General features: G+C 43.9%; 4 protein-coding genes across 4 annotated transcripts; 2 read left to right on the top strand and 2 right to left on the bottom strand.

Moving 5' to 3' along the window:
• Window positions 1-6427: 6427 nt before the first annotated feature.
• CIDEB (cell death inducing DFFA like effector b) lies at window positions 6428-24887 on the bottom strand. Its single transcript, XM_082245516.1, has 5 exons — window positions 24740-24887; window positions 24443-24587; window positions 17824-17973; window positions 10764-10951; window positions 6428-6822 (listed from the first exon to the last, which is right to left on the bottom strand). Exons 1-5 carry the CDS (start codon window positions 24778-24780, stop codon window positions 6687-6689), a joined length of 660 nt encoding a protein of 219 aa, XP_082101642.1. The 5' UTR covers window positions 24781-24887; the 3' UTR covers window positions 6428-6686.
• Window positions 24888-129421: 104534 nt separating this feature from the next.
• On the top strand, window positions 129422-353564 carry SLC13A5 (solute carrier family 13 member 5). The gene is made up of 13 exons (XM_082244955.1): window positions 129422-129519; window positions 134396-134771; window positions 248469-248597; window positions 253691-253827; window positions 268164-268375; window positions 298131-298302; window positions 302084-302206; window positions 321808-322023; window positions 324811-324935; window positions 339346-339461; window positions 343525-343686; window positions 345309-345446; window positions 353401-353564. Exons 2-13 carry the CDS (start codon window positions 134667-134669, stop codon window positions 353527-353529), a joined length of 1764 nt encoding a protein of 587 aa, XP_082101081.1. The 5' UTR covers window positions 129422-129519; window positions 134396-134666; the 3' UTR covers window positions 353530-353564.
• Window positions 182564-183163, bottom strand: LOC309546891 (phosphatidylethanolamine-binding protein 4-like; the record flags this gene model as incomplete). Its single annotated transcript, XM_082246585.1, has 1 exon — window positions 182564-183163. One exon carries the CDS (start codon window positions 183161-183163, stop codon window positions 182564-182566), a length of 600 nt encoding a protein of 199 aa, XP_082102711.1.
• A 3922-nt stretch (window positions 353565-357486) lies between the features above and the next one.
• On the top strand, window positions 357487-359900 carry LOC309546629 (uncharacterized protein; the record flags this gene model as incomplete). Its single annotated transcript, XM_082246365.1, has 2 exons — window positions 357487-357530; window positions 357713-359900. The coding sequence occupies 2 exons, from the start codon at window positions 357487-357489 to the stop codon at window positions 358998-359000; spliced, it is 1332 nt and encodes a 443-aa protein (XP_082102491.1). The 3' UTR covers window positions 359001-359900.
• Between the last annotated feature and the right edge of the window lie 53959 nt (window positions 359901-413859).

Here is a 413859-nt window from a genome sequence, read left to right as displayed (position 1 = left end):
TATTCGATAAACAGGCCATTATCAGTTCAGGTGGAAGGCAGAAACGTGGTGGATAAATAATACAGACTGCAGCCAGAGGCATAGTCGATAAAATGGCCAGGGTCAGTAAAGGTGGAAGGCAGTGGCATGGTTGTTTGAGGCAGCAGGCCATTGGTCAGCACAGATACCGAAAATGGGGAAATGGCAGGCTGTTAGAAACATGGGCTAAAATTTTAGTGATATGTGAAAACGTCAGAAGCAGTCTCCGATGCATAGGCCTGGTTGGGAGGGACACTGAGGACCATGATAACTGGTGTCTCTTCTAACCACCCCTCCCCCTCTGCTGCATATACAACATCTTTTTTGGCATCCTTGGCCTGCTCCTGTTGATGGAATGCTTTCAGGGAAATGGCGCTCATAAAGTCTGCGAACAGCATAAGAGCAAAGGTTTTGTGGGGGGGGATCTTTGCTGGTAGATGAGGGACGTGACAATTTTTATGAATTTGAGAAAGGCGGTGGGTCTTTCCATGGATTTGGTGTAGGTGACATGATCATTAGAAATTGCCAAATTAATAAGATGAATTGCAACTTTTTTATACCAAAGACTGGACCTCATTGTCGCTAAATAGGGCAGTAAGATCTGATCGTTGAAATCCAACCCCCCCCCCCCCCCCCCCATTCAGAGAATATTATCTTACATGCATGCAGGCTTTTGAATGGGATTGTCTCTTCTGGGAATCTCCACTGAGGTGTCATTGTGGATGGTGGACAGGACGTACACCTCTCTCTTATCCTTTCACTTTACGGGCAACACTTCATTGTTTCTAAGACCTTCTGATTCCCTCCTTTGTAGCCTTGTGTTCACTAAAGTTTATGGGAAGCCCTTCCTGTTTTTTCTGGCAGTAACGCAGGCTAATGTCTTTTCATGGTACAGGTGGTGGAAAGGGGGCAGATTGGTATAGAAATTGTCCAGGTAGATGAGATAACCTTTTTGGAAAAGTGGAAATCCCAGGTCCCAGACAAATTTTACACTTGTGCAAATGTAGTTTTTGCACTTAGGGGGCTGGAGCTGGGAATCTTTTTCTTCATACACATGAAACGCATACAAATATCCTGTGGCTCTTTTACAAAGCTTGAAGAGCTTTACTCTATAGCTGGACCTTTTGCTTGGAAAATATTGTTTGATTCCCAGCCGGCCAGTGAAGTGGACAAGGGACTCACATACAGTATCTCACGAAAGTGAGTACAGCCGTCATATTTTTGAAAATATTTTATTATATCTTATAATTTCTTATAATATTATTATATTATATTTTTTCATGTGACAATAATGAAGAAATTACTTTGCTACCATGTAAAGTAGTGAGTGTACATCTTTTATAACAGTGTAAATTTGCTGTCCCCTCAAAATAACTCAACACAGCCATTAATGTCTAAACCACTGGCAACAAAAGTGAGTACACCCCTAAGTGAAAATGTCCAAATTGGGCCCAATTAGCCATTTTCCCTCCCCAGTGTCATGTGACCCATTAGTGTTACAAGGTCTCAGGTGTGAATAAAAGTGTGTTAAATTTGATGTTTTTGCTCCCACTCTCTCATACTGGTCCCCGGACATTCAGCATGGCACCTCATTGCAAAGAACTCTCTGAGGATCTGAAAAAAAGATTTGTTGCTTTATATAAAGATGGCCTAAGCTATAAGAATATTTCCAAGACCCCGAAACTGAGCTGCAGCATGGTGGCCAAGACCATGTCGCCAAGACCATACAGCGGTTTAACCAGACAGTTTCCACTGAGAACAAGCCTAGCCATGATCGACCAAAGAATTTGAGTGCACGCGCTCAGCGTCATACCCAGAGGTTGTCTTTGGGAAAAAGACGTATGAGTGCTGCCAGCATTGCTGCAGAGGTTGAAGGGGTGGGGGATCAGTCTGTCTGTGCTCAGACCATACACCGCTCACTGCATCAAATTGGTCTGCATAACTGTTGTCCCAGAAGGAAGACTCTTCTAAAGATGGTGCACAAGAAAGTCTGCAAACAGTTTGCTGAAGACAAGCAGACTAAGTACATGGATTACTGTAACCATGTCCTGTGGTCTGGGGAGACCTAGATAAACCTATTTGGATCAGATGGTGTCAAGCGTGTGTGGCGGCAACCAGGTGAGGAATACGAAGACAAGTGTGTCTTGCCTACAGTCAAGCATTGTGGTGGGAGTGTCATGGTCTGGGGCTGCATGAGTGGTGCTGGAACTGGGGAGCTACAGTTCATTGAGGGAACCATGAATGCCAACATGTACTGTGACATGCTGAAGCAGAGCATGATCCCTTCCCTTCGGAGACTGGGCCTCAGTGCAGAATTTCAACATGATAACGACCCCAAACACACCTGCACAACAACCACTGCCTTGCTAAAGAAGCTGAGGGTAGACGTCATGGACTGGCCAAGTATGTCTCCAGACCTAAACCCTATTGAGCATCTGTGAGGCATCCTCAAAATGGAAGGTGGTGGAGTGCAAGGGCTCTAACATCCACCAGATCTGTGATGTCATCATGGAGGAGTGGAAGAGGACTCCCGTGGCAACCTATGAAGCTCTAGTGAACTCCATGCCCAAGAAGGTTAAGGCAGTGCTGAAAAATAATGGTGGTCACACAAAATATTGACACTTTGGGCCCAATTTGGACATTTTAACTTAGGAGTGTACTCACTTTTGTTGCCAGCGGTTTAGACATCGATAGCTGTGTGTTCAGTTATTTTGAGGGGACAGCAAATTTACACTGTTATACAAGCTGTACACTCACTACTTTACATTATAGAAAAGTGTAATTTCTACAGTGTTGTCACATGAAAAGATATAATAAAATATTTACAAAAATGTGAGGGGTGTACTCACTTTTGTGAGATATTGTATGTTTTGGTCAGGGACATAAAGTTCAGCAAATCTTTGGGAAAGAAAATTAAAAAGTGGGCGAATTTTGTATAATTTTTCATAGTTGGAATGATCTCCAGGAGGGCACTGGGTATTTGTCACGGAACCATGAACCAGACGTACAACAACAGATAAGTGAAAATAAGACAGCTTTATTGAAAAACAAGCTATAAAGCAAAAGTCCAAACGGATGGCGAAACCGATGCAGAGTCTTTGCGAAGCCAGGGGTCAGGAACCAGCAGGGTAGTCAGACTAAGCCAGGATCAGGAACCAACAGGGTAGTCAGACGAAGCCAGGATCAGGAACCAACAGGGTAGTCAGACGAAGCCAGGAACAGGAACCAGAAGTAGCAGCAGTCTTAGTAGCATGTGAACACAGGAGGACCAAGCAGGGAACTGAAGCCACAGACCTCCTATATATATGAGCTAGGCATCCAGCTCCTCCCAGTGGGAAGGAGGAGCCGCAGGGTGGGAGGCTACAAGAAACCCAGAAACCAAGATGGCCGCCAGCACATGTCAAACGAAGGAGAACAGCAAGAAGGTAAGACCATGACAGTATTGTCACTGAAATGAAGGAAGCAGGTAATCATCTCATAGCGTGACCTGGGCATTACAGAAGAATAAATGGGCATGTGATGGATGGGGTAGGTGGACCAGTAGACATGTCCTTCATTTTTTTTGTAAGCCCCATGTTAAGGGTGAGGCCCATAAATAACTTGAAGTCCTGTAAGTTTTCACTCAAAGGGGTGAGCATAGGATGAACTGGGACTGTTAGCAATATACCATTGGGCAAAAAGATTTGTCTGGTCCACAATAATTTGAAGTAAACTGTCAGGTAAAAAAAATAAAAATCCATTCCTAACAATTGTCAGTATTGGCCTGCACACCTGGTTGTGCGCTGAAAAGGGGAATACTTGCTGATCCCGAATAGGAAGGCAGCCATAATGGGTTGGCAAGAGCATCTGGGAGGTATGTATGAGCCCTGATTCTTGAAGGGTGTGATACTCCAGTGCTGGAACTGGGCCTTTCATCCTGGAATCTAATGCCGTTGCCGTTTGATCATTGGTGTATATGTGGTATATGGTACTGCTGGAGGCTGCCTGGTTCTCAAAGCACTGTATCCTTTCAGGAGGGACCCTTTCCTCCTAAAGGTAACAAAAGGTAACATGGCTGTTTTTTGGTGGGGGGGTGAATGTAGCACCCTCTAGTGTGTGCTAGAGTTAGTATAGGTTTTTGGTTATTGTAGGTAAATTTAGTTAGCTCAGGTCTAAGCCTGAGCTGTGAATTTGGGTCAGGGTTCAGTGACTCAGGGCTGGATGACTCACCTGGCAGCTCTCTCTGGCACTTCCCCCTGGTCTGGAAGTTTGTAGAAACTTCCACAACTAGAGGGTGGGAGTAAGGAGGGGCTACAATGCATATTTATTAGGCCTCGGCCAATCCCCAGTAGTGGGCTGGCAGGGGCAGAGATGACCTTATAAATAAATAGACATGAGCCATGTCAGCAGGGGTGGTCAGGCGGAAGATGGAGATGCAGTGCTAAGGAGACTGTCAGTTGCCCTCGGGTGTACCCCTCTAGTCTGAGGGGGGGTGACCTTAGGCCAAGGTTTGGGTGCCGGAGGATTCCTGCCAAAACACAGAGGAAGAAGTCTTCCTGGTGGCACGGGAACATGAGGGGACAGAGTGAGTAGCACTGTGAGGAGTGCAAAGGGGGGAGACTGCCACATATAATCAGTCTCCCTTGAAGACAGCGGTGTGCCTAAGTCTTAAGCCTTTTCCTAGAGATCTCCTGAGAGTCAGCTGGGATAGCTGGTGAGGAGTCAGTCGGGTAGACTGGTGTAAAGGGGCAGATGCAGCCAGGTGGGTTGGCATTGCCTAAATATGTGGTGCTGGGCTCAGTGACCACAAAGGAAATGAAGAAGGAAGTTTAAGCTGTGTCACTCCAATGTGCTACTGTTAGGGGACTGCGAGTTCCTGCCTGTAATAGGCTGTTTCTTAGCTGGCAGTTAGGCCCTGTCAGCACCCCTCAAGGAGTGAGCCAGCAGAAACTGAATGGAGGAGAAGGAACCAAGTGTGTGCAAGTGGCTGGAAAAGTGGAAGCTATATATATATAGAGACTGTATATAGGAAGTTGTCCCTGAAGTTGTTGAAGTCAAGTGAACATCCCATAACCTCCCATCCCTATCCAAGTTGAAACTCCCTAATAAAACATAAAAGCAAACCTATGGACTGTTCTCTGTCTCTGAGATACTTGTGAAGATTTGGTGTGCCTAACTGTGCAGAAGTGGGGGATCCCTTTAATCTGCAGCTCCTATGTGGGGTGTGCTACATTAACATATATCAACATGAGACAATTAAAATGTTAACATGTAAAGAAAAAAGAAACATTTGTATAAACCGATTATAACATATACTTTTAAAATTCTTACCGATATTATTTATTAAAATACAAGCATATGAGTCCTGCATGTGTCGCCATCTGCAGCCAGATGACAACTTCAATAAAAGACAAAATATTCAAAATAAAAATTCAAGTAGTTAAAGCGGACCTTGCAGTAAAAAATGAGGTCTGCCTATAGGGGAAGATTTACTAAAGGCATTTTGACTGTTGACTGTACAAAGAAATTTGCTCCAGAGCTTAGTGAATGAGGTAAAGCTCTACTGACTTCAATCATCTAATCATGTTCAAGCAAAAATTATGTTTTTTTTTTATTTTCCTTGCATATGATTGATGTCTTTGCAAAATAAAATGTCCCAATTTTTACTAAGCTCTGGGGAAACTCTTGCAAAGTGAACAGTCTATTTGCCTATAGTAGAAAAAAAACCTCTATAAGTGGACCATTCAACTGCAAGGTCCACTTTGAATACTTGGTTTCATATTTTGAAAATCTAATCCTATGACTAAAGATATCTTTTGGTTTCAGGTACCTGCTGTTTGCAGGTGGAAAATGTACCTGTAAAGAAAAAAAGTTAGAGTTATAGCTACCTCACCCCCATCTTTTTGCCCACAGCGGCTAAGCAGGCATGAGGTGGCACTCCTTTGAGCGAGATCCTAGGGAATACAAAGCAGAGGAAATTATGCGAGAAGATGCTCCTGCATTGGACAGGACTATTCTTATCATAAGATTTGTCCTGCTCTGCATTCCACAGGAATGTTCCCGAAAGGATGGTGACATTATGCCCAGCGATGTGGAAGATGGGGGTAAGGTAAGCAAACATCTAGCGTTTTTTTACAGGTACCTTTTGGACCTACTAACAGCGGGTAATGTTTACAGGAAGAGGAGGAGGTGGCCTAGGCACTATGAGCATACCTTGCATTGTACAGCAATGTCTGCTTTAAGCAATATAAAATATATAAAGGGGATTGAGGCAGATAAAGTAAGATTTCCTGAATCAATATTGATGGTGTCTATTTTTGCCAGTGTCTAAACATGCTTGTACACATATGTAAACATGTATATTTATCCACATCAATTTTGATGGATGGTATAACACTCATTCTATATTGATGGCTATTCTAAGACAGGGTTGAGAAAATTCCCTTTATTAAAGCTGCTGCTGATCCATTTGTTTCTATTAATGTTCATCTGTTCTTTTTAAATACAATTGTTTATTGTAAGTATGTATGCATTTGATTGCGTGTGTCTTTGTATAAAGTATATATTCTTGGCAAGTATCTTCATTAAATACATCATTCAGTCTTCTTTTTGCCTTGTATTTCCACAACCATTACACTATAAGTAATGAGAGTTCATGCATAATGGACAAGAAAGTGCATGTTGGGTTTTCAATCTTCATACTCGCAGATTCGGTTGGTCTGCCAATGGTCTGATCCATCCAGCAGGCGTCTTAACAATCCAGCGGCAGCAAGCAGCAAGCGCCCCACTCCTTGAAGAGCTGTTGATAGGACTTTTATAAACTCTCTGGGAAAGTAAACACATAAATCAGATTTGTTATAAATTTATTGTTACACTTATAATTTACCACCATCATTAAATATTCTCCAAGAAAGAAACAGCTTTGGGATTTGGACTTTACTATGTAGCAACGTGAGCGGTCGCCACCTAGCATAGCCCTCTAGTAAGGAGCAGTAGGAACCACATTTCTTGATGCTTGCATTACCTGGTGATCAGAAGTCCACATACTAAGTTTACAGTGGTTTTAGGTCAAAAAACATTTAACAAACGATACATCCATGGTGTCACAGAGCATTTTCAATTTTCTAGAAAATATTAGAACACCAAAACCTGTTTTTCTTTAGACTATCTCTGTCTTACTGAAATTCCATACACCCCCTCTTTATGAATAGAGTAAGTAGCAAGAAGGAGAGAGGGTCATGTGTTTCATTGAGCTGTTTAAACAGTCTGTTTTTCAAAAGAGTAGCTAAGAATAGATAAGTAAATATGTCTGAATAACTTAAAATGCCATCTGCGGACAGGAAATAAGAATACAAAATATCCACGGAAGAAAAAAATGAATTCTAAGAGCCGATTCACACTGAGGCGATCCGACTTCGAGAGGCGACCTGCAGGGGCTTCACATAATGGAAGTCTATGCAAGTCGCTCCCAGGTCGCCCCAAAGTAGTACAGGACCCTTTTTCTAAGTCGGAGCGTAGAACGGGTTCTGTAATACTCAATGGCGAGCGACCAACCGCGACTTGTCAGGCTGACAAGTCACCTGACAAGTCGCGCTAGTCTGAATGGGGTCTAAAAGCTAAAAAAAGCTAAATATATACAACAAATAACCAGCAACAGACTGAATGTATACTGGAGTCTCAAGGTCCTTGTAAGCAACCAAATGTATACCTGTGACCTGTAGGCCTCCAGCTGCACCCCACTGACTCAGAGACAGAGTCAGACACCCAATACCTATAAATACCAAACTTAGGGGTAACCATACCCAAGATGGGTCCCAACCTATTTATCTTAACTAATGCTCACCTTCTAGGGCCTTGAACCCCACCAGCCACTATGACAAACACCCAACCCCCAAGATTTTACCACCCGCAACAGGAATTAAACCAATAAATACGGGGGAGGGAGGACGGAAAAATTCCCTGATGTATGTCCTCTACCAATGGAATTCCTCTGAGACCATCCTGCCTACAACCTCCTGCAGACCCCACCTGTCCTGTCCAGCCTCACAAATCAGGTCAGTACCCCCACCTTTCTGCATTCTTTAAACTTTTGAAACTCCACCTGTGTCCACCATTACCCTTTTAACCCAGTCATGCCATCCCTCCATCCATTTCTTTCTTTTTCTAAGGGCTTGACGTTTTATACAAAACCATTATACATTACATTGGAAGATCATATATCTCACAGTGTAGACTAGAGTCAATAATATTCAAAATACAATACAATCCCTCTGTCTGTATACTACAAAGAATGTATAGAAAAGGAGAAATTGTTGTAAAATGTAAACATATTTTGGCATTTTACTTCTAGCTGATGGTAAAACTGCCTTACTGGCTAGTATGTTAGGTGAGAAAAGGCTAATATAATGAATATTACTAAAATGAAAGGGCAGGGATGAATGTAAAAAAAAAAAAACTATATATTACAGGTGATCCCAGGTTTAATACTTGCCTTAAGCCTTATAGCCTGCTTTTTGTTGAAATGTTAAAGGAGAAGTTTGAGGTTCTGAAAAAAACAAACATACATACAATATGCGTGTCCCCCGCAGTCTCTAAGCCTGAGAACTAAGTGCTCACATAACCCCTAATCGATCACTTCTCAGTCCAGTCTGAGCAGAGGATAGTGACTGTCAGTCACCGGCTCTCTGCTCTGCCTCTCCAGTGATCATTGGAATGCCAGGCAGGAAAGGTTGCAGGAGCAGCTGGCTAAGGCTCTCAGTGATGCGCTGAGAGTCTAACCCAGGTGCGCGTCAGGCAGCTGGGTGGATCCCGACATTGTTGTTGGGATGCTTCAAGAGCTTGAACCAGCCCTGTGATGTCAGTTGACAGTAGGATAGAGTCTGCTGTCGCCTCATTCTGGGTCAAAGGAGAGCACAATCTATGCAGCTCATACAATCAAGCATTCATTGTAACTTTCAATGGAAGTCTTCACAGGGTCAACTGTATGAGTAGTGTACCATTAGGGAATAGAAATAATATTGTAAAGCACAGTTTGATTCCAGTCATAGTCATGTTTTGAGATGTATGGCACTATCTAGCCACATGCTGCTAAAGTTGCTTACCCAATTTGGTCAAATTAGCATGAAATTAGACAATGCAGCATGAGGAAGCAAACCCACTCACTGAACATGTGAGGAGCTGTGTGCAATCTGTCTTAGATTACATAGAGGTTGGATGGAGGTAAACTACATGTATTTACATACTGTTAGTATTAGCTAACTATTTTCTATGTATGTATAGTTTGTATGTGAGTAAGATAGAGACCTTAGAATATATGCTCCTTTAAGAACAGGGACTGACTTGAATGTACAGTATATCAAGTGCTGCATTAATTGTAGGAGCTATATAAATACTGTATCTATATGTAGCACCCTCCTAGGTAGGTGCTAGTGATAGAGTACAGTTTTTGGCTCTGTCTGCCTATCAGAGGAGCAGCAGGCAAATCTATATTGCTCTCTGCCTACCAGAGAGCAGGATCTGTTAGTGAGGTCTGCACATTATGCTCAGTATGTGATTCAATATGTCTAGAGAGTGTTTCACACTGGTCCAATGGGGAGGCATGTTTGGACAGTGGAAGGAAACCTGACAAATGGATGCATAGGCTTTGGTACAGTCCTGGTGATTGGCAGGGGCAGGTCACCTCGGTGCATTCTGGGATACTGTATAAAAGCCAGGAACACTTATGCTGCGGGGTCTTTGGCTAGAGAGCAGAGTCTTGGGGGGAGGGTGGCAGCTGTCTTCTCCTCTGTAGCAGTGGCACGTGGCCTCAGGAGGTCGTCCTGCGGGCCAGAGGAACGGAGCTGAACCCAGAGGTCCAGGAGAGCTGACTGAGGGGGAGACACTGGAGACCCTAGAAAAACAGTATCGTGAGTACAGGGGCTTGTGTCCAGGGGCCTGACCTGAGGGGGGCCCAAGAGTAGGATAGTCAGTGGTGTCAGCAGTCAAAAAAGAGGACACTGAGGAGAGTGTCCTGAAGCTAACATGAGTTCATCAAGTCATCTTAGGAAAGAGACTTAATTCAAATACACCCCAGTGGCAAGGGGGATCAACAGCCTGGCTGTATCAAGAGATAGAAGTCCTCCAGCATTGTGCATAGTTAATTCGGAGTATCCCACTATTCCCTTCTCCCATCCTTAATTTATAATAAACACAAAAACAATTACATACCCTTGGACTGATTATTGGAATGAGCCAAAGAGAAAAGTGAGAGACTGTGTATGTCAAGGTTGCTAATGATAACTCAGAGGGACCCGTAAAATGTGGCAGTCCTCAAGGGGGCAGTGCTACATTAAAAAAAAATATATAAAAAAAAATAAATAAATAAATAATTTGGGGAATGTGGAATTCATCTAATTCTCCCTCATTTTGAGATTGTGGTACATTCAGTGTAAACAATTCATTTGTTTTTCTTAATGGATTAGAGGAGAGGGGAAGGGCAAGTCCCCTTCAGACAGACATCTTCAATTCAGTTCAGCCCAAAGACCGAGAGCTAATAACCCCTGCCATGCTGGAAGTTCAGCACCAGAAAGAGGACCAGGCACCCTACAGAGAAAATTTCTACATGAAGCAGCAGCCTCATGCATGATGCGGGATATAAAGTACTTCATTAACAGGTAAATGATGTGAGAGCAGCTATAGGGAAAGAAAATTATTTTTGACTAATTGTCAGCTTTGAACCTCTGCAAAGTAGCCAGATCTGCAGAGCCATGCATTTTATTGTCTCTCACCTGAGCACTTTCTTGGGTCCCAGGCACTGGAAGTCACAGCTCATGGAGTACAACCCATAGAAGGTGGCCTTAACATTCAGACTACCAAACAGATCACGAGGGTTTAGCTTGTAGACATCAAATGTTATTCGTGCAATATCCCGGCTATTCTTTGGTTTCCCCTGCTGCAAGGAGTACGATAAGACACCCTGTAGAGAAAAAGGTGCAGACTGAACTTTACATCATACATGCATACAAAGCACCACTTTGGAGAACATATATTGCATAACATGTCTTTTAGGCTATGCTCACACAGGCCTTGAAAATAAAATGCCTCTGAAAGCATATAGCGCTAGTTTACATTTCAGACACGTTTTTAATGCATTATGTACAGCGCTACCATTAAGCTAACTAGGCAGCCACCTAGGGCACAGCCATGACCACTGGTTTCCCTACTCTCTGCCAGGAACTTGTCGGTACCTCGTTCTCCATAGTCTGGAGTGCAGGGGGAAGGTGTTGGTCTCCTCTCCTCCGCCCTCCTCCAGACATGCTCTAATTCTTGGTCCCAGGCAGCACAATGTCTTGGACCACCCTGGTCCAGCAGATACATGTCCCGGTGTGGGGGAAGGGGTTGCACAGGTCTTGGTGCAGAAGAAAGGAGGGGTGCCAGGAAGCTTTTCCACCTCTCTGCACCTCTCAGCACCCCAAGCTGCCACCTGTAGCTCGAGAACAAGAGACTGACACTGGGGAGGGGCAGACACCCAGAGACTGGGAGGGGAAGGAGACACAGAGGAGGGAGGGCAGAGATACGGAGAGAAGGTGGGGACTGGGAGGAGAGCAAAGCCTGAGCAAGAGCTAGAGAGGAGACACAGCCGATACTACAATACAATTGTGTCTGTCAGCCCCTCCCCCTCTGATCCACAGCAACCACACCTGGAAATCAGCTCCCCATTATCTGTACATCGTCCATCGCCATTCTACTACGCCAGTAGAGTATAATGCCAACACTGGATGTGGCGATGTACGAGGACAGCAGGAGCCTTCCCCACTCTACCAATATGGATGTCTATAGAGCCAACATCTTCTACATTTGTCCATCCGGCGACACCATCGATGCAGGGATATTTTGTTTTAAGTGAAGCCACATACAGTATGCAGTATCTCACAAAAGTGAGTACACCCCTCACATTTTTGTAAAAATGTTATTATATATTTTCATGTGACAACACCGAAGAAATTACACTTTGCTACAATGTAAAGGAGTGAGTGTACAGCTTGTATAACTGTATATTTGCTGTCCCTTCAATATAACTCAACACACAACCATTAGTGTCTAAACTGCTGGCAACAAAAGTGAGTACACCCCTAAGTGAAAATGTCCAAATTGGGCCCAAAGTGTCAATATTTTGCGTGGCCACCATTATTTTCCAGCACTGTCCTTACCCTCTTGGGCATGAAGTTCACCAGAGCTTCACAGGTTGCCACAGAGTACTCTTCAACTTCTCCATGACGACATCACGGAGCTTGCGCTCCACCACCTTCCGTTTGAGGATGCCCCACAGATGTTCACTAGGGTTTAGGTCTGGAGACATGCTTGGCCAGTCCATCACCTTTACCCTCAGCTTCTTTAGCAAGGCAGTGGTAATCTTGGAGGTGTGTTTGGGGTCGTTATCATATGGGAATATTACCCTGCAGCCCAATCTCCAAAGGGAGGGGATCATGCTCTGCTTCATTATGTCACAGTACATGTTGGCATTCATGGTTCCCTCAATGAACTGTAGCTCCTCAGTGCCAGCACTCATGCAGCCCCAGACCATAACACTCACACCACTGTGCTTGACTGTAGGCAAGACACACTTGTCTTTGTACTTCTCACCTGGATGCTGCGACACACGCTTGACACCATCTGACCCCACTAAGTTTATCTTGGTCTCACGAGACCACAGGACATGCTTCCAGTAATCCATGTCCTTAGTCTGCTTGTCTTCAGCAAACTGTTTGCAAGCTTCCTTGTGCATCATCTTTAGAAGAGCCTTCCTTCTGGGATAACAGCCATGCAGACCAATTTAATGCAGTGTGCGGCGTATGGTCTAAGATCTGACAGGCTGACCCCCCACCCCTTCAACCTCTGCAGCAATGCTGGCAGCACTCATATGTCTATTTCCCAAAGACAACCTCTGGATATAATGCTGAGCAAGTGCACTCAACTTCTTTGGTCGACAATGGCATGTGGAACCTGTCCTGTTAAACCACTGTATGGTTTTGGCCACCGTGCTGCAGCTCAGTTTCAGGGTCTTGGCAATCTTCTTATAACCTGGGCGATCTTTATGTAGAGCAACAAATCTTTTTTTCAAATCCTCAGAGAGTTTTTTGGCATGAGGTGCCATGTTGAACTTCCAGTGACCAGTGAGAGCGATAACACCAAATTTAACACAACCGCTCCCCATTTACACCTGAGACCTTGTAACACTAACAAGTCACATGACACTAGGGAGGGAAAATAGCTAATTAAGCCCAATTTGGCCATTTTCACTTAGGGGTGTATTCACTTTTGTTGCCAGCAATTTAGACATTATTGGCTGTGTGCAGGGGAGGACTGGCAGCCTTGGGCCTGGGGGGCAAGTCCAGTCAAGTGGCCCTTTGAACCACCGAGCTCACCATCTATGCCCACCTGGTTTATAATTGATGTTATAAAGCAAGACAAATATGATACAATGTGGTAACATAATTTAATGTTAATAGCAACAAAGGAGGTTTAACAAAAATAATGCATCAATGCAGCCTCACCAGTGCCCATTAATGCAGCCTCACCAGTGCCCATCAGTCCAGCCTCATCAGTGCCCATTAATGCAGCCTCACCAGTGCCCATCAGTCCAGCCTCATCAGTGCCCATTAATGCAGCCTCACCTGTGCCCATCAAGGCATCCTGATCATTGCCCATCAATGCAACCTGACCAGTGCCCATCAATGCAGCCTGATCAGTGCCCATCAATTCAGCCTCACCAGTGCCCATCAATGCAACCTCACCAGTGTCCATCAATGCAGCCTCTCCAGTGCCCATAAATTCAGCCTCACCAGTGCAGCCTTATCAGTTCCCATCAATGCAGCCTGATCAGTGCCCATCAATGCAGCCTCACCAGTGCCCATCAATGCAACCTGATCAGTGTCCATCAGCTCAGCCTCATCAGTGAAAGAAGATTATTGGTGAACCCAACAAAAACTGCGCAAAATGAATGTGATGTATAAATAAATAAACACTACTCATATCCATAAATGTGTTTAGGGTGAAATTGCTTCCACTCTGCGAGCTGTAAAATCAACGTGAATAACGTGACAAATGAAAAAGTGAAAAAATGTGGCGCTTAACAGTTTGATAAAACACAAAATAAATTATTCCAATGTGAAAACGTTCGTGCAAAAAAACAGTCTCTAGTGTCCAAAAAAAAAAAATGGGTAAAGCAAACAGCCAATGATGGAAACACAGACTTGATAGGAGTGAATCTCAAAAAAGCCTCCACCTCCACACGCTCACCCAGTGAAATGTATAGGTACCGCTTACCAAACACTGGACCCCTTAGTTATAGGGGGTCAAACACGCTTATTGATCCACATCAGATCTGACCTTGCACATCCCCCTCTCACACAGGTGAGAGTGTGTAGCCAAATCGATGGAGTATTAAAGAACCGAGTCATAGATGGAGAGAAACAGGCTCTCATGGTGCAGTATTACTCATCAAAGGATCATTTATTGATATAAAATGCACTTACTACAATCCGAACAATGAAAAGCCTTAAGATCAGTTTCAGTTTGCTGGGGATAGGAGACGCCGCTCGACGCCTGCGTTCCTTAGACCCGGAAGTTTACGGTCTCACGTTCCCAATCTAAGGGTCTAAGGAACGCAGGCGTGGAGCGGCGTCTCCTATCTCGCCTGTGTGAGAGGGGGATGTGCAAGGTCGGATCTGATGTGGATCAATAAGCATGTTTGACCCCCTATAACTAAGGGGTCCAGTGTTTGGTAAGCGGTACCTATACATTTCACTGGGTGATCGTGTGGAGGTGGAGGCTTTTTTGAGATTCACTCCTATCAAGTCTGTGTTTCCATTATTGGCTGTTTGCTTAACCCTTTTTTTTTTTGGACACTAGAGACTGTTTTTTCGCACGAATGTTTGCACATTGGAATAATTTACTTTGTGTTTTATCAAGCTGTTGAGCGCCACATTTTTTCACTTTTTCAGCCTCATCAGTGTCCACCAGTGCAGCCTCATCAGTTTCCATCAATGCAGCCTCATCAGTCCCCATCAACGCAGCACCACCAGTGTCCATCAGTGCAACCTCATCAATGCAGCCTGATCATTGCCCATCAATGCAGCCTCACCAGTGCATTCAAGCTCAGCCTCATCAGTGCAGCTTGATCAGTGCCACCTATCAGTGTCCATCAGTGCCACCTACTAGTGCTGCATATCAATCCAGCTTACTCATTGCTCCTGATCAGTGCTTACCATTGCCGCCACATTCTCTGCCCTGCTGACCCCGTCCTATGTCCCATTGACCCCCATCCTCTGCCCTCATGTCCCAGGGTCTGATAAGGAAGCCGCAGCCATTCATTGTGAACAGTATACTGTGGCTGGGGTGGTATACATTTAGATGGGGGGTGCCGATTTAAATCTTGCCTAGGGTAGCACAAAAATAAAATACACCACTGGACACTGATGCATAGTGACTAGTGGCAGTCATTAACCCCTTTGTGCTGCATTAGTTGTACCAGTGTCAGTGTTTATTAACCATTTCATGCTGCACAATACAGGGGTTAATTAACACTGACACTTGTGCCACTGTCACTAATGCAGCACAAAGGGGTTAATTAACTGCCACTGCTCACTAATGCATCAGTGGCAGTACATTAACCCCCTCCATGCTGCATTTTACAAACAGCATTGTAAATTAACCCCTCCCCTCAATGAGTTAAACACTTCAGCCAGTTCACACAAGGTGTATTATCAGCCTCTGAAACTCACTTGCACAAGGCTTCACTATCCTCGTGAGTATAGGGAGAGAACCTGAGGGAGAGGCAGGGATAGCAGTGCAATGGGGTGGAGAGATGTAAGGCTGCAGCTGTGCCATGAGGGGATCTAGGCTGCAGAGGGATTGCTGCTATGCTGAGAGAGGACCACGTGGACTTCAGATAATAGGGCAGGCTTGAGAGGGAAGACCTGAAATGTGGTGCGATCTCTCACCTTGCCTTTTAGGAACGGAATGTTGACCTAAGGTCATCTACATAGCTTCCTCGCAGTTCTCAGCAGAAGCACTCTCCTCTGTCCTTTCTTCACCCCTCCTGACCTCTGGATGACATCACACTCGGCCGGGACTAGAAAGCATCTGTCGGGTGGAGATCACTCCGCCTGACAGGGAAGTGACTGGACTCACCAGTCAAAAAGGCCACTCGCTCCGCACCGATTCCACCCTGCAGACAGGCATGACACCCGCCGGCCGCCGCTACATTGTATTACAGTATACTTGCAGAGCTGCAGCAGAGCAGTGAAGCTCCGACTGCAAGTATAACACAATGTAGCGGCGGCCGGCGGGTGTCCTGCCTGTCTGCAGGGGTGGAAGCGGTGCGGAGCGAGTGGCCCATTTAGGAAGCATCAGAGCGGCCTGGAGGGCAATTGCCTCCTTGCCTGGCCCAGTCCGCCCCTGGCTGTGTGTTGAGTTATTTTGAGGGGACATCAAATTTACACTGTTATACAAGCTGTACACTCACTGCTTTACATTGTAGCAAAGTGTAATTTCTTCAGTGTTGTCACATGAAAAGGTATAATAAAATATTTACAAAAATGTGAGATACTGTAGGTTCTGTAGGTTTGGTCTTAAGTTGAATTTGAATATGTAAGTTGGAACAGGTACATTTTTTAAGTGTAACTCCAGCCAAAAAAAATAATTTTTAAATTTTTTGGGATAGCATAGGGAAGGGTCAACACCCCTGTAACATTTGTTTTGCTGTCTGTGCCCCTGTTCAGAAGATTTCACCTCACTTTCTGTCCCTGTGACAATTGGATTTTGAAAATTTTGGGTTGTCGTGGAAACAAGGGTTGGTAATAAAATTTCAGTGGAGACACTCTTTTCCCATGATAACTCTTACAGGAGTGAATTTCACTTCCTAGGGCTAGATTTCTCCTCACTTCCTGTTGTCTTCCTCTGTTTGAAAATAGGAGTCGTTTGTAGTCTGGATGTTTTTAACCCGGGGATCGCCTGTAATGTGACCTGTGTCCCCCTTTGTAGAAGGGGGGTGTGCAAGCTGGTCTTGCTTAGGGCGCAAAAACGTCTAGCACCGGCCCAGGTTACGTAGGCATTACAGAGTGGTTTCTGAAGCTCTTCAAATGTCTGGGTTTTTTTGGGGGCGGGGCAGAGAAAATTAGGAAAAAAATTTTGCTGTAGCACTCCATAAATGCACAAGGAGGGCTTAGAACGTGTTTACAGCTTGCTACAATTGACTTGAATAGAGAAATTAGGCAATTTGTAACATTTGCCGAACATTACAACAAGGTGAGAATGAACGTGAGGAGACAGAAGCCAAGCGAACACATTGTGTGTATGATTCATGTAAAGAACAATTGTTTTCCAAATTGTTTGGTAAGCTTTATTAGGGCTCATTTACATGTGCTTTGCTCACTAAAAAGAGATGCACATTCAGATTTCCCTTCTGAAAGCTTTTGACAGGCGTTAAGAAGGCATTGCATCTCCTCCTCAGTCACCACCTGTTTTACCCCCTAAAAGCAGGATTTGTACGGTTGCAGAGCGATTGCATTGCAGCCCTATTCGCTTGAAAGGGTCACTATTGGTGGATGTTAGCGTCCGCTGAACTCGACAGGTTGTATAATTCCTGCAAAGTATCACAGCCATGGCATATGCACAACCCTGGTTGCTACCTCTGCAGCTAAAAAGGGAGCAGTTGAGGGGTGGTAAAAATGTGGCTCAACCACCACGTTTTTTTACATTCCAGTGAAATGTCATCAAACGATTGTCTTACAACCTGCAACTGGTACAAATTAGTTTAAAGAGAACATGGTTTAAATATACTGGCACCTTTTTTGGATTCCATTTTTGCCCCTGTTCCAAGACCATGATCACTGAACCATCTTCAAGTGTTTCAAAAAATTCATCCATATCCAACATCGTCCCATCTTCCTCCAGAACTAAACTCACAATTCCTGTCAAGAAGAGGGCATCCATAGCCTGTCCAGAAACAGAAAAAAAACGTTTTTTTTTAATGGGCTCAATAAACATCAGTATCGCAATGCGGAGTCTCCTGTATCTTTCTGATACTCCAGTTAATGGAGTTTCTGCACCAAAGTACCCAACTGCTCAACGCTACAACCACTGAAAGTTGTATTTCACTTTCCCTGTTTGATCATTGAGTTATGTTACATCAGCCTTTTTCAACCAGGGTGCCTAGGCACACTGGGGTGCCTTCAGATGTCTTCAGGGGTGCCTTGGCAAAATGCCTAGAAACTGCCCATAACGTATACAAGTCAGCGGGTGGATCAAGTCTACCTATTTATTACACAAAGCCACAGGTTTTCATTGTGTACCATTACAACAATCTAGTCGCCAGTGTCCTATCAGAGAAGAGAAAAATGGAATACCTAGTCAGTACCAGTGTGCAAAAGTGTTTGTTTTGGAAGAATAAATCACTACTAATGTTGGGTGTCCTACACATGTAGGTGTCCTGCATTATGTCAAATTATTAATTTTGTTTTTTAAAATTTAGAATGGGGTGCCTTGAGATTGTGCGGAATTGTAAAGGGTGCCTTGACTGAAAAAAGGTTGAGAAACACTGTGTTACATCATGGAAAATACAAAAGAAAGAGTGAAGGTTAAGAAATGTTACCACTGTAAATTTGTTCTGTGTGAATGAAGCAAAATCTAATATTCTCAAGTTGTATTCCCTGTGGATTTAAAATGTGTGAATGGGGAAAATACAACCCTATCACCACTAGTCAGTGCTGATTTTCATAGGAAATAAATGTGCTCCTCAGCTCCATCTAGTGGCCATAATCTGGTATTTCTCACATTTACACATCTTCAGAGAATATAGCCTGAAAACAACAGATTTTTCCCTGATTTGGCCAAAATGAATATACTTGCAGTTTCAATGCGGACAACCAGCTATGCAAATATTTTATGAATACACCCTATTGTGATGTTGATTAGTAGGGAAGGGTACATTATGCAAGTTTTCTGTATCCAGTCAATGGATACTCCACTGCATTCAAAGAATTTGCATTTATGTGTTTACACTGTTGCTCTTCAGTAATGTGTTAAACATGTGTTAAAGTACTGGAAGTGAATGCAAAAAAATAAAAAAAATTGCAAACAGGCAAGTTCTTTATTGCATGTAATGTCTCTTCTGCATCAAATTAAACTTTCCTGCCTATTCGCTATTTTCCACAGAATGTATATGAAGCTGCACATGCACAGCTCTCTTTATATTTCCATCACCTGCCATCATGCCACAATGGCCAATGAAGATGGCTGACTGAGGGCCGACACCTGGAAGAAGTGCGGAAGAAGAGGCTAGCACCAGTAAGGTAAGACTTCACGGGTGTGGGACCGTTGGAGCATAGGTGAGTATTTGTATCTTTAGCTCCACTTTAGTGGCAGCCAAACACATCTTCCCAATGCATGTGGTTGCAGCAAATCAATACATCGCATTACAAAAAATATTGCATGCATCATTTCTGGTGCATCAGGCAGCTTATTTAAAAGGGCTATCCCAACACAATGCGGGTTAATCTGCATGCCTTAGTGCACCGCAACAGTGTGGATCCAGTCTAAATAAAGATATCAAATCAAAAATGTGTTGCGCTAGATCATAAATAAACACAAATGTGATTCAAGAAGATCTCATAAATCTAAATAATATGAGAAACAGAAAAAGTCCATGTGATCAATATTGTGACAATAGTGATATAAATGCTCCCGAGGCAAATCATACAAAAAGTCTGAGTAAATAAATGGTGCTGTAATCACACAAATTCAAACACCACCGTGAATGTGCTCAAATCCGCCACCAGAAGTACAAGCCTCTCACCTTACTATCTGACCCAGGAGTCACCTAGGGTCAGATACAGCAGTCCCCTGTGGGGATAGTAAATAGCCAGCAGGATGGTATACAAGAGAATATCCAGGATCCAACAGCTCACAAATCCATCTTAGAGAAGCCAGGTGGAGAGGGAAATAAAACAGACAGGATCTGATGCTCTCTGTAGCGTTTGTAATGGAGCAATTTATTCATCAATTATGTACTCACAAGATACTGTGTATCAATAGGCATATCAGACATCGGTGTCTCCACAGGAAGAGAGAGGGTGCGACGTCGGCAGCCAGGCTCCGCTCCCTGTACGCGTTGCGTCGGCGTGCAGTGCGTTTACTTCTTCTTGACCCCTTGCTGAAGAAGTCAAGGCCCTGCGAGCCGACGTAATGTAAAATGGTTCTCTTTCAAGTGTATCTAAACCTAAACATTTTTTTTTTATTTTGAATAGAATGGGGTAAGGCTCCATTAGAGATATTTTCTCTCACTTTCTGTTCTGAGGACAACATTTTTACAAAAAGGAAGTGAGGGAAAATCTGCAGCAGGGAAACAGACAATAAAAACCTATTAGAGGTTTTAGAATCCCCTTACTTAACTTTAAAAAAAAAAAACCTTTTACTTTTTTCTGTGTTCTTGTTGGAAAGCTTTGCGCTCACTTCCTGTCCTGGGGACAACAGTTTTACAAGACAGGGAGTGAAGGAATCTATCCAGGGTTGGCAACTTTCAGTAAATTTAAAAACAATTTGTAAAATCCGTAATTTTTGCATCTGTCCATGAATGTCCATTACAGACATCCACTCTGCATGTCCATAATGGGCATTCACAGACAGATGCATAAATTACTGATTTTACAAACTTTTACTGAAAATTGGCAGACCTGAGTCTATGTAACTGCGCCTCCAAAGACAGTAAATCTCAACAGGATTTCTAATTCTTCCATACTCTGTCCAAAAATAAACATTTGGGGGTATAGATAGGGGGAAGCTGTGGCTGATTACGCTCCCCTTTGATGGTGTCTGCATAGTTCGGGGCCAACACCACTTGACAGAGCCAGCTGCAGAACACCAATGATCTTTTTAGCTGTCTGTAAGGAGGCATTCTGATCACCACCATAAGGAGGGCAATAGAGAGGGGAGTCCGTAAAGAGACACCAATGATTGGAGCATTTTTACCACTGACTCATAATGAAATCTAAAAGTTATTTAAAGGACTCCAGGCCACCAATGGTGGTAGAATGCTCATTACATTGATGGTCAGTGGGAAAAATTATTCTTATTAGGAATGTTCCGATACCACTGTTTTAGAAACAACTAGGAGTATTGATACTTTTTTAAAGTACTCACCGATACCAGTTACCAATATCAATTTCCCTGGTCCCCACTGTGCCCCCCTACACTCCTGCTCCCCGCTGTACCACCCTAAATGCCTGTCTTCCCCCTTCCTGCACACCTGTTCCCCACTGTCCCCCACACACCTGTTCCCCACTGCCCCCCCCACACACACCTGTTCCCCACTGCCCCCCCCCCCCACGCATCCATTCCCCACTATACCACCCTTAACCCCTCTTCTCCACTATAACCCCTTACTCCCCACTGTACCTCATACATACTTGTTCTTCACTGTGCCCCCCCCCCCCCCCCGCACACCAATTTTCCTCTGTACTACCTACTGTTCTACTGCTAAAGATCTATGTGCCACAGGCTGCCATGCTGTCTGTTCTTCTTCTCCCATTACCTGGGAGTAGGTGGCCTAAGTTGAAGAATAGCAGTGCTGCTGCTTTTCCTCCCGCAATACATCTTACAGTCTGCTCAGTTGCACCCACCTCACAGTTCCCTTCGTCATGCCACACATCCGGCTGCTGGCTTCTCTTCATCCTAGCTCTCTGCTCTCGTGCTCGTGCTGCACTGCAGGCTGGGGATGGAGTGGAGACCTAGCTGGAGAGCCCTCTGATCCTACAGGGAGCCACAGCAGCTGCCCCTGGTTTTAATAACATTTATCTGTCAGCGGGGAAGACCGCTGACAGATGAATGAGTCCTTAACAACTGATAATTTGTTTTGTGAATATTTCAGTGGTCAGAGGAAGAATCCCGCTAACAGCTTAAAGAATTGAGCCAGTAGGTATAGGTTTTAGGTATCGGTGCATTTGCATGAGTACCAATACCCGTGCAAATGCTTAGTATCAGCACTGATACCGGTATCTGTATTGGTGCAACCCTAATTCTTATATTGGCTATTCGTGAGAAGAATGCCCCCTACATTGGTAGTCAGTGGGAAGAATGCCCATTGCATTAGTAGTCAGTGGGAATAATGCTCCTTACTTTAGTGGTCAGTGGGAAGAATGTCCCTTACATTAGTGATCAGTGGGAAGAATACTAGAAGTACTTTTGATCAACATTCATCAAGTCATCAAATGTATTGAGAATTTCCATAATCTACTAGTGTATGACCAGCTTCATAGTTGTCCCTGGAACAAAATTTTTAGGGAAATCTTCTAATGGGGACAACTGTTTAGGAGGGGAATTCCCCTCTTCTTCACTTTGGGAGATTTTCTCTAACCTTTTGCTGTGTCTGGAACAGGAAGTGAAGGGAAATTTCCCCAACGGTACAAAGACAGCAAAAAAAAAAAAAAGCAATACTGTGGGAAAATTTCTGTTAGGAATATCTACAGGTGCATCTCATAAAATTAGAATATCCATTCCACTTTCCATTAGGATAAACAAAATTTATATAACCAAATTTCAGAATGAAGTTAATAAATTTGTGTGGTCGGACTCTCATCCTCGCTTCTCCAAAATAGTACTATATATATCACAACATAAAGGCACAAATTGCTCAATGGCATATTCCTAACTCAAGAGTTCCCTGGGTCAAATTTAAAAAGAGACTTGATTATCCCATTCTCACTCTCTGGGCTTTTATGGTCTAAAGGAGTCTTACCAATAGAATTGCCTAAAAAAAAAAAAACAACTGGTATTCCAATCTCTGTAACTCTGGAGATTATATAAAATAAAATATAGGTTGACCTCAAGAACACCACCCCAAGCATCATTCTTAGGGGACCCAAAATTTCCTCCGGGAATGTGCAGAACAGATAACTTTTCCTGGTGGATAAGTTTAGCAATAACTGCACCTTCACTACTTTCACCTCAATTCAAAGAAATCATATCCTGCACAATGAACACTGTAAATTTCTACAAATTTCTAAAAATCAGATACTTTTACAATATTCATTTTCAAATAGTAAATACCGTATCTCTTACATTCTATGAAAATATTTGTTTAAAAAATCCTAGGGGGAAAGGACTAATATCAGTGATCTATTGTAATCTCGTAAATATAAACCTCTCAGGAAAAACTTCCTTACATGTTAAAATGGGAAACAGAATGTAACATAACTTTCTCTATCTATTATCAACCTTCGTAAATGCACTAGATCTCTTGCGATAAGAGATACAGCTGTCAAGCTCTTCACAAGATGGTACTACACTCCTACCAAATTACATGCCACATTCTCATCGGTTCCTTTAACATATTTCAGGGGGTGCCCTACACCAGGCTCCTTTTCCCACATTTTTTGGGAATGTGATAAGGTTTCCCACATTTGGCATCAATTGGGAAATTTTGCTTCCAAAATCTCTGGTAATCAGATTAGTCTTTCCTTGATCAAATGTCTATTATTTAGGATCATCCCAGAGTTATCCATTTCACAAATGAGACTAATCCACACTATAAGTGTTGCCATACTTTGGCTAATAGCATCACATTGGAAGTCCCCCTCTGTTCCTATCATACAACTGAAAGCAAGAATAAATACAACAAACCTCATGGAAAAAAAAGTTCCACACTCTACATAACACTATGAACTTCTATGACAAAAAAATGGCATCCTCCCTCGGTTTAATCATTCAGAGATTCTCTTTCAACCATTAGACAATTAAGTGATGTATGTTTAATTTTTCCTGTCATTTAATGGAATTATAAAACCTCATACATTTCCTTGTCTTTTATTAATATATAGTTTCTGGTAATATACACATGTCAACCCTTTATTACAAACTTGCTGCATTACATTGATAATGTATTATATCTTATCAATCCGCATTGTTATTTTACAATATATTACTTTTACTATGTTGCATTTACTTTTACCACCTTTTTTACCCTAAATAAAACATTTGTAAACAATAAAAAAAAAAAAAATTCAAGCAAAAGGAGCCCTGGCGAAGTATTGAGTGCATACTATATTGTACGCAGGCATACTTTTCAGGAAGCAAACATTTCTGTATTAAAAATCCTTTTTTTTATTGGTCTTATGTAATATTCTAATTTTCTGACATACTGTATTTTGGGTTTTCACTAGCTGTAAGCCATAATCATCAAAATTAACAGAAATGCTTGAAATATATCACTCTGTGTGTAACACATCTATATAAATATATGAGTTTTACTTTTTGAATTGAATCACTGAAATAAATTAACTTGTTGATGATATTCTAATTTTATGATATGCACCTGCATATGTACTGAGAATACCACTCAGGTCTTACAGCCTGTTAATGACAGGATTAGATCAAAACAAAATCTCTTCATAATTCATGAATGGTCTTATACCTTTGCTACAAGCTCTCGGAGTGTTCCAGCAGTAACCCCCTTGCGCACGCTGCGGTCATGGCTACAAACGCGAAAGGGTCTCTGAGGTGGCGCAGACGCTGTTTTCACTCTTCGTGATATCTCTGACCCTACAGAGGAAACAGACCTGTAACACAACAGACACATGGTGATCATTCACACAGTATTATAGGATTTGTTAACAGTCAGTGTCGTGTTTCCAAAGACAACACCATGAATTAATGAATACCATGAATCACATTGATTTGACAGTCACAGTTAAAGCTGAAAATCACATACTTGATTAAAGCTGATGGGCCAAGATTTGAAATAAAATCCATGTCTTTCTCTTGACAACAGACTGGTTGTTGGTTCTTTACAGTCCTGGTTTTCAGTCAGTTATGATGGACTATGAAACCTTCCAACAGACAAACATGGGGTAAAGTTCACTGGAATAGAACAGAGGATTAGACTGGGCATTGCGACACTGGAACAGGAGCCAGCTGTGAGGTCATATATCCATGACTCATATTCATATCTCTACCCTCATGATGAAGAAAAGGTATACAGGGCAGAACTTCAGTCTCATAGAAGATAGTGTCATTAAAGTCTTGCAAACTTTGCTTGTTAGAATCACTGGAATTTATAGAATAGAGTATTTAATAGATCGTATTTTGTTACATTTCTATACTATTCAAACCATGTGCAGTGACCTGCATTGTTCTGAAGCTACTAACCCAAATCCCCAGGTGAAAATAAAATTTTGCTTTGGGGTTTAGGTGCCCCCCCACCCAAAAGCACTTTGTCCCCATGTTGATGGGGACCAGGGCCTCTTCCCCACAATGCTGGCAGGTGGTTTTGGGGGTCTGCGGGCAGGGATCTTATCAGAATATGGAAGCCCTCTTTTACAAGCCCCCAGATTCCACCCCTAACTGACTTATCTTTTATTAAAAAATGTTCCCCGGTGTCGAACCATCATAGATCATGACACCTGCACAACCGCCTCACTGCCAGACCAGAAAAAAAACAAAACAAAAAATAACTTCAGTCTTGCCTGCACATTTCCCACTTCTGGATCAGAAGGATTTGCCCCCTTAATGACCAGGCCATTTTTTGCATTTCGGCTTTGCGTTACTTTAACGGACAATTGAGCGGTCGCGCAACGCTGTACCCAAACAAAATTGATGTTCTTTTTTTCCCACAAATTTTATGTTTTGCACTATGCACTATAAAAAAAAAAAAAAGAGCGACAATTCTGAAAAAATAAACAATAATTTTCACTTTCTGCTATATCAAAATTTTTTTAACATTTTAGGCCAATTTGTTTTCTGCTATATAATTTTGGTATAAAAAAATCACAATAAGCGTATTTTGATTGGTTTGCGCAAACGTTATCGCGTCTACTAACTACGGGTAAGATTTATGCCATTTTTGTTGTTTTTTTTTTTTTTTGGCGACGATCTGCAATTTTTTACAGGACTGCGACATTGCGGCGGACAGATCGGACCCCTAACTGACATTTTTGACACTCTTGGGGGGACGAGCTAAAAATATACACTGTTACTGTACTAATGACACTGGCAGGGAAGGGTTAACACTGTGGGTGATCAAGGGGTTAAATGTGAGCCTAGGGGAGTGATTCAACCCCCCCCCCCCCCCGAAAGAGAGAGAGAGAAGGGGGTTTTACAGAGAGAAAGAGGGGGGGTTGACAGAGAGAGGGGGGGTTGACAGAGAGAGAGGGGGTGACAGAGAGAGAGAGAAAGGGTGTGACTGAGAGAGAAAGGGGGTGACAGAGAGAGAGAGAGGGGTGACAGAGAGAGGGGGTGAAAGAGAGAGAGGGGGGGTGAAAGAGAGGGAGAGGGGGTGACAGAGAGAGAGTGACAAGGCACGCAGAGCCTTCTATGCCATCAGGAGACAGCTTTATCACCTAAAACTCCCAGTGAGAGTCTGGCTTAGAATCTTTGATAGCGTCATCACCCCAATCTTTCTTTACAGCAGTGAGATTTGGGGTCCTGTCACCTACCCAGACCAATCCAAATGGGACTCAAGCCCGACAGAAATATTCCATCTGGAATTCTGCAAGCACCTCCTCCAAGTCCACCGGAGCACCTCTAAAAGTGCCTGCCGGTCTGAGCTGGGCAGATTTCCCTTACTTCTTGCAATACAGAAGAGGGCGCTATCATTCTGGGATCATCTACAAAAAAGCAGTCCTGAATCGTACCATCATAAGGCCCTACTGACCAATGAGAACCAGCCCAAGCCTGGCGGTCTGCAACAACTCATCAGCGCCTTGTCTATCCCAACCTCCCAACAGTCTGGCCTGACAAAATCACAAATAAAAAACATAACAATTATTCAGAAGAAAAATATGTTGAAGAATGGAGAAATGAAATAACAAACTCAAATAAACTAACTGTTTACCAGTCACTGTAGAGAGACTACAAACTGGCCCCACACCTGGAGGTGCTACAAGAGCCCAAAGACAGACAAACCCTGAGCCTGTACAGACTGAGCGCCCACAGCCTGGAAATGGAATTAGGATGGCACAGACAAACCTACAAGCCCAGAGAGAGCAGATTGTGCCAGCAGTGTGACCAGGGGGTCCTGGAGGACGAGGACCACTTCCTGCTACAGTGCCCTAAGTACTCATCAGTGAGGGACACTCACTTCCAGAGACTCTCCGCTTTCATTCTGGACTTCAATTCCATAGAAGAGAAGAGGAAACTCCAAATCCTACTGGGAGAAGAGGAGCCAATGGTAAAAATAGCTGCACAATATGTGACAGCATGTCACAGACTGAGAGGGAAAAACTGAGGACTTAAAAATCCTTTACATGGACCCACTCCCCATTCCCCTTTATATTACCCATTACCCCCCCCCCCTAACTCAACTGCTTTGGCAATGCTAAAATTTATTTGGTCCGGCCAATGAAGCTTATTTGAATTTGAATTTGAATTGAGTGACAGAGAGAGAGGGAGGGTGACAGCAAGAGAGAGGAGGGTGACAGCAAGAGAGAGGGGGTGACAGAGAGAGAGACAGGGGGTGACATGAAGAAAGAGGGGGTAGAGAGAAGGGTTGACTGAGAGAGAGGGGGTGACAGAGAGAGAGGGTGACAGAGAGAGAGAGGGGGTGACAAAGAGAGAGAGAGGGGGTGGCAGAGAGAGGGGGTGACAGAGAGAGAGGGGGCTGACAGAGAGAGAGGGGGTGACAGAGAGAGAGGGGGTGACAGAGAGAGAGAGAGGGGGTGACAGAGAGAGGGGGGTGGTAGAAAGAGAGAGGGGTGACAGAGAGAGGGGGTGACAGAGAGAGAGGGAGCGACAGAGAGAGAGAGGGGGTGACAGAGAGAGGGAGAGAGAGAGAGAGAGGTGACAGAGAGAGAGAGAGAGAGAGGGGGGTAACAGAAAGAGAGAGAGTGGGGTGAGGAGAGAGAGGGGGGTGACAGAGAGAGAGAGGGGGGGTGACATGAAGAAAGAGGGGGTAGAGAGAAGGGTTGACTGAGAGAGAGGGGGTGACAGAGAGAGAGAGGGTGACAGAGAGAGAGAGGGAGAGAGAGAGCGGGTGACAGAGAGAGAAAGGGGGGGTAACAAAAAGAGAGAGAGGGGGTGAGGAGAGAGAGGGGGTGACAGAGAGAGAGAGAGAGAGAGAGAGGAGGGGTGACAGAGAGAGAGAGGGGGTGACATAGAGGGAGAGAGAGGGGTGACAGAGAGAGAGGGGGGTGACAGGGAGAGAGAGAGAGAGAGAGAGAGGGGGGTGACAGAGAGAGAAAGAGAGGGGGTAACAGAGAGAGATAGAGGGGGTGACAGCGAGAGAGAGGGGGTGACAGAGAGAGAGAAAGGGAGAGAGAGAGGGGGGTGGCAGAGAGAGAGGGGGTGGCAGAGAGAGAAGGAGGTGGCAGAGAGAAAGAGAGGGGTGACAGAGAGAGGGGGGTGACAGAGAGAGAGGGGGGTGACAGAAAGTGAGAGAGAGCAAGAAGGTGACAGAGAGAAGAGGTGACAGAGAGAAAGAGAGGGGGTGACAGAGAGAGAGGGGGGGGTATAAGAGAGAGAGGGGGTGACAGAGAGAGAGGGGTGTGACAGAGAGAGAAAGGGGGTGACAGAGAGAGAGGGGGTGAAAGCAAGAGAAAGAGAGGGGGTGACAGAGAGAGAGGGGGGGTGACAGAGAGAGGGGGGGTGACAGAGAGAGGGGTGACAGAGAGAGAGAAAGAGAGAGAGAGAGAGAGGGGTTGACAGAGAGAGAGAGAGGGAGAGGGAGAGAGAGAGGAGGGTGAGAGAGAGAGGGGGGTGACAGAGAGAGAGAGGGGGGGTGACAGAGAGAGAGGGGGTGGCAGAGAGAGAGAGAGGTGACAGAGAGAGGGGGTGACAGAGGGAGAGGGAGAAAGAGAGGGGGTGAAAGAGAGAAAGAGAGGGGGTGACAGAGAGAGAGAGAGAGAGAGAGAGAGAGGGGTGACAGAGAGAGGGGTGACAGAGAGAGAGAGAGGGGGTGAGAGAGAGGGAGAGAGAGAGAGAGGGGGTGACAGAGAGAGAAAGAGAGGGGGTGACAGAGAGAGAGGGGGGTGACAGAGAGAAAGAGAGGGGTGACAGCGAGAGAGAGAGGGGGTGACAGAGAGAGAGGGGGGTGACAGAGAGAGAAAGAGAGGGGGTGACAGAGGAGGTGACAGAATGAGGGGGTGACAGAGAGAGGGGGGGTGACAGAGAGAGAGAGGGGTGACAGAGAGAGAAAGAGAGGGAGGTGACAGAGAGAGAAAGAGAGGGGGTGACAGAGAGAGGGGGGTGACAGAGACAGAGAGAGAGAGCGAGGTGGTGACATAGAGAGAGAGAGGGGGGTGACAGAGAGAGAGAGAGCGGGGTGACAGAGAGAGGAGGTGGCGGAGAGAGAGAGGGGTGACGGAAAGAGAGAGGGGAGTGACAGAGAGAGAGAGGGGGTGACAGAGAGAGAGAGAGAGAGAGAGAGGGGTGGAAGAGAGAGAGGGGGTGACAGAGAGAGAGAGAGGGGGTGACAGAGAGAGAGGGGGGGTGACAGAGAGAGAGAGGGGGTGACAGAGAGAGAGAGGGGGTGACAGAGAGAGAGAGGGTGACAGAGAGAGAAAGAGAGGGGTGACAGAGAGAGGGGGTGACAGAGAGAGAGAGAGACAGGGGGTGACAGAGAGAGAAAGAGAGGGGGTGACAGAGAGAGGGGGGTGACAGAGAGAGAGAGAGAGGTGGTGACAGAGAGAGAGAGGGGTGACAGAGAGAGAGAGGGGGTGACAGCGAGAGGGGGTGGCGGAGAGAGAGAGGGGCGACGGAGAGAGAGAGGGGAGTGACAGAGAGAGAGGGGGTGACAGAGAGAGAGGGGGGTAGAGAGAGGGGGTGACAGAGAGAGATAGGGGGGTGACACAGAGAAAGAGGGAGAGAGAGGGGGTGACAGGGAGAGAGAGAGGGGTGACAGAAAGAGGGGGTGACAGAGAGAGAGGGCGTGACAGAGAGAGGGGTGACAGAGAGAGGGAGGGGGTGACAGACAGAGAGAGAGGGGGTGACAGAGAGAGAAAGGAGGTGATAGAGAGAGAAAGAGAGGGGGTGACAGAGAGAGAGGGTGGAAGAGAGGGGGGTGACAGAGAGAGAGAGAGGGTGACAGAGAGAAAGAGAGAGGGGGTGACAGAGAGAGAGAGGGGGTGGCGGAGAGAGATAGGGGGAGTGAGAGAGAGTGAGAGGGATGACAAAGAGAGAGGGGGTGACAGAGAGAGAGAGAGGAGGTGACAGAGAGAGGGGGGGGTGACAGAGAGAGAGAGAGAGAGAGGGGGTGACAGACAGAGAGGGTAGAGAGAGAGGGTGACAGAGAGTGTAAGGGGGTGAAAGAGAATGATAGGGGGGTGACACAGAGAGAGAGGGAGAGAAAGAGGGGGTGACAGAGATAGAGAGGGGGTGGCTGAGAGGGGTGACAGAGAGAGGGGGTGACAAAAAGAGAGAGGGGTGACTAAAAGAGAGAGGGGTGACAGAGAGAGAAAGAGGGGGTGACAGAGAGAGAGAGAGAGAGAGAGAGAGGGGGTGACAGAGAGAGAGAGAGGGGTGACCGAGAGAGAGAGGAAGTGATAGAGAGAGAAAGAGAGAGGGTGACAGAGAGAGAGGGGGGGTGACAGAGAGAGAGAGAGTGGGGTGACAGAGAGAGAGTGGGGTTACAGAGAGAGAGAGAGAGCGGGGGTGACCGAGAGAAAGAGTGAGGGGGTGACAGAGAGAGAGAGAGGGCGACAGAGAGAGAGAGGGGGGGTGACAGAAAGAGGTTGTGACAGAGAGAGAGAGAGGAGGGTGACAGAGAGAGAGAGGAGGGTGACAGAGAGAGAGGGGGTGACAGAGAGAGAGGGGGATGACAGAGAGAGATGGGTGGTGGTGGAGAGAGAAGGGGGTGAGAGAGAGGGTGATAGAGAGAGAGGGGGTGACAGAGAAAGAGAGAGGGGGTGACAGAGAGAGAGAGAGAGAGGGGTGGAAGAGAGAGAGAGGGGTTGACTGAGAGAGAGAGGAGGTGATAGAGAGAGAAAGAGAGGGGGTGACAGAGAGAGAGAGGGGTGGAAGAGAGAGAGGGGGTGACAGAAAGAGAGAGGGGGTGACAGAGAGAGAGGGGGTGACAATGAGAGAGAGAGAGGGTGACAGAGAGAGAAAGAGAGGGGGTGACAGAGAGAGGGTGTGACAGAGAGAGAGAGGGGGGTCGACAGAGAGAGAGGGGTGACAGAGAGAGAGAAAGAGAGGGAGGTGACAGAGAGAGAAGGGGGTGGCGGAGAGAGATAGGGGGTTGAGAGAGAGAGAGGGGGTGAGAGAGAGTGAGAGGGGGATGACAAAGAGAGAGGGGGGTTGACAGAGAGAGAGAGAGAGAGGGGTGACAGAAAGAGGGGGTGACAAAAAGAGAGAGGGGTGACAGAGAGAGAGAGAGAGAGGGGGGGGGTGACAGAGAGAGAAAGAGAGAGGGGGTGACAGAGAGAGAGAGAGAGGGGGGGTGACAGAGAGAGAGAGGAAGTGACAGAGAGAGAAAGAGAGAGGGTGACAGAGAGAGAGGGGGGTGACAGAGAGAGAGGGGGGTGACAGAGAGAGAGAGAGAGAGTGGGGTGACAGAGAGAGAGTGGGGTTACAGAGAGAGAGAGAGAGTGGGGGTGACAGAGAGAAAGAGAGGGGGGTGACAGAGAGAGAGGGCGACAGAGAGAGAGGGGGGGTGACAGATAAAGAGAGGGGGGTGACAGAGAGAGGGGGGTGACAGAGAGAGATGGGGTGACAGAGAGAGAGGGGGGTGACAGAGAGAGAGAGACAGGAGGGTGACAGAGAGAGAGGGGGTGACAGAGAGAGAGGGGGGATGACAGAGAGAGATGGGTGGTGGTGACAGAGAGAGAGAGACAGGAGGGTGACAGAGAGAGAGGGGGTGACAGAGAGAGAGGGGGATGACAGAGAGAGATGGGTGGTGGTGGAGAGAGAGGGGGTAGAGAGAGAGAGGGTGACAGAGAGTGTGAGGGGGGTGACAGAGAATGATGGGGGGTGACACAGAGAGAGAGGGAGAGAGAGAGGGGCTGACAGAGATAGAGAGGGGGCAGAGAGAAAGGGGGTGGCAGAGAGAGAGGGGTGACAGAGAGAGAGAGAGGGGTGACAGGGAGAGAGAGAGGGGGTGACAGAGAGAGAGAGAGGGGGGGGGTGAAAGAGAAAGAGGCGGGGGGTGACAGAGAGAGAGAGGAAGTGACAGAGAGAGAAAGAGAGAGGGTGACAGAGAGAGAGGGGGTGACAGAGAGAGAGAGAGAGAGAGTGGGGTGACAGAGAGAGAGAGAGAGAGAGGGGGCGATGGAGAGAAAGAGAGAGGGGCTGACAGAGAGAGAGAGGGCGACAGAGAGAGGGGGGGTGACAGAGAGAGAGAGGGGTGACAGAGAGAGGGGGGTGACAGAGAGAGAGGGGGTGACAGAGAGAGGGGGTGACAGAGAGAGAGAGAGGGTAGAGAGAAAGGGTGACAGAGAGCGTGAGGGGGGTGACAGAGAATGATAGGGGGTGACACAGAGAGAGAGGGAGAGAGAGAGGGGTGACAGAGATAGAGAGGGGGTGGCAGAGAGAAAGGGGATGGCAGAGAGAGAGAGAGAGGGGTGACAGAGAGAGGGGGTGACAGAGAGAGAGAGGGGTGACAGAGAGAGAAAGAGGGGGTGACAGAGAGAGAGAGGGGGTGACAGAGAGAGAGAGAGAGGGTGACAGAGAGAAAGAGGAAGTGACAGAGAGAGAAAGAGAGAGGGTGACAGAGAGAGGGCGACAGAGAGAGAGGGGGTGACAGAGAGAGAGAGGGGGGTGACAGAGAGAGGGGGGTGACACAGAGAGATGGGGTGACAGAGAGAGAGGGGAAGTGACAGAGAGAGAGAGAGGAGGGTGACAGAGAGAGAGGGGGTGACAGAGAGAGAGGGGGGTGACAGAGAGAGATGGGTGGTGGTGGAGAGAGGAGGTGAGAGAGAGAGAGAGAGAGGGTGATAGAGAGAGAGGGGGTGACAGAGAAAGAGAGGGGGGGGTGACAGAGCGAGAGAGAGGGGTGGAAGAGAGAGAGGGGGTGACTGAGAGAGAGAGAGAGAGAGGTGATAGAGAGAGAAAGAGAGGGGGTGACAGAGAGAGAGGGGTGGAAGAGAGAGAGAGGGGGTGACAGAGAGAGAGGGGGTGACAGAGAGAGAGAGGGGGGTGACAGAGAGAGAGAGAGAGGGTGTCAGAGAGAGAAAGAGAGGGGGTGAGAGAGAGAGGAGGTGACAGAAAGAGAGAGAGGGGGGGGGTGACAGAGAGAGAGGGGTGACAGAGAGAGAAAGAGAGGGAGGTGACAGAGAGAGAAAGAGAGGGGGTGACAGAGAGAGGGAGTGTGACAGAGAGAGAGATTGGGGTTACAGAGAGAGAGAGTGGGGGTGACAGAGAGAAAGAGAGAGAGGGTGACAGAGAGAGAGAGAGGGCGACAGAGAGAGAGGGGGGTGACAGAGAGAGGGGGGTGACAGAGAGAGATGGGGTGACAGAGAGAGAGAGACAGGAGGGTGACAGAGAGAGAGGGGGTGACAGAGAGAGGGGGGATGACAGAGAGAGATGGGTGGTGGTGGAGAGAGAGGGGTTGTGTGAGAGAGAGAGAGAGAGAGGGGTGACAGAGAAAGAGAGATAGGGGGGTGACAGAGAGAGAGAGAGGGATGGAAGAGAGAGAGAGGAGGTGATAGAGAGATAAAGAGAGGGGTGACGGAGAGGTGACAGAGAGAGGGGGTGGCGGAGAAAGAGAGGGGTGACGGAGAGAGAGAGGGGAGTGACAGAGAGAGAGAGGGGGTGACAGAGAGAGAAGGGGGTAGAGAGAAAGGGTGACAGAGAGCGTGAGGGGGGTGACAGAGAATGATAGGGGGGGTGACACAGAGAGAGAGGGAGAGAGAGAGGGGTGACAGAGATAGAGAGGGGGTGGCAGAGAGAAAGGGGATGGCAGAGAGAGAGAGGGGTGACAGAGAGAGGGGGTGACAAGGAGAGAGAGGGGTGACAGAGAGAGAAAGAGGGGGTGACAGAGAGAGAGAGGGGGGGGGTGACAGAGAGAGAGAGAGGGGGTGACAGAGAGAAAGAGGAAGTGACAGAGAGAGAAAGAGAGAGGGTGACAGAGAGAGGGCGACAGAGAGAGAGGGGTGACAGAGAGAGGGGGGGTGACAGAGAGAGGGGGTGACAGAGAGAGAGAGAGGGTAGAGAGAAAGGGTGACAGAGAGCGTGAGGGGGTGACAGAGAATGATAGGGGGGGTGACACAGAGAGAGAGGGAGAGAGAGAGGGGTGACAGAGATAGAGAGGGGGTGGCAGAGAGAAAGGGGATGGCAGAGAGAGAGAGGGGTGACAGAGAGAGGGGGTGACAGAGAGAGAGAGGGGTGACAGAGAGAGAAAGAGGGGGTGACAGAGAGAGAGAGGGGGGGTGACAGAGAGAAAGAGGAAGTGACAGAGAGAGAAAGAGAGAGGGTGACAGAGAGAGGGCGACAGAGAGAGAGGGGGTGACAGAGAGAGGGGGGGTGACAGAGAGAGGGGGTGACAGAGAGAGAGAGAGGGTAGAGAGAAAGGGTGACAGAGAGCGTGAGGGGGTGACAGAGAATGATAGGGGGGGTGACACAGAGAAAGGAGGGAGAGAGAGAGGGGTGACAGAGATAGAGAGGGGGTGGCAGAGAGAAAGGGGATGGCAGAGAGAGAGAGGGGTGACAGAGAGAGGGGGTGACAGAGAGAGAGAGGGGTGACAGAGAGAGAAAGAGGGGGTGACAGAGAGAGAGAGGGGGGGTGACAGAGAGAGAGAGAGGGGGTGACAGAGAGAAAGAGGAAGTGACAGAGAGAGAAAGAGAGAGGGTGACAGAGAGAGGGCGACAGAGAGAGAGGGGGTGACAGAGAGAGAGAGGGGGGTGACAGAGAGAGGGGGGTGACACAGAGAGATGGGGTGACAGAGAGAGAGGGGGAGTGACAGAGAGAGAGAGAGGAGGGTGACAGAGAGAGAGGGGGTGACAGAGAGAGAGGGGGGTGACAGAGAGAAATGGGTGGTGGTGGAGAGAGGGGGTGAGAGAGAGAGAGAGAGAGGGTGATAGAGAGAGAGGAGGTGACAGAGAAAGAGAGAGGGGGTGACAGAGCGAGAGAGAGAGGGGTGGAAGAGAGAGAGGGGGTGACTGAGAGAGAGAGAGGAGGTGATAGAGAGAGAAAGAGAGGGGGTGACAGAGAGAGAGGGGTGGAAGAGAGAGAGAGGGGGTGACAGAGAGAGAGAGAGGGGGTGACAGAGAGAGAGAGGGGGGTGACAGAGAGAGAGAGGGGGTGACAGAGAGAGAAAGAGAGGGGGTGACAGAGAGAGGAGGTGACAGAAAGAGAGAGAGGGGGGTGACAGAGAGAGAAAGAGAGGGAGGTGACAGAGAGAGAAAGAGAGGGAGTGACAGAGAGAGGGGGGGTGACAGAGAGAGAGAGAGAGTGGGGTTACAGAGAGACAGAGAGAGCGGGGGTGACGGAGAGAAAGAGAGAGGGGTGACAGAGAGAGAGGGCGACAGAGAGAGAGGGGGGTGAGAGATATAGAGAGGGGGGTGACAGAGAGAGGGGGGTGACAGAGAGAGATGAGGTGACAGAGAGAGAGAGACAGGAGGGTGACAGAGAGAGAGGGGGTGACAGAGAGAGAGGGGGGATGACAGAGAGAGATGGGTGGTGGTGGAGAGAGAGGGGTTGTGTGAGAGAGAGAGAGAGAGGGGGTGACAGAGAAAGAGAGAGAGGGGGGTGACAGAGAGAGAGAGAGAGGGGTGGAAGAGAGAGAGAGAGGAGGTGATAGTGAGAGAAAGAGAGGGGTGACGGAGAGGTGACAGAGAGAGGGGGTGGCGGAGAAAGAGAGGGGTGACGGAGAGAGAGAGGGGAGTGACAGAGAGAGAGAGGGGGGTGACAGAGAGAGATGGGGGGTGACACAGAGAGAGAAGGAGAGAGAGGGGATGACAGAGAGAGAGAGGGGGTGACAGAGAGAGGGAGTGACAGAGAGAGAAGGGGGGTGACAGAGAGAGAGAGAGGGGTGAAAGAAAGAGAGAGAGGGGGTGGCAGAGAGAGATAGGGGGTGAGAGAGAGAGGGGGTGAGAGAGAGTGAGAGGGGGATGACAAAGAGAGAGGGGGGTTGACAGAGAGAGAGAGAGAGAGAGAGGTGTGACAGAGAGAGAGAGGGTAGAGAGAGAGGGTGACAGAGAGAAAGGGGGTGGCAGAGAGAGAGAGGGGTGACAGAGAGAGAGAGGGGTGACAGGGAGAGAGAGAGGGGGTGACACAGAGAGAGAGGGGGTGAAAGAGAGAGAGAGAGGCGGGGAGTGACAGAGAGAAAGGGAAGTGACAGAGAGAGAAAGAGAGAGGGTGACAGAGAGAGAGGGGGGTGACAGAGAGAGAGAGAGAGTGGGGTGACAGAGAGAGAGAGAGAGAGAGGGGTGATGGAGAGAAAGAGAGAGGGGCTGACAGAGAGAGAGAGGGCAACAGAGAGAGAGGGGGGTGACAGAGAGAGAGAGAGGGGTGACAGAGAGAGGGGGGGTGACAGAGAGAGTGGGGGTGACAGAGAGAGGGGGTGACAGAGAGAGAGGGTAGAGAGAAAGGGTGACAGAGAGCGTGAGGGGGATGACAGAGAATGATAGGGGGGGTGACACAGAGAGAGAGGGAGAGAGAGAGGGATGACAGAGATAGAGAGGGGGTGGCAGAGAGAAAGGGGGTGGCAGAGAGAGAGAGGGGTGACAGAGAGAGGGGGTGACAGAGAGAGAGAGGGGTGACAGAGAGAGAAAGAGGGGGTGACAGAGAGAGAGAGGGGGGTGACAGAGAGAGAGAGAGGGCGTGACAGAGAGAAAGAGGAAGTGACAGAGAGAAAGAGAGAGGGTGACAGAGAGAGGGCGACAGAGAGAGAGGGGGTGACAGAGAGAGAGAGGGGGGTGACAGAGAGAGGGGGGTGACACAGAGAGATGGGGTGACAGAGAGAGAGAGAGAGGGGGGGGGTGACAGAGAGAGAGAGAGGCGGGTGACAGAGAGAGAGGGGGTGACAGAGAGAGATGGGGGTGACAGAGAGAGATGGGTGGTGGTGGAGAGAGGGGGGTGAGAGAGAGAGAGAGAGAGAGAGAGGGTGATAGAGAGAGAGAGGGGGTGACAGAGAAAGAGAGAGGGGGGTGACAGAGCGAGAGAGAGAGGGGTGGAAGAGAGAGAGGGGGTGACTGAGAGAGAGAGAGGAGGTGATAGAGAGAGAAAGAGAGGGGGTGACAGAGAGAGAGGGGTGGAAGAGAGAGAGAGGGGGTGACAGAGAGAGAGAGGGGGTGACAGAGAGAGAGAGAGGGGGTGACAGAGAGAGAGAGAGGGTGACAGAGAGAGAAAGAGAGGGGGTGACAGAGAGAGGAGGTGACAGAAAGAGAGAGGGGGGGTGACAGAGATAGAGGGGTGACAGAGAGAGAAAGAGAGGGAGGTGACAGAGAGAGGAAGAGAGGGGGTGACAGAGAGAGGAGGTGACAGAAAGAGAGAGGGGGGGTGACAGAGATAGAGGGGTGACAGAGAGAGAAAGAGAGGGAGGTGACAGAGAGAGGGGTGGCGGAGAGAGAGAGAGGTGATGGAAAGAGAGAGGGGAGTGATAGGGAGAGAGAGGGGGTGGCAGAGAGAGAGGGGGTAGAGAGAGGGGGGTAACAGAGAGAGATAGGAGGTGACAGAGAGAGATAGGGGGTGACACAGAGAGAGAGGGAGAGAGAGAGGGGGTGACGGATAGAGAGGGTGGTGGCAGAGAGAGAGGGGGTGGCAGAGAGAGAGAGGGGTGACAGAAAGAGGGGGGTGACAGAGAGAGAGGGCGTGACAGAGAGAGGGGTGACAGAGAGAGGGAGGGGGTAACAGACAGAGAGAGAGGGGGTGACAGAGAGAGAGAGAGAGAGAGAGAGAGAGAGGGGGGGGTAACAGAGAGAGAAAGGAGGTGATAGAGAGAGAAAGAGAGGGGGTGACAGAGAGACAGAGGGCTCGAAGAGAGGGGTGGTGACAGAGAGAGAGAGGGTGACAGAGAGAAAGAGAGAGGGGGCGACAGAGAGAAAAAGAGAGGTGGTGACAGAGAGAGAGAGGGGGTGACAGAGAGAGGGAGTGACAGAGAGAGAAGGGGGGTGACAGAGAGAGAGAGGGTGACAGAGAGAGAGAGAGGGGGGTGGCGGAGAGAGATAGGGGGGTGAGAGAGAGAGGGGGTGAGAGATAGTGAGAGGGGGATGACAAAGAGAGAGGGGGGATGACACAGAGAGAGAAAGTGGGGGTGACAGAGAGAGAGAGAGAGAGAAAGAGGGCTGGTGACAGAGAGAGAGAGAGGGGGTTGACAGATAGAGAAAGAGATGGGGTGACAGAGCGAGAGGTGGTGACAGAGAGAGAGGGGGTGGCAGAGAGAGAGGGGGTGGCAGAGAGAGATCGGGGTGACAGAAAGAAGGGGGTGACAGAGAGAGGGAGGGGGTGACAGACAGAGAGAGGGGGGTGACAGAGAGCGAGAGGGGGGGTAACAGAGAGAGAAAGGAGGTGATAGAGAGAGAAAGAGAGGGGGTGACAGAGAGAGAGAGAGGGGTGGAAGAGGGGTGGAAGAGAGGGGGGTGACAGAGAGAGAGAGGGGGTGACAGAGAGAGAGGGGGGTTGACAGACAGAGGGAGTGACAGAGAGAGAAGGGGGTGACAGAGAGAGAGGGGGTGACAGAGAGAGAGGGGGTGGCGGAGAGAAAGAGGGGGGGTGAGAGAGAGAGGGGGTGAGAGAGTGAGAGGGGGTGACAGAGAGAGAGGGGGGGGTGAAACAGAGAGAGAGAGGGGGGTGACAGAGAGAGAGGGAGGGGGGTGACAGAGAGAGAGGGGGTTGACAGAGAAAGAAAGAGATGGAGTGACAGAGCGAGAAAGACGGGGTGACAGAAAGAGAGAGAGGGGGGGTGACAGAGAGAGAGGGGGGGTGACAGAAAGAGAGTGGGGGTGACAGAGAGAGAGAGGGGGTGACAGAGAGAGATGAGGGTGACAGAGAGAGAGAGGGGGATGACAGAGAGAGAGAGGGGGGTGACGGAGAGAGGGGGTGACAGAGATAGAGAGAGAGGGAGTGACAGAGACAGAGAGAGGGGGGTGACAGAGAGAGAGGAGGGTGACAGAGAGAGGGGGGTGACAAAGACAGAGAGAGAAGGGGTGACAGAGAGAGAGGGGATGACAGAGACAGAGAGAGAGGGGGTGACAGAGAGAGAGGGGATGACAGAGACAGAAAAGGGGGGTGACAGAGAGAGAGAGAGAGTGACAGAGCGAGAGAGGGGGTGACAGAGAGAGAGAGGGAGTGACAGAGAGAGAGAGGGGTGACAGAGAGATAGAGAGAGGGTGGTTGAGAGAGAGGGAGAGAGAGAGAGGGGTGACATAGCGGGAGGTGACAGAGAAAGAGGGGGGGGTCCCCCAGTCAGCTTTGCATGGGAGTGGAGAGGAGGTTGAAGGAGTCTCAACATGCTGAGTGGTGGTAGGGGCTCCTCTGACAGCTCAGTGCAGTCCCCATCCCCAGCCTGCAGCCGAGCTGGAGCCGATTGATGATGTCATGGTCATGTGACTGCTGACCGCCCATATGTGTGGGCGGACAGAGCTCCGGAAAGCCCGCACTGCCGCCTGGAGTGGACACAGGGCTTCAGGATTGGAGCCGCACGCCGCCTGGGGGTGCTGGGGGTGCAGGCTGAGTGGAGGGCTCAAAAATCACTGCTAGCACTGCCAATTTTTTTGCGCCGCTCCCTCGGCCTGCACCCCTGGGGAGAGACAATCTGCCAAACCCCTTGGTACCCCTCTGGCCTTACTATAGGCTTACCTATAGGTAAGAGTCATGCATGGGAGTTTATTCCCTCTTTAAGGACTGTTCAGGACTCTGAAGTCTCATCTGAGACTTCACCTCTCCCTTATATATCTACGTATGGTGCATGTTCTTTCTTTTATAATTTTCATGTCCAGAGGAAAAGTCACCCTCCCTGTGGCCTTTTGGAACTTACTGTGTGGCCCTCAGGGCCACTGCAGATAGTAGTCTGTGTTTGCCAGCTATTGCTGTTTAATAGTAGTGTTTTCTAGCAGTCTTATATTATGTGTCAACAACCTATGTTTCCTGGAGCATGTTGCCAACCTCCAATAACTTCTATAGCATGTTCACATGCCCACTCCATCTCCTACATCATGTTTGCAGTCTCTAACCAGCTCTTGTAGCAAGCAAGCAATCTTTGTCCAACTCCTATTGCATATCTGCAGTTTCTGACAGTTTTCCCTGGCATCACAGGCACTGAATATTATGTACAACCCTTTGGTGATTCCAGTTGAGGCCCCCATATCAAGGAGATTGAACACCACTGCTGTATACAATGTTTGCCAAGCCTTACCTAGCAGCAGCCACTATCCTCTCCCATCTTTCTCCTCAGTCAACACAAATGAAATATCATGTAAGGGGCAGGGGGCTAGACGGGTGATTGTTTGTCATGTCCTTCATGTTTCCCTCCTCATTGGGTGCCAAGCAAGGGTCACATGAGAAGCCTACCGTGGGGTGGGTTTTTTGGGCCACACTAGGCACCTTGTACAGGGTCACTTTACTACACATGTGGTTCCTTTACTTTGTGCTGTCTTCATCAGTGCCCTGGGACAAGGCTGAGAATGCTGTGGGGTTATACTCGACCTTTAGACGGGCCTCCACTGTTAGAGATGAATGTGCGCCATGTACACTTGCTCTGCAACTGTTCTCCAGTTAACTCTGGGTTCACTGTGACAGTGTACACTTACTCTATAATCTACATTTAAAAGGGGCATACTGAGCTCTGCCCACATCCACCTGTCCAGCGTTTTCGACTTCTACTCCATCTTGAACCCCTGTACAGGATGGGAACCAATACCATTGCTCTTGGAGACAGCCTGCTGGTGGAACAACATTTCCCTCGCTGGTAGAGACCATTCCGCCTATAACAGGTACGCGCTATCGTCAGGCTGCTGTCAAACTTCCATTACTCTTGGCAACCACCTAAGTCTTCACATTACTCCACTCGGATACCTTCAAACCCCAAAGTACTAAGACCCACTCGGTGAACTATATATGTCAGTTACTTGCAATACACCCCTTTCAGTAACTTCAGATCAGGTAAGGACAACGTTTCAATACTTTACATACATGTGCAAGGTCTTTCTTACGTCCCTACTCCTAACTACAGGCTTTTGCTGCCCTGGCAAACCTGCAAAGGTGAAATTTAAGCAATTACAGTCCTTCAGAGGCAATCTCATGCAGATGCAAGTTCCTCAGAGGCATGTGTCCAGTGCTGGTGTCTTCATAGCGAACCCCAGGTTCAGATGTCTTTACATCCCGATGGTGATAGATAACCTCCTTCTGCTTCTCACGGGTATCATTCTCTGTCTCTCTCCCATACGAGTCCAGGTCTTAGCTTTTCATTCTCTCTCTCACTTTGGCTCTCCATGGGGATATTTCTGAACTCTTCCCCACTACCCCTCCGGGTTTCTCTCCCAGGGGCTTACTTCACCACTCCAGGTCTCTCCACGTACAGGACCACTGTTCCACAGGAATAGTGAGCCAGACCCAGCAAAGAACCCACCAAAAAGATCGAAGAACCAGGAAAGGCATTAACTCCTACCCTCCTGGCCTAGCCAGCACCTATCTGGCACCTATCTGGCTAATTCAACCCACTTACAAGCTGTTTGCTCCTGTATTCTGCTGAGTTGCAGCTGCGGACTACAAGAATGCTTTTTTCTGGGTCACAGATGATGGAAAGGATGTTGAAAAAGCCCTCTAATGCCACACCAAAATAATTCAATTTATTTATTTTCAGTGAGCATCTGCTTCCAGCAAAATAGGTTCATTCATTGCAATCTAACCCTTATGGGGAGCTGAAGCTTTGAAACTGAATCAGGCTGCAGTGCCATCTATGGTCACAAGGTGGTGAAAGAAACTTTTATATAGTATTTTGTGTAAGTTTCCATGTGATATAGTGAAATAAAGTTTATAGAGAATGCATTAGGTTGATTATAAACAAAACTCATGGAAAATGTGGGTCGTTTTGGCAAAGGTTTTAAAACTTTATAGTGTAAATCTAATGAAAATATTATTATAGAGAAACATATACTGGATAGGCTTAGAGTGGTGCCACCCATTTGCCTTACCTAGTAGTTGAACTTTAAAGAATATGTTCCCCCAACATGTCATATTCCTGTGCCTGCTGTACCCTTAAGGTCAACTACATGCAGAAAAAGAACTACCAGTAGTGGGTATGTGTTTAGATACCTTTATATAGAATCCTATATATTTCATTTATGGCTTCATAAGTTATATCCTTTATATATATATATATATATATATATATATATATATATATATATATATACTGTATGTATATATATATATATATATATATATATACGGTACATAATTCTTATTGTCTATACTCTTTCTACATATAGCTCCTACATACATAGACGCAATAAAAGATTTTTTTACTCATATTTTAAAGTATGCTATACCCCATTTTTTTTAGCAGCTAACACAAAAAATGCACTGTATAAATAGATTTAATTTTTAGCAGTTATCAAATGTATCATGCACTAGTAGACTTCAGTATTTACATGGCTGCTACTGGTTCTGAACTATAAAGAGGATAGGCAGAGCCGACGCGCAGGTACTTGTTATCCGCCGCCACCGCCACCGTTTAACCAGAGTCAAGGTGGCCGTTCGGAAGGCCTGATGAAGGAGCACGCATGCTCTGAACGCGCGCCACTGATACCATGCCTGACAACACGCCCCGTGCGGTCTCCCCATTCCCTTGGTGACATTCGGCTTCCTCCTCCACCCATTGACCCCAAGCTCTGGACACCACCGGCGCAGAGGACCCCAGCCTTCCCTCAGGATGGATCCACAGAATGTGGCTTACTACATGCTACCATTACCCTACTATTCTGTGAGTGTACCATAATAAAGTGTATTTCTGTCATAAAAGAATACTGTAAACAAGGGGTGATTTTATAAATCACTTGACCTCACCTAGGACCTACAGTGCAAATAAATAATAAGTGATATTGAGCAGCTAGTCCTAAAACAACACGTGTTTAAAATGTAAGCAAAAGGGGAGGGGACAGCGCTCAAAAAATAAATATTAAAAATCTTATAAAAATTCTCAAGAAAGTGTATAGTGCAATCAATTATATGCCAAATGAACTCAATACATAAATTCTTAATGTATCACATTACAATAAAGTGACCGTGTGGGGGTTTTGGCTCAATTTATTCCTTCCTCACTGGCCTATGACGGCTCATCAGCCCAGCATTTCCTCCACCTCTTCATCTCCAGCATATAGGAAGGGAGATTTTGCTTTCAATGAAAGTCAAAGCAGGTGGTTCAATTCATTGAAATATTGACATGACATCCAGTAGTGAAGTGTTTTCGTAAATTATCAACATCATCACAACAGAAAGGCAGGGAATCTGCAGAAAAGGGCCAGAACTCCAGTTATCCTGGAAAACGTGTTGCGTTGGCTTAGGGTTTATCCAGATCAAAAGATGGTGCTATTAATAATTAAGGGATTTTCAAAAGGTTTATATTTTCCTAAATTCAGCGGTATAGGTTGTTCCATTGTGGACAATCAAAAAAACTTCCCTTTAATAGTTTTACATAAATTACACAATAAATAGCTGCGGGAAGAATGGTGGTTCTTTTTTTTTTTTTTTTCCAAAAACAATTTATTGAAAATGTAGCAAAGTACACATCAACCATAGCAAGTTCAAGTAACACAAAGGGTACATATATATGGTGTAACAGAAAAGTAAAACCCAAGAGAAAAACAAAGCTGTTATACACAGTGCACCTGCGGACACAGGAATGAGACAAGGCATCATGGAAACACAAATAGGAAACGTATCGTAATCGTAAGGTCACAACAGTAGAAGTATCCCGGCTGTCATTGAAATCTGGGGTTTTGGAGCAGGGTGAGTATCGCGGCGAAGCATTCTGGACCCTGACACCCCCTAGGGGGAACTTGTTGTGCCGGGGAGCAGAAAGCAAACACCATACAAACAACAATTCCCAGGCAGTTAGGGGTCACGTTGAGGATACTAGGAGATGGGCTCAGGGAGAGGCGGTGACCTTCAGAGGTTGGCTGGGGTGTCCGGAGGGGAGGGGGTATGGGGAAGAAGGGAGAGAAAGGGAGGGGGAAGGCGTAGGGGGGGGTAAGAAGGGGGATGGGAAGGTAGGGGGAGGGAAAAACAAAAAAAGGGGGGGGGACAGAGGTCGGCCTGGCCGATGATTGTATAGTGTATGATCACATACGGTGAAGTGGACAGGTATGTAGTGTGGTAAGGTCGAAGGTGAAAACCGGGTGACTAAGTGCTTAGTGTCTGAAGGGCAGGTAAAGACGAAAAATGTATCCAAGGGGCCCAAGTCTGATAATGTTTATGGTTGGAATCCTTGGACTGGGCAATAAGGTCTTCCATCTCAGCAACCCGCCGTAACCTCCGAAACCATTCTGCAATGGTGGGAGGGGTGGTGGACAACCAGTGCACATTTTGGCCGCGTTAATGAGGTGCAGAGTGAGAGATTTTTTATAGTTGGCAAAAGACAAGGATGTGTGGTGCAGCAAGTATTGGGCTGGAGTAAAATCAGGCGTGAACGTAGTAATGCGAGAGATGAGGGAATGGACCTCTCACCAAAATGGCTGGATGAGAGGGCAATCCCACCATATGTGCAACAATGAACCACGGTGTAGGGAACATCTCCAGCAATCGGGAGAATTAATTGCAGAGAATTTATGCAACAATTCAGGAGTTCTGTGCATGGTGGGTCCTTTTGATTACCCACCAATAATGAGATTATGCATTTCGACATTGGGTATGGTACCAAAGAAAGAACCTAATTCATATAGATTGACCCATCATTTGTCTTTTCATTATGGTAGCTCTCTAAATGACCAGATTGACCCAGCATTATGCTCTGTATCTTATTCACCATTCGATTCTGCTATAGAAAAACCTATATTAGGTAGTGGAGCTTTCCTAGCAAAAGCTGATGTGAAATCCGCATGTAGGCTCCTTTCCATCCATCCAAATTGCTTTAATTCCTTAGGCATTTATTTTCAAATACATTTTACATGGATAAATCCCTACCAATGAGATGCTCTTTGGCATGTTGCTATTTTGAGACTTTTGACACATTTTTGGAGAGGGTAACTATAAAAGAAACAGGATCTAATTGTATAATTCATTAGCTTGATGATTTCTTGTTTATGGGTCTCAAGAGGTCTAATGATTGCATTTATTTACTTCATACGTTTTTTGCTATCTGGAAATACTTTGCCCTGTAACTTGCCTAATGCATGTAGTATCTCACAAAAGTGAGTACACCCCTCACTTTTTTGTAAATATTTTATTATATCTTTAATGTGACAACACTGAAGAAATTACACTTTGCTACAATGTAAAGTAGTGAGTGTACAACTTGAATAACAGTGTAAATTTGTTGTCCCCTCAAAATAACTCAACACACAGCTATTAAGGTGTAAACCGCTGGCAACAAAAGTGAGTACACCCCTAAGGTAAAATATCCAAATTGGCCCCAAAGTGTCAATATTGTGTGTAGCCACCACTATTTTCCAGCACTGCCTTAACCCTCTTGGGCATGGAGTTCACCAGAGCTTCACAGGTTGCCACTGGAGTCCTTTTCCACTCCTCCATGATGACATCACAGAGCTGGTGGATGTTAGAGACCTTGCGCTCCTCCACCTTCTGTTTGAGAATGCCCCACAGATGCTCAATAAGGTTTTGGTCTGGAGACATGCTTGGCCAGTCCATCAACTACCCTCAGATTCTTTAGCAAGGCAATGGTCATCTTGGAGGTGTGTTTGGGGTCGTTACCATGTTGGAATACTGCCCTGCGGCCCAGTCTCCAAAAGGAGGGGATCATGCTCTGCTTCAGTATGTCACAGTAAATGTTGACATTCATGGTTCCCTCAATGAACTATAGCTCCCCAGTGCCAGAAGCACTCCACCATGCATGACCGTAGGCAAGACACGCTTGAACTTCCAGTAACCAGTATGAGAGAGTGACAGTGATAACACCAAATTTAACACACCTGCTCCCCATTCACACCTTAGACCTTGTAACATTAACGAGTCACATGACACCAAGGAGGGAAAATGGCTAGTTGGGCCATTAGGGGTGTACTCACTTTTGTTGCCAGCGGTTTAGACATTAATGGCTGTGTGTTGAGTTATTTTGAGGGGACAGCAAATTTACACTGTTATCCGCTTGCCGACCGCCGCAAGTAGATTTACTGCGGCGGTCAGCCCCTGCCAGGCAGAGTGACGTTAATTAACGTCACTAGCCTGGGAGGGTCTGGGGAGCGAGCGCGCGCCCGCGGAGGCGCGCTCCCGCTCCCGCGTGGTCACGGACCCCCCCGCGCGTGTGACCAGCGGACCCGATGTCCGCCGGTCACTCGGCGATCATCGGGGGAGAGGGAGAATGTCAGGCAGCTTGTGTAAACAAGCCACCTGTCATTCTCCTCGGTGTAAAGACACTGATCACACGGATCTACTATGTAGATCCGTTGATCAGTGTCCTTACAGCTCAAGCCACAGCCAATCACAGTAGAGAGCACGCCCCTAGGGACACACACAGCCCCTCCCTCCCAAATAAAGTTAACCCCTTCACTACCAGTGTATTTTTACAGTAAGAGTGCATATGTATAGCACTGATTACTGTAGAAATGTCACTGTTACCCCCAAAAGTGTCAAAAATGTCAGTCAAGGGTCCGATCTGTCCGCCGCAATGTCGCAGTACTGCAAAAAAAAATCGCAGATCGCCGCCATTACGCGTTAAAAAAAAAAACAACAAAAATGACAAAAATCTTTCCCTTTGTTAGTAAACGCGATAACTTTTGCGCAAACCAATAAAAATACGCTTTTTGCGATTTTTTTTTACCAAACATAGGTAAGATAAAACAAATTGGCCGAAAATGTTAAAAAAATTTGATTTTTACATTTTTTTTGGGGAATTTCATATAAAAAAATGTGAAAAATATTGCTATTTTTGCAAAATTGTCGCACTTTTTTTGTTTATAGTGCGTGATCAAAAAATCGCACAGGTGATCAAATACCACCAAAAGAAAGCTCTGTTTGTGGGGAAAAAAGGACGTCAAATTCGTTTAGGTACAGCGTCGCACGACCGCGCAATTGTCCGTTAAAGTCCGCAGTGCCGAATCGCAAAATACCCCCTGGTCTTTTAGCAGGAAAATCCTCCGTGGCTTAAGTGGTTATACAAGCTGTACACTCACTACTTTACATTGTATCAAAGTGTAATTTCTTCAGTGTTGTCACATGAAAAGATATAATAAAATATTTACAAAAATGTGAGAGGTGTTGTCACTTTTGTGAGATATTGTGTATATTGTGTTTATATTCTGCATGTTACAGGGGAGTATTCCTAGCACATAAAGTAGAAGAAACACTATTTCTGCATTTCTTTTACATTTCTACAGTTCCTCTGCTGAATTTAGCCACAAATGTTTGGAGGTGGACAGAAGAGTGAACAAAATAAGGAAAAGGTTAAAGTGGTTGTATAGGCTCAAGGTTTTTTACTTTCATGCATTTTGTGCATGAAGTTAACCAGTTGCCAACCGCCCGCCTCAGTTATGCTGCGGCAGGCAGCTGCTCCTGTGCAAACCAACGTAGGTATACGTCGGTTGCGCCCCTGCAGCTAGGGAGCGAGCGTGCACCGCCACAGTGTGCTCCCGCCCCCATTTGTCAGGGGACTCCGATGCACGGGGCAGGCGGCTCAGATTGCTGCCTGACACCCACAATCGTTCCCAGCTAAGAGAGAAGAATGGTCAGCTGTTGTGAACACAGCTGACTGTTCTTCTCCCTGGAATGATCACAGAGCTCCTGTGATCTTTCTATATAGGAACACAGGTCTCTGTGATCATTTCACAAGCCACGCCCCCCCCCACAGTTAGAAACATGCCCCTAGGTACACATTTAACCCCTTGATCACCCACAGTGTTAACCCCTTCTCTGCTAATGTCATTATTACAGTAACAATGCATATGTTTAGCACTGATTACTGTAGTAATGTCACTGGTCCCCTAAAAAAAAGTGTCAAAAATGTCAGTCAGGGGTCTGATCTGTCTGCCGCAATGTCGCAGTAGATTGCCGCCATAACTAGTAAAAAAAAAAACCAATAAAAATAACGTTAGTAGACGCAATAACTTTTGCACAAACCAATCAAAATACGCTTATTGTGAATTTTTTTACCAAAAATATATAGCAGAAAATAAATTGGCCTAAAATGTTAATGGGAATGTTATATAGCAGAATGTGAAAAATATAGTTTTTTTTTTTTTTTTTTTTTTTTCAGAATTGTTGCTCCTTTTTTGTTTATAGCGCAAAAAATAAAAATTGCGCAGGTGATCAAATACCACCAAAATAAATCTCTATTTGTGTGAAAAAAATAACATAAATTTCATTTAGGTACAGCGTCGCATGACCGCGCAATTGTCCTTAAAGTAACGCAGTGCCAAATCTCAAAATATGGCCTGGTCATTAAGGGGGCAAATCCTTCCGGTCCAGAAGTGGTTAAAAAAACCTAATGCTTGCAGCGTCTCCCACAACCCCCCTAATACTTACCTGGGCCCCATTGCGATCCAGAAATGTGCATGACAGTCTCAGCTCTCTGGGAGCTCTCCCTCCTTATTGGCAGAGGCAGCAGAGGGAGCCATTGGCTCCTGCTGCTTGTCAATCACAGCCAGTAAGCCAATAAGGAGAGAGATGGGGTGGGGCTGAACCATGGCTCTGTCTGTGAATGGACAGGCAGAGCCACGGCTGCTTGTTGTGGGGGACTCGGCAGGAGAGAGGGGCCTGGAGAGCCTCTGAGGAACCCAGGAAAAGAAGGATCCAGGCTGCTCTGTGCAAAACCACTGCACAGAGCAGAAAAGTATAACATGTTTGTTATTTAAAAAAATTAATTTAAGGAAAAATAAGGAAAAGTGGCTAAACTTACCTCTGCTTCAGTGATGTGATGTTCAGGAGTTGCCTCTCCCATATTCAGCCATCTTGATTGACTGGTCTGAGATGATATCATTCCTGTGAATGTACAAGTGACTTAATTTTTCCTGGCACTAAGCCATACAAGGATTGTACACTGAGCTGCACATGAAGTTTGCTAGCTGGCAGGTAAGAAGCTTTCATTGCTGAAAAGACCTACTGTAGTTAATATTTTACAATAAAAAAGACTCCCTGCTAGCAATTTTTTCCTTAATTTTCTTAAAGTAGATTTAAACTTCCATATATTGTTTGTACCTATAGGTAAGCCTATTATAGGGCTTTCCTATAGGTACTGTATATATCTCCTAAACGTGCATCATGTGATGGAACCGACCCACAGCGTGCTTCCGTCATGAAGTGCTTCCTCCAGTCTTGGACATAGATATCAGATATTATAGCTACATACCTACATACAAGACTAGCCGACAATGGCTTGTAAGAGATCCGGAACTGTTTATTGAACAAACTCACACAGAATATATACCACACAGGAGGACATCCCCCTCCTGATCATATAAGCCTAAAAATACAAACTGCACAAATGAATATAATTACCAGAGTTAAACATTAGGTTAATAAACTGACCACCTGCACAATAATACAATTGATATGCTAATTTAATCAGCACTTAAACCAGCCTAGGTGGAGTGCACATAATACTAGCAGACAGACAAACAATAGGTGACACAATTAACCATGGAATCCACATCTAAGCAATGCTTTGATTATTTAGGAGTCACAGACATCATGCCAATGGTCTACAACAGGCTATAAGTCTCACGGTGTAAAGTGGGATTAAATCTTCATATATTTCTTGAGGGATATTGTTGACAAACACCACTGCCCCATTTGAAGTATTCCAAACCATATTCTAAGTGTCCATTAAGTAGTTGACCATCATTTTCTCAGTCACCCTGTGGCCGTAACAGACACAGGATAACATACACATAAAAGGATCCTGGGGAGCTGAGAAAGGGATTTCCCAACCTCTCTAACGTAAGCTGGGTTCCACGGGCCCCCCAACCAAAGTGACTCCTGCCACACATCGTTTAGGAGATATTTACTGTATGATGATGTAATCGGCGCATGAGCACTGAAGGAACAGCCACCTGTGCCGTTTCTTCAGAGCCCTGTGCCTTAACTGGCGGCTCCCAGGTGCATGCGCAGGAGTGACGTCAAGTCCAGTCAGTTACACAGCCTGAGTCCGTGGACCCATAAGGAAGACGGGTGAAGATGGATGCGCCCTCCAGCTGTGACAAAGAGGACTTTGTTTGCAGGTTAGTTTCACATAATGTGCTAGTATGCGATCCATAGTAGCACAATATGCCTTTACTTTTGCAGAAAAAAAAAAAAGCAGCGCTTTACTTCCTCTTTAACGCAGAACTTCAGGCATATATTTTTTAAAGCGTATCTATGGTCAAATTGTAAAATCACATATTCATTTCCACAATGTATTTCATATATTTCTAACCTACTCCTATTAACTACTTGAGCTATGGAAGATTTTACCCTCCTCATGACCAGGCCATTTTTTGCAGTTTAGCACTTCGCTAATTTAACTGGTAATTGTGTGGCTATGATGCACACAAAAAAAATTTAGATCATTTAACTCATCACACAAATACAGATTTCTTTTGGTGGTATTTGATCACCACTGGGGTTTATTTATTTTTAGTGATATAAAGGAGGAAAGAATCAAAAAAACAATATTTTCTACTTTCTGCTATAAAACATATCCACAAAAATATTTAACAAATCAAATGTCTTCATAAATTTTGGCCAAAATGTATTCTGCTACATATCTTTGGTAAAAAAAAAAAAATCCCAAAAGGTGTATATTGACTGGTTTGTGTAAAAGTTATAGTGTCTGCAAACAAGGAACAACAACAACAACAAGGAACTTGTATTTATATTTTCTTTTTATACTAGTAATGGTGGTTATCAGCGACTTATAGTGGGAGTGCGGCAGCCAATCTTACACTAACTGATACTGGGTGGTAACTGACACTGATATTATCAGTGACATTAATACAGTGATCAGTGAAAACATTATTATTATACCAGCTGGGAAGGGGTTAACATCTAGGGCGATCAAGGGATTAAATGTGTGCCTAACAATGTTGAGTGTGTTTACTGTGTGTTTTTTTACTAAGCAATGTGCCTGTTTTTACAGCCTGCTTTGTAGGGAGAAAAAAACAGCACATCACTGCTGTATGAAGAGCCAACACAGGGCTTTCTTCTGTCATTCACTGAGCCGATCAGCGGGTCTCAGCCATAAATCATTGTTCAGCAAATGATAGTACAGTCTTCTGTGTCCACACACGCTTGTGTAAGTGGACCTGGTAGAAAGCCGCAATGTATAGGTGTATGATTGTGCCTGTAGGAGCTGACCTGTCGCAGTAAATGTACTGCGGCGGGTCAGCAAGCGGTTAATTTGAACAATATTGAGTTTGTAAACTTTCTTAGTGAAGATCCGCACAGAAATCCGATTGTAAGTGATCACCTTTAGTTTAAAATAGAAATGAAAGGCAAACCATTTTTGTATATCTAGCAATATTTCCATACATTGTGCCTGATGTGGGTCTGCCATTGTTACCGGTGACATCACATTTAAGTTGTAAACACAGGTGTGAGAACTGAGACAATGACCATTCCGGCATCTTTGGTTTGTTTTGTTTATTGTATTTTGGGGATGGGAGAAGGGAATGAGTGGGATACTCCTCTGGCTTAACTAGGTTTAACTGGGACTTTATACAGAAAAATTGCCCGTTGGGCCTGTCTTGACGCCAGCTGAATGCTGACCAGCGCTTTCTGGCGTTGGAAGATACTGCTTTGCTGAACTTGTGCTAGAACTTTGATTTTAACTTGTTTGTTAACTCAGAAGATCCAGGACTGTAGAACACTTGACTCCTGACACTCGATTTAGCTCAAAAGTCACTGAACAGCTTCCTTCAGCCCTTCACTGACTGAGGTAGCTCCTTGTCACTGATTGTGCCGCTGCAACTCTTAACTCTGTACACTGCACACTGTACACAATAACTCTTCAGGGCCCAACTGCTGGCGCCCCCTCTACACTTCAGGGCCCTCTGACTAGGCATCCCCTTTACAGCTAGCCGACTCCTGGATCCCTGGGACCTTTACTGGAGTAGTCCCCTCTACACTAGGCAGACCCCCAGGGGCAGTTCACAGTACTCACGACCTTGGCAGGTTTTTTTTTAACTGAAACCCTCTTCCTCCACTGGTCCTCGTCACACTGGATCCCCTCTGCAGCTCCACTCAGCACTCTCTGCATTCTCAGGCAGCCACCCGAGACACCCGATCCTTCTGACAGGAGGAGAGGCAACCGTACTCTCCCTCCTGGGACTCTGCTTCCCACCAAAGATGTTGCCTCATGCATTCCCCTCAAACTTATACCCACTCCCAGAATCCTCTGCGGCAGAATCTGCCTTCTGGGGTAGATACAGGCCTGAATGTATCTCTGATTGGGTTTCCTCCACTGCCCAAAGAGAATCCTCTCATGGAGCCAGTGGGGAGACTCCCCTCTCAGCAGACACACCTGGGAGACATGACAACTGGGCTAAAATTATGGCCCTGCTGTTAGGCAGCCAAGGCCCACTATACTTTTACCCAGCACCTACCCTGTAGGGTGCTACATCTAAATATTTAAAAAAAAAAAAACATTATAAATACCTTTTTCCCATTTTTGTTTTATAAATGATCACATTTCCTGTGTTCTCAGATGCATTAGAGCTGGGAGGGAGGAGAAGCAGCAGCACACTGAGCTTCCCAGTGAATGGCTGTGCAGCGGGGGGCGTGTCAGGACAAGTCTGATCATTGGAGGTGATTACACTGAGTTCCCAGCGTAACGAGAGAACTGACCATGCTGTGCTCTCCTGTACATGGGACATTTAAAAACCTCTCCTGAACGCTGAACTGCTAGTAACTGACAGTTAAAAACGTCCCTTTTGCCGTGTTTAAATGTTGCTTGTTTAGTGGGGTTTACGTTTAGAAGTGTTTTCACATTGTAAAATGGTCAGAAATGTATCCCTATTGAAAACACCTATAAACAAAACGCTTATAAACATGAGTTACCGCGTTTTGACGTGTTTGCCCACTGTTACAAGCATTTAGTGTTTCAAATGCCAAACTTCTGTCCTGAACGCAATTTTTTGCTTTAAAAAAAATGCCACTAAACTCAACTGCCTCTAAACGACTATAAATGTCTCAGTGTACATGGACAGATAGATAGAGGAGAGTTCAGGGGCTGCTGAAAAAAAACCCCAACTGCTCCTAAACATCCGTTTATTAGCAGCAGTGTACATGAGGCCTAATAGTGTGGTCAGTTTTTAAGAAGAAAGCAGAGGGACTGGCAGGAACACAGGGATTTCACACACAGGAAGCAATACAAAGAGAACAGGAGACTTTCTCATATAAGTACATGGTACAGCAGGCACTTATCAGGAATATGAAGTGTTGGGGTAACAAACGATATACTTGAATTCTGTGACAAGTATTAACAATGCCCCATGAGTAGGCACTGCTGTGTCACACATTGCACAGAGCCTGCTTTCTGAACTACAGAGGTCCTGAGAGGAGGAGTTTCAGGAGGCGGAGTCAGTCCAGAAATCACTGCTTGCAGACAGCTGTCAAGGTCTTACCTTGCCCTCCTGTTGGCTGCCATCTTGGACATGTTCAGACTGCTGCCTCTTATAGACTCTGATTGCATCATCACTTGCCTGATACCTGGGCCTTGCACGGTGATGATGCTGCACACCTGACTATATCTATCACCTGATGTGTTGCAGTCCTTGCCCTTGTGTTTGTGCTCTAAGGTGCATCTCTGCTAGCAATCTTCTGTTCTCCGTCTTCCACCTTGTATGACCTGGCTTGGCTGATAACTCTCCTGGATCTTGACCCGGCATCAGCAGACGACCCAGCATCGGCAGACCACCCGCTTCTGGACTCGAGCCCAGCTTGATGACTTGGCAAGACTGCTGTGGGAGCAGACTGAATGGGCTTAACATCTCCTCTGTATTTACTGTATATCTGACGGTCTATCTGCACCCCTCAATGTATTTGGTTTGTTCCATCTGTTAAAGCAGAGTTCCACCCATTTTTAATAGGTTTGAATACATAGCTGTATGTAATCCCCTTTAAAACAGCTTTTACCAATGGAAACTTTTTTTTTTTTTGCTAGTAAATACCTTAATTTCTGCTTTATTCCTCCTCTCCTCACTTCTGGGTCCGATCGGCGATGACGTCATTCGGCGATTCGCAGTGTCTGCTGGGATGTATTCTATTCCAGAAATCTCGCAATAGCTGAACTGTAGTGAGACGTTCTCTGCCCCGCCTCCGCCCCGCCCCACCTCCTCTCATTGGTTGTATTGTATGAATGTATTAAGGCTGTTCTCTGCCCTGCCTCCGCCCTGCCTCCTCTCATTGGTTGTATTGTATGAATGTATTAAGGCCGTTCTCTGCCCTGCCTCCGCCCCGCCTCCTCTGCCCGCCTCCTCTCATTGAGTTGTATTCATACAATACAACTCAAAGAGAGGAGGCGGGGCGGAGGCGGGGCAGAGAAAGGCCTTAATACATTCATACAATACAACCAATGAGAGGAGGCGGGGCGGAAGTGGGGCAGAGAACAGCCTTAATACATTCATACAATACAACCAATGAGAGGAGGCGGGGCGGGGCGGAGGCGGGGCAGAGAACGGCCTTAATACATTCATACAATACAACTTAATGAGAGGAGGCGGGGCGAAGGCGGGGCAGGCACGGCTCACTACAGCTCAGCTACTGCGAGATTTCTGGAATAGAATACATCCCAGCAGACACTGCAAATCGCCGAATGACGTCATCGCCGATCGGACCCGGAAGTAAGGTGAGGAGGAATAAAGCAGAAATTAAGGTATTTACTAGCAAAAAAAAAAGTTTCCATTGGTAAAAGCCGTTTTAAATGGGATTACATAGATCTAAAGTTCCAAAAATGGGTGGAACTCCACTTTAAGTTAACTAAGCCCACTGCAGCAGTCCCTATAATCCTCAGACACCCTGGAAAGTCGGGATAGTATTTAATCGTTTGTTTTGTGGAAATTTGATCCTGTGTATGGATAATTTAGTCTTCAAACGTTCTTTGGTATCTGATCTGCCTTGATATATGTGGGACCAGCTTTGATTTGGAACTTGGAGCATACACTAAGAACCAGTTAAGGATTGTTTCCAACCCACTCATGTGTTCAAGCTGGCAAAGAAAACTGCTATCTTTTGATTGAACTGCAGATGACCGAGCGTTTTGTGGTGAGTACATTACCACAAGGGGATGAGCACCCGAATTAACCAGCAGAAGCACTATTTGCACTTTGATGCATTTATATGGACTTTTTTTATGAAATGATCACAGTTTATCTGAATGTTTTTCTGATTAGCACAATATTTATGGAATTTTAGCAGGATGTTTTAATTGATTTTAACATTACTGTCTAGAACACATTGCATGAATTATATATGTATTAGCACTTTATATATATTGTTTACACAGTTCATATTTGTTTAAATTGCAGCGCTGCGACACCAGTATCACATTCACTTAAAGGCACATGCACTTTAATTTGCAGCTAGCAGCTATTGCACAGTCACTTTGGAGTGATAATTACACTTTTTATTTATTTATCATTTGGATGATCACACCATAAGCGCGAGGGTTATTTACCATTTTTTCATTTTTTTATATGCCAGTAATTGGGCATACAAAGGGTATAGGGGTCTGGGTACTGGCACACTAGAATTCTGTTCAGCCCGGACACGTGATATTTTCGCCGATCTGTGTTATCCACTAGTCAGATCCTGGCATACATTGGGCATGTTTCAGATTCTTGTGCTATAAGAAGATGTTACACAGCACTTACCTACATCCTTTTCATGAATTGGTTTTACACATTTTAATTATGTTTTAATATATTTTCTACTTTTAATATAAGTCTGAGTACTGTTTTTTCCGCATGAGATTTATGGTGGCTAACTTTAAAGTCCTACATACTTTTCCATTTTTTCCTACAGATCTGTACTCACTGTAGGCAGAATCAGATCCTCTCCATTGTCTCCCCTTCAGTCAGCACTGCATGACATCTGTGGTCAGCTCCTTTCTGACTCTCTGACCCTCAGGTTGACCACCTGAGGCGGCATGGCAGCTTCTACGAAGGGAGGGGCAGCTGTCCTCCCCCTCCAGGACACCGCTCTCCAGCTGAAAGACCCCGAGCACATGTGCCCTTGGCATTTATACAGTATTCCAGCATGCACCAAGGCACTTTCCTCTGCCAATCACCGGGGCTGTACTAAATGCCTGTACACTCATTTGTCAGGTTTCCTCCCACTTTCCAATATGCCTCCCTATTGGACCAGACAAACTGAGCTGCACCTGAGCAGTGCACCATGAGCAGACCATACTTACAGATCCTGCTCTCTGGTAGGCTGAGAGCAATATAAATGTACCTGTCAATCTCTCTGATAAGCAAAAAAGGTCCAAAAACAATATTCTCTACTCTAGCACCTACCTAGGAGGATGCTACACATAGAATGTTAAACTGACACAGTCACTGTAATATCTGAGTAAAAAAAAAAAGTGCAGGTAGTCCCAACATAGGTACATATAGTACCGTAGCATAGTCCATGTAAACAAGTACCGTAGATAGACAATATGGGTATAGTGTCACCACGCCAGTGAACTTGAGTTGTCCAAAAGGTTAAACCATCCACCATCGAGTGAATTGCCTACTCACCGGAACACATGGCTGCTGTCACAGCAGAAAATGTTCCTTAATACATAAATCAAAATTCCTCTGGAGGTATTGCAGCATGCAACTCCCACAGACAGCTCATACTTGAGTTCAACTGAGAATAAAAAGCTCACCAGGAGCCCAGATGGATTTTCATAGTGTAGTAGGTAAACCTGAAAAGAAGTCAGCTATCTCTTTCCCACTGAGCAATATTTTGGGCACTTATGTTTCCTTATTTTTTTTTAGGTTTGATATATTACCTTTTGTGTTAGCTGCTTTTGATACTATTTATTTAAATAGCGCAGAATTTTGCACTTTATCGCTAAAGTAAAAAATGAACAGTTGCACTAAACTCACTGCATCGTCAATAGATTCACACTAAACTGATATTCTACACTGACAACAGAATCAGAATAGCACACTGTAGCACACTAACTCGCTAGTAACACTGAACAGAGCTCTGTTCTATCTCTCACCATGCCAATATCACGCTGCAAATGGCGAAGAAATGGGAAGAATGCTTTTATAGTGTGGACTGGGACTAGGAGCAATGAGCCATGATTGGAGAGAGTCATCATTACAGTGTCCAATCATGGCTCTGACAGTGCTATTTGCCCTGAGTGGGCAAAGATTTCATTGCTTCAACCAATCAGGTCTTTGCTTTCAATGCACTGTGCGGTGGCGCAGTGCATTATATTCGTTCAGCGGGACAAACAAACGGTCAAACGTCCTAATAATTCGGTTGTTCATCTAAGGGGCTAACAGCCAATGTTCTGCCGGAACTCATGCTCGGGCCGAACCGTTTACCCAACTCTACCTAGGAAGACCCACTGCTCCAGACTGACATCCTCATGAAGGAATTTTGATATTTGCATACCTTCTCCAATGATCCATTCCACTGCTTACATCAGGCCTGAATGCTATTAAAAAGAGTATTGAGTGTTGCAATGTTTTTGGGAAGCTATGTACTGCACCCTGCCATGACATCCCATCAGCCATGAGCTACCTGCATTGCATAGCCATGAGCTACTGGCATTACAGAGACCCAGTGATGACATCTCTGGATTTAAATAAGGTGTGTAATGAAAACAGTTTTTATTTAAAAATGTTATTAGAATGTAGATGGAGGATGGAAGAACAAAATAGGAAAGCCAAAATATAAGCATCTTAAACTTTTTTTACATTAAGTATAACTAAAAGGCAAGACTTTTTCTTTTTCATTTTGGATAGCGTAAGGGAAGTCGAATAACTCCTCTCAGATTTCTTTTGTTGCTATCTACGTCCCATTCAGCCCATTTGCCTTCACTTCGTGCCCATTAGCCAAACAGATAGTGAGAAGAAATTCCTCTAATGTGAGGGAATACCTGGTTGTCATCAGAGTCACCAGAACTATTGTCCCCATTGGAAATTTACCCTTTATTCCTGTTCTGTGGACAACCCAAAATTTGGGATTTTATTAAAAATGTCACTTTCAATAATGAAGGTAAAAAGGACAAATAGAGAGGGTAAATCTCCCTATCAGGGGCACTGACAGTAATAAAAATCTGACAGGTATTCTAATCCACCTCCAGTCTTTTAAAAAAAAAAAAAAAAAGTTTGCCTGTAGCTATACTTACTGTACTAGAAGCAATAATATGACATGGCTCCGGATGTGGTTTTGCCAGTATTGAAATACCCATTCATCTCATCTGACAAATGCTTTCTATGTTTCCTTATGTCTAAAAATAGGGAATGTGTGTGTTTGGTCAATTTAACAGTATCTACACTGGAAAATTAGCATTTTCTATGAGTGCAAAGAGATGAAAGATATTGTTGTAAGTGATGTAAACCATCATTTACTCTATGATGAAAAAAATATCTATACCCTTAATTTATTATAGCCTGCTTTGTTTAGTTATAAAGATCACTATATATATATATATATATATATATATATATATACACAGTATCTCACAAAGGTGAGTACACCCTTCACATTTTTCTAAATATTTTATTATTTCTTTTCATGTGACAACACTGAAGAAATTACACTTTGCTACAATGTAAAGTTGTGAGTGTACAGCTTGTATAACAGTGTAAATTTGCTGTCCCCTCAAAATAACTCAACACAGCCATTCAGGGGCGGCCTTTGGGGTGTGCGAGCTGTGCGGCCGCAGAGGGCACCATGGGCAACAGGGGTGCCGTGCAGCTATCACAGCTCGCAGATGATCAGGCTCAGTGGCGGCTGGTGACGTTTTAAGATGGTGGGGCGCAAGACCCTGCCCTTCCATTTGGACCCCTCCCATTTCTCAGAAGCCCCACCCCTTATAGACTCCACCCATTTTGTCCCCTGTATTTTGCTTGCATGAACAAATTCTCCCAATATATCACATATTGAGGGGTCCATCAGTACTAGTATATCCCATAATAGGGAGCAGGGGCCCTATTATGGGATTTACTGTGAGAGACACCCTATTATGGGATACACTGACTGAGAGTGGCACAAACCCCACAGTACAGACCCCCCCAGCACAAACCCCTCAAGCACAAACCCCCCACAAACCCCTCAAGCACAAACCCCTTAGCACAAACCCCACAGTACAGGCCCCCTAGCACGAACCCCACAGTACAGGCCCCCTAGCACAAACTCCACAGTACAGACTCCCTAGCACACACCCCACAGTACAGGCCCCCTAGCATAAACCCTACAGTACAGACCCCCTAGCACTAATCCAACAGCAAAGACCCCCTAGCAAAAACCCCACAGTACAGGCCCCTAGCACAAACCCTACAGTACAGACCCCCTAGCACTAATCCAAAAGTACAGGCCCCCTACCACAAACCCCAAAGTACAGACCCCCTAGCACTAATCCCACAGTACTGACCCCCTAGCACTAATCCCACAGTACAGACCCCCCTAGCACATACCTCACAGTACAGGCCCCCTAGCACAAACCCCACAGTAAAGACCCCCTAGCACTAATCCCACAGTACAGACCCCCTAGCACAAATCCCACAGTACAGACCCCCTAGCACTAATCCCACAGTACAGACCCCCTAGCACAAACCCCACAGTACAGACCCCTTAGCACTAATCCCACAGTACAGACCACCTAGCACAAACCCCACAGTACAGGCCCCCTAGCACAAACCCCACAGTACAGGCCCCCTAGCACAAACCCCACTGTACAGACCCCCTAGCACAAACCCCACAGTATAGGCCCCCTAGCACAAACCCCACAGTACAGACCCCCTAGCACTAATCCCACAGTACAGACCCCCTAGCACCAACCCCACAGTACAGGCCCCCTAGCACAAACCCCACAGTACAGACCCCCTAGCACTAATCCCACAGTGCAGACCCCCTAGCACAAACCCCACAGTACAGACCCCCTAGCACTAATCCCACATTACAGACCCCCTAGCACTAATCCGACAGTACAGGCCCCCTAGCATAAACCCCACAGTACAGGCCCCCTAGCACAAACCCCACAGTACAGGCCCCCTAGCACAAACCCCACAGTACAGACCCCCTAGCACTAATCCCACAGTACAGACCCCCTAGCACAAACCCCACAGTACAGGCCCCCTAGCACAAACCCTACAGTACAGACCCCCTAGCACAAACCCCACAGTACAGGCCCCCTAGCACAAACCCCAAAGTACAGGCCCCCTAGCACAAACCCCACAGTACAGGCCCCCTAGCACAAACCCCACAATACAGACCCCCTAGCACGAATCCCACAGTACAGACCCCCTAGCACAAACCCCACAGTACAGGCCCCCTAGACAAGCCCTACAGTACAGACCCCCTAGCACAAACCCCACAATACAGGCCCCCTAGCACAAACCCCACAGTACAGACCCCCTAGCACAAACCCCACAGTACAGACCCCCTAGCACTAATCCCACAGTACAGACCCCCTAGCACAAACCCCACAATACAGACCCCCTAGCACTAATCCCACAGTACAGACCCCCTAGCACAAATCCAACAGTACAGGCCCCCTAGCACAAACCCCACAGTTCAGGCCCCCTAGCACAAACCCCACAGTACAGAACCCCTAGCACTAATCCAAAAGTACAGGCCCCCTAGCACAAACCCTACAGTACAGACCCCCTAGCACTAATCCCACAGTGCAGACCCCCTAGCACAAACCCCACAGTACAGACCCCCTAGCACTAATCCCACAGTACAGACCCCCTAGCACTAATCCGACAGTACAGGCCCCCTAGCATAAACCCCACAGTACAGGCCCCCTAGCACAAACCCCACAGTACAGGCCCCCTAGCACAAACCCCACAGTACAGACCCCCTAGCACTAATCCCACAGTACAGACCCCCTAGCACAAACCCCACAGTACAGGCCCCCTAGCACAAACCCTACAGTACAGACCCCCTAGCACAAACCCCACAGTACAGGCCCCCTAGCACAAACCCCAAAGTACAGGCCCCCTAGCACAAACCCCACAGTACAGGCCCCCTAGCACAAACCCCACAATACAGACCCCCTAGCACGAATCCCACAGTACAGACCCCCTAGCACAAACCCCACAATACAGGCCCCCTAGCACAAACCCCACAGTACAGACCCCCTAGCACAAACCCCACAATACAGACCCCCTAGCACTAATCCCACAGTACAGACCCCCTAGCACAAATCCAACAGTACAGGCCCCCTAGCACAAACCCCACAGTACAGGCCCCCTAGCACAAACCCCACAGTACAGAACCCCTAGCACTAATCCAAAAGTACAGGCCCCCTAGCGCAAACCCTACAGTACAGACCCCCTAGCACAAACCCCACAGTACAGGCCCCCTAGCACAAACCCCACAGTACAGACCCCTAGCACAAACCCCACAGTACAGGCCCCCTTTCAATGCAGTGACCAGCGTACATTCCCCCTTTCAATGCAGTGACCAGCGTACATGGTGCCCCCAATGCAGAGATCAGCGTGCGTGCCCCCAATGTAGTGACAGCATACGTGGTGCCCCCAATGCAGAGATCAGCGTACGTGCCCCTAATGTAGTGACCAGCATACATGGTGCCCCCAATGCAGAGATCAGCGTGGGTGCCCCCAATGTAGTGACCAGCATGCATGGTGCCCCCAATGCAGAGATCAGCGTGCGTGCCCCCAATGTAGTGACCAGCATACATGATGCCCCTAATGCAGAGATCAGCGTGCGTGCGTGCCCCCAATGCAGTGACCAGCATACATGATGCCCCCAATGCAGAGATCAGCGTGCGTGCCCCCAATGTAGTGACCAGCATACATGATGCCCCCAATGCAGAGATCAGCGTGCGTGCGTGCCCCCAATGTAGTGACCAGCATTCATGATGCCCCCAATGCAGAGATCAGCGTGCGTGCGTGCCCCCAATGTAGTGACCAGCATACATGATGCCCCCAATGCAGAGATCAGCGTGCATGCGTGCCCCAATATCACAAACTTACCTCGAGTCACGACACTGACACCGACGGACCGGATCGGACGGACCGCTGCAGCAGTGCTTCTTCTCTCCTCTGCGAACTTCCAAGTCCCGACGGCGACCACTCCGACTCCTCACACGGGCGCGGCGGCGGCTCTCCTCTCTCCGGCGGGCGGGAAGGTGATCACGTGACGCCAGGGTGGTGCACCGCCCCCCAGGCGTCACATCACCAGGTCCCGGGATGTCCTCCTGTGATTGGTCCAGGCTGGAGTCTGGACCAATCACAGCCAGGAGTCCAGTAAAGTGGGGAATGTCGGGTCGCATTGCTCTACGCCCGACACTCCCCCAGAAGGCCGCCAATTGGCGCCGCATGTGGGGTCAAAAACCCCACCCTCCCATACCCACCACTAGGTCCGGCGCCCCTAGTGGGCTGAAAATGGACATTTTTTTTAATCTTTTTTTCTTCTTCTTTTTTTTGGGGGGGCGGCGCCCCTGCGCCCCCTATCGGCCGGCCGCCACTGAAGGCTGCACAGCGGGAGGTAAGCAGCGACCATGACCTGGACAGGGTTAACACAAGCCACGGCCGCCGCTTACCTCCCGCCGTGCGGCTGTGCCTTGGTCTCCTACTGCTGCAGGGCTGAGCTGTGTATTACACACAGCTCAGCCACAGATCCACCACCGCTGACTGATCCCTCCTCCTCTCTGCAGGGACACCAGAGGAGAGATAGTCAGCTCCTCCTCCTCCCGCCCCTTCTCCTCCTGGGTCTGCCCGCCCACACTCCCCGGGGATGTGTGGGTGGGAAGTTTAAAGACAAAAGGAAAAGCTGCAGACAGCGTGAACCTCGATAGTGAGGTAAGTAAGGTCTCTCCTGCAACAAATGTAAGGGGGGCTCTGTGTGTGGGGTCTTTGATGTAAGGGGGGTCTCTGATGTAAGGGGGGTTTTGTGTGGGGGGTCTCTAATGTAAGGGGGGCTCTGTGTGGGGGTCTCTGATGTAAGGGGGACTCTGTGTGGGGGGTCTCTGATGTAAGGGGGGCTCTGTGTGAGGGGTCTTTGATGTAAGGGGGGCTCTGTGTGGGGGGGGTCTCTGATGTAACGGGGACTCTGTGTGAGGGGTCTCTGATGTAAGGGGGGCTTTGTGTGGGGGATCTCTGATGTAAGGGGGGCACTCTGTGGGGGTCTCTGATGTAAGGGGGGCTCTGTTGGGGGGGGTCTCTGATGTAAGGGGGCTCTGTGTGGGGGGGCCTCTGATGTAAGGGGGTCTCTGATGTAAGAGGGGCTCTGTGGGGGATCTCTGATGTAAGGGGGGGCTCTGTAGGGGTCTCTAATGTAAGGGGGTCTCTGATGTAAGGGGGATCTGTGTGAGGGGTCTCTGATGTAAGGGGGGCTTTGTGTGGGGGATCTCTGATGTAAGGGGGGCATTGTGTGGGGGGTCTCTGATGTAAGGGGGGCTCTTTTGGGGGGGGGTCTCTGATGTAAGGGGGCTCTGTGTGGGGGGGCCTCTGATGTAAGGGGGTCTCTGATGTAAGAGGGGCTCTGTGGGGGTCTCTGATGTAAGGCTCTGTAGGGGTCTCTAAAGTAAGGGGGTCTCTGATGTAAGTGTGAGGGTCTCTGATGTAAGGGGGGCCTCTGTGAGGGTCTCTGATGTAAGGGGGGCTCTGTGGGGTGTCTCTGATATAAGGGGGGTCTCTAATGTAAAGGGGGCTAAGTTATTAGTGATCATAAAAAAGAAAAATCAAATAAAGTGCAAAAAAGGGGGTGGGCACACACGCGGGGGGGGGGGGGGACGCCACAGAATTAGCTCGCACAGGGCGCCTGAACACCTAAGGCTGGCCCTGCAGCCATTAATGTCTAAACCGCTGGCAACAAAAGTGAGTAAACATCTAAGTGAAAATGTCCAAATTGGGCCCAATTAGCCATTTTCCCTCCCTAGTGTTATGTGACTCATTAGTGTTACAAGTTCTCAGGTGTGAATGGAGAGCCGGTGTGTTAAATTTGGTGTTATGGCTCTTACCCTCTCATACTGGCCACTGGAAGTTCAACATGGCACCTCATGCCAAAAAACTCTCTGAGGATCTGAAAAAAAGATTTATTGCTCTACATAAAGATCGCCCAGGCTATAAGAACATTGCCAAGACCCTAAAACTGAGCTGCAGCACGGTGGCCACAACCATACAGCGGTTTAACAGGACAGGTTTCCCACGCCATTGTCGACCAAAGAAGTTGAGTGCACGTGCTCAGTGTTATATCCAGAGGTTGTCTTTGGGAAATAGACATATGAGTGCTGCCAGCATTGCTGCAGAGGTTGAAGGGGTGGGGGGTCAGCCTGTCAGTGCTCAGACCATACGCCGCACACTGCATCAAATTGCTCTGCATGGCTGTCATCCCAGAAGGAAGCCTCTTCTAAATGTGATGCACAAGAAAGCCCATAAACAGTTTTCTGAAGACAAGCAGACTAAGGACATGGATTACTGGAATCATGTCCTGTGGTCTGATAAGACCAAGATACACTTATTTGGTTCAGATGGTGTGAAACGTGTGTGGCGGCAACCAGGTGAGGAGTACAAAGCCAAGTCTTGCCTACAGTCAAGCATGTCGGTGGGAGTGTCATGGTCTGGGGCTGTATGAGTGCTGCCGGCACTGGGGAGCTACAGGGTTCCATGAATGCTAACATGTACTTTGACATACTGAAGCAGAGCATGATCCCCTCCCTTCGTAGACTGGGCCACAGGGCAGTATTCCAACATAATAACAACCCCAAACACACCTCCAAGAAGACCACTGCCTTGCTAAAGAAGCTGAGGGTAAAGGCAATGGACTGGCCAAGCATGTCTCCAGTTCTAAACCCTATTGAACATCTGTGGGGCATCCTCAAACAGAAGGTGGGGGAGCGCAAGGTCTCTAACATCCACCAGCTCTGTGATGTCGTCATGGAGGAATGGAAGACTAAAGGGGCAACCTGTGAAGCTCTGGTGAACTCCATGCCCAAGAGGGTTAGGGCAGTGCTGGAAAATAATGGTGGCCACCCAAAATATTGACACTTTGGGCCAATTTGGACATGTTAACTTAGGGGTGTACTCACTTTTGTTGCCAGCAGTTTAGACATTAATGGCTGTGTGTTGAGTTGTTTTGAGGGGACAGCAAATGTACACTGTTATACAAGCTGTACACTCACTACTTTACATTGTAGCAAATTGTCATTTCTTCAGTGTTGTCACATGAAAAGATATAATAAAATATTTACAAAAATGTGAGGGGTGTACTCACTTTTGTGAGATATTGTATGTAAGTGGTCCATATAGCGAACTCTTTTAAGGTCATCACAAAGAACAAGGGGGCACGCTTAGAACAGAAGGGATTTAACCTTCAAATACGGAAAGTCTTCTTCACAGTAAGAGTTGTGAAAATGTGAAATAGACTCCCTCAAGAATTAGTTCTGGCCAGCTCAGTAGATTCTTTTAAAAAATGTCTGGGTTCTATCCTAAATGCACAAAATTTAAATGTACACTAATATTTATAGGTAATAACACCAGGGATAGTTGACCCAGCTAATATTGGATTACCTTTTGGGGAATCAGGAAGGAATTCCTCCCACTGCCCTTTTTAACCCCGCCTCCCCCCCCCCCCCCCCCAGTGCATGCTCCAGGCTTCGGGTTTTCTTACCTTCCTCTGGATAAATTGTGGATATAGGATTGTGTATATGGGGGCTTTCTATTTGTGTTTTTTTTTTCTATTGGTTAAACCAAATGACTCGTGTCATTTTTTAACTAATATGTTCAATATAATGGGGCCCTGACACCCCATTAAATAATTCCCCTTTACCTTCACAACTTTGGGACAGAACCATCTAGTGGCAGACTAGCTAACTGTACCTGTTAACAAATATGTCAGTATGGCACTGTGAAAGTTTCCATTGCTCACTTGTTCTTGAAGTTGCAAGCTACAGGGCAGTCATTATCTTATGACTTTCACTATTTACATTTTTACTTGCCCAAAAGCAGTATGTAGCCAGTGAAGTGTATTCTTGTTATGCACATACTTGTGCTGGGTCTTCATCTCACCAAGTCTTTTTTTTTTTTTTTATTGCTTATTTCAAGAGAAAAAAATAAAAAAATAGGTAAATAACACAAAACTAAGGGACATACGATAACACATTGGGTTGCATCACATTTGAACTATACTTGTTCTTATTTATAGTATGATTTGTAATAGTTGCAACCCCCCAAAAAAAATAAAAAATAGATTGTAGTGTTGCAAAAGAAAAAAAAATGTACCCTTTGGATACTTTTCTTGGAAATGTTTCTGAACTTGGGCGGTTTACTAAAGCATGTGTCTTGCTGTATTTCTCGTTTCATGTGCAGTTAATAGTGTAAATCTTGTGCCAAGTCTAGGAGTATGACATAGCCCCTACCCTCATGTACAAGGATGGAGGAAAAACCAAGGCTGGATTTACCATTAGGCACAGTAGGCTTGTGCCTATAGGCTGCAAAAGCAAAGAGGCTGCTTTCCCCTTATAAATTTATGAACCATGCATTTTCCGCTATCATAAGTAATAATAAAGACATCACAATAATGCCTATTTACACACTATCACAATATTCAAAGCCAGGCTAAGGCCAGCAAAAGGGGGAGAAAAATTGTAAAAGATATGCTTATTATACATAGGTATTGATTTGGCCATCAAAGTTTGTGCACCTACAGGCTGTGTAGTGGTGCAAATCAGGCCATGGGTAGGACAATAGACAGAGAAGGGAACTTGAACACTCCAACTACAGGTAAAGCTGAACTTGGGGATAAGCCATTATGGTCTAAATACAAAGGACATGTGTATTCTTACTTGGATCTTGGTGTGTTTGTGTGATTCCTCCATATGTGTGCAGTAATTTGCCTTGTGTAGGAGCTTCCTGTAATAAAGACTCATCACTACTGTTCTCCCTTTGTGTGCAGGGTGACTGGTTTTGTCTCCACCCCTCCTGTAATTTTCTGCAGGCAGCCTGTAGTGGGTGGGGCGTGCTGGGTTCCTCCCACAGCTCTGCTCTCTGCACAGGATAGCGATGAGATCACCACCACTTTTACCATGGGAAATCTGGTTTGTAGAGACATTTGGAGTGCACAAAGTGGGTCTGTATCACTTCTAGCTATTTAGGTGAAAATTGTTATGCCTGCAGTTATGTTTTTTTTTTTTTATAAATTCAGTTATGTTTTAATATTCTCTATTTAAAACCATCATCATTATTAGACCTCTAGCACATGATACTCCTGTTTAAGCATCTACTTTTTCAGGCTTTTTTTTTTTGGTATATATTAGCGCATATTTACGTGCATTTTTGCATACATGCGTTCACGCAATTTCGCCCGCATGCAAGCTTTTTCGTACAAATGCATGAAATCGTATTCTCGCATTCTTGTTCTGCACAATATGTAAATGGGCATTTGTGCATATTGTGCGCATTTGCCATGTATTTGCGCGCATGAGGCGTGAATTACTGACCAAAAAAGCAGATTTTTCTATTTATTTTTTTTTTAACTGATGAATGCACTGGCGCTTGTTTATGCACCTGTGTGTATAGGCACATTACAATTCATGGGCTGTATTTTACCTCAGTAAAACAAAAAAAGTTGTACTGAGCTTTTTCAAGCTGCAGTGTGGAAGAGGCCTTAACCATTTAGTACCTAAAACAATTATGTCAGAAGGTTAAAACCTCCAGGTTAAAACCTCCAGGCAAATGAAAGCAACAATCTTTATTCCAGTTAAAGTATAACTTCACTCTCCCAATCAACACTGAATATTTTTATGGGGCAGTATCCAGGATCACCCTTACTTACATATCAAATAATACCTTAAATAAATGACACCACACCATCTGATTTTGGAATAAAAATGTATAGGCCGCGGCCGTTTATTATTTGTTTAAAATATAAATAAATAAATAATTAAAAACACAACAATATGTTCAACACTGTTAGGCCCCGTTCACATTGCAGCGACCCGACTTTGCCGGGCGACCTCATAGGTCGCGGCGCGGTGTTCGCCCCGCGACCTCGGAGCGGCCGGCACGGACTTCATAACATTGAAGTCTATGCAGGTCGCTCCGGGTCGCCCCAAAGAAGCTCCGGACCCTTTTTCTAAGTCTTTTTCTAGAACGGGTTCACTATGGAACTAGAACACAGCTTCACTATGGAAGGCGACCTACGGCGACCTGTCAGGCGACCAGGTTGCCTGACAGGTCGCCTCCGTGTGAACGGGGGCTAACACACCCGATCACCACGATCCAGGCGGTAAATAAATAAAACATCATAAATTATTTATCCAAAAGACAGGGGGGGGGAACTAAAACCCTCCTGTCACACCCCACAGCGCGGCCTTCTCAATACATGTACTCAAGTTGGTATTAAAGATGTCTAAGCCAATGTCAGATAGGTGGGTGTCATCTGACCTATACCAACTAGCAAACCTCCCTTCTAACTCAACGTGCCTAAAGGAGAAAAACCCCATCTGTAGTAGCAGTTTCTCCAGCGCCTTGTTAATCCTTTTCCTAATCTTCTCAAGTGGTTTTAAATGTTTAAACTTGTACCATGCTAATCTCTGAATGATTTCCGAAAAAAACAAGGAAATGCTAGGAAAATGCAGCTTAAGAAGCTGCAGGTCATCCCCAATCCTGAAGATAAGATCCAGAGTCTTGTCCTTGCCTATATCATTGCCCCCAAGATGAACTATTAGCACATCCGGGGGGCAATTAAACTGCAATAATCTAAAAATCGCAAACCTAAATTCTGACCATCTCATTCCTCTTTTACTGAACCAGATGACTTCAAACTTGTGATGATCCAAACCCAGACTTTCAGTGTATGATCTGTCCTTGGCTCTCAATCTTGCCCAGTGCACAAAAGAATGACCTAGGATCCATACCAAGCGCTTTTTACCTAAAAAGATCATGAAGAAAAATTAGGGCGAACATAAGACAAATAAGCATCTGATTTCCATCTGCCTATTTTCTTGAGTAAATCCCCGTTTAAACCCAACCTGGCCGCCTCAGTAGCGGCGCCTATTCTGAAAGAATGGGACAATAGCTTAACCTGTTCTAAACCTAACTCCCGTGAACACTTATTAAAAACACTATTAAACTGGTATCTAGATAATGGCTTACCGGATCTATGTATAAAAAATACAAGGCCTCATCTGCATGTAATTGTTTAACAATAAAACTGGGCAAACCTTGGAGCCTAAAAAAACGTTTAAAGTAACCCATTTACCCAAACCTAGTTGATCCGTTTTCGAATAACGAATAAAAATCTTCACGTCACAAGCAGATATAATTACATCGGAAACCAATAGGCCAGAATCTTTAAACCTGCCATCAGGAATTATTTCAGAAATGCGGAGTGCCGCAAAAAACATTAAACAAATAAGGCCGACTCAAATGTAGAATAGCATACTGTGTCACAAATAGAACAAATCCGTTCCAACAGCTCCAATGTAATTGGTCTTCTGAGATCTCTGCGGAAATGACTCCGCCTATAACCTTTAAGAGCCTGTTTTACAGCAAAATATGAAATGCAAGAGGGCATGTTGCGAAGTTTATTAAAAAATGAAACCCCGCCAAAATCTTATTTATATGAGACAAAGAAAACTTTTTCAGAAACAGCAAATTGAGAAACATTAGAACTAAATGCTCAGAAAATTCTGTATCGACCATATTGTAAGAATGCAAAAAAGACAACCACAAATCCCAAGCTGATTGATATCCAGCGAGGGTGGCGGGTGCTAAAGATCGATTAATGTTGCTGGTAATTCAATCTAAATCAGCTCCCACATGTGTTCGGTGTATGGAAAGCCTGGAAAAAACGCTCCATCTGCAACCGAGATAGAGAATCTGCCATTGAATTATCCTTACTAGGGATGATCAAACTTTTCAAAAGTTCGGTTCGACCAGAACACCAGAACTTCCAGAAAGTTCGACCCGGATTTCAGAACCCCATTGAAATCAATGGGACCCGAACTTCTGTAATCAAAAAACCCAATTTTGAAGCCCTAAAACCCAATAAATGCCCCTATAAAGTGCCTAGGGTTCTGGGTCATGCCCCAGAGACTATTAATCACACAAAAAAAAGTTCTTAAAAATTGTCATTTTTGATAGAGAGCCAATTATTGAAAAAATTATTGAAAAAAAAAAAAAGAGATTTCTTTGGATTTAGTGTCTGGGGGGTCTAAAGAGTGTACCTGTGAAGTTTCATGTCCAGAACCAGAAAAAATAAGATTGTTTCTATTAGGTCACTTATAGAACAGGGATATGGCTCTGCTATTTTCACACCTTGCCGGTTTTGTAGCAAGCGTTTTTTTGGGCATTTTTTGGGGGTTATTGGAGGCAGGCATAACATCAGAACTTCTGTGTAGGGGTATATATACACACACACTTATATGTATATATACACATACACATATATATGTGTGAAAGTAGCAGAACACTATGCTTGCGCTAATAAAATAATTAACACCCATATGGCTTCTCTCCTTTCACACCTATATATGTGTATGTGTATATATACATATAAGTGTGTGTGTATATATATATGAGGCAAAAAGAGATGACCGCACTCCGATGTAAATCAAAAATTGGAGTAAATTTATTCCACATCAAACAATAGGCAACTGGAACAACACACTGTGAATGCAGGACACAAAGGCAGACGCGTTTCACGACTTAGAGATGTCGCTTACTCATTGCCAAGTCCATTCTGTGTGTGCAACTACCACAGATAAACCCAAGTATGCAGCTGAAAGCAATTAGGTTCATTAGCTGATTGTTCATTTGAATAAGCTGCTGCTACAAATCTGTGGTTTTGAAATGCACAAACAGGATGGCCCCAAATGAAAACTGATTCAAATACACAAAAATAGTGATATATGTAACAAAAAACATCTATTTAAAAATAAATCTTGTTGATTAAAATCAAATCAAAAAATGTGCATTTATGTTGAACAAAACTCAATACTTTAAAATACATGAATACAATAATTTCTCAAATCGTGATAAGAAATATAATATATATATATATATACTTGTATAAACCGTGAAGTATTCAATGTAAATGTGGACGAATAAACTTAATTGATGTGAGTATGTGCCAACATGCTGATCGGTACTCGATCAGAAAAGCTTTCTAACCGATATGTGTGAATCCCCAATATGGTGACTATAAGGAAACGAAGTATATGTACCATGTTGGATTATATATAATATGTGGTACTGGATAAATAAACTTCGATCCAAATAATATAAAAAACACTGTTGATATATATATATGTGTCATGTTCTAGAATAGTTGGATTAAAAGTATATATATATATATATATATATATATGTCATGTTCCAGCATTCTACAACAATAAAGACCACATAAAATATCTTTCGTCGCTGCAAGGCGATCTCTATGAGAATTCAAATGTACACAAGATATTCTTTCAAATTATTCCATAGACAGTGTTTAAAACCATAAGTAGGTAGAAAAAACTCACACCACCAAAAGAAAGCTCTGTTTGTGGGAAAAAATCGCACAGGTATTTGATCACTGTGCGATTTTTTGATAACGCGCTATAAACAAAAAAAGAGCGTCAATTTTGCAAAAATAGCAATATTTTTCACATTTTTTTATATGAAATTCCCCCCCAAAAAAAATGTAAAAATCAAAATTTTTTAACATTTTCGGCCAATTTGTTTTATGCTACCTATGTTTGGTAAAAAAAAATCGCAAAAAGCGTATTTTGATTGGTTTGCGCAAAAGTTATCGCATTTACTAACAAAGGGAAAGATTTTTGTTGTTTTTTTTTAACGCGTAATGGCGGCGATCTGCGATTTTTTTTGCGGTACTGCGACATTACGGCGGACAGATCGGACCCTTGACTGACATTTTTGACACTTTTGGGGTTACCAGTGACATTTCTACAGTAATCAGTGCTATATATATGCACTGTTACTGTAAAAATACACTGGTAGTGAAGGGGTTAACTTTATTTGGGAGGGAGGGGCTGTGTGTGTCCCTAGGGGCGTGCTTTCTACTGTGATTGGCTGTGGCTTGAGCTGTAAGGACACTGATCAACGGATCTACATAGTAGATCCATGTGATCAGTGTCTTTACAGCGAGGAGAATGACAGGTGGCTTGTTTACACAAGCTCCCTGACATTCTCCCTCTCCCCCGCCGATCGCCGAGTGGCCGGCGGACATCGGGTCCGCTGGTCACACGCGCGGGGGGGGGTCCGTGACCACGCGGGAGCGGGAGCGCGCCTCCGGCGGCACGCGCTCGCTCCCTAGACCCTCACAAGCAAGCAACGTAGCCCTACGTTAGTTTGCCTGTGAGGGGCTGACCGCCGACGTAGATAGTCGTGCGGCGGTCGGCAAGTGGTTAAGTTGGCATCCAATTTACCTCCATATGTTAAATCAAATATGGATAATCTGACCACAGAGGAAAGAAAATCCTTGAAACTTCTACAGGAAGACCCTTCAATCATCATAAAAAATGCAGATAAGGGAGGAGCTGTTGTGGTTCTAGATAATGCACAATATAGAGTGGAAGCTATGAGACAACTATCGGATTCTAAGACATATCAAACTCTCAAGAGTGACCCAACCAACAAGTATAAAAGTGTTTTGAATGATTTGGTGAGAAAAGGGGCCACTATAGGAGCTTTTTCCGTTAGGGAGTTTGAAAACATGATTCCTGAGTTTCCGGTAACGCCGATATTCCATCACTTGCCAAAGATACACAAGGGATTGGACCCAGTACAAGGTCGACCAATAGTAGCCGGCATTGGATCCTTGAACGAGCGATTGGGAGAATGGCTGGATGGACAACTCCAACATATAGTACACCTACTTCCCAGCTACTTAAAAGACACTAACCACTTGTTAACAATTGTGGATTCTTTTGTGTGGTCAGACGACTACAGCTGGATCACATGCGATGTATCCAGCCTGTACTCGTCTATCCCCCATGTTTTGGCTTTGGAAGCGGTGAGATATAGTTTGGAAACTTTCACAGAAATGTCTATTGTGTTACAAGATTTTGTGGTGGAAGTTCTGGATTATTTACTTACGCACAACTATTTTGCCTTTGATGATGTCTTTTACCTCCAAAGATGCGGGGCTGCGATGGGAGCCAAGTTCTCACCCTCCCTAGCCAATCTATACATGGGTTGGTGGGAGAAGTCCCGCATCTTTGGAGGTAATAACCCATATAGGGAACTAACATACTTATACTTTCTTTATATAGACGATCTACTGTTTGTATGCCATAAATCCATTGACCTCGACACATTTGTATGCTTTTTAAACGACAACGATTTAAATCTCACTTTTACTGGTTTTTCTAACCCAGATAAAATAGAGTTTCTCGATGTAACCTTACAACATGAAGGCAAGAAAGTCACCTTCACTCTATACAGAAAACCCCAGGCGGGTAATAGTTTACTGCATGCCAAATCAGGACATCCTCTCCACACCATAAAAGGTATACCTGTAGGACAGTTCCTTAGGCTTAGGAGAATTTGCAGTGACATCGATACCTTCAAAAATGAATCGGTCTATCTGTATCAGCGGTTCCTCCAGAGGGGATATCCCAGATGGATGCTGGACAGAGCATACCATCTGGCCCTCCAGAGGAACCGAACTGATCTACTACTACCTACAGCCATTAATCAAACAGCGGTAGATCATCATTCCAACTCTAATGGTTTAACGGTGCCAATAGAAAAAATTACATAAAAAGAAAAACATCAAAAATAAGAATAAAAATACATCTTCTGTTACCTTGGCGCTTCCTTATAGTCTGGAATTTAATGATATAAAACACATTATCAGGAAACATCTGCCAATTTTGCATGTAGATCGCATATGCGATAACATCTTAAATAAGGGTGTCAATATTGTAGCAAAGAGAGCGGTTACACTGGGAAATACTTTATCTCCCAGTTTGTTCTCTACAAAAACCACCACTTCATCATCGACATGGCTACACTGCAAGGGCAACTTCAGATGTGGGATGCAGGATTGTGTCACCTGTCCCCACATTTTGAGAAGCCCGAACTTCCAGTCTTCTAGTAGTGGGAGGAATTTTAAGCTCAGTAAATTCTTTAATTGTAAAACAGAATATATTATATATTTGATCACCTGCAAGAACTGTTTGAAACAATACATAGGCAGAACTACTAGGAAACTTAAAGACAGATTTAGGGAACACCTAAGTGACATCCGTTGCTTAAAATCAACAAATGTGGCCCGTCACTTCAATGATTTTCATGGAGGTAACACTTCCCCAGTAATGATTCAAGTAATAGAAAAAAGTTTTAAAACCCAAGAGAGGAGATTTATTCCAGATCCTCTGTAAAAGGGAGGTTTTCTGGATATTCATGCTCTGTACACGAATACACGAAGGCTTGAACTTCGAGTGGGACGTGACACATTTTTATACATAATATTAAATGATATATACACTTCATCTTAATGAATTTTGAAAATGTTGACATGTTTAGACATATGGTAATATATCTGTATGTCTATGCACACAAACAAATCGGTCTTACCCAATATTCTTTGTATTTCGTGTGGTCCATTCCCAAAATATACAGTTTTAATGAGCCGTTAATATAGAAGAAAGTGCTGTGCATATATACATAATAGGCTTACATTGTATTGATATATTTTTCATTGTTATAAAATTAAAACATTTAATTGAATATTCTTAATACAATTAGCCAATTAGTCTGTATTCTATCTCGATACAGGTTCATCCAAGAAGATTTTTCTACAATCTTTGTTTTCCCCGTCAGTGGAATGGGAACTAGTAGCCTTTTCAATATTCTTTAGCAATTGAGCAAATAATAATATTATGGCTCTTTCATCTATGATCCACAATCTGACAGCTACAATTTATACATTTTTATACATTTTTATACATTGAGATATCATGTGGTTCCATATGGGAACATGATTTAGTCATCATGTTTCTGTCAGATTTGGATTGATTTAGATGTTTTCCCTTATTATCTTCCACACACATGCCGATTTTAGACACCTGGGGTTCCCTAGCCATCCAATTATGGGTTAATCGGATCGGATAATAGTTAGTTACCTGATCTAATTGGCTATCCTTCCCCCACTTTCACCCCCTTCCTTTTCTCACAGGAATATATGTTTGGGTTGCTAATTAGCTCCAACAACACTTCTTATACTGTGAGTTTTTTCTACCTACTTATGGTTTTAAACACTGTCTATGGAATAATTTGAAAGAATATCTTGTGTACATTTGAATTCTCATAGAGATCGCCTTGCAGCGACGAAAGATATTTTATGTGGTCTTTATTGTTGTAGAATGCTGGAACATGACATATATACAGTATATATATATATACTTTTTATCCAACTATTCTAGAACATGACACATATATATATATATATATATATATATTCTTTTTATCTAATTATTTCTTATACACTCTATGATTTTTTATCATATATACCTCACATATATTATTTTCCATTCATTATTATACACTTATATATATATTCATATATATATTTTTCACTTCAACAGTGTTTTTTATATTATTTGGATCGAAGTTTATTTATCCAGTACCACATATTATATATAATCCAACATGGTACATATACTTCGTTTCCTTATATTCACCATATTGGGGATTCACACATATTGGTTAGAAAGCTTTTCTGATCGAGTACCGATCAGCATGTTGGCACATACTCACATCAATTAAGTTTATTCGTCCACATTTACATTGAATACTTCACGGTTTTTACAAGTATATATATATATATATTATATTTCTTATCACGATTTGAGAAATTATTGTATTCATGTATTTTAAAGTATTGAGTTTTGTTCAACATAAATGCACATTTTTTGATTTGATTTTAATCAACAAGATTTATTTTTGAATAGATGTTTTTTGTTACATATATCACTATTTTTATGTATTTGAATCAGTTTTCATTTGGGGCCATCCTGTTTGTGCATATCAAAACCACAGATTTGTAGCAGCAGCTTATTCAAATGAACAATCAGCTAATGAACCTAATTGCTTTCAGCTGCATACTTGGGTTTATCTGTGGTAGTTGTACACACAGAATGGACTTGGCAATGAGTAAGCGACATCTCTAAGTCGTGAAACGCGTCTGCCTTTGTGTCCTGCATTCACAGTGTGTTGTTCCAGTTGCCTATTGTTTGATGTGGAATAAATTTACTCCAATTTTTGATTTACATCGGAGTGCGGTCATCTCTTTTTGCCTCATATGATCTTGGATTGACGGATCCGACCAGCACCCGATACCCAGCCCACCTGAAACGGTCTTTCCTATTTGGACTTCATCTATCTCTGTGTGTATATATACCCCTATACAGAAGTTCAGATGTTTTGCCTGCCTCCAAAGACCCACAAAAAATGCCCAAAAAAAACGCCTGCAATAACACACCTGGGCTTTTTCTTTTGGCGCAGGCGTTTTTTTGGGCATTTTTTGGGGGTCTTTGGAGGCAGGCAAAACATCTGAACTTCTGTATAGGGGTATATATACACACACACTTATATGTATTATACACATACACACATATAGGTGTGATAGGAGCGGAGCCATATGCCTGTTAATTATTTCATTAGCGCAAGCATAGTGTTCTGCTCTTTTCACACCTATATATGTGTAGGTGTATATATACATACATGTGTGTGTATATATACCCCTATACAGAAGTTCAGATGTTTTGCCTGCCTCCAAAGACCCCAAGAAAATGCCCAAAAAAACGCCTGCAATAACACACCTGGGCGTTTTTTTGGGAATTTTTTGGGGGTCTTTGGAGGCAGGCAAAACATCTGAACTTCTGTATAGGGGTATATATACACACACACTTATATGTATTATACACATACACACATATAGGTGTGATAGGAGCGGAGCCATATGCCTTTTAATAATTTCATTAGCGCAAGCATAGTGTTCTGCTCTTTTCACACCTATATATGTGTAGGTGTATATATACATACATGTGTGTGTATATATACCCCTATACACAATTTCAGATGTCATGCCTGACTCCAAACATGTCCTCAAGAAAGCCCAATAAACGCCTGCAGCAAAAAGCAGGCTGACCGGCGAGAAGCCATGTCGCTGTTCTGTAAGTAACCTAAGAGAAACAATCTTTTCTCTCTAGTGGTCACCCTGAAATGGAAGGGTTTGGTCAACCTGCCATAGCAGTCAGTGTCAGTTCACCCTACACTACACTACGGTCACCCTGGCACTTAACACTTTCCCTACAGAAAATAGATTTTTGAAGCTAACTATAGTGGAAAATAGCAGCCTAACTACACTAGATATCCCTTTCCTCACACTAATAATTGCTAAATGACACTTTTGAAGCAGAAGTAACAGAACTGCTTCCACTCTCTTCCACATCCCTGTATTAAAATGCTAGGAATTTAGCGGGGCTATCTTATATACTGGGGGGCGTATTCACTAATGATTGGCCTCTGGACCCCCTAGTCACTCCAATTCACATTCCTAGCATTCTCCTGCCCCCTTAATTGGCTTTTACTAATGGCTCTGGTCCAATCATGGGCTTTTAAAGCCAATTTCCTGTCCCATTGCATTTTGGTCGGTTCTGGTTGCCGAATTCCGAACTTTTTCAGCAAAAAGTTCTAAATTAGCCCGAACCTCGAACAGTCAATGTTCGGGTCAAACCGATGGTCGACCCGAACCGTTCGATCACCCCTAGTCCTTACCAGGCACGTATTTAGCTTTTATCCAAATATTTAAACTTAAACATTTAGATACTAGAAATCTCAACAATTTAATAACTGGTAAGGACTTAGCAGACAGGCAATTTTTGACAAACATGACACCTTTCTAACGCCACCAATATAGGAAACAATTCAATCAAAACGCTGTTCCTTATATAACCTGGGGTTACCCACCTCTCACACCAGTTATCCGCGCATCAATGAGAGCGCCAGATGGCTGCGAATCCCACGGATCCAGCCGAATCGGTAAATAGGCAAAAATCTGAATCTAACACAAATTCCTCCTGCCAAATTGTCTTACCATTGAAATCGATCAAAAATTGTGTCCAGATTAACATGTCTTCCCGTAAATCCTGTGACAGCCTGACATGTGCTGAAGGAGATTTCAGACCAGAAATGGCTAAGTATAGTTTTCTAGAAAACAATTTGCCCAATGGAATCACTCTAGAAGCAAATGCCAAAAGGCCCAAGAGCGATTGCATCTCTTTCAAGCAAACTTTGCGCTTGCGAATAGCTAGCAGTAGCAATCTTGTCAGCTTTGTAACTTTCTCCTCTGGTAGACTGAATTCCATTGAGGGGAATCAATAGTGATTCCCAAAAAATCAATACGAGTGGAGGGTAACAACGTCTTTTCATGAGCCAAGGGGACCCCAAAACTCTTGCAGATGTCACAAAATGTGTTTAACAATAGCAAGCAGTCTGTTGTTCCCCCTGAGCCCATAAAAAGGAAATCATCAAGATAATGGATCAAATTACCTGAACCGGCTTGCTGAGAAACCACCCACTCTAAAAAGGAAGAAAAACATTCAAAATAAAAACACGATCAAGGAGCACCCCATGGGTAAACACCTGTCAAAATAAAAAAGATTCTCAAATGAAAAACCCAGTGAATTAAAGCATTGGGGATGAACAGGTAATAACCTGAAAGCTGATTTGATATCCACCTTGGCCATTAAAACCCCATTTCCTAAGGCTAAGTTTTGCCAAGGCGTCATCAAAGGTGGCATACTGAACTGATGCCCAATCCTCATTTATTTCATCGTTCAGCGGACCCCCATGCGGATAGGACAGGTGGTAAATGAGCCTATAAGAGTTAGGCTCCTTTTTCTGCACTATTCCCAGGGGGAAAGCCGAAAGTCCCGAAAAGGAGGAGAGACAAATGGACCTACAAATCTACCTAAACTAATTTCTTTATTAATCTTATCAAAAACAACCTCTTTTAAACTATTAACAGACTTTAAATTATTTACAAAACTACAACCACTACCTTTAAATGAAGGAAGCACAAAACCTTCATCAAAACCTTCAAACAATAATTCAGCTTTCAGCCTGTCGGGGTACTGCCGGAGCCACGGGAGCATGTTTTTGAGGCTCACCGGGGACGAAGCTTTTTGAAACGCCTTCAACTGCCTGATTGGCCGATTGCATGCGTTTAAAACATTTGGAGATGGGGTGTGAGCCGGAACAAAAAGCACATTCGTGCTTGTACCGGCAAGAACCAGGTCATCGACATTGGGATTCATTATAATTAAAGCAAACCCCTTTTCTGAAGCTGGAAACTGAAGGTTGTGGTTGCTGGGTCCCAAAGTTTGCTCTAGCAAGAAAGGATTTTTGAGGAAGGAAAAGGTCCAACCAAAGTCTATCATCTTTTATTCCCCAACGTAGATTTAACTGCACTGCCAACTTCTGGCAGAAAGCCACATCATAGCTATACCAAGCTGTCCCACCAAAGTGTTTGTAAGCCTCTAAAATAATATCCATATGCTGGAAGAGACCTAAACATTTGTTTGGAAATTTTTCACAGAGTACTGCAGAATAAATAAAAAAGGACTGCAGCCAATTATTAAAAGACCTTGTAACAGGACGTTTCCTATCCTCCTCCTCTTTCTTGTCAGATTTGGATACGAATTCTTTTGATGAAGGCAACAAGGACAAAATGTCAATGAAAGCCCCTTGCCAGATTTTTTCTTTAATTGACTCTGAAAGGTGGAATCCAAGTGGAGAAACTTCACAAGTTAGGGACTCTTTCAATGATATTTTGGGCAAATTCTGTTCCTGAGCTAATCTAAAGGAACTAACATTCTTTTCCATAAGTGCTGCCCTGGTGCTGACCCCTAAATCTCCACTAGGTGGCACCCAAACTTCACTTGCAGAATGACTAGTGACACTGTTACTGTTTTCATACAGAGATTTAAAATCAGAGAAAAACTTTCCAAACAGTTGCATAAAATCATTCCTGTCAGGCATGTTGCAAGACTCACCACGTCTGACTCCTGAGTCCACAGCACTTCTAGATCCGTGTTCCAGCCTAGCAACACCTGTGGGAAGACAATTCTGCAAAATGGGAAAGACATCGCAAGCCATCTCACCTGCCACCCTGGAGGACTGACTTGCCGGTGACTGTCTTTCTCCTCCTTCGGCCGCTTGAGATCTCGCCGGCCTCCCTGCTGTGCCGCTCCTCTGCTGCACGGAATTCCTGTGAGGAGACAAAGGGGGAGAAAATCTGCGGCGGGGAATCCTCTTCCGTTTGCCCGGAGCCGCGTCACGACCGGACGTGACGGAACTTCCACGGCTGCGCATTGACGAATGCGACCGCTCCTCCTCATCCGGTTCCTGTGACGACGACACTCTTCTGCTGGGCTCCGATGCATTCACAGAGCTCCCTCCGGCCGCCGCTGCTCCACCGCCGATGGGTCCGTCCGCGCCGACACCAGGAAGCGATCCGCCCGACTCTTCAAACGAAAGGTCCAGACACCGACGGATCCAATCTTCGCCTCCTTCTCCTCCGGCCCTCTCAAACAGTCGCCGCATAAGACTCATCCTCTCGGAACGGTGAGAAAGCAGAAAACCTTCTTGTCTTCTTGAGTTGACTGAAGAAACAGGCGGCAAGAAGCCCCTTAAATAGCCCCCAACTAAGAACCAGAGCTGACCGACTCCCACTTTTAGGCGGCAGATTTAGGCGGGAAGCGGGATGAAGACCCAAATCTCCCCAGATACAGGGGGGATTTGGGCGGGAAAGCCAGGGGAATTCAAATTCTACCCAGATACAAGCCCCTTTTGAGCGGGAAAGGAGAGAGCCTAGAGAGCTGGGTCAAAAGTTCATTTGACCCCTCATAACCTATGCCTTACCTTAACTAATAACTATTCCTACCTACACTAACTCGCCCTGTCACAGCCCCATGAGGAAAATGGGGGCATATTTATGCCCTTTTTCCTTACATTCCTCATGCTGCTAGCATTAATAAATAGATAGGAAAGTATATGCTATTTACTTGTTTTAAACTTTTTGTCTACATTTCTTCAGTTACTTCCTGGTTTCTTGCCTAAGCAAATGATATCATACATCCCAGGATTAGCAATACGTATGGGGGTTCCCCCCTGACGTCAGTGTGAGGAAACGCGTAGGGCGGAGCCAAGCATCATTGCGTCACTTCCGGTCTGTCCGGCTTCAGTCCGTGGAACGCAGGAAGAGTTCCGGACGCTCATATCTTTAATGCTGAACATTTGTTTTATCAATGTAAGTGCGATATTCTATATTTAATAAATATAACCTGAATTACTACACTATGGGCGCTCTTTTTATGTAATCCCAATCCATTCAGTTCAAGTGCGGGGCCAGGAGCTACCAACGGTCCATCACCATAGTAGCAAGGCGTTGTCACCCCTTAAGGGGTCTGGCTTCTTGTGAGTGTTCACCCTGAGGGGGGAGGCACGAGTGGAGACACCAACTTGCACTTACTGGGGGCTGTGTTTTGGGAAGTCGGGCTCACCATAAAAGTATCCTCACTGGAACAATCGTATCCATCAGCTAACAGGATTCTTGTTAGACGGCACTTATCCACCACCCACAGACCACTATAGGCAACACGGCCCACATACCAGGGAGAGAGGGATTCCTGAATAGAAGCCCTCTTGTGGATACATACAAAGATTGGGCATAAGGAAAAGACTGCTGCACCTTGCTGATTGCACTTTGTTGCACTTAAGCACTTTTGTTTTTTGTATCATTGCACAGTTTAGCACATTATCTAGCACTGTAGCACTTTTTTGATAAGGTTTCTGTATGCACTATATTACTGGTAACACTAATATTTTGTTGATAATAGCACAATTCTGTTGATAACTATTTTTAGTATGTGCACTGCCAATAATCCACTGCATAATATGTGGTAATCACGTTGACACTTCTATACACATCTTTTACTACCACGTCCCGGCTTTGGGGGGGTGACTTCCCAAACCCATCCATTTAGACACCTAGGGTGGAGATTTATTTTAGCACAGACAGCGCCATTCCTCACCTTTATATAAACACTTCCATACATCCTAGGAGTCTTCAGGAGAGGAGGGGAGGGGAGAAGTTTTCTCAGCTAAGCACACTCTCACCAAAATAAAGTATAGAGACATGGATGGATGGGGAGTTTGCTTTTAATATTAAAAATTAATTAGATAGTGTTTTTGGTTTGTGGTGCTCAGATGCAGTGAAGATCCGCTTTGAGCACTTATTAGAATTTGGAAATGTATTTTTAATACAGTCAGTATGCATACCTAAATATCACTTTATAAGGGCTTCATGTAGTCCCCAGTAAAGCAGCACTCAGACTGGGAGAGGGAGGGTCAATCCTTAGAGCCAATCAAGGTTCCTGTGCTTTGAACATTGCTTGTTGGTCTAATACTGTGCACTTACTCACAGAAGACAAGAACAAAGGGATGACCTCATCATTCTACGGCATATGTGTCAAACACAAGGCCCGCAGGCTGAATCCGGCCCTCCAGGCCATTTCATGTGGTCTTCGCACCCCTTCTGCAGCTGCAGGAGAGTTCCAGCCCTCCTTTGGTCCTCCTCTAGACCCTGCACTTTTTGCTTCCCAGCAACGGCACAAGGTAAGGGGGTGTACTGTGATGTAAGGGGAACTCTTGACTTCTGATGGTGGAGGGGCTCTTGAAATTAATAATGATCGAACGGTTCGGGTCGACCATCGGTTCGACCCGAACATTGACTGTTCGAAATTCGGCCGAATTTCAAACTTTTTGCTGAAAAAGTTCGGAATTCGGCAACCAGAACCGACCAAAATGCAATGGGTCAGGAACTGGGTTTTAAAAGCCTGTGATTGGACCAGAACCATCAGTAAAAGCCAATTGAGGGGGCAGGAGGATGCTAGGAATGTGATTGGAGTGACCAGGGGGTCCAGAGGCCAATCAGTAGTGAATACGCCCCCCAGTATATAAGATAGCCCCGCCAAATCTCTAGCACTTTAATACAGGGCTGTGGAAGAGAATGGAAGCAGTTCTGTTACTCCTGCTTCAAAGTGTCATTTAGCAACTATTAGTGTGAGGAAAGGGATATCTAGTGTAGTTAGGGTACTATTTTCCACTATAGTTAGATTTACGTAATAATCTAGTTTCTGTAAGAAAAGTGTTACGTGTCAGGGGACTGTAGTGTAGTGTAGGGTTAACTGACTCTGACTGCTATGGCAGGGTGACCAAACCCTTCCATTTCAGGGTGACTGCCATAGAAAAAAGATTGTTTCGATTAGAATTGCAGTAGAGCAGGATAGTGGCTTCGCTCCTTTCACACCTGGCCGTTTTTGTTGCAGGTGTTTTATTGGGCTTTTTTTGTGGACGTTATTGGAGGCAGGCATGACATCTGAACTTCTGTGTAGGGGTATATATACACACACACATGTATGTTTATATACACATACACATACTGTATATAGGTGTGAAAGTAGCAGAACCCTATGGCTGCGCTAATGAAATTATTAACAGGCATAGGACTTCGCTCCTTTTACACCTAAATGTGTGTATGTGTATAAATACATATAAGTGTGTGTGTATATATACCCCTATACACAAGTTCAGATGTTATGCCTGCCTCCAAAGACGCCCAAAAAATGCCCAAAAAAAACGCCTGCAACAACACACCTGGGCGTTTTTGTAGCAGGCGTTTTTTTGGGCATTTTTTGGGCGTCTTTGGAGGCAGGCATAACATCTGAACTTGTGTATAGGGGTATATATACACACACACTTATATGTATTTATACACATACACACATATAGGTGTGATAGGAGCGAAGTCCTATGCCTGTTAATAATTTCATTAGCGCAGCCATAGGGTTCTGCTACTTTCACACCTATATATGTGTATGTGTATATATACATACATGTGTGTGTGTATATATACCCCTACACAGAAGTTCAGATGTTATGCCTGCCTCCAAAGATGCCCAAAAAATGCCCAAAAAAATGCCTGCTACAAAAACGCCCAGGTGTGTTGTTGCAGGCGGTTTTTTTTTGGGCATTTTTTGGGCGTCTTTGGAGGCAGACATAACATCCAAACTTGTGTATAGGGGTATATATACAAACACACACTTATATGTATTTATACACATACACACATATAGGTGTGAAAGTAGCGAAGTCCTATGCCTGTTAATAATTAGCGCAGCCATAGGATTCTGCTACTTTCACACCTATATATGTGTATGTGTATATATACATACATGTGTGTGTGTATATATACCCCTACACAGAAGTTTTCAAAAGTTCGATCATCCCTACTTGACATCTGATGTAAGAGGGGGTGGGGTGCTCTGGACATCTAATCTTACAGATTCAGCCAGCCCTTTGAGGGAAATCATAATGCTGATGAGGACCAAGAAGAAATTGAGTTTTACACCCCTGTTCTATGGCTTCCCTTTCATCAATTAATTTCATGGGCCTGGTTGGGGAAGCAAGCAAACAGAATTTCAGCAGCCATATCTCCGTATAGTCACCTGGTAAGGAACATATGTGAAATATATCATTTTAATTATGTTTTTTTTTTTTTAAAGTGTGTTTTAAAAAACGCAAGGGTTCTGGATGCATGTCAGCATTGTATTTGTATATCTGCCCTTGCCTATATCATATTTGTTCTTCATGGAGGAATACTAATACTGATGGACTCTGTATCAGACAGTATGGTTGCAGCAGTTCCTGTTGATCTTAACATAATGAGTTGGTAGGCAAGCAATTCGCCATTCAAACAATTCTTGTGTATGAAGTGTCTTGGAGCTATCTGTGTGGATCAGGAATGTGCACCAAGCACCCTCTTTATGTGTTAATGTGTATGAAGCCTTACAACACTGATCTTTAGAACATAGACACTGCTGGCACAGCAGCTTGTTGAAATACTAGCTGGAGGAACATTACAAATCTATCAGCTTGTAGAATACATCTGTTAATGATTTACTTTTCATGTATACTAATAAATACCTTGTATATAGTAGTGTGTGGAATACAACCATCACAAATGTATAGACTGATAAAATGAATCATTTACATTCTTGTGTAATACTTTTTTACATGTGTAACTTGAGTATTGTTTTTTCTAGTTTACTTGTCTAGCATTACTATAATAACTTTACTAGCCACTTGCTTACTGGGCACATATACCCCCTTCCTGCCCAGGCCAATTTTCAGCTTTCAGCGCTGTCACTCTTTGAATGACAATTGCACGGTCATGCTACACTGTACCCATATGACATTTTTATAATTTTTTTTCACACAAATAGAGCTTTCTTGGGGTAGTATTTTAATCATCACTGGGTTTTTTTATTTTTTGCTAAACAAACAAAAAAGACCAAAAATTTGGAAGAAAAAAAACAGTTTTCATAGTTTGTTACAAAATTTTGCAAACAGGTAAGTTTTCTACTTCATTGACGTGCGCTGATGATGCTGCACTGATGGGCACTGATAGGCTGCACTGATAGGCACTGATTAGGTGGCACTGATGGAGTGGCACTGGTAGGCACTGCTCAGGGGGGCACTGATGAGGATAATAGGTAGCAATGAAGGGCACTGACAGGTAGCACTGATAGGCGGCACTAGTGGGCACTGGTAGGTGGTACTAGTGGTCACTGGCTAGCAGTACTGAGGGGCACTGGTTAGGAGCACTGGTTAGCAGCACTGACAGTCATTGTGTGGGACCGATGTCCCTTTTACAAAAGCCGGCTTCTGTTTACATTATGTGATCAGCTGTCATTGGCTGACTGCTGAGCATGTGGTAAAGAGCTAGGATCGGCCCTTTACTCCGGTCTGTAATCAGCCGAGTCCCAAGGACTCAGAGATCACAAAGTGCGCCTGCCGCAGGGGCGTGCGGGCAGTGCAAGAATGGGTGGACATCCATGTATGTCCTCTTGGTATTTTAAGCCTGTGCTGTAGCCGTTTTTCAGCTATAGCACGGGCACCAAGTGGTTAATATGTGATTCCCTTTTTTAAGTTCACAGGGAAGTACAATATTGCCTATACTAATTTAGAAGAGCAATATTATGTGTTGGTAGGCAGGTGCAGTTTATTTTCTCCACTGCAGGTGGTGCTCAACCTCAGCAGCTCTGTAGCTGGAGAGGAAGTAAAGAGGACCTGGTTCTTCTAAGACTGGTAAATCATGACTTTACTTTTGAGCTCCTGCTGGCCATGAATGCCCTGAAATACGCTGCCTTCTCCAAGTTCTGTGGATTATGGATAGTTAAACGTAAGGCCTTTCTGAGCATAACTACATGATGGTGATGAATAATGTACTCCAATCCTTGTAGATTCAGATTCCTTTAAATACTATGGACTTATTACTCTACACTCAAACAGCTTGTATTTCCTTTTTGAAAATTCAATACAAATCTATTGTTTAAAAAAAAGAGGACCTGGTTCCTCTATGATTTCCTGGGTCACTTGGGGAAGCAATCTGGTTGGATGCTGTTGCTCCATGTGACTTTGGCAGCCATCTTAGGCCAGCCAAAGCCTTTTTAAGGCCCTGGCCCCCGTGTTTGGCATGGTTTATTCAAATGGTTAGTATAGAGAAACTGTTAGGGACAGTACTAGTGGTAGGGAAAGGTCCCCGATGAGGAGGAAAAGCGTGGGGGTCGCATCTCTTCTGGACATCTTCCTGACTGGGCACTAAATGGCCGGGCTGCATTCTGCCCCTTTCTACAGACACTGTCACACTGGCTGAAACCTGCTCTGTTCACGTTGCTGTAAACGTGAGTGCACCTGGTTGGACAGTCTTCCCACTGGGATTGTTGTAAACTGTTGCTGCATTGCTTCAGTACAAGTTTAATATTGCACCTGACTGTGTTAATTATTGCTGCCACACCATGCTGCACCCCATCTACATGTTGACTAGTATATTAAAATATATACATTTATAATTTCCAGCTCGAACATTTTGTTTGGACCTGCCATTTGGATGATGTACTGGCAGTCACACAATATTGCTTATTTTGTTGAATGGCATAATCATCATCCACATATTAGAAGTGAAGGGTAGAATGGCCTTGTGTTTCCCTCGCTGGTCTCAAGCTGTCCCTCATAGCTAAAATATGAGTATTGTAAAGTCTACATCCAAAAATCCCCAAAAAAAGAGTATTGGTAGATATTGGGTTGTAACTCCTCTACTTGTTTGTGGGCTGGGTCTACTGTGCCAGTGCACATGGTGGTATACTTCACGCACAGCATGCTCATCAATGCCTGGGACCAGACAGTGACTGTGGGCATTTGAAGAACCAAACATCAAGGCAGTTCTCCAACTTAGAGATGAGGTCTACCGTGTGCAGTGTTGAAAACAAAAGCACAAAAAGTCCCATTGGGGTTTGAGCGAGGCATATACATATAGAAAGTACCAGAGTAGCAGTTATAGAAATAGGTAAAATGATACAAATTTTATTTATAAACCTATAGTGAATATGTATGTGATATGATAATAATATCTTATATTATATTCATAGAAAAAATAATCCTTGTGCTTTCCTTTCTGCTGATGAAGAAATTATCCAAGATTTTGAAACATGTTGGGATGTCCAGCTGAACAACTATCAGTATGCTCATCCACAGATGAGAACTGTATAGCAATTGTTCTAGACTGTTAGCACTATATTTTACACTGTTGTGTCATTTATACATTTTTATTGTTTAGAGTGATTGTTTCTACTCACTCTTTTTACACTAGAGGTTTATAAATAAAATTTGTATCATTTTACCTATTTCTATAACTGCTACTCTGGTACTTTCTTTATGTGTATGCCTCGCTCAAACTCCAATGGGACTTTTTTTGCTTTTGTTCTAAACACTTTTTTTTTGGGGGGGGGGGGGTGGCATGACACTGCTCTAGCCTCTTTCCTCTATCTATATCTTTGTTATCTATGTGCAGTGTTTAAGTGCAGGGTTCCTCTGACATGTGGTTTGTCCCACTCCCACGCAGCCACACAACATACATGAATATTTTTCTTTAGGAGGGAGGTGCAGAGCCTGCCCCAATTCCACCATCCTCTGTCACCATACTCCCAGTAACAGAAGAAAGTCCCCCTGAGCACATAGCAGGGCCTATGTGTGCTCTTCAACTCTTTCCGTACCCCGTTACCAGGCCTTAGATCTCCGTAATGCTAGTCTTCTCCCGGTTACCATAGGAGACCGACTGCTAAAGAGAGAGCCAGAGAATTAATCCCCTTGGTACAGGAGGACCTCTCACCTAACCAGCTATCATGCCAAATGACAAGTAGCTGTAGCTGTTCATCTCTTCCGTTATGAATGGCAACTACCTCCTCTTCTTTGCCTTGCTAAGGTAACCTATTGTAGCAATGATACTCATACCCCATAGTGCAATTACAGACCCAGGTTATTTAGGATACACCAAGACCCAACATGCACCCCTTTAAATAACTTCAGACCAGGCTCAGAGCAGTTGAAACAACTTTACTGTGAATTTTAGCATGGCAGTTACAACAGAGCTAAACATCCTTTCCTTATTTAAACCTGACTGTTGCTGCCCTAGCATACCTGAACAGGTACAGTCCTTAAGGTTTAAGTCCTTAAATGTAAGATCCAGAAAGGTTGTTTCCATCATAACGGTATCATAACTGTATTTACAGCACAGGGAGAGAGGCAGAGCCCAGAAAAAGTGGGAACTGCAAAAACAGGTTTAACCCCTTCCCAGCCTAGGCCAGCCATGACTAACTAATTTACAGTAGGCAACCGGTCTACATCTTTGTCAATTCACCTCAAAAGATAAGCATATGACTAGAGGATAGTCAGTGCAGTGCCAGATTGTTGGGCAGAAAATTTGGTTTCTGCTGTGTGGCGTTGGGAGGGGGGGGGGTTAAACACCAGGGCTAAATACCTCAGCAGTGTAACATTTATATATATGTAACATTTATATATATGTAACATTCATATGTAACGTCCTGTGATTGGTGGGCAAGCTCGGGTTGGCCGCAATGAGAGTGAATGCAGCTGTCAAAATGAAGCACTGATTTTGGGGTGAGCGGGGCCGATATGTCAGGCTCTGCCCCTTTGTCTTCTTTATAGACAAACAGCCACTGGCCAGGAAGGAAGGTGGCAGGGGACGGGACCATATGTAACTACTGTATATGCACCCACAGCGGTGTATAATAAACCTGAATTATAATAAACCTGAATCATACACCACTGTGGGTGCACATGCAGTAGTTACAATTGGTCCCGCCACGTTCCCCCCGGTCAGCAATGGTCCAAAGGTGACGGAGGGGGGCTGTGTAATGCAAAAGGGGTCCAGAGGTGTGGGGGGAGCTGTGTCATTTAAAAGGGGTCCAGAGGTGTGGAGGGGCCCTGTGTAATGTAAAGGGGTCCATCAAAATGCTCTAATTGGTGTTACACTCACCTTTAATCCAGTGCCGGGCAAAGCTCCCTGGCGCTGATCTTCACGCCCCTTCTAATGTTGGAAAGGGATGTTGTGGGATCAAATTTACCTTCAGGCTTAAGCCCCTGGTCTTTTTGCTACCTAGCAGCCCCCCTGCTGTAGGGATTGCTGATCCTGCATGTCCTAACAAGAGCTGCCTTCCTCCTGGGCTCCCCTGTCACCCATGGGTATGGCTGCTTAAACACACTGCCCCCCCCCCACCACATACTCTGCCAATCAGAGGTTATGACACAACAGGGCTCTGCAGCACTGTACCCAATGAGGGTGCTGCTGACATCTCTATCCTCACCCACCACATGTGCCTGACTCCCTATACTGTGCCGGGAGGAAACTGTAGATGGCATGGGTAGTATGCTTAGGATGGGACACAGGTGAGCTGTGCCATGGCTGCTCAGTATCATAGTGGCTCTGTACAGCATTGTCTATGGGAGCTGTATAGTGTGTGCTGGGGGCAGACTAAATCTGTATTAGGACACACCTGAAGTGTGGATATGGGGTGAACACTTCAACTTACTGCTCTCTCTTCTATTATCTTTGTGGGCATGAAGAGTTCTGTACAGCTTATCACTCTGAAATAAGGTAATCTCTGGTCGCCAGAGCCCCCCTCCCCCCCTTACATCAAAGTTCCCCTTTACAAGGAAGGCTGCAGCATTCCCCTTTACATCAAAGGTCCCCTTGCAGGTGCTCTGGTCAGATGAAACCAAAATCGAACTTTTTGGCAACAATGCAAAACTTTATGTTTGGCGTAAAAGCCACACAGCTCATCACCCTGAACACACCATCCCCACTGTCAAACATGGTGGTGGCAGCATCATGGTTTGGGCCTGCTTCTCTTCAGCAGGGACAGGGAAGATGGTTAAAATTGATGGGAAGTTGGATGGAGCCAAATACAGGACCATTCTGGAAGAAAACCTGATGGAGTCTGCAAAAGACTGGGACGGAGTTTTGTCTTCCAACAAGACAATGATCAAAAACATAAAGCAAAATCTACAATGGAATGGTTCACAAAAAACATATCCAGGTGTTAGAATGGCCAAGTCAAAGTCCAGACCTAAATCCAATCGAGAATCTGTGGAAAGAACTGAAAACTGCTGTTCACAAACGCTCTCTCCATCCAACTTCTCTGAGCTCGAGCTTTTTTGCAAGGAGGAATGGGCAAAAATTTCAGTCTCTTGATGTGCAAAACTGATAGAGACATACCCCAAGCGACTTACTGCTGTAATTGCAGCAAAAGGGGGCGCTACAAAGTATTAACTTAAGGGGGCTGAATAATTTTGCACGCCCAATTTTTCAGTTTTTTATTTGTTAAAAAAGTTTGAAATATCCAATAAATTTCGTTCCACTTCATGATTGTGTCCCACTTGTTGTTGATTCTTCAAAAAAAATTACAGTTTTATATCTTTATGTTTGAAGCCTGAAATGTGGCAAAAGGTTGAAAAGTTCAAGGGGTCCGAATACTTTCGCAATGAACTATATATATATATATATATATATATATATATATACTGTATATACACATACATACCCTATGTTTAATGATCTTTGCTTAAAGAAGAATTGTCTAGAGAGAATTCTAAAAACTGTGAATTCATAGTTCAAAGGATTTAAGGCTCTTAACCACTTGCCGACCGCCGCACGACTATCTACGGCGGCGGTCAGCCCCTCACAGGCAAAGTGACGTAGGTCTACGTCGCTCGCCTGTGAGGGTTTAGGGAGCGAGCGCGCGCCGCCGGAGGCGCGCTCCCGCTCCCGCGTGGTCACGGACCCCCCCGCGCGCGTGACCGGCGGACCCGATCGCCGCCGGCCACTCTGCGATCAGCGGGGGAGAGGGAGATAGTCAGGCAGCTTGTGTAAACAAGCTGCCTGTCATTCTCCTCTCTGTATGAGAGCTGATCACATGGATCTACTATGTAGATCCATTGATCACTCTGCATACAGTTGAAGCCACAGCCAATCACAGTTAGAATCACGCCCCTAGGGACACACACAGCCCCTCCCTCTCAAATAAAGTTAACCCCTTCACTACCAGTGCATTTTTACAGTAACAGTGCATATGTATAGCACTGATTACTGTAGAAATGTCACTGGTAACCCCAAAAGTGTCAAAAATGTCAGTCAAGGGTCCGATCTGTCCGCCGCAATGTCGCAGTACCGCAAAAAAAATCGCAGATCGCCGCCATTACGCGTTAAAAAAAAAAACAACAAAAATGACAAAAATCTTTCCCTTTGTTAGTAAACGCAATAACTTTTGCGCAAACCAATCAAAATACGCTTTTTGCGATTTTTTTTACCAAACATAGGTAGCATAAAACAAATTGGCCGAAAATATTAAAAAATTTTGATTTTTACATTTTTTTTTGGGGGAATTTCATATAAAAAAAAGGGAAAAATATTGCTATTTTTGCAAAATTTACGCTCTTTTTTTGTTTATAGCGCGTGATCAAAAAATCGCACAGGTGATCAAATACCACCAAAAGAAAGCTCTGTTTGTGGGAAAAAAAGGACGCCAAATTCGTTTCGGTACAGCGTCGCACGACCGCGCAATTGTCCGTTAAAGTCACGCAGTGCCGAATCGCAAAATGCCCTCTGGTCGTTTAGCAGCCAAATCCTCCGGGGCTTAAGTGGTTAATATATGCAATTTACACAGTTCATTTTTATGGGGCCTCATGTCCAAGTTTTGCCTTAAGCCTCACAAAGCCTAGAGCCGCCTCTGGCTGCATTGAAGCAATGTAGTGAGCAAGTAAATCCCTGCCCTTCAGGGGGAAGCATTTGGACTGCCTCTGGCTGGAGAGCTGTATTTCTCTGGCTGAGAAATGCTTGGACTCTGAACCCTTACAGGTGGGCACAGGTCGCTGCAGGCACTCTTTCCTAGGACTTATTAATGCAACCCTGTTATATGTTACTCTTCGCTTAGGAAAGGTTTCACCTTGCATGAGCATGGCATAATCTAAGGGGTGCTTTATATTTATTCAGTAAAATATTGACAGCAAGAATGAATCTGGACATTACAGTATTCTTCTGACCATAGTGGACATAACCTGTATAGTGAGCTTGTGCCCAAGGAGTGTAGGGGCCCTAGCTACTGGCACAGCAGGTTGGATATGCCACAGAGTCTAGGTTAAGTGGACTGGGTTGCCTTTGGGGGGTCTGGAAGGGAAAGAGCCAATGGTGGACCATGAAGGGAGACTCTAGTAGGCCAGAGGACTCCACCTAAGCTGGGCTGAAAGGGATTAAAAAGTGGATGTGTTTACCTATTACATTACAGAAGCCTGTGATCATTGAAGTTCTGCACACAAATCAGCTTCCAGTAAACTTTCTTTGGCTCCTTTAGTTGCAAGTGACAACATTACTGCCTGTTTTTAAAGACAAGTCCTATTTAGAACGGTGCCTAGTGATACCCTGATAACTATATCCTCACCTGCTAGTTTGCAGAACATTTTTACAATGTTACTCATAGTAATAAAGTATACACAGTATATTATACAAACAATGCACAGATTGATAAAAACAAGACAAACTGCAATAGTGTTTCACATCATGCAGTAATCCCTTGCTAACATAGCACCCGATTAAGTTTTCAAATGTGCCAACATGAGTGAATGAGTGAGGTGTTACTGCAGTCTATTTAGCCACTTAGCTCCATTATTTTATTCCTTGTATGCATTGCTATCCACCTTTTTTAATAGGACAAAAAGTAATGTTAGAATGCTGTAACTCACAGCAACCAATCAGAATGCTTCTCTCAATGGTCTTCCTTTGGCAAAATTATACAAATCTGGTTTGTTATGGATTACTGACTGATACCGAATGTTCAATGTAGTGTAGAACAACGTTCTGACATTAACAATGAACGTCTCTTCTTTGCTACATTTTGATCTTCTAAACATTCCATAGAAAGCATTTGTTATATATCTGTTTAATATGTACAACATAGAACCTTGCTGATCATGCCAGAAGTTCAGAGTTGTCCTGCATGTTGTGCATTCTTTCTGAGGTATTTAAAGAATCTGAATAGCTCTCCTAGTTCTTTTTTAGACTTTAGAATAATTAGAGTTGTAAAGATAGGAGAGTGGGAGGGTTTGCGTACTTTAGTATAAGACAGCTGAGCAGGGCTGACACCACTCAGTCCACAAAAAATGTTGTGTGTTGCCAGCCTACAACAGGAATTAGGAGCTGACTGCATTTCTGGCAAATCAACAAGTACTTAGGGTCTTTAGTGGCATAAAACATGGAGTAATGTGCATCTATTTCACAGATGTACTGAATATGTCTTTTTTTTTTTTTTCGCCCTGACATACAGGGGTAGATCTATTTAATCTGGAGAGTGCACAATGTGGTGCAGCTGTGCATAGCAATCAATCAGTTTCCAGTTTTTTTGTCCAAAATTGAACAAGCTGAAATTAGAAACTGATCGACTACTATGCACAGCTGCACCAGATGTTGCACTTTCCAGTTTTAGTAAATCAACCCCACAGTTTAAGTCCATTGGCAGATCAGACAGATGTTTCATATGCAGCACATGTTCTTCTAAGATAACAATAACAGTGTGCAGGGTGCACGTATACATTGAAAAGAAAGCAACCAATAGGACTTCAGTTTTTTTGCAGCGAGGTCAGTGAGAAACTACTTCTGACTGGGGGCTAAACATTACTAAAGAATGTTTAGGAACTCTTCTCCAGTCTTCCTGTAAGTCCTGGCTGTCTGATTTCTTCACTGTAGTGTAGTGGTTGGACCTATAGATACTGTTAATATAGTTTTCTACATGCATTTTTTTTGTTTTTGGTAATCAGCTGAAATGATTATGCACCATGAAAGTGAATGCATTAAGGAAAACACTTGGAATTAGGGCAGTCCCTCTCTCCCTTGGGCGTGCAACAATTCTGCTCACCAGCTTGGATGCCAAGACACGTAGAAATGTTCTGCTCTTCAAAGTCTTGCTGGGTTCGTAAAATTAAATCTATCAGAGGTCCAGGACAGTTAACAACCAGTACAGATATTGTGAATCACACACATTCCTCCCTTTTAGATTTCCTTCAGACCATTGAAATCAGCTCATAATAAGAGCTTTCATGTAGAAGGGAATGAAGTGGAACTTAACAAAGCAACCAGATCTCTGGGGCCTTTTTCGGAAATGTGTCAGGGGGAAGGCATTAAAAATCTGTCCAAGTACACAAGCAGGACAAAAGAGGAAGGAAGTGAGAGGCACCTACTGCAACCCTAATTTATCAGAGGCATCACCAAGCTCTTCACTGGTTTACAAAAGGTGAGTTCCTGCAATTCTCAGGTCACTGGTTCTAAACATTAATGTACAGCAATTGCTTGTCAAGTACCCAAGCTGTATGTCAGTTTATTGAGGCTGCCTGCAAAATTGACTGAGCTTATGCTATGAGACCAATCAATGAGCAATTATACAATACAAAGGTAAGGAACCAATCTGACTTCATTGAACCCTAATCAGTTTAGAAGCTCTTTATTGGTTGTTGCCGGTTAGTGCACATTGTACAATGCTGTTTGCGATACTGAAAAAGTCTGTACATTTATGTATATTACAAAAGTTATGCATAAATATATAAATATATCTATATATAATTTTTTTTCCCTCTTAAGTATTTTAAACAATACAAATATACCTGCGGACGTGTGCTATGGTTTGCAAAAACTACTACTTTAACAAGCAGAAGTACCTTATGAGCCAAAGTCTAAATTACTGCAGCTCTTGATTTAAGCCATTTCATTTCAGAGGTGGCTCTAAAGGTACTCTTACCACTGTTTAATTAATTGTGTATACACCTGTCCAAGCACTTCAGAGAGGGGTGAGAATTGCAGAAGAAATGCAATTGCATTCAAGTAACAAACCTTGTGAGAGTTATCAGTGTACTCGGATGGTCTTTTCAAATGTATTTAAATGTAGAGCGGGGCAGGCAGGAGAGTAGGCAGACACTACTGGTGCCACTTATCTCAGCAAAGAACAATAGCAGTTGGGTTTTGTAGCTACATCAATCAATTGTCTTTACTTAGTAAAATACCAAAAGAGAAAATCTATTGTGTGCCAGATTACTGTTTCACATATCGCATAGATTACAGTTTTAAACTCTATCTAGATAAAAAATTGTACGATACGGAAAGCAAAAGGTGCTCTTTTTACTCATGATGTTTTAATGCTGACATCTTTATTCAGTGGAAGGTGTATTTTGGGGATAGCATTATTTTCAATGTCTGCAAATATCTCTGGATTAATTTGATTTATTTAATTATTGCTTTTCAAGTTTTTTAAAGTACATTCAAGCATATTTAAGAGGTGGGTTAAACAATAATTGGGGTTTGTATACAACCACACGTGTAAATTTAAGGATTAAAGACATGGGACTATACAACCCCACAACCACCCTGATTCCACCCAACTATTACCATCTGATCAATCATGATAGTAAAGAAAACCATGAAATTGAAGTGTGAAAAATTATAGCTATGATCCCTTTATGTGGGTTTTAAAACAAGTGTGATAACCTTTAACCTTCATTGTACCATACCATTAACAATAAACACAGACTAATATCACCAATAAAACTTTAAACATACCACCTGCTCAGTCTTTTAGGACTTGAGCACCAAGTAACTGTACCAACCACTAGGTACCACCATAAATACTGTCCACCCACACCTTTGGGGCGACATTACCACAATAAAGTTAGGGAGGGAGACAAAAAGAGGGAGGGGAGATGACCGTTTGATTGAAGATTCACTGTTGTACCAGGCTACAGATGTTAACACCTACTGTATAAAGGAAAACACTTCATGCCTATTGGTTGCTTGAATGACTTTCACATTTTGTTTCTAAGCATTTTATTTATTTATTTTTTTAACATTTTCGCTGATCTACTTTTAAACTCAGTTGGCCAGACCCTTTCTGCAATTTTTCCATTGCTTTTTTATTTTTCCTTTATAGCTTTCAGAGTTTGTAAAAGACTCCCCATACCAAATATTTTCTTGAAAGCACACGACCAGTAGAATAAAAAGAAGGTGCTACCGTTTTTAAGGCCCTGTTATATTTGCGAAAATGTTTGTCAAACAATATTTTCTGTGAAAATTCACTAAAATCATTATTGGCAGATAAAAACACGTTAATAAATACCAAATATTTGTAAATAAAAATTGCGCTTTTTTGTGAAATGCTGAAAATCAAATGTAGACAAAAATTTAAATATCCAAACCCCCCCCCCCCCACCCCCAAACAATATATTTTCGGAAAGCACATGACCAATAGAATAAAAAGAAGGTGCTACTGATTTTTAAGGCTCCACGATATTTGCACAAATGTTCATCAAACAGGATTTTTGCTAAAGAATACACTAAACCCATTATTAAGATAAGAACATAGTACATTTTACAATATTCCTTCTAACTTCCTACTAAATATAAAATCTCAACCTGTGTTGAGTTAATAAATAACAAATATTTGTAATTTTTAAATTGTGCCTTTTTACAAAATGGCTAAAATCAAACATTTGCAAAAATGTAAATATTCAAATTGCTCTAAAAATCCAAAGGACTTCATTTTTCACTTACAGCTTTCGGAGCTTGTAAAAGACCCCTCAAACCATATATTTTCTGAAAGCACATGACCAGGAGAATAAAAAAAGGTGCTACTAATTTTTAAGGCCACGTAATATTTGCGCAGATGTTTAAGACAGCACAACTTAGAAGACTCTTGCTAAATGCCTACTAAGGCCTCTTTTACATGGGGTTTACTAAAGCAAACGCCCATGGAAGGCCATGTTTATCTGTGCAGGGATGCACAGGTGTAGCAGCAAAAAGAAGTGAGCGAAAGAGTTAAACTGCCCAGGATCAAAACAGAGACGATCTCCTGGCAATAGTTATCTTCTGTGCTTTCTTATCAGTGACCAGGATGTGAAGTGAGGTGAGGAGAGATGTCCCAGGACCTGAAAAATAAATAGAAAAACCAGCAGAAAGTTTCTGTACTGTTTTATTGTGCTAATTCAATTAAAGCTGTGAACCGTGGAAGAGCATACAGAAAAGAAAGGAGGGGTTGGCTTTAGGGGGTGACAAGTGATATAGGGACACTTGGTTAGCCCCATGTCCCTGGCAAGAACATCAATGAAGGATTAAGAATTCCCAACATTTAATATTTCAAATCTCTAGTGTGATAATCAGCATTTCCAACACACAGCAGTCCTTGCGTTCTTTTTTTCTTAAAGGGAAAATACACTGCATTTGAGTACCGCAAACCAAAAATGCTATTTAATTCATTTTTGATATTAAAATCAAACTCACCCATCCATCCATGTCTCAATGCTTTATTTTGCTGTTGAGATCATTTTGAAAAACACCCCCTAGCTTTTCTGGTAATGGCCATTTTGAATAAGGGCAGATGCTTCATGTAGCACTGGAATTCTTCTGCCCTTAGCTCAGTCATGCAGGCAGGAGGGTGCGCTTAACTCAGAAACCCCCCCCCCCCCAAACAATATATTTTCGGAAAGCACATGACCAATAGAATAAAAAGAAGGTGCTACTGATTTTTAAGGCTCCACGATATTTGCACAAATGTTCATCAAACAGGATTTTTGCTAAAGAATACACTAAACCCATTATTAAGATAAGAACATAGTACATTTTACAATATTCCTTCTAACTTCCTACTAAATATAAAATCTCAACCTGTGTTGAGTTAATAAATAACAAATATTTGTAATTTTTAAATTGTGCCTTTTTACAAAATGGCTAAAATCAAACATTTGCAAAAATGTAAATATTCAAATTGCTCTAAAAATCCAAAGGACTTCATTTTTCACTTACAGCTTTCGGAGCTTGTAAAAGACCCCTCAAACCATATATTTTCTGAAAGCACATGACCAGGAGAATAAAAAAAGGTGCTACCAATTTTTAAGGCCACGTAATATTTGCGCAGATGTTTAAGACAGCACAACTTAGAAGACTCTTGCTAAATGCCTACTAAGGCCTCTTTTACATGGGGTTTACTAAAGCAAACGCCCATGGAAGGCCATGTTTATCTGCGCAGGGATGCACAGGTGTAGCAGCAAAAAGAAGTGAGCGAAAGAGTTAAACTGCCCAGGATCAAAACAGAGATGATCTCCTGACAATAGTTGTCTTCTGTGCCTTCTTATCAGTGACCAGGATGTGAAGTGAGGTGAGGAGAGATGTCCCAGGACCTGAAAAATAAATAGAAAAACCAGCAGAAAGTTTCTGTACTGTTTTATTGTGCTAATTCAATTAAAGCTGTGAACAATGGAAGAGCATACAGAAAAGAAAGGAGGGGTTGGCTTTAGGGGGTGACAAGTGATATAGGGACACTTGGTTAGCCCCATGTCCCTGGCAAGAACATCAATGAAGGATTAAGAATTCCCAACATTTAATATTTCAAATCTCTAGTGTGATAATCAGCATTTCCAACACACAGCAGTCCTTGCGTTCTTTTTTTCTTAAAGGGAAAATACACTGCATTTGAGTACCGCAAACCAAAAATGCTATTTAATTCATTTTTGATATTAAAATCAAACTCACCCATCCATCCATGTCTCAATGCTTTATTTTGCTGTTGAGATCATTTTGAAAAACACCCCCTAGCTTTTCTGGTAATGGCCATTTTGAATAAGGGCAGATGCTTCATGTAGCACTGGAATTCTTCTGCCCTTAGCTCAGTCATGCAGGCAGGAGGGTGCGCTTAACTCAGAAAACCCCTCCGCCCCTCCTGAAGGCTTGTGGGATATATGACATGATGTAGCGGCCCCTTTGGCATCGAGTGAATAACGAGAGGAGAGCTTCTGACGGGTGCAGTACTTTTATTCTTTTGCATCAAAGGTGTGCAGGAGGGTTGAACGTTAATCTCTTTAACACCTTGAGCACCGTAAACCATGAACACCATAAGCACCATAGCACCGTGAAAACTGTAAAACGACATGCAATACATTTGTTTACAGTGATCACCAAAAAGGGGGTGTAACAGGAAGTCAGCTAAATCTGGGAATGTAGTCACAGGAAGGAGATACATTTCCACCTGATTTAGAAAGTCCATTAATTAATTTAGGGTGTTGGCTACAGAGCTAGCCAGCAGGAAGTTGAAAGGCCTTCACCTGTTCAGAATGAGGGAGTTAAGGCTCTATAATTTGTTCAGAGAAATTCCTATTGTTTTGCTGCCTCCAGAAGCTGTGTCCTGAAGCCATGTGGGCTGGGAGCAGGAGGACAGTCAGCGTGTGCCTCCCGACAGGATGTGTGGGCCTGGGAGAAGACCCCCCGGAGTGATGTGTGCCCGGGACGGTAACCAAGGGTGAATACGTCTCAAAGGTGAGAAGACGAACTGTTGATGTGAAAGAAACAAAGGACTGTGTTGCCCTGTGAAGCTATTATAAAAGGACTATTGAGTGTCCGCTGTAGGACAAGGAAGTCTGCCCGACGGTAGGTTGGAGACAGACACTTAGGCAGGTTCCAGTTGTGAGAAGGTAGCCGCCCACAGAGGCAAGGATTTATTTTCTGTTTTATTTTATTTTGGATGTTTTGCTGCATACAGCCTGGTGAAGAAAACACCATTTAATAAACCACACTGTTTGTTTGCAAGCACTTGTCGGCTACCTCTCTGGGAAAACGCACCCCCCAAGGGGTCATCCACACCCGCCACCGAGCTAATCCCTCACATATGGTGGAGGTATGCAGTGGGCATAAGCAGAGATCCCTGCAAGGAAGTGCAAATGTTTGATGAACTTTGTCTGGTGCATGAGATTGCACAATCTATGTGTGCAGGAGAGAAGATCCTGACAGAAAAAAAAAAAGTGTTTTAAAGAGACAGCGGTCTCAAAATTATTTGATGAACTTTGTTGTGTCTGGTGCAAGTGACTGCACAAACTGTGTGCGCAGGAAAAGAGATCTTGCAAGAGAGAGAACAACTACATGTGTTAAAGAGACAGTGGTCTGAAAATTTTTTTGCTGGACTGTGAAAAATTTGTTTGTGGAGTTATTGAAGATGGGGCGATCCAAACGCCTGAAAAATGCAAAGATAGATGAAATGAGAGACCGAATTCTATGGATGGAGGGGATGTTACCGTCTGAACCAGCCCCATCCATGCCTAAAGAGAGTCTACTAAAGAGGAAGGTTGTTGTCCCTAGCAACACTGATGAAACTGCTATGGAGACGCAGTGTGCTCAGATGAAAAGTAAGCTCAAAATGGAGGAGATGTTGAAACAACTGATTATATCAAATACAGCTCAACAGCAGGCAAATGCAGCTCAACAGCAGGCAAATGCGGATTTTCAGCGGAGCTTTGCAGCTCAACAAAAGGCTCATCAAGAGAGCATGGCAGGCTGGAAACAGAGACGCCAGCAGCCAATGGAGGCCATCGGTTTGGAGGAAACCGAGTATGTGTGCAGGGCTGAGTTGGATGCCTTGCAACGGAAAATGGAAGAAAAGGAACAAGCCTTGGAATTGCTTAAAATGGAGCATAGAAACTTGCAGGAAACGAATGAACTACTGAAGTCTCATGTGTCACAGTGGGAAGAATCCACTGCTCTTCTTTTGGTCGAGTTGCAAAAACGCAGAGAGACTATAATGGAGAAAGATACCATCCTCATGGAAAAGGAAAGTGAAATTCAGACTTTGCAGAAGCAAAGTATGGCTGATATGTTGGAGTTGCGTAATCAGCTGGAAAAAAGTCTTCAGTCTTTGGGAGCTACAAAAATAGACCTGCAGGAGTCGCAGGAACAGAATGTTGCTCTGAAAGCGACATTGTCTCTCAGCGACAAAGAGAAAAGTGAAAGAGAGGCTAAATTACTGAGTACTGTGTATGAGCTCACTACTTTGAGCAATGTGGTAGATGAATTACGTGCAGACTGTGAAAGTTGGAAAGGTGAAGCCCAACGTTTCCAGCAGCAGTTAAAGGAGAAAGAAGCCTGTGTGGCAGAATTACAGTCTCATTCCCAGAAACTAGCCAATGAGGTGAAGGCTCTTATGCAGGGAAAAGGAGATTGTGAACATAAGAGGGAAAAAGTAGAGGCACAGCTTCTGGAATCGCAAGTCAAGGTGTCAGAAGGTGACCGATTGTGTGCTAAGCTGTCAGAGAAGGCAAACCGACTGCAGGTTGAGTTGGACAATGTTACAAATCAGCTTTCTCAAGCAGACAGCAAATCTAGAGAAATTGCCAAAGATTTCTCTATCTTGGAATCGCAGCTGCAAGACACGCAGGAACTCTTACAGGAAGAGAGGTGTCAAAGGCTGAGTTTTAGCACAAAGCTCAAACAAATGGAAGATGAGAAAAATGGCTTCCTGGAACAATTAAAAGAGGAGGCGGAAGCAAAGAAAAACCTATCAGAGCAAGTCGCAACATTGCAAGCTCAGATAGCGGATATGAAAAAACGCATGGAAGAAAGCGTTGGTTCATTACAGTGTGTTGAAGATGTGAAAAAGAAGTTTGATCAGATGCTTGGTGAAGAGAAGACTGTGTCTGCAAAATATGCAGAAGAACGCGCCCGTGCAGAAACGGAGGTGCGTGATAACGAGAGCAAAGCCCTGTTCTTGGCTCGCTCTTTGGAGGAAGCTCTAGAGTGTAAGGCTGAACTAGAAAGTGTTAAACAGCTGCGTACAGAAATGGAAGAATTGGTCAGCTCCAAGGATGATGTTGTGAAAAGCGTTCAGGAGCTAGAAAAGTCTAAGCGAGCCTTAGAACAGCAACTAGAAGAGATGAAGATTCCGTTGCAGGAACTGGAAGAGGAATTCCAGGCAACAGAGGATCTGTCCCAAAGAGGGGATAGTGTGCCTGATGCAGTTTTTAAAAGGATCAGTGTTTTGGGGTCTGTCCTGAGTGAGCCTCAGAAATATGACGACATGTGGCTTGAATCACCCCTTTGGAATAAACCGTTCCTTCAAAAACTTCAAGCATTGGAAAATGTATCATTAGAGCTTCAGCAAACAAAGGAGCTGAGTAAGAAATGTGGTGATTTCTCAGTTCAGGCTGAAAACCTAGTGGAGAAAACTAAGGCTGTTGGTGAAAACGTGAAGCAAATGAATAAGTGCCTTTCAGGGAGTGTTTCCAAAATGGAACTGGTGAAAGACGGGTGGCAGAAGTTTGATCGTGATCTTGAGATGCATTCCATGTGGAATTCAGATAGAGAAAAAGAACTAGGTGACCTTGAGCGGTCAAATAGTTCAGCAGAAAGTGCATTGAAGAAACCTGTAAAAGAATGTGTTGCAGTTCCATGCTTCTTCACTGATGCAGAGAGGAGGTCTATAATGGATACCACCCAGATCGCTGGGTTCAACTGTGTTGTTGCCTTTGACCCCTATGTTGGTGGAAGGAAAGTTGATGATGTTCTGGTTGGCTACTTCTGTGAAGAGTTTGGCAAGAAATATAAACTGAATATCAAATCAAATAGTAGGCCTTTACTGCGACTCGCTCAGGAGGGCGAAAAGTTTAAGAAGTTGATGAGTGCAAATGCTTCAGATCTGCCTATGAATATGAAATGTTTGAATGATATTGATATCTCTGGGAAAAGGAACAGGGGTCACTTTGAAGAAATGTGTGACAGCCTGTTGTCTCAATTGGAAAATCCTCTGCACAGCATCTTAGAGCAAGCAAAGCTCAAGAAGGAAGATCATTCCCTTTTACAACAAAAAGTCAATGATTGTGTACAGCTGTATGGAGAGGCAACTCAAGTCACAGAGGGATGTCAAGAGTCCCTACTTGGAACAAAGCTTAGTGAAGCAAAGGTTCTCAAAGTTTTGTGGAAAACATTTATGGATTGCAGAGAGAGGCGTCTTAAGAATGTTGAAGACATTAAGACTAGCCCAATTGAGTTGCCTATGGATCACGGTCCTCCGTGGTGGATTGGACAGACGGTTATGAGGGACAAGCTGTCTGACATTTATGAGAAAGCTGTCAATGAAGATGACAGAAACGAGAAGGAGCGAAATGATGCCAAAAATGCAGTTGAAGAATGTGTATATGAGATGAGACAAACTGTGTGGCATTTATGAGAAATCCGTCAATGAAGATGACAAAACAGTTTCATCCGGAAGCTTGAGGATAATAGGAGGCTTATCAGTGAGTCAGCAGTGCTTGACACATGCGTGCCTGGAAATCTGTGTCCCAACCCTAGGGTTGAAACAAGAGGGGGGGGTATGTAACAGGAAGTCAGCTAAATCTGGGAATGTAGTCACAGGAAGGAGATACATTTCCACCTGATTTAGAAAGTCCATTAATTAATTTAGGGTGTTGGCTACAGAGCTAGCCAGCAGGAAGTTGAAAGGCCTTCACCTGTTCAGAATGAGGGAGTTAAGGCTCTATAATTTGTTCAGAGAAATTCCTATTGTTTTGCTGCCTCCAGAAGCTGTGTCCTGAAGCCATGTGGGCTGGGAGCAGGAGGACAGTCAGCGTGTGCCTCCCGACAGGATGTGTGGGCCTGGGAGAAGACCCCCCGGAGTGATGTGTGCCCGGGACGGTAACCAAGGGTGAATACGTCTCAAAGGTGAGAAGACGAACTGTTGATGTGAAAGAAACAAAGGACTGTGTTGCCCTGTGAAGCTATTATAAAAGGACTATTGAGTGTCCGCTGTAGGACAAGGAAGTCTGCCCGACGGTAGGTTGGAGACAGACACTTAGGCAGGTTCCAGTTGTGAGAAGGTAGCCGCCCACAGAGGCAAGGATTTATTTTCTGTTTTATTTTATTTTGGATGTTTTGCTGCATACAGCCTGGTGAAGAAAACACCATTTAATAAACCACACTGTTTGTTTGCAAGCACTTGTTGGCTACCTCTCTGGGAAAACGCACCCCCCAAGGGGTCATACACACCCGCCACCGAGCTAATCCCTCACAGGGGTTACAAGGTTAATTACAAATGTGAAGTTACAAGGTGGATTACAGTTGTCTGCACACATATCTAAATGACATTAAACATCTAAGGAAACATGGCCACATGCAAGATGCTTTGGATTATCTATAGCATATTTAAACTAACAGCATGGACACAATTTATGTTTAACAACATATATACTATATATATATATATAATGCACTTTTACTGCATACCTCGATCCGCTTGCCAAGGGGTGAAAACTTTAAACCTTAGAAATCCTCCTAGCAATCATCTTCCCATGATGTTCTGCTGGCATGCTCTGAATGTGAAATCTGAGTCACAGAAAAGACCTTCCTTCTAAGGCTCCATGTGCACGGGACGCTGGAAATGGCCGTTTAGGAGCAGTTGGGCGTTTTTTTTAGAAGCCCCTGAACCCATCTACATTTTATCTTATCTGTCCATGTACACCAGGTCGTTTACAGTCATTTGCAGGCAGTTGCGTTCAGGGACTTTTTTTAGAACGCAATTATTTGCGTTCGAACGTGTGTTTCCCGGCGCTTCAAACGCAAAAACGCGTCCGAACGCGACCGAACGCGATGACCCGCGTTTAGCGTTCGCGTTTTTCCATTTTAAAGGGGAATAATTTTTTTGACCTCTAGGAACGGTTCCAAACGCCCGCAAACGCCCGCTAAACGCGGGTACAAACGTGACCGAACGGACGTTTCAAACGTCCTAAAAATTCCAGCATTCAAAGGGACTTTTAACAACGTCCCGTGTACATGGAGCCTTAAGCAGGAAGAAGGAGTGGTCTCGTGATCCTGCTGATTAAACATTCCCCAGGGAACCAAAAGGAAGGCAAAAAGGTTCCACCTGGCAGTAAGTGCTGAACACAGATTTAAAGTGAAAGGCGGACAGTTACACTCCCACCAAATGATGTAATGATGAATATAACTTAAAGAGTCATACTTAATTTACAGAACATAACCATGGCCGCTATAAAACATGGTACATCGTACACAGTTTAGCTTATAGGTACCTCTGTAACTGGCTACTGTCTTGTGTTTTGGTATGCTAGTGTATCACTAAACTGAACTTATTTGCTTTCTATGAGAACTACTAGCTTTTGAATAGGACGTTCAATAATTGAAGGTTTTGATACATAGTCCTTCTTATCTTGCAATCTTCTGTCACCTACTAACACCTTGACTCGACGAACTAGACCATCCCTTTCTATTGTGGTTTCAATTACACGTCCTAGTTGCCACTGGCATCTGGGAGACATATCTTCTTTGATTATGACAATGCCATTTACTTTGAGGTTACGTTGAGGTGTGTGCCATTTCTGTCTTGTGGAAAACACTCATGAGGTATTCCTTTTTCCACCGACTCCAGAACTGTTCTGCTAAATACTGTACTCTATGCCACAGTTTAGCTGCATATACATCTTCCTTTACGAATTTCCCAGGTGGAGGTAATGCAACCTTGGATTTCATCAGGATGAGGTGGTTCGGAGTTAGAGGTTCTGGTGCCTTGGGGTCATTGATTCCATCGACAGTTAAAGGATGGGTGTTAACAATGGCCATGGCTTCATAAAATAGTGTTCTAAGAGAAGCATCATCTAGTCTAATTGAACATTGGACTGTTGTAGCACTTAGCACATTACGAATGGTTCTAATTTGACGTTCCCAGACTACACCTGCATGACTTGCGGAAGGAGCATTGAAGATAAACTCACACTGTTTATCAGCTAGGAAAGTTTCTAGTGCCTTGGTGTCACATTGCTTCAGAGCTTCTTTAAGTTTTTTCTTTGCTCTTATGAAGTTTGTGCGTGTGTGTGAAGTTCAGTGAATTTGGTGAACGGCTCCTCTCAAACTGATGAAACACCTTAACGCATTGATGAAGGAATCTGTAGATAAATCTTCAAGCATTTCGATGTGGACTGCACGTGAGGAGAAACATGTGAAGATGAGACCATACCCCTTTTGTACTCCTTACGACCTTGCTTGGGGATAAAGGGACCGAAACAGTCCATACCACAGTATGTGAAGGGAGCTGAAACTTCTACGCGTTCTTTGGGGAGCTCTGACATACGCTGCTCCTCTGTGGGACGCCGGAGCTTTCGACACTGTACACATTTATGTATTAACTTGGCAACTGACTTGCTTCCACCAAGCACCCAAAATCCATTTGCTCTGAGTTCTGTTAGAGTTTGGCTGCGGCCCTGGTGATGAGTGGCTGCATGATAGTGGGACAGGATTAACTGGGTAATGTGCTCTTCTTTTGGAGGATGACTGGGTGCTTCGTTTCTTGACTAAGAGTTGATCTTGACAGCCTTCCACCAACACGAAGAAGTCCTTGAACCAGAATGGGGTCAAGGCAACTAAGAGGGCTTGATCTTGGAAAACTATCTCCTCTTTGAAGAAGCTTTAGCTCTTGGGGGAAAACTTGCTGTTGAACTAAACCTATCACTGCCTCCCCGGCCTTCTTACGTTCCTCCACAGACACAAGATTGCTGCAGTGATGCGTCTTCATTTTTATTCTCCTGATTCTTGCAATCACCTTAATGAGCATTAACCAACTGGAGAACCTGCTCAGACGATTTAGAAAATCAGTTTGTTCACTAGCTTGTGATGCAAGGGTTGTAATTGGCCTGACTTCAGGGTCGCCTACAATCCGTTCTGCCGAAGAGCTTGAAGATGCGTGCACTTCAGATTTCCAAAGGAAACTAGGCCCAGATAACCAAACTGAGGGGGAGATATCTGCTACATGTAGACCCCTGGATGCATGGTCGGCTGGGTTTTGTGTTGTATCCACATAATGCCACTGAGTTGGATCTGTAATCTCTCTTATGAGTTGAACACGATTGGCTACAAACACATGAAACCTTCTCGCTTCATTATTAATGTAGGCCAAGACTTCCTGGGAGTCTGTCCAGAAGAATTGTTTGTCAATTTCTATTTCAAGTTCTGCCTTCAACATGACACTCAACCTTGTTGCAGTGACAGCAGCTGAGAGTTCAAGCCTTGGGATGCTCACAATCTTCGTTGGTACAACTCTTGCTTTAGCCATTACGAAGCTGCAATGGACTTGATTTCTGTCGTTCTTGTACCTAAGGTACGAACAGGCACCATATCCTATGTTGCTGGCATTGGAAAAGTGGTGTAGTTCCACTTTCACTCTGTTACCGAAGTCTGGGGGATGGTAACATCTGGGTATCTTGATTTCCCTTAAAGCTTGCAGACTACTCTTCCAGGCCTCCCACCGTGGGCATAAGCTCTCAGGAAGTGCTTCATCCCAACTGATGCCCCTGCGGCAAAGCTCTTGGAGAATGCACTTGCCACTCAGTATGAAGGGGGCTATGAATCCTAGAGGATCATAAAGAGAGGCTACGACTGACAGGATACCACGACGAGTTGAGGGTTGATCCTTTATGTCAGCACTGAAACTAAAGGTGTCGTTTTCAATTAACCACTGAATGCCAAGTACTTGTCCTTCTGATGTTGAGACTGGGTTAAGTTTGACAGGTACACTAGTTGTTGCTCTTTCTGATGGAGCTATATAGGACAGGACGTCCCTTTTATTAGAGTTGAACTTATGCAGTCGTAGGCCAGCATTTTTACATAATTCTTGCGCTTCGAGGATTAGATTTGAAGCTTCACTGACTGTTGGAACGCTGGTTAGGCCGTCGTCGACATAAAAGTTCTTCTCGATGAAGGCTGATGCTGAGGGATATTCTGACTTGTATTGTCGTGCAAGATACTTAAGGCCGAAGTAGGCACATCCTGGATAGGAACTTGCACCGAAAAGGTGAACTGCCATTCTGTATTCTTTCGGCTCTGTTTCCAACTGACCCTTCTCCCACCAAAGGAACCTTAAGTAATTGCGCATTTCTGGGGGGATGTAGAACTGATGGAACATCTTTTCAATGTCGCATATCACAGCAACTGCTTCCTTCCTGAAGCGACAGAGGACTCCCACTAGAGAATTTATCAGGTCGGGACCTGTCAGTAAGGTATCGTTTAGGGAGATGCCTTTGTACTTTGCTGAACAATCAAAGACAACTCTTAACTTGTCTGGCTTCTTGGGGTGATAAACCCTGTGATGTGGGATGGTTCTCATCACCTTTTCTGATTGTTTCTTCCATGAATGCAGTGTAGTGTTCATGGTACTGTTTATTTGCCTTTAATCTTTTCTTTAGATGATGAAGTCGAATAATGGCCAGCCTCTTATTGTTTGGTAGTGCCAGTTGACTGTTGTCTTTAAAGGGTAACGGCATCTCATAGTGTCCATCTTTCCTTTTCATTATGGTTTCAGAGAGAAACTGCACAAAGTGAACATCATCTTGAGACACATACTTCTCTTCATAATTTCTTTCAATGAAATCCATTTCAAAAGCCTTTAACACATCAGTGACCGGGGGCATTGGCATTTCTTTTACTGCAACTTGGTGTATGAAGCTCTGGCTACCCTGTCTATCAAGATGTGGATTTGCTGATCCTATAATGCTCCGGCCGAGCATAGTTTTTTGAGCGAAGGGTTCATTTTCGGAGCCGATAACAACCTCCAAGGGAGCCAGTGCTGATGGGCAGTCATAACCGATCAGCAGTCCTACTTCGCAGTCTTGAAGTGGCTTTAACTTGTTTGCCAAGTGTTTGACGTGTGACCACTGGAGTGCAGTCTCCTTAGTGGGGATGTGAGACTTCTTTTCTGAATGTAATCTCTTGTATAGGCTTGACGGAGTTGGACTTGAGCTTTGAGTTGAAGCCACGCACTCGCAGACCATGAGCAATTTGGCTCGATATAACTGTGTCAACAGCTGTCATTGTGCTGAGCTTTAGCTGTAATGGTTTGGTGCTCACACTTAGCTTCGATACCAGGTCTGCCAGAATAAAGGTTGAATCACTCTGCGTGTCAAGTAAGGCATAAGTAAGGCCGAATTCCAAACTTTTTGCTGAAAAAGTTCGGAATTCGGGAACCAGAACCGACCAAAATGCAATGGGACTTTAAAAGCCCGTGATTGGACCAGAACCATCAGTAAAAGCCAATTGAGGGGGCAGGAGAATGCTAGGAATGGGATTGGAGTGACTAGGGGGTCCAGAGGCCAATCATTAGTGAATACGCCCCCCAGTATATAAGATATCCGCGCCAAATTCCTAGCATTGTAATACAGGGACGTGGAAGAGAGTGGAAGCAGTTCTGTTACTTCTGCTTCAAAGTGTCATTTAGCAATTATTAGTGTGAGGAAAGGGATATCTAGTGTAGTTAGGGTACTATTTTCCACTATAGTTAGCTTTAATAATCTAGTTTCTGTAGGGTAAGTGTTAAGTGTAAGGGGACCGTAGTGTAGTGTAGGGTTAACTGACTGACTGCTTTGGCAGGGTGACAAAATCCTTCCATGTCAGGGTGACCGATATAGAGAAAAGATCGTTTCTCTTAGGTCACTTATAGAACAGCGACATGGCTTCTCACCTGTCACCCTGCTTTTTGCTGCAGGCGTTTTATAGGGCTTTTTTGAGGACATGTTTGGAGTCAGGCATGACATCTGAACTTCTGTGTATGGGTATATATACACACACACATGTCTGTATATATATATACATACACATATATAGGTGTGAAAGTAGCAGAACACTATGTTTGCGCTAATGAAATAATTAACAGGCATATGTCTCCGCTCCTATCACACCTATATGTGTGTATGTCAGTGTTAATTTCGTCGACGAAAACCGACTAAAACGTTTTCGTCTACTAAATTAACACAATTTTAGTCGACTAAAATAAGACTAAAACTAAAACAATTCAGATGACTAAAATACGACTAAAACTAAAATGGCATTTTAGTCTTAAGACTAAAATACGACTAAAACTAAAATGGCATTTTAGTCAAAAGACTATAACTAAAACTAAATCGACATTTGCTGCCAAAATTTACACTGGTGCATGCTCAAAGCTTAATACCATAAATAATAACATATTAGATTTTTCACTCCAGGACCAGCAGTAGTATATAATGAGTTTGGAAATTGTAGAGAAATGCTTAAATAATGCATTACAAATTACAATTGAATTACACCCATTCTATTATAGATGACTAAAATGAGTTTTAGTCGACTAAACTGTAGGACGTTTTAGTCGACTAAAATGTACTGGAGTTTTAGTCGACTGTATACGACTAAAACTAAAACACTTGCAGAAGACTAAAATGGGACTAAAACTAAAATGCCATTTTAGTCCTAAGACTAAAACTAAATTGAAATTTGCTGCCAAAATTAACACTGGTGTATGTGTATAAATACATATAAGTGTGTGTGTGTATATATACCCCTATACAGAAGTTCAGATGTTTTGCCTGCCTCCAAAGACCCCAAAAAAATGCCCAAAAAAAACGCCTGCTGCAAAAACACACCTGGGCGTTTTTGTAGCTGGGCTTTTTTGGGCATTTTTTGGGCGTCTTTGGAGTCAGGCATGACATCTTAACTTCTGTGTAGGGGTATATATACACACACACACACATCTGTATATATACACATGCACATATATAGGTGTAAAAGTAGCAGAACACTATGCTTGCGCTAATGAAATAGTAAACCGGCATATGTCTCCGCTCCTATAACACCTATATGTGTGTATGTGTATAAATACATATAAGTGTGTGTGTATATATACCCCTATACAGAAGTTCAGATGTTTTGCCTGCCTCCAAAGACCCCAAAAAAATGCCCAAAAAAACGCCTGCTGCAAAAACACACCTGGGCGTTTTTGTAGCTGTTTTTGTAGCTACCAGAGGTATCCACAGCAGAGGCCGCTATTCGGAAGCGGCGTTAGCAAGCGTCGGGACCCGGCCTGGAAAGCATCAGGGTTGCCGTGACGACATGTTTTGCACTGCTGTGCTTTGTCAAAGTCACGGGGGAAACAGCAACCTGAACATTTAAGGTGGAGGAGGGGGCGGGCACCCAGTGTCTCGATATCATCATTAACCCCTCAACATCCACTCTTATGAACATTATAAAATGGAACATAGATAAAAGCAATTGCTACTGCATAAACAGTTGGTAATGATAGTGGACATATGCATTCAGTACTGATACAAACATAAAACTGCAAATATAAGAAGGAATAATGTAAAACGCATTTAAAAAAAAAAATTAAATAATTTTTTATTTATTTAATTTTTTTATGCGTTTTCTATTATGCGTTTTTTTAATGCGTTTTTCATTATTCCTTTTCATACGAGTGGATGTTGAGGGGTTAATGATGATATCGAGACACTGGGTGCCCGCCCCCTCCTCCACCTTAAATGTTCAGGTTGCTGTTTCCCCCCGTGACTTTGACAAAGCACAGCAGTGCGAAACATGTCGACATGGCAACCCTGATGCTTTCCAGGGTCCCGACGCTTGCTGACGCCGCTTCCGAGTAGCGGCCTCTGCTGTGGATACCTCTGGTTGGCGGCTCCGCGGCACACGTACACTGCTTCGGTGCAAGCAGCCACACTATCGGGTGGGAGGAAGCCACGCCACCCTACCGGCTGGTCCGGTCTGCTTTTGGCACATGAGATCCTTCTCCCTCCTGCCTGGTTCCCTGTTGTGATCATCTACACAGTTCTGGCTCACCCAGCGGCTCGGTCATCCTGTGACCCCCAGCAACGCCACAGATCTGGTTTGGAACACATTCTATTATGTTTTAATCATCACTATATATATTTTTTTATAAATAAACTTTTCAAGGTTTTCTATCAAGCCTGCCTGAGTTACATTGTAGACTATGTACCGTGGGATAGCGCTGCTGCCCCTCCCCCCATTCACTTACTTTTCTATTGACTGCTGTTGAATACTGACAATATCTATGCGTGATTTACCTTGATTACTTGACTACCCTTGGTTCCCCCCCCCCCCCTCCCTTTTGTATTCCCTGTTAATGTGTATTGCAATGATCTTGTAACACTCACCTTACTTTTCCTTATTGTTTATACCTGTTTTTGGTGAGAATGATGTGTTTTACTTTTGTATACCCGGTACTTTAATAAAGTTGGAGTTTAAAAAAAAAAAAAATGTAAACATGGACCAAGGATGTAACTGCACCTGGTCAGTGTTCCATGCTGCATCGGCTGTGCAACAGAATTAAATGGAAACCACATAATCTGTTTTTATAACAGTCTCCTTTTATCCCCATCCCATAAAGCAGCACTTAGATCGGGAGGGTCAGGACTCTTCTGATTTTCACAGCGTTGTCAATCTACACCTGTGAATCTACTTACAAGGAGGGCAAAGGTATTATTTTTCAGTGTGCTCATTCTTTTTTATTGTCAATCAGAGCCTTGGGTTTGTACTGGACTATTCTGTTCTTATTAGCATTTTTAGCTATTTGGCTGCAGTTGTGATTGAATAGAAGCATGAATGGAAGTGGGCTTTGAGTACTACATGTTGCATTCAGTAATAGGGGGAACTACATATTATTATTATTTTTCAGAATTTCTTTAGCGCCAGCAGTTTACGCAGCGCTTTACAATGTTAGAGGAAGACAATACAGTTACAATACAATAAAATACAAGAGGATTAAGAGGGCCCTCTAAGAAGAGCTTACAATCTAATGGGGTGGGGCAGGTGTTACAAGAGGTTGTAACAGTAGGGAATGAGCTGATGGAAGATTAGTTGGCGGTGTGATAGGCTTCCCTGAAGAGATGAGTTTGCAGGGATCGCCTGAAAGCAGCTAGAGTAGGAGATAGCCGTACAGGTTGAGGTAGAGCATTCCAGAGGATGGGAGAGGCCCTGGAGAAATCCTGGAGAAGAGCATGCGAGGAGGAGACAAGGGAGCTTGAGAGTAGGAGGTCTTGAGAGGAGCGGAGAGGACGGTTTGGGTGATATTTGGAGACAAGATTGGTGATGTAGCTCGGGGCACAGTTGTGAATGGCTTTGTATGTTATGTTAGTATTTTGAATTTAATTTGCCTATGAGAAGGGAGTTGCAGTAGTCGAGGCGAGAAATAACAAGGGAGTGAATGAGTAGCTTGGTGGTTTCAGTTGTTAAAAAGGGGCACATTTTAGAGATGTTGCGGAGGTGAAGTCTACAAGTTTTTGACAATGATTGGATTTGGGGCTGAAAGGACAGGTCAGAGTCTAGGATTACACCTAGTACCCTGGCATGAGGGGAGGGATTGATGGTTGCATAACTAGTTTTGATAGAAAAGTCATGGAGGGGGGCACGGGCGGGGGGGGGGGGGAATTACCAGCTCAGTTTTAGAGAGATTTAGTGTTTGAGGAAGTGGTGCGACATCCATGTTGATATGTCAGTAAGTAAGTTAGCAATGCGAGAGGAGACTGAAGGAGTGAGGTGAGGAGTAGACAGATAGATTTGAGTGTCATCGGCGTAGAGATGGTATTGGAAACCGTGGGCGGTTATCAAGTGACCGAGGGAGGCGGTGTAGATAGAGAAGAGGAGGGGTCCAAGAACAGAGCCTTGGGGAACCCCCACAGAAAGGGGCAATGGGGAGGAGGAAGTAGAGTTGTGGGTAATACTGAAGGATCGCTGCAATAGGTAGATGGAGAACCAAGATAGAGCAGAATCTTGGAGGCCAAGGGAACAGAGTTTATTAAGAAGGAACGGGTGGTCAACAGTGTCAAAGGCCGCAGAGAGGTCAAGTAATAAGCGTATGGAGTAGTGGCCATTGGTTTTGGCAGTTAGTAGATCATTGGTGAGTTTTAGTAAGGGAGTTTCTGTGAGCGAAAGCCAGACTGTAATCGATCAAGAAGGTTATTTTCTCTGAGGTAGGAGCTGAGACAGTTGTAGACTAAATGACGGACACCTAAAGCAAATTCATAAATATTAAAAGTAAATGATAAATAATTACAAGCAGATCAGGCTAATTAGTATTTGTAACATTTTTGTAAATAAATGTTGATTTCAGCTTAAAATAAAAGTGTGTCTTTCTGCTCTGCCCCTTCAATGCTCACTGGAGAGCCTGTCTGTGTGGGGTTGGGAGAGGCTGTCTCAGGGTCTCAGGCTGAGTCAGCTGCTGGTCAGGCATATTGGTGGATTCAACATTAAAGTCAGGATCCTTCCAGAGTCTGGACTGGTGAGTGGCATCAGCCCACAGCAAACTTTAGCCTGCTGTAGCCTGAATACAGGTTACAGGAGTGTAGAACTAAATGCACTTCTGTGACCCACAGGAGAAGTAGGGCCAAACGAGATTTGGTCCTACTTTTCCTTTAATGTTTCTATAAAAGAAAATAATTCCAGTCTGATTGAAAAGTAAGATATTGTTTTGAAATTAGGATATCCAAAAACACAATTTGCACCAAAAGTGATCATATACCATAACCCCAATGAGCTGTAAGGAAATGGAAAAAAAAACCCCTCTAAACAGTCATACACACATGGAAGAAAATAAAAGTTAAGAGTTCTCTTCCTCAGCATGCCATATCTGAGTAGGCAAGATCTAAGAAATTCAATGCCCCCCTCTACCCCAGCCACTGTAATTTTCCAGTGTAGCTGGGGATAATAGAGCTAAGGGGTCATCAAAGGCACTCAGTGCTCGACTTTGCCTGCCCTTTCCACCAAGTTCCACCATTCATAGAAGCCGTATGTAGTGCTTAGCTAGGAATAGACAGGTTCTCCTAAAGAAGTACAGAGGCTGCAAGTCAAGCAAGCACAGTCCCACACACACCGACAATTCAGTCTAGGGGATGTCCTGTTAGTATTTATTAAATAGTTACATTATATATATATATACACATAAATATATACAGTAAAACCTTGGATTGCGAGCATAATTCGTTCCGGAAACATGCTTGTAATCCAAAGCACTCTTATATCAAAGCAAATTTCCCCATAAGAAATCATGGAAACTCAGATGATTCGTTCCACAACCATTTATTTATAAGTCCTTCAGTTTATAGTCCATATAAAAAGATTATAGCATTGCGAGAGGTTATATAACAATAAAAAGTGCCTACCAAAAAAAGCCGCTTCCACAAGGGGATTAGAAGCAAAATCCAGCAGGAGCTACAGAGTATGAAAGAGAAGAGAGGCGCCTCTAAGTGTAGCAATATGGTTCCATTTAATGAAGGTACAACATTTAGCAACTCACATGGTTGATGAATAAAACAAGCACATCTTAGTATGCAGGCATCCGGGGTAAAGCTGTCCACATAGACTATCTTCTGCACTGCCGACTGCCAGTCTGTAATCCTGACCGGGAAGACCACCCTGCAGTAAAGCGATCTGAAAGCGAGGGGCAGCATGGAAGGGATGACGTAGATGGTGGTGTGGAGGACGGTCTATGTGGACAGCTTTAGCCTGGATGCCTGCATACTTAGATGTGCCTGTTCCAATCATCAACCATCTGAGTTGCTAAAGTTTGTACCTTCATTAAATTTAACCATATTGCTACACTTAGAGGTGCCTCTCTTCTCTTTTCTACTCAGCTGTGACTTGAGGCTACTTGTATATCAAGACATCGCTTGTAAACCAAGTCAAAATTTATTTGAAAATTTTGCTTGTCTTGCAAAGCCCTCTTAAACCAAGTTACTCTCAAACCAAGGTTTTACTGTATATATACACATACAACCCAATTCCAAAAAAGTTGGGACACTGTACAAATTGTGAATAAAAACAGAATGCAATGATGTGGAAGTTTCAAATTTCAATATTTTATTCAGAATACAACATAGATGATATATCAAATGTTTAACCACTTAAGCCCCGAAAGATTTTACCCCCTTCCTGACCAGGGCCTATTTTGCGATTCGGCACTGCATGAATTTAACGGACAATTGCGCGGTCGTGTGACATTGTACCTAAACAAATTTGACGTCCTTTTTTTCCCACAAACAGAGCTTTCTTTTGGTGGTATTTGATCACCTGTGCGATTTTTTGATCATGCGCTATAAACAAAAAAAAGAGCGTCAATTCTGCAAAAATAACAATATTTTTCACATTTTTTTATATGAAATTCCCCCCCCCAAAAAAATGTAAAAATCTAATTTTTTTAACATTTTCAACCAATTATGCTACATATGTTTGGTAAAAAAAAATCGCAAAAAGCGTATTTTGATTGGTTTGAGCAAAAGTTATCGCGTTTACTAACAAAGAGAAAGATTTTTGTCATTTTTGTTGTTTTTTTTTTTTCAACGAGTAATGGCGGCGATCTGCGATTTTTTTTGCGGGACTGCGACATTGCGTTGGACAGATCGGACCCTTGACTGACATTTTTGACACTTTTGGGGTTACCAGTGACATTACTGCAGTAATCAGTGCTATACATATGCACTGTTACTGTAAAAATGACACTGGCAGTGAAGGAGTTAACTGTATTGGAGAGGGAGGGGCTAAGTGTGTCCTAGGGGCATGTTTCTAACTGTGATTGGCTGTGGCTACTAGTGTAAGAACAGAGATCAACGGTCCTACATAGTAGAACCGTCTGATCTCCATTCTTACACAGGGAAGAATGACAGGCGGCTTTGTTTACATCAGCCGCCTGCCTTTCTTCCAGTGTAACGGACGATCGCGAGTACCCGGCGGACATCGGGTCCGCCGGGCACACGCGCAGGGGGGGGGTCCGTGACCGCGGGGGAGCGGGAGCGCGCCTCCCGCGGCGCGCGCTCGCTCCCTAGAGCCTCACAGGCTAGCGACGTAGTACTACGTCGCTTTGCCTGTGAGGGGCTGACCGCCGCAGTAAATAGTCGTGCGGCGGTCGGCAAGCGGTTAAACTGAGTAAATGTATAATTTTAAGGGAAAAATAAGTTGATTTTAAATTTTATGGCATCAACAGATCTCAAAAAAGTTGGGACAAGGCCATGTTTACCACTGTGTGGCATCCCCTCTTCTTTTTATAACAGTCTGCAAACGTCTGGGGACTGAGGAGACAAGTTGCTCAAGTTTAGGAATAGGAATGTTGTCCCATTCTTGTCTAATACAGGCTTCTAGTTGCTCAACTGTCTTAGGTCTTCTTTGTGGCATCTTCCTCTTTATGATGCGCCAAATGTTTTCTATGGGTGAAAGATCTGGACTGCAGGCTGGCCATTTCGGTACCCGGATCCTTCTTCTACGCAGCCATGATGCTGTAATTGATGCAGTATGTGGTCTGGCATTGTCATGTTGGAAAATGCAAGGTCTTCCCTGAAAGAGACAGCATCTGGATGGGAGCATATGTTGTTCTAGAACTTGGATATACCTTTCAGCATTTATGGTGCCTTTCCAGATGTGTAAGTTGCCCATGCCACACGCACTCATGCAACCCCATACCTTCAGAGATGCAGGCCTCTGAACTGAGCGCTGATAACAATTTGGGTTGTCCTTGTCTTCTTTAGTCAGGATGACATGGCGTCCCAGTTTTCCAAAAATAACTTCAAATTTTGATTCATCTGACCTCAGAACAGTTTTCCACTTTGCCACAGTCCATTTTAAAAGAGTCTTGGCCTAGAGAAAACGCCTGCGCTTCTTGATCATGTTTAGATATGGCTTCTTTTTTTGGCCTATAGAGTTTTAGCCGGCAATGGCGAATGGCACGGTGGATTGTGTTCACGGACAATGTTTCTGGAAGTATTCCTGAGCCCATGTTGTGATTTCCATTACAGTAGCATTCCTGTATGTGATGCAGTGCCATCTAAGGGCCCGAAGATCACGGGCATCCAGTCTGGTTTTCCGGCCTTGACCCTTACGCACAGAGATTGTTCCAGATTCTCTGAATCTTTGGATGATATTATGCACTGTAGATGATGATAACGTCAAACCCTTTGCAAGTTTTCTCTGAGAGACTCCTTTCTGATATCGCTCCACTATTTATCGCCGCAGCATTGGGGGAATTGGTGATCCTCTGCACATCTTGACTTCTGAGAGACACTGCCACTCCGAGAGGCTCTTTTTGTACCCAATCGTGTTGCAAATTGACCTAATAAATTGCAAATTGGTCCTCCAGCTCTTCCTTATATGTACATTTAACTTTTCCGGCCTCTTATTGCTACCTGTCCCAACTTTTTTGGAATGTGTAGCTCTCATGAAATCCAAAATGAGCCAATATTTGGCATGACATTTCAAAATGTCTCACTTTCAACATTTGATATGTTATCTATATTATATTGTGAATAAAATACAGTAAAACCTTGGATTGCGAGCATAATTCGTTCTGGAAACATGCTTGTAATCCAAAGCACTCTTATATCAAAGCGAATTTCCACATAAGAAATAATGGAAACTCAGATGATTCGTTCCACAAGTCCTTCAGTTTATAGTCTATATACAAAGATTATAGCAATGTGATAGGTTGTGTATCCATAAAATGTCCATCCACAATATGCAGCCTTCCCAAGGGGATTAGAAGCAAAATCTAGCAGAGCTACAGAATATAAGAGAGATGAGAGGCGCCTCTAAGTGTAGCAATATGGTTACTTTTAATGAAAGTTCAACATTTAGCAACTCACATGGTTGATGATTAAAATAGGCACACCCAAGTATGCAGGCATCCGGGGTAAAGCTGTCCACATAGACCATCTTCTGAACCACCGACTCTCACCACTGTCAGTCTGCAATCATGACCGGGAAGAATAGCCTGCAGTAGAGTGATCTGAAAGTGAGGCTTTGAATCACTGTGGAGTGCAGCGGGGAAGGGATGATGAGGATGGTTGTGCAGAGGATGGTCTATGTGGACAGCTTTACCCCAGATGCCTGCATTCTTAGATGTGCCTGTTTTAATCATCAACCATGTGAGTTGCTAAATATTGAACCTTCATTAAATGTAACCATATTGCTACACTTAGAGGCGCCTCTCTTCTCTTTTATACTCAGCTGTGACTTGAGGCTACTTGTATATCAAGACATCGCTTGTATATCAAGTCAAAATTTATTTAAAAAATGCGCTTGTCTTGCAAAGCGCTCTCAAACCAAGTTACTCTCAAACCAAGGTTTTACTGTATAAGTTTATGAGATTTGTAAATTAGTCCATCCCTTTTTTACTCACAATTTGTATATATACGTGTATATATATATATATATATATATATGTAGCGCTACCCCCTCAGGAGCCGCTGAAGTAAAATGGGTCCCTTGCTCCGCCTTTCAACCCCCAAGATCAAGCTCCACCCCTCTGGCACACCTGGTGATTTTCTGGGTGTATGCGCATTTAAGAATACACTTTGACACAATGAAGCACCAGTTTAACCATTTACTGGACAACTAAAGTGTAGCAGTTACAAATCAACACGACAGGAATTAAAGATAAAGAGAACCAAATGGAAATCCTGAATCCTCAACCCAGAGTTGCATAGGATTCAGCACTCAGGATCTAATAAAGCAAACACCAATGCACATATATGTTATGCTATTATAATGTATCAATAATATGTCAATAAATCATCCCTCAAATGAATTGTGAGAGTGACCACAGAAATAGTGTTTAACTGTGATAAAGAATAGCACTGCAATTTATCTAACTTATATCAATGACTCTATTAACCTAATGCCAGGCTATCTATCGGAGTGCACTCTGTATTCTATGGGGGCCACCTTTACTTTAGATTGCAAGAGTCTCCCGAATGAGCAAGGCCTTGCTAGTCTTCGCCGGCCAAGGGATCATTGGTCATGCAAGGAATAGTATTTGTAATCCACTGTAAAGGTAACGATCACTTGTAATCCACTGTAGAGGTAACAATAAATTGTAATCCACTGTAAAATAACGATTAACTGTAATCCAAACTATAAGGAAAAATAGGCTTCTGTACTCAGTTAAATAGATGTACCATCTGGGAAAGTTGAGTGTATGAGGTGAGGCCTTATAATCTGCCACGCACTAATCAGCACTACAGTGTCCTGTGGCAACCGTCCTATGACCAGTGCAGTTCTCTGTCCAAGCTAAACTGTATCACAGGCCTTTCCTTGCTTTTTTTCTATCAATTACAGAGTGTGCTGCAATCAGATGTCTCTCACCCAATCCATCAGTGTCCCTGTTCAGCAATCCTACACACCCGGTCGGTTACTCCACTGTAAAATCCACTGCTGTGCGATCACCAGCATCCGCGCTGCTAAAGCCTCATGCACTAGGCCTCAAACACAGTCTGTGTCTTAGCACACCTGCAGGCTGATCTGTCCTCGCTGAGTGCAGGAAGCTAAGAGAGCGATATGTTTTGAAGCAGGCCAGTATCTAGCTCTGCACTGATCCTCCCTTTCCCCTGTTGCATTATGGGATTGTAGCTTCTTCTGCAACCCAAACAACAGTCTGCTCACAGTTCAGAACTACATTTCACACAATTCTGTTCTATTTCCTGTGGGAGGCTGACCTCTGCTGGAAGCATTCTTAAAGGTCCACAATCCTAAACTCTCCAGACCAGATCCTCAGTGAAATCCCTTAATCCCTTAATCAGTTCCAGCAGCAAAACAGGCCCCCGGCTCTAGCACAACTAGGATCTCGATGAGCACATATAGAACTATAGACTCCTGAAGACGTCATCACGACGAAACGTACGTAGAGCGTCATCGCGTCACATCCGCCTAAGTGGAACGCACATCCGCCCTGTGGAACGCACGGCGTCCCGGAAGTGCGCTATTATTGCTTTCTATGCCATTACCCTCTATTCCCTTTGTGAGTACCTAATTTTTATATACAATAAAGTATTTTAAAACTTAGCAGTACTACTCTATGTGAGCCTTCTTCCCCCATATATCGATACACCTTCGGACCCTAACATCAAGGAACCTGGTTCACAAGATTCGGGTAGATAATCGGACCACCCAACCACTTTGATGGTCAGTGGAGAAGATCCAGGATTATAGACAAGGCCTGATACCCCTGCAGGGGTACATAGTTCTGGTGAGTGCGGTCCAAGGGGTGCGGGGAGCACTGAACGGTCACCATATACCTGAGCACCTTTAATATTTCATCAGAACACCTGCACTCAAGTCACCTTTTTTTGCCAAGTTTTTTAGGAATTTTCTTGCATTGTGGGACTATTTGTTCTTTCTTAGGTGTAACGGACTTATTTATTCTTGTATCATTGCTGCTATAATATTTATCTACCTATTGTGCACCTTATTTAAGTCATACTTTAAGTGGATCCATTTTTATATTTTTTATATATTTATTTTTATTCTGTACAAATCCACCCCTTTATCTATTTTTTAATTCATACATTTCATCTAATTTTCTCATCATACCAAATTTCACTTATTCTATATCCACTTTTCAGCACAAATATTTATTATTTATTTGTATTATCTTTTAGTATTGCACATTCAATAGGAAGACACATAGGATGCACTGGACACTTTATTCATAGTGGTGATTTATTTTGTATGTATCTATAACGCCTAAATTTTGGACATATAGAAACATCAGCAGTTTTTGGCAGCGCCATACACCTTCCCCCTCCTTTCTCTTCACATATAGAACTATAGCTGGGCTGCCCAGAAGGGTAGCAGACCCTTAGGCTTTTCCTGTACAAGAACAGCTGCCTCATTGCCCCAGACTATTTATGCATTCCCAGTCACTGGGCATCTTTCCCCAGGGATTGACTGAGGTCACATAAATATTCAGACTGTGGGTTTGCCTCTTCCAGCCCACTATGTTCTAGAATCCTCCAGAAGGCAGGGGAAAGCAGTCAACCCTGCAGCCAGTGAAGCCTAAAGCAGGCCAAAGCAATCACAGACTGCTCCACTGATTACTGATTACCTAACCTTTCTAGGAGGGTGCTACAATTTTAAAAAATAAACAATCCCTTGAAGCCACTTTCCTAGTTTCTTTTTTTTTTGGGGTTGTTTCTCCTTCTCTGGAGGGCTTCTGGGAGTCCCTTTATAAGGTGTGTGGAGCCGGGGTTCTGGCTCTTGCCGACAAGGGAAACTTAGGAGAAGAAGGGGCTGCTGAAGTTCTCTTCCTCTCCCCCATTTCGGGGAGGGACTGCAGAGGGGTTCCCCATATTTGACATCTACAGCAGGGATGTCAAACTGGCAGCCCCCAGCTGTTGTGGAACTACAAGTCCCATCATGATTTTGCCTGTGTGAGTCATGCTTGTAACTGTCAGCCTTGCAATGCCTCATGAGACTTGTAGTTCCGCAACAGCTGGAGAGCTGCCAGTTTGACACCTGTGATTCAGAGGATTAGGTGATCCTCAAATAGAAAGAGCTCAGGTAAGAGTTCAGTTCTGGGTCCAGAAGTTAGTGTTTCCCTTACCTCTAGGGAGAGGAGAACACTGGAGCTAGTGGTCAGATGGAGGAGGTAGGAAAATCCAACCTAATTGCTCATTAGAGGTACAAGCGCCTCCAGCGTTAAGTAACTATGTAATATCTAAGCCAATATCTGGACAGTTATTTCCTTTTGCCAATATAGGGATTGTTATATATCAACTACTGCCTTGAACAGTAAAGAAGGTTTATTGCAAGATCTGGCCTCTGTGTGAATATTTAAGAGAGAAAAGTGCCTATCATTACAGCCAATAACAATACAGCCCCTAGAAAGGGAAACAAGAGAGGTGAGTGTTATGGCACACCTGACTGCAGAGTCCTGGAAGCTGGTGCTTGCACTTAATGTGTGAGTACTCCCGGGAGAAAGGGGGTTAACCATACACTGTCAGGAGCATGGGAGTATAGGCCTCAAGCCATGGTCCATGCACAGGACAGTATTGGGTTGGGCTGAGAAACCTTATGGGTTTCTTGAACCCGTGATTACCCTGCTGCACGTGATGGCCACGTGCAACGCAGCTTAGGAACCACCCCCACACCCTTTAGAGTTCCAACATTGCTCTGCCCAAGAAATGTCAGTGTGGGCAACAGATTTGTGTACATGTCAGGAACAGGTACGTGAATCTCTTGCATTGAGGGGATGACACTGAGGCCAGAGTGCTCATACCAAGGACAATATGTCTAGGAAGGGGTTACCTTCTTTCTCTCTGTTTGGGTCCCTCCTAACAGTAATTTGCCTGCTAACTTTGTCCTTTTGGCAGATCCTCTTATATAGTGTTAGTGGAGTCTAGTGAGAAGACACATATACACTATATCGTCAAAAGTATCAGGACGCCTGCCTTTACATGCACATTTAATGGCATCCCAGTCTTAGTCCATAGGGTTCAATTTTTAGTTGACCCACCCTTTGCCGCTATAACAGCTCAGTCAAGTTCCTCCACCCCAAACTCACTCATCCATGTCTTTATGGACCTTGCTTTTTGTACTGGTCCAAATAATTTGGTGAAGGGGGGATTATGGTGTGGGGCTGTTTTTTAGGGGTTGGGCTTGGCCCCTTGGCCCCTTAGTTCCAATGAAGGGAACTCTTAAAGCGTCAGCATGTCAAGACATTTTGGACAATTTCATGCTCCCAACTTTGTGGGAACAGTTTGGGGATGGCCCCTTCCTGTTCCAACATGACTGCGCCCCAGTGCGCAAAGCAAGGTCCATAAAGACATAAATGATCGAACTTGAGCCAAGACTGCAAGCCAGGCCTTCTCATCCAACATTGATGAATGACCTCACAAATGCGCTTTTAGAAAAATGGTTAAACTTAACCATAGACACACTCCTAAACCTTGTGGACTACGACTGGGATGCCATAAAAGTTCATGTGCGTGTAACGGCATGCATTCTGATACTTTTTGACAATATAGTGTAGGTGTAGACTAGTGGAACTGGTTCCCCCATATGTGGTTCCCCTGTCATGAGCCTTAAAGTTTAACTAAAGGCAAAACTTTTTTTTTTAGTTTTGGATAGAGTGAAGAGGGATTAGAACACCTGACAGTTATTATTGCTGTCTGTGTCCCCGTTAGGGAGATTCACCCTCTCTATCTGTCCTGTTTACCATTTTCAGTGAAAGTAAAAGAAAAACCCACAGTTTGAGTTGCTTCAGAAAAGTAATAGAGGGAAAATCTTCCAATGGTGACACTATTTCTGGTGATTTAGGGGTCCCCAAGAAATTCTCTTCATTTGCAAGGATTTTCTATCACTTCCTGTTTGGCTATGGGACAGGAAGTGAAGGGAAATCTCCGCAATGGGACACAGATGGTGAAAAAAAAAAAAATCTTACAGGGTTTATAACCCTCCCTTGCTCTATCCAAAATGAAAAAAAAAAGTTTTGCCTAAAGTTCCACTTTGAGGCACCCGACACTCATCACCAACTCATGACCAAAAATATGGCAGAATATGTGACTTCCTTGAACTGGAACAGGATGTGTCTTTCTTATGGTACCAGTGTTTGAAAGTCATATTGTTTATTTGCTGAAAGTAAACGAGGAGGAATTTTGATTTTGGATAGAGGTATGTTATTCAAAGAGGATGCCGGAAAAAAAGGCCAGTACATAGTTAGGCCTCAGGCAGCTGGATTAATGCTGTCTCATATTATGCTACACTGATCATTCTGATTCTGAAATCATGATCCTGTAAATCTGGTTGGGTCGGAGTTGTTGGTGGTTAAAGGGAGAGGACACCTTTCTAGTAAGGACCCCTAAACTGAACACTCTTAAGGTGATCTGAGCCCCTATGGGCACCAGGTGCTTGGTTGGACTTTGGGAACCTTAATTTAACCACATAGGGAATGCAAATCCTTGTATAAGTAAGTAACTCATGACCAAATGGAGGGGTCAGTACTCAGAGATGTATAGTAACGAAGTAGAACTACTTAAGTACTGTACTTAAGTACCGAAATGCGGTATCTGTACTTTCCTAGAGTAGAATTTTTTTCTCCTACTTCTACTTTTACTTCACTACATTTTTTCGATGATTTCGATACTTCTACTCAAGTATTTTTTTTTGTGCTGCATAGTTACTCGTTACTTTTAAAAAAATTACCACTGCCAGAACAGTAAATGGCAGGTTGCATAAAGCTCAAAAAAATGTGTATAATGTAATTTGTAAATCAGCGCATACGAAAATAAAGGCTGTGTATAATAAAAGCTGCTATACCAAATCTTTCCAATAAAAAGAAAATATGAAACAAACAAATAAATGGTGCTACAGCGCTTAAAGTGCATCAAGAAACTACTAACAAACACAACTTGGTTGTGCGAATAAAGTGCCTGTGCAATCGATATAATATCATCGTTGCCCCCAGTGCCCTGCCCAAATTCCACACAGTATCAAAAATAAAGTGACATGAATGTGCTAAAGCCTAAATGCAGTGAAAATAATTATTCCCACAATGTAACAGTAAATTCCATTCATATAAAATATGACAATAAATCACAATAAAATAAGTTATGAAATAAGTTAGGTCAGGTGCGTGCAACAAGTTGAAGTGTGTAAACCTATCTATAACGAAAAGTCCATAAATGAATTCCAGTGTGCAAATCTAAAGTGTCACTTCACTTGTCAGATGCTTCCACCTCCTTCAGTGCTCGAGTGACCGACCAACACACTTAATGGTGGTGGCACTGGTGGATAGCATCTGGGTGGCACTGTGGCACTGGCACTGACTGCACTGGTTCAAAAAGCCATATATATTTAATTATTTCAATTCTCAATCTCATAGGTCCTCTCCTCATAAGATATTAATAACTTAGGTGATGAACTTCTTGGCGGCCCTGGCAGGATGACGGGGACACCGGCCACTTCTGGAGCCGAGCCGATGTGATTCCCCAACATGTGACAAAGTGACAGCCAGGAGATCTAGTGGCTAGTAGTGCTCAACAATACCGCTTTTATATATAAAAATGAAATAAAATATACTGACTCACAATTTAGTAGTAGGTAGCGTGTAGCAGTAGGCAGCACAACTCAATTCAATCAATCCCACAGCCTCGCTCGCGCAGCGGCCCGCGGAATCACTTTCATGATCATCAAGTTAAGAGACTGCACTGGAGGAGCCGTGCTGCCGTCTTCCCACTCAAGGTCTCCGCCTCTAAACGTGTTGTGTGTCACTCAGACTCCACCCCTTAGGGCACTTACTGAGAGGAGTTGTGACACGGGCAGCCGGACTCGGAGCATTTTCTTCGTTATCTCATCTTCTTCTCTATGAGGTGAGTGAGGTGGACCATGGAGAGGGCCTAATCCTTGCCATGGCAATGTGCCATTTGAGAATCAAATAATCAATATAAAATATTAATATATTATATACACACGGGTCATGGGTGGCTTTTTTGAACCAAGAAGAGTGAGACTGACGGCTATGATGATTATCCGACCATCCATGGTCCATGGACCATAAGTGTTGTGGTGGTGCCTGTGCTTCCTGCGGCCTGCCTCTGCCTGTGCTGCTGTGCCCGCACTGCAGTGGACACTGGCAGTGGCACTTGACTTGAGCAAAACAAATGAGCACTACTAGTGTGAAGGACAGGTGGTGGAAGCATGTTCTGACAAGTTCTTATAATGAAAATAATATAGACAGCTTTTTGAACCAGTGCAGTGCCAGTGCTACTAAGGTGAGAGGCAGAGAGAGAGGCTATCCAGTCCACCACTTTACTCACAGATCACAGAAGAAAGGTGGAAGCATCTGACAGCAAGTGACAAGCACTTCTTAGATTGCACATTGGAATTCAGTTATGGACTTTTCCTTATAAAGTTTAGTTTACACACTTAAACTTGCACCTAACTTATTCACAATCACAACTTATTTTATTGTGGTATTGTCATATATATTTTATATGAATTAAATTTACATTGTGGGAATAATTTGCACTAGCACAGACATGTCACTTTATTTTTGATACTGTGGGCGATGATTTTGAATACAAGAAGAATATATATATATATATATATATATATATATATAAAATTGCAGGCACTTTATTAGCATTTTTAGCACAGCAACTTTGTTAGTAGTTTTTGATGCATTTTTCACTTTAAGCGTTGTAGGTTTGATGAAGCTGGCCTGGCACATCATCATCAATTGAGCAAATCAAATCAAACCGCGATTAAGAAGACTGCGCATGCTCCTGTTCAGACTTTTGATCAGCTAAAAAGATGGACGAACCAAAAACACCACCTTCCACCCCTGGCCCTTCAACTTCAAGTGATCTGCCTGGCTGTGAGAGTGAGGAAGCTCAGGAAGGAGACCACCCCTGGCTTTAAAAGGTGGATGCTTTAAAAGGGGAAGGGAGGGACATACTTTATCTGTTTTTTGTTTACCAAAAGTTACAGCCTAAGGAATTGTGATTGTCCTTTAGGTTAATCATTTGAATAAATCATTTGAAATAATAAAAAACGTGTTCAAACTTTTGACTTCTTTCTTTAATAAGTACATAACACAGTACTTGTACTTCTACTTTCAGTACTTGAGTAGAATTTTTTTTTCAAAACTACTGGTACTTTTTACTTTTAGTACTTAAGTAGCAATTTTTTTGAAAAAACTACTTGCAATACTTAAGTAAAAAAAATGTTGAATACTTTAGTACTTCTACTTAAGTAACTTTTTCTGCGAGCACTTCCACTTCTACTCAAGTCACTTTTTGATCGAGCACTTGTACTTTTACTTAAGTAGAAATTTCGAGTACTTTATACAAGTCTGTCAGTACTGTATGATACCAGGGGGATGACTCAATGGGGTTTCAAATCCACCATCCACACGCACCAGAGTAGAAAAGATAGGCCTGCATTGGGTTTTGGAGGTCAGAACAGGCAAGTGGTCCGTCCCTTGATAGCTGAGACATTGTCGGTTTTAGAGCCAACAGCATCGTAGCAATGCATGACTCTACTCTGGCCCCATACAGATGCCAGTCGGGAGCTTCCAAGCTGACAGATGAAAGTAAACAAAGAAGCAGGGCTACTGGTGACATTTAATTGTCATTGTCCATTATGTCACCAGCAGCCCACCCCTTTGTTCGCTTTCAGTTGTTGGCTGTGGTGTCTCCTGGCCAGCAGCAGAATGGGGCTGGGGATGAATCATCTGCTGGTGGCCACTGGCTTCATAGGAAATAGAGAGCCCTGTACGGGAAGCTGTCACATTCAACACTGAGTCTTTCTGTATGCCAAATCAGAGTTGGTCTTAATTACGACTAGTTTTCTTATCTGCCAACTGGAGTTAATGCTTTTAGAATATGTCACAGCCTGAATTAGGAGCAGGTTATTATAAACATAGAAACATAGAATGTGTCGGCAGATAAGAACCATTTGGCCCATCTAGTCTGCCCAATATATCTGAATCCTATGAATAGTCCCTGGCCCTATCTTATATATAGGATAGCCTTATGCCTATCCCATGCATGCTTAAACTCCTTCACTGTATTTGCAGCTACCACTTCTGCAGGAAGGTTATTCCATGCATCCACTACTCTCTCAGTAAAGTAATACTTCCTCATATTACTTTTAAACCTTTGCCCCTCTAATTTAAATCTGTGTCCTCTTGTGGTAGTTTTTCTTCTTTTAAATATGCTCTCCTCCTTTACCGAGTTGATTCCCTTTATGTATTTAAAAGTTCCTATAATATCCCCTCTGTCTCTTCTTCTAGTTGTAACATGTTTGAATCCCTCATTCTCTGGCTATTTTTTCACAGTCATGGGACACACCTACAGTAAGCTTACCATACACTAGTTGGTTTTCATTCTAAATATTTAATTTTAGGAAAGTTTTTTTCGATTTTCTAATCATTAGTAAGGTCATATTAATGTTTGTTTTCAACCACAGTAATGAGAAAAATTGATGTAGCATGATAGAACTTTTTTCTCAGTGTGTAGGCAGGTGCAGTCTACTTACTCCACCGCAGGTGGCGCTATCCACAGTGGCATTGTATTTAGGGAGGAAGTCAGGAGGAACATGGTTCCTCTATGTTTACCTGGGTCACTGGGGATGCGATCCGACTGGACATTCATAAAGCCGTTGAATATACTGAGAATTTTTATACAAATGTTCATACGATTCATACAAATGTTAATTTGGAAATCTACTAGTGTATACTCAGTTTTTGGCCATAGATTTCACCTCTAGCAATGTTCCTTTATAGCTCTCTACTGGATTGAGGTGTGACCTACTTCCTATTTTTAACTCTCCAGGATACCTGTTATCTGTTTTTTAACATCTGTAAATGTTGCAACACTTTCACATGTAATTATTCCCATGAAAATATTTCGTGTTTTTGCTCAGTGTAAAAGAACATTTTGCCTTTATTCCTGCACAGCACATCGGACATAAGGTTGGGCACTACTGGAAGGACCTGGAGACCTTGTATCACAATTGTCACCTAGGTATGAAAAACACCTTAGATTGAGAAGTTGATATAGAGTGCAGATTCTGAGAGGATATTAGCTAGATATTAAAACTGAAATTATTTCATCCACACTTCAAAAAATACATCTCAAGTAAATCACATTAGTACAATCACTTTGTACTTGTGGCTTATTTTACTCTTAGGCCCATTTCACACGGCCCCATTCCGTCGATGGAGTCCGTTCTGCTCAGGGGGGGATCGATCCGCGGATCCCCGCTGAGCAGGCGGATGACAGCTCCGTCTCCGCTCTGTGTGCTCTGTCCTCTATGGGGGGAATCGGATGAGAATGGACCGCCTGTCCTTTCTCATCCGATCCGCCAAATGGATGGAAAATAGGGTTTCCATCCGTCCGGATTTGACAGACAGGATCGGATCGGATGGCAGCGGGTGTCAGCTGAGATGTCGCTGCTGACATCTGCTGCCCCATAGGGATGCATGGGGCATCCGATCAGGTCCGCCTGAAAAACTGACAGGTGGATCTGATCGGACCGTATGTGTGAAAGGCCGCCTTATGCTGGCCATACATTATACAATTTTCTAATTAATTTTCCTTTAAACTTACCTTAAACTATATAGTGCAAGGGCCTGTCTGATATAAACAAATTGAAAGTGTTCAGGTTTTACCTAATATTATATTATTATTTAGGGATTTATATAGTGCCAACAGTTTATGCAGCGCTTAACCACTTTACCACCGGAGGATTTTGCTGTCTTACGTCCAGGCCACTTTTTGCGATTCGGCACTGTGCAACTTTAACTGACGATTGCGCGGTCATGCAACGCCGTACCCAAACGAAATTTACGTCCTTTTTTTCCCACAAACAGTGCTTTCTTTTGTTGGTATTTGATCATCTCTGCGATTTTTATTTTTTGCGATATTAATAAAAAAAAGCGACAATTTTGAAAAAATAACAATATTTTTCTACTTTGACAGTTAAAAAATATCCAATATTTTCAATTTTAGTCATATATTTAGGCCAAAATGTATTTAGCTACATGTCTTTGACAAAAAAAATTTCAATGAGCGTATTTTTAACCGCTTTAAGACCGCATTCCTGACCAGGCCATATTTTGCGATTCGGCACTGCCTTAATTTAACAGACAATTGCGCGGTCGTGCAACGCTGTACCCAAATTAAATTGATGTCCTCTTTTGGTGGTATTTGATCACCTGTGCGATTTTTACTTTTTGCACTATAAACAAAAAAAGAGCAAGAATTTTGAAAAAATAACAATATTTTTCACATTTTTTTATATGAAAATCCCCCCCCCCCCCAAAAAAAAAAATGTAAAAATCTAAATTTTTTAACAGTTTAGGCCAATTTGTTTTCTGCTACATATTTTGGTAAAAAAAAATAGCAATAAGCGTATTTTGATTGGTTTGCGCAAAAGTTATTGCGTTTACTAACTAAGGGAAAGGTTTCTGTCATTTTTGATGTTTTTTTTTAACGAGTAATGGCGATCTGCGATTTTTTTTGCGGGACTGCGACATTGCGGCGGACAGATCGGACCCTTGACTGACATTTCTGACACTTTTGGGCGTACCAGTAACATTACTACAGTAATCAATGCTATACATATGCACTGTTACTGTAAAAATGACACTGGCAGGGAAGGGGTTAATTTTTATTGGAGAGGGAGGGGTTAATGTATGCCTGGTGCTTACTGACGTGTGTGGGGGGAGGTGACTGAGTGACACAGGGACAGATCGCAGGTTCAGCTATGCTGAACCCTGCAATCTGACCCTGCCTGTCACTTAGGAGATCCGCCCGCTTTGTTTACACAAGCAGGCGGATTTCCACACTAGATCCCCTGGCCCGACTCCCGCTGTAACTGAATACAGCAGGAGCGAGCCTCCGGCGGCGCGCTCGCGCCACCGAGAGAGCGGAATGTCTGGTGACGTAGACCTACGTCGCCAGACGATAACGAGCCACTGTGCCACAGTAGCAGCACAGTGAGCAGTGCGGAAGTGGTTAATATATGGTTTTGGTAAGTCTAAAGGAAAATTGTACAGGAAAATGAAATAATGTATGGCCAGCCTTACACACAGTATGATGTGCAATAACTGTTGTAACTTTTTGGCAGTAGTAACGATGAGAGTACCAGTATTATTATTGTTATTATTATTATACGGGATTTATATAGCGCCAACAATTTATGAAGAGCTTTACAATGTAGAGGTGGGGCAGTTCAATTACAATACAGATCAATACAAAAGGAACAAGAGGGTCCTGCTCATGGAGCTTACAATCTATTAAATTGCTTGAATCCAGAGGTGTGTTTGTCCTTGATTAAGTGGTATTCTTGTTTATTATTAACAACTAAAGGACGGGAAGGTTTTAATAACCAGGCTATTTTTTGCGATTCGGCACTGCGTTAATTTAACGAACAATTGCGCGGTTATGCGACACTGTACCTAAAAAAAATGTATGTCCTTTTTTCCCCACAAATGGAGCTTTCTTTTGGTTGTATTTGATCACCTGTGTGATTTTTATTTTTTGCACTATACAACAAAAAAAGAGTGACAATTCTGAAAAAGAAAATAATATTTTTCACTTGCTGCTATATAACATTCCCCCCAAAAAAATTTTAAATATTTTTTTCATCATTTTAGGCCAATTTGTTTTCTGCTACATACTTTTGGTAAAAAAAATTCCAATAAGCGTATTTTGATTGGTTTGCGCAAAGGTTATCTCATCTACAAACTTGGGGAAAGATTTATGTATTTTTATTTTTCTATGTTTTTTTTTACTAGTAATGGCGGCGATCAGTGATTTTTAGCGGGACTGTGACATTGCAGCGGACAGATCTGACCCCTAACTGACATTTTTTACACTTTTGGGAGTTCAGTGATATTACTACAGTAATCAGTGCTAACAATATGCATTGTTACTGTAATAATGACACTGGCAGGGAAGGGTATAACCCAGGGGCAATCAAAGGATTAAATGTGAGCCTAGGTGGTGTTTTCTAACTGTGAGGAGGATGGGCTTATTGGATCAACCCAGGGACCTGTGTTCCTAAATAAGAGGAACACAGGAGCCCTGTTATGATAACTCAAAGAATAACGGTCTGCCATGTTTACAAAGGCAGACTGCTGTTCTGTCTTCACAGGGAGTGATCGCGGGTGCCCGGTGGCTGTGTGGCCTCTCGTGAATCGCCACGAGCGACGTATGGGTACGGCGATTCATGCAGCCGAGCCAGCATGCCGCAGTATATCTGCGGTGGGTGGTCGGCAAGGGGTTAAAGTCCAGCCTAACACTAAATCGCTAAATCTATAGACATTCACGATCTAACACTAAACTATCTAGCCATGTAAAGAAGAAATCAGTATACATATATTTTCTGAAGCCGATCCGACCCGATACCACATTGAGCTGACAGCCACAGCTTCACTGTGGAGGCGGGTGCAGAGGACACATCTGACAATGTAAGCTTCATAGTAAGTCTATGATTGACGTCACTTCCCAGTCATTTCACAGCCATTGTCCGGTGTGTCCTCTGCAGACCTTCTGCCGCTGGAGACCGGACCGGAGCAGCTTTAAAAAAGATATGTATATTGATTTCTTCTTTACAGGGCTAGATAGGTTAGTGCTAGATCATGGATGTCTATAGCTGTAACAATTTTAGTGTTAGGCTGGACTTCTCTTTTAAGTGCAACTTTTGGCACTTTTCCACTGCAAGTACCGGCCCGGCACCACTCGGCCCTGCTTGGCCCTACTTGGCTGTGTTTGGTTTTCCACTGCATGGTACGGTGTTGGAACGGTTCGGTACGGTTTGGTATGGTTTGCTTTTCCACTAAAGTAAAGTGGGTGGGATAACAATGATTCTCTGACCAATCAGTGGCTAGTAGTGACAAACAGTCAAGGCTGCATGCAAAGGATTGTGGGATATGGTAACGGTACGACCCTCTTGGAACCACAACTGAGGGGGTACTGTTTAAGTGAGCCGTACCATTCGGTTCCATGTAGTAGAAAAGCGCCGCCGTACCGAACCGTACCTAACCATTCCAACACCGTACCATGTGGTACCATGCAGTGGAAAAGCACAAAAGCGAGCCGAACCGTTCGGTTCCATGCAGTGGAAAAGCGCCATAAGACTCTGAATTTAAAGCTGAAGTTTAAGCATGGCTTTTTTGCATAGTTACATTGGTCCAGCTTGTGCGGCAGCTCGGGCAATAAACGTGCTCTCAGCATACAACCTCAGGCTGCTGTAGATGCAATGTTCTTGCCACTGCATATATGTGTTATGCGGTTGTCAAGAAGTTCAAAAATTTTTTTTTTTTTAAAGGAAGGCCTGAAATATTGTTGATTTACTAAAGGCAAATAGACTGTGAACAGGCAAGGAAAATTAAAGAAAAAAAACAGCATTTTGCTTGCACATGATTGGATGATGGAGGTCAGCAGAGTTCTAGAGTAAATGCCTTTGCAGAGCGCAACTGCATATGCAAACTACACTGTCTTTTTGCCTTTAATAAATCAACCCCAATGAATGCCTTTATCTTTCTTTCATGGCAGGTTTGATTTGATTGATTCACTCATCTTACGTTTTTAGCAAGTTGCTTAAGGTGTATTTCCAAAATTCTCCAGTAGACGGCAGTAAAGTACACTCCCAAATGAATATAATGCCATGCTCTGTACTGATGTGTTAATGTGTTTGGACAGCTCCCAGCATAACTGTGGGTAACTTCTCTGACTCAAGCTAAGAGTAGGAAAGAGGTTAAGCGTAAAAATCATTCCAAAGAATCTGCAAGATAGTCAGCACAGTAGTAGGCTGCTTTGAAATGTAGATGCTTGCTATGCACACAGCCAATGACATTCTTGGGATGTAACCTTCTTATTCATCTCTTGTCAGGATACAGGCTGGCTGACAGCTCTGCAGGATGACTTTCTCCTCCCATGTGATTGTCTACTAAGGGTGGACTGTGACCTTGCCTCAAAATGCAGCTTGAAATTTCAAAACACACCTTGATTACCTCCCACTATCTACCTCAGCACTATATCAATGAGAGGAAGCCTAGCAGGATCACACTTACTTATTGAGTGCTGTAAGGACAGAGCTTGCCTGGATCTCAGCCTTGCAGGAATCTGTTGAAGTCAGTCCAGCTGTATATTCAGCCTTCCATATGATGGCACCATGTCTGAGACAACTTCTGAACTGCAAGAGGTTTTTCATTCTGGTTTTCACTCCCCTGTTGCTGCTACCTTTACCGCTCATCATCCGTACACAGGTAATATGAACTAAAAATATATTACGGTTATTCGTTCATTGTTGGCTCTTTAAATGTATTCTGTATTGTAATGTTGTTTGCATGTCAACATATATATAATATATTAGCAAGTGGAAAAAACAATGTCTAGAACTCTCAATGATACTTCCAATTCCTTCTACAGTTCCAGCTTCAGAATGAACCTGCTGGTCTAGAAGTGCATGAATAGGAACTTATTATGCATTGACAGGACGGTATTTTCAGTGTAGCTGACTGTGTATGCAGTGTTGACCAAATCTAGCTTGTGTGAGCTACAGTTAATCATTATGTTGAGCAGTTGACTTAATAAAACAACAATCTGATATATGTGCCAGCAGCAGGCATCTCTGGATGACTGAAAAAGTCGAAAAACCTTGTCTGCTTACTATTTTTCCCTTCTGAGATATGCAGCAATGGAAGTATCTGCCTTCCATTGACTAATCATATTCACTCACCCAGTCAAGCATATGAGTTAAGACCCAATTGGTCAACAGTCTTATGCCTCGTACACACGCAACGATTATCGGCCGACCGATCGGCCATCTTTTGTCCAGTGTTGTTGTGTTGGTTGAAATGTGCTCTAGACTGCGCACAAATTTTCTCGGCCAACAAAAACCAACTTCAGAAGTGATGTCATGTGCTGGTTTACTTTCCGTGTGTTTTTTCTTCTCTGAGCATGCCCAGTCTTGCTCATCAGATTTTTGTCTGGCGAAATCTGTACTGACTGACGGAAAATCGGGCGTCGTGTTGACGGCCAACAAAAATTTTATAGCCTGCACACCAGATTTTTTTCGGCCGAAAAGTCGGAGTCGGTTGTCGAAAGCATCATACTAACAAGCCGAAAATCGGCCGATCGGATGTTGGCCGAAAATTCACGGCCAACTATCGATGCGTGTGTACGAGGCATTAAGACCCAATTGGTCAACAGTCTTACTTTCAATTGGTCAGATCTTGCCATCACAGACAGATCTTTTGGCATTAGAACATATCACCCTTGCTCTTTCTAAACCCTATTTTTCTGATTATTATTATTATAATATTATACAATTTTTATATAGCACCAACATTTTGCACAGCTCTTACCCTAATAATCGATTCACACTAGCGCGAATTGTCAGAGGACTTGTCAGCCTGACAAGTCGCGCTCCCTCGCAGTCCATTGACTGCTACAGGACCCGTTCTAATAGGAGCGACACAAGTCGCTCCGACTTAGAAAAAGGGTCCTGTACTACTTCGAGGCAACCTCGGAGCGGCTTGCATAGACTTTCATTATGTGAAGTCCATGCAAGTCGCTCCGAAGTCGTGGTGCATGGGAATGCACAAGTCGCCCCCGAAGTAGTAAGGAGTCGTGCCGCCCCAGTGTGAACCGAGTCTAAAATTGTTCATCTACACATTACACTAAAGCAGGGATATGCAAACTGTGGCCCTCCAGATGTTGCAGAACTACAAGTCCCATGAGGTATAGCAAGACTCTGACAGCCACAAGCATGACAGCCAGAGGCAGAGGAATGATGGGACTTGTAGTTTTGCAACAGCTGCAGGGCCACAGTTTGCATATCCTTGCACACTAAAGCATTGTTTTGGCAACCATTTGAATAATTTCAGATGCTTTAGCAGCACTAAGGTCTGAAACAAGGGTTTAAGGTACCATAGACCCGTTTTTTTTTTTTTTTAGCATAGACCCGTTTTTTTTTTTTTTTTTTTTTTTAGATATAGGGGGCCTTAACTCCATCCCTTGACATGACCAATGGGCTTCTTATATCAATCAGGATATATAATGTTACAGAAGATGGTCAGACTCCAGTTGTTTTTGGAGACTGGAAACCCACTGCAGGAGACAAAGACTGGGGACGTTACCTGAGACTCTCATTACTGCCCCTTAGCAGGACCACACATCAAGTACAAAAGGCCACATGTGACTCCCAAGATGCAGGATGGGCACCAGGCCATTACATATTACATAATTGTCTTCCAATTTGTTCTTTGTTAGATAGGGCAATGACAGCTCCATTTTTGACAGAACAAAATAACTGGGCACGTTACAAAATCTTGCCCAATTGTTACTGTTTTCACTAACTTAAGGAATACATGGATACTTTTTCCCAATCCCTCCTTTATCACCTAAAACAGGAGTGCTTGTGTAACTTGAATGCTCCTGTTTAGTACTGAAAGTAGCCAAAGGGACACCATGAGATGGTTGGTCTGTGCATGCACATCTGACCATTCTCTAATTGTCTTATATTTTATTTACATTCTTATATTCAGTTTTACAAGCTTATTTTGTATGGGATATTCCATGTCATGTTGGTAATTAAATCAGCATGTACACTGAATAAGTTCCAAACAGATTTTGTAAAAACAATAAGAATATATAATATAATATACATACAGTATCTTACAAAAGCGAGTACACCCCTCACATTTTTGTAAATATTTTATTATATCGTTTCATGTGACAACACTGAAGAAATTACACTTTTCTACAATGTAAAGTAGTGAGTGCACAGCTTGTATAACAGTGTAAATTTGCTGTCCCCTCAAAATATCTCAACACACAGCCATTAATGTCTAAACCGCTGGCAACAAAATGAGTACACCGCTAAGTAAAAAGGGCCAAATTTGTTAATATTTTGTGTGGCCACCATTATTTTCCAGCACTATCTTAACCCTCTTGGGCATTGAGTTCACCAGAGCTTCACAGGTTGCCCCTGGAGTCTTCTTTTACTCCTCCATGACGACATCACAGAGCTGGTGGATGTTAGAGACCTTGTGCTCCTCCACCTTCCATTTGAGGATGCCCCACAGATGCTCAATAGGGTTTAGGTCTGGAGACATGCTTGGCCAGTCCATCACCTTTACTCTCAGCTTCTTTAGCAAGGCAGTGGTCATCTTGGAGGTGTGTTTGGGGTCGTTATCATGTTGGAAAACTGCCCTGGGGCCCAGTCTCCGAAGGGAGAGGATCATGCTCTGCTTCAGTATGTCACAGTACATGTTGGCATTCATGGTTCCGTCAATGGACTGTAGCTCCCCAGTTCTGGCAGCACTCATGCAGCCCCAGACCATGACACTCCCACCGCAATGCTTGACTATAGGCAAGACACACTTGTCTTTGTACTCCTCACCTGGTTGCCGGCACACACACTTGACACCATCTGAACCAAATAAGTTTATCTTAATCTCATCAGGCCACAGGACATGGTTCCAGTAATCCATGTTCTTAGTCTGCTTGTCTTCAGCAAACTGTTTGCGGGCTTTCTTGTGCATCATCTTTAGAAGAGGCTTCCTTCTGGGATGACAGCCATGCAGACCAATTTACTGCAGTGTGCGGAGTATGGTCTGAGCACTGACAGGCTGACCCCCCACTCCTTCAACCTCTGCAGAAATGCTGGCAGCACTCATATGTCTATTTCCCAAAGACAACCTCTGGATATGATGCTGAACATGTGCACTCAACTCCTTTGGTCGACCATGGCGAGGCCTGTTCTGAGTGAAACTTGTCCTGTTAAACTGCTTTATGGTCTTGGCCACCGTGCTGCAGGTCAATTTCAGGATCTTGGCAATCTTCTTATAGCCTAGGCCATATTTATGTAGATCAACAATTCTTTTTTTTTCAGATCCTCAGAGAGTTCTTTGCCATGAGGTGGCATGTTGAACTTTCGGTGACCAGTATGAGAGAGTGAGAGCGATAACACAGAATTTAACACACCTGCTTCCCATTCACACCTGAGACCTTTTAACACTAACATGTCACATAACACTGGGGAGGGAAAATGGCTAATCGGGCCCAATTTGGACATGTTCACTTAGGGGTGTCCTCACTTTTGTTGCCAGAGGTTTAGACATTAATGGCTGTGTTGAGATATTTTGAGGGGACAGCAAATTGACACTGTTATACAAGCTGTACACTCACTACTTTACATTGTAGCAAAGTGTTATTTCTTCAGTGTTGTCACATGAAAAGATATAATAAAATATTTACAAAAATGTGAGGAGTGTACTCACTTTTGTGAGATACTGTATAATATGTAATAAGAATAAACCTGGCCATTAATTTTCGATGCCTACAGAACATGCATGAAGGCTCTTACCATATCTACATGTATCTAGAGCAGAAGATGTCTGCACTATGAGGAACGACAGCTGCTAAAGGTTCAATCAGCTAATCAAATTCTGATGATATTTACAGGCTGCACATAGAATGAATGATCTTTATGTAGATAGGGTGACAATGGTCTAAATGCCCATAAAAGCTTTAAGGACAACTCAGCTAAATTATACACTGGAAACACACATATGTGAATAGTCCTAACTGCCAGAAATGAGTCATTTTGTTTATCTAGTCTTGTGAAATGTGCCGAGAAAGGATGGTGACATCATAATTCCCGCCTGCAGTTTTCAGTGTCACCTCATCATCTGATTTTGGTGTAGGTTTTTCAGAAATGATAATTTGGTTTCTTGTTTATAGGTGTGGTTTCTGATATATATATAGGTGTCAACATTTTTAATGCATTATAATTTTAGCACAATAGCATTATAACTATCAGTATTATGGTGATTAGTTATCATAATGTAGTATAGATTTTTCCTGAGGTTCAGATTAAAGTGACACAGTATAGAATGAAATAAAAAAAAAAAAAAAAAAGGTGGTTTATTTACTAAAGATAACGAGGGAAAAATCAGTCACACTTTAGCAGAAAAACTTCCAGGTTTTATTGCCAAAGCTTAATTAACCACTTCCCACAAAATCACATACTTGTACGTCATTTTGAAGAAGTGGTAATACCAGGGTGAGGCCTGTAGCTAGAGGCATCACCCCAGCACCATTTTTTAGAGCGGACCATCAGCTTTCATGTGATAACAACTGATGCGGCTAAGCAGCCGCACGGCCATTATCGCAAGCAGCGGGAGGGGACGTCCCTCCCCTTCCCATCTTGCAGTGTATGGTCTGCTTTAAACATTTGCTCTTTTGCCTTGGGCACTGCTACAGATACTTCCGGGTGTTTGAAATAGCGGGTCCCCTGCCAAGACATTGTGTGCCAAAATGTTTGTGCCAACAACACAAGCACATTTCTGAAGCTAAAAGTAAAGCTACTGTACAGTGCACCCCCACACCAAATAACCCACAGCACAAAGAAATGGCAACTGCCCCAACCTATAACTGGTCTTAACAGCAAGAAGCACATGGAAGGACGACGCTTGTCAAACAGCAACAAAGAAAACCCCTGTTTTTAACGTGAACTGTTAGACAGGACAATTTAGTTTGTTGCAGGCTGACTGGTAAGTTGAGCTTTAAATTTTTCTTTGTTGTGCTTTGACATGCGTCGCCCTTCCATGTGCTCTTTGCTATTAAGGCCAGTTATAGGTTGGGGCAGTTGCCGTTTGTTTGTACTGTTAACTGTCGGCTGTCATTGGACTATGGAAGAACATCATCACTATGATCTGATCACGCCTGTGCTCCCCTCCTCCACACACCTCCTGCTCTCCCAATATTCTGAACACATAGTAAATTAGCAACACTGTGCAATGTAAAAAAAAGCCTTACTGACTCACCAGACATAAACTTCTGTTCTTATACAGCCATTATTCACCTAAGAAATTTCCATCTGTCTCTGTCGATTTTGAAATAGATTTTTGCTCTACTGCACCATAAACCCCAAGAGCTCACTAAGGCCTCATAAATGGGTCAGTTTTTTCATTAAACTGGTGGGTTGAACGAAAAAACGGATGCGATTCACACACTTGATGTGGATGGGGGAGTTCTGACAGTGGGGACGCTGGTGACAATTCCCGCAAAGACCTAGGAAACATAAAATTTCAGTAAAAAACACACTAAAGTGGATTTTAGGGCAAACAAATGCAACAAATTACCCACATTTTTGGTAAAATATAAAAGATGAGGTTGCAACGAGTAAGTGGATACTCAACATGTCAAATCTTAAATTTGTGTGTACCAGTGTAATGGGGACACACTTCAGTACCCAATATTTTCTATAGGCAACACTTCAAAAGCCCCCTATAGGTCATCAGTTTAGCGGTACAGAGGAGGTCTTGTGCTAGAATTATTTTGCTCCCTCTGGCACGTGCAGCGATATGTAACATGGGTTTCGAAATCAATATTTTCATGCATGGGCGCCCCTGACGCATGTGTTTACATTCGTACATGTGTATATATGAGGGGTGTGGGGCCTCAAAAAAATATTTTTTTTTTTTTGGGGGGGGTCTATGTGCTTGGATGTAACTTTTTTTTTGCTTAACTTTGTTTTTCCATCACATAGGGGATAAAATGATGAATTGTGATGAGTTTTAGGTGACAGGTTCTCTTTGATGAGACAAAGACCATGTATGTCTCCTCTGGGCTCCACTAAATGTATTACAATGCAAATTGCATTGCAATACATCCCTTCTCGGCTATGCTAGCTGGGGAAAGTGATAGGGTGACCCGGAAGTGACGTCGCTTTCCTGGGTCACCAACAAGAAGGGGTGGAGTGCGGATGTGTTTCTGCTGTTCTCCCTCCCCTCCACCCGCCGGCACCCGCCATGTCGGTCCTGGGCCCACAGCTGGACAAACAGAGCCCGGAATACATGGGGATGAGAGTGGGCATGCCGATATCGGGGTGTGTGAAAGCAATCATGCAGCAGCACAGCTGCCCGAATGCTTCCACCTGACAGGTAGTGAGTATTCCTGTCAGTTTTACACACAATCCCGGCTACAGCCACAGGCTTGTGTATGAAACCTCTTGCTGTCAGGTCCGTACAAACCTACTGACCTGGCAGCGAAAGGGTTAAAAAAATAAAAAAAACCCTCATACTGACGGGAGCTCCTCTAGGAAGTGCACCTGTAGGCACATGCCTACAGTGCCTAGTTGAAAATCCCACCCTGCCTATTGGACACTCAAAAATTCCTTAAGATATGGACCCCATGGATAGAATATGCTCACACTTCGTTGCCTATTAAAAATAATATCTACTTATAAGGGTAAAGCTGTGGGGCCCTGCGCTTGGGTGTCCTCAACGTTCCCTCCTCCCAACCTCCCCTCCTATCTTATCCTTCTACTGTACTCTACTTAAATATTCATTTTCACTTCTCTGCTTCAAGGATGTTTTCATCTTTTCTCTTGCTTCTGCTTTAAAGAGGTTGTAAACCTCCAAAAAAAAAAAATAAAAAAATAAAAACCTGAAAGACAAAGGCATAATGGCATTGCAAACTAGCTCATTATGAAATGCTTACCTTAGAACAAAGCCCCCGCAGCGTCGCCCACTAACCGCTGACGTGGCCGTCATGTTCACCCGTCTTCCTGCCGGGTTCGTGTCCTCCGGCCATCTGATCGGCCGGAGCCGCGATGACATCACTCCTGCACATGTGCACGGGAGCCGCCGTTCACGGCACAGGGCTCTGAAGGAACAGCACGGGCAGCCATTCCTTCAGAGCGCATGCGCCAGTGATGCCACTGGCTGCAAGCAAAGTAAATATCTCCTAAACGGTACATGTTTAGGAGATATTTACAGTACCTATAGGTAAGCCTTATCATAGGCTTATCTATAGGTACAAGTTACAGAGGAAGCTTTGCTTCCTCTTTAATATGAAACACACTATCTATCTAGATTTAGTAGTCTCTTGAGCAATATTTTGTCTGCTGATGCACAACATCTCAGCTAGTCAAGGATCATCTTTATGTCACCGGCTTCTTGTTCTGTTTATTTACAACCTTGTAGCCGTGTCTCCTATGTACTTGGCAGCTATGCCCTTACTGATAAGTAGCATACTGTTTGCATTTATCGGTTACTCCTCGTTATGACTTCTAATTTGCAATATTTCAATAAAAATGTATTAAAAGTTAAATTGACTTTTGTTGTGCGGTTTGGTGCTTGCAGGGCCATCCACCATTCTAATTTCTTAGGCGATAGGCTGGTCCATATAGATTACCTCTCTGTGAGGCCAGGTGAGACACTCTCCTATCATCTGTTCATACACACTATATATATATATATATATATGGTTCCTGCGCTATACTGGATATTATTTTCTCCTTAATGCTGCACCACAATTACTGATACTACAAAACAGTACAGATATTGGTTAAATGGGGGTGATGGTGCACCTCAAGGGTGAAACAAATTTAAATTAAGTTTGAGTGCTGACAGGTGTTAGTATCACAATTATTGCTTTGGGCTTGATTTAACTCTGTTTAAGGCTTCTTTCACACGGTCCGCCTCCGCAGGCGGATCCGTGTTGCTCAGCGGGGATCGATCCGCGATCCCCGCTGAGCCGGGCGGATGACAGCTCCGTCTCCGCTTGCAGAGCGGAGAGGGAGGTGTCTAAGCACCCGCTGCCCTCTATGGGGGATCGGAGGAGAGCGGACCGCTTGTCCGCTCTCATCAGATCCGCTCCGCTCCGATTACTGAACGGATAGAAAAATAGGGTTTCCATCCGTCCAGATTTCAGCACAGGATCGGATGCGGATGGCAGCGGGTGTCAGCGGAGGTGACCTCCGCTGACACCCGCTGCCCCATAGAGCTGCATGGAGGATCCGATCAGATCCGCCTAAAAAACTGACAGGCGGATCTGATCGGACCGCCCGTGTGAAAGAGCCCTTAGTGATCGGGTGATTTTCATAAACTTAAAATACAATTGTGCATCAATACATAAATATCATTAAACAACTCGTGACAAAATTTATATCTAAGGTGATCAGTGCTTCCAGTGATGTATTGTATCTCCTTAAAGTAAACAAAGATGCAACAAAATGCTGACAAGTGTGTAATTATTCAAATCTGCATAAATAAATGTCCAATAAAAAGGTGTATCTTCAATCCAAATAAAAACGATTCAAAGGTGCATTTGTGAAAATAAATGGTGTGACTTATTTCCTCCACCTTGTGCCACTTCTAGGTGCACTAAATTCTCACCTCAAACAAGAGGGTCAAACGCCTGTGTTATATGCCTTTTCTCTAGCGTGGTATCTTATGGCTCCTAGGTCCTTCCTGGGGGATCCTGTGTGTGTTCCCGGTCACTGATTTATATCTGGGGCTCCTTACATAGGGTTCCTTGTAATGCGGACTCCTTCTTTGGTAACTCCACCTCAGGGGCTCATTAAATAGATAGGGCCAACATGGTGCAGTATTAAAAACTCTTTTTATTGAAAATAAAGTAATGCACTTAGACCCGGTTCACACTAATGCGAGTGCCGGGTTCGCATGTAATGTCGGAGCGCACTGCTCCGACATTACATGCGATCAGCTGTGCGGTGCGAGTTTAGCCATACAGTTTGTATGGCTAAATTCGCATCGCACCCGGTGCAAACACGCACAGGAGGCATTTTTGCAGCCGCATCAGGATCGGATCGCACAGCGGTTCACACTTGTGCAATCCCATCCTGTGCGAACTGCACGATCGCACTGCGATATGCGATCAAACTGGGGGTGTCGTTAAGATTACATTGACACCCCCAGCGTATCGCATATGGCAGTGTGAACTGCCGGGGGTGCGTGTGCGATGTGGGAAAAGGCTGCGAATTCGCAGCCTTCCCGCATCGCAATAGTGTGACCCGAGCCTTACAGTTTACGTTCTTGTTTCCAGCAAAAAAACTGTATAAACAGCGCTATGGGGACTCCGTCCCGTCCGACACGTCACTTTCGGTCTTTAGGGTACCTCCTACGCGTTGTGTGACGGAATCACGTGACTTCCTCAGGGAGGGTAAACCCAACCAAGGATTTACCAGTCCTGGAAAAAAAAATGCAAACCCATTTTTTACATTTAGAACAGACATCTGGAGCCTATCAACCCTGGGTAACATCTAACCCTTCTGACACTGTGACATGGCACAGCACTCTTACATGTGTCAAGTAATCAATGTAATGAGCTTCATTGATTGACCCTGTGCATGGTTCATAATAATAAATCTACCAGGCTAAGCAACAAATTTGGGCCTTACCTACTATTACCAGAATGGCAATTCAAATGCAGCAGGGTCCCTGCTTAATAGACCCCCCTTTCATCCCATCTGTTTCTATACAAAACTTAAAAAGGCTTCCTAAAGTACCATTAAATAAGTGTAATTTAGATTCTTGAACTCTGCAAATGAATAGGACCTTATTATCTGCTCACATTCTGTCAAGCTGCAAATTTTTTAGCCTAGGATCAAGACATACACTATATTACCAAAAGTATTGGAATGCCTGCCTTCACATGCACATGAACTTTAATGGCATCCCGGCCTTAGTCCGTAGGGTTCAATATTGAGTTGGCCCACCCTTTGCAGCTTTAACAGCTCCAACTCTTTTGGGAACGCTGCCCACAAGGCTTAGGAGTGTGCCTATAAGAATGTTTGACCATTCTTCTACAAGTGCGGCAAGTGAGGTCAGGCACTGATGTGGATGAGAAGGCCTGGCTTGAAGTCTCTGCTGCAATTCATCCAAAAGGTGTTCTTTTGGGTTGAGGTCAGGACTCTGTGCAGACCAGTCATGTTTCTCCACCCCAAACTCGCTCAAGCATGTCTTTATGGACCTTGCTTTGTGCACTGGTCCAAATCATTTGGTGGAGGGAGGATTATAGTGAGGGGTTGTTTTTCAGGGGTTGGGCTTATTCCCTTAATTCCAGTGAAGGGAACTCTTAGGGCGTCAGCATACCAAGATACTTTTGACAATTTCATACTCCCAGCTTTGTTGAAACAGTTTGGGGATGGCCCCTTCTTGTTCCAACATGACTGCGCACCAGTGCACAAAGCAAGGTCCATAAAGACACGGATGAGCGAGTCTGGGGTGAAGGAACTTGACTGGCCTGCACAGTGTCCTGACCTCAACCTGATATAACACCTTTGGGATGAATTAGAGCGGAGTCTGCGTGCAGGCCTTCTCATCGACATTAGTGCCTGACCTCACAAATGCGATTCTGGAAGAATGGTCAAACATTCCCATAAACACACTCTTAAACCTTGTGGACAGCCTGCCCAGAAGAGTTGAAGCTGTTATAGCTGCAAAGGGTGGGCCAACTCAATATTAAACCCTATGGACTAAGACTGGGATACCATTAAAGTTTATGTGCGTGTAAAGGCAAGCATCTCAATACTTTTGGTAATATAGTGTACATGACTATGACAACCCTGAATGCTGCGCAATGACCACTAATTTGGTATTGGACAATCCTAAATGTGTAAAAAATAAATCACATAATTTACTACCATGATGAAAATGCAGTACGGTTCCAGAACTAACAGCAGCAAGTTAGCATTTAGCAGCTCATTGCTATTTCAGACAAATGAAAGCAGACCTGTGATTGGTTGCCATGTACTCTTGCACAACTCTGTTCTTTTTTAAATGGACTAATAACTCTTCCATGCAAAGGTTCCAAATGCTGAGTGGACGTATGTTATTTTTTGAATAGTTTTTCTTTAACAGGCTAGTTAACCTTTATCATGAAAGTATGAGTGAAGATCGGGGTTCATTTGTGCCACTAAAGCAAGAAAAGACATTTATGAAACAATAGTGAAATCGAGGCTTTGCTCAGTGTATAATAATTTCACTTGAGGACTTGAGACTAAAAGGAGCAGGAGTCAATTAATTGGTTAGGACTGATTAAGTATAAACAGTAGGACCGTAGTATTACAAGTGCATTAGCAAAATCAGTTTGTCTCTGATGTGAATTCGAAAAATAGGGTGCAATATACTCAGGTGCATAGGTTAAGGAGTGGCTTGTGGCAAATATGGCCCCCGGATTTCAATTTGTAAACCTTTAAAAATGTGAAAATGGCTTGCAGACGTTATAAACATAGCTTAATATTGGTTCATTCAAAATTACATCATTGGCAAAAAAAAAATACACAGACATTAAGAGACCTTCTATCTTTCTTTTTATGGGAAGCTTAATTTTTGTTACCTCCCCCTGTCTTCTGGAACTCTCTGAATGTTTCCAGAACATAGTGGGTGGAGGGATAGAGGCTGCAGCTTCCACCAATCCCTGGAAACGTGGACCTAGAAGGTGGAGAAACAGCCTATAAATATTCTGAAGCCTGGCATGCTGGGAGCCGAGTCCAAGGTCCAGCTGTCTGGAGGTGACCCCTGTACTGGAGATTATGAAAGGAAAAGAGGGAGAGAAGAGGAAGAGAGCTCCAGGTACTCCCCCAGCTTAAAGTAGTTTTAAAGTCAGAAGTTTTTTTTATCTTAATACATTCTATGCAGTAAGATAAAAAGTTTTCTGTGGGCAGCAGCCCCCCTTAGCCCCCTTAATACCTACCTGTACCCCCTCTCTATCCAGCGATGTCCAGGAGTGCGTCAGCTGTCCGGGACTCTCTTGCCTGATTGGCTGAGACACAGCAGAAGCGCCATTAGCTTCCACTGCGAACAATCAAACTTAGTTAGCCAATCAGGAGAAAGAGGGGGTGGGGCAGAACGGCAGCTCCGTGTCTGAATGGATACACAGGGCTGCAGTTTGGCTCGGGTGTACCCATAGCAAGCTCCTTGCTGTGAGGGCACTCAACAGGAGGGAGAGGTCAGGAGCTCCAGCCAGGGGCCCAAGAAGAAGAGGATGGGGGCTGCTCTGTTCAGAACCACTACACTAAGCAGGTAAGTAAAAATAACAATATTTGTTATTTTTATAGAAAAAAAAAACAAGACTTTACAATCATTTTAAAGGGTTTGTAACCCTAAACCATTGCCTTGCTGCCATCCTCTCTTTTAAGCTCCCATCCTGCACTGTATACCTGTTTTGTAAGAAATGATGCCTTTAAATACCTGTAGCACTACTCCCATGGGAGCTGCTAAATGTGGGTTCCCCTGGGTTACCATTAGCAACAGCAGAACATTCTGAAATATTTCCAAGTGTTTTTACCTCAGACAAGGACCAGTCCAGTTCCTTTGGTTTTCAGGTTTTATTAGGAACTTGGATAGGAGAAGGGATGAGTGGGATACTCCAACTGAACTGAACTATGCACAATAGGCAGGGACGATCCGGAAAATTGCTGATTAACGCTGGTTAAATTCTGATTAACGCTGGTTAACGATATGTTGAGCTAGTCAGGGCTAGGCCGCTGAATCACTTTGCCCTTGGCTGTGAAAGTGCCCTTAAAGGTTCCTGAGGTAGCTAATCTTTAAGGTAGACTGTATTGCTGAGACTTCAGGGCCCTTCCTGGCACCCCCTTTACCCCTTAATCTTCAGGGCTTGACAACTTGGCACCCCCTTTACTGTATCACTCTGGATTAGCTGGCTCCTTGATCCCCTTGACCCCTCTGGAGTGGTCCCCTCTCTTAGGCAGACCCCTGGGCAGATGCTTAAGTACTCATGACACTGTTTTTCCAGAAGTAGTCTGCCCAGCAGCTCCACTTGGTCAGCAAACTGGATCCTTCTGCAGCACAGCTCAACCCTGGTCCCTAGGCTGACTGCCTGGTCCACCTTCCTCACTTCAGCAGGATTTGAGACAGCCATCCACCTCCTCCTGGGACTTTGCTCCCGCCAAAAGATACCCTGTCACATGCCCCCTCTGGATTTATTCCCAATCCCAGGATGCATTGCAGCAATACCCACCCACTGGGACAGTCATAAACCCTGGTGTGCTATTGGCTAGGTTTCCTCCACTGTCCAACAAGGTCCCTCATTGGATACAGTGGGGAGACTCCCCAGGCTCAACAGGTCACACCTGGAAGCATGTGACAGGCTAACTAACAGATCAGACCCTCCTGATAAACAGACATGGCCACTCTATGCTTTACCTAGCACCTACCTAGGAGGGTGCTACATACCTTTTTAGAAGTTTCTTTAGGTCTGTCATGTGATTCTGCTCTGCTATTACTATCCAGGGCTACAGCAGGAGGAGCTGGGAGTCACGTGACCACTAACCTGGCCACTCGGCTCCTCCCGCAGTAGCCCTGGATAGTAATAGCAGAGTGGCCGGGAGTCACGTGACCGGCCTGAAGACACTTCACAAAAAGTTATTTAGAGGCATTGTTTCTTACAAACAAATACAAAGTGCAGTATGGGAGCTTAAAAGAGAGGGGCTGGCAGGGGCATTTTACTATTTTACTGTATTATCAGCAGCAGGGGGGAAGGGGGGCAGAGACACGGATCCCTGAGCTGACAGGCAGGGAGGGGAGGGGGGAGAGCAGAGAGGAGAGAGGAGAGCTGAGGATGACAGAGGCATGCAGACAGACCACGGTAGTCAGGGCTCGTTAGCCATGAATATTGTGGTCAGCACAGAGGGGGGACACAGGAAGTGACAGGATCAGACAGGTTTTTTACAGTTTTCAGAGGGGCAGGTTAGGCAGGTTTTTTTTTTTGTTTTTTTTAGGGTAACAAACACTTTAAGTCTCAGCTATGCTTAGCTGCAGGCTTCCAAGCCAAGCCAGAAGCAGCCTGTCCAGCGGAATGGCCAAGGCAGCAGCCCTCTGGATCCTGGGAATTTCTTATAGGGACTGAGTGAGTACAAACCATCACCCCTCTGGGAAGGAGAGGACAGTGCAGTGCAATGCCTTATGTGCCTGGGACCAGGTGTAGCTCAAGTACAATGCAAGACAGTCAGGAGCTCACTAAATTATCTAACCTTGGGGCCAGTGCTGTGTATTTAACAGAACTGTTTGGAATGTTTTTTTTTTTCTTGTTGCTGCTGCACTAATATTCCCACTGTTGGGCAGCACAGTTCACAATTTGGAGCAGCTGGAGACTTAGCAGGTCACCAACCGTTTGTTTTGGAATTTTCAGTTTTTCTTTTCAGTTCTGGGATCCCATGCACCCCCAATCACCATCCAAGGTAACTGTTCATAAATAAACACCAAAAAACAAAAAAACCCCTAGAGTGTTTATCGAGCAATTTGGAAGAGTGTGCAAAATTCCATCTGCCTGGCTGTGGATGCTGCAAAGGGGACATAGGCCCAAAATCCAGTGGCTCCTTCGGGGGCATTCAGATTACCACTCCAAGGATCACAGTATATCTCTGTGGTAACAGATGATACCGTGGAACATATACAAGTCTTATCAACAATCTTTCCTATTACCAGAGATGGATAGAAGGCAGAATAGCACCCCCCCCCCCCTTCCTTTACTTGGACACTATCTACTGTGTTAAATGAATACATACCGTATACCATGATGTTATTGAGTTTTATTGAACACAACAAAACAATTAAAAATCACAAATATTATCCTTGCGAAACCCAAAAACTGTGGAAATAAACACTTAAAGCGGAGTTCCGGCCACAGATTTTTTTTTTTTTTAAATACCTCCCAAACAGTGATCCACCGCCCTTTTTACATCCACTAATCCGGTTTTATACATGTAAATAATAGATTGACAATACTAAAATCTTACTTTATAAAATGTTTGCAGAGCGCCACCATCTTTTCCATGGTCACCCGAAGCCGCAGTGTGCACATATAAGCCCTGCTTCCTGGTTGTAGATGGAGGTGGGCCGATCAATGCAGCGCGAAATCTCGCGCATGCCCAGTACTATGCTGTGGCTGTGACTCCACTCTCTCTCCAACAAACAAAGGAAAGTACTGCCAATAGGCTGGCGCCATCCGCGCTGTGCTCCTCCTCTCATCGCGGCATTTTCTGTTTGGAAATAACGCGATGAGAGGTGCGGCCGGCCGCCTACGTCACTGCTCATTGCCTCCTGGGAGTGATCAGTAAGAGCTACCAGGACGCATTGCGGGACAGGAAGTGACGGCGCGGGCCGCGGCCGCACAGGGAGGAAGTGGAAGGAAAGGTGAGTATATTTTCTGCTGAAACAAGGTAAGTAAAAAAAAATAAATAAATTCAGGAATATCCAATTCTTTTTCAGGGTACAATAAGGAAGCGGATGCCACAAAATCTAAGATAACGATTTTGTGGCCGGAACTCTGCTTTAAGAGATTGAGCAGTAAACTGTGTAGATTTTATCCACTGACCTTTGTTTTTCACCACATCAGGGCTTTACTTAATAGACTACATAAACCAATATTTTCTACTTCAGGTAAATGCAGTTAGGCTGAATCACTTGTTGACTTCTTATATTATGGGACCCAAATGCTGATGTGTGCCTGCTGGGGTACCTCCTCTCTGATACCCACTGGGGAGATTACAAAGTCAAGCAATGGGCCCTCATTTGTCTTGATGTTTTTAAAATAATTGAATTAGTGGAGAATATACACTATATTGTCAAAAGTATTAGCCTTTTACGTTTAATGGCATTCCAATTTTAATGGCATCCCAGTCTTAGTCTGTAGGGTTCAATATTGAGCTGGCCCACCCTTTGCAGCTATAACAGCTTCAACTCTTCTGGGAAGGCTGTCCACAAGTTTTACAAATGTGTCTATGGAAATGTTTGACCATTCTTTCAGAATTGCATTTATGAACTCAAGCACTGATGTTGGACAAGAAGGCCTGGCTCACAGCCTCGACTCTAATTCATCCCAAAGGTGTTCTATCAGTGTTGAAGTCTGTGCAGGCCAGTCACGTTCCTCCACCCCAATTTGCTCATATACTGTATTTCATTATAAGTTGGTATCTTTCTCTTCTTCAGCAACATTTTAGACAGAGAGCAGTTTTATTTGCTGAACATTAACTCTAGGTTTACAGCTATGCGGTTGATGTGGTTTTCGGGTGTGTTTTAAGGTGTGTTTTGCGTTTGTCATGCTTTTTATGTTTTTTTTTTTTCATAGAGTGTGTCTATGGGAATGTTTGACCATTCTTCCAGAAGTGTATTTGTGAGATCAGGCACTTGATGTTGGACGAGAAGGGCTGGCTCGCAGTCTTCGCTCTAATTCATCCCAAAGGGGTTCTATCGGGTTGAGGTCAGGACTCTGTGCAGGCCAGTCAAGTTCCTCCACCTCAAACTCGCTCATCCATGTCTTTATGGTCCTTGCTTTGGGCACTGGTCCAAATCATTTGGTGGAGGGGGAATTATAGTGTGGGGTGTTTTACAGGGGTTGGGCTTGGCCCCTTAGTTCCAGTGAAGGGAACTCTTAAGGGGTCAGCATACCATGACATTTTGGACAATTTCATGCTCCCAACTTTGTGGGAAGAGTTTAGGGATGGCCCCATCCTGTTCCAACATGACTGCGCACCAGTGCACAAAGCAATGTCCATAAAGACATGGACTTAGCATGGGTGGTGGAAAATTAACTTCAAGTGCAATTATTTACATTATAGTAACTAAAACATATAAAATTAAGTATAACAATCTAAAAAAAAAAAATTCTAAAGTTCTCTACTGGTGTGAACCTTCCAACTAAAATGTTTTTGCGCTTAAATTGTATGGCAAATATCTGTAGAGGGGTTCCACCATCCCTGCTAAGTTTTGAAAAGATATATGGCTTATCTTCCGTTTGATGTGTATTACATGTGAAATCACATATCTCTGGAATTATTGCACTTGAAGTTAATCTGTATGGCAAATATCTTTAAGAGGAATTTCTACCTTCATGTTTATGTCTTGTTTTCAGTTTGATGTACGTTTTATGTGCAGTTACTTATTACAGAGACAGGTATTGTGGTAATATTTAACTTTATTAAGATTTCCATACATTAGAGGGTTCCACTATTAGTGAGTTAGCGCTGCACTTTTTTTTTGTGGTGTGGGAACACCTAACATAGCTTAGCAGAAAGCCTTTTACTGACACTTTTTACTTTACCAGTAGTCTATTGTAAATAGTAGTGTGGTGATTACCTATTATACTAAAGATCAGCATGTGGCATTAATAAACATCAACAGATTTCAGTTGTGCCCAACCAGGCCAGCCCCCCCATGGACAATGTGCCTGGTTACTCCTCATCCCTGCACTCAGTGGGCATTGATAGGCAGCACTGTTGGGCACTGAGTGGCAGCACTGATAGGTGGCACTGATAGAGACTGATAGGAAGCACTGATGGGCACTGGTTGGCAGCACTGATTGGCACTGATGGGCACTGATTGGCAGCACTGATAGGTGGCACTTATTGGCAGCACTGAAGAGTAATGATAGGCGGCACCGATAGGCAGCACTGGTTGGCAGCACCGCTGGGCACTGATTGGCAGCCCTCCTGGGCACTAATGGGCAGCATTGGTGGGCACTGATTGGTGGCACTGATAGGCAGCACTGATGGGCACTTATAGCTGTCACTGATGGGCACTAATGAGGCGGCACTGGTGGGCATTGATAGGCAGCACTGGTGGGCACTGATAGGTGGAACTGATGGGCACTGATGAGGTGGCACTGGTGGGCACTGATAGGTGATACTGATGGGCACTGATGAGGCGGCACTGGTGGGCAGTGATAGGTGGCACTGATGGGCACTGATGAGGTGGCACTGGTGGGCACTGATAGGCAGGACTAATAGGCACCACGTATGGACACTAACAAGGGAGAGGGGGAGTTTCACATTCAGCAGATAGTGAGGCTTGCAAAAGCCACTCAGTGTGTGTGACACTGTCATGTAATGTAACTGCTTGCAGGGAGTCAAAACTCAGTGGTGATGTCGGGGTGGGTGGGATCGAGCAGCTGTCAAACACCAGCCAATGATTGGGCTGCTTAAGAAATGAGCGGAGCCACATAAACAAAGCGGCTGCCCAGACCCCATCCCATTGGCTGGTGTTTGATAGCTGTTCGGTCCCGCTCATCCCCGACATCACCGCTGAATTTTTACAGCTGGTCTTTCTCCCTGCAAGCAGTTACATTACATCACACATACTGAGCGGCTCTTGCAAGCCTCACTATCTGCTTAATGTGAACCTACCTGCAGGCTACACACTACTTGGATGCAGCATTTCACGGTCCAGCCTAGTGTGATGCTGTCAGGCTGGACCAATCACAAGACGGCAGACGGAGAGTGGGAGTGTTCGGGCGCATCGCTCTGCGTCCCGAGGACACTCTAAAAGGCCGCCGATCACCTTACAAGTAAAGAGGCACATGATCCCAAAGTCCCCACCCCTCCCATAGCTAGCAATGTGTCCGGCGCCCCGCTGCTATATTAAAGCTACACTTTTTTTTTTTAATGCTGATTTTACACGGTGACTAGCCTTGGGGGGGGGGGGGGGCGGTGCCCCTGCGCACCCTATTGACCAGCCGCCACTGTCCAAAAGGTGCTCTTTTGGATTGAGATCTGGTGTGGAGTACAGTGAACTCATTGTCATGTTCAAGTAACCAGTGGTGAGATGATTTGAGCTTTGTGACATGGTGCATTATCCTGCTGGAAGGAGCAATCAGAAGATGGGTACACTGTAGTAATAAAGGAATGGACATGGTCAGCAACAATACTCAGGTAGGCCATGGCATTTAAACAATGCTCAATCGGTACTAAGGGGCCCAAAGTGTGACAAGGAAATATCTCCCATACCATTACACCACCACCATACTGAACCATTGATAAAGGATGTTTGCGCCTAATTCTGACCCTACCATCTGAATTTCTGGGTTTTCTATTGTCCAATTTTGGTGAGCCTGTGTGAATTGTAGCCTCAGTTTTCTGTTCTTAGCTGACAGGAGTGGCATCCAGTGTGGTCTTTTGCTGCTGTAGCCCATCTGCTTCAAGGTTCGATGTATTGTGCATTCAGAGATGGTATTCTGCAAACCTTGGTTGAAGCGAGTTGTTATTTGAGTTACTGTTGCCTTTCTATCATCTCGAACCAGTCTGCCCATTCTCCTCTGGCCTCTCACATCAACAAGGTATTTTTGTCCACACAACTGCCACTCACTGGATCTTTTCTTTTTTCAGACCATTCTCTGTAAACCCTAGAGATGGTTGTGCACGTAAATATCAGTAAATAAGCAGTTTTTGAAATACTCAGAACTGCCCATCTGGTACCAACAACCATGCCACGTTCAAAGTCCCTTAAATCCCCTTTCTTCCCCATGCTGATGCTCAGTTTGAACTTCAGCAAATTGTCTTCACCACGTCTAGATGCCTAAAATGCATTGAGTTGCTGCCATGTGATTGGTTGATTAGCAATTTGCGTTACCAAGCAATTGAACAGGTGTACCGAATAAGTGGCCGGTGAGTGTACAATCAAGTATGAAATGCTAATAGTGTGATTGTCTGTATTGGTGGTCATTTATCCCGGTCATGGCACAGAAAGTCATATGGAGTGCCCATTTATTCAATATGCTCAGATGCAGGTGTAAGCCCTTTAACTCCTTTGGGTTTCTGCATATGCAGTCGGGTGAGAGGTCCATTTTTTGCGATTCGGCACTGCGTTACTTTAACAGACAATTGAGCGGCCGTGCGATGCTGTACCTAAAAAAAATTGATGTCCTTTTTTCCCACAAATAGAGCTTTCTTTTGGTGGTATTTGATCACCTGTGCGATTTTTTTTTTTTTGCAACAAAAAAAAAAAAACATAATTTTTCACTTTCTGCTATATAACATTCCTCAAAAAAAATATTTCAAAATCAAATTTTTTCATCCTTTCAGGCCAATTTGCATTGTGCTTCATATTTTTGGTTTAAAAAAAATCCCAATAAGCGTATTTTGATTGGTTTGCCCAAACGTTTTCGCTCCTACAATTTAGGGGAAAGATTTAGGTAATTTATATATTTTTTTTTTTTTTTACTAGTAATGGCGGCGATCTGCCATTTTTAGCGGGACTGCAACATTGCAGCGAACAGATCAAACCCCTAACTGACATTTTTGACACTTTTGGGAGGACCAGTGACATTACTATAGTAATCAATGCTAAAAATATGAACTGTTACTGTAATAATGACACTGGCAGGGAAGGGGTTAACTGAGGGGCAATCAAAGGATTAGGTGTGAGCCTAGGGGAGTGTTTTCTAACTGTATGGGAGAGGAACTTGTGAAATGAGCACATAGACCTGTGATCCTATATAGAAGGATCATAGGCACTGTGATCATTTCAGAGAGAACAACAGTCTGATGTGTTTACAACAGCTGACCGTCCTTCTCTCTCAGCAGGGAGCAATCTCGGGTGCTCGGCGGCAATCACAGCCGCCAGCCCTGTGGATTGGCATCCCTGCTGCCTAGACCCTTACGTCAGTTCGTGCAGCCGAGCCAGCCTGCCGCAATATACAGTATCTCACAAAAGTGAGTACACCCCTCACATTTTTGTAAATATTTTATTATATCTTTTCATGTGACAATACTGAAGAAATAACACGTTGCTACAATGTAAAGTAGTGAGTGTACAGCTTGTATAACAGTGTCAATTTGCTGTCCCCTTAACCGGTTGCCAACCGCCGCACGACTATATACTGCGGCGGTCAGCCCCGGCCAGGCAGAGTGACGTATCGGTACGTCACTCGCCTGTCACTGACTTGCGAGCCTATCGCGGGCGGGCGCGCGCCCGCCGTGGCGCGCGCCCGCCGCGGCTCGTTCACAGGCAAGTCAGTGCGTGTGACCGGCGGACTCGATGTCCGCCAGTCACACTGCGATCGCTCCTGTGAAGGGAGAAAGACAGAGCAGCTTGTGTAAACAAGCTGCCTGTCAGTTCTCCCTGTGTAAAAGTAAAGATCTGACCGTTCTACTATGTAGAACGGTTGATCTTTGCTTTTACACCAATAGGAATGTCCCTACACAGTAGAAAGCACGCCCCTAGGACACACTTAACCCCTCCCTGTCCAATAAAGTTAACCCCTTCCCTGCCAGTGTCATTTTTGCAGTAACAGTGCATATGTATAGCACTGATTACTGCAGTAATGTCACTGGTAACCCCAAAAGTGTCAAAAATGTCAGTCAAGGGTCCGATCTGTCCGCCGCAATGTCGCAGTACCGAAAAAAAAATCGCAGATCGCCGCCATTACGCGTTAAAAAAAAAAACACCAAAAATGACAAAAATCTTTCTCTTTGTTAGTAAACGCGATAACTTTTGCGCAAACCAATCAAAATACGCTTTTTGCGATTTTTTTTACCAAACATAGGTAGCATAAAACAAATTGGCCGAAAAATGTTAAAAAATTTTGATTTTTACTTTTTTTTTGGGGAATTTCATATAAAAAAATGTGAAAAATATTGTTATTTTTGCAAAATTTACGCTCTTTTTTTGTTTATAGCGCGTGATCAAAAAATCGCACAGGTGATCAAATACCACCAAAAGAAAGCTCTGTTTGTGGGAAAAAAAGGACGTCAAATTCGTTTAGGTACAGCGTCGCACGACCGCGCAATTGTCCGTTAAAGTCACGCAGTAAAAAATCGCAAAAAAACCCCTGGTCCTTTAGCAGCCAAATCCTCCGGGGCTTAAGTGGTTAAAATAACTCAACACACAGCCATTAATGTCTAAACCGCTGGCAACAAAACTGAGTACACCCCTAAGTCAAAATGTCCAAATTGGGCCCAAAGTGTCAATATTTTCTGTGGCCACCATTATTTTCCAGCACTGCCTTAACCCTCTTGGGCATGGAGTTCACCAGAGCTTCACAGGTTGCCACTGGAGTCCTCTTCCACTCCTCCACGACGAGCTGGTGGATGTTAGAGACCTTGCTCTCCTCTACCTTCCATTTAAGGATGCCTCACAGATGCTCAATAGGGTTTAGATCTGGAGACATGCTTAGGCAGTCCATCACCTTTACCCTCAGCTTCTTTAGCAAGGCAGTGGTCGTCTTGGAGGTGTGTTTGGGGTCGTTATCATGTTGGAATACTGCCTAGTCCCCAAGGGATTGGATCATGCTCTTCTTCAGTATGTCACAGTACATGTTGGAATTCATGGTTCCCGCAATGAACTGTAGCCCCCTGTAGCAGTACTCATGCAGCCCCAGACCATGACACTTCCACCACCATGCATGACTGTAGGCAAGACACATTTGTCTTTGTACTCCTCACCTGGTTGCTGCCACACACGCTTGACATCTGAATCAAATAAGTTTATCTTGGTCCCATCAGACCACAGGACATGGTTCCAGTAATCCATGTCCTTAGTCTGTTTGTCTTCATCAAACTGTTTGTGGGCTTTCTTGTGCATCATCTTTAGAAGAGGCTTCCTTCTGGGATGACAGCCATGCAGACTGATTTGATGCAGTGTGTGGTGTATGGTCTGAGCACTGACAGGCTGACCCCCCCACCCCTTCAACCTCTGCAGCAATGCTGGCAGCACTCATACGTCTATTTCCCAAAGACAACCTCTGGATATAACACTGAGCATGTGCACTCAACTTCTTTGGTCGACCATGGCAAGGCCTGTTCTGAGTGGAACTTGTCCTGTTAAACCACGGTATGGTCTTGGCCACCGCGCTGCAGCTCAGTTTCAGGGTCTTGGCAATCTTCATATAGCCTAGGCCATCTTTATGTAGAAAAATAGTGCAGCGCTAAAAATGCGTGAGTAAATGTGCACAAAGTAAAACGTGAACAATCAAACCAAAATGCAAAAAAATGCAAAAAATCGAAGTCCAGAATGTCCATAAAGTGTAAACTGTGACTTGAAAAAGGTGTTGACTCCAGCATGTGAAATAACTGCAACAAACGATAAATTCTACACCAAAGGAATAAAGGAATCAAGATGTGCTCACCAGATGGTATGGACCCAAAGTTCTGTACAGCAAATGGGTCATACACACGCTGTATATGTAGATGTCCTCGGTACTGAATAGGCAGGAACCTCAGCAGCATCTCTGGATCACAGGTGGTGATGAATATCTTCCAAACGGTCCGCACAGGAATGCCTAGGAGTCCCCACTCATGGGATTGTGAAGAGGGATAAACCAAAAGGACACTATAGCATAATACGGTATGGGCAATTTATTGGAAGATAAAGGAATACGCTTACAATTTCACAGGTGGTAAGAAGTATTCAGAAAAGATAGGCACTCATGATACCTCTAACGCGTTTCCTTAAAAATAACATCCTCAGAGGAATTAGCCATGGCTTGGTAGCACTGCTGTACAACTAACTAGCTCCTGGTGCTTTCCCCTCTCCCAGTCTATGCTCTACTGTTCAGCAATAGAGTAAATTTAATATTATATTCATGAAAACAACGCTGCATTAATTTGTGTCTTTTATATCTGTCTGGTGTTACAGCTGTATCAACTCGTTTCATTTTTCATACCTGTTTAACAGGTATAATCAAGGAAGTGGGTTCACCCAACAAATGGCTGATCTGTCACCTTAGTTTTAATAAAACAAATGAATCTTTATCTTACACCTCTGCATCTAATTCACTATTCCAGATTGTGCAATGCCTGCCTCATAGTGACTATTTTTGGTATTTGCGACTTCTTTTCATAGCCATCAAGATGTTTCTATAGGTCAAAGGTCTCCAAACTGCGGCCTGGGGCAGGATGCAGCCCTTTACTCGCCTTTATCCAGCCCTTGGGGCACTATTCCTACCCCTGAAATTATTTTTTTTGTTCGGTGGTGGCAGGTGTCGTGATTGAGGATGGATCTACATGGGGGACATTGTTTTTTTTTATAAAGGACTTGTCAAAATACTTGTACTGTCTTTATTCGCTTTTACACTTTTTTGGTGAATGGGTAGGCACATACTTATTCACATTAGGGGGGCAGGATCTGGGGCCCCCTTTTTAAAAGGGGGCTTCCAGATTCTAATAAGCCCCGGGCCCGCAGACCCCCACACCCATAGCCCAGGGTTGTAGGGAAGAGGCCCTTTTCTCCATTATTATGGGGGCAAGGTGGAGTGCCCCAAAGCACCCCCCCCCCCCCCACCTGGAGGTCATGTGGTCTGGTATGGTTCAGGAGGGGGGCACTCGCTCATCCACTCCCTTTCCTGACCTGCCAGGCTGCATGTTTGGATAAGGGTCTGGTATGCAATTTGGGTGGGGGGACCCCACACTGCTTTTTTCAGATTTTTTTTTTTTTTTTGTGGCAATTACTTTTTTACATTCAGCTGTCGGTTGGGAATCCCACTGACAGATGATGACTCATCGGTTGTTAATGATGCAGCAGCTTAGCTTAGCTCCTTAGCAACCAGCTATAAACAGTGTGTTAAAGTGAAAAGAAAAAAAAAAAGACAAACGCATTAAAAAACGCATCAAGAATGCAACAGTTGCGTTTCTGGTTCTTGACCCTTTTTAAAAATGCACCAGCTAAAAAATGCATAGATGTGAACCTGTACCATAGGAAACCATGTTAAATGGACTTTTGTGCATTTCTTAAATTTTCCAAGAATTGTGGGAAAAAAACTTAAAAAAACTCACCATTGCTCTTACTAAAAACTTGGACTTTCTGCTTTCCAAGAAGGGGTCATTTAGGGGGTATTTGTACTATCCTAACATTTCAGGGCCTTAAGAAATGAGATAGGCCATCGATACATCAGGTGTGATCAATTTTTAATGATTGGCACCATAGCTTGTAGACACCATAACTTTCACACAGACTAAATAATATACAATAATTTGTTTTATTTTTACCAAAGATATGTAGCAGTATAAGTTTTGGGCCAAATTTATGAACAAAAATTACTTATTTGCAAAATTTTATTATAAATTTTGCTTATCGCAAAAAAAAAAAAAAAAAAAAACCCAGTGGTGTTTAACTACCTCCCACCCGGGCCATAGTACATATACGGCCGGGCGGGAGTCTCGTCCTTCTGAATGGACGTTCCAGAACGTCCTTCAGAAGGAGAGAGATCGCGCCGCCGCGGGCACGCGCCGCGGGCACGCGCAGCGGCGAGATCTCGATGTGCCTGTGTCCCTCGGACACAGAGCAACATCATTCGGCAGGAGGGCCCTGTGATTGGCCCTCCTGATCACATGACGGCTGTGTCCAATCACAGCCGTCATGTAATGTAAATAGAGCCATTGTAACGGCTTCGATCTCTTCTCCTCCTGACAGATCCTGTCAGTGAGGAGAAGAGGGATGATCGGTGTTGCTGCGGGGGTGATCAGTGAGTATTTCTAATTACTCACTGATCACAGGGGGGGTCTGTGCTGGTAATCAGAACATTGATTACCAGTGCAGCCCTGGGGGGGGAGGGGTGCCACTAAGCCACCAGGGATGCCCACCCATGACCACCAGGGATGCCCACTATGGCCACCAGGGATGGCAAGCAGGGCTCAGAGAGCCCCCCAGTGCCCTCCCTATCAGTGTTGCCCACCAATGCCATCTATCAGTGCTGCCCACCAGTGCCGTTATTGCCATCTATCAGTGCCGCCCACCAGTGCCCATTATTGCCCACCAGTGCTGCCTATCAGTGCCCATCAGTGCCCCCCATCAGTGCCACCCATCAGTGCCGATCATTGCCGCCCAACAGTGCCACCTATCAGTGCCCATCAGTGCCACCAATCAGTGCCCATCAGTGCTGCCTATCAGTGCCCATCAGCGCTGCCTATCAGTGCCCACCAATGCTGCATATCAGTGCTATCTATCAGTGCCACATATCAGTGCCCATCAGTGCTGCATATCAGTGCTACCTATCAGTGCCCATCAGTGCTGCATATCAGTGCCACCCCATCAGTGTCTCCTCATCAGTGCCTGTCAGTGCGGCATCATCAGTGCTCATCAGTGCAGGAAAAAACATATCTATTTACAAAATTTTATAACTTAAACAAAAAAACTTTTTTTTTTTTTCAAACTTTTCAGTCTTTTTTTATTTGTGCACCAAAAAAGAAAAAACCTGACGGTGATCAAATACCACCAAAAGAAAGCTCTATTTGTGGGGAAAAAATGACACAAATTTGGTTTAGGTACAGCGTTGCATGACCGCGCAATTGTCATTCAAATTGCAACAGCGCTAAAAGCTGAAAATTGGTCTGGGAAGGAAGGGGGTTTAAGTGCCCTGTATTGAGGTGGTTAAATACCACCAAAAGTTCTAATTGTGTGGAAAAAATTTTTTCAAAAAATGTTTGGGGACAGTGTTAATTGACTTTCAAATAGTGAGAGTGCTGAAAGCTGAGAATTGGTCTGGGCAGGAAGGGGGTAAACATGGGCGTCCGCAGAACCTTTTTCAGGGGGGGGGGGCATCATTTTAAGGTCACCCATGCTCCGCCCCTTTTTAACAATGTCAAGAAGGGGCAGGGCTTAGTCATTATACTTATTTTGTGTGTTTATTTTTAAAGGGCAAACGGCAGCATTTATTTTTAAAGCATTTGTTAACCTAAAAATAAAATTATCCTGTTCCCTTAAATCGTGTTATACAGCAGAGTGCTTATGCTGTGTAATTCTGCCTCCCGTATCACCTAAAATACCTGGCTGATCCTGCCTGGCTATGTCCTCCCCTCTGTAAACTGACCACGGTATACCATGGCTGCTAAACCCTGACACTGTGGTCAGTTTATGTGCCTCCGTCATCCGTGGCTCACCTGTCCTCCTCTCTCCCCCCTCCCTTCCCGCCTGTCTGCTCCTGTGTCAGTGCCCCTACTGCTTCTGTAGTTTCATTTAAAGTTTTATATCCTGTCTACAGTCTGTTTACTAATCCTGTGTGCCCCTGTATCTGTGTTTTATAAAAAAATAAGCCACTCTTTACAAGTTTTCAGAGTGCCAAACGCTGCTCATGTGACCCACCGCCTCTTTCCCTCCCTTCCTCCTCCCTTCCCAACTGAGGACAGTGAGGAATCCTCAGCCCCACCCACTGCAGGCAGCTGTCGGACAGGAAGAGGAGAGAGCCGACAGGTCACGTGAGCGGTGCTCGGCGCTCTGAAACTAGAAAAGAACGCCTTATTTTTTTAAAACACAGACACAGGGGCACACAGGATTATTAAACAGACCAGACAGAATGGTATAAAGTGGCTTAACAACAACTTTAAAGGGGAAGTTGAGATTCCAAGGGGGGGCATTTGCCCCCCCCCCCCTTGCCCCTACCTGCGGATGGCCATGGGGGTAAAAGTGCCCTGTATTGAAGTGGTTAAACAAGCTGGGTCGTAGCTGCATTGGAGGTTGAGGGCCTGACTGTGCTGTCTGATGAGGGTGCCTCAATCCTAAGCCGGAATGTAAAAATAAGAAACCTTTTGGCAGGTAAAACTATATGTGTGCGTGTATGTATTTCAGCTGTGTATTCAGCTGTTTGTTTGCAGTCGAGCTTTAAAATAACTTTTGCAATAGGTTAGTAAATAAACATGGAGTGAATGGGAGTATTTATGTTTAATTTACACCTGACTTGTTATCCAATCCCTTTTATATTTAAAGGCATATCAAGACACCAAGCCCTGCAAAATTCCCAAGTTCTGTTTACTGGAAGTATTTCAGGCCACTAGTAAATAAACATGAGATATCTATGTAAAACCACCCTCAATATCTTAAAATAAGGTTCCAGAAGCACATAGACTCTCAGTGTGACCAGGGCCGCTGATAGGGGGTGGGACCACCAGTCCTCCTGTAGGGGGCCCGGGCACACAAGGGGGCCCCAACAGCACAGGGAATTGGTGCAGTCAGGTGGAGGGGCAGTTAGGAAGGAAGCCCAACGTGGCCCTCGGCAGCTGCCTGAAAGCCAGTTTCCCCCTCACCTGCCAGCTTCCAGCTGCTGTGGGGAGAAACGTTGACACAGGGTGTCATTCCTGTATTTGCTTTCCAACACTCATCCCCCTCCCTGCTCAGCCTGCTTCTGATCCCCCACCCCCCTCTCCGTGTGCCCCTCCTCCCCGTGTGCCCCTCTTACAATGTGACACCCCCCCCCCCCCCCTGTCCTGTACAAAAAATATCTGATTGTAAAAAAATAATAATTAAGCACTGTAATAAATAATTTTAAAAAAATGTAAAATAAAATAATGGTAAACATTTTTAAAACATTTTTTTTTTTTAAATGTAAAAAACAATTAAAGCGGTTGTAAACCCAAAATAAAAAAAATAAAAATAAAACCTGCAAGACAAAGGCATAATGAGCTAGTATGCATCACATACTAGCTCATTATGAATTACTTACCTTAGAACGAAGCCCCGACACGGACCCCCGGACACCGCTGCGGGCGCTGACATGATCCCACAGCGTCTCTTCCGGGTTCGGCGGCTCCGGCGCTGTGATTGGCCGAAACCGCGATGACGTCACTCCCACGCATGCGCGCGGGAGTCATTTTCCGGCAAGCTCCCGGCAAGGGAAGCTGAAGGTCCACTGGACCTTCAGAGCGCATGCGCCGCTCGTGCGAGCGGCTGCATGCACTGCAAATATCTCCTAAACCGTGCCGGTTTAGGAGATATTAATTGTACCTACAGGTATTATAGGCTTACCTGTAGTTAAAAGTGAAAAAAGCGGTATACTACCGCTTTAAAGAGGGCTAACTCACACAGGTTCTCTGTTTATTAGTGTATTTTTAGTGAAAATATTGTCTTGACATAGTCGGGGGGGGGGGGGGGCCCTGCTAGTTAGGCTGTACGGGGCCCGTGATTTCTAACAGCAGCCCTGAGTGTGACGCCCACTGAATCTCAGCATTCTTCACATCTATTGTCTAAATATGTTATAAAATGTATTATGGATGTTTTTTCTACCCATTCAGAATACTACATGAGCTCCTGAAGAAGCGCAAAATCACGAAACATGTTGAGCCTTTGATATTGACACTGACCAATTCCAACTCTATGGGCTATCACTAATGGGCCCTGGGTGGCCAGTTGATCCCATTTGGTGCTAGCCTGTGATCTGGTTAGTTATTCAATCACATTAGGTTGTTTTTTTATGATCTGTATTGTATCTTGTTTTTTTAAATAAACTTTTTTTGGATTTTACATATTTGTGCCTAAAAAGTCCATGTTTTCCTCACATATATAATTCACATCTATTCATGAAAAAAAAAGTGCAGCTCACAACCTTTCACTGCCAAAAGCCACTGTGTCCTGAAATGGCCAAGAACGATCATTCCCGGCACAGTTAATCCACTATGCAAAGAGCTTCATTCTCTGCATGGAAGAGGAGGAAATCAGGAGGGATGCAGAGCCGAAAGTTATGTACTTTCTGTGTTCTAGGAATAACCTACAATTATTTATATCCATTCTGGAAGGCAAAAATCTGAAATCTAGGGCACATACAACATTAACTCTCAATTCAAAATGTAAAATGTCAGCTTAACTAAAATATATTTTACCGGTTTTACATTTTTCATCTAATTTTATTAAGGGCTGAACTACAGAGAGATATAAAAACACCAATGAATAGAGTTGTGTATGTATTAGTTAGGAGATTTGTGGAGGCGGTTTAACTAGAGATAAGCTTTTTTTAATCAAAAATGTTTATTCAATTTTTGTTTTTTAACGTACAAAAGAAGTAGAGAAAAGAACGCTGTAGTGTGTCCAGGTACAGACAACAAGAAGGCAATACAGAAGGCAATCTTTAGAATTTACATCAGTTGCAAAAATCAACAAACTTTAAAGGGATTGTAAAGTCTCAAGGTTTTTCATCTTAATGCATTCTATGCATTAGGGTGAAAAACCATCTGTGCTGCAGTTGCCACCAGAGCCCCCCTTTTTCTTACTTGAGCCCATTAGTTCCAGCGTTGTACACAAGCCCAGCGGCTCCAGCCGCTATCTCTGTCCTCATTGGATAGATTGATAGCAGCAGGAGCCTTTGGCTCCCGCTTCTGTCAATCAAATCCAGTGACAAGGGGTGGGGCCAAGTCCCGCTGTCTGTGTCAATGGACGCAGAAACCGGGACTCAGGAGCACGCCCGCATTGGGTACCCCCATGGAAAGCAGCTCTCTGTGGGGGCACCCGATGAAGGGGAGGAGCCAGGAGTACAGACGGGGCACCCCAGAAGAAGAGGATCGGGGCTGCTCTGTGTAAAATCCTTGCACAAAGCAGGTAAGCATAACGTTCGTTATTTTTATTTTAAAAATTTCTAGCTTTTAGAATTACTTGAAAGCAAAACTACTCTGCATCTGAGCATCACAAACCAAAAATGCTATTTAATTCTTTTTTAACCACTTTAAGACCGGAAGGATTTGCCCCCTTCCTGACCAGGCCCTATTTTGCAGAGTTGTATAAAGTACTCAAAACCCATACTTGAGTAAAAGTACAAGTGCTCGATCAAAAAAGTGACTTGAGTAGAAGTGGAAGTGCTCAATCAAAAAGTGACTTGAGTAGAAGTACTAAAGTATTCAACATTTTTTGTACTTAAGTATTGCAAGTAGTTTTTTAAAAAAAATTGCTACTCAAGTACTGAAAGTAAAAGTACAAGTACTGTGTTATGTAGTTATTAAAGAAAGAAGTCAAAAGTTTGAACATCATATTGTTTTTTATTATTTCAAATGCAGATTTTATTTATACATACAGTAGCATTTATTTTCGTATGCGCTGATAATACACATATTTTGAGCTTCATGAAACCTGCCATCTACTGTTCTGGCAGTGGTAATTTTTATAATAGTAACGAGTAACTATGCAGCACAAAAAAAAAATATCGGAGTAGAAGTATTGAAATCATCGAAAAAATGTAGTGAAGTAGGACAAAAAAATTCTACTCCAGGAAAGTACAGATACCGCCTTTCGGTACTTAAGTACAGTAGTGAAGTAGTTCTACTTAGTTACTATACATCTCTGCTATTTTGAGATTCGGCACTGTGTTACTTTACTTTCAAAGATTTTTATTAAGTTTTAACAAAACAAAATCCATCAACAGATAACAGCATTTAGCCATATAAATTGGTAGGTAACTTAAAGAAAGCTTCACCATACAAGTTATAACTGTGGAGTGAAAAATGTCAGCCATAAACAACAATGCAGGTAAAGAGGCTCCTATGGAGGAAGAGCAACGTGAGTAAAAGTAGAACATCATGCAGTCGGGGGGGGGGGGACCCCCCTGATCCCCAGGCAACCCCAATGGGATCACAATCTCTTTAGCGGACAATTGCGCGGTCGTGCGACGCTGTACCCAAATAAAATTGACGTCCTTTTTTTCCACAAATAGAGCTTTCTTTTGGTGGTTTTTAATCACCTGTGCGATTTTTTGCGCTATAAACAAAAAAATAGCAACAATTTTGAAAAAAAATATATATATATTTTTCACATTCTGCTATATGACATTCTCAAAACAATTTTTTTTTTTTTAAATTCAAATTTTTTAACTCTTTAGCCCAATTTGTTTTCTGCTACATATTTTTGGTAAAATCGCAATAAGCGTATTTTGATTGGTTTGCGCAAAAGTTATCGCGTCTACTAACTATGGGAAAGATTTATGTCATTTTTATTGTTTTTTTGTTTTTTTACTAGTAATGGCGGCAATCTGCGATTTTTTGCGGGACTGTGACATTGCGGCGGACAGATCGGACCCCTGACTGATATTTTGGACACTTTTGGGGGGACCAGTGACATTACTACAGTAATCAGTGCTAAAAATATGCACTGTTACTGTAATAATGACACTGGCAGGGAAGGGGTTAACATTATGTGTGATTAAGGGTTTAAATGTGAGCCTAGGGGAGCGATTCTAACTGTGGGGAGGCGTGGCTTCTGAAATGACCATAGAGACATGTGATCCTATATAGAAGGATCACATGGGCTCTATGACCATTCCAGGGAGAAGAACGGTCAGCTTTGTTTACAACAGCTGACCGTTCTTCTCTCTCTCAGTAGGGAACGATCGTGGGTGTCAGGCAGAAATCGGAGCCGCCTGACACACGCATCAGCTTCCCCGCTGATGAGCGCGTACTCTCCCCCTAGCCTCCTGAGAGCGAGCAACACGGACCTATGTCTCCATGCTTTATTTTGCTGAGAAATCACTTTGGAAAACACCCCCTTGCATTTCTTGCCATGACCATCTTCAGTAAGGGCAGATGATAAATTTTGCATTTACTTCCTGGAATCCATCTGCACTTACCTCAGGCATGCAGGCAGTATGGTGTGCTTAGCTGAGAAAATCCCCTCTTCCACTCCTGAAGACTCCTGGGATGTATGACATAATTTTCCTAGGCAAGAAACCAGGAAGTAACTGAAGAAGCATAAAAAAATTGTTTAAAACAAGTAAATATTATATACTTTCCTATGTATTTTCTTATGCTAGTAGCATAAAGATTAAAAATAGTCGGGGGGCGTGGAGTAGGACGGGAATAGTCTGAGTTCCGTCGGACTGGTATCCTTTTACACTGATCCTTTCATCTCCCAGGGCTGACACCCGCCCCACCGGCTCCCGCAGCTCCCTGGGCACTGCAGCGCCATGTCACCGCTGAAAAAAGTGGCTGAGTCGGCCTCTAAACTTGATAAGTTTTGCCGCCAGGAGAAGGAGCTCCCTGTACAAGATGGCGCCGACTAGGGGGGCGGAGGCGCCAGCAGGAGCAGACACAGCCGTTGTACTGAAGGCGATCGCAGCATGTCAGGCTTCTATCACTTCTCTCACTACCAAAATTGAAGAAGTGAAGGTAGATATCTCCCTGATCAGGCAAGACATGCAGAAGCTCCGTGGCAGGGTGACCGAGACACAGCAGAGGCTCAGCACTGTGGAAGACACACTCTCTCCTATACAACAATCTAATGACAGACTCCAGCTACAAGTGCATCAGATCCTACAGAAACAGGACGACATGGAGAATCGCCTAAGGAGATGCAATCTGCGTTTCATTGGATTGCCTGAGGAACAGATCCTTCCACTTATCTGGAACAGCTCCTTATACAAACTTATGGTCGGGAGTCCTTCTCTCCTACATTTGTGGTGGAAAGGGCGCACCGCCTGTCCGGCCGCCCACCACCACAGGGAGCCCCCCCGAGTACTTTTATAGCCAAGTTTTTGAATTATAAGGACAGAGATGCGATTTTGCGCTTGGCTAGGGAGAAAGGGAATATCCCAATAGGGAATGGCAGAGTCGCCATCTTTCCCACTTCTCAGCGGAGGTGCAGCGGAGGTGCAGCGGAGATGCAAGGGATTCCTCGAGGCCAAGCGTAGGCTGCAGGTCAAGCACATTAAATATGCGATGATGTACCCTGCGCGCCTTCGGGTGGAAGGTGAAGATAAGGTTCACTTTTCTGATGATCCGGAGGCAGTGTTATCCTGGTTGGAGCACCTGGAGACCCGGGGCTGATCTTGCCCTATGTAAATGCTTATTTTGCTTTTGTTACACTACCAGCATTTGCCTTCCATTTCTGGTTTTGCTTGAACACGATATCCTGCTATGGCCGACCTTTCTACCTTATTCCGCCATCCTATTTCCCCTTCTGATGGATGTTCGCTGCTGACCTGCTTGCCTGCGGGGGCCTTGGATCCTGAGGTGATTGTGGACCCTTCCTCCTTCCCCCTTTTCTTGTCAGCTCCCGGGACCTATTCTGGGGACCTGTTTAGGCCGCTGTTTAGATTGCCTTTTTTGTATGGTATGGCCGCCCAGCGATTTTTCGCCCCCAGCACCTACTTCAGGCAGGTGCAGCAGCCCTGGATCTCACTACTCCTTATACGGCTTGCTACTACTATCTCCTTGCCAACTCATTTTCCTGTAACCTACCTAGTGTGGCAAAGCCGAGTATGTCTCAGTTTTTGGTACTTCACCCAGGGCAACCTTTTTTTCTTTTTCAGGGGTTTTTGGGGTTTGATGCCCGCACGAGTTGGGGTTGGTGCAAGGCGGGGAGGGGGGTATATGTTTGTTGGACTGTGCAAGTTAACTCTATGTGCAATGGTGGGGCTGTGTCTCTGCCTATCATGCAGGGTCACTGCGATGCATCTTACTGTGATTCATATCTTGATTTACACTGTCAGTATTTCTTGTTCCATATATGCTGGTAGGGAGCGGGAGCCGAGACCCTGGAGCTGTGGCATCCTAACTATTTAGTAGAATGTAGATGGCCACCTTGAAGCTGATGACGTGGAACGTTCGGGGCATACGTGACAAGGTCAAACGTTCTGCGGCCTTCACCTTCCTCAAAAAGCAGCGGGTGGATATTTTAATATTGGTAGAGACTCACCTAGAGGGCCGCTCACAGTTGTCTCTCAAACGTCCCTGGGTTGGCTGGATGTATCATTCAGCCTACACCTCCCACTCTAGAGGGGTGGCGTTGTTGGTGGCTAAGTCGGTCCATTTTCAGCTCCAGGGTACCCGGATCGACCCTCAGGAACGGTATGTTTTTACATGCCTTGATATTTGGGGAACCCCTATTGATAATGGCCTTTTATGTCACTGAGGGGTTCACCTATATGTCACAGAATCCGGCCCTGCCGGCAATCTGGCTTGGGGACTTTAATAATGTCTTTGATCCCACCTTGGACAGACTTCAAACTAACCTCAGGTGCGGCCGTCCGCCACTCCCACCAGATTTTCCCGTCTGGTGGGTGACATGGGCATGGCTGACACGTAGAGGAATGTGTATCCCCAGGGCCGGGCCTATTCATGCTTTTCATCTACACACAATTCCATGTCCCATATTTACCTAATTCTGGTGTCCAAGACCTTGACCCCTAGAATAGCGTCCGTGGGATTTTCTCCTAGAACTCTTTCAGACCACTGCCCATATTGGATGGAGTTGAAACTCCATCATGATAAGCCTCTGCCGGCTTGGCGCCTTAACCTGGCGTGGCTCTCCTTGTTGTCTGAAGAGACGGCCCTGGAGGATAGCTGGAGACAATTTTACGTGGACAATGAAGGTACGGCCTCCTGGCTGGCGGTGTGGGAAGCTTTTAAATTACATGCCAGGGCTGTCTTTAAATCCCAGATTAAGAGCCTTAAAGCTAAATCAATTGAGACCTATACACAAGCTATTGAAAACCTTTGCGAACGCTGAAAGTGCCTACTTCCTAGATCCTACTTCTGCCTCAGCTTCTCAACTCAAGTTACAGACCAGAGTGGTTACCCAGCTAGAAACTGAGAGGGCCAAAACGAAACTGTTCTTTCAAAAACAGAGGCTCTTCGAGCACGGGGAACGCGCGGGGAAACTATTGGCGTATCTAGTGCATTGTGAAGACAGGCCACCGGTGGTCATCACTCTGAAGACCGCCTCGGGAGCCCTGGTGAAAGACCCCCGTGAGGTGACAGCTCAATTTCAAACATTCTTCAGTCAGTTGTACACATCTAGAGCCCTTCTTGCTAGCACGGATATGCATGAGTTTCTCGCCACTGTTGACTTACCTAAACTCACTGACGAACAAGTAGCAATTCTGGAGGCACCGCTTACTGAGGATGAAATCGCGGAGGCTGTGTCCAGGTTCCCTATGTCAAAGTCCCCGGGTTTGGATGGGCTTCCTATTGAATTTTATGCGCAATATTCAGAATTTCTCCTCCCGAAACTGCTTAATTTATTCAACTCTATGTTTGATGACTTCACCTTGCCCCCAACTATGCGAGAAGCTTTGATAGTTCTGATCCCTAAACCAGGAAAAGATCCACACTTCCCGGAGTCTTATCGCCCCATTTCCCTCCTGCAGGTAGATGTGAAGATCCTGGCCAAAATACTCTCCCTTCGGCTAAACCAGGGGATTCTATCACTGATCCATACGGATCAGTCCGGTTTTATGCCGGGAAGGAATACCTCTTTTAATCTCCGCAGGCTTTTCATGAATGTACAGGCTCCGCATGAGAATTCTGGAAGACGGGTGGTGGTGACCCTGGACACGGCCAAAGCCTTTGACTCGGTGGAGTGGTGCTTCTTATGGAAATGTTTGGAGGGTTACGGGTTTGGGCCCAACTTCATCAAGTGGGTACAACTGCTGTACAGTGCCCCGATGGGGAAGGTCCCAGCTAATGGTTAGACCTCCACAGCGTTTCCACTCACTAGAGGTACTAGGCAGGGGTGCCCTCTCTCTCCCCTCCTTTATGCTCTTGCAGCTGAACCATTGGCAATAGCAATAAGGGCACACCCTGACATATGTGGACTACACATGGGTTCTTTGACGGAAAAAATTAGTATGTACGCGGACGATACGTTGTTATACCTGGCGGTCTCTGGGGACTCTCTGGAGGCGGCCCTGGCTCTCATAGAGCTATATGGTACTTTTTTCAGGCCTACAGATTAATTGGGACAAGTCCCAAATTCTTCCCCTTGACGACCACCTGCCCTTAGTCGCCACCATCGACCTACCTCTACAACGTGTTGACCGCATTAAATACCTAGTTGTTCTTATTACGGCGAACCCCCGGGACTATATTCCTGACAACATCCAACCCCTGTTCACCCTCATCAAATCTAAAACACAAGTCTGGTCTAAACTCCCCATAGGTGTTATGGGCAGGGTAAATCGAATTAAAATGGTCCTCTTACCTAAGGTCCTGTATGTTTTGTGGCACTCCCCGGTATACCTACACCTGAAATACTTTAAGCAAATGGATTCCCTACTTAAGGCTTTTGTCTGGGGCTCTGGCAGGCATAAAATCTCCTGGCGCAAACTTAAAACCCCTTCAAATCTGGGGGGATCTCTGCTATACCATTATAGTCGAGTTTGGGAAATAGTGATGGCCAGACTACAATACCCTTACCCCCCTGTGGAGAAAACCAGCCCTCCGAGAACTCTGCTCGCTGCCTGGTTCTACACTCTGGAGCAGCATGGGTGTCCACTACCTGTCTCATCTCCTGGAGGGTAACACTATTAGGTCCTTTGCTGATCTGCAAGATACCCTTTCTCTGCCTGGTCACATGATATTTAGATATTATCAAGTCAAACATGCTCTCCGTGCACAGTTCCCCTCTGTTTTGCCTCATTTAGAGTCTCTTCCTATTCTGGAAATCTTTAAAGAGTACTGAACCTCGACATCTCATTTCTATGTTTTACATGGAATTACACACACCCTCTTCCACTAAGATAGCTTATGCCATTAAGACTCATTGGGATTCTGATGTGGGTGGATTGGAGGATGAGGAGTGGGATGAGGCCCTGGAATCCTGCCAGAAGGTGTCCCCTAAACTGTCTGACCGGCTTACGCAGTTGTTTATGGTTCACCGCTCCTACCTTACCCCTATTCGGCTGGCGAGATTCCAGCATGGCTCCAATCAGGCATGTCCGATGTGCCAGTTGGCTCCAGGCATGTTCTTTCATCTACTCTGGCAGTGCATTGAGATACAGGGATACTGGCGGCAAGTAGTGTCCTTCCTTCACGATAAAATGGGGTCCCCCCTACAACTGAATCCTAAGCAGTGCCTCTTAGGGATTTACCCTGACGAGAATATGGATAAATTTACTAAGACATTTCTACAAGAAACTTTGTTTATGGCTAGGAAACTGATTGCTAGGCTGTGGATGCGGGACCGTCCTCCCGAGTTTGCTATGTGGGTGAAAGAGGTTAGTGGTGTATTGCCTTATCACCGCTTGCTGTATACACATAGAGGCTGTCCATCTAAATCCAGGAAAATATGGGACAGGTGGCTCCAAAGCCCAGATACGTGTACCTAATGCTGATAGTGATCTTGAAGTTAATATTAACCTTTTGAAGTTCACACATTGCACATTGTCGTGTATTCCCCTTGTATGATGCTGCTATACTTGCACAGTTTTGTTGTTTTGTTTTTTTGATGTTATTCATTGCCATGTTATTACCTGATGTTATACGTTGCTCTTTTTTTTTTTCTCTTAATAAATATCACTGTTTGGCAAAAAAAAAAAGATTAAAAATAGTCAATGTTGTTTGTGAGAAGTTTGTTGAAGTTCCGCTCTAAAAGAATGTAGTGTAAAAAAAGCCATCTTTGGGCCACTTGCTCAAAGATGTGTAATCAATAATCTTAGTGCTTGAGATATTGAACCCTCCAGGTTGATGTTTTAGAGAGCAATTTTATGGTCCATCAGGAAGTTAATTAAACAGATGTCATTAATTCCTTGGAATATAGAGGTCCAACATCAAAATAATTTAGGGAACCTTCAAAGCATGTGGACTAAGGTGTTAGTGTTACTCAGACATCTGGGACAATTGGAATATGCTCCTTTTTTCCACAGGAATACAGCTTCTGTGGGGTGTACTAAGTGTGGTGGACTATGTTGGGTAGGTTTTTAGTTTCTAAGTGGGGGATAAGGAGACCAGAGGAATGGCTTTCAAGGCTTCCAACCATCAGGCCTATTTCCATCTATCTCTTTACAGTGGCCAGCCCTTGGCAGTATAGGCAGTCACCAGAAAAGAAAAGAAGTCACCTATGACTCATTTTTAGGTAACTGTGCAGATGCCAATGTTGTTAATATTCTAGACAAATTTTGTTTGAAGGGGGTAGTACAAGGACAATAAGACATAATTGTGATATACTTGGTGAATGAAGAGGATGCCGGCTTGTTTCCAAGTATCAAACCCCACTAATTTGGCTAATACGGGAAAGGCCGGGTTGTTCCATAGCGGAGTGTATTGAGTGAACCCAATTTGCACAGTAATTGTCTGGGTTGTCTTCCAAAATGTATTAATAGAGAAAAGTGTGGTGAATTGCTGCTGCAAGCGGAGCTGACCAGCTTTTAGAAGGGTTGTAGGAGAGAGAAAGGTAGAAAGCAAGCATTGATTAGGGTATTGCATATTTAAAGTGCCCCACTCCCCAAGATGATGAAGTTGGGCAGCAATAAAATATAATTTGTAATTTGGGATCGCCAGACTGCTCCCGTCCTTTGGTAGTTGTAAGGTCTCCAGTCTGATTCTGGGTCATTTCTGCTTCTTGATAAGATTCCTGAAGAGGGAATGTAATTTGGTAAATACATCTTGTGGGATCCAGTTGTGTAAAGCATACAGTATAACAACTGTGGCATACAGATAATTTTGAACAAATTTGCTCTTTCCACTACTGTCAAGGGCAGTTTGCACACAGTTTTGCAAGTTTTTTGCACTTCAGCCGAAGAGGCTCCACATTTAACAGAACATAGTATCTGTATGCCCAAATATTTAAATGTTTGTACCAAAACAATCTGGTCTGCCACTGTCAGTAATTGCTCAGATATGGGGGGAGCACTCATTTGTTCCACTTTATAATGAAACCAGAAAAATGGCCATAGTCGGTTATTAGGAACATAAAAGAAGTTTATAAACGTATCACCCAAAAATAATAGACCATCACTCTTAGCATTTTTCGTACCCCTGTGATGGACTCTTTCTACAGCCAACATCAGCAGGGAGCGACATTGACATTAGATGGATGACGCTTCCGCAAAACAGTCCAAAAGAAAGAAGACTCAGAGTCATGGGACCATGATTTCAATCTTTTGGTATATTTGTTTTTTGTTTGTAATTTAGCGATTAGTTGGGGGGAAGGGGAGTTACCCTAGACATAAGCTTTGAAATTATTGTAAATTAAATTTTTTTAAAAATAACAAACAGGTTTATACTTATGGAAAGAATAGTGCTGGGAGGGGCTATCTACAGCCCTTGCTAATATAAATGAATGTGCAAATGTGCAAAGGATATTGTGCAAACAATATATAGCAAATGTGATCCCAATATTTGATAAAAATTGTACATATATATTGAAGATAAATGAATCATATAAACTGTATCAAAAATGTGACATAAAAACATAAAACATTTATATATATTTAAAGTTCATCTCGTGGTATAAATAAATTAGTGAAGGTGAAAGGTCCAATTTTTGACGTTATTCTTTGCTTCAGGAAACTGGATAATAAAGTGAAGGTGCTCAGTGATATTATTCCACAGTTTTTATGGTGACTTTTCTTATAAAGTGCAGGTGCTGATTTCCTTTTCCTGTGATATAATTTAGAAGATGGGTGACTTACCAGATGTAATGGGTCTCATATACCATATGATATTGAGACCAATCACGCTTGTCGGCCCTCAGAGCCATGGTAGGTCCCCTTGTAATGCCTCCTAGCTGTGCTGGTGATTATTCCCTCCTCACCGCTCCATAGGACAGCATACAGTGTTGTTTATAAAAGAAGATAAAAAGCTCCAGATGGTGTGATATCGTTTTAAAAGGGTTTTATTCCCATAGATATATAACAAGGTTTCAATCAAGATAGGTAGCAGTATTCGGCAAAAAAAGGTTTAGATTCCCGTGACTGTAATGTACAGCTGTGCAGAGTGGCGAGCGGAGGTAAATCCGGCTTACGCTCCAGTGTAAGTCCTGCTGTGCGGTCCACGTTCTGACGCGTTTCGTCAGATCCGGTGATGTTTATACTTACCTGCTCTATGCAATGAAATTGCACAGAGTGGACCCAAACCTTCTCTTCTTGGGTCCCTTACCGGAGCTTCTGGCTCCTCTTCTTCTCGATGTGCCATAATAGGAAGCCACTTCCCATGGTGGCACACCTGCGAGTTCGATCCTGAACCTGGCTGCCTGCATCCATAGATACGGACAACATGTCTATGTCCCCCACATCCTTCAATGCAATGCATTAAGGTAAAAAATGTTTAGGCTTTAGAACCTTTTTATTTATTGTTTTTTATAAGCTGAACTGTAATAAGTATAATCTTTATTGTAAACATACATTGATCCAGCCTGGACCAATGTGAGTATGTATGTATATCTCATACCTAAGGATCCGCTGATTGTCAGCTCTTCAGGTATGAAATTTGCATTCTTACAATGGAAGTTTGCAATAAAGATCATATCTACAATTCAGCTTTATATTAAAAAAAATAAAAATAAACTAAAAGCCCAGATTTCTTATCTCAAATAATGGTCTTGTGACCCCAAGTTTTTTTTTTATGGACTGTTGTGTGGAAGGGTAATTTTTCAAGTGCCCATGTTACCTTCTGGTGATATGGCCACTTCCCATTGGCTGTAAGAAGAGAGGGGCTCTTACAGGGTCCTAAAAATTGAAAGCGTTGGCACCATGATGTCATGATGAGAGGGCTGAGGACAAGAATGGTCATCCTGGATACTTCCTCAGATTTCTATTCAGCACAACTGAAGGAGGTGCTGCTGAAGTTCACATGACAGCAGCCTGGGAGAAGCAAAAAAAAAGTGCCTTCGTAGTGTTTTTCATGTGTTTTTGTTCTCATTGTAAATGGGAAGCATTGGCATTGCAGGGATTTTTTTTGCCTAGAATTTTTTTTTTCTGATGGATTATTGAAGAGTCTGGATAGGAGATCATGTAAGGCCAAAATCAGCATATGTGTGTTAATAACATAAAGTTACCTCTACTTCCCTGGACATTTGATACTTATAGTAAATGAAAAAACCTGTGAGATTTGGGCATAACCTTGTTTCGAGTTATTTTACCAACAGCAGAAGTAGGAGCAGAGGGGTAGATTTACTAAAACTGGTGCACACAGAATCAGGTGCTGCTGTGCATAGTACCCAATCAGCTTCTAACTTCAGCTTGTTCAATTAAGCTTTGACAATGAAACCTAGAAGCTAATTGGTTACTATGTGCAGCTGCACCAGATTCTGAGTGCTCCAGTTTTAGTAAATCTACTGTACCCCAGAATGAGAATCTGGTTTCTACAGATGTCCATCATAAGAGAATGGTTGATCTTTGATGTTGGGCTAAATATTGCATGCAACTTTCAGCTGATTATTGATTTGCTGTACATTACTTTTCAGAGTCCATAAAGATTTCTGCTCTGGTAATATGCAGAAAAAGATCCAGCTCCTATATGTAAGAGCCCCTGATTTTGGCTTCTATGCCATCACTCAATATGTCTGCCAAATTGCTGGATCAGTTACCATATGATTGGAACATGCAGAAGATAATTCTGTCTCCGCCAATCTTTCCATTTTGGGTTTCCACTTAAAAACCACTTGCAAAATAAGTTATAAACACTTTTTTTTACTACAAAAAGAGAGTAAACTGGAATAGAACCAGTAGAGTGTTCACGTTGCCAACATGGCACCAAATCAAATGCTGACAAAGAATAAGTGTGTTCTTCATTCACATAACTGCTGAGAACAAATTCTCTTTGATCATTGACTTTAGGCCTTTCCAAAACTATGAAAAAGCAAGGTTGTGCAACAGCTGGAAGTAGAGTCATATCATTTCTTTCTTTTTATATAAGTATAATATATATTTAATGTATACTAATGTTTGTTAGTGGACAAAATAATCACATAGCCCTGGATACTTTCAAGCACGTAAGCATGTAACTCATTTCTGCTTAGTAGCTGGTGCAGTGCTGTTACAGAGGATAATGCATAGTTTGCTTTAGAGAATAAAAATAGTGGCTACCCAAATTATAGGGTTGTTAGCATTGATGGCCTATGCGTAACCAACTGCCATTGATAATGAAAGTTGTTATGGTTTATTGTTGCATAGAAGGAGGGTGTATTTATTTTTTTATAGACTTCAGATTTCAGTGAAATATCTATTGATATTGATGCCTGTGAATTCTTTATACAGTAGTATAATCATATGTTAAAAATGTTGGTAAAGTTTATTCATCTTGAACCAGTAAATTTATTTAGATTGTCCTATAAAAATCACGTCCACTGAATTTAAGGAGTTAGCAGCCTTATATGTTAGATATATTTCCATTTTTATTATCTAGGATACTTACTGATGTGTGATTATTTCAATACTGTATAAACATACCGTATCAGGTCCAGTCCTTATAAATTGTGTGCCAAACAAACAGTCTGAAAGCCAAAAACGTTTAATATTAAAGTATAACTAAAGGCAAAATGTTTTTTCAATTTTAGATGGAGTGGGGAGGGATTAGAAAACCTCTCAGTTTTTATTTCTGTCTGTTTCCCCGTTAGGGAGATTCACCCCTCTCTATTGGTCCTGTTTACCATTATCATTTAAAAAGTGAAAGTAAAAGAAAATCACAAATTTAGTCCGGTTCATATATGTGCGATGGGCCGATGGCAGATATCGCATGTGATTCAGGGGCACTGCTCTGCAAATCACATGTAAAGTCTGTGCGATGAAAATTCAGCCATGCAGATTGTATGGCTGAATTTGCATCGCATTCGGACGCAACTCGCACAGGACCCTTTTTTTGGGTCCCCACCAGAATCGGATAGCTTGGGTGTTCACACCTATGTGATCTGATTCATGTTCGAACTGACAGTTCACACTGCAATATGCAAACTTATCTTGAGGTGTCAACTTTTTATTGACACCCCCAGCAATTCGTATATGGCAGTGTGAACTGCCTGCGAGTTAAATGTGATGTGGGAACCCGCAGTGGATTCGCAGGGTTCCCGCATCGCATATATGCGAACCGGCACTAAGGGTTGTCCCCAGAAAAGTAATATATGTGAAATATTCCAATGGGGACATTAGTCCTGCTGACCAAGGGGTCCCCAGGAGATTCCTTTAATTTACAGGTTTTCCTCTCACATCCTGTATGGGACAAGAAGTGAAGGTAAATCTCCCCAATGGGACAAAGTAAGAAAACATAAACCTTACAGGGATTATAACCTCCACTTACTCTATCCTAAATTTTAAAACTGTTTTGCCTGTAGTTCGGGTTTAATATTGGTTCACAGACAACACTGAACTCCTAATGTTTTTGAAGGTAGATATGTTTTGGTGGCAGTACTGTATGTGCACGGAGGAGGGTATGATGTGACAGCTCAGCCCTCTCCTGCTGTAGTATGCAGTGCAGGTTGCTACATTGACAGCCAGTCTGCTATAGTATCAGTAACATTGAGAAAGCCTCCCCATACACAGAGCAGAGAGGCTGTAAAGGCCCGTACACACGTACCGATCGTCGGCATACAAACGTCGGTGGACGAAGGATCTGCCGATTGTACGCGTGTTAGTATGGTGCCTCCGACAGATGTCTGCGCACAATCCGCGGACAAAAGTCTTTCGTGCAAACATGAAAATATTTGTATGCCGACACCAGAACGGACGATTGTTCGCCTGTCAGTACACAATTCGGCCGACAGACCGCAGATTTGCAAGACTGGGCATGCTCAGAAAATAGAAAACACAGGGAAAGTTAACCATTACATGACATCACTTCTGCAGTCGGCGGACAAAATTCTTGTGCTGTCCTTGTGCTGTCTTTGCACTTTTCAGCAGACACCGACATCCCGGGGAGAAAAGAGGAACATTTGTAAGCCGACCATCGGTACGTGTGTACGGGGCTTTAATCTGACAGCAAGTCCTGCTACAAGTGTGGCATCCTGGCACCAGAGATGGGCAGCAGCCTCTAAAAGCCAGTGCTGCTACTGAGCATGCAAAGTGTAAGGGGCTGGAGTGTGACAGCATAGTAGGTGATGAGGAAGGGGTGATGGCACAGGAGGTGGTGGGGAAGGGGCGACGGCACAGGAGGTGGTGGGGAAGGGGTGACGGCACAGGAGGTGGAGGGGAAGGGGTGATGGCACAGGAGGTGGTGGGAAGTGGTGACGGCACAGAAGGTGGTGGGGAAGGGGTGATGGCACAGGAGGTGGTGGGGAAGAGATGACAGCACAGGAGGTGGTGGGAAAGGGGTGATGGCAGAGGAGGTGGTGGGGAAGGGGTGACGGCACCGGAGGTGGTGGGGAAGGGGTGATGGCACAGAAGGGGTGGGCAAGGGGGTAACAGCACTGGTGGAAGTGGAGGGAAAAAGCTAACTGTACATGTGGTGGTGCTTTCAGTTTGTGCAGGATATCCAAAATGCATGTGTCACAGTGCTGGAACAGTGTATGGTTTGGTATCAAGTTGAGATGAATTGGCCTTTGGGGAGTCTTGTACTCAAGGAGGTTGAGGTGTCAGTGAGACATTTGTGAGGACTCCAGCTTCTGCCTCTCTGTAAGCGACGACAAGACGCTCCATAGGGTCATTGAGAATGAGTGTAGAGATGCGCCCAGTATAAAAGGTTTGTTATTTTTTTATGAGGTTTTTTTTTTCCGAGTTATTAGCTCACAAGTTGTTCTGCCCAATTTTCAGGTATTTTTTATGTCTTGTATTGTAGTACGGGAGGTTATCAATTTTCTGTAGTGTGTTGACATCTAATGGCAGTCCTGGGCCACTACAACTACTTGCTAGTATAAATTTGGTATCTTCCTCTGGCCTCCCCTCTTGTTTGGAGGTAGTTTGTTTAGTCCTAGCTAGACCATCCCCTATATTTAAATTATATATATATATATATATACATATATATATATATATATACACACAGTATCTCACAAAAGTGAGTACACCCCTCACATTTTTGTAAATATTTTATTATATCTTTTCATGTGACAACACTGAAGAAGTGACACTTTGCTACAATGTAAAGTAGTGAGTGTACAAGTTGTATAACAGTGTAAATTTGCTGTCCCCTCGAAATAACTCAACACACAGCCATTAATGTCTAAACATCTAAAGTCTAAACCTCTGGCAACAACAGTGAGTATACCCCTAAGTGAAAAAGTCCAAATTGGGCCCAAAGTGTCAATATTTTGTGTAGCCAGTGGCCACCATTATTTTCCAGGACTGCCTTAACCCTCTTGGGCATGGAGTTCACCAGGGCTTTATAGGTTGCCACTGGAGTCCTCTCCCACTCCTCCATGACGACATCATGGAGCTGGTGGATGTTAGAGACCTTGCGCTCCCCCACCTTCCATTTGAGGATGCCCCACAGATGTTCAATAGGGTTTAGGTCTGGAGACATGCTTAGCCAGTCCATTACCTTTACCCTCAGCTTCTTTAGCAAAGCAGTGGTGATCTTGGAGGAGTGTTTGGGTCGTTATCATGTTGGGAAAACTGCCCTGCGGCCCAGTCTCCGAAGGGAGGGGATCATGCTCTGCTTTAGTATGTCACTGTACATGTTGGCATTCATGGTTCCCTCAATGAACTGTAGCTCCCCAGTGGCGGCAGCACTCATGCAGCCCCAGACCATGACACTCCCACCACCATGCTTGACTGTAGGCAAGACACACTTGTCTTTGTATTCCTCACTTGGTTGCCGCCACCGACGCTTGACACCATCTGAACCAAATAAGTTTATCTTGGTCTCATCAGACCACAGGACATGGTTCCAATAATCCTTGTCCTTAGTCTGCTTGTCTTCAGCAAACTGTTTGTGGGCTTTCTTGTGCATCATCTTTAGAAGAGGTTTTCATTCTGAGACGACAGCCATGCAGACCAATTTGATGCAGTGTGTGGCGTATGGTCTGAGCACGGACAGGCTGACCCCCCCACCCCCACCCCTTCAACCTCTGCAGCAATGCTGGCAGCGCTCATACATCTATTTCCCAAAGACAACCTCTGGATATGACGCTGAGCACATGCACTCAACTTCTTGGTCGACCATGACGAGGCCTGTTCTGAGTGGAACCTGTCCTGTTAAACCGCTGTATGGTCTTGGCCACTGTGCTGTAGCTCAGTTTCAGGGTCTTGGCAAACTTCTTATAGCCTAGGCTATCTTTATGTAGAGCAACAATTCTTTTTTTCAGATCCTCAGAGAGTTCTTTGCCATGAGGTGCCATGTTGAACTTCCAGTGACCAGTATGAGAGAGTAAGAGCGATAACACAAAATTGAACACAACCCATTCACACCTGAGACCTAATGGGTAACACTAATGGGTCACAATGACACTGGGGAGGGAAAATGGCTAATTGGGCCCAATTTGGACATTTTCACTTAGGGGTGTACTCACTTTTGCAAATTTACACTGTTATACAAGCTGTACACTCACTACTTTACATTGTAGCAAAGTGCCATTTCTCCAGTGTTGTCACATGAAAAGATATAATAAAATATTTAAAAAAAATGTGAGGGGTGTACTCACTTTTGTGAGATACTGTTATTTATTTATTCAGCTATTGCAAACATGTCCACATTTCCTATGTGATTGGTGTCCTTTGTGTTCTTGTACATGGAACCTGATAAATGACAAAAACTTTTTGGGCGAATTGACTGAAAATGTAAAGAAAACCTGACTGGACAGAAATATAGCAGCGGACTTTTTTTTTTAATGCTACAAAATATAGCGCTGTCATCCTTGCTTCATTACTTTGTGACCTGGACTAAATATGCAGATTATTTGTTTTAAAAATTAACTGGTTGCATGCATTTAACAGTAAAACAAGAATCAAGATGGCCACCAACATACTGTACCTCCAAACTTTCTGAGATGGGAATGAGGGACACCTATTAGCAAAAGTGTGTAGGCATAGGAAGCACCTCCTGCTACGCCCTTTTAAAGGAGAATGATCTGTACTCGTACTAGCCGTCAAAAAAACTGTATCAGTGCAACACTACTTGGTACCCAATATACTTATGATAACACAACACACATTAATGGTCAAAGGAATTTATGGGATTCTACGAATGTGGATTCATGGCCATGAACTGAGTCGTAGCCACAGGATCACCCAGCCTGGATCGATTGACAAAAGCAGCTACATCCCAGGAGGCCAGTGTTCTTTCGCTGGGTAGGAGAGATGGAGAAACCTGAGGATGTTGCTTGTAGATTAGGAACTGGTATCTATGGAGTCCAGTATGGCGCAGTGGCTTTGGACGATAATACTTAGATTGAACAATTCCAGTAACAACTCCTTTTTGAAGATCTTTACCTAGGATGTCTGTGACCAACCAATGTCTCCAGAATCTGTTTATTGGCTTAGCTCGGCTGGGTGCATCAGGATCCACCATAATTAGGGTGTACAGGTTTTCTGGCTTGGCATCAGGAAATTTAATATGTGGTGCTCCCCAGACATTAATCAAGCTTTGGGAATACTCGTAGCAGTTGGGTATGTACATGCAGGATGCATCTCCCATATTTGGGTAGATCACATGGAGGTTACCAGAACAAAAATGAGCATCAACTCCAAAGAGACGATCAAAGTCACATGAAATAGGACGAGGTAACACAAAGGATGCCAATAACAAGAAAAACAAGCTTGCAAACCACTTCTTTGCCATTTCAGCAGGAACTCCATGCGGTCCAGTGGTGTAAAGCAGTCTTAGTCGCCCAGATGATAGGTAAAAACCATAACACATCTAAAACAGAAATACAATTTTTTGCTGATGGATAAGTGTCACCCCAATCCAAGAGGGGGTGCAAAGTACAATAAACATGTTTTTGACCTGTTTTAATTTGTAGAGCAGGCATGCCAAGCTGGTGTTTTATGGGCTGCATGTGTCCCTCTTGACCTCTCAATGGTTTAGGAATAAAAAAAACAGAATGTGCCCCTAGTTGTTCTCAAGGATGGTGTTACAATTCCTTACATACTTTTTCAGATAAATACATTAGGAAAAGTTAATGGCCCATTTTTCTAGGATTAAAAATATTGGCATGCAATTTTTACTATATTTTGTTCCAAAATGTAAAAATATTTTTCTGGAATTACTGTAGGTAGGAGCAGCTCTTAGTAGAATTAATGCCAGGCTCACAGTAGTCACTTGCGGACTGCCCACAGTAAATTTACTGCGGGTGGCTGTCACGGGCAGGCTGGATTACATACATGTACGTCATCCGAGTTTGGGGTGTGCAGCACGCCACACCCACGACCGCATTTGTCTGTGACTGCTGTTGTTATGAATTTCATCCATAACAGCTGTGTTTCCTATTGAGTGATGCTGTGATTTGCCCACAGTTATCACATGGTACCTGGGCCTATCACTGCACCCTGTACCATGTGATTAGCTGTAGCCAATCACAGATCACTCGTAATCATTGTAACAGCAATCAAAGTGTAAAAGAAAAAAAAATACTAACATTTTTGATTACCCCCCCCCCCCCCCCCACTAGAGTAGTACAGTGTTAATACAGTAGCACTGAACTACTCTGATGAAAAAAAAAATAGTGAAACTTTTTTTAAATAAAATGTAAAAAAAAAAAAAATAAAAAAAATATTTCATTTTTTTTTTTTTTTTTTTAACATACTGTCACCAGTCAGTATCTGTGATCACTAACACACAAGTCATATGATGGTGCTGTATTGAACTGGTGACAGTATGTGAAAAATAAATTTGAAAAAAAAAATATTTAATTTCTTCACTTTCCAAAAAATTGTAAATTCAAAAAAACTTGCCATACTTCTTACTAAATACCTCAGACTACCCGTATTTATCGGCGTATAACATGCGCCGGCGTATAAAACGCACCTAAAGTTTAGGGCAGAAATTTCAGGAAAAAAGCTGAAATTTAAAATAAACAGCTTTGAACTCAGAACATTTTTTTAAAATTAAATGTAGTCTTACCAGTGCCCACAAATGCAGCCTCATCAGCGCAGTGTCCTTAAATGCAGCCTTGCCAGTGCAGTGCCCATACATGCAGCCTTGTCACTGCAGTACCCATACATGCAGCCTTGCCAGTGCCCATACATGCAGCCTCACCAGCGCCAGTACCCATAATTGCAGCCTCGCCAGCACCAATGCCCATACATGCAGCCTCGCCAGCGGCAGTCCCCATAATTGCAGCATCACCAGCTGCAGTGTCCATACATGCAGCCTTCGCCAGTGCCCATACATTCGCCAGTGCCCATACATGCAGCCTTAGCCAGTGCCCATACATGCAGCCTTCGCCAGTGCCCATAATTGCAGCCTCGCCAGCGCCCATAATTGCAGCCTCGCCAGCGCCACTATACACATCACTTTTAAAAATCTCCAGAAAGCAGCGCCGAGAGGTAGAAGGGGGCGGGCGGCGCCGAGGAGAAGGAAGGATGCGCTCTCATCGGAAGTCCCGGCGCCTATGATTGATGTCGGCAGTAGGCGGAACTTCCAATGACAGCGCGTCCTTCCTTCTCCTCTGCGCCGCCTGCCCCCTTCTACTTCTCGGCGCTGCTTTCTGGACATTTTTTTTTTATATCGGCCTATAACACGCACAGCTACTTTTTCCTCCATTTTTAGGAGGAAAAGGTGCGTGTTATACGCCAATAAATACGGTATCTGCTTTCAAAAAAGGGGTCATCTGGGGGGGAATTCGTACTGTCCTGGCATTTTAAGGAAAAGAAAATGAGATAGGCCATCAGTACATCAGGATTATTAATTTTCAAATATACAGTATATACTAAAGTTTGTAGACACTATAACTCACACAAACCAATTATTATACACTTATTGTTTTTTTTTTTACCAAAGACATGTAGCAGAATACATTTTGGCTTAAATTTATGAAGGAATTTGTTTTTATTGGATATATTTTATAACAGAAAGTAGAACCAACTGGCCAACAAGTGATGTCATGTTCTGGTTTACTTTCCGTGTGTTTTTTCTTCTCTGAGCATGCCCAGTCTTGCTCATCTGATTTTTGTCTGCCGAAATCTGTACTGACTGACGAACAATCGGCCGTTCTGTTGACGGCCGACAAAAATTTTATAGCATGCACACCAGATTTTGTTCGGCCGAAAAGTCGCAGTCGGTTGTCGGAAGCATCATACTAACAAGCCGACAATCGGCCGATCGGACGTTGGCCGAAAATTCACGGCCAACAATCGGTGCGTGTGCACGAGGCTTTAGTCCTCCTAGTTCGGTCCAACGGTTTGTCTGAGTTTGACATCTCTACCCTTTAGTATCCATGCATTATGGTATTGGTCCATTCTTAAAGTATGTGCAAAACCCCCTCTCTTTTGCTCCCCCATTGGTCTGCTAAATATACCATTAAAAGTGTTTTGTTATATCTGTTTGGTAGGTTCAAACCTGTTGTTTTTGCCAGAATGCTTGTGAGCTTATACTCTTTGCTTCCTATTCAGGCTTTTTTTCTTTAATTTTCACCTGGTGATCCAGCCAGTACACCTATTATTTTTCAAAAGAACAAGATGTCCTGCAGATGTAGTATTTAGAGGGTTAAAACAAACTCTTTAAAGGGATTGTAAAGGCAGATTGTTTTTTATCTGAATGCATTCTTTTCATTAGGTTATAAAAAAAACCTGTATGCAGCAGCCTCTCTCAGCCCCCCTTACCTGAGCCCATCTTTACCCAGCAATGTTGCAAGAGTGTCTCAGTTGCCTGGGACTCCCCTCCTCATTGGCTGAGACAGTAGCACGGCGATTGGCTCCCGCTGCTGTCAATCAAAGTCAGTCAGCAAATCAGGAAAGACAGGGGGGGGGGGGTTGCGGCTCTGTATCTGAATGAACACAGAAAGCTGTGACTCGGCTCAGGTGCCCCCATAGCAAACTGCTGTGGGGGAACTCATCAAGAGGGAGGGGCCAGTAGCACCCCTGAAGAGGGACCCGAGAAGAGGAGGATGCCGGCTGTTCTGTGCAAAATCACTGCACAGTGCAGGTAAGTATAACATGTTTGCTATTTTATTTTTAACCACTTAAGGACCGACAATTTTGAAAAAAATAATATTTTTCATATTTTTTTTATATGAAATTCTCAAAAAGAAATGTAAAAATCAAAATTTTTTAACATTTTAGGCCAATTTGTTTTCTGCTACATATTTTTGGTAAATAAAAAATTGCAATAAGCGTATTTTGATTGGTTTGTGCAAAAGTTATTGCGTTTACTAACTACGGGAAAGATTTATGTCATTGTTATTGTTTTTTTTTTTTTACTGGTAATGGCGGCGATCTGCAATTTTTTGCGGGACTGCGACATTGCGGCGGACAGATCGGACCCATAACTGACATTTTTGACACTTTTGGAGGTACCAGAGACATTACTACAGTAATCAGTGCTAAAAATATGCACTGTTACTGTAATAATGCCATTGGCAGGGAAGGGGTTAATACTGTTGGTGATCAAGGGGTTAAATGTAAGCCTAGGGGAGTGATTCTAACTGTGGGGGGGGGGGGCGTGGCTTTTGAAATGATCACAGAGACATGCGATCCTATATAGGAGGATCACATAGCCTCTGTGATCACTTCAGGGAGAAGGACAGACGGCTGTGTTTACATCAGCCGTCCGTCCTTTTCTCTCAGCGGGGAAAGATCATCGGTGTCAGGTGGCAATCAGAACCGCCTGACACATGCGCGCTCGCCCCCTAGCTCCTCCCAGGCAGATGCCGTCTATTAACGTAATTTTGCCTGTACCTGCCACTCTGCCGCCGTTAAAATACAGTAAGCCGACGGGAAGTGGTTAATACAGAAATGTTGGCTGTGAAGTGCTCTAGAGTGAGGGCTGCGCTGACTTTGGACTTGATAAAACACAGTGGACCAACACCAGCAGATGACATGGCTCCCCAAATCATCACTGACTGTGGAAAATTTTGCATTTAATTTAGAAATCAAGGTCCCAGAGTCTGGAGGAAGAGTGGAGGGGCACAGAATAAAAATTGCATGAGGTCCAGTGTGAAGTTTCCACAGTCAGTGATGATTTGGGGAGCCATGTCATCTGCTGGTGCTGTATTTTATCAAGTCCAAAGTCAGCGCACCCCTCTACAAGGAAATTCTAGAGCTCTTCATGTTTCCCTCTGCTGACCAGCTTTATGGCGATGCTGATTTCATTTTCCAGCAGGACATGGCACCTGCCCACACTGCCAAAAGTACCAATACCTGGTTTAATGATCATGGTATCATTGTACTTGATTGGCCAGCAAACTTTCCTGACCTAAACCCCATAGAGAATCTGTGGGGAATTGTCTAGAGGAAGATGAGAGACACCAGATCCAACAATGCAGATGAGCTGAAAGCCACTATGAAAGCAACCTGGGGTTCCATACCACCTGAGCAGTGCCACATCGCCTCCATGCCACGCCACATTGATGCAGTAATTCATGCAAAAGGACCCCCGACCATGTATTGGTTACATACTATACTGTACACAGACCTACTTTTCAGTAAGCCAACATTTCTGTATTAAAAATCCTTTTTTTGTTATTGGTCTTATGAAAAATTCTAATTTTCTGAGATACTGAATTTTGGGTTTCCACTGGCTGTAAGCCATAATCATCAAAATAAAATGAAAGAAATGCTTGAAATATATCACTCTGTGTGTAAAGCATCTATATAAAATATATGCTTTTCACTTTTTGAATTGAATTACTGAAATAAATTAACTTTATGATGATATTCTAATTTTATGAGATGCACATGTGTGTGTGTGTATATATATATATATATATATATATATATATATATATAGTAGACAGGCGACCCCGAGTCACTGTGTGGATTAGCAATTTACACCTGTTTTTTGCAGAGGCAGACATGCTGATTGGGCCTGTGGGCTGGGTAAATGTTCTTCCCAGGGTTAGCACTCAAGGCTCGAGTTGGGGCAGACAGGAGGTCTGGACCAGGAGTCAGGAGGACTCCACCCTACAGACACGAGGTCTGTGTATGGGAGTCAGGAGGGCTCCCAGTTGGAGACAGCGGCACCCGGGCAGACAGGAGGTCTGGCCCAGGAGTCAGGAGGACTCCATCCTACAGACACGAGGTCTGTGTATGGGAGTCAGGAGGGCTCCCAGTTGGAGACAGCGGCACCCGGGCAGACAGGAGGTCTGGCCCAGGAGTCAGGAGGACTCCATCCTACAGACACGAGGTCTGTGTATGGGAGTCAGGAGGGCTCCCAGTTGGAGACCACTGCACCCGGGCAGACAGGAGGTCTGGCTACTTGACCAAAGGGTACCTGTGTTAGTCTGAGGAGCAGACGGCAGACCTAAGGCCTAGGCGTGAGGCCTGAAGCAGCTGTGTTAATGTGAGTGAGCCAGGAGGCTGAACTAACAGGTTTAATACAGTAATGGTGGAAAAAATGGAGGATGGTGGAGGGTAATGGTGGAAGGAAATTGCTGTTGTGTTTTTTTTTACTTTCTTTTCCTTTAAATAAAAGTGGGCTGCCATTTCCTTAAACATGCAGTCTGGGCTGGCACTACTTCTTAGAATCGCATGCACCATTTGAGTTTAATTGCCCTGGATCTTTACTATATATATATACACACACAGTTTGTCACAAAAGTGAGTACACCCCTCACATTTTTGTAAATTACACTTTTATACAATGTAAAGTAGTGAGTGTACAGCTTGTATAACAGTGTAAATTTGGTGTCCCCTCAAAATAACTCAACACACAGCCAATAATGTCTAAACCGCTGGCAACAAAAGTGAGTACACAGTGAAAATGTCCAAATTGGGCCCAATTAGCCATTTTCCCTCCCCTCATGTGACTTGTTAGTGTTACAAGGTCCCAAGTGTAAATGGGGAGCAGGTGTGCTAAATTTGGTGTTATCACTCTCGCTCTCTCATACTGCTCATTGGATGTTCAACATGGCACCTATTGGCAAAGAACTCTCTGAGTATCTGAAAAAAAGAATTTGCTCTAACTGCTGTACATAAAGATGGCCTAGGCTATAAGAAGCATATATAATAATGTATGTATATATATATATATATATATATATATATTTTTTTTTTTTTTTTTACTTTATGAAGTACATACACTCACCGGACACTTTATTATGACAATAAAACTCATAGCATTTAGGCATCTAAACACATCGTTGCTGAAGTTCAAACCGAGCATCAGAATGGGGAAAAAGGGGGTTTAGGTGACTTTGAACGTGGCATTGTTGTCGGTGCCAGACTGGCTGATTTGAGTATTTCATAAACTGCTGATCTACTGGGATTTTCATGCAAACCATCTCTAGGGTTTACAGAGAATGGTCCAAAAAGACAAAATATCCAGTGAGCCGCATTTGTGTGGACAATAATCTCTTGTTGATGTCAGAGGTCAGAGAAGAAAGGCCAGACTGGTTCCAGATGATAGAAAGGCAACCGTAGCTCAAATAAGCACTCGTTACAACTAAGGCATGCAGAATACACTCTCTGAACACACAACACATCGAACTTTGAAGCAGATAGGCTAAAGCAGCAGAAGACCACACCGGGTGCCACTCCTGTCAGCTAAGAACAGGAAACTGAGGCTACAATTCGCACAGGTTCACCAAAATTGAAAAATGGAAGACCACTGCCTGGTCTGATGAGTTTAGATTTCAGCTGCGACATTTAGATGGTAGGGTCAGAATTTGGCGTAAACAACGTGAAAGCATGGATCCATCCTGCCTTATATTAATGGTTCAAGCTGGTGGTGGGGGTGTAATGGTGTGGGGGGATATTTTCTTGGCACACTTTGTACCAATTGAACATTGTTTAAACGTCATGGCCTAGCTGAGTAATATTGCTGACCATGTCCATCCCTTTATTACTACAGTGTATCCATCTTCTGATAACTACTCCCAGCAGGATAATGCACCATATGACAAAGCTCAAATCATCTCAAGCTGGTTTCTTGAACATGACAATCAGTTCACTGTACTCTAATCACCATAACAGTGATCAGATCACAATCCAAAAGAGCACTTTTGGGATTTTTGTGGAACGGGATATTCCCATCATGGATGTGCAGCCGACAAATCTGCAGCAACTACATGATGCTATCATGTCAACATGGACCAAAATCTCTGAGGAATGTTTCCAACACCCTGTTTAATCTATGTCAGGAAGAATTAGGGCAGTTCTGAAGGCAAAAGGGGGTAGAACCGAGTGCTAGCAAGGTGTACCAGATAAAGTGGCCGGTGAGTGTATATATACAATGGCTAAGTGGTTAGCACTTCCGCCTGAAGTCTGCATGTCCTCCCTGTGCCAGCATAGGTCTCCTCTGGGTACTGCTTTCCCCTCATAATCCAAAGACATCAGGCCCGGATTGGCTAATCGGGAGCACCGGGAGAATTCCCTGTGGGCTGGTAGTTTTTTTTGGCCGCGAGGGCCATTGTCATGGCCAGGGGCATCACAAGGGGGGTGCAGGGGAGGCGGACCGCACCAGGGTGTCCATCAGGGGGAGGGTGACACCACTCTGCCTGAGGCGGGAGCCCAAGCTCACGATCCGCTTCTCTTTATCTATGCGGGCAGGCCGGCATTGCATTGCCACCGCTCCGCATAGTGTGATGACGTGAAGGAGAACTGGAGAAGGACTTCTCTCCTCACTTGCTCCTCCTCCCATCCTGAGCCTCCCCTCCCTGCCCTTTGCCCTCCCTGGCCTGACATCACGTTCACGCGGGGGAGGAGCCAGTCATGGTGAAGGCAATGCTAGGGTGAGGTGAGTAGGTGAGGTGAAAATAGTGCATTTAAACTTAAGGTGCCCAGACAGATATAAGGTGCTTCTGTTTGATTTGTGCCGCCTGTTAAATAGTCTGTAACTTCAGTATGTTTATTTATCAGATGCAGTGCTTATCTCAGCTATCAGTTTATTCACCCTTAGTGTCAGTGTGAATTTGCTATTCCTCCTCCTCTGTGTGCAAGGGCCACTCCCCAGACAGATTCGGGCCAGCAAGGACCCTCTGCGTTTTGAGTACAGATGTCCTTCTAGTGGGTCTCTCTGCGTTATTCCCAGCTCCTCTTTTGGGGATGTTCCTTTATGTCTGGATGCAATTTTTTTATATTTCTCTCCCCAGTGTATGAAAGATGAAACAGGGGAGAGACCCACTAGAAGGACATCTGTACTGTACTCAAAACGCAGGGGGTCATGCTGGCCCGAATCTGTCTGGGGAGTGGCCCTTGCACACAGAGGAGGAATAGCAAATTCACACTGACACTAAGGCTACGTTCAAATGTGGGCGTGGCGGATCGCGGGCAGAATCACTGCGATTCTGCCCGCGATCCGGAAATCATTGCAAATCGCGAGACACCTGTGCGATGCCCGTGATTTGCAATGGCACCCCAACGCTGTGCGATGTTGCCGCGATTTCCGCCTGCCGAATCGCGGTAACCTCGCGCAAACAGAATCGCGGGACGCATGACGCCCAAAAAAGGTACAAGAGCTTCTTTTGTGTGTCATGCGTCCCACGATTCTGTTTGCGCGATGTTACCGCGATTCGGCTGGTGGAAATCGCGGCAACATCGCACAGGCGTTCCGCGAATTTCAATGATTTCCGGATCGCGGGCAGAACCGCGATCCGCTACGCCCACATGTGAACGTAGCCTAAGGGTGAATAAACTGATTGCTGAGACAAGCACTGCATCTGATAAATAAACATACTGAAGTTACGGACTATTAAACAGCACAAATCAAAACTAAGAACCTTATATCTGTCTGGGCACCTTAAAGCGGTGTTCCAGCCTCACCCCCTCCCCCTCCAAAAATTTGTATTTGCACTGAATTGGAAATTATGATATTTAATATAGTCAGTTGTGAACTAAAGTGGGCCGGTCTAAGACATGAAACGCCAGGGCTGAAAATGAGTCCCACTCCGGCCCTGAAAGACATGCTGGTAGGGTAATTGTCTCCTGTATAAATGGGCCCTAGTATGTGTATGTATGAATGTGAGTTAGGGACCTTAAACTGTAAGCTCCTTGAGGGCAAGGACTGATGTGAATGTATACCATACAGTATGTAAAAGCACTGCGTAAATTGATTAAGTACCTGAATACATAAAATGATATATACATTGTATTTATGTATGCACACATACCGTATATTCAGTACTCTATTATAGCTATGTTTCTGCAGGGTTTTGGAAAGACATAGTTAATTTTGTTGTCTAAAGTTTGAGCATTTTTATTATATGTCTTTCTGTGTGCAAAATAGCTTTATGTGCTTCTTCTGTCATCATACATGTCTTTTGTCAAGCTTAAAGAGAAACATTGATTTAGAATAAAACATAGGTTCCATTGTATGTGGCAGGAGATGTTTGCAATTTCTGGAATTCTGTGTGAGAAGATGGCTTCTGAAGGTCAAAGGTCATTCTTTGAAAGCAGACATGGTGAATTATGTGATAGATACATACAGTATCTGATGAATTGTCAGTTATATTAGCATTAAGTTATGTGATAAATGTGAGCATTTGTAATGTTACACAGTTGTTTAACCACTTCCATACCGGGCAGTTACAACCCCTTCCGGCCCAGACCAATTTTCAGCTTTCAACGCTCTCACATTTTGAATGATAATTACTCAGTCATGCAACGTTGTACCCACATTATCATTATTTTCACACACATAGAGCTTACTTTTGGTAGTATTTAATCACCGCTGGGTTTTTTATTTTTTGCGATATAAGTGAAAAAAGAGCGAAAATTTTGAAAAAAAAAAATTTTGTTTTAGTTTCTATTATAAAATTTTGCAAATAAGTAATTTTTTTCATAACTTTGGGCCAAAATGTATACTACTACATACTGTATCTTTGGTAAAAATAACCCAAATTAGTGGATATTATTTAGTCTGTGTGAAAGTTATAGAGTCTACAAGCTATGGTGCCAATTATTGAAAATTGATCACAAGTAATCACACCTGATGTACAGATGGCCTATCTCACTTCTTGAGGCCCTGAAATGTCAGGACAGAACAAATACCCCCCAAATGACCCCTTTTTGGAATGTAGACATTCCAGGGTATTTAGTAAGAGGCATGGTGAGTTTTTTGAAGTTGTTATTTTTTCCCACAATTCTTGGGAAAATGAAGAATTTATTTTTTTTTTTTTACACAAAATTGTCACAATAATAACAAGTTATTTCTCACACACTATATACATACTTGCAGTTACACCCCAAAATACATTCTGCTACTCCTCCTGAGTATGGTGATACCACATGTGTGAGACAGCCTGGCCATACATAGAGGCCCAACATGCAAGGAGCACCGTCAGGTGTTCTAGGAGCATACAGTAAATTACACATATAATTTCCTAAAGACCTATCACACTTTTGAAGGCCCTGGAGCACCAGGACAATGGAATTACCCACAAAATGATCCCATTTTGGAAAGCAAACACCCCAACATATATTCTATGAAGCATAATGAGTCTTTTGAACATGTCATTTTTTTCCACACATTTTTGGAAAATGTGGAAAGAAAATGAAAACCTACTGTATTTTCTGGCGTATAAGACTACTTTTGAACCTCAAAAAAATCCCCCAAAAATGGGGGGTCGTCTTATACGCCGAGTATAATATCTCCAAGGTAACCTAAGTATAAGTATTACCGGTAGATGAAAATTAGGGGGGTCGTCTTATACGCCGGAAAATACGGTATTTTGTTTTACACAAAGTTGCCAATTTTTAAGATATTTCTAACACGCATGTAGCGTGTACATGGCAAAAATTACACCCCAAAATACATTCTGCTACTCCTCCTGATTATGGTGATTCCACATGTGTGAGACTGTCACAGCATAGCCACATACAGAGGCCCAACATGCAAGGAGCACCGTCAGGTGTTCTAGGAGCATAAATTACACATATAATTTAATTACAACCAATCACACTTTTGAAGGCCCTGGAGCACCCGGACAATGGAAACCCCCACAAAATGACCCCATTTTGGAAAGCAAACGCCCCAACACATAATCTAGGAGGCATGGGCTGCAGATAAGTACTCAGGTACTCTGATGGGCTGCAGACAGGTACTCAGGTACACTGATCGCCTTCAGAAAGGTACTCAGGTACTCTGATGGGGTTCAGAGAGGTACTCGTGTATTCTGATGGGCTAGAGACAGGTACTCGGGTAATCTGATGGGCTGCAGATAGGTACTCGGGCACTCTGGGCTGAAGACAGGTACCCGGGTACTTTGAGCTGGAGACAGGTACTCGGGTACTCTGGGCTGGAGACAGGTACTCGGGTACTCTGATGGGCTACAGAGAGGTACTCAGGTATTATGATGGGCTGCAGAGAGGTATTCGGGTACTCTGATGGGCTGGAGACAGGTACCAGGATACTTTGATGGGCAGGAGACAGGTACTCAGGTACTCTGATGGGCTGAAGATAGGTACTCAAGTACTCTGAAGGACTGGAGACAGGTACTCGGGTACTCTGATAACAGGTACTCTGATAACAGGTACTTGGGTACTCTGATAACAGGTACTTGGGTACTCTGATGGGCTGGTGACAGGTACTTGGGTACGCTGATGACATGTTCTCAGGTACTCTGATGGGCTGCAGAGAGGTTCTTGGGAACTGTGATTGGCTGGAGACAGGTACTCGGGCACTCTGGGCTGGAGACAGGTACTCGGGTACTCCAATGGGATCCAGAGAGGTACTCGGGTACTCTGATGGGCTGGTGACAGGTACTCGGGTACTCTGATGACAGGTACTCGGGTACTCCGATGACAGGTACTCCGATGACAGGTACTCGGGTACTCCGAAGACAGGTACTGAGAGTACCCGAGTACCTGTCACCAGCCCATCAGAGTACCCGAGTACCTGTCACCAACCCATCAGAGTACCCGAGTACCTGTCACCAGCCCATGAGAGTACCCGAGTACCTGTCACCAGCCCATCAGAGTACCTGAGTATCTGTCATTTGAGTACCTGATGGGCTGGTGACAGGTACTCGGGTACTCTGATGGGCTAGTGACAGGTCCTCTTTTTTGGGGGGGGGCAATCAGTGTGTTTAGGTGTGCACTGTAATCGGTAACTAGCTGTTATCGCAATCTTCTCCTCACACAAGATTAGTGTGTGAGGAGGAAAACACAGTAACAGCTAGTTACCGTGGTTTCTGTTGACACTCTGTGACCGGCTGTGATTGGACACAGCAAGGTCACATGGTAAAGAGATCATTTCGATCGCCGATCTGCACGCCCCAAGGGGCACGCACGAGCGGCGTTCATGAGGACAGTGCATGTGGCCGGCTGTAATTGGATACAGCCGGTCACATGGTAAAGAGCCATTTTTTTAATGGCTCTTTACACCGATCGGGGATGGACTGTGTCCCGACGAACATGCCGCATCCCTGATCACCACGCTGCGTGCCCCGGGGGCGGGGGTTGCGGTAGAGCAGCGGGAACAGGCGGACGTCATATGACGCCCGTCCTGAGGAAGGAAGTGTTCCTGCCTGCGTCATTTCCCTATACGCCGGTAGGGAACTGGTTAACAGCCATTGTTTAGTATTTAACATTATTTATTAGGCCATAGGTTACCATGTCATCTCATTATATAAAATGCCTGTTTTTATAAATTCAACATTAGTACTTAGGGGTCTAGTAAAAAAGCAGTAGTATGACTATGCTGCTTATAAAAACCCACAGCGCAGCACATGTATTAGGCTGGCTTGGGTAAGTAAATAAATATAAATAGGAGGCAGTTAAAGTGTTACTAAACCCACAATAGTAAAATCAGTTTGTATATGCAGTAAAACATGATTGTTTCACTCACTGTGAAACCTAAGGGGTAATCCTCTGCATTGTGTAAAAAAGGCTGTTTGATCCTGTCTTCTCTGATCCTCTCATTCTTCCACTGACACTCAGTCTGATCACTAATGTCCCCAGTTTGCATATTTGAACGTTGCCTAAAAGATTAAAAAAACAAAACTAGCTTTTGCTACAATATTTCACTTCAGTCTAGAGATTTCCCCAGCAGTATTTTGTTCTACCACTAGATGTCCTCAGTCTGATGGCCAGCACTATTCATCCCACTTCTTCTGAGCCCAGGTAATCCTGGACCAAGGGTTTTCTATTTCCTCCATTCCCACCTTAATTCTGCGCTGAGGTGAGTTGTGGTGCATTGTGTAAAAATGCAGACATGCAAGCTTTGCTGTATTGCATAGAAGTGAATGAAATGTAATTTTGCAGCATTTCGATATAAAGGCAAATGCAGTTAACCTTCCTGCCTGTAGGTGCTATTTTTACGTGAAAAAGGGAGTTTCGTAAGGGAATCAAGCCCTTAGAGATTATATACAGTGCCACTGAGAAGTGGATTGATTGGACATTGACCTGACTTTGGCAGCCATTTTGGGAGAAGGAAAAGGTCAGGCTCCTTGGTCATTGCTCCCGCTCTGGTGTTTGGAACGAAGATGTGGAGCCAATGGGAAGTGCTACTTCAGCCTAAATACCTCTTTTTACGGAACACATACACCTGCTAGCTGAAGCTGCCCTCTGGTAACGCAGTTGGTGAATACAGTACTGTATAATTCCACACTGCTCTGCATATAGCATGCGCATCTTTATATCTGTGGCAAAGATTGTTTGCGTGGACGTGTTGCACAATAATAAGGACTGATATACTGTATATACAAAGTGGCTGGTTACTCCCAACTTGAGGTACCTAACTTAGGCCCCGCCTTGAACAAAGGTAATTAGTGCATTTCACTGTATCAGTAAGCATATGTTACATATTTAACACCAGCCTGCACCTATTTTAGCGTGGAATCAAGCCCATAAAAGGGTTAGTTCACCTTTACAAAAAAACTGCCTACGCAGGTAAGGAGTATTTTTAGATAAAACAAATTATGCAGCTCTGACTAAAGTTGAATAATGCCCTTGCTGTAGGTGTAGACCATTTACATACTTTCCGAAGCCTGATTGGAATACTCCCAGGATGTTGTTAGGACGTTGCTAAGTGAGGCCTAGTCACTACGGCTCAATTCCACTGTCACAGGAGCAAGCTCTTTCTCTGATTCAAACCCCCTCAGATGTGCTTCTTCACCCCTGATGAAGTAGCTCTGAGCTCAGCATTTGAGATCTCATTCCCGTGATGGTAAATGTGAGCTGTAAAATGACTAGGCCTCACTTAGCAATATTGTGTGAGTATTTCAATCAAGCTTCGGGAGGTACATAAACGGCCTACACCTATAGTAAGGGCATTATAAAGTAACTTTATTCAGAGCTGCGCAGTTTTTTTTTATTTACAGACACTGTATTTTTTATCTACAAGTAAGGGTCCTTTCATACGGGCAGCGGGCTTTCTGCCCGGTGGAATCTGTTTTGCTTAGTGGGGATCGATCCCCGCTGAGCAGGCGGATGACAGATCCTTCTCTGCTTACTTTGCAGAGACAGACCTGTCAGATCCCCGCTCTCCTCTATTGGAGATCAGATGAAAACGGACTGCCTTTCTGTTTTCTTCCGATCCTATCCGATCCAATCCTCCAGACGGATGGAAAATAGGGTTTCTATCAGTCTGGATTTCACAGACAGGATTGGATCGGATAGCAGTTGGTATCGGCAGACATGTCACCGCTGACATTCGCTGCTTCATAGGGGTGCATGGAGCATCCTGAAAAACTGAGGCAGACCTGATCGGAAAGCCCATGTGAAAGGGCCCTAAAGGTGAACTAACCTTTGAAAATTATACCGATGCAATGTGGAGTACTTTGTGTAGGTATGGTGTGATCTGGGCTCGCCAGTCCACTGGGGTAGGATGAGGGCATTTCCAAGAGAGTTGGCACAGGGGTAGGAAGTAATTTCTGTCCCTGCTGAAGGAATCTGGTGTACCACTCTCATAAAAATGTCAATGTACCACACTAGCATTAGGCTGCCCCTTTGCCCAGACATTAAACAAAAAACATTTTATTAAACAAAAAAAGACATAAAACAACACGTTTGCTTTAACCCTCCCCCATCCCAGCAGCATATCCTTACCTCTCCTTTGTTCACCCACAACTATGGAAGAACATGTGACTCATTCCATGTGACAGTGCTGGGCCAATCAGCCCATAGCCCTGTGTACCACTCCAGGGGCTTTTAGCCTATGCAGGACTTTATTTTTGCTCAAACAGAGAGGAGTAGGAGTCAAAGAAGAAAAGTATGTGTTGCTGGGAGAGGAGATCTTCTTTTTTCCTACATGGGCAAAGCACTGGTTTACTTTAAGGGCTAATTTACACCAGCCTGCATGCTATAAAGCATGCAACGCATGTGCTCTGGTGTGACTTGTATAGGGCAGTGAGGACTAGTTTGATGCGTTGTTACAACAAATGGCACTCTACTTTTGTAAAAAAAACACCTCATTCTAGTCTATGTACTGCAGCATGTTCAACACCTTGTGGTGCCATAGGCTGTGCTGTGTATAAATGCAAACACTTGTTTTCTAGGTTCCCCTGTGTTGAGCCTTCGTTGCTCTATGCAGATCATTGCAGCTCAATAGATATGGTGCGAACGTTCCCTAAGGTAGCACCATTATACATCATTTTTTTTTTTTTTTTTTTTTTTTAGTAACTATAGACCTTAGATAATTATGTGCATCTGTCTGTTGTGAGTTGACAGTCATTGTGGGATGGTAATGTGCAATATGCAGATTGGTGCGATGCAATGCTATTCATTCTAAATGTCATCCCAACACACCTTCCCAGTGCAAGTGCTATGTAGTGAATGGTGATGCACTAATGTGTGTTGTGGTGCGCTACTGAAAATGCTGATTTTTGGTCTGTTGTAGTGCATTAGGCAGCTTATTCAAATAGAAAATCTACCTAAGCAAAATGCACATTGATGCCAGATGCAAAGGGGTTGGTTTACTAAAACTGGAGAGTGCAGAATCTGGTGCAGCTCTGCAGAGAAAACGAGAGAAACATAGAAGATCAGCTTCCAGGTTTTTTTTTTTGTCAAAGCTTAAAGTGGAAGCTTTGCTTGTTTGCTTCCCCCTCCAATGCCACCTTTGGCACCTTTCGGGGGGAGCAGATACCTGTCAAAACCAGGAGACACACAGGTCCCAGAAGACAGCAGGACCATTCAGCAAGCGCAGCATGACTCGTGCATGCATAGTAGGAAACAGGCTTGAAGTCACAAGGCTTCACTTCTTGTATCCCTTAGTGAAGATGTCGATACCTGCACCTGGAGCCGATCAATTGATCGGCTTGGGGTGCCAACATAGCGGGATCTCTGGACAGGTAAGTATCCTTATAGTAAAAGTCAGCAGCTACAGTATTTGTACCTGCTGACCTCTAATGTTTTTTTCCCCAGGCTGAAGCTCCTCTTAAAGAGGTCCAAAAAAAGAAAAACAGACCTTGTTCCATTATAGCAGATTAAATAGCAAAGTGCTTTTGCTGTCTTATCTGTCCTTCTCTAAGCTGGAAAATACCTGGTTGATTCTGCCTGTTCCTGTGTCCCCCTAAGTGTGCTGACCATGGTAATAATGGCTTCTGATCCATGATTACTATGGTCAGGTTACATGCCTCCGTCATCCCCCTGCTTTCCTCTCTCCCCCTCCCTTCCTGCCTGTCAGCTCCTGGAGGGATCTGGGCGTGTGATCAGTGGGGGTGGAGGGGGTATCTGGGGGTGTGTGATCAGGTTGGCAGTATGTTAAGGGGGGGGGGGTGATCAGGCTGGCAGTATGTGAGGGGATGTGATCAGGATCAGGTTGGGGGTATGTGAGGGGTGTGTGATCAGATTGGAGGTAAGTTTGGTGGGCTGTGATCAGGTTGGAGATATGCGATGGGTGTGATAGGAGTGGGGGTATGTGGGGAGGGGGGTGTGATCTGGTTGGAGATATTTGGGGGTTGTGATCGGAGTGGGGGTATGTGGGGGGTGTGATCAGAGTGAAGGTAAGTGGGTGGTGTGATCAAGTTGGATCTATGGGGGGTGTGATCAGGTTGGGGGTATGTGGGGGGTGTGATCGGAGTGGGGGTATGTGGGGGGTGTGATCAGAGTGAAGGTATGTGGGGGGTGTGATCAAGTTGGATTTATGGGGGGGTGATCAGGTTGGGGGTATGTGGGGGGTGTGATCGGAGTGGGAAGGAGAGGTCACAGTGGATGAGGGGTATCTGGAGGTGTGATTAGAGTGGGGTTATCTGTGGAGGTGTGATCAAAGTAGAGAGTATCTGGGGGGGGGGGTGTGATCTGGGAGTTCATTCATGGGGGTGTGTGTCTGTGTGTGGGGTGATCAGGGGGTAAATTGGGGAGGTGGGATGCGATCAGAAGGGCATGCACTGGGATATGTGTATGGCGTGGATTCTTCTGGGGTAGGTGGAATAAACTATAGGGTATGTGTATTGGAATAGAGGGTATCCAGGGCCAGTGCCTACATAAGGCTGCTAGGGTGCCAGGATAGGGGTAGTAGGATTTGGCGGTAAAATCCAAATTCCCAGCCACTTGTTGGGAATTTAGGGTTTTAAAATACCTGTCTTCCGTTCCCTAACACTGCGCCTTCTCTCCTACCGGGCGCATGGAAGTTTTATTTTGCCTCACCTACCTGTAGGGAAGGGAAGTGGGGAATGCATAACTCCGCCACCTCATTACACACTGCCACTTAGTAGCAGTTAAGCACAGCTTATTGTTCAATCCTGTGTGAAATCCTTCACGCTGTGCCAGGTACCAGCGTGGCTGTAGACAGTGACGGAGAGAAGAAAGTGGCGGAAGAAGGGGGGTTGGCAAATTATATTTCACCTGTGTAGACAAAAATCCTTGCACCAGCCCTGGACGGAAGGATGGTGTGTATGTGTGTGTGTGTAGGGGAAGGGAGGGGGGGGGGTCGGTGCCAGTTGGATGGGAGCAGCAAAATGCACTTTTGCCTAAGTGGACAAAAATACTTGCACTGGCCCTGATCTCTAGTGACACAATTATTGTCCTAGGGTGACAAGCAGATTTACTGGAGAAGGAGTGTTGTCACCCTAGGCTGCTCCCTCCTGATTTGTACTACAGAACACCTCCTACTTTCCAATATGGTAGGGGGATAGTGTCCCCGGGCTCTCTGGTGGAGGTCTAAAAGAATATCCCCTAGATGGAGCCTGCCCCCTCCTTTGGGGCTATGCTGTGTGAGTGTGGCGGGGATGCTAGGATCCTGTATTATTTAGGTTTCAACGGTGACGTCAGTGGGAGGTCGGTCTAGTCAGAGTTAGTGTTAGTGTAGCATTCCCAACATTCAATGTTGTTTCCCTCTGCCCAGCTCCCTCCTCACCCTTGGCCTGTGATGTCTGATCTAGAATAGCGTGGTCTCTTCTTTCCTTTTCTCCTTCCCCACCATGTACAGTTCCAGCACTGGGAGGGCTCTTTCTGTAAGTGGGGGCTCTGATGGTAAAGGGGGGTTCTCTGATGGTAAAGGAGGGCTTTGATGGTAAAGCAAGGACTCTGATGGTAAAAGGGAGCTCTGATGGTAAAGGGGGGCTCTGTTGGTAAAGGGGGGCTCTGATGGTAAAGGAGGGCTCTGATGGTAAAGGAGGCCTCTGATGGTAAAGGAGGACTGATGGTAAAGCAAGGACTCTGATGGTAAAAGGGGGCTCTGATGGTAAATAGGACTCTGATGGTAAAGGGGGGCTCTGATGGTAAAGGAGGGCTCTGGTAAAGAAGACCTCTGATTGTAAAGGAGGGCTCTGTTGGTAAAGGGGAGCTCTGTTTTGTAAAGGGGGACTCTGATGGTAAAGGAGGGCTCTGGTGGTAAAGGAGGCCTCTGATGGTAAAGGGGGGGCTTTGCTGGTAAAGGAGGGCTCTGATGGTAAAGGAGGACTCTCATGCTAAAAGGAGGGCTCTGATGGTAAAAGGGGGGCTCTGATGGTAAAGGAGGACTATGATGGTAAAGGGAGGCTCTGATGGTAAATAGGACTCTGAGGCCGGGGGGGAGGCTCTGATGGTAAAGGGGGGCTGTGATGGTAAAGGAGGAGGCTCTGATGATAAAAGGAGGGCTTTGATGTAAAGGGAGGGCTGTGATGGTAAAGGGGGGGTTGTAATGGTAAAGGAGGGCTCTGATGTTACAGGGGGACTTTGAAGGTCACTCCTTGCTGACACTATCACTAAGGCCGCTTTCACACAGTGGGTCCAATCAGATCTGCCTGTCAGTATTCCAGGCAGACCTAAAGGGAAAGTCCATGCATCCCTATGGACAGGCGGATGTAAACAGACCCTTTTTCCCACACCCCCTTTAAGCCACGCCCAATATTTAGTGTAACTTAAGCTAAGCCCATTATCGCCACGGCGCACTTCACGTGCCACTTTTTTTTTTCTTTAGCCATACCCACAAAATGAATGCCCCATCCCTAATTAAAACACTACTACGCCTACACTAGGTTTCTGGAAAAAAGAAACCCAAGAACTATTATATGGTCAGTTAGTTACATTATTGTTATTATTATGGTTTATATATAATGTAATATTAAGGTCCGGGTCACAGTTATGCGATGCGGGAAGGCTGCGAATTCGCAGCCTGTTCCCGCATCGCAAACGCACCCCTGGCAGTTCACACTGCCATGTGCGATACGCCGGGGGTGTCAATGAAATGTTAACGACACCCCCAGTTTGATCGCATATCGCAGTGCGATCTTTATAGTTCGCACAGGATCGGATCGCACAAGTGTGAACCACTGTGCGATCCGATCCTGATGCGGCTGAAAAAAAGGGTCCTGTGCGACTTTGGTGCGGGTGCAGTGCGAATTTAGCCATACAAAGTGTATGGCTGAATTCGCACCGCACAGCCGATCGCATGTAATGAAGGAGCAGTGCGCTCCGATATTACATGCGATCGCCGCAGCCGCAAGAGTGTGAACCGGCACTTAAGCTATATTTTGTTATTGAATGTTAATTAACCACTTGTATACCACTGGCCGTCATATGACGTCCTTAGGTTTGAGTGGGGATATCTGAATGATGGGTGCAACTACGTGCATTATCCAGATATCTTTTTTTTCTGCCAGTAAACACAATCCTAGCGGCTGTTCATGTTCCCTCCTGCCGCCTTCAGGTGCTTCTACCAGCTCGTGATCATCAAGAATTAATCCGCTGGCGGCGAAAGTTTATCACAGAGCTGACCGAGGACCAGATGGTTCCCGGTCATCTACTGTATATGACCTTCGGAGGCCAGGCGTGATGTTATGAGGAGGCGTCCTGTCTAGGCAGATGTTAACATTGCTGTTTCTTTGGCTGGGAAGCAGAGATCGTTTTTTTTTTTATCTCAGGCTTTCCAGCCTAGAGGCGTGACCTGGGGACAGGTCCACTGTAAAGAGGACCTGTCATGCCCTATTTCTATTAAAAGTGATCAAAAAAAAATTTAAAGGGAAAGTGTAAAAATAAAAAGATTAAAATAAAAAAAAATTAAAGCGCCCCTGTCCCCTCGTGTTTTCACGCAGAAGCGTAGGTCGTGTCCGCATTTGTAAACAACGTTCAAAGCACACATGTGAGGTATCGCCGTGATCGTTAGAGCAAGAGCAATAATTCTCGCACAAGAGCTCCTCTGTAACTCTAAACTGGTAACCTGCAAACAATTTTAAATCATCACCTATAGAGATTTTTAGGTACCGAAGTTTGGCGCCATTCCACGAGTGTGTCAAGCGTGACATGTTTGATATCTATTTACTCGGCATAACATCATCTTTCACATTATAAAAAAAAATTGGACTAACTTTACTGTTTTGTTTTTTTTTTTAAGTTCATGAAAGTGTTTTTTTTTCCCCAAAAATTGCATTGAAAAATTGCTGCGCAAATACTGCGTGACAAAAAAAATTCCAATGACCGTCATTTTTTTCCCTAAGGTCTCTGCTAAAAAATTATATAAAATGTTTGGGGGGGTTCTAAGTATTTTTCTGGCAAAAAAAATGTTTACATGTAGTAGAGGAATGCCAGAATCGGCCCGATATGGAAGCGGTTAATAAAAGGCTGCTATGGCCATTTAAATCCAAAAAAAAAACAATGGTATTGTGTGATTTTTTTCTGGGGGAGTTTTGTTGGGTGAAAATTGTGGTGGGTCATGGCAGCCATAACCAGTGCCATCTTAAGAGCATAAAAGGGCCCCGGGAAATGCAGTGCACTGAGGCCCTCTCACACAATCACCCACGAGAATAAAAATACCAATTATTGATAAGGCGATATTTATTGGTATAGCAGTGCCAGGCTAATGACAGCTTTCAAGTTGGGCGGCTGGGTCCGGTGAACACACACAGATGGGAGTCAGACTCGATGTCCTGTGTGTGCCTGCTCCCGTGGCAGTGGACAGGCATTCCTGCAGTTGTGGGGTCCCCCTCCATGGCCCAAGTGGCCTGACAGCAGCACAGGGCCAAAAGGTGCTTGCCACATGCTAAGTTTAGCGGCGGGATGCACACAGCAGTGTTCATTTTGGCAGCAAATTTCAATTTAGTTTTAGTCTTAGGACTAAAATGGTCTTCTGCAAGTGTTTTAGTTTTAGTCGTATGTAGTCGACTAAAACATCTTACATTTTAGTCGACTAAAACTCATTTTAGTCATCAAAATGGTCATGGTCAGGTCAGAGAGGAGGCCTGTAATGCTGCTGCCTGCAGTCAGTGCACACAGTGCTGCTCAGAGTGCTGGATGGGGGTCGCAGGTTTAAGGGTGGTCTCTGGTCTGACTCTGAACTAAAGTTGTTGAACAGGATGGGCCGGGCGGGCCTCAGCGGCCTATATGCACGCACACAGTCCTGGATGGATGGCGGAATCGGATGCCAGTGGTGACTGGTGAGTGGTCTGAGGGGACTCAGGGAGGCAGTAATAGCTGGCCTGGCTGTTAACTCACAGTGGGTGCTCTGCTCTGGATGTGGTGGTGGCCGGGTGCCAGTGCCATGTGATGAGTCGGGCCTGGCGCGTCTGGCTGTAGTGCTGCAGCTGCAGTGCTCTGGTGAGGTCAGGTGACTGGTCTCGAGTCGACTCTCTTGTAGTAGTCCACTCCTCACGTCGGACGTCACGGGGCACGCCACGCCAGACGCCACACAGGCGGAGCTCCCTGAAAACCGGAAGTTGGGTAAACGTCCCTGCCTCACATTCTCGTTTAGTTTTCGTTCGTTAACCAAAACGGATTTAATTTTCGTCATAGTTGTCGAAAATGTGCTATACTTTGCGTCTCGTTTTCTTCAGTTGAAAAATGCCGGTGACGAAAACGTTTTCGTTGACGAAATTAACACTGCTGTAAACTCCATTGGCTGTAATGTCATTGCACATATTACCTGAATATATTACCAACATTAAATATTAGGGAAAGATATAAGAAAAGCCTTTTTCTTAATTGTTTAGTTTTCAGCAGCTTAGTAGATGCTCCTTACTTATGCGTATGCGGTGGTGCAATACATGTTTAAACTTTAATGTGCTATTATTACAGGCTCTGGATGGAATTGTGTTGCCGATATAGAAATGGCCAGCAGAGGAGTGTTAATTTTGATGATGTCAATTTTTTATTTAGTTTTAGTTATGACTAAAATGCCATTTTAGTTTTAGTCGTATTTTAGTCATCTGAATTGTTTTAGTTTTAGTTGTATTTTAGTCGACTACAATTGTGTTAATTTAGTAGACGAAAACGTTTTAGTCGGTTTTAGTCGACGAAATTAACACTGGCACACAGGATTTGGGACTAATGCTTGGCTGGGGCCCAGCGTGCCCATTTGGTAAGATGGCCCTGGTAATAACATTGGCAGTACCCCCAGTCATGGCTGTGGATACACTTGAATCACTGCAATACCATAGACATTAGCACTGCACTACATAATGAAAGCAGCATTTTTTGCAGTGAAGTTTGTAGCCACCTCAAGGTGCCATAATAGAATATACACTTGGCAACAAATAGAAATTTGATTAACATCAGAAGACAACAGCTTCATTTTCAGTTTCACTAAGAGGTACTACATTGAAAACAAAAATCACTGCTAAGAAAAATCCTCTGGAATGGTTGCTGCCGAGACGTATTTGTACTAACATTTAATATGTGTGTCTGAAAACAGAAAATGACAGTTTGTCTGTAAAGTGTTATTTATATAACCTTTAACAAGTTGGTACATATAATCCAGTATAGGGTTTGGAATTATTACCAAGAAGTCTATCCTAAGTGAGAGGTAAAGGTGAGATGATGACAGGCCAGAAAGCCTGGGCAACATTTGACATATGATGTTTAAAGTCATCTCCCAACAGCTTACACATGGCTTCTTGCAATACATTTATATTAATCTGTGACATTTAAAATTGGACTCAAAGAACAATGATGATGCACAAAGTGCAGTAACCCATAGAAAATGGGATTGGTTGGACACTATCATCTTTCCACTTACTGTATGTGTTGCCCAATCTGTCAAAGGAAGACTTTATAAGGATACTTAACCACTTACCGACCAGCCTACGTAGTTTTATTGCGGCTGGTCGGCTCTGTTGCACAAAACTACGTACCTGTATGCCGCTTCATGCAATAGCCAGTGGGGGCGTGCGATCGATCCCCATAGAAACAGAACGGCGATCTACCTATGTAAACATGGCAGACTGCCATTCTGTTACAGATGAACAGAGGGATCCTGTGTTGCTGCTATTCAGGAACACAGGTCTCTGTGATCCTCTAGTGAGCCCATCCCCTACACAGTTAGAAAACACTCCCTAGGGCAGTGATGGCGAACCTTGGCACCCCAGATGTTTTGGAACTACATTTCCCATGATGCTTAACTAAACTGCAGAATGCATGAGCATCTGGGGTTCCAAGGTTCGCCATCACTGCCCTAGGGACATACTTAACCCTTTGACTGCCCCTGGTGTTAACTCCTTCCCTTCCAGTGTCATTAGTACAGTATCCGTGCATATTTTTAGCACTGATTACTGTAATAATGTCACTGGTCCCCTCAAAAGTGTCAGTTAGGTGTCTGATCTGTCAGTCGCAATGTCACAGTCCCACTAAAAATCTCTGATCGCCGCCTTTAGTAGTAAAAAAAAAGAAAGAAATAAAAATGCCATAAAATTATGCCCTAGTTTATAGACACGAGAACTTTTGCGCAAACCAATCAATACACACTTATTGGGATTTTTTTTACCAAAAATATGTGGCGAAATACATATTGGCCTAAAATGATGAAAAAATTAGATTTTTTAATTTTTTTTTTGTATTAGCTGTGTTTTATAACAGAATAATATATAAAATATTGGTTTTCTTTTTCAGAATTGTCGCTATTTTTTTGTTTATAGCGCAAAAAACTAAAAACCGCAAAGGTGATCAAAAACCACCAATAGAAAGCTCTATTTGTGGGGGAAAAAAGGACAGCTGTGGCTACAGCGTCGCACAACTGCGCAATTGTCAGTTAAAATAATGCAGTGCCATATATTAAAAAATGGCCTGGTCATTTAGGGGATAAAACCTTGTGGTCCAGAAGTTTTTAAAGTGGAGTTCCACCCAAAAGTGGAACTTCCGCTCATCTACTTCCCCCCCCCCCCCTTCGGTGCCACATTTGGCACCTTTCAAAAGAGGAGGGGGGAACGGATACCTGTTTTTGACAGGTACCCTACCCCACTTCTGGGAGACAGCGCCGTCCCTCTGAAGTTTTTCCCCAGCTGGAACACCACTTTAACTAAAAGCTGTGCAGAGAAGGCAAGCTTGTTTTTTTAGGCCCTTTACATGGGGGCGTTTACCTGCTATGCATCCCTCCCGGCATTTAAATGTGCCTGGAATGGACGAGTGCAGCACCCAGCCCCGCTACCTGCAGCTTGTCTAATTCTTTGACAGACTGCAGCTGAGCAGGGTTGATCACTGTACAGAGTGGTACTTACATTTAGGGCCCTGTGTGTTCAGCAGTGAATACATGGAATGCAGAAAATCTGTGGTATGGGCATTCGCAGGGAGGGATGCACAGCAGCTTATGCCCTTGTGTGCAAGGGGCCTTAAATTGGTTGTAAATGTGTTTTTTTTCATCTTAGTGCATTCTTTGCATTAAAATAAAAAGCATGATTTGCTAACACTGCTGTCATTTAAACTCAGTTAGCCAATGAGGAGAGAGAGGGGATGGGGCCGAACAGCGGCTTCATGTCTGAATGGATACACAGAGCCGCAGCTCGGCTCGGATGCCCCCATAGCAAGCTGCTTGCTGTGGGGGCACGCAACAGGGGGGAGGGGCCAGAAGCTCCAGCCAAGGACCCGAGAAGATGAGGCTTTGTGCTGCCCTGTGCAAAACCACTGCACAGAGCAGGAAAGACATGTTTGTTATTTTAATAGAAAATAAAAACGAGATTTTACAGTCGCTTTAAACTTCCTGTTAAGTGGTCCAAATTTTTGCATTTTTAATATATGTTATCCTAAAACTGTCCATACACCTTACAATCTGGTTGAACAATCTTCTGTAAAACCCCCTAACCCCCAGAAGCATGTGATAGATCTCCAATGGCAAGATGGGAAGAGATTCCATGCCTAAAAATAGGAGATTGAGAAACTTTAGGCACCAGTTGTTACCACTTGCTGACCACCTAACTGTAAATATACATCATGTTTTTGACGTTAAATACTGTGGTTAATGGAGCATCTAGCTGTCAGAACCCTGTGTTTTTTTTTTTTTTTTTTTCGTTAGGCGGCCAGCTTTCCGATAAAAGTGATCCCGGGAGCGCATTCCCTGCAAGATCACTTTAAAAGGGGGCAGGAGAGGTGGACCCCACCCCCCGCTGCTCCCAGATCTTTTAATAAAGAGGATCTGTCATGCTTATTTCTATTACAAGGGATATTTACTCTACTTGTAATAGGAATAAAACTGATAAAAAAAATTAAATAAAGGGACAGTGTAAAAATAAAAAATAAAAAGTAAAATAAATAAGAAAAAAAAAATTTAAAGCGACCTATCCCTCCATGCTTGCACACAGAAGCGAACAGTTGCGCCTGCATATGTAAACGATGTTCAAACCACACGTGAGGCTTTGCTGTGATTGTTAAAGCAAGAGCAATAATTCTAGCGCAGGACCTCCTTTGTAACTCTAAACAGGTAACCTGTAAAAAGTGTTGTCAAAAAATGGCAACCAAGTGGAGTAGCCTAAAGAGCCATACCTGATGAGCCACCGGGGAATGATTACAAAAAGAAAAAGTAATATAAATAAACTACAGAGAAAATGTAACAAATTTTATTGTAAATACAAAATACCCAAATCCACAATATAATGTACAAGCCAAACCTTCCCACCATCACTAATAAAAAAGACAACGTTGTCTTAAAAACAAAAACATCACCATACACGCTCACATACGCAATAAGTCAAGTCATATATGTTCCTTTATAAAAAGAACTTAATCATCTTAAAGTTCAAGAGTTTAACATTCCAGTTCTATATGTGATCATGAAATGTCATAAAGATTTCAACAATCCCCCAAGGAGACCAATTGTGTCTGCAATTATTGGTCCTCTGGAGAAGGTTGGGCAATATATTGATGAACTGATAAAACCTATGGTTCCCCTCCTGGAATCATTTGTTAGAGACACCAATGACGTGCTGTTATGGATGAAAACTGGATTCTAGTATGTATTGATGTTGAATCACTGTATACATCAATTCCACATATATATAGGGTCTTAGAGCCATGGAGTACTTTTTATTCAAACATTTTTTTGAAATGGCCCACCAGAATAAATTAGTTCTAAATCTTTTGTATTTTGCACTAAATTACAATTTTTTTTCAGTTTGACTAAGCTAATTATTAACAGATATCAATCACGTCCATGGGTGCTCCATGTGCGCCATCCTACGCATGTCTGCATTTGGGCATGTGGGAGGAGTTAGCTGTTTAGAATCTGTCCTCCTTTACAGAGTTTGTGGCCCTTAGGATATTCTATATTCATGATATCCTGGTGATCTGGAGGGGCCTGAAGGATGAACTACAGGAGTTTATTATCAAATTAAATCTTAATGATCGTAACATCAAGTTGACATTTACCTATGACTATGTTAAGATTCCTTTCCTGGACCTCCAGATCACCAAGAAGCACAATCATTTGGTAACCATCACATTTCATAAACCCACTGCGGCCAATACATTATTACGTGCAGATGGCTTCCATCCTTTATCTTTGATACAAGAAATTCCTGTGGGTCAATTTTTTCGAATTCGAAGGAATTGTACCAAAAAAATTATTTTAACAAGGAAGCACACAAAATGCTCAATATATATACTGTAAGGAAAGGGGTTACACTAACAGAGTCTTAAAGAAAGCCAAAAAAGCAGCCTCATGTAGAGATTGTTCTACTCTATTGACAGATAAGGTATCTTGTCCCTCTCCAAAGGAGGCCCCTGGACCAACAAGGTTCATTACACAGTACGGTGCCCAATTGAATAAGGTGAAGGAGATCCTGACATCTCATTGGCCTGATCTACACCATGCCCCCTCCAATCCAGAATTGTGGGTGATTTCCCCCATATGGTCGCTTGCCGTGCTCCCAATCTTTCTGACAGGTTGACTCAATCAGAGTACACACATTCTCAAGATGAGACGTGGCTTTCCTCAATCCCCAGAACTCCAGGGATGGTCCAATGTGGCCATTGACAAATCTGTACGCATGTTGAACGAACAGATGTCTTCACCGATGCGGATGGAACAAATGTCTATTCTATTAAAAGCCTGATTAACTGTGCTACTACTCGGGTGATCTATAGTATACAGTGCCCATGTAATAAGATGTACATAGGAAAAAGAAAAAGACAGTTGCGAACCCGCATCGGTGAACACCTTAGAGACATCAAGAAAAAAGAACCTAGAAAGCCCATTAGCACAATACCTTCTTTAATTCCATTGATCAAGTGTAATTGGACTTGTGATTTTGGCAGGATTCTTTTAAAAAAGGAGAAATTTTGGATATACAGATTAAATGCTCTTGTACCCCATGGGATAAATAGAGAAATTCATTTACAGGTCTTTTTAGACTGATATCGTACAGATAGTCCCGTGAGATATCAATAGGATGAGCTGTGGGTATTCTGTTTTCCATTCTCTGTCTTTACTTTCCATTCCTCTGCTCAAAATTGTCTGAGATTTTGTGCAATGGCCTTTTGTGAGCATTCAGTGCGTGACTACACTCACTAAATATGACTGCTTGGGTATTGAATGCGCTATACTTTGTTTAAATTTACATTCACAATTATGGTTACCGCTTGCATGTCCGCTATAAATATGTTCAGAAACCTGGGCAGAATGTGTATTTAAACACGCTCCAGCTAAGGGGCGCTACGTCCTGAAGAAGCTGGTCTTTCAGCAAAACGCGTTGACGTCATGCTGAACTGCCCTGGACGCTACTGACTACACTTTTCACCATTCTTACCCATCTGAGGGCGTGCTACGAGAGAAGCCAAGGAATTGGCCGATAAACCGTACATCTGGACCTTTGTCATTCGCAGGCATAGTGTACAAGGAACAGTGGGATTGTACCTAAGGCACATCCAGATGGAGGTAGCGGCTTCACACTGAAGGTACACCAAGGAAAGACACTCAGATATGCCAGGGACTTGAAATTAGTTTTGACATCAGTGTGATTCTCTCCACTTGTGCTGAGCTGTGGGATCGGCCCCTTATACTTGGATCATTGGGGCAACTTACAGAGTGTAGAGTTTGTATCCAGATCATCATGCTATGAACTTTAACCTATCGATCTGTAGGGTCATTCTGCTGATTCCCCCACTCCTTATCTACAATTGTCACACTCTGAAGAACTTATCTATTCATCAACTATTTTTATATGATACATATATCAGGGCTCCTGGTGCCCTGACAGATAAACACTGCTTACCTGCTACTTCTGCTGCAATTGCTTATGATGATTTAATTACTTTTTTCACGGGTGGTGTTCGCTATCTGCAGATGGTAACACACTACTCTTCTATGCTGCATATTTCCTACTGCCACTTACCTGCCACTTTTTGCTATAGCTGCTCCGATAATTTGATGGTTTTACAATTGACACACACTTGATGGTTATCTGTTGGACTAACAGCTTAGCTTTTTGACTGTCATTTTCTTCATTGGGCTCTTCTGATTATTTGCCTATTTATGTATAATTAGCAGGTTTCAGTGCTGTCATATTCTCAATAATTTGGCACGCTCCTGCTGACTCAGTTTAATGCTGCAGCATCTATAGTATATTGATTGCCTTAAGCCTCGTACATACGATCAGGTTATCGAACGATCTTGCGTCCGTTTTTTTGTTACATGCTAGTCTGATATCGAAAGTGAAGAGGTTACTTTCATACGAAAATTCCTGTACAACAGAATTCAACTTCAGAAGTGATGTCATGTGTTGAATTGTTTTGTATGTGTTCTTTCTTTTTTGAGCATGCCTAGTCTTGCTCTTACGATTTTTTTCTGTACTAATTAGTCGAAAATCGGACATTGTGTTGACATACGATAAAAATTTTATAGCCTGCACATCCAGATTTTGTTGTCTGAAAATTCGTAATCGGCTGTCGAAAGCAGTATACTAACAATCTGAAAATCGGCAGATCGTTCGTCGGATGAAATTTTACTTCCGATTTTCGTATTGTGTGTACGGGCCTTTAGACTTTATTCAGGCAACACATTCAGGTTCGATTTTGCCCCATATTTGTTGCAGCATTCAAAAGAGTCTGATCAGGTGAACTTCATGCACTTATCACTTGTTAATTGCTTTGTAGCAATACCAACACATATGATTTGACTTATTGTGTATGTGAGCGTGTGGCGTCCGGCACACTGTATGGTGTTTGTAAGACAACGTTGTCTTTTCTATTGGTGATGGTGGGAAGGTTTGGCTTGTACATTATATTGTGGATTTGGGTATTTTGTATTTACAGTAAAATTTGTTACATTTTGCTACATTCTATGGGCTCTTTCACACGGCCGCTCCGATTTCTTCTTCTGCTGCTGCACTTTTTTTTTTTTCTCACGGACACGGATGACACTTGTGTCATCCGCTCCGTATGTTCGCATATCATCCCATCTGTTTGCGGATGATGTACGGACATAATGTATGTCTATGGGGATTGCGGATGTCAGCGGAATGACGCGGCGCCTCCTCTCTGACGTGTTTCCTCCCGATGGGGCATCAACTGAGATAGGAGGGGTTGATGCCCCATCGGGAGGAAACATGTCAGAGAGGAGGCACCGCGTCATCACACACAACGTCACACGGCGGTTTGCACTGCAGGTAGCCGCCGTCATCTGTGTTCCGCATAGGGTGATTTCAATGCGAGCATTTTCTCATCTAAATGTAAGTGTGATTCTTTACATTTAATAAAATGTTAAAAGATAATGCACCATTGGCGGTTCCTTTCTTTCCCCACTTATATTGAGGTTAAGAACAGCGAATACCCACCAGAGACCGACCCATCACCTACCGTGTTGGAAGGGAGAAGTGTCTGTTGATTTACAGCTCTACCCATTCATTGATTTGGTAAGAGGCTCAACATCCCCACTCCTCTTGGATGGTGTTAGGGGTCACATCTTCCCAACCTTTTTGGTGTTTGATCTCTGGAGCGGAATCACTTAGATATATGCCCTAAATTCTCATCTTTTTGGTAAGAAGCTACGCTGGTGGTGGGACATTGAATTTAGTCACGTGATCTTCACCTCTTCTGTTTAAGGCTTCATCACAACAAATTTAACTGGACTATTTTTATATATCACTTGGGACTTTATACATCACCATGCACACCTGAGACACACATTGATGTTTTCACTGTGATTGCTGTGGTTTAATGTTTGTGTTTTATGCAACCCTTCTAATGTCATTAGCACATTTTGTTGTACACCTTTATTTTTGATTTTTTTCAGTACACGGTTGGTTTGTTTAAAATCCTTCCCTTGTTTGCACCTTGCAAAAAATTTATTTCAATTATCACCTTATTGATTAGCGCACCTGATACACCCATCCCTATCAAGTTCACTATTAAGCTCTAAGGTAGCAGTTTCTCAATACCTAATCAGCGCACTTTCATTTTTTCACAAGATTCAAACTGAGTAGACTGTTATAGGCAGAGCTTCTATTGCATCCTTTTTATAGCTCCTAAAAGAGTTTGTACATCAAGATTGCAAGATGTTTGCCCAAATTAACTGAATCGGGTTCGCTGCTGTGGAAAGACTACACAGTTAGATTTTAGTTTTTTTTTGCAGGAAACATAGTTTTAGGATGATGTTGGCATAAATGAGCTTTATCCAATATAAACAATGTGGGATTAAATGAAGGCGTATCTAAACCCAAGAACAAAAATTTATAGCATTGCAGCTTACTGGTTCTTTCTATGTGGTGACTGCATTCCTTTTCTTTTCCACTCTTTTTTTTCTTTATTTTAACCTGCTACGGATATGTAAAATATAGAATAAATCTAGTATTCTAATATCTTTAGGCGTTTCGTTTTGATTAGCATTGATAGCCAGACTGACTTAAACAAAGTGTGATTTTATTCAAACACACTCGGCATCAACAATACGATGTAAAAGGTAAACAGTTCAGTTCAGTGAAGGTAAAAATATAAGGAATAAAAACAATACTTCTGATAAATGTTTCCAGCTTGAAATCATGGCTGTATAGACATGTGTGTCTCTCTATGTCCTTCAGTGTAAATCTTCAAGCAGGAAATGACGTCTCTAGGTTTCAGAGAACAAACACCTGCTTAAGTTGTCAAAAAAGTCTATGTATAGTTTTTGTGCAGAAGAAGTGATGTGTGTGTCTTTGAGTCTGTGTGTCTGTGAGTCCTAGTGTAAGATCCCTATAGATCGCTGGGCAATTTATCTTACATGTAGACGTCATAAACTCTCAACATTCCAAACCTTGTATGGCATACATAATTTCTGCTAACTTCAGTTATTCTATACAAGAGGAGGTACTAAACTCATAGTCATATATGGACTTTGATTGACAAGCCCACATGTAACACTCTATTCTTGTAATGTTTCTATTGTGACTGATGTCATGTTACACCATATAACCATCATTTATCTTACACAAAAGTAACACATATAACCAACTTATATAACTTGTATAACATTAAGTAAATACATACGAATACTATTAATTATGACTGGGATTACACTAATCCTAATTCCTAACTAACATTATTTAAACTAATATATGTATAATTCCTAATATTACATGGAACATGCCTATTCTTGACTTCCATGACATTCTATACCAGATACCTTATATGTCATCTCCCAACTAGCTACATACTCCAGAATTATCTGACATTTTACTGCCTCAGCTCAGATGAAGAACTTTATTTTTAATCACCGGATCAAGGTCATTCACACATATTAATATTATGATTAATCATAAAACCACATATATTTTGCAAGCTTGCTGTGAATAAAAAATAATTCCAATAAGTGCCGAATTATGAATTTGGAATAAATATCTAACAGGATAGCAGAAATAATTGCTAACAGATTACAGTCCAGAGGCAGAGTGTACAGGAAGTTATCTACTAATAAGATCAATGGCTTAATGAACAGCTATTCTTTTTTTCACTTGTTGAACAGAAGTAATAAAACACTTTCAATTGTGTAGTAAACAGACCAAAAGGGAGCAAATAACAGAAACTTATTGTTAGAGTTTACATATACTTTAAGTACTAATAGACTTATGTGAGTTTACACAAAACCAGTTTGTTCTCTGTGTCATTTGGCAGTGTTGTTCTGTTCCAGCCAACAATAACACAATAACAATAATTTATATAAAGCCATCTGATTAAGGCATATAGGTGTGGGTGCAGCCAACATTTCATCATATAAGAAACTCTGGGGTTGATTAACAAAGGGGAAGAGGCAGGTCATTTAGTAAAGTAAACAAGGAGAAGCAGTGTTTGCTTTGAATACACAATCATGTGCAAGTGAAATTGAAAAAACAGAATTTTTACTTTTACTTTATCCAATAAGCTAATTGAACATTTACTTTTGAAAGAGAACTTACACTTTAAAAAGCTTGGTTCTTTAAATAAACCCCTATAAGACTGTAGAAGAGCTTCATAATTTTTCTCTTTGACAACAAAAAAGGAGAAATAAAATTTAATGAAATAAATAACAGTGCATTTTTATTGCTTAAAAAGGGTCGATAATTGGCACCAATTTAGGGTAAGGAAGCAGATGGGATGGGACATTGTGTAGAGGATTTGACAACAGCCAGGAACACCATGCTCCTAGGCATGAGTAAAAGTGTCAGTGGGTCTGAGATTCCATTAATTACACCGATGCTAATTTCTTACTTACTGTTTTTTTTACTATTCATGCTAGCGTCAGATGGCTGGCTGTCTTCTTATAGGCCTTACTATGGGACACCATATTTTAAGAAATTAGTGTTGGCACATTCTCTGTAAATGCATGCCTAAAGATTTCTTCATCCAGAAATCTACAGTCACGTTACTTTATTACTAACAAGCTTTTATGATATAGGTGAATAGTGTGAAGAATAAGGTTCCTTTCACATGGTAGGCCTCCGTAGGCGGATCCGTGCTGCTCAGCAGGGGATCGTAAACACTGATCCCCGCCGAGCAGGAAGGTGACAGCTCTGTGTGCGGAGAGGGAGGTGTCAGAACCCCATGCATCTCTATGGGGGAATCGGATGAGAGCGGACTGCCTGTCCGCTCTCATCCAATCCGATCCACTGGATGGATGGAAAATAGGGTTTCCATCCGTCCGGATTTCACGGACATGATCAGATGTGGGTGTCAGCGGACATATCTCCGCTGACATCCGCTGCCCCATAAGGATGCATGGAGCATCCGATCAGATCCGCCTAAAAAACTGACAGGCGGATCTAATCGGAGCGGTCATGTGAAAGGACCCTAAAAGATTTTTTTCTGCTCTAGGAAGGGACATTTATCTACCAAAACCTATAACAGGTGTGAAGTGTGAGATGGATTGGATTTAGAAAGAAAGTATCACAAATGACCATGCCTAAGTAATAATTGCTATTTATCTGATATTGCTGCTATCTTATTGAGAATGTTTCAATCACAAATATAGGCAAAATAATACCAGAGCTGCATATAGGTGTATCCAAATAAATACTTTTACAATCCTTAAATGTGCTTAAATCATTTATCCTACTGTGTGAAAGATAAATTATTACTAAATTGATATTGTAAATAAAGTTTGAGTATAATAAAAATGTTCTGGTGCTTTCATAAATACCCACATATAAATGTGTCAAACTGTTTCAACAAACATATAACAAATGTAACAAAAAGATGTTACAATTTTTTAAAGAAATACCCACAAGTGCATACATCAATCATTAGGCCCCTCATAGGGCACATAGGGCGGATCCGCTCGGCGGACTCCACTAGCTTAGCGGGGATCCCTCCATTGCTCCCTTCTGAGCAGGGGGATGACAGATCCATCTCTGCTCACTGTGCTGAGAGGGACCTGTCAGAGTCCTGCTCTCCTCTATGGGGAGATCCGATGAAAACATACAGCTTGTCCGTTTTTATCTGATCCCATCTGATCCGTCCCGCTGGATGGATGGCGAACGTATCGACCTCCATCTGTTTTAAGTGGATCTTGTCGGATTGGATGACAGACGGGTGTCAGTGGACACTTCTCTGCTGACAACCGCCTCTCCATTGAGAAGAATGGGTGGCCCAATCAGGTACGCCTGAAAAACGGACAGATCGTGTGAAAGGGGCCTTAGTGTTCATAATCCATTGAAACAATTCCTTTGAAATAATATGAATAAAGTGTCCAAAAATAGTGCCAAATGAATGTGAAAATAAAAATAAAAAATTGTGTGTTCCTCTTGTCTTCTTATATTAATGCCACATCAAGAAAAAATGTCATATCAAGAAAAGATGTGATCCACCACCTCTTATAATGAATTCACTCACTAGACAGAATGGCTGGTAATGTGATAAACCAGTATGCAAGCGTTTTCCTTTTGTGGGGAGTGACAGTCTGCAGCCCTCTGGATCAATCTTTTAAAACTCTCCTTTCTCACTCTCGATGGATATCCCAGGCAAGGAGGAAATCAATGAAAGAGAAAATAACTCGTCATAGCAAAAGATCCTTTAAAAATATTCCCTCTTTATTAAAACAATTTAACACTCACATTTAAAAAGTGTCTCCACTGACATGACTATAAACAGCATTGGATCATATGAGGGCTGGCTCCAATTTCTCAGCTGCTACAAGCTGACCTGACTCAAAGTGATAGCAATCTCTCCAGCTCACACCCGACCTACGTTTCGTCATTGGACATCTTCACGGGGCAATACGACCCCTGAATCAATGACATCACTTCAGGCTAGAAAGCTTTAGCAGTACTATAACTCGTCAAAGGGAAAAAAGAGAACCCGAGTCCCCAATCAAGGAGCCTAGAGCCCTTTTGTTTAGTGTGTCATATAATACTCAAAAATATATAAAATGTTACAAAATTACAATGTAGAGCATAGTGGGCCAACACATTTCACAAAAATCCAGTGCTTCTTCAGTATCCACAAACTCTCTATATCTGGATTTATGGGAAACGCGTTGATTCACTAGGCTCTGCATTGTGTAATTTACATACCTATATCATATATACAGTATCTCACAAAAGTCAGTACACCCTTCATATTTTTGTAAATATTATATTATATCTTTTCACATGACAACACTGAACAAATGACACTTTGCTACAATGTAAAGTAGTGAGTGTAAAGCTTGTATAACAGTGTAAATTTGCTGTCCCCTCAAAATAACTCAACACACAGCCTTTAATGTCAAAACCACTGGCAACAAAAATGACTACACCCCTAAGTGGAAATGTCCAAATTGGGCCCAAAGTGTCAATATTTTGTGTGGCCACCATAATTTTCCAGCACTGCCTTAACCCTCTTGGACATGGAGTTCACTAGAGCTTCACAGGTTGCCGCTGGAGTCCTCTTCCACTTCTCCATGTCGACATCATGGAGCTGGTGGATGTTAGAGACCTTGGGCTCCTCCACCTTCCATTTGGGGATGCTCCACAGATGCTCAATAGGGTTTAGGTCTGAAGACATGCTTGGCCAGTTCATCAGCTTTACCCTCAGCTTCTTTAAGAAGGCAGTGGTCATCTCGGAGGTGTATTTGGGGGTCGTTATCATGTTGGAGTACTGCCCTGTGGCCCAGTCTCTGAAGGGAGGGGATCATGCTCTGATACAGTATGTCACAGTACATGTTGGCATTCATGGTTCCCTCAATAAACTGTAGCTCCTCAGTGCCGGACCATGACACTCCCACCACCATGCTTGACTGTAGGCAAGACACACTTGTCTTTGTACCCCTCACCTGGCTGCCGCCACACAAGCTTGACTCCATCTGAATCAAATAAGTTTATCTTGGTATCATCAGACCACAGGACATGGTTCCAGCAATCCATGTCCTTAGTCTGCTTGTCTTCAGCAAACTGTTTGCGGTCTTTCTTGTGCATCATCTTTAGAAGAGGTTTCCTTCTGGGACGACACCCATGCAGACCAATTTGATGCAGTATGTGGCATATGGTCTGAGCACTGACAGGCTGACCCCCCACCCCTTCAACCTCTGCAGCAATGCTGGCAGCACTAATACGTTTTTTCCCAAAGACAACCTCTGGATAAGATGCTGAGCACATGCACTCAACTTCTTTGGTTGACCATGGCTAGGTCTGTTCTGAGTGGAACCTGTCCCGCTGTATGGTCTTGGGCACTGTGCTGCAGCTTTCAGGGTCTTGGCAATCTTTTTATAGCCTAGGCTATCTTTATGTAGAGCAACAATTCTTTTTTCAGATCCTCAGAGAGTTCTTTGCCATGAGGTGCAATGTTGAACTTCCAGTGACCAGTATGAGAGAGTGAGAGCGATAAAACCAAATTTAACACACCTGCTCTCCAATTCACACCTGAGACCTTGTAACAGTAACCAGCTAAATTTGGACATTTGCACTTAGGGGTGTACTCACTTTTGTTGCCAGCGGTTTAGACATTAATGTCTGTGTTGAGTTATTTTGAGGGGACAGCAAATTTACACTGTTATAGAAGATGTACACTCACTACTTTTACTTAGATTGGACATCCTCACCTACTATTACAAGCATGACAATGCCAGGCATTCTTATAGGTCAAGGCCTGTAAAATAGCTATGTGGGAACAGACAGGATACATGTGGAGAAAACTCTCATTTGAGAATTTTTGCAGCAACAGATACTGTACGTGATATATGAAAGCTTATATTTTTCACAATCTGCCTAGCTACAGGTTTACTTTTAAGGGTGGGGGTCCCAGATTTGCCTACCAGGAGAATGCCAGTGGCCAGAAGACCCCCCTCTTTTCACTAAGGAGTTATGATTAGGGTTGAGCGGACACCTAGATGTCCGTGTTCGACGGGTTCGGCCGAACTTTAAAAAAAAGTCCGGGTCCGTGTCCCGGACTTTTACCGAACTTTTCCCGGACACCGAACCCCATTGAAGTCAATGGGGACCCGAACTTTAAGGCACTAAAATGGCTCTAAAACACCAAAGGAAAGGGCTAGAGTGCTGCAAATGGCAGCAAAACGTAATTAAGAGCATGGCAAGTGCTCTGCAAACAAATGTGGATAGGGAAATAACTTAAAACAACAAAAAAAAACAGAAAAATAAAACAATGTTCTTCTTCATCTCTGAAGGACGAGGCCCATATGGAGTAGGAGGGAGGTTGAGGTGGTGGTGGATGTGGCGGTGACATAGGCGTGCGCACAGGGTGTGCTGGGTGTGCCTGGGCACACCCTAATCACCTAGGGCACATAGCATTGCCAGTGAGGAGATGGGAAAGATCTCCCTGGGACCTGCTCTGCTCTATTTCTCCTTGCCTACAGGTACATGGCCCCGATACATTACTCTCCCTGCTGGCAAACACATGCATGTGTATTTCAACTTTGGGGTGCACACCTTAATGCAATAGGCTGCGCACACCTATGGGCGGTGTAGGTGGAAGCGGCGGTGGAGGAGGACCAGGGCCGGATTAACAGCATCATGGGCTTGGTGCTGAGGATTTTGAAGGGCCTTAGGGCCGTGCCTTGCCATGCACCCAGAGGAGGAAGGGTGCAGCCATGCATGCCTAATTCAACATGGGATGCTGTCTCTGAAGCCCATAAACACATCCATGCATCGCCAACTGTCCCTCCTTGTCCGGCCTTCACGCTGTGTGGGGAGGTTCTGAGGGTGCTGCCTGGGGAAGCGAGCATAGAAGCCAGACTTCTGTGTTTACAAGTGACAGAAGAGCGGTAACAGTGAATATGGCCAACCCGGGGCCTATATAAAAGGTAGGGGCCTGGAGCTGCAGCTCCAATAGCCCCTACATTAATCTGGCCCTGAGGAGGAGGACGAGGTAGCCAACACTGCTTCTTTTCACAAATTTTAAATGAGGGTACACCCCAAAAGAGTGAGAAAGAGCAAAAATGGAACAATGGGTGGGTAAGGTCGGTATCCATTGCTATTCTGCATAAGGTACGGAAAAGTCCCGTGGGATCCATGCCTGGTTCATTTTAATGAACGTGAGCTTGTCCACATTGTCTCTGGACAGGCGGCTGCGCTTGTCTGTTATAACGCCCCCAGCCGTGCTAAATACCCGTTCAGATAATACACTGGCTGCAGGGCACGCCAGCACCTCCAAGGCGTAAAGGGCAAGCTCAGGCCATGTGCCCAATTTGGAGACCCAGAAGTTGAAGGGGGCAGACCCGTCATTCACTACATGTAGGCGTGTGCACACATACTGCTCCACCATGTTGGTAAAATGCTGCCTCCTGCTAAGACGTTCCATCTGAGCTGCTGGTGCTGCTGTTTGTTGTGGCGTGCTGACAAAGCTTTTCCACATTTCGGCCATGCTAACCCTGCCTTCTGAGGTGCTGGCGGTGCCCTGGTTGCGTTGGCGACCTCCTCCTCCTCCTCCTCTGCCTTGTGCTTCCACTGTGGCCCCGCTGTCAGATGGGAATGCCAGCAGCATGGCGTCTACCAGCGTGCGCTTGTACTCGCGCATCTTGCGATCGCGCTCCAGTGAGTGAATTAAGGACGGTACGTTGTCCTTGTAACGGGGATCCAGCAGCGTGGCCACCCAGTAATCAGCACAAGTTAGAATGTGGGCAACTCGGCGGTCGTTGTGGAGACACTGCAGCATGTAATCGCTCATGTGTGCCAGGCTGCCCAGAGGCAACGAAAGGCTGTCCTCTGTGGGAGGTGTATGGTCCGTGTCCTCTGTATCCCCCCAGCCACGCACCAGTGATGGCCATGAGCTGGCCTGGGTGCCACCCTGCTGTGAACATGGTTCCATCTCCTCCTCCAGCTCCTCCTCCTCCTCATCCTCCTCATCCTCCAGAACTGTGCCCCTGCTGGACAATTGCGTCCCTGGCGTTTGCGTGTGCAGGAACCCACCCTCGGAGCCCCTTGCGAATGACTGCCCTGAAAGCCTTGGAAATGTTACCTCTTCATCCTCCTCCTCCTCCTCATCCTGTGCCACATCCTCTTCCATCATCGCCCGAATTGTTTTTTCAAGGAGGCATAGAAGTGGGATAGTTAAGCTGAGAACGGCGTCATTGCCACTGGCCATGTTGGTGGAGTACTCAAAACAGCGCAACAAGGCACACAGGTCTCGCATGGAGGCCCAGTTATTGGTGGTGAAGTGGTGCTGTTCCGCAGAGCGACTCACGCGTGCGTGCTGCAGCTGAAACTCCACTATGGCCTGCTGCTGCTCGCACAGTCTTTCCAGCATGTGCAAGGTGGAGTTCCACCTTGTGGGCACGTCACATATGAGGCGGTGAGCGGGAAGGCCGAAGTTACGCTGCAGCGCTGCCAGGCGAGCAGCAGCAGGGTGAGAACGCCGAAAGTGCGCACAAACGGCCCGCACTTTCTGCAGCAGCTCTGACATATCGGGGTAGTTTTTAAGGAACCTCTGCACCACCAAATTCAGCACATGCGCCAGGCAAGGGATGTGCGTCAAACCGGCTAGGCCCAGAGCTGCTATGAGATTTCGCCCGTTATCGCACACCACCAGGCCGGGCTTGAGGCTCGCTGGCAGCAACCACTCATTTGTCTGCTGTTCCATGCTCCTCCACAACTCCTGCGCGGTGTGTGGTTTGTCCCCCAAACAGGCAAGTTGTAAAACTGCCTGCTGTCGTTTACCCCTGGCCGTGCTGAAGTTGGTGGTGAAGGTGTTACGCTGTCCGGATGAGGAGGCGGTAGAGGATGAGGAAGCGGAGTAGGAGGAGTTAGGAACAGGAGGCAAACTGAAGCGCCCTGCAATCCTCGGTGGTGGAAGGACATGCGCCAAATTGCTATCCGCCTCAGGCCCATCCGCCACTGCATTTACCCAGTGTGCCGTTAGGGAGATATAACGCCCCTGACCGTGCTTACTGGTCCACGTATCCGTAGTTAGGTGGACCTTGGCACAGATGGCGTTGCGCAGTGCACACCTGATTTTTTCCCCCACTTGGTTGTGCAGGGAAGGGATGGCTTGCCTGGAAAAGTAGTGGCGGCTGGGCACGACATACTGTGGGACAGCCACCGACATAAGGTTTTTAAAACTGTGCGTCTCCACCAGACGGAATGACAGCATTTCAAAGGCCAATAATTTTGAAATGCTGGCATTCAGGGCCAGGGATCGCGGGTGGGTAGGGGGGTACTTCCTCTTCCTCTCAAGTGTTTGGGAGATGGAAAGCTGAACGCTTCCACGGGACATTGTGGAGATGGTTGTTGGTGACCCAGGTGGTGGTGTTGCTGACAGATCGTCTGTTTGCGGGGTGGCAGGTGCCGGTATCACTACAGATGTGGCTGGAGCGGCCGAGACTGCAGCAGAAGAGGAAGCAGGATGAGCCAGAGACGTTTCTTGGTTTTGAAGGTGTGTACTCCACTGCAGCTCGTGCTTTGCACTTAGATGCCTGATCATGCAGGTTGTGCTCAGGTTGAGAAGGTTCATGCCTCGCTTCAAGCTCTGATTGCACAGGGTGCAAACCACTCGTGTCCTGTCATCAGCACATTTTCTAAAGAACTTCCACGCTAGAGAACTCCTTTGAGCTGACTTTGGTGCGCTCGTTCCCTTGCTGCGTTGGGCAGTAGCGGGCGTAGTGTCTAGGGCACGGCCGCTCCGCTTCTGCACCCTGCTCCCTCTTCTGCTGTGCTGGTGGCTCTGTGCGACCACCGCCTCTTCCTCCAAACTACTCAGTTCACCTGCATGACGTTCATTCCATGTGGGGTCGAGGACCTCATCGTCCTCCACATCATCTTCCACCCAGTCTTCACCCCTGCCCTCCTTGTCGGTCTCCACAATGCTGAACGCCGCAGCAGTTGGCACCTGCGTTTCGTCATCATCGGAGACGTGCTGCGATGATCCTTGCATGTACTCATCTTGAGAAATAAGTGGTTGGGCATCGCTGCACTCAATCTCTTCCACTTCTGGGGCAGGGCTAGGTGGATGGCCCTGGGAAACCCTGCTGACAGAGTCCTCAAAAAGAATAAGAGACTGCTGTATGGCTTGGGGCTCAGACTGCTGGCCTGATTTGCAAGGGGGTGAGGTGAAAGACGGTTGGACATTGGCTGCAGGTGCCAACTCTGACCTTTCTGCAGTAGACTGGGTGGGAGACAATGTGAAGGAACTGGAGGCACTGTCAGCAGCAAACCAATCTACTATCGCCTCAACTTGTTCTGGCCTCATCACTTCTAGGGGCGTTTGATGCCCTACCAAATACTGATGCAGGTTCTGTCGCCTACTCACACTTGAGGAAGGTGTTTCACTTGTGCGTGTAGCTGGCACAGATCGACCATGTCCTCTCCTTGCAACAGGAGCTCTACCAGCAGCACCACGACCCAGGCCACGGCCCTTATTTGACGGTCTCCTCATATTTCTGTAATTTAAGATCTTGCCCTAGAAAGGTTTTTATTGAATAGCGGAATAGAAAATATGATCCAAAAAAAGTGTATGTATCTCGCACGTACACAACCACACTAGGCCCCAATTACTATTGTTTGTACCCCTAAAAGGCTAGATGAGGAGTAGGGGGGGTATGGAACAGGCAGCACCCTCAAACCTTCAGAAGTATGAGATGAACCCCAACAACTTGGAAAGGTGGATCTCTCTCACACGTACCGACACAGACTATCCCGCAATTCAATTGATCCTCAAAGGTTTTTATTGAATAGCGGAATAGGAAATATGATCAAAAAAAGTGTATGTATCTCGCACGTACACAACCACACTAGGCCCCAATTACTATTGTTTGTACCCCTAAAAGGCTAGATGAGGAGTAGGGGGGGTATGGAACAGGCAGCACCCTCAAACCTTCAGAAGTATGAGATGAACCCCAACAACTTGGAAAGGTGGATCTCTCTCACACGTACCGACACAGACTATCCCGCAATTCAATTGATCCTCAAAGGTTTTTATTGAATAGCGGAATAGGAAATATGATCAAAAAAAGTGTATGTATCTCGCACGTACACAACCACACTAGGCCCCAATTACTATTGTTTGTACCCCTAAAAGGCTAGATGAGGAGTAGGGGGGGTATGGAACAGGCAGCACCCTCAAACCTTCAGAAGTATGAGATGAACCCCAACAACTTGGAAAGGTGGATCTCTCTCACACGTACCGACACAGACTATCCCGCAATTCAATTGATCCTCAAAGGTTTTTATTGAATAGCGGAATAGGAAATATGATCAAAAAAAGTGTATGTATCTCGCACGTACACAACCACACTAGGCCCCAATTACTATTGTTTGTACCCCTAAAAGGCTAGATGAGGAGTAGGGGGGGTATGGAACAGGCAGCACCCTCAAACCTTCAGAAGTATGAGATGAACCCCAACAACTTGGAAAGGTGGATCTCTCTCACACGTACCGACACAGACTATCCCGCAATTCAATTGATCCTCAAAGGTTTTTATTGAATAGCGGAATAGGAAATATGATCAAAAAAAGTGTATGTATCTCGCACGTACACAACCACACTAGGCCCCAATTACTATTGTTTGTACCCCTAAAAGGCTAGATGAGGAGTAGGGGGGGTATGGAACAGGCAGCACCCTCAAACCTTCAGAAGTATGAGATGAACCCCAACAACTTGGAAAGGTGGATCTCTCTCACACGTACCGACACAGACTATCCCGCAATTCAATTGATCCTCAAAGGTTTTTATTGAATAGCGGAATAGGAAATATGATCAAAAAAAGTGTATGTATCTCGCACGTACACAACCACACTAGGCCCCAATTACTATTGTTTGTACCCCTAAAAGGCTAGATGAGGAGTAGGGGGGGTATGGAACAGGCAGCACCCTCAAACCTTCAGAAGTATGAGATGAACCCCAACAACTTGGAAAGGTGGATCTCTCTCACACGTACCGACACAGACTATCCCGCAATTCAATTGATCCTCAAAGGTTTTTATTGAATAGCGGAATAGGAAATATGATCAAAAAAAGTGTATGTATCTCGCACGTACACAACCACACTAGGCCCCAATTACTATTGTTTGTACCCCTAAAAGGCTAGATGAGGAGTAGGGGGGGTATGGAACAGGCAGCACCCTCAAACCTTCAGAAGTATGAGATGAACCCCAACAACTTGGAAAGGTGGATCTCTCTCACACGTACCGACACAGACTATCCCGCAATTCAATTGATCCTCAAAGGTTTTTATTGAATAGCGGAATAGGAAATATGATCAAAAAAAGTGTATGTATCTCGCACGTACACAACCACACTAGGCCCCAATTACTATTGTTTGTACCCCTAAAAGGCTAGATGAGGAGTAGGGGGGGTATGGAACAGGCAGCACCCTCAAACCTTCAGAAGTATGAGATGAACCCCAACAACTTGGAAAGGTGGATCTCTCTCACACGTACCGACACAGACTATCCCGCAATTCAATTGATCCTCAAAGGTTTTTATTGAATAGCGGAATAGGAAATATGATCAAAAAAAGTGTATGTATCTCGCACGTACACAACCACACTAGGCCCCAATTACTATTGTTTGTACCCCTAAAAGGCTAGATGAGGAGTAGGGGGGGTATGGAACAGGCAGCACCCTCAAACCTTCAGAAGTATGAGATGAACCCCAACAACTTGGAAAGGTGGATCTCTCTCACACGTACCGACACAGACTATCCCGCAATTCAATTGATCCTCAAAGGTTTTTATTGAATAGCGGAATAGGAAATATGATCAAAAAAAGTGTATGTATCTCGCACGTACACAACCACACTAGGCCCCAATTACTATTGTTTGTACCCCTAAAAGGCTAGATGAGGAGTAGGGGGGGTATGGAACAGGCAGCACCCTCAAACCTTCAGAAGTATGAGATGAACCCCAACAACTTGGAAAGGTGGATCTCTCTCACACGTACCGACACAGACTATCCCGCAATTCAATTGATCCTCAAAGGTTTTTATTGAATAGCGGAATAGGAAATATGATCAAAAAAAGTGTATGTATCTCGCACGTACACAACCACACTAGGCCCCAATTACTATTGTTTGTACCCCTAAAAGGCTAGATGAGGAGTAGGGGGGGTATGGAACAGGCAGCACCCTCAAACCTTCAGAAGTATGAGATGAACCCCAACAACTTGGAAAGGTGGATCTCTCTCACACGTACCGACACAGACTATCCCGCAATTCAATTGATCCTCAAAGGTTTTTATTGAATAGCGGAATAGGAAATATGATCAAAAAAAGTGTATGTATCTCGCACGTACACAACCACACTAGGCCCCAATTACTATTGTTTGTACCCCTAAAAGGCTAGATGAGGAGTAGGGGGGGTATGGAACAGGCAGCACCCTCAAACCTTCAGAAGTATGAGATGAACCCCAACAACTTGGAAAGGTGGATCTCTCTCACACGTACCGACACAGACTATCCCGCAATTCAATTGATCCTCAAAGGTTTTTATTGAATAGCGGAATAGGAAATATGATCAAAAAAAGTGTATGTATCTCGCACGTACACAACCACACTAGGCCCCAATTACTATTGTTTGTACCCCTAAAAGGCTAGATGAGGAGTAGGGGGGGTATGGAACAGGCAGCACCCTCAAACCTTCAGAAGTATGAGATGAACCCCAACAACTTGGAAAGGTGGATCTCTCTCACACGTACCGACACAGACTATCCCGCAATTCAATTGATCCTCAAAGGTTTTTATTGAATAGCGGAATAGAAAATATGATCCAAAAAAAGTGTATGTATCTCGCACGTACACAACCACACTAGGCCCCAATTACTATTGTTTGTACCCCTAAAAGGCTAGATGAGGAGTAGGGGGGGTATGGAACAGGCAGCACCCTCAAACCTTCAGAAGTATGAGATGAACCCCAACAACTTGGAAAGGTGGATCTCTCTCACACGTACCGACACAGACTATCCCGCAATTCAATTGATCCTCAAAGGTTTTTATTGAATAGCGGAATAGGAAATATGATCAAAAAAAGTGTATGTATCTCGCACGTACACAACCACACTAGGCCCCAATTACTATTGTTTGTACCCCTAAAAGGCTAGATGAGGAGTAGGGGGGGTATGGAACAGGCAGCACCCTCAAACCTTCAGAAGTATGAGATGAACCCCAACAACTTGGAAAGGTGGATCTCTCTCACACGTACCGACACAGACTATCCCGCAATTCAATTGATCCTCAAAGGTTTTTATTGAATAGCGGAATAGGAAATATGATCAAAAAAAGTGTATGTATCTCGCACGTACACAACCACACTAGGCCCCAATTACTATTGTTTGTACCCCTAAAAGGCTAGATGAGGAGTAGGGGGGGTATGGAACAGGCAGCACCCTCAAACCTTCAGAAGTATGAGATGAACCCCAACAACTTGGAAAGGTGGCTCTCTCTCACACGTACCGACACAGACTATCCCGCAATTCAATTGATCCTCAAAGGTTTTTATTGAATAGCGGAATAGGAAATATGATCAAAAAAAGTGTATGTATCTCGCACGTACACAACCACACTAGGCCCCAATTACTATTGTTTGTACCCCTAAAAGGCTAGATGAGGAGTAGGGGGGGTATGGAACAGGCAGCACCCTCAAACCTTCAGAAGTATGAGATGAACCCCAACAACTTGGAAAGGTGGATCTCTCTCACACGTACCGACACAGACTATCCCGCAATTCAATTGATCCTCAAAGGTTTTTATTGAATAGCGGAATAGGAAATATGATCAAAAAAAGTGTATGTATCTCGCACGTACACAACCACACTAGGCCCCAATTACTATTGTTTGTACCCCTAAAAGGCTAGATGAGGAGTAGGGGGGGTATGGAACAGGCAGCACCCTCAAACCTTCAGAAGTATGAGATGAACCCCAACAACTTGGAAAGGTGGATCTCTCTCACACGTACCGACACAGACTATCCCGCAATTCAATTGATCCTCAAAGGTTTTTATTGAATAGCGGAATAGGAAATATGATCAAAAAAAGTGTATGTATCTCGCACGTACACAACCACACTAGGCCCCAATTACTATTGTTTGTACCCCTAAAAGGCTAGATGAGGAGTAGGGGGGGTATGGAACAGGCAGCACCCTCAAACCTTCAGAAGTATGAGATGAACCCCAACAACTTGGAAAGGTGGATCTCTCTCACACGTACCGACACAGACTATCCCGCAATTCAATTGATCCTCAAAGGTTTTTATTGAATAGCGGAATAGGAAATATGATCAAAAAAAGTGTATGTATCTCGCACGTACACAACCACACTAGGCCCCAATTACTATTGTTTGTACCCCTAAAAGGCTAGATGAGGAGTAGGGGGGGTATGGAACAGGCAGCACCCTCAAACCTTCAGAAGTATGAGATGAACCCCAACAACTTGGAAAGGTGGATCTCTCTCACACGTACCGACACAGACTATCCCGCAATTCAATTGATCCTCAAAGGTTTTTATTGAATAGCGGAATAGGAAATATGATCAAAAAAAGTGTATGTATCTCGCACGTACACAACCACACTAGGCCCCAATTACTATTGTTTGTACCCCTAAAAGGCTAGATGAGGAGTAGGGGGGGTATGGAACAGGCAGCACCCTCAAACCTTCAGAAGTATGAGATGAACCCCAACAACTTGGAAAGGTGGATCTCTCTCACACGTACCAACACAGACTATCCCCCAATTTAACTGATCCCCAAAGGTTTTTGATTAAATAGCGGAATAGAAAATATGATCCCAAAAAAGTGTATGTATATCACACGTACACAACCACACTAGGCCCCAATTACTATTGTTTGTACCCCTAAAAGGCTAGGAGTAGGGGGAGTATGGAACAGGCAGCACCCTCAAACCTTCAGAAGTATGAGATGAACCCCAACAACTTGGAAAGGTGGATCTCTCTCACACGTACCAACACAGACTATCCCCCAATTTAACTGATCCCCAAAGGTTTTTGATTAAATAGCGGAATAGAAAATATGATCCCAAAAAAGTGTATGTATATCACACGTACACAACCACACTAGGCCCCAATTACTATTGTTTGTACCCCTAAAAGGCTAGGAGTAGGGGGAGTATGGAACAGGCAGCACCCTCAAACCTTCAGAAGTATGAGATGAACCCCAACAACTTGGAAAGGTGGATCTCTCTCACACGTACCAACACAGACTATCCCCCAATTTAACTGATCCCCAAAGGTTTTTGATTAAATAGCGGAATAGAAAATATGATCCCAAAAAAGTGTATGTATATCACACGTACACAACCACACTAGGCCCCAATTACTATTGTTTGTACCCCTAAAAGGCTAGATGAGGAGTAGGGGGAGTATGGAACAGGCAGCACCCTCAAACCTTCAGTATGAGATTGTGTTCACTGTACCCCACAAAGATTGAGTTCACTGCACCCCACAATGATTGTGTTCACTGCACCCCACAAAGATTGTGTTCACTGCACCTCACAAAGATTGTGTTCACTGTACCCCCCAAAGATTGTGTTCACTGCACCCCACAAAGATTCTGTTCACTGTACCCCACAAAGATTGTGTTCACTGCACCCCAAAAAGATTGTGTTCACTGCACCCCAAAAAGGATGTTGTTCACTGCACCCCAAAAAGGATGTTGTTCACTCCACCCCAAAAAGATTGTGTTCACTGCACCCCACAAAGATTGTGTTCACTGCACCCCAAAAAGATTGTGTTCACTGCACCCCAAAAATGATTTTGTTCACTGCACCCCAAAAAGGATTTTGTTCACTGCACCCCAAAAAGGATGTTGTTCACTCCACCCCAAAAAGATTGTGTTCACTGCACCCCAAAAAGATTGTGTTCACTGCACCCCACAAAGGATTTTGTTCACTGCACCCCAAAAAGATTGTGTTCACTGCACCCCAAAAAGGATGTTGTTCACTGCACCCCAAAAAGGATTTTGTTCACTGCACCCCAAAAAGATTGTGTTCACTGCACCCCACAAAGGATTTTGTTCACTGCACCCCACAAAGATTGTGTTCACTGCACACCAAAAAGGATTGTGTTCACTGCACCCCAAAAAGATTTTGTTCACTGCACCCCAAAAAGATTGTGTTCACTGCAGCCCAAAAAGATTGTGTTCACTGCAGCCCAAAAAGATTGTGTTCACTGCAGCCCAAAAAGATTGTGTTCACTGCAGCCCAAAAAGATTGTGTTCACTGCAGCTCACACACAGAAAAATGGATGTGGATCACTGACACCTGCCTATCTCCAATCCCACACCACACAGCAATATCGATTGTAGTTTGTAGAACACAGTTTCCCTAAAATTCAGCAGACTCTGTCCCTAACAGGATTGAGAAGAGATCGTAGATCAGGATTGAGTGCAGACCCCACCCCCCACACAGCAATATCGATTGTAGTTTGTAGAAGACACTGACCCTATATAATTCAGCAGACTCTATCCCTAAAATGCCTACAACTCGCCCTGCCTAAACACTCCGACCTGTCCCTCAATTCTATCCGGACACAAATGGTTTTTTCCTGCCTATCTTTCCCTAATCAGCAGCCAGCACGTTGATGTGTGCTCTGTCCCTGAATCTAAGCAGCATAATGACGCCGCTGCGGCTGCCTCGAACTTATAAAGACTTGGTCACATGCTTCAGACGGCCAATCACAGCTACTGAGACATTTGCAGGCATGGCTGGGATGGCTTAAGGCACACCAGTTAAACGATTGTTGATTGGCTGTTGAAAGCCCGCCATGAAAAGAGCGCCAAAGCATGCAAAACCCGGAAATAAAACGACCGAACACGGATTTTTACCCGAACATACAGTAAAGTGTCCGTGTCCGTGTTCGGGTACAAAAAATCCAATTATTCGGTACGAACACGAATAATACAGTCCGTGTTCGCTCAACACTAGTTATGATTATTTGCCCTAACAATTATGATAATTTCAGAAATGAGAGCCAAGACAAGGGTATTATATATAGGATAGGGTCACTATGCCAACCAAAATCCGCCGACTTCTGACTCACACTGAGACCATGCTGATAATAGATTTTAGTGGCGACTGCAGCCATTAATTAAAAACGAATCCTAATGAAAACAATGTAGGCAAAAAATACACACAATAAATAACTGGAATTCAAAATAAGGTCTATGTAGGTCATCTTAAAAACAAACCAACTCGTATATGCATACTGGGCCTCCAGCCACGTGACACCACCTCAAGGCACATGTATTATGGATTAGATAATTGAGCAGGCAGTGAGGAGTGGAAAGTAAATGTCCAATGTACAGTGCCTTGAAAAAGTATTCATACCCCTTGAAATTTTCCACATTTTGTCATGTTACAACCAAAAACTGGCTAAGAAGCCTTGTTGACGTCACTTCCGGTCTACGGCCGAGACCGGAAGTAGAGGAACGGACCGCAACAGCAGGATTCCCTGCAATTTTATGAATGCTTTTTTCTCTCTGCTGAATTTATCCCAGGAATTATACAGCCATTTCCACACACCGGAGGTTATTAGAGAAGGAAACCATCCTATCCATCCAGTGTATCTACATTTGAGGAGCACGATCAATTGGAAACTGATCTAGAGGGTCTGCAGGTTGACCTTACATACCTGAAACGCTCATTTGAGTGTTAATGCAGGTGAGCAGCCATTACATTTAATTGTGGATTTCCTAGCTCACCAAAGTCTGCACTGGGTTGTCACCGGAAGTGTCCTGTGTCACTGCACCTTTATGAACTTTTATTAGAAAATATTTATTTTGTCACTTTTTTTGGCAATTTTTCTTTGTGCACTATTTGCACCCCCTGCTTTTTGCTTTTGTGGGACTTCCTCATTGGAGAATTTATTTATTACGGTTCTTTTCTTCACCGGACATTTGGAGATCAACTGATTGTCATTTGTTTGCTTTTTCACTGGCACATTTTTATCTCAATGTTATATACCCATTGTGCAAACTATTGGTTGTAGGGGTTCACTCTTCATAGAGCACCCACTTGATCATCACTGTTTTACTTTTTCTTTTTTATTCATCACTTCATTTATGATCTAAATAAGAGCTTTCACTTTTAGAGTCATATTTATTAAACACAGGAGCACCTTTTATATCACCGCAATAAGAATTTTATTATTGATATTTATTCAACACAATAAGCACCTTATTGATCACGGTTGCACTTCACCCACATATTTGTATTATTTTAGAAGATTTAAGAAGAATTTTATATATTTCATCAGTTTTATTTATGTATTTATGGTTCACCTAGTAGGGACATCTTGCGCTGATTCTTCCTTTTTCTTTGTGTAAGAGGGAAACTGCCTTCACTTTGGGAGATTTTCTTTAACCTACTGTTGCTTAGTTGAAATAAGAAGTGAGGGTAATCTTACCAGTGTTAGCAAAAAAAAAAAAAAAAATCAACAGACTGGTTTAATCTTCTCTACTCTATTATAAACTAAAAAAATAATTAAATGTACTGTATATACACATTATTTACTTTCATGCACACCTAACATGCTAAGAATTTAAAAGTTTTAGAAATTCTAGGCTAATGTTATATTACATTTAATGGCTGCTTTTTCAGTTAATTATGGTAATGTCGCTATCTTTATGACAGTAGAAGGATGTGCTCCAGTTATAGAATTAGAGGATTCATGTGACTCTCACAGAGAAAAAATATAGCTGCCTTCTATTAGGGTTCACCTACACCAGAATGCGGTGAACCACACCAAACCACACATGAACAAACTGTCCTTGACTTTGTGCGCAGGTGCTAATTATTGTTAATGGCGCCCCAAATGCATCTTGCAAATGCATTGTATTTTCGAGTACCAAGCCACATGGTACTGCACTACCATGTGGATTGGTGCCGCATGATCTGAAAAAGTAGTGCTTGCACCAATTTTTCCTAGTTCCTGTACATTTGGCAGCCTATTGAAATTAATAGGTTGTCAAAACCGGCATGCACAGGACCGCAAGGGAATGCACAGGAACACACGTATTCCAGTGTGAACCCCTTAGTTATTTGCAAAATATATTTGTGTATTATTGCAAACATTATCATGAAACCAAAGAAATCTATTTAATTATTCACAGCGTTGGTTTTATTGCACAACAATACTGCCCTGCTCCTAATACCTGTATGAAATCTGAGAATTTTATTTGTTCTGTTTTGTTCGTAGTATGTTTGCTTATGTTTATCAAAAATATGTCTGTTGTGGCCAGAGAATTAGGCCTCATGCACACTGGACGTTTTTGGAGCTGCTGTTAGCAGCGTCAGACGTTTTTTTTTGCAGCTGCAGAACGCCCATCCATGTTATTCTATGGACTCATGCACACATAGAGCTTTTAGGAGCTCCAAGTGGCATAGGCGTTTTACAGCTCCAAAAAAAACCCAGGAACTGTGGATTCAGGAGCTCCAGCGTCAAGCTGCAAAAAACGCCTGACGCTACTGAACGCGCCTAAACGCGGCATGACGCGCGTCAAGCAGCGTCAAGCGTTTTTTTTTGTTTTTGTTTTTTTAACTGTGATTGGTCATTGTAATGACCTGGAAACCAGGAAATACAGAAAAAAATGTGATTGGTGACTGTAATCACATGGAAAACAGGAAATACATGCCCACATTACCCAAGAGACCTTTGCCCCTGTTGAGAAGAGTGGAAAGTGTGGAAAAGAAGCATGGCTACTGACATTCAACAGGCAGAGCTGATTTCAGCCATTGAAGTTAATCCAGAACTCTGGGATTTATCCCACCCATCATATAATGATCGAATACGTAAAACAAAGATCTGGAGTGAAATTTCAAATGCTCTCATACCAGACTGGGCCCGGCTGAGCAATTCAGCAAAAAAAGAACGAAGTACGTTTTTTTTTTTTTTAAATTGTTTATTTTTTAGAAAGCATATTAACCCTTTTTTCAATTTTCCGTAGCCAAAGCATTACAACGGCGGTGGAAATCCATACGGGACCGAGTAAGGAGAGATTTGACAGAACTAGAAAAATCTCAGCGGAGTGGAGCAGCAGCTCCACCCAGAAAACAATATTTGTTTCATAATAACCTAGCGTTCCTGTGCCGATCTATGCTACAAAATGCAAGAGAGTAAGTTCTTTTTTTTTTTTTTTATGTCACATATACCCTAACAAAAATTAAAAAATGTACATTCACTGTTTTAATTCTCTATAGCACAACATCAAACATTTCAGACCGCAGGGAACATATCGAGGAGGAGGAGGAGGTGGATGCTCCAGATGCTGCTTGTATTGAAAGTGGGAGTGTCACAGAAGCAGAGGTGCTATCCCCCAATCTCTCCATTTCCCAAAGCCCATCACCAGCACAGGTAATTATCTGTCCATTATGTCTCTTCTGTCTGTCAGTCTATGTACCAATCTGAACATGCCCATTTTTGTTCACAGGAATCTACGAGCCAGGTTACACCTGCCAGCAGCATCCGCCAGGAACCAGAATACCAGGTGGAAGTTCGTGGCCGTGGCAATGGCAGTACCCGTGGTAGAGGCCGCAATCAGCGCCAGAGGGGTGGCATTTTCGCCCCTGAAACAGAGGACAGGGTGGTAGCCTTGCTGCAGGAAGTGAGGGATGAGAGGCGCGTCGTGGACCCATTTTTGGATCCTTTGAATGCGCGCGCCTCATTCCTGCGGAACATGTACCACGTCCTGGAGGAGAGTGGTGGACCCGAGGAGAGGCACTGTATGGATCGCATGTACATTTTTGCTGTGCAATACCGTACAGCAAAATTAAGTGGTGGGCGACCACCTAGCGATCCATCCAGTGCTCTTCAGGATCTCTCAATGTCCTCCAGGACTGTAGCAATGCTACCACCCCCCTCATATCAGCAACCTAGATGGCAGCCACCATCCGGCCATTCCTACCCTTCCTATTACTCCCCACATTTCCCCACGGAATTTCCTCCTCCCCCTCCTCCAGGACATGCAACATGCTCCAATGTTGCCATACCCCCTGCCTTCCAAGGACCCTACCATCCCCAGGACTTTGGGAATGAGCGCCTGCCCCAACCTACCCATTCCCACCCTGAATCCACTGTCCCCCGTCCCCAATCACCTTATCCGAGCCCTGCTGACCAATCTGCTTAATATCAGCAGTTATAACTTGAGCTTTTTTGTTTTGTTACTCCAGTTTTCTTTTTTGTTTTGTTACTCCAGCTTGTTCATTTAATAAATCTTTAAACGAGAATTTGTATGTTTTTTTTTTTTGGGGTTAAGGTACACTTCAGCAGTATGTTAGCATACGGGTATCATACGCTTGCCTCAAGCAGAAGAAAAGGACTCTTTTTCTTCTGCCTGGGGCAAGCGTAAGGGCAGCCCAACAAGGGATATCATACGCTTGCCTCAAGCAGAAGACAAGGACTCTATTTCTTCTGCCTGGGGCAAGCGTAAGTGCAGCCCAACAAGGGGTATCATACGCTTGCCTCAAGCAGAAGAAAAGGACTCTTTTTCTTCTGCCTGGGGCAAGCGTAAGTGCAGCCCAAAAAGGGGTATCATACGCTTGCCTCAAGCAGAAGACAAGGACTCTTTTTCTTCTGCCTGGGGCAAGCGTAAGTGCAGCCCAAAAAGGGGTATCATACGCTTGCCTCAAGCAGAAGACAAGGACTCTTTTTCTTCTGCCTGGGGCAAGCGTAAGTGCAGCCCAAAAAGGGGTATCATACACTTGCCTCAAGCAGAAGAAAAGGACTCTTTTTCTTCTGCCTGGGGCAAGCGTAAGTGCAGCCCAACAAGGGGTATCATACGCTTGCCTCAAGCAGAAGAAAATGACCTTTTTCTTCTGCCTGGGGCAAGCGTAAGTGCAGCCCAACAAGGGGTATCATACGCTTGCCTCAAGCAGAAGATAAGGACTCTTTTTCTTCTGCCTGGGGCAAGCGTAAGTGCAGCCCAACAAGGGGTATCATACGCTTGCCTCAAGCAGAAGAAAAGGACTCTTTTTCTTCTGCCTGGGGCAAGCGTAAGTGCAGCCCAACAAGGGGTATCATACGCTTGCCTCAAGCAGAAGACAAGGACTCTTTTTCTTCTGCCTGGGGCAAGCGTAAGTGCAGCCCAAAAAGGGGTATCATACGCTTGCCTCAAGCAGAAGACAAGGACTCTTTTTCTTCTGCCTGGGGTAAGCGTAAGTGCAGCCCAACAAGGGGTATCATACGCTTGCCTCAAGCAGAAGATAAGGACTCTTTTTCTTCTGCCTGGGGCAAGCGTAAGTGCAGCCCAAAAAGGGGTATCATACGCTTGCCTCAAGCAGAAGAAAAGGACTCTTTTTCTTCTGCCTGGGGCAAGCATAAGTGCAGCCCAAAAAGGGGTATCATACACTTGCCTCAAGCAGAAGACAAGGACTCTTTTTCTTCTGCCTGAGGCAAGCGTAAGTGCAGCCCAACAAGGGATATCATACGCTTGCCTCAAGCAGAAGAAAAGGACTCTTTTTCTTCTGCCCAACAAGGTACAAGGCACAGCTGAACTGAAGAAATGGGAGACATGAAAAGAACTGCCATATTTTAAATTGCTTTATTTCTAAAAAAAAACAAGAAGGCAGAGCTTAGAAAGATACAACATTTTTTTTAAATAAAATCATTTTGCCACGAAACTTCTCCATCAGGTGATAAGAAGAAATCGGCAAACTGGTTACGAATGCCTATCACCCGTGCCGTTGACCTAAAGTCCAAATATTGCACCCGTTGATTTTGGTTTTGGGGTTCCGGTTCAACGGTGCTCCTCTCCTTCTCCCGCAGGAAGTTGTGGAGAACACAGCATGCCAGGACCACCCTAATGGCATTTTCCACATCAAGCTGCATGCAGGTGAGTAACACTCTCCATTTTGCTGTCAGGACTCCAAAGGCACATTCAACAACGCGGCGTGCACGGCTGAGACGATAATTAAATATTTTTTGGCTGTCGCTGAGACAATTGCCACTGTATGGCCTCATTATATTTTCACTAAGTCCGAAGGCCTTGTTCGCTACCATGACCAATGGTAAGCTTGGTTCCTCGGTACAAGGTAGAGGCCTTCTTTCTGGAATGTTGAACCTTCCTTCGTTTAGCCGACGTCCAAACGCTGACTCACGAAAAATGCGGGCATCACTCTGGCTGCCATATGCTCCAACGTCAACCACAATGAAACGCAGATTCGCATCAGCTAATGCCAGCAGGACCACTGAAAGTATTTTTTATAGTTAAAATATGACGAACCTGAGTGTGGAGGCTTCTTGACCCTGATATGTTTGCCATCCAGTGCGCCCAGACAATTGGGAAACTGAGTTTTTTCCCAAAATTCATCAACCACTGCTTCCCAGAGGTCTTCAGTTGGCTCTGGCATTACGACTTGATTAAGCTCCTCCCATATTGTCATACAGCTTTCTCGGACTATCTTGCCAATCGTCGAGACACCAAGAAGAAAGTGGTTGTGTAAGGACACGAAACTCAATCCTGTAGCAAGGAACCTAAAAAAGATCAAAATTGGGAGTGTCAAAACAATACAACGCAATACATTTTGTACACATGCAATGCGACATAAGCTATGCAATCGGTTTGCAAGAAATCGCAATGAACAGACATCGCATGCGATTTGCATAGCAGTTCGGTACAAATTGCATGCATGCAATGTCATGCAATGTGTGACATTGCATATGTGTGAACAGGCACTAACCCCCCCTTCAAAGCAAATATCACTTACCGGAGTGCCACGAGCAGTCGTTCCTTTGGTGACACACTGCTTCTCATCCTGGTGTCCATCCTTTCTAACCTTGGCCTGAGCCTCCCCAGTAGGTCATCGAAGACAGATACTGACATTCTTGTAAAGTTGAAGAATTTTTCAGGATGCATGCGAAGATAGGTGTACATGCTCTGAAAGTACCCCAACGTAGGACGCTGGGATACAATGGGATGTACCCAGAATCTACGCCGTCTGCTGCTTCTCTCCTCCTCCTCCTCCATCTGTCTCCTTCGCCGCATCCTATGCAGAGCAATCAGAAGGATTGCCTCATCGATTTTTTTGAATCAAAGGATCCATTTTCCTCAAAACAAATGCTCTCTCCTCAGTTTCTCCTCACAAAATGGCATAGTCATGTGATATTTCTCATATTTTATGGAATTCTGGGTAATATGGGAGTGAATTTATGTAAAAAGTTGTGTTCACTTTAAAAAACGCTTGTTAGCGCTGACGCGCCTAAACGCGCTATGACGCCAATGCAAAACACGGCTTGATGCGCGTTTTTGACGCCGCTTTTTCCCAGCGTCAAGTAAACAGCTTTTGAGCACGTTTTTAGAACGCCCTGTGTGCATGGAGCCTTAGGTATGAGGCAGCACAGTGACTAAGTGGTTAGCACTTCTGCCTAGCAGCACTAGGGTTGTTGGCTCAAATCCCAAACGCGGCTCTACCTGCATGTAGTTGGGATGTTCTTCCTGTGCCTGTGTGGGTTTTCCTCTGGAAAGGTAGTATGTATTCCTTCCACACTTCAAAGAAATGCTGGTAGGATAATTGGCTCCTGTCTAAATTGGCCCTAGTATGTGTATGTATGTGAGTTTCTGTATGTGTATGTATGTGAGTTAGAGACCTTAGATTTTAAGCTCCTTGAGGGTGGGGACTGATGTGAATATACAATATATTTATATATAAAGTGCTGTGTAAAATTGATGTTGCTATATAAGTACCTATAATAAATATTGATTTAAAATGACATCGTCATAAGAAATTGCTAACAAGTATAAAGTGCAGACACTTTTCAGTACCTTTTGTGCCTGCAGTCCCACTCAGGGTTGCTACCCGTCAGTAAGTTTACAGATAGTTTGTAAAAATCTGTGATATCAGGGGCTGATAATTTGTCATGCTGTGTTGACTTACCGTAAGTGTGAACCAGGCAAATTACTTGGTATGGGTATTGTCCGTGTTTCCATATTGTGTTCATACTGTTTAAATATTGATTCTTAGTTTTTAATAGGAGTTCTGTCATTCTTCAGGTTGTCAGCAAAAAGTGTGTCCTGTCAGGAAATGTTCCATGTTTTCTCAGTAAAAAATGCTTTGGGAGGTTAGCAATACTGGTCCCACTACACCCAGTTCTGAAGCCTTTGTTATCAGAAGATTTAACACTTTTTGGTAATGAAGGTAGGTTGCTCCCTAATGCCCCCTCGTACATTCTTTGTGGCCCATTACAATGACAAGTTGCCTCACTAGCCTGCAGGAAAATGCATAAGGCAGGATGGGGCAGTCAAGCTTCTTTGTACCTTACCATGAAAAGTCAGAGCTTTGCTCCATCAAAAAGGATTTGGACATAGTGAAAGGATTACAGAATGCCACAGGAACCTTATAAATGTTAGCAGCCTTTAGGTAAACCCATTCTGGTCTTGTCCTGGTAAAGTAATCTTTCAAAAGAAAGCATTAATTGCCTGCTTAGGACCCCTCTGTGTAGTACATAGTCGGCCACCCTACCTTTAAAAAGCATCCTTCATTGTAATGTTCTGTTAGCACACAATACTGATCATCCTGTTGCTGAATTAAATAAAGTAATAGTAATGGTTCGTGTTTTTTTTTTTTGTTTTAAAATAACAAAAATGTCAAACTTACCTGCTCTGTGCAATGGTTTTCTGCAGAGAAGCCCAGATCCTCCTGTTCTCGGGTCTTCTTCTGGCACTGCTGACTACTCCCCTCTGCCGAGTGCATCCATAGCAAGCCGCCAGCTTGGGGGAACTCATGGTTTCTCGCTCCCGAGCCCTGCTCTTTGTGTCCATAAGACACACAGAGGGGGCTCTGCCCTGCCCCCGTCCTTGTCACTGGCTCTGATTGTCAGCAGCGGGAGCCAATGGCATGAGAGCTAAGGCTCTCTCGGCTCTCTCGGCTCTCTTGCTTCTTATTGGCTCTGATTGACAGCACAGGGAGCCAATTGATCTGTTGCATCCCAGGAGTGGTGAGTTCAGCAACTGTACTTAACCCCTTACTGCCCAAAGGTAATGCCAAAAGAGAGTGCTCCTTACTTAGCAGTCCATCAGCCATGCATTGTGACAGCATCACATGCACCACCATACAGACAGGCCCCAACAATAGCCAGTTTAATACTGCCAATTAGGCGCCAGGTACTCTCCTGTCCTCCCCAGTGCAGAATGCACTTGAGAATCCCTTTTTTGGTTAGCCAATGCTGTTATATTTGTCACTGTTTGTGCCAGGTAAAATTTGGTTTAGCATTGCTGCAGTTCAGTTGATTGCAAAATTATAGGTCAGTGTTCACCCTATTTAGCTCAGTATCTTTAAATGTGTTCAGTTGCCTGTTTATTGGTTTATACATTGTGTTTATAATAATACATTTATTTTATCTACTATCAAGTTGCTTGTGGCCTATTTGCTGTGTACTATTATAAAGTTGTAGCATACTAACGTCTAAGCTACAAAGGTGTGAGCTGCCTTCAACTTATAACCCGGTGTGTGAGCTGCTCCACCTGGGGTAAGTGCTACAAAGGCATAGGAACCTGGGCAATTACATGCGAAACCTGTACCAATGTCAACAGTAAGAGGTTTCTTTTTGAAACAGCTTCTTGGGCAACATGTAAAATACAAAAATCTTTTCAACTACAGGTTTGTCGGTTACCTTAAAGTGGTAGTAAACTATCTCTATTTTAACCTACAGGTAAGCTTATAATAAATGTATGTATAAATGAATCTCTCGTGCTATTCTTTATTAAAACTAAATATATAATAGTGAAAAATTGTGAAAAAATGATATAACAATAGCGCCGCGGCTTATAATATAAACAGTAAGTAAAATTAAATAGTGACTAAACCTTTAGAAGCACCACACCAAGTTGCGCAATAAGTGAATAAATCAATTAAATATGGAAATGATTTCATGAAACACTCAATGTTCACAGAAAATGCTGCTGCATAAAACAAGAAAAATTCAAGAGCAGCGAAAGTCCATAAAACAGTCCCACTTGATGCTGAAAAAAATAGACAATTCCAAATGTTCATTGAAGTGAACCAATCAGATAAGTGAATCCCGTGGATTGAATTGCTCAAATCACCATGATATCCACCACCAGTGTGTCAACCACTCCCGTTACCTGGCAACTCACCAGAGATTGTTTCCCCCAATTCTCATGGTATGGGCTAATGCGCTGTAGGGTATAAATCCCGCCAGTAGTCATCAGTTTCCTCCTCCAAATGCACTCCTATGAAGTCACATATAGAAAAGAAAAGCTCCACTAGTGTGATATCTTTTATAATTCATTTATTAAAAAACAAAATCCCTAGTCCATTTAACTCACATAGGTGTACAGGACAATAGCACATTAATTGTTCAACGGGGATAGGGAGCATGCCGGTCCTCACCACCTCCACACTTGTACAGGAAACATGGGAGCCATCCTCCATTCCTCCGAATGATAGTCCGGTTTGCCGTGTAGCCACGCACTGACGCATTTTGTCACTTCCGACTTCCTCACAGGGGGCTTTAAGCTTATAATAAAGCTTACCTGTAGGTAAAATGAATATCTCCTAAACGTGCACTGTTTAGGAAATATTTTAGTAAGCAGCAGCCGGTGACATCAGAGTGCATGCGCTGGTGAGCCGCGGCCACGACTCCCGTGGCATCATCACAGCTCGGCCAGTCAGTAGGGATGTAACGATATCGAAGATATCGCGATATCGTATCGTCGTGGTCGACTCGATATCGTCGTGGTCGTGTCTCGATATCGTCGTGGTTGGGTTACAATATTAAAAGGACAGGTGTCCGTTAAAAAGCAAGAGGAATAAACACAGTCCCGCGGAACAAATCATTGTTAACTACATAGACCAGAGTTTAAGGATTTTTTTTACTGGTTTTTTTTTTTTTTTTTTCTTGCAGTGTAGATATTTTGATCTTTCTGATGAAAAACGTGAACATAAGCTAAATGATAGGTCAGTGTTTTTTTTAAAGGCTTTTTGACTGACTATTTTATTTAAGTTTAAGTTATGTTCCTAAATACCAGTTTTAAAAGGCTGCCTTTATTTGCCTTGCACATTTAAACCTGACTTAACTTGATCTTTGTTTGCACTTAAAGGGAATTGCCTATTGTTTGTTTACAATTGTTCTAGCTGCTTCTTAAATTGAACATTGCACAGAAGAATCAGTTAAGCAACCAAATATTACTATACAGAATATTGATGTTCCTGACTACAACTTGCACTTTAAAAGCACTATGTGATCAGTGTTTTATGATGTCATGGATCCATAAATACAACAATAAATTGCCTGTTGACTGGCAAAAGCAGAATAAATGTCGGTATTTTTTCGCTATTATCATCACAAACACTATCATGAGCTATTTAACAATACCATGAGCTTTTCCACAATATCGCAATAAATATCGTACCGTGAGGTCAATATCGAAATTGTATCGTACCGTGAGATTTTGAAATCGTTACATCCCTACCAGGCAGACTGCCAGAGCCTGCAAACCCAAAAGGAATACCAGGTGAGGATGGAAGCCTCTGCAGCGGTGACAGTGTGCTGATGGAGGGCTTAGTTTTGAGGTAAGTCTTTCATAATGTGCTAGTAATGTGCATAATGTGCACATTATGATATTGTCTTTCAGGGGGGAACTTTTTTTTCTCATAGACTTTACTAATACTTTAAAGCTGTAAGTGGAATTAGGGAGCTGGGCGATTTTCAGGTACAACCTCAGTGTCAGTGTACTGTACATTGGCAGCACATATTTGGTCGTGGGATTATTATTTTGTTCTTTTACAATTAGCTTATTTTATAGACAGAATCAAACCCCCCCCCCCCCCCAAACCACTATTTTTAAAAAATAACAGTTGAAAAATAGTTATTTTTTCCATCAACCTACTACGTAAATGTTATTTTTGAAGCGTAAAGGAAACCATGTCAGTGGAGAACTTAAACCCATTCCTACAAAACAAATGCATCAAATTATCAGCCACATGATTGGCATGAATAACATTAACCTCCCCACAAGATTATCAGAGCATGCTGTGCTCTTGATAATATAGGTATGGCAAGCTCCCTTTGGAGTTCTAAAGCATTTCAGCCTGGCAAGAATACCCAAAACTCTATGTTCTTCTTAACAATGGTTTTTATACAGAAGGAATATTCAGACCCAAAATTGTACAAAATGTTATCTAACTTTTTTTTTCTTTGAGATGTAAAAATCATAATTTTCCTGGTAGTGAAAGTGCAGTATTTCTTTCCTTCAAACTAAATAAAGACATAATTTAAAAAAAAAACATTTTCAAGTAGTTTTAGCGATGTGTTTATTAGACATGTGCAGAACAGAAAAACTGGTTTAGTTTAATTTCATGTTACTAATTCCAATAAGCCCTCTGCCCGCAGACCCCCTCAACCACCGGGCCAAGGTTGTGGGGAAACTGGCTCTGAGGAAGAGGCACGGCCTCAAAACGCGTCAGCCCTCCGTCTACAGGAGTCATTGGACTTTTTTGAAGCGGACTTTAGGAATTGATATGCTGTCCTACCACGCATGTTTGTGAGTAGCTGATTTTAACCTTTACTATTAATAAAGCCCGCTGAGGATAATGCGCTAGGCTGGTGCGCCCCTTCTTTGCGTTTGTTTTTACTGTGGGGAAAAAGGCCCTTGTTACCATCAACATAGAGACAAGGTGTTTTGGGGGGGTGGGAGCCTCCCTGCCCCAAAACACCCTCCTTGTTGAGGGCATGTGGCCTGGTATGTTTCAGGAGGGCCTGCCCTCCCTGGCCCGCCAGATTGCATGCTCCGATAAGGGTCTGGTATGGATTTTGGGTGGACCCCACACATTTGTTTTTACATTTTGGCGTGGGGTTCACTTTAAAATTTGCGCTGTTGTTTTTTTTTCTTTCAATGCTATTCTGAAAAAACAAAGCTAAAATTACAGAACAAAATAGATCCATTGACTCAATATTGGACCAATTCAACCAATAACAACCATGACTTATCTGCTGTCAGCCTGGAGGTTGTTCCCGCACCCCCCCCCCCCCCCAATCCATACCAGGCCCTTTGGATTTGGTACAGATTTTAAGGGAAACCCTTCTACAGTGAGGATGTTGAGTAATTCAATTACACCCATTCGTGGCTTTTCCGAGTCTGCAGTTTATGGTTCAAAAGCCATGCAGTGCATTATTGGTTGTTAAAAGTTCAGTTGGGTAAATGTGGGCAAAAATTGGCTTTTGTGGCTGCATTTAAATCCCAGGGATTGGCTGTGAGTTAATAGTCATTACACTGTGGAGTGCCTTTACTCCACTATGGAGTAAGTATCCAGCAACAATGTCATGGAAAAGGGGTTTCTAAGCTGAGCTGCAGTGACAGGCCCCCAAACAAAAGGAATATACTGTCAGCTGTTACTATTGACTATCATTTATGAGTTACCTCACTAGTATGTATTTGCACACAGGTTCACTTTAACCTTCATTTGAATGTGAGTTTAAAGATTGACGTGCATGTAGAGGTAGAAGTGGTACTACAGGCTATCATTGCCTTCTTAGCAGATGAGAAACATGATGTCACCTTGATAGTATTTATTTTGTTTCATAACAGGAATACGTGAATTAATGTTGTTGTTGGGGAAGTTCCAAAAACTAAGTAACTATCGAGATTATGAATTTGCCTTATTGTTGTTGAAGTCTGGATTTGCTACTGTATGTCCTAAACAAACTGCAAGCATCACAAAGGATACACAAGCTTAAATTAACAAACTGAGTAGTTTACAGTATATTACATTATTATTATTATACAGGATTTATATAGCGTTTTACAACGTAAGGGCAGACAGTACATTTACAATAGAATTCAATACAGGAGGAATCAGAGGGCCCTGCTTGAGCTTACAATCTAAAAGGGAGGGTCAAGTGATCCAAAAGGTAATAACTTTGGGGAATGAGCTGATTGAGAAAAAAAAAGTATAGTTGTTCGGGGGAGGCAGGATAGGCCTCTCTGAAGAGAAATGTTTTCAGGGATCGCCTAAAAGTGGATAGAGTAGGAGATAGTCAGACAGATTCGGGGAGGGAATCCCAAAGGATGGAAGAGACTCCGGAGAAGTACTGGAGGTGAGCATGGGAGGAGGTTACAAGGGAACCAGAGAGCAGGAGGTCTTGGGAGGAACAAAGAGAAGGATTTGGTTAGTATTTTGAGACTACGTTAGTGATGTAGCTGGGGCCGAGTGGTGGATGGTATTGTATGTTATTGTTAGAATTTAGAATTGAATTAGTGTGTATGGAAGCCAATGGAGGAATTGGCAGAGAGGGGTTGCAGACACTTTGTAAGGTTTGTAAGGTGGATGAATAATACAAGGTGTAACAAATTAAGTGTAACAGGTTCGCAAGACCATAATCGGATGCACAAGTCCATATTCAGAAGGAAAGGTCCCCACTGTATCAGTGTCCACTCCACGCTAATAATACGCTAGGGTGTAAGCTGAAGAACAACCACCGAATATAAAAAACACTGCCTCTTACCAGATGACCAGGACCTTCATTACAAAGGTCATAGACAGCAGAGATCATAGAGATAACCAGGTGACCCAAATGCTTCTCCAATGTTTCTCATAAGGCAATGGATAATACTCCACGAGTAGTAGATGGCTCGGATGAAAACATAAGGAAACATCCCTCATAGCGTATTTAAATAAAGCACACTTTATTCTTTAAAAACCAAAGCTTAGCAGCTTACGTGATTGCAGAGTGGAAGCAGCATTAACCAATTCCTCCGTGAATGGCCGGCATCAGTGAGTTCCCCACCAAGAAAATGGCCGCCGCTTCTCCTCCTCGTGGTAACGTCAGCCGGCGTTGGCTCCTCACAAAACGTTTCGTCATACGCTGACGTCGTCAGGAGTGTGACACCCCTGACGATGTTGAAGTGGGATGGGATGGGGTTTGTTATCTGTTATTGTTAAAAGTCTTTCTCCCATTTTAATTGGGTGACCTATTCTTTCTGTCTGTCTGCTAATATTAGGTCCACTCCGCCTTGGTAGCAAACTATTGTGGGATGGTATATGTTTATGTGGATTATCATACAGGTGAATGAAATCACTGTCAGCTGTTAGTTGCTAGAGGGGGGGGAGGAACTTCTCCAAAGGTTCCCTCCTTCCTGCTGATAAGGCTGTCTACGTGCCCAGTTACTTATTGAATTATTTGTTAAAAAGTTTGAAGGTACCTGTGTCGTCCTGTATCATTATGCAAAGAAGGGGGGATTGTCCCAGACTGTATATCTCTTTGTGCCTGTATTTCAATAAACAGTTGATGTTTTGCGCCACACTATGCTGTGTCCCGACAAGTGACTGGGTGAGTTAGGGGATCTTGGATTGTTCTGTTACCGAGCAAGGGAAGCTTATATGATGGACATACTCCTGGAGCATCAGGGTCCGTCACAAGTGGTAATGTATCTAACTGGCAAAAGTTGCTTCTTGCTCAAGGAAGCCATAACAGACTCTGGAGGAACCCTAGGGTTCTTTGGAACCCAGGTTGAGAAAGGCTGGACTAGATAATCAATTATTTTAGCCATATTTACCCACTTGTGGCAAAAAATAGATAAAACCAAGTAAATCAGATGCAGTAAAGATCAATGCACATGTCCTGTATGATGTGACCTCTTTTTTATGCTCTGTTTGTTTTTTCATTTCAGGAAGCCAGTTGTGCCTATGCCATTATCCTCATGGCTGTGTACTGGTGTACAGAGGTTATCCCCCTTGCAATCACTGCTTTGCTACCAGTTTTGCTCTTCCCAATGTTTGGAATCCTGGAATCACAACAGGTAACATTAGATGTATTCCTCCTGTTTTCCCCAGAACACCACTGATTAGGTGATTAGAAGCTGTATCCCCCCCCCCCCCTGTCATTTATGAGTTATTTGTTTAAATTGTTACCATCATAGCATTGCAGCAAAGCTCATAAATATGAGGCGTAATTTAAAAAAAAACTTTGCAAACAAAGGGCAGTGATGTGGATTAACTAATAATAACATATTATTCATCAGAAGAAAACTTTAGGAGGAATAATAAATCACCTCTGTCTTAAGTATGATAGGGTGACAGTATGTATTAGTGTTTAGCTTTTGAATTGCATCTGATGCCAAGCATTTTTTTTTTGGGTGTAGTCAATCATTGTTTGTCAGTCTGAGCCGAGATTAACCCGCTCTATTTGTCTTACTGACTGTTGTCACCAGAACAGAAAGTGATGGTAAACCCAAAATTATACAGTTGTCACCAGAACACAGGTGCTCCAGTGACAGTTGTAGAAGACAGGATGGTGAAATTCCCATTCCCATCCTATTATGTCCCTAAGACAGGAATTGAGGGAAAATCTCCCGATCAGGACAAAGACAGCATAAAAAAATGACAGGGGTTTCAAACTTATTTTAAGCTGGTCATACAATAATCAAAACTCAGCTGGTTCAGCAGGAACCAGCTTAATTTCGGTATGCGTGTGGCTGTCCCTACTCAACAGAAGTTGACTGCTCCTGGCTTGTGTGGTTTGGCGAATCCAGTGGCTGAAAAAATAAATAAATAACAGTGTACAGCCAGCATTCTCTATCCAAAAGTGAAAAAAAATGCTTTGACATTAGATTCAGGGACAAAAGGTGACAGTCTGATGTAACAGTTGGGCAAACATCTCCCTAGATCAGTGTGCACACAGATAGGAACAGTTATGTTCCAAGTGTACAGCACTTATTCGGTGGCACTTAGGGAAGACACTCTAAGATATGTTTTATTTTAAACAAAAATTAAAAAAAAAAGCTGGACTCCAGGCAAAAAGATTTCACACATACGGTCCGTTCAGTTCCTCAGTTCAGTCACGTCAAAATGTATCAGTTTTCCATCTGTTTTCCATCCGTTTTTCATCCGTTTTCGTCCGTTTTTCGTCCGTTTTTCATCCATTTTTCATCCATTTTTCATCCGTTTTTTTACATCCACTACCAATGCAAAAACGGATGAAAAACGGACCGTTTGTCCATTTACATCAGTTTTTCGTCTGATCCGTTTTTTTGAAAATAGGGCATTCACCCGTTCCAAAAAATAGACATTGACGGAAGCGGATGCAAACGGATGTTAACGGATGATCATCCATTGTCATCCGTTTTTACACAGAGATGCATCGATGTCCGTTTTTCATCCGTCAACGGACCGTATGTGTGAAAGGGGCCAAATACACAAATGAAATGCATATATGGGAGTTATTTTACAAAAAGTTTTATCTAAGTGATCCTGAGATTCACTAAGCTCTGCCACAGAGTGAAGGCCTGTCTGTGAGAACATTAGACTTTATTTTTTTTCTACTCCATTCAGGTAGCTCTTACAGGTTTTGTCCCTCCCCCAACCTGTGATTGGACAGTCAAAGGAGAAGCAGCAGACTTATTAACTTATCTCTATGTCACTCAGCTCTCCCCTGCTATCAGCATGCTCGTCATTAGCACAAAATCACTGCAGCACAACTAATTGGTTCCTTTTTGCTGATTCTCCAATTCTGTTTTCCAATTCTGTTCTGTGGTTATAATTGAATACTTTTGTAGCATTGACCAACTATATCTTAAAATGTATCTCTGTATTACTATAGGAGGCTGCATATCTGTGTATGCTCCCGATGAGCATACACAGATATGCAGCCTCACGGAAGTGGATCTTTATCTATGGGGCCGAATTTATGTACTGTTGGTGACAGTTTCAGGACTCAAACTAAATGGGAAGCGGGCCTTCCTCTAATTGGCTATCAAAGCCATCAATCATTGGACAGCCTGTCCTGTGTTGTTTTCTTTTCCTTACTAGAAGAGCAAATTGTAAATAAAAAGTGTGGAAATAGATAAAGATGAAATAGCTAGATCATGGCTTTATCTAGGTTAGTGTCAGGTTAGAGTTAGGACCAAAGTTTGGGTCAAGGGTGAGTATAAAAGTTGGGGTCAAATGTCAGGGTCAGTGTATTTTAGGTAGGATTAAAGTGGTTCTAAAGGCTGAAGTTTTATTACCCTAATGCATTCTGCATTAAGATTAAAAACTTTTCTGTGCAGCTCCCCACATTGCCCCCAACTCCCCTTATATTTACATGAGCCTAATCTCGATCCAGTGCTGTGTACATAAGCAATGGCTCATTTGGCTCTCTTACTCCTCATAGGCTCAGACACAGGCCAATGGCTCTAGCTTCTGCCAATCACAGCCAGTGGGGGGCAAGCCACACTCTGTATGTCTATGGACAAACAGAGCTGACTCGAGAGTAAGCCCACACAAGTGCCCCAATATCAAGCTACTTGTTATGGTGGGCACTCAGCAGAGGGAGGAGCCAGGAGCACTAGTAAGGAGACCCAAGAACAGGAGGATTAGGGTTGCTCTCTGCAATACCATGACATGATTGTTATATTGAAAGACCACTTTTTTTTAAAAAAAATGTGCATTTTACAATTGCTATAAAAGACTGTTTACACAAGCTTTGGTTTCTGAAGAGTTAACCCCGGTTCGGATCACTCTTCAGAAAGCTTTTGGCAAGCAGTGAGTAGACATTGTATTGCTATCTCACAACTACTTTAACTCCTTGATTGCCCTGGCGTTGCAGGGTGCTTGCAGAGCAGCCCCATTCACGTGAATGGGTTGTGAACGTGACAGGGGGTTATAATTCTCTGCCTCTGTAGCTAAAGAGAGACGCATTTGGGAAGAGGTAAAAGTGCAGCTTAATTGCAGGGTTTTACCAACCCCTAACTGCTAGTGTGAATGACCCCTTAAAAAAAGCATTTTTTTAATTTAGCATCAGTGTCAGTTAGTGTCAGTATGTTTTAGGTAGAATAAAAGAAAAATGCACACAATTATTTTTGGGCTCTACTACGGGTACAAACAACAAATCATATACACATATGTGGTATCTCTGTGATCATCAGGAGCAGGAGAACTTATTTTTCTTTGTTCTTTGGTGGGAGGTCATGGTAATAGCAAGAATAATACAGCAAATTTTAAAAGTATATTTCTTTGCTATTTTGTGCCAGATTTTACTTTGATAATAATAACAAAAAGGAGATATCCATTGTCATGGATGTTGAGAGGTACAAATAGGGGCTGGGAGGAATGCAGAGCCAATGGCGCTGCAACCACCTGGGGAAACGCTTGTGCTATAGGAAAGGACAATCTACGTGCTTGGAAGAGCTTTTTTGGCCCTCCATAATTGAGGGAAAATTTACCTCTCTAATAATTAAAAGTCAGCTGGTGTTTTTGCTCTTGTTCTGAGGCGGCCCAGAGAGATTCTTGTGCAATCCTTTTGCGTGGGCATTAGCAATTTAAGGTGTTCAGAATCTGACTCCCAGTGCTTCTTATGGTACACTGATATCCATCTAATTAGGCACCTAATTGGTTCAAAACCCTTGTTGTCCTTTTCTTGTTTTTTTGTGGTCCTCAGGGGGCCTTTTCCTGCAAATTTAAAGGTGCAGTTGACTGAGCGGAATGCAATGTTCTGTGGGTAAATCCAACAGATCTTATGCTGATAATATCCAGACAAAATCTCCTGAAGAAGCTATGACTTCCTAGCGAAACATGTCGAGAAAAGTTTGGTTTATTGACATATGCATAAGAATAATTTTATGATGCATTTTACTATGTTGATTAATAAATAAAATTTTCTGAATTTTTAAACTATTTTTGTTATAGCACCTTAAAAACCCTAAAAGCCCAAACTTCATTTCTTTGCCAACTTATAAGGTAGTTGTGATGATATGTTCCGTTTTACTAACATGTCAAAGTTTCAAAATTGTGTTAAAGAGATATGTTGTAAATTCCAGGCAAACAGCTAATTAAACAAACGGTCCACATACAGATAAATTGACAGGAAATACATACATTATTGTATGTTTGTCCACGCCTTATAAAAAGTCCGAAGCTATAAGGGTTCTCTCACCCCTGCAAATGCACCCGCACTTCGAATACATGAATAGTTGAGCCTGAGATGTGCTAATATTTACAAGGTACCAACATCCGACAAACCATAATAGCCACCACTGCGATTACATGCAAGAACCCCAGCAGGGGGGTTCCCACAATTAGCTGTGAGAGGCAGCCCCATTGAAAGCAATGGTAGGCTGCCAGCTCTGGCAGCTAATCACACCTACTTGCGTGATTAGCTGCAGAGCCAGCAGCTTCCCATTGCTTTCAATGGGGCTGCCTCTCACAGTTGATCGCAGGGAACCCCCATTCAGGCTTGCGCACATAATCCATGTGACGGTGCATTTGTAAGTATGAAACCTGCAAACTAGTAACTGTTTTAAAAAACTCATGCATGTAAAAATGTCTCATTCAGGGTATATTCACATGAAAATGCATTTCAAATAAAAATCCCATTCTTTCCTATGTGGCTATTTCACATCTATGTGCTGCAGTTTCATGTGGAATGACATGCGTATCACGTGTTTTGTAATTTACACGGTATGAAGTGAACCCAACCTAACCAAAACAGTAAATCAGTGGGCTTTTAAACAGAGTAAAGCGATGTAGTAATGTTTACAGATGAGGAAACTCACATTTCTTTCCAGTAACTTTAATCCGCCCCTTCCTAATATAACACAGAACATATTTTGACATCTATCTAAAGTCTAGATTTCTATCCAAATATATTATATTAAATTGTACCGTTTGTACACAGCATTTAGACGTGTTAATAATGTTTAGTATATAGTGAAACATTACAACCATTATATGTAGACATGAAAGGGAAGCAAAACATCAACTATTCACATGTACTGTTATTTTGACCTTTAGCTGTAGATTTTGGGAAAGTTGTTTTAAGTGAAAGTTCCCATAGCTGACTCGGGTTGACTTTGTCCATGTCTTCTGTCTCTTGTGTTTAATGTGATGTGACAGTTTATTGATGGTGTTTTACTAGGTATGCATGCAGTACCTGAAGGACACCAACATGCTGTTTGTGGGAGGATTAATAGTAGCCGTTGCGGTGGAACACTGGAACCTGCACAAGAGGATAGCACTGAAGGTTCTGCTCATAGTTGGAGTTCGACCACCCTTGTAAGGCTGTTACAGTTATCAAGGCTATTGTTAATGTTATCTTTAATTTTATTATCATGTTCTAAATTAAAAGCACAGATTGAGCAAAGGTTGTAACAATATGGAGCAAATTTCTCAAGTGAAATCATTATGGGTTCACCAAACTCCATTTGATAGGTAACTACATTAATTAAACTGGCACTTTCTAAAACATGAACTAACAGTTCAAAAATAATTTTTCAATATGCTAATGTTGCCTGTATGTATCACTACTGTAGTCTTGCCCACCCTGCTGCTGGCCCCAAACAGACTGCTAGAGATATACAGTACTTATACTCTACCTAGTTCTTTTTAAGTGTAATATTCATTTAGGTTAGGTTCAACCTCATCCTCTAAGGACTGGTATTGGAATAATGTGGTGTTTAAATGACTAGAAAAAGTCACACTAGAATTTGATTTATTTCTCTACTGTCACACTTTGTAAGGGGGGCTAGGGTGATGGGGTGGTTGTCTCGTCCTCCATGTTCCCCTCCTCATTGGGCGCCAAGCAAGGGTCACACCACAGAGGCCTACCACAGGGTGGGTTCTTCTGGGCTTCACTAGGCACTTTGGATAGGGTCACTGCCTTACATATGGGGTACCTTTGCTTGAACATATTGAAAAAAATAGTGAAAAAAATAGAACAGCAGTAACTGTTGTAATAGTGACCTCTAACACTACAATACAGCAATATAAAACAGGAAGAACAGTGTGCTTGTTCATAAACAAACTCTATATGTGCTCATAAAATAAATCCACATAAAAACTCAATAGTGCAATACACCATTAAGATGAAAAAACATTTAATTAAAAATAAGTGTAACCATACAATCAAAGTAATATATAAAAAATGAAACTATTAAAAAGAAAGGAAAAGTCCAACAAATGTGCCCAAAAAGTTCACATGCACGTAATCAATCTGCAAACAGTTGTATATATTCATTCATCCAGCGATATATATCAATCCTTGAGAGAGTTGTGACAATAGGACAGGATCGCCAGCAGCAGGTAAAATCACTGCTCACCTTATGGAAAGACCACTTGGTCAAAACACGCTTAATCACCAGAGAGCTCAAGGGACTGATCCCTTCCACTGCAGTAGTCTCCCTCCCTGGATCACCAGATAAATCCACCAACCAGTCTCTGCGGGTATTCAGGATCCTCACTTCCAATATTTGTGAGTCACTTAAGCTGTCTGCAAAAGCCTCCAATCCATACTTTGAAGGGCAATATCCCCCACCAATGACAGACAACCTCCCCAGAGCACTAGACAAATATATGATGCGCCCCCACGCCTTTCTGACAAGATGCAGCAAATTCACAGTGACATCAGTTGTACCAAGTAGATTCACATTCAGGATCTTGGAGAAGTCTTCTTTTGTTTGCCATTAATTGGGTCCAAGACCAACAGCGTAGCCAGCATTGTTAACTAATCCCCAAAGTCTTTCATTTCCAACGATGGCTGATACCCATTTGGCAGCAAAGAGTTCACACTTTTGCTGCCAGTAATATCTAGAATTCTTGTTTGCAGCGTGCTGGAAGTTCCTTTCTTCAGCTTTTCAGCCCCTGTCTCTGTTCACCTGTAGAAGTGTATACAGTCCTGTATCTGCCTGTATTTCTCAGTATTGAGGACACCATTGATCCTGACCAAATTTACAACTCCGTTTGCAGACATGCAGCCCCTAACTTGCAAGGAACCTCCACCATGCTTCAATGTTGCCTAAAGACACTCATTATTGTACCGCTCCCCATCCCTTCGGTTAACAGAGTGCTTCCTGCTACAGCCAAATATTTCAAATTTTTACTCATTCCAGAGCACCTGCTGCAATTTTTCTGCACCCCATTTCCCATGTTGTCGCGCTTTGTTGAGTCGCTTAGTCTTATTTCCATGTTGGAGGTGTGGCTTTTTGGCCGCAATTCTTCTATAAAGACCACTTCTGGCTAGACTTCTCTGGACATAAGAGAGGAGTACCTGGTCCTACATAGCTGTTTCTGTTTCAGGTAATGACTGTGTTTGAGCCTACATATGAAATTGAATTTCTCTCTGCTGCAGGTTGTGGGGTGCTCTGTTTTCAGGTACCCCTGTGGTGAAACAGGTGTGGTGGGTAAGTCCCATAGCGGTGCTATACACTTTTGTTGGTGGGTTCCCCCTATACCTTATGGAGTCTCAGGAGCAGGTTTCCTCACCTGACTCCCCCACAGAGGCCGCAAGTCCCTCTGGGTCCCAGCCCTCCATTGATGCACTGACAGCGGTCCTGGAATCCTTTGTTTCCCAGGTGGAGGTGGCTGTTGTCTCGTCAGATCCTAAATCTGGCTCTGCTGTCGTGGATGTGGCCCACCCTGTGGGGTTTGTAGCTACGCTCCCTGATCTATCAGATAGTGAGGATGATTCCCCCACACCTGTAGCTGCGCAGGAGAAGGCGCTGTCTGTCGGCAGCATGCCCACCTGTCCCATCCACTGTTACAGTGCATCATACCATCCCCTACCATCTGCCAACTTACGTGCTACCCCAGAGGGGGGGAGGAGGGGTACCAAGATGGCCAACAGGGACCATCAAACAGAGGGGAGTCTGGGGGGAAGGAGGGAAACCTGCAGGTCCGACTGACCCAGGGAGGGGTCCGCGTCCACCCCAAACCACATCCAGGGGCAGAGGGGGGGGGGGTTAGCTACTCAATATACCAGGAACCAGGCAGGAATCACTCCAGACAGAACCTCCTCACCATCGAAATGGGGGGGCTGTCGGCCCAGTCGTATGCGACCTTGCAGGCCAGCCCCCGCCCAGTGGGCCTATGTCGCGGCTGACCTAGCACAGAGCTCTGGTCTGTGCGCTCTCACTGGCCAGATTGGGGGGACCACTGGATCTAGCTATCCAGCCTGTCGCCCAGCCCAGCAGTTGATTGTAGATCTCACAGGAAACAGGAGAAAAAATGCCATTTAAAAAGAAAAAGTGACAGGACCAGAGATCCCGGCAGGGAACTAGGTCCTTACTCCTAACTAGGCAGAAAAATACTGAAGGTCTATAGCAGAGAGAGGAATGTATACCACCTAGGACTGCCCATAGGCATAGCCAAGTCTTTTTTATGCCTAGTGTCCTACTCCTGTAGGGGGAGATATAACCCTATGGTTCTTAATATGAAGTGCTGTGTCCGTCAATGAACGAAAGAGAAATACATTTTTGAAAGCATTCTTACTTTACAGCATTTCTCTTAACACCTGCATAAAGCTTTTGTACAGTAATTAGAAGTAGAAATTTGTGCAAAACATTCAAAGGAGGAGGAAAACCTGGGGGACCTTGAACAACAAATACATGTATCATCATGTACTAGAATTCATATCAACCATGATACAGCTTTGTGCCATACAGTATATCATCTTTCACAGGTGACATGGATTACATTGAAAGTAGAGTTTAGAGTAATGTAGCGCGCTAATGACCTCCAGAGGCGTGGTGGCGACCCTCAGAGACAGGGGGGGCTGACATTTCACCTCATGGTGCAGGTTACCAGGCATGGTGGGTAGTGTACAAGGTAAAAAAGATGGGCGCCAGTCAATTTTATGCTTGAACAAATAGGAGTTTATTACTCAGAACAGCAAAACAATTCAGGGAGAGAGGGGTAGGGCACAGGACACCCTAAATCAGATGTTGTAGCGATAACTGTCTCCTATAGCAACTGAAATAAAAGGACAAGAAGGAGCAGGAATTCTCTTGACAAGGCTGTCTTGACGCTTTCCCAGGCTCTCTACAGTTCCCCCGGTCTATGGCAGAGTAACTTCTGGTACTTTATCTTAAGTCTCCATCCTTTCCTTTATGCCCCCAGGTAGTGAGCATTGTTAGGCCTCTGGCTTCAGGCCTACCCAGCAGCAGCTGTTCATCACACATCCACCCCAGACTGCAGTCTGCGTGGGAGGACTCTGATCACTTGACCCCCCCAAATATTTATACTATTTCCCAGCATGCTCAGTGGCCAGAGAAACGCCTACTGATTGACTGAGAAAAGTATTCATAATGTAGGTTCACTGTAGCTCATCATACTAATGCCAAAGGTAACAGTGTCAGCTACTGACAAAAGGGAGGAACCACAGACCGGGCTTAGGAGTAAACCAAAATGATCATAAATACTACAAATCAGCCAGGCTAGTTACCACCTAGCACAGCTAAATTTACCAGTGGCCCCTGTTTAAGACAAGGGTGCTACAGTAATACCATGGAAGAATGTGCAGTGGTGTGCAGGACTAAGGTGTATCCCATAAGAAAGCAATAGGGGGTAGAAGGACTGGATATAAAGTAATTTTATTAGATGGGCAAGCATAAGAAAAAGTAGGTAAGGGGCTAAGAGATGAGAGAAAACCCCAGAGGTATTTTTATTGCATAGCCAATGAAAATATTAGAACAGTTTCTAAATATTTAAGAAGAAGAAAATGATAGATTAACAGCATGAAATGTACTTGCGCTAGCTGCCCTCCTGTTCACAGCTCACTTTCAAATACTTTTCCCAAGCCCTGTAAGCTGGAGTAAATAATCTACATTAACCAAGTTTAAAAATAACTTTATGGTTCCCACCAAGTCTGTGTAATTATTTGTGAATGACCATACTGTGTTTGCATACTTTCATACAAGATATCAAATGTGCACAGTATAAATGCCATATATATACTGTATACAGTGCCTTGCAAAAGTATTCGGCCCCCTTGAACTTTGCGACCTTTTGTAACATTTCAAGCTTCAAACATAAAGATATAAAACTGTAATTTTTTGTGAAGAATCAACAACAAGTGGGACACAATCATGAAGTGGAACGAAATTTATTGGATATTTCAAACTTTTTTAACAAATAAAAAACTGAAAAATTGGGTGTGCAAAATTATTCAGCCCCCTTAAGTTAATACTTTGTAGCGCCACCTTTTGCTGCGATTACAGCTGTAAGTCGCTTGGGGTATGTCTCTATCAGTTTTGCAAATCGAGAGACTGAAATTTTTGCCCATTCCTCCTTGCAAAACAGCTCGAGCTCAGTGAGTTTTCAGTTCTTTCCACATATTCTCCATTGGATTCAGGTCTGGACTTTGACTTGGCCATTCTAACACCTGGATATGTTTATTTGTGAACCATTCCATTGTAGATTTTGCTTTATGTTTTGGATCATTGTCTTGTTGGAAGACAAATCTCCGTCCCAGTCTCAGGTCTTTTGCAGACTCCATCAGGTTTTCTTCCAGAATGGTCCTGTATTTGGCTCCATCCATCTTCCCATCAATTTTAACCATCTTCCCTGTCCCTGCTGAATAAAAACAGGCCGAAACCATGATGCTGCCACCACCATGTTTGACAGTGGGGATGGTGTGTTCAGGGTGATGAGCTGTGTTGCTTTTACTCCAAACATAACATTTTGAATTGTTGCCAAAAAGTTTGATTTTGGTTTCATCTGACCAGAGCACCTTCTTCCACATGTTTGGTGTGTCTCCCAGGTGGCTTGTGGCAAACTTTAAACTTTTTATGGATATGGCTTTCTTCTTGCCACTCTTCCATAAAGGACAGATTTGTGCAGTATACGACTGATTGTTGTCCTATGGACAGAGTCTCCCACCTCAGCTGTAGATCTCTGCAGTTCATCCAGAGTGATTATGGGCCTCTTGGCTGTATCTCTGATCAGTCTTCTCCTTGTATGAGCTGAAAGTTTAGAGGGACGGCCAGGTCTTCGTAGATTTGCAGTGGTCTGATACTCCTTCCATTTCAATATTATTGCTTGCACAGTGCTCCTTGGGATGTTTAAAGCTTGGGAAATCTTTTTGTATCCAAATCCGGCTTTAAACTTCTCCACAACAGTATCTCGGACCTGCCTGGTGTGTTCCTTGTTCTTCATGATGCTCTCTGCGCTTTAAACGGACCTCTGAGACTATCACAGTGCAGGTGCATTTATACGGAGACTTGATTACACACAGGTGGATTCTATTTATCATCATTAGTCATTTATGTTAACATTGGATCATTCAGAGATCCTCACTGAACTTCTGGAGAGAGTTTGCTGCACTGAAAGTAAAGGGGCTGCATAATTTTGCACACCCAATTTTTCAGTTTTTTATTTGTTAACAAAGTTTGAAATATCCAATGAATTCCGTTCCACTTCATGATTGTGTCCCACTTGTTGTTGATTCTTCACAAAATATTACAGTTTTATATCTTTATGTTTGAAGCCTGAAATGTGGCAAAAGGTCGCAAAGTTCAAGGGGGCCTAATACTTTCACAAGGCACTGTATATACACTCACCGGCCACTTTATTAGGTACATCAGTTCAATTGCTTGGTATGGTAACATAAATTGTTAATCAGCCAATCACATGGCAGAAACTCAATGCATTTAGGCATCTGAACGTGGTGAAGACAACTTGCTGAAGTTCAAACTGAGCATCAGAATGGCGCAGAAAGGGGATTTAGGTGACTTTAAACGTGGCATGGTTGTTGGTGCCAGACAGACTGGTCTGAGTATTTCAAAATCTACTGATCTACTGGGATTTTCAAGCACAACCATCTCTAGGGTTTACATAGAATATTTAGAAAAGAGAAAATATCCAGTGATTGTCAGTTGTGTGTATGAAAATGCCTTGTTGATCTCAGGTCAGAGGAGTAGGAGCAGACTGGTTTGAGATGATAGAAAGGCAACGGTAACTCAAATAACCACTCGTTACAACAAAGGCATGCAGAATACCATCTCTGAACGCACAACACATCGAACATTGAAGCAAATGGACTACAGCAGCAGAAGACCTCACCGGGTGCCACTCCTGTCAGCTAAGAACAGGAAACTGAGGCTACAATTCGCACAGGCTCACAAAAATAGGACAATAGAAGATTTGAAAAATGTTGCTTGGTCTGATAAATCTCGAATTCAGGGTCAGAATTTGGAGTTAACAAGAAAGCATGGATCCATCCTGCCTTTTATCAACAGTTCAGGCTGGTGGTGTATTGGTGTGGGTTTTTTTTTTTGTGGCACACTTTTTGGGCCCCTTAGTACTGAGCATCATTTAAATTCCACAGCCTACCTGAGTATTGTTGTCAACAATGTCAATCCCTTTACGAATATAGTGTACCCGTCTCCTGATGGCTACTTCCAGCAGACTAATGCAACATGTCACAAAGCTCAAATCATCTCAGACTGGTTTCTTGAACAATAAGTTCACTGTACTCCAATGGCCTCCACAGTTACTAGATCTCAATCCATTAGAACACCTTTGGGGTGTGGTGGAATGGGGGATTCACATTATGGATGTGCAGAAGACAAATCTGCAGCAACTGCGTGATGCTATCATGTCAATATGGACAAAAATCTTTGAGGTATTTTTCTGACAAAGTTACAGGAAAATGGAGTGTCCTTGACAACGATTTCAGGGACTTAGGAGGTACATTGAAGAGAAAGACCTCCAAGGTAGTATTCTCAGAAATAATACCTCTACCTCAAGCCACACCAGAGAGGCAGCAGAAGATTAAGGAAATTAACAAGTGACCAAGTAACTGGTGTAGGAAAGAGAGGTTCAGGTTCCTGGAGAACTGGGCTGACATCTTACCAGCTCTTTAGCAGGGATGGACTGCACCTAAATGGGGAGGGCGCAGCTCTGTTGGGAGAGAAGATGGCCAGAAGGTTAGAGGAACTTTTAAACTAGGTGTTGGGGGGGGGGGGGGGACCAGATGTAGCGATAGCCAGCAATGAGCAAGGTTCAGCAGGTTATATTTGGGGCATTAGTGGTAGGGTGACTAGATTACCTAAGCACAAGGTAAGTAAGTTGGCAAATCCCAATTACAGCCTCATAACAACTAACAAGGAAATAGTATGCGATCGGACATGGCATGTACACAAATACTAGAAGTCTACCTAATAAAATGGGAGAACTGGAGCTGCTAATGTACAAGGAGGATTTTGTGGGAATATCATAAACTTGGTTTGACAGCTCACATGATTGGCTAGCAACCATTCAGGGGTATTCCCTATATCGTTGCGACAGGGAGGGTAGGAAAGGAGGAAAGGTATGCCTGTACATCAAGAATGATTTGCAAGTGAATGTGACGGACGACATTATTAATGGATCAAGGGATGGTTTGGAATCATTGTGGTTTGAGCTTCAAAGAGCGAAAACGAATGGGAAAATAATAGTGCATATATGCTAGAGGCCCCCTAAACTGGAGGGTGAGGAGGAGTCTGACTTCCTATTACAGCTAGGAATGGCAGCAAGGCTTGCAGTGTTATTATAATGGGGGATTTCAACTATCCAGATATTGACTGGGCTGAAAGAACTGCTCATTCATCTAAGGCTTGCCATTTCCTAAAAATCTAACAGGACAATTTCATGGGTCAGTTGGTAAATGCACCAACAAGAGATAATGCATTACTAGACCTACTAATTACAAACAACACAGACCTGATCGTGAATGTGGAAATACGGGGGAACTTAGGAAACAGTGATCACTGGTTAACTACTTCCACCGGAAGGTTTTACCCCCTTAATGACCAAGCCATTTTTTGCAATTTGGCACTGCGTGATTTTAACTGGTAATTGCCCAGTCATGCAATGCTGTACGCAAACAAAATTTATGTCCTTTTTTTCCTAAAAATAGAACTTTCTTTTGGTGGTATTTAATCACCTCTACGGTTTTTATTTTTTGCGATATAAATGAAAAAAAAACGAAAATGTAGAGAAAAAATTAAATTTTCTACTTTTTCTTATAAAAAATATCCAATAAACTAAAGTTTTGTCATACATTTAGGCCAAAACGTATGTAGCTACATGTCTTTGATAAAAAAAAAACCTCAATAAGTCTATATTTATTGGTTTGCGCAAAAGTTATAGCGTCTACAAACTATGGTGTATATACTGGAATTTACACAGCTTTTACTTTCTGACTGTCTATCTAATTTCTTGAAGTGCTAAAATGGCAGGGCAACTTACCCCTTTTTGGAAAGTAGACACCCCAAGGAATTTCATGTTGAGCCCCCTGAATATTGAATTTTTTTGTCACATGTGTTTTTGTAAAAAAAAATTATTATTTTTTTGTCATTTTTCAAAGTGGTCATTGAAATGATATATTGCTCACGCATGCCATGGGTATATGTAGAATTACACTCCAAAATACATTCTGCTGCTTTTCCTGAGTATGGGGATACCCCATGTATGAGACTTTTTGGCAGGACCCCAAAAGCCAATCACCGCCTTCAGGCTTTCTAAGGGCGTAAATTGTTGATTTCACTCCTCGCTATCACAGTTTCGAAGGCCATGAAATGCCAAGACAGCACAACCCCCCCCCCCAAATTACCCCTTTTCATAAAGTAAACACCCTAAGGTATTTGCAGAGAGGCATGTTGAGTATTTTGCAGATCTCGCTTTTTGTCGCAAAGTTTTGAAATTTAAAAAAATAAATACATTTTCCTTTACTTTCTTCATTTTTCAAAACAAATGAGAGTTGCAAAATACACACCATGCCCTCTTAGCAAAAATCTTGGGGTGTCTACTTTCCGAAAAGGGGTCATTTGGGGGGTTTTGTGCTATCTTGGCATTTCATGGCATTCGAAACTGTGATAGGTGGTGAGAAATGAAATCAACAATTTACGCCCTTAGAAAGCCTGAAGGCGGTGATTGGTTTTCAGGGTCCTGTACATGGCTAGACTGCCAAAAACTCTCACACATGGGGTATTCCCATACTCGGAAGAAGCAGCAGAATGTATTTTGGGGTGTCATTTAACATATAGCCATGGCATGTTTGAAAAATATATCATTTAATTACAACTTTGTGTAAAAAACAAAAAAAAAACATTTTAGTCATAGTCTGGGCAGTGGGGGGGGGAGGGGGGGGCTACACATTGCTTCCTTTTCCCTCGTAAATCGGGATCTTGATTGTTAGTGGTGGGGAAGGTGACGTGGATGATGATGTGTCTATGGACGTCATGTGGGTGCCCACAAGTGAGAAGGAAGAGGAGGGGAGTTCAGAGGGAGAGACGGACCGGCAGATAGGGAGGAAAGGCAGGCAGAACTTGCATTGCACAAGAGGTACAAAGCAGACTGCAAATGTATCAGGAGCGAGCCATCAACCATGTACAGTCATATCTGGCGCTCCCAGGACGCCGCCACATGGCTCCGCAGTGTGGGCTTTTTTTTAATGTGTCCTTTGCTGACAACAGTGTTGCCATCTGCAGCCTTTGCAGTCAACGCATAAGTCACGGTAAGCCTCACCTAGGGACGACTGCCTTAAGAAGGCACCTGAACTCCCATCACCGAGCCCAGTGGGAGCAACACCGTCAGAACCCACAAAGCCACACTCCAGGCTCTCACCGTCCAGCCTCTTCTCCTTCTCCTCTCTCCTCACATTTGTCCTCCACTCCACCTTCCATGATGCCGTCGTCACGTTGTTCTGGAAAAAGGCAGACTTCTGTGGCCCAAATGTTGGAGTGGAAAAAAATTATGACGCCGGATAACCCTCTTGCCCAACGTTTGACGGCTGGCTTGTCGGAACTGATAGCCCGCCAACTACTGCCATATCAACTGGTGGACTCGGAGGCCTTTCGTAAATTTGTGCGCATTGGAACACCACAATGAAAGGTCCCAACCAGGAGATATTTCTCGTAGAAGGGCATTCCAGAGCTGTATGGCCATGTTCAGCGGCAAGTGAATATATCTCTGGCACACAGTGTTGGTGCCAAGATACATCTGACCACATCTGCATGTAACCCGTGGCACCCGTGTAGATTCAGTTTTACCGCCACGGATTGCATGCAGGCCTGCCTCTTCTTCTCCTCCTCCTCCTCCATCCTCCCTCTCCTCCTTGGCTGACTCCTCCTTTTCCGCTGCTACCGTCTCTTCCGCTGTGCCGCCCAAGATCCCCAGAACCTATTCCACATGCCAGGTGAGACGTTGTCATGCTCTGCTACGTCTGTTGTGCCTGGAAGCCAAGAGCCACACTGGTCCTGCACTCCTTTCAGCTTTACTTTCACAGGCAGATCAGTGGCTGACACCGCTGAATTTGACAGTTGGTAAAGTGGTGTGCGGCAACGGTGCCAATCTGCTGAGCGCGCTTAAACAGGGCAAAATAACACACGTGCCATGCATGGCACACGTGCTGAACTTGGTGGTGCAGCGATTCGTTGCCAAATACCCTGGGGTCCAGGACGTCTTGCGGCAGGCAAGGAAAATCTCGGGCCGTTTCAGAAGATCTTACACAGCCATGGCTCACCTTGCTGACATTCAGCGGCGACACAACCTGCCGTCAGGCATCTTATTTGTGACTGCCCGACGCGATGGAACTCAACGTTGCATATGCTTGATAGGCTGCTCCAGCAGAAACATGCAGTTAACGACTACCTGTATGAACTCTGCGGCAGGACAGGTTCTGGGGAGCTTGGGTTTTTTTCACCTCGCCAGTGGCTGCTCATGCGGGACGCATGCAGACTTTTGCGGCCATTCGATGAGATCACCAAACTGGTCAGTCACGGCCAGGGCGCCATAAGTGACATCATACCTTACGCCTTCTTTCTGGAGCATGCAAGATGAGGAAGTCGCAATGTTGGATGAATTCCCAGTGGGTACTACTCCATCTGAGACAAGTCAACAGCAGGAGTCTGAAGAGGAGTCAGAGGAGGATGGTGCTGAGGGGGATTAGGAGGAGCAAGAAGAGCATGCTTTAAACCTTTCTGGGATCCATGGTGTTATGCGTGGATGGGGGGAGGAGAATGAGGACGACATTATCCTGGATGATGAGCTGGAAGCAGGCCACTACACCGCTTCCAGTTTAGTGCGAATGGGGGCCTTCATGCTCCAGTATTTTAAGGGGGACCCCCGTATAAAAAGCATAAAGGCCAAGGACTAGTACTGGGTGGCAACGTACTTAGACCCCAGGTACAAACAAAAAATGGCGGAAATGTTACCACAATCATAGAGGGCGGTCAGAATGCAGCACTTTCAGGCCTTGCTGTGGGAAATGCTGCATTCTGTTTTTGCGTGCACTGGCAGAGGAATTTCCAGTCACAGAGAGACAGTTGTGGGTAGCAATCCAACAGCGCCTGCAAGAAGAGGGCGGTTTGAAGATGTCTTGGTCACTTCAGATCTGAGATCCTTCTTTCCACCGAACCATCGACAGCTGTACTCCGGATCCAGCATCAGGGAACGCCTAGACCGACAGGTGTCTGACTACATCGGGTTAACGGCCGATGTGGACGCTCTGAGGAGTGATGAACCCCTGGACTACTGGGTGGACAGGCTTGACCTCTGGCCAGAGCTTGCACAATTTGCAATGGAAATGTTGGTTTGCCCCCCATCCAGTGTCCTGTCCGAAAGGACGTTCAGCGCAGCAGGGGGGATCGTGACCGATAAGCGTACTGGCCTAGCTCATGACAGTGTAGACTACCTCACATTTATAAGAATGAATGAGGCATGGATCTCTGAGAAATTCAACACATGTGACCAGTAGACCATGTTTCATTGAAATTCCTCATGCCAGGCCACAAATATCCCCCAGACCGCCATCCACCCACAACAATTCCTGGTCCTTGTCTTCGCTAAATACAGCGGCATAAAAGGCATTTCATGTCCATGGAATTCCACATTTTTGTCGGCCTTTCAGGGCAGACAATTATTTTTTATGTGAATGCCTAATGTACCTCCAGCCACCAAATACTATGTTCTTAGCTGTCAAGTAAACCCATGTGGGCTAATGTTTGGGGCCAATTATGGCCGACACTTACTTATTTATCCTGTGAATGCCTAATGTACCTTCAGCCACAGAATACTACGTTCTTTGATGTCAGGTAAATACATATGGGCTAATTTTTGGGGCCTATAATGGCCGACACTTAATTCTGTATCCTGTGAATGCCTAATGTACCTTCAGCCACAGAATACTACGTTCTTAGCTGTCAAGTAAACCCATGTGGGCTAATTTTTGGGGCCTATACTGACCGACACTTACTTCTGTATCCTGTGAATGCCTAATGTACCTCCAGCCACCAAATACTACGTTCTTAGCTGTCAAGTAAACCCATGTGGGCAAATTTTTGGGGCCAATACTGGCCGACACTTACTTCTGTAACCTGTGAATGCCTAATGTATCTCCAGCCACCAAATACTATGTTCTTAGCTGTCAAGTAAACCCATGTGGGCTAATTTTTGGGGCCAATACTGGCCGACACTTACTTATTTATCCTGTGAATGCCTAATGTACCTTCAGCCACAGAATACTACGTTCTTTGCTGTCAAGTAAACCCATGCGGGCTAATTTTTGGGGCCAATACTGGCCGACACTTACTTATTTATCCTGTGAATGCCTAATATACCTTCAGCCACAGAATACTACGTTCTTTGCTATCAGGTAAATGCATGTGGGCTAATTTTTGGGGCCTTTCATGGCCGACACTTAATTCTGTATCCTGTGAATGCCTAATGTACCTTCAGCCACAGAATACAAGGTTCTTAGCTGTCAGGTAAACACATGTGGGCTAATTTTTGTGGCCTGGAATGGCCGACACTTACCTCTTTATCCTGTAAATGCCTAATTTTTCAGACTGGAATTGAAAATCAATGGGTCAGTTAAGGTTCCACCAAATTGTGGAATGGATGCGGACCCATTTTACAGATGTGTGAATGGACCCTATATGTATTTGACATGTATTTACCGGCTGCTGTCAGTTCTGGCTGATTTATGAAAAAAAAAAAAAAAATGTTTGCTGTAAAAAGAAAAAAATTTAGGGCAACTTTTCCAATTGCAATACTTCTGTTATGACATTGTCCATGTGCTGGGACTATTTGTGCACAGCTAGTACATCTTTTGTGGCTGCAAATATGACCTAAAGGTTTTTAAATTTCGCCTCCCATTAAAGTCAATGGGGCCTGCCGCGAACTCGCGGTTCGAAGAGTTTTGAGAAAATTTGCAGCTGACGTTCGCGAACCGCCCCGGCCGATGTTCGTCCATCACTATCTACCACAACCCCTAAGTCCTTCTCCACCATTGATCCCCCCAGTTGTACTCCCCCTAGTATGTATGATGCAAGCATATTTTTGGCCCCTAAGTGCATAACTTGACATTTATCAACATTTAAAAAAAAATATTTAAGTATTTGTGATTCATGAACAGCTAATGTCCTGACAACAATTATGAATTCCAGCTTCATAACTTGTTAAGCTTCATTGTTTTTACAAAAGTTATGTAATATTTTACTTAAAAGACATTGCAGCTGCTGATATAAATGGTTTCTTTGTGTTTTATTATAATATGATATTATAGCTATAGGTGATAGCTATTGTTTTTCACTATGAAATTGATACCTATGTCTTACTGTTCACCTTACTACTAGGCTAATGTTGGGGTTCATGGGAGTCACGGCCTTTCTGTCAATGTGGATAAGCAATACTGCAACCACAGCCATGATGGTTCCTATCGTGCAGGCAGTCCTCAGTCAGCTCAATAACACTGAGCAGGAGCCTTCCATATTGGAATCAGATGGACAAACCAACCCAGCAATGCAACTGGATGAAAAGAATGCCATTCCTATGATAGAAATGCCAAGTAAGAACTATTTTTTCTTTAAATTAATAACTGCTTAAGCAGGGCTATTCATTTATTCCTAGGGGGAAATCTAGCACAAAGAGCAAAACAATTTACTTGATCCTAAAGCTGAACTCCAGGCAGGTATTAATAAAAAAACAATGAGTGCAGTTATGTATTTTAAATAAATGTATTTTAAATGCAACTAGTATAAATACTTGAGTTTGCCTTGAGTTAAGCCTCCTGTTATCCACTATACAGCAACACTCAAACTAGGAGAGGGAGAGCCAATCAGAAACCCAGTAGTCACATGTGCTGACAAGGAGCATTCTGGCAGAAGAAGATAGCAGGGAGACCAGAATACCTTTTAGAGGCTTAAATAGTAACAAGGGTACAGTCAAAGTCTACTGGTAATTGGTGTGCCGTCCAAGGTTCCTAGATTTTGTGGACAGGGTATGATCCAGAATGGCCACCAATTTCTCACGTCATGCACAAGTTAATGCAAGACTTAAGCTCCTCAAAGGGGCTATTTAGCTCTCTCCAGGACCCACCAATGGTCTGTTTTGTGGCAGTAAAAAAATGAGACTCTGAATTAGTACAGCCAACTATCTTTTATTCAGGAGGGCTTCTATCAGGTTTTTTCGTAGGGGTTTATTTAGAATAGTATAGATTGATAAGTATTGAACATTTGCAACACCAAAATTACATTTTAAACTCTATGCATGGCAGTGGGTGTTGCAACACAGTGTGGTGACAGAGAGCATGGTGAGCTGCATTGCGTAAATATACAGATGTAGCACCCTACAGGTAGGTGCTTGGTAAAAGTATAGTGGGCCTAACAGCAGGGCCATGATTTCAGCTGGGCTGTCATGTCTCCCAGGTGTGGTTACTGAGAGGGGAGTCTCCCCACTGGCTCTGTGAGGATTTTCATTGGGCAGTGGAGTAAACCCAATCAGCAGCCCATTCAGGCTTGTATCTACCCCAGCAGGCAGATTCTGCCAAAGAGGACTCTGGGAGTGGGTATAGGTTTGAAGGGAACGCATGATGCAGCGTCTTTGGCGGGAAGCAGAGTCCCAGGAGGGAGAGTACGGCTGTCTCTCCTCCTGTCAGAAGGATCGAGTGACTCGGGTGGCTGCCTGAGAATCCAGAGAGTGCTGAGCTGAGCTGCAGAGGGGATCTGGTGTGCCGAGGACCAGTGGAAAAAGAGGGGTTACGTTCCAGGAAAGCCTGCCAAGGGCGTGAGTACTGTGAACTGCCCCTAGGGGTCTGCCTAGTGTAGAAGGGACCACTCCAGTGAAGGTCCCAGGGATCCAGGAGTCAGCTAGCTGTTAAAGGGGGTGCCTAGTCAGAGGACCCTGAAGTGTTAGAGGGGGTACCTAGTCACAGGACCCTGAAGTGCTAAAGGGGGCTCCAATAGTTGGGCCCTGAAGAGTCAGTGTACAGTGTGCAGTACACAGAGCTAAGTGTTGCAGCAGCACAAGCAGTAACAAGGAGCTACCTCAGTCAGTGAGGGGCTGAAGGGAGCTGTTCAGTGACTTTTGAGCTAAATCGAGTGTCAGGAGTCAAGTGTTCTACAGTCCTGGATCTTCTGAGTTAACAAACAAGTTAAAGTCGAAGTTCTAGCACAAGTAAAGTACCACAGTATCTATAAGCGACAGAAGCGTTAGTCGGCATTAAGCTGGCGTCAAGACAGCGCCAACGGGCATTTTTCTGCATAGTGTCCCAGTCAAACCTAGTTGAGCCAGAGCAGTATCCCACTCATTCCCTTCTCCCATCCCCTAAATACAATAAACAAAACAAACCAAAGATGCCGGAATGGTCCCTGTCTCAGTTCTCACACCTGGGTTCACAACTTAAATGTGTTGGGAGTGTTACCACTAACAATGGCAGACCCATATCAGGCCCAATGCCTGGAAAAACTGCTACACAGACATTCTGTGTTTTAAAAAAATGAGAAAAAAAGAAGGAAATAAATCTGCGCTGGTTCACCATATACAAATCTGCACCTGACACAATACCATGGGGTGGATCTACTAAAGGCAAATAGACTGCACACTTTGCAAAGTGCAGTTGCTCCAGAGCTTAGTAAATAAGTAGAAGCTCTGCTAACTTCCACTATCCAATCATGTGCAGGAAAAAAATGCAAATTTTAACATTTTCCTTGCATGTGATTGGGTATTCTTTGCAAAGTCAAGGTATACCTCATTTACTAAGCTTTAGAGCAGCTGCACTTTGCAAAGTGCATAGACTATTTGCCTTTATTAAATCAACCCCCTAGACACCAGGCACACCAGATAATATACAGTATAACAAAGTACAGCACATACAAAGTGATAGTCAGTAATAAAATGTATCAATATTCATATGTACCAATACCAGATATTACCCAGTAAAGATACTTCATATCCATCCATATGTACCAATACAGGATATTACCCAATAAAGATACTTCAACAAAAGACACACCAGTGCACAACACCCTTATATGTCAGTGGTTCTGACAGCTTTAAATTAGGGCTTTCCCCAGTTCTAATCTCTTTGAGATGTACAGGCGCATCTCATAAAATTTAGACTATCATCAAAAAGTTAATTTATTTCAGTAATTCTATTCAAAAAGTGAAACTCCTATTTTATATAGATGCGTTACACACAGAGTGATATATTTAAAGCATTTCTTTTGTTTAATTTTGATGATTATGGCTTACAGCTAGTGAAAACCCAAAATTCAGTATTTTAGAAAATTATAATATCATATAAGACCAATAAAAAAAAGTATTTTTAATACTGTGCAAGAACCCCACAGGAAATAGTACCCAGGTCTTCCACTCTTCCTTCTCCATGACCCGTGACTTACAGCCCTTTAAACATTTAGGGTGTATATGTAAAAAATAAGCACACTTCCCATAGTGCAATACCAGTAAGTAATTAGTAATGTGACCTATTAATTAAAATTGCACTTATGAGCTTCAAAAATTAAAGAGAGCGTTGTGTACAAACAACCTCAATGATGCCCACATCCAAGATGGCCGCCAGTCAGCGCATGCGTTGATTTACAGTGGGTATAGAAAATAATTACCCTCCCTTTAAAATAATCAATTTTTTTGCTTTGCAGCCTAAAATGAAGACAGACACAGTTTGTTTTACCCAGTGCAACTAGAAGAGGAAATGGCCGCACACCACAGGGAAGCTTTGGTAGTAAACAAGCATGCTGAGCCCGTGTGAATCATGTCTACAATTCCCCTTCTGCTGTACCGTGTAATTGGACATGTACAATTAAAAGAGTATTTTTCTTCATTCAAGCTTCCCTGTGGGGTGCGGCCATTTCCTCTTCTAGTTGTATTGCCTGCTGTGGCGAGCCAAGGCCAGGCACCCATGACGGATTGTTGATATAGACTCACCTGAGCGGTGTATACATCTCTTCAATATCCTTTACTCAGTGCAAATTATAACATCTAAGTAAAAGATATAACACCAACATGTCTGGAAAAAAAAAAATCAAAAACAGAATCACCAAGTTGGAAAAAGGATAACTCCGCTCCTAAAAATTACTTGTAAACTCAATCAGGTATTGCTAATTACCTTCTAAATCGCACACAAACCCATTTGACTTTCAACTGTGATCAGCTGTGGTAATTTTGATTAGCTCGGCATGAAAAGAGCTTTCCTGGACCATTTCAGTGCCTGGTAGTGCAACTGAAGCAAACAATCGACTATGTGTGGCAAGGATATAAATAAACTGCTTACAAGCACACGGAGACCAAACTGATTGTAAGCAACCAAGCGCTTAATGAGGAAATATCTCTCACAATAGTATGGTTATTGCTGCTACTTAGTAAAAAACATATATATAAAAAAAGAATAATCAAACACACATATGGTAAAATATTCTTGTAGCGCAAGGGGAGACCATAATCCAGCCCCTACCACTTCGTCAGCTGGCACTGACAATAAATAAAAATCACCAATGAGGTACAGTTCATAAATTGATATGCAGCATTAGTCCACAAGCATCGGTAAAAGGAGCAGATTGTAGGTGCAGATGTATGGGATCACCAAACCGTCACCACTGTGCTCTGAAGGGGGATAAGCAATGCCCAATCACCAGCTACATAGGCTCAGTCACTCTCGTGACTGAGCAAACAGGCAGATGATAACAGCTTCCCTCAGACTTTCAAACCGGAACAGTAACTCGGGACCAATCAAGTATGAGACATGCAGAGGAAGAGAAATTGCTCCACTAGTGTAATAACGTTTTAGCACTTCGCTTTATTAACACAAAAAAAATATAGCACTCACATGTCTCAACTGGATACACAGCATATCAAGCAACCGGAGATGTTCACCCTTCAGGATCGGGACCCAGGCTCCACACCGTGGGTTGTGCGCCTTCCGGGTTTGCAGACTCCCTGTAACAAGAATGAGGTTACGCCGCCTGGCCACGCCCCGACGCGTTTCGTACTTCCGACTTCCTCACGGGGGCGTGGCCACGGCGGGCACGGCAGCACAATACCTCAACTTCCACGCCCATTCGGGCGGATCCAAGCTATGCACCAAATCCGATTGGGCATGCGCCACCTGATGTTAACGATCTCTCAGTTAACTCTTACCGGTGACAACCTTCCCGACTCCCATCCACTATAGCCCTCTCTGGCCTTGCACCCGCTCCCTCTCGGGATAAGGATACACTTTGCCATGGATAAATTTACTTCAAGAGTATTCTATGTTGGACAATTTAGTTCCCACATATATACGAATGGGTACTATGCTCAGGTTACTGGCGCATGCACAACGATATACATTACAAATGAGCAGACCTACTCTATTTATAAAATCAGGTAGCATGCATAAAATATACAATATTGGGAGATAACACACATATTGTATACATGAATCAAGCCATATACAACAACTCAACCATATGAGGTATTGGTGTATATACAAAAAAGAATTGATAGATTAATAAATCAATAGTACACAAATCAATTAATTAATCAGTCCAGGACATAATCATCTGTAAAAATTAATTAATAGTGCGGGGTGGAGAAAACCTAGAGCACCCCCAATGCACCACAACCTTACAGAGATACAACAGAAAACACTACATACATAAAAGTGTGCAGTGCAGCTAATCATAAATTTAAAATATATAAATATTCTGAAATATTAAAATAAATTAAAAATCACTAATAAAACAGTTTAAGTCCAGTTCGATATTAAGGCCTATGGGGCTCAAAGATTGGGTCAGGAATATCCACTTGGTTTCGCACTTGGACAATTCCCTGACCCAATTTGCCCCTCTCCAGGATGGTGTAACCCGTTCTATTCCCCAGAACTGCAAACAACTGGGGTCACGTTGGTGATGTGATCTAAAATGGGCCGGTACACTGTGTTCTGTCTTGCCTTTAATAATGTTGGTGACATGTTCACCCACCCTGATGCTTAGCGTACGTTTTGTCCTACCAATGTAGATCAATTTACAGGGGCACATCAATGCATATACTACATGCGTAGTATTGCATGTAATTTGGTGTTGAATCTCAAATTCCTTATCAATCACTTCCACATGGAACGAATCACGTCTCCTCATGTTTGCAGTGGTGAAGGAACACGTCCTACACCTTCCACACTTATGGAAGCCACGCCGACCCGGAAAGAAGGATGTATTGGGTGCATCCAGCACCTGTTTTACTACCCTGTCACCAAAACTGGGAGCTTTCCGGTAGATGAACTTCGGCACTTCCGGCAAAACAGGACCTAAAGTGGCATCCATTTGTAAAACATGCCAATGTGACTTAAAAATGGCCTCTCCTTTTTTATGATCCTCCGAATAATCGGATAGGAAACACCACTGTCTCTCATCCGATTCATTCTGAGGTCTGTTAGTGGTTTGTAGACATGCAGATCTTGGAATGTCCAAGATACTCTTAATTTCTTTTTCCAACATCTCCTCTTTATAGCCTTTTTCAACAAACCGTTTCTTTAATACTTCAACCTGTGACACAAAATCCTCGTCAAACGTGCAATTGCGTCTCACTCGCATAAATTGCCCGCGCGGGATATTGTGTAACCAGTTCGGATGGTGACCACTCTGTATGGACAAATAACTGTTCCTGTCCGTAGGTTTGAAATAGACAGTGGTGGTCAACTTCCCCATCAATTTCCTGATATTCACATCTAGGAAGTGAATTTCCTCTTGACTCCACTGAAAATCCAATTTAATGTTGTTGATGTTATTATTTAGATGACTCATAAATTCAATCAGACTATCTTCAGTGTCATTCCAAATAAAGAAAATGTCATCTATAAACCTGCGGTAAAACAGTAGGGCAGGCCTCTCTCTACTGAAGATGTACTTGTCCTCCCATTCAGCCATGAAGAGGTTGGCGAGGCTGGGAGCGAACTTCGCTCCCATCGCCACGCCCCTCTTCTGGCTATAGAACTTCTGTTGGAACCAGAAGTAATTATGCCCTAGACAGAAGTCTAGGGCATTCCGGATAAAGATCTTTTGGTTCATTGGCAAGTCATCCCGCTTACTCATGGCCCAGTTTAATGCCAACAGGGCATCATCATGTTGGATGATGGTATAGAGGGACGACACGTCCGCCGTCACAAGAAAGGCGGACGAGTCGCCCCCCAAACACACATCATCCAAAGACATGAGTAGATCCTTTGTGTCCTTCAGGTACGCTTTAGTACTTCTCACACTCGGCTGCAAGAAGGTATCCAAATATTGGCCTAATCTTGCACATACCGACCCAATCCCATTAACGATTGGTCGTGGAGGAGGGCACGCCGGATCCTTATGGATTTTCGGGAGGGTGTACACTATGGGTATGCGACATGCACTTGGTACCAGGTAATTCTTCTCTTTTTTAGTTAATACATAATTTTTATACCCTTGGTTAACCAAGATTTTCAGATCCATTTCAAAATCTCCTGTTGGATCCCTAGGCAATACCCTATATGTGTCCTTATCATCCAACATCTCCCGGAGTTGTCTATGGTACAGCTCCTGATCCATTATGACCACTCCACCCCCCTTGTCCGCCGGTCGGATGATAATATCCTTCCGTTGTTCAAGGGTCTCAAGGCCTTCCTGTATATGTATATTTTTCCTTTTTACAGAATGGTCGATGGAGAGTGTTTGAAGATCCCTCAACACTAGGCCTTTAAAGACCTCCACAGACTGGTTATTTCGTACAGGGGGGCTCCAAATAGACTTATTCCGTAAGCCACTATTGGTCACTCCATTCGAGTTGACATTACTTATAGATGTAATAGGATTGTTGATAAGGTACTTTTTTATATTCAATTTACGTATGTACTTATGTGTATCGATATACGCATTGAATTTGTTAAGTGTACGTTTGGGGGCACACTTCAGACCTTGGTCCAAAACATATAGCTCTTTTTCTGATAGAATAACTGAGCTAATGTTATAAATTCCTTGACCTAACGTTCCCTTCTTCTTTTTCTTAAATTGGATTCGTCTTCCCGCTCTAACTCCTCGTTGTGGTTTTGATTTTGATTTGAATTTCCATGATGTTCTCCTGGGTATCCTCGGGGGTGGGGCCGGTGACGACCTCTCCCCCTCCCCCTGCCCCTCCCTAAAAAAGGTTGGTTGTGGGGGGTCTCTGCCACATTATCAGCTAATGGCTGATAGTAGTTGCGGGTATGCACAGAGTTTGACCGGGACTGTCCCCGCATATGCCCCCTGTTATTACCACGGGATCTGTCTCTATCCCTATTCTGTCCTCTCCTCGGAGGACCAGTCCACTGCTGGTCTCCAAGGGGGGTCCCTAGCTGGACCGACCTTCTGTTCGCCACCAATGGAGTGGTGGGTTCCGTAGACTGTGATGGTTCCACAGAGGGGCCCGCGGACGAATCTCTCTCGGGCACTCTACTGGGTATAGATGTAATATTTCCAGTAGTAATCAAATCAGCTTGCCAACAATAAACCTGATTGGATTTGAAATCTTTTGAGTCTCTATTGAATTTCTTCACTTTTTTCAATTGAGTCTCTTTATCAATTTTATCTAACTTGGACTTAGTTTTCTCATTAAAATCTTTAATTTCTGTTGTTTCCTGGACTTTTTCAATCTTTTTCTGTAACTCTTTGATCTTATCATTAATAAGTTCCATTTTGCGTTTTTTTCCTTTTCAGGATTAACGCTTGTAATTCCATACCTGCTTGGTGAAAAAAAGAGTACCATTCATTGATGGACTCTATGTCTGTGAGACCATCCTGGGGGGCAACATCCCACCTTAAACCTCTACTGATTAGACCCTCAGGGAGATAGAATTCAATGGTGTTGATGTCCCACCAGGTTCTCACCTGCTTTTCTAAAGTGTACAATAAAGTTTTCAGAGTAGATGTTATATCCTCATCAGGTGTTGCCACCTGAGCTAAAAATATTCTTAAGATACAGTTACCGGGATCCCAGAAATTTTATAGCATCCATAGCTGCTGGGTAACAGGGAAAGTATATAAATAAACTGCTTACAAGCACACGGAGACCAAACTGATTTTAAGCAACCAAGCGCTTAATGAGGAAATATCTCTCACAATAGTATGGTTATTGGTGCTACTTAGTAAAAAACATATATATAAAAAAAGAATAATCAAACACACATTTGGTAAAATATTCTTGTAGCGCAAGGGGAGACCATAATCCAGCCCCTACCACTTCGTCAGCTGTCACTGACAATAAATAAAAATCACCAATGAGGTACAGTTCAAATAACAAATTCAATCAGACTATCTTCAGTGTCATTCCAAATAAAGCTGCACTGCACACTTTTATGTGTGTAGTGTTTTCTGTTGTATCTCTGTAAGGTTGTGGTGCATTGGGGGTGCTCTAGGTTTTCTCCACCCCGCACTATTAATTAATTTTTACAGATGATTATGTCCTGGACTGATTAATTAATTGATTTGTGTACTATTGATTTATTAATCTATCAATTCTTTTTTGTATATACACCAATACCTCATATGGTTGAGTTGTTGTATATGGCTTGATTCAGGTATACAATATGTGTGTTATCTCCCAATATTGTATATTTTATGCATGCTACCTGATTTTATAAATAGAGTAGGTCTGCTCATTCGTAATGTATATCGTTGTGCATGCGCCAGTAACCTGAGCATAGTACCCATTCGTATATATGTGGGAACTAAATTGTCCAACATAGAATACTCTTGAAGTAAATTCTTGATTGGTCCCGAGTTACTGTTCCGGTTTGGAAGTCTGAGGGAAGCTGTTATCATCTGCCTGTTTGCTCTGTCACGAGAGTGACTGAGCCTATGTAGCTGGTGAGTGGGCATTGCTTATCCCCCTTCAGAGCACAGTGGTGACGGTTTGGTGATCCCATACATCTGCACCTACAATCTGCACCTTTTACCGATGCTTGTGGACTAATGCTGCATATCAATTTATGAACTGTACCTCATTGGTGATTTTTATTTATTGTCAGTGCCAGCTGACAAAGTGGTAGGGGCTGGATTATGGTCTCCCCTTGCGCTACAAGAATATTTTACCATATGTGTGTTTGATTATTCTTTTTTTATATATATGTTTTTTACTAAGTAGCACCAATAACCATACTATTGTGAGAGATATTTCCTCATTAAGCGCTTGGTTGCTTAAAATCAGTTTGGTCTCCGTGTGCTTGTAAGCAGTTTATTTATATACTTTCCCTGTTACCCAGCAGCTATGGATGCTATAAAATTTCTGGGATCCCGGCAACTGGATCTTAAAAATATATTTAGCTCCACTCAGGTGGCAACACCTGATGAGGATATAACATCTACTCTGAAAACTTTATCGTATACTTTAGAAAAGCAGGTGAGAACCTGGTGGGACATCAACACCATTGAATTCTATCTCTCTGAGGGTCTAATCAGTAGAAGTTTAAGGTGGGATGTTGCCCCCCAGGATGGTCTCACAGACATAGAGTCCATCAATGAATGGTACTCTTTTTTCACCAAGCAGGTATGGAATTACAAGCGTTAATCCTGAAAAGGAAAAAACGCAAAATGGAACTTATTAATGATAAGATCAAAGAGTTACAGAAAAAGATTGAAAAAGTCCAGGAAACAACAGAAATTAAAGATTTTAATGAGAAAACTAAGTCCAAGTTAGATAAAATTGATAAAGAGACTCAATTGAAAAAAGTGAAGAAATTCAATAGAGACTCAAAAGATTTCAAATCCAATCAGGTTTATTGTTGGCAAGCTGATTTGATTACTACTGGAAATATTACATCTATACCCAGTAGAGTGCCCGAGAGAGATTCGTCCGCGGGCCCCTCTGTGGAACCATCACAGTCTACGGAACCCACCACTCCGTTGGTGGCGAACAGAAGGTCGGTCCAGCTAGGGACCCCCCCCCTTGGAGACCAGCAGTGGACTGGTCCTCCGAGGAGAGGACAGAATAGGGATAGAGACAGATCCCGTGGTAATAACAAGGGGCATATGAGGGGACAGTCCCGGTCCAACTCTGTGCATACCCGCAACTACTATCAGCCATTAGCTGATAATGTGGCAGAGACCCCCCACAACCAACCTTTTTTAGGGAGGGGCAGGGGGAGGGGGAGATGTCATCACCGCCCCCCCCCCGAGGATACCCAGGAGAACATCATGGAAATTCAAATCAAAATCAAAACCACAACGAGGAGTTAGAGCGGGAAGACGAATCCAATTCAAGAAAAAGAAGAAGGGAACGTTAGGTCAAGGAATTTATAACATTAGCTCAGTTATTCTATCAGAAAAAGAGCTATATGTTTTGGACCAAGGTCTGAAGTGTGCCCCCAAACGTACACTTAACAAATTCAATACGTATATCGATACACATAAGTACATACGTAAATTGAATATAAAAAAGTACCTTATCAACAATCCTATTACATCTATAAGTAATGTCAACTCGAATGGAGTGACCAATAGTGGCTTACGGAATAAGTCTATTTGGAACCCCCCTGTACGAAATAACCAGTCTGTGGAGGTCTTTAAAGGCCTATTGTTGAGGGATCTTCAAACACTCTCCATCGACCATTCTGTAAAAAGGAAAAATATACATATACAGGAAGGCCTTGAGACCCTTGAACAACGGAAGGATATTATCATCCGACCGGCGGACAAGGGGGGTGGAGTGGTCATAATGGATCAGGAGCTGTACCATAGACAACTCCAGGAGATGTTGGATGATAAGGACACATATAGGGTATTGCCTAGGGATCCAACAGGAGATTTTGAAATGGATCTGAAAATCTTGGTTAACCAAGGGTATAAAAATTATGTATTAACTAAAAAAGAGAAGAATTACCTGGTACCAAGTGCATGTCGCATACCCATAGTGTACACCCTCCCGAAAATCCATAAGGATCCGGCGTGCCCTCCTCCACGACCAATCGTTAATGGGATTGGGTCGGTATGTGCAAGATTAGGCCAATATTTGGATACCTTCTTGCAGCCGAGTGTGAGAAGTACTAAAGCGTACCTGAAGGACACAAAGGATCTACTCATGTCTTTGGATGATGTGTGTTTGGGGGGCGACTCGTCCGCCTTTCTTGTGACGGCTGACGTGTCGTCCCTCTATACCATCATCCAACATGATGATGCCCTGTTGGCATTAAACTGGGCCATGAGTAAGCGGGATGACTTGCCAATGAACCAAAAGATCTTTATCCGGAATGCCCTAGACTTCTGTCTAGGGCATAATTACTTCTGGTACCAACAGAAGTTCTATAGCCAGAAGAGGGGCGTGGCGATGGGAGCGAAGTTCGCTCCCAGCCTCGCCAACCTCTTCATGGCTGAATGGGAGGACAAGTACATCTTCAGTAGAGAGAGGCCTGCCCTACTGTTTTACCGCAGGTTTATAGATGACATTTTCTTTATTTGGAATGACACTGAAGATAGTCTGATTGAATTTATGAGTCATCTAAATAATAACATCAACAACATTAAATTGGATTTTCAGTGGAGTCAAGAGGAAATTCACTTCCTAGATGTGAATATCAGGAAATTGATGGGGAAGTTGACCACCACTGTCTATTTCAAACCTACGGACAGGAACAGTTATTTGTCCATACAGAGTGGTCACCATCCGAACTGGTTACACAATATCCCGCGCGGGCAATTTATGCGAGTGAGACGCGATTGCACGTTTGACGAGGATTTTGTGTCACAGGTTGAAGTATTAAAGAAACGGTTTGTTGAAAAAGGCTATAAAGAGGAGATGTTGGAAAAAGAAATTAAGAGTATCTTGGACATTCCAAGATCTGCATGTCTACAAACCACTAACAGACCTCAGAATGAATCGGATGAGAGACAGTGGTGTTTCCTATCCGATTATTCGGAGGATCATAAAAAATGAGAGGCCATTTTCAAGTCACATTGGCATGTTTTACAAATGGATGCCACTTTAGGTCCTGTTTTGCCGGAAGTGCCGAAGTTCATCTACCGGAAAGCTCCCAGTTTTGGTGACAGGGTAGTAAAAAAGGTGCTGGATGCACCCAATACATCCTTCTTTCCGGGTCGGCGTGGCTTCCATAAGTGTGGAAGGTGTAGGACGTGTTCCTTCACCGCTGCAAACATGAGGAGACGTGATTCGTTCCATGTGGAAGCGATTGATAAGGAATTTGAGATTCAACACCAAATTACATGCGATACTACGCATGTAGTATATGCATTGATGTGCCCCTGTAAATTGATCTACATTGGTAGGACAAAACGTACGCTAAGCATCAGGGTGGGTGAACATGTCACCAACATTATTAAAGGCAAGACAGAACACAGTGTACCGGCCCATTTTAGATCACATCACCAACGTGACCCCAGTTGTTTGCAGTTCTGGGGAATAGAACGGGTTACACCATCCTGGAGAGGGGCAAATTGGGTCAGGGAATTGTCCAAGTGCGAAACCAAGTGGATATTCCTGACCCAATCTTTGAGCCCCATAGGCCTTAATATCGAACTGGACTTAAACTGTTTTATTAGTGATTTTTAATTTATTTTAATATTTCAGAATATTTATATATTTTAAATTTATGATTAGCTGCACTGCACACTTTTATGTGTGTAGTGTTTTCTGTTGTATCTCTGTAAGGTTGTGGTGCATTGGGGGTGCTCTAGGTTTTCTCCACCCCGCACTATTAATTAATTTTTACAGATGATTATGTCCTGGACTGATTAATTAATTGATTTGTGTACTATTGATTTATTAATCTATCAATTCTTTTTTGTATATACACCAATACCTCATATGGTTGAGTTGTTGTATATGGCTTGATTCATGTATACAATATGTGTGTTATCTCCCAATATTGTATATTTTATGCATGCTACCTGATTTTATAAATAGAGTAGGTCTGCTCATTTGTAATGTATATCGTTGTGCATGCGCCAGTAACCTGAGAATAGCACCCATTCGTATATATGTGGGAACTAAATTGTCCAACATAGAATACTCTTGAAGTAAATTTATCCATGGCAAAGTGTATCCTTATCCCGAGAGGGAGCGGGTGCAAGGCCAGAGAGGGCTATAGTGGATGGGAATCGGGAAGGTTGTCACCGGTAAGAGTTAACTGAGAGATCGTTAACATCAGGTGGCGCATGCCCAATCGGATTTGGTGCATAGCTTGGATCCGCCCGAATGGGCGTGGAAGTTGAGGTATTTATTGTGCTGCCGTGCCCGCCGTGGCCACGCCCCCGTGAGGAAGTCGGAAGTACGAAACGCGTCGGGGCGTGGCCAGGCGGCGTAACCTCATTCTTGTTACAAGGAGTCTGCAAACCCGGAAGGCGCGCAACCCACGGCGTGGAGCCTGGGTCCCGATCCTGAAGGGTGAACATCTCCGGTTGCTTGATATGCTGTGTATCCAGTTGAGACATGTGAGTGCTATATTTTTTTTGTGTTAATAAAGCGAAGTGCTAAAACGTTATTACACTAGTGGAGCAATTTCTCTTCCTCTGCATGTCTCATACTTGATTGGTCCCGAGTTACTGTTCCGGTTTGGAACTCTGAGGGAAGCTGTTATCATCTGCCTGTTTGCTCTGTCACGAGAGTGACTGAGCCTATGTAGCTGGTGAGTGGGCATTGCTTATCCCCCTTCAGAGCACAGTGGTGACGGTTTGGTGATCCCATACATCTGCACCTACAATCTGCTCCTTTTACCGATGCTTGTGGACTAATGCTGCATATCAATTTATGAACTGTACCTCATTGGTGATTTTTATTTATTGTCAGTGCCAGCTGACAAAGTGGTAGGGGCTGGATTATGGTCTCCCCTTGCGCTACAAGAATATTTTACCATATGTGTGTTTGATTATTCTTTTTATATATATATGTGTGGCAAGGCACTGTCAAAAGATTCCTGGGATAAAGTTGTAGACAGGCATAAGTTAGGAGAAAAATTCAAAGGCTTTATTAATGCCTAGAAGCACAGCAAAGTATATTATTAAGAAGTAGAAGGTATTTGGTACAACACAGACCCTCCCTGGATCAGGATGTCACTCCAAGCTGGATAAAAGAGCCAGGAGGAGATTGGTCAGAAAGGCTACCAAGAGGCTTGCAGCAACTCTGAAGCAGTTGCAGGAATTTATGACAAAGACTGGTTATTGTGTGCATGTGACAACAATATCAAAAATTCTCCATATGTGGCTTGTATGTGAGGGTTGCAAGGAAAAGGCCACTCCTCAAAGGCCACATGACTGAGCTTTGCCAAAACACACCTTGAATATTCTGAGGCCACTAAAGACTAAAATTGAATTATCTGGCCTCAACACCAAATTATATGCCTGGCGATATGTCAGCTCACTATCCAAATAACACACTTTCTACAGTAAAGCATGGAGGGGGTAGTATCCTGTTATGGAGGTGTTTCTTTGAAGCAGGGACTGGGGCACTTGTCAGGATAGGGGGAGAAATGGATGGGGCAAAATACCGTCAAATTCTTGAGGAAAATCTGCTGCCCTCTGCCAGAAAGATGTCAATGGGAAGAAGGTTTACCTTCCAATATGACCATGACCCAAAGCACACAGCAAAAATTACCACACAGTGGTTGAAGGATGTATCAGTTGTGGATATTTTTTAACTGATTCATGACAAACGTTCCTATACATGTGTAATAATCTCTCTCACCCACAGGTGGTTAAGTCTCTTATGTCGTGTATATAAAATGGCTGCCGCATATTCAATGAACCATGTGGTTGTGAGGGGGGAAGTGCAGCCATGTGTTGATGACCTCACTCACAAAATGACCTGCGAGTGGTCAAGAGGAATGACCACATCCTGTGGGTGGTCTTTTGTATACAGGACTATAAAAAGAGTAATTAGCATGAGAAAAGGGCTCTTGGATTTGAGCTGCGGAGAAGCTTCTGCAGAGATTCATTGGAAGCTGTTGAATTTCAACTACCAAAGCTAAGTATTTATTTGATATTCTTGGGACAAGGGTTGTATGTTTAAGACGTGGTATTTTGTGTATTTGTTTATGGTAACTTTTATGTGTAAGGAAGCTTTATGTATTTTGATGTCCAGTAAAGTTTTGTTTTATGCTTTTTATCAAAACTGCTCTTGGTGTCTGCTTTCATTTTAATTATTCACAAATAATTTCAGTGGCTGTCCAGTATACCTACATTATAAATGTTGTTGTTTTCCACATTTGATACAACTGGCGTAGTCGGCAGGATACTGCATGGTCACTAAATATAGAATATTTGGATGAAATATTGTGTTATAGAGGGTGTATAAGTAGTATTCATTGAATTACTGCTAGAGTGAGCAGTTTAGTGAATAAGCCCTAAGCACAGTGTTATAGATGGTGTATGAGTAGTATTCATTGAATTGCTGCTAGAGTGAGCCGTTTAGTGAATAAGCCTTAAGCACAGTCACCTTGAGCCAGGACAATACCTAAAGATTGTGGTTGTTTTTGCATTTGTATTCCCCCTGAGAGTAGAGATGCATACTCTATTTAAAAAAGGCAAGAGAGCAGGAGGGAAGGAATCAGCTTCTAAGTACGGAGCAATTCCTACATGGGTGTGTTCTAGGTACTGGAAACCCATGGCAGAGGAATTCATTAAATATGCAGCTCCAATCTATCCAGACCTTGGTACAGAACTTGGTACGCAGGTTTTGCGTTTAGATTTGAGCGCATATTCTAAGAAGGTGCGGAATGCCGCTGCCACTACTGGGTGGTTAGTTTTGCAGGCACTTTGCAGTGAGGTGCAGAAGAAAGAAACGCTTGAGAAAGAGTTGCAGGAAGTGAAAGATATGTTGGTTCAAAGTAATGCATGTCGAGTAGTTGCTTTAGATGAAAAGTGTAAAGTTAGAGCGATGATTGCAGATCCCACATTGAATCTTGAAGACATGCACCAGTCTTCAGATGATGAGTATGTGTCCTATTCTGATGGTAGGGATAATCTGGATGAGTGTCAGGCACGTCCAATAATCCCGCATCAGAGAAAAAGGAAAATAAATTGTCAGCATGGTGGAGAGAATGGTTTGGGGGATAATGCTTGTGATGAACTGAATGGTTTAGGAAATGGGACTTTAAAGTTAAACCTGCAGTGGCTTTGAAGTGTGTTGAAACCTCTGTAGGCAGAGCTGAAGATTTGAATGAGCGGTGTGCAGCCCTTATAAACATATATAATGATGCCCTAACAAAGAACAAAGGCCCTGTTAGCAAAAATAGGACATGTGACAATGTTAGTTCCCATAAGCGGGAATATGAGAATCTGATCAGCTATGGACAAATTGAGTCAGATACAAGGAAGGCAAGGCCTTTGGTCTCCAGAAGAAACATGTGGATTGATTTACTTAAGGTGGGGGTCCCTAGAGAGGAAATAGATGGGATTCTTACACCAGCTTTGTTTAAGAGGTGGATGCAAGTGGTTGGGAATGGTAGATTCAGCCACATTAAGTGTTTTTGCTGTCATAGAATGGGGCATTTTGCTGTATACTGCCATGCTGTGACGATTGGACAACAGCAGGCTAGTATTCGCAGGACAGCATGAGAGACATGCAAGTTTATTCCTTTAGTTGGAAGTCAAAGCCTTTCAGTGAAAGTTTAATCAGGCAACAGTGGGCATCCTATAACAGTTTTGCAGTTAAAATGGTGATATTGAGAAATGTGAGCAGTGAGCTATGTTTTTTGGCACAGGTGGAAGGAACGTATAATCCACTTTGTCTCTAATTCTTTTAAGGTACTGAGCATCGAGAGGTGGACCAGGCAGAGCAGATGACCAAACCGGATGGGATGGGACAGACCATAAGATCGTATGAGAGCCTGAGGAAGATGCAGATGATTTCCTGATGGTGGCTTAATTGGAGTGGACTTACATCTGAGCATTTACCAGGAGGAGGACAAGGGACTTTCATCATTTGGGATTTTCTTTCCACAGACTGCCAAGGACATTGCTAACCCTGTTTAAAGTAATGTTGTAGCTGTCAGGGACTTAGTCTGACCGCTCAGAAGATACGGGGGTCGAAAGGGAATTTTTTCCTCCCATTTAATGGGGGGTTTATTTTGCCCTTTCCTGGATAAAGGATTTAAGAGATGTTGAAGATTCATATTATGCTATAGCTAACAGGTGGTATGTGCTGCCGTGGTCTATTTGTAGGGACTCTATTGCCATAATATGGAGTTTAGATTTTCAAGCCATATGTTCTTGCAAGCTATGGCTCTCCCCATAAATATATTTAAATAAACCAGTCCGATTGGTTTAGGAGCCAGAGGAACAAGATGTAATGTGGGGGGGGGGGGGGGGGTGGTGTTTAGGACTTTTTGAAAAAAGCATGTATTCAGACAAAGGAGAGTTGTTTTTGAAACACAAAAAAGAACAACATGTCTACTTTAGACTTGATCTGAGGATTTTGGAGAAAGCAGTCCATCTCCATAATAAGAAGTTGAGTAGTTTTTTTTTATTGCATACACATTGTACATGCTTAAGTTAATTAGCTTGTGCATGTTGTTGGCATATTTTTGTAAAGAAGTAGAAATGTATGTAATTGTTTAATGTTGGTAATTATTGACAATGTATGGGATCAACAGGTGGATTGTATCAGTTGTGGATATTTTTTAACTGATTCATGACAAATGTTCCTATACATGTGTAATAATCTCTCTCACCCACAGGTGGTTAAGTCTCTTATGTCGTGTATATAAAATGTCTGCCGCATATTCAATGAACCATGTGGTTGTGAGGGGGGGGGAAGTACAGCCATGATGACCTCACTCACAAAATGGATGTCTTGACAAGTGGTCAAGACATCCTGTGGGTGGTCTTTATATAGAACTATAAAAAGAGTAATTAGCATGAGAAAAGGGCTCTTGGATTTGAGCTGTGGAGAAGCCAACATGCCTTGCTTCTCCAGAGATCCAATGGAAGCTGTTGAATTTCAACTACCAGAGCTAAGTATTTATTTGATATTCTTGGGACAAGGGTTGTATGTTTAAGACGTGGTATTTTATGTATTTGTTTATGGTAACTTTTATGTGTAAGGAAGCTTTATGTATTTTGATGTCCAGTAAAGTTTTGTTTTATGCTTTTTATCAAAACTGCTCTTGGTGTCTGCTTTCATTTTAAATATTCACAAGATATTTCAGTGGCTGTCCAGTATACCTACATTATAAATTTTGTTGTTTTCCACATTTGATACAGAGGAGAAAAAGGGTGAGTGTACTTGCATGGCCTAGTCAGAGTCCAGACTTAAACCCCATTGAAAAGCTGTGGAATGACTTGAAGACTGCAGTCCACAAACGGTCACCATCAACTTTAACTGAACTTGAGCAGTTCTGCAAAGAAGAGTGGGTAAAAATTGCAAAGTCTAGATGTGCAATGTTAGTAGAGACATATTCCAACAGACTAAAGGCTGTAATTAAAGTGGTTGTAAACTTCAGTCATGGAATCTGAGAAATGTACATACTGTATATCTGTAGTGTTTTCCTATTTCTCTCCAAAGCTCGAATTGTCATTTCTCTCTGGTGTGTCATTCCTCTGTTATCAGCTTAAGCTACTTCTGAGAAGTTTCCCCCACACATAAGATAATTTTGTGCTGGGGAGGGAGCTCAGAACAGAGTTTGTCTATTCAGAACACAAGAGGGTGATCCTTTTTCAAACTCAGTGATTCTGTTTTTGATTTTTTTTTCCTGACATGTTGGTGTTGTATCTTTCAATTGGATGTTATAAACACTAGTAAATACAACTAAATTAAACATAAACTGTGTCTGTCTTCATTTCAGGCTGCAAAGCAACAACATTTTAAAAGGGGGGGGGTTATCCTTTTCTGTACCCACTGTATATGGTTTGTATCAAAGTACTGTTGGTAGCTTCCTCATTAAGTTGATCTCTTTCATATGTGAATCTGGGATTCAGCCAGGCTGACCCTGCAGTGAGATCAGCCTGTTTATAGTTGCACACCGAGGAATCCCAGATTTACAGTACATATGAAAGAGATCAACCTAATATGGAAGCTTCCAACAGTACTTTGATGCAAACCATAAAAATCAACGCATGAGTGCCATCGGATGGCCATCTTGGATGTGGGTATCATTGAGGTTGTTTGTACACAGCGCTGTCTTTGTTTTGAAGCTTATAAGTGCAATTTTAATTAATAAATCGTACTTATTGGTACTGCACTTTGGGAAGCGTGTTTATTTTTTACATGTACACCCTGAACGTTTAAACGGCTTTACGTCATAGGTTATGGAGGAGGATTGCGGTAGTTGCTAAAGTGGAAGACATGGGTACTATTTGTTGTGGGTTGCTTGTACAGCTCAAAGGAATTGCAACTGGAGAAAACCTTCATATAAAGCTGTCATGACCTCTCTATAATCTGAGGGTCAAAATCCTCCGGTAAGCCTCCTCTCGCATAAGTGTAGTGTGCACTGGTGTGGCTTTTGTTGTCAACTTCTGGATTCAAGTTACATTAGTGAGAAGATACTATAACATGTTTTCACCATCAGAGGCAGATGCCATCAAGGTGGTTGGCTTCCTGGCTGGAGGACTTCTTATTTGGACCAAGCTGATGATTGTTTGGGATGACCCTTCTGTGTTTTTGGAAGGATGCTAACATGCCTGGCAAAAGCAATTGAAATATATGGAGTGCTGTGAGCCTGTTTGGTAGAGAGCAGTGTTATTTTTATCTGTTGAGAGGTTGTACCATTCCCTCCATTAATACAACTCTGATTTTTGGCTATCTGAGTGATGATTTAATAGGATTTGTTAAACGACTGACTTTAATCACTGATTTGAAGTTCTACAATCCAATAATACTTCCCTAAATTCCTAAATTCCCTAAATTCCTGAGGAAGCGGTATTTCCTGAAACAGGTTGAGCTTGACCTATGCCAATCTCTTTTGGACCTTATTAGACCTCAAGCAATCGGCTGGTGTTGCGACACTTCTATGGTATTGGTCTGGGTCACTTGATCACATCAGTGGCCTGATCTGATTATTTATTTACTTATTATTATTATTATTATTTATTTATTATTATTATTATTTATTTACCAATGGTTTTATGAATGTTTTTTCATGTATATATGTAGTCTAATAAAAGTAATTATTTTAATATCTGGTGCCTATAAAGTCCATGTTTTCCATCCTTTTCTCTCCCGCATTAGTGAAAAGATCAGTATTTGTATTCTGTCTGATCTATTTGGAATCGGGACTCTTTTTACATGAACTTTTTTCTTATGAATGTTTTCTTTGTTTTATTTATATATATTAATTTAAATGTGACAGGTTTGTTTTTGTTATTTAATTATAAATATAATTGCTACTGCTCATCACTTTCTATGACTTTATAATTTGAAGTATCTTTACTGGGTAGTATCTGTTATTGCTTACATATGGATATTGATACATTTCACTATTGAATATCACTTTTTATGCTGCACTTTGTTATATGTTCTCATGCTGTATTTTTACTCAGAATACAACACCGCATGTTTATTGTGTGAACAGAACACATAAAAAACAATTGTTTTTTATGTGCCTTGACATTGAGCCTGTGTTGATCTATGCAGATCTGTGCAACTCAACTGGCATTGTTTGAACAAGACCTAAGAAAAATATTTGGTTCCTGGACAAGGCAGAATTTAAAGCCTCGTACACACGATCAGGTTATTGGATGAATTTTCATCCGTTTTTTGTTGCATGCTAGTCTCATATGGAAAGTGAAGAGGTTACTTTCATAAATAAAAATGGGGGTTTGGTCCCACCATATGGCCATATCGTGCTCAAGCCCACTACTGCGTCAAAGTACCCCATTATCAGTGGGTCCTACACTATCCATGAAAAAAGAGATGAATCCAGCCTTTCTAACCCTTGGAGATAATACTCCTTGCTGGGAGAGATGTGCAAATGCACTACAGGGGACTCCTCCTATATCCACTTGATGGTGGACACTGATTGAGTACAGGTGTGTGTGGGGGGTGGGGAGGGCTGCTCAACCTCGATAGTCTGGTCAGACCGAATACATAATAAACAGGCAAAAAATTTGGGGGAGCATACCCATGTATTTCCAAAGCTGCTGCAGCTATGAACCAAAAGACATGTATATTAAAAAAGAATAGCGCGCAAATGCAAAAGAAATTACTACCAAATCTGAAGAGAGTCCATAAATAAAAATGGGGGTTTGAAAGGCTGGATTCATCTCTTTTTTCATGGATAGTGTAGGACCCACTGATAATGGGGTACTTTGACGCAGTAGTGGGCTTGAGCACGATATGGCCATATGGTGGGACCAAACCCCCATTTTTATTTATGGACTCTCTTCAGATTTGGTAGTAATTTCTTTTGCATTTGCGCGCTATTCTTTTTTAATATATAAGAGGTTACTTTCGTATGACAGATTTCAACTTTAGAAGTGATGTCATGTGTTCAATTGTTTTGTATGTATTTTTTATTTCTGAGCATGCATAGTCTTGCTCTTATGATTTTTTTTGGACGAAAACTGTATTAATTAAATGAAAATCGGACGTTGTGTTCATGTACAATAAAAATTTTATAGCCTACACCTTCAGTTTTTGTCATCCGAAAATTCTTAAAATGGCTGTCGAAAGCACTGTACTTACGATCCGGAAATCGGCAGAACTGATTTTCTTATCGTGTGTACAGGCCTTAACACACAACAAAATTTCAACTCAATGCTGTCATCACAATGTTGTTCAAAAAAGCCAAATGGATTGCGTCTAAGGTACAGACATGATTGATCACTCTTAAACTTATTTGAAAAGTCACTAAATAACCAGGACTACAAAATCCGACAGATAAAGAATTAAAATGTTTTTCAGGTTCCCACCACTTTCTGAGATTCACAAAGTAAAAAATATTTTCTTTAGTTGTCCATTGCATTAGACATGGGTTAATGTTGGAAGAGGAAATCCAATAAATAAGACATCTCTAAATGTGTTTCTGGTTTGTGTTGTCTTAAAATTACTGATTGAACTTCTCCAATTAAACATTGACCCGAACTTTCACTTACAAGTCAACATGATCTTTTTGCAGTGGTGGACTTTTGATCTTTTGAACCATTGCTCTTCAGTGATTTAAATATTGTGCACATATGCACTATCAGCGTCATATACTGTATTGTATATCACTGTGTCAGTAAATCACAACTATCAGTTACATGGAAAAATGGAAAAAATGGGGAGATTTTCATTTTTAAACTTTGTTTTTCAACTAGTTGTTTGCATTACCATGTAACATCAATTTAAAAGGCCCGGTTCATCCAAAATTGATAGTTCATTTTTAAAGCTGTGGATTAAAGTGTATCTAAACCCAAATCCTTAAATGTAATATATAGCAGATTACCAGTCCTTAAATGTGGTGGCTGCATTAGATTTCACTTTGTAGAATACAAACCATTTTCAGCAAGTACAGAAAAATACCTTTTGATAGTCCCAGAAGCTGATTGTTCTTGTCACCACCTTTGAGTTAACTACTTACCGACTATTTGCATGACTATTTACTGCGGCGGTCAGCCCCTCACAGTCCGCCGGGCACTCGCGATTGTCCGTTACAGCGGGAGAAAGGCAGGCGGCTAATGTAAACAAAGCCGTCTGTCATTCTTCCCTGTGTAAGAATGGAGATCATACGGTTCTGCTATGTAGGACCGTTGATCTCTGTTCTTACACCTCAAGCCACATTCAATCACAGTTAGAAGCACGCCCCTAGGGACACACTTTACCCCTCCTTCTCAAATAAAGTTAACTCCTTCCCTGCCAGTGTCATTTTTACAGTAACAGTGCATATGTATAGCGCTGATTACTGTAGTAATGTCACTGGTAACCCCAAAAGTGTCAAAAATGTCAGTCAAGGGTCCGATCTGTCCGCCGCAATGTCGCAGTCCATTACTCGTTAAAAAAAATGACAAAAATCTTTCCCTTAGTTAGTAAACGCAATAACTTTTGCGCAAACCAATCAAAATACGCTTTTTGCGATTTTTTTTTGCCAAACATATGTAGCATAAAACAAATTGGCCTAAAATGATAAAAAATTTAGATTTTTACATTTTTTTTGGGAATTTCATATAAAAAAATGTGAAAAATATTGTTATTTTTTTTCGCTCTTTTTTTGTTTATAGAGCATGATCAAAAAATCGCACAGGTGATCAAATACCACCAAAAGAAACCTCTGGGAAAAAAAGGAAGTCAAATTCGTTTATGTGCAGCGTCGCACGACCGCGCAATTGTCCGTTAAAGTCACACAGTGCCGAATCGCAATAGGCCCTGGTCAGGAAGGGGGTAAAATCTTCCGGGGCTTAAGTGGTTAAACAGAAAACCAAACAATCTTATCTTCCTTATGTAAACTGCTAAAGTGGGGTACACACTAGTAGAAAATCTGCTGAAAATTCCCATCCTAGGTAAAATCGTACGATTCCCGGCTAGTGTGTACACAACTTTCAGCAGCCGATGCCGACATTTTCAACGAAAAAAAACGCAGGGACAAACACCAAAATTTTTATCGTCCGTCTCCAGCACGATCAATTTTAGTTTAATGTGTATGCAGTTCGTCGCAAAAAATCGGATACGAAAGACCGCGCATGATGTGAAGTTGCTGACGACCCAAAAGTCTAGGTACAAACGTCCCAAAAAAAAAAAAAAAAAAAAAAATCGGACGAGAAATTTTGTGAACATTATGCACTGTCAACTAAAAACCGTTATGACCGCTGAGCTTGAGAGAGAAAAATCTGAGAATATTTAGTCTGATTTTCATCAAGTATGTACGAGCCTTAATTTCATTAACCCCAATGTAATGGGAATTAAAAAAAAGCAGACACGTTTGAAATCCAGCCTAGGTGCCAACCATGGCTTACACTTTAGCTACAGTAGAGAATTTCTATTATATTAGTGGAGTGAGTGAGCATAGCCATCCTAGGAAGTGTGTTATTTACAAGATCACCATTTTGTTTTTGGGTTTGCATATAAAGGACACTTGTACAGAGAGAACGACAGAGGCTGCCATTGCTGAACTCCTTATCAGGGAGAGTGGAGTAGGGGCTCAGGACACCCGAAAAACAAGCAGCCAGAAGACTAGCATATTCCTCCCAAAAAACAGACAGCAGTACAAAAAAGAGCATTTGGCTGTCACCCGCATTCTGTTCTCCAATAGCAACCTTGCCTTACAGTGAATGCGGAAATTAACTGGATTAATCCATTTTGATGCTTTCCCAGGCTCTCCACAGTTTCTCACTATGGCAGAGTAACTTCTGGCACTTCATCTCAGGTTCAACTCAGATCCTTATGTGTCCTTTGACAGGCTCAAAATTACAGAGCCTTGAGCACATGGCTAGGCCTCTGGCTTCAGGCCTAGCCACACAGATGCTCCATGTATACCCATTCTAGGCCAGGGCCAGGGTGGAAGAGAGCGATCTCTTGGTTGCTCCAAACATGTATACCCTCTCCCAGAATGCACCAGTGACCAGGAAACTCCTACTTGTTGGCTAAGAGAAGTATAAACATTCATAAGCCAATTTTACTGTCATTCATTAAACTAATACCAGAGGTACCAGTGACACCTGCTGGCAAAGGGGAGGAACTACAGCTATACTAGATTTAGGGGAAACCTAATAGATCAAATTGACAACAAATCATTTGGGTTACTTACAATCCATCAAAGCTAAACTTAAACAGTAGCCCCTGTTTAAAGGAGTTGTAAAGGCAGAAGATTTTCCATCTTATTGCATTCTATGCATTGGTATAAAAACCTTCTGTGTGTAGCTGCCACCCAGGAACCCCCAAATACTTACCTGATCCCCATTTCTATCCAGCGATGTCCACAAGTTCCTCAGCCACCTGGTTGGCTGAGACACAGCAGCGGTGCCATTGGCTCCAGCTGCTGTCAATCAAAGTCAGTTAGCCAATCAGGAGAGAGAGGAGGAGGGGCCAAACACCAGCTCCGTGTCTCAATGGACACATGGAGCTGCAGCTCAGCCCGGGTGCCCCCATAGCAAGCTACTTGCTGTGAGGGCACTCGACAGAAGGGAGGGGCCAGGAGCAGAAGAGAGGGACCTGAGAAGAAGTGGACTCGTGCTGCCCTGTGCAAAATCACTGCACAGAGGAGGTAAGTAAAATATGTTTGTTATTTAAAAAAAAAAACACAAGACTTTACAATCCCTTTAAGACAATATGTTATTAAATAAGTGTTTACTTTGAAGCTAAACTCAAGGCAAACAGCGCATGCATAGTTACCAACATATCATAAACATTTCCAGGGACACCCTTTTTTCTGTGCATTCAACAAGCCATTGTAGAATATACATTATGTGTGGGGCATTTATTTCTGTACAATATGTGCAGGAAAGGAGTGTGAAGTGTACAAAGATATGAGCAGGAAAGCTGTGTGTGCAATGTATGACAGTATGTTTAGGAAATGAGTGCAAAGTGTATGATTTTATATGCAGGAAATGTGTCATGACGGCAGATAGTATGTGCAGGAGACAACTGTGGTGTGTATGATGGCAGATAGTATGTGCAGGAGACAACTGTGGTGTGTATGATGGCAGATAGTATGTGCAGGAGACAACTGTGGTGTGTATGACTGCAGATAGTATGTGCAGGAGACAACTGTGGTGTGTATGACTGCAGATAGTATGTGCAGGAGACAACTGTGGTGTGTATGACTGCAGATAGTATGTGCAGGAGACAACTGTGGTGTGTATGATGTGATGTCAGATAGTATGTGCAGGAGACAACTGTGGTGTGTATGATGGCAGATAGTATGTGCAGGAGACAACTGTGGTGTGTATGACGGCAGATAGTACGTTCAGGAGACAACTGTGGTGTGTATGACGGCAGATAGTACGTTCAGGAGACAACTGTGGTGTGTATGACGGCAGATAGTACGTGGAGGAGACAACTGTGGTGTGTATGACGGCAGATAGTACGTGCAGGAGACAACTGTGGTGTGTATGACAGCAGATAGTATGTGCAGGAGACAACTGTGGTGTGTATGACTGCAGATAGTATGTGCAGGAGACAACTGTGGTGTGTATGATGTGATGTCAGATAGTACGTTCAGGAGACAACTGTGGTGTGTATGATGGCAGATAGTATGTGCAGGAGACAACTGTGGTGTGTATGACGGCAGATAGTACGTTCAGGAGACAACTGTGGTGTGTATGACGGCAGATAGTACGTTCAGGAGACAACTGTGGTGTGTATGACGGCAGATAGTACGTGGAGGAGACAACTGTGGTGTGTATGATGTGATGTCAGATAGTACGTTCAGGAGACAACTGTGGTGTGTATGATGGCAGATAGTACGTGGAGGAGACAACTGTGGTGTGTATGACGGCAGATAGTACGTGCAGGAGACAACTGTGGTGTGTATGACGGCAGATAGTACGTGCAGGAGACAACTGTGGTGTGTATGATGGCAGATAATATGTGCAGGAGACAACTGTGGTGTGTATGATGGCAGATAATATGTGCAGGAGACAACTGTGGTGTGTATGATGGCAGATAGTACGTGGAGGAGACAACTGGGGTGTGTATGATGTGATGTCAGATAGTACGTGGAGGAGACAACTGTGGTGTGTATGACGGCAGGTTGTATGTGCAGGAAAGGACTGTTGAATGTATGGGGGTATGACAGTAGGTAGTATGTGCAGAAGAGGCAGTGGCGGCTGGTGCTCCATAGGCAGGGGGGGGGAGCGTCAGATGGACCGCACCATACCACTCCCCCCCCCGGACCACAACAGGCCTCTCACCATACACACCTAAAACAACCCCCCCCCCTCGTCGCTGGCTCACTCACCCTGCCTGAACATGTGGAGGGAGGGCAGGCAGCAGCAGCAAACGACAGCACCTTCAGCTTCTTCCCCTCAGTCTTCTGTGTCTCCTCCCTCCTCCTCCATGGCCAATAGCATGGCTTCTCCTTTCGGCCAATCTGGAAAGGGGTCTCAGGGCACCAGCCACCAGTGAGTAGAGGAGTGAAGAGTGGCCAGTATTTTCAGTAGAGGAGTGCAAAGTGTATGATGGTGGTTTGTATGTGCAGGGAGTGTGGAGTTTATGATGGTATGTTTAGGAAGGGAGTGTGGCGTATATGGTGGTATGTGTATTAAAGGAGTGTGGAGTGTAAATTGGTTTGTGTGGAGTGTATGACAGTGTGACAGTGGGTAAGTGCAGTAAAGAAGTTTGTAACTGGGACCAGTATATGAGGAAGAGGAGCATCTAGTGTAGGACAGTGTCTTGTGTGTGTGTGCAACAGACAGTGTGTAGTATATGCAGGATAGGAATGAAGAGTTTTCCTGAATGCCTGCCAACTTCTGCTACACCGCTGTCTGAAAAGCTATCCACCACGGATTACTTTTCAGAGGGCAGAAACCACTGCCACCTATCTGAAAATGACTGCTTGTTGCAGAGGCCACTGGACAAAGGCATTCATACAGCAACTAAAGCAGGCTGCAGATTCAGCCGCCTCTCACCGCCCCACCCTCACTGCAACAACATCTATTCTTGTGTCCCTGCACACAATCCCTATTTATATGCCAGGAAACCCAGCCAACTTACCTCCACTTCTGCAGCTTGCATCCCTCCCAGTGGGATCTCTAATGGCCCTTTCACACATACGGACCCATTCATTTCATTACTTCAGTCACATTTTTTTTTCATGAGTTTTTCAGTCAACATTAGTTTTTCATCCTTTGTCATCAGTTTTTATCCGTTTTTCATCCTTTAAAGCGGAGTTCCGGGCACGAAAACGTTTTTTCAATAAACGTACCCCCGGGACAGTCAGGGCTAGTACATTCCACAATGGCTAGCCTCTGATCTGTCCCGGTTCGCACTTACCTGCAAGAAGAAATACTCACTTATAAAATTTCTTCTCCAGCGTTGCCATCTCTGTTGTGGGCAGCTGAAGCCGGCGCGATCCTCTTCTGCGTCCTCTTCCGTGTCTTCTTCTCCCAGAATGCGCCTGCACCGGCCCCTCTCGTCACTTCTGGTGCGGCGCCATATTCCTCCACAGCCCCGGAAGTGATGAGCGGGGCCAGTGTCATCGCATTGATTCCTGGGAGCAATGACGTTCAGCTCCCAGGAATCATCGCAAGACCAAGACAGGAAGTGACGGCGGAGCTGCGTCACAGAGGGAGTAAGTGAAGAATAGGTGAGTATTTTCTATCTACAATTACAAGGTGAGTAAAAAAAATAAAAATATACCTAATTATCCAATTCCTTTTCAGGTGAAGAAGATCCAGCGGATGGGCACAAAATCGATTAGGTCGATTTTGTGCCCGGAACTCCGCTTTAACATCAGATTTTCATCTGTTTTTCATCCGTTTTTTTATCCATTGTCATCCGCTGTCATCCGTTTTTCATCCATTTTCATCCATTGTCATCAGCTGTCATCCATTTTTCATCCATTGTCATCCGCTGTCATCCGTTTTTCATCCATTTTCATCCATTGCCATCCGTTGTCATCGGTTTTTTATCCGTTGTCATGCGTTGCCCTCTGTTGTCATCCGTTTTTCTTCCGATCCATTTTTTTAAAGGATGAAAAATAGGGCTTTTATCCGTTTTAAAAAAACTGATGACGACGGAAGCGGATGAAAACTCATGTAAATGAATGAACATATGTTTTTCCATGGAATGCATAGATGTCCGTTTTTCATCCGTCAACAGATGGATGAAAAACTGACGAACGGTCCGTATGTGTGAAAGGGGTCTAAGGCTAAACAATGCTCTCCCACTGAGCAGCAGATGGCAATCTGGATGCTCTGCCTCCACCTCCACCTCTGTGTTCTTTCTTGAGCCAGCACTGGAGTACACTAGGGGAAGACGGAGGGAATGCTAAAAAGAGCTGGAGGAGATGGCGGGCATGGTGAAGAGTGCTGGGGGGGAGATGGAGGGAGAAGTTGAAATCATTTTACAGCAAGAGCAGAGACAGTGTAGCTGTCAGCCCTGACCTGGGACACAGAAGGGGTTGAAAAGATAAAAGATGAAAAGGGACTGTCCCAACAAATCCAGGACTGTTGGAAAGTATGCACCTGATTTGCTCCTTGTGCTGCTTTTCCCTCATTTAGTCTGAGCTCTGCTATAGAGTTCGGCAATAGGCTATTATCCGGTCAAATTTAGGTACTTGCATTAAAAAAAAAAAGAATTTATGTTTTATTGAATATAGATTTGCAATTATTTGTATATTTTAGGAGTTTTACATTAAAGAAAACGTGTTCTAAAAAAGTGCATAGGCTTCCATTGAAATCCTTTGAAAACAGTTGTAATTCAATGGCTTCCATACTTTAATGCGCTTATTCTATCTGTTTCCCTTTCTCCAGTAGTGGCAAATGGCCACACACCGGAAATCTCCATAGAGGATAAAGAGAAAAAGGAGAAGAAGCATATTAACAAAGGCATGATGCTGTGTGTCTGCTATGCAGCTAGTATAGGAGGTACAGCAACATTAACAGGAACGGGGCCAAACCTTGTGCTGAAAGGACAGTTTAGCTCGTAAGTACATGGTCCAATTTATATAAAATATGTGTAAAATACTGCAGTGGAAAAAATAGAGCTGTTTTCCAAAGAAACGAATCACTTTTTTATTTTCATGTACACATAATAAATTTAACATAATATGCCCCCTCTGTATTTTCCTGCAGTTTTTATAAAATCACAAGTGCTATTTAAGGTTATGTGTAAGCTGTCATCATAAGGTACCATGCTGTGTATTATATTACCCTATAACTGCAAAGGGACCATTATTGGGTATTTTTTTGGCTAAGTTCAGCACGAATGGTATGATGTTAAATATTGCTGTAATATATATAGTTATAAATATATATATATATATATAATATCTCTCTTCAATCTTCTTTCGTAATTAGGCCCCCATAGAAATGGCACACATCCCATCATTGTAAGATGACAGTGCTGCTTACTGTTGCAGTAAACCACAAATCAAGAATTCCCATAGCAGGGATGAATATGGCTCTACAAATGCAGCGCGCTGCAATGCAATTGGCAACACGTGTCATATGGTCCCAAAACAGTCAGGCACGATTTGGGTCACACTGGAGTGTTGGCAGACCATTCAAATTTATTGAGCTACCTTAACGCTGCGCATGCTAAAATGCATTGTAATGTTCATTAACATGCGTGTGTTAACCAACCAAAAACAATGTGATCCCATTCTTTACAGTAAATAGCAAATGTGGACAATTCAAATTGAGCAAATGACAAATAAAGACACAAACATACAGTAGGTGAAACCACACATCAAAAACATGAAATTTACTGACGGAGCCGCATTTTTTACTGACACTGCAAAAAAGTACCTCAAATGACCATTATCAGTGCTAAACAGTGCAAATATCAATATTTTGCCTAAAAACATATAGCTTGTGCTATATGTAATAACGTAATAGTAATGTAATAACGTAACTGCACATGCGCCCGCCCATTTGAGATTGTGCAAGCTTTCCCGAGCCCAGCAGGCATCGGAATGGTGCATGCCCAGTTACACTATAGTTTATATTCCCATTGCAGACGTTCCTGGGTATAGGCACATCTGTTATGGGTGCTGCAGCGATCACTAGCTGGCAACACTGGGTCCCACCCCCAAATCCAAACTAGACCCTTAGGTCTGGTATGGGTTTTGAGGAGAACCCCATGCCAAAATTAAAAAAAAATGGCATGGAGGGCCCCCCAAAATCGATACCCTTATCCGAGCATGCAGCCTGCAGGGAGGGCAAGAGAATGTCCTCCCTCCTGAACCATACCAGGCCATATAACCTCAACATGGGGGGTGCTTTGGGGTAGGGGTGCTCCCCCCCAAAGCGCCTTGTCCCAAAGTTGATGGGGACAAGGGCCTCCTCCCCACAACCCTGGGCAGTGGTTGTGGGGTCTTTGGATGGGGGGGCTTATCGGAATCTGGAAGCCTCATTTAACAAGGGGGCCCCCATATACCACCCCCCAGCGCCTGGTGTGAAGCTTTTTTTTTTGGTAGGCAACTGGCGTGTATCATGATTGATGCTGGACTTCAGAGGACATTGAGGTTTTTTTTGTTTTTGTTTTTTAATAAAGAACTTGTCAAAAACTGTCTCTGTTTTTATTTATTTTTGAATTTTTTTTTATGGTGAATGAGAAGAGGTACATTGTACCCCATACTCATTCACATGGGGGGGGCCCTCATTAAAGAGGGCTTCCAGATTCAGATAAGCCCCCCACCCACAGACCCCCACAACTTCTGCCCAGGGTTGTGGGGATGAGGCCCTTGTCCCCATCAACATCAAGCACCCCCCCATGTTGAGGGCATGTGGCCTGGTACAGTTCAGGTGGGGGGCGCACACTCGTCTCCCCATTTCATGGCTTGCCAGGCTGCATGCTCAGATAAAGATATGGATTTTGGAGAGACCCCACACAATTTGTTTTTTTTTTTTTTAATTTTGGCGTGGGTTTCCCCTCAAAATCTATAAAAGACCTGGTATGGATTTGAGGGGGGCCCCACACCATTTTTTTTCTTAATTTTGGTTTTGGTTCTTTAATTTTGGTCTTTAATTTACACTGAGCTGTCAGTGGGGAATCAGCGTTTAGGAGCGTTCAACATTTTTTCTGCTGCAAAATCACTTCCAAATGCGCAACAAAAATATTGTTTTTTCTGCTTCTAGAAGCTGAAGCTTGAAAAACGCCTGTGGCCTACAAAAGTATGCTTGGATACGTAGGATAACACTATTTGCTAGAGGCAGAAGAAAAAAAGCTCATAAGCAGTTGCTAGAGTTTAAAAATAAGCTACTGTGCATGGAGCCTAACTTGAGCTCATTGACATAATTACGTTTATTTACCAAGTAGACGGTGTTCACTCTCAAAGTAAATTTTCAGGGGTAGATAATGTTTTTTGCAAAGTCAATATATAGACTATATTACCAAAAGTACTGTGACAAATGCTTTTACACGCACATGAATTTTAATAGCATCCCAGTTTTAGTCTGCAGGATTTAATATTGGGTTGGCCCACCCTTTGCAGCTATAACAGCTTCAACTCTTCTGGGAAGGTTGTCCACAAGGTTTAGGAGTGTGTCTATAGGAATGTTTTGCCCATTCTTCCAGAAACGCATTTGTGAGATCAGGCACTGATGTTGGACGAAAAGGACTGGCTTGCAGTCTCCACTCTAGTTCATCCCAAAGGTGTTTTATTGGGTTGAAGTCAGGACTCTGTGCAGGCAAGTCAACTAGTTCTCCATCCCAAACTCGCTCATCCATGTCTTTATGGACCTTGCTTTGTGCACTGGTGCGCAGTCTTGTTGGAACAGGAAGGGGCCATCCCCAAACTGTTCTCACAAAGTTGGGAGCATGAAATTGTCCAAAATGTCTTGGTATGCTTATGCCTTAAAAGTTCCCTTCACTGGAACTATGGGGCAATGCCCAATCCGTGAAAAACAGCTCCACACCATAATTCCCCCTCCACCAAATGATTTGAACCAGTGCACAAAGCAAGGTCCATAAAGACATGGATGTGCAAGTTTGGGGTGGAGGAGCTTGACTGGCCTGCACAGAGTCCTGACCTCAACCCAACAGAACCCCTTTGGGATGAATTACAGCAGAGACTGCGAGCCAAGCCTTCTCGCCCACATCAGTGCCTGATCTCACAAATGCGCTTCTGGAAGAATGGTCAAACATTCCCATAGACACACTCTTAAATCTTGTGGACAGCCTTCCCAGAAGAGTTGAAGCTGTTATAGCTGCAAAGGGTGGGCCAACTCAGTATTGAACCCTACGGGCTAAGATTGGGATGCCATTAAAGTTCATGTGTGTGTAAAGGCAGGGGTCCCAATACTTTTGGTAATATAGGGTATATTCTTTTTCTTTCAACCAGAGGGTTGAATGAAAAAAAAAGTGCCAATTCCCCCATCTACACGTTTGAAGTGGATGGAGGAATCATTGCCACTATGCTATTGGGTTCTCATGGCAGGGAGTCGTGGATCGATATTTGGCCGATTTAACAGGGAATTTTGATCCATGTATGACTGGCTTTAGCTCAATGAATAAAGTAAAGCTAGCAAAAAAATTCACTTGGCAGGAAATACGCAACCATGCACACGAAAAATAAAATAAATTATTTTTTTGCTTATTCATGATTGGATATATATAGATATATATATATATATATATATATATATATATATATATATATATATACTAAGCTAAGCTACTTGCAGTGTTGGTCTAATGAGTATCTATCATACATGTTATAAAATTTGATGAGCATTTCTGAGCCATTTTGCCTCTATTCCAGGATTTTCCCCCAAAATGGTGATATACTTAATTTTGCCTCTTGGTTTGGATTTGCTTTCCCTAATATGATTGTGATGTTGTGCATTGCTTGGATGTGGCTCCAGTTATCCTTCATGGGAATGAAGTAAGTTATGTCTCCTATAACTGCAATGTTAATTTGTAAACAAACACTAATTTACTTTAAAATAATCAAAAAATATTATCAAGCAAGTAATAGTAAATAAGGGGAATTTAAAATAAGAGATCCCTACTGATTTAACCTCCTTGGCGGTATTCCCGAGTTTGGCTCGGGGTGGAATTTCAGTGCCATTAGCAGTAACCCCGAGCCACACTCGGGGTACCGCCAGGGATAAGTTGCTGGATCCTTGAAGAGGTTACTTACCTTGTCCCCGGGATCCTGCGATGTATTCCGGCAGCATGCGGAGACCGGATCTTCCGTCTGATGCTGTGTGCCCCGGCTTCCGTCTCCTGCAAACGCGTCGCGTCGCAGGGGGGTGGAACCGGTGGCATATTCAAAATGTAAAACACACAAACACACTGATATATTGTATATATATATGCTTTAACTTATGCATAATAATTGTACCGCTTTCAGCACCTAAAATTGGAAACAATCATACCGCCAGGGAGGTTAAGGAAAATTGGGAGCATAGCACTGTCACAAAGCATTCCACAACACAGTTCTTTGGAGCAGGATTACCTTAGAGAAAATCGGTCCTGAAAAAAAATCTAGGTTGCCATTGCTACATCTCTTTTGAAAATGCTAATTGCCTGGTTGTTGTATTGATCCAAAGGCTTCAGTTCTTTCTGAGTCACTACCCAAGAACATGGATGCAGACTCAGTTGTAGTTGGAGTGTGGGGAGCCAAGATACCTGTTCATTCTTTTATATCTTTTGAATTAAGAGGCAAACACTTCCCACTGGGCTCTTACTCTTCATGGATATAAAAATAAATACTCAGCAAGGGGATAAAAAATACCACTCTTTTTTGCTCCTTTAGATGGGTGGACCATGAAATGCCATAAGTGATGCATATTTTGCATTGCAGAATTCTATGACAGCTATAAGACTCTGATGGGTTATGCAGTCTGGTAACACCTACCCAAAACTTTCAGATTTGGATGGACTATCCTGGTAAATCTGGCTGTGCAGAGAGATAGCTATGGGAAGGTTACAAGTGCTGTGCAGAGTTGAAAGCTTGGGGTGAGATAGGGTGGATTTCTTTATAAGTGAGAGCCGAGGGTGGGGAGAAATTTGTGCAGATGTGAGAACTGTAGAGGGAAAGTGGGGAAGGGGTTGTGCAGAGAGGCAGCTTTTGGGAGGTTGGAGTGTTGTGCAGAGGTGAGAGCTGTGTGGGTAAGGGGGGGTTGCCAGGTTGTGTAGAAGTGATAGGAGGTGTAGATTTGAAAGATGGAGATGTTAAAGAGGTAATGACTATGGCTTGGGGTGTTGTAGATGAGGGTGCAGAAGTAAAATGTGGAAGGGGGGCAGAGGTAAACTGTAGTTGGGGTAAAGTTGTAGATGAGGGATGCAGAGGTAAGTTGTTGACAGGGGATACAAAAGTGAGTTGGGGATGGGGGGCATGCTAAAGTGAACTATGGACAGGGGTGCAGAGTTGAGCTGTGGAAGGGCGGGAGAGGAGGTGAGCTGTGGATTGTAGATGAAGAGGTGTGCTGGGGATGGAGGTAGAAGAGGTGAGCTGTGCAACGCAGGAAGAAGAGGTGAGCTGTGAATGAGGGGGGGGATAGGTGAACTGTTGATGAGAGTTGCAGAGATGATCTATAGACAGGAGGTACAAAGGTGAGCTGTGGATGTGGGGGGCCCAGAGAAAAGCAAAGAGGTATGTGGAGGTGAGCAATGGATGGTTACTTTGGGGGGGGGGGTTGTGAGTTTCTGTCCCTTGTGTTGATTCTTTCTCTCAGAAAAAGACCCTCCTTAGTCATATCTGTTATGGGGAAAATTAATCATTTCTTAACGCAGTGCATATGAATATCCATTGCTAATATTTGTGACATCAGGATTTCATCTTTGTATGCTGCGAATGAAAGGCCCCGATGTTTTTTTAACATCATTACACATATTTATGGAGGATCTTTAAATACAGTCCCTTTGAGGTACAAAGGTAGAATACAGTGATTGCTACATTTACAGGAAAGGAGGAGGGCAATACAAGGCTCAACAAGGCTAGAGATTATGGAGATTGAAGCATTGGTCCCCTTAACCACTTCAACCCCGGAAGGTTTACCCCTCTTCATGACCAAACCATTTTTGCAATACGGCACCGTGTTACTTTAACTGACAATTGTGTGGTCGTGCAATGCTGTATTCAAAGAAAATTTATGTCCTTTTTTCCCCAACAAATAGATCTTTCTTTTGGTGGAATTTGATCACCTCTGTGGTTTTTATTTTTTGCACTATAAATATAAAAAGACCGACAATTTTGAAAAACTTTCTGATATATAATATATGCAGTAAAAAAATATAAAAAATCTAATTTCTTTATCAATTTAGGGCAATATGTATTCTGCTACATGTTTTTGTTAAAAAATAAATAAAAAATCCCAATAAGTGTATAATGATTGGTTTGCGCAAAAGTTATAGCGTCTTCAAACTATGAGATAGATTTATAGAATTTTAATTTTTTTTTATTTTTTTTTATTAGTAATGTCGGTGATCAGCGATTTTTAGAGGGACTGCGACATTGCAGCGGACAAATCTGACACTAAGTGATGCTTTTTGGGGACCAGTGACACCAGTACAGTAAACAGTACTAAAAAAAATGCACGGTCACTGTACAAATGACACTGGCAGGGAAGAGGTTAACATTAGGGGTGATCAAAGGGTTAAATGTATTCCCTGGGAGTGATTTCTAACTGTGTGGGGGGTGCTTTGATTGGGGGAAGACAGAGATCCGTGTTCCTGCCTGGCAGAAGCACAGGATGTCCATCTTCCCCTCTCACAAACTGGCGATCTGCCTTGTGTGCATGGGCAGACCGCCGTTCTGCTTCTCTCAGGAACGATCACTTGGTTGCCACCGAACATCTCGTTTGCCGGGCCCGCTGATTGGCTCCAATCACAGCGGAAGTGGATCGCCGGCGGTGCGCGCTCCAGACCCGGAACTAGAAATCACATACGAGTATGTGATTTTGCGCAGGAGGGCCGCCCTGCTGCAGTATATGTGCGTGGGGCGGTCCAGAAGAGGTTAAAGCACAACTAAAGGCAAAACTTTTTTGTTTCGTTTTGGATAGAGGGGAGATGGATAACAATCTCTGTCTGTTTTTATTGCTGTCTGTGTCCCCGTTAAGAACATTCACCCTCTCTATATGTCCTGTTTATAATTATCATTTAAAAGTGAAAGTAAATGAAAACTTTAAGCATTGTGTTTTCCTCTTTGTATTTTTCAACTATCATTGGACGTAGGTAAAAACACCTGTTACTTAAAAAAAAAAAAAATAAATAAACTTGGCAGGCAGGTTGCTTTCAAACATGCTGGAGAACTAACCACAGATCTTCTGTGGATATAGGCTTCCTCAGATCTTTCTGTCTCTTCATGTAATCCCAGACAGACTCGATGTTGAGATCAGGGCTCTGTGAGGGCCAAACCATCACTTCTAGGACTCCTTGTTCTTCTTTATGCTGAAGATAATTCAGAATGACATTGGCTGTATGTTTGTGGTCATTTTCCTGCTGCAGAATAAATGCGGGCCAATCATATGCCTCCCTGATGGTATGGCATGATGTATTTCTCAGCCTTTAGGACACCATTGATCCTGACCAAATCTCTAACTCCATTTGCAGAAATGCGGTCCCAAACTTGCATGAAATCTCCATCGTGCTTCACTGTTGCCTGCAGACACTCATTATTGTACCGCTCTCCAGTCCTTTGGCGAACAAACTGCCTCCTGCTACAGCCAAGTAATTCTAATTTTGACTCATCAGTTCAGAGCACCTGCCATTTTTCTGTACCCCGGTTTTCCAAGGGCAGTTATCAAGGTAATTGGGAGTAAATATGGACAAGGAAAACATAAAACAATTTAGTAAGAGAATAAATAAATAAATAAATGTAGGGAGATGGAGGGGGGACCTCTCATAGTATAAACTAAAACCCCCACATCCACATCTCTAAGGTGTAGACCATAGCATCACCTACGAAGGCCCCAAGTGAACAAAGTAGAAGAGGTCAACATGAGCACTCAACAGCTCTCAGTAGGTATAGTCATAAGCAGTGGTGGAATTCAGCCGGTTCGCACCGGTTCCATAGAACCGGTTACTAACTTTCTGCAAGTTCGCAGAACCGGCTGATCCCTCTGCGCGTCTAAGGACGCACAGTACAATTGGGAATGTCCCGCGCTCGGACCGCGCAGCCGCAGACGTGGCGGCCGGGGAGCAGAGCAGTGCGCCCCAACGCGCCCATTCTGTGACAATAGCGAATGAAAATTCGCTATTGTCACACGGATCCTCCTCCTGGCTAATCAGGGAGCGGGTCCTCCTGCTTCCTGTGGCCGAAAGGCAAACCCCGTGCCATTGAAAGAGGAGGCGGGAGGACTGAGGACTCGGAGACGCAGGGAGCCGGGGACTGAAGAGAAGCTGCGTGACCGTCCGTGAGGTAAGTGCATGGGTCTCGCGGGTGGATCGCTGGCACTCTGCAATTATTGGGGGCAATGCTGTGGCGCTCTGCAATTATTGGGGGCAATGCTGTAGCGCTCTGCAATTATTGGGGGCAATGCTGTGGCACTCTGCAATTATTGCGGGCAATGCTGTGGCTCTCTGCAATTATTGGGGGCAATGCTGTGGCGCTCTGCAATTATTGGGGACAATGCTGTGGCGCTCTGCAATTATTTGGGGCAATGCTGTTGCGCTCTGCAATTATTGGGGGCATTGCTGTGGCACTCTGCATTTATTGGGGGCAATGCTGTGGGCACTCTGCAATTATTGGGGGCAATGCTGTGGGCACTCTGCAATCATTGGGTGCATGCTGTGGGCACTCTGCAATTATTGGGGGCAATGCTGTGGGCACCCTGCAATTATTGAGGGAAATGTTATGGGCACTCTGCATTGATTGGGGGCAATGCTGTGGGCACTCTGCAGTCATTGGGGGCAATGCCGTGGGTACTCTGCAATCATTGGGGGCAATGCTGTGGGCACTCTGCAATCATTGGGGGCAATGCTGTGGGCACTCTGCAATCATTGGGGGCAATGCTGTGGGCACTCTGCAATGATCATTGGGGGCAATGCTGTGGCACTCTGCAATGATCATCGGGGGCAATGCTGTGGGCACTCTGCAATCATTTGGGGCAATGCTGTGGCACTCTGCAATCATTGGGGGCAATGCTGTGGGCACTCTGCAATCATTGGGGGGAATGCTGTGGGCACTCTGCAATGATTGAGGGCAATGCTGTGGCACTCTGCAATCATTGGGGGCAATGCTGTGGTCTCTCTGCATTGAAAGGGGGGCACGCTGGTCACTGTGCATTGAAAGGGGGGCACGCCGGTCACTGTGCATTGAAAGGGGGGCACGCTGGTCACTGTGCATTGAAAGGGAGCACGCTGGTCATTCTGCATTAAAAGGGGGCACGCTGGTCATTCTGCTGGGAAAGTCGGAACTGGTTACTAAAATTTTTGAATCCCACCACTGGTCATAAGTATGTGGCAAAAGAGAAATTTTGTATAAAATATGTTCTGTGCTACCCCCTATTATTGTATTTATCACCAGTGTGATAACCACAAGAACCAAAAAATATAATAAATATATATGACACAACTCCTAAAAAATCTTTAAACAATAATCTAAACTAATGTGTACATATACTCTCAAATTTGCTACCAAATCCAAATTCTCACCATGTGATTAATTGTCCATCAGTCCTCCCATGTATCTTAAAAACTTGATCCACACCCTCTTTTCCATATCCAGTATCTCCAGTGATATTATCAGTTAACTGATTCACCTCATGCTCCTTATTCCACCACCAATTTCCTATACACTCACCAGAATATTTGACCCTAAAACAGGTCTAGCCATTCATGTAGATATTGTCCCTTAGGAGAGCTCTCCTGGCCTCCAAAACTCTTGGTCCATCAGATGCTTTCGGGTGCCACTTCACCTCCAATGATTTACACATCCCAAAAAGAATGCCATGAAAAATAATAGTGCAGTTCCCTTTTTATTCATTAAAATATATACCTCCAAAGTGTGCACTTACATCAAATATTAAAACAATGTGCATTCAGATGCCTTTCCAAAATGGTGCTTAGTTGTTACCTTCCTCTGGCGTGCGTTCCACACACTGTAAGTGACGCCTGCAGAAGTTATGTCACAATGTAAAACCCCGCCCAATGCGCTTCATCTGGCTTGATGCAATCAGAAACGGACATCCGCTATATGTCCTCCACTATCTTATATACCTTAGCAGCCATTTCCAATTGGTCAGTACCCAATTAATAGGTCTCCTCATAGGACTAAACTATCATAGACAATACTAAAATCTAATAATACATATCATTTGTTTAACCACTTGCCGACCGCCGCAAGTACATATACTGCGGCGGTCAGCCCCTTGCAGGCAAAGTGACGTATGGGTACGTCACTCGCCTGTGAGTCAATAGGGGGCGAGTGCGCGCCGCCGGAGGCTCCTGCCCCCGCTCGTTCACGGTCACTCGCGATCGTCAGTTACAGAGGGAGAAAGGCAGGCAGCTAATGTAAACAAAGTCGCCTGTCATTCTTCCTATCAGGTATCAAGTGCTGGAGGCCAATGGAGAGAGGGCTTCCCTTGCAGCTAAGTGCCAAACTCCCCTGGAGATGAGACAGGAGGAGTTAGGCCCAAAGTCGCACAGGTCGCCTGCAGAGTTGCTTGCAGAAAAGGGTTCAGGGATACCGCTGTGGTGCTGCGGGGTTACTGCAGGCAGGTGACACCTGTGAGATGAAGCAGGTACTTAGGATCGCTGAGACAGAGGGTGGTTGATTCAAGCCAAGGTTCGATGCCAGGTGGGTAGCGGAGGAGACAAGGTCAAGTGGTAGCCAAGGTCTGGACAGGTAGCAGGCAGAGGAGATCCGTTAAACAAGCCGAGGTCAAAGTCAGGAAGCAAGCTGGAGATGAAGGTGTAACAAGCTGAGTCAGGAACCAGGAATCACAGGAAACAGGAAACAGGATGTTGGTAGAAGCTGAAGATCAAACAGCAATTAGAGAAGGGCTGGCTTCCTTATAAAGGCCCAGGTAAGGGGCTGACAGAGTTGCTGGGTCCTAGAGCCCTTCTCCTATTCTGACGGACACTGGGTCCTAGAGCCCTCCTGCTATTGGTACCCTGACAGTGCCCCCCCCCAATGGGCAGCCTCCGAATGCCCAACCGGGCCATCTTCCTTGGATATCTGGCATGAAATTCCCGAAGGAGTCTAGGGGCATGGATGTTGATCTTTGGTTCCCAAGAGCTTTCTTCGGGTGGATACCCCTTCCATTTGATCAGATATTGTATTTGCCTGCCTTGTTTCCTGCAATCCAATATTGACTCCACCTCATATTCTGTTTCTTCATCAACAGTTACTGATGGAGGAGGAAGTTCCACTCTCCCAGGAAATGGATCTGGAATGGCCGTTTTTAGGAGAGAGGCATGAAAAACTGGGTGAATCCTATAAGAATCCGGCAGGGATAATTCAAAAGCCACTGGGTTTACCTCTCGTTTAATTGGAAACGGACCAATGTATTTAGGCCCTAGCTTCTTCGATGGGCAAGGCAGTTTCAGATTGGCCGTAGACAGCCATACCTCATCCCCAATTTTAAAGGAGGGATTCCCCCTGCGTTTCTTGTCAAAAAATTTCTTGTAGTCGGTTTGAGCCTTCAGTATGCATTCTTGAAGGGTTTGATAGTTTTGCTGTATAAAAGCAAGTCTGTCCTGGACCGCAGGTACTGCAGATTCGAATATAGTGTCAGGCAAGGCAAGTGGGTGGAATCCATAGTTGGCCCAGAATGGAGACTGGTTTGTGGCTGAGTGTAGTGAATTGTTATAAGCAAACTCCGCAAATGGAAGCAACGAGGCCCAGTCATCCTGTGAAAAGGCTGAGAAACAGCGGAGGTACTGCTCCAAGGTTTGATTCGTACGCTCTGTTTGCCCATTGCTCTGAGGGTGGTATGCTGATGAGAGGCAAAGTTCTATTTTCAGGGCGTTACACAGAGCTCTCCAAAACTTGGAGGTAAATTGTACCCCCCGATCAGAAACAATGCTTCCGGGAAAGCCGTGGAGTCTCACGATTTCCTTGAGGAAAATGTGGGCAGTCTCAGTTGCTGAAGGAGTGCCTACCAAGGGTAGAAAATGGGCCATCTTCGACAGGCGATCCACCACCACCATAATGGCAGTAAAACCCTCCGAGGGCGGAAGCTCCACAATAAAATCCATCGAGATACCTTCCCATGGACGGTTAGGAATAGGTAAGGGTCTCAGTAGTCCCCAGGGCCTTGTCTTGTCACCCTTGCTACGTAGGCACACAGAGCAGGATTTAACATAGGCTCTACAGTCTCGACTAAGGTTGGGCCACCAGAAGGACCTTTGGATGAGCTCACTTGTTTTACGAACTCCAAAGTGGCCGGCTAACTGGTGGTCGTGGTACGTCTTGAAGACCTGAAGCCTTGCCTCCTGAGGCACGAAGACCTTATCCTGGTGCCAGAGTAATCCATTTTGTTTCCTTAACGAGACCTGCTCAGATTCAGGGCATGAAGCAGAGGCTCGTTCAATGACCGATTTCAAGCTGGGTTGAATCAATAAAAAGTTCTGGGCCGAAAGAATAGTGCTCGGTGGAGCAGGTTCTGTGGATTCAGGGAACATCCGGGACAAGGCGTCTGCCTTCCCGTTCTTGGATCCTGGTCTATAGGTTAAATGGAAGTTAAATCGTGAGAAGAATAATGCCCATCTAGCTTGTCGGGGTCTTAGACGTTTGGCGGACCTCAGATACTCTAAGTTTTTGTGGTCCGTAAAAATCATGATCGGGTGATTGGCGCCCTCCAATAGATATCTCCACTCTTCAAAGGCCACTTTAATAGCCAGAAGCTCTCGGTCACCCACGTCGTAGTTTCTCTCAGCCTGGTTTAATTTCTTAGAGCAGAAGGCTACTGGGTGTAATAGAGCTTTTGGGCCCATCCGCTGAGAAAGCACGGCTCCCGTCGCCACTTCAGAAGCATCTACTTCAAGAACGAAAGGGAGCGCTGGGTCCGGGTGTTGCAGCACCGGAGCAGAGGTAAACAAGGTTTTGAGTTTTTCAAAGGCTACTTGGGCTTCCTGATTCCAGAGGAAACGGATGTGGAGACGTGTGAGTTGAGTAATTGGGGCGATGATAGTGGAGAAGTCCTTAATAAATCTCCGGTAGAAATTGGCAAAGCCTACGAATCTTTGGACTCCCTTTCGGTCTGTAGGTGCAGGCCAGTCTAGGATTGCTGTGACCTTCTGGGGATCCATAGAGATTCCCCCAACGGAGATTACGAGGCCCAAAAATTGAATAGATTGTTTTTCAAAATCGCATTTCTCGGCCTTGGCATACAAACCGTGCCTGCGGAGGGTACTCAATACCTTCTTGACGTGGATTCGGTGGAGCTCGAGAGAGGGGGAGAAGATCAGGATATCATCCAGGTAGACGATCAGAAATAAGTCAAGGTATTCTCGGAATATATCATTGACCAGGTGTTGAAATGTTGCAGGGGCGTTGCATAACCCAAATGGCATTACGAGGTATTCGAAGTGGCCAAAGCGTGTTCTGAAGGCCGTTTTCCACTCGTCCCCCTCTCTGATGCGAACTAGATTATAAGCCCCTCTTAAGTCCAGTTTTGTAAATACCCGGGCTGCTCGAAACCTCTGGAACAACTCCGGAACGAGGGGAAGAGGGTACCTATTCTTGATGGTAATTTTGTTGAGCTCCCGGTAGTCGATGCAGGGTCTGAGGGAGTGGTCTTTTTTTTCAACAAAGAAGATGCCTGCGCCAGCAGGTGAGGAAGAGGGACGAATGAAACCTTTGGCTAGGTTCTCATCTATGTATTGTCTGAGAGCCTCCAATTCCACCTCGGACAAAGGGAAGATGCGCCCGAAGGGAATTTCCGCTCCAGGGAGCAATTCAATAGGACAGTCATATGATCGGTGTGGAGGCAAGGTTTCGGCTTTCTTTTTGTCGAAGACGTCAAGGTAGTCATGGTAGACTGAAGGGACTACTAGACTGGTGTCTGTTGCTGGTTGTATGGTCAGGCAGGTATGGGGGTTGGTTAGCGTGGGGATACCGCAATGCTGGCGGCAGTAGCTGGATGAGAAGGTGACCTCCCCTCGGGACCAGTCCACTGATGGGTTGTGGGCTTGTAGCCACGGGATTCCAAGAATTGCTGGAAAAATTGGAGAACTGATCACATCAAAGCAGAGAAATTCCTGGTGCCCTGTGTCTGTGGTTGTGAGAATAGGGACTGTTTCTTGGGTAACAGGTCCTGAACTAGGTTGACTTCCATCAGCTAGGTGTATGTCTAGTCTTTGATCCTTGGTAGTCAGAGGAATGTGAAGGTCTTTAGCCAGGTTGATGTCCAGGAAGCAGCTGCAAGCTCCAGAGTCAATTATTGCCCGCAGTTTGACCTCCCTTCCAGCCACCTGCAGAGAGATGGGGAGAATAATGTGAGTAGATAGTGATCCGGACAGCTGAAGATATGTAGGGTACAGGTGCCTGGACTTACTTGGCCGAATCGGACAGTTGCGAAGGTAGTGTCCTGATGCTCCACAGTAGAGACAGAGATTGTTTTGCCTCCTGCGTCCTCTTTCTTCTGGGGTTAAAGCGGGTCGAAGCAGACCAATCTGCATTGGTTCTATATTGGAGGTATTTAGAGGAGCAGCGGCAGGAAGTGTTGGAGACGGGACCTTGGGCAGTACCCAGGTTGGCCGAAAGGTCTGAGAACGCTCAAAGCGTCGCTCCCGCAGACGCCTATCTAGCTGGATGGAAGTTTGGATCAGAGTCTCTAGCGTGGCGGGAGCTTCAGACCTGGCCAGCTCATCCTTGATTGTTTCGGATAGGCCTAAACGGAATTGAAACTTCAAAGCTGCATCATTCCATCCGGTATCAGCTGCCCATCTACGGAACTCCCCAATGTAATCCTCTACTGGTCGTCTTCCCTGCACCAGGGAGTGAAGGGCAGACTCTGCGGTGACAGTTTTCTGTGGGTCATCATATAAAGTAGCCATGGCTTCAAAAAACATGGAGACTGAGTTCAGCACCTCATCCTTTCGTTCTAGGAGGTTATGGGCCCAGGATTGTGGTTCATCAGATAGAAGGGAGATGATGAACCCCACTCGGACAGTTTCTGAAGCGAAGGTCCTAGGTTGCAGGGCAAAGTAAAGTTCGCAGGCATTCCTGAAAGCTCTGAACCTCCGCCGGTCCCCTGAAAAACGCTCAGGAGTGGGAACTCTGGGCTCTGGAGGAGGCAGTACCACAGCGGGTGGAGCGGCAACAGCTGATGTGGAGGACGCTGGTGTAGAGGCGGGGCTAGAGGCTTGGTTGGATTCGGTGGAAGTCATGGAACCTGTGAGGGCATGGAACCGCCCCTCAAGTTGGAAGTAACCTTCCTGCAGATTTTTGACTGCTTGTGTCAGAGCCGTTATCTGCTGACATAGGGTTTCAAGTGCAGAAGCACCTCTCTCGGCCTCAGACATCCTGGCTGTTTGATACTATCAGGTATCAAGTGCTGGAGGCCAATGGAGAGAGGGCTTCCCTTGCAGCTAAGTGCCAAACTCCCCTGGAGATGAGACAGGAGGAGTTAGGCCCAAAGTCGCACAGGTCGCCTGCAGAGTTGCTTGCAGAAAAGGGTTCAGGGATACCGCTGTGGTACTGCGGGGTTACTGCAGGCAGGTGACACCTGTGAGATGAAGCAGGTACTTAGGATCGCTGAGACAGAGGGTGGTTGATTCAAGCCAAGGTTCGATGCCAGGTGGGTAGCGGAGGAGACAAGGTCAAGTGGTAGCCAAGGTCTGGACAGGTAGCAGGCAGAGGAGATCCGTTAAACAAGCCGAGGTCAAAGTCAGGAAGCAAGCTGGAGATGAAGGTGTAACAAGCCGAGTCAGGAACCAGGAATCACAGGAAACAGGAAACAGGATGTTGGTAGAAGCTGAAGATCAAACAGCAATTAGAGAAGGGCTGGCTTCCTTATAAAGGCCCAGGTAAGGGGCTGACAGAGTTGCTGGGTCCTAGAGCCCTTCTCCTATTCTGACGGACACTGGGTCCTAGAGCCCTCCTGCTATTGGTACCCTGACACTTCCTTGTGTAACAGCAGAGATCATACGGTCCTGCTATGTAGGATCGTAGATCTCTGCTGTTACATGAAAAGCCACATCCCTGCACAGTAAGAAGCACGCCCCTAGGGACACACTTAGCCACTGCATCTCTAATAAAGTTAACCCCTTCCCTGCCAGTGTCATTTTTACAGTAACAGTGCATATGTATAGCACTGATTACTGTAGTAATGTCACTGGTACCCCCAAAAGTGTCAAAAATTTCAGTCAAGGGTCCGATCTGTCCGCCGCAATGTCGCAGTCCTGCAAAAAAATCGCTGATCGCCGCCATTACTTGTTAAAAAAAACAACAAAGATTACAAAAAATCTTTCCCTTAGTTAGTAAACGCAATAACTTTTGCGCAAACCAATCAAAATACGCTTATTGCAATTTTTTTTACCAAACATATGTAGCAGAAAACAAATTGGCCAAACATTTTAAAAAATTTAGATTTTTACATTTTTTTTGGGGGGGCAATTTCATATAAAAAAATGTGAAAAATATTGTTATTTTTGCAAAAATTTTTTTGTTTATAGCGCATGATCAAAAAATCGCACAGGTGATCAAATACCACCAAAAGAAAGCTCTGTTTGTGGGGAAAAAAGGACGTCAAATTAATTTAGGTACAGCTTAGCATGACCGCGCAATTGTCCATTAAAGTAACGCAGTGCCGAATCGAAAAATATGGTCTGGTCAGGAAGGGGGTAAAATCTTCCGGGGCTTAAGTGGTTAAAATGTTAATGAGCATAAAATATTAAAATATTGCTAACAACACCTAAAAAACAACACCTAGTCTAAAATTACCATAAAAATAATATAAAATTGAAAACGAATGAGGAAACAATTTAAGGCTATACCAATATTTAACCTATGAGGTTCCAATGTATTTATCTGGTATATCCACTTGGTCTCATTTTGTAACACCTTCTTAGTCAGATCTGAACTCCTTCAATTATTTTCGACCTTGTTGTCAATACCATAAAAGATCCAGATCCTTGTTATGGAAATCTCAGAACTGACTAGAAACAGTGTGTTTATGGAAGACCTTCTTAATATTATCAATGTGTTCTCCACTAATCTCCATATATAGTTTCATCTTCCTATTTATTCATGAAGATGTTGCCACACTAGGAGCATACTTGGCTCCCACTGCTACGCTCTTCGTTTGCACAAAAAATTCCCCATCATGCCAAAAATAATTTCTACTCATAACCATTTGCAACCCTTCCAACATATATTCAATCTGGTCCCTGTTATGTCCCAAACTCTCACATAATGCCCATTCAACTGCTCTTAACCCATCTTCCTGTTTAACCACTTGCCGACCAGTCGCCGTCGATATACGGCGGCAGGTCGGCAGGTTCCCATGAATCGCCATACCTGTACGGTGGTTCACGGGAATGATCATTGGGGCGCGCGCCGCCGCTGAAAGCATGCGCGCGCCCACTCGCCAGCGGGGTGGCTGATTCACGGCTCACGTTTAACCCTTTGATCACCCCTGGGTTAACCCCTGTCCTGCCAGTGTTATTAGTACAGTAACAGTATATATTTTTAGCACTGATTACTGTAGTAATGTCACTGGTCCCCCCAAAAGTGTAAAATATTTCAGTTAGGGGTTGCATCTGTCCGCTGCAATGTCGCAGTCCTGCTAAAAATCGCAGATCGCTACCATTACTAGTAAAAAAAAAAATTAATAAATGAATAAAAATTACATAAATCTTTCCCCTAGTTTGTAGACACAATAACTTTTGCGCAAACCAATCAAAATATGCTTAGCCCCCATGCACACTGGATGTTTTTGGAGCTGCTGTTAGCAGCGTCAGACGTTTTTTTTTTTTGCAGCTGTAGAACGCCCATCCATGTTATTCTATGGCCTCATGCACACATAGAGCTTTTAGGAGCTCCAAGTGGCATAGGCGTTTAATAGCTGCAAAAAAAAATCAGGACCAGTGCGTTCTGGAGCTGCAGTGTCAAGCTGTAAAAACGTCTGACGCTGCTAAACGCTGGATAACGTGGCTTAACGTGCGTTAAGCCACGTTATACGTTTTTTTTTCTTCCATTCAAAATCATGGGATCTATGGGAGCCTATTGATTTGAATGGAAGGCGCATCGCAAGTCGGATCAGGATGATCCGACTTGCGGTGCGACTTGCGCTGTGAGAATCTTGAGGGAGAACTCCACGCCAAAATGGGGAAAAAACAGCGTGGGGTTCCCCCCCCCCAGGTTCCAAACCAGGCCCTTCAGGTCTGGAATGGAATTTGAGGGTAGCCCCACACCGAAAAAACGGTGTGGGGCCCCCCCAAGAATCCATACCAAACCCTTATCCGAGCATGGAGCCCAGCAGCCCAGGAAAGGGGAGGGGATGAGCGACAGGCCCCACCCCCCTGGACCATACCAGGCCACACGCCCTCAACATGGGGGGTGTGGGTGCTTTGGGGCAGGGGGGCACTGCACCCCCCCCACCCCAAAGCACCTTGCCCCCATGTTGATGAGGACAAGGGCCTCATCCCCACAACCCTTGCCGGTGGTTGTGAGGATCTGCGGGCAGGGGGCTCATCGGAATCTGGAAGCCCCCTTTAACAAGGGGCCCCCCAGATCCCGGACTCCCTCCCTATGTGAATGGGTATGGGGTACATTGTACCCCTACCCATTCACCCCATAAAAGACAGGAGGTGTTTTGAAAAGTTTATTAAAAATCTTCATTCCGTCTTCTCCCCTCCGCTCTTCTGCTCTTTTTTCCTTCTGCTCTTTTGCTTCCTCTGGTCTTCTTCTTCTTCCAGTCCTCCTCCGACGCTGTCCCTGTGATTATGCCGGTCTCTGGTCTCTGCAGCTTATTATATAGCCATTAGGGGCGTGACCTCCCGGTGACGAGACCAGAGGAGGCAGAAGGGCAAAAGAGCAGAAGAGCGGAGGGGAGAAGAGCGGAGAGGAGAAGACCAGAAGAGCGGAGTGGAGAAGACCAGAGCCGAGAAGACCGGATGAAGATTTTTAATAAACTTTTCAAAACGTTTCCTGGCATTATTTACATACACTGCCTTTTATGGGGTGAATGGGTAGGGGTACAATGTACCCCATACCCATTCACATAGGGAGGGGGTCTGGGATCTGGGGGGCCCCCTTGTTAAAAGGGGGCTTCCAGATTACGATGAGCCCCCTGCCCGCAGACCCCCACAACCACGGGCCAGGGTTGTGGGGGTGAGGCCCTTGTCCTCATCAACATGGGGGCAAGGTGCTTTGGTGCCCCAAAGCACCCACACCCCCCATGTTGAGGGCGTGTGGCCTGGTATGGTCCAGGGGGGGTGGGGCCGTTTGCTCGTCCCCTCCCCTTTTCTGGGCTGCCAGGCTGCATGCTCGGATAAGGGTTTGGCATGGATTTTGGGGGGGACCCCACGCCGTTTTTTTGGCGTGGGGCTACCCTCAAATTCCATACCAGACCCGAAGGGCCTGGTCTGGAACCTGGGGGGGAACCCCACGCTGTTTTTTTCCCCATTTTGGTGTGGAGTTCCCCCTCAAGATTCTCACAGCGCAAGTCGCACCGCAAGTCGGATCATCCTGATCCGACTTGCGGTGCGCCTTCCATTCAAATCAATAGGCTCACATAGGGAACCATTGATTTTGAATGGAGGCAGAAAAAAGGCTGCTAAAAGCGACGTGGCCAAACGTGCAATAACCTAAATGGAAAAAGCTACTAAAAGCACGTTTTTACAGCTGGTTTTTCTTGGCGTCAAGAAACAGCTTTGGAGCTCGTTTTTATGACGCCCTGTGTGCATGGAGCCTTATTGGGATTTTTTTAACAAAAATATGTAGCAGAATACAAATTGGCCTAAAATGATAAAAAAATTTAGATTTTTTTTTTTTTATTGGGAATGTTTTATAGCAGAAAGTGAAAAATATTGTTTTTTTTTTTTTTTTCAGAATTGTCACTCTTTTTTTTTTATAGCGCAAAAAATAAAAATCGCACAGGTGATCAAATACCACCAAAAGAAAGCTCTATTTGTGGGGAAAAAGGGACATCAATTTTATTTGGGTACAGCACCCCACGACAGCGCAATTGTCCATTAAAGTAACACGGTGCCGAATCGCAAAAAATGGTATGGTCATTAAGGGGGAAAATCTTCGGATCCAGAAGTGGTTAATATTAGTATAGACAGAGTTTACATCTATTGTGACCAAATTACTAACTTTATTAGAGGGGATGCTATCTTTAGCTATCTACCCTGCTATCTTTTTTTTTGACCGACCCTTTTCCACTACTGGCTGTAAATACAGTATATGTTCAAGTATTCACTCAAGTGGATCATGTTTTGAAGATACATTTGATGGACAATTAATCATTTTATATGTTTTAAATTTTTATTTTATTTACACGGTGAGAATTCAGATTTGGTAGCAAATTTGAGAGTATATGTACACATTAGTTTGAATTATTGTTTAAAGATTATTAAGATTTGTGTCATATATATGTATTATATTTTTTGGTTATGTGGTTATCAAACTGGTTATAAATATCATTATAGAGGTAGAGCAGCACATATTTTTTACACATTTCACACCACTGAGATATTCACATAGAATAGTGAGGTTATCACACGTGGGTGTTGGCAGCTTCCCATAAACGCCAATAAACAAAATTTACAAAAGAAATACTGTATGCCAAGGTGCAGGTTTAAATATTTTGAATTATTGGGAAAAAGGTGGATAAATTCCTGAAGTGTTCCTATTCTGTCCAAGTGATCCTAAAGGATTCATGTTTAGCAGTGTCCCAAGAGATCAGTTTTTCCATGAGACAGATACAGTCCATCTCAACAGCCCAGTCCATGTAAGACAGAGTATTTGGTTAATGCCAGCACTGGGCAATGATAGTATGTGCAGAGGTTAACCACTTGCCACCTGCCCACAGTACTTTTACTGCGAGCAGGCAGCAGCTGCAGGCACCACGACGTACTGTTCACCACGGTGAACATGTGCAGTGGAGCCCCCCAGCAGCTGAGGTGTTATGTGATTGCTATGACCTATCAAACCAATCACATGATTACAAGTAAACAAAAAGTCATGAATGGCTTCTATTCATGACTGTTTTGCTTACTATTGTGGTGCCGTGATTGGCTCGAAGCTATCACATGGTACCTGGTGTCCAGTTCATCTATAATCAAAACATCCTTTAATCTGCAAATTATCCGCTCACCAGAAGTAGTAGACCCCTAGATTATAAAAAGGTCATATAACGCTTTGTGCATTCTCCGCTCTTATCTCTCCCTCTCTTCATTGGCACCAACCATCAAAATATGTTGCAAACACCACTTCTCTCCTTTCGGTCAGACAACATGAAATCAAAAGTGAAAATTCATATCGTAGTATGTCAAAAAACATACAAATGTGCACCTGTGAGGTTACACTCACATTTAATTAAGTGCACGCATGTAAAACCAAAAGTGCTAAATCGTGACAAGTCCTCTTCATGCTGAACCCCCAATCTGAAATGTCCACTCAACGGACATAAGTAGGTTACAGAACAACGTAAAAGCTGCCTGTTATAAGCAATAATAGTGTACAAAAAAAAACCTGATCACACCCAATTAGGTGCGTTACATCTGTCACCAGTCAGTATCCCTGATCACTGCCACACCAGTCATGTGATGCGCTGTACTGCCCTGGCATTTTAGGGCCTCAAGAAATGAGATAGGCCGTCAATACATCAGGAATGAATTGATCAATTTTCACATACATATACCTTGGTTTCTATACTCTATAACTTTCACCAGTGGCGGCTGGTGAAGTTTTAAGATGGTGGGGTGCAAGACCCCGCCCTTCCATTTTGACCCCTCCCATTTCTAAGAAGCCCCACCCCTTATAGACTCCACCCATTTTGTCCCCTGTATTTTGCTTGCGTGAACAAATTCTCCCAATATATCACATATTAAGGGGTCCATCAGTACTAGTATATTCCATAATAGGGAGCAGGGGATATACTGTGAGAGACACCCTATTATGGGATACACTGACTGAGAGTGGCACAAACCCCACAGTACAGACCCCCCCAGCACAAACCCCTCAAGCACAAACCCCGCACAAACCCCTCAAGCACAAACCCCACAGTACAGACCCCCTAGCACAAACCCCACAGTACAGAGCCCCTAGCACAAACCCCACAGTACAGGCCCCCTAACACAAACCCCACAGTACAGGCCCCCTAGCACAAACCCCACAGTACAGGCCCCCTAGCACAAACCCCACAGTACAGGCCCCCTAGCACAAACCCCACAGTACAGGCCCCCTAACACAAACCCCACAGTACAGGCCCCCTAGCACAAACCCCACAGTACAGGCCCCCTAGTACAAACCCCACAGTACAGGCCCCCTTTCAATGCAGTGACCAGCGTACATGCCCCCTGCCGTGGACGTCTTCTTCCTCCGAGTCCTCATCCTGCATGCGCGCCGCCCGTCACCGTCCTGACTCCCTGGCGTGCTGCCCGGGAGTCGACTTCTTCCTCCATGCGCTTCTTCGGTTCTTCCTCCATGCGCGCCGTCCGCTGCCCTCTTCTCTGACGTCAGGACGGTGCGTGACTAACGCACGCACCGCCCCCCACGCAACGTCACCCGGGATGTCCTCTATGATTGGTCCAGGCTGGACCAATCACAGCCAGGACATCCGGAAAGTGGGGAGTGTCATAGTGCATTGCTCTGCGCCCCGATGACCCCCAGAAGGCCGCATTGCTCTGCTTATTGCACGTGGGGTGCAAACCCCCCCCCCCATAGCCACTAGTTAGTCCGGCGCCCCAAGTGAGCTAAAATTTTTATTTATTTTTTTTCTTCCTTTTTTTTTTATTGGGCCACGGAGATTGGGGGGGCGGCGCCCCTGTGCCCCCTATAGACCGGCCACCACTGACTTTCACACAGACTAAATAATATACAGTACACTGATTTGTGTTATTTTTACCAAGGAAATATAGCAGACTACATTTTGGCTTACATTTATTAAGAAAGATTATTTGTTTGTAACATTTTATAATAGAAACTAGAGAAATTCAAGGTAGCTTAATGAAACAGTCATTGGCTAGACACAGCAGTAGTATAGCACAGTCTTGTTCTGTTAGATCCAATCAAAAGTCTTTATTCACTTGCTTTTCTCTGCCCTTCCTCTGTGGCTGCACTTTGCTTAGTATACTATAAGTATTAAGATTTTATTTCCTGCCTCTTCTGTAATTCATTTTTTTATTCTGTTTCTGTGTTGCCACTTTTTCTGAGCTGCTTTCTTTCCTCTTATTCAGTTTCCTTCTCTATTTCTTCTCTTCTCCTTCTTACAGGTAGATTTGGTGGACTGATCATGCAGATACAGTAGGAAATTCAGGAAAGTAACAGTAGGTGAAGATAAGGAGTTTATGTATTCTTCAGCAAATCGCTTTTATGGCTTCATTAAAGAGTAACCCCATTCACCTTTTCTTCATATTAAGCTTAAAGAAGACATGGGGCTGTGGAACTAAAAGATCAGAGAAGGAGCGGGCGGCTTATAATGTCATCCGAGAAGAATACCGCAAGCTGGGGCCAATTTCCTTTGCAGAGTATAACGTGCTTTTCCTCTTCACTGTGCTGGTCATCCTTTGGTTTACAAGAGATCCTGGTTTTGTTAAAGGTTGGGCCACTGTGCTCTTCAATAAGGACCATGTGGAGTAAGGCTTTTTGCTTATTTATTTATTTACTTATATTTTATAATTGCATATGAATTTCTGTAGTGTGTTCCTTCTAATCAACCCAAGCGCCACCTTTTTCTCTACCCAGAATTTACCATTAGTCACAGTAGGACTGTCACAATGTATTTTAGGAGCCGAGAGTTTAAATATACCTACCTAACATTGCCAACAACAATTTTTATTAGTTTTAGATACAAATGTAGCATCCAGTCCCATCTCCACATACAGGATAACACAATGACAAATGCCAGTACTAGTAAAAAAAGCTTTACTATCACTTGTAAATGTAAATATATATCTGGTGCATTGTAAGGTGTTAAAATATATTGAGTCCTGTGCCATTCAGGGCAAATTGACATTGCCTTTGCAAAGAACCCCCCCCCCCCGACTCACTAATACTCACATTGCCAGTGTTCCCCCGCCATTCCTTTCTCTTTCGCAACCTGCGACATTTGCTGGTGCTTCTGAGAATAAAGAAGCATCAGTCCTCCTCTTGCAGCCAATCATTTGGCCGGAACACTGTCCCTACTTATCGGGATGATGGCCACCCACACTGGGTATTGAGTGATAGGTCCTACCAATCCTACTGTCACAAAACAGGTAGAGGCAGCATAATCCCCACTGCCTCTTACATACGTATTTGAGGATTTTAGGGCATTTCCATGTGCTCCTAGGTGCAATTTTAATTGCTTCCTATGTGCCCCATTCAGAGATGTGGTGCAGGGTGCAGGGAACTATGGTAAAATGTGTGAGTTGGTTTGTGCACTTCAAATAAAAGTAAAAAAAAAGGAAAAAAAGCAGTGTGAAATGGCTGAAATATGCTCCCCCCCACACACACACACCACTACTTGTGGCAAAATAAAGAGTGATAGATTGAAACTGTTTAAATAAAAATAAAAACCCTGCAAGACAATGGAATACTGTAATGTGCTAGTATGCTTTGAGTACTAGCACATTATGAAATACCTACCTTAGAACGAAACCTTCCATCGCTGCTGACAGGGCTTCCATCTTCACCTGGTCTTCCTTCCGGATTCGAGTGCTCTGGTCATCTGATTCGCCAAGCTGCGATGACGTCACTCCCATGCATGTATCGCATCCCTTCAGAGCTCATTCACCGGTGAAGTCATCGGCTGCATGCAGTGTGAATATCTCCTGAACAGTGCAAGTTTAGGAAATATTTACTGTATCTACAGGTAAGCCTTATTATAGGCTTACCTGTAGACAGAAGTAACAAAAAAAAAAAAAGAAAAAAAGACTTTACTACCACTTTAAATCCCAATAAAAATTAAAAGTCTGTATCCTGTGAGGGATTAGCTCGGTGGCGGGCATGGATGACCCCTTTGGGGGTGCGTTTACACAAGGAGATAGCCGAGCAGTGGTTGCAAACAGTGTGGTTTATTCACGCAATTTTCTTCACCAGACTGCATGCAGCAAAAAACATCCAAAATAAAATTAAACACAAAATAAATCCTTGCCACTGTGGGCGGCTACCTTCTCACACAGGAACCTACCTAAGAGTCTGTCTCCAACCTACTGTTGGGCAGACTTTCTTATCCTACAGCGGACACTCAATAGTCCATGTTTTATCTTCCCACAACAAATGTCCATTGAACATGTCCCTTTACTCTTCACATTGAGAATGTCCCTTTGTTTGTCTCTTCACATGGCAAACAATCCTTTATTTCTTCCACATAGAAATAGTTCGTTTTCTCACCTTGAGAAGTCTTCACAACTGTTCACCCTCCTTAGCGCACATCACTTCAGGGGGTCTTCTCCCATGCCCACACAGTGTCAGGAGGCATACATCTGACTGCTCTCCTGTCCCCAGCTCAAACAGCTTCAGGAGACAGCTTCCGGAGGCAGCAATCCTTAGACTTCCTTTGGACAAATTATAGAAGCCTTAACTTCCTCATTCTGAACAGCTGAAGTCTGTTCAACGTCTTTAGACATTTCTGCTGGCTTCTGCAGCCGACACCCTATAGTAATTGGTGAATTGTATCTCCCATCTGTGACAACACTCACAGATTTACCTGACTTCCTGTCACATTTACTTGACGTCCTGTTACAATCCTGAAATAGTAATTTAACATATTTGTTAAATTCGGTAAATGAATGTAATAGATTAAAAGTGTTACTAAACCCACAACAGTAAAATCAGTCTGTATATGCAGTAAAGCATGTTTGTTATACTCACTGTGGAACCTAAGGGGTTAATCCTCTGCATTGTAAAATAAAAAGGCTGTTTGATCCTGTCTTTTCTGATCCTTCCCGTTTTTCACTTTCCCCAATCCATCTCCTAAAGGTACAGAGCCTTTGGAGTCACTCTGCACATGCTCAGTTTGGTGTGTATTGCTAAGTGTTTTTTTTTTCTTGGGAGAGTGCATGTGATCAGCACAGGGCCAACCAGCACTGTCCAGACAGAAGGTCAGGGGTCCTGCAGACTCATAGGAATGTCATCAGAGAATGAAAACTCCTCCTACAAGCTTTAACCAGACACTGATAGAAGTCACAAGACTGCTATATACTGCTAAAGAGAAAATTTATTTAGCAGTTATTATTTACTAAAATAATTGCATTTCCATGTTCTGTGTACTGTCGGAGATCAGATATAGTGAATGCAGGCTGCTGGGTTTAGTAACACTTTAACTGTAGACTAAAGTCTTGTGAGAAACTTGGCTATCAGTCAAAAAAACACATTAGTATGAAACCCCACATATGTTTTGTTTTGTAATGATAAACACCTATCTGTTTTTCAATCTGCAGGTATGTAACTGATGCCACTGTAGCTATATTTGTAGCTGTCCTTCTGTTTGTTCTGCCAGCAAAAAGACCTAAATTTACCTGCCATAAGCAGAGTGACAGTTTTGATCTTGAAGACCCACAAGAAGGTGAGAATAAACAAACATGTAAACACTCTCAACGTGCGACATACCTTCAATGTAATACACCAGCAATGCACTCAGAAACACATAGGTGTAAATAGAGCCTAAAAATATATGTGTGGATGGTTCAAATGCTGTTCATCTGGACATGTTACCTTAAAGTAGAACTAAAGGATAAACGTTTTTCTTCTTTGCGGACTGAGTAGGGGAGGGTAAATCTCCTGTAATTTCTTTCTGTCCCATTGTGAAGATTTTCCTTTACTTCCTGTCCCATAGTCAAAACAGGAAGTGAGAGGATATCCTCCAAAAGTGGGGGAATCCTGGGTTGTTACCATAGTCAAAGGAATTAGAATTCTGATTGGAAGATTTCCCACTTATTCGTATGCTGGTGACAACCCAAAATTTGGGATTTTCTATTCCATTATTACTTTCAGTGATAATAGTAAACAGGACAAATAAAGAGGGTAAAATAGGGATAAATACAGTACTAAAAGCATGACAGGTGTTCTAATTCCTCTCTACTCTACTCTATCCAAAACTAAAAGATACAAATTTTCTTTTAGTTATACTTTAATATGTATAATTTTGCAGACACCAGAAGCAGGAATATATGTTTTATGTTTTATCAAGTGGTTGTTAAGCCATACAACAACCTTGCAAAAATCCCCTCTACTATGTTAAATAATGTCCCCAGTGCATTTGTGTTTTTTTTTTTTAATTTTGCGGTGTACCGATCGGCGCTCACGTGACCGGCCACCTCTCTCCTCTCTCGAGCTGACAGCAAAAGGGCTGAGAAACCCCCACTGACTAGAGCAAAAAGGGGGGGGAAAATGGACTTTAGAGGCACCGTAATAAAAGAACCAACGCTTTATTATTGATAAATAGTAAAACCACAAAGATATGTGTCCACCGACCAGTAGGGGCGAGGACCATTGATCAGGAATTACAGGTGGTGGGTGGATAGAAAAAGTCTAGCCACCTAGGACATACAATACAACATAACAAATACAAAATTGACATGAAGAATTAGGCAAAAAATTATTAGGACGCTATGCGTTGCAAACAACGGCACCAAGGTGCAGGCAACGCAGAGCGTCCTGTACAATACAATAACAACTTCCAAAAAGGAAACGGACTAATAGATCCAATTGCTCTACATGTTTCGCCTGGTGTTCAGACTTCATCCGGAGCTGTTTGGAACCAGGCATAAGACGAAGGCTAAAGTTGATCAAGTCGATTGATCTGCGTCTGTGAGGAGCACTTGGAGGACGCGCTGCATGCCGATCCTTTGATTGGAGGAATTGCCTGCTACTTTAGCCTTCGTCTTATGCCTGGTTATTTATGCAACAGGCATACTCTATACTGTGATTACCCGATATATTTTTCTAATTGGCCACAAGCAGTGCGTTTCCCTCAGCTACCTCAGCAGGTCATCCCTCGTGATTACTAATCATTCTACATGGTTTACCATCCCTCTGGTGCCTTCTGGTAATCCACATTCCAAACAGCTCCGGATGAAGTCTGAACACCAGGCGAAACATGTAGAGCAATTGGATCTATTAGTCCGTTTCCTTTTTGGAAGTTGTTATTGTATTGTACAGGACGCTCTGCGTTGCCTGCACCTTGGTGCCGTTGTTTGCAACGCATAGCGTCCTAATAATTTTTTGCCTAATTCTTCATGTCAATTTTGTATTTGTTATGTTGTATTGTATGTCCTAGGTGGCTAGACTTTTTCTATCCACCCACCACCTGTAATTCCTGATCAATGGTCCCCGCCCCTACTGGTCGGTGGACACATATCTTTGTGGTTTTACTATTTATCAATAATAAAGCGTTGGTTCTTTTATTACGGTGCCTCTAAAGTCCATTTTTTTTCCCCCCCTTTTTGCTCTATTAAGATTCAGGACGTGGCACATGATTCTTTATTGCATTACGCCCCTGTTTTTTGCTGCATCAGGGATAGGCGTAGTTTCCCTATCTAGTTCAAACCCCCACTGACGTCATCCAGGAGGAGCAGAGGAGAGAGGCGGCCTGTCACGTGAGCACCGGTCGTCGCTCTGAAATCAGGTACATGGTGGCATTTTCTAAAAAAAAAAAAAATGCAATCGGGACATTATTTAACATAGCAGAGGGGATTGTTGCAAGGTTGTTGTATTATTAAGCAGTAGGGGGGTAGCTCATGGAGTGGACAGAGCTAACAGGCAGGGAGGGGAGGGGGGAGGAGGACAGAGGGAAACACAGGAGAGCTGCAGATAGCAGTGGATGACGGAGGCATGTAAACTGACCACGGTGTCAGGGCTCAGCAGCCATGATTAACCCTGGTCAGTTTACAGGTAGGAGGGCATAGCCAGTCAGGATCAGCCAGGTATTTCAGGTGATACAGGGGCCAAATTACATAGTACCATGCTTTAAGGGAACAGTGTCCAATTTTTTTTTTAGGGTAAGAAACACTTTAACTAGACACATATAGTATCTTGAATAGAACCCGAACCCTGACAGGTTTTATTTATATGTTTTATGTCTGTGCCCCATCAGGGGGATTTTCCTGTTCTTTCTTTCTCAAAGACACAGCAGGACGTAGGAGGAGATCTCTGCAAAGTGAGGGGAAATTTGTTTATAGATAGTTGTCACTGGTTTTCTCATAGGAAGCTTTTCCTCAAAATCCTGTTTTCCGAGAAATTTTGGATTTATAATAACTTTCTGGAGACACATTTCACCAGGACCAATAAGGAGGGTGTATCTCCCCAATAAAAAGCTGTTACAGGGTTTAACCCTTCCACAATTTATACAAAGCTATAGAAAATATTTTGGCTCTACACTTTAATTAGAATGTTAACAATGCACCACTACGATAAAAAAAATTCTGTTTATTCTGTTTCATTAAGTAAAATCATCGACAGTGTCTTTCTCTTCATCTTTCCTGTCCAATTTAGCAAACACAAAGCCTGGGCTAGGGATTGGTGAGCCTTTCACCCTGAGCATGAGTTTGGCCCAACATTTGCCTGTTTGGCCATTCGCCAAACATGCAAATTTGCAGGGTGTTCATCCCTGCGAACATCCTGCAATGCACTGAGCAATGCACAGTGCATTCTGCGCCCTGATTGGACAAAGCTTTGCCCAATCAGACCTCAGTGTAAGCTGGTTGTTAAGGAGCGGGGCCAGGAGGATTGCCACGGCGTCCTTAACAACCGATGAGTCATCAGCTGACAATGATAGGTTTCCCCGCTGACAGCTGAATAATTAAGAAAAAAAGTACCGGTAAAAAATATATATAATAAAAACGACGTAGGATCCACCCCCCTCCCCCCAGTATATATATATGTATATATTTGAAGGTAAACCCCACTCCAAAATTGAAAAAATAATGGTATGGCCCCCCCCCCCCAAAAAAAATCCCTACCAGACCCTTATCCAGGCATGCAGCCTGGCAGGTCAGGAAAGCGGGGGGGAGGGGGCGAGCATGCCCCCCTCCTGAACCATACCAGGTCACATGCCCTTAACATAGTAGGGTGGGTGCTTTGGGCCCCCCCCCACCCCAGATCACCTTTTCCCCATGTTGATGGGGACAAGGGTCTCTTCCCCACAACCCTGGGCTGTGGGGGTCTGATCTGAATCGGTTGGGGGGGGCTTATCGGAATCTGGAAGCCCTCTTTAACAAGGCCCCCAGATCCCCCCCCCATAAGAATGGGTATTGGGAACATAGAACCTCTACCCATTCACCAAAAAAGTGTCAAAAAGTAATAAACATGGAGGCCTCAGTGGCTTTTGCAGAGGATCCAACTCCTGAATCATTCTCGGACCTGTCCCAGATTAGGAGGGAGCTCATGCACCATTTCACCTCATTAGTCCGATCTGATGCACAATGCCTGGGTGCCAAAGGGTTTGAATTAGGCAATACAAATGGAAAAATGCTAGCCAATTTAGTAGCAGAACCTTCCTATCAAACTGTGATTCCTGGGATACAGTCTCCCGAGGGGGGCTATGTTAGGGACCCAGAGGGCATCCTAAGGGAATCCCCTCAATTCTTCAATATGCTGTATCAGGATTCCCTTCTGGATCCGAATAGGTCCCTGCTGGATTTCCTGGGAGATGTACGATTCCTGCTTTTGCCTGCTGAGGATAGGAAGGTACTTGACAAACCCCTATCACTCTTGGAGATTGATGCTGATATCCAATCCTTCCCCAATCATAAATCCCAAGAGCCAGATGGTCTGCTGGGAGAGTGGTACAAAGCCCATATGATCCTATTGGGCCCTAGGTTACAAAAACGTTTTGCTCATTGTTTGGAGGTTGGACAATTATCAGATAGTATGTATCAGGCACATATTGTGCTATTGCCCAAGTCTGGCAATGATTTGATGCAATGCTCTTCCTATAGACCTATATCACTTCTGAATTAAAACCTTAAGATCCTCACTAAAGCCCTAGCCAACAGGATAATGCACATGCTACCATCAATTATCAACATTGACCAAACTGGCTCTATGCCTGGCTAATCCACTGATGTTAACCACTTTCCTACTGGGCACTTAAACCCCCTTCCTGCCCAGGCCAATTCTCAGTTTTCAGCGCTGTCATACTTTGAATGTAAATTGCGCAGTTATGCAACACTGTACCCCTATGAAATTTTGATCATTTTTTTCAAACAAATAGAGCTTTCTTTTGGTATTTAATCACTACTGGAGTTTTTATTTTTTGCTGAACAAACAAAAAAAGACTGAAAATTTAGAAAAAATAAAAATAAAACTGTTTTTATAGTTTGTTATAACATTTTGCAAACAGGTAATTTTTCTCCTTCATTGATAGGCACTGATTGGCTGCACTGATGGGCACTGATAGGCGACACTGTTGGGCACTGATAAGGGGTGACACTGATGGGCACTAATAAGGCGGCACTGATAAGATGGCACTGATAAGGCAGCACTGGTGGGCACTGATAGGTGGCACTGATGGACGGCACTGAAGGGCACTGGTAGGTGACACAGAAGGGCAATAATAGGTGGCACTGATGGGCACTAATAGGGGGCACTGATGGGCACTGATAGGTGTCATTGATGGGCAATGATAGGCACTGGTAGGTGACACTTATGGGCAGCACTCATGATGGGGCACTGATAGGTGGCACTGGTGGGCACTGGTAGGTGGCACTGGTGGGCACAGATGCCCCTCTCCTCTTCAGGGCTGATGTCCCTCTGACAGCAGCGGCGATAGGCCTTTTTTTTCTCCTCACACTGACAGCAGGAGGAGAAAAAGCAGCTGATCGCTGGCTGCTGTTTACATCACATGATCAGCTGTCATTGGCTGACAGCTGATCACGTGGTAAGCGACCGGGACTGGCCCCTTACTCCAATCTGTGACCAGCTGAGTCTTATGGACTCGCTGATCACAGAGCGAGCCGCATGCGCTCCGCAGGGAGCGCGCAGGCAGCTCATGCACGGGAGGATGTACATGGCCGCTACCTCCCGGCAATTGAGGTCCGCGCTGTAGCTGTCTTTTGGCTATAGCACAGACTGTAGGAGGTTAATATCCGCAGGGTTTTCACACATCTCCAGCTTCAGCCTGAAGAGACTGCCTCGAGAGTCTTGGTAGCCTTTGATATCAAAAAGGCTTTTGACAAAGTCCGATGGGGTTACTTGGTGCAGGTGTTAGAGCTCTCGGAAGTGGATTGAGATATTATACAAAGTCCCTGTAGCTAGCCTTAAGCCGAATAGCAAGATGTTGTCTCCCCTTCCAATGCAGAAGGGGATGAGGCAGAGGTGCCCTCTTTTACCTACCTTGTTAGCGCTGGTCATGGAACTGTTGGCGAAGGCATTGAGGCCATCCGATAAGGTGGCTGTGATTTGTGTGGGCTCCATTGTAGACAAGGTAGTGCTCCATGCAGATGATTTAATTCTCTTTCTACGGGACCCTGGCCCTTCATTTTCTGAAACACTATGGATTCTGGACCACTTTGCGGCCCTTTTGGGTCTACATACTAATTTGGGTAAATCCCTTGTGTTATCGATTGATCAAGGGGCTAAATGGTTGCCTGACCCCACTTCTCCTTTACAATGGACAACGACTAATAAATATTTAGGGATCAATATTTCTCCCAACACTAAGAATTTTAGACATCTTAATTTGTCCCCAGCTTTTCAGTGGTGTAAACAGAGACTGAAAGTCTAGTCACATATCCCTTTATCCCTTATCGGGAGAATTAATTTAATTAAAATGAAAATCCTTCCAGTTCTTTTATACAGCCTTAGGCACCCCTCAGAGTGGCTTCCGAAATCCTTTTTTAAACAATTAGATTCACTTATAGGCTCCTTCTTATGGCAATCCCAATCAGCTAGATTTAGCAGGAAAGAATTATGCAGATATTGGACGCAAGGGGGCTTGGCTTCTCAGACTTTCATACCTTCTATTTGGCGGCCATGCTTACCCACACTCATAACTAGCTTATCTCTGATGACACAAATGCCTCAGTAGTATTAGAAGCTTTGCATTCAGGATCCTATGAGACCCTCCGTCATCTCCTCTACAGGGGTCTGAGAGTCTCTCACCCGCTCCTTATAGCTGCTGAGTGCAGTTATTAAAGCCTGGCATACTGTCATTACTAAACCCAATATAGTGAGGGTTAAAAGGTCCCCATCAACTCTGCTTTGGTTCAATCCCATGCTACCAGAATTTGATTCCTTACCAGACCCCGGTCTTTGGGCTGCTAAAGGAATCAGATACCTTTCAGATATTTGTGATGGGAGTGCACTTTTTACATTTGATAGGTTGAAAGATACATTTACATTGCCTAATGCGTTCTTCCTCAGATTCCTGCAACTCTGACACACCTATGCAGCACAATTTGGGTCCTCCTTGTTTAGATTGGAGCAGGACAATTTGGAGGTTCTCCTCCAGGATGACGCTCTCAGAAAAACACTTTCTGTGATCCTCAAGTCACTACTTCTCTTCGTTCATGTGGGACTAGATGCCTTGCTAACTGCGTGGCGTTCGGAGGAGCAGGATTTGGACAATGAAGACTGGGAAGATCTCTGGGACAGCCCATTTCAAGCACTAATATTGAATATTACACCACAACGACTACATCGTATGTACCCTAATTCCTCTTCTTGCTGTTGGAGATGCTCTAGTGACCATGCTGGATTTGCCCATATCTTTTGGGAGTGCCCTCAGATTAGTAGCTACTGGTGGGAAGTGACCAAGTTTATAGCTACCCTAACTACTATACAGGTCCCTGTAAAAGTTGGTGTTTGCTTCCTGGGGTTAGTTGACTCTCTGGCCTTTAGTAGGGTGATGTGTACTCTCTTGGGTCTCCTATTATTTTATGCCAGGAAGGCGATAGTGCTCAAGTGGAAATCGGACACAGCCCCTAATCTGCCCTTCTTCAAGCGTTTAATCAATAACGTTGTACCCCTATACAAAGCTACTTGTCCCAGGGTTGCCCTAAGAAGTTTGAGAGGGTCTGGCACTTGTGGACAGATGCTGAGTGTACAACAGATGATCAGGAGTCCAAGACTGAATTCATTCCCCCCTGATAAGGTTTAGTCATGTTATGAACAAATTTATTCCTCTGCAGGGACTTACATTACATTTGTTTAGGTAGGATTCTAAACACGAGTTAATATTCTTCCGATACATTATCCTGATGGTTGAGAGGGAACAGGAATCTCCTTATAATGCATCAACCCTTGAAGTGATTTTATAAGAGAATGACAATTGGGGTGTATGGAAGGTGTGTTGTTTCTTTCTCCCCTTTTTTTTTTTTTGGGGGGGGGGGGTTCTATAATAGGATGTGTTATTAGTAGTTCTATATTTTATGTATTAGCAAGGGTTTTGTACCTATGCATCTTAATTTTCTATAAAAATACATTTTCCAAAAAAAAAAGTAATAAACACAAGAGGCAGTTTTTGACAAATACTTTATTAAAAAATAAAAAAATAGTGTCCCTTAATAATAATAATAACAAAAAAAAAAGTGCCGGTAATAAAAATGAAAAGAAATCGGCGTAGGATCTTCCCCAGTCCATATATGGATTTGAGGAGGATCCCCACTTCAAAATTTAAAAAAAAATGGTGTGGGGTCCCATCAAAACCCATACCAGACCCTTATCTGGGCATGCAGCCTGGCAGGTCAGGAAAGGGGGGGTGAGCAAGCCACCCCCATCCTGAATGATACCAGGCCACATGACCTCAACATAGGGGGTGGGTGCATGCTAATTTGGACAAGGGTCTCTTCCCCACAACCCTGTTATTGTGGGGGTCTGTGGGCATGGGACCTATCAGAATCAGGAGGCCCCCTTTAACAAGGGGACCCCCAGATCCCAGCCCCCCCACATGTGAATTGGTATTGGGTACATAGTATCCCTACCAATTTCCCCAAAAAAGTGTAAAAAAGTAATAAACACAAGTGACACTTTTTGACAAATCCTTTTTTTAAAAATAAAAAAAAAAGTGTCCCTCGATGTAAATCCATCATCAATCACGGCTACCTGCCGGACCCAAAAAATTTTAAAAATGAAAAACGCTCTCGCCTCCTTGGAGGCCTCCCGCCGAATGCCTCCTTTGCACTTTGACATTTCTTTTATAGGCAAGGCCTCCTTTTGATGTCATGGACTTCTGCGTGCTGGACATGTGATGTCACAAAGGGGGGGCACCTGGCTATGTCACCCAGTGACCCCGCCCCCTTGTGGCGTTACATGCCCAGCATGCACAAGTTTGTGACGGCAGAAGGTGGCGCTGCCCCCGATCTATGTGTTGACAATGGACTTCTATAGGTATTAGTTCAAATATAGGTTGGTATTTTGTAGCTTTTATAGCAATTGACATGTTTTTTATCAATTATGTTTGTATTGTTTGCAATATGGGGTGTGTGCTTATGTTGCAGCAGTAAACATTGATGGTGATATCATCTCTCTTTTTGTGCAAACCAACCTATGTAGAATATATCACACTGAGGGTAATTCCTGTCTGTGATATTGGACTAATTTGTGACTGGTGAGCTATGCACACATACAGTCAGGTCCATAGATATTGGGACATCGACACAATTCTAATCTTTTTGGCTCTATATACCACCACAATGGATTTGAAATGAAACAAACAAGATGTGCTTTAACTGCAGACTTTCTGCTTTAATTTGAGGGTATTTACATCCAAATCAGGTGAAAGGTGTAGGAATTACAACAGTTTGTATATGTGTCTCCCACTTTTTAAGGGACCAAAAGTAATGGGACAATTGGCTGCTCAGCTGTTCCATGGCCAGGTGTGCGTTATTCCCTCATTATCCCATTTACAAGGAGCAGATAAAAGGTCCAGAGTTCATTTCAAGTGTGCTATGTGCATTTGGAATCTGTTGCTGTCAACTCTCAATATGAGATCCAAAGAGCTGTCACTATCAGTGAAGCAAGCCATCATTAGGCTGAAAAGACAAAACAAACCCATCAGAGAGATAGCAAAAACATTAGGTGTGGCCAAATCAACTGTTTGGAACATCCTTAAAAAGAAAGAATGCACCGGTGAGCTCAGCAACACCAAAAGACCCGGAAGACCATGGAAGACAACTGTGATGGATGACCAAAGAATTCTTTCCCTGGTGAAGAAAACACCCTTCACAACAGTTGGCCAGATCAAGAACACTCTCCAGGAGGTAGGTGTATGTGTGTCAAAGTCAACAATCAAGAGAAGACTTCACCAGAGTGAATACAGAGGGTTCACCAAAAGATGTAAACCATTGGTGAGCCTCAAAAACAGGAAGGCCAGATTAGAGTTTGCCAAACAACATCTAAAAAAGCCTTCACAGTTCTGGAACAACATCTTATGGACAGATGAGACCAAGATCAACTTGTACCAGAGTGGTGGGAAGAGAAGAGTATGGAGAAGGAAAGCAACTGCTCATACCAAAGCATACCACCTTATCAGTGAAGCATGGTGGTGGTAGTGTCATGGCGTGTCATGGCGTGGGCATGTATGGCTGCCAATGGAACTGGTTCTCTTGTATTTATTGATGATGTGACTGCTGACAAAAGCCGCAGGATGTATTCTGAAGTGTTACGGGCAATATTATCTGCTCATATTCAGCCAAATGCTTCAGAACTTAATAACCCGAAGCATACTGCGAAAGCAACCAAAGAGTTTTTTAAGGGAAAGAAGTGGAATGTTATGCAATGGGCAAGTCAATCACCTGACCTGAATTCGATTGAGAATGCATTTCACTTGCTGAAGACAAAACTGAAGGGAAAATGCCCCAAGAACAAGCAGGAACTGAAGACAGTTGCAGTAGAGGCCTGGCAGAGCATCACCAGGGATGAAACCCAGCGTCTGGTGATGTCTATGCGTTCTAGACTTCAGGCTGTAAAAAGGATTTTCAACCAAGTATTAAAAAGTGAAAGTTTGATTTATGATTGTTAATCTGTCCCATTACTTTTGGTCCCTTAAAAAGTGGAAGGCACATATACAAACTGTTGTAATTCCTACACCGTTCACCTGATTTGGATGTAAATACCCTCAAATTAAAGCTGAAATCTGCAGTTAAAGCACATCTTGTTTGTTTCATTTCAAATCCATTGTGGTGGTGTATAGAGCCAAAAAGAGTAGAATTGTGTCGATGTCCCAATATTTATGGACCTGACTGTATGTGGAAACACTATGTATATTGCCAGCGGACCATGAAGTGAATTGGTCTGTTCGAAACTTATGAGACATTGAAGGTTAATTCCTCAATGTCCTACTGCATAACTATGGGTATGCCATGCCCTAAACGTGTTCAGTGTCTCCTACCACCATTCAAGGTTGCGCTCACCTCCAAGTTAGATCGGTATCTCCCAGGTCAAACCACACTTTCCCCACTCTGGGAGGTACAAATCAAACTCCACTTTACTCTTCCCCCACCTCCGTTCACATTAACGGGGTCCACTGGTCACTACTTAGCCGCAATGTCTGGCCCTTTAAGACCGCGATACCACCACTGCAGGTGAGCTCACACAAGACAAGGGAGCCTCATAGTGTAGTACATTAAAACATACAAAAGTTTATTAACCTCCTAGGCGGTAATCCCAAGCGTGACTCGGGGTTGATTTTTCATTGCAGGATCGGTAACCCCGAGTCACGCTCGGGGTGGATTGCAGAGAGCGCAGCGTTGTTCTCTTACCTTATCCTGGCGATCCAGCGATGATCTCTCATTGCTGAGATCGCCAGCCGAGAGTCCCGCCGCTCCTCCGTCCTCCGTCGGTCTGATCACTTCCTAGTTCCGTTCCCTGCAGCAGCAATGCTGCATGGGAGCGGAACTAGGGAGGGAAATAAAAAAAAAAAAAACGTTGCACAAAACACAAAACACATTTTATATTATATATATATATATATATATATATATATGCATATATATGCATATATATATATATATATATGCATATATATATATATATATAGATATATATATGCATATATATATATATGCACATATATATATATATACCGGTATATATATATATATATATATATATATATATATATGCACACACACACACATATATATATATATAAAATTATATTATTGATTCAATTATAATGAATGCGTTATATTATATATATATATATATATATATATATATATATATATATATATATATATATATATATATATATATATATATATATATATATATATATATATACACACACATATATCTATATATAATATATAATGTATGAATTATAATCTAATCAATAATATAATTTTATTATATATATTATATATTAAATAATAAAATAATATTATTGATTCGATTATAATTCATGCGTTTGTGTTTCAAATTTATCACATCTGGGATGTCTACTAGAGTCTTGTTTTGGTCAGGTTTAAGTCAGTAATTACTAAGAATTGTAGGCCTATAATACATAACGCCAAATTTCCATAAAAACAATTGTACCGCTTTTGGTATGTAATTCCTGACATAATCATACCGCCAGGGAGGTTAAAACAATAGCACTTAAATCAGAGTAATGAAAACACAGCTTTGGCAAGTTATCATAGCAGGGTTTGCATCAGCCGCATCACTTCTGGTTTCCTCTGCATCAACTAGCTCCGCCCGACGCATATCTTTACGGTCACGTGACTTCCTCAGGGGTCTCTCCCTTAGAAACCGGAAGTGACGCAGGTGTTTAATGTGGCACATGGAGTGGATCGTTAGATGAACTGTGACACTGTATATTAAAAAAAAGGACATTAGAAAAGTTTTTTGGGTTCTTTGTATGGTTTTTGCACTGAAGATATATGATTTTATATGATTCTATATGTCGCAAAAGAAATGCGCAGAGGTGAACTGTAAATGCACCTAAAGCACTTTATATAGGAATTTATCACTAGATGAATGTAGTAATATGAATTTTCATTAATTTTTATTTTTCACCAGAAGATTTTAGTTTGTATATGTATTTATAGGGGGAGGCGCAGCAATACTTGTCAAATTTATGTTGTGTCAGTCTGTTTTTGCAAAGGAAACTATTTTCTCCAGCTACAATCATTCACCACACAAGCTGACAGTTTCCACTCTCTTTATGCCCCTGAATAGCAGGCTGCAGCTCCGCACTATGTGTACACAAAAAAGTAGAGATGAGGAGACAGGGCACTGCACAAAGCAATGTTCTGGCTGGCAGCTTAAGAGGTGGGAGAAAGGGCTGTGCAGGCTTAGTGTGACTGCCTGTCATGCCCCCTCTCCTCCTGAGCTGCCACTCAGAGTTCCATTTCCATTGATCCGTTTTGTGGGATAGCTAAGCAACTGGGCTAGCAATCTGAAACCACAGCTCAGCAACTCCTGCATTTAGATGGGGAAAAGTGCCATCTCCTGTTGAGTTTACCAAGCTTTATTTTCTTCTGATGATAGATCTTCTTTAAAGCCCCGTACACACGTACCGATGGTCGGCTTACAAATGTTCCTCTTTTCTCCCCGGGATGTCGGTGTCTGCTGAAAAGTGCAAAGACAGCACAAGGACAGCACAAGAATTTTGTCCGCCGACTGCAGAAGTGATGTCATGTAATGGTTAACTTTCCCTGTGTTTTCTATTTTCTGAGCATGCCCAGTCTTGCAAATCTGCGGTCTGTCGGCCGAATTGTGTACTGACAGGCGAACAATCGTCCGTTCTGGTGTCGGCATACAAAAATTTTCATGTTTGCAAGAAAGACTTTTGTCCGCGGATTGTGCGCAGACATCTGTCGGAGGCACCATACTAACACGCGTACAATCGGCAGATCCTTCGTCCACCGACGTTTGTATGCCGACGATCGGTACGTTTGTACGGGCCTTAATAACCCCAAAGTTTAAATTTACGATAACTAAAATCCTCACATTACATTTACACCTAAATGTTGATGTGTCAAAATAATCATGTCATTCTAGTAAAAAAAATGTGGGCAACAATACTGTATATACCAAAATAAAAAGTTGTCATTATTAAGCCTCTGCCAAAATGTCTATGCAAATATAAGTGGCAAACCACCAGGCAACACACAGAAGCCCACATTTTAATAGTTGAACACATTTAACAGTTATTCAGTCACATAGTACAGTGGACACAGAGGTGTAGATTTACTAGGAAAGGAAAATGGGAGGTTCCCTTTTCAAGGGAATTTGCACTTTGTATGTGCAAGAGAAATTAAAAAGAAAAACTGTATTTTTGCTTAAACATGATTGGATGGTGGAAGTCAGCAGAGCTTCACTTTATTCACTAAGCTAAGGGAAACATCCTTTTGCAAAGTGAATAGCCGTTTTTCTTTAGTAAATCAACCCCAGAGAGTATATTATCTGATAAGATAGGCTAGGTTCTCTCTCTTGTATCTTTCTAATTTCTCTCTTTCTCTCTCTCTCTGGAAAGCACCATAGAAACACAACACTAAGTACTAGAAAATGCACTGGAATCACATTGTATTTTAACACCTATACGTTTTCAATGCAGTTTCCGTTCAATCACATGGAACTCAGAACCGCACCGCATCACATCAAACGTGCCCAGGGCCCTTTGAAATTTACCTTTGGTTGGGACTGCATATGTGTGAACAGCCTTCATAGAAATGTCACTTGTCATGCAAATATATGCATTCTAGAACACATCCAAAAAAAGCATTAGTGTGAACCATGGCTTAATTGTACTGACAAGTATAGAATGGTGCATACCCTATTACTGTCAGGCAGGCATGTCATGTAGGTGACAGCAGCTAGGTGCCCGTAATTCTTATAGAGACATCTTCCCACCTATGAAGCCAAGCATGCGGTATCCTGACTTTATACAATAAACTGATATTGTGTGCTTGAACTGTTCTCTAGAATATTACAAGGGCTATGGCCATCATTAGATATTGCAAGATGGCTAAATTAGTGATTTTGTGCCATAATAGTGGCTGAACACCTGATTACTGTCCTTGTTTTTGTAGAAGAGGAATCATTTATGTCCGCACCATTACTGACATGGAAGGTGGTTCATAAGAAGATGCCTTGGAGTATTGTTCTCCTTCTTGGAGGAGGCTTTGCATTGGCAAAAGGCAGTGACGTAAGTATATCATTGTTATTGAGAACACAGAGAAAACATTTAAACAGTTTGCAAGTATGCTGCAAGTTCTCATTTGTTTTATATTTCAATATTTTGTTCAATATAGTGTGTACAATTTCATGCCAAGATTAACTGTGTTCAGGCGATTCTCCAAGGTTCTCTGTTGGTCCAGGGCACTAAGAACTGATATGCTCCTTTAATGTTGTCTCTATCTGCATAATCAGATAAAAATCAGCTTTTAAAATGGAAATAATTCAACAGAGAAACTATAATGTTACCAAGAGAAAATTGTAGCTTTCATAGGAAAGCTTTTACTTGGCTGAACATTGTGTCCTATTGTATGAATTGATGCCAAGAGAATGAAATAATAGAATATTGACTAGACAATGTTCTATGATGAGTGTACATCTAGAGCTTACATTATAAGAATTTTCTTGAGCATGGTAAAATGTGTTTATTTGGCAATGTTGTGTGTGTGATGGTATTAGGTGTCAAATGCGTAAATTGCCCTGTGAAATACCTGCCACATCTCCAGATAAATAAGGAAGTTGAAGGAAGAAAGGAGCTTGAAACATTCCCCTTACTAAAACTAATACTGAAAAAGTGTCACATTCTCACTGCTTGCTTCTGTTGTCACACAATAGGGGGATGCACCCTGCACAGGGAAGCATCCTTATTGGCCACCTGGTCTTTACTGAGTTATGGTGCCTTACCTGCCATTTCATTCCCCTAATTATTCTTTGCCCTCTAGGGTTTGTTTCACTTTTTTGCCTGGTTTATTTGGTGCCTTGTTTTTCATCTATGTTAATGATACAGCATGACTAGACTCCTATACTCTTTTCTCTCACTTGGGCATTCCCCATTTGTGTCTCATACCTAATCCATCTAGCATCATTATACCTTATTTATCTATTAGAATACTATAGCAGCTATTCTAGGGGTTTCCTGTCACCTCTTCTCTTCTATGAAGACCCCACAGACACAAATATAATTTGGTTAAGCCCAGGTTCACACTGAGGCCGTTTTGAAATTGTGAGAGTTCAGCTGAACTCGCATGATTTCAAGCCGGCATTTCAGTTCGACTTCGTGGCGATTTCACAGACATCTGTGCGGGTTCTTGCAGAGATATCTATTGAAATGCCCCCCCCCCCCTGAAGTCGCCAAAAGTAGTACAAAAACTACTTTTGGGAAACGATGCGGTGCCACAAAGTCGGCGTCGCACCGATTCGGACGGTGCAATTGCCGGCAATTGGTTTCGATTTGACATATCAAATTGAATGTCAAATCAGACCATCATGAACATGGGATAAAGGTGAGAACTCTTGGGCTTTAACCACTTCTGGGTTGGAAGGTTTTACCCCCTTAATGACCAGACCATTTTTTGCGATACAGCACTGCGTCACTTTAACTGACAATTGCGCGGTCCTGCGAGGCTGTACCCAATTAAAATTGATGTCCTTTTTTCCCACAAATAGAGATTTCTTTTGGTGGTATTTGATCACCTGTGCGATTTTTATTTTTTGCGCTGTAAACAAAAAAAGAGCAACAATTCTGAAAATAAAACATCATTTTTCACTTTCTGCTATATAACCTTCCCAATAAAAAAAAATGTAAAAATCAAATTTTTTCATCATTTTAGACCAATATGTATTCTGCTACATATTTTTGGTAAAAAAATCCCAATAAGTGTATATTGATTGGTTTGCGCAAAAGTTATCGCGTCTACAAACTAGGGGAAATATTTATGTCATTTTTATTTATTTTTACTAGTAATGGCAGCGATCAGCGATTTTTAGCGGGACTGCGACAAAGCAGCAGCCAGATCAGACACCTAACTTACATTTTTTACACTTTTGGGGGGGACCAGTGACATTACTACAGTAATCAGTGTTAAAAATTTGCACTGTTACTGTACTAATGACCTAGGGGGTGCTTTCTAACTGTGTGGGGGATGAGCTTGCTGGATGAACACAGAGACCTGTGTTCCTTAATAGGAGGAACACAGGATCCAGATCCCTGTGTTCATCACTGACAGAACAGCGGTCTACCGCGTTTACATCGGCAGACCGTCGTTCTGTCTCCACGCGGAGTGATTGCGGGTGCCCGGCGGACATCGCGCCAGCCGGACCCGCTGATTAGCTCCCCCTGTGGCCAATCAGTGCATGCGCACCCCCACTAGCTGTCTCACTAAGCGATGTACAGGTACATCATTTTGTGGGACAGAGCCAGCCTGCCGCAGTATAAGTACGGTGGCTGGTAGGCAAGTGGTTAAAGAGGTCCTCTGCTGCAGATTCAGAAGAGGACAACATACAATTCCATTTCTTCTCAGGATTTTTCAGATTTATTAATGACATGGTAGGTGAGAATTGGTATGACTACATAAAAGGCATCTATTTAAGAAGTTGATCTGCTTGATGGAGTGATTCCCATTCTAAATCACTTGTCTGCTTTTAGATTAATGGGACACTGTTCTTTTTCATAGATATAAAAGTAAATAATCTCTCTGAGAGACCAAAAATATAAAACTGTGTATTAGTTAAACAACTCCATTATTAATTTGTTCTGCTGGTAATGGTTTATTCTTTAAATTTTGGTCCTTACATTGCTGAATATGTTGCTTGCAGGAGCAACTTCTTTTCAAGCCAGAACTAAGATAACAGCTACTTTCTAGTGTCTATGGGTAACAAATTATTTCAAAATAGAACTAACAAAACAAATCTACTACTGGGCTCAGGATTAATAATCAAAAGCAGCTAGCACACACCTGTAATTTCAGACAAACAAAATTTAGGAATAATGTACAGCACTAATGAAATACAAATACTACACATCTAGTGATATACAAATAATTGAAGAAAATACTTAAAATTTGAAAAGTTAGTGAGTTTAATTACCCAAAGGTTATTACAATTTTTTAGTGCTTTAAGCAGTGCCCAACAAGGTATTGCAGAGATAATCTTCCTCTCAGACTATTCAGTGTTAAACAAAAAAAGCCAACGTGCTCCCCACATCGTTGTGATCAAGCTGCTTACCAGATAAACAGGACCATATATTATAATGGCCACAAAGGCACACCACATTGGGTTAATAACTCTGGTGGTAAATCAGGTTGTTAGCATCGCCACTTCACCTTCACAGACAAAGCTGCGGATTGGATCTCACATCATGCAGAATGTCACCAGCATGTATTTAGAGTAAATCCACACAAGCACAGGGAGATCATCCCAACAAACCCCATTCGGATAGCGTCTTGGATAGGATTCAGACCAAGGACCCTAAAGCCTTGTACACACGCAATGAATTTCCGCCGACCGGTCGTCCGTCTTTTGTCCAGAGTGGTGTCTGTTGGTTGGAATGTGCTCTAGACTGCACACGAATTTTCCCGCACGACAGAATTCTACTTCAGAAGTGATGTCATGTGTTGGATTGCTTTCTTTGTGTTCTTTCATGTCTGAGCATGCCTAGTCTTGCTCATAAGATTTTTCCCCATCGAAATCTGTACTAATGAGACGAAAATCGGACATGTTTTGACGGTCGACAAAAATTATATAGCCTGCACACCAGGATTTTTTCGGCCGAAAAGTCGGAGTCGGTTATCGGAAACACCATACTAACAAGCCGAAAATTGTCAGATCGGTCGTCGGACGAAATGTCCCAGCCAAATTTCTACTCCTGTGTACGGGGCTTAAAGCTGTTTCTCCACACACTTCCGCCGTTGAAAGACGATTCCACTGCAACAAATGCTTGGCAGCCGCGCCTCTTCCTCATTGTTCTTTACAGCCTAACTTTTCTAATTTTATATAGTTTCTTCAATTTATATCACTAGATGTGTAATAGTCCTTATAAAGTAAGATGAAGAGCAACTGTTGTGGGAACTGCAGCATCCCATGGCAACTATAAATGATTATTCAACTTACATGACTATGGTGAAATGTGACTGGTTGCTATGAAAGAATGTATGTTATAAAAAAGTCTTTGTACTATGTTTTTTTTTTTTTTTTTTTTTAATCACAAAAACAAAACGATCAATACCATATCTGCTTTTGGTTCTTCTCTCCCACAGGCGTCTGGTCTTTCTTTATGGCTTGGTCAGCAGATGATGTTTCTTCACAGCATTCCAGCTTGGGCCATTGCCATCATCCTGTCATTAATGATCGCTGTTTTCACTGAATGTGCCAGCAATGTTGCTACAGCAACTCTTTTCCTTCCCATCCTGGCCTCCATGGTAGGTTTATTAAACCATATAAAGCCTTTACCATTCGTGTGATTTTTAAGGTGGTTGTAAAGCCCAGTCATGAAATTTGAACTAAACACATATATCTGCAGTGTTTACTTAGCTCTCTCGCCAAAGCTCTAGGTGTAAATTCTCTTTGGTGCTTCATTCCTCTGTTATCAGCATGAGTCACTTCTGAGAAGTTTTCCCGATACATGAGATACATTTGTGTCGGGAGGGAGAGGGAGGGAGAGTTTAGAATGGAACTTGTCTATTCAAAACACGGTTCTTCTGCTGTGTGGAGGGAGATGTATTCCTTTCCTCCAATCAGCTCTCACACACAGTAACTGCATTCTCCCCACCCTCCCCTATGTGCTGCTGACAGATGAAGAAAGAGATTTTTACCACAATCTGCACTTTGGAAGGGGTATAGAGACAGCAGATATACAAGTAAAACCTATGTAGGAGGATTTGTTTCATCTCTGTGTATCATTGGAGGCTTTTCACTTTACTGGATATATGTGAGGGTTTACAGTCACCTTAATGTTTACCTGTATATATTTTTATGTGGGGGAAGAGAATGGACATTTTCATAAGTGAGGAGCCAATATCTTGAACTGTTAACTAACAAAGGACCCCTTGGGGGGTTTAAAGGTGTAGATGGATGACTTAAAGTGTTACTAAACCCAGGACCCTCCATAAACTATATCTGGTCTCCCACAGTACACAGAACATAGAAATGCAATAGTAAATATAGACTGCTAAATGCCTTTTCTCATCAGCAGTTAGAGCAGTCCTGTGACTTTTATCAGTATCTGGTTAAAGCTTGTAGGAGGAATTTTCATTCTCCCATAATTGTCCTATAAGGATGCAGAACCCCTGACCCTCTGTCTGGGCAGTGCTAATTGGCCCTGGGATGATCACATGCACCCTCCCAAGAAAATAAAAAAAACTGTCAGATCAGAGAAGACAGTATCAAACAGCCTTTTTACACAATGCAGAGGATTACCCTATTATGTTTCACATTGAGTAAAACAAGCATACTTACTGCCCATACACAGTGATTTTACTGTTGTGGGTTTAGTAACCCTTTAACATAGTAGTGATCGATTCATTATATTTAATTTAAAATCCAAATTTAAAATTTTGCCTCGAGGGGCATTTCAATTAAAATCGGATTATTAGGATTAACATTGACTGTTCAGATACACCAGTTCATAACATTTCTTACAGTTTTCTGAAAATCATAATTAAATATATGTGCTGCAGTCACAGTTTTCAACCTTTTCTCCATGTCTTTTGGACAGCTATGTTAGAGGAAAAATAATAGTAGTAGTAGTATACGGTTTGAATCCTTTAAAAGGTTGTTTATATATATATATATATATATATATATATATATATATATATATATATATATATATATAATCTTCAAAGTGGGTGCAAAAGAACAAAAACGTGAATGGGGACCATGTGCTGTACTACCCATGGCTGTTATAGGTTATGCAGAGATTGTGCCACACTGCTCTGAATTTGGTAATACCTGGAGATTGAAGTAACCTTTTGGTAACAATATAGGGGAAAATACCACAGGTCACTAAATGATTCATCTATTTATTTTCTCTGTATCCTAGGCAAAATCTATTTTGGTTAATCCACTGTACATAATGATTCCTTGTACTCTGAGCACCTCATTTGCTTTCATGTTACCTGTCGCCACGCCCCCAAATGCTATTGTCTTCTCATATGGTCATCTCCATGTGTCTGATATGGTAAGTTTCTTTATAATGTACAATCTTTCTGCAGTTATTATACATATGTACATATGTATATATATATATATATATATATATATATACACTGTATATATATATATATATATATATATATATATATATATATATATACACTGTATATATATATATATATATATATATATATATGAAATCAGGCAAGTTTTTAATATAACCTGTTTTAGTTAGAGGAGAAGGGTTAGAACTTCTGTCACGTTTTTACTGTTGTGTTTGCTCCTGTTGGAGGAGATCCATCTTTACTATTTGCTTCTGTGGTCTTTGTTCCCAGACAGAAGCTAAAAGCTCGTACACACGATACAAAAATCAGAAGTAAAATTTCGTCCGATGAACGATCTGCCGATTTTCGGATTGTTAGTATAGTGCATTCGACAGCCGATTACGAATTTTCAGACGACAAAATCTGGATGTGCAGGCTATAAAATTTTTACCGTACGTCAACACAATGTCCGATTTTCGTTTAATTTGTACAGTTTTCGTTCGTCCGTAAAAAATCGTAAGAGCAAGACTACGCATGCTCAGAAACGAAAGAACACATACAAAACAATTTAACACATGACATCACTTCTGAAGTAGAACTCTGTTGTAAGGGAATTTTCATATGAAAGTAACCTCTTCACTTTCCATATGAGACTAGCATGCAACAAATAGGGATGGCCTTGCGGTTCGCCCCGCAGTCGGTTCGCGGCAAACTTTACTCGTTCGCAGTCCGCCGATATTGCGAACATATGGCGTTGTTCGCAGGGGCCATATTAGTTTACATTGGGGAGAACTTTGACCCATGACACATCCATCAGGTGGAACAGGACAGCCAATTGAGACATTTCAGCACATGGACATACACCCTACCTTATAAATAGACCTGACCTGGCTGCTATTTTACATTCTGCTTTTTGTCAGTCTAGGGAGAGGTTTGCTGTGTGCAGCAGGGACAGATTGTCAGTGACGCAGATGGCTCTAATATGTCCACAAAAGTCCTTTTAAGGACTGGTATTTGGTATATGTGTACTATCTATATTATCTCTTTTGTCAGTGTAGGGAGAGGTTTGCTGTGGGGAGCAGGGACAGATTGTCAGTGACACAGATCGCGATGTTATAGGACCACAAAAGTCCTTTCAAGGACTGGTATTTGGTATAGGTGTACTATTCTTTGGTGTGCAGTGCACTATATAGGGGTGTAATACACTTATAATATACTTTCTAATATAGAAAGCATATTATAGTGGATTTGTATTGTGACTGTGCAGCATTGTGACTGGTGTGGTGAGCGTTTTTGCAGCGATACTACAACTACAAAGAGTGACAAAAGCACTTTTAAAAGAGTATTATAACTGGTGTGATAGACCAGTGGCCCCCCTAAACGACAGATTGAAGCGGGTGTTATCTAACAATATACTTTTATAACAGTGTATTTGGGTACTGCAAAAAAGTTGCCTCTTTTGCTGCATTAACTCTGCTACACAGAGTGACAACAGTTACTGGCAATTTTTTGTATAACTGGTGTGATAGACCAGTGGCCCCCCAATACCACAGATTGAAGCGGGGAGTTATCTAACATTATACTTTTATAACAGCGTATTTGTGTCCTGCAAAAATATTGCCTCTTTTGCTGCGTTAACTCTGCTACACACAGTGCCAAACTTACTGGCCAATCTTTTGTATAACTGGTGTGATAGACCAGTGGCCCCCCAATACCACAGATTGAAGTGGGGTGTTATCTAACAGTATACTTTTATAAGTGTATTTGTGTCCTGCAAAAATATTGCCTCTTTTGTTGCCTTAACTCTGCTACACACACAGTGCCAAACTTACTGGCCAATTTTTTGTAGAACTGGTTTGATAAACCAGTGACCCCCCCCCCCCCAATACCACAGATTGAAGTGGGGTGTTATCTAACAATATACTTTTATAAGTGTATTTGTGTCCTGAAAAAATATTGCCTCTTTTGCTGTGTTAACTCTGCTACACATAGTGCCAAACTTACTGGCCAATTTTTTGTATAACTGGTGTGATAAACCAATGGCCCCCCAATACCACAGATTGAAGCGGGGTGTTATCTAAGAGTATACTTTTATAAGTGTATTTGTGTCCTGCAAAAAGTTTGCTTCTTTTGCTGCGTTAACTGTGTTACACACAGTGCAAAACGTACTGGCCAATTTTTTGTATAACTGGTGTGATAAACCAGTGGCCCCCCCAATACCACAGATTGAAGTGGGGTGTTATCTACCAGTATACTTTTATAACAATGTATTTTAGTCCTGCAAAAATGTTGCCTCTTTTGCTGCGTTAACTGTGCTACACACAGTGACAACAGTTACTGGCCAATTTTTTGTAGAACTGGTGTGATAGACCAGTGGTCCCTCGATACCACAGATTGAAGCGGGGTGTTATATACCTTCTACCATATATACTGTGTTTCTCCAGAGACTTTTGTCACAGGGTAATTCTAAAAATGACAGGCAGAGGAAGAGGCAGGCCCTTATGCAGGGGTGGTAGGGGTAGGGCAGGAGCAGTAGGCCGAAGCCAAAGTGTGAAGTTTAAGAAGGTGCGTTTGATTACGTCAAAGGACGCACCAGACTTGGTTGAGTGGCTCACTCAGCCTTCCTCTTCTGCACCCTCCTCATCCTCTCTATCTGCACCCTCTTCACTTTCTGCTGTGGGCACCCCCAAAGACACCAACACCACCATATACCCTCCGCTTGAGTCACTGGAATTATTTTCCGATCCATCACAAGATATTTGCGATGCGCAGCCATTCTTGGCATCGGATCAGGAAGAGGAGGGAGCAACAGCCGCCACTTAGCAGTCTGACGACAGTACCCAGATCAGCCCAAGGAGGTTGGTCTCTGCTGTTGCTGCCTACTCCGAGATCTCAAATGTTAGTGGTGGGGAAGGTGACGTCGATGATGACGTGTCTATGGACGTCACGTGGGTGCCCACAAGAGAGGAAAAGGAGGGGAGTTCAGAGGGAGAGATGGACCAGCAGATAGGGAGGAGAGGCAGGCGGAACTTACATTGCACAGGAGGGGCAAAGCAGACTGCTAATGTATCAGGAGTGAGCCCTCAATCATGTACAGTCACATCTGGCGCTCCCAGGACGCCGGCACATGGCTCCGCAGTGTGGGCTTTTTTTAATGTGTCCGCTGCTGACAATAGTGTTGCCATCTGCAGACTTTGAAGTCAACGCATAAGTCGCGGTAAGCCCAACACTGACCTAGGGACCACCGCCTTAAGAAGGCACCTGGACTCCCATCACCGAGCCCAGTGGGAGCAACGCCATCAGAACCCACAAAGCCACATTCCAGGCTCTCACCGTCCAGCCTCTTCTCCTTCTCCTCTCTCCTCACAATTGTCCTCCACTCCACCTTCCATCATGCCATCCTCACGTTGTTCTGGAAAAAGGCAGGCTTCCGTGGCCCAAATGTTGGAGCGTAAAAAAATGATGACGCCGGATAACCCTCTTGCCCAACGGTTGACTGCTGGCTTGTCGGAACTGATAGCCCGCCAACTACTGCCATATCAACTGCTGGACTCGGATGCCTTTCGGAAATTTGTGGCCATTGTAACACCACAATGGAAGGTCCCAGGAAGGAAATATTTCTTGCAGAAGGGCATTCCAGTGCTGTATGGCCATGTCCAGCGGCAAGTGAATGTATCTCTTGCACGCAGTGTCGGTGCCAAGATACATCTGACCACAGACACATGGTCTAGCAAACACGGGCAGGGAAGGTATATAACTTTTACTGCCCACTGGGTGAACCTTCTGACAGCCGTCAAGCATGTAACCCGTGGCACCCGTGTAGATTTGGTTTTACTGCCACGGATTGCATGCAGACCTGCCTCTTCTTCTCCTCCTCCTACTCCATCCTCCCTCTCCTCCTCGGCTGACTCCTCCTTTTTCCACTGCTACCGTCTCTTCCGCTGCGCCTCCCAAGATCCCCAGAACCTATTCCACATGCCATGTGAGATGTTGCCATGCTGTGCTGCGTCTGTTGTGCCTGGAAGCCAAGAGCCACACTGGTCCTGCACTCTTTTCAGCTTTGCGTTCACAGGCAGATCAGTGGCTGACAGCACTCAATTTGACAGTTGGTAAAGGGGTGTGCGAAAACAGTGCCGATCTGCTTAGCGCGCTGAAACAGGGCAAAAATTACCTGCATAGCACAAGTCCTGAACTTGGTCGTGCATCGATTCGTTGCCAAATACCCTGGGGTCCAGGACGTCTTGCGGCAGGCCAGGAAAATCTCGGGCCATTTCAGAAGATCTTACACAGCCATGGCTCATCTTGCTGACATTCAGCGGCGACACAACCTGCCCGTCAGGCATCTTATTTGTGACTGCCCAACACGATGAAACTCAACCTTGTATATGCTTGATAGGCTGCTCCAGCAGAAACGTGCAATTAATGACTACATGTACAAACTCTGCGGCAGAACAGGTTCTGGGGAGCTTGGGTTTTTTTCACTGCGCCAGTAGCTGCTCATGCACAACGCATGCAGACCTCTGTGGCAATTTGATGAGATCACCAAACTGGTCAGTCACGGCCAGGGCGCCATCAATGACATCGTACCTTACGCCTTCTTTCTGGAGCGTGCATTGCGTCGTTCATTGATCAAGCCGTCAAGGAGCAGGAGCAGGAAGATGAGGAAGTCACAATGTTGGATGAATTCCCAGGGGGTGCTACTCCATCTGAGACAAGTCAACAATAGGAGTCTGAAGAGGAGTCAGAGGAGGATGGTGCCTGGGCGGATGAGGAGGAGCAAGAAGAGCATGTTTTAAACCTTTCTGGGATCCCTGGTGTTGTCTGTGGATGGGGGGAGTAGAACGAGGATGACATTATCCTGGATGATGAGCTGGAGCCACAGGCCACTACACCGCTTCCAGTTTAGTGTGAATGGGGGCCTTCATGCTCCAGTGTTTTAAGGGGGACCCCCCCGTATAAAAAGCATAAAGGGCAAGGACCAGTACTGGGTGGCAACGTACTTAGACCCCCGGTACAAAAAAAAAATGGCGGAAATTTTACCACCATCACAGAGGGCGGTCAGAATGCAGCACTTCCAGGCCATGCTTCGACAAATGCTGCATTTTGCTTTTGCGTGCGCTTGCAGAGGAATTTCCACTCATAGAGAATCAACAGCGCCTGCAAGAAGAGGGCGGTTTGAAGATGTGTTGGTCACTTCAGATATGAGATCCTTCTTTCAGCCGACCCATCGACAGCTGTACTCTGGATCCAGCATCAGAAAACGCCTAGACCGACAGGTGTCCAAATACATCAGGTTAACGGCCGATGAGGACGCTGTGAAGCGTGATGAACCCCTGGACTACTGGGTGGGCAGGCTTGACCTCTGGCCAGAGCTTGCACAATTTGCAATGGAACTGTTGGCTTGCCCCCTGTCCAGTGTCCTGTCCGAAAGGACGTTCAGCGCAGCAGAGGGGATCATGACTGATAAGCGCACTCGCATAGTTCATGACAGTGTTGACTACCTCACATTTATAAAAATGAATGAGGCATGGATCTCAGAGGAATTCAACACATGTGACCAGTGGACCATGTTTAATTAAAATTCCTCATGACAGGCCACAAATATCCGCCAGACCCCCATCCACCCACAACAATTCATGGTCCTTGTCTTCGATAAATACAGTGGCATAAAAGGCATTTCATGTCCATTGAATGCCTAATTTTTGGGGCCTTTCTTGGCCGACAATTATTTTTCCTGTCAATGCCTAATGTACCTCCAGCCACAGAATACAACGTTCTTAGCTGTCAGGTAAACGCATGTGGGCTAATTTTTGGGGCCTGGAATGGCCGACATTTACTTATTTATCCTGTCAATGCCTAATGTACCTTCAGCCACAGAATACAACGTTCTTAGCTGTCAGGTGAACGCATGTGGGCTAATTTTTGGGGCCTGTAATGGCCGACACTTACTTATTTATCCTGTGAATGCCTAATGTACCTTCAGCCACAGAATACAACGTTCTTAGCTGTCAGGTAAACGCATGTGGGCTAATTTTTGGGGCCTGGAATGGGCGACACTTACTTCTGTGTCCTGTGAATGCCTAATGTACCTTCAGCCACAGAATACAACGTTCTTAGCTGTCAGGAAAATGCATGTGGGCTAATTTGTGGGGCCTGGAATGGCCGACACTTACTTATTTATCCTGTGAATGCCTAATGTACCATTAGCCACAGAATACGACGTTCTTAGCTGTCAGGTAAACGCATGTGGGCTAATTTTTGGGGCCTAAAAAGGCCGACACTTACTTCTGTATCCTGTGAATGCCTAATGTACCTTCAGCCACAGAATACAATGTTCTTAGCTGTCAGGTAAACGCATGTGGGCTAAATTTTGGGGCCTGGAATGGGCGACACTTACTTATCCTGTGAATGCCTAATGTACCTCCAGCCACAGAAGACAACGTTCTTTGCTGTCAGGTGAATGCCTGTTGGCTAATTTTTGGGGCCTGTACTGGCCGACACTTACTTCTTTTTCCTGTGAATGCCTAATTTTTCAGACTGGAATTGAAAAACAATGGGTGTGTAAACGTTCCGCCAAACTGTGGAACGGATGCGGACCCATTTTACAGACCTGTGAATGGACCCTATATGTATTTGACATGTATTTACCTGCTGCTGTCAGTTCTGGCTGATTTAGAAAAAAAAGAAAACATTTTTTGCTGAAAGAAAAAAAAAAAATTTTAGGGCAACTTTTCCAATAGCAATACTTCTGTTATGACAGTGTCCATGTTGTGGGACTATTTGTGCACAGCTAGTAAGTATTTTGTGGGTGCAAATATGACCTAAAAGGTTTTTAAAGTTCGCTTGCCATTAAAGTCAATGGGGCCCGCCGCGAACTTGCGGTTCGCGAACATTTCAGAAAGTTTGTGGATAACGTTCGCAAACCGCCCCGGCCGATGTTCGTCCATCGCTAGCAACAAAAAACGGACGAAAGATCGTCCGATAATCAGATTGTGTGTACGAGGCTTTAGGGGAAATCCAAAATGTTATGATTGTCACTGGCACATGAGTAGATTGGGAGACTTGGAGTGGGGCACCTTTTCCAGTGGCAATTATCAAAGGTGGAATTTTCCTTCCTCTGGGGAAGATGTTTGCTAAAGTCATGTCTTTGTGATTAAAACTGAAGGAAAACATCCCCAGGGTGGGACACAAACAACAATGGATATTGAAAAGACGTTCTAAGCCTTCCACCCTCTATCAAAAACTAAAAAGAAAAGAGTTGTATCTACAGTTTTACATGTAAGGATAAATATGTATACATAGCATTATATTTTCTTTTGCTACCACTATTTTATTCTCCCCCTGTTGTGATTCCAAAACAGGAATATAAATTCCTCTATTTTCATGTCTTCTTGGTTGTTGTTTTTGTTGGGAGCAGACAGGAATCTATGTTCTAAGTACTCTACGCACACTGAATCAGGACATACACATAGCTCTTCCTTAAAGATTCAACATTAACAAATCTAATACAGATGTTCAACAACTTGACTGTGTATTGGCAAAAAGAAATTGCAGCCAACAAGCATCTGCTGTGCATAATAGGAGTAGTTGGGTTAAAAAAAAATTCTTGCTAAATTAGCAGCTGAATTTGCATTTTGAATTAAAAAAAAGAATCATTCAAGGACCTGATTCCTGAACAATAAGAAGATCTCTTACAGTATGTGGCCACTTCTACTCCTGGTTGGAATACTTGTATAGCTAGAAGTGGTTTTTCCTTACTCTTAGCACAGCTTCACTTGAAGATTTGCTCTAAATCACCTTAAAAATACAATTTGTTAAAAAGAATGATGCTTTGCATTGTCATAGGACTTCCATTAAACTGGGGACTAGATCTAGTTTGTGGTAATTCATTGTTCAACAACAATCATGTTAAGGTAACTTATTATTTATTTCTAGGTTAAAACAGGCATCATGATGAATATCATTGGTGTATTGTGTACCACGATAGCTATCAACAGCTGGGGCCGTGCCATGTTTAACTTGGACACTTTCCCACCATGGGCCAATGTTACGGATGGAAACTGATGCAAAGTTAATTTGTGCCAACATACCTGTGCCATGAACACTTATCTTCTTGATCATGAACACAAGAGCTATATGTAGCCTGATTTGTCAAAAGGTATTGCTGGATGAAACAGACCTCTAAAAGCGAAGGACATAGAAATAGAAGATCTACGATTACTTGCAGAACAAATATAAATGCAATACAAGAACTACTTTTGAAGGTTACATGAATCAGGATTTCAACATCACCAGTTGTGTAAAAAAAAAAAACTAAAAAGTACTATTCATTACATTACTCATTGTAAATAGACTTATCTGTTGGTGGGTTCATTTATAAGCTAGACTATTTAAAAAACAAAACATAAAACAAGCTAGTTTAAACTTCTTAAACATAACATAATTTCTTACAGTTGGTGTCATCTAGTGGGGTTGAACAGGTAACAGTAAAAATGTGATACTGAAATTTTGCTATGTTTCAATTTTTTTTTGCCTATTTCACCCCTGTTGGCTATTTATAAATCCCAAGTCATATCTGATTGTTTGTTACATTATTATCACAGAGAAATCCAATTTCTTGATGGATTTCATTAAAGTAACTCCATTAAGGCAGGGTCCAAACTAAGTGAAAACTGCTCTGTAAAAAAAGATGCTGTACTTTTTCGGTAGCCTGTGTTTCCAAACTCTACAATGTTGCTCATCCTGGCTTCAGAAGGTATCCAACACCTTCAAGAGCATTGAATACCTGCTATCCCACCATGTGCTCCTGTCACTTCTGCTGGCTGATATGTGATTAATAAATTAAATGACATAGAGAACATCAGGTATTTGCACACCCAGAAGTGTTGGATGGGTTAAAAGACATGGGGTATTGGACAGGTAAATATACAGCATTTTTTGTACAGGATAGGCTTTGTTTTGATTTCTTTATTGAAAGGATCACTTAAATTTCTAAACCGATTAAATTTAGTCTTCACAAATAAATATATATATATATATATATATATACATACTGTATATATATATATATATATATATGCAAAACAGATACCCACAATACCCCTAAAAGAGAGCAGTAAGTGACCCTCTGCACTTAGGAGAAAAAACAGAAAGAATAAATGCTGCTACTTATCAAATGAATATGTATATAGGGAATCCAATGTAAAACTACCATAGAAATAACATAAGATTCCAGTAGCGCAAGGATGGTGGCACCCTCCTACCACTGTTTTGGGATTAGAGACCACTCTATGATGATTCCCTTCACCAATGACACAATAACAAACTGTGTAAGGAATGACAAAGCTTCACTTCCCTACTGCTTCAATGTGCATAAATGTGCAACATTTAAACACAAAATAAAATACATAAAATCCTATTTAAAAGTCCATACAACAAAACTGAATATCCAAGGAGTCCTGCTATGAGATGAAACTATGGGTCACCAAACTCCACCACCACCGTGTTCGGGGAAGATCCGAAATGCTCACTCACCGAATGTTGTTGCTTAACCACTCTCATGGCCAAGCAAAAAAGCATATATCCCAAAACAATCCTGGCAAGTTCTTAAATAGATGTCTGACAGACTGCAGCACTCCGGAACATGTGGAAAGAAAGGATAATCCCCACTAGTGCAATAACGTTTATAACTTGCATTTATTATTTATTAAATCCACCATACATTGCACTCACTTGGTATCATTTAAAATCATACATATCATCGTATAAGGAAGTGTTTTACCATAAGAAGCTATGTCCAGGCTCCACGCTGTGGCCGACAGTTCCTCTGGATGTATTAGCACTCCTCAATCAATAGTTGCTGAACGCCGTCTGATCACGCCCCAACGCGTTTCGTCACTTCCGACTTCGTCACCGGGGGCGTGACACAGACGGCACTACGCTCAGTAATATACCCATGCTCAGCCAGCCCTCTAGGCGGATCCAAGCTATTAGATATGCAAAACACGTAGATGATCCTTCCTTGCTCCGTAATGGCCACACGGAGCAAGTCTCCGTCTGTGCAATTAACCCCTCGAGGATAGCGAACTAACTCACAGAGTAAGTATATCAAAACCCAGATCACAATCCAGTTACTTGCCTATGGCCATATCACCCTGAACACACCCGATCTCGTCTGATCTCGGAAGCAAAGCAGGGTCGGGCCTGGTTAGTACCTGGATGGGAATACCAGGTGCTGTAAAAAAAGAGAGCGTAGCCACATCACTTCCGTCTATCGATCCGGAGGCTTGGAACGCACATCCGGCGGTTGGCACGCACGCTGTTCCTAAGCGCGCACCGCAAGAGAGGAGGTTTGCGGCTCCTATGCCAGACGGACGCGCTATTTGTACATTTTATATGTGAGTACTTGTCTACTTTTATTTAAATAAAGAATTTAAAGTGATTCTTCACTATTGGAGGCATTTTTCCTTTTACATACCCGGGGAATGTTCTGGCTATTTCCTTTTTGACATCGATGCTGTAAGCCACTATCTAATTATTTGGAGTGGAACCGAGCTGAGGGAGGAAGGATAGGAGCAGAGACCTGATTGCTGGTGTATGGGAGCGATCCCCAATATCGACCTGCGACCCACCCCTGTAGGGGTACTTAAGTCTGGTAAGCGCAGGACCTCAGGAGAAGGGGAGCACCTTACCTTCCGCCCACTCACGGCACTCCGGGCCATAGAAAAAAGAGCACCTTAATAATTTGTCCATTAACTATATATCACTAGGACTTTTTGGATATTTTTTCACCAATCTTGATTGCATGGCTCACGGAATTGTTGGATCTGCATATATGTAGCTATATGAATTTATATTGCTGTGTTTGCACATATCCACTTTCTGAGTTACATTGCTGCATCCGCATATGGGTAGTCATATTAACTTATATTGCTGGTTTTGCACATATTTATTGCTGAATCTGTACAATTGGAGTTATACATACTACTAGTGTATGTGCACATATTTACTTACCTATTTTTTAGATGTGGGGGACACTTTTTATATATTATTGGACTTGATCTTTGGAACCTATATGCACATGTTCACACTTTACTAATTATTTATCACTACATATTGCATATACATGCAGCTATATTTATTTAGACTGTGGATTTGCACACATTTGTAGTCATATCAATTTTTCCTAGCCAGCCCCACGTCAGCACACCTGGGTTTGCTCCTCCTGCGAACCCTCAGGACCACCCTTATCCTAGCTTATAAGAGAGGGCCCTCCCATTCCCTCTTGTTCTCCTTTTTTTGGTCTCCAGGCCACCTGAAGCAAGCTACAAGTGAGAATGGATCCCCCCCTGCCGAACCTTCCCACCCAGGTTTAGCCTCTCCTGGGATTGGTAGGTCCAGACTGATAGAGGTAAATCCTCTTAAAACCCTGGACGCCCTGAGTGCCGGGGCCGCGGGCATGAATGGCTTAAAGAGCCTAAGAGTATGGTGGAGAGGCTGTGGTGTGCTCAGCTCGTTTCCCCTCACCTGTTTGCAGCTATTAGGGATGCACCGGCCGCTCTCCCTGGCTGATATATTCACTGGCAGTGATATCAGAGGAGGTGGAGCTGTGGGCGGTGGGTGTAGCCTAGCAACCGCCCTGCATAAGAGGGGAAGCCGCAATGGCAGCGATGCAGAGAGCCATTTCATTTTCTGTCCATGTGCAGGTCAGTGCAGAGAGATAACTAGGTTCCGGATGACTGTGTTTAATTCCCATGACTCACACTCTTTCTCCCTCCCTCTCCTATCCTTGTTTGCCTTGTAGTAGCTCTCTGCTGCCACCTGCTGGTGCTGTCTTTTCTATACAGGTAAGCAGTATGTTTTTATGAAAAAAAAAAGAAGATGGAGCTAGAAAAAAGTGTATTTTTATTTTTCTTATCTCTGTGTATTTAACATATTTCATCTATATGTTATTAAGTTAGAGAAAGTTAGGGTGAGGGGAAACGGAGGAAATAGGCTTATCTTCCGTTCCTCTTTTTTAGCATGAGTTTGCCACAGCCACAGAGGGCACGAAGATCGTCGGAAAGGTAGGAGGGGGCTATGAGGGACTAGACGGTGAAAAGAGTGCATACACCATATTTAAAGGGTGTTTGTCTTTTAGGAGCAAGAGCCCTAAAAAGAAGCATTCGCATAAGGAAAAGACCCGCCAATGATCTGGTTCACCTCCACCTGAACCACGCTCTAGCCAGGCGCCTTAATCTCCGAGCAGGTCGCACGCTAGTAAGTCTCCAGACTTGGGGCCAAGGAGGTCCAAAGGTCGACCCGCAGAGGGCTTATGTTGGGCCTGTACGGCTCCTACCGCTCCCGGAAAACTCCTGTGTGCCGAGTGCATTAAAGATGTGGCCACAGACAAGGAGGCAGAGGCAAACAAGATTAAAGAATATATCCACGAAGCCGTGGCAGATAGCATACACCTGGTGGCTAGTACAAGTACGCCTAGAAGCAGGCCTAAAACAGGGAGTAACCCAGAGTACAGAAAGGGGTCACCGCCAGTGCTGGAAATTTCTTCAGGAACCTTTTCGGAATCAGAGGATCTAGAGGAACATATGTTCGATTTTCAGTTCATAGAACCATATGTCACAGCAGTAAAGGAAGCCATAGAATGGGAGCAAGACTCCCAGCCACCAGAAAAGGTAAGGAGATATTTCCCGACCCTGAAGAAGCAGGGAGCGGCTTTTCCTTTCATGACAGAAATACGAGAATTGTTGGAAGAAGAATGGGGGAAACCAGAGAAGAAAACTAACACCCGGAATCGTTTTTCTAAGTTATACCCTTTTAAGACCGTGGATGCCGAGTTTTGGGAATCTCCGCCGGGGGTAGACGCAGCCCTACAGCGTTTGGCAAGGCAGATGTCTCTTCCTTTAGAAGACTCCGCAACCTTCAGGGACCCAATGGATCGACGGGCGGATGCTGACCTTAAAAAGATCTACTCGGTTGCTGGTATGGCCTGCCGCCCGAGCATAGCATTGGCCTCCATCTCGAGAGCCGTTAAGGTATGGGTCACGAACGTGGAGACCGCACATAACTCAGGAGTAGAGAGAGCCAGGATTGTTACAGCTTTGGAAGAATTAAATCTGACAGCAGCCTTCCTGGCGGAGGCCTCCATAGACCTCCTAAAGCTGTTAGGGAGGCTTATGGTGCACTCGGTGACAGCAAAGAGAGCCCTCTGGCTGCGGCACTGGGCGGCTGACAGTGCATCAAAACAGGCACTTTGCAATATTCCGTTTAACGGTAAGATACTTTTTGGAAAGACCTTAGAGGAAGCAATTAAGCGTGTAACGGGAGGTAAGACGGGACTCTTACCACAGAAAGCAAAGAAGAGACAACCATCCTTCCGTCCAGGACAGACCGATTTCAGAAGAGCACATGAGGCAAGATCATATAGGCCTGGTCGAGAATATGCAAGGGGCCAATGGAGAGGAACGCAGAGCTCCTTTTTGAGGGGTGTAAAGTCACGAGCAGCGCAAACGGCGAAGAAGGCAGAGAAGTCTTTTTGACGGTGCATCCGTCCGACCCCTCCAGGTGGGGGCCAGGCTGACAGCCTTTTGGAGGGTATGGATGGACGAAGTCAAGGACCAATGGGTCCAAAGTACGATAAAGACGGGCTACAAGATAGTCTTTCGGCAAAAACCACCGAACATATTTGTCCAGACAAGATGGCCACAGGACCGAAAGAAGCAAGAATTTTTAATAGGATACGTAGAAGAATTGTGTCAGAAACAGGCAATCATACCAGTACCGCCACAACAGCAGGGAAGAGGCGTTTATTCCCCAATATTCTTGGTTCCCAAGGCATCGGGAGACCTCAGGCCAGTCCTGGACCTGAGATCGCTAAACCTATTCATCGAACCCCAGGGATTCAGGATGGAGACCTTATATACGATTACATCAGTGATACAGCCAGACGATTGGATGATATCAATCGATCTCGCAGATGCATATCTGCACATTCCAATCAACAAACACCACCAGAGGTATCTGAGGTTAACTTTGGGAGAAGACCATTATCAATTCAGATGCTTGCCTTTCGGAATCAGCACAGCTCCCAGAGTCTTCTCCAAGGTTCTGTTAGCCACCATTGCAAACATTCGTCTAAAAGGGATAAGGATCTACCATTACTTGGACGACATTCTGGTGGTAGCCCAATCAATTACAGAATTAATGCGACATCGCGATCAAGTATTACAGATTCTCGCCAATTTTGGTTGGCTGGTGAATGCTCAAAAGAGTCAATTAATACCATCTCGAAGAATGGAGTACCTGGGCCTAATATTCGATACACAAAAGGGACGGATCTTCTTACCCAATCGCAAGGTGGCCGAACTGATGGCTTGTATCGACAGCATAATGAGTGCTCCTGCACTATCAGCAAGAGACTGCATGACACTTCTAGGAATATTTACGGCAGCGACCCTCGCAGTACCTTGGGCAAGATTCCATGCAAGAGCTTTTCAGACGTCATTCCTTTGTCAGTGGGATGGCGCATCCTTAGATCAGAGGATCAGGTTGCCAACTCGAACCTACAGAACCTAGTATGGTGGAGTTCACCAGACAGCCTGTCGCGAGGCATGCCCCTCAGCCCAGGGGAGTGTATAACCATAACTTCGGATGCCAGTCTCCGGGGCTCGGGGGCCCACTGTCTCGGCAGGCAGATTCAGGGCAGATGGCAAACAATCGAGACAAGACACTCCAATCTCCTGGAGTTGCAAGCAGCCTTCCTAGCCCTGCGTGCTTTCGAAGACTTGATTCAAGGAGCCCAAGTCCAACTAAGGTTGGACAATCAAATGGCAGTCTCCTACATAGCCCGACAAGGAGGAACCAGAAGCCTCTCTTTACTGCAATTGACAACCAGGATTTTTGTCTGGGCCGAGACACGCCTGGAGGCCCTGACAGCGATCTACATTCCAGGCAGACAGAACATCCTTGCAGATCAGCCGAGTCAGAATTTCCCCACCAGCAGCAAGTGGGCGGTCAACAGATGCTACCTGGAACCAATTTTCTCTGAATGGGGAACACCCTCCGTGGATCTAATGGCAACATCAGAGAATGCACAGCTGCCAAAATTTGTAACATTGTTCAAGAACCACAAAGCGATAGCACAAGATGCATTCTCAATTCCATGGACGTTCCCACTAGTATACATCTTCCCTCCGTTTCCACTCATTTTGAAGACATTATTGAAAATCGCAAAAGAGGGGACACATGCCATCCTCATACTACCCTTCTGGCCTCGAAGACCCTGGTTTCCATTGCTATTACAGATGGCGGCAGCCCCGCCAATAGCTCTGCCTCTGAAGAAAGACCTATTGAAACAGGGACAGTGGACACATCAGAATCCAGGGAGGCTGCAACTAGCGGCTTGGCTCTTGAATCGGCCAGATTGCGGTCGCAGGGACTCTCAGAGGAAGTAATCACCACATTATTGAGGGCAAGGAAGACATCTACAAATTCTACATATACAAGAGTGTGGGAGAAATTTGTAACCTTTGCTACAGAACAGGGCTTTTACCCGTCCATGCCAGAGATCAAGAATGTACTAAGCTTCTTGCAAACAGCCCTAGAAGTGGGCTTGGCCTACAATACAATCAAAGTACAAGTGTCTGCATTATCAGCATTCACAGGTCATAGGTGGGCGGAAGAACCCCTAATAAGACAATTCCTCAAAGCGACAATGAGAATACGGCCTCCGAGAAAGAACCTCTTCCCAACTTGGGACTTGGGCATAGTGCTAAAAGCCCTGCTCCAACCTCCGTTCGTCCCCACCGAGACATGCCCCTTGTGGTTCTTAACATCAAAGATAGCCTTTCTTACAGCTATCACATCAGCCAGAAGGGTTTCTGAACTAGCAGCCTTTTCTTGCAGACAGCCATTTTGTCTTGTTCTGGCAGACAAAGTTATCCTGCGGCCATCACCAGCCTTAATATCTAAGGTAGTCTCTGAGTTCCACTTAAATTGGGAATCGATCCTACCAAGTTTCACACAACCACCAGAACAGACAGATGAACTAGACCTGAGGCCACTAGATATGGTCAGCTTATTTGCGACATACCTACAACGCACCAAGCAAATACGGAAGTCAGGTGGCTTATTTATTCTGCCAGCAGGTCCTAGAAGAGGGGAAGCTGCATCAGCAAGACTCATATCGACTTGGATTACCAGGACAATTAACCTGGCATACAAGCAACAGGGCCTAGCTTCTCCACAAATATTACGTGCGCACTCAACTAGAGGTGTGGCGACCTCATGGGCAGCACTCGCCAAAGTGTCGGTGGAGGAAATATGCAAGACAGCCAGCTGGAGCTCCTGTGGGACCTTCGCCAGACACTATAACTTGGACGTGATGTCAACCAATACAACAAGATTTGGAACAGCAGTAGTGACGGCACCTTTACAGACGAAATAAAGTCTATTCATAGAGCATTAAAACGGACTGTTCTTTTATGTCATTATCCCGCCCTACATGGCTAGGTAAATGCCAGGTGTGCTGACGTGGGGCTGGCCAGGAAAATGGAAAATTGTTACCAAAACTTACCGTAATTTTCCTTTCCTGGCCAGTCCTCACGTCAGCACAACCTTGGAACCCTCCCTAAGTGGCCTGTCGCCGCTAAATACAGAACAAGAGGGAATGGGAGGGCCCTCTCTTATAAGCTAGGATAAGGGTGGTCCTGAGGGTTCGCAGGAGGAGCAAACCCAGGTGTGCTGACATGAGGACTGGCCAGGAAAGGAAAATTACGGTAAGTATTGGTAACAATTTTCCATTATATTGCTGGATTTGCACAGATTTATTGCTGGATTTGCACGCATACATTTAATTTGAAAATTAGGGACACATTTATCCTTGTATATTATTTATGATTGGGGATATATATGCACTTGTCCACACCCCACTAAATATTTTTTATTGCACATTGCTTATTAATACAATATATACCTTTTAGATTTTTCTTTTTTTCACACAATACGGATGCACATATAATTACATTTTTTATGTTTAGGATTTTACACATTCCTTGAGAGTGTTCACATATGTGACACTTAGTACTTTTTTGCTACTTGACTACACTTTTCTGCCACCCAGAGGCAGCTGCACACAAATATATTGCACGTACATTGGGAGTACACCTGTCATACATAATCATTTATATATAACCTTTTTTCATGCTGTGCATCTTTTAATATATCACTTGTCAACACATCTGAGGAGTGACCCACCACCACTAGGAAACACATTTATAAATTTCCATCACCTTATCCTATATCTGGCAGCGCCAATCACTTCCTCTTTTTTACACATATTTGATGCATCCCTTTTAGGGTTGCATTTTTTGAAGTGGGCTGCAGCCATGGTTGGTAATTTTAGCTTTTTATCCTAAGTGCGGATTCTTTTAGCTTTTTTATTGATTGAGGAGTGCTAATACATCCGGAGGAACTGTCGGCCACGGCGTGGAGCCTGGACACAGCTTCATACGGTGAAACACTTTCTTATACGATGATATGTATGATTTTAAATGATACCAAGTGAGTGCAATGTATGGTGGATTTAATAAATAATAAATGCAAGTTATAAACGTTATTGCACTAGTGGGGATTATCCTTTCTTTCCACATGTTCCGGAGTGCTGCAGTTTGTCAGACATCTATTTAGGAACTTGCCAGGAGTGTTTTGAGATACAGTATATGCTTTTTTGCTTGGCCATGAGAGTGGTTAAGCAACAACATTCGGTGAGTGAGCATTTCGGATCTTCCCCGAACACGGTGGTGGTGGAGTTTGGTGACCCATAGTTTCATCTCATAGCAAGGACTTTTAAATAGGATTTTATGTATTTTATTTTGTGTTTAAATGTTACACATTTATGTACATTGAAGCAGTAGGGAAGTGAAGCTTTGTTATTCCTTACACAGTTTGTTAATGTGTCATTGGGGAAGGGAATCATCATAGAGTGGTCTCTAATCCCAAAACGGTGGTAGAAGGGTGCCACCATCCTTGCGCTACTGGAATCTTATGTTATTTCTATGGTAGTTTTACATTGGATTCCCTATATACATATAGTTTGTGCAAACTGAGAACATATCTAAACATTTTCCATGCTAAGACGGACTGGGTCATAGCTGAGGTGCTACCCTGGTTCATCAAACATGTAAATAGTCAATCTATGTAGAATCTTCCTTAGTCTTAGCCTCAGACTTAACAGAATCCTTGGCTAGGCTGTGGAATTTTAAGTACATCTAAATCCAAACTTTTTTAAAGTTACACTAGCAAATGGTTAGAACTCCTGGCAGGTTTTTTTTTTTTACAATATCCCAAAAACTTAACAGAAAAACTCTTCAAAGTGAGGAAAAATCCCCTCTTAAGCATTTGGTACTTTAACAAATGTATCCAATAAAAGATGTCCCCTCTATTATGGTGACAGTTGTACAATTTTGGATTTGTTATCTTTCTGGTTGGCAATTGTCAAGTCACCAGGACAAATAAAGAGGCTAAATCCCCCTAGCTATACAGCAGTAGCAACCTAATTGGGGGTTTAATACTTTACCACACTATCAAAAAAAAAGTTTGGGCATTAGATATACTTTATTATTCTGAGTGCTACATCACTAAAAAGTCCCTACCCTCTTTCCAAAAAGAAACTGATGGTTTTCTGGGGAATCATTTGTCTCCAATCAGTTTTAGATTGCTTGCTTGGGAGGGATTGGCAAACCAATATACTGTAGTGCTTGTACAGGTAGTACAAGGGGACATGGAGGGGATATTTAAAATGGGCATAAGTCATTGTGAACATAATGCTAAGCTGTGTCAATATAAACTTTATTGGAATTGTATAATTGTATGATCGACTTATTTTGTAGATGTTTATGTGTTAAATTAAATCTCCTGTAAATGACTTGTTAATATAATTAACTTATATAAGGGATGGTTACAGCCAACAGACTTTTTAGGAAACAACATATATTTAGTGTTACATAATGCACAGTTATGAATTGAATGGAAACTTTTGGATCATCCACATGCTTCCTGTTTCTTCTATAGGCTCTATAATAGATCTCCATTCTGTACTGCCCTTCTTTTAATTAAGGCCTTGTTCACACCATGTGCAGAAACGTGAATTTTTCTGTATGTGTCTTGCAAGGGCACAAAGAAAACAATTGTTCTTTATGCGCCCTGTTCACACCACAACACTGGTATCACATGCAGATTTTCTGCGCAGAAATCTGCAAAATGTAGAAAACTCACAAGTGCCCATGAAAACTGATGTAAAGTGATGTCTCTGCAAGTGAAATCTGCGCGTTTTTTTTCTATCAGTTTCTCTGCGCTTATGGTGTGAATGTGGCCTAAGCCTCACTTTACCGATGGCAACAGGAGCCAAACTCCTACTGCTGCTTTCTCTGTGATATAAAACAAATTAAATGTATGTAGCACTGTCCCTATATGGCTTGCTGTTTGATGACTTGTTTTTCCTCCTCTGATTACCAGCACACTTAGAGAACAGTTCAAACATCCCTCCTTACTCCCAATGGCTTGTCACACAATAAACAGTCCAGGGGTATTGTTTTTTTCTGTAACTTGGATAGGAGAAGGGAATAGTGGAATATTCCAACTGTAACTATTCACAATGGACAAGGACAACTCTCACTTGGCCTCACCAGATTGCTTGTGGAAGCAGCTGTACTGCTTATTCTTTACTGCCACATGTACGGAAAGGGTTAAGTCTCCTTGTTCTTTTCTCTCCAGCGATAGATTTGGTAAATCTTCATTATCTTCAGGACACCCACTAGCATCCCCTTTACTGACACATGTCCACTGACTCTTCTAGCTGCAGGGGTGGCCCCCCTCAGGTCAAGCCCCTTGACAAAAATCTGTAAAGAACATATGGGATGTTGGCACTTAAGGATATATGGATAATTATACTACAACAGAGCAAGGTGAAGGGACCAAGGGAAATGACAAGCACAAGGGGTATAGATGGTCCGTGTGCATTCACAGAAGATGGAGGGCGTAAAGGAGGACTGTATGAAAGTCCATCTGTGGGGTCCAAGACAGTTCCAGGGATGGATTGTATGCTACACAGGGCAGGCTCTCCGGAAGAGTGAAGCCAACTCTGCATAAATGTGAATAAAAGGAGAGGAGAGCGCCTCTGAGTGCAATAGAAATTTAATACAACAATAAAAATAATAGTAACTCACATCGAGGTAAATGACAAAGCATGTATCCAAAACGTCAGTGGCTCCACGGATTGATGCAAAACAACCACGGAGCCACTGACGTTTTGGAAACACGCTTTGTTATTTACCTCAATGTGAGTTACTACTATTTTTATAATTGTATTACATTTCTATTGCACTCATAGGCGTTCTCCTCTCCTTCTTTTATTGACAAAGATCTGTAGTCACTGTACTGCAGAATCAGATCCTCCAGTGTCTCCCCTTTCAGTCAGCTTCACCGGACCTCTGGGTTCAGTTCCTCACTAGTACTCTCCAGGCTCTCAAGTCGTCTACCTGAGGTCGCATGACACCTCTACAAAAGAGGAGGCAGCCTCCTCCCTCAGAAACTCTGCTATCCAGATGAAAGAGCCTGAGCACATGTGCTCCTGGCTTTTATACAGTATCCCAGCATGCACTGAGGCAATTTCCCTCTGCCAAATTACCAGGGCTGTATCAAACGCCTGTGCACTCATTTTTCAGGTTTCATCCCACTGTAGAATATGCCTCCCTATTGGACCAGTGTGAAACACTCTGCAGACAGAATGAGATGCACCTGAGCACAATGAGCAGACCTCACTAACAGATCCTGCTCTCTGGTAAGCAGAGAACAGTATACATTCACCTGCAGTCCTGCTGGTAAGCAGACAGGACTCAAAACTATACTTTCTCTCTAGCACCTACCTAGGAGGGTGCTATATGTACAAAAAAGAGACTGAGAATTCCTTGCAATGATTCTACCAAGCTGGCAGACCTGAGAACTCAGGTTCTGTGCTTATGATAATGGAGCACTTGAGGGCTATCAGAAGCCAGTTAGCGACTCCTGTTTGTTTTTTAAGGAATCACTACTGCAGCTTCTATTAAATTATATTTAATCAGGTTTTTGTTTGTTTTTTTGAAAAACAATATTCTTTTCTCTCCTCTTTATTGGGCTAGATATACTCTTAAAGTAAACTAGTCACATAGCCAAATCAAATTGAGCATATGATGTAAAAATGTAAAAAATGCATACGGTAACATTAAGTTAACTGGCTCACACCATAAAGGTGCAAATTGTTCATGCTTTCCCATATGTTTTATGCATTCATTTAAATGGGGGAACATGCTAAAAGTGCTTCAGGCACGATTTGTAACATTGCATTGCACCAAACTACATGGTAATGCGGTACCACGTGTCTTGGTGGCTGTGAACGTTAAGATGTTATTACACCTGTGTGCATTTGCAGAAAGCAGTGCGTTCCTGTACTGCAAGTGGTGTGAATATACCTCGAGGGCCAGTTCAACTGATCCGACATGTGCTCCAACTTCCAGAGCAAAAGTCGCATGACATGTCAAAATCAATGGTTCCCTAGGAGAGCCATCTTAACTGGTCCAACTTGTGTCGGTCCATTTTTGAAAATGCTCCCTGCACTACTTCAGTCTGACTTGGGCCACAATTTTAGCCCATTGATTTGAATGGAAGTCAGGATCATCATCTTAACTGATCTGGCTTGTGGCATGCGACTTGTGCTCTGAGGATCTTGAGGGGGAACCCCATGCCAGAACTGAAAAAAAAAAACGCTGTGGGGTTCCCCCCCCCAAGATCATACCAGACCCTGCAACCCAGCAGGTCAGGAAAGGGGAGGATGAGCGAGCGCACCCCCCTCCTTGACCATGCTAGGCCCCATGCCCTCAACATGGGGGGGTGGGTGCTTTGAGGCAGGGGAGGCTCTGTATCTCCCACCCCAAAGCACCTTGTCCCCATGTTGATAGGGACAAAGACCGCTTACCAACAACCCTGGGCAGTGGATTGGGGGGGGGGGGTCTGCAGGCAGGGGGCCTGTTGGAATCTGGAAGCCTGGTATGGTCTTGGAGGGGACCTTGTGCCTTTTTTCCTCTTTCCCTTGGTTAATGTTGAGAGAGTAACTTCAGCACACACCAAGGCTAGGATATGGTGAGAGGAGATGGAAGCAGATATACACTGCATGTCACACACTTGGCATAATCCACCAGTATAGTGACCAGTCATCAAGTCTTCAAATACCTTGCAGTACTATACAAGTAAACTATTTGAATAGCATATTAAAGATTACTGCTACTGAGCCATCGGGAAGAGCTATCCTCAACCCCACATTAAAATAAGGTTTACAGTTTCCCTAAGCATAAACATATTGTCTACTATTACTGCACTTTGGATTGTTGGGTACTAGTTGACCAGCATACCTTATACTGTGATTAGCAGACATGTAGAGGTTGAAATACCATCCATAATTTATGTATTTAAATACAGTGATCAACTATGATGTTTATACATTTTATGCAAATTGTTTTGAAGTCAGTGGAAGTTTATAGTCTATTCTGTTCATAGATGTTGTAATTTATTTCTTATCGCATAATAACTCTGTTGAAGGTCACTTTGAACAGTAACAAAATGTAATGTGCGCCTGTCAGCCACAAATACATAATGCAAAGATCTAAGTGATGTCTTTTTAATCTGTTTTGGAATGACTAAAAGATCGGACTGTTTTGCATAAGTGACCGGTGCATTTTGATCTTTGATTTTTGGCAAACATTGAATGAAAATGTACAGTGCTTTGCATAAAATATTCAAGATATGACTTCTGTATCTGTTTGTAGTGTTACAACCTAGAGTTACATTTATTAGCATCGGTTCATACAATTTTCTTAACATTTCAAGGTAAAAGATGTTTCATTTTAATAATCAATAAAGTATACAGAAAACAGGCATTATCTGATAGCATTTTCAGCAGCTGATTTACAATGTATTTACTTACTGAGTATGCAGCTTCTCTGTCTTTAAAGTGGAAGTGCAGGCAAAATCTAACCAAGCTTAAAGGTGCTCCCATTTCCTTCCAAAGGAAGATGTATTTACACTGCTCAAAAAAAAATTAAAGGAACACTTAAACCACTTCCATACCGGGCCATTTCTGGCACTCCGCTCCTACATGTAAAACTTTTTTTTTTGCTAGAAAATTACTCAGGACTCCCAAACATTATATATATTTTTTTTTATCAGAGTTGCTAGGGAATAAAAAGGCGGTCATTGCAACGTTTTATTTCACACGGTATTTGCGCAGAAATTTTTTAAACGCAATTTTTGGGGGAAAAACAGTTTTTTAATTTAAAAAAAAAAAACAAAACACTAGAGTTAGCTTAATTTTGTTGTATAATGTGAAAGATGATGTTACACCGAGTAAATAGATACCTAACATGTCACACTTTAAAATTGCGCTCATGGAATGATACCAAACTTCGGTACTTAAAAATCTCCATAGGCAAAGCTTTAAAAATTTTTACAGGTTACCAGTTTAGAGTTACAGAAGGGGTCTTGGGCTGGAATTGTTGTTCCCGCTGTAACGTTTGCGGCGATACCTCACATGTATGGATTAAACGCTGTTTACGTATGTGGCCCGAAGTACGCATGCGTTCGCTTCTGCATGCGAGAACACGGGGATGGGGGCACTTTCAATTTTTTTTTTTTTTATTATTATTATTTTTACACTTTCCCTTTAATTTTATTTATTTTTTTTTATCACTTTTATTCCTATTACAAGGAATGTAAACATCCCTTGTAATTGGAATAGTGGATGACAGGTCCTCTTTATGGAGAGATCTGGGGTCAATAAGACCTCAGATCTCTCCTACAGCCTAGAAACCTGAAATTGAAAAAAAAAAAAAAAAAAAAAACGATCTCAGCTATAGACCTGAGATCTCGACAGTATTGACAACTGCCAGGCCGAGCGTGACGTCATCACATCACACCAGGGCCTCGGAGAGTCATAGAGACTGCCGGGGACCATCTGGTCCTCGGCAGACTCTATGGTGTACTTCCGCCGGTGGCCGATTTCTTCTCCGGCTCGCCGATCACACGGGCAAGCTGGTAGAAGCACTGGAGGGCGGCAGGAGGGGGGGGGGGTGTCCTGTATTACCTGTAGGAACGATCAAGTGGCTTAACAGCTGCTATGATTGTTATTTTGGTGCAGGGAATCACAGGCATCATTCAGATATCCCCACTTAAAGCCCTGGATGTCATATAATGTCCAGCGGTAAGGAAGTGGTTAATCAGAGTATAGCATCAAGTCAATTAAACTCCTGGGATATTGAGACAAAAGGCTAGGGGCAGGAAAAATTGTCCAGCAGCGCATAACCCCGGAGGGATAATTGTAAAACCCACTGCAAAGCAAGTATTGTGTAAAATGTGAAAATGTTAAAACAGGCCACACAACGTCTCCTCAATCCCTGCCAACTGCCCCCTGAAGAGTGATCCACTGCAGAGTGCTCTTCCGAGGGAAAAATCTGTGTAAGTGTGCCAAGTGCTGTAACAATTAACTTATTGGTGGGAATGAAAAGGTCTCAATGAAAAGTGTGTGTGACAATGTAACACACCATAAAGGTGATTGCAAAAGTAGAAAAGTTAAAACTGAGTTACAAAATATAAAAACAATGAGGGGGGTAACCCTATGGACTATACACATTGCCACTGATTACTAGCTAGAAGGTACAGCTTGAAGCAACCATAGGTGATTGCTGGGACACTGTGAAAACCAAAGGGAAAGGACAAGCGCAACCTCCATATTGTAGTAAACAAGGTAAACAAATAAATAAATAAATAGTAAACAAGTAAAAAATATTTATTAAAAATAAAAACACATTCACAAAATCAGGAGCTTGTGCAAAGAGGTGAAAGTCAAAGCTGCTTCCTCTGGAGCCTGGAGCTGCTATAGAATTCCTCTGCTTCGTCCGTAAACAGGGAGAAGAGCACAGGCAGGAGGGAGCCGCTGCTGCAGGGAGACAACCCGACCAGGGTTAGAAGCCGGAGCCGAGCTTACAGCTGAAGCAGGGGAATTCCACAGCAGCTCCAGGCTCCAGAAGCAGCAGCTTTGACTTTCACCGCTTTGTACAAGCTCCCCCTTTGTGAGTGTGTTTTTAATTATTAATAAATATTGTTCACCTTGTTTACTACACTATGGGGGTTGTGCTTGTCCTTTTCCCTTTTGTTTCCTGGGATATTGATCTGGTCGGTTTAGTAGCAGAAGGGGTTGTTAATAAGTTTCAGCTGCTTTGGTGGTAATGAAATTACCAACAGGTGCACTATATAGGCAACAATGAGAAGAACTCCAAAACAAGAATGGTTTTACAGGTGGAGGCCACTGACATTTTTTCCCTACTCATCTTTTCTGATTTTTACTAGTTTTGCATTTGGCTAGGGTCCGTGTCACTACTGGTAGCATGAGGCAAAACCTGAACCCTTTAGATGTTGCGCAGGCAGTCCAACTCCTCCAGTATGGCATATCAACACGTGCCATTGCCAGAAGGTTTGCTGTGTCTCCCAGCACAGACTCAAGAGCATGGAGGAGATTCCAGGAGACAGGCAGTTGCTCTAGGAGAGCAAGACAGGGCAGTAGAAGGTCCTTAACCCATCAGCAGGACCGGTATCTGCTTCTTTGTGCAAGGAGGAACAGGATGAACACTGCCAGAGCCCTACAAAATGACCTCCAGCAGGCCACTGGTGTGAATGTCTCTGACCAAACAATCAGAAACAGACTTCATGAGGGGGGCCAGAATCCGCCACCGACACCCTGTGCTTTTCATAGATGAGAGCAGGTTCACCCTGAGCACATGTGACAGACGTGAAAGGGTCTAGAGAAGCTATGGAGAATGTTATACTGCCTGTAACATCGTTTAGCATGACCGGTTTGGTGGTGGGTCAGTGATGGTCTGCCCAGCCTCATGTGGCGATAGTATTCAGCCAGTTCCTAGAAGATGACGGAATTGATACCATTGAATGTCCCCCACGCTTGTCTGACCAAAATCCAATAGAACACCTCTGGGACATTATGTTTCGGTCCATCCGAAGCCACCAGGTTGCACCTCAGTCTGTTCAGGAGCTCACTGATGCCCTGGTCCAGATCTGGGAGGAAATAGCCCAGGACACCATCCATCTTATCATTAGGAGCATGCCCCGACGTTGTCAGGCATGCATACAAGAAAGTTGGGGCCTACAAACAAGTGAGTACCATTCTGAGTTGCTGAAATAAAATTTCAGCAAAATGGACTAGCCTGCTGCATCATTTTTTCACAGTGATTTTGGGGGTGTTTTTGAATTCAGCTCTCTGTAGGCTGATCATTTTCATTTCCTTTAAACGATGTGGCATTCTTTTGTTTCCTAACACATTACCCAGTTCATATCAGTATACTGTAGATATCCAGCATAATATTTTTCCCCATTGATATCTGATGTGTTTTCAAAGTGTTCCTTTAATTTTTTTGAGCAGTGTACCTCTCCGGGTCCTCTGATCCAGACACGTGATTGGCTCCAAGGGGCAGATAGTAAGCCTATGGGTGACGTCACCGCATAGGCTTTCCATCCATGTTTGGAGCTCCTTCCTCTCCCCTGAAGTCAGCTGCTGGAAAGATAACATGACCAGACAGGAGCACCCTGAGAGGTAAGTATATGCACCTTTCTTCTAAATGGTAGTTTTTGTAGGAGTTAGAAGGGGGGTGTGAGCAGTTTTAAGCTTTGCCAAATCTAGAATTGAATACCACTTTAATCCTTGTTATACGTATTTAAACTAAAGCATGATCACTGTCCCAGGTAATCCGTTTAAGGGTTTCAACATACTATTCCCAACGCACATGTTCCTGTAAAATGGCTGTGCATATATGTGGGTGCTGAAGCAACCACTGTCTGGAACCCTGAATAGTCATAGCGAGAGAATGTCACTAGCACACCATGGATCTCCAGAATGGGTCGAAAGCTTTATTCAGCGATTACAACATTACAGCAAATAGCAACATTTTGGAGCCTCACAGTACCCCTTCATTAGACATGTGTGACGGTCACATGCCCGATCAAGGGGTCCTGTGTGGCTCCAAAACATTTTTCTTGGTTACAGTAGGGGCTGGTACAAACAGAGGGGTGAATCTCCCCAATCGGGACACAGAAAGCAATAAAAAAACTTGACAGAGCATCTGACCCTTCCCAACTCTATCCACTCTACTCCAAAAAATGTATTGCCTATACACTTTACCTCAAAAACTACAATAAAACCAATTTTCATTTCAGGTTGTAACATTACAAATTGTGAAATTTCATTAGTAGTCAAATTGCTGAATACGGAATCACTGGGGCTCATTTGTAAAAGCGTGGTGATGGAATTTCCCTGTAATGCTGTATGTTTTCAAGCAGGTTAAAAAATAAAGAGACTAATCCAGCTGGTTGCTTTGGGCAGCATTGCCAACTATCAAATACATTTGATAGGCAAGGTCCAGGGTACAGCTCAGAGGCTCTTCACACAAGGCTGATAAATTCTACTGAGCACCTGGCACAATTGTGAACAGTACTGATATCCCAGGATGCCTACATTGTAAGCATGTTCATCCCAGTGTGGGGAAACTTTTCATGAACGATGGTTTGTGTTAGAATTTCCAATTTATGAAGTGTGTAATGCCTCACTGGAAAATGATGTAAATAGCCACTCATCTCTGTAAAGATTTCTGTAATTAATAAACATCTCATACAGTAAAATGATGTTTTGATGAATGTTTGAATTGTAGGAAATAAATTAATTTGTGGATTACATTGGGTGCTTTGTGTTCCTTCTTTATACCATGCAGAATAAACAACAGAAAAATACTCATTCGGCAGTAAAGTGTTTTTGCGCAAGATCTTATTAATATATACAGTATGTAAATAGTTGCCGAAAAGTAGAACTACTATGATTTATACCTTATGATGGTAACAATATATAATTGCAAGAATTTATGAACACATGGGAGGCATATACAGGCGGTCCCCGGAATACAAACATCCGACTTACAAACGACTTCTACTTACAAACGGAGGGAGACAACAGGAAGTGAGGAGAAATCTACCCCTAAGAAGGGAAATTCACTCCTGTAAGAGTTCTCATGGGAAAAGGTGTCTCCACTGAAGCTTTATCACCAATCCTTGTTTCCACAACAACCCAGAATTTTCAAGATACAGTTGCCATAGGGACAGAAAGTGGGGCGCAGTCTTCTGAACAGGGGTACAGACAGCAAAACAAATGGTACAGGGGTGGTAACCCTTCCCTATGCTATCCAAAAAATGTAAAAATTAGTCTTTCGGCTAGAGCTAAACTTAAAAAATTTACCTGTTCCGACTTACAAACAAATTCGACCTAAGAACAAACCTACAGTCCCTATCTTGTTTGTGACCCAGGGACCGCGTGTATTGTTTTTTTTTTAGTTTTCCACAGTGCACTGTGTATGATATATGGTCACTATATAATTAATTATCATAAGATATAAATCAAAGGATTTATAATGTGCGGTACCTAGATATAGATATTATTTTGTTCTTTATTTGTGAGAATACAAGTGGTTTTGGCAGCAGTAATAACGCTAGTTATAAATTTGAACACTAAGATTTAGAAAATGTAGGGTTTTTTTGTTGGGGGGGGGGGGGTTGGGTTTAGCTTGTTTTGGGACAAATAGTAGGCTTTGTGTTCATTTAGTTCCTTGGGTAGTCATTACCCTAGGAGATTCGCTGAATTTTGTCGCATCATAGTCTCTGTCAGTTTAAGTTATTGCACTGAGGTTTCTCTTATCCTATATGCAAGATCTTGCTGGCAAAAAGATCCAGGGTGAAAAACATAAGTTATGTTCCATAAAGACCTTGCATATACAGTACATACGTACTGCCACATAAACTCGCATATGCATATACACATGTATTCTTGCACGCAGGCATAGCAATTTACTCATGTTGATATTGCAGGCAAAAGAAAAAAACAAGTTATGTTTCTTAAAAGGGTTGTAAAGTCAGAAGGTTTTTTATCCTAATGAATTCTATGCATTAAGATAAAAAAAACCTTCTGTGTGCAGCAGCCCCCCTCAACCCCCCTAATGCTTACCTGAGCCCCCTCTCAATCCAGCGATGTCCACGACTATCTCAGCCGTCTGGGACTCTCTTCCTCATTGGCTAAGACACAGCAGCAGCACCATTGGCTCCCACTGCTGTCAATCAAAGACAGTTAGCCAATAAGGAGAGAGAGGAGGCGGGGCCGAACAAAGATCCGTGTCTGAATGGATACACCAAACTGTGACTCGGCTCAGGTGCCCCAATAGCAAGGTGCTTGCTGTGGGGGCACTCAAAGGGAGGGAGGGGCCAGGAGAGCCGAAGAGAGACCCGAGAAGAGGATCTGGGCTGCTCTGTGCAAACCAACTGCACAGAACAGGTAGGTATAACATGTTTGTTATTTTTATTGAAAAAACAAGACTTTACAATCACTTTAAAGACTTTGGATATGTAGCCCTCTCCCCCGAATGGGGCTTCTGAGAAGATGCCCAGGCCTCCCTTGCAAATGCAGAGGCTGCTAGTCATAGTTCTAGGCACTTCAACAACACAGGTTCAGTCTAGGGGATGTGTTTTGGTGGAAGTTGTACAGGAGGGGATTTAGGGCAAAATGACAGCAGAAATCAACGGGAGGACAAACTTCTTACAAAACCCTTTTTAAACAACCTTGACTGGAGATAATAAGGATTGGCCAGTAATTCTGGGTCTGTGTAAGAACAAACCTAGTCCATTCAGTAACCTCTGACGCTCAGATGCTTCTAGCACAAGCACACCTGGGACATCCTAGGACAGTTGTCTGCAACCCAGCTTACACGCAACACTCTCAAATAAGGGCGATGAAGATCCTTCTCCAGACTCCAAGATGCCCTACAGCATGAAAAACACTTTTAGCATATCTTCTCCAGGCCCTCAGTCCAGCACCAGCTGAGGCCCAAACAGCAACTCCAGCACACAGTGTGAATATATAAAGTGTTAATACACCACGCTATGGTATATGATGTACTAGTTAGACCCTTTCAAACAGCAGCTAGGCAGAGGGCCAAAACTAGGGGGGGGGGCACATGCCCGGGCGCCGCAGATCACAGGAGAAGTGACAGCGACATCAGCTTACTCTTGTCAGCTCAGCCCTGGGAGGGAGAAGGAGAGGGCCGGAAAGAAGCGTGGGCTCTGAATAGCTTCCAATAGTCCCAACTCCCACTTGTTAATGGTTTGTCCCTTGTTTTCAACCCATCCCAGGAACAAAGTGAGCCTCCCTTCATAGGTGGATAGAGCTGCCAGCTCCTTTCCCCTTTCTCCCTCCACACCTCTGTGCTTGCAGTGAGAGATCTGCACGGAGGATACAGCTGCTGGGGAGATGGGCAGGACATCTTTCCCTGCCAGAGAGAAAGGCTGAGCAGCCTGCACAGAAGGAAGAGCTGAGGTGGCTTCTGTCTGGAGCACAATGTGCAGAAGAATCCAGAGTGGTCACAGACATGATCTACAGGTCTGATTTTAAAATGGAAAAAGCTTTTTTTCTTTTCTTGTCAACATTAAGTGATGGAGGTTGCAGATATTCAGGAGTGTCATTGTCACTTTGACATTTGGTTGCTGTTAGAAATATACTATCATTGTTATAATGTGTATGAAGACGTGGAAAGTTGCTAAAGTGACCATATGCACTGTGAATGTGCTTTCATATTTTTTGTTGGTAATATAAACAATGAAGACATTTATTTGGGTTTGTTAACCATTTATCCCCCCTTTAAGATTAGGTTTTTTTTTTTTTTCTATTCAGCAATGCGCTTCCTAAACTGGTAATTGCGCGGTCATGCAACCCTGTACCCAAATAAAAATTTGGACTTTTTTTTTTACACAAATAGAGCTTTCTTTTGGTGGTATTTGTTCACCTCTGGGTTCTTTATTTTTTAATACATATAAAAGAAAAAATCGGAAAAAAAAAAACAATATTTTTTACTTTCTGCTTTAAAACATATCCCATAAAAAAAAAATCCAGTTTAGGGAACAAATGCAGCATCCACCTACGAAAATATAATTTAAAAAAAATTCCCATACTTCTCTTTTAATACATTTTAGCTAAAATGTATTCTGCTTTGGTAAAAAAAAATCCCAATAAATGTATACTGATTGGTTTGTGTGAAAGTTATAGCATCTACAAACTTTGATATACCGTATCCCACAAAAGTGAGTACACCTCTCACATTTTTGTAAATATTATATTATATCTTTTCATGTGACAACACTGAAAAAATTACACTTTGCTACAATGTATAATGAGTGTACAGCTTGTATAACAGTGTAAATTTGCTGTCCCCTCAAAATAATTCAACACACAGCCATTATTGTCTAAACCGCTGGCAACAAAACTGAGTACACCCCAAGTGAAAATGTCCAAATTTGGCCCAATTAGCCATTTTCCGTCCCCGATGTCATGTGACTCGTTAGTGTTACAAGGTCTCAGGTGTGAATAGGGAGCAGGTGTGTTAAATTTGGGGTTATCGCTCTCATTCATACTGATCACTGGAAGTTCAACATGGCACCTCATGGCAAAGAACTGTGAGGATCTGTTGCTATACATAAACATTTCACAGGCTATAAGAAGATTGCCAAGACCCTGAAACTGAGCTGCAGCACAGTGGCCAAGACCATACAGCGGTTTAACAGGACAGGTTACACTCAGAAGTTGAGTGCATGTGCTCAGCCTCATATTCAGGGGTTGTCTTTGGGAAACAGACGTATGGGTGCTGCCAGCATTGCTGTAAAGGTTGAAGGGGTGGGGGGTTCAGCCTGTCAGTGCTCAGACCATATGCCACACACTGCATCGAATTGCTCTGCATGGCTGTCGTCCCAGAAGGAAGCCTCTTCTAAAGATGATGCACAAGAAAGTATGCAAACAGTTCACTAAAGACAAGCAGACTAAGGACATGGATTACTCGTAGTGATGGACAAACATCGGCCGGGGCAGTTCGTGAACGTTAGCCGCAAACTTTCTCAAATGTTCGCGAACCGCAAGTTCGCGGCGGGCCCCATTGACTTTACAGGGAGGCGAAATTTAAAAACATTTAGGTCATAATTTCAGCCACAAAATACTTACTAGCTGTGCACAAATAGTCCCACCACATGGCCACTGTCATAACAGAAGTATTGCTATTGGAAAAGTTGCCCTAAAAAATAATTTTTTTTTTTTTTTACAGCAAAAAAATGTATTTTTTCCCCTAAATCAGCCAGAACTGACAGCAGCCAGTAAATACATGTCAAATACAAATAGGGTCCATTCACATGTCTGTAAAATGGGTCCGCATCCCTTCCACAATTTGGCGAAACGCTTACAGACCCATTGATTTTCAATTCCAGTCTGAAAAATTGTGCATTCACAGGATGAAGAAGTAAGTGTCGGCCTGTACAGGCCCCAAAAATTAGCCCACATGCGTTTACCTGACAGCTAAGAACGTTATATTCTGTGACCAAAAGTACATTAGGCATTCACAGGATACAGAAGTAAGTTTAGCCCATTCCAGGCCCCAAAAATTAACCCACATGGGTTTACCTGACAGCTAAGAAAGTTGTATTCTGTGGCTGGAGGTATATTAGGCATTGACAGGATACAGAAGTAAGTGTCGGCCAGTATAGGCCCCAAAAATTAGCCCACATGGGTTTACCTGACAGCTAAGAACATTGTATTCTGTGGCTGAAGGTACATTAGGCATTGACAGAATACAGAAGTAAGTGTCGGCCATAAAAGGCCCCAAAAATTAGGCATTCAATGGACATTAAATGCCTTTTAATGCCGCTGTATTTGCCGAAGACAAGGAGCATTAATTATTGTGGGTGGATGGTGGTCTGGCAGATATTTGTGGCCTGTCATGAGGAATTTAAATGAAACATGGTCTACTGGTCACATGTGTTGAATTCTTTAGAGATCCATGCCTCATTAATTTTTATAAATGTGAGGTAGTCTACACTGTCATGAGCTAGGCGCTTATCGGTCATGATCCCCCCTACTGCGCTGAACGTCCTTTCGAATAGGACACTGGATGTGGGGCAAGCCAACAGTTCCATTGCAAATTGTGCAAGCTCTGGCCAGAGGTCAAGCCTGCCCACCCAGTAGTCCAGGGGTTCATCACTACTCAGAGCGTCCACATCGGCCGTTAACCCAATGTAGTTGGACACCTGTCGGTCTAGGTGTTCCCTGATGCTGGATCTGGAGTACAGCTGTCGATGGTCGGCTGAAAGAAGAAACTCATATCTGAAGTGACCAACACATCTTCAAACCGCCCTCTTCTTGCAGGCGCTGTTGGATTGCTACCCGCAACTGTCTCTCTGTGAGTGGAAATTCGCTTTTCCTCATTCTGAGGAAAGCTCATGTCTCGGGGTGTCGACTGAGAGTCCAGAGAGTGCTGAGTTGAGCTGAGGGGATCCGTGTGCCGAGAACCTGCGGAGAGCGAGAGGGGTCCAGTCCCAGGAAAGCCTACACAGGTCATGAGTCCTGAGGATTGCCCCTGGGGTTCTGCCAGAGTTAAAGGGGACCACTCCAGAAGAGGTTCTGGGATCCAGTGCCAGCTAGCTGAAAGGGGGTACCTAGGTTGAGGACCCTGAAGTTACAGAGGGGGGTGCATAGACAGTGAACCCCCGAAGAGTTCAAGGTTAAAGGTTAAAGGGGGCACCTGCTAATGGGCCCTGAATCATGCAGAATGTGAAGTTGGGATTTACAGCTTTACATGATTCTACAACATACTACCTCAAGCCAGAGCATGGCGGGAGGGAAGTGTTCAGTGACTTGTAGCAGTATAACAGTGTCGGTGGTTCTACAATTTCACAGTCCTGGATCTTCTGGACTACAAGTCGAGGATTCAGCACTTCTATTAAGTTACAGAGTGTACTCAGAGTAAGTGAGCGTTGGCGGGCGCCGGCTGGCATCAACGAAACGCCAACAGGCATTTTTTCAGGAACAAAGTCCCAAGTGTATAAAGTTGAAGCCTAAAGGAGTATCCCACTCATTCCCTTCTCCTATCCCCTTTATCTACAATAAAACAACAAAACAAAGATGCCGGAGTTGTCCATGTCTCAGTCTTCACACCCAGGGCCGCAGCTCACATGGGCTGGAGAGGTAACCGGTAACAATGGCAGACCCACATCAGGCCACAGGCCTGGAAAACCTGCTACACTTCCTTTAGCACTCCTTGCTGAGGTGGCTACTTGTAAATCTGCTGCATTGCTTAACACTTCAAGGCCCGCACCGACACCCTCAGACATCCCAACCTGCAAAAACAAATTTCAGGGAGGTAGCACTCCGCGACGCCGACCCACCCCGTGCCACCGCACCTTTCCGCTTCATGTCCTTATTTATACGGGTATGAACAAGGACATGACATATTATGAAAAAACACAACTACCGCTAGCTATTAAAAAAACATATTTTTTTGTGGAAACGCAGACACAGCAGCCCATTCATTTGAATGGACTGCCCTGCCTGTGCAAATGCAGCACGCAAAAATGCTAAGGTATGAACCGAGTGTTAAGGCTTAATTCACATGGATAGTTGGGGAGTGGCTGAGCCAAGTCTAAAATACAGCTGAAGGAAGCTGTTCACATGCAATGCAGAAAATTTAACAAGGCATGTCAAGTAGGCTATCAAACTCAGTTCCATAAGTCAATGGGGCCGTGCCACAACTGCAAGCCACACATTCAAAACGAATAGGCTGAAATCGCACTGCATAGAACTGCGTGTGATTTACATGCAGTTTCTAGTGTGAATGGGTCCTCATGGTGGTGGCACATTACCACCATTATAAACTGCCATTTGACCTCCAGCTGCTTAGCTGCAGTCTTAAAAGCGATCCACTACTGATCACTTTTCAGAGCTTTTGCTAGTGTGAACCAAGTCTAACAACACTCATTGTAATGCCATCCATGTTCCTGTCCAATTAACATGGAGACAGTAAGCTCACAACTATACTGCACAGGTGTCAGATTACTTTCCCCCTGGAAAAAAGACAGGAATATGGATGGTATTAATGAGTGCTATAAAAGGGGGCACAGGCTTCTAGAAGCTTCCTGTTATTCTTTTATTTCTACTGGAGCAAAATGCTTTCTTGTTCTCTCTCACCTTATCGATCACTGCAGGAGAGTAATGCCCCGTACACACGTGCAGATTATCTGAAGACTTTTGTCTGCAGACTTACCAAAACCATATAATATGAGGTCAAACCTAAACACTTTCAATTTGTATGCAATCCGGCAGGCCCTTGCACTACATAGAAAAGGTAAATCTGCAGACAAAAGTCTTCAGATAATCTGCACGTGTGTACGGGGCATCACAGTTTCAGGAGCCTGTGTTCATCCTTCTCCGCAGATCACAACTGCTGCTCCATTCCGCACCTGCACTATACAGAAAGCCCGCGGGATGAAGTTTTACTTGTAGTGATAGACAGCATACTTTGTGTACTCATTGGCTCAGGAGGCAGCAGGAGGCGGTTCTGCACCGCCCCCTGCTGCCCTCCCAGCCAATGGATAGCTGAAGCTGCATAAGTCCCTCCTTCATGACATCACCCTGTATTCTCCTGCCTGCCTGCATACTGCATAGTAAAGAATTAGGCCGGCTAGGGACTGACATGTAAAGAATGGGAAAGTGCGACCATGCATTTCCCGCAGCTGAACCCCACCGGCCCTGGCAGACATCCTAAGTCTCCCGCGGCAGTCGGGAGATCGCACGGCACTTGCGGGTGTCCGTGAGCTACCGGCCAAAGGCGGGAGACTCCCGCAAGTAGCGGGAGACTTGGGATGTCTGCACCCTCTTTCTCAACTTATCTTCAGGGCTTAGACACTGGCACCCGCTTTCTAAGTCTTCTATATTGGTTAGCTGGCTCCCTCTGACCATCTGGAGTGGTCCCCTATCTTAGGCAGACCCCTGGGCAGTTTACAGTACTCTCAACACTGCTTTCCTGGAAACTTCTGCCCCAGCAGCTCCACTCGGTCCACAGCACACTGGATCCCTTCCTGCAGTTCAGCTCAACTTTCTGTCCTTTAGGCTGACCGTCAAGGACCCTTTCCTCACACTGACAGGAGGAGAGACAGCCGTCACCCTCCTCCTGAGACTCTGCTTCCCACCAAGGACACCCTGTCATGTGCTCCCCTCAGACTTAGATCTCATCCCAGGATGCATTGCGGCCAGTTTCGCCCTCTGGGACTGATATGAGCCCTGGTGTGCTATTGGTTAGGTTTCCTCCACTGTCCAACAAGTGCCCTTATTGGACACAATGGGGAGACTCCCCAAGCTCAACAGACACACCTGAAGACACATGACAGCCTAGCTGAACAATCAGACCCCTCTGATAAGCAGACAGGGCCTCCCTTATAGTTTTCTTAGCACCTACCAAAAAGGGTGCTACACAAATTAACTGTATAAATTGCATACAGTGGGTATAGAAAAGAACCACCCCCTTTAAAATAATCACATTTTGTTGTTTTGAAGCCTGAAATAAAGACAGACAGCTTTTGTTTTATCCAACTGTAATTACAAGGGAGGGTCTGGGGAGCCGGAGGAGAAAACGGGGGACAGTTAGGGGTGATTGGTGCAGCGGTTGGTGCAGTTACAAGCCACAATCTCCCTGTATAGCTTTTAATGAAGCAGCTGATAGCTACTTCTCCTCCACTCCACTGTCCCCAGTTTCCTCCTCCGGCTCCCTGGGTCCTCCTCTGGCTTCCGGCATCCTCCCCTGGCTCCCCTGGTCCTCCTCCAGCTCCCCAGGTCCTCTGTGTCTTCTTCCGACTTTCTGGGTCCTCCTCCAGTCCCCCCTTGTCCCAGATCTGTCAGGATGGAGAGTGGAGGAAAGAGCTGGTAAATATGTAATTTCCTGGTTCCTTCCTTTTCAGATCACCGATTCTGTCCATTTATAACTGAGCAACGTAAACTGAGCCTCTGTTTCCTGTCTATTCATCTTCAATGCTGAGGCTAATCAAAATGGAACTGGGGAATCTGTGTCCTCAGTACCTTTCTCTGTCCCACAAGGGAGATGTCAGGGGTCTATTTAGACCACTGATCAGTGCTGTATCTTGGCCTAGGCCCACAAGGCCCAGGCCTAGGGCGGCACTTTGCAAAAAGCTGCCCCCCGCACGAAAAAAAAAAAAAAAAACAGCCTTTTCCCGGCTCCCGCATGAAAAGGGTCCCCGCCGGCTTGTGCTACCCTTTTAGCATAGTGCCAGTCTTATGAGGCGAATTGGGCCTGGAGGGGAGGGTCCAGAAGGCAAATCAGTCTGGCAGCCCTCTAAAGCAGTCACACTGCTTCCTGCCTGTATGATAATACCGGTCGGTGAGGACATTCAGACAGACCGCAGGCCGCCGACTACACCTAATACAACTGGCCTGACGGCCGCCAATGCTAATAAGTATGGCACTGCAGCCTAATGCTCTGCCTAACCTCCTCTGCCCCCCCCCCCCCCGGGTATGGCAGGCATCATGTCAATAATATAATTTCATTTCTTTAAACATCCTTGTCCTTGAGAGAGCATATTGATTTGCATCATATATAATTAAGATTTTTGATTGTATATGATGGCAATAATATTTTGGACCTGCTCACACCTCATATGTGCTATCGCAATATGTCACTGGGCTAGTAAGATTACTCCTATCGTATAGGATATTTGGACTTGTGTTTGCTGCCACTGATTATTTCCCGTATTTTTATAATGACTATGGACTTCCTAGTCATTATAAAAATACGTGAAATAATCCTCTGATTACAATCAGTGGCAGCAAACACAAGTCCAAATATCCTGAAAGAAAGGAGTAATCTTACTAATCCAGTGACATAAGGCTGTACTAATATAAGCACTGATAAAGCTGCACTGATGGCCACTGATGAGGTGGCACTGATAAGCTGGACTGATGGGGCTGCACTGATAAGACAGCACTGATATGTTGCACTAATGAGGCTGCACTGATAAGGCAGCACTGATGGGCACTGATGAGGCTGCACTGATGGGAATGAGGCGGCACTGATAAGCTTCACTGATGGGGCTGCACTGATAAGGTAGCACTGATATGATGCACTGATAGGCTTTACTAATGGGCACTGATAGGCTGCACTGGTAGCCACTGATGGGGCTGTACTGATGGCCACTAATGGGGCTGTACTGATATGCTGCACTGATGAGCACTAATAAGGCTGCACTCATGAAAACTGATGAGGCTGAACTTATGGGAACTGATGAGGCTGAATTGATGGGAACTGATAGACTGTGGTTGTGGTCTGGGGTTTACAGATGACAGGGCGGGTCATAAATAGGAAAGGGTGTGGTCTTTACAGGAAGGGGTAGTTCATATTTAAATTAGGGGGTGCACAAGTTTAGTCAGGCCTAGGGCAGCACAAATCCTAAATACACCACTGCCACTGATATCTCACCAAAGCCACCCCCCAACAGGGCTGATAAAAAATAAATAAATAAATAAAAATAAACATAAATAATTGTAATGCATAAATATTTAAAGGTAAATTGTAAAAAGAATAATTTTAAAAAAACACACCGTTCCGTTGGAAAAAAAGAAAAAAAGAAAGCATTGTAAAAAAAAGATAATAAAAAAATAATTATAAAAAATTATAAAAAAAATAAAATTGTAAAAAAAAAAATAAATGAAAAAACACTGACACATTCCATGCCTCATCAGTGCCACCTATCAGTGCCCATCAGTACCGCTTCATTAGTCCCCATCAGTGCCACCTATCAGTGTCCATAATATTCAGTGCTGCATATTGTCACTGTTACATGACATTAAAAAAAGTATCCGTAATCAGTATTGGTACTTAAAAAAGTGGTATCGGTGCAATCCTACATGCAAGTGAAAGGCAGTAGCATGCATAAAAAAACTGAAACAGGCTGCAGACTGAGCTGGCTCCGACCACAAGCCCCCCTTTCCCCTACTATCAAACCTCCCTGCCACTTTATTAAGTCCCTGCACACAATCCCTTGTGGCAATTGCACCAACTTGCCTCACTTTCTGAAGCTTGCATACCTTCCAATGGGATCTCCGAGGCTTGGCAATGCACTTTCTTTCTACCAGCACTTGTAAGCAGCAGCCAGACCAGCAGTATAGATGCTCTGCCTCCAACTCTGTGTTTTTTATCTTTCTTTAGCCAGCACTGCAGCGCCATGTAGGAGAAGGAAGAAATGTTGAAAAGTGCATGGGGAGATGGATGCAGTGCTTGAGTGCCAGGGCTTACAAAAAGGGGGCACCGAGGAACACTTGAGGGTGCCAGGGGACCCAGAGGGAATGCTGGAGAGCACTGGGGAGACACAAAGGGAACACTGGAGAGTGCAGGAGAGACACAGAGGGAGCGCTGTAGAGCATTAGGGAGACACAGGGGGAATGCTGAAGAGTGCAGAGGGGACAAAAAGAGAGCACTGGAGAGTGCTGAGGAGACACAGAGGGAGCGCTGAGGAGACAGAGAGAGAGCACTTGAGAGTGCTGAGGGAACAGAGAGAGAGCACTGGAGAGTGCTAAGGGGACACAGGAGTGCTGGGGATTTGGATTTTATCGCCTCCACTATCCCAGTGCCCTAAGGTTGCTGCGTAATGCAGAGGCCGGCCCTGGGCATGTTTGCAGCGGAAGCGATGCAGCCTTTTACTGGGCACGGGACCACTTAAGGTCCGTAAGGTTTTACCCCCTTAATGACCAGGCCATTTTTTGTGATTCGGCACTGTGTTACTTTAACTGACAAATGCGCGGTCGTGCGACACTGTACCCAAATAGAATTGTCCCTTTTTCCCCACAAATAGAGATTTCTTTTGGTGGTATTTGATCACCTCTGCAAATCTTATTTTTTGTGCTAAAAACAAAAAAATAGCGACAATTTTGAAAAAAAAAAAACAATATTTTTTTTACTTTCTGCTATATAACATTCCCAATAAAAAAAGTTTAAAAATCTAATTTTTTCATCATTTTAGAGCAATTTGTATTCTGCCACATACTTTTGGTAAAAAAAGTCCCAATAAGTATATATTGATTGGTTTGCACAAAAGGTATCGCGTCTACAAACTAGGGGAAAGATTTATGTCATTTTTATTTATTTATTTTTTTTTACTAGTAATGGCGGCGATCGGCGATTTTTAGCATGACTGCGACATTGCGGCGGACAGATCGGACACCTAACTGATATTGTTGACAGTTTTGGAGGGACCAATGACATTACTGCAGTAATCAGTGCTAAAAAATATGCACCGTTACTGTACTAATGACACTGGTGGGGAAGGGGTTGACACCAGGGGCGATCAATGATGAGGTGAGCATAAATGTATGCCTAGGGGGTGTCTAACCGACGGGGGGTTGGGCTTATGGAATCAACACAGGGACCTGTGTTCCTAAAGGGGGGGGAACACCGGAGCCCTGTGTTGATTGCTGACAGAACAACGGTCTGCCGTGTTTATAACGGCAGATCGCCGTTCTGTCTCCCCCCGGGGAGTGATCGCGGGTGCCTGGCGGAAATAGCGCCACCGGCCCCGCAGATCAGCTTCTCCTCTTGTAAATCGCTGCGTTCCCGAGGAACGACGTATGGGTACAGCGATTCACACAGGCTAGTCACCTTGCCGCAGTATATCTGCGTCGAGTGGTCGACAAAAGGTTAATATAGGTTGGAGCCTGGGAAAACATTTTCTTGATCTGACTCTCATATATGCCATTCATTTTGTGGACATACAGTATAGCTTGTTTTGGATACTGCCTCCCAGTATGGTCAACTGCTGAGATTTTGGGGCCTCAACTGCAGTCCCTGACACACCAAAGGGTTGTGCATATTATTTAGTGCTAGACACACTACAGAAGATGATCCGTGACCGCGGACATTCTACAGGAGATGATCAGAGACTGCAGACGTATTACAGGAGATTATGCGAGACTGCGGACGTACTACAGAAGATGATCAGAGACTGCAGATGTACTACAGGAGATGATCTGTGGCTGCAGACGTACTTGTCACATACCTGGTCCTGAAGCCGAAATGCTGGCTGTGCCACGGATGAGAGATGCAGATGTGGAGATCTCTCCGTAGGTGGATACCAGATGAGGTGAGCAGTAGGACCCAGTGGAGCTGATGATGGTTCAGACTACACACAGCAGGAAACAGGTTGCAGTGGAAGGTCCAGTAAGCGCGATACAACAAGTAGGCAGTGGTGGGATTCAGCCAGTTCGCACCGGTTCCATAGAACCGGTTACTAACTTTTTGCAAGTTCGCAGAACCGCTTTGTGTTGTGAGTTTGATTGACCATCTGTAATATAAAAATCATCCTCCTGATGACCGCTCTGCCCTCCCTCCTCTGTCGGCACTGCAGGGAGGCGGCCGGAGCCCACACACTGCACTGGTTGCTAGGCTAGAGCCGCCTAGCGTCTAGCAACCAGTGACGTCACCCCTTCTCCTCCAGGCCGCCGCCTCCCAGACAGTCCCCGTGACTCCCCGCCTATTTGGCTCTAGTACTAAAGGGTGGACCTGGGGCGCAGAGCAGTGCACCCGAATCCACCCATTGTGTGACAATAGCGAATGAAAATTCGCTATTGTCACATGGATCCTCCTCCTCCTCGGCCAATGCCATTGGCCGAGGAGGAGGCGGGACGCGGGAGGACTCGAGGAGGACTCATTGCTGTACAGCAATGTACAGCTTCAGAAAAGCAAACACAAACTTGCTTCAGCTACTTACTGCTAAACAAAAAAGCACAGGGAACAGTCCCGACTCCTGCCCATTCAGTTCCAGCCTACTCAAGCCGAATCTTTTGAGTCTTATCTTATACTAACACCTGGACTGTGGCATGCTGGAGGGGGATCCATGGCAAAACTCCCATGGAAAATTACGTAGTTGACGCAGAGTCGGGTTTTAATCCATAAAGGGCATAAATCACCTAACATTCCTAAATTGTTTGGAATAATGTGCTTTAAAACATCCAGTGTGTGTATACAATCAGGTATGATGTTGTATCGATCAGGTAGTGTAAGGGTTACGCCCGCTTCACAGTGACAGACCAAACTCTGACAGACCAAACTCCCCGTTTAACAGTCAGTCAGTCCATTTGCACAACCGCAAACTCCCCATTTGCACAAGGTTGGATACCAAGCTAGCCATGTCCCGTTCCTTGTCCTCACTGACGTCATTGAAGGTCTCTTCCTCCACCCAGCCACGTACAACACCAAGGGTCCCCGAAAGGTGACAACAAGCCCCCTGGGGCGCCTGCTGTGGTTGGTCTTCCACCTCTTCCACCTCCTCAAAGCCACCTTCCTCCTCTGACTTCTCTTCTGCAGACTCCTCTCTCTGCGTTGCCACAGGTCCAGCAATCGACAATGACAAGGCTGCTTCTGGTGGTGATGGGGACCACAACTCTTCCTCTTCATGCTCATCTACGGCCTGATCCAGCACTCTTCGCAGGGCATGCTCCAGAAAAAATGTATATGGGATGAGGTCGATGATGTTGCCTTGGGTTTGACTGACCAGGTTTGTCACCTCCACAAAAGGACGCATGAGCCTACAGCCATTGTGCATGAGCATTCAGTAACGCTGCCAAAAAATACCCAGCTCCGCAGAGGCTGTCCTCTTTTTTTTTTAATTAAAAAAATCTGTTCTTACCAGTTTAATCTCTGTTTTGTCCCCTATCAGGGGCCGGTGTATGGAATAGATTTTAGGAACCGGGAGATGGAAAAAGATGGTTGGTCTGTCCTCTTATTTCCAATTTGGGGCACTATGCGTGCGCCGTGCAATGTACTGTACCATCCTATATGAGTGGTGTGTTAAGTAGTACTATTCTTATCAGTTTAATCCCTGTTACGTCCCCTATCAGGGGCCGGTGTATGGAATAGATTTTAGGAATCGGGAGATGGAAAAAGATGGTTGGTCTGTCCTCTTACTTCCAATTTGGGGCACTGCGCGTGCGCCGTGCAATGTACTGTACCATCCTATATGAGTGGTGTGTTAAGTAGTACTATTCTTATCAGTTTAATCCCTGTTACGTCCCCTATCAGGGGACATGTATCGAATAGATTTTAGACAACCGCAAAGAGTTGTCAATAGTTGACACACTCATGACATAAATTTTATTCCTCTATACATCAATCTTGGTGTAGTGATGACTGTGCTCATGCGCACGTTTTGGAGATTGCAGGCGATGGCAGTTTTTCAAAGCCTATGGTCGTGCTGAGGTAGTTCAGTGACAATTAAGTGACCCAGAAAACAATGATTCTGCACTGTGGGCCCATTGTTGGCCTAGTAGGCTTTAATGATCACCTAAGATGATAATAAAGGACATTAATGTTTTTTCTATGAAAAATTATCCAGCCGATCGCTTTTGGTCTGTTCACAATGAAGCAACGTCCTTATCATCTGGGGTGTGCCAACATTGCCAACACACTCCTAGAGGTGATCGCTTCATTGTGATACGCAAGCCCCTTCACCAAAACAAGGTAACGATCACGAAGGGGAATTGACACATGTATGTGCCTTTTTTTGGTGTTTTGTTTTTGCAGCCACAGTGTAGCACCAGTGGCCAGAAAAATTAGGCATGTACACATGCCTGAAAAAGTAGGTATTGTTGCAGCCGCTGCTATAGCAGCGGCCGGAAAAATCGATGTTTTCCAGGCAGAAAGTGCGCTAAAACATTGCGGCTTGAACCCTAGTTGGTGGCGGAGAAGTCACGTAAGTCATCCGGCATGCAGAGATTAAATACAGCAGCGTGTGGACCACTTTTAGCCCAAGGCATCTCATCAGGCCTTTTTTAGTCAAATGCATCCCCCACTGTCAGTCCCTTCGGGATCCATGCCTCATTCATCTTAATAAAGATGAGGTAATCTAGACTTTTTTGACCTAGGCGACTTCTCTTCTCAGTGACAATACCTCCTGCTACGCTGAAGGTCCTTTCTGACAGGACACTTGAAGCGGGGCAGGCCAGAAATTCTATCGCAAATTGGGATAGCTCAGGCCACAGGTCAAGCCTGAACGCCCAGTAGTCAAGGGGTTCATCGCTCCTCAGAGTGTCGATATCTGCAGTTAAGGCAAGGTAGTCTGCTACCTGTCGGTCGAGTCGTTCTCTGAGGGTGGACCCCGAAGGGCTGTGGCGATGCGTAGGACTTAAAAAGCTCCGCATGTCCTCCGTCAACAACACGTCTGTAAAGCGTCCTGTCCTTGCCGGCGTGGTCGTGGTAGGAGGAGGATTACCTTCACCTCTTCCCCTGTTAGATTCCCGTTGTGCTGTGACATCACCCTTATACGCTGTGTAAAGCATACTTTTTAACTTGTAGAAAATTGTGGTTGATGATAAAAACCAATCAAACACACGCCCAGCGCTAGTAGTCCCTACGAAATACTAGATGATAACACAAAGTATTGACATGCAATACAATACTGATGTAACTCCAAGTATTAGCATGTAACACTGAACTGGTGCAACAATAAATATAAATAAATTAATAAATATATATATATATATATCTCTGATTAGCAGCCGCTGTAAATAAACAGTACTATAAATAAAGTGCAGTTAATAATGTGTCAATACACAAAATCAATCACACTCAGCAGCGCTATACACAAAGTCATCCGCTCTGAGTATAAAAACGTCAAATATAAAACAAAATGCACAGGACCATCATATGAATGTAAGTGTCCAATACATAGAGCAGTCTCTATAACTCCCCAGTGAGGTCTTCTACTGTCAGAGTGACATGGAGTTCATAATCCCAGATCGAATGAATAGTGGTACTTCAATCCGGATAAAGGGAAATGGGTCCACCACCACACCTCCAGTGCTCCCCTCTAGATTAAACACTCACCAGACCAACAGAGATCAGAAGCCTCTATGTTATTGCCTTTCAGTTGTCTCTCCAAATCTCTGGTTAATAGATACAGATCACTGCATGCTGTAGCTTCCTGTTTCCTGTGCTCAGACTCTCCAGTACCATGTGACACAATTTGACCAATGGAAAAAGACAAGAGTAGGGCTCGGATAGTGTGATAACGTTTTCAACTGTTTATTGCTAAAAACACAATCAATCCGCCCCCCCTGTTAAACATGCTTACATTCAAGTGTAGGATATTCAGCATATAAGTTAATGGAATACCGCCAGTATGTAGCCCAATCCGGCCGATCAGTCAGCTCCCCGCAGATCTCCCACCTCTGCTATGGAAGCCACAGCTTCTCGGCAAGGACATCCGACTCCCGGCATCTCCATGATAGCGGCGTGCTGGCGTCTGACGCGTTTCGTCGTAAAACTACTTCAACAGAGAACGTCAGCACGCTCCCCTGACGTTCAATTTATCCCCCACTAAGTCCGGCCTCCCAGACTCCATGGGCGGTGCACACATCAAGGCGTCGCCTTGCAGCATCCGTCCTGACCTGCAATCAGATCAGCGGTATTGCAGTATACAACCACATACACCATACAATCTGCATGCAATCTTCGTTTTTTTAAAAATTGCATTTTTGGCAATTTGTCTGTATAGGCATATTGTTGCATGGTACCACACATGCATCCATGCCCTTATGTAAACCGATTAATGCTTGATAGCTTATATGCTCAATAAATAGATAAACAAATCAAATAAATACACAATAAATTCAGTTATTGCACCAATGACTAAAATCATAAATATATCATATTACTATAAAATCTTAAGCTCAAAAAGCTACATAATAAAATTTGCACTAAAATACTGAACCTAGGTTACATAGCAATACTAAATGGCAGAAAACTTATAAGAATGTTAAAAGCAATTAATAAATTATCAGGTGTTAAAAAATTATTAAAACACAACCACTAATAATTGCTTAAAAAACAGTTAAGATCTAGATCTATATTTAATCCATTGGGAGTAAGAGCATTGGTCAAATATATCCATTGAGTTTCCTTTTTCGATAATTCCCTCACTCTGTTCGCTCCCCGCCACGAGTGGGGCATCTTCTGTATCCCCCAAAATTTCAAACCTGACGGGTCTCTATTATGCTTCTCTCTAAAGTGCAATGGCACACTATGCTCTTTAAAGCCCGTAGTAATCTTATAGATGTGCTCTGAAATACGTTTACCCAATCGCCTTTTCGTTCGTCCAATGTATATGAGCCCACATGGGCATTCCATGCCATATACAACGTGGGTGGACAGGCAGGAAATTAATTCCTTAATCTCAAATGATCTTCCATTTGCATTTGATGTAAAGTATGTCAGCCCTCTGTAGTGGGTATTCACCTGCTGGCATGCCTTACATCGCCTACACGCATGAAAACCTGTCATATTCCAAAAAATCTTGGGCAACTGTGGGGGATCAAGCACTTTTTTGACAACTCGATCTTCTATGGACGGTATATAAACCTGGGATGTTCAGGTAGAACCGGTCCCAGTGTTTTATCCAGTTTTAGGACATTCCAATGTTTTCTAACCACTTCCTCAAAGTCTTTGTATTGGACATTATAGTCCGTGATGAACCCCCATTGGTGTCCATCATTAGGTATTTTGTTGGTTGTTAAAAGGCAGGTATCCTGTGACGTCTCATATACCTCTTTCCCCGTTTGATCAATACTCTCTGGTTTATATCCCTTCTCCACGAACTTATTTTTTATGATTGTTGCTTGGGAGATAAAATCCTCATTCGTTGTGCAATTGCGTCGGATATGAAGCATTTGTCCTTTAGGTATGTTCCTCAACCAATTTTTAACTTGTTTTGTAAATGCTGCATCCTTTCCGACTGCTGGTAATTCGGTAACATTTCAGACACTTTCTGCTTATACCGGGGGTCTAGTAGCGTGGCCACCCAGTATAGGTCGTTCTCCTTCAGCCTTTTTATACGAGGGTCCCTCAACAGGCATGACAGCATGAAAGACCCCATTTGCACAAGGTTGGATGCCGAGCTACTCATGTCCAATTCCTCGTCCTCACTGATCTCATTTAAGGTCTGTATTTCCCCCCCAGCCACGTACAACACCACGGGTACCAGATAGGTGACAACGAGCACCCTGGGATGCCTGCTGTGGTTGGTGTTCCTCCTCCTCAAAGCCACATTCCTCCTCTGACTCCTCTTCCTCAGACTCCTCTTCCAGCGTTGCCGCAGGTCCAGCAAGCGATGATAAGGCTGTTTCTGGTGGTGATGGTGACCACAACTCTTCCTCTTCACGCTCATCTACGGCCTGATCCAGCACTCTTCGCAGGGCACGCTCCAGGAAGAAAACAAATGGGGCGATGTCGCTGATGGTGCCTTCGGTGCGACTGACTAGGTTTGTCACCTCCTCAAAAGGATGCATGAGCCTACAGGCATTGCGCATGAGTGTCCAGTAACGTGGAAAAAAAATACCCAGCTCCGCAGATGCTGTCCTAGCACCCCTGTCATACAAATACTCGTTTACGGCTTTTTGTTGTTGGAGCAGGCGGTCGAACATTAGGAGTGTTGAATTCCAACGTGTCGGGCTGTCGCAAATCAAGCGCCTCACTGGCATGTTGTTTCGCCGCTGAATATCGGAAAAGTGCGCCATGGCCATGTAGGAAGGCCTGAAATGGCCACACACCTTCCTGGCCTGCTTGAGGACGTCCTGTAAGCCTGGGTACTTATGCACAAAGCCTTGTGCAATCAGATTCAACACATGTGCCATGCACGGCACAAGTGTCAACTTGCCCAAATTCAATGCCGCCAACAAATTGCTTCCATTGTCACACACCACTTTGCCGATCTACAGTTGGGACAGGGTCAGCCACTGATCCACCTGTGCATTCAGGGCGGACAGGAGTGCTGGTCCGGTGTGACTCTCTGCTTTCAGGCAAGTCAACCCCAAGACGGCGTGACACTGTCGTATCCGACATGTGGAATAGCCCCTGGGGAGCTGGGGGGTGCAGTTGGTGTGGAGCAAGACGTAACAGCAGAAGAGGACTCAGCCAAGGAGGTTAGCGAAGAGGATGGAGTAGGAGGAGTAGAGGAGGTGGCAGCAGGCCTGCCTGCAATTCGTGGCTGTGTCACCAACTCCTCTGCAGAGCCACGCATTCCATGCTTGGCAGCCGCCAGCAGGTTTACCCAATGCGCAGTGTAAGTGATATACCTGCCCTGACCATGCTTTGCAGACCAGGTATCAGTGGCTTAGTAGAAACGTCCACACAAGTGTCATGCATTCTGAGGTTAATAGGAGCGTAGTCTTACCTGTCCCTAGGCTTCCTATGGGCTTGGCATCCTCTGCAAATGGACGCCAGCCAGGCCCAGATTGGCCAATCGGGAGGACCGGGAGGATTCCCGGTGGGCCGGTCGGGTTGAGGGCCGGTGTCTTGGTCTTCAAAGACAGTATCTGCGAATTTCCTACCTGTTCCTGCGTTCCAGCAGCCGAGGAGCGGGCCGATGACGTCATCCGGCGGGATCGGATTGGCTGCTGGTCTCTGCATAGGCGTAATTGGTCCAGCCCAGGAGCCGCTGATTCTCATTTGCAGCAGCCGAGGCACGGGCCGATGATGTCATCCGGCGGAATCTGATTGGCTGCTGGATTCTGCTTAGCCGTGATTGGTCCAGGAGCCGCCGATTCTCATTGGCCGGCGGAAGGCGCTCTTTTTTAAAGCTGTAAAGGTGAAGGCTGGAAGCATCTGGCACGCTGCGCCCGCCCTATGGTAAGTTTTATGGAGTTTTAAAAGGGGGGGTGTGATGGTGCGCCTCAAGGGGAAATAAATTAAATTAAATCAATTGGGGTGTTTACAGGTGTTGATTTTCCAATTGTTATTTTGAGACTTGATTAAACTCTCTTGGGTGATCAGGTGAATTTTCATAACTTTAAAGTACAAATGTGTTTAAATACATAGATACCATAAAACTGTGATGCAAATATTGTTCTTAAAGTGCTCAGTACTTAAAATTATTTTGTTAACCACTTAAGCCCCGGAAGATTTTACCCCCTTCCTGACCAGGGCCTATTTTGCGATTCGGCACTGCGTGACTTTAACAGACAATTGCACGGTCGTGCGACGCTGTACCCAAATTAAATTGATGTCCTTTTTTTCCCACAAACAGAGCTTTCTTTTGGTGGTATTTGATCACCTGTGCGATTTTATTTTTATTTTTTTATTTTTTTATCATGCGCTATAAACAAAAAAAAGAGCGTCAATTTTGCAAAAATAGCAATATTTTTTAATATGAAATTCCCCCAAAAAAAATGTAAAAATCAAAATTTTTTAACCTTTTCGGTCAATTTGTTTTATGCTACATATGTTTGGTAAAAAAAATTGCAAAAAGCGTATTTTGATTGGTTTGCATAAAAGTTATCGCGTTTACTAACTACGGGAAAGATTTTTGTCATTTTTGGTGTTTTTTTTTTTTTTTTTAACGCGTAATGGCGGCGATCTGCGATTTTTTTTTTTTTTTTTGCGGTACTGTAACATTGGGGCAGACAGATCGGACCCTTGACTGACATTTTTGACACTTTTGGGGTTACCAGTGACATTACTGCAGTAATCAGTGCTATACATATGCACTGTTACTGCAAAATGACACTGGTAGTAAAGGGGTTAACTTTATTTGAGAGGAAGGGGCTGTGTGTGTCCCTAGGGGCGTGCTTCTAACTGTGATTGGCTGTGGCTTGAGCTGTAGAAACAGTGATCAACGGTCCTACATAGTAGAACCATGTGATCACTGTTTCTACACAGGGGAGAATGACAGGCGGCTTGTTTACACTAGCCGCCTGCCTTTCTCCCTCTGCAGCCGCGATCGCAGAGTGACTGGCGGATATCGGGTCCGCCGGTCACACGCGCGGGGGGGGTCCGTGACCACGTGGGAGCAGGAGTGTGCCTCCGGGGGCGTTCGCTCGCTCCCTAGACCCTCACAGGCTAGCGACATAGATCTACGTCACTCTGCCTGTGAGGGGAGGACTGCCGCAGTAAATATACTGTGAGCAGTCGGCAAGTGGTTAAATAAACTAAAACGCGTGATGCTGACAAATAGTGATTAATCAATTCTGCATAAATAAATATCCAATAATAAGTCCAATAAACAATATGCTCAAAAGTGCTCAGTGCTTGTGGTGATTTGTTAAAATAAACTCAATGCAACTAAATGCTGACAAATAGTGTTAATTCAAATCTGCATAAATAATTGTCCAAAAAACTTTTGTGTGTATCTTCAATCCAATAAAACGATTCACAGGTACGATATTGAAAAAAGATATGGTGTGACTTGTTTCCTCCACCTTGTGCCACTTCTAGGTGCACTAAATTCTCACCTCAAACACAAGGGTTAAATGCCTATGTTATGTGCCTTTTTTCCAGCGTAGTGTCCTATGGCTCCTGGGTTCTTTCCTAAGGGGTCCTGTGTATATTCCCGGTCTAAGATTTCTATCTGGGATTTCTTACAGAGGATTCCTTGTGATGAGGGCTCCTTCTTTGGTAACTTCACCTCAGGGGCTCATTAAACACATAGGACCATCATGGTGCAGTATTACAAACTCGCTTTATTGAAAATAAGGTAATGCACTTACAATTTACTTTCTTGTTTCCAGCAAAAACCTGTAGAAACAGCGCTATGGGGACGCACTGTGTGCGGAGACACAGCTGTAACAGCCCCATAGATCTCTATGGGGGAATCGGATGGGAACGGACCGTCAGTCCGATCCCATCCGTCCAGATTTGACGAATCAGATGTCAGCGGACATGTCTCCGCTGACATCCGATGCCCCATAGAGATGCATGGGGGGACCGTTCAGATCCGCCAAAAAAACGGACAGGCGGATCTGAACGGTCCGCCTGTGTGAAAGGGGCCTTACACCGGCACCAGCTGTACTCGGGATGTATTGCATTGAGTCCGTGCTCCGCCCCCTCCGGTGCCCTTCAGCTCCTCCAGTGCTCTCTGCTTCCCCTGTGCTCTCCAGCCCCTCTAGTGCTCTTCTATCCTGTATCATGTCTGCAGTCTCTGACCATCTCCTGTATCATGTCTGCAGTCTCTGACCATCTCCTGTATCATGTCTGCAGTCTCTGACCATCTCCTGTATCACGCCCTCAGTCTCTGACCATCTCTTGTATCACGCCCTCAGTCTCTGACCATCTCTTGTATCACGCCCTCAGTCTCTGACCATCTCTTGTATCACGCCCTCAGTCTCTGACCATCTCTTGTATCACGCCCTCAGTCTCTGACCATCTCTTGTATCACGCCCTCAGTCTCTGACCATCTCTTGTATCACGCCCTCAGTCTCTTAAGCCCCGTACACACGTACCGAATGTCGGCCGAACGATCGGCCGTCTTTTGTCCGGTGCTGTCCTGTCGGTTGAGACTGCACACAAATTTTTTCGGCCAACAACAGCCGACTGCAGAAGTGATATCATGTGATGGTTAACTTTCCTTGTCTTTTTTCTTCTCTGAGCATGCCCAGTCTTGCTCATCTGCTATTTGTCGGCCGAATTCTGTACTGACTGACGAACAATCGGCCATTCTGGTGTTGGCCAACAAAAATTTTAAAGCCTGCACACCAGATTCTGTTCGGCTGAAAAGTCGCAGTCGGTTGTCGGAAGCATCATACTAACAAGCCGATCGGTCGGTGGCCGAATATTTACGGCCGACAATCGCTACGTGTGTACGGGCCTTTACTCAAACTTAAAACACATTGTTAATAATATTAGCTATCTGTTTATGCCAAAGGTAGGACTGTGCAGGGGAGACAGAGAGTGCAAAAGGGGAACTGTGATTAGAGAGACGGGGGGCAGACTGCAAGGGGCACTGTGATGGAGGGCTGTGAAATGCGTGCAATAAATATTCTTGAAACCATTACAAATTTTTTTGGCTGTTTTTTAAATTTTAAAGGCGGGGGGCTGCCAGATATAGGATCCGCCCCGGGTGCCAAATGCTCTAGGTACGCTACTGCTCCTGCCTTATCTTTTTGCATGTATTGTCTTTGTTCCAGCCCAGGAAGAGCTCGCTGGTTCTTTCTCAGGACTCAGGGTCAGGAGGCACTGAAGACTTCTGAAAGGTAGGGGACGCCTGGTGGTGCTCTCTTTTTTTTATTCCTGGGAGTTTTTATTCCTGGGAGTTTTTTTTATATTTCCTCCTTTATTGCAGGGGGAGAGGTCCTTCTCACAGAGGCCGAAAATAAAAATGGATAACAGAAAGCGTAAAGGCGGTGCTCAAAAGGCCCGAATAAAAAAGAAGAAAGCTTTAGAAACTGACGCGGCCAAATGTTCCAAACTGAGCACATTTTTCCAAAAAAAAACAAATGAAGACGATGACGAGATGGCCGGTAAGCTAACGTTAATTAGTTAGGTGCTAGCAACCGTGCAACTGCAAAACAATGTTGTCTGCAAACCACCGTTCATGTATCAAACTTTTTCTTGTAGATCTTCAGCAAGAGCCGCCTCTAGTCCAGTTTGCTGCTAACAGTGAAGAGCAAGGCCCAGTAACGTTACCAAGCTCCAGTCATGAGCCCAACACACCAGAATGGGCAGGTAGGATTGTCATTCTGAACTAATAGTAATTTTTTTCTTAGTAATTAAGAGCAAATATGTTAAAGACTACAATATGCTTTTATTGTGATTAAATATACAGGTGCACTCGAGTCTAGGGATACAGAAGGAAGTGTGAAAGGGAGAGTAGAGTCGACTCAGGAACTGATAGCAGAGGAACTGATAGCAGAGGAACTGATAGCAGATGCAACAACTAAGCGGCAGAATCCAGAACCACAAGCTAGGAACAAGGCTGATAAAGATGATTCTGTTGATAATTTTGATTACTTTGCCCGACCCCAGTATCAGGATATAGATACATTTTTTTCTTATCATCCTCAACAAATCCCAAATGTTCCTATACCAAAGGTTTTCAATAGCAAAGATGGAACAAACCGCAAGTGGCTAACTTACTGTGAAAAAAACCAATCTCTGTACTGTTCAGTTTGTTTGGCATTTGCACCTTTGGTAAGTGATAGCCCTTTCATAAAGGGAGGCATGAAAGACTGGAAACACATTCACCAAAGGATAGTGGAACATGAAAAAAGTAAGACACACAGAGATAGTGCAGATGCTTACTTTCTGAAAATACAAAAGGCAGATGTGAAAAGCCTTTTGACTGGCAACCAAATGTCATTACATGCTGAGCAAGTGAAAAAGAAACGCCAGGTGATGGAGCGTATAGTGGATGTTGTTAAAGTCATAGGCAAATGTGGCCTTAGCTACAGGGGGGATCAAGAGGCAGGTTATAGCTTAGAAAACACTGCTGTTAATCATGGTAACGTCCTGGAGTTGATTCTACTCTTGAGTAGATATGACATTTGCCTCCAACAGCATGTTAACACTTGCATTGAAAACAGCAAAAAGCAGCATGAAACTGGTGCAAAAGGCAGAGGCGCTCTAGTTACTCTGCTGTCAAAAGAGACCATAAATAAAGTTGTGGATGTCATTAGCCAACTGATAAAGGTCACTGTAGCAGATGAAGTGAGACAAGCTGGCATGTTTTCCGTTCAAATTGACACTACCCAAGATATCACCTCCAAAGACCAGTGTTCAATCATACTTCGATATGTGACAGATGTCATTCACGAAAGACTTATTGCTATGGTTGACTGTGAGTCATCTACTGGCCGGAATTTTGTAGAGCTTCTGAAAAAAGTGCTACTAAACCTTAATATTGACATTGGCACATGTGTGGGCAACTCAACAGATGGTGCAGCTAATATGCAGGGTCAGTTTCGGGGTTTTTCTACACTCCTCTCTGAGCATTCCCCCAATCAGGTTCATATTTGGTGTTATGCACATCTTTTGAATCTTGTACTGGCAGAGACAACAGGCAGTGTTGTGGAAAGTGCTTCTCTGTTTTCACTGCTTAACGATGTAGCCGTATTTTTAAGAGAGTCATACACGCGCATGCAGAAGTGGGAGGAGAAGAGTCGGGACAAGCATCACAGACGACTGTGCCCAATAGGGCCAACTAGGTGGTGGGCAAAAGATCAGGCACTAAGTAAAGTGTTTGGGTGCTTCGGGAATCCTCAGGAAGGCTTGTTTATTGAAGTGCTTATGACTTTAGACACCATTATAGATGACAGTACACAAAAGCCAACTGTGAGGGCCAAGGCGAAGGGATTCATAGAAGGCTTTTTGAAGTATGAGACAGTGGTCACTGCTCAACTCTTCCTTCGCATTTTTGAGCTTACATCCCCCCTTTCAAAATACTTACAGACAAAGGGAATGGATATCATCACAGCTCAACGTCTGGTTGAGGGGACAGAGGAGGGTCTCAGGAAGTGTGCTAGGGACTTTGAAGGAGTTAAGTGTGCAGCTGATGAGTTTGTGAAGTGGGCAAATGGAAAGTTGCAAGAGGAGGAAGAGTGTGAGCTTGTAGTGCAGGCTGCCTTTTCTGAGAGAAGGATCAGAAAAAAGAAAAGAATGCCAGGAGAGCTTGCAGAAGATGAGCAGTTGGCATCAGCTGACACTGACTTTGAGGTAAAAGTACACAATGTCATTGTAGACACAGTAACAGCCAGTATCCAAAGAAGATTTTCTGCTAATGCAAAACTTTGCTCAGATTTTGCCTGTTTAGACCCTAGAAATTTTGCTCATGTGAGGGATAATGGACTCCCCAGCTCGGCTCTGGAAGAAATAAGCAAATGTCTGCTTAAGTTTGATGACAGGGCTACAGTTGGCACATTATGTGGTGAACTGCACAGCCTTGCATCTCAGTGGGACAGACTAAAGATGTCCCCTCTGGAGGGTTACATTGTCAGGACAGCTGGTGAAATCCCACAAGGAGGTGATGAGGATCCTTCCATGGAACAGCAGCAGGATGTCGAATTAGAGAGCAAAACTTGTTCCTCCTGTAAAAATTGTGTCATCTGTGTTCACCTCATTCTCTCTCAGTACAATCTTCTAACTGATGCCTACCATGTGATTGGACTCGCCTACAAGTTGCTATTAACATTGTCCATCACACAAGTAGCCTGTGAGAGAAGCTTCTCAACAGTGAAATTCATAAAAAACAGGCTCAGGAGCACTTTAACCCAAAAGAACCTTGAGGCATTTATGCTCATGTGCACTGAGAAAGAAATTCTCATGTCTTTGGACAATGACACTGTGATAAATAAAGTTGCAGAGACCAGTGCTCTGCTCAGGCGTTTATTAATGTTTTAGGGTTGTCCATGTTTCCTAAACATTTGCAGAGGAAAAAGAGCTGAAACAATCATTAGAAACAAAGTTATAGTGTGAAAAAAGTCAGATAATGCCATAGTGCAGTGATGGCAAACCTTGGCACCCCAGATGTTTTGGAACTACATTTCCCATGATGCTCATGCACTCTGCAGTGTAGTTCAGCACCATGGTAAATGTAGTTCCAAAACATCTGGGGTGCCAAGGTTCGCCATCACTGCCATAGTGCAATACTTGTTTTATTCTTTAGCTAATGTTCTCATTTGTGAAAATGTTTTTGAAGTTGTAATGCAGCTGTTTCCTTGAAAAAGAGATACTATCATTAAGCGGGGTACACACTAGTAGAAAATCTGCTGAAAATTCCCGCCCGATGTGAAATCGTCCAATCTTCGCCTAGTTTGTATACAACTTTCAGCAGCCGATGCCGACATTTTCAACGAAAAAAAACGGAGGGACAAACACCAACATTTTTTTTTCGTCTCACCCCAGACGACCGATTTTCGTTTAATGTGTATGTAGTACGTCCGTGAAAAATCGGATACGAAAGACTGCGCATGATCTGAAGTTGCTGACAACCCGGAAGTCTAGGAACAAATGTGCCAAAAAAAAAGAAAATCGGACGAGAAATTTCGTGAACATTTATGCACTGTCAACTAAAAACGGTAATGAACGCTGAGAAGACAGAGAAAAATCGGAGGATATTTCGTCCGATTTTCGGCAAGTGTGTACGGCCCTTAGAAAGTGCAATATATTTTATTATTTATTTTGTTTAATATTTCGTTTTTGTTAGATGTTTTACTTCATTTCAATGTTTGGCTATTTATGAATACTAATTCTTAAAAAAATAGATTCTGATACTGTACGGTTATTTACTGTTCTAATAAATCTTCACTGTGAAGCAAAACTTAGGCTACTGTATTTGCACTAAATTGGAAATAGTTTTTTGAAAAATACAATGAATTACAAGGCTGTAGAGAACAGTGCGCCATTGCAAACTTATATTCTGAGGTTTTAATTACATTATTTTAATATAGTCAGTCGTGAACTAGAGTGGGCTGGTCTAAGGCATGAAACTCCAGGGCTGAAAATGAGTCCCACTCCGGCCCTGACGCCAGCCCAGACTGCTTAAAAGTGGTCGAGCGGACGCCGGCGCACGCGCACCAGAGGCATGCGACGTCATTCGAGTAGTCCGTGAGCCTATCCGATCATCCGCCCGTGCAGCGCAGGCCCCGCCCATCCCGGAAGGAGAGGCCGGACCTGCGCTCCACGGGCGCCGACGCGGGAAACCAGCAACTCCAGGAAGAGAGCTGGTGTGAGCGGGGACATACCCCGAAGGGCTCCCCCTACCCGCACCGGGGGAACCTGCAGCTGGCGCTGAGCAGATGCACAGAGATGTCAGCAGAGGACTGACTACGAGGAAGAGAAAGAAGGGAGAAACGGAAAAGGGAAAGAAAAAAATGAAATTAGCAGGGAACAAACAGGGAAAAAAGGGAACGCCATACGAGGCAAAACAAACAAGAATTTTACATCTGAAAGATGATTGGGAGCCAATTTGATTAAACTATGGTCCCTAACAATTTAATCAGGGGAAATGTGTCATATTGTGCATTTGATAAGAAAAGAATTATCAAAAAAAAAAAAGAGTAATAAAAGACAGAAAAAAGAAGACAGAAACGGGGGCCTGAAGTCCTGTTATTTAATTTGAGGCAGGACACCCATGGAAAGTCCAATAAAAGATGAAGGGGGACCACAATAATGGGTCAATATCGGTCTATCAATTGCATGTAACAAACCGATGTACCATATATACATATACATATTGTAGCAATTCCACATTTATATTACCATATCCTACAAAAATATACAGAGGCACATATAGAATTTTTTATAGAGCATGTTATTATATACGGTCTATTATACCAATATTGGCTCCACATTTAAACATGGCAAAACAGTCACACAAGAAAAATGACCATAGTACAATAATATTAACCCATGGGTTGATGTATTTAGTAAGTCTCTCAGTATATATATCTCTCCCATATGGCAGAACCCGATTATCACAAACGTGTATGTATCTATAGCAGGCAACATGAACCATATAGGGCCCATGTATGTCGCATATATGATAGATAAAAGTCATAATTGAAATACAACAACCATATGTATCTCATATGTTAGCTCTGTAGAGGACATGCACATGGAAAAGATTGGACGTGAGTAGACCAAGATGGAAAAAGTTTGAAAATTTATAATTGTATCCCAACAGTAAACAGGGCTTAACCTGTGTCGAGGGGAAATGGGGATATTCCTATTGTTCCCATCCCCCTGAGGCGAAGCCCTCCAAAAAGGGTCGAAAGCTGACAACGTCATTCAGACCCGGGGCTGTAGTGGCGTTCAAGTCTATAATCCACCGTTTTTCCCGCCGTAGAAGGGTTTTATTCCAGTCCCCACCACGGGGGCTCGGTGGACCCTATCCAAAGCTAGGAACTTAGGTACCGGGGGAATTCCCATGTGCATGTCCCGTACATGTCTGCCAAGCGGTAGATCCGGATCTCGTTTTTGCATACTCAATACATGACGGTAGATCCGTTTGTGAAACGGTAGTTGGGTTTTCCCCACATAATAGGATCCACAGGGGCAGGAGAGTAGATAGACCACCCCAGCTGTTTTGCAGTTCACAAAGTGGTGTGCTTTAAATATCTTGCCATTAGGGAGACAGATATTAGTGTCTCGATTTATATACTGGCAGTAGTTGCAACCTCCGCAGGTGAAGGTCCCAAATCTTTTACATGGGTCTTTACGATATTTGCCAACGAATTCGCTGCGTGTAAGATAGTCTTTTAACGCTTTCGTCCTACGGTAAGTAATGGCCTTTTTTTTGTGATGTGTGGGCCAATACTCGGGTCACAGCTCAACATGTGCCAATATTTTTCAATCGCCTTCACCACTTGTCTATGTTGTTCAGAATATTGCATTATGATGCGAGGGAGATTCGCATCGGCCATACCTGACTTAGCTTTTTTATTTTTGAATAATAGTTCTTGTCGGGTAAATGAATTAGCTCAATTAAACGCTTTTCTGAGGCAGGTTTTAGAATAGCCTCTTTTAGATAGGCGTTTCCTTAAGTTGTTAGCCTCAATTCTAAATTGTATATCATTTGAGCAATTTCTGCGTATCCGAAGGTATTGACTAAAAGTTATGGATCTGACAAGTGGTGTGGGATGAGAGCTGGTCGCATGCAAGATAGTGTTCGCGGATGTGGGTTTGCGGTATAGGGTAGTTTGTAAATTGCCCAAAGTGTCTTTCTCGATCGTGATATCGAGAAAGTTAATAGAATTCAAGTCAAAGTTCATAGTGAACTTGAGGTTGAAATTATTGATATTCATACGAGCGATACCCTCAACGAGCTCGTCTGCAGAGCCACTCCAAATGACCAAAACGTCGTCGATGTAGCGGTACCAAGTCAAAATATGACTTGTCCAGCTTGTAGGCGAATCGTCTGATAGTAATTGGCGCTCCCACTCCCCCAGGTACAAGTTGGCATACGATGGGGCACATGAAGTCCCCATCGCTACCCCCTGCACCTGGAGGTAGTGGGAGCCATCAAATGAAAAAATATTGTTGGTGAGTATAAATCTAAGGCCCTGCACGAGGAACCCGTTAAGGTCGCTCTGATGTCTATCGGACTGAGACAGAATTTTTTGAATCACTTGGATGCCCTGTTGGTGTGGTATCGAACTGTAGAGTGCTTCTACGTCGATAGCCACCAACAGGGCATCCGGGGGAACCACAATGGATTCCAACATCTGAAGTAAGTGGATTGTGTCCCTAACGTATGAAGATAAACTTTGCACGTAGGGGCGTAGTTTGGAATCAATGAACTTGCTTAAATTTTCTGATATGCTCCCACATCCGGACACTATCGGGCGACCAGGAGGTTTAGATGGGTGTTTGTGGACTTTTGGCAAGCTATAGAATGTGGGGACAACTGGGAATTTGGTACGTAGAAAGTCCCATGTAGGTTTGTCAATGGTGTTGTAAAGATAGGCGTGGTCAACCATGGTATAGAACTCCAGATTGGATCTATCAATAGCCCCCTTTGAGATAGGCTTATACCACTCCCTGTTGTTGAGGATGCGAAGACACATCTCCCTGTATTGAGTGTTACTTAGTATGACGATGTTCCCGCCCTTATCTGGCGGTTTGATCGTGAGATCATGTTGTTCTACTAAAGATTTTAGAGCTCTTTTTTCTTCATTCGACAAGTTGGACGTGGTAGTAGAAAAATGTATTTTATTTATCTCCTGTGTAGTCAGAGAGACAAATGCCGCCAGATTTGAATTAAGATTTAGGGACGGAAACATGTCCGATTTTTTCCGAAATATGGGGGTTGTCTGGACAATCGACTGATCATGATCGGTCTCAACTAGGTTTAATAGTGAGTCCAGATCGATGTTGTCGATTTCATCCCTTTCTTCCTGTTCCTCAAGGAGGGATATAAGGCAATCTAGGGCTTCTTTCTCTTTTGTGGTTTTACTGTCTATGTTTGTGGGAAGAGATGAAATTCGTGTTTTTTTGTCATATTGAGATTTAAGGAGAACCTTCCTAGCGAACAGATGTAGATCTTTTATGATAGAGAATTTGTCCGGTTTTCTTTGGGGGCAGAAGCTTAGGCCTTTTGAAAGTAAGGACAATTCCGCGTCGGTGATGGGGTAGTCCGTGAGATTAATAACGTCACTATGGTCTTGTTCAGAATAGTTATTAATGGAATCTGAATATAATGACGTACATTGTACCAAAGTCATTAATTGTGAACCAGGATCTGAGGGCCCTCTTAAATTTCCTGGTCTCCTGTCTCTAAAAAACCGTCTGAGTCCTCTTCGTTTTCTGACCCTGCCTCCGTTGGGGCTATATTAGTATTTGGGCGTTTTAGTTGTTTTGATGATGCATTGGTGGAGTCAAAAAACGTATTCTGGTTTTGGCGGGTATTATATGCCCCGATCGCCATGGGGAGTACTCGACCCCCTTCCGTTATTTGTTTTTTAGGTGGATTTTTAACTTGTCTGTTGGGTGAGTTACGTTTATTCTTGACGGATTTTCTAGGGGCATCCTGTTTAAAGGACGAAGAGGAGACGGATGAGTTCAGGGAAGAATTAGAACCATATTGATTTCTAGAGGGTCTCAGGCCTCTGGGGGGTTGATATGTTGAAGAATTAGACCATTTGTACGCTACGTGGTCACGGAATGCCACTCTGTCCCTGCAGATTTTGCGTTCTTTTTTGATGATGTTTTCGCTAATAATTTTGTCAAGTTGTGGAATGGTGTTAGTTTCTCATATATTTTATCAATCTTGCCCTCCAGCAATTTTATGCGTTTATTATACTCCTCTACTATACTCGCCAACCCCCCCCCCCCATAAAGATTTAACCCCCTGATCGCCCATTGATCACCCCTAAAAGAAAAAAAGGAAAAGCGCTCTAAGTGCAGACAGTCTTTATTAATAACAAGGCAAAAGTAGTAACAACTCACTAGACGTGAATGGCAGTAGAGCTGTAATGCTTCAACGATCATGAGACAATCCTCTGGGGGGGTGTCATCCATTCAACACATCGCAGTCTGTAGCTGAATCACTGATGGTAGGAGGAAAGTGTCAGAGAAACAGCCATGCTGCAACTGGCGACTCTGCCAGTACTTCCAATGGCCGCAATGGACTCAGGCCATAGACTCATTGTCAGTGAAATGGCTGTGCTGCAAACTGGCAACTTTCCAGTACTTCCCATGGCCGCAATGGACTCAGGCCATAGACTAATTCACTGGCCTATAAAAGGGCTCTGCTCAGCCCATCAGATTGCTGGATTGTCTTCAGCTCTTCCTGTTTCCTGTGCATTGCTACTTCCTGGATTCCAGTTTGACCCGGCTTGTTCCTGACCTGTCTGCTCTCTCTCCTGGCTTTGACCCTCGGCTTCGTCTGACCATCCCTGCTCCAGTTTGGCTCTCCTGTTATCTGATCTCGGCTTGGCTCACGGACTTGCTTCCTGTCTACCTGCCCTCCAGTACCTGATCTTGGCTTCCCCACGGACTTGTCTGCTTCTGGCTTTCCTAACATACCTTTGGCTTGCACCTGTTGCAGCTTCCTGTGTTTGACCCCCGGCCGGTCTTACACCTACTGCCTGGTTGTTCCTGGTTCCTCCTTGGACTGTCCGGTGTATTCCTGCCCAGCACTCTGCTAGAGACCGCCTGTTCACCATCAGGACCCTGCTGGCAACCAGTGCTTCTGTGGGCGCTACACCCTCTGTCTCAACCCCAGGGGTGTGTCGCACTCAGCCGCAAGGGGAGCCCTCTCTGCATCTCGGCCTCGGATCAGGTACGTGACAGTACAATCCAGCCATGTCAGAGGCCGACAGAGGTGCTTCCCCAATTGAGGCTTTGTGCCAGCAAGTCACCGCCCTCACTCAGGCAGTGCAAAGACTCCAGGAGGGTTATTTCCAGTTGGAAGGTCGCCTGCAACACCTGGCCGTTTCGCCTCCTACAGACTCCAATAAATCGCCTGCCAGCACCTCTTCACCCCCGTTACAACAAGGACACGCTAGCTCCGCCCATTCCATGCTAGTCCCGCCTCCTGAACCACGAGTACCCACGCCTGAGCGATTTTCTGGATATCGAAAGAAGTTCAGGGCCTTTAAGAACGCCTGCTTGCTATACTTGGCCTTGCAACCCCGGACCTTTTCTCTGGACTCTGTGAAAGTGGGGTTCATCATCTCTTTGCTGTCTGAAGGACCCCAAACCTGGGCTCATAACTTAATGGAACAGAAGAGCCCTGTTCTGGACTCTGTGGACACATTCTTTGAGGCTATGGCTCAGCTTTACGACGACCCCCAGCGCACGGCCACCGCAGAGGTCGCCCTACACTCCCTGCTACAGGGCAAGCGCCCAGTGGAGGACTACACGGTTGAATTCCGTAAATGGTCCGCTGACACTGATTGGAATGAGGCTGCCCTCAAATATCAGTTTCGCCAAGGACTTTCTGAGACATTAAAAGATGAGCTGGCTCGAGGGGAGACCCCCGCTACCCTTGAGGGTCTCATACAACTCGCCATTCAACTTGATAGACGTCTGCGGGAGCGACGCTCGGAGCGTCTCCAAACATTCCGGCCCACCTGCATGCTTCCCAAGATCTCTTCTGCTCCACCTGCACCTCCTGTCTCTTCCCCCATGGGAGCATCTGAAGGGGAACCTATGCAGCTGGGCCTGGTCCGTTCCTCCCTGACTCCTGATGAGAGACTACGTCGTCGGCAGGCCAACCTATGCCTCTACTGCGGCGGGGCTGGACATTTTCTTCGGAACTGCCCCGTGAGACCCAGTAAGCCTTACTCTCAGCCCCCATTTAACTGCCGAGTTTCTGAGCTTTCGCTCTCTCACCTTATTCTCCCGGTCTCCTTACAGGTGGCGGAAGGGGAGGTCCAACTTCGAGCCATCGTTGACTCTGGGGCCTGCAGCTGTTTTCTGGACATTTCTTTGGCCAAGAGACTCCATATTCCTCTTATCCCTAAGACACAAAGGCTCGAGGTCCATCTCGCCGATGGGTCCCTACCCAGTTCCGGACCAGTTATCCTAGAGACTGGACCCATCCTCACCACAGCAGACTCCGGTCATCAGGAGTTCATCCGTTTTGATGCCCTTTGTTCCCCCATGTTTCCCGTCATACTGGGACTTCCTTGGCTGCAAGCCCATAACCCCCAAATCGATTGGGCCAAGAAGGAACTCAACTTTTCTTCTGCCTACTGTCAGCAGCATTGCTTCCCTCAAAGACCTAGTGGGCCTGCTAGTTGCTTGTCTGTTCAACCAACACCTGAGCCACTCCTGGATATCCCACCTGCTTACCAGGACTTCAGGGACGTCTTTGACAAGAAAAAAGCCGAGGTCCTTCCTCCCCATCGGCCTTACGATTGCCCTATAGAAATGCTTCCCGGAGCCGAGATCCCGTTTGGAAGGATATTCCCCCTTTCTGAAAAGGAACTGGAGGCCCTACGGGTCTATATTGATGAAAATTTGAAAAAGGGGTTTATTCGCCCATCTTCTTCTCCTGCAGGTGCTGGTATATTCTTTGTGGAAAAGAAAGATGGCACCTTGAGACCCTGTGTGGACTATAGAGAGCTGAATAAGGTCACTATCAAAAACCGGTATCCGCTCCCCCTTGTCCCCGAACTCTTCCAGAGGTTCCGGACCGCCCAGCTCTTTACCAAGTTAGACCTGCGGGGAGCTTATAACCTTGTCCGGATACGGGAGGGAGATGAGTGGAAGACCGCATTCAGAACTCGTTTTGGACATTATGAATACCTTGTCATGCCCTTCGGCCTGTGTAATGCCCCAGCCACATTCCAGCACCTGGTAAATGATATCTTTCGGGAGTTTCTTGACCACTTCGTCATCGTATACCTTGACGATATCCTCATTTTTTCTGCCTCACTGGAACTCCATCGGGTTTACGTTAAAAAAGTCCTTTCTACCTTGAGAAAACACGGACTCTATGCCAAGGCAGAGAAGTGTGACTTTGAAAAGGGGTCCATTCAGTTTTTGGGACTCATTATTTCCACAGATGGGATCGCTATGGACCCACAAAAAGTGAAAGCGATCCTAGATTGGCCTGCTCCTTGTGACAAGAAAGGTGTTCAGAGATTCGTGGGCTTTTCTAATTTTTACAGGCGTTTTGTGAAAAATTTTTCTTCCATCATCTCCCCCATCACCCAGTTAACCCGCCATCAGTCCCGCTTTCTGTGGTCTCAGGAGGCCCAAGTGGCATTTGACAAACTTAAACAGCTGTTTATTTCTGCACCTGTCCTACAACACCCTGATCCGGCTCTGCCCTATGTGTTGGAGGTCGATGCCTCGGAAGTGGCCACCGGGGCAATCCTGTCGCAACGTCAAGGGCCCAAATCTCTCCTACATCCTGTGGCCTTCTTTTCTAGGAAAATGTCACCTCCGGAGAAGAATTATGACGTTGGCGACCGAGAACTGTTGGCCATTAAATTTGCACTAGAAGAGTGGAGATATCTATTGGAAGGAGCCACTCATCCTATTATGATCTTCACGGACCACAAGAACTTGGAGTACCTCAGGACTGCCAAACGGTTGAGACCCAGACAAGCCAGATGGGCGCTGTTTTTCTCCAGGTTTAACTTCCATATTTCTTATCGACCTGGCTCCAAGAATGGGAAAGCAGATGCTCTCTCCCGGATGTTTCCAGATACCCCAGAAACAGCAGAACCTGATACCATCCTTTCTGCCCATAATTTTCTCCTTATCCAGCCTGACCTGATGACGGCAATCCGACAGGCCTCAGCCCTTTGCTTGGATCCTGAAGTACCCTCCCTGAAAAAACAGGAAGGGTTGCTGTGGCATCAGGATAAAATATTTGTCCCTGCCCAAGTAAGACCTCAAGTTCTTAAAATATTTCATGACAGTAAACTTGCTGGGCATTTTGGGGTGCGGAAGACCTCGGAGCTTATCCAACGCTCTTTTTGGTGGCCCAACCTTGGGCAGGATTGCAAGGATTACATCGGCTCTTGTACCATCTGCCAACGTAACAAGGGGTCAAGTACCAAGACTTGGGGTTTGCTAAGACCACTTCCCATTCCTGAGCAACCCTGGAAAAACATATCTATGGACTTTATTGTTGAACTACCCCCTTCAGAAGGATTTTCCACCATCTTGGTGGTAGTGGATCGCCTTTCCAAAATGGCCCATTTTCTACCCATGGTTGGCACACCTTCAGCCCTGGACACAGCCAACATATTCATAAGGGAGATAGTCAGGCTACATGGCCTTCCAGATAACATTGTCTCAGATAGAGGAGTGCAATTTACCTCCAGGTTCTGGAGGGATCTCTGTAAATCCCTGTCCATTGAAGTTTCTCTTTCTTCTGCATACCATCCTCAGAGCAATGGGCAAACAGAGAGGACTAATCAAACTCTAGAACAATACTTACGATGCTTTTGCACCTGTTCCCAAGACGACTGGGTCTCGCTCCTCCCCTGTGCGGAATTTGCTTACAACAATTCTCTTCATGCATCCACCAACCAGTCCCCTTTCTGGGCAAATTATGGATTTCATCCCTCCTTTCTGCCTAACACCCTTCCGGAAGCATCAGTTCCTGCTGTCCAAGATCGGATCAGCTTCATTCAAACCAACTATCAAACCCTACAGGAAGCCATGCGTAAAGCCCAGGAGGACTATAAACGGTTTCATGACTGTAAAAGAAAGAAGGGTCCGAATCTCAAGATTGGAGACAAAGTCTGGCTGTCAGCCTTAAACCTTAAACTCTCATGCCCATCCAAGAAGCTCGGGCCAAGGTTCATTGGTCCGTTTGAAGTCAAGAGGGTGATCAATCCTGTGGCTTTTGAGCTGGCACTTCCCGACTCCTTTAAGGTACACCCAGTTTTTCACATCTCCTTGCTCAAACCAGTTGTCCCCAGTCCATTTCCTGGGAGAGACGAGCTACCTCCACCTCCTGTCTCAATCGAAGGGGAGACAGAATTTGAAGTTGAGTCCATACTGGATTGCCGAAAGAAAGGGAGACAAACTCAGTATCTTATTAAATGGAAAGGTTACCCCCCTGAAGACAATTCCTGGGAACCCGCTAGTAACCTGCATGCCCCCAGGCTGGTACAGGAATTCCACAGGAGATTCCCGGGAAGCGTGGCCCGGTTGGGCATCCGGAGGCTGCCCCTTGGGGGGGGGCACTGTCAGAGAAACAGCCATGCTGCAACTGGCGACTCTGCCAGTACTTCCAATGGCCGCAATGGACTCAGGCCATAGACTCATTGTCAGTGAAATGGCTGTGCTGCAAACTGGCAACTTTCCAGTACTTCCCATGGCCGCAATGGACTCAGGCCATAGACTAATTCACTGGCCTATAAAAGGGCTCTGCTCAGCCCATCAGATTGCTGGATTGTCTTCAGCTCTTCCTGTTTCCTGTGCATTGCTACTTCCTGGATTCCAGTTTGACCCGGCTTGTTCCTGACCTGTCTGCTCTCTCTCCTGGCTTTGACCCTCGGCTTCGTCTGACCATCCCTGCTCCAGTTTGGCTCTCCTGTTATCTGATCTCGGCTTGGCTCACGGACTTGCTTCCTGTCTACCTGCCCTCCAGTACCTGATCTTGGCTTCCCCACGGACTTGTCTGCTTCTGGCTTTCCTAACATACCTTTGGCTTGCACCTGTTGCAGCTTCCTGTGTTTGACCCCCGGCCGGTCTTACACCTACTGCCTGGTTGTTCCTGGTTCCTCCTTGGACTGTCCGGTGTATTCCTGCCCAGCACTCTGCTAGAGACCGCCTGTTCACCATCAGGACCCTGCTGGCAACCAGTGCTTCTGTGGGCGCTACACCCTCTGTCTCAACCCCAGGGGTGTGTCGCACTCAGCCGCAAGGGGAGCCCTCTCTGCATCTCGGCCTCGGATCAGGTACGTGACAGAAAGGAAGCCGGCTACCTCCCGCGGCGGTCAGCGATGAGCAGTCAGACGTCTGGAGCAACGGCTGCGGTGTGCGGGTGGTCGCTGGAAGCAGTCCCGTCACCAGGGAATGTAAGGTATGTGAGCAATGCACGGCATGCACGACGCGTTTCTGAGTATGCGCCGGGTCATCAACGGCCCTGCGCGCTCTTTCTTCAGGTGCTAGAGAGCCGTGATCACTGTAGGGTTTTTCTATAGTGCTAAATTGAATGTCAATTGGACACAGCCCAGGAAGGAAAAAATACCAGCCCGAAGGCTAAGAGATTTCATCGGACCGGGGCAGTCACATCTAACAATCATTTGAACATTGTAACAACTAAACCTAGGAGAAAATAAACAACACAAAAGTCGAGCATACTCGGTCGACCATCCACAAATCCACACGTATGGGGGCTAGACAATGATTTATAAATCCACGTGTATGGGGGCTAGACAATAATTTATCACAATCTTATGCATATATAATGATGAAAAATAATCAAAGTGAGGGGGTGAACCCGGGCTCATCAGAGCTCATAGGACTCACTATGAAAATGTAAAAACAAGCAATAAAATGTTAAAAAAGTACAATATATGCATAACCAAAAAAATATATGCAAAAAATGTGAACTGAGAGATGAACAAAAAATGTAAAGGAATGATGATCATGGAAACCTTAGTATAGAAGATTATATATATAAAAAAGGGGGGGGAGGGGTAACACCAATAGATGGGATATAATATGCTTTAGATGGAAGCGTAAAATAATTTAAAACCATATATAAATATATATATATGCGTACCATAATCGCATGATTCAAAAATATGTAAAAAATCGAATAAAATGCCGACATGAATTATGTGTGTATAAAACAGTCTAGATATATAAATATATAAAAATATTTTTATTTTTAAGAAGATGAATATAAGAGTATCTCATGAAAGGACTCAGCTTATAATGTAATATTAGAAAGTATATATTATGACTTATAAAATGATTATAAAATGGTATGTTCATCTAATTCTTCATTTAACCCTCGAGGAGCGAGAACATCTAACGTATAAATCCAAAAGGTTTCTCGCATACATAATTTTGAGAAGCGTTCTCCTTCTGGCAATTCTTTCAGGATAGATTCAATGACCCAAATTTTTAGTCCCTCAGTTACTCCTGGTTGTCCTTGGACGTCAGTTCATTGTACACATCCATTCCCCATAATATAGGTTTACAAGCAATACAACACTTCCTCCTTCAGGACTCCTCTTTACATCATGATCAAGTGTCTTTTATTTTGGAGGCGACACAGTTTTGCTTAACCCATAATTATTTCCAGTTTGAGGATACATTCTACCTACAGATAAACGGCACAGCTATGGGGGCGAACTTTGCTCCGTCGTATGCGAATCTTACTATGGGTTACTGGGAATTGAGATACATCTGGCAGAACAATCCATTCGCTAAACACATCAGTTTACACCGGTATATTGACGACATTATCATCATTTGGGATGGCTCCGCCTCCCAGATTGACGGTTTTGTCAGTCATTGCAATAATAACCCCTTGGGCCTCTCTTTTACGTCAGTCTCACACCCTGACTCTATGCCCTTCTTAGATCTGGAACTTGGACATAAGTCACATCAGATATATGCGAAGAATTACAATAAACCCATGGGTGGCAACTCATATCTCCATTTTAAGAGTTGTCATCATCCCCAATGGACGAAAAATATACCCAAGGGCCAGTTC

Source organism: Pelophylax lessonae (genome assembly GCF_965119305.1).
Source record: "Pelophylax lessonae genome assembly, chromosome: 2".
In the NCBI taxonomy this organism is placed as follows: Eukaryota; Metazoa; Chordata; class Amphibia; order Anura; family Ranidae; genus Pelophylax; species Pelophylax lessonae.
The sequence above is the reverse complement of the archived record's forward strand: the minus strand, read 5'-3'. Positions and strand labels throughout refer to the sequence as shown.

Coding starts and splice junctions, on each gene's coding strand:
- CIDEB (XM_082245516.1), bottom strand. CDS start 24,780: ATGGATTTTATTTCAAATCTTGGCCCATCAGCTTTAATCAA. Junction 24,588..24,739: donor GGCCCATCAGCTTTAATCAA/GTATGTGATTTT, acceptor GTTGTGTTACAG/GTCTGTTTCCTCTGTAGGGT. Junction 17,974..24,442: donor TCCGAGAGCTTGTAGCAAAG/GTATAAGACCAT, acceptor GTTTCTGGACAG/GCTATGGATGCCCTCTTCTT.
- SLC13A5 (XM_082244955.1), top strand. CDS start 134,667: ATGATGGCACCATGTCTGAGACAACTTCTGAACTGCAAGAGGTTTTTC. Junction 253,828..268,163: donor GTTGGAGTTCGACCACCCTT/GTAAGGCTGTTA, acceptor CCTTACTACTAG/GCTAATGTTGGGGTTCATGG. Junction 298,303..302,083: donor CTGAAAGGACAGTTTAGCTC/GTAAGTACATGG, acceptor CCTCTATTCCAG/GATTTTCCCCCAAAATGGTG.